This window comes from Macrotis lagotis, chromosome 1 (assembly GCF_037893015.1).
Source record: "Macrotis lagotis isolate mMagLag1 chromosome 1, bilby.v1.9.chrom.fasta, whole genome shotgun sequence".
In the NCBI taxonomy this organism is placed as follows: domain Eukaryota; kingdom Metazoa; phylum Chordata; class Mammalia; order Peramelemorphia; family Peramelidae; genus Macrotis; species Macrotis lagotis.
The window spans coordinates 461,293,299-461,870,014 of NC_133658.1; the positions used below are offsets into that span (position 1 = coordinate 461,293,299).

The window sequence follows — 576,716 nt, forward strand, 5'->3', positions numbered from 1 at the left end:
CGTCACAAAACATGTATGCCTTTTACCTTGGGTATCACTAGAACTTAACTCTAATACAATGCCAGGCAATGTTTTTTTTTCCCTTGAATTTGTCCATTATATTATAGGTTTTGTAAATTTTTGGTGTCCTAGAAGTTAAACCCAGGATCACAGAAACAGTCCTGTAATCTCCAAAGGAGGTATAGTGACTCAGAGAAAATTTAGATATGGTAACTGCAAAGATTAAGTCCTTTTCTCTCAAATCCAAAGGTGATCTAACCTTATAGAATAAGGTTTCTAGGAACTTGAAAAAGAATTCATTTGTCTTCCAAGTATGACAAGTCATAATAGTGGTAGTAGTAGTAGTAGTAGTAGTAGTAGTAGTAGTAGTAGTAGTAGTAGTAGTAGTAGTAGTAGTTGTCCTTCATATTCAAAGAAGACCATGACATCAAATAAATGATGGCAAGGACATGCACATTATGTTGATTATAGTGAGGGGCAAAGTTATTCAATGACAACCTTCTCACTGCCATTCCAGTACCTTTATCACTCCATGGCCTAATCTAATAGCAAATAGAACTCCTGGTGATGGTCTGGATGCTGTGGGAGTCCTTGGCCTTATAGATATGGTTTCTCTCCCCTATCAGCAAATTATTATTACAAAATTATTATTATTATGACAAAATTATCCTGGATCAAATTATATTAGCTTATTATCTTGCATTAAAAGGGTAAGTTTATCAATGGAGAATAGATTTAAAGTTAGAAGGGATGGGGGGTGGCTAGGTGGCGCAGTGGATAAAGCACAGGCCCTGGAGTCAGGAGTACCTGAGTTCAAATCCACCCCCAGACACTTAATAATTACCTAACTGTGTGGCCTTGGGCAAGCCACTTAACCCCATTTGCCTTGCAAAAACCTAAAAAAAAAAATTAAAGTTAGAAGGTACTTTCAAAATCATTCTAGTTCACTGGTTCCTAATAATGTATTTTTTGGTTCAGAAAACCCTTTTCAACAATAACAAAAATTTAAATTAATACATTACTCAAAATATTTTTTTAGAGTGATTAAGGATTTTCAATAAACTGCAATGATTTTATTGCCCACCAACTTCCAAATTAAAATAAAAATTATACAATTATAATTTTAAATATAAAATTGTATTCAAATTATGATTATAAAACTAACTTTTGATACTATATTAATTTTTGTGCATATTATGATAGTGTAAAAACAATGTTTTAAACATTCTTTCACAAGTTTTCATAAAGGGAAAAATATACTTAACATAATTATTTGATGATAAAGAAGCCTTAAAGAATTTTGGACCATCTTTTGCAATCCACTAAATGGGCACTGATCTTGTAGCGCTGCTCTCACATTACAGATGACCATTATGAAGTCCATGGAGGTGAAGGGGAAGTGATCTGGTGGCACAGTGGAGAGAGTGCTGGATCTGGACCCAAGGAAAACTTATTTTCCTGCATTCAATCCTGGTCTCAGACACATGTTTGATGTGTGACCCTGGGAAAGTCATTTAACCCTGTTTGCCTCAGTTTCCTCATCTGTAGATTGAGCTGGAGAGTGAAGAGGAAAATGGCAAACTGCTCCAGTATCTTTGCCAAGAAAACCCCAAATGGGGTCCCAAAGAGTTGGACATGACTAAGTCACAACAACAAGCAGAAAGATGACAGGGATAATTGTACCTCATTCCCATTCCCACTTGCATTTGATCTGCTCTGCAATGTTTCTTTATTTTGAAAGTTTTTCCATTCTACAAATATCCACAATTATATGACTTTTGTTATGGCAGCATCTATTAAAAACATTGTTTTGAACCTTTGTAAATCAGCGTTATATTTGGACAGTTGTGGACAATAATTTTGGGGCACCCAGGTGGTACCACTCTAGTGGATAGTCAGGAAGACTCATCTTTGTGAGTTTAGGATTAGGGTCGGAATTAGGATTAGGGTAAATCTAGTTTTAGCCACTTCCTGTGTGACTGCTTAGGCAAGTCACTAAACCCTGTTTGCCTCAGTTTACTCATTTTTCAAATGAGCTGGAGAAGGAAATAGCAAATCACTTCAGTATCTTGGCCAAGAAAATCCCAAATGGGTTCACAAAGAGTCAGACACAACTGAAAAAAAAAGATTAAACAACTGGACAACAGTTTGGTTTGTGATAATGACCTAGTTCCAGTACAGTTGAGCATTTGAGTTCTCCAGATACTTTTGATAATTTATTTGCAGTATATAGATTTGTCCTTCATCCGGTCATGAAGAACATATATAATTATAGTCAATATGTCACATCTTGCCAGGTATTTGATATCTGATGAATTTTTATAGCCTGCAGCATGGTGTGACACCATTTCTACTGTTTCCTTGCATGAAATATATTGGAGTTTAAGGATAATTCTTCTACAATTTCTGTTCTGAATTTCTATTATAAACCCACTTCTCCATTTCTATGAACGGAAAGTTTTTTAGAAACGTATGTATAGAAGCATACATACAATTGTGCCATTAGTTTGGTTCTTTGTTGACATGTTGTTCATGCTGTTCATCCAAGACCTTTGATTCCATCCTGTCTTAGTTGTTTCATAAACCCTCTCTGAAAAACTCCAGCCTTTGAATTACAATGGATAAGCCCAAAGGTATCGGATTGTTATCAGTCTTTACTACTGTTTGGTGATGTGATGTCAGCTTGCATCAAAAGTAAAGGGTATGGGTGGCTAGTTGGCGCAGTGTATAGAGCCTGGAGTCAGGAGTCCCCGAGCTCAAATCCGGCCTCAGACACTTAATTATTACCTAGCTGTGTGGCCTTGGGCAAGCCACTTAATCCCATTAGCCTTGCAAAAAAAAAAAAAACCCTAAAAAAAAAAGTAAAGGGTGTCCCAAAATTCTTGGTGCAGTTTCAAACTTTTAACATTCTGTTGGTTTTTTCTTATAGTTCATTCAACCCTCTCTTCCATTTGTCTAAAGAGGTACAGCAAGAACATTGGGAGACTGATCCACATCCTGGTCCTACCTCTCATCAACTATGAATTAGGTTGTTTTAGTCTGTTTCCTCATCTATGAAATATTTGCATTATCAGATGATATGTTTTCCTAAAACTCCACAACTTGCCCAGAATACCTCAAAGCATCTATTGCTGGGATCTTTGTGGATTATTATTATCACCACTTGAATGAGATTTTCATCTTTTGGTCCCAGCTTTATGTATTTTTTTTTTTTAGGTTTTTGCAAGGCAAATGGGGTTAAGTGGCTTGTCCAAGGCCACACAGCTAGGTAATTATTAAGTGTCTGAGACCACATTTGAACCCAGGTACTCCTGACTCCAGTGCCTGTGCTTTATCCACTGTGCCACCTAGCCACCCCAGCTTTATGTATTTTTAGTTCCTCTACTACCCATAAATCTTTATTACTGAAAAAGTTGAATAAGACATAGGAAGGAAACAACTATTAATTACTTACTATTTATCAGGTACTGTATTCTTATCACCATTTATAGGGGAAACTGAGGCAGAGGTTGAATGATTTTTTTCCCCCAGGCTCCATAGCAAGTATCTGAGGTTTTGAATCTAGCTTCTTGACTCTAGACCTGGTACTTTACCCACCAGAAAAACTTATAGGAAATAGTTTTATGTAGCATTCAAAGCATTTTAATTACTGAATAAAAATTGTGCTTTTCCTGTGTCTAGTTTAGAAATGGGGGGGGAGAGGAATATAAAAATCTTATTTTTTTTCCTGTGAAAGGTTGATTAAATTAGGTTTTTAGTTAAATTAGTAGAATTAGAGTTTTTTTACTCTTAAAATAGTATTCTCTATTTTGATAAATGGAAAGCATATTCAAGGAATTGTCTAAAACTAAGTTTTTCTTATCTGGTCAGGTTATATCTCTTTTGAGACAATTAGGTGTAGTAATGGATAGAGTGTTGGCCTTGGTAGTCAATATCTGAATTCACATTGTGCCTCAGATACTTATTAGCTGGGTTATCCTAAGTTAATCATGTAACCTCTCAGCTTCAGCTTCCCCAACTGTAAAAGGAATTTAACAGACCCTACCTTACAGGGTTGTCACAAGTCAAATGTGATATTTGAAAAGTACTTTGCCAGTTTTACAGAACTATATAAATACTAGCCAGTATTATCATGGGAAGTATTATTCTACACTCTCCCACTCTTCCTATTCTGTTATTTACAATGATTCTTGCATTACAATCTTTATTTCACATTTACTGAATTTAGGAGCTTTATACAGTGTTTTAGAGGCTTTATAGATTAAAAAAAAAGAAAACTGTTTTAATTCTTAATTCTTTTGATCTTCAACCTTAATCTAATTCTTTCAGAGCTCAAACTTCCAAAGGTCTGGGTGTCTTCCTAGTAAAGAGAATGTTTCAAGAACCATCTTGAAATTAAACAATGAAAAGGAGCCTCCTTCTAAGAAAAAAAGGCTATTCTTAACATCAACAGTGATTGATGCTATTTCCATCTAATGATATAGTGCTATAGTTGTTTTGGACTATGTTAGTTTTGATGATACATAAGTCTTAGTCATGCAAGACCTTAGAAGACAACTTGTAATTTTTTTTTATCATAATCATTTCAGAGCAATTCTGATTCACCTTCAATGGACCAGCAATTTGGAAGAGAATCTAGGTTATTAATCCCCTGGCAGGAAATGTGAACATATCCACAAATGACAAAGGAAGAATAAGAAACAACGCCCACAAAGTTTTCTAATATCAAAATATAGCAATTTATTCAAGACACTGAATATGATCTGTTGATTCTCTCCTTGAAACAAATGAGTTACGACACACGAGGTGATTTTTAAGTGTGTGGGTGAGTAGGGGGTGGTGGGGGAACAAAATGGGTTGATGTTGACTTAACTGAACCTGGGAACTGAGTCTGGCTGCAAGTCTGACACAGACAATAAAAACTGCACAAGCCAGAATTCAAAAACTTCAGTGAGTGGCTGAAAACATTTCTGCATTTGACAAGAAACACAATTTTTTTTAAAAGCAAAACAAAGATTTTTTTTAAAGGAAAAATTAACAAGAAACAAAAGGCAGACCCTTACGTTGGACAAAGTGCACGTCACTTGGCTCTGAAATGATCTATTTTTTTTTATAAGACAAATCAAAAGTAAAGTCCTACAATGTAGCACGGGGTTAGTGTGTGTTCAACCCTGTCATGTTAGGCCCTTTTTGTCCCCCCATGGGACCATCCCAATGCTTGCTAGGTGAAAGATGCAGTACTCTTTCTCACACTGAGCCCAGGCCCTCCAACACAGTTCTTCATTTTTCCAAACCCAGTTGAAGACAGTCAGTGAAGGATAGATTTATTTAGTATGCTCACAGAAATAGGGCATTTGGTCACTAAGTCATTAAGTACTTCTGTTTCTCATGATTTTAAAGAATTGTAAACAAAGTTAATTGATAAAAAGAAAACAAACTGTCCTTTGAATAGTATAAAGATGATTCCACCGTCTCATTGGCAGTAGGGCCGACATCTTGAGTAAGGAGTTACTTGATAAAATATTTGCTGATGAACAAAATGAATTTTTTTTTTTTTGTTTCTGATGGGGTTGATGGATTTGTGTGGGATCATCCACGCTCTGTAATCTGGTTCCCTTTGAACCAGTGGCATGCTTTTCGAAAGACAGATGGCTAGGACGAAGGGTTTCATCTGTGGCCTGGAGCAATTTTTCCTTCTGCGAAGCTAGCATAGACTCCTTAGCACAGTGCTCTAATTGAATCTGATCATGCAAACGGGGGTTCAAATTTACCAAGAGGTAAAATGAAAATATTTCAGCAAGACCCTGGCTGCCCACATTAATAGTTTGGATTGTCTAACAGGTTCTTCTTACCAGATTCCTTACCTCTATTTTTTTGGAGGGGGAGGTGGTCACTGGTGGTAAGCATTAAAAATGGGGCCACTACCTTCTGACAATATTCACTTGGATATTTTGAGGCTGTTAAATCTGTACAGGGATTTACTTTGGGGGAAGAGTGAGTGTGGGACAAATAGAGAGAGGACTAAAGATGGCACTAACTACACTGTTCCACAAATCTACCTAGATAGCAAGGTAGGTGTCATGTTATTTTAAAATCAATGAATTGGGCCCACTGTCTTCTAAGAAGGGAATGGTGAAACCTCAAGCTTGGCTTTATTTTAAGTGCCTGGGGAACATGTAGCTGAAAAAAAAAATACTCTGATCATAAGCAGAGCACTTCATTGGTCCTCTAGAGGACAGATCTTGGATAATTCAAATACCCAATTGGTATCTTGTTAATCATCCTGGAACAATTAGTAAAAACAAAACAAAACAAAACAAAACAAAACAAAAACAAAACCATTTAACAGTTTTGGTAACTGCTTCAACTCTTTTCCAAAATACTGTTGGAAGCTCTTCTCATTTCATGGAGATTGGCTTCCCTCTCCACAGAGTACAATCCATTTTCTCAAGAATACCTCTGATCATCCCTGGAACAAGCCCCCAGTTGGAATCTGTCTGTTAGCAGCAGCCCACTGGGGCCCCAGTGACCAGTTCAACCCACTGATCCTTTCCTAGGCTGGCAGGAAAATGTGATTTAAAAGAGAGCCTCTTTTCTCCTCTCACAAGTATTTTCCCCTATTGCTAATCTTAAAAAATAGGCCAGTGTAGGGTTTTGAAAAAATAGTGCAAAAGATCACCTGATCACAATAATATGGAGCTCCGTTAGGAACACAAAGAAATTACTATCTTAAAAACAATCGTAAAAAGATTTATTATTCAAACAAACATTCTCCCCATTTTTCTCATCAGGGAAAGTAATTATAAAGAGCGGCAGAAATTATTAATAATATCCTACCTACATATTTCATCCTCAGGAAGGAAAAATCTTCCTCACATTTATTTTGGTTATTTTCTAAAGTCTGATCTTGGAGCCTTTTAAAGTCTACTCTGTAATGACTAAGCCAATGGTAATCTCTAGAATGGTGATGATACCAAAGAGCTGTGTCTGTTACTGCAACAACAACAAAAAAAGAGGAATGAATAATAGTTGAAATCATGCCTTGGGGGTAGGTTGTAATGGCACCTTCCACACCTTATGAGTTTGGAAATTTCTGTTGAGTCCTACTGCCTATAGTCTGTCATTTACTTACTGGTGTTAGCTACTAAGATGAATCTAAAGATTGAAAAATGAAATACTGTACTTAGAACCAAGAGTATGAATTTTTTTTACACACATTGCAAACAAGCTGATGTGTTAATAAAAATAACTCACACAGTAAGTGGGGGAGAGAAGGTTGATGTCTGTTCAACCACATTTTTTCCTATAGCATTCCATGAGGCAAAGAGGAAAAGGGATACTGCATCTTTTAAGTACTTCAAACTCTGTCTGTGTCTTTTACATGAATCACACAAATCTGCCTATTTCTGGTGGCAATTTTAGGGTTTTTTTTAAATTGCTTAACATAAAAAATATTTTTTTCCAAAAATACTCCGGGTTCTTTTTCTTATAAGTCATCTTTCTCCTGTAAAAAGCTCCCCTAGCCCTCTACTCTCACATAAAGCACTTAATACACAATTTATTGAAAGTGCCCCTTAGATGCTAAGGTCTAAAGCATGGAGGACTAAAAAAAAAAGTGAAGGAGTGAATGAAGAGATGGAGGTGGGCATGATAAGAGAGGAGGAAGAGGAAGAGGAGGAAAGCTGTCTTAAAAATTTTGTCATGTCCATCAGACTGCATCTACTGTGGGCTTACTGAGGAAACAGAAAAGAAAACAAAACAAAAAAAAAAGGAGAAAAAAAGAGAGGAGGAACAAAACAGAAGGAAGGGGAAATCCCAGTTCCAATCTAAGCCTGTAGGTGCCCAGGCTATAATATTCCAGCTGATAGAAAAAACCATTGAACAAAAAGAATTCTAGAAAATAGAAAGTGTTGAGATTACAAAGTCGCGCATTTCATCAGTACAAACTGGTCTCTGAACGTCCTTTGGGAAAGCCACTGTAGTGTCCAAATTGGAAGGAAAAAAAAACACCACAAGGAGGAGGAATTTTTTTCCCTTTTGGTTTATCACAGCATTTTGCTTTTTTTTTGTTTTGTTTTTGTTTGGTTTTTTTTGGCACAGCTTTCATGGTTTTGTTGGTTTTTTTTTTCCCCAGCCATCAGAATGAGTTCTCAGATGCAAACCCAACAGTTGCAGTGTCTAGCTGGTGGCTTCATGCTTCCAAGGCTGAATGTTCCAGGTGGAAACCATCCTTTCCCCTGTGATATGACTGTGTGTGTGTTTGTGTGTGTGTGTGTGTGTGTGTGTGTGTGTGTGTGTGTGTGTGTGTGTGTGTGTGTCTGTGTGTCTGTGTGTGTGTGTGTGTGTATGTGTTTTACTCCTTGATGAAGATTACAGAAGAATACTAGACTCCTTGTGGCCAGGGAGAGTTGTTGTCATTGTACACTCTAACTTAAGTCAAGTTTGTACAGTTTTGAGCTGTTAGAATTGTTTTTGCAGAGTGCTGCTACCTCACACATTCACTGCTGGTCCATTTAAAAATTTTTCTATAGAATTTTGCTTTTATTTCCGCAAATCTAGAACACAAACCTGGAAAGAAAGAGAAAGAGGTCAATATTATGAGAGATCACAATTCTGTGATCTACAAATTCAGTTGATTATCTATCTCACAGATGATTGCTGCCTAAAATGGTGGCTCAACACAGGAACCATTCAGAATACAGGTCAAGCCACTTCAAAGATAATTTATCAATAAGTGCCTAGAATATGCCTGGGAATATAAAGAGAAAAAAAAAGACAAGAGAGGGAGAGAGAAAACTTGGAACCCAAAATCTTACAAAAATGAATAACAAAAACTATCTTTATATGTAATTGGAAAAAAAAAGATAAAATACTATTAAGAAACAGACAAAAAAAGAAAAATAAAAAGATGAAGCCATTCCTGCTTGCAAAAAGCTTATATTCTACAAGGGGAGGGAAGAGCACATAACACAAATATATCAATAATACAACATAGTTTGAAGAAGGCCAAAAGTTACTAATAAGTTGGAGAGCAGAGGAGGCTTAACACAAAGGATGACACCTGAGTTGAACGCAAAATGAGATAAGGGTTTTGAGAGGTACAGATGAGGAAGGAATAGATTCCAGACCCAGGAATGGGGGTTCTGTGACCAGAGGCTCTAAGTTCATATCCCACTTCTGATACTCCTTGGGTGACCTTAGGCAAATCCCTAATTTTCCCTTGGGCTTCCTCCAATGAGGGAGGTTGGGCTACATGGCTTCAGCTAAATTAAATCTGAATTATTTGGAACCTCAAGAGTTATACAAAGGGAAAAATAAATTATTCAACCACTAATAACTTTTTTTTTGTTTTGCAAGGCAATGAGGTTAAGTGACTTGCCCAAGGTCATACAGCTAGGCAATTATTCTGAGGCCACATTTGAACTCAGGTCCTCTTGACTCCAGGACTGGTGCTCTATCCACTGTGCCACCTAGCCACCTCTTCTAATAACTAACACGATGATCTCAAAGAAAGGTATAATGGAAAATGTTGGATTTGAAATAAGGTGGTATGGTTTTGTTTTGTTTTTTTAAATACAAAGGAGGCTCCCTTGGGGATAGGGCTAGGTGCATTTTTAAATTTGTAGTGCCCAGTATATAGCAGATGCTTAATAAATGTTGAATGATCACTAGTTACACAGTAGGTGTTTACTAAATGCCTAGTATAGCGCTTTGTTGCACAGTAGGTGCTTAATAAATGTTTGTTGAATGGCATCCTAGTACACAATAGGTTCTTCATAAATGTTTACTGAATGGTGCCTAGTTGCATAATAGGTGCTCAATAAATTCTTGTTAATGGTGTCTAGTTACAGAGTTGCTGCTTGATAAACGTTTGTTAAATAATATTTGATAGATTTTCCTCCTTTGGATTCTACTACAAATAGACAAACTCTATGATCTCTTTCAATTCTAAATCTTATGTGTCTTTCATGAACTTCAGTTTCCTCAGCTATTAAATGGAATCAATACTTGTAAGAAAGACAATTTTGAAAGTCATGATGGAAAATGACATCTACATTGAGAGAAAAATCTATAGCATCTGAATGAAGACCAAAGCATACTATTTTCATTTTAAAAAATTGGTTTTATTTATTTTTCTTGCTCATTTTTTCCCATTTTTTTCTAATTCTTCTTTGACCACATGTTTAATGTGGAAATGTGTTAAAAATGATTGTATATATAAGCCTATATCAGATTACTCACTGTCCTGGTGAGGGGAAAGGGAAGGGAAGGAGGCAGAAAAATGTGGAACTCAAAATCATACAAAAAAAAATCAATGTTGAAACTATTTTTACATATAATTGGAAAAAAATTAAATTAAAAATAATATTTTCTCTACCTGCATTAAAGGATTTTTTTTGGGGGGGGAGAGGGTGGCAAGGGGAAAGTAAGAATTCTTCTGTAAAATTGAAAGGGCTTGAGAAATATGAATTTCTACAACAACTCTCCCTAAGACCAGACTTCAAATAGTTAATCTTTAAATATGATGCAGTAAATAATTACATTACTTTTATTTATCAAAGAAAGAGAAGAACGACACTATCATTAATACAACATCAATATACCGTGGAAACTCAGAAAAAATATTCTATTTGTGTCAGTTTGCTTATGAAAATTTCTGACTCTGCCACCATTATAATTCAACATTTTAAAAGATCCACAACTTCCCCTCTTTTATGCCTTTCATGAAAACAGATCTCAACTCTCCCACTTCTGAGCAAATGGTCTTTCTGAGTTGTGGTCATTGCCAGGTAGCTGGCTAACCAACCAGCATGGCAGTGTTACTTAGGATTGAATACTTGCTCTGCAATTTTATTTACCACTTGTGCAATTCTGATTAGTTGTTGAACTTCTCAGGGCCTCAGCTTCCTCATTTGTAAAATGAGAAACTTAACGGTCCCTGTCTGGTTTGAGATCAATGATCCTTCTAAGTGATGTGTCTCTGAAAACTGACTTTTAAGGAAAGGCATGCAGTCTACCTTTAGATCAACTTCAATGGGATTTGCCAAATTTTACTTTTCACCAGTATAAGCAGTGAGAACTTAGAGTCCCCCTGTATGCTTTGATGAGGCATTGGAAGAGGGTGTGTTGGAAGAACTTTCATTGCCTTGTTGATTCTGTCCCTAAAGGTTGGCTCATAGGAAAAATCCCCCAAAGAAAAAAGATGCTTACAGAGCCGTCAGATGCACTTGCTCCAACTTTATCTCCCCTAGCATTCCAGCATACCTCGAAGATTCCTCCAGTGCCTCTGTAGCTATGTACTAGAGTCCCACTCTGCAAAAGGAAATAAATTTCCACTTAAAAATATGATCTGACACTTAAAATATCACTTTGAAGTTTACTGTCAAATGAAGTTTTACAAAAAGCTAAAACCCAAATTCTTTTCTGGATACAGATAAGCCTGTACTAGTTAACCAATACTACACAGCCACAATGAAACCATGCATATGATTAAATAGTAAATATACAAATTTAAACTCTATTAAATGTATAAATATAAACCTGGAAAGAACACTTTGTCTGAATCAAGGAAGTTCTTACCACATAAATATTTGGGGGTTAAGAGGCAGTATGAAATTTTAGCATAAGAAAAATGTCAGAAAACCTTGGGTTGATTTTTGCCTTTTTTTACTACATAGAAAACAAATTCCGGTAACCTCTATGAAAGATAAACAAATGTCTGCTTTACTAAGCTAGAGTAAGATTTCATTTCTCATTTTTCAATATGGTGAGTTACTAACTACTTTTTTTCCTTAATACTTAAAATAAATATATTTATTTTGGGGGGAGAGTCAATATGGATCAAATAGTTTTAACATTTTTTTTCCTTGCTATGTGTAAATTATTTCTGACAAAAAAAAGGATTTGGAATCTTTTAAAAAACCTGGTACTTTAATCAAGATCGTAGTTTATAAATGGAAAAGTCAATTTTTCCATTGAATGTTTTTGAAAATGAAGTGTTTCAATTGTTTTATGTACAATAAACTTTAAGACACAAATCCTTATCCTGTAACCTTATTTGATTTATAGACTGAAAATTACCTTTCACCTACATAAAGCAGAATTCTTTATGCATTTCTTATGGCAAAATTTTAATTTCATTCTCCTGTCACTTAGTATCACTTATTGGCTAATGTTCTTCCATGCTTTACCAAATGCTTTGAGTACCTAGGTGGTGAAGGACATGGGTAGACCCTTCAACTGGACTTAGGGTCTAATGGAGAGTTGTGACAGGCAAAAGAATAAATAGATTATAGCATTGTATGTGGTATCTAAATGGATAAAATATGTGCAAATATAAGAAAGAGAGGAATATCAGAGTTCACTAGGAGAGTTTTGTGGGGATCAAGAAAGACTTCTTTGAGGAGATGTCATCTGGGTTGGGTTGAGAAGGATGATGTGGTTTTCCCACAACAGTTTTTAGTTTTTTAATCACAGATGAAGTCAAATAGAATTAAGAAGGTAGTGCAGAGCAGAAATCTTCTATTTAGGATGGTCATGCTAGGTAGCAGCATAAGTTGATTTCAAGACAAGATTTTCACTAAAACTCCTGTATATTTGTTTTTCTTTATAGAATTTTAAAATCTGTAAATCTTGACAGAGAATTGTGGTATGATTTTGGGAGATTAACATAGTAGTGACCCATTTAGCACTCTTCATTATGCAACAATTTCATTCAGGAAATGTGGTTTGCATAAAATCAATGTATAAAGTTTCTCTTACTCTTCTTTCAGTTGTTTCATATTTTAAATTATTTGTTTGGGTTAATACAGTTCCCAGAGCACTCAACTATCCACAAATCATATACCACCCACCATCTTGAACATGTGAAGAAAAGTTAATGATCGCTTCCATCTCAGAAAAAGTTGTTCGATTGTATTTTGGAGGTTAAGATTTCATTTCTGGTTAGACATCCATAATAAAAGTCATACAATCACCTGAGTATTCCAGATGTGGACACATTTGTCAAAAGACCCACTAGCCAAGTACTTTCCATCAGGGCTAAATGCTACACTGTAGACAGGTTCTTGATGCTTGGTCAGTGTATGGATGCAAACTCCCCGTTCAACATCCCACAGTCTGACAGTAGAATCGAATGATGCACTGGGGGGGAAAAAATCAAAGAAAAATGAAATTTAATGTCCTTCCTTGAGTCATTTTAGTTCATTAAACCAGGTAACAAATTTTATTTTAGCTCTATTTTATTTTTCTATACTTTCAAGTTGGAACCTGACGATTAGAGAATTCTTTTCTCAACTCCCTAATCCCCAAACTAAATTACTTAATTTGTTTTAAAACACATAGACATTTGGAGGGAACACATAGAACACTGAAAGTATTCAATATTCATAATCACCTGTCTCTGCTTCAATTGGTGTGCATAAGAAATATTTCTCTGCTAAATCAGATTTTTAAATACTTGTATACTTTTTAAAATATAAAACTTGCTATTGTTCTAAGCAAATATTACAATATTTGAGAAAATCATTGGCTGAGTTAACAGATTTTTAAAAACAGTTGATAAGTATTCTACAATTCTTTTTTTGAAAACTTGGAAATCAAAGTTACCATCAACATAAAAAAATGTATTTTTTAAAATGTTTTTTACATCATCATACTTATCCCTAACATCCCTACTACTCCACCTCTAGAGAGCTATCTCATATAACAGAGTTATAACAACAACAAAAAAGGAAAAAAAAAAAGGAATAAATCTCAGCACAACTGATCAGTACATTGAAGTCTAAAAATGTGAACACTGTATTAAGGCTTCCCACTTCCACAAAGGTGTGGTGGTGGTGATGGGGTAATACTCTCATTTTTCTTCAAAAAAAACATTTCACATGAAATAAATTGCTCCTCAGAAATCAATCCAACTGGGCACTTTTAAATGAAATCTCTACAGCATGGTAAAGTGGAGAAGGATGCCACACTTGTTATTAAGGAAAGCCAACTACCCTACATGATCATGGGCAAATCACTTTCATTTTCTGAGTCTCATTACTCATATCTATGAAATAATTTGAATAAAAAGACTCATATTGTCAGAGATACAGCTAGAAAATTCTGACAAGTGGGGAAAATTTAATCAAAAGAAAGGTAAGTGGGGATCTGTTTTGAGAGTAGTTGACACACAGAAGTAAGGGAGGCTAAAGAAATAGGAATTTGGGGTGCTCAGAAGGGGCAGCTTATGGGGTAGAGAGAGAAAGTGCCTGGGAAGTTCATAAAAGACAAAGATTAAGGAGTCAAACAGGGTAGACTGAACTTTGAGGGGATCGCTTAGTGAGTATGGAAGGGATAGTCCAAAAAGTGGTAGGGGGAATAAGGAGCACCCCAATTTCTCTTCCTTGGCCTTGTGTGTTTCAGAAATTGTAAGAGAAGGAGCAGCAAAAGCAGGCCAAGATGTGGGTCTAGAAGGAAACTGGGGTTAATGAAAATAAGGAGATGGAAGGAATGTGCTAAGTGATCTAGAAAGAAGAGAAATTTGGGAACAACAGAGGAAACTTCCAGAAAACAAAGAGGGTTATAGAATGAGTAGAGCTTGGGTTAAACTGGAAGAGAAAAATAATAGCAATATGGATAATAAGCAACATTTATTTAACTATGTTTAAACATGGTGCCAACCACTTTACAATGATAAACTCATTTGATCCTCACAACAATCCTGGGAGGTAGTGTTATTATTCTTTCTATTTTGCACATGAAGAAACTGAGGCAAAGAATGATTTCCCCAGGGTCCCACAACTAGTAAATATCTGAGTCTGGGTTTGAATTCAGATCTTCCTAACTCCAGCCCCAACTCTATCCACTGAGCCACCTTGCTGCCAACAGAGAGGTAAAGGTAAAGGGAAGAAGTCCAGCAGAGATGGTCTTAGTGGGGTAGTCAGAGGGGCCGGTCTGCTTTTTCCCAGTCTCCTCTGCCACTCTGTTTTCACAACCTCTCCTGGTCACCCCCTTCTCTTATAGAGTATGGACCAGTAAAAGTCCACCAGGTACAGGGTCTGAATAGGAGTGAAGGCTACATTAAAATCCCAGATTCCCCAAACTTGTAGTCCCTACTTAAAGAGATAAAAGAAGATAAGGTATGATAAGGAACTTTTTAAACTTTCAACCAATCTATAATTAATGTTCATAATTAATTCAGCTCAAGACTTATTTTTACTATAGGAGAAGTATAGGCTTCTCATCCAAGGACTCAAAATTCTCATGACCTACAGAGGAGGCTCATATAAAACATACAGACAACTGTAATATAACACAGGAGGTGATACATGCTATGAGAGACAGAACACTAAGATGATTGGGGAGGGAGAAAGACCGCTTTTGAAAGGTGTGATAGCAAAGGTTTCATGAAGGAAGTGCTTTTTGAGCTGGGTGTTGAAAGAGAAATGGGATCTGGATGTAATATATCCTAGAAAGAATATGAGAAAGGAGATGGGGAAAAGTGTGGAGAATACTCAGGAAGTAGCAAACAATTCAAATTGATTAGGCTACAGGAATAAGTACAAGAGATTAGAGGGAAACTAGAAACATTATATTAGAGTCATTTTGTATAGGATCTCCAGGGATAGGGTAAAAAGTATGGTTTTATTCAGGAGGCAAAAAACAGTCAATGAAAGATATGATCTGGGATTTACTTGAGGAAGGATAGAGAGAGATGTAAGACACAGGTACTAGGCTACTGGAAAACTTCAGGAAAGAAGTGATGGGGGTGGGGTGGAGACTTGCCAAGGGTGGTACCTATGGAGAAGCAAAGGAGGGGACAAATGAATGACTCATGAGAAGGATTGCTCATGATGGGTGAGGTGAGAAAGAAGAATACATTGAAGATAATATGAAGTTTCAAGGAATGGATGACAGGGAAAATGATGTAGCCATCCACAGAAACAGGAAAATCAGAGGTGAATTCTTTTTAAATACATTAATTTTCATTGTTAATAATTCTTTTTTAGATGTTAGAGGAACAACCATATGGAGCTATTCAGTAACATATTAAAAATGTAGGTTGGCATCAACCAGAAAATTATTGAACTGTGATATATGAACAGAAGGAATATTACTGTAAGAAATATTGAATGATAAATTCAGAGATGCAGGAGAAGACCTGAAATTATTGACACAAAATGAAGTAATAAGGAAAACAACAAATACACCAACTATGATGTAAAAGGAAAGAACTGCCAAAAAAAAATAGAAATTTAAATGTTGTGAAATTACAAGGACCAATTTTGTCTGCAAAGAATAGCATCTTTGTAAAGGTGGAATGCTGTACTATGTGTGTGGAAGACTGAATATACTTTCATACATTTTTGTTGTTAATATTTTGGTTAGTTTTTCTGCACTCTTCCCCCCCTCTTTTTTTTTTTGCCACACAATGGGGTTAAGTGACTTGCCCAAGGTCACACAACTAGGTTAAGTACTGAGTTTCTGAAACTGGATTCGAACTCAGGTCCTTCTTACTCCAGGGCTGGTGCTCTATCCATTGTGCCCCTCCCCCTCTCTTTTAAAGCCTTTTTAAATTTTAAAATAAAATCCTTCTTGATAGTGCTCTGAATTTCTTTGGAAAATGTAGGTATTGGAAAAACAAAGAGATCTAATTAAAATTTGTTTTTAAAAAAAGAAAAACTGTGGATTTGGGAACTCAAGAGAGAGGTCAGGGCTAGAAATAAAGATATGGGAATCATATAAATTGATAGGATATTGGCAGTTGGAGTTAATAACATCACAAGGACAGAAGTGCACAGGGAGAAGAGATGAAGACCAAGGACACAGAATTTCAGGTGATGCTTATCTTCTTGTCTCCCCTTCCCTTGACTCCCTGCCCCTGCTAGCCCCAAAATAGGTTATACCTATTAAAGGCAGTTAATAGTCTTTTGTTGTTGTTGTTGTTTATTATTGTTTCCAGCACAGCTCAAACATGGTATACTGTATAAAGTTAATGACTATTACATAAATGGATGAAAACAGCAAAGAGTCAGAGAGATAAGAGGAAAACCAAGATACTGTAAAGTCACAGAAGCTTAGGGAGGAGAAATAGATTTTGAAAGGCATTCAAAAACTGAGTCATTGTAAGGCTTTAAATGAAATGTCCCCCTGTATCATCAAAAAAAAAACCCCCAAAACAACTAAATTAATTGGATATATACATCAAGTATATTTTATAATTCTCTTATTTCCTGAAAATCACATTGGCAGAAAGCTGCCCTTGAAGTCAAATCTCCAATACCTCCTGGGTTGGGGTGACCCCCAAGCAATTGATTCAGTGTTTTGAGGTAATTCTTCAAGACTATAATTTGCAGATGATGTGTATTCGTAGAAGAAATGAATTTCTTTACCTCTTAACTTCTATTAATGAAAACATAGGTTCAGTTCCTATCCTTATTCCTATCCTTGAAGTAGAATAATTCCTTTGAAAAATACAATCTGATGTCCTAAATAAGGCAGGAATCCATCTAGTCTCTGCCCCAAATATTTCAGTGACAGGCAGCTAATTCAAGAGACAGGCCTTTCTAATTTTGGACAACTCCAATTACTCTTTATACTGACCTCAAAGTTCCCCCCCATTAATTTTCCATTTTTCCCTAGGTCTGTCACCAGTAGCAACAACAAAAAAGGGGGAAGATAAGTCCTTCTTCACAAATATCTGAAGGGAGTCATCAGGTCCCTTTTGAAGTTTTCCCTTCTCTCAGCTAAACATCCCAACTTCATTAGATTGCTTATCCTATGATATTTTCCAGGCCATTAGCTAACTTCTTTATTTTTGGGGGGAGGAGGGAGGGTTCTGGTTCCATAAAATTTAATTTTTTAAAGTATTTTTAAAGCATTTTTAAAGTATTTTTAAAAATTATGTATAAAGACAATTTTTAATATTAATTAAATTTTTTTCTGCTCTCATAAAATTTAATTTTTTAAAGTATTTTATTTTTAAAAAAATTACTAAAGACAAATTTTTAACATTGATTAAAAATTTTTTTTGAGTTCCAAATTTTCTTCCTCCTCTCCCCTCCCCCTTCTCCTAAAAAAGCAAGGATTTTAAATAGGGTGCGTATTTGTAATCGTATCGTATAAAAGTTCTTTTAGAGTCTTCTATAGACTTTCTGGCTTTTTTTTTTTTTTTAGTCCAGGAATGGATCTATGATTTTTTTCAATGTAGGGAACTGCCAAGTGAAAACTCCTACCACTAGTGCAGACTGGCTGCCTGTTTTAAATTTATATTTGGAGGATCACAAGAGGTTCCTGGTTACACTGTTGGTATCTGTTAGATGAAACATTTGAACCCTATGTCTTCTGGACTCTAATCTTGACCCTCTTTCTTCAAGTTTTAATTCTCAATTAATATCAGAACCAAGCACAATCTGATCAGCAAAAGGATTACTCATTCCTGCCTCTGTCAATCAATCATGTGGTTATTAATAACTGCGCTAAGCACTGAGGAAGTAAAAAGGGTTTGGAAAAAATTAAGTCTGCCTCAAGGAACTCAGTCCAATGGAAACTATACTTCCATTAATGATATCTAATTTATCCCTTCTTTTTAGTAATCTATGTAATAAAATACATATACAATGATAAATAATAATAATAATAGCTAGCATTTATATAACATCCTCTTTTTTCCCAGTTTTGCTAAGCTCTTTATGAATATTATCTTATTTGATCTTCTCAACAGTCCTGTGAAGTTGGTGCTATTTTTATTCCTATTTTGCACCTAAGGAAACTGAGACAAACAGGTTAAATGACTTGCTGAGGTTATACAGCTAAAAAGTGTATGAATCAGAATTTGAACTCCGTTCTTCCTTATCTACTGCTCCACCTAGCTGCCTATATATGTTATAGATGGCAACCTTCAAAACAAGAAAATTTGATTAACCAGAACAATTCATTCTTTGACCTTGTCAAGAGAGTAGAAAATTTTTGTTGTTGTTGGTCAATTGTTTTCAGTTGTGTCTGATTTTCTGTGACCCAATTTGGGGTTTCCTTAGCAAAGATACTGGCATGGTTTGCCATTTCCTTCTCCAGATGAAGAAACTGAGGCAAATAGGATCAAGTGCCTTGCCCAGGGTCACCTTGCTAGTGTTTAAGGTCAGATTTGAACTCAGGAAGATGAGTCTTCTTGACTCCAGGCCCTATACTCTATCCACTGTGTCACCTAGAAAATGCATTGACAGCTAATACAAACACACAGGTGAAAATCTGCAGAAAAACCTTGCCCAAATTTGGGGAATTGCTTAGAAGCATTCTAATGCTGCTATGACTGTTAATTCATCACTATCAATGTTAATTTGGTTTGAGATGAACAAAGAATCAACCTCCCAACCAAGCAGAACTCACTCTGTTGCTGTTCTATTTCAAAGTCATCATTAAAAGCCAAGATTCTGCCACATTTTCTAATGATTTAATATTGTTTTTTCTTCCTATACCTTTAGTAGATTCTCTTGGAGGTTATGAGAAGACTCAGAGAAGAATCACCTGGGAGGATGAAGGATTTCAATTCTTGGGAAAAATACTCACAAATGATCAAATCATAGCAATATCATAGCAAATCAGAGCATAGTTTTAGACAGTAACCAACCCTTCAAAGTATTTCCACACTTACTGTTTTTTTTTAATAGTTCTAAAAGGGTTGGCAGATAGGGTTAAAACAAGTGGTAGGGGGAATGGAGATCTAATTAAAATTCATTTTTAAAAAGAAAAACTGGATTTGGGAACTCAAGAGAGAGGTCAGGGCTAGAAATAAAGATATGGGAATCATATAAATTGATATGATATTGGCAGTTGGAGTTAATAACATCACAAGGACAGAAGTGCACAGGGAGAAGAGACGAAGGTGCTAAGTTCCTTGAGGGCAGGTATTATCTTTCCTTACTGTATCTGTATCCCCAGCCTTTAGTTTTGTGCTTGCACCTAATAAATCTTTACTGACTGTCTGTTGGCAAATGGACAGATTTTGGAAGAAACTGGAACCAAACACACCATTCTACAAAATTAAGTGTACAAAATATATAAAACAGAACAATCCAAATGTGAATCAATTTTCTAGATGCTACATTCATTTAGAAACTAAGTTCATTTCCTCTTTGACCTCTGCTGAACAGAGGTCCAAAAAAGAATAAGCTACTTTCCCAATTCTGCCACTTTGTATACGGAAAGCTTTTAGTAATTTTTCTAATAGAGACAACTGGCTACATTCCTACATTACTGACAATGAAAATGCTAACTAGAGGGAATGCTATCCCACCAACAAACAGTATTAGACTGAATTCAGAGTTTATTTTGGTTTTACCTTGCTAGCATGATGTTGGAGGTTGGATTGCTGGTACCTGGCCCTGTTGGACTCCATTTGATGGTATAGATCTCTTTGCTGTGGGCCTGAAGATCATGGACACAAGTATCTTGCTTCATACTCCAAATCTGGGAAATGCAAATAAAAAATAAAAATGTAAAGCAACTCTGGTATTTCCTCCTTTTTTGCTTTGGGGAGGGGGGGATCCTGAGGGGGCATGCTGTATATTACTAATCTCTTTAACTGGCTATTCTATAATTAGATTCTCATTCCATTCTATACTTTGTCCAACTGTGAAGCAATCTAGGATTTTGAGCAGGAGCAGAAAATAAAGATAATACAATCTAACTCTTTTACGTTTATGGATAAGGCTTGCAATAAAGTTATCTGCATATCTAATGGCCATTCTGTTTTCTCATCAGACTCATCTGGGCTTACTGAATATGATATGGCACCATATTTCAAAGTCCTTGGGCATTTGAATAATGATTAAAAACTAGACAGCATTTTAAAAGTAACAAAAGATATCTGAGGTGCTAAACTCTAAAAAGTAAGCATTTTTTGAATAATGGAGGTCCATTATACAGTGATTAGCAATGATACTACAGACATAAGATAAACTTAACCTAATATAGAGAACCTGGTCTTTATAAGCTAGGAAAAAATTTCCTGTGTTAAAATGAAAATTAGGAGCCCCTGAATGAAGAGTTAGTCAAATTTTATATTGAAGTGGGAAATCCCTTCTGCTACACCTGGATTTTTTTTCCCCTCAAAATTATTACTCTTCTAGTTTACTTCCTCACCTCCACCAAAAAAATTTGACAATAAAATTACAAAAATCCAAACCAATCTTATCAGGGAGATATATAAATTTACCAGGGTGGGGGAAAGAGAGGGGTGCAAGGGAAGTCTGAACAAAGAGACCTTTTAAATGATACAAAAGCACTTGTTACATATGGATATGCATTTATGTATTTTTAGAGTGCACAGTTCATTCTTCAGATGAATCTCTTTTACCTTTAATGTCATGTCATCAGAACAGGATGCTAACAGCATTCCGGAAGGATCCCATTTAATTGCGTTGACCTCGTTCTGAAATATAGAAGGTTTTTTCCCTTTCTTTTTTTAAAGGTAAGTAAAATCAAAATACCTATCATCCAGCAGAGGGCAACAGTGTTTTACATTTATCATTTAAAAATAAGATTTTCAGTTTACAATCAATTACGTCTTTGACTTTCAAAGAAGAAAACCAAAGTACATCCTCAGCTCTCCCCATCCCCAATTCCAATTTCCTTTTCTCTCCAGACATGCCCCCATACTGTCTGTTTGTCTCACACGCACGTGCGCACACACACACACACACACACACACACACACACACACTCTCTCTCTCTCTCTCTCTTCACAGACTATCACCTTCACTCAAATTTTCTCTTGTAAAGATCTTAAATTGTAACTGGGAAGGAAGGGGCAAGGAGAATGTGTACTAACAAAGTGAAATGAATTAAATTAGTTATTATAAAGCTGAATTCTGATTAAAAAAGCAAACAATCACATTGCTTTGGGAGAGGGATGAGTAAAAGTTGGAGAAAACATGATTCTATGGTTTTGGAACTAGTATCATTTACACCATAAAAGATAATATTTTAAAGGGGACAGTATGGAAAGGAAATGAGCAGATGGAGAGAACCAGAGAGACTGGTCTGTAGGAGTTAAAATTTGTTACAGCACCAGCACACACCCCAACCACAAGGCAATGGAACACCAACATAAACAGCCGTACAGAGATTTATACAAATGTGCCAAATATTCAGCAGATAAAAAGAGTAAAGTCGAATACTGTGGTGACTAGACTATTATGCGAAAAGTCTTTTTAAAAAATTAATTTAACATTTGTTTCAATTAAACAAAATTTTATTTTTTCTTCCTCCCATCTTTTCCTCTGCTCTTCCCTTTGGGGTTAAATTGAAAAACAAAACCCTTCTAACAAATATGCATAATTTAGCAACAAAAATTCCTGAACTGACCAGAACAAGAGCCCTTTTGATAGTTCTGATTGCAAATGTTCCAGATGGAAGCTGAGGCAGGTCTTTGAAGGGTGTTACTATTTATTGTCTGTACCCCAACCCCCACTCCCCAATATATCAGTTTGGAACATTGTGGAACAGGGCAGAGGAACTGTAGAAGACACATTTCCCTAGGCCTTTTTCCTTGGAATCACCCAGAGGAAGTTGGAAAAATATGCTGAACTTTGTTTAACACATACTTTGTTTGGTTTGATGGCTTTAAAATGTTCAGAAGGAATGAGGGTAGGGCCCCATCAAGAATAAAAGAGGGAAGAGTGATCTAGAGGGAGGAAACCAATGAGTAATGATAATTAGAGGTAATATGACAAAGAGAAAGAAGATAGAAGATGGTAGGTAACCACAGCCATCTCCAGTCTCCTGATTCATATCTGGCCATTGGCCCTGGAGAAGAAGGCTAGGTGGGTGACAGCATAGCATCCCCCTCACTCAAATCCAATTCATGTGCTTATCATGGCTTCACTTCCCTGGGTCTTGGGATGGCAGAAGAGACTGGTTCATGTGCTTAGGGTATCTAGTAGTTGACCACAGTTCTAGGTGAACTGTGTTTTAAAAAGGTTAAATGGTAAAAATTGGTAAAGGGGAAGAAGAAAGATAAGCAGATACTGAACAAAATGGATACAATTACTTTATTTGTATTTTGTTATTTGTCAACTATTGAATATTTGGAGCTTTGTAAATAAAATGAAGAAATGAACTTATTAAAAAAACTATTTAAAGTAGTGGGTCTATAGTTGTGTTTTGCCGTCTAATGTCTGAATTCAATGTAATCCCTATGCTGGTACCACCCTCCCCCAAGTGGATAGAGATATAGATGGATAGATCAACAGAACACATTAATACTTACTAACTGTGTTAACAAATTTGTTGCTGTTTGGTTATGTCTGAGTCTTTACAATTCCATTTTGGGTTTTCTTGGCAAAAAAAGTGGTTTGATGTTTCTGACTTTACAACTAAAGAATTGAGGCAGACAGATTAAGTGACATGCCAAGATCACACAGCTAGTAAATGTGTGAGGCTGGATATGAACTCATGAAGATGAGTCTTTCTGATTTCATGTCCCCTGCTCTTTATTCACTATTACATCCACCTGCCCAGTGCTAATGTATATAAATAAGCAAGCTAAACAACCTCAAATTCTAAAAGGGGCAAGACCACATATAGTAAGAATTGGAAAGAAGAGGGGTTTACCTATGCACAAGTATGATTTAGAAATGGTGATGGAGAATTCTGGGAAGAGAAAGGTGATAGCTGGCTGACCTACTGGAGCCCAGAGAGGGTTCTAGGAGCATGGTCCAAGGTTCTGGTAGGGGGTGAGGGAAAGAGAAAGGACAGGGTTGGGGATGATGACCAGGGAGCACAGGTAGCATGGTTCTTGCAAAATAAGGCAAAATCTCACCAATAAGAGCCTAAGGTAGTTCCAAGGTTCCAGTGGAGGAGGAGGAGGAGAGAGGAGGAAGAAGGGAAAAATGAGGATAATGGTCAGAGTTCATGGAGTGGTCTATATCTGCTTCTTTCTGATACCTGCATTTGGACTCAATCTAACCACTGTGGCTGTACAACTATCACCAAGCACAAACGGCTTCAGACTCTTTTAAAAAAGACTTGAAAAGCTTCTATAGGGCTTGCCTCCCTTTTAAGTGATGGAAACATCACTGGTTTAAAATAAAAGCTCCTGAATCTCAGGGCATTCCCACCAAACATGAATCCTACATTCAGACGGTTCACTTACTGTGTGTCCTTGGAAGGTTTTGACTGGGCGATCACAGCCAAGTCGGCATACGTGAATACACATGTCTGTGCTGCAGGATGCAAAAGTAGTGTTGTTTTGCCAATCTACATCCAGGGCAGGGGCTGCAAAGCATGAACAAAAGGCACATTAGCCATTGTGGATGAGCACGGTCCCCACCAGCCTGCCTCTATGAGGCAACATTGCTCTCAACATATTAAATTTGAAGCTATTTATTACATAGGCAAATTTAAAAGAAAGAAGTGAGAACCAGAGTTGCTAAACATATGGGAGATCACAGAAATAAATGGGGTGTGCAGAATAGCTCTCTTTCAAAGAATTGCAACCCAGTCTATATCAAGTTTCAAACATTCACTGGGCCAACCCTACACTCTTCCCTGGAGAGTGTATTTTGTTTTATCTGACCCACAATTTTCCATGAGGAAGGGTGAGTAAATGTCACTATTAATCATTACTGATTCTAGATATTTTATTTCTGGAACATGGTAAACCATAGTTTTCTTTTTTCCTTCTTTCAGAAGTAGGGGGAAAGACTGGCAAGGTGGATAAGAGCCTCAGCATATAGTAGAGTTTTAACTATGGAATGAGTGAGGGAAGAAGAGGGAAAGAAAAGACAAAAGGAGATTTGCAATTGTACATGACAGACATATTCCAATATGACCCTCTTTCTCCTGAATTTCTTTTTGTTGTTGTTTAGTTGTTTTTAGTCTTTTCCAACTCTTTATGACCCATTTGGGATGGGTTTGCCATTTCCTTCTCCAGGTCATTTTACAGATGAGGAAACTGAGGCAAACAGGGACTTACACTAGTAAGTGTCAAGGGTCATATTAATTCAGTAAGATGTTTTTCCTGTCTCCATACCTGAAACTTTGTGACTTATGGTGGCATTGAATTTTTGCTACTCTCTCATCCTTAGCATCATAATGGGTATTCTAGGATTCTTCTACTTTAAGGAGACTTCTACATCATGCCCAAAGGAGGTTCAGGGTCATCCCTGTTCACTGGATAGTTTTTATCAAATTTATCTGCTTAATTTAGAAAACACGAAAGAAACAACCTGCAACTTGGCCCTTAACTTAAGAAAATAATAGGCTCCAGCCATCAAAGGTGCTTCAATTTGAGAAAAAGTCCCAATGTTTCACCCAATCTGGTCCATCATCAGAGTATTCCTTCAGTGTGAAGGCACATCCCAAATGGAATGCTTTTAGATTTTTTTTTCAAGGCAATGAATGGGGTTGAGTGGCTTGCTCAAGGCCACACAGCTACGTAATTATTAAGTGTCTGAGGTCGGATTTGAACCCAGGTACTCCTGACTCCAAGGCCAGTGCTCTATCCACTGCACCACCTAGCCGCCCCTGGAATGTTTTTAGAAGACAAATATATAAGGAGTAGCTAGGTGATGTAATGGATAGCATACTGGCTCTAGAGTCAGAGGACCTGAGACCAGTATACTCTAGCTGTATGTCCTTGAGCTCGTCACTTAACCCCCATTGTCCCCCCCGCCCCAGACAAAAGACAATTATCTGAAAGTACCAATATGACCTGGGAGATGAGGAATCTGGAGGACACTTCAACCTTTCTTCTAAAATATGTTTATCAGTACAAGTTGGAAAGCAACAAAAGCCTGGCCCTTTAGAGATTTTAACTGAGGAAAGAGAGATAGGATGACCATCCCCGGTAGTTGGTTGTTGTATGATGTCCAGGTCCTAGATAACAAGGTTTTCTGAATGAACATCTGAGATATAGGACACATGAGAGAAGTTCTCCCCTAAAAGGCTGGGGGACACTATATAACAGCAAATTCTGTTGAAGGCAGACACTAATTATTTCAGTTTTCTTATTTTTTTCCCAGCTGTCTTATAAATGCCCCAAGGAAGCTATTGCAGGCTTTTTCTCTTGTTCACATTTTTTGATGGAGAAGGGACTAGAAATGAGCTAGAAGGAATTACAGAAGCCATCTAATCTAAATCCTTCATTTTACTAATAATGAAACTAAGGCCCTGAGAAGGTAAGACATTCCCCAAGGTCACACAGGTGGCAAAGGAAGAGTATGATCCAAGTCCTTTTCCACTGTCCCTCTGAGAACAAGCATTAACCTCCACAGCTTGGTGAGGCATGCAGAATACAAATTTAGCGGATGATAATGTAACCATATTAATGTAACTTAAGGAGTTAAGAAAGTCTTGACTTCCTCACTCAACACCATAATACATAACTTCTTATCTACAAGGTACCAGTGGCAGAAGAGGCTTTCGAGTTAGAAATGCAGTTTAGTTTCAGTAAAAATCAGTTATTCCTGGCCTCAGGAATAATTCCTTTTAGGCCAGGTTAGGATTGCTAACAGGTGAGATAAGATATGGGTGGAGGGAAATGGGAAGTAGGGCTGGAATGTTATGTAGCTAAAATTGAATGGACCACAGAATGTGCAAGAGGCATAATTTACAGTAACTCTGGAAAGGGACCTTAGAGCCAGGATGCAGGGGACAATTTTTTTGGTTTGGTTTGTTTTTTCTTTCTGTTTTTGGGTATACCTAGGTTCTGGCCCAGAGCTAACATTTAATTAAGACCTGCTGAATTAAATGATTTCATCCTTAGTGCTCTTATTTCTTCAATAAATTTTTTGCTTATGATGTATCATGTGCTTTTTTCAGATCAGGTCCAATGATTATTTTCTATCTCATAAATTAAGAAATTTGAAACATAAAGAGGTTATTGTTACCATTTTGCCCATGGGATATATGAAGCCCTATGGAAGTCACTTGGGTCTAGTATCCATGACCTTATTATCAGTGTAGTGCTTTGGGTAATGACTGTTAGGCATCCAGAAATCAGACAGTGATAAATTGTTATGTTAAGGAATAATGAAGAGGAGCTGTGTGTGTGTGTGTGTGTGAGTGTGTGTGTGTGTGTGTGTAAGGGAGAGCGAGAGACATCACAAGGTTGCTTAGGAACATCCACCACCAGAGGCTAACTAATTTACCCAAGGTTAAACAGTGAGTCAGCACCAGAGATAGAAAGATAATTCAGGTTTTCCTGTGTTTTAACAAGAAGATTTCTCTTCCTCATTTTCCCCCACTATTCTTTAAATAATGGGCTGAGCCCTTCTGCCATCTATCTCCCATACAATGGTGGAGATACTATTAACTCCAATGTACGACTCCATGCCCAAGGGAAAGATACTGTGTGGGCAGAGCTGGCTGAGTGTCAGAAAAAGCTTTTTAAAAAATGATATAAATCATAAGAGCAAAAGTTCTTTCTTTTTTTTAATACTCCCAGCAGTGTATTTAACCAAGGCACAACTATTCTTGGAGTATTTCCCACGTGGACCCAGAGGAATGAAAGAAATAATCAGTTCTGTCAGAATGCTGATCAGTTAGCCACAGGACAATGTCTACAGATGATTCTCATTTGTAATAAAAAAAAAAATTAGTTAAAAAATGAATTCCAAGGGGCAGGCTCTGTATTTGGGTCTCCATATTAATAAAATGGAAAATGTGAAGACCTGCCAGGAAGGTTTAGGGGATGATCACCAGGAACTGAGCAGCAATATTAGTCTTGTTGTTCTCTGGAATGGCAGGAATACAAATTCTGTAATTAGGAGCTGCTTCCTTTTCTCTGTCTTGGCTCTCTGCTATGGGTGGTTCCCCAACCCACCTGCCTCTGATGGCACCAATGCTGTCATCTGCAGCTCTCACACAGTTGCCCAAAGAGCCATTTGTTCCTGAAGATGTGTGGCAGAGATTCAGGGTGGTGGGATGATCCAGGTTCAGCATCCACACTTGTACTTATGCTGGTAGGTACTCCTTGGACCAGAAAATCAGTTCTGCAGGGAGCCAGTCCTATGTCATTTTTAGATATAGCTCTTAACACAGCCTCACTGATAATGATGAGGCATTTAATAAATACTGCCGTTGCTGCTGATAATGATGGAGTCCCATGATTTCTCATACCATCTGGATAAGTGTCTGATGAATGGAAATACAATTTCTCACCCCATCCAATTAAGTGACAACCCCCAAAAGGAATTTTTGCTCTTATGTTTTCATCGCTCCCTAGCCCACTTGAATAAAACAAATAAGCTGTCAGGACCTGAGGAAATTTTTTTGATCAGTTGTAGCGGCATGGGGCACATTGGATGGAATGCCAGATTAAGAATCACTCATTGCCTGCTTAGAGGTAAGTATCTATCAATCAACTAACAAGTATTTCATAAGCACCTACTATCTGGCAGTCACTGTGCTAGGTAGCAGAAATACAAAGATAAAGATGGAATAATATCCTCTCCTATACCCACTCCAGGCCTCAAGGAGGTTATAGGCTACAGAAGAAAGTAACAGGTACAATATGAACAGAGAAAAAAATATATGTATGTGTATATTAGAGAGTAAATTAAGGACACACACTTTAGTATAGATGCAGATATCTATATCTATGTAGATATAGATAGTATGATATATGTTAGTATGTGTATATGTATGCATGTATGTTTGTATAAATGTATTATGGATGGATAGCAAATAATATGGGGCAGAAGCAGAGATAAGAGACAGGATGGAGACAGGAAAGACCTTACTAGCAGGTGGCCTCTGAGCCATCCTCTGAAGGAGGGTGAGAATTCAAAGAGGCAAGATGGTGGGCATGCCTCAGCAGGAGGGGAGAAGGCAGAAGCCAACTTAGCCAACTCCCTTATTTTAAAGATGAGGAGAAGAAGGCTCAAGAAGGGAAATGAATTTCCCAAGGTCACACAGGTAGTAACCATCAGATGTGGAATCTGAACATAGGAACCTCTGGTTCCAGAGTCAATGCTATTTTTCTCTGTATCAGGGAATGAGGAAAACCTAAGTTCAAAATGCATCTCTTGATGCTAGACCTATGAAGATGTTCAAATCACTTAATTTTTCTAAACCTCATTTTCTCTATCTTTAAAATGGGAATAATTTCACCAATAACACTTCCTCCTATGGTTACTATGAGAAGTGACATCATAAGCACAAAGTGCTTTGTAAACTTGAAAGAGCTATGCAATTATTATAAATATACATATCTATTTGCAATCCTCATTATAAATATAGCCCACTGGTAAAATAATTCTAGGCCAAAAGCTCCAACAGAGGGAAACTAGAGGATTATTAATCTTGTACACAAGTTAGATGACACTCTCTTCCCTGAAGGCCAGAGAATACATTTGGGGATTGCCACATTTTGCTGAAAGACTTCAAACAAATTATTAATGAGCATGCTAAAGGGAACACAATGGTCCAGACTTTGACTGCAATAGAGTCTAGAAAATAGCAAGAGTAATGTTTGCAGGGTTTCAAATGGATTTCTAACCAGACACATAAGAACTTCCAGCACCCTGGGGTTGTAAAGCTGTCATCAGGCCCATCACTGCAACAGAGAACGTGATTGTTTTTAGAACTATGCCAGACTACAAACAAAAAGAAATCCAGGAGGAATAGTATTTTGACTTCAGTTTCACTTGGGTTTTGCCAGTTAATAGGACAAATAAAAAATGCCTAGAATGTTAGTATAATAGTAAATTGCGTAGAAGAAAATCGGTAATTAGGAAATGATTTTTCAGGGTGGGTGGTGGTGGGGGGAGTGGAGTGATCTGCTTTTTATGTTCACCATAAGCTTCTTCATGACCTACTTTCTCTCTCTTCTCCATGTTATTGGTCTCCTCTGTTGGATCATCACATCCCCTAAATATGGGTATCTCAAGACTCTGTCCATTTTTTTTCTTTTTTATATTTTCCACTTTGGTGGTCCCATCATTTCCTATAGGGTTGTCTTTATATATAATTATAATTTATATTTAATTATAATCAGATGGTTATCTCATCTATAGATTGAATGCAGGACAGACACTGATTCATGTCCACATATTTACTGTGACCATCCTCCATATTTAGAAAGCTCAATTCTGCCTCCTAGAATCTCTGACCTTCTTTTAAGATTTAGCCCAAATGTCACCTTTTACAGTAATCCATTCCTACAACTTCTCCACCTCCTCCCCTTAGTCTTCTCTTCTAAATTTACTTTGTAGGAAACTACCATATACTTATTTGTCTATATAGGCTGCCTCCCTTTATTGCAATATAAGTTCTTAGAATTTTTTCTTTAAATCTTTGACCTTTATCAAAATGCCAGACCCATTAATAAACACTTAATAAATGTTTTCTCAAATGTGAAACTGAAAACCTTACAAAAAATGATTGTTGAAAACTATCTTTGCTGTGGCTGAAAAAATAAACTTACTATTTTTAAAAAATGAATGCTCGGGGGCAGCTCGGAGGCACAGTGGATAGAGCACTGGCCCTGGAGTCAGGAGTACCTGAGTTCAAATTTGATCTCAGACACTTACTTGATAATTACCTAGTTGTGTGATCTTGGGCAACTCATTTAACCCCACTGCCTTGCAAAAAAAAAACAAAAACAAAAAAATGAAGGCTTTCTCAATGTTGATTGACTTCCAAAATAACAGGTTTGATAAGGTAACAACAATACTAATGAATGGGGATTCTAATCCATTTGAAACACTGCAGTCAACCCCAAACTTTCTAGAACAACAATACATTTTCCTGCTTTTCCCTAAGGCAATACCCTCTTGTTTTTAAAAATGATTATACTAGATCTCATGGGTACCTCTTAGAAGTGGTGTGAAACCATACATTGGAATTAGTATTCATTTGGCTCTCTGATAAGACCAGAGCAAAAAACCCTCAGCAGGGGCAAAAAACTATTGGGAATGGATCACGTAAGACCTCAGAGACCCTTGCTCTATTGTTCCTGAATTTACTCCAATGTAGAGATCAAAAGGGGAACTGTTTCACCACATTCTTGGTTTCAGTTCTTTGTATATTAGCTGATGGCACAGTGGACAGAGTGTTAGGCTTGAAATCAGAAAGATCTGAGTTCAAATCTGACCTTAAGTACCAGCCTGCTGGGCAAGCCACCTAACCTCTATCTGCCTCAGTTCCCTTTACAGTGACATGGCATATAATAAATAATAGGACCCACCTTTCATGGTTGTTGTGAGGATCAACTAAAATAATATTTGTGAAAAAGTATTTAGTACAGTGCCTATATATAGTAATTGTTTCCTTCATTCTCAAAGAGGACCAAGACATCAGGGGAGATGATGCCATGACAAACACATGAATTAGATTTGAGTGAGGGGGAGCTGTGCCAGGTCATCAGTCTCGCTTCCACCTCCAAAGCTACTGGGTCCGGTGGCCAGACATGAAGCAGGACAACTAGAGATAGTCTTGGATGTGAGGCAATCAAGGTTAAGTGACTTGCCCAAGGTCACACAGCTAGTAAGCTTCAAGGGTCTGAGGCCAGTTTTGAACTCAGGTCCTCCTGACTCCAGGGTCGGTGCTCTATCCACTGAGGCACCTAGTTGCCCTCAGGTACCCACTTTGGAAGACTGAGAGTCAGGACCTATGAATGCTTGTATTTTGCCTATGATGAACTTTACAGCCTGTGAATTTAAAATCTGAGGTTTTATACCTCCAGGATCAGTCTTGAGTTCTTCAACTAAGAATCCTTAACTTTGAGTTGACTGAGGTGCCCAAATTTCCCTGTCATGACTGAATAAATAGCCTCAAAAAACTATTTATTCTGGATCATCCATTTAGATACCATTTCTGAATATTCATTTCCAACTCTTGCCCAATTAAAGCAGATTAGGTGTGGTGGGGAAAGAAAGGTAGGAAAGCTTTTGTTCCCATTCTGAAAATAAACTAACTCTTATTACACCAAACCCTAAAGCTTCTATTCCTTCATCAAACAACCTGGGGCAAACAACTTCATAAACATTCACCTCCCATAGAACTGTAGCTTCTTTAAGACCCCATCCTACCTGGTAACCTAGTAAGACCTTCATGTAAATGAGGATTTGGTTTTTGGAAAGAGAGACTGGAAATCCTTTCTTCTGTAAGTTCAATTATAACATCAAAAAATACATAAGGTTCTAGTTAAAAGTGTCTCCAAATTGTGCTAACGGTGTGTGGTCTTGTTCTTGGGAATTATTCTTTGTATTCTGTACTGATTCTCTCAAAATTCAAATTATCAGGGTCAGTCTAACATGTGGTTAGCCTAATGAAATTATACCATAATGATATTTGAAAATGTTCTTATTTAGGCATTTCATCACCTTAATTTATTAAAAGCCAATTAGGAGTCCCTTTAACATTCAGCAAGTCCTTTGGAAGGAAAAACAAATTCTTTTCAAGAATGTTTACTGCCTAAGGGAAAAGATCTTTAAAATCACTTAGGCTTAACACAATTTTTTTTTTTTTAGGCTTTTGTAAGGCAAATGGGGTTAAGTGGCTTGTCCAAGGACTCACAGACAGGTAATTATTAAGTGACTGAGGCCACATTTGAATTCAGGTACTCCTGACTCCAGGGCCGGTGCTCTATCCACTGCGCCACCTAGCCACCCCATGGCTTAACACAATTTTAAGGGAAGTTGTATCAATTCACCTCTTAGCTAAAAGGTCACCAATAGAACCATGATAATTTTTTTAAAAAGGCTGAGGTTGGAAACAAAAGGAAAGTTAGGGATTTGGACAACTTAAATCCTTACTGCACTATATGCCCAAGTTGCTTTGTGAAACTCTAACATATTAAAGAAAAACCACATGATGAGTGTGGTTGAATGTAGTTCAATGATAACTAATCCCCTTTCAGAACAAAAGGAAGAACAACACAGACTTTACATGGATGGCTCACCTTTGCCTACCTGCTTGAACAAGTGTGGAGTTGAGAGCACCTAAGCTTAGAAAACATGACAAGACTTTAACAAGACAACACTTTGCTATGGATGGCTACTTTTTTTTTTAAGGTCATTTCTTAAAACTATTTTTGGGTACCAGAAAAAGATAATTACCTGAGTGGAAAGGAAACTGTTGCTTAGCTTCTCCTGTATGGGCATCCCAAATTATTGTTGTCTATGCTCCGGAAACAAAAGAAAAAGTTAGTTATTTCGCTCCTTTGAAAGTTTCTTCTAGGAAAAAAAAAAGTCTGCTAAAAGAAAACAGCATATTTTTAATCCTCTTCTCAGTTTAAAGTTACAGATTATATCTTGTTGTATGGAATTAAAAAAAATATAACACCAAAACCCATTACATTTCATTTGTCCTTCTGAACAGGTGAAAACAAAGTGTGGTTTAAAAAAAATTATCTAGCATCTTACCAAAGAACTCCAGAAATGGACATTTCTGATATTCCTCCTTATTGCAAAATTTCACTGCACTAACAACAGGTAGTACAAAATCATAATTTTATTACAATTTTGCTACAGATAGTGAAAGGTGTTTGGGTAACTACTTATTTTTACCAAAATACTTAAAAAATAAGGCAGAACTTTTTCTTTTTAGGTTTGTTTTTTTTTTATGCAAGGCAAATGGGGTTAAGTGGCTTGCCCAAGGCCACACAGTTAGGTAATTATTAAGTGTCTGAGACTGGATTTGAACCCAGGTACTCCTGTCTCCAGGGCCGGTGCTTTATCCACTACGCCACCTAGCAGCCCCAGCAGAACTTTTTCTTCAAGGTGTTGGAAAACAATGTCAATTATAATCAGTTCATTCATTTAGGAGGGATGACTAGGAAGGACTAACTGGAATTAACTTTCAATTCAATGATTTAATTTTGTATTATTTCCTCCTCAACTTCCCAATCATATAACAAAGCTGATATTTAACAAAATTATAGGAAAATTTCAATTGATTGGTGACTGTAGAAGAAATTCAGAAAATGGTTTTAAAAACTATAGTTTACAAAAAATATAGGGTTGGAGTTGGATTAACAAAATTTTTTTCCATTGAAATAATGTTCTTATAATTAGATATTCAGTCAGAAAAATATATTAGGGAATATGGGGAGATTATTAAATCTTTTAGACCTTGACTTTTTTTTAGTGTTATTTTATTTTTTCCAATTAAATTCAACATTTTGTAAGTTTTTGAGTTCCACATTTAGACCTCAACTTTTAATATAGCTGGAATTTACTAGTCAATGAATGCTTAAAGTTGAACAAAGAAAACTTTTTGGTTCCAATTTTCAAATATTCTGAAAAAATATTATTAGGACTTTGAGTCCTGACTTAGTTGTCAAACTTTATAAAATAAATACACTAGGAAGGTCAGCAAGGTACCTCTGCAAATTTCATTTCTCCCTAAATGGTGTTCTTTTCTGAATTATTACTATTATACCATTTATTTAATTACTGCTATTCTCTACCCAAGTTTCAGCATTATAGTGTAATAGGTCTATGAAGGTGCATATTTATTTTCCCAAAGTAATGCATAATGGAGACTTTAACTAGTTATAATTTTACTAATGGGTAATAATTTCATCAAGTTGAAAAAATTTAGTTGTTTCCATTTATTCCTCTGTAGAAAGGAGATGAAGAGTTTATTATTATGAGTTACATAGTTCAGGAAAAATATTTATGGTTAAGAAAAAGTTGTGCTATAATTTAGACATGTATTCCATAAAATCAAATTAGAAGTATGCTCCTGTATAGAGAATTGAGGGAAAAATATTATTACTCAAATACTCAGGACTTGTTATATAGAACATTCAAGTCACAATCATACATATTCATTTTCTTTTTTGTGTTTTCATCTCTTTTAATATTCATTTTCTGTCAAATAGGATATGTCTATTTAAAATTTACCAGTAGGGTTTTCCATATAGGGAAGCTTAGTAAACAGTATTTGATGACAATAGAAGCATCCCTAAAAAAGATCAATTTGTTATATGTTTTTCAAAACTTGAATACTAAAATTATGAAAAAATCAGCAATTTGAAATGCTTTTCCAAAGCTTTGAAAATTATTAATTACAACCAATAATAATTAAATTATTATAATATAACAAATATGATTATAATAATATAGTAACAATAGAATTAAATATAATTATTTGTGATAATTAATAACTGATTATAATTAATAATTATTATAAGCACTGGGTATACAAGTCAATAAAGACATTAAAATACTTTTGAGTGTAGGTACAAATTTGTATGAATACTCACTTTGTTTGTTTTTAATATTTCTTTCCCTGAAAAATCATGACTTGAAAACAAATATGCCAAAACCATGCATTGAAAAAAATGTCTTTTCAATGAAATGATATCCAGCACTTATCTAATGATATTGTATCAATTATATTCAGTATCCAGAGTAACTTAGTCACAAAATCTGACCAATGGAGAGAATAACCAGTACCTATTTAAATTTATGAATATTTTGATATTGGAGGGTTTTTGCCACAAATCCTCAAACTTCGAAAATTGTCTATAGCCACTGCAAGTCCTAGTTTTTGGCCCAATATCTTTTTCTGCAAGGCAAATGGGGTTAAGTGGCTTGCCCAAGGCCACACAGCTAGATAATTATTAAGTGTCTGAGGCTGGATTTGAACTCAGGCACTCCTGACTCCAGGGCCGGTGCTCTATCCACTGAGCCACCTAGCCACCCTTCAATATATTTTTAATGAATAAATATGTAACTGAATTAACAAATCTTTCTAAAGGAAATAGAGATAATAATAGTATAAATGCATAAATGACGTAAATGTAAATTTAGAACAACTGTAACACAAGTTTGAAATCACAAATATAAAATGATTCATAAGTTTATTAAATTAGGGGAAAAAGATTAGATGGTTAGGGGAAAGCATTTTTTTTGTTGTTGTTGTTGAAATAATCTATTGGATAAAAGTTATGAAGGGTCCAATTCAGTTTTCACTCTCTTTCCAGGCATTGTGTACCTCAAACTGGGAAGCTGTTCAAAATTCATCATATGGAATGCATTTATCTAACCTCTTAGGAGTAATCTAATCTCTTCTACTTGATGAGATCAAGACCCACAAGAATAAACGAACCCCAAATTCTTTTGATGTCTTTGGGCAGGTAAAATGGGAAATTTTAGAATTCAAAGAAATCATTATATAGCCCAAGAGTTCACAAATCGGGACACTCACTGATCAAAGGGTTACATTTTTCTAATACTCACTTTATCAACACCAGCACTCAAAATGTAATTCCCCTTTTTGTTCCATTTTAAAGCGAAGATGGGACCTTTATGTTGACCTAAGGTGCTTGCCAGGTTACCTGTTATATAAAAACAACAAAAAAATGCTGACTATACAACATTAGCATGCTCACCCGATCAAAATAAAGGATGGCCCACTATCTTTTTTACCTTAACAAATATGACTGCTATCCAACTTACCATCTTCTGTCCATATTCTTGCAAAACCATCATATGAACCTGTAGCCAACAGTGTTCCATCGCTCTGGAGAACAAAAAGAAAAGCAAAAAACAATTTTAGGAAAGGAAAGTTTAATGTCATATCAACCCAATTCACATTTTAAAGTAAGAATTAAAGTTAAGCATTAGTTCATCAAATCTGATTACTTTGGACACTGGTGCCTAATGAAAATATATAAGCCACACAGAAACAGTGCTGAGCAATAAAAACCCATTTGTAGCATTCTAAATTTTATGCTGCCTAAGATAGGTACTGTGTTTCTAATTAATGACTTCATTTAAAATAGGCAGTACAGAATGTTATAAAAACAACTTTTGACCACTCAAACAGATGTAGTATTTCTTAGCCTCCCTCAAGTAAAGGCAATAATGTTAATATTGGATATAATTCATAGATTTGATGAATATAGAATTTATCATGAAACTGTGGGATTTGCACTTAGAATTTGTACTTAGCGGAGCGGGCAAGGAAAGAATTTCAATACTCAAATAAGGAGAAAACCATGGAAGAACAGCATATACCACACACATAACTCATATACAAATACACAGATCAATCTGATGCTAATGAAACATTAAGGTTCCTCATCAGAATTTAAAAATTCGGTGTCAATTTCAAAACTCTCTGCTGTGGTCTGACCAGGGCCATACTGTCCCACAGGGAGGTTTATTTCCAGAACCATCAGATCAATTTTTAAAGTATACAGTCATAATGAAATCATATTGGAAAAGATGTGGATAATAAATTTTCGCCAATAATTGTTCAACTCCCTATAAAGGCTGCTCTTTCAAGGCAGTTAAGTGGTTAAGGCAGTTAAGGTACTTACATTCCAGTCCAATGAAGTTACATCTTTATTACTAGGGACATCATGTCCTCCTTCTCGTATACAATGCCTCAAAACTAGTTGGGTAGAACCACCATTACTGTTTTCATTAAGATTCCATATCCTTGCAGTTGAGTCTCCAGACCTACAATATGAAAATGCATTCACAATTAACTTCTGGCCTTGGGGAAAAGATTATTGATGGACAGCATCAAACAATTAAACACTCTCTCTCTCTCTCTCTCTCTCTCTCTCTCTCTCTCTCTCTCTGTATACACACACACACACACACACACACACACACATTTTTTTTTAGATTTTTTCAAGGCAATGGGGTTAAGTGGCTTGCCCAAGGCCACACGGCTAAGTAATTATTAAGTGTCTGAGGTCGGATTTGAACCCAGGTACTCCTGACTCCAAGGCCAGTGCTCTATTCACTGTGCCACCTAGCCACCCCCACTGCGCCACCTAGCTGCCCACTTAACTATATTAATAGTGTGTGCTTTTTGAATTGTCATTCCACTAGACCTGACTCCTTTGATTTATAGGCTTTTTTCTTTGTCTTCCCTTTCTGATATATAAAAACCTGACTTTTATATACTCATTTTAAATGTTAGAAGCTATTTTTTAGGAAGGAAATATTGCCTCAAGACAAACTGCTCTGAGTCCATTCTGGGCTTAAAGTGTTTTGATTTTGGTGATGGCTCCTGTCTTCAGCGAGACCCCAAAATGAAAAGAACGTAGAAGTACCATTAGTAAAAGTCCGGTTGAACCTTATGGGGTATGACCACAGCTTGTAGAGGATATGGTGCTCTAGAATCAATCTCCCTGGACTTTAGGTTAATGGGTTCAAATTTGGTAAAAGTATTGATAACTACATTTCTGACTTACATAAGGGCAACTGTATAATCCATACCTCTCTACTAGTAGAGGTACTGGTGTTTAAAGAATAAAGACATCTTTTAAGAAAGTGTTAAAAAAAAAGTTTGGGTTCTAAAGGTGAATAATTACTTTTGATTCTTTCTGAAAACAGGTCTATTTTTTCTTTCTCTTGTAAATTTTCCTTTTACAAAGAGATATAGAACTTTCTACTCTGTATAGCATAGAAAACTTTCTGATCCTCCTCACATTGTCACACATCTGAAAGACATCTGGAACTAGGTAGAAGAGATTATTCTCCAGAAGTAAATACTTCCTAAAAGGTAATGGTTTGGATTTTAGTTTGTAAACCAAATGACTTTGTAATAAGAGACCTACTCCAGAGCTTTGAAATCAAAATGTAGTTATCATTCAATCAGAGCATACCCTAAGCCTGCAGGGGATGCTGACATATGAGAGATAGCTAAGGCTTCAGCCATGACCTTACCCAGATGCTAGGAGATCACTGACAGGGTTCCAGGCACAAATGAACACCTCAGATTCATGACCCCTAAGGACTGTTGCTTTGTTGGGTGGAATTTCAACATCGCCATCAATTTCCATTGGTTTTGAATGATTATCTGCAGTAAGAGATATAAAAAAAAGTAATTAAAATTATAGCCAAATTTAGCTACTATTAAGTTGTGATTAGGGGGTGGATCTAAAACAAGCACCCTCGTAGCTCAGGTTCAATGCTAGGATGAAATGAGGCACTCACATCACTGAACAGTTAACAAAAAGTTGATCTAATACAACAAGAATATTCAACAAGAATACAATGGCACTTCCTCCCAGTCTCCAATTAAATCCCAAAGGAATATTTTTTTCCTTTCTGGAAAAAAAATTAAACACTTATGCAAGGAAATAGGGGAACCCTGGTTCTGCCACTTGAAATACCCTCCCCCCGCCATGATGTGCTAAGAATCTTCCAATGGGATCTTCAATGAACTAATTGCTATCAGAGGTTTCATTGGACAATCTTCTATTATAGGCAATACTAAGGGGAGAAAAAAAAGGGGGGAAATAGCATCTCCTACTTTTCAAAAATGATTATAAAGAGAAAGAAAAAAAACATAGATGACAAAACCCAGAAATCTTAGTCTTTTTTCCCCTTTTTTCAGAAGTACTGAGTCTTAGATCTCAACATGCTGGTCCATAAGAGTAGATAAAGCCATAGCTAGGTAGTTCACAATGCCTTTTCTAGCATAACTGTAGAGACTGAGATAGCTAATGAGCTGGAGCAACATCAGGATATTTCTGATAATGAAAGAATGCACCTGCTAGGCATGTAAAATTGTGAATATAATGTCAGACTTTTTTTTTTTTACCAAATTAGTTAGTTTGAACTATTTAAAGAAACTTTTATTCCTTTTTCTTTTAAAATTTTATAGCAATGGGGTTAAGTGACTTGACCAAGGTCACACAGGCAATTATTAAGTGTCTGAGGCCAAATTTGAACCCAGGTTCTCCTGACTCCAGGGCTGGTACTCTATCCACTGCACTACCTAGCTGTCATTTTTTTTCTATAAATAAGGGATGGATCTCTATAAAACTATGCAGATACCTGTATATATATGTGATATAAAAACAGAAGATAAAGATTTTTTTTTTAAAGAAATGCATCTTTTTCATTTTCTTAGAGAAGTGATGAATCAAGAGACATGGAATGTTACTTTCAGACATGGTCACTATATAGGTTGTTCTTGTGGTAATGATAAAGGCACACTTGGTTGGGGAGGGCTTCAGAAAGGGGGAAATGTATCTAAAAATTACTATGATATAACAATAAAAGGAGTCAATAAATCCTGGGGGAATCAATATGGCAAAGTTTATTCAATTCTTGCCCTGACTTGAATTTCCCTTATTTATTTGGATTGTTTGGACTGTTGATAGAATGTTTCATTTAACTTTTTACAAAACATCTACTCTGCCTGGTGGAAGGTGTTAACAAGATTAATGAAGGGTTGTTTCCAGCTCTGATAGATTTTGTGACTGGCTCTGCTGAGAACTGAGCCAGCTTTGACTAGCAGTCAGACCATAGAGTACAAGTTCATTAAGATTCAGGGAGCTGCCTTTAAGTCCCTATAAAACTGTGTATTTCTGGATCTCTTTATCTATTGCACCTAAACCTGCTTCCTAAATTAATCTGCAAATTAGGATATTTGTGCCTGTAAGCATCTCTTGTGTCACCAATAGATGAAAAGGTATTGATAATGTATACCTTGCTTTAAAGACTATGGTATATAGGGCAGCTAGCTGGTACAGCAGAGAGAGTACAGTCCTGGAGTCAGGAGGACCTGAGTTCAAATCTGGCCTCAGACACTTAATAATTACCTTGTGTGACCTTGGGCAAGTCATGTAACCTCATAAAAATATGTATATTTTTAAAAGAGTGTGATATGTAGTACAAGAAAGTCTGGACTTGGGACAGCAGAGACGTGGGTTGCAATCCTACCTCTGAGACATACTGAACCTCTCTGAGTATCAATTTCTTCATTTATACTATGGAAATAATATCTGGAATATTTGACATATGTGTTGTTTCATTTGGTTTTTTCATGTCCTACTCTTTTTTTTTTTTTAAGGCTTTTGCAGGGCAGTGGGTTTAAGTGGCTTGTCCAAGGCCACACAGCTAGGTAATTATTAAAGTGTCTGAGACCGGATTTGAACTCAGGTTCTCCTGACCCCAGGGCCAGTGCTCTATCCACTGTGCCACCTAACCACCCCATATGTCCTACTCTTCAAGACCCCATTTAGAGTTTTGTTGTCCAAGATGCTGGAGTGATTCTCCCATTTCCTTCTTCAGCACATATGACAGATGAGGAAACTGAGGCAAATAGGGTTAAGTGATTTGGCTAGGCTTGCACAGTCAGTAAGTGTCTGAGGTTGGAATTGAACTCAGGAAAAGGAGTATTTCTTTACTCCTTAATTACTTCCTTACCAACAGTCCTCAAGTTAATATACTATAGTAAAGCAAATATAATTGCTCAATGTTAATTGAGTTAATTACTTTTCTGTAATTAGCTGGCCTGTGAATTATTCTTATTAAGTCAATACTAATCATATACTACTTAGTAAAATGAAACTGAAAAGTTACGTATTTCATGCTCATGATAGAATTTGAAGAGCAGAGATCTTGCTTTAAAGTAAGTTGATGCAAAAATTCTCGTTCCTTCTTTATTTACCAGAAATAATAAATTGTCTAGATAAAGGAATCTTCTGTCAAGGGCTCTTTTGGCCAGTTCTGTGAAACTTACAGACCCTTCCTTTCTCAAATAATGGTTTTTAAGTACATACTTAAAGGATGTACTTTTAAATATATTGCTAAAAATGGCAGCTATGTTGAAATTCAGTTATCAAAATATTTAAAAAACAAGTTCATGGAACCTAGGCTAAAAAACAACACCATGGAACCATGACCTAGATAAGTTGTGTTAACCTGAATAAGAAATGGGAATCCCTGAAGGCCACATGTAGATTTAGAAAACCATACATTTGTTTCTTCTTTTTTTTTAATTTGTTAAATATTTTCCAGTTACATTTTAATTTGGTTCAAGTCACACTTGGGAGTACTACAGGTTGCATATGGATCATATGTTTGACCCCCCCCCTAGATCTAGCTGATCTGTATGTTTCAAAAAAGCAATCAATAAGTCAATCAATGAATCTATTACTTTCTAGGAAAATATTCTTGCCAGAAAAATCACATATAAGAGAAAATATTTAAGTTCAGCTTCAAGGAAGTCTAGAGATTCTAGAGGGGAAGGAAAGGAAGGAAAGGATTTTAGGTTGGAAGTGGGGGTAGGGAAGGGGGATTGCCCTATGGAAAGGCACAGAAATAAGAGATAGAAGTTCTCCATTGTACACCCCAACAGCAACAAGAGGGAGATGATCAACCTTGATGGACTTGCTCATTCCACCAGTGCAACAATCAGGGACAATTTGGGGCTGTCTGCAATGGAGAATAACATCTGTATCCAGAGAAAGAAATGTGGAGTTTGAACAAAGACCAAAGACTATTAACTTCAATTTAAAAGAAAAAAAAATTGTTATCTTATTATGCAATTTTGCTATCTCTTATACTTTATTCTTTTCCTTAAGGATATGATTTCTCTCTCATCACATTCAACTGAGATCAATGTATAGCAATGGAAAAAATGTAAAGAATAACAGAATGCCTTCTATGGGGGGTGGGGGGAGGGTAGTGAGATTAGGGGGAAAATTGTAAAATTCAAAATAAATAAATTAAAAAAAAGAGATGGAAGTTCTCATATTGCCATACATAATTACAGGGTTCTGCTATGAAACAATGACACCATCAGTATGTCAGTTTAGATTTGAACAGCATCCATGACATACTTCTATTGGTTCTTGCCTTTTGTTATCGAAAAAGACAAAAATTATCACCCCATTAATCTTAAAGTGATAGGATTTCATAGCTGGAAGAGACTTGGCCAGTATGTATAAAATACTTGTTTTTTAAAAATAGGGTAAACATCAGTCATCAAAACTGTTTGGTATTGGCTAAGAAATAGTGTTGGGAGGCAGCTAGGTGGTGCAGTGGATAAAGCCCTGGCCCTGGAGTCAGGAGTACCTGGGTTCAAATCCGACCTCAGACACTTAATAATTACCTAGCTGTATGGCCTTAGGCAAGCCATTTAACCCCATTTGCCTTGCAAAAAAGAAAAGAAAAAAGAAAAAGAAATAGAGTGTTGGACCAGTGGAATAGACTAGGTACAATAGCAGGAAATGATCATAATAATCTGCTGTTTGATAAACCCAAAGAGTCCAGCTATTGGGATAAAAACTCTATCTTTGATAAAAACTGCTGGGAAAATTGGAAGTTAGTATGGAAGAAAGTTAGATTAGACCAACATCTCACACCCTATTCCAAGATAAGATCCAAATGGATACAGGATTTAGACATAAAAAACAATACTATAAGCAAATCAGAAGATCAAGGATTAGTTTACCTGTCAGATCTATGGAAAGGGAAGCAGTTTATGACTAAGGAAGAGATGGAGAACATCACCAAAAACAAACTAGATGATTTTGATTACATTAAATTAAAAAGCTTTTGCACAGATAAAACCACTGCAACCAAGATCAAAAGAAATATAGTAAACTGGGAAACAATCTTTACAAGTAATATTTCTGACAAAGGACTCATTTCTAAAATATACAGAGAACTGAGTCATATTTTAAAAAAAAGCCATTCCCCAGTTGACAAATGGTCAAAGGATATGCAAAAGCAATTTACAGATAAGGAGATCAAAGCAATCCACAGTCATATGAAAAATTGCTCTAAATCATTACTTATTAGTGAAATACAAACTATAGCTTCTCTGAGGTGCCACCTCACACCTCTCAGATTGGCCAATATGACCAGAAAGGATACTGCTCATTGTTGGAAGGGTTGTGGGAAATTTGGGACACAATTACATTGTCGGTAGAGCTGTGAATTCATCCAGCCTTTCTGGAGAGAAATTTGGAACTACACCCAAAGGGCAACCAAAATGTGCATACCCTTTGATCCAGCAATACCACTACTGGGCCTATACCCTGAAGAGATGATGAAAAAGGGCAAAAACATCACTTGTACAAAAATATTCATAGCAGCCCTGTTTGTGGTGGTAAAGAATTGGAAATCAAGTAAATGTTCTTCAATTAGGGAATGGCTTAGCAAACTGTGGTATATGTATATGTATATGTATATGTTATGGAACACTATTGTTCTATTAGAAACCAGGAGGGACAGAAATTCAGGGAAGCCTGGGGGGATTTGCATGAACTGATGCTGCATGAGATGAGCAGAATCAGAAAAACACTGTACACCCTAACAGCAACATGGGGGTGATGATCAACTTTGATGGACTTGCTCATTCCATCAGTGCAATAATCAGGGACAATTTGGGGCTCTCTGCAATGGAGAATACCACGTGTATCCAGATAAAGAATCATGGAGTTTGAATAAAGTTCAAGGACTATTCTCTTTAATTTAGAAAAAAAAATTGTGATCTTATTTGTCTGATCTTGTTATCTCTTATACTTTATGTTTCTTCCTTAAGGATATGCTTTCTCTCTTATCACACTCAATTTGGATCAATGTACAAATGGAACCAATGTAAAGACTGACAAATTGCTTTCTGTGGGGGGTGGGGGAAGGGAGGGAAATGAGATTGGGGGAAAAATTGTAAAACTCAAAATAAATAAATAAAATCTTTCATTAAAAATTACAAAAAAAAAATAAGGTAAACAAACTGATAGAGAGTAAAAAAGTGACTCGCCAAAAGTTCCCTAGTTTGTTGGAGGCAGAATCTATGTTTAAACCTAGGTCTTCTGACTCCCTAGTCTTCACCAACATGTTGCTTTTGGTGACCCATTATCACCAGCATCATTTAGGATCACACTAATGTCTTGTCTAATCAACTTAATTTATACTTCTATTACTTGATAAGAAATGGATAAATAAATAACACTAGATAAGAAATCTAATGATGATGTCACAAGAAAGCAACATTGATGTCTCACATATTAAGAGAAGTCTAAGAAGCCAAAGAAAATGCTTTTGTTCTGGGTCTCCCACAGGCCAGGCTAAAGATCAGTCACCTTTGGCCTAGTTTTCCTTCCTTCCTTCTTCATTTTTGTTTATATAGTTGTCACTGTGGATGCAGTTCTGTTGCTGCTGACTTCATTCTGCTCGATGATTTTTCTATTTTGTTATCCCCACAACACACACTCTGACCTTCCCTTTAGGAATCAGTTGAATCAGTTGTTTATACAATCCAAATTCTTGTTGAATTTGGCCTTTTTTTAAAAAAATCACTTTATTTTATTTTTAATTTATGGATAAAATAAGTATTTCTTATCATAATGTAGCATAATGAAAAAATTGTACATGAAACTGCTAATCTGTTATGTACAACTTGCTATTCCATTTAAATATCGATCACCACCTCAGTCTTAGAACAATAGGATTTTATAGTTGGAAGAGAATTTAGCCATGATATAGAATATATAGAGTACTTTTTTTTAATAAGGTAAAAAACCTTATATAGAGTCAAAAAGTGATTTGTCAAAAGTCACATAGTTTGATGGGGGCAGAATCTATGTTTAAACCTAGGCCCTCTCATTCCTAGTCTTCACTGAGGTCTCTGTCGTTGGTGGCTGACCCAATACCACCACATCAGTTAGGATCATATTAATGTCTTGTCTAATCAGCTTAATTCATACAGGCCCATTAAAGAGCTGGAAGGCAAGTACCAGCCTGAATGTTATTTCTCTGAAAAGATAAGCCCCTCTCCAGGGTGCTCTTGTTTGTGAGTTGTTCATCAGGAATCCCGATGTTTCTGATGTCAACACACTTTATCTGGAAAGTTTCTATTCAAACAGGGCTGTTCTTTCTGATAGTTGCTGTCCCCATTATTTTTATTTATTTTTTTTAGGTTTTTGCCAGGCAAGTGGGGTTAAGTGGCTTGCCCAAGGCCACACAGCTAGGTAATTATTAAGTGTCTGAGACCGGATTTGAACCCAGGTACTACTGACTCCAAGGCCGGTGCTTTATCCACTACGCCACCTAGCCGCCCCCTGTCCCCATTATTTTGTGACGCCTTGATGGATGTTTCAGGATCTAATACTGTCTATTTGAGGAACTCCTATATCATTTTCCTAAACAAAAATGGGATCCACTAGACATTTTAGAGAGGCAATATTTAGGATGCCTAAAAACCAAACCAACCCCCCCATCCCCCCCAACATAACACTTTGCCAGGGACCTAGATAATATTTTTTTTATTTCTCTTTTTATTTATTTAGGGCAATGGGGTTAAATGACTTGTCCAGGATCATACAGCTAGGCAATTATTAAGTGTCTGAGGCTAGATTTGAACTCAGGTTCTACTGACTCCAGGGCCGGGGCTCTATCCATTATGCCACCTAGCTGCCCCAAAAGCATTCATTTGAAAAAAAATAAATTTATTTATTTTTTTGAAATTTACAATTTTACCCCAAATATTGCTTCCCTCCCCCCACCCCTCACAGAAGGTGGTCTGTTAGTCTACATTGTTTTCATGTTATACACTGATCTAAATTGAATCTGTTGAGAGAGAAATCATATCCTTAAAAAAAAACATAAGCGATGGCAAGATAATATAATAATGATTTTTTTAAATTAAAGTAACAGTCTTTAGTGAAAGTATTCTTTTTAAAAAAATTTATTAATTTATTTTTCAGTCACCTAGCTGCCCCAAAATAATATGTTTTGAGAAGATTAGATTTAAGAGAAAGAGATTACAGACTATAAAATGAGGCAGAAAATGAAACTGCTGAAAATGAAACCTCAGGAAATGAACCCATTGTCTTTTTGGGGGCCCCTGAATTTAAAAAGTATGAATATGTGATATATGTCAATTTTTCTCAGAGTGAAATCTCCCTCTCATTCTCAAGAACACAGAGATAGCATTCAACCTCTAGCAGCAGCTAATATATCTGTGGATAGAGTTCCGGACTTGGAAGTTAGGAAAACCCGAGTTCAAACCCTGCCTCAGATACTTAGTAAAATGACTCTGGGCAAGTCACTTAACTTTTCGGCATCTTAATTTCTCCAGATGTTAAATGCACTGTTGTTTTAACATTTATAAAGTGTTTTGCAAACCTTAAATCACTATATAAATGCTATCTTTCTACTTTATAATCTTAAAAGAGTTGTTTGAGGTTTATGGGGTTTAAGTGATTTTTAGCAAAGCATCATATACTTAATAAGAGTCAAGGAAAGGAGGGGAACCAAGGTCTGCCTGGCTTCAATCCACTCATCCCTGACAAACACCGTGAACCAGAAATCAATCAGTTTAATAGCTGCCAGTTAAAAAATAATTTTAAATCAGTTTTAATATTACCTGCAATCAATAACATTACTATCATCAAAGATTTCTCCAAGACTTTCAAAGCAATATTTTACCCTTTTACCCTGTGCAATTTAAAATTTTACAGACTTATTACCTATCTGTACTTAGACATGATAATCTTATATGCAACTTATACCAACATGAATTGCTTTTCCTGAAGATTAAGAGAACAACTGGGGTCTCTCTCCTTTGGTGCTGAGCAACACCTCTGGAGAAAGGCACAGAACTTTAGAGTCTGGGCCCTCTACTAATTCATTTGGTCTTATCTCAGTTGTGCCCCTAATTGCTACAGAGAAGTCTTTTCATTATCCCATGATGAACTTTCCATTACCTTCCCTTGAAAGCAGCTGTTCTAAACCATCTTCTCTCTTCTTAATCCCCCAGGAACCCCCCCCTACTTTGTTTTCTTAGCAGAGGCCCCTTCCTTGATTTTTTGCTGAGAAATCCGAAGCTGTATCCTATGAATCTGAAGCTGTATCTTTCTCCTCTGCCTCACCACCTTCCCACTTCATTGGGCCCAAGCTTTGATTCTGAGAAGAGGGTGCCCCTCTTCTGTTCAAGATCTCCCACTTGTTCTCCTTGGATTCAGTCCTATCTTTCTGATCTCTTCTTCAATAAGCATTGATATCTTTGATCTTTCCCTATCTATTGCCTCCTACCCTTGCTTATAGTCTCAGATCTAGCCCATCAAATTAAAAAAAACTTAACAAATCAAAAAACTTTCATTTGACTTTGTCATCTGCTTAAATGATCATCTTATAGCTGAATGCCTAGAAAAATCTCATTTATTACTATTCCCAACTCATTATTTAGTCACTTCTTAATCCCTCACAATTTGAATTCTAACTCTAACACTTGACTGAAATTGCTCTCTCCATGGTGGTTATCAGTCCTATCTTAACTGTTAAATATGATTGCCTTTTTTTTTATTGTCATTCTTACTTAACCCCTCCATTATTCTTTATTTTGTTGACCACCATCAATTTTCTCATCCTTTGGATAAGATGACCTCTAAGGTCCCTTCCAACGTAGTCTATAAACTCAGCAATATGTCTCTGCTTTTTCATGGATCACCCTGCCAAGTCTTAAATAAATTTTTTTTTATCTGAACCACTCAGAACCCCTATAATCAAGGTTCTACTCAAGTGCTTCTATATAAAACCTTTTTCAGAAACTTGCAGTTAGTAGTTCAGAGATCCAGGACAACCCTGGGAGACCTGCTAATGGACAATGCCATCCACATCCAGAAGGGGAAAAAACCCCAAGAAAAAACAAAAAAACCCGCAGTATTATATGTTCATTGTTTTAAAATTTCTCTTATGTTTTTCCTTCCTATTCCATCCCATGGTTTCTTTCTTTTTTCCTTAGTCCTAATTCTTCATACACAAAATGATTAATATGTAAACATATTAAACAAAAAGGTACATGTACAACTTTTTCTAGACTATTTGCCACTAAGGGGAGGGGACGTGAAGGGAGGGTGATAGAAAAATGTGTAACATCATTTTGAAAGTGGATAAATGTTGAAAAACTTTCATAACATGTAATTGGAAAAATAAAATAAAATTATCAATCAGAACTTTGCAGTTGTACTTCTTCAATTATTAGATTTAATTATATTTGTATGTGTAGGAGCTCTTCATTAGATTATGAGTTCTTAAGGCCGGGAACTGTCTTTTTTATCTGGGTGTAACACAGTGCCTTTCATGTAGGCACTTAAGAAAACTTCTTTCTTAAAAACACATATGGGGCAGCTAGGTGGCACAATGGATAGAGTACCAGCACTGGTATCAGGAGGATCTGTGTTCAAATCCAGTCTCAGACACGTAATTTTACCTAGCTGTGTGATCTTGGGCAAGTCACTTAACCCCACTGCCTTGTCGGAAAAAAAAAACCCCAAAACAAAACCAAAAACAAATACAAAGCCACTGAAGAAGAAAAAATTCATTTAATATAATTTAGTAACTAAAAGAATATATTACCACACACAGGGTTAGAAACATAATAAATTAAACCTTTCCTCTTATTTTTACCTCTTTCTAAGCACTAACCAAATTTGATTGTTATTGCAGAATTGACTATTATTTATATCATCTCCTTATTTTTACCCTAAATACAGAATCTTTCAGGACAGGCTGTAATGAGTTATGTTTACCATTTGCAATAAATTCCTGATGGGATCTGTGAGTCACAGAAATGTTTTCTCTGAATTTATATGCATGCACTTCTGCATTTTGGTGGAGGCTGTTACAGGGTGTGGTTGCAGGTGGTGTCTTAATCCCAGACAGCTGTCAAGTGTTACATACCATGGGGCCATAGGGATAAAGACTATGGTGTCTGCATGGTGTAAGCCATCAATGCAGTAATCAATTCAATTATACAGTTCTGTTGACAGCTGTACAGTTGGACTGAGGAACACACTCTTCAACTAAGCAACACAGTTGTCATCTAAGTAAGATAAGCAGACACGTAGACACATTCAGACCCACACATCCACACCCTCTGAACCTGATCCCCAAAGAGGAAATCCACTGAGAGGATAGGTTTCACTGAGCTATTGATTGAGACCATCCAGGATAAAGATCCAAGATGGGATTTGTGGTTTCCACAAATGGAAATTTTGGATTTAAGGCAGAAGTAATTGATTTCATTAATTCTTAAGGTTGATTACTTGAATTTTTTTTTAAACTGGGTAGTGTGAGAGGAAGAGGTATATTTAAGCATTAAACTAGAAGCTATGAAGGTCTAAAATAAGAATATAAGAAAAATAAGGTGTCTTTACAGGCTTGAACAGCTGCAATGAATCTTGTTACTAGAAAGGAAAAGATGAGTAGTGGGGACTGGTGAATTCCTCCTGAGGAGGAAACTACAGGATGTAGACCTAACAAAGCATAATAAATTTAGAGCTTAGAAGACATTAAATCCCAAACCTTCATTTTATAGATAAGGAAACTTTTAAGTGACTTGCCCATGATTAAATATGCCTTCCTGAAGGGGGCATGTCAGAATTGCAATGGAGAATCTACCCAAACCTTTTTTTCCCTTAAACCTTTATCAATTAATAAAAATCTATTTTCTCTTTCTCACCTTGACCTGTCACTGAAAAAAAAAGAAAGAAAAATAAAACCCTTGTAACATTTAAGCATTTAAGTTGAGAAAAAAAATTCCTAATGAGTTATGTTCAAAAACCATATCTGTTTAATAGGGAAATATATTTAACATGATTGTGGCATGTAGAACCTTTATCAGACTTCTTGCTGTCCTGGGAAGAGGGGAGGGAAGAGAAAAAAATCTAGAAGTCAAAATTTACAAAAATGTATGCTGAAAACTAACTTTACATGTAAATGGAAAAAAATTAAATACTATTAAGATAAAAAAGATATATGAAAAAATATACCTCATTTTGAATCATGATTTCAACACTTCACTGTCAAGAGAATGGTTCATCTCCAGGTCTCTAGACTATGGTTGATCATTATTTTGATCAAAGTTGCCAAGTCTTTCAAAATTGTTTATATAGTGCCATCATGTAAATTGTTCTCCTGGTTCTACTCACTTCACTTTGGACCAGTTTTTTACAAGTTTGCCCAGGTTTCTCTGGAACCATCCCTTTCATCATTTCTTACATTTATATTTCACTTTTTTAAATTTTATTTTTATTTAAGGCAATGGGGTTAAGTGACTTGCCCAGGGTCACACAGCTAGGTAATTATTAAGTGTCTGAATTTGACTCCAGGGTGGTGCTCTATCCACTGCACCCACTAGCTACCCCCACATTTATATTTCTTAATCTGTCCAGTTATTCCTCACAGTTGATGAGCGGTCCCTCGGGTTCTAGTTCTCTGACACTACAAAACTCGATTACAAAATATTCTATTTACATATTGGTTCTTTTCCTCCTTCTTTGATCTGTCCTCCTCATAGCTGCCGAAGTGAAATCCTTAGTCAGGTCTGATAAAGGTTCATTCCCTTACTCAATAAATTACAAAGACCGAATAGCTTTTTTAGGTTTAAACAAACTTTTTTGTGTTAAGTTCAAAATCTCCTCCCAATCTGTCCTATGTTACCTTTCTAGCTTGGTTATATTGTACATGTGTGCTTTGAATTAAGCCTTCTTATGTCTTCTGATACGAAATAGTCCATCTTATGCTTTTATAGCCAATGCTGTAAATGTACTGTCTCTCAGAATTCCTAATTTTCTTCAAGAGACAAGGTCACACAGCTAAGTAATTATTAAGTGTTTGAGACCAAATTTGAACTCAGATCCTCCTAACTGCAGAGCTAACGCTTTATCCACTGTGCCACCTAGATGGCCCTCACTGTCACCTTTTACAAAATTAGGCCTTGTCTGATTCTCCCAGCTGCTGGTGGTGCCCCCACCCTCTCACTCCTATTACCATGCTTCTATAGAGGATTCCAAAAGTCTTAGTGTTATATTAGCTTTAAAACTACACTAAAGCTTCTGGAAAACCCTGTACAGTTATCCCTTTCACATTATGGTCGCAATGTGTCACAGGTTGGCATAAAAAATTAAATGGGAATTTGAGGTGGAGTTTTGTGGAAGCTGCAGCTACCATGTGAAGGTCAGCAAATGACACAGAAAAAATTTAGAAATTCAGAAAAGAACTAAAATATCTACAGTACTGTATAATATCAACATACTTTTTCTTTTAATATCATAATAATTCAGACTTCTTTTCTGGTACAAAAGGAGGGTCAAAAAATTTTACGCAGATTTTTCCAGATTACATGGATGCTGTTTTCCGACCTCTCTTCCTCCCCAATGTGGAAGGGATAATTGTATTTTATATGTTTGTCTTTCCCAGTAGAATACAAGCTCCTACTGTCAAGGGAGTGTTTTGCTTTTGTTGGGTGGTAGAGTACCAAATCCAGTCACAGATACCTTCCATCTGTGTGACCCTGGGCAAGTAACTTAACCCTATTTACCTCAATTTCCTCATCTGTAAAATGAGCTGGTAAAGGTAACCTTGTCAAGAAAACCCCCCAATGGGGTCAACAAATAGTGGACATAACTGAAACAGCAACCAAAAATGAGTCAGAGAAAACTCTAAATGAGGACATCAACAAACAGACAAGACTGAAACTGAGTCCCCAATCACAAGAGACTTGTCACAGCAGCGTCGGAATGACATAAAGAATAAGCTGAGGGAGGGCGGCTAGGTGGTACAGTGGATAGAGCACCGGCCCTGGAGTCAGGAGTACCTGACTTCAAATCTGGCCTCAGACACTTAATAATCACCTAGCTGTGTGGCTTTGGGCAAGCCACTTAACCCCACTGCCTTGGGGGAAAAAAAAAGAGTAAGCTTACCAAAAACCTTCAAAAAGATATGATAGAAACAAACTAACAGGATGAAGTGCAATATCTATAAAATAAATCTTTGCTGTTTCGATAATAACATCAACTGTAAACACAAGCTGATTTAAAAATTCTATTTAGATTAAGAAGCAGAATATGAGAGCATTAGGCCTATAATTTAGGCCAGAGAGCATAATATTAGCAGGTGACAGAGAAGAAGCCAAAATCTCCAAACTCTAATTTTGTTTCCTTCTGTATCAATGAGAATGGTATTCACATGACAAAGGGCATAACACACACAGTTAAGAAGGAATTGATGCATCAGACAGATGGTAAGGGAACATTTGGGACTTTACACTGCTGATTCAAGTCTCCAGGTTCAGATGAATCGAGCACTGAAAGGATTTGCCCATGAGATCATCGCTTAACCCCTGTAGTTAGTTTTAGAAAACTATAAGAGATAGAGAAAGTGAAAATGGGGAGGGGGGGAGTGAATCTTGGATAAATTTTAAAGATTATTGAGCAGAGAATGATTTTGATGATCATAAGCCATAAGAACACAGTATCTTATGGGTTTCACAACAAAATAAGATTGTTCTTTTATTATTCCCAATTTAGATGAGAAAACTCACAAGAGTGCAGTTTTATAACTAATAAATAGTTGCTTTTTTTTTTTTGCAGCAATCATGGTTAAGTGACTTGCTATTAGGTGTGTAAGGCCAGATTTGAATTCAGATCCTCCTGACTCCAGGTCTGGTGCTCTATTTACTGTGCCACCTAACTGCCCTGACTAATAAATGTAAGAGACACGAATCCAGAACATGGTGAAACAGATACACAAAGAATGACATATGCCAAACTAACCTCGTTTCATTTTCTCAGAGGCTGTTAAAAGGTAGATGAGAAAAATGTTATAAACATGGTATATTTGGATTTTAGCAAAGCATTGCAAAAAAAAAAAAAATTCCCCAAACAACCTCAATGATATTTTCATGCACAAGATAAAAAAATGTAGACTAGATAAGGAGAGTTGGATTTGGTCAGAACCCCCCCCCCCCCCCCCCCCACAAAATGCTGGTAATTAAGTCTCTAGAATCCTGCCACAAGTTCATGGCCTTGACCCTTTGCTGTTCTGAATTCTTTAACAGTTAACAAACATCTATTAAATACCTTTTACCTATGTTAAAAGTGCTGGAGATACTTAAAAAGTAAAAATTTGTCCCTGTGGTCCTTGACAAATTCATAGTCTAATGGGGGGGAGACAACATACAAACTATGATGAACAAAGAAAATGCATTCTGGATAAATTGGAGATAATCTCAGCAGAAAAGCACTAATATTAACGATTTGGAGAAAGATAGAGAAGTCACCCTTTCCAAATGTGTGGATGTTACCAAGGTAAAGGGTAGCAAATATGGACTGAAGTTTCAAAAAGATGTGATAGAAACAAATTAACAGTATGAAGTGTGCAATATCTATAAAATAAATCTTTGCACTTAGGATAATAACATCAACTGTAAATACAGGATGGGGAAAACTGTTTTCAAGAATAGTTCTTCTGGAGGAGACCAATGGGCTTTAGTTGCCTACAAAATGAATCAATAATACAATACCTCTATCAAAAAGAGAGAAAATAATTCTACCATATCCTGCACTGGTCAGAACACATTTTGGATTAATGTTTTCAGTTCTGGGCACTACACTTTAAAGAGAACAATGAAAGTGCTGACAAGGTTGATGAAAGGTTTGGAGATAATATAAAATGAAGAGCTGGAATATTTATCTTGGAAAAAGAAGACTTAGGAATGGCTACGTAACATTTTAAATATCTAAACGTTAGTTTTGGGAAGAGCAAATAAACTTTTGTGTTGTACCACTGCATAGGTAGAGGTAGTAGGGTTGCAGATTTTGGTCCAATAAAGGAATGATTTTTCATTATAAAATTGTAATTCTCAGATACTCAGCTTCCCTTCACTAATTATGTCTGAACAGAAGCTGGATATTAGAGAAGGGATTAAAGTACTAAGCAGTGAATTTGGACCAAATATCCCTAAGATACTATTATTCTCTGTTAGTTATCTAATGTTTCTACCAAAATCTCTCATGTTTCACTGTGGAAGTGAAATAACTTAGGATTCTTGAAGACTAAGCTAGTTTAGTTATTCTAAAACTAGAAATGTTTTGAAAATAGGTTTGGAAAACAATAGTATATCTGCTGTCAGAGGACCAGGCTAATCAAATCTGGAGAGATTATAATGATAATAATGTTTGTAAAGTACTTTACATCTCTAATTATCCAACCTTTTGAAGGAGGTTCTACTATATCTTAATTCACAGATGGAAAAACAGAAGCCCAGTGTCAAGTGACTTACTTAGGATCACACAGTTCATGTATATCTGAAGGAGGATTTGAACTCAAGTCCTCCCTCCTGACTCAAATTTCAGCATTTTATCCACTAGGGCAAAATATGTGGACTCTGGAATTAGAGAAACTGAATCCAGTTTAATCTAGTTTAACTAGCTAGAGTCATTAACCTGCTTGGGCTTCAGCTTCCCCATCAATATAACAAGGGGGTTGAACTACTAGGCGGTATTGAAGGTTTCTTCCAGATGTATGATCTAAGACCCTATTATTTTGTGAGGATTAAATGAAATAATATTGTTAAAGAGTTTAGCGTAGTGGGATGGTGCACATTTGGTACTTAGGTGGTTTCCTTCCAGCTTTTCTTTCCTGTCCTCCTTCCCTCCCTCTTTTTCTCCCTCTTTCCTTTCTTTTTTTTCCTTCTCCCCCCCCACTTTCTTCTCCCTTCCCTCATTTCCCTAATTCTTTCCTTCCTTTCCCCTTCTTTTAGTCCTCAATTCCTTCTTTCCTCCTTTCCTTCCTTTCTTCTTCCCCTTTCTTTCCCTCCTATCCTTCCATCCATCATCTACTAAAATTTAGAACACATTCATACTAAAGAAAATCTTAGATCTTTTTAGTACCTGATACAGAAGGGCTGAACTTGAATATGCAGTTATTTTTTTTTTAAACCAGATAATTCTAAAGATGAATTCTTTCCAATGTTTCTGCTCTCTTTACCACTTGAGAGAGAAATCTGCGGCAAGCATCAAAGACCTGGTACTCACTTATTGCATGTGCCCCATTCTCTTCCCCATTCACAGTGGCTTCTCCATTCTTTGGTGGGTTTTGCTGGGAGACGGCTGCTGGGGTGGCTGCAGCTGCTGCGGCCGTGGCAGCGGCGGCGGCGGCTGCAGCTGCTGCTGCTGCATTGGCTTGTTGCTGAGCTAATTTTTCTCTGAATGCTTGCTGACGGGTCTGTACAACATCAGGCATCACGGCATCTATTAGCGATAGGGATTCTATGGGGCGGCCATCAAAGACTGTACCATCCTGGAAGAGAAGACAATGGTGATGGTCACAGGTGCTGTCCTCGGGAGATGCTTTGAGAAGAGTCAGGACAGGATGGTCTCCTGGGAATCGTGGCTCCCAGACTTTAAGACAGAAGGGTCTCCAGAAGCCAGCTGGTGTTGTCCCTTCTATGGACCCAGAAGCCAAGACCTCGGAGGTGAGGTCACTGGCCCACAGGCACATACATGGGAGCCAAGGGTCCCAGACAGGATCCTCATGGGGCCTTCTAATCTCAGACCCAGCACTCTTTCTTCAGTCAATTCGCTTGTATTAGGCACTGGATGTATCATTATAGAAATGAAATAAAATCGCCCTTCCCTCCAAGAGTGACAAGATATCTGTAGAAGCAAAACCACCACAGATGACATTTTAAGTGTGTCCTATACAGAACTACTGTTCTACAAGTCATATCACACACAACACATGCATCATTATGTGTGTGGTAATATTGTTTACACAGGCATACAATGATGATAACATACAGTCACTATGCAATAGTACTGCTTATATTTGTGCATATGATATTATAATATGTATTTAATAGTATGCCTGAAGTATCATTGCTTATAAGATATGTGATACTTCACACTATAGACATTATTATTTTATTTGTGCACACCCCGTGGCAGCGCATTCTGAGCTCATATTGGGCTGATCAGCCACAGTTGAACATAAGATAATTTGTCTCAAACACAGTGATGTCCTTTTGGTCTTCTTCAATAACAAAGGACATGAACCAACCATTGTTCTATATGTAGAAGCACTGTGCAAGTATTTCTTTATATAGCAAATATCTATTATATGTAGAAATAACAAATGTAGATTAGATAGCATTGCCTTTATATGCATGGATATAATATGCACATAGTTGTATAGAATACTAATGATATGGTTTGCAGGATTGGCAATTGCTTTGATGTATACATGTATGTATATAGTACCATACATAACACATATTGTATGTTATACTATATCCACATGATAATATGACATCTATAAATAATGCAATATAGGAATCTAGGTGTGCATATACAGTAAATACATATACATATAAAAATAAACATAAAAATAAGTTTTTTGGGAAAGGAGGTACTAGGTACCCTATAGAGTTTGGAAAGCCATCATGTGACAAAATTTTGGGAAAGTATATAAAATTATAAATACACATAAAATATGTAAAATTAGGTCACTGGTCTTTTGGTATGAAAATAAGCATCCAGATGTAATTTAAAGAAAGAAATAAGGGGTAAAAAAAAAGAAATAAGGGGCAGTTAAGTGGCACAGTGGATAGAGCACTGGCCCTGGAGTCAGGAGTACATGAGTTCAAATCAGGTTTCAGACACTTAATAATTGCCTAGTTGTGTGACCTTGGGCAAGTCACTTAACCCCATTGCCTTAAATTTAAGAAAAAGTATAAACAGAAGAAAGAAAGAAAGAAAGAAAGAAAGAAAGAAAGAAAGAAAGAAAGAAACAAGATGGGAGAACAAAACAAATGAAACCTTGGAGACACATTAGCAAAAGGTAAAGCAGAGTTAAATTTTTTTTTTGCTTTTTTAAAATTATTTTTGTAAGGTGACTTGCCCAAGGACACACAGCTAGGTCATTATTAAGTGTCTGAGGCCAGATTTGAACTCAGGTCCTCTTGACTCCAGGGCTGGAGTCCACTGCACCATCTAGCTGCCCCAGAGTTAATTTTTTTTTTTAAAAATTGGGGGCAGCTGGTGGCACAGTGAATAGAACACTGGCCCTGGATTCAGGAGGACCTCACTTCAAATCCAGCCTCAGACACTTAATAATTACCTAGCTGTGTGACCTTGGGCAAATCACTTAATCCCATTGCCTTGCCAAAGAAAACCCAAACCCCCCAAAGCTTAATTTTTTAATGGAAAACATTTTTAAAAAGTAAAAAAAAATATGTCTGTGCAGCAACGTCGCAGAGGACCAGAAGCACTTGATGTCACAATCCTCATTCTAGTATCCCAGACCTTTACAATTTGGCTCCAATCTACCTATTTAGTTTTGTCCTAGTACTCTATAAGATAACTTACATTCCAACCCAAATGGCCTTATCTATTGCTCCCATTCTTCATCTACCTTTGCTACCCCAGGGGTAGGGGGCAGCTAGGTCATACAGTAGTGAGAACACTGGGCCTAGAGTCAGGAGAATCCAAGTTCAAATCCAGCCTTAGACACTTCTTAGCTATATGATCCTGGAAGTCATTTAGTCTGTTTGCCTCAGTTTCTTTTTTTGTTCAGCGGGGATAATAACAGGGTTGTTGTCAGGATCAAACAAAATAGTAATTGCAAGGTGCTTAATACATTAACTATTCCTCCAGGTTCCAACTTGGGTTTCAACTCCTCCTCTACAAACCTTCCCTCATCCCCCATCAGGAAGTGTTCTCTTCCTTCTCAAATCTCTCATAGCATCATTTTGTTTGGACTACTCCTTTTTACTCTCTATACTATATCATAGTTATTATTATGCAAATCTTATTCCCTCTATTTGAGGACCATATCTTATTTCATCTTTGGCTCTGTCATTTTACTGGTGAGGAGAAATTCCTGTTACGGAAACTTCATCCAGTAATGGCAACAGACAATTGTTGGTTAGAGGAAAAAGCAATCTGTAACTTACTCAGTCTAGCAAATATTTATTAAGCATCTATTATATTCCAAGAGCTTTCAGGATATAATAACAAAAATGAAACAGTTCCTCCCTCAATTCAAAGGATAATGAAAGGCTTTATAGGAGGTGGCTCTCAAATGAAGCTTTAACTAGGGTTCGAGGTTCTAAAGAAGCAAATCAGGAAGAAGAGGATTTCAGGAAGAAAAAATGAGGGGCGGCTAGGTGGTGCAGTGGATAGAGCACCAGCCCTGGAGTCAGGAGTACCTGAGTTCAAATCCGGCCTCAGACACTTAATCATTATCTAGCTGTGTGGCCTTGGGCAAGCCACTTAATTCTATTGCCTTGCAAAAAAAAAAAACTTAAAAAAAAAGGAAGAAAAAATGATAACCTACTAGGAATGGCTGGAAAGGAGAGTGAATGGAGAAAAGCAAAAGCAAATTAATCTGGAAAGTGAGGTAGAAGTCAAATTGTGAAGGTCATTAGTTATCCTGGGGCAACAGGGAGCCAGTGAAGCCTCCTGAGAAGGGGACTTGTGCTTTAGGAAGGTCAATTTCCTAGGTGTTTGCAGGACAGATTGTGAAAAAAGGGAGACTGAAGGTAGAGAAATCAGTAAGGAGTCCAGATGAGAGATGCTGAGAATCTAAACTACGAATGTGACTGCGGCAGTAGAGAAAAGAGCAGTTTGGAGAAATGATAGTGAAAAAGCTCTGTCATAAATGATAAGATTTTCCAACTGAATAGATACAGGCACAAGAAAAAGGAGTCAAAAATGAACAATAACAATAGCATTCATCTCATTTTATCTTGATGGCCACCTTGGGAGATAGGTGCTTTTATTAACCTCATTTTATTGATGAGGGACCTGAGGCAGATGAGGAAAAGTGATTTGTCTAGAGTTATACAATAAGTATCTGAGATTAAATTTGAACATGTGTCCTTTACTCCAGTTGTCAACCCAGGTAAGAGGAAACTTGATTGACTCCTCAACAGAAAAAAGGAGGATTCAGAAAAGGGGTAAGTCTGAGATGGGTTTGAGGAAGAAAGAATGACTTCTCTTTTGGACATAATGAGTTTCAGAGGTCTGCCAAACTTACTTTTTTTTCAGAAAAAAAATTGAGAAAATTTTTTCAGAAATATTTAGTAGGTGGTGATCAAGGATTGGAGTTGAGGAGAGTAATTAAGGATGGAGATATAGTTCAAGAGGTCTGGCCAGATATGACAATTATGAAACTCATAGAAGCTGATGAAGTCATCAGATGAGAAACTATTGGGGGGGGGGGAGATCATGACCCAGAATAAAGTTTTTGAGCATACCTACAAACACAACCTTGCTATAAATGAATGAATATCTGATACTGGCATTTTTATTCTGAAATTTACATACATACATATATCTACAAACACACATATACATAGGTATACATGTAAATATATATTTATAGATAGATGTTGCTGTGACTAGTAAAATACAAATTCATCCAAAAATATCACTAAATACAATGTAGCTATTAGTCAATATATTTTCCTATTGCATAGGATAGAGTGTGGGGCTTAAAATCAGTAAGAATTGGGTTCTAATCCTGCTGTATAACCTAGGCTAAGCCAGTCACTTAACTTCTCTCATATGTGACTTAGACAATTCTCTAAAGACTTCTCTATTAAGTCAAAGACTTGCGGGCTGCACCTGGATTTAGTAGGAGGTTCCCCTGGCTGAAATTACAGAATTTTTGTGTACTTACATTATTTTTTTTTCTCTTTTCTCTTTTAAAAACTCTAAAAACTCTACAGGTGAGAGAGGTTCATAGTTAAGAAAAATAAAAAGGAGTGATCAATCAAGGAAAAGGAGGCCCAGTATAAAGTAATGCTATGAAAACAGAGAAAAGGTTTGCAGTAAGAGAGGATGGATGCCTTATGATGTCAAACACAGTAGAGGCGGTCCAGAAATATGAAGACTAAAAAAAAAAGGTATTAGATTTGGCAATTAAGAGATTTTTGGTTGATGATGGTAAGAACATTTGGAGATTATATTATTTGCTCATAGTCTTTTAGGTAGGTATGTCAGAGACAGGCCTGGAACCTTTGTCTGACTTAAAAGACTTGTCCTCTATAGCCTAAGCCATTTTATTTCTCTTACATGTAGAAGCTGTTTAGCAAATACTTAATAAATTGACTCATCAGCACCCTCACACACACACACACACACACACACACACAGACAAAGGAAATTTAAAGAGTAATGTAAACTTTTACATTAAAACTGATATTAGTTTTAGAGCTTATACAATGGCAAGCCTAGGAAAACTCTATGAATAATCTGACTTTATATGTGGTAAAATTAGCTCTTTCAAGGTTTTAAGTCTAAGTCAAGAGTTAATTTACTGTGAATGAATCCAGACCTGACTTCTATGTAATCTATTTGTTTCCTAGATTAAAATAAAGTTATTTACCAACCTTGGATTAAGACTGTATTTGAGGTGAATATGAACCCATTCTTGGGTTTAGACTTTGACCAAATATTGATTCCATTAATTGAACAATTACAGAAATATTTAAATTTTACATCTGGATGAGCTCCTCCTCTCTGGAGAACTCCTTGCTCACATTTACATCAACTTAAGTTTCTGGTTTTGATAGCTTTGAACAGTTCTCCACACAGCAGAAAATTCCTTTTGGTCTAAGCACATTCACAAACTCTAACCATATGAAATCTGAACTTGCAGAGCTGGCCCCAACTTGGTATATAAATGCAGCAGACAGTACATTTTGCACATGTTTTCACATTGTGACATTTTCAGCAATGAGCTGACTAGGTTCAGTCAGCAGTATTAGAAAAACATAAAGTTTATTTTGAATACCAATACTAAAAAAAGAAAAAAGAATATGCACTTATTTGACCCTGACAATAATTATGTTAAAAGTAGTAACTGCTAAATTACTTATTAAAACCTCTTTCATTTAAACATTTAAAAACTCTCCCCCCCCCTTTAACTTCTAAAGACATCAGTGATAAACGAGGAGTTATTTCATTTTGCCTCTCATTATACTGTCACTACCCAGATGAGAGTGGGTGAGTTAAACATCTCTGGATTGAAGCTTCCTCATTCACATCCCTCGGATCCTAATCCCACAGAGCTAGGTTCTGATGACGTGGCAGAGTCAGAGGACAAGAGACCAAATCCCACATTTAATTCTTACTACCTGTGTGACCACATAAGTCACAACCTGCTAAGTTTTGATTTCTGCATAAAGAAGGGAGCTGGACAAAATAGCCTCTAAGGACTTTTTATTTTATTTTATTGCATTTATTTTTAAAGTTTGGTACTATGTAATCCTGTAAATGTATGCTCTCTTAGGTTCAGAGCTGAAAGAGTGAGATGAGGCAGAGTAGGAAAGGCTTCCTGAGAATGGGATAGAACAGAAACACATTGATTGAACTCTTAAAGGAATAATAGGAAAGGAATATAGATGCACTCAAGAGAGTACAAAGAAAACCTAAAGAAAGATGAAAGGAGGAGGAGGAGGTCATTGGGAAGGGGAGCCATCTTAATTTTGAGTAAGAGATATTATGGAGTAAGGAGAGAAGGGCAAAAGACTTTCCAGAAAAGGGATTTGGGAGAGATTACCTAACTGAGAAAAAGAAATTGAAGTGGAAAGGACAGGGAAAATATGTAGTTGAAAATAAGAGTAAGAGAACAAAAAGGCTTGGAAGATGTTAGGACCAAAATTCCAAGAATGGTTGGTTTTTCACCTAAAAGAAGCATATAATGAGGAAACAACAAAGTTAGGGGTGGTTATTTTTAGGTAATCTATCCTGCTCCTGAATCTGGAGGGAAACAGAGGCCAAGGAGATTTGTAACAGGCTTGGGAGGGTGGTTTGTTAAAATAATTTTGGAGCATACAATAATCTTGAGAACACTATCATACACTTCAACGTTTCAGAGAGAGTGGATGAGGGATTGGTTCTATTAGTTGAGCAAACTGGAGGGAAAGTTATGAAGACGTTTTTACGTGTTCCAGGCAGTGATTCTGTTTCTGTGGGATGAGGATCCCTGGGTTGGGAAAGGAATACAGAATTATTGCAAGAGCTCCTTCAATCTAGATGTGTCATAAAATAAGTTCACTTTTAAAAAAGGAAACAACAACCTTGCTATAAATGAATGAATATCTGATACTGGTATATTTATCCTGAAATTTATACACACACACACACGTCTACAAACACACAAATACATATATATATAGGTATACATGTAAATATATATTTATAGATAGATGTTGCTATGACTAGCAAAATACAAATTCATCCAAAAATATCATTGAATACAATGTAGCTATTAGTCAATATTTTTTTTTCTATTGCATAGGATAGAGTACGGCTTAAAATTAGTAAGAATTGGGTTCTAATCCTGCTGTATGACCTAGGCTAAGCCAGTCACTTAACTTCTCTCATATGTGACTTAGACAATTCTCTAAAGACTTCTCTATTAAGTCAAAGACTTGCGGGCTGCACCTGGATTTAGTAGGAGGTTCCCCTGGCTGAAATTACAGAATTTTTGTGTACTTACATTATTTTTTTTCCTCTTTTCTCTTTTATTTTAAAAACTCTAGGCTCCCAATTTTCTCCAGGCCCTCCCCTATTCAAGTCAAGCAATAATTTGTATTATTTTCTCAACCAAATGGAAACCAATGATTCCACAATTATCATTGGAAGTATCAGGCTGGTGTGTATGGGGTTTATTTAACATAAAAAGGGATTTTTATGTTTAAAAAATTTGGGAACATTGATATATGAAATTGGTATCTGGAGGGAAGGCGTAAAGGTGAAGGTATACAAGGATATAGCTGAGACACAGTTCTATTGAAACTCTGGAAGCCCATAAAGAATCTGTTCAAATGAAAAACACATCTCAGAAAACCCAAATAAAGGTAGGACCAGAGGCAAAAAATGGGGAGGGGGGAATGAATACAAGTGAAGTACTGACCACAAAGGAAATTATGCTAAAAGTCTGTTGAAGCCAAACTAGCTTATGGGAGAATTGTTCTTTCATTTAATAATAATTTTAAATCATGAAAGAAAGAGGTGAAGGGTTGGGTGGGAAGAAACAATTAAGTTATTTCAGATTTTAAACCTATGCTTTAGTTTTCTGCTACTAGTTCCACTCTCTTAAGGATGAAAAAATAAAATAATGCTGGAAAATTATTGCTAACCCTGAGATCAAACCCCCTTTTTATTCTGTTTAATTCAGGTAAAGCAGTACCATCTGTCTTTCCTGTGTGGTCATTTTTTTTTTACCCACCTGCTTGCAGAGTAAAACGAGAAGATATAAGACATCCTGTGAAGTGTGCTCACCAAATGAGCATAACACCAAAATATTAAGTCGATGAAAAGCTGCTGTGTACTTTTTTATGATCTGAAAATGTGTTGTTTACATACTAAACATGATCGCTATTCTATATATACAGAAAACACAGATGTGTAAAGAACACAGAAAGCTTGTTGCTATTTTTACTTCTAGGTAAACTAGAAATCCCAAATTTATGAAGGAGATTAAAAGCAAAGGTGAAACACTTAAAATTTCTGTCAAGTACTTTTCTGGAAATAAGTATTTAATTAATACTTGCTTTTCCAAGACATTGGGAGTTTTCAAACATTCCTCCCCAAACGTGTGATTGCTATGGCTGGCTTCTAACTAAAGCACACCTGTAATTGCCTGAGTGTATGTTTCACTTGTGGCAATAAAGGGACTTACTTCATTGATGCTGATCTCCGCTTCCACATACTGCAGGCCTTTTTGGAGAATGGAGATGAGGGCAGCAGGTGGCACTAGTGTTCCATTGATATTGGATTGACTGATGTGACTTTCAATACCAAATGTGAAGGCCGAATGGGAAAAACCTAAAAAGTAGGAAAAACAAGCCATGACATGATATCTAAGTTTATTGACAGTTGCTTATTCATTTATTTCTAAAAGTGATTATTGGTTAAAATTTCAGCATACAGAAATTAATTCAGAATCCAGCGTTACTGGATTTGGGTTTTTGTCAGTGAAGAAAGCTGGTGGGGAAGGGGGAAGAGGAGAGTTAAGGAAGAAGAGAGCTTTTTTTGGTAAATGAAAAACTGGAAAAACATTTAGGAAGAAAATGATCAGTTGCAATGAAAAAACATCCATAGCAATTAAAAAATCAAAAAGAATAGGGAATATAGTCTGGCTGAAGCATAGTCAGATAAACATTTGACTCAAATCTCTTTTCCCTTTAGGTTAGTATCAATCTTTCCAGAAGCTCAACACTGGGATCTCTTTCTTTGCCCTGGTTGCAAATGGCCCCAGCACTGCTGTGACTCACACAAGGGAGCCATTCTTTAACAGAAGATAAGGAAAGGAAAATCCACTGCTCAGAGCCACAAGTGGACATGCAGAGCAAATTAATTTTATGACGAAGCTGTAGGAAAAGATGACACTCTTGCCTGAATCTCTTTTCTGGATTTACAACAGTTTTATCAATAGAAATAAATAAGGAATTCTCCCTATTACTGATATTAACTGTGTTAACTGTGGGCTTTTCTTAATTATCCTTTCCTTGTTTCTTGTACTGTCATCTTCTTAGCAAGATGGGGGTAATAAAACTCTTGCAACTTAAAAGCATATCCTAGAATTAAGCTTTCTTTGAAAGAGCTTTGATTTTAAACACCAGGAAAAGTAAAATAGAACTGTAATGGTTTTTAAAGAAAAAAGCTTGGGTGGTTTTTAAATGAGTGGGGGAAAAAACCCAGTGAAACTAATAATAATAATAATAATGATGATGGTGCCTAACATTTATATAGTACTTACATATACACTATACTAAATGCTTATAATTATTCTCATTAGATCCTCACAAAAACTCTGGGAGAAGGGATCTATTATTATCTCCATTTTACAAATGAAGAACCAGAGGCAAATAGAGGTAAAGTGACTCATCCAACATCACACACCTAGTAAGTGTGTGTGGCTGAATTTGAACTCAGATCTTCCTGACTCCAGGTTCAACATTCCATCCATTGTCTCATCAGTTACATAAATGGTAAGAGTTGGAATTGTTAGCTGGTACACTAGGGAGTGGCTACTATGACTTCTTTCCTCCTTTCACCCCCAAATCTTCCCCACTCAAATATCACAGTGTCTTTAATTCCACCATCAGAAAGAATCTTTGGCTTCATGAGAGATTCTCTTTTTTAAATGCTAATAGCTCTTCAAAGGCTAACATTGTTTTTGGTTGAAAGATAAACTAGTTCATTAGGTCATTTCCCTTTGTGTTATGAGGACCAGCAGAAAAAATCATAGATGTCTGGATGCTGGAGAAAACACCCCAAAGCTTAAAAGATAATTTCCATAACTTTTGCTTAATGGATTTTTATTTAACATACATCCTTGGGTGAGGTAGAGAGAGGGTTAAATGCTTTTGATCAGGAATTATTTTTCCAATGAGTTAATGTTGAAAGTGAATGACAATCCATTCTATCTACAGTGACAAAGAAGGCAGTACTTCTAAATATATTCTAACTAGATTCATCCCATTAACATAAAACAAGTTTAGAATCAATTAATTATGTTAGGGCAAATTTGTAGAATTCTCTATAAGTCATTGAGGTTTAAAATCTCTTTTTTTCCCCCTATTTTTCCCAGCAGTTCCCCTTCCCAATTAGACATAAAATTTGGTTAAACACTCCTTTGTGCTTCCTTACCTCCATTAACTTCCAAGTCTTCTCTAAGATCACACACTTGCTATCCTAGTTCAGGGACCTTATCACCAAATGGCTGAATGACCAAAACAGTCTTCTAAAGTTATCCTCTCTTTCTAAAGGTTTTCATTGAGTCATTTTATTCATTCCTATGCCTTCACCAATTTTTGATGTGTAGATACCTATTTAAAATTAAATCTATGGGGTAAAATGAGCAATTCCATAACAGAGAATAATAAAATGCCTTCTAAATCTAACTCCAATCCTAATCTTTTAAGCTTCAGACCTGCAGCTTTAGTTATCGATAATTTCATTTTATCTAAATGTCCTCAATAAATTAAACTTAACATGTTTAAAATTAGATTTATTATTTTCCCCCAAATCTATTTTTTTCTTCCGGTTTTACTATTTCTATTGGTTGCATCACCATTCACTTAGTCTAATATGTCTGAAATCATGGTGTTGGTTTTAACACTTTCCTATCTCTTTTATCTCATGTCCAATCAGTTGCGAAGTCCTCTTGACCATATTCTGATAGCAATGGGACATAACCTCAGTTTATTCATTATCTTTAGATTTTCTAATAGCTCTTCCCTTTACTCTTTCCTTATAAAACCAATGAGTCTTAGATTAAAAAAGTATTTCAGAAATGAGTAATCCCATATGAATATATGGTATATAAAGGGAAAATGTTCATATAATTTTAGCTTAAAATCAGGGATAATCCTTCATTCTGTCATTCATTTTATGGTTGAATTAATCTTTATGCTTAGAACTGGCCATGTTGGTCCTTTAATTAAAAACAAACCAAAAATACTCAAAAAGCAAATTTCAGTGGATCCTATTATTCTACCAAAATAAAATTAAACCAAAGATCATCTTTGTAAATGCCTTTACTTTATAGATGAGGAAGCTGAGACCTGGAAGTTAAATGACTTGCTTGTCTCTGACCCTCATCTCTCTAGTTCTCAAGTTTTCTCATTAGTAAAATGAGTACCTTGGATATGATGATAGATTAGGGTCTCTTTTAAATTTAAATCTGATTAAGTGGCAGTCAGGATTTGAATTCATGTCTTGTGACATATTTAAAGCCTTTTTAGGCTGCTTCCTACATGTGATCAATCTCAGGGCCAAAATTAAAACTCACTTCCTTTTCTATGACATTTCATTATATTTCATGTACTGCCTGCTGCTTAACTGGAGGAAGCCTCTAGAAAAAACTAACTAGTAATCTGACTAAAAATTACAGTGACCACATATAGGCATGTATAAAAAAAAATCCAAATTGGTTTTAAGTAGGTAAAAGGAATCTGCATCATATAATGACATTTTAAAAGAATGTTTACAATAGTTATCTGACTTCTAATCACAATTTATTATCATTTCAAATGTTATGGTCAAACTTCCATCCTTTGGCCCTTTAATTCAACAGTTACCCTCAAAAAACCTTCTCTCAAAATGAATAATTTAAAAACTTAACTTCTGAGGAAAAAATGGATTCCAATATACATAATTTTTGACATTATCTTCATTAAACCTTCCCCATATTATGCTATTAGTCTGCCAGTCCTCTCCTTTTAACAAGACCTAATTGGGTACCATAGATATGACATTTTTTCTAGACAATGTTTCTATGCTGAAGGAGCTTATCACTTAGGAGGAAGGATGATATAGATTCATGACACAATTCACAGATTCAGCATTACTCTGGATGTCATGATTAAGAACATGTTACAAGAATGCAATGGATTCAAGATCAATTACATGACCTGCATCAGTAGCTACTGTTAAATGAAGTTTGTGTTTCTGAGACAACCATTCAAATAGATTGGAATTAAATTAAAATTGATATTATGAACTTGTTGTCTTGAATATCTCTAAGTGTTTTTAACATTTTTTTTTTAAATTAGCGATAACTACATGGCCCAGAAGATAACTTTCTAGACTTGGAATCAGGAGGTCCTGAGTTGAATCCCTTTTTCAGATTTTTTTTAATGCGACTTTGGGCAAGAAATTTAACTTCCAGAGATTCAGTTTCATCATATGTACATTGGAAAGAATAATAACATTTACTGACACTGTAAAGATCAAATAAAATCTTCCATATAAAGTGCTTTGCAAACTTAAAAGTGTCATATAAATGTTGCTGTTATTAATTTTTCTTGCTTCCCTGCCCCATCCTAGGATAAGAATAAATTAAACTGTTAAACTGAATAAATTAAACCATTCCTACCAGATTTTGACAGAAAGAGGCAGTAAAGTTAAAACCTAGGCTATCCTGAATAGCAAAATACATGACCAAAATCAATAGGAGTTATAAAAAGTATGTCTGAATATATCATTCCTCTTAGGAGTGGAAAAAAAATCTAACTGGCAGCTTTCCCTAATTGTCTTAGTTCTGAATCACTGAGCAAATTTTTTTTTTTTGCCAAGAAATCTAAAGTCCATTTTTTTGCCTAATTTATTTACAAATAATAACAGCTTCTACTATGATCAAAGAACTATACAGGAAGCTACAGGATACATAAATATGCCCCTAATGAACTTAAAAATCTCAAGGCCAAATTTGTACATGGAAAGGTTAAGAAATATCTCAATCCTGTATGGATTAAGTACATCTGAGTATCACACTCCCTGACAACATATAAACTGTTAAATGGAATACATCATTAGGATTGTGAGGTCAGGAAAATGCTTCATGGACCTGACCCTTGGAACCACTGACAATATTTGAATATTCAGCAGTGAAAAGATACTTTGTAATAGAAAAAAAAATTAGCCAAAGTGAGATATGTTTTAGGAGACTATAAATAGACCAGTTTGACTGAAACAGAGGGTTTGTTTTGGTGAATGGTAAGAAATAGGTTGAAAAGGTAGATCATGGCCAATTGTGGAGGTCTTTTAATGTAGGCTCTGAGTCACTTTAATTCATTAGCACATCTATATGCAGCACAATACTCCAGACCATATCATCAAATTTAGAAAAGACATGTATCCCTGCTCTTTTGAAGCTTACAGTCTGAATATATTCAGATGACCAGGGAGAATGCAAGAAAGCAAATAGAGATGGCTGCATTTGAGTTGCTTTCGACTTGATGAGAAGGAATTTTGAAATTTCAACAAGAGGTGGAAAATGATATGAAAGGGATAGAAAATAGCATGAACAAAAGCAATGAAGTAAAAAAAAAAGTGGGGTGAGTGTATAGAAGAGAACAGAAGTCAGAAGGAAACTCAGATAAGCAGAGCAGCTTTGAAAAATGCAAACTGTCTTTGCATGTAGTTGAAACAATAAAAATTTAAATTAAGACAAAAAAGAAAGTTACCTGTTGAATTTAAATATTAAATTATTTAATTAAAAGAAAAACTGGTTGTATATAATAATAGTCACAGTTTCACATACAATCTTTTTCTGTTCTACTTTACATATATGAAAATGTTCATTTTATGATATGGAAATGTTTATTATAGTTATACATGTATAACCTATATTGGATTACTTACTATCAAGAGGAGGGAGAGGGAAGGGAGTAAGGGGAAAAAACCTTACAAAAAATAAATGTTAAAAACTTAAATGCAATGAATTGATGCTGAGCAAGATGAGCAGAACCAGAAGAAAATTGTACACCCTAACAACATGGGGTTGGTTGATGATCAACCTTGATGGACTTGCTCATTCCATCAGTGCAACAATTAGGGACATTTTGGGGGTATCTGCGATGGAGAATATCATCTGTACTCAAAGAAGGAATTGTGGAGTTTGAACAAAGACCAAAGACTATTACCTTTATTTTTTTTAAAAAAGGTATCTCATATAATTTTGATATCTCTTATATTTTATTTTTTCCTTAAGGATATGACTTCTCTCTCAAAACATTCAATTTTGATCAATGCATAGCATGGAAACAATGTAAAGACTATCAGATTGCCTTCTCCTGGGGGGTGGGGGGAGGGAAGTGAGATTGGGGGAAAAGTGTAAAATTCAAAAAAACAATTAAAAAACTATATGCATGCAGTTGAGAAAATAAATTTGTTAAAAAAGAAAGAAAATGCTAATTTCATTTCATGTTTTAGATCAGAATAAATTTTAAAGAAACACAAAACATCAGTTTTATAAATTTCTATACACTTTGTTTTATTCCATAGCATTTAAGCATTGGAAGGGACATAAAGAGAGATGATTAAAATTCAAGTCTCTTTTGGTTCTCAATCTCATATTCTTTTCATTATATTATCTCTTCCAATGTAGATATCCATCCATCCATCCATCCAACTATTTTTATATATAGATAGCTTTACATCAATATCTTCCATTGTTATATAATTGTTTCTCATATCAAGCTTAATTTTTATCATTCAACAGATATTTATTGAATACCAATGACAGCATTGGTTAGATGGAGGGGAATTCAAAAAAGGCATAAATATATGACCCTACAAAAGAGGTGCAAGTAATATGGCTACTGGTTTGTCAGTAGGAGATGCTGAATATTGTTTCTGAACAGCAGAACTTTTTGCATTTGACCTTGAGAGAAAATCTAAAGCCAATGATCATATTCATTTTATATCTCCCATAAGAGTACTACTACTCACACGTCTCCCTGAGTGACCATATTTTTCCTGGCTGCTTATCAAAGTTGATAATATTAGGCTATTCCACCCAAAAAAGAAATCCCTGGGAGTGAAAAGCTAGATGTCACTGAAAGAGATGGAAATACTTACATCTGTCACGGGGAACAGGCAAGGAAGTTGTTAAAAGGAGAGGAGTAAAAGAGCTTCCAGATACTTTGATGAAAGATCTGTGAGTACAATTGGCCAGAATGTCCCAGGTGTGTGTTTCTCTGTAAGCCTGAAGCATCTGCTGAAGTCAGCGGGGATTTTTGTGAATTTAGTGAAGATACACGATATTATCTGTAGAAAACTGACCCTAAAGCAGACTGATCACCAGCTCTAATTGATTAACATTTAAAAAAATTTGATATCTTATTCTAATGTGGGGATGTTTAGCACTGGAAAACCAAGTTTTTATTTCCCATTGGTTATAAAAATTAGATGCCAACATGTGCCTATTAAACTGGAACTAGTCTTACACCTAAGTAGAGAACAACTAAATGAGGGCAAAAAAACCTTTGCTTCTATAACTTGAAATATTGTGCTCTGTTTGCAAAGGAAATATAAATTAATTGGATTAGTAGATCTATATTCTAAGAACCTTGGAAATGAACATCTATCAAAAATGGATCATACATATGCTTTGCTTTTCTTACAATTCTAAAACTGCTTAATAATTTTTTGCTCACTGCCTAGGAGTCTTTCCCTCCCTTTCTCTGATTACTGACCTTTCCTGACTTCATTTAAGTACCAAGTAAAATCCCAACTTCTAAAGGAAGCCTTCCCTAATCCTTCTTAATTCCAGTCCCTGCCTTTTTTTAAAATTACCATATTTCCCCATGTATAAGACACATACACCTTTTTTTGAAAAAAAAAAAAAAGCTGGGGTTTAAAAACTGGGAGCATCTTATAAAATGTTTATAGATTTTTTTACTTGCATTCCCCCCTTTTTTTGCATGTGTCTTTGTGTTCATTTATTTGTATTTGTTATCAGTATATTGGGTTACAGTTTGCCACGTTCTGCCCAGAAATGGCTCAGAAAAGATTTTCATTCAGTGCTGAATTCAAGTTCAAAGTGATCCAGTTTGCAAAAGTGAATGGAAATCGTGCTGCTGAAAGTCAGTCTGGTTCTCCTCCAACTGAGAAAACAACGGAGACTGGCTATGGGAAGTAGAAACCTACTGAAAATGCACCAGCAGAAGAAGGCCAGGAGAGGCAAGTTAGCCAAATGACTTGAATTAGGGAATTGAAGAGGGATTGAAGAGCAGAGGGCCATTGGAAGTCCTGTGTCCACAAAGATGGTTCAGTATGAGACAAGAATTGCTGATGAAAAAGGACACAATTGGTGCTTCAGGTTCATGAAACAGAATGGATTAAGCTTGTGTTCACGCCCACACTTGTCCAAAAGATGCCTGAAAGCTGAGAGCAGAAGGTCCTTGAATTTCATGATGAATAAAAGTTGAGTTCATCAATAACTTGATGAAATATGGCTTTTTTTCAAATTTCAGACCCCAAAATGAAGGTGCATCTTATACATTGGGAAAATATGGCACTTCCTATTTATCCTAATTCCTATAACAAGTAGATAGTTTGCTTTGTATATATTTTGTCTGCATATTATCTCCTCCATTAGCTCATAAGTTTCTTGAGGGCAGGGACTCTTTTTGTCACTTATCCTCACTGCTTAGCAAACAGTCTGGCACATGGTAGGTGCCAGTTGTATTAAAGATAAATAAATGTTTATTGATTGATCTATAATTTATTTTGTGCAATCACATAGCTCTCTACTTTGACCAGGTCAAGCTGCCTTTTTCTTATTAGAACAATTGTTTAAATTCTTGTTTTCCTGCAAAAATATCATGCATTCTGCACAGGAAAGCAAACAATTGTACCATATAACAAAAATAGTACATGAGGACAGACATCTGGAGCCTTAAGAGCAATGTATGACCTGAATAAGTCATTTGACCTCTTTGACCTCAGTTTCCTCATATGTAAAATGAAAGGATTTGGAATAGATGGTATATGAAATCAGACTTCTAAATCCAAGATCCTGTGTTACATATTAACAATACCTTATATTTAAATCTTTAAGGTATAAGTTAAAGAGCATGGCTTTTAAAATAAAAATGCTTAGTATAAATTTGAATTGATAAGTTAATTACCATGAGGAAATATTTGCTACATAAATTCAAATAAGAACAATACAAACCAAGGTCAAAAAGAAAACAAAAAAACAAGAGGCAATCTACAACTAAGACAAAATTACCCTTTATTCTTTTAGAATTGACTTTTTCAAAGTCAATCTTTAATTTTCATTTCTAGTGAGCCTGAATATACTAATTCTGCAATTCATCTGAGTAGACAATTTTGTTAATTTATAGCAAAATAGTTACCTTTCTATAAACTAACAAAATTGTCAAAGAGTCAAATTTTGGGACAAAAAACCAAGATAATAAAAAATTGAATATGTTCAAAGGTTTCTTCTAAAACTTTGAAATGCTTAAATGAACATACATGGCAAAATTTGAGGATATTTCTGAAAAGAAAGGAAGAACTGAAAAATATTTTTATTTGGAAATAAAAATGCACATGCATATGCACGTATAGATACATATGTATATATTTTTAAGTACATAGAAGAACAGAAAAATAAAGCTATATGTGAAACTGCAGATCTGTTATGTATAATTTAATTTTTTATGTCTTTAAGTTTAACTTTAGTTCTTCAAAATTCTCTTGCTTTTCTGTATTTCTTTCTGGCCTTTTTTGTGTTCCCTGCATTTTAAAAAAATACCACTTTATACAACAGATGGCAAACTTATAGAATGCTATTAAAATAGCTAGTGTTTAGCCTATAGGCTTAAATATAAATATCTTAAAGAATAAATTTTAGATACAAGAATCTTCCTTATTAGAGCAAGGCAGGGCTCCTGAGAGACTGATCTAACATTGGGAGACCAATATCATGAAGAATTGCCACACTGTCATAGTCAGAGATGGGAATGAATATTAGGTTTTCTGACTCAGTTATGATATTAGTAGTATTTATCAGAGATGAATTACTCAGAAAATACAAATGAGAAGTTCAAAAGAATTATATGAGGTTAGTTTTAGAGCTGGAAGAGACCTGAGAGGTTATACATTATATAGTTCAACCCCTTTGTTTTACAGATGAAGAAAATGAAGAAAGCTCGGAATGGTTAAGTGACTTGTCTAGGTTACCCAGATAATAAGCATCTGAAAATGGGATTCAAATCCAGGGTTCCCTAACTCCAAGGCAGGAACTCTATTCATTAGTATGACAGCTCCCTATCCTATCACACCTGTATGTCTCTCTTAATTATTTCTAGCTCTATTGATTAGAGGTAAGATTTGACCTCAATGTGGAAGATCAATGGTAGAAATCTGTGAGTGATCTACGTGAGTTGTGGAAAATGTGATATAGTACTTTAAGAAAACAGATTGAATTCAGCTAGTCTTGCACAGTAGATTAAGGACTATCTTTGGTATCTGGAAGACCTAGGTTCAAGTACTACTACCTATGATACTTATTAGCTATGGGCAAGTCATTTAACCTTAATGCCACATAAAACTCTAAGACTAAATTAGAGATGAATTACTGATTGGTTGAGATAGTTCCTCTGTCTTCCCCACTTAGATCTGAATCCTCCTAGCAAAAACAAAAGACCAAAACAAACAATCAACAACACCCCAAAACATTTCTCCCAACCTCAAGCAAAACACTCAAGCAAAATTGGAGAATATGTGGTACAGAAGAAAGAGATTGGATTTATAGAGCTTGGTCTGAATTCTGAGTTGGGTAAATTTTTCTAGGTATCAGTTTGCTCATCTGTAAAAATGAGGAAATTGAACTAGATGGAGCTGGGTCCTTTGTGGAACTAAATCTATGCTGCAGCAGAATCTATGACACAGACTCACTTAGAATGGGGAGAGACTGTTGGAATCTGCTAAGATATATTGATTCCCTGTGCATCTCACAAGAGCTAGGCATCCAAACATATTTCTCGCTTAATATCTTTCTCCATTAAAGTCCTAGTCTTCATTGTAGTACAGAGGTGACTTTGTGTTCTCAAAGATTATGCTGGCAGATTCCTAGTATTTTCCCCAAAGCTTTGAATATAGAAATAAAAATGGTTTGCCCACCTGAAGACCAATCTACCTAAGTCTTCAGAAACTCATTATCAGATAACTGGCCCCAGGTTATTGTTGTTATTATAATTATTGAGGGGGGGTGAGAAACTCATTAAACTACTAAGAGTTGAGAAGGTTTCAGTTAGTAGCTATGAATGAAGTACTCATACCAATGAAATCACTTAGTGTCTTTAATTCCTGATGTAAATGTCTACTCTATTGGGTAGCTAGGTGGTAGAGTGGATACAGTGCTGGACCTGAAGTATGGAAGACTTCTCTTCATGTGTTCAAATCTGGCCTCAGACACTTACTAGCTGTGTGACCCTAGGTAAGTCACTTAACCCTACTTGTCTCAATTTCTTCCTCTATGAAATGAGCTGGAGAAGGAAATAGGAAACCATTCCAGTATCTTTCCCAAGAAAACCCCAAATGGGGTCACAGAGAGTTGGACACAACTGAAATGACTCAACAACAGTAACAAAAATTAGTCTAATTAGTACATTAAGAAATATGTCCAAAAACAGAAATTTAAAATTTTCCATAAGAAACCTTTAGTCCTTGAGTGAGATTACTTGTCTCCCTTATATTGTAGAAACAGACTTGCTCAGTAGGGTACGGATAAGATCTATTCTGGATCTGAAGTCCAGGAAATGGGTTTGAATCCCCAGCTTTTCTACACTCTCTGGATAAAACTTTTCTCATCTATAAAATAGAAGGAGTTAGACTAGCTTTCCCACTTGAGATGCCTTTCAACTAAGATCTATGATCCTACAACCTCCAGTGATATGAAAACTAACAAATGATCCAACCTACAAACATTCATTAAGCACCTACTACTACCTGTGAACAGATGTGAGAGATGTGGAGGTGGAAATGGACAGTAACTGACAACTAACTTGGTGAAGTTACAGATCAATAATAATAATAATAATAATAATAATAATAATAATAATAATATAATATAATAATAATGTCAAGTTTCAAACCTGGGAGAATTAGAAAGAATGATGGCACTCTCAAAAGAAAAAGGTAAGTTATAAATTTGGAGGAAAAGATACTGAGTTCTGTTTAGGAAATGTTGAATTTGAGATATCTAAGGGACACTCAGGTGGAAAGTTCAAAATGAAGCGATAGATTCAGAACTGGGGCAAGAGATAAATGAAGACAATCTGTCTATCACTTCTTTATGAAATTATAAAGAACAAGCAGAGTTCAAATTAGTCTTTAAAAGAAAGAAAGGAAAGAAGAAAAAAAGATAAAATGGAAAAGCCAAGATAAAACAAAGTTGAAATGATTCATTATTAGTATGTTTGCAGAAGAAAAATGCATTTCTTCTGGCAGTAAAGTGACAAAGGAAGAAAAATATTAAAAGGGAAAATTACTTTATCCTTAAAGAATAAGAAGATATTTTAGAAAGGAATTATTACAACAGAGGAATCTAATTTATATGCTACTGTCTTTCCCTCCATCTTTTCCTCTAGAAGTATTGATAATTTTTGTAACATCTCTGTTCACAGTAGAATTAGCATAACTTCTTTCCTGTCATTATTTCCTGGATTATAAAGGTGTCTCCTATGGAACTTAGGCACTCATTGGAAAGTTGCCCATCTTCCACTCAGCACAGTTACTGGTAAAGGACACGGTGAAATTGGAGAGAATAAATTTTCTAATGAGGAATGGGTAGGGAGATAGAGAAGAAAAGAAGGCAAAGGTGATAATATAAGGGCTAAAGGAAAGTCAATGACACTTGCAAGGAAACACAAGAGAAAAGAAAAATAATAAAATTCTCATGAATATTTGGGGGGTTTATTTTTTCACTTGGATAATCTGATTATTTATAACCCCCAATGGAGGTTATAGTTCGATAATAATACTTACAAAATTTAAAGTTGAAATTAGACTATTATTCATTGTTTCATTCAAGGCAGTTCAACTTACCTATTTGATTTCCATTATGGTTTTATATCACACACAGATCTAAAAATTAAACTTAAGATTTGAAGAAACTTAAGGTAAGAAATCAAATTCAAATTCCTGATTCTAACCCCATTTCCCTTAAAGAATTTTGCTGGAGAAAATTATGTGGAGAAAGAAATCATTTATATGGAGCTGTGCTATATCATGACTTGTTATAACATGAAATTCAGTATAAAATATGATTGTCTTGGACTCTGTCCAAGGGAAATACCAGGAAAAACCTTCTTAAAAACATGGTTCTACTTATAACACCTGGCCTGGATCCCAAGAGCAGTATTACAGAGATGCTTGACTATATGACTATTACTATATCATGCCTCCCTTGCCAAGATGAAGGATGATCTAACTAGGACCAAAGGGTAGCGAGGACAGAATGGAAGATTATATGGGGAAAAAGAAGCAATATATTTCCAAAATAAGGGGAGAAAACTTTTTAATAATTAGAGCTATACAAAAATAGAATAGTATTCAAGGTGCCCTGAAAATAGTAGGTACTTAAAAGATATTTGATGAGCTGAATTATACAGATGGGTTAATGAGTTCCTTATGAATGAGGCATATAATATGTGGAAGACCACTATCATAGACACTGTACAGGTAGAATTGTCTCATGAGGTTCTTTATGGGATTCTTTGATTCTATAATATTTTCTAAATATTCAAAATGTCCCCAAAGGAAACCTGAACATAGGCTATGCAACTACCTTTTTGTATATCTGGGCATTTTTGATGGACATGCGAATGGATGGATGGGCACATAAAAGATATGACTTCTTATGTTGCTGTTTCCTCCTTCCTATTCTGGCATGACAAATAAGAAAACAAGGGGCAGAAAAGCTAGCAGAACCAGAGGTAGTGGGGAGATGAGGATAGAGAGCCCAAAGCACTTAGCTACTGTCGTATATTTGTACAAAGATTATGGACAACAGTGAAATTAAAGATGAGTATTAAAAAGTATGAATGTCCTGGTATTGGGGGACTACAGTGGAACTTTCTGAATCAATACCAAGGAGGCAATGGGTGTTGAATATCATACCCAAAGAGTCACAGAATCGCTAAGTGGAAAAGGACTTCAGTTTGTTCTGTAACCTGAATAAGAAAGGAACCTACGAGCGTACCTTGCTCATTTAGCCTTTGCTTGACGTCCTCAACGGAGGGTGAACCCACTTCCTCTCAATGTTAACTGTTAGCAATTTTTTCTTTATTCTGCCTCTCTGCAACTTCTGTTTCTGTCTCTCCTGGGGCCAAGCAGAAAAGGCCTAAAGATTTCTCTTCCACATAATAGCTCTTGAAATTATTAAAGATGGTTCTCATATCTTCTACCCCCATGCTCTTTCTTCCCACGCGCATTTTTTTTTTCCAGGATCTTCTCTGGCCTCTATTCCTTTAATCAATTGTCTGATGGGAAGAATGTTGTTCTTAAAATATGTTGCCAATACTCCGGATGTGGTCTGACCAAGGCAGAGTACGGAGTACATTCTGAATTATCTGATGTCTTCAGATTCAACTACATTTTTACATATGTCATCTGAGCTCAGTTTCAGATTCAGATTCAATAAACATTTATTGCCAAAAGTGTGTAAGACAATGTCTAGGCACTGAAGATACAACGACATACAAGGAGTAGTTCATGCCTTCAAGAAGCTTATATTCTTCTGAGAGGATACTCCACGAATATAAATTAAAAGTAAACATAAAATAACTCTGGATCTTTTCCCTCCTTGGTAGAGACTGTGCTTCTCTAGACAAACTTCTGCATAGGGACCCTAGTCTTAATGGATGATTGTCTCTCCAGGACCCCAACCATGCTTCACTTCAAGACCTATTCTCCTAACCATCTCTTCTTTGCCATCCTTACCCCCACTTCCTATCAGAGGAGTGATACCCTCCATGGCTATTATTATTATCTCATTCATTATAATGTCAGTTTCTTGAGGAAGCAGTGAAATATCTTTATTTTTATATTTCCAGTAACTACCAAGGTGTCTGCCACATAATCAATGCTTACTAAAAAAATTTTTCCATTCATTTAACGTTACAAATCACTTTTTCTCAAAGCAACCTAATTAGGTAGCATTATTAAATACATTTTCATATATGAGAAAACATGAAAATGTAGGGTTTGGCCATAGTAATACAACTGTCAGGTATCAGAGTCAGACTGAGATCTTGTCTGATTTACAGTTTAGTGCTCTAGACCACATTGCCTCATCACTAGACTTCAGCTTATTCAGTGTCCTGGACCACACTGCCTCATCACTAGACTTCAACTTTTTTTAGTGTCCTGGACCACACTGCCTCATCACTGCACTTCAACTTGTTCAGTGTCCTGAATCACACTGCCTCATCATTACACTTCAAGTTTTTTAGTGTCCTGGACCATACTACCTCATCACTACACTTCAACTTTTTTTTTTTTTTTTTTTTTTTTTTTTTGGAAATTGGAACATGGGGAAGAAGGCAGAGGTGGCAGAATAGGGATAAAGTTCAAGGTTGAGAGTGGATCTGGTGATGATGAAGCAAAACTGAGACTGGGTGGAAAGTACAAGAATAGAAGTGGTACAGCTGGGAAGCTGAGAAGGCATATAGTCCAAATGGTCATGCAATAACAGGTCCAGAGGCAGAGATCATGTATAATGGAGAAAGGGGGAGGGGCTGGCAGATTTAGATCTTTCTTTCCAGACTGCTGAAATAGCCCAGATAACTAGAATGAGCAGTGGCTAGATTTGTTGTTGTTCAGTCATTCAGTTACATCCAATTTTTCATGAGCCCAGGGACCATAGCAAATCATGACCTTATATCCTCCACCAACTCCCAAGCTAGTGTCTTGGACAAGTCTGTCCAAGTTAATGTTTGTTGCTACCATGACACTATCTATTCACCTCATCTTTTTCCTTTTGCCTCAAATCTTTCCCAACATCAGGGTATTTTTCAATAAGAGTCACAATATTAGGATTATACACAGAAGTGGTCTACTCCGAAGGTCAAAAATCAAGTTCTTTTTTTTTTAAAAAAAAAGTCTTTATCTTCAATTGTTAGTTTTGTATATAAATGGAAATTAAGAAAACATTATTACAAATAGAACTCATTGGAATTTAATCTCTAATCCTGTTAATTCTGGAGTTACTTTAAATTCAATGTTAATATAATTTAATAAGACACTGAAAGTTCTATTTAATTTAAGGAATAAAAGAAAAATAACAGCTTTAACTGAAAAAGCCTATTATAGAACTTAAGCTTTTTGCCTTGTATGACCTTACTCGAAATAGAAAATGTTAGGCTGAACATTACCAGTCTTAGACTGTTATAACTTTACAAATACTTAATGAATTTTTCATCCAATTTGCTTTCATTTTTATAACAAACCGAAGGCCACAATAAGGGCAAGTTTAAGTTTACAGTTTTATCTAGTTTTATATTATAACCACAAAAAAGTCAATCTTAGAAGAGCACAGAATGGAAAAGTGATTTTTCTCTATTCTGACATAACTTGAAAAGAACTGAGGAGGGGTTGCTTAAGCCTTTAAACATACACAAGTAGAATAGCAATCTTAGAAAAAATTAGTACATCTAAAAATTGGACTGGGGATGGGGAAAGGTCAGGTCAGTTATGAACATCTGGAAAGTATTTTACTACTGTAAATGGTTATAATTAAAATACTTTTTTGGGTAGACAACAGACAGTTTGTTAGAAAAAGCAATCGCTATAAGGAGTTCCTTTTTTTTAAAAACAGTATTACAAGAGGTCTTGCCATTTAAATTATCAAAATTATGTAACTCATTTATTTTTGAATTACAAACTTCAGAATTTTGTGCATGGTCATTATAAAAAAGAAGTTTGTAATGCTACTTGCTGAACTTTTCCAGAAAAAAAAATGTATCAGAATTTGTCAGAAGAATGCCACTAAGTTAGCAATAATGTAATCTTTTCTGTTGTTCTAAATTGGAAATTGTCTTCCTTAACCTCTAAGACTAGTAGTGTTCATGGCTGGCTGACTTTCATGGGAGAGCTGGACCTATACTTTGGAGGGAATGTTTTGGAGGGAGAATGTACACAAGGTAGACCTAAGATGCATACTAAATGTAGTAGGTGCACATTAATTACTATTTGGTTTGATGGCTAGGGGAAAGGACAAAAAACAAACAAGATAAATGATCTTTAAAAAATTTTTCTGGGATAGCCAGGTGGTGTGGTGGATAGAGCACTGGTGTTAGAGTCAGGAGGACCAGAGGTCAAATCTGGTCTCAGACTTACTAGCTATGTGACCTTGGACTAGTCACTTAACCCCATTAATGGCCTCACAAAAATAAAAAGACCATAATAAATAAATAAGTTTTCTAGCTTTCTTTATATTACACCTAATTATAAAACATTTGTTGCTAAAAGTAGTTGATAATTAAGAGGTGTGGTTCACTTAGAAGCAGCTAGCTAACATAGAAGACAAAACACTAGGCTTAAAGTTCTACAAAGATGTGAGTTCAAAGTTAGCCTCATAAATTTACTCTGGTTGCCTCAGTTTCCTTAATTGTAAAATGGGAATAATAAAAGCACCCAGAATTGTTGTGAGGATCAAATGAGCTAATATTTGGAAAGCTCTTAGTAAAATGCCTGGCATACCATAGGTATCTAATAAATGCTCTTTTCCTTCTTTTGTTCCATTTTCTTTTTCTTCTTGATTAGTTCTATTAGAGGAGATTTTAGGTACCAATACCCAGAACTTCTGAAATGGGGGCTTTTATTCACTAATAAATGATGGGAATGACTATTTGATTAGCCCTACATAATAAATATTATAAATATTATGAACACAAGAATATTGCCCCTACTTCCTCCATATAAAACCTGGTGAGGTATGATTTACCACACAGATTGAGAAAAGTTGATAGAAGATATTTAGCTCCATAATCCAGTCAAATGAATTTCATTATAAAAAAAAAGTTTTTAAATATATTTGCTTTTCTTTTATGGTTACAGTTCTCTTTTATAGTCCCTTAAATGAATTATAGACTCAAGTTTCTTAGGTCACTTCTGAATTCACTGCCTCAGGTACTTTCATGCTTGTTATAATTAGGCCTAAGAAATGGTTTTAAGGCACAGTCAACAACATACCAATGAACTATTGCTCTTAAAAACGACATTGTGACATTGAAGTTTATCTACCTGGCATAGAATCAACATTGTTCTGTGCTTTTAGAGGTTTTGAATGCATCTTTTAGCGTCTTTAAATAAGATTAATATCTTATCTATGGATTGAGAGGTGGGAGGACCTTATCCATCATCTAATCCAATCCTTCTCATTTTTACAAATGAGGAAGCTCAGACAAGATGAATGACTTGCCTAAGGTCACACAAGTAGTAATCCAAGTACTTTGACTATAAATTTGCACTCTTCACTGTACCATTCTCCTTTATTTGAATTAAAATATTAAATTATCATATAACCTCATTTCTTTATTTGAAATGAGGGCTATATCATGCCTTAGTAATGGAGGACTCTAGGATAGCAACATAAGGAGTGGGTTCATTGGTTTCACCAAACTGTCAAAGGCATCCATGATGCAAAATACTGAGATGACAATTTGTTGGAGGGAGGTTTTACCTATTAGAGAAAAAAAAACTGGAAAAGGTCCTTTTTTCATCTATGTTCAGTGATTCTATTAAAGCTTCTGTAATACTTGATCTTTAAAGTACATAGTTTTAGAACAAACATTTCTTTAAATATGTCAGATCAAAATTTTGTTTTATGGATTTTTATAAAAAAATTTTAAGTTGCTTCATTTAAATTTTATTCTCTGAATGACTTTAATGGGATCATTTGCAGCCCCACTCCTTTCTTTTTATAGGAACTCACATCTTCCAATTACATTATGTATATGGTATGACTTAGATTTGGAAGGGAGATCTTTGAGGTCATTATGTCTAAGCTTTCATTTTTACAGGGAAGAACACTGAGATCCAGAGGGGTTAAGTGATTTGTCCAATGTCACACTGGTAGTAAATGATGGAGCTGGCTATCCTTCCTCCTTTTTTTCCATTCTAAAAGTATAAATGTGCTTCTAAGTATAAATGCCACCAAAAACTTCTATAAAGTGCTCCTTTATCTTGACTAAACTAGACTTGACCTTCATTGCAAGCTATCAATCCTATATTTCTTCCTCCTTTCTCAGTTAAGACTCCTAGAAAAAGCTGTTTATACCTGTTGATTTCTGACTTTATTCAATTGAAATAGATCTCTTCAAGGTTATGATCTTTTAATTGATCTCTTTGTTGCTAAATGTGATGATGTTTTTTTCTGTTGTTTTCATCTCCTTATCTGCTACTTTTGACACTGCTGACCATCCATTCCATAAGAATAAAGTAGTTTTCCTGATATTACTCTCTTCTGTTTCTCTTCCAGTTGATTGTTTCAAGGTCTCCTTTGCTAGGGTAATATCACTAGCATAGTCCCTAATTCTGGATCTCTGTCCAGATATCTCCTTTGTTCTCTCTAGGTGACCTCATCAGCTCTCAGAACTTTAATTATCATCTCTATGTGGATGATTCATTTGTCTATAAGTCTAGCTTCATTCTCTTTCCTGAACTTCAGCCTTCGATTCTGCATCACCAAATGATTATTGGACATTTCAAACAGGATGACTCAGGACATCTCAAACTCAGTGTATCCAAAACAGAACTCATTTATCTTTTCCCTCAAACTCCCCCCTCTTCCAAATGTCCATTTGACAAGAACCCCACAGTTCTTTCAATCTTCTAGGTTTATAGCCTTCATGTTATCTTCACTTCTTCTCTCTCTCACACCCCTTACTTTCAATTACTAAATATTGCCATTACTAGTTCTATCAATCCAATGTTATCCCTTCAGTCTACTCATACATCTACCACCTTAAACAAGCTCTCAATAGTTCTCATCTAGAGTCTTCTAACAGTCTCCTAATTAGTTTTCCTCAATTTCCTCCCTCTCCATTCCAATTTGTTTTTTTAAAGAAAGACCATGCCACTTCTTTATTCAGGAAAATTCAGTAGCTCCCTTTAGCATTTAAAACTTTTCACAACTGGTCCCAACCCATCTTTCCAGCATTACTCCATTCCCAACACTATATTCTGCTTGCTGAATGATATTCTGTATGTATATGTATAATTATAAAATGAGATCCTAGTTTATTATTTTTTTTGTACCAGTGCTTATCAGAGTACCTGGAATATAAAAAATGTTTAAAAAATGATGACTCACAAAAAATGACTAATCAATATAATAGAAGTAACTTATGGTTCCATAAGAAACACATTAGATGAACAAAGTTTGTGAAAAACTCCATACCTTCTATAGAACTTAGTATATGACTAATATTCAATAATTATCAAATGGAAACAAGTAATAATACAAGCATATGTTTTCAATCACCCTCACTGTCTCTCCTCTTTCTTCCTTTAAAATTACACATTTGCTGTCATGGAGACTATGGGTTATACTCATAAAGCAAAACTTCTTAAGAGGAAAGGTATATAAAGAAGCTGATTGTGGTAGCTAGGTGGCACAGTGGATAGAGCACCAGCCTTTGAGTCAGGAGGACCTGAGTTCAAATTTGGTCTCACATACTTAATATTTAGCTGTGTGACCTTGGGCATGTCACTTAACCCCACTGCCTTGCCAAAAAAAACCCAACTGATTATTCCTACATTTTATGGAACCATCTATGGGCATGAAAGAGGGCAAAAAGTCATCTCTGTTTCCAAAACTGTACTTACATAACAATCTAAAGGAAAGGCAGCAAGTTCGCAAGGTAATGTATTTTGCAGAATTTTGTTCTACAGTTAAAAGGAAGTGGCATTCAAGAGGGCAAGACGGCCCACACAGACACTTTTGCAGTCTAATTCTGCACTAATTCTGAATAATACCAAGGTTGACAAGAGAATTGCTCAAAGCTTCACCTCTGGGGGGGAAAAAAAGCCCCAACAAAAAACCAGTTGCCACAGCTATTACTAAGAAAATACCTTCAATCTGATTTTTGATCTTTGAAGATATTATCTATAAAAAAAGGAAGGCCAGCATGAGAGACAACTAGTAAAAAATGAAACAGAGTTAATATTTTCTACTACCTTCTGGAGAATCACCAGGGAAAGGGCTAAATGTTATAATTTAAAACATTTTAGCAAAGGAGGATTTAAAAAATAATTGAAAGGACTTGATTTACTTTAGGAAGAGAGTATATATGTATAGGTAGGTATGTAAATATATTTAAGGAAAATAACTATAAAGATGTTAAGTGAAAAAATACCTAGCATAAATTGTCAAAACATATACTGTTTGAGAACTGTGATTCCTTCCAATTTTAACTTTTTATTATCCTCAAGAATTATTATATCTTATTTTTAATTACTGCTATCATTTTTGTTAAAGTTTCACTCATTAAGCTTCCCCCCCCCCCAACCCCGTCTTTCTTATTTATGGTTCTTATGTTGGGGATACAGAAATTCACAAATCTTCCTCAATTCTTAGAGAAGCACTCAGCATACAGAAGTTATTTCAGTATAATTATCAAGCATATATTAAGAACCTACCACCTGCCAGTCATTGAGCTAGATAGTGGAAAAACAGACAAAAATCAGATCATTCTTGCTTTCTTTTGAAGAGCTAACATTCTAAGAGGGTTGAAAACAAGTATATATGAGTGTATATGTATATGATCATCATCCCATATTGAATGGGACAACTTTTGGGAGGGAGCATTAGACACAGCAGGGACCAAAAAAATCTTCATGAAGAAGGTGTCAATCAAGTTGGGTTTTGAAGGAAACCAGAAACTTGAAGAGATAAGATGCCAACTGAAAAGCATTACGGGTTTGGAGGAAAGCCCGTGCAAAGAAGTAGAGAGGAATCAGAGATTGAACACTGTGTGCAAGGAACAGCAAGTGAGTCAGTATGGTTGGACCACAGAGTTCACAGAAACGAGTAACATATTAAAAGATTAAAAGATAATAAGGGGTTTGGTTGTGTGTATTTTCAATTTAAACATCCTTGTGTATATCACCTCAGTAGAATATAAGCAATTTGAGGTCAAGGGCTGGCCTCAGTTTTATTTTTCATAGCCCTTCAGAACATCAAATGCTTACTGATTTAAATGCTTACTGATTTATGGGAAGAGGTATTTTCTTTTTTGACCTAGACTAGCAGATCAATAGAATGTTGGTGATATTTGATTTCAATAAAGCAATTATGAAACATCTCATAATATTCTGGTGGACAAAATAGAGTTGTAGATTAGATCACAGTACAGTTAAATAGACTTGAGAAACTGAGAGATTGAACTCCAGAATGTTGATTGATGCCAAAATCTAGTTCTCTACTTTGGAAAGCTGCAGAGTACTGTCCTAGTCTCTATCCTACTAAACATTTTTTAATTAATAATTTGAATTAGCAGGGAGGTAAAGTTCGATCAAAGAATAAGAATCCAAAAAGACTGTCAGTTTCAAATTGTAGGTTAATGTTAACAGGCTGAAATTTAAAGTCCTGAATGTGGATTAAAAAACAATTTAACCTACAAATAAAATATGTGATCACTATTATAGAAATGTTTTGCATGACTATACATCTATAACCTATATCAAATTGTTTCTTTCTCAATAAGTGGGGTGGGAGAAAGGGAGAGAATTTGGAACTCAATTTTTTTTTAGGCTTTTGCAAGGCAAATGGGGTTAAGTGACTTGCCCAAGGCCACACAGCTAGGTAATTATTAAGTGTCTGAGGCAGGATTTGAACCCAGGTACTCCTGACTCCAAGGCTGGTGCTTTATCCACTACGCCACCTAGCTGCCCCTTGGAACTCAAAATTTTAAAAACAAATGTTAAAAATTGTTTTTACTTGTAAAGGGGAAAAATAAAATACCAAATAAATAACTAAAAAAAACCCCAAATACAAAATATGAGTTATGCTACAAAACCACTCATATGTTAGAAAAACAAAAAATTTCAAGATTCTAGAGGATGCAAATTTTAGTATAAGTATGAGTTGTGACAGTCCAGAAATTAGTACGAAGTTAGGCTGCATTAAGGGAATAAAGGTCCTACCTTGAGAGAGTAGATAAGTTATTCACTAGTTATATTACATACATATTACTACTTACTCTCAGTTCAAGATGCCAAATATTTGAAAGGACTTTGACATCAGTGTGCTATTTACTAGAATGATAAGGGACTTTAATTTTAACATTTGTGTATATATATATATACACAAATGTTAAAATTAAAGTATATATATATACTTTATATATATATATATACATATCAGTGTGTAAATATGTAAATAGAGCTGTAGAAACTGGAGAGATGTAGTCTGGAAAAGAGAAAATTTAGGGGGACTATGATAGCAAGCTTTAAAAATATGTGAAGGGTTGTTACATGGAAAAGGGATTATTAGACTTGATCTTCTTGTCCCCAGAGGGAAGAACAATGAATGATGTATGGAAATTGCAGACTGGAAGATTTTAGCTCAATAAAAGGAAAAACTTTCTAACAAGTAGAGATATCCAAAAATGGAATGATTGCCTTAGAGAATCATGACATATCTTTAACTGGAAGTCTTCAAACAGATGTTTTTTGACTATTTGCTTGAGATATTGGAGACTACATTCATGAATGAGCAATGGATCATCCTAGAAAACCTTTGAGGTCCCTTCCAACTCTAAAATTCTATGGCTTCAATTTAAGGAAGGGAATTCATCCTTGTAGGATAAAATAGGTAGGTATTTGCCATTTTTCAAAGGTTATATAAAGGGTTTATGATGTTTCCCAAGACTGTACACAATTAATGTGACAAAACTGTCATTGTGAAGTCAGACTGCCTCATAATCTCATGCTCTATCTGCCATGATTACAGACCAGACTAGTATTTTTCAAATAAGAGAAAATAGTCGCATCATTGGAAACTGTAAATGTTTACTTTGAACCATTGTTCAAGTGTGGTTGACATAGAAGATGGATTCTAGGAGCTTCAGTTGCCCCACTTAAAACTATCATCACAAGAGCTGAGAGAAGTTAGAAAGAAGAAAGATGGTATCCAAATTTTCTAATTCCTAGAATACTGAATTTCTGACCCTGACTGATAATTCTCCTTGCCAGAAAATGGGACTAAGGAAATTGGAAGAATAACAAGTTCCTTGTTCTTGATTACTTCTAAGGTCTTTTGGAAATTTAAAATTCTATGATACTATGAAAAGTAGCAAATGCTGCTGTTCCTAAGTCAATTAGTGTCAATAAGGGCAGGGGTCCTGGAGAAAAGAATGTTGACCCTTGACTGCTTTAGTATGATCATATTTTAAAAACAAATTTAATTTTAAACAGAATATTCATCCAGTGGATTCTGTTCTGCAAATGTTAGCTACTGAGCAGTATTTTTCTTTATAACACCTCAGAAAATGGGACAGCTAGGTGGCACAGTGGCTAAAGCACAGCCTTGGAGTCAGAAGGATTTTTGAGTTCAAATCCAGCCTCAGACACTTAATAAAAAAAAAAATCTCAAAGTTAAAACTAGATGAGGCAGGTGTCACTGCTTCCCAAATAGGAATTCCAGAAAAATATTGGGAGGGGAAATATAGCAATGAAAACAGAATGGGAACAGCCAGCAACCCTATCCAAATGTTCCCATTTTTTAAGGGTAGGCAGGATCCATTTGAACTAACAATCAAATGTCCGGCTAGAAAGTTAATTGATTATTTTTTCTTTTTTAAGTTTTTTTTTTTTTTTGCAAGGCAATGGGGTTAAGTGGCTTGCCCAAGGCCACAGCTAGGTAATTATTAAGTGTCTGAGACCGGATTTGAACCCAGGTACTTCTGACTCCAAGGCCGGTGCTTTATCCACTGCGCCACCTAGCCGCCCCTTATTTTTTCTTTTTTAAGGCAATAGGGTTAAGTGACTTGCCCAAGGCCATACTGCTAAGTAATTATTAAGTGTCTGAGGCCAAATTTGAACTCGGGTCCTCCTGACTCCAGGGCTGGTGCTCTAGCTACTGTGTCACCTAGCTGCCCCTAGAGTGTTAATTCAAATAACTGAATTCAGTTCAAGAGGCAATTTATGTGTTTTACCAGGATTTTATTACAGCTTTAGGAGACCTCCATGTTGGTGGGAATACTTTACTACATGACCTCCACATGCTGAATAAGTTAGATTTCCCCACTCAGAGGACCTGAATTCAGAGTAAATAACCTATTTTTCTGGCTGCAAATTGCCTTGTTTACATGAATCTTCCAAGGCTCTGTCATGCAGGTTTTCCTTTACTCTCATTTGATATAATTATTGATGCCAGTTGAATTTAAGGCCCTTTATTTATTCTTGCAATCTGTAGGAATTTTTTTCAAAGAGTCCTTTAATCTAGAGCAACCCTAGAAACACAAATAGCATAAAGTTGCTTAAAATGGAGAAAGAATGGACTGCTACAATCACAAATGAATTCCTGGCACCCTTGGGTTGTACACTCAATGGATGGAGGTCATTATTATGCTTGCATTTTAAAAAAAGGCTTCTCAATTATACAGCATGACACACCAACTGTTTCTGTTTTCTTATTTATTATTGGGAGGGAGAATTTATATTTTCCTTTAAGACAAACTTTATCACTTCTACAGGCAATCCTACAATCATCTAAAAGAAATGCTTTACCTTAACTGTTACATAAAGGCTTTTAATAGGGACACATTAGCAATGTAAAATACGCACTGCAGTCAAAATATATTTTTAGAGAATCAGCTGAACAATAAGCCCTGTACTTTTGTTTAAATTAAGATAGCTGAACCATTAAAATGATTTCCAGAATCCTTGGAAACGTGTCTTGCATAAGAAGGCATTCCACAGTCCCTAGGAAACACAAAGCATTCGACACTGTAATTTGTCAGCTGCCAGAATTAGAGGGTGCATCATTGCCTAATACGTTTTGTAGAAGCAATTATTCACAAATATTAAAAGTCACACCCCTTTTCTGGGATGTCCAATCCACTCTCCAGGAGCCAAAAATTTAGATTGAATGTCTGCTACCCAAAATTGGGTTTTTTTAAAATCTGCCAAAGAATGCTTTTTTTTTTTTTGGCAGACTTTCCTTTTATACAACTGGGAAAATACACTGGAAAAGATTAATAAAACTTGGAAAAGATCCTTTGGTAGGCTGCATTTCACTCACTGTCTATTTGAGCACTATCGTCAGAGGAACAAAAATATAACACAAAAGGGAGGCAAGATAAAAAAAATCATTAAAATAAAAAAGATTTGTAGCTAAACAAATAGGGTTCAGAAATACTAATTTCTCTAATACTTGACTATCACCTCAGCAAACTTGAAGCAGGGATAACTGTTGAACAACTAGTTCAGATGCTTAGGAACATAGGTTTTACATATTAAATTAAGCACTGATCATTCAGAATCTTTTAAGTAACCAATACTCTCTAAAAAGGTCATTTTACTTAGCTAAATTAATTGCATACTACTACAAGAATCCTCTGAATTCTGGGCAAAGAGCAGATTTAAAAAAAACATTTCAAGACTCAAGAGTTTGGGAGAAAATAAGAAACTACATGGATTCAGCAGTTTTTCCTCATGAATTGTGTGTGGGGGTGGAGTGTGTTTTTAATAGGTCCTAACTGACATAGTCTATTTCTTATATCATCATGGTTATCCAAGTGGCCCTCCCTCTTCCTCTCCCAAAGAGGCAGCTAATATAATAAAAAACATATTTTTAGGGAGAAAAAAAGTCAGCTTAAGTGATTAATACATGTGTAATTTATAACATTATTTGAGGAGTGCTCTCATATCAATTCATTCAAATCCTGCTTCATCTTCACAGTTTTGTTAAATTTATTTTTGATTTTTTGGTGGGGGTGTGTTCTTTCCATTTACATTGTTGTAGATACTATGTATATCATTTTCTTGGTTCTGCTTACTTTCTTCTGCATCATTTCATATAGTTCTTTCCATGTTTCTCTGTCATCATACGTAGGATTTCTAAGAGCACAGTAATAATCCCTTACATTCACGTGTCACAAATTTGTTTAGTAATTCCTCAATTTATGAGTATCTTCTGTGCTTCCAATTCTTAGCCATCACAAAAAATGTGCTCCACTAAGAAAGTATCACTATTATTCCATATCACATCCAATGATGACTGAGAATGACTGAATAAGCATATATATAATATAATATAAATGTAATATATAAAATGTTTGTCCTTCATTTTTGAAGATGACATGACATCAGGGAGGTGATGCAATGACAAGCATGTGAACTGGATTTGAGTGAGGGGATGCTGCACTAAGCCACCAGCCTCACTTTCTCCTCTGGAACCATCTGAGTCCAGAGACCAGATATGAATCAGAACAACTGGAGATGGCCCTGGATGCAAGGCAATCAGGGTTAGTGACTTGCCCAGGGTCACACAGCTAGTAAGTGGTAAGTGTCTGAGGCTGGATTTCAACTCCCATCCTCCTGATTCCAAGGTCCAGTGCTCTATCCATTATGCCACCTAACTGCCCTATATATGCATGTATGCATGCATACATATAGATATGTGTGCATATCTTGGATAACAAACTCTTCTCAGAGAAATCTGATACAAAGACTTTTTCCCCATTCAATGACTTCCCTTTTTATCCTATATGCATGATTTTTTTCTGTGCAAAAACTTTTGTTTTGAGTAATCAAATTATTAAATAATTGTCCATCTCTTCTTTCTTTAAGAATAACTCTCTTAGAAGAACCAGATCATTGATCACAGTAATAAATGTTGTAATGATGATTAGTTGTGAAAGATTTTGCTACTCTTGATCAATACAATAAGCTAAGACAATTCCAAAGGGTGCATGATGAAAACATGCTACCTCAAGAGTGAAAACCAAAGTCTAGTTTTTCTTTTTTTCTTGCTCTTTATAAAATTATGGCTAACACAAAATATGATTCTCAGTGAGTTCAGGAAGGAATGAGAGGGAGAATTTAGAAATCAAAATTTAAAAAAAAGAACACTAAAATATATAATAAATTAAAATGTTTAAAAAAGAATACATCTACCAAATACTGTGAGATGTGTATAATCTGTCTGTATTCTAATTTCTCTTCTAGTTTTATGATTTTTCAATAAAAGTCACATTCATTTAAGAGACAGTTTAGATGACTGGCTCTGAAGTCAGGAAAATAAGAGTTCAAATCTGGCCTAAGGCATTTCCTAGCTGTGTGACCCTAGGAAAGTCACTTAACTTTGGTTTGTCTTAATCTACTGAAGAAGGAAATGGCAAGCCTTTCTAAGATCTTTGCCAAGAAACGCCCATCCACAATAAGGGTCATGAGGTCACATACAGTTGGACATGATTGAACAACATATCCATTTAGAATGTATACTATGAAATGTGGTATAAAATGTTGTCTCAGCCTAATTTTTGCCATTCTGTTTTCCAATTTTCCTTTTTTTTACAAGGCAATGGGGTTAAATGACTTGCCCAAGGTCACAGAGTCAAGTATTAAATGTCTAAGGATAAATGAATTGAATTCAAATCCTCTTGACTCTAGGGTTGGTGCTTTCTTTTCAAAGAATTTTTTTATTAAAACAATTTTTTCCCTAGGTAATTATGTTTTCCCATTTACCAAACACTATGTTATTGTTTTCTATTGTTTCTAAGTCTCCCTTGCCTAGTCTGTTCTATTGTTCCATCTCTCTATTCTTTAACCAATACCATCTGGTTTTGATGACTGCTATTTTATAATACGGTTTGTTTGGAAGTGCTACTCCCCATTTGTCTCCAATTCTTACCATTTCTGCTGATATTCTAGACCTCTTGTTTTACAAATGAATTTTGTTATTAATTCCTTAAGTTCTAAAGCTTCTCCTTGGTAATGTGATTTGATATAGCATTAAAAACATAAATTAATTTTAGTGATTATTATCTAGGCACAGTCTAGCCATGAACACTACTTCTTGAGCTATTTTAAGTTGTGGGACACTTTGTAAATGAATCTATATGTTTTTTGTGTGTGGAAACCCATATATTTTATGTATTTTGTTTTCATTTGGAATGTGATCTCCCTTACTATTATTGTTTCGTGTTTTGTTCTTATATAGAAAAGCTGTAGATTTCTGAGAACTTATTTTATAGTCTGACACTGCTGAATTTATTGTCAATTAATTAGTATCTTTTTTTTGATTCTTTAGGATTTTCCCAATTAACTAACAGCAAATAGGGATAATTTTTAATCTACTCTTTACCTATTTTTATACCTTTAATTTTTTTTCTCTTGTCTTACTGTTAGTGCTAGTATTTCCAGAACTATATCAAAAAAGACTGGGTAAAGTGGGCATCCTTACTTCATTCCTGCATTTGATGCTGCCTTTTGGTTCTGGATAGATTTTTAAAAGAGGTATTAAAAGAGGTCTCTCAGCCAATACTTTGTAAAGTTTTTATCATCAAAGAACATTATACTTTATCAAAGGCTTTTTTCTGCAATTACTGAGATGATTATATGGTTTTAAAATTTTTTTATTTTTTTATGAGATTAATTATACTAATTATTTTCCTGCTGTTGAATCATCTTCATAGCCTTGGTATAAATTCCATTGGGTCATAATGAATGATTTTTTTGATAAATCACTGTCATAAGCTTGACAAGATTTTTTGGAAAATTTTTGAGTTAACTTTCATTAATGATATTGGTCTAAAGTTTTCTTTCTCTGTTTTTATTTGGTTTAGGAATTAGGACTGTATTTTTATTTCATAAAAGGATTCTGGTAAAGTACTTTTAAGTTTTTGAAAATAATTTGTGAAATATAGGTACTAATTGTTCTTTAAACATTTGTTATAATTTCCTGTAAATCCAATACAACAAGGGTTTTTTCTTTGGTGGATCTTTTCCAGTTAGTTCTATTTCTTCTTCTTCTGAAACTCAATGTTTTAAGATCTCTGATTTCCTGATAGTTTGGGTATTTTATATTTTGTTGAAAAGCATTCCTTTCTTTTGTTTTCTCACTTTTGGTACCACATAACTATAGTTCAGATTATTATTTATTCTGATTTTGCTGTGATTTTACCTTATTTGCTATTTTGTTGATTTGCTTTTGTTTTTCTTTTTAAGATTAGCTAAGGATTTATAAATTTTATTAGTCTTTTGAAAGAATCAGTTTTTGTTTTATTAATCATTCTATGAAATTTTAAAAAATTTCCAATTTAGCTATTCTCCATTAATTTTTAACATCTTTTTTGTGCTATTTTATGATTATATGTTGACTTTCAAACTTTTAAAAAGGTATATTCAAGTTGTTAATTCTATGTTGTTCAAGAATGCTTTCCTCCAAAAGAGTGCTTCAGCTGTATCCCCAAAATGTTACTTCATCATTAGCACTTTTTTTACATATAGATATTGTTTCTATGATTTGTCCTTTGATCTATTCATTATTTAAGATTTCATTGACAAGTTTCTAATTGGATCTGTACTTTATGTTTATGGTCCTTGTCAATTACTATTTCTATGTTATGATCTGTAAAAGATTATCAGCCATTTTTAATTTTTATATTTATTTTTAATTTTCTAAGGAATTTATAGTCAATTTTTGTTTCATGTAGTGCAGAGAAATATGTATATCTTTTTTAGATGATACACTAGACTTGTTTCTCTAGCAATTTGTTCAGTTAAATATTTTTAATTTTATCTTTCTATATGACTCAATAAAAAAACTAAGAAACAGGATTAAAAAAGGGATATTGAAGTCTCCTGCCACTCTTATAACACTGTTTCAGTCTTATTGTAGTTCAGATAACATTTCTTTTATGAATCTGGATGCCAAAGGACTTGGTGTGCATATATTTATTGATAATAATAGTTTTTTTTTGTCTGTAGTTCCTTTAAGTATTATATAATGTAACTGCAACTTCTACTTGTTTTGGATTCTCTTGATACACAATAAAATTTTTTCTCTATCCCTTCAGTTTTATTTTATGCATGTCTTTGTTTATTAAATGTGTTTTCTTGTAAGCCACAGATTGTAGGGCTTTGTTTTCTTATCCAAGCTGTGATTGTTTTTTGTTTTATGGGATTGTTTAATCCATTTACATTTAAAGTCATGAATCAAGTTTAAATTTTTCTTCATCTGTCTCTAAAAAAATTGGCTTATTTCCAAATGATATCCCACCCCCACTGTATATATTATGTTCCTTCAATTACTTTATTCTTTTAAGGTAGTCATATTTTCATTAGCTCTCTTCTCTGATCACTTCATTTCTTAATCCCTTTACCTTTATGGGTTTATTAGTTTCTATTTGTCTTCTGCTTTTATCTGGTGATAAGACTTTTTCATCACCCTTTTCCCTCTATTAGTGTATCCCCCCTTCCTCTTATACTTTTCAAATAGTCCTATTAATTAGTTTTATTTCATCCATCCATCCATCCATCCATCCATCCATCCATCCATCCATCCATCCATCCAGATGCCTATTTCCAAAAGTGATTTCTCTTATTCTCTTCATTACCTATCCTCCTTTTCTGTATACTTTAGACTCTCATTCTCTAATTTATGATCTCCATTGTCATCTGGTCTATCTCTGCGTCCTACACAAAACTTTCAAGGCATCCATTCTAGGCTCAGTCCTCTAGGTGGTTTCTGACCCTGCCTTATAGGGCTTTTTCCCATGGATTTCCTTTTTTCAATAGAGGCTCACTTACCAGACAATGACAAATACTGCAAGTGTCTGAGAGGATACTGTAGGGCTCCTTTCCAACCACATTTCAGATTATACAGTCCATCTCCCCAGTAATATCCTCCTCCCTGCCTCAAAATTTCCTTCTAGGTTCATGCTCTTCTATTCCCCCAGGAGACAGTTTCCAGTTCTCTTTCTGTTCAAAAAGGACTAGATTTTTTTTTTAAGCATTAAATCCTTGAGGTTATTACCAGCATCCCTTCATAGAAGCCTTCATCAAATGGAACCCCATCCCACAACCACAGCAAGGCCTCCTTCCTTTAATTCTTCCTTCCTTTAATTCTTCCTTCCTCCTTCTCCTCACTCACTCCCTCCATAGACTCTTCACGTCTCAGTTCACTAACTCTTCATTGCTAGTCTTCAATTTGACCTGGGCATATTATACATTCCTCTTTCCTGTTGTTCCCCTCCCTCTCTTTCATGTCCCCTCCCATGCTGTAATATAGAATAACAATTCTCCCCTCTACCTCTTGAATGATTCCCATATAGACAGGGTGTTGTTACAGTCTGTTCATAGTGCCTCAGGCTCACCTCTTCAGACTTTATTCTTTATTCTTATCTCCTTGCATCTACTTAGAAAAAAGTTTCTTAATGGTCTCTTTGCTATCACTCTGCTGCATCTGCTGTCCATTGCTGGTGTAATTATTCAATTCTTCATTTCTGCTGTTTGGGATGTTCAAGAAACAAATAATCTCTTCATGTCTAGTTTTCTTTCAAAAAATGTTTCAAAAGCCTTTTTATTTAATGAAGGTCTTTGTGCATGTATGGTAAAGCCCTGATTTACAGGGTAAATCTCTGGTATGCATCCTAAACTCCATTGTTTTTGGAACACATTTCTTCCTACCTCTTCTTGTATGTGCAATCTAGAATAGTGTCTTCGAATTTTGTTTCCTTTATATTTGGAGTCTTTTCTCCTGAGAGCTTATAGAACTTGTTTCTGAATTGAATTGTTAAATATAACTATGATATATGAATCTGCAGTCTTTTTATTTTACCCCATGGGGCTATCTGTAAATTCTTTTAATTGAGGTTTCATTTTCTACATTCAGAAGTCTGGGAAGTTCTATTCTATTATTTCCTTCATTATTTTTGTCCTGTCATGTTCCTCTGAGAGACCTTAGGTTTTCTCTATGCATTCACTTTGAGATCAATTGTCTGACTTGCCTAGTGAACATTATTTTCTTTTAACTTCACTGGGATTTTTTGTTTTCTTCTTCTAGATTTTCCTTCATTTCTGTGTATTTGCATATTATTCTTTCTTTTATTTCTTTAGTGAGACCTGCCATCATAGATTTCCATTTTTTTCTATTTTGCTCATTATTTTCATTGTGCAGGTCATAAATTCAGCTCTTATAATTCTCATTTTTCTTTTGAATTACTCAGGACTAATGTGTTGTGGTTCCACATTTCCCTCATATTCCCTAGTGTCTTCTGTCTTATAAAATTTTGGATGATTTTTCTTTTGTACTATTTATTCATAGATACCTGAACTCATTTATTAGACTTAGATGTCCTATTTCCTTCTGTTGTTAATATTTTCCCTGTTGATTTGTCTGTTTATGTCCAGTCTTTGAGTTTTCTTCTTCCTGAGATCTTAGGTAATTTAGGATTTCTTTTTCTCGATTTTCTCCTATTTATTTTTTGATTTCTCCACCTTCTCCCAACACCCCAATGGTGGTGTCCTTGGGGAAAATGGATCTCAAACCATTTCAGCTTTCTTCCATGCTGTTCACCTGCCCAAGTAACTTCTGTGATCCCTAGTATGCTAGCTGTTCTGTCAAGGCTTGGTGCAGCTTGGAGCCAGGGTCTCCATAATATTGGAAACAAGGTGGGAGTAATGAGGTATAGAGGTGGGTTTAATTGTAACCTGGGTCTGCTAATACAGCCTTGTTGCTGTTAGTTTGGAAGGCTGGGGGAGGGCTCAGTGAGAAGACATTCATGAACTTTATTTTTGTTTTGTTTATTTGAAAACTTCTTTTGGCTTCATGATGTCTTAGAAACCATGGAAAAAACACTTTATCTTTGATGAATTATTTCTTAATTTGAAAGGTTCAGAGAAAATCTCTAGTTCTCCATCTTGTTGCTCACATCTCAGCTGTATTCTGCCAACCACTGTGATCTTTTATCACGTGGCAAAGACAAGGCATGATAATTCTCAATGATGAGCGAATCAGGGGCTTACTACATGACTCTACCAGCATGAACTCAGTTCCCAACTTATGACACAAATCTATTATAACTTTTTCATCCATTTACTTTAGAAAATTCTCTATACAAAATCCTAAAATATAAACTTCATTGATTCACCTCTCATTTGATAGAACTGAGATTTGATTCCATTAAACAGAAGAACAATAATAATATAATTCAAAGTCACAATGTATCTAATGACCTGAAGAATATAATTAAAATATCTATTCTGCTGTTGTGTTATTGGATCAAACTTTTCTTCCTCACACCCATACAATATGTCTGGAAAGAAGAGTTGTTATGGAAAAGTTTTGCATGATTTCACATGTGTAATTGAGATCACATTGCTCAGCTTTTCAATGGGGAGGGGAGGAGTAAAGGAGAACTTGGAACTCAGAATTTTTAAAAAATATTAAAAAGAAATATGAAATAAAATTCTAAAGAAAGAATGAACTAAAAAAAAGAAATAATAGCTGTCTGAAATCATGGTTTCTATCAGAAAAATATTGTCCACTTTAACTGCAACAATCATGCAACTATGATGGATTACTCTTCAGCAATACAGTGATCAAAGACAATTCTAAAAGACCTGCATTGAAAAGTGCCATCCACATCCAGAGAAAGAACTATGGAATCTGAGTGCAGATAAAAGTATAATATCTTCACCTTTTTAATTTTGTTTTTTGATTTTTCTTCTTGTGGTTATTCTTTTTGTTTGTTCTGATTCTTCTTTCACAGTGTGATCAATATGGGAATAAGTAATAAGTATAACATGTTTTTATATGTATAACAAATCAGTGTGGGAGAGGGAAAGGTGAGAGGGAAAAAATTTTACAAAATGAATGTTTAAAATTATGTCTCGATATAACTGGCAAAATAAACAATCAAAAATTAAGAAAAAATTATTGTAAAGCCAAAAATAAAAATAACAATAGTTTCTACCTAAATCTTTAAAAAGATCAAATGTTTGACATTTCAAAGATTCAACAATACAGTTTTCAGTTTTACCAAAAGCCCTTGAACATCATAAAGTATTGTTAAGAGGATAATTTTTCTTTTCTTTCCACAACCCAAAACTCTAAAATAAAAATCTTCATAATATAAAGGAAAATACATATAACTATCTTACAACATTAAAATAACATTTTTCTTCATTTCACTGATAGCATAACTGATTATGTGGCCACTTATAGGGAGAGATTATATCTTTTCCTATGTCACTTTGTAGCTTGAATTGACATAACCTTTTGTAAAATGTTTTCTTTATAATAGCAAAAATCATGAGAAGAAAAGTATTATTGTTCTTATTCTATAGATCAGGAAATTGATTCAGAAGGATTAATCACATAGTGAATAGTCAAGCTATGAGTTAAATTCATATCTCCTATTATCCAAGTCTTTTTCTATTTTTGTACCTGCTCTACTGGGGGTATTTCACAAATACAATCTGACTAACAATCACATATAACTTAGGACCAAAAAAGAAATTAGTACCAGCACAGATAATTTGAGCTGCTAGGAAGTAGAAATTTTTTATAGAAATAAAAAAAAAGATGTCAATCTTCACACTCAGTATAACTATTTAAACCAATGATAACAGCTGCCAGCTGATCTAGCACTACTTCGAAACTAAGCTGGTTTGGCAGATATTAGAAATATGGGGAATGTGAAAGGTGACTGTAGATATTTTTTCTTTTCAGATGCAAAGAGAGATTTAAACTCTTCACAACAATTTTTTTTTTTAAGTTTTACATGACCTGTGCATATTTTGATCCTGACTGGTTGGTTAGTTGCTTCTTGTCCTTCATTATTGAAAAAGACCAAAATGGCATCACTATTTAAGACAAATTACAAGTAGACTGTCCAGGTCTCACAGGCACAATGGCTCTGTAGACCTTCAGGTGAGTAGTCAGTCTAACAGCTCTTCTCTCCTGGGCAGCTAGGTGGTGCAGTGGATACAGAGCACTGGAGTCTGAAGGATGGGAGCTTGAATCTGGTCTCAGACATTTGACTCTTACTAGCTGTGTGACTTTGGACAAATCACTTAATCCTGATTACCTGACATCCAGGGCCATCTCCAGTGGTCCTGATTCATATCTGGCCACTGGACACAGGTGGCTCTGGAAGAGGAAGTGAAGCTGGTGACTTAGCACAGCCGCCCCCTCCGCTCTCAAATCTAATTCACGTACTCGTCATGGCATCGCCTCCCTGATGTTAAGGTCTTCTTCAAAAATGAAGGACAATAAAACCCCCAAAACCAAAAAACCAGCTCTTTTCTTTTACACTTTTTTTTTTAGGATTTTGCAAGGCAAATGGGGTTAAGTGGCTTGCCCAAGGCCACACAGCTAGGTAATTATTAAGTATCTGAGGCTGGATTTGAACTCAGGTCCTCCTGACTCCAGGCCTGGTGCTCTATCTACTATGCCACCTAGCCCCACCCCTACTTTCTTTGTAAATTTTTTTTTTAAATTTAAAGCAGTGGGGTTAAGTGACTTGCCCAAGGTCACATGGTTAGGCAATTATTAAGTGTCTGAGTCCAGATTTGAACTTAGGTATTCCTGACTCTATGTAGCTGCCCCTTTCCCATACTTTCTTTTGGAGCCTCCCAAATATTCAGCTAGCTCTGGAAATATCTTCGTTAATCCCATTGCCAATGTGTGCCTCCCTAGAAAGGACAATGTCAAAGTAAGTGAACTTGTCCACAGTGCTCAAAACTTTTCCATTTACTGTAATTGATGGTTCCACATATGGATGGGGTGGTGCTGGCTGATGTTTTCATGGTGTTTATTGTTAGATCAAAATTAGTACAAGCAGCAGAGAATCAATCCAAACTTTGTGGCATCTCAGTTTCAGAGGCTGCATTGAGACCACAATCATCTGCAAACAGAAGATCATACACCAGCATACCCTCCACTCTGGTCTTGGCTTGTAGTCTTTTCAAGTTGAAGAATTTGCCATCAGTGCTCTAGCTGACCTTGGGACACTGTTCATTCTCAGTGAAGTCATTTGATTACATGGTGGAAAACATCATGCTAAAAAGCATGGAAGCAAGGACTCAGCTTAGTTTCACTCCATTATCCAGAACTCAGGCAAACATGAAATTGATGTACAATACTGATGAATTTCTCTGGATAACTACATTTTGGACATAATTTTCTGTAAGCTCTCATGATTGATGTTATCAAAGGCCTTGATCAGATCTACAAATATTGTATACAGACCTCTGTTCTGCTCTTGGCATTTTTCCTGGAGTTGTCAGCAAATACTCATCTCATTAAGTTCCTTGACCCTCCTTTAAGTTGAAGCCACACCAGCTCTCAGAGAGGTGATCATCTTCCAGGTGAAGGGATCAGCCTATTGAGAAGACTCCAGCAAAAATCTTACTGCTTGCCACTGGATCCTGACTAAATGGCTAGACAACATCTGAAGCATCTGATATATCCCTTATAAAGATTGGGGATGCTTGGAAAAATTGGGTCTCTATAGATTATATTACTGGATTAATACCCTGACCTCTCCTATTATGGATTGTGGCTGTTAAAAGCAGCTAATAACTCTGCTCCAATCCTTCCTCCATTCCACTACTAAAGTGCTTTTCCTAAAGTGTGGATTCAACCACATCACCTCCTACTCAATGAACTTAGGTGACTCCCTAACTGCTTTCAGGATCAAATATAAATGGTTTTGTTGGGAATTCAAAGTCTTTCATGACCTAGTCTCTTTTACATCTTCAGTCTTCTTATACCTTACTCTCCAATGTGTACCCTTGGATCCTGTGACTCAGGCCTTCTGGCTGTTCCATGAACAAGATACTACATCTCTTGGCTCTCAGCATTTTCTCTGACTGTCCCCATATCTGAAACTCTCTCCCTGTTCCACTACATCTACTGACCTCCTTGGCTTCCACAGAATATCAACTAAAATCCTTCCTTTACTGGAAGCCTTCTTCAATTCCTCTCAATTCTAGTAATCTGTAATTACTTCCTATTTATCCTATACATGCTATGTATTTATTTGGTTGTTGTCCCCCTCATTAGATTGCAAACTCCTTGAGGGGAGGGATTGTCTTTTGTCTTTTTTTTATATCATTAGTGATAACCTTATGTCCCATACATAGCAATTGCTCAATACAAATTGTTCAAATTTTCAAGGCATTTTTCAGAAAAACAAAACAAAAACAAAACAATGTCGAACTATGATCTTACCAAAACTCTTTCTTATTTTTGTATTTAAACTGCTGTGTGTCCCATCCACTAGGATGGCTAGGAAGTTAGCTGGTCAAAAAAGAAGCCTTCCTTGGAGTAAAAGTTGGCTACTGAATTGTAAATTTTTTTTCTCTTTCCTGTCATGTTTAAAAAAAAACGAGAAAGATAAATGAGAAAGAAATCCGTGAGAAAAGGCTTCAAATTACCCAGAGTTAAGAGATGGACTATCTGGAACAATCAGGAGGTCATTGTCACAGGACTGAAGAATATATGTTCATGAGTAGGGTGTAAGAAGACTGAAGAAGTAGGAGGGGGTTACGTTATGAAGGATTTTAAATACCAATCAAAGCCATTTATATTGGATCCTAGAGGCAGAAGGAAGTCAAACAAGTTTACTGAGTGGGGCGTGGGGGGAGTGATGTGGTTGTAACTGCACTTTAGGAAAATCACTTTAGTAGTTGAATGGAGGATGAACTGGAGTAGTTATTAGCCACTTTTAACAGCCAGAGTCCACATTGAAAAATGGAATACAATCATTGTTGTCTGAGGGTACATGGTAACAATATGTGACCTAAGGGGCGGCTAGGTGGCACAGTGGATAGAGCACCGGCCCTGGAGTCAGGAGTACCTGAGTTCAAATCCAGCCTCAGACACTTAATAACTACCTAGCTGTGTGGCCTTGGGCAAGCCACTTAACCCCATTGCCTTGAAAAAAAAAACAACTAAAAAAAATATGTGACCTAAAATGCATCAATTTCTCATCAAGTTTATTGTTGATCATGATCATAAAATAATATTTATGATACACCTGCTTAACTATGCTTAGAAGTGTTATAGTCAGGAAATAAGAGAAGAATTCATTACACTTCAGATTTTTATTTAATACTCTGATATACTCTAATATATTCAGATTGCACTAGCTACTAACCTAAGTGCCAAAAACTTAGGGTTCTCTTTATCTGAAGCAATGCATAGAAGGTCATACAGCTTGGCTCAATACTTTGCTGACTTATTCAATGAAAATTTGGCAGGGCTACAGCAGCTTTCTTTCTTTTTTTTTCTGTGAAGGTTGGACCCAAAGCCAAGCTGAAGGCAGGGAATTTATGTAAATGGTTAAGCTCGTTTGCTAAATATATCTTTTCCAGATGACCCCAGTCTATAGACCATTTGAAGGCTAATTTTAAGCTATAAGAGCATACCTTAACATCAATCAACATCTAGCAAATCAGAAACTGGAATTAATTTCTTTTAGCCTATTTTTTAAAATGCCTTCATTCAGAAGAAAAAAAACAATCCTGTAGCCTTAAACAAATGTGTAAAGTATATTCAGTTTCTTAAGTGCTTAGGTTCATCAGCAATTAGACTGGGGATGGAAGAAAGGATGTAACATGGTCAAGATATTCATGTCTGCAGTGGGCTGTTTGTTTCTATGTTTATATATTCTAGTGAAACTGGGTCATTTTATAATCACTACCACCATCTTTAACAAATATTTATTGGATCCCTATTGTGTGTGTGAGAATCAGCATGGTGTTAGACAAAGTGTTGGCCTTGAAGTTATTATGAAAATCTGAGCTTAAGTCCTGACTCTAAAATTATTATCTGTGGCAAGTTGGACAAATTGTTTATTAACATCTGGCAAATAAACTTAGCTTTGTTTGCCTCAGTTTTCTCATTTGTAAAATGGGCTAAAGAAAGAAATGGCAAACTACTCCAGATCTTTCTCATAAAAACCCCAAATGGGGTCACAAAGAATCAGACATGACTTAAAATAATTTAATAGTTAAGTTGTAGAACATACATCAATCTGTACTGTTAGTAAAAGTTTCCTCACTGGAATCTTCTATAAGAAGCCCGGTCAGAGAACAAAATTATATATAAAGCACCATGCAATGCATTTTGGAATGCAGAACCTCAGTAATCCTTTCCCTCAAGGATTATATATTCTATTATCAATGTCAATATCTATAGACAGAGATATTGGTCAAGTGATTTCTCTTGTAGTGCACCTGGAATTCTTTTTAGAATGAACTATAAATCAGGTAGAAAAATGATTTCCCCCCCTTTTTTATCAGAAGGTTACCACCAAGTCTGTAACTTATAAATCTTGAATGGTTAGTGTGAAGAATCACCAAAACCATTCAGCTGGCTCACCAGTGCCCTGGAGATGATTTGTTGTAATTGCTGGTTTTTTCCCTACTGTTTTAAAAATCATTTTCTATTGCTACTGTTATCAGTTTTATCCATGCCCTTCATTTACTTCCCTTGCCTCTGGTTCATATTGCCTTTTTTCTTTCCTTTGCTTCCTAAATTCTGCACAATCCTTTTTCTGTTGAGGCATCTGTTCCCATTTCTTCTGACTTTCCCAAAAGGCAAAGGAATAAACAGCACAGCTTCAGCGCAGTGCCAATCTTCTCTCTTAAAATTCATTTGATGAGTGTCTTTAGCTCTTGGCAGCACCCCCTCTTTTCCATTGTGCATCCAATTGACCCTTTCAAGCTTCTCTTTGGCTATATTTAATTACAATTTGTGATTTGTGATCACACTAGATTATCCATGAAGCTTTTCTAGTTTGTGTGAAATTATCACTTGATTTGTGCTTTAAAAAGAGAGAGGGAAAAGCTATTTCTCTATAATGTGGATTCCGGAGGTGTGGAATTGTAGCTGTGTAAAGGAAACATAGTCACTATGCTTGCAGTTAATTACTTGATAAATCACACCAAGACTTGTTGAGTTTTTCTTCTTTCTACAGAGAGACAGATAGAGAATAGAACAGACAGAGAGACCAACAGAAAAAGAGTCAAAGACAGAGAGAAACACAAGATAGAAAAACAGACTTCAGGCCACAAAAAAAAAAAAAATCCATTATAGTTTTGAAGGAGCTCTCTCATCCCAACAACCTGTGTGTGAGATGGGTACTATGACCCTCTTATGAAAAGGAGAAACACATAGCATTATGTATTTATAAAGGGCTCCCCTGTCTGTTTCTTCCTGGTATTGTGAAATGATCTTGGGAGGAGTGTGGGAAATGTAAAATTACCATGAACCATGCTTCCTAGGAATCACAAAAGAGACAGCAAGAGCATTCTATTAACCTCAAGAATACAAGAGTCAGCAGAACTTTATATATTAAAGGCAAACTGCCATAACTAATTCAAAATAAATTCAAATTCTGTTGGTGTTACACCTGGTAATTATGTTAACTAGGTTTTACAGCTCCCTCTTTCCCATTAAGACATGTTTTCCAAACTATTTTTATTCTTTACATAGGCATAAAGAGGATGTAAAAATATGTAATCAAATCAGTAAATGTGTCCTGAATACCTAACTTGTGCAAGGAACAGTAATGAATAACCATCACTAACAATCAACAAATAGCCAAAAAAAATCTCTTCTTGAGGAGGGTGAAAGAAAAATTTTTAAATCTAGGAAAATCATTAATGATCATTTGAATTATGTCCTGCTTCGGGGGCACAGGAATGGGAGAAATAACTTCCTTGAAATCCTTTCTGTTTCTTTGATCAAAACTAAACTAAACTAAACAACCCCAAAAAAGAACCCACCAAAACCCAACAGGAGTCATGGTTTTTCATCTGGTCAATATGTCTCTGGGGAAGATATTTCTTCAATTCCCTGCAGGTGTTGTTATTAGAGGTTCTCAATGAAAAGCTTGAACTAGTTGCTCTCTAAGGTCACCTCTAACACTTAGATTTTATGATTCTATTATATGTGTGTGGGTGTATTTTTATTTTTATTTTTTTACTGTGGCTACAGAAGTCAACTCTCAACTTGTTTTCTGATCCTTCTTCCTTTCTTCCTATATTTCTTTCTCCCCTCTTCTTCATCCCCCACAAACCCTCATTTTTCTTCCTTCCCTTTCTCCTCTGGATGATTCTTTAGGTTGTTTCTCATTTTGTGCCTTCCTTGATCCTCACCAAATTCCAGCCTTTTTTCTGGGTTGGCTCTTCTTGGATCATCATAATCATAATTAATCATAATCTCAAGGACATAGATGCTATTATCTCCATCTTAGAGATGAGGAAACTGAGATAAACAGAAGTGAAGTTGACTTGTCCAGGGTCACACAACTATTGCATTTCTGAGACTGGATTTGAACTCTAACCTGATTTCAGACTTGGTGTTTCTACTCTTCCTGACTTATCCTCTCCACTACTCCCTTTAACCTTTGATTCTTCTTTTCCTTCTTTATTTCTACAAGCAATACTTAATAGAGATTAAAGGCATTTGAAATGGGAGAGAAAGAACTGAAATTTTAGAGGGAGAGAGGCCATCAAGAAAGCATCTTAGCCATTGTATTGCTAATCCTAATTTACAGTTAAAATCAGTAGGTTTGCATACTGCTTTTACAAATATTATCTTATTTGATCCTCTCAACTTTGGGGGAGGGGGGAATGCTATTCTTATCCCCATTTTATGGATGAAGAAACTGAGGCAAACAGAGGTTAAGTGACTTGCCCAGAGTCAAACAACTAGTTTCGTGTTTGCAACTAATTTTGAATACTGATCTTCTGGACTCTAGGTCTAGTGCTTATACTACTGTCCCACCGAAGCTACTTTTTTTTTTTTTAACAAAGTGAGTTTCTGAGAATCACACATCTATCTAAGTAGAAGGGAATGTAGATCTCTTGCTTCTTAATTCAGTGTTATTTTCGCTATACACCCAAATTTTGACTTTCAGTTTTAAAGACTAACAAAATGCCAAACCACACCTTTTTCCGATCTTCAACAAAAATCACATATTTTGATTTTTTTTTGTACAGATACTTAAGTTTATTGATTATTCATCCTCCCAAAAACAAAATGATGCAGTTAATCTTGTTATTCCTATTTTCGTCAAAGTGACAGATTGTGAAAGGATGGATAAAGAAGCATTAACTAAGAGTTTGATAGGTGTCAAGTATATGCTAAATAATACAAAAATGAAATTAGCTCTTTCCCTCAAGGAGCATAATTAAGGAGAAATGGAGGATCAAGAGACCTGGTTCAATAGATTCTACCTCTCCCATTTATTACCTCTGTGAACTTGGGGAGGTCCCAATCTTTCTGTACTTTAGTTTTTCACATCAAAATGAACTGGTTGGGCTAAATGACCTTTAAGGTCTCATTTAGCTCTAAACCTATAATCCTATGACATAGTATCTATGTTACATAAACTTACTTTTATCCTTTCATAAATAACTTTTGAATGAACAACCACAATCTCATCATGACTGAAAATCTGAGAAAAAGAGTTCAAGATATCTCACAATTTTCTTACTTTGTTGTGTATTCTTATATAAGAATATGTATGGATTTTCTTTTCCCATGAGTTAAAAAAGGTTCTCATATTTTTTCTAGCTTTATGAATTTCTTACAATGAGATATTAAAAATAGAAATGGTCTATTATAAATTACCTTATTACTTAAAAATGTTAAAAATAATTTTAACATATAATTAGGGGAAATGATTTAAAAAACACATGATCTATTAAAATCACCTAATAAAAATAACATGCCATATTAATACAGTGAAATGTAAGAGGCAATGTGGCATAATAGAGTTGGCCCTAGAATCAGGAAGTCCTGTGTCCAAATTTCACCTCTTCCATTTATTGAGAAGGCTGGTCCAGGTCAAGTTATTTATTCTCTTATATCCTCAAGAAATTCTCTAAGATTGTAAATTGCAGGGCTATTTGCATTTGCTAATTGTTAGCTCCTAGGACCAAGAAGAAAAAATAATACTACATAAAAATTAAAGGGAAAGATGGCAAAAATGGAAAATTAACTATCTTCTCACTTTTTAAAATTAGATTAGCAAATGATCGATTGGGTCAAATGACCTAACTTTAGATTTTTGCCTGTGAAGATAATCTAAAGGGACATGGAAATATACATGTACATATATAAATACGTGTGTATATATCATACACATATATGATCACATACCTCATCACATACATTTTATTATTGCTGTTACCAAGAATAACTTAGACATATAGGTATCTTTAAGATTTATAAAGTACTTTCCTCAGTTCAACTAATCTGATATTTAATAAGCATTTACTATATACAAGATAGTGTACTAGTTGTTAGATTTACAAAGACAAAACGTAAAAAGTTCCTTAAGATGTTTATATTCTAGTAGGGATACATATTATGGATAAAATACAAAAATATGAAGTATATACAAGTTTCAATCATGTCTAACTCTTCCTGGCCCCATTTGGGGTTCTTTTGGCAAAGAAAGTGATTTGCCATTTCTTTCTCCAGCTCATTATATAGATAAGGAACTGAAGTGTGCGCACGCACACACACACACACACACACGTAAGAAGTACAATTAAGAAACTTTCCTTGCTTTTCTTTTCTTTCTAATTTTACATATCTGTAAGTACAAATTTCAAAGATGAAATTGTTGTATAGGATTGGTTAAGAATTGATAAGTACACACAGTTGTGATTGTAGTTGTTTATCTCAACAGAATGTTTATTTGAAAACAAACCTAAAACCCAAGTTTTGCTAACATACAAAAGTCCTAAGATCATAATTTACCATAGTTTAATTTAAACATCTTTATTTAAAAATAAAGGTCTATTCAACTTATATAGGCTCAGTTTTTCTAACTTTTTTTTATCAACACAAATGTGAAATATGGTTTCTTTATTCCTTTTTTTTTCAAGTGACTTTATTTTTTCCAAACCCCTAAAATAAGGACAGTTCTCATCTTTCAAGCCCATCAGTAATTACATTGGCAACTTATCCTGTGAGGAAGATAGTATAACTGGGGTTGGGAAGTTTTTTCTAATGTAGAGTTGAAAGCAGTCAAAGCCTAGGGAATTTAAATGAATTCCTCTAAGTCACACAAGATGTGTGTGTGTGTTTTAATCTAAGTTTAGGTCTCTTGAAACCAAGTCCAAAAAGATTAACAATATGGAGAAACTGGTCGAATAGTTTAGTGGAAAAAAGAGATTAACTTGCACTTCTTGATCATAAGACATCACAGTTTCCTCATCTATAAAATGAGGATATTATTCTGGAAAAAATTCCAGGATTTTCCCTAGCTTTATAAATTCTATAACTTGCCTCTGAAAAATTTTTAATACATTTAAAACAGATGTCAAATATTATCTTTTAAAATTTGCTAATAAATGAAAACATTGTAATGGTCTATTAAAATTACTTTGAAAACCCATTTACTTCCCTTAGCTTTTTGAGCTTAATATTAGAATGTACTAATTGCATGAATTCCCACTAAATGTATAAAGATAAAGTCAAGCTAAATTCCTCAAATTTGGAAATTAAAGTACCAATTTAAAATGTTTAAGTTTTCTTGTTCTATTTAGGTTTTATTTTTTATGGAACTTGAGAAGTGAGGGCAGTTTCTTGGTAAAAACACAAACTCTAAAAAGAAAAACAGCTGACAACACTGTTAGGGCAGCTCAGAAGAGCAATGGCTTCCTTAAAACAGATGTGTTGGCACCATATTACCTGTCACACCCAATTACTGCATATATTTCTAAAACTTGATTGCAAGCAAATTTGTGTAATATTTACTGAGGGTTCTCCAGCAAATTTTAATTAAAATATTAAGGACTCAAAATTTCCTCAAATACATTTTGAAAAGTATAGCATGAGGAAAATAGTTTCTCAAAGGAAAAGGCAAATGTGTTTAAATCAATTTGGCAGAAATAATTTTCCATTGCAAATAAGACCTTTAATTTGAAGGAGAAAAATTATGTGCTTGTTACTTTATTTTTAATTTATGGAATAAAACAATTCTATAACATAGTACAATAAAAGGATGATTGTACATGAAACTGCCAGTCTATTATGCACAACTTGCTTTCCTTGCAACAATAAAATTACCTTGAAAATATTTTTCTGCCCTCCTCTCACCCCCCCAGAGATGCTTATTTTTTTAAATAAATGCTTGTTGAATGAGTTGAATATTATGTCTAGATTTAAGACCAACATATCACACACATACTAAGAGCATGAGTACCTAGATAGGAGAAAGTCCCTCTTTCTTTTTTAGTTTTTGCAAGGAAAATGGGGTTAAGTGGCTTGCCCAAGGCCACACAGCTAGGTAATTAGTAAGTGTCTGAGACCGGATTTGAACCCAGGTACTCCTGACTCCAAGGCCGGTGCTTTATCCACTACGCCACCTAGCCGCCCTAAGTCCCTCTTTTTAATAAGAAACCATCTCAAAAATTTTGGGTGGTCTTAAAGGTCTGTATCAGAATATATATAGTGTTTAGAAGACCAAGGACTCTTGATAAATATGAATTCAACATATGGCTTCTTTTTTAAGTTACTTATAAATCAGAAAATAAAATCAATATGTTATTTCTAAGCACTAAATTCACATTTATGAACTATACTAAACAACTATCTTCAAAAGCACTGTAAACAGATAATAAATAAATGTAAACAAGTGCAAAAAAGAAAAAAAGGGAGCCAACTCTTACAAAATAGGAAGGAGAAAGAATTCCTTGTTTATTCACAGAAGTTGTGCTTACTTCTGAGGTATAGTGAAGCAACCAAGTTCCCTCTTCATTCTCTAGATCCAGAAAATTTACTGTTCTTTGTCCAAAAAAAATAAAAACAAAACTAAACCTCTTTCATTCTGTCCCTCATCTTGTGATCACAAAGGCCAAAGGCAAGAACAGTTCTGGTCTTCTACCTATAACATTTTGTTAAAAGAGATCTGCTTATTTTTCTATAGTGATATATACATATATATATATATATATATATATATATATATATATATATACACACACACATACATATATATATATATAATATTTTTATAAGTGGGATCTTTTATTTAGGAGTGAATACTTTCAAGAAGGGAATCTATTTTTAATTACTGGAAAATACTGAAAGTCCAAAAGGAAGCAATATTTTATTCATAAAAAACCTCTGTCTCTCTCTCTCTCTCCCCACTAAACACACAAATCTTGTAGTGAATATAACTTTGACCTCAAAAATTTCATTATAAGACAATGGATTTATTATTTCCTATGGAATATGATTTTCTTAGCACTGGGTCTTATATAAAGTGAATGGTCAAATATTTGTTGAATCTTTTTAAAAAACTGGACTGAATTTTAATCTTGTTAATACACATGTTAATGGGGAAAAAACACTGTGACATAGTATTAGAATTTTGGATCTGGGACAGAGTTTAGAATCTCCTAATCCAATCTTTTATGGGTAAGGACCACCAGTCCAAGTTCACATAGCTAATACCATGGCCAGAATTAAAATCTGAGGGTTTTGACTTTCTAGTCCAATAATTTTTTCTACCATACTACAATCAATATGAGTTTGTCTTTGCCTATAAGTAAATTATTGAGTCTACTTCCCATTATATTTAAAATCTTATAGAGGAGAATCAAAAGTCTAGTCAGGGAAAAATACTTAAACCATATTGGCAAAAGTCCTGACTTCTGGGAGAATTAGGGGAGGGATCATTAACTATATGATAGGAATAGTTGGTACTTACATAATACTTCAGACTTTGCAAAGTGCTTTAAAGACTGATCCTCATTAGATCTCCAGAAAGACACAGTGAGGTATGTATTACAGAACAATTATTATTACCCCCATTTTACTTATGAGAAAATTGAGGCTCAGTGTCACTGATGAAGAAATTTGCCCAGTTATATGACTAGTGGGATATAGATATAAGTATTCCTGATTCCAATTCCATCATCTGCTTAAGTAAGTCTCCCTATCTTGTGGAAATTGGTGAAAAATGAGAGAGCTTCTGCCCTCCCTTTAAAAGATTAATAATTTAGTATCAATTAATAAATTTCTTCACTTCCACCCTATTCTTTAACAATGAATATACTTTATCCAGGATGCTTTCTATTTGTGCTTTTTTTATTCTCATCAAAGACAGCCCAATTTGCGATGGAATGAGGGATCCATGCACCTTGCCATGGTCTGGGTCCTATACCAAGAGACAGTCATGAAAAAAGGAGGATACCTTTTATTTTGTCCTTTGCTTTAAGCTAGTATTGTTTATAACAGAACACTCTAAATACAACTAACTTCATAAATCCTTCTGACTGACTGAAAAAGGAATAATTTACCTGACTCCTGGAGATAACGATATACCAAAAAATTCACTTCGTCGCTGGTTATGCTCATCTTAGCCCCACCTCAAAATGATGAGGTTTATAAGAAGTATGATCCACCCTCTGTTAAAAAAAAAGGAGAAAAAAACAGCAATTGGTACACTATCTCCTCTGATTGTTTAACTTTAGGAATTATGGAGGGAAATGAGAGACATGCGTATGTACACACATTAAAATTATTAACATCTGACATGAAAAGTGTCTACTTAGTTCATAACTGTCATTCTAGGATGTTACTTGTATATGATTAGATATGTTCTGCATTGAATTTATATATCACTAATAAGAAAAGTTTGCATTTCATAAGCTTGGAACTCAATAAGAAATAAACCTCAACACACACAAAAAAGAAATTTAAAAGCAATGAAGATTGAAAACTAATAAAAATCTTTTCACTGTGCTTTATAGATTACTATACTTGAAAATGACCATTAAGACACTATTTTCAAATGTGTCTATGCAGATGGTGTTGCGTTTGGCATGAAATAGTTTTCTGGCTAGTGTTTTTATTATACAAAATAAATGATAACGTGGAGATATACTGCTACCCTCTTTCCTCCCTTCTGGAATATATGTAAAAACTGAAATAACATTTTCCTGAAGGTATGAACAATGACAACATCTTTTTTTTTAGTTTTTTTTTTTTTTTTTGCAAGGCAAATGGGGATAAGTGGCTTGCCCAAGGCCACACAGCTAGGTAATTATTAAGTATCTAAGGCTGGATTTGAACTCAGGGACTCCTGACTCCAGGGCCGGTGCTCTATCCACTGTTCCACCTAGCTGCCCCTCACAATGACAACATCTTGAAGCTAAATGACATCAAAGACCACGTAGGTTAACTTGTACACATGGGAAAAATGAATTTCCTCCAGTCTCCTATTTGAATTTCTCCAGTGAAAGGAAACCTTTTCAAGCAGTTGTTTTCACTTTAAGGCATCTCCAATTAGCAGAATTTTTTCCCCTCATGCTAAATCTAAGTCAATCTCTCAGCAACATCCACCCATTAATCCTAGGGGACTGAAGTTTAATTTTCCTTCCATGAAACAGAGCTTCAAAGCTTAAAGAAACCTATCCTAATTCCCCTAAGTCTTCTCTTCTCCAGGATAAATATTCTCAGTTCTTTAGCATGATCCTCATGTGGCAGGAGCATGAGGCCCTTCAGCATTATCAATGCCTTTCTTAAATTGGAAAGTCTCAAACTGAACATAATTCTACAAATATGGACAGTTTAGAAAAAAACAGGAGGAATATAAATTTCTTGGTCTTGGATGATACCCTTCTTAATGAACTTTAAGTTTACAGTAACTTCTTGGGCTGCCACATTATGATGCTGAATTCAATTATATAGTATCTTAAAACTTGTCTTTTTCAGATGAATGCTTGCTTAAGCCAGCTATATCTTCTCCATCTTGTATTTATGAAGTAGACGTTTTTGAACTTAAGTGCAAATTTAGTCCAATGTTTTAATCTATACAAATCCTTGGACACCTTGACCCTGTCATCTAACATGTTAGCTATTCCTCCTACCTTTGCGTCATCTGAATATTTAATAAATATGAGACATGAGATCTGTGCCTTTGTTCAAATCACTCATCAAAGTATCAAGCACAAATTTCTGAGTGGTACTCTACAGGTTTTCTTCCAAGGAAATATCAAACTCTTCTGATTTCATCTTTCAACTAGCTGTGAAGCTACCTACCCATTACCTTTTGTCTAACCCATATCCTTTGGTCCTATTGGTAGGAATATCATGAGAAAGTCAAATGCTTAACTAAAATCTAGGCAAGCAATTATCTAATATCAGTCTAATAAACTACTTTAAGAAAGGAAAAAAATTAGTCCACTAAACCTTATTAGTCTAGTAATCAATCTAGGAAATGAAATGAGATAAATCTCCCTTGACCTACTTTTGAAGGCATGCTGATACTTTGTGATCACTTCTGCCTTTTCTAAATGTTCATTAGCCACCCCTTTAATAATACATTCAAGATTATCATCAGGAATAAAATTCATGTTCTCTGACCTATAGCTTGTATATGTTCTTCACTTCTTTTTATTATCCATTTCAATTCCTTATTTATTTTACATTAATGAAATTTGTCAGGAAAGTAGAGATGACCATGGATCAAAGGCATGGATAATCTAAAATGCACTTAATATTATTGAATATAAATTTCATTTGATGTTGCATACTTTACAATTATATTTGTAAAAATTAGTCTAAATTCTCTTTGTTTCTGATAAATGGGAAAATAATAGAAAGTGAAGGATGGTGAGGGGAAACTGGCTAATGGAAATGACATAAAAAGAATTATGCATACTATTTGTTAATAATAAGAAAACAGGCCTAAATACAAAGGAGTCCTCCTTATCTGAATAATCATTATTCAAGTCTCTACAAAGATTGCCTTTTGTTGTTTTCTTTGATATATGAAACTCTTGGTTAAGGAAACTCTCATTGCAGATCCACAACTCGTGTAATTTATAGCACGGAGAATTGCTTGGGGGAAATTTAGGGATTTAAGAGACTTGCTCAGGGTTCTGTAGTTAATATGAATGAGAGGAAAGTCTTAAACCTGGATCTTGTTGATTCTGAGACTGGTTCTTTATCAACTGATGCAATAATGCCACCATATTAGGTTATTGAGAAAAGTAAAGGTCATCAAAACTTGAAAATATTTATTAAGGAATTGACCACTTATAAGATTCTTATCCACAGATTCTTTTTGATTTAGCACCAAAGCATAACCCCTTACATCTTTTTTTTTTTCCTCTGTTGATCAAACTCTGGTTGTCTAAGGGTTGTGGAAAATGAAAATGATTTTATTTTCCAAAGATTCAAAATAGGGGATGGGACCAAGATGACCAAGTAAAAGGAACAAAACACAACTCCCCCATAAAAACCAAGACCTGATCAGGAAATATAAGAAAAATATCATGGTGAGGCATTTCTCAGAGCAAGTTGGCATAAGGAGACCTCTCTACATCTGAAGATATTGAAGACTGAGTCTGATCAGAAGCATAGAGCATTTCACATGGAAGTGAAAGATGGCTGAGGTCGTATATCAGATCAAGAAGGGGTCCTAGACTCAAAAAGTGCCCTCTAGCCTTGTGCAGGTTGTAGAAAAGATGCTCAATTGGTAGCTCTGTTGCTTATTTCAGTTTCTTATCACAGACCCATGGGTAGACTGAGCAGGGGACCTATACCTTGGGGTGGCTCATGGGTGTCCAACCTTTTAGCTCTTCATTGCCCAACAAAAACCTATTAAGGGTTGTATACAGCATTTTATATTTATCTATGACTACAGAGTATCCCATAATACCAAAGAATATAATAATAAAATGCAATCACACTGCACGAAGGACTTTGAGGGTTGTGTGTGGCTCATGGTTGTGGGTTGGACACACCTGCTCCAGACTGTCACTCTGAGTCAACAAAGGTTTCCAGCTAGTTGATAATGGTCAAGTTCCTTGTGACTCTACTGGAACTTCCAAGCAGGTGAAAGCCACAGATAAGGAACTTGCACAGCTCAGATTAGGAGAGAAGTCATCAGATGTTACCCTATATCAGACCACTCTGGAAGCCCTAAAAGCTTGCGGGTCTCTGTCCTGAATGTCATTGGGATCCTAGAAGAACACATCATTCAACACCACCCCCCCAAAAAAAAACCCAAAAGAATGACCTAAGAGGACAAAAACTGAACTTGGACACACCCCTCAGAGATGTGCTGAGTATCGCCCTTAGAACAAATCTCAAGTCAAGAAATAGACAAACAAAAATAGACTCCCACCATAAAGAACTATTGTAAAGCTAGGAACTCTTAAGACACAAATCCAGGAAAAAATGACTCCAAGCTATCTTTAAGCAAAGATTTAAATATGATAAGACCTGAACACTAGTGCAACTAGATTTCCTAGAAGATCTAAACTAGGAGTTTAAAAAGTAAAAATGATTTAAAAAACCAAATAAGGGTACTAGGGGGAGAAATGAGAAAAGAACGAACCATGGAAGAAAGTTGTGGAAAGAGAATTATTACCTTGGGACAAGAGATAAAAAGCTTTACCCAAGAAAACTCAAGAAGCTTCATGAAAATCAAGAATTGAAAACAGAGATGCTAATGACTATATAAGAAAACAAGAAATATTTTTTTAAATAGAAAATGTAAGACACACCATAGCAAAATAATCAACTTGAAAAACAGAAGAGATAATTTAAGAATTATTAAGACTTCTAGCCAGGACAAAAAATTGGAGCCTAGACATAATACTGGAAGAAATCATAAAAGAGACTGTCCAAATCTCATAGAACCAGAAGACAAAAAGGAAATAGAAAGAATTCACTGATTATCTCCTGACAGAAACCATCAAATGAAAACTCCCAGAAATAATTGTGTCCTAAGTCTAGAATTGCCAGGTAAAAGAAAAATAAACATTCCAAACTCAAAAAACCCAGAAAGAAAGAAAGAATTTAGGTACCAAGGAGTTAAAATCACCCTAGCAGCATCCACTGTAAAGGAATGTAGAATTTGGGATATGATATTTCAGAATGTAAAAAAGTTTATAGGCTTAGAAAAAAAATTTAATCAGAAAAAATGAATACAATCCTACAAAGGGAAAATGGAACTTAAATGAAATATCAGATTCTACTGCTTTTCTGATGAAAAGACCACAGTTGAGCAGAATTTTGAAAAGCAAAAACAGGAATCCAAACGAAACACAAAAAGGTAAATGTGAGTGAGTAATCATAAATGACAAAATGAGGCAAAAGAATTTATATTCTAATATCTCTATATTATCCCCCTCTCAGAATTCTATCATCATCAATGGTTAAAAAAGAGCATCTAATTAGATAAAGAATCTGGGAGTATCTCTCTGAGATTTTGTTGACCTCAAAATAGGAATGAAAAGGAAGGGGGAAAAACAATACAACAGGGGAGAGAAGGAAGGAAGGCTAAGGGAAAAAATCACCTCACATAACTGAAGCATGCAAATTAAAAAACTATACAACAAGGAGGCTGGGAAGAGCAGGTAACACTTGAATATCACTCTCGTTGAGCCAGGAAGAGAAGTTCACATACTCATACACACACACACACACACACACACACACAGTTATAGAAATACATTTCACTCAACAATCAGGAAAGAAACGGGAGAAGGGAAAGGAAGAAAGGACAATATATTAAGGGAGGATTAATCTGAAGCAAAACAAATGGTTGAATTTTGGAGAGATATTTAAAAGAAACAAAGGGGGGGAATCCTATTTTTGGATTTGGGGTGAAAGAAAGGTAAGAAGGAGCAAGAAAATTATAACAAACCTAGAACATGAATATTTAACTCACCTCTCTTTTTCATAAAAGGAAAAATAGAATAGGATACAGGAAATATACAAACAATTGTGATTGTAAACAGTGTGAATTCAGCTATAAAATTTATCAGGATAGAATTGAGCAGAAAACAGAACAATAATATGATATTTACAAGAAAAACAAAAAGAAGCACAAAGTTAAAATAAGGGAACAAAAGTTATTATACTGAGAAATATGTTGGAGTCAGTTTTTACCAGGTCTTGAGAATTAATTGTTAAATTTTCAGTGCAAACTTGAGAAAAGATAAGCATAACAAATTAGGGTTTGATTTATTGTTTTATTGGCTGTTTAGAAAAATTACAGTTGGTTGTTAAGAATGTGACAGAGAAAATATAAATAATGCAGATTATATTTAAAATGTGTCATCTATATTTGTCTTGTTGTTTTTGGAGTATTGGATTGATTGTTAAACCTTTATCAGCATATCCTGAGTATTCTTCAGCTAAAGTAAAAAAGGGCAAAAGTTGTATTCATGGGGCGGCTAGGTGGTGCAGTGGATAGAGCACTGGCCCTGGAGTTAGGAGTACCTGAGTTCAAAATCCGGGCTCAGACACTTAATAATTACCTAACTGTGTGACTTTGGGCAAGGTCACTTAACCCCACTGTCCTGCAAAAAAAAAAAAAAAAGTTGTATTCATGATCTCAGACAAAATAGGAGCCAAAATAAGATTTAATTAAAAAAGATAAAGCAAAGAAATTAGTTTTTTGCTGTAAGTTACTACTGACAATGAATTAATTTAAGATTAAACATATATGCCACAAATGTGGATTACAAGGACAAATAAAATTAGCTATAATAAAACTCCAGAGATTATAAAGTGGGATTAGAAAGAGGTATTTATGCCTTCACAAAAACTCACCAAATTTTAATTAGGGCACAAAAACTTCAAGTGTAAATATTAAACATCATTTATGGCTCAAAATGCATTAAAATTATATTCAATAAAGAGCCCCTTAAGAAATAATTAGTTTCCAATTGTTCCTAATCCTGAAGAATAGGTGGCTCAAAGAATTAATCATAAAAACAATCAATAATTTCATTAAAGATAAGAAACTTGAGAAAGTCAATATGAATTGATGCAAACTGAAGTTAGAAGAACTAGGCGAATAATTCATACAATAACAATTTAAGACAGAAATTTGGATTATCATAACGACCAATAGGAATTATCAGGGATTATCTCCTGATAAGAAAGATTCAAAGTATAGAATAAGACTTTTTTTAATAGCCAATGTGAAAATTTGTTTTGCTTGCCTTCACAATGTGGGAGAAGGGAACAAATAGGAGAAAGAAAAGGCAGATCTCCATTTGAAAGAAAAGTATTTTTTTAAAAGATTAAGAAAAATCCTTTGAAAAACTGATAACCCCTGAATACTTTTATAAAAATGACCTTCTTTATATTGTTGCAGTGAGTTAGGTGAAAAAAATCAAGCTGCACTATACTATATCAAGTAGTTTACCTTTACAAAAAAAAAATTACATGATCAATTATACTGTTCATTCTAAGAGTTACAACAGTTGAAATCATAATTTAACATTTTCTAAAACACAAATTTAATTTAACTTCATAATTTACTTCATGTCTCAAAATAAAGGCCCTATTAATTATTTTCTTGGAATTATTGGTCCCTGATTTAAGTATACTGACTTTGTGCAATTTGCCTATGATTATCACTTCAAAAAGAGAACTTCTTGTATTTTATATATATTAATACAATTGTTTTAAACAAATATAAATACAAATGAGGGCTATCCTGCAATAAATTAACTGTAGAGGCTGAACATTTATTTCAATGATATTTCTTGAGTCTACACATTTTTCTGGAATTGCTTTATTTGCATTTCCTGCAGACTGTGTGTGTGTGTGTGTGTGTGTGTGTATATTACACACACACATACACTTATGTACATACAAACACATATATATATATATCTTATTTTTATTTTAAAAATGTAAACAGTAAAAAATAAATGAAAATATATGATCAAATAAACTTATAAAACAAGGAGTCAGATCTTTCTGAAAACTTTTATTCTTTAATAAAGACTGGTCAAACAAATGAATCAATTAAGAAGGAGGGAAGCTTTCATTTTGTTTCTTTGACTTAATTCCATCACCTTTGGTCTTGTTTTCTTTTTTGATCTCTGAGTCAGTCAGACAGTCAATTAGCATTTATTAACTGTTAACTCTGTGCTAATTGTTGGTAATATAGAGAAAGGCATATACACAGCTCTAGTCCTCCAAGGAGTTCACATACAAATAGGATAAACAAAATGAATACAAGTATGTATATACAAGATTTATACAGGGTGAATTATAATCTCAGAGAAAGGAGATAGAGTTGGGGGTTCTGTGAAAGATCTTTTGCAGAAGGTGGGTTGAATCTTGAAGTAAGTGCGGAAGGAAAACAATACAGCCATGCAGGATAACTAATGAAAAGGCAGAGAGAAAAGACATAAAAAAGGGGAAAGAACTTATTTCTACAAAAATATTTTTAGCAACTCTTTGTGGTTGCTAAGAATTGGAAATCAAGAAGATGCTTGGGGAATGGTTAAACAAACTTTGGTATATGACAGACAGAATTAAGAAATACTAAGTAGTATCATTTCAGAAAAAAAATCTGGAAAGACTTATATGAATTGATGCAGAGGGAAGTGAGCAGAATCAGGAGAACATTATACACAGTAATAAAACACTGTATAATGAAAAACTGTGAATGACTTGGCTATTATCAGCAATAAAATGGCTTAAGACAATCCCCCAAAAACTCATGATGAAGCATGCTATGACCTCTAGAGGAAAAAACCAATACTGTCTGATTATAGACTGAAGCATGTTATTTTTCTCTTTCTTCTTTCCTTCCCTTCCCCCCTTCCTTCAAGTCTTCTGGCACAAAATGACTAATGTGGAAATGTGTTACACGATTGCACTTGTGTAAACTATATTGGATTGCTTACTGTCTTAGGGAGGGGCCAGCAGAAAGAAAGAAGGAAAGGAATTTGAAACTTAAAACTTCAAAAAAGGATTTTAAAAATTGTTTTAACATGTATTTGGGAAAAAATTAAATATATTTAAAAAAGAAAAGTCAGGGAGTTAGGAAATAAAGGGTCAGCAAGATGGTTGGTATCACTGGATCACAGTGTATGTACAATAAATAAAGTATAAGTCTCTAAAGGTAAGAAGGAGCCAGATTTTGAAACAGGTAAGATAATTATATACTAATGCATGAGAAAACAGGGAGTCACCAAAGTTCACTGAAGAGAGGAAGGAGGAATTAATAGCTGAAATGTATATATACAGTACTTCAAGCAAGCTTTACATTGCTTTTCTCATTTGATCGTTGACCTCTATTTTGCAGAGGAAACTGAGGGTCACACACCTTAACCAGGATTTCATCATTGGTCTTTCTGATTCCAGGTTTAGTGTTCTATCTTCTGAGTCACCTTTAGGGTTTTTGGCAGGGGCATGATTACAGGATTTAGAACTGGAAGGAATCTTGGAAATCTTTGGAGAAAGGGAGGAAGGGAAGGAGGGAAGTAGGGAAAGGAGGAAAGAAGAAAAAGAAGGGAGAAAAGAAGAAAAAAGAAGAAAGGAAGGAAAAGAGGGAAAAAGGAAGAGGAAAAAAGGGAGGGAGGAAGGAAGGACTACTATAAGAAAAGCAATTTGCAAACCTTTTTAAACACTTTGTACATGTGAGTTATTATAATTATAACCTAGCAGGGAAGATTAAAGAGGCACAGAAATAAATTACATTAAGTGGGTCTTCATTTTCCATAACTAGAGTAATTTCTCAGATTTACAAAAATATTGTTTTTTGTTCTTATGATAAACATGTAACAAGAAGTGTGTGCATAAACAGAAATTTATTAACTGATCCACTGTACTGGATTTCCTTGTTCCTCCCCAACTTCTTTTTCTCCTTATATCTTAATCTTTGAATCTGAATAAAAGTCATCAATTGAAAAAAAATGTACTTTAAAACTTTGGAGTTACTCATATTTAATGTAATCCCAAGACCTGTAGGCATGTCTTAATTCATATCACAACAATATTTTTGAAGTTATTTATTAAAGGGATTTAAATGCATACTTACTTTAAATAATTAATAATGACTTTATATAATTACTGATTTTCAAAATCCTTTTTCTAATCCTATCCTAAAGGAAGCTTTAGGTATGCATCTGAATGTTAAGTAATCTCTATATATTAAGTTTCTAAGTATCAATGACTTTCTATTATTATATACCTAACATTGTCTCATAGTGTAATAAATGTCTGCTGAATGAATTAATGCATGAATGGAGAGAGAGAGAGAGAGAGAGAGAGAGAGAGAGAGAAGCATAAGAAAGTATAAGCATGTCCATTGCTCTTTGAAGACTTTTAAAATAAGACAATACCTGGACATCATTAGTATATTTTACTTATGCATGTTAAAAAAAAATCAAAGTGCTCTCATCCAAAGCAGATTACTCTTGCTTTCATTGGGCAGATTAGTTTCCTTTCCAGATTAATTAAGGATCCCAGGGGCTAAATTGTTTATTTAGATATGGTTTAAACTCTATAGTGCTTTCAAGTTACAAATAGCTTAGGGTATGCCAACATAAGGTACTTAAAATTCAATGTGAGTAATAAAACTTATAGGCTGCACCTGAAAGCAAATTCCAAATATTAATCTTTTTGGTGACTAGTATCAAAGGTTTTCCATAAAATATGCCAGGAATATTCAAAACTGTTGCACTGGAACTTCAAAACATTATCTTAACTATGTACATAAACCAAAATTTAACCCAGATCAAGTCCCAAAGCTCCAAAGAACATCAAAATACACTGTTAAACATTCAGTAAATCATCTGGGGGTTTTTTGTATCATGAAATCCAAACCATCCATTTGCTTTCTTTGGATTTTTTTTATAAAAAGATTTCTTGATGAAATTTGGTTATGAGTAGCTACTGTTTATGAATTAAATTTATAAGATTTTAACCTCACCAATATCCAACTCCAAGATTGGAAAGCAAAGTTTCTCAAAACTCTTTTGAACAATTTCATGTGCCAAAATTAAATTCCACAGACAGTGCCATAGTAAAATTATATTTAACCATCTCTTACAAAGAAGACAATTCCAGGATTCTGCTAGTTGCCTTAATTCCATTTGAATGTGTTTTTGGCTGGCAATGTGGTTTCTCATTCACTGAAACCTCCTTTGGTAATTAGTAACTCCTGTTGCCTAGAGTAACACCTGTTCCTGCAGGCAAAGCTCATCAGTTAGAGTTCTTCCCACTTATCACATCACTCAGCAGGCCCTTCATAGCTCTAACAGATGTCCCTGGCGGATCTACAATCTACAGATGAAGTATTTTTTTAAAGGGTCTGCTACACCTTTTATCATTTCTGCCACTGTCCTTTGAGCATCATAATTTGGTACCAATTTTGAGGAAAATAAATACTTTGACTGTGGTTAGACAATTCTCCTTTAACAGACCACCACTCCTGAGTTTTGTATTCTATTTATATAATATTGGTATCCTATTTATATAATGTCTTATATAAAAATTCAATTCTTTGGAACAAGGGGGTAAAAAAGGTTGCATGTCTGATTCTTTGTGACCCCGTCAGAGATCTTCCAGGCAGGGAACGATACTGGAGTGGTTTGCCATTTCCTTCTCCAGATCATTTAACAGATGTGGAAACTGAGGCAGAGTGAAGTGACTTGTCCAGAGTCACACAGCTTACAAGTATCTGAGACCAGAAACAGCTATTAAGTATCTGAGGTCAGTAACACTAGTAAGTATGAGGCCAGATATGAACTCATGAAGAAGAGTATTTCCAGATTCCAAGACCAGAGCTCTATTCACCATACCACCTAGTTATGATTTGTTAAAAGAGAGAGAGTGTGCTAAGAAGCAGAATAAATGCAATAGATCTGAAGTTCTTGATGGGTTCATTAATGCCTGTTTTTGGACTGGAGCTATGATTTCATTGCCACAGGACATTCCCAGAAAGGAAATTCCCTCTGCCAAAGCAGATACCTGCTCTGCAACTTATAGTCTGATAGAGTTGGCTGGCACATTGACATTGACATGCCAGAGTCAAAAAGGTATTATGTGTCAAGAGGCAATAGCTGAACATAGGTCCTCCTCCTTGCAGCTAGCTCAGTATTCTCTACTAAATAGTTATTAATCCCTCAATAGGTGGACCAGTGGATAAGGTGCTGGGTGTGGAGTCAGGAAGAACTGAGTTCAAATCTAATCTCAGGTACTTACTGGCTGTGTGACTCTGAGCAAGTCACTTAACTTCTGCCTCAGTTTCCTCATCTGTAAAAGGAATAATAATAATACCTATCACCCAGGGTTGTGGTGAGGATCAAATGAGATAATAATTGTATAGTACTTAGCCCAATACCCATAACATAATAAACACCACATAAATGTTAGCTATAGCAATAATTATTACTATTATTCTAAATTATCTTTAAATCATTTAATTAATGGAAGTTTGTAGAACCATTAATTTGAACTCTACTAATTTAGAATAATAATAGTAATAATAGTAATAATCATCATCATCATTATTATGGGAATAAATATTAAGATAAATATGACAATGTTGTAGCCTTTGTTGTAGTTCTATGAATTTTATTAAATAGTTTTACAATATTTTAATAATGAACTATTTTTAAATAAAAAGATGAGTAAAATTAATTATACACTATGCTATAATCCATACAATAAAGGCAAAGTCCCTTTATACACAATAAAGTCCTGCCAACATCAATCCCTCTTTTTTACCCATTATTTGCATGTTCCAGGCACTAGAACCCAAATGTATACAATGTAATTAGTTATCAGGAATTATTCTGACATGTCAAATGAGCTCTTTAAACATATTATTAAGCTGGGAAAGATAAAACAAATACAAGTATTAAATAACTTCCTTTGTCCCAGTTTTCCCATTTTTGAGGGAACTAAGGGATGTAGAAAGGAAAAAAGTTTTGAGAATAGATATAGGAAATTAGAAAAATTAACAAAGGAGCTGAGTTTTTAACCAGGACTTGAATGAAAAACTATGGACGGGCAAAAGGCAAGGCACTAAGACTTTCAAAGAAAGAGACATTCTGGAGAAGTAATGAAAGGGGAAAAATTAGAGCTGATTTATAGTAAATTCTTTAGTATTCAAAATTATTTTTGATAGAACATAGGAACTGGAGGGAGGAAATACAGGAGTTAAAATCTGCTTCTGATACCATCTAGCATTCATGATCCTGGGCAAGTCATTTAATTTGTTTCTTTATCTTTCAAATAGTATAACAGAATCTACCTCCCAAAGATATTGCAAGCATCTACTGAGATCATATTTGTAAAGGGCTTTGAAAATCTTAAGTTGCTATATAAATGCATTATCATTATTATAACAACTTCTCTGGTATCTCTTCCATTATTCAAAGTTGCAAACACAAAAGTACCAGAAGAGATGGATAAGTCAGATTGGGCGCAAGTCCAAAGTTTTACTCTAGAAATAAGTAAAAGTTCTCAAAGGAATATTAAACAAGAAATAAAGAGGCAAATTAATTAATTTTAAAAAATAACAGTAGCTATCTTATACACATACATATCCCTCACAATGTGTTAGGTATTGTGCTTTATAATTATTATCTCATTTCATCCTTATAACTGCTCTGGGAGGTATGTGCAATTATTATTCCCATTTTATAGATGAGGGAACTAACTGAGGGTAACAAAGGTGAAGTGACTTAACCTGGGATCACACAGTTAGTAAATGGCTGGTAAAAGGCTGGTTTTGAACTCAGATCTTCCTAGCTCCAGGCACAGTACTCTATCCACTCTGCCAACTGCCTGCCCTATAAAAATATTCATTGCTTCTTAAGGTTGTAGGTAAAATACTAAAGTTTAAAATTAGTCAATAAAATGCAACAGCATTAACTTTTAAAAATCTTGTCTCTACTCACAAAACATATATTTCTCACAAAGATCAACCATGGATTATTTCTCAAAGAAATTTTACTTAAGTTAGAATTAATTTTTGAGGCACTTGTGAATTTCAATAAATAAAGGGAGTCTTTATTTTTATTTTTTTAGGAGTCTTATTTTAAAAAATAAAACGTTAGCTAATTTATAACTCATTCTAAAAGAGAAAATGGCACAAATCCAATAAGAATTCCTATGCTTAGTAATCAAAAGAAGAGAAGGAAAATATATTCTTTATTGTGATGCTTTAATTGGAGACTTAAATATAATTAAGGCAAGTGAAGTTCATTAAAATTTATGTATTTTTAGGAAAAATAATTTTCCATAATTAAACAGTATTGGAAACTGTGGCTTAAAAAAGGGAGTAATAAACAATGTGAATGATGAAACATTTTAGTACTAAGACTTGTGCTCCTTGATAAAGCCAATATATGCATCTTGAAAATAGTGCTTACCAGGTTTCTTGACTATGTGTTTTCCTTTGTTTTAGATGGCATTTGATAGTTTGTATTTTACAGATATTACTCCATCAGAACCTCACAACAGTCTAATTATGTAGGCATTATTTTTTGTTCAGTTGTGTCTAATTCTCTGTGGCCCCCCATGGACCACAGCTTATTAGACCCTTCAATTTTTCTACTATCTTTCAAAGTCTGTCCAAATTCATGTTTGTATGTTTCCATGACAGTAAATACTCTTTGTATTAGCTGCATGAAGATCCTGCTTCTGTTGGATTATCTTTTTTTTTATATAGTAAATATAATAGTAAAAAATTACTTTTACTTTTGGAATTTTTTCTCTTTGTAAATTTGTTTCATTATTTTAATCTAGGTTATCTGAAAGGATGGAGAAAATTGAACTCATTTTTTAGGGCATTGTTTGGGCAGAAAAACACCATGTAAAAACCTCTCAGGACCCTATAGACTTAATTACTATCAGAGGTCCTCAGCCTCAAATAGGAATTGAGGGCATGGATATTAGGGTTCTATTAGAAAAATAACACTGTTTTTCCACCTGTGTCTCCCTTGAATGAGTTGGGAAACATTACTTGTGACTTACTAGCTTACTTATATCACTTACTAGCTGGGGACGTAAACCAAACCAATTTTATAGATCAGTGGATGATATAGTCAAATGAAAAGAAAAACTTAAAGTTGATGCCTATACAAGCAGTTTTGGAATTTTCATTGTCCCAAGTGTCTGAAGAGTAATGATCGATAATATTTTACTTTTATAGATCAGTGGATGATACAGTCAAACGAAAAGAAAAACTTAAAACTGATGCCTATACAAGTAGTTTTTGGAATTTTCATTGTCCCAAGTATCTGAAGAGTAATGATCGATAATATTTTACTGACCACACAAAGGATATAAACTGCATTTGGAAATGTAGTTGTTCATGATCAATATGGATCTATGTTTAGTATGGTTATAAATGTAGAACCCATATTAGATTGCTTTCTGTCAGGGGAAGGGGGAATATAAAACTCAAAATCTTGGGAGAAAAATGTAAAATTCAAAATCTTACAAAAATTATTGGTGAAAACTACTGTTGCATGTAGTTGAAAAAACAAATAAACAAAATGTTTAAATATTTTAAAAAAGAAAATGCTTTTCTGGAGAGCAATTTGGGATTATGCCCAAAGGGCAACAAAAATATTCATACCCTTTGACCCAGCAATACCACTACTGGCTCTATACCCTGAAGAGATGATAAAAAAGGGTAAAAACACCACTTGTACAAAAATATTTATAGCAGCCCTGTTTGTGGTGGCAAAAAATTGGAAATTAAGTGAATGCCCTTCAGTTGGGGAATGGCTTAACAAACTGTGGTATATGTATGTCATGGAACACTATTGTTCTATTAGAAACCAGGAGGGATGGGAATTCAGGGAAGCCTGGAAAGATTTGCATGAATGGATGCTGAGCGAGATGAGCAGAACCAGAAAAACACTGTACACCTTAACATCAACCCTGATGGATTTGCTCATCCCTTCAGTGCAACCAGGGACAATTTTGAGTGATCTGCAATGGAGAATACCATGGTATCCAGAGAAAGAATTATGGACTTTGAACAAAGACCACAGACTATTACTGTCAAATTAGAAAAAAAAAAGCATTATATTATGTAATTTTACTATCTCATACTTTTTCTTCCTTAAGGATATGATTTCTCTGTCATTGAATTCAATTGAGATCAATGTATAACATGGAACTAATGTAAACACTAACAAAATGCCTTCTGTGGGGGTGGGGGGAGGGAAGAAAGAATGGGGGGGAATTGTAAAACTCAAAATCTTTCTTTAAAAAAAGAAAATGCTGTTGTAAGGGAACTGAATTTTGACAAAAATTAAAATCATGTTAAGGAAAACCACATGAAACAGATAATTTAAATAAGAAAAGTGAAACAAGTTTCCTTTGTCTTAAAAAAATCCTCAGAAATCAAATAGGGTTGAGTTTATTTTAAAAAGTAAACAAAATTGCTTACTGACTTTTTAAAAATTTATAATCCTTATAGATAGCATTATAAATCTATAAATCCAACTCAAAAAACAATATACAACTTTGTATTTTCCTTTCTAATTCTAAAATAATGCTTTTAAGTGAATGCTGAGGACAACAAATATAAATATTTTGGAAATGAAATGCATGCACAAAGGATAAAGTACTTGTGGGATTATTTAAAATGAGCAAACTAGAATTTTGTTAGGTATTTAAAAAATTAGTTTGGAGAGGAAACATTACCTACTCATTTATTTTCTTGTCTTTTCTTAACCATTAATTATTTTAACCTATTTACCATTATGATATCTAGGCCTCTTAACCTATTATAAGAGTAAGAGTGAAAAATCTATCCTGGAACTTTTCACTTCTTAAACCATTAGTGACTAAAGCTGAGGCACTTAGACTTGAAGGCAAAGGAAATGAGTTCAAATGCTATCTCATCCAATTAAGTTGTGTGTGGTTTGTTACACTAGCTCTCTCTGAGACTCAAGTTTCACCTATAAAATGAAGAGATTGTACTTGACCCCTTACCTCTTTACTTTAAGCCTATGGTTTTATGATCCAATAAAAGTTAAAATATCCAAAGATCCAAAAAAAGTTCCTGAGTACAAATCCAGATTCAGATACTTATTAGCTGTCAGACCCAGGACATGTGACTTGATCTAAGTCTGCCTCAGTTTCTTTATATGTAAAATGGTGGTAACAGTAGTAACTACCTCTCACAGTTGTAAAGATCAAATTAGAGAATATCTGTAATGTATAAAATTTAAAGTACTCTATAAATGTTAGCTATCAGTAAAATCATTGTTTGGGGTTTTTTTTGTCCACTGAAGCATAATGGAAAAAAAAAAAAGAAATTGCAGAGGATTAGGTTTTGGGTAAATGATGATGAATACTATTTTAAACATGGTAAATTTGATGTTTCCAGGACACCCATATGAAATGTCCAATCATTAGTTGGACAGAAGCTCAGCAGAGAGATGGGCTAGTTATAAAGACCTTGAGCCATCCGCTCAGAGAAGATAATTAATTTCATGGCAGAGAGTCAATGAAGTCATGGAAAGAAAAGAGGGCTCAGAACAAAAACCCAAGCCTAGATCAGATATGGATGACAATCCAGCAAGGAAAACTGAAGAGAGATTAATGTCAAAAAACTTAGAAGTTGTCTATATGTGGTTGGCACTGTCAAAGAAAGAAGACAGAGGAGGTTCAAGGGAAAAAAATCATTAGGTTTGGCAATTAAGTTACTGTTGGGAAGTCAAGTGAGGACATTTTCAGTTAAGTGGTGAGATCTGAAGATGGATGATAGAGTAGATGATGAGTAGAAGAAACGTCAAGGGTAGCAAGTTTTTTCTAGGAGTGTGGTTGAGGAAGGGACAGAGATGCTTAGGATGATAACTCTAGATTAGACCATGTCACCTATGGTTTCTCCCTTACATAATCAATTCTGAAAGTAAGGGTTTTATGTTGTTAACAACAAAAGAGAAACAGGGAAATTAAAAGAGGATTCTCTCTACTCTGCGTTCCTCAACCCAAACAGACACTAAGGGAAAAGACAAAGGCTAACAACAGGGATATTCTTTGACTACATAAAAAGAAGAGCTGTCAGTTATGAAGGACTGCTCCAAGGACAGTTTATTTAAAAAAAAATTAGTTTTTATTTAATTTTTAAAAGTTTTCTTTATTTACACATTACTAAAATATTCTTGTTATAAGAGTAAACATAATACCCCCTCCTTCCCAAAAATATAAAACCTCATGAGAAATAAAGTGAAAGAAAGAGGGAAAAAATGTGTTTCAGTCTGTGTTCTGATACCATCAGCTCTAAGGACAGTCTTTAAGCCTGGAAGGGAACAAGAGTTCAAATCCAGATTCAGATACTTAGTAACCATAAGACCCTGGACATGTCATTTAATCTATGGCTATTTCAGTTTCTTCAAATGTAAAGTATGAATAATAATAAATCCTACCTGTCAGAGTTGTGCTCAAGAGTCTCCTCCAATGTGCTTGTTATATTATGTTTGTCCTTCTTTCTGGAGGACCATGACATTACCATGCTGTGATGTGAACTGGGTTCGAGTGAGGGATGCTGTGCTAAGTCCCCAGCCTCCCTTTCTCCACAGCCATCTGGATTCAGTGGCCAGATATTAAGCAGAACGACTAGAGATGGCCCTGGATGTGAGGGAGTCAGGGACTTGCTCAAGGTCACAGAGCTAGGAAGGGTCAGTTGCTGAGGCTAGAGGTGAACTCAGAAACCTCCTGACTCGGGGGTGGGGTTGCTCTAACCATTGCACCACCAAGCTGCCTAGGATTGGGCCAGTATATGCTTTTCATGTGATGTTCATTGACTGATTGATTGAGTGTGCCAACTTCACACTTGCTAGATTCCTTTTTCTTATTTTGGTTTTTTTTTTTGTTTCTATTTGCCTGACTTCAAATGGCTAAAACACTTTATTGACCACATCTCATCTAGAGTGATTAATCTGGTCAAGCTGAGGTGCTTCTCCCATATCTAAGAAGGATCAAGTAGAAATTGGTGGCAGCCTTTCATTTGGGAACCCCCCCCCCCTTTAAATGAAGGATAACCTTAGGAAAAGATGATGTCACAAAGGATCTAGGCCTACAACCTGTGGCATGTTTTTTTTTTTTTTGTTAAGGTACAAGACTATTTTCATTGTTATTATCATTGTGAAGAAATGATCAGTAGTCCTTCTTAAGTAAAAAAGAAAAAGATATTTCCCTCCTAGGAAATATTTTAGTGTGGGAATACTTTCCCCCTTCTCCCCCTGCCCAAAATTTGCTGTCCTCATAGAGGAAAAGGGAGATTTTCTAGAATGTAAGAGAACATTGATTTTCAATCCCAGTTCTACACTCATTGAACTGGTTGTTTAGTCATTTTTCAGTCTTGTTCAATTCTTTGTGACCCCATTTGGGGTTTTCTTTGTAAAGATACTGGAGTAGTTTGTCATTTCCTTTTTTGGTTCATTTTACAGATGAGGAAACTGAGGCAGTTAATTGACTTGCCTAGGCTCATACAGTTATTAAGTGTCTGAGGCTGAATTTGAACACAAATCCTCCTGACTTCAGGCCCTATGCTCCATCCATTGAGCCACCAGGCTGCCATCAGTGTATTTCTTTTTTACATAGAAATTTTACATAAAATTAAAAATAAACAAATAAATAAAAAGTTTCAGTCTAGCTAAAGACAGTTCTATAACTGCCTTCCCTTTATATTCTTGTCCCTTCCCTCTCCTCCCAAGTTTCCTATTAGTTCCACCCCTTCCCCCATCTCCTCAGTCTCAGAACTCTTCTTGTTCTCCAATGTCCCCATATATTCCCTCTCTGTGGTGACTTCTCAGTCACACTCTTATCTTCTCCCTGACTCCTCTCCAGAGGCTCTGTTTTGCAATGAACAATTTTGTTCCCTGGTATTCTGTTTCATGAGGTTTTTCAAACATGAGACTTGGAGACTGTAAAGCTTAATAATAAATGATCTTCCCTGATCTTCATTTGGTTGTTGGCAGCAAGTGTAACAAATAGCTAATAAGTAAGGTTTGTAGTAAGTCCCTGGTTTGTAACCCTGAAAGCCCTATGTAACTGTAAGTTACTATTTATACTGCTTTATGAGAGAGCCTGTTGCTAATTTTTCAGATACCAGCTACATGTTGGGAAATCTTGTTTTAAAACCAACTGTTAAAAGGAAAACATCACTAAGAGACCACAAAATATGCTGCTTAAAAATAGTCTCCAAGAAGAAGCAGATCTATTTAAATTTTTCTTTTGGTTGTTTCATCATTCAATATTTCAAAGATTTTTTCCTATAAATTAATTGCAATGATTAAAAGGTTATAAATTGGTTGGTTTCGTTTAGTTACTTGGATTCTATGAAATATTTAAAGCACTCTGAAATCCTTTTAACTATAATCTCTATAATAATAATAGCCAACATTTATATAGCACTTTAAGGTTTCCAAAAGTACTTTATAAATATTTACAAATATTTACAAAATTTGATACCCTGGAAAGTAGGCACTATTATTAACCTACTTTTACATAAAATGGTAAGCTCCTTGAAGGCAAGGACTTTTTTTTTCCTCTTTTTTGGTATCTTCAGTGTTAAGCAAAGTACCTGATACATAGTGGGTGCTTCATAGAGTTTTACTGAATTGAACTGAGGAAACTGAGGCAGATAGAGGTCAAGCAGCTAGTAAGTGTCTAATGGGAAATTTGAACCCAGATCTTCTTGACTCCAGGTCGAACACTCTATCCACTGTACCACAAACCTAATGTTTTACTTTCAGGTAGATTTCAAGAAGGACAAATTAAGGTACTATTGATTTTGAAACATGTGTTAAGGTGAAATCAATGAAGAGCCTATTGGTTTAGACAAAAATTGCCTTACTCTAGCCTGGACAACTAATGATTAATCATTATTATTAATTATAATCCTAATTTCGAGTCTTATTACACCTTGAAGACATACTGGTTTTGTGACTCTGGGGTAAGCTGCCTTGAAGTGGGCCACATTTTACAATTAGGGAAACTGAAGCAAACAGGTTAAGTGACTTTCCCAGGGTCTCAGTTACTGTCTGAAGTCAAATTTGAATGCAAATGCATTCCATTGTATCATGTGGCTACCTCTTTCCTTTAAAGAAGCTTAGAGGGGCAGCTAGGTGGCACAGTGGATAAAGCGTTGGCCCTGGAGTCAGGAGTACCTGGGTCCAAATCCGGTCTCAGACACTTAATAATTACCCAGCTGTGTGGCTTTGGGCAAGCCACTTAACCCCATTTGCCTTGCAAAAAAAAAAAAGCTTAGAGAGGGAAAAAATGGCTTATCTAAAGTCAAAATCAAATTCAAAGATTTTGAATTCTAATATTCCTTCCATTTTAGGGTAACGCCTACTCAAAAAAAATGACATGTGGTAATGGAAATCTCTTAGCATAAAGAGAAATTTTGTCCCTCCCCAAAATCCTCATTAATAAAATTTCCAGTTTTCTATCAATGGATAGAATGTTGGGCCTAGAGTCAGGAAGACCTGAGGTCATATCTGCTAACTGTGCTACTCTGTGTTAAGGGTAAGTTGCTTAACCTGGTTGCCTCAGTTTCCACAACTATAAAATAAAGATAATAACAGTACCTATCTCTCAGGGTTATTACAAGTATCAAATGAGACAATAACTGGTAAGTATTAACACAATGACTAGGATATAGTAGTGCTATAGCTAATTATTATTATTATTGTTTTTATCATTATTATAACTATTGTTCCCACTTCTTAAAGTCAAGACATGGTGGTGTTGTTTTGCTTTTGTCATGAGCTAATTCCTTTTGGTCATGAATTACTATTTTTCTTTCCTTGGTTCTATGGACCAAGGACTATGAGCTAGCCCATAGTAAATGATTACTAAGTAAAAAAATTGATTGATTATGTATATAATACTGAATCAAGGATTGTGAAAAATGACCTCTAAGATCTCAAACAGAATAAGAATGTGGGTTTTTTTTTTTGTCAGAGTACATACATGTAGCATAAATCCAAGAAATGTAAATGGTTATTGACAAAACAGACTGGCTTTGCAGTGTTGGTTCCAGGCTCAATTCCATATAGATGCTTATGTGTGTGTGTAACCTTGGGTATGTCACTTAATTTCCATAACTCTCAGTTTTCCCATCTGTAAAATGAGGCAGGGGTTGGATCAGCTGGTCTCCCAGTTCTCTTCTAGTTCTACTTATAAGACACGATTCTATGCAGTAACTTCTGATTTGTCCCATTTTGATTCTTTAGCATAACTAAAACAAAAGTCAAGCACACTGAAATTAAAAGGTCCCTCCCCACCAAAAGCCAAACACAGGGAAATTAAAAGGTCCCTTCCCACCAAATACTAAACACAATCAGAACCTAGTATTTGTCAGTGGTGTTGCTGTTCTCTTATACACATGTGTGTTTTAAAATTCATAATTAAAGTAAATCAGTCTGCAGCTTAACTTTTCCATAGTTCATAAAATCTGGAAATATTTAAAATACATAATGAAATACTAACTGTAGAAGCTCCAACTACTCCATGGCTCCAGCCCCTCTGCAACTCAGAAGGCGGAAAGGACTCCCATGTTTTTTTTCTAAATCCTGTGGCTCCAGGAACATCTGCCTGGCCCACAGTGAATAACCACAACTCAGGGCTGTGTCCTGACCACATCCCTTACCTCAGCCCCAGGTGGCCGCTAACTGAAAATTTGTTTGGGAAATACAAAGAGGAGGGAATGAGGCAACGATGTCCCACCTCTTCTCCATTTTTTTTCCTAGTGACACAAATGGTAGGGATGGATCAATGCCCACCCTACAAAGGGTGTGCACATTGCTTCCAAGCATCCCCTTGGTAGACAGATGAGATAAAGAGAATAATACATGAATAATTCCCTTCCAAACTTGCTGGACTAGTTTAGAGAATCCATCTTTGCACCTTAGAATGAACTCTGAAGAAAAGAGAAGAATGAACTTGTGTTGTTCTCTGAGTAAATCCACATGATTTTCCTACAACTTTTCCTTTATTTTTTAGATATTTAACAGCTTTTCCTCATAAAGAATTAGCTCTGTCAGGGCTTATTGATATGGAGAATGAATTTCTATCTCTGGGCTGGTAGGAAAGTGATAACGAAACCAATAAAATAAAATGAAATACAACTCCGAACCTGCCAAGAATGCCTATTTGAGGAAGCATAAAGTAAAATAATGAAACACTGTGAATTAAAAAGAGTATGGTTTATTTCAGTAAATGGATTAAAAAGTTCAAACAGATCTGAGCCATAATGTAGGTTTGATTTTTATCCATGAAGATCCAAATTATTTTTCATCCAAGACAATCACCTTCTTAGCCCCCACAATGACAATCCAGATGAAATCTCTTTGCAATAAACTCTATTGGACCTCCAAATTACATGATTATTATGGAATTTATCCAACATGGATATACTGATAGATACTACATTTCAAGTATGCAATTTTTCAGCAACAAATTAGATCGCAATCAAGGCAATAAACATAAGCATTTCTTTTTCTATTTGCTAATTTTAACACTCAGGAAAAAAAAACATCTTTTTTGGAGGGTTGAAATAGTGGCAGAATTTTAAGTGGGGGTCTTCTCTAGTGGTGGTTGGGTTACATAAGTTGGGTGTGAGTTAAGAAAATTGGAGGGCAATTGCTATTTAATGACAGTACAAAAGAATTACTAAGACATCAATTTTTATCCCCATGTACAGTACAAAAAGCTTGCCATCAATTACCTTAATTACAGAAAGTGACGGTTCATGGGCAAGAGAAAGCACTTCTACACAATAATTTACTGTGAAGAATTTGTCATGACTACATCCACAAAGTATTCTTTCTATGGGTCATGGAATTACCATTTTTATTCAGAACTATTCTTTGTCATGGGATTTACTAGCACCTGCACATTTTTTTTCTATCTTCATGTATAGATTTTAATTCTTGGCACAAGACAATTTACTTAAATGTGAATGTAGATGCAGATAATAATATCAGCTACTGACATCTGAGATTGTAGAAGGAAATTCTGTGTCACCACTCTGTTGTGGTTTACTTTGAAATGAGAGTCTAATTTTAGGTAGTGTAATTTTAATGGGCACCCTCATTAGATTTCACTTACTAATTTGTGGCATTTGATTCGGCCTGAAAGAGTATTTAAGTTATAGGTTGTTCCCCTGTGAGATTGGATTATATTGTATACTATATCAACATAGTCCCCAATCATTAGTAAATGGAAGCTTAGTTTCAAGGGTCTGAGAGTAAGGAATTAAGTGCCAATTCTGATGATAATCTCAAATGAACACTTACTTAGATAATTTGCATGAGATATGCAATCATATACTATAGTTCTTTTAAATGACCATTTAAAAAGATTAGAAGACACTATGAAGTCTTTAGGTATACTGCATCTTATATTTTTTTTAACAGAAAAACTCAATATTTCAAGTACAACCAGATTCTTGATAATCACAGAATGAATTAACAGAAGAAATCACAGAAATCCCTATTATTCGAAAACATTTAAAGCAATCATTTTAACTTATTTCTCTCAACAGCCTTTTTTTTTATTAGGACTGCTAACAAGTAGCAAAATTGACAGCTTGTCATACTGACAAAAACTGATAGATTAAAAAAATGTTGCCTGTTTTAAGGAAAATGATTCTAGAAAGTAAGATGAGAGAGTCAATTTATATAATTTATATTTTTATACACACATATATACCAGCCAAGCACTTAACATACTAATATATTCCTGATATGGACATAACACATTTTGTTGAATAAAAAATTCTCAACATATTTCTTTTTATTGACTAATCATTCTGTCTTTAAAAGATATCCTTTTAGAAGATATTTATATAGTATTGTATATCATTTTATTTACATGTAGAAATATTAAATATTCTTAATAAATTATGATATATATTTCCAAATAAATTAGTGATTTCTTTTGATTCTATAAATATAGCATTAATCTTAGTAAAGAGTATTGGCTGGTGGTTGCTAGAATTCTGATCCTAAATAGCATCTTAAAAGTAAGGGTGGTTGCTTCTTGGGCAACAGCAAAAAGATTGCTATCAGTTTAATGAAATGTTAGCTGGTAGGGACAGAGTAGAGGAGGAGCTGTAAAATGATAGGGCACCAGCCAGTTCTGAGTGGTTATCTTAGCTCTTGCAGGTAGCAGGATGTTGGGGCTATAGATATGTCCATATCAGGAGGTATTGGATATCCTTGGGTCAGGTGTCCAAGGTATTTGGAGAGGTCAGGTACGAAGAGCAAAGGGGAAGAAGGTCAAATATGAGCAGAAAATGTAGGAGGAATTTCATATTCTTAGATGGCAAGGAGCAATGGTGACAAGGACATCATTTGTAGGTGGTCGATTTGTAGAAAGTAATTAGACATACTACTTTAACAGAGACTTTTCAGGTTTTTTTGGAGGGGTTGGAGTAAGTTTTGTGGTTTGTTGGGGGGAAAATTTGTACTAGATAAACAAGTCCCATCATTGCAGACAAATGCTGGAATATGATAAATTGTTCTGTGAATTTCTATGAAGAATATTATGCTGTTATAAGGCAAACTATGTTACTATGCTCACCACACCCTTAAGTAATTTCTCTATGACTTTGAAAATGGAATCTAAAGGAACTGGTCTAGGGAAAGGTATCAGTTACTCCTTAGAGAAAAATAGGGGTCAGAGCAAAACACAAGTAGAATTTACCTACTATCTCTCTCACTAGTCTGGAAATATCTAAGAAAAGTAAAAGTATTGAGTATATAAGATAGAAATATAAATAATAAAAAATATAATATAAATAGTAGACATAAAATAATATAAATAGCATACAATAATATATAAGTACAAATGTTGAATTACATTTTTAAAAGTGATGAATGTTGGTATTTTCAGCATTATAGAGGGAAAATATCTAGGTTTATAGAAAATCTAGGTTGGAGATTAAAAAGTCAAAAGGCAGCAAAAATTAAGTATGACTTTATAATAATTTAACAAAGTATTCCCAAAGTATCAGATCATGCTCCAATTTTGCAACATAAGTCAGAAAATATTTTACCAATTACTTCTGAATTTTGCTCTTGAAAAAAATCTATGAACAACAGTGTAGATTGGCAGGGAGGGTCAAATGACCAATGTTCAAGTCCTATCTTTGACACATGATGACTTTGAGAATCAGTATTCTAAGTGACTAAGACAGAATAGTTACCAGTCTACATTGGTAAAGAGTTTCCTCACCAAGAACTCCCTTTACCAATAAAATCATAAGAACAGAACAATAAAAAATTAATACCTTTCACCTAATTGAAAAATTAAAGTACATAGGTTTCCAGTATAAAATTAATTATATATGCTAGTAAGGAAAAATACCCACAACACATGAGCATTATTTTTGGTTAAATTTAAAAGTTGTTTTTTAAAATAATGAATATTTTTCTTAAATACCTCTCATCAATATAACAGCCAATCTCAGTTACTATGTATGTGATATTGGGTAAATCACTTAATGTTCCTTGGGCCTCAGTTTCCTTGCCTGTAAAATTATTGGGATTGAACCAGATGGTTTCTGGGGTCCCTTCTAGGTCTAGATCAGTTAGTCAAGAGGCAGCGAATTATGGGGCAAAATTTTGTACCACAGTCCTGATAATATTTGGTTTTGGATTAACTTTAAAAAATTTTTAATGAGGGAAGGGGGATTGTATATTGGAAGCAACTGGTATAAAAAGAAAACAGTATTGATTAACTCCCTACCCCTCAATCTATCTTTATGTACAAGAAAAGGAGAATTTTTCACTTCCCACTACTGTCAAAAGAATCTGCCTCAATTTTCGAAGATCAAATAAGATTACTAAGATAAGTTATAAATTAGAAACTTAAGATAAAGGAACTTCAAAATGAATCACAACATTAGCTCAAGAATTTCTACATTTTAAAATCTGTGATCTCATTCCCTGACTTTGTGAAGAATATGTATTAAGAGCATGGTAAGAAAGAAGAATATCGCTACTGAAAATAAAATTAAACCATTTTGATTTAGCAAATCTACCCAGTATTTCTCAGGGTTGGCCCACAATCACAATTTTTGCTAAAAACAAGGTGAAAGAAATAGAAAACAAGAGCCAAGTAATATTAAATTCCAACTCAGATTTCTGCCTCATTTCTTTTCAACTTTCCCAGACTATGTATGTATATACCTTGACACAAATTTATTTTTTTGTTTATAACTAGAATGGGACCTGTTACTTCTTTCAGTACATTTGGAAGATTTAATTTTTCCCGGGGGGAATAATACTTAAATATCTCATTAAATTCTTCCAAATGTTACCTAAAACTTTTACAGAAAATGCTTTAAGTTTGAATCTGTTCAAAAATCATTATAGTCCCAATAAAAAATGTATAGCAATTCAGAATGCAAATGATTATCCAAAATTAGAGTCATGTGTGCAAAATTAATTTATCTGGAATTTTTAACATTCCTGACCAACAGCTCATTAATGTGATATATCTATATTGGGAGGCAGCTGGGTGGCTAGGATAGAACACAGAACCTAGATTTATCTTCCTGAGTTCAAATCTAGCCTTAGTCACTAGCAAGCTGCTTGCCTCAGTTTCATCATCTGTAAAATGAGTAGACGAAGGAAATATCAAACTGGTCCCCGTCAATTAACTCCTTACCTCTCAATCTGTCTTGACAAACAAGAAATGGAGAATTTTCACTTCCTAAGACTGTCAAAACATCTGTCTGAATTAATTTCAGAAGATCAAATAAGCTTATCTCCCAGTAACTCTGCCAAGAAAACTCCAAATCATGAAGTCATGAAGAGTCACATATGACTGAAAATGAGTGAACAACAGCAATAAATCTATAATGGAATAAGATCATCTTATTCTGGTCACCAAAAATATCAATGACATTTTTGGCACCCAAAAACAAAACAAGAACAAGTCTAAGAACCAATACATAGTAATTATAATTGCAGGCATCTAAGTGGTACAGTGGATAGAGCATCAGCCCTGGAATCAGAAGGAGCTGAGTTCAAATTTGGTTTTAGATACTTAAAAATTATTAGTTGCATGTTCATGGGCAAGTAACTTAATTAACCCTGACTGCCTTGCATACAAGGTCATCTCCAGTTGTCCTGATTCATATCTGACCACTGGGGCCCAGATGGCTCCAGAGGAGAAAATGAGGCTGATAAAAGCACAACATGCCCTTGCTCAAATCCAATTCATATGCTTGTCATGGCATCCCCTCCCTGATGTCATAGTCTTCTTAAGAACAAAGGACAGATATCATCATCATCATCATCACCACCACCACCATCAATAATCATAATAATAATTAATATTTATTTGCAAAAACTCTATATTATCACATTTTATTCTCACAATAACCTTGAGATAGGTTCTACTCTACTCTACTCTACTCTACTCTACTCTACTGAAACAGATGTTAAGTGCCTTGACCAAGGTTATATACCTTGGTCTGAGGCTGGATTTTAACTTGGGTCTTTCTAATGTCAAGTCTAGCATTCCACATAGCAAAATATTGTACACATAATCTTGGTTTCATTTGGTTTTGTTTAACAGTTTTGGCTTAAACTAAGAGGCTTAGTTACCATCTCTAACTTATAATTGAAAACTGACTGTGTAACATAATGACTTAATCCTTACCAGATTCAGGAAAGGGTACAATCCACAAACCTCATGTGAGAAAATTATTTGGGAATCTTAAGAGTTAAGACAACAGTTCTATTACAATAAATTATCTTTCAAAGTAATGTCAGATAAAAAAGGTATGGTAGAAGTTGTGTTGATTACCTTTATGGTGACTTCATGTGTGGACCGTTTTATAAGTGAGCCTTCAAGGATCCAACAACATGAACAGCACAGTGTCTGCTTGGAGGAGAGGTTCCTGGTGATTTACGAAAAATAAATCAAAAACAATTTCTGAGTTAATATGTCCTTGTAAGACATTCTTCTATTGCCCACTCCCATTTCCCCTCCATTTCCTGTTTTCTCCACATCAATTAGATCTTTTACTTTTGTATTTCTATCCTATATTTGATTGATTCATTCTTTCTTTTTATTTTTGTTTTTTTTTTTTAACTTCAACCTAATCATTTTTTAAAGAATGGATTGTTTGGTTGCAATCTTTTTGAGGATAGAAGACATTAATTTTTTTAAGAAATGGAAGATAAAATGCAGTCTACAAATGAGAGAAGAGATTCCTTAAGAATGAGGATTTTATATTTCCAATGTTAACAGCTGTTAAATATTAATCTTGACAGTTTAAAAGAATGCATGGTTGACACTTCTACCCCATTTTCTTTTTATCCTTATTGCTAAAGAATGAAAAAGGGGTGAAATAAGAATGAGGCCCATTTTTAAGCAATAGTCACTCTGGGAAGCACTTTACAAATATAATCGCATTTGATCTTCAAGTTTAGTCATCATGGATCCTTTGAAATATCAGGTGCAATTATTTCTCCCTAAGAGAGGAATGCATTATATTCATTATTAAAAATATAAGCTACAGTTAAACATTAGCTGGTTAGAGTTCACTATTAAAATAAATAGCCTGGGACAAACGATTTAAAGTATTACTGCATGTTTCATATTGTTTAGAATTAAACTGTTCAGAACTCAGGGAGAAAAAAAAACTATCTTGTCTTCCTGTTACAGAATATTTGTCATACATAAAGGCCATTATTGGACAGGAATTATAATACATTAATAGACATACATACATAAATAAATACATTCATATATATCACAAATATTTTTAATCACTTGACTTTCTTTTGTCCCCTAGTGGGTGATAGAATGATGGAATTTATGTCAGTTAAAGGACTCCAAGAAAATCTAGTATAACCTCTTCATTTTTAGAGAGGGACAAGATATTTATTAGTATGCCTATCCTTTATTTCCATGTAGTTTTATTGTTGCTCATTATAAATTTAATTTAATAAGGTTTTCAGAACTTTAAATCTTTCATAGGAATGATTATTCAAGTTTACATTGGTTATAAATAAAGTTACACCTGTTAATCTCATGTAATCATATTTTTACTTCTATTGTTTAGAAAACACCATGGTTGGTTTTTATCATTTAATTGCTGTCCCCTTTAAAGTACCAATCAGCACCTTCTTACTTTATTTTATAGTTTTCCTAGTAAAATTTCATTGGCTATCTCAATGGGTTTAAAGTTACTCATCTCACCTGCAAATTTACAAGAATTCATATTGCTTACTCTTTCCCTAAGTATCCCCAAAGTATTGATCCCAGTAGACACCTTTCCTAAATCTTGAGTCCTGCCACAATGCAATCACTAATACAATTGCATTTATAAGCTTGTTTATACAACATAAGTTTTATATTGACATTTTTCTTAATTGTGACTTTATGTAGGACCTTTGGAATACTTTCTTGCCATATATATAGTAACTAGCCTTATATATAGTAACAGCCTTTTAGTTGAGGACCTCAAATGAGGATAAATTCTTCATTTCCTGAGGCAATCAATTGAGTTTTTGGATAAAAACACCTTTATTTATACCAACTCGGGACTATACTTTCTATGAACTCTTAATATTACTCTTCGTTCTATCCCTTCCAACCATGCTAAATGTGTGTAATCCCATTCCCATAAACTGTCCTTTCAAATACCCAAAGTCTGCTATTTTGCCCCTTCTAAATCTTCTTTTGCCCTTGGTAAACATTCTCAATTCTACCACAATCCATCATAAACTTGAGGCCCTTAACTATATATATGTAATAACTATTTTATATATATATATATTTTTTTTTTAATTTATATTTATATATATATTATATGTATATAAAATAGTCATACTCCTTTGAATACTTTCCAGCTTATAAATGTCCTTCTTAAGATATGGCATGCAGAATTAAACAGTGCTTCAGAGGACAATACCTATGCAAAGGAAGAGTACAGCAGGGCTTCACCTCCCCAGTCCAGAACACTGTGTTCCTCCTTAATGCTGCCTATGGTCATGGTGGGTGTTGTGATTGCTATGTCATACTCATACTTGCAATTGACCTTTACATTTTTTTAAAATTTAAAAACATTTTTGAGTTTAATAAATACCAGAAAATATGACCATTTCAATATACAAAGAACAAAAAAGAGGAATTTGTATAAAATGGTGAGCTTTTATCATAGACGACTTATTTTTGTCCACTGTGTAACTCTTGCAGGTTTTTTTTCCTAATTCAAATTTGAATTGGTATAAGATAAAATGACTGAGGAAACCAAGGTCTGAGCTTCTGATACAGGCCTTCCTCTATGTCTAGATGGTGCCTAGGACAATGTGGGTAGGTACTCAATAAATATTAGTTTATGAAAAAATAAAATAAAATAAAAGATTTCCTTTTTAAAAATATATTCAAGGAAAATAAATTCACATATTGACTGTGTGATAATGTACATCTCATTTTATACATCTAGTGCATGATTTTGTTTTCTACTTAACAACTCTTTGGGGATTCAAACCGATAACCAATTTTGAATTGATACTGTACCATTATCTACTCTATTTCTCATCATCTTGGTTACAAGAATAGCATAGGACTCCCAAATGATTTGGTAAAATTTAGGTGAATACTTTAATATTTGTTGCAGAGTAGTTCTTTCCTTTCTCAGTATCATGTTATTCTGTCTTCTTGACAGATCAAGATTTCCAGCTTCATCTTCAAGTCACTTTTTTCTTTCTTGTTTTTTAAATTTATTCTTTACATTTATTTTATTTACTAATTTTGCTCTATTTATTTTAATTCTAGTCTTTTTGTTTGTTTAATTGATTAATTTATTTTTCAATAATATGCAAAGATTTTTTCCTATCACTTTCTTCCCTCCCTCCTCCCTATGACAGCAATCAATCTGATATAAGTTGCATGTACATAATCATTAATGTTTTTTCATATTAGTCATGTTGTAAAAGAATTAGAACTGAAGGGGGGAAAGAAAACTGAAAAAGAAAGAAAAAAACAAAGAAGTGGTTTTTGTTGTTGGGGGGGTTTTTGGTTTTTTTTTTTGTTTTTTTTTTTAGTTTTTGCAAGGCAATGGGGTTAAGTGATTTGCCCAAGGCCACACAGCTAGGTAATTATTAAGTTTCTGAGGTCAGAATTTGAACTCAGGTACTCCTGACTCCAGGGCCTAGCTGCCCCAAAACAAAGAAGTTTTAAAAAGTGAACATATATGCTTTGCTCTGCATTCAGAATCCATGGTTCACCCCCCCTTTTTTTTATCCCCCCTCCCTCCCTCCCTCTCTACATGCATACACATATAATAACCACATACATGTACATATACATTGAATGTGTTTGAAAATACCATTTTCCCTAATAATCTGGAGATTAAAGAAATATGCTTCAATTCTCTCTATCTTGAGAGACAAGTAGCCTGAACATAGATGAGAGTTATTTGTTTGTTAGAAGGTCAAAAATTACACATTCTATCCAGGTCTAAGAAATACTACCTGCTCTCCCTAATTGCTGGAAGTGAGATCTTGGGTCCTTTATCTTTTTTGCCCTAGAGAACTATTATTACAAACTACACAAAGGTGTCTTCAATTTTAGAGTTTTCATTAGTGCCCAGAAAAAAAAAATACATAGGACAAGTCAGAGTGGCTAAAGGGATCTGATGAGATAAAGATAATTTCTATCTAGAAAAACAGGGAGATTGTGGAGAAGATTGAGAGGTTTCAAGAAGTTGTACCTGAGATGGGCACTGAAGGATTCTAAGAGAAGAAAACATGAAAGGACTAGGCTTCAGGAATAGTGACATGCATCCAGGATCTTGGCAAGATAAGGTTGGGAAATTACTTAATATTCAGGTCATGAAATAAGTAGTGTGAAATAAGGCTGGAAATGTGTATGAGATCCAAACTGTGGATAGCTTGGAATACTGGGCCAAATGGTTTCTATTTTCTTTGTTAGGCAAAGGGGAAATATCTACATTTTTAAAGCAAAGGATGGAGATATACATAATACAAACATTATTTTAGGAGTATTGACTGGGAGGGGGATACGCAGACAATGGAAGCAGAAAATCAACAGTTGGTACATTAATATAATAATGTAGATGAGGAATTATGATCTAAGGTGATAGCAGTGGGCATATGATACTACTACTAATGAAAGTAATGACTGAAATTTACATAATTCTTTAAGGTTTGTAAAAGTTTTGTTATATATCATCTTATTTGATTATCTTATTTGATTTTATCTTCATAACAAGCCAGTGAGGAAGGAACTATTATTATCCCCATTTTACAGATGGGGAATCCAAGGTTCAAAATTCAGATATATATTTTCTTGTTTAATCTTTCAGTTGTATCCAACTTTTCATGACCCCATTTGAGCTTTCTCAGCAAAGAAACTGGAATGGTTTGCTTCTCCAGCTCATTTTACAGATGAGGAAACTGAAGCAAACAGGGTTAAGGGACTTGCCCAAGCTCAGAAACTTTTAAGTGTCTGAGGCTGCATTTGAACTCAGGTCTTCCTGATTCCAGGTATCTACTGGACTACCCAGCTGCCCACATCTTCTTGAAAGAGGCGTTAAAATACTTTCAGTGATATTTCCAGAAATCTTCTGGGGTATCAAAACACAGTGATGATAACAAAGTCCCATGCCTACAGGAAAGACATAGGAACTTTTTCAAGCTTTTCTCCCTAAGGATCATCAAGACTCAGGTTGAAATACAGGAATGCTCCCAATGTGATGGAGGTATCATCTAACTGAGCAAATCGCTTCAACTCTATGCTAATATGTAAAAAGAAGGAAATGAACCAAATGACTTCTAAAGTCTGTTCAAACTCCTCTTGTGGTCAATGAAATTCAAGAAAACCTATGAGTACAGTGATCCACCTGGATATTTAGGTGAAGCATTAACTGGTTAAGAATAAAATGAACTGAACTCTAGACTTTGCAAGGATCAATAATTTTCAAATACCTTGTCACTAAATAGAAAAAAGAAGGTAGTGATTTATTTAAATGCTGTAAGGTTATGTTGCTGATGATATAATCTTATCAAGTCATAAATGTGTCAGAATTGTATAGGATTGTTTCCAGTTTTACCAACTTGTTTGTGAAATATCACTGTTCACAATCAGCCCTGAATGAAGACTATTCATCATTTTACTTTTCTGTTTTATTATATTTCCCTGAAGATTCAGAGGTTAGCTTAAACACACTAACAGCCAAGGGAAGGGATCACAACGTCCTCTTTAAGCAGTTCCAGAAATAGATTCTATTTTTTGGCACCTGTCTTCAACATTATATAGCCTACTTTAAGCATATTAAAGGTTGTTGTTGCTGCTGTTGTTTTCTTAGCAGAGAAAAGAAAAAGAGGGGGTTTGGGAACTTTTGTTAGAGAGAGAGAGAGAGAGAGAGAGAGAGAGAGAGTCTGAGCCTCTAACACCCACTGCTCTTCATTTTTATGACGCATTTAGGCTTTAATATTTCCCTTTATCTGATTTTACAGACTTGGGAGTAAAAGAAAGATTTACTTACGTCAGACAGTCTTGGATTGTTTTTGATTATTGGGATCATGACAGCAGTAGTACTTGGAATAATATCAGCACCTAGTAAATTTCATGTTCCAAAGAGCTGACTTACTCAGGAGCCTTAGCCACTATTCAAAATGCAGATCCAATCTGTTGACTTTGGACAGTCACAGTAGAAAGAACCTCAAATACAATTCATGTTCATATTTAAGGAACAGAAAAGGGAATTTCTTGGGGAAAGTATATTGGTTGTTATGGGTTATGCTAACTGTCTGAGGGGACAGGGAGGAAGAATGTGAGAATAATTTGATGAAGGCAGGGAATCAGTGATGATTTGAAAAAAAATTCTGTGAATTTGTGTAGTAGTTTTCTAACTCTGACTTAACTTATTCAATAATGGACAGGTTGATTGGAGAGAGGTGGGGAGGGGGCGAGACTGAGAATATCCTCAAAGTCCTACCATTAACAAAGGGTTGTCAGGAAGTGACCAAAACGAATTCAGTATAAATGGCTTCAGAATTTCATTCTGAAATGAAATATTGATGTCTTAAGAGCAACATTCTGTCAGCAAGTAACAACTAAAATATTTTTCTAATTTTAGTTCTGAGAAAGTCAATTGGAAATACAGTAGTTACTAATTAATGGAGTCAGTGATAAGATGCCCAAAAGAAACAAAAAAATTAAAGATAAGCAATTTCTTTCTTAAATGAGAAACACACATACACACACACACACACACACACACATGTTTTGAGATGGCCAATATAGAATTTTATTTGCCTGCCTATGTTTATTTGTTGCAGGGACTTTCTTTTTAAATCCCTTTCTCCATTTTTTCCAATGAGGGGAGTGTGAAAAGGAGAGATTATTTTTTATTAAAAATTAAATTTAAATTTTTTAAAATTTAAATTAAATCCTCTCACCATACTATGTTGTCTCAAAGAATGCTAGCTAGCTTCAGGATGAGAGCTGGAAGCTTATCATTTCTAATTAAATCCTGTATGACCTTGGGTAAGTCATTTAATCTCTCTAGGGTTGTCTCCTCATATTACAATTGAGGAAATTGGACTACATTACTTCTAAGATCTTTTGCAATTATAACTATATGATTTAATGACTAGTTTGGTTCTGGCACAGTTACTATGGACCCTGGATGGATATTCAGGGCATAGTTACAGGATTCAGGAAAATGATTCTTATAGTCCAAAAAAGAAACAAAACCAAACCCAGAAAATAGAGAGAGGTATGCAAAGGTAGTTTCCATATTAAAATGCTGCAGTAGGGAGAACTAATTTCTACCTTTACAACATAGAGTATTCATTATCCTTTTACAGGTGAAAACAGAATGAAGTCTGTTTTACATTAGCATCACTAAGAAAGTTTTAAAAAAAGTTTTTTAAAACAATAATAAATACCCCTATTACATGAGATTCCCAAATCTATTGGGGTACCAAAATTCAAGGATGACAGTATCCCTCAGAGGTGCAGAAACCACATAGGAAGCTTCTTTGGCTTCTCTTCTCCAAAGACCCAAGAATTAATGAAACTAGGATTAAAATAGACTTACCTAAGTCTCTTATATGGGATTCCTTCCCCATTCGATGGGGATGCCTTCTAAAAATCCCTGGAAATAGCAGAATCCAAAAGTACCTAGAGAGAAAAAGTATCAATTAGAAATAACCTACAAGAGAGGTTAGGAACAAGGATGCTTAACAGATAAATCTATTTGGGGGGGGGCTAGATGTTGTAGTGGGTAGAGCACTGTGCGTCATGAAGTGAGGAGGACCTGAGCTCAAATCTGGCCTAAAAATCAGTCATCCTGTTTCATGTCGGGATACATGGCCTTGACGGCTCTGGAGAAGTAAGTGAGATTGGTGACTTAGCACAGCACCCTCTCACTCAAATCCAATTCACATGCTTGTCATGGCATCACTTCCCTGATTTCATGTCTTCTTAGAGAACAAAGAACTAACATCAACATCATCATCTCTACATAGACAACATATCTTTTACATTAGGTGAAGGAGAGAGATTTTTGTGTGGGTTAGCAATATCATGAACACCAGAGAGTGTGATTTGCAAACCTGTGAACTAGAAAATTTCTCTACATAAAGGGAGCGGAGAGAAAGAATTTAAATTTTTTAGGGTTTTGTTGTTGTTTTTTAATAAGTACTTAAACCTCAAGAAAGAACATTTCAGCACCTAAAGAAAAACAACTAAAAACTGTGTGTGTGTGTGTGGCAGGGAAGGAGGGTTGTAAATAAATCCATGACTATCTGGGAAGGGAAGACTTGAAAAACAAAACCAAGTTTCATTCTCCAACATTAGACCAACACCTTTTGTTGCTCATGGGAACCAAGATTTAGGGCTTCTGAAGCTGTAACTGATCATTGTATTACTTAAAGTTCTTAAATTATTCAAGGTTTTTTTTTTTTTAACAATGCTATAATCACAGTATAAATTGTTCTTCTGGTTCTGCTCACTCTGCATCAGTTCATAGAAGATCTCCCAGATTTCTTTGAATTTGCCCCTTGTAGCATTTCTTAATTTACAATAATATTCCATTACATTCTAAACCTTAGTTTATTTGACAATTTCCTAATTGATGAATGCACGTGTTATTCCCAGTCCTTTCCAATAACAAAAAGTGATGATACTATAACTACTTTTGTACAAATTTCCAAATTGCCCAGCCTGGCAGGATGGGGAGAAGCAGATGTAAGAGATATTATAGAAGAAGAAAAGAAAAGACATAGCAACTAAATGACTGTGTAGGATCAGAGATAAAGGTTTTAAGCTCTTGGAAGGATGATGATGCTGAAAGGAAAAAAAGACAAGTTTAGAAGAGGAGTGAGTTTGTAGAGAAAAACAATGAATTTCCTTTCTGAGATACCTCTGGAACAGTCAGTTGGAAATGTCTAAATAGTAGTTGGTAACAAATGAATCTAGGAGAAGGAATGATGATAATAGAACCTATGAGAGCTGATAAGGTCAAGAAAGAAAACAGATTTGAAGACCCAGAACAGAATCTTTGGAAATACCCACAGTTAAGAAATGGAATATGGAAGATGACCAGCAAAGTAAAATGAGAAATGGTGATATAGGAGAAGAACCAGGAGGGAAAAAAAAGTCATGTAAACACAGGAAAACACTCTTCAAAGACTCCTTCTCTATTATGACATCTTCCACCACTTTCTAAAATAGATTACTTTCTAAATACAGTCTGTGCTTTCCTACCTCTAAATAAGTTCCAGTGCCAAAAAGAGGAAAATTTGAAGATGGAAAATTTAGCACTGAGGCCATAATTGATTTGCTACCTTTTCCCAAACTGATCATGGATCTCCTTTAAATCAAACAGAAATGAGGGACTGCTGGGTGGTGTAGTGTATAGAGCACAACTCCCAAAGTCACGAGGACCCGAGTTCAAATCCAACCTCTGACACTTGATAATTACCTAGCTGTGTGAGCTTGGGCAGCCTTGCAAAAACCAAAAAAGAAAGAAAAAAAGAAATTAACAATTATTGCCTGAAAAATGTCAGAAGCCAGCTTTATACACAGGAAGATTCTGCCTTTGACAACTACTTGCTCTTAGTGATGGATAAGTAGAACCTCTGCCATGAATCCTTTCACTAATCCACCCTCCTTGTCCTTCTCCCAAAAGTTTCCTTTGGACCTCTCTTATGAAACTTTCTATTTAAGGAATTTCTTTTCTTTCCTTTTCTTTTTGCCTTTCTGTCTGCCTATCTTTCTGTATTTCTGTCTTTCATTCTAGAGTAATACATACACCATCTCCTGTCAATTCTCCAGGATTAGGGATTAAGGGTCCTTCTGGCTCTAAATCCTTTCTCATTCATTTCTTTAACAAGATCATAGATTTCTAGCTCAAAAGGACCTCAATGACCGTCTAATCCAATCCCTTCATTTTAGAAATGGGAATACTAACACCAAGGGATGTTAAGTGAACTGACCAAGGACACAAAGTCAGTAAGTGTCAGAGGTCCCTCTGGACTACTTCTTTTCTTCTGCATAGCACCTAATGTAGTGTCTTAGAAGTAATAATAATAATAATAATAATAAAGTAGTATGTGATGAATATGTATTTCCTAAAGTCAGTGTCTAGTTTGTACTGCTACTATAATGGGAAAAATTCTGGATTTAGAATCAAAGGACCAAGGGTCAAATTCTGGATTTGTCATTTACTAGATGTGCTACATTTATCAAGTTATATAATATTTCTGGGTATACATAACTTCATCTGTAAATTCATGAGGTTGTATAAATCAGGGCTTTTTTCTTATCTTTGGGGGTCAAGATCCTGCTGGCACTTCAGTGAAGCCTCTGAACCCTTTCTAAGAAAATGTTTTTCATTGAATAACAGAAAATACATAGGATTTCAAAAACTAAATCAATTAGATTAACATAATTATTAATAACTAGCACTTATACAGTATCTACTATTTGACAGATACTACATAAACCCTTTGACAAAAATATTATCTCATCTGATATTCACAATAACCCTGTAAGATTGCTACTATGACCCTCATTTTACAGTTGAGGAAACTGAGGCAAATAAAATTGAGTGACTTGCCTAGGGTCACATGGTCAAGTAAAAGGCCAGAATCTCTACTGCGCCTGTTGTCAAAATATTAAGCAAATAAGTTCATGAACCCCAAGTTCAGGTCCCTTCCAACTCTAAGATCATTCCACCATTCAGAGAGCTCACAATCTATCTGAATCCCTTGGGTTTATCACCCCCTCCCCCAACTTAAGATACTGGTTTGCAAGGATTTACCATATTAGAGACTCAGTAGACCACAAGGGATGGATTTTCAAGATGAAACCACTGATGCCAACATAGCATAATGCATTCACAATGTGGGATGGGAGTAAGAAAAGGAGAGAGAGAGAGAGAGAGAGAGAGAGAGAGAGAGAGAGAGAGAGAGAGAGAGAGAAACAGAAAATTTCATTTTCTCTCTAACTCAGTGCCTTTATTCAAACCTACTAACTAACCCTAGGGAGAGTTAGCCCCTATGGTTTTCAACATTCATCATAAAGAAAAGTTTTTTTTTTTCCTTCTCAGTAGTTCAATCCGAAATGGAATCAATCTTTCCAGAGGGAAATTATCTTAAATATGTTTTTGAAGAAAACCACATGATACTGGTATAATGAATAAGATACTAGACTTAGGGTCAGGAAGAATTGAGTCCACATATTTGCTGTGTAACTCTTATAAAATCTCTTTAAACTCTCAAAGCCTCAATTTCTTTGTTTATAAAATGAAGACCTAGATTTAGTGGACATAACTGTATTTAAGGTAAGAATGCTTAAATATATGTCTACATGAGGAAAAGAAATTTCTAGCATATCTCCAAGTTTGTTTGTTTGTTTATTTTTGCAAGGCAAATGGGGTTAAGTGGCTTGCCCAAGGCCACACAGCTAGGTAATTATTAAATATCTGAGGCCAAATTTGAACTCAGGTACTCCTGACTCCAGGGCCGGTGCTCTATCCACTGTGCCACCTAGCTGCCTGAAGTTTATTTTTTAAATGTTCAATTTGTTGTTGTTCAGTTTTGTCCAACTCTTCATAATCTCATTTGGGGGTTTTCTGGGCAATGATATTGGAGTGGTTTGCCATTTTCCTCTTCAACTCATTTTACAGATGAGGAAATTGAGGCAGGTAAGATTAAATGACCTTCCTGGGTCACACAGCTAATAAATACCTGAGGCCATATTTGAATTCAAGTTCTTTTGATGTGAGAGGATACTCTATCTCCATTTAGCTGCACTAATGTTGTATTGTAGAATCTATTTATTTGTATTTATTTAAATCATTGTGTGGAGTTCAATTTGATAAAGCAAAGTTGTTACCTGGCACTATCTCCATCAATGCCCTAACTGATCATATTATCTGAAAGGCAAAACTACTTATAAGAACCAAGAATTTCATATCTATAGCTAATAACCTTAAGGTTTAAACTATCCCCTCTTATATCAAAGTAAAAATAGATTCAGGAGTCCTTCCTCATTTACACAACTCATTTACATTTAAATGATGCTGGGAGAAAAATCTATCCTAGACCTTTTACTCAAATGTGTATCCTATTCTAAAAGCATGGTATCTAGAAAACTTCAAAGAGTGAGCCAAGTGGTACTTAGTGACTATTTCTAGGGCTTACACAGAAAATAAGTGTTTGATGGAAGAATAAAGGTATTTTTTAAAGGAAATAGCTGCAATTCTTTCTAAGAAATGAATAAAACATTAGTTAGCTTTATTTTATTTCTCCTCCAAGAAGTGATACTGACTTAAATTCCAATTGCATGGCCAGTTCTAGGTAAAAAAGGTAACCCCCAAACCTTAACACTTACCTTCTAAAAAATAGTCTTTCTCTTTAGAATCTGGGTTCTCATACTACTTCACTTCCCTCATGGTTATCTGGCAGCAGTCCCCTTTCCTCTCAACATCCCTTACCTTTATATCCCCTTTACCTCTTCCCCTCAGGGCTTTGTTTCAGCCAAAATAATTAATACGATTAACAAATTCCCCAAAAGATGTTGATGGAAAATAATCTATTTGCCTTTTAACAATATAGCACCATGGGCAGGTATAGTTCTAATACTGGGGTTTCAGGCAGAATAGAAACATTAGAAACTGATGAGCTCTTCAGTGACCTGGAGGTCACTTATACCCGAGGCAGCCTAGTCCTTCTGGACTGCCTGGGGAGTGGATTTTTCCATTTTGGGGGGTCTGCATTCCAGCTTCAGAAAAAGGAATAATAAACCAGATAGTAGAGAAAATTCCTAGTGGTTCCTCCAGAAAGCTCCCAATTCTGTTTCTTTGAATACATGTCAAACAAGTTTCCCATTTAAAGGCTAGAGAAACAAGCTGATTAATTCTAAGCTTATCAAATGTGACATAATTCAATATTGAAATAAGGAACTCCAGAGAGGAAATTCCCTCTACCAAAGCCAGTAGGACACCCTTTACGTTTGAGAGTTGCCTTGTCAAGAATTATAATGCCAGTATGCGGGAGGGAAAGGGCTTGAACCCAAATCTTTCTGGTTCCAGGGTCTTTAATAACTTTATACTATACACTATACTATACTCTAACAACTACAATATACTATACATTCAGTAACAAAACTTTTGAGTATCAACTACATGTATAAGGGTGGGGGAGAGGAGGAGTGAATATAAGATCACTCCTGGTCTCACAGAGTATATAAAATGCATAAAAAATTCATCCTCTCAATGATGACTCTATAGCAAAATGAATTGAAAAAATATTGAAAGAATATTCTCTATACTAGTTAGAGGCAGGAGTTATTAATGCCTATGGGGGAGGGAAAATGCAGTGATGGTATAAATAAAAATAATTCTCTAATTAATCAGAATATGACAAATAACCAGACTAGCCTATCCCCCCCCCCATTCCAATTAAATAAAGTTTTGCTGTAAGGGATTTTAAAAAAAACACCACAATATAATTATAAATTATAAGTTCAATTTAAAACTATGTATAACTCCAAATTTAGAAAAATGAATGTTAATGATCTGGAAAAAACTGAATGGGATTATGCTAAGATGTCATTAATTTAATATAGAATTGTGCTTAGATATACTTTACTAAGGGAGAGGAAGATCTGGGACCTGTAATTTCATATGGGATGAGGAAACCCTAGTGTGGAAACTTCTCAATTAGATCATAACTTATAATTTTAGAGAGATTCCTAAAGGCAAAAAAAAAATGGGCCATCACCACCCAGCAAGCAGATGTCAGAGGCAGAATCATCCTGAATTTTTGGCTGGTCAGCTATATTCACTATAAAGACAGTAATAATAATTTAAAAATCATCATTATATACTATTGTTGCTGTTTAGTCATTTCAGTCATGTCAGAGTCTTTGTGACCCCAACTGGGTTTTTTTTTTTTTGGCAGAGATGCTGGCATGGTTTCTCATTTCTTTTGCCACTTCATTTTACTGATGAGGAAACTGAGGCAAACAGGATTAAATGACTTGCCCAGAGTCACACTGCTAGTGTTTGAGCCCTGATTTGAACTCAGGAGAATGAGTATTCCTAATTCCAAGCACAAGACTATTCATTTTTACTACCTGGCTATTCTTTTATTTATTATAGCAAGCAGAAAAAGGTTACAAATTAACTGTTCCTCTATTCAAATCTCATCTTTAAATTTTTCCTCTTCTACTATTAGAGATGACTTTTAAAAAATTTCTGGCTATCACAATAAATACATTATCTTCTAATCATGTGAAAAACTGTAAAATTGATTCTAAAAGTACTGTCTTATAGGTATATGTGTGTGTGTGTGTGTGTGTGTGTGTGTGTGTGTGTGTGTTTTAAAGTAACCTTTGCAAGTTTTACATGCTCTGAAAAGGATAAACAGTCTTAAAATTTTCACAAGTTGTTTTTTCCAAAATAACCTTTTAAGTCTCACAAAATGAGAATACGTGCCAAACTCTTCCATGCTGTTACTATGCCAAAATTATATATAATTAAAATTAGAAGACTTTTTAAAAAAAGAATAAAATTGGGGTGGCTAGGTAGCACAGTGGATAGAGCATCTATCTGCCTTGGAGTCAAAAGTACCTGAGTTCAAATCTGACCTCAGATGCTTACTAATTATCTAGCTGTTTGGCCTTGGGCAAGCCACTTAACCCCATTGCCTTGCAACGCCCCCCCCAAAAGAATAAAATCATACCCTTCTTTAATTGAGAAATATGTTGTCATTCACAGTGGATATAGATTGGATTTTAATTTTATTATAGACTGGCATTTTGCTAACACAGTATTTTGAGTTCAAAATCTTGGAAAGATCCAGCTCTGGCCTCAGCAACCAGAGGATAGGTCCTAATGACCGTTCAAGGTTTCTTTTAGTTTGTACTTTATTATTTCTTTTAGCTGTGATGAGGAACAAGTCATTTCAGTGAATCCTAAAAGGACTAGAAAATTCCTTTCCACACTCCCCCTACCCCATTTCCAATCTACCAAATAAATCTTAGGATTTTAAGTGATGCATTGGTAGTGCCTATGACCTACCTAAGCAAAGCTAGTCTTCTGTTTAAACATGCTTGGCTTGAATATAACCTGTCCAATCAGGCACCTGAATGGGGAGACAGTGATTTTTGGGAATTCTCTCTTCTACTTGCCTTATGCCTTTTGGGTGATGCTATAGGAGATCACAATTTTCTTCTCAACTCTGCCAGAATCTTTGGCACACTTATTCCTTAGGGAGAAGGGAAGGGAAGGGAAGGGAAGGGAAGGGAAGGGAAGGGAAGGGAAGGGAAGGGAAAAGAGGAAGGTGATTGATTTTTAAAGGTTGTTCCCATTTCTGTTATATACCACTCACTCATACTCATACCCACCTCCTACAGCTAGGTGATGCAGTGGATAGAGCACAAGCCTTGGATTCAGGAGGACAGTCACTTGCTACTTACTAGCTGTGTGACCTTGGGCAAGTCACTTAACCCTGACTGCCTGGCATCCAGGGTCATCTCCAATCATCCTGATTCATCTTCGACTACTTACTGGACCCAGATGACACTGGAGGAAGAAGTGAGGTAGGGACCATGGAATTACTTTCAGCGTTGGCCATCATCTTTTGCTGGGATACTCGTTTCACATTAATTTTCCTAACATTGTCTCTGCTGCCTCTCCTACTTGTCTGTTCCTGGGTATCACTTTTTAATAAGCCCAAGTGCTCCCCCACTCCACTCTCCTGGATTCTTATCTGAGTCCTCTTTCCACTTCATGAGTTCTTACCTTTAAAAAAATTTTTACAACATTGACCCCCTTGTTAGTATAGTAAAGTATTCTAGTCGACCCCTACATTATCCAAGCATCTATTAACAAGAAAGCTACAATAATGTGTAATCTAAAGTTGTGTCTAATAACTACAGTAATTTCAAAGAAATAACAAATGTAAACATTTCAAAGTGTCAACAATTATAATGTGATGTGAAAATATTTTTCTAGTGGTGAAAGAGTCACAAGTACTGCTAAATACAACTGTCATTTGGTGCTTACATTCTTAACACTCAAAAAAATGCTAAGTTTCAATTAGAGGTTAGAGGAAAAGAAAATACATCATTTTCTTTTAGCCATCAAAGTTCAAGAACTTCTAAAATGTATCTCATCATTTCTTTTTAGCCATCCAAGTTCAAGAACTTCTAAAATGTATCTCAGATTAGGATCTCCTCCTTTGAATTATCTCATTTAGTGTTACTATCACCCCTCATAGGTTTAATTATCCTTTCTAGGCAGATAGTAATATCTTTAAAATATAATATTATATCTATATATGTGTTTGTATTCATTTCTAGATATCTAGCCCTAACCTGTCCTGATGTCCAAGCTCACATCAACAGTTCCTTTTAGACATTTCAAATTGGATGTTCCATAAGCAACTCAAACTCAACATGTCCAAAGTAGAACTCATCCCCTTTTCTCAAATTTTCCTCCTTCTTCCCGAATTTACTGTTTCTGTTGAGGGTGCCTATATTTTCCAAACTACCTGGGATCACTGTCTCACTCTTTCCTCTGACTTTGCCCTTATTTTCACCCAATATATTAATCTGCTGGCAAATCTTGTCATTTTTATGTCCATAAGATCTCTCTTATGTGTCCCTTTTTCTTTAATCACATTGAATACCACAATATTATTGACCCCCATCATCTCTCATTTGAATATCAGGATTGCCTTCTAATTGGTCTCTTTGTCTCAATTATATTCCCATTCCAATTCACACCAATGTCACTGAGTTTCCTTAATGACAGAAATGATGATCGTGGCATTCCCACACTTGTTAATAAATTCCAATGATTCCCTTTTACCTCCAGGATCCAATATAAAGTCCTTTGGGGGGAAAGGGGGAGTACATCCCTTTCACATTCTTCTTTCAGTTTTATTACCCACCTTAGTCTCATACACAGACCAACACCTCTTCGGATTCCATGCTTTTGTTCTTGCTGTTCCCCATGATTGAAATGTTCTCCCTCTCCTCTACCTTTTAGTTCCCTGGCTTCCTTCCAGACTCAGTTCAAATCCAACCTTCTACAAGGAAATCTTTTTGGATCCCTCTTCCCCCATACCTGAAATTATCTTCTATTTACTCTGTACATATCTTATGATATACCTATTTACATATTTTCCCTCCCTCCAAAATTTGAACCTCTTGAGGACGGGAACACTCTCTCTTGCCTTTATTTGTATTCCACCTATTTGCATCCCTCTAGCAAATAAGGAATACCTCATTTTATTGAGCTTAGCAGAGATTGAGTTTTGTTGTGGTTGTTGTAGCTTCACAAATTAAAAGATTTATGACAACACTGCATTGAGCATGACTATCAGCACCATTTTTCCAACAATGTATACTCACATCCAATCTCTCTGCTACATTTTGGTACTTCTCACAATATTTGAAATTTTCTCATTATTATTATAATATATTATAGTGATCTTGTGATCAGTGATCTTTGATGTTACTATTGTAATTATTTTGGGGCACCAATGTGATTGATAAATGTTGTGTTTCCTCATTGCTTTCCCTCTCCTTGAGCCTCCCTATTCCCTGAGACACAACAATATTGATATTAGGTCAGTTAATAACCCTACAATGGCCTCTGTGTTGAAGTGAAATCAATCAATGCAGTAAACTTCATTATTGTCTTAAGAAATTGTCACATCTACCTTAAGCTTCAGCAGCCATCAACACTGAGGCAAGACCCTACACCAGCAAAAAGAATAAAACTTGTAGAAGGTTCAGATGATGGTAAGACTTTTTAGCATTAAAGTATTTTTAATTAAGTAAAGTCCCTGCTTTTTTAAAGTACACTGCTTTTTTAGACATAATACTATTGCATACTTAATAGACTACAGTATAGTATAAACAGAATTTTAATGTGCAGTGGGAAACCAAAAAATTTAAATGTCTTACTTTATTGCAATATTTGCTTTACTGTGATGGTCTGGAACCGAACCTGCAATATCTCCAAAGTATGCCTGTATTCAATGCTTTAATTATTAACTGACTGACTGCCCCTAAAGACAATTACACTTGGGAGTTGAAAACTGCTTGCAGAAGATATTATAGAAGATTTGCATTAGAGACCTGCTGGTGGTTGAAATTTAGACCCTGTTGTCATAGAAGCGAAACAAAGTTCCCAGTGCTTGTAAGCATGAGACAGGCAGTGCCTACCTCTAAATACAAGCAGCCACTTGTGGCTTAGAGAACTGTATTGACTTCCCTTCTTCCCATGAATGTTTTCAATGTTCTCTGATCACATTCACAGGGGAATGTCTGTTGGAGAGACAGAAACAATTACTGCCAGTCATTGGGGACTACCCACATTCTTAGCTTATTTATCATCTGTTTGAACCCTTAAAATGAGTTCAAGAGTCTTTAGGTGTCAATTATTAATGAAACCCAAGATCCCTGAAAACTTCCTCTAGAAATGCAGGTGCCACCTTAATCCAACTCTCTCATGTTATTGATGAGGAAACTGAGGCCCATGAAGGCTAATATGACTGGTCTAAGATTTAGGTAGTGTCAGAGATAGGATTTGAACCCATAGCAATGATGATGATTTTTATGATAACCATCACTTACATTGTACTTTTAAGATTTGCAAAACACTATGTATATATTATATCATCAACAATTCTCTATGAAAACACCTTCATAATAACCTAGTTTCACTCAGTTAGGTGATACAGAGGAAAGAATAATAGGAGTCAAGAGAACCTGAATTCAAATCCAACCTCAGATATCTATCAGTGTGATCTTGGACAGGTCACTTAATCTAGGTTTGCCTCAATTTTCTCATCTTTAAAATGAGCATGATACTAGCAACTACTTTTCAGGGTTGGTGTGAAGATTAAATGAGATAATGAATATAAAGTGCTAGAAACAGTGTCTTATACATATTATATAAGTATTATATAAGTAAGCATTATACAAATGTTAACATATTATAATATGTTATTATTAACCTCATTTTTAGGATGATGTAAGTTCCCCATGGTCATACAGCTAGTGTCTGAGGCAAAATTCAAACTCCAGTCTTTTCTACTTCAAGACCTACCCACTTACTCAACTAGGTCTTTTTCTTAAGGTTCTGTGCTTGATGCAAGGGCAGGAAAGTACAGGAAAAAAAGCCTTTAATTTTAAAATTTAAGGACAAGGCCTAGAGTTGTGATTTCACTGATACAGGGATCAAGGGAAGAAACTTCTTTTTGAAATATGAAAATCTGAGAGTTGCCTAGGGCCCTGGGAAGCTAAGCCGGAATCATACCTAAAAATGGTAGGACTAAAACCATGTTCTTCTAGACTCCAATTCTACCTCTCTATCCATTATGCTTTTCTGTATCTCTTTTCCCCAAAATGGAAGTCAATAGAAAAGAAAAAAACCAACAAACCACAAAAGCCACTTTATAGTAAACTATGCTGGAAATCAATTCCATTATTAAAGGAAAAATATAGGCTTATTGCTTGATCCAGTAAAGCACTCTTTACTGAACTGAAACAATAATTTACTAAATAGTACCCTAGCAACCCAAAGGGTCCTGCTAATTTCTCAGGTAACAAGTATTTATGGAGCTCCTACCAGTACAGAGCAGTAGACTCACTGTGGGAGTGGAGGTCCGGGGGAGGGAAGAAGGAAGGAAGGAAAGGAATCAGGTAGAGGATGTGTTATTAGTTCTTAAACTTTAAATCCAACCTACTCTCTTAGTAAGTAGCTAATAAACTGGCTGAAAAATATGTTCTTGTATGATGGTGATTGACTGATTGAAATTGATGAAAGAATGTCAAATAAACACTATCTTTTCAACTTCTATCACTGACAGTTCAAGAAATTGTTTTGTGACCCTTGTATCTGTCACCCACTGATATCTCAGTAATGCTTCAGATCCCTCTGAGTCTTAATGCAAAAGTATGGTCTCATGTTTAATGTACTATATTTTCCATGTACCCTTCCTATTAATAGTTAATAGTTAAGCTATTACCACAGCATTAAGCTAATCACTGATCAAATCATTTCCCCAGAGTTTGAAGATAGCAACATAAATAACAAAATATAGAGTCAAACAATAAGGAATATTTCTATAGTCTTTGTGAACTGGGTAATGTAAGGATTCCTATGTAAACAGGTGAAAAAACAGATTTAGAAAAGTTAAATGACTTGGACAAGGTCAGAGAGCAAGAAATTCTAAAGCCAGGGGCTCAAGCGGAGGTCTATTAAATCATTCTACTGAACCACATTACTTCTTATAAACTTATTTTTAAAAGTATTTTTGTTATTTTTATTTTTATATTAACTACATTTCAGCTGCTTTTCTCAGAAAGCTAATTCTGATGAAAAATATTTTTAAATTTAAAAACAGGGGTGAGCAGTCTGGCAAAAACTAGTCAATAAATAAAAAAGTTTGGCATTTATATGTAATATTTCATATTCAAACTACTTGGCCTCAACAAAAAAGCAGAGGCTGGGAAGAGCAAACGTAGGCATTATATTCTGAAATATTTCCATTTACATTATTGGGGTCATTGTGTCTACTGTTTTTCCTGGTTCTGCTTACTTCATTTTACATCAGTTCTTATAAATTCCGCAATGCTTATCTGTATCAATTATAATCACAGTTTCTTAAAGCAAAATAAAATGACATTGCATTTTTATACCACGACTTGTTTAGTCCGTCTTCAAAGGATGGGCATCTACTTTGTTTCTAGGTATTTGGTATTAAAATATTCTGCTATAAATATTTTGGTATAAGTGGGATCTTTGTTTTTGTCATTTCCTCATAAACTTGTTCTGAAAAAAATAGGAAAACTTTAAAAAATTCCAATTTTCTAAATATTCATTGAGATTAGAAATTAATCTGGTCTCCAAAATAATAGTTTTGTTTGAAATATTAAACTTATATCCTTTTCATATGTAAGTTTAATATTTCAAACAAAACTAATTATTGGGTTTTGAAAACCATATACAAATTGAGCAGAGCCCACAAAAAATGTAAATTCAGATACAAGGGACTTACAATCAAGTTGGCAATATTTTTACATATCTAACTACACAAGGTAATATATGATATGCTAAGGAATGAAAAACAATATGCATTAGGAGAAATTTAGAGATGGAAGAGATAGATCCTTGGGAGAAATGCATTTTTAAGGAGTTTAGAAGAACGTAAAGAGACAAGAATGAACTTTTAGTTAGAAGAGGAAACAGAGGTAGTGATGAATAATGAATAATGCCATATGCTGCAAAGAAGTTAAGGATGATAAATACAAAAAGTTAATAGTATGGATCTTGACAAAATGATATATTTCATTTAAAAAACATGTAGAGTATAAAAAGAAATGATGAAAAAAAGTAGGGGGGAAAAGGAAAATAGGACTTCTAGACTTATCATCAAAACTATCTGATATTGATTACAAAATAAAGAGGAGGATCAATGGAATGACCCAGACAAAGGAGAATCAGAAAACAATGTAACACAACAATCTGGAGAATAATAAAGCAGAAAATCTAACTATTTAGGACAAAAACTTCTGGGAAAGCTAGAAAATAGTCTGGCAGAAATTAGGCTTACACCAGCATCTTATAGCATATTTCACAATACATTCTAAATAGATATATGAGGCTAATATTAAAGATTATATTATTAAAAATCAGATGAGAAAGAGATAGTATCTTAAAGCTGTGAACAGCTGTATTCTTAACCAAAGCACTCTAGTATCTTCACCCAAAAAATCAAAAGAAGTCAAGAAGGCTCAGACATGACTGAAAATGACTCAACAACAAAAGTAGATAACCATGATCATATAAATTGGAAAAATTTTTGCATAGCAAAACAAGTACACTTAGAATAAGAAGGATAGTGGTTAAATGGGGAAAAAATCTTTGTATCAAATTTCTCTAATAAAGGTTTAGTTCCCAAGATATATGAACAATTAGCACATATGCATGTACATTTGTATGCTTGTGTGTAAGTATACAGATACAACATTTTTCATAGATAAATGGTCAAGGATATAAACACAGTTCTAAAAAGAACTTCAAATTATTAACAACCTCATGAAAGAATGCTCCAAATCATGAATTAGATAAATGCAAATAAAAATAAGTGTGAAGTTTTGCCAAAACTCTGAAAATTATCAAAAATAACAAAAATTGACAACAGTCAATGTTGCTGAGTTTGTAGGAAGATAGGTATACTAATGCATTGCTGGTGGAGCTATGAATTGCTATAACCTATTGGAAAAATCATTTGAGATTAAATGACTAAAAATAAGTGAAAAAAATGTCTATATCACTTGATCCCTAAATTCCATTACTGGGCTTATGCCTCAAGGAAGTCACTAATAAAAAGAAAGGCCCTATGTACACCAAAATATTTTTAGCAGCAGCTTCTATGATGGGAAAAAATTTGAACATCAAGTAGATAAACATAGATTGGAGAATGGTTAAACAAGATCTAATATGTGCATGTAACGGTAAATTACTGTATTCTAAAAAAATGTGTGTGATGAATATAGAGAATCATGGAAAGATTCATATGAACTGATGAAGAGGCAAATGAGTAGGGCTAAGAAAAGAATGACCATAGAGTAATGTAAACAAAAAGCATAGCCACACAGAAAAATCAAAAGAAAATAATGAAAAATTATAAAGAACAGTGACCTAAAAGAAGAACTATAAGATAGTTCCACTTTTGCAAGAGGTGAGGAGTCTTCAAGTACTTTCCTTACTGTTTTGATGTACTGATCAGATATACTGAATTTTTTTCCTTATTCTTTTATTTCTTCAAAAAAATGGGATGGGGGGGCACCTAGGTGGCCCAGTGGAAAAAGCACCAGCCCTGGACTCAGGAGTACCTGGGTCCAAATCTGGTCTCAGGCACTTAATAATTACCTAGCTGTGTAGGCTTGGGCAAGCCACTTAACCCCATTTGCCTTGCAAAATCCTAAAAAAAAAATGGAATGGCTCTATTGGATGGAGAAGGATACTGGGTTAAAAAAAGCTATGATTAAATTTTTAAAAATCAATACAATTTATTAAAGAAGAGAAAACAAATGCAGGTGTTAATTGGTTACCCTAGAGAAAAAATGTTTCAGTATAGTAGTAGGAGGTAGAAATAGCAGCACTTAAGAATATAACATGTTGTCAGGGAACAATGAAAAAACCAGTCTAACTGAAATAAAGACTAATGAAGGAGAAGAGAGAATAATAAGATCGGAAAATTAGACATTGTTTTAGGAAGATTAATCTGAATGTACAGGATAAATTAGAAAGGTAAGAGACCAATGCTAGGTTAAGTACAGAAAATGAAGAGAGGTCCAAAGACTGAAACTTCAATAAGTTCTTATTTAGGAGTCAGTGAAGAATATTAAGGACTAGAAAGTAGGAGGATGAACAGAAAGGAAGATAGAGTATAAATTAAGCATTTATTCTGGCATGTTTACATCAAAGAAGGTGCTGTGCTCAGTGAGCAAAGAATAATTGCAGTAAGTCAAAAGAAATGTGAGACACTCAGATTTAAAGATCTCCATTCCAAATGTTCAAATGGACTATTTTTGCCTGACCTGCTGTAACACATTCCAAGGCATATTGGTCTGATCAACCTGTTGGACATACTGTACCTTGACCCCAATATAGTGGTATCATTTTGATCCTCTTCAAGAATAAAAGACACCAATCAACTATGTTGTAGATGTTGTGTTAAGTATAGGATAAAGAAGTCAGAGGAGAAGAAAATTTCAATGAAAGAATTGTCAACAATGGTAGATATTACAGAGAAAATAAGTAGAATGAGACCTGAGAAAAGGATTTGATGATTAAGAATTCATGATAACTTTCTAAAGAACCATTTCAGTTGCAATGTGGAGACAAATCAAAATGCATAACTCTCCAAAATTATTTTTGTTTCTTAAGTATCCATTTAAGAGTTGATGGTGTATTAAGATACAATTCATTTGAAATCCTTTTTGACAAAGGAAATGTATTTTAAATTATAACCAAACTGTCTCATATCTTTTGAGTCATTTCAAGATTCTTCTGTACATCATTCTTACTGTAATATAATCTTTTTTTTAAGGTTTTTTGCAAGGCAATGGGGTTAAGTGGCTTGCCCAAGGCCACACAGCTAAGTAATTATGTGTCTGAGGCCGGATTTGAACTCAGGTACTCCTGACTCCAGGGCCGGTACTCTATCCACTATGCCACCTAGCTGCCCCCATGTAATGTAATCTTAACAAGAATAAAATATTATTACTCTTCAAAATTTCTTGATGTATAAAAATGATATATCTACAATGAAATCAATAAGCAGCTCCATTCATACCAGGGGAGTGAAATTCTGCAAATTCTAAAATGGTGATCCAACTAAAAGACTTGATTACCAAATTAATTCTGGATTTAGCAAACTACTAGAGGCTGTAGGAAGAATCAAAAAACTTGGCCTGTTATTCTCATGTTGCTGATCTTAGTGTGGTACCTATCATTGCTCTTGAAACATATTAATTCGGGGGGGGGAAGAGAAACAAGTCATGTAAAGTTATGAGGAGAAAATGGACAAAGTCAAATGATGACAAAAGACAACTTTATCGTCTGAAGAATTAAAAAAAGACAAACCTAAGTAGCAAATCAAAATTTTTTAACTCAAAGTATATTAATATGATTTATAGTACAAATTATATAATAATAGTAATCTACACTCTTAGTTTCTCTTAGAGGAAAAGAAGCATTTCTTTAAAAGAAATTAAAACTAATAAAATAAGATTGAGATGCAAAATGGATTTGTAGAAAAGAAATTTCTGACCTGAAACTTCCATTGGCTCATTAAAGAATCATTCAATTTCAGAACTAAAAGAGACCTTGTAAATTAATGGGAAAACTTCATGCATTCATCTGAAGGATAAAAGTCAAAAGCCAATGTCAATTCATACTGTAATACAACTGAAATGACATAATAAACTATTGACTCAGTAGGTGGCTCTCATCTCTAGAACTTTAACAATGTTTTATGCCTCATTCAATTCTCCAAGAATAATGCTGGGGGAATACAGTGCTATTGGAATTGTATATAAAACACAAAATTGAGGTACAGACCAATTATGTTTATTTCCCATGGAAATTTTTTTCAGGAGAAGAGAATAGTGGGGATATAAATTCCAGTTATAGTTTTGTCTACCTAAGTCTACATCCTAATTTAAATAGATAAAATGCATTTTGCTGCTTGTCTCTAACATTTTTTCCAAAACCACATGCAGCATTACACAGCTGCCTCTCTCAATCCCACAGTTTTATATGGCTTAGAGATTAATGGCAAAACTTTACTCTTGTTTAAAGTTAATGACTTTGGGGTAAAAATAAGTGCATCAATGTATACAAATGTATTCTAATTAGTGGAAAAAATAAAAATGAATTGGTCCCTTAATACAATAGATCCAGTCACTTTAATTGGTGTATGTTTTATTTAACCCTGAGGCAACTCTGAATATGGATATTATTTGTTCATGTAGAAAATGATGAAAGAATAGCAACATTTCCCGGTTTCCTCATTCTGATTAGCTCATGGCTATCCACTGCAACTGATCTCAATCAGAAGTTATCTGGCTGTGTCTGAATGCACATCTTCATCACATCCAACTCTGGACCGATGATATTTGAGGCAGTTAAACATTTCTTTTACCACACAAGTTATATAAGAGATCACAGGCCATTCCTGATTCAGGAAATGGATCAGAGGCTAACTAAAATGTCTTTCTAGCTATTGATTCTTGTTCTCTATTTCATGTGAGCTTCCTAGAATCCATCCAAGGCAAGCATAAAAGGGTAATGAGTTTCTCAACACATAGTCTAATGGTGCACACTGAATCAAAGCTTTTAGCAATTGCCTAGATGTTGCTTCCCAGCAGTACTAAACAACTTAAATATAATTAGCTTGAAGCCCTATGGGCTGCATTTCCCCAGTGGAGAACCTCTTACACTAATCCATTTATCAAACTGACAGATGACTGAATCATTGGTACCGTGGGCCCTGTTCTATTAATATTTTTCCAGTCAAAATGTCAGTGCTTTTCTACTACTATACTACACACACACACACACACACACACACACACATTTATAAATCTACATTTATAGTGTTGGGATAAGAAAGAAATGGACAGTACCTTATTCTTGGTGGTAATAAAAAAATGTATTTTTCAACTGACTAAAAAAAAAAAACTAAACAGATGTTAGAGCCTGTGATTTCACATAGCAAAATAGTAACACTGCTGAATGTTCTCTGTTGATATAATAAGAGAGAACAGAGGATGGGACTGTAAGTTGAATGTGCAGGCTGGAGGTGGGGAGATGAAAGAAGTTAAATAGGTTTTCTCCCTGGATTCCTTCATCTTCCATCAACATGGAGATATTCACATACCATTAATATTTGACTGATTTTTCTCCACTTCTCCACTTTCTATCCTCCTCCCACAAAAAAAAATACTACTTGCCAAGTGGCTGAAGGGAAAAACTGCATAGAAATCCTATGTAGAAAAATACCAAATATTTCCTTTAATATTCCTTCTAATGCAGATTTAATACATTAGTTTTAAAAAGCACTTGACTGCATCTTTAATTATACTAGTCACATTTATATCTCTAATTGCATTACTTTAGAGCTGGAAGAAGCCCTCACACCAATCAAGTAGTTAATTATATACACCTTAGCAGGAATCTCTTCTATAACTCCTGCACCAAATGGTCATCGAGTCACTTCTTAAAGAGTTCAATTGTCAGGAAGTTTTCCTTTACATTAAATCCAAAGAAGCTAATTGGTACAGTTAAATAGAGGACTGTGTCTGGAAGCAAATTCAAATACAGCATTGGACACCTACTAGTTATGTGATCTTAGATAAGGTCATTTAAATCTGTTTGCTTCAGTTTTCTCAACTGTAAAATGGGGGTGGGGGAGGTTTGAGCTCTATTAATAGTGCTTAATATTTGTAAAGCACTTTGAAAACCTTAATGTCTCTATACATGCTAGCTATTATTAACAAATCTGTTTCTGTGCAATTCTACCCATTGTTCCTACTTCTGTTCATTTTAGAGGAAGAAATCTAATAATCCCTTTTCTATCTGATGGTCCTTCAAATACTTGAAAACACTTTTCATGGCCCCCTTCTTCAGTCCTTTTTCCCTGTTCTTTTTAACATATCATCCTATGGCATGTATTGATCATGTCTGTCACAATCAGACCCACTGAGTCGGGAATATCATCCTCACCAGTATTTTCCTGTACAAAGGTTTTGGAAAAATGTATTTTAAAAAATTCTGAATTTCATTGTTTCTAAAAATACACACTGCGGCTATTTTAGAAAAACAAAAGATGGATAAGTACAGCACTGTAGATCAAGGAGGAATTAATTTTTGGTAAGAGTGAGGGGAAAGCTTTACAAAAGAGCAGAGTCACATTATTCTTACTATCTTATACTCTATTAATGTTAATGCATTCCGTCTCAGAATAAGAATATTACCGATATATGTGCAAATAAAATTCGCATGAAGTTATTCTTCTAAGGGCAGCTTTCCCCTAGAAATTCGTTTTCTTTCATACAGCCACACTTGAGAACACAACAAGAGATCCAAAAGCTTGGGTTCGCTAGTCCTCTGGGATACTTTGTAGCTCAAAAAGCTGAAGCGAAAAAGCCCTTGAGATAGCTATTCAAGAGTCACTACATATAGGTGAGCCACTCTTAAAAATACAAATACAAAAAGTCTTTTACAAAAAAAGCTTACAAAATATAGTATAGAATACTCATGGCTCTAAAGAATAGATATCTAAAGAAAAGTTAGCCTAACGACAAAGATTGTATACAAGCTTAAACCTGAGAAAAACTAAAACCCAGTGAAATATTCATTCAGAAGGAAAGGTATCACTGAATTCTTCTCTCCATATAGCAAACAAATTACTATTCTCTTTCTATATATGTCTTGTGTACCAGAGAAAAAAGAATCAAATGATAAAAAACAGGTACCTATTGCAGGAAACTCACAGAACCAATGTGAGGCTGAGGTGGCATAATACTCTAGAACCCCATGAAAAAGCTCTAATATGATGGCTGACACCTAGTCTGACAGGTAACACAAAAGTTTCTTGCATAATTTCATCACTGACCCCTTTTAATGACACTCAATTTCAAGATGACCAACAATAAACAGTGACATTTGTCTTTATATAATTTCTGAACTAAACAGGTTTGGAGAATTTCATACTGCAGGAAACTCAGATTCCTTTATCATGAGTTGAAATAAGTAGAGTTTATCAGAGAAAGGTTCCAGGCTAAATACAACTAAACTTTGTATCATACATCAAAGCTAAATATTTTTGACTATTAACTTGTGACAAATCTTTGGATTCCAAATATTCTCTCTTGGTTTTGTTTGATTGATTATACTGATGAAGGATCAAATCACATAGTAGTATTCTGTTGTGAGGATACAATATTTTAAGGAAACAAAACACTTCAGAAAACCAGGTCAGCTTTCTCAGCCTTGTTTGTATATCATTTCTTCCTTGCATTAATTATGTATAATGAAAGAGAATATGCCAGAGCATTAGGTATAGCAAACTACTCTTCAACTCTTGGTAGGGTTATTATTTCTATATAAGACTCAGAATGATGAGTTCAAAGATACAGGAAGAGGGTGAAAAATAAAAACGACAAAACAGAATGACTTCAATGGCTACAAAGTGACAATCAATTTTTTTTGCATCTCTTTTGCAGATTGTTAAAAAGAGCAAATGAGACAATACATACAAAGAATGTAAGGTTATAATGGAGTCTACAAACATGAGTTGTTATGTTCATGGATAACTGATGAGCACTTCCATAAACTGTATAGAATCTCAAATCTTTTTATCCTAAATGTTATGAAGAAGAAAAGCTTCTTGACCATGTTTGTGGGTTCCAACAAAAGCTAGTAATAAAAACAATCACTTTTCATGCCTGAGCAAATCATGTTTTTCTATTTTGCTTACAACTTTCTAGTATAGTACTCATAAATCTATAAATGTTGAGTATCACTTTCTTTTTGGGGTGTGTGTGTGTGTGTGTGTGTGTGTGTGTGTGTGTGTGTGTGTGTTTTAGTTTTTACAAGCAGTGGGGTTAGGTGACTTGCCCAAGGTCACACAACTAGGCAATTATGATATATCTGACACTGGACTGAACTCAGGTCCTCCTGATTCCAGGGCCGGTACTCTATCCACTATGCCACCTAGCTGCCCCTGAGTATCACTTTCAATATTATTAGTATTTGATTTTTAAAGTTCTGATCATAATTTCTTTCTGGAAATTTCATCAACATTCTGGTATTGTTATACTATGTAGAATAAGGGAAAGAAAAAGCCTATTCATATGGTCAATGAGTTCTCCTTAGTTTCTAATTCTTTTTTTCCCCTCTGTTCAAAATTCAATTCAATAAATATTTATTAAATGTCTATGTAAACGGGCTCATAATGCTTTCTGTGTTCATGATATTCTTTGGCATTAAACAGCATCTTTGGTCAATTACTGACTCTTCCAGTGAAAATCACCAACATTAAAATCTACTTTGAAAGTAGCTTGGTACTGAAAAATACCACCATTTGTACCCAGTCTCGCTATATATTGGTAGGGGGAAAGAGTTATAATCACACAATGATCTATGAAATGGAAAGCTCTTAATGCTAGCTTTGTCAAGAACTGTGCCTTCAGTCATGTTATGAATTCACAGAATATCTAAGTATTAGCTAGTTTACATTAAATAATTGAGTATACAATGAAGAAAAAGTTGGTATGACATCAAGACAATAGACCATTTCAGTTTGAGATGAGAATTTGTTGCTTTTCTGAATCCTGTAATTTAGGCTGATTTATGGTCATTTCACTAATAGTTCCATTATTAGTACTTCAAAGCTACAGAAAACTGAAAGGGCTTTGGATTCATGAGAATTATCCCTGAATACAAATGGTCTGTTCTATTCAGCATGCCCCAAAATCTGTCACAAAGTGGCATATAGGAATATGGTAATGGAACATATGCAATTATATTAGCAGATTTCATTTTGTTTTGCACGCCTAGTGTCTAGCATAGTTTCCATAGGTACCTAACAAATGCTTGTTCTATTGGATTGGGTTGGATTTGAGAAGACAGAATTTAATATTGAAAAGGATCTTAGAATTCATTTCTTACAACCATTTTGTTTTACAGTACGCTGATGTCCAGACAGGTAAATAGCAGAACTAGAATTTAAATCCTCTTCTTTGCCTGTGTGTTTAAGAATAAAAAGAAACGGGTATATTTGCAAACATTTTCACAATAACCAATTTGAATTTTCCAAGTGGACTTAGCCTTGCAAATAAAAATGTAAGCATAAAGTGAATGAAGAGATTTAGCTACAAATAGAACATAAACAGTATTTGCTGCCTCTTCTAAACCAAAAAATCTAAGCATGTGATTTTGGTACTGTTCCAAATTATCTTTTTTTTCCCTAAGAAGAGTGCCTGCTAGAAAGAGAAAAAGAACATATGGTCAGATTAAGATAACTGAAGATCATGCTGAATGTAAGACTTTCTAATCCTTTTTCTTTAAGTATGTATAAAATGTTTTGGAAAGAGTTTTCAATACTTCTGTTGTCTAGAAAATAATTTTTGGTCTTGCCCCTGGGCTAAAATGTAAAATGCCATGCTTACCAATTCCTGTTCTATCTGTCACATATGTCCAAGTCATTGTCATCTCTTTATCTGTTCCCCATGTTATTCGCTTAAGATGTTGCAGATGTCAACTTATTTCAGGTAAAGATTTTTATAAAAATTGAATATTATGGAAAAAGGAAATAATGTTAACTGTTTCTGTTTAATTTAAGTTTAACATGATTTATTTTGGCCAAGTCATATACTTAACAACTGCCTACTAACATATTTTTATAGGAAATAAAATGAAGCAATTGAGGTAGCAAGGTGGCACAGTAGATAGAGCAATGAACCTGGAGTCTGGAAGAACTGAATTCACATATAGTTTCAGACACTACCTAGTAGCTGTGTGATCCAGAGTAAGTCACTTAAATGCTACTGACTCAATTTCCTCATTAGTAAAATGGGAATGATAGCAATAGTACCTATCTCTCCAGGATGTTTTAAGGATAAAATGAGATATTTGTAAAGCACAGTTGCAAACTTTAAAATACTATGAAAATATGCTAGCTGTAATTGTTATTACTGTAAGCTACAGTGGAATATTTGAGCATATTTAACATTAAAAAGTTCTGGTGGATGTTGATAGATCAATACTGATGTTTGAATGATTAATTAATTTTGAGAGAAAATGTAATGCAGAAAGAAGTTAAAAGAAAAACACTATTTCCTATTTCTGCTGTTTGAGTAAAAGTTTTCACAGATCACAGACACAGACACACCACACACATGCACATAAAACGAACTCCCAAGCCTAGAGTTCTAAGAAGTAAGACATTTTCATAGATTTTACACAAATAACAGATTAAAAACAAAAGATTGCTTTTTAGTTTTCCATAAACTGTCCAAAAATATGAAGGAATTTTATAAATCTTCTTCAATAGAGGTCTATTTTTTTTAAAAAAAGAACCATTTCATATCTAGTGGGGAGAGTACTCTCCTCAAAATAACACACCTGAGCCTACACTTTAGCTAAGGGAAAAAGGGGTCCAATTATTATGTGAATGATTACAGACTTGGTTGGTATATCATACGCTTGACTAACCTGTAAATCTATTGTGGCATTTTTATTTTAACACTACTCTTCTTTTGAAAGGATTTGAGGGGTGGCTAGGTGGCGTAGTGGATTAAAGCACCGGCCCTGGAGTCAGGAGTACCTGGGTTCAAATCCGGTCTCAGACACTTAATAATTACCTAGCTGTGTGGCCTTGGGCAAGCCACATAACCCCGTTTGCCTTGCAAAAGCCTAAAAAAAAAATAGGATTTGATAAAGATCAGATTATATCAGTCATGTGAAAGGGATATTGGAAATTAGATAATCAATTTGATTTTAAGTTGATCAGTGATTAAAATATGCTTTCTTTTCAGAAATTATAGTCAAAAATCCATCATTTTTTAAAAATAGTATTCAGTCATCAACAAATCCAAAAATTCACTGTGAGCCCAAGTTTAGACTAGGTCAGGAACTCTTTCTTTTTTTTTTTTTTTGCAAGGCAAACGGGGTTAAGTGGCTTGCCCAAGGCCACACAGCTAGGTAATTATTAAGTGTCTAAGGCTAAATTGAAACCCAGGTACTCCTGACTCCAGGGCTGGTGCTTTATCCACTAAGCCACTTAGCCGCCCCTGGTCAGAAACTCTTAACCTGGGATCCAGGAACTTTTTCTTTGTTTGTTTTGTAAGACAATGGGGTTATGTGACTTGTCCAAGGTAATGTAAGTAATTATTAAGTGTTTGAGGCCAGATTTGAATTCAGGTCTCCTGACTCCAGGATTCTACTCATTTCACCACCTAACTGCCCCAATCCATGAACTTTTACAAAGATATTTTTAAATATTTCAATATAGTCAAAATATTTCAATTGTTTTCCTTTGTAATCCTATGTATTTATTTTATGCATTGAAAACCATTCTGATAAAGGGTCCATAACGTCACACAAAAAATTCTTACTCTTTTGTGGATTAAGTAATTTCTAAAGCTTCCTTTCAGCTCAAGATCTTATGAGGTATAATCTAAGACACTGAAAGTATCATCATTTTAGATATGATTTTTAGTTATGTAATAGTTGCTCAGATGCAAATAAATGTAAGGAATGACAAGGTAAGGAGGACCTTTGGTAGATAAAATAAGTCATTTTTTAGTGGATTTATGTCTTTTAATTAATGAACACAGTTAGCTAAGCATGATTTGTAAATTTACTTTTCTGGTAACACATTTGTGAAAGGGAACATCTTGTACAAAGATGCCTAATTTTAATAACTAAATCCTAGAACTCTTTCATATGCGTATGACTGAAATTGATTTTTTTGCAGAATATTACTGTTCAAGAAATACAGCATTATATTTTCAATCTAGTTACTAGACCTGATCAGTAACAAAATGCCATCTATTGTGTCAGCACAATTTAAAGGATTTAGGAACCCCCCCCCCAAATCAGTGTTTTCTTTAATGATTTTAGGTAACAGAATAAGGGTGACTAAAAAGCAAGGATTCTTTGGAGAGGAAGGTGTATGTGTGAGCAACCTCAATACCTTATAAACTATCACAGTTCTAAAAAATGTAAAAACCTCTACTTTCAGACTTCACAAAGAAAGGTTTCAGAAGTACAAGTCAAAATAGGACAGGAATTTTAAAAATAAAGTTTGATTAGAAATGCAAACCAAGGAGGGAAATAATAGGCCTTACTATGCTCTTGCCTAGACAGATCACATTTGGAGTATTGATCTTGATATTTCTTTAATAATTCCCTCCTCATCCCCAAACTTTTTTTTTCTGGCTGTCTAGCATTTGGAATTCTCTCCATCTCCTGGTTCACTATCTTTTACAAGAAGATTTTGCTGCTTCCTCTCAATACAAGTTCTTTCCCTTCTGAGATTACCTCCAATTTATCCTGTTGGTATTTTATATGGACACAGTTGTCTGAATATTGTTTTCTCCATAAGAGTGTGAGCTCTTTGAGAGCAGGGATCATTTCTGTCTCTTTTTGGGAAGGATCCCCAACACATCATATAGCAAGAGCTAAACTGTGTTTAATTCTGAGAGTCACATTTTAGGAAAGACATTGAAAGACCATACAGTCTCTAGTGGAGAGAATGTTGATTGACTTTAAGAAAAGGCCATATGAAATTTGATTGAAGGAGCTGGTGAGGTTTGGCATGGAGAAGACTGAAGGCCAGGTATAGATAATTCTATTTAAGTAGTTAAAGGGTTGTCATGAAGACAGAAGACAGAAATAGAAGTAAACTGAGAGGCAGGGCAGTGTGATGATGGAAACAGTAATGGACTTCAAAGAGTCAAGAAAGACCTGGGGTTAATCACCCTTCAATTCCTCCCAACACACACAAACACCCACACCTTCCCATACACAAACCACACACATACACACACACACACACACACACACACACACACACACCCCAGAACCCCCTCCACATACACATAAACACACACACACACACACACTATATAAAGATGGTCATACCATACCTATTGGCATGTTAGTTTCTTATGAAACTGGGATAATTATATCTGAGATACCTGCTTTAACAAATTATTGTGGGGAAAAAATGAAATCATGTATTTAAAAAATCTCTGCAAACCCTAACATGTTATAATAAAGATAATGTTAATGTTAAATAAATACCAGTTATCATTCCAACATAATTATTTCTACGTAATTAATACATAATGAAGTTGGGCAACAGGAAAATATTTGTACATGTGGTCCCTGTGGAAAGTTAACACAGGTTAGGCTTTCTATTATTTATGGTCCACCTATAATATCTTCAGATGAGAAGAGTGCAATCAAATAATGCATAGATAAAGAAAGCACCTACCCCAAGCTAATAAACATATAAAGTATTGCTCCTTTTATATTTCATCCTTTATATTTGCTTTAGGAATATCTCTTTTCAACCTACATACACACACACACACACACACACACACACACACACACACAGATACATGCTCTATTCTTGTTCACATAGTAGTTGTGAAACATTTTCATGGTACCAGTGGGAAGGCTTTACTGCTTTTGTTTCTGAGCAGTCAATGGCTCGCCACACTGCTCTGTTTGTCTTTAACTTATCCTAATATGGATATTATTAAACTCCACAATTACAAGTATGACATCACTGGCAGGCAATCAAAAGAGTTCTAATTTTATCCATCATTCTAAAGTACTTTCCTAATACAATTAAATTTCTTGATAGTCCTGCTCTTGAGGTCTCCCTGGATCAATTCCCATTTGTAGGGTCAATTCACACTATTATAATTTAATAGGATGAAGCAACCTAAACATATTTCCTGTGTTATCAATTTTATAATTATATATATAATATTTTATGTGAGATATTATCAATGTTATCAACATGACCAATATGTATCTCTATCTGAAGCTTAAAACTTTGCTAAAACTTTTGGGATAAAGTGTATTTAAATGTTAAAAATATTTTTCTTTTAATTTACATGAAAAGACTTACTCTACTCTTGGAAAACTTAATGAACCATATTTTTCCCCTCCAGAGGACTATAGAAGAGAGGAGGAAATCACATTGGGTCACATAAAATTGCGCTGGAATTCTCTAACAATGTCTTTATGGGGTCTGAGGATGGGGTAAGAGAAAGGATATAAAACAATGGTCACATAGAAATATGTTATGATTTGAATTCTGCTGGAGGATTTACACATTGTGTTAGAGAATTACAGAATAACTAAATCAAAAAAGTAGATCAATCAGCATTGATATTTTACAAGATGTGCTATTCACACAATAGCAAGGAAAGTAATTAATCCAGACAAAATAAATTAGTCACAGTAGGTTCACCACTTTTAAAAATATCTAGTTGATTGATATGAGTATTTATATTGGTATCACACAAATATGGTCTTCACCATACATGTTCAAAATTGTCATTCCTTGTTTTTGCTCCATGTAAAACTTATTAAGTTTCTCATATAATTTTATATAAATATTTCATGCATATAGGCTGAAACTCCAATGATTAATGCAAACATGAACTGGTTGTATTTATTGCCATATTTGCTCTCTAGATTTATTAATATATTTCTATTTAATGGAAAAGTAATCTTGAAAGCTCTTTATCTGACTTTAGTACTAATTAGTTGTATAGGAACAATTATTATAACAAACAGTAGCACATTTTTTGCAAAATGAAATTCTGTAAAAATCCAATTGGTGATCAAAATTTTTGCCCTAAATTTTCAACATCACTTCTACCGATAAAAGTATTTTTCTTTCTAATATTTGTTTCAAAACAAACCATAAAAAATTTCCAAAGCATCTCAATTCTCTTCTTTATCATTTTATATAACTCTCAATCTATAACATTATATATTTATCATTGCCATAAAAGAGATCTCTATGAGGGAGAAATAAATTATAGTTAATTATTCCTAAACAAATTCTTTAAGAATACATTCTTCCTCCCTTTTTGAGGAATATGTAATTAAGGAGGCTTTCTCAATGCTTTGCGTATAATAGGTGCTTAATAACTGGTTGCTGACTAAGTGAATAAATAATATAACAACTTTTCATACCACCTAGGAAGCAATAATTTAAATAAACTTTAGTTGCTCACTAAAACAAATGTTTTGAAAATAAGACACATTTGTATAATCTCACATCCAATTAGAATTTTGCTCTTAATTGAATTTTTAAATTACTGTTTTGGAGACAGATCATTCAAGATCTATTGCTTGAGAGAGTTTGCCCAGCTGTGACGATGATGATGGTGCTAGTAATTACCCTTAAAGAGTTTATAAACTAGTTCGGAAGAGGTTCAGTGGTCTAGGAATCTGAAGACTTGGTTTCAAGTCCAGGCTGTGGTACTTATTAGGAGTTTGAATAGAGCCAAGTCACTTAGCCTTTCTAAGAAGATTTCCTAATTTGTAAAATGAAGATAACACTTAACACTAACTACCTCCCACAGCTGTTGTCAAGGAGTAATTTGTAGTCTATAAAGCACAGCAAAATGTGAGCTATCATCATCATTATTAGTATGATAGGGGATATAAGCACATAAAAAAGAATATTATTTATATAGCTCTTTAAGTTTTGCAAAAACACTTTACATGTATTATCTCATATAATCCTCACAATAAACCCGTTAAGTAGGTATTATAATAATTATATACATTTTACAGTTAGGGAAATTGAGAGTTCCACTACCTTTTCCTAAGTCAAAAGGCTACCTTCTGAGACAAAATTCAAACTCAATCCTTCCTTGCTTCTTATTCTGGTTAAAAATAACAGAGTTTACTAGATAGAGTACCCTGGACAAAGACTAGCAATATCTAATATATTGGGATGATCAGGGAAGAAATTTACAGAGAAGGCTAAGACTTGAACCTTGAAGAAGAAATTTTAAATGAGATGGAGAAATGGGAGGACATTCCCATCTAATGGTACATGAGACCAAAGATACTTGGACATACTGTCTGAACTCAACTGTCTGGAAGAAAAGGGTTCAAGAGGAAAAGTAGAGGGTATAATGAGGAAACAACTAAGATATAGAGGAAATGTTAACAGTGTGGCTAAGTTTGAATGCCACACTAAAGGAAGATCTTAGATATTTTCATCTTAATTCTAACAAAGGTCATTAAAGGGATTTGACCATGGAAATGAAATCCTAATGTAGTTTAAATTTTCATGAAAAAAAAGACAAATCATGAGAAGGAAAAAAAAATTTGAAAAGCAAGTATATGAGGGATAAGACACTTTCCCCCAGGAGTTCTAATTTCTTCATTTATGAAATGAGACATCTGGATGAGATCCAAACTTATCTGATCATATACCTCTAATTATAAAAAAACTGAGTATCCATGCACAACATATGGATGCTTATTTACAAATTATATGTCTGTACTGCCATAAGACATTCTGAAAACGGAAAACCAGAAAAAAATAAGATTTTAAAGGCTAAAAGAAATGAAATAAGTAATTTTAAAATTCTACATTTATTAATAGGGCAAAATGTTTTTGCTTGCACCATGATATTATTAATAAACATTTTTTTGGTGAGAGTGATAAATATGCTTCAGCATTTTCTAAAGATCTTTGTGTATGTTCTGTGGGATAGGGCAGGCTTGCAAATAATAATTGTTAGCAATTAATAATCTAGTTAATTTAATCAATATAGCTAGCCCAAGCAGGTGAATTTCTTATATTTCAATGATTTTTAAATTAGAAGATACATAAAAGAACAACCAAATAATAGTTCATAACAGCTTCTGAATAACATATTTTAAGTCATATTTATGAATATTATATTTATAACACACAATGTCAAAAAAACTGTGAGCAGAAAGTTTTCAATATAAAGGTATGCCTCTAATTTATTATTCATGTTTGAATATTTTAAATTCTGTCTTTGTAGGATAATCAGTTAACAAGTATTTATCAGACTTAAGAAACAGGAAGAAGGGGTAGCTGGGTGGCACAGTGATAGAGCACCAGCCCTGGAGTCAGGAGGATCTGAGTTCAAATCAGAGCTCAGACAATTAATAAAATGAGACCCTGGGCAACTGACTTAACCTCAGTGTCTTGCAAAAACAAAACAAACCAAAAAAAAACCCCAAATAACAGACAGTTGTGAACCTAGAAGACAGGAAAGATGACATTCCCTTCAACAGAAATTGGGAAGTTTATTACAGAGAGGAATTTTTTGGTGGTGGGGGAAATATAATAAAATCTTTAATGAAAATAAACAGCTGCTCATTCTCTAGCTCATTTGGCAGAGGTGGCTGGAGGTGGGGGGGTAGGTTATGAGGAAGGTAAGTATTTCTTATTCATTGATTGCTGCCTCAAGTGTGGCTACAGAAGTCAGCAAGTATTCTAGAGGGGGAGATGAGTATTCTGGATGTGGAGAGATGGTTGTTTTCCTAATGCTATTTGTGTATCTGTCACTATGGATTTCTAGGTTCTGGTTAGGCTATAACTGCCCTAAGGAGGAGATTGGGTTGGGGAGGTTGCACAATGATGGCAGGGAGACAGAGTAAGTGACTGTTGGGTCATAAGAGATGAAGGGTGAATGTGGTTGAGTTGGAGAAAAGTCCCATGATTGGCTAGTTTAAGAATAGTGGTGTAAGATTAATCTTCCCACCCTCAAATTTATTGATTATATATTTAGTATGGATCAAGCCACAGACTTTCCTAGGGGCTGGGAACCTTACTGAAGATGGTTGAACTAGCTGAGCTAAAATTCCTTATTGCTCTTAATCTATGGTCCTAAAAAAAATTACAATGACATGTACCCTCATCTCCTATATAAAACACATCCTACTCATCAGATCCTAGACTTAAAGTTAGAAGGGAGTCTTCATATACAAGGACACAAGGATATAGTAGAGTAGCCCTAGAGACCCAGAAATAGGGTTGGATGCTTGACCAAGGACAAGTTTCTTATCCCTAATTGCCTCAGGACACTCTCTAAGACTATAAATTATAGAAGAATTTCTGATCTGCATTGTGGATGGGAGAAGAGAATGTTTCCATGCTGGATGTTCTACACACTGATTATATCGCAAGTCTAGACACCCTTACTTTTTATTCCCCTCCAATCCCTACCTCCCCCCTCCCAAAAAATGAATGATAAAATTAAAAATGTCTAGACCAGACCCTTTAAAAAATTATTCACAGATAGGTAAAAGAATAGGTTGGGGAAAATAAATAGTATCTCTGTGTGTGAGACTCCATAGAAAAGATTAGTGGGGATGGGCAGGAGTTAGAAAAATAGTTAGTCCTCATAGCCTTCATCTGGCCTTCCTAGGACACAATCCTAGTACAACCTTCCTCAATAACTTTCAATAGCTCTCTTTTAGCATAAAAACTACACATTCCTCACTCTTTAAATTCCATATATCTATATCTATCTAATATATATACATACATATATATATATATATAAAAACACTGGCTTACTATGATCATGGCATTCTAGATCCTGATTTTTTTTTTTCCATTGGAACCTTCTCCTCATTTCTCCCTCTTAGAATCCTTACCTTCCTTCAAGGCTTATCTAATGTCTTCTACAAGGAAGTCTTCTGGGATCTTTCAAGTTGTTAATGCCCCCTCCCTTCTGAAATTATCACACATTTTCAAGATGTATCCTCAGATAGAATGGAAACTTGTTGAGGGCAGGAAATAGCCTCTTTTTTATTTCATTTCATTTTAATCTTTGCATCCCTTATATATCTAGCACAGTGCCCTATGAATTATAAATTCACTGAAATGACAAAGTGAGAAGATCTGAAGAAAGATAGATTTTTTTTAAGGGGTAGCCTTATGGCACAGTAGATAGAGTATCTGGCTTGGAGTCACAAAAACATGTCTTCCTAAGTTCAAATACTACCTCAGACACTAGCTCTTTGACCCTGGGTAAGGCAGCCCTGTTTGCCTCAGTTTCCTCATCTGTAAAATGAGCTGGAGAAGGAAATGGCAAACCACTCCAGGGTCTTTTACCAAGAAAACCCCAAATGGAGTCATGAAAAGTCACACATGACTGAAAAACAATAGAACAACAAATTGTTACCAAATTATAACTGAGTAATAAAGGATGGCAAATTTGAACTGAGTATAGATTTATCGTTCTCATGAAGCAATGTCAAGACATTTTATGTGTTTATTTATTCAAGATTGGATAGAGAAATAAACTAGGAATCTCAACACCTGATTTCCAGTCCTGGCTGTGTGGGCAACCATTTAACCTTAGAGAAGTCGTAATCCCTTCTTCATGTTTTATCTATTAGAGTAGATGGTCTCTACAATTCCAGTTTTAAAATTCAAATATAACTGATGTTTCCTAAGACAACTGAGGTGTTTATAAAAGATTTGCTTCACTTTAGAGCAATATAACAATCTTAGGTATATAACATTTCCCTTTTTTGGTAGCTATTTAAAACTGCTCACTTGTATCCCAATTTTCCCATTTTATTAAGACTATGCTGTCATACAGTAAATGTTTTACAGATTATTGAGTTTATTTTTTAAATAATTTTCTTTATATTTAATTTGGTCATTACATGTGACTTGAAATGATAAGGGTTATATTACTTATGATTCACATAAGCTACAAGGAAGATTACTCCACTATTACTTCAAAAGTACTCAATGAATACATCTAGACTTTCAAGCAACAAACATTTTCTTATTGTAGTAACATTAAACTTGCCATCATGTGAACAAATAGATTTCTGGTGAGCTAAATATTAAGGAGCTGACTTTAAGAATGAATTATTATTGAACTTATGACCATTGCTGAATAGGAATCTATAGATCATGCATCCTCAGTTACTGAATAAGTAAATTGATTTTATTGATAAAAGCAGGATCAAATATTAACTTGTAGTTAGGTACTAGTTTCAACAAAAGGGTCTTATTACACTGTACTAAGTAAAGACAGTTATATTTTGTAACTAATTTAAAACCACACTTAAGTTGGTTCACTGTGAAGGAGAAGTAATACATTTTACAGATTGGAGATTATTCAATATTGGGGGCAGGGAAGCTGTTTTTCTGTGGTAAGGAAATGGATTGCAGTATTCTGCAGTTGAAGAGGCAGTATGTGGATGTGTGTTTGAGCACTTGAAAATGTGATCAAGTTCAGTTTGAAAATCATTAACCTTTCATCACATTCTGACAGTAACTGAAGATGAGAGAGAGATGCCTCATTTCCCAGCTCTCAAGTATTCTGAACATAGAAGTCAAAATCCTGCTTCTTAGAGGTACCTACCTACTAAACAAACTTTTGGAAAATTATTCAAATATTAAGGGGGGAAAAGAAATGACTGAAACATATACTAATCAGTATAACAAAATCTTTGATTCTAACATTATCACATTACTTTGTTTATGTTTTTGCATAAATGTTCACCTTTCTCCTAGTAGATGACAGGCTTCCCTAGAGCACAAACTGTTTATGATCTTTGGATCTTCCATACCTAGTCTTCACATACCGTGAGACATTGGTAGATCCCTGGAGTTGGGAGAGATCACAGAGATTACCAACCCCAACTCATAGCTGCATTATCATCCAAGATCCAGTTAAAACCTCCATTGAATAGGAGACCTGTTAACTCTTGTAGCAGCCCCTTTCATTTCTAGATAGCTCTTATGGTTACAAAATTTCCTTTAAGTTGAGCTAAAAATCTGCCTTTCTGCAACTCTGACCACATTATTCATGGTTCTGCCCTTTAGTTTCAAGCAAAATACACATAACTTGCTTTCAAATATGAATCCTTTGTATATTGTGAAAACATCTATCATGTCTTCCCCAATTTTTAAAATTTTTTTTGCAAGGCAGTGGGGTTAAGGGACTTGCCCAAGGTCACACAGCTAAGTAAGTATTAAATGTCTGAGGTTGAACTTGAACTCAGATCCTCCTTGACTCCAGGGCCAGTGCTATTCACTGTGTTACCTGGTTGCCTTGTCTTCCCTAAGTCTTTTTTTGTTGTCTGTACTAAATATCTGCAGGTCTTTGAAAAAATTCTGGCACAGCGTGGTTTCTTTCCCCTCTTAGTCATCTTCCTGGGTACATCCAGATATGTATGACCAAGAATGTCCTACAAGTTTGGACAGATACACAAATGCTCAATCTGGAGTTGAAACACTAAGTATAAAGAATAGTTTTATAGACCAGGAGATATTTCACAAAAGGGAGTAATATCAAATAGTGAGACATACTGGGAAATGTACATGATGTAGATATTGGGGAATAATAACTATATTTTAAAATATATTTTTCACAATGTAAAAAAAAATTAAGCTGCAAAGTTAAGTTGAAACTAAGACAGTACAGTACAGTAGAAAGGGAGCTTGATTTGAACTTAGAGCACCCAGTTTCTAAAACTGGCTGCCACTGATTGCCTATCTATGTGATCACTGATTGGTTAACTTAGATGGTGTCAGTTCCTCCATAAAATTAGAGTATTGGGGTAGATGGCTTCTAAGGTTCCCCTCAGATCTAAGTCTATGACTCTATTTAATTTATTCTTTGATTTAAACTACTGGTAAAAATATCATACAAAATAGAAACAGAAACAAATGCCAGGGTACTTCATAACAGAACACAAGTTTTTTTCAGTTCCTTCACTGACTGATCTTTGGGTCTAGATCATCTACCTAATATCTCTCTATTTTGTATGACTACAAATATAGTATGAGATACTTCTTTGGGGAATGCTTTTCTGAAATCCAGGTCTTGAATGTTCCCATTAACCACCAATTTAGCAACCCTGCCAAAAATGGAAATAAGATTAATATGGCATGAGTTGCCCCAGATAAAGTTATGTTGACTATTAACAATCATTGTTACATTTTCTAAAAGCTTACAAATCATCCTTTAATCAACAAATAAAGATATTGCCAGGAAACTGAAGTCATGCTCACATGGTTTTAGTTTAAAATCTGACCTTCAAAGCCTACAGGGATAGGGCACACATACACAAGATTAAGAATCACTCTCCCATAGACAAATGAACAAAGAGCAAAATAAAGAGTTTTCTAAAGAAGAAATATAAAACATCAACAACCATATGAAAAATGCAGCAAATACTAGTAAGAAAATGCAAATTAAGAACCATTATGATATGATTTCACATTTATTGAATTGACAAAGATGGAAAAAAGAGGAGATTCTCTATCTTGGATGAGTCATGAGAAGATAGGTAGATGTGGGATAGGATAGCCTTGCAAATAATAATTGTTATTAATTAATTATCCAGTTAATATGATCAATATAGCTAGCCTAAGCAGGTGAATTTCTTTCTTTTTTGAATAATTTTAAATTGGAAGATAAATAAAAGTATAATCAAGAATATTAGTTCATAACAGCAAATAAATAACACATTTTTCACAATACAAATCAGTCCCATTATTCTGGAAAAAAATTTGTAATAAATTGTATAAGAAAAGTTTCCCAATTATTCCCCTCTGAACCATCAATCCCCTATTGGGTTTATATCCAATAAGATCAATAACAGAGAAGCCTAATATATATACTAAAATATGTATTCATGACAACACTTTTCCTAGCAACAAAATATTGGAAAGGAAAATATGGCTGGGGAATGACTGAACAAATTGTGACATATGAATGTTATTGTATCCATTCTCAAACAGGCCAACCTAGAGACTGAGGCTGAGATTACAATGCAGTGAAGCACCTGCAGGTCATAAAATGCTATTAAAAAAAAACAATTTTACTTATATTAAAAGTATATAATTCCTAAAGTTAAAAAGGACATTAATTTAGATAAAACTGTAATTCCCCTCTCTGTCTTCACATTCACCACAGCAATATGAAGACACTCGGTCAGAAAGGCATTCTCCCTACAGGGTTATGGGAATCCTGCCAAAACCTCTGATAGTGACTCCCCAAAGAAGAGGCCAATTATGACTCAGGCGGCAAAGAAGCCAAACAATCTCCCCGCCCTGCTGAAGGACCAGCTCCACCTATATGAAATAAGTACGACCCTGACCACAGCACTACATAGGGAAATTATTATGGGAATTCGGGGAAATATGAGAAACCCTGAATTAAGCAATTCCTGAGAAACAAAAAATGATTGTGAGATATAAATAAAGATAACACTACTATAGGAGAATTCAACAGAATAAAATGATTAATATATTGTTTCCAGATTACTAACATAAAATTATACTACCTTCCTTCTTGATTTAGAAAGGATGATCTATCAGTCATAATTCCTATTCCAAATCGTTTTGTTAAATTGTGCTGCTTATTTATTAAAGGGGGGAGGTTATAATTATACGTGATAAACTAACTTAAAGATAAGAGTACTAGCCTTGGAGGTCAGGAAGAGTTGAGTTGAATCATATGTCTGACACCTACTAATTGTGTGATTTATCCAAGTCCCTTTAACTTATGTTAGCCTTGATTTTCTCCTTTGTAAAATGAGAATAACAGGGGGGGCTAGGTGGCACAGTAGATAGAGCACCAGCCCTGGAGGTAGGAGTACCTGAGTTCAAATCTGGCCTCAGACACTTAATTAGTACCTAGCTGTGTGGCCTTGGGCAAGCCACTTAACCCCATTTGCCTTGCAAAAAAAAAAAAAAAAACCTAAAAAAGAAAAGATTTTTAAAAAAAGATAAAATGAGAATTACAATAGAAGGTACTCTACTAGGGTTCTTCATCCTGATGAAATAATAAACTAAACTTGTAAAACTTTAACCTACTATTCAAATGCTGGCTGTTACTGTTACTGTTTTCTAATTTTTCCCAAGATCACTCTTTTTTGCTCAATAAGAGTACATAATTCTGTTTTTCTGAATTGTCTGCTCCATCATCTCTAATTGACTATTCTAATGTTTCACTAATCTTCCTCTTGACCTCAATATTTTTAAAACAAAAGTAAACAAAAAATCTGATATCTTCAGCATTTATCTCTCTCAGATCATTTTGTGTATTAACATTACACACAATATTCTTACAAAATGATGTCACTCTTCTGAAACCACCTCGGTTCTCTGCTCACTTTCATATTCTACAATTTTTTTAAATAAATTTTTGAAGAACCAAGTTATTGTGGTATATGCCTATAAATCCCAGTAGATGACTTGAGCTTGGCTAACATGCAAGAAGGCCACCAATATGGCACCAATATGGTGATCCCTTTGGAATAGAAGGCCACAAGGATGGCTAAGGAGAGGTGCAAGCACAGCATCCACATTAATCAACAATGAGGTTGGGCCCAGCCTGGATGAGATAGAGAGAACCAATCTCAAAAACTAAAAACAAAAATCTACAAATCAGCTATCAAAATTAATCCTACAATGCTCTCAGTCCTTCTAATTCAAGTTCTTTTGAGCTAAACATAATTTTCCTAAGAAAATCGTAAGTTAGGGATTGGACCTGTGATATCACTGGTATAGAACATAAGCTACTACCTTCATGCAGTGCTTGAATGATTGATTGCTGAGAGTATTATAAAAAAAGATTCTTGTTAAGGTATAGTTTGAAATCAATGGTCTTTAATTAAAAGGCCCTTCCAATGTTGACTTTCTAAATATATACCAGATAGTAGGAGGGAATTAGTAGGTCAAATTTTAGGAAGGAGCTTCCAATGATAAAGATAGAATATTACATCTATCAAAGGTAGGAAGATTAAGGGAAGCAGATGTCATTGCATATGGAGTAAGAATAGTTAGACTGAGACTACTAGGGGCGGTTAGGTGGCGTAGTGGATAAAGCACCGGCCTTGGAGTCAGGAGTACCTGAGTTCAAATCCGGTCTCAGATACTTAATAATTACCTAGCTGTGTGGCCCTGGCCAAGCCACTTAACCTCATTTGCCTTGCAAAAGAGAAGAGAGAGAGAGAGAGAGAGAGAGAGACAGAGACAGAGACAGAGACAGAGACAGAGAGACAGACACTACTGGAGGAACACATTAGGAGCTAACAGTTTCCCAATTAGGAGCTAACAGTCTAAGGTAATATGATTCATATGGCTTGCTTGACACAACCACTATGCATGTTATGCCCAAAGACTCAAGTTGGGTGAAAGTCCATATGGAACAATAATAATTACTAGCTATTTATATATCCCTTTAATGTTTTCAAAGCACTTTATGTGAGGAACTATTAGCAAATTCACTTACATAATCATAATAATTATTTATATATAAGCACATTTATAGTTGAAGTAATGCCCCTACAAAGTTCTACTCTAATGATTCATCATAGTGTGAAGGTTACCTTGGTTTCTTAAAAGCTATGTCAGCAGAACCTGAGTTTTGTCAGATTCTATTATGTTATTAAGACTTCCAATATGATCCCAGCAATGGACTGAGTTGGCTGTCAAACCAACACAGCATAGTACAGAGTGCTCCTCCACAGTTAGTGGCCACTTGGTGATAAACTTTTTTTTTTAAAGACAATAGCAACCCTAGAAACAAGCAAAAATACAAATTAGGGTTGCCTCCTTCCCCTTAATGCAGCAATTACTGCCAAATGGTGGGGGGGGGGGGGGAGGCAGAGAGGTTAAGATTCAACACAATTTTTAAACCATTACAACAAATTTTAATCTATTTATTGGTATGCTTAAATCTGACATTCTTGTCTGATGACATATTGCTGGAGGAGAATCACAAAAATACTGATATTTCTGTTATAAATGAGAACAAGAGAAAAAAAGGATGCTGGAACTAAATGGAAGGCCAATTTGGAGGAATGGATTTTAAGATTTGTCCCAAGGCAACAAGAAACATCTTTTCCCCACGGGATATTTCGTCATCTGGTATTAGAGTGGTGATGATAAATATTTGCAAAAAAGATCCCCATAAAAATAATTGCAGTTTTTGTACGAACATCAGTTTGCTGAGGATGAAGGGGTAAAGCAATCCTATAAAGGCAATATTCTCCAAATTAAATCATTAAAGTTCCTATACATTCTGTTAATATATAAGTACTTCAAGTCAAAGGTGGAAAAGGGTGAGAATAGTGAGAAATATAAAGGAAAGCTTGATTTAGGTAAAAGAAATATGAGAGGCTAAACAGAAGATTAATGCCTTCATGTCAAGAACACCTTCTTTAAGAAAAAAATCAGTAGGCGATAGCCAGAGAGAAGTCTAATAATATTACCAAAATGAAATAGACTTTATTTTAATGAAGAAGAAAAGTCTTGGTATTGAAGTGGGAGTTATCAAACCACTGACTTGTCAAGGTAAAGATCAGAATGACCAAAAAGTAAGAATGAAGAATAATGATGAAGAAAGTAGATGATATACCACTGAAACAGATTCTTCTGTGCTTATTGCTTGTTGACTATGAAAAAGTATTTGACTCAGTAGCATAAAACATAGCTTAAAATCTTTTCCAACAAGGTAAGTTCCCATTTATACCCATCCATCTATCTACCAATCATCCATATATCTATCAATCAGTACTTTTTATAGTAGACAAGTAATTAGAAGCAAAGGAGATGCCCAGTTAGTGGGAAGTGACATAACAAATTGTGACATGTGAATGCGTCTTTGTGTAGCCACTCCCCCACCCCCATTCTTAGCATAGTAGATACTCTATAAATGTTTACTGGATTTGAATCTTACTGCAATAATAGGTGATGATAGGAAAGATTCAAGAGACATAATTTCTGGGTGATACATAAACATTTTATTAACAAGGCTGTCACATTATTAATAACAGAATGATCATTTGGTCATTTCTTTGAGACCAAAGATATCATGGCAGCAGGCTCACAGTTTATAAGCCCTTGAAGGAGTATGTGTTCAATGAGGGACTGACATCATGCCACCCTCAGACAAAGATTATACACAGATTACCCTCAACCTTGGGTAATCTATTCAAGGAATATATGCTCCACCCAAATCTGAGCAGGACACTATGACTTCCATCATCTAGAGCAAGAAAATTAGCCCAATCTCATTATCAGCAATGTCCTTCAAGAATCTGAATGTTTAAAAATCAGGACTTTAGGAGAAGGGGAGAACTCTGGATCTCCCCAAATTAGGGATTATTAATAATCATTTCTCTCAAATGATTGATGAATAGAGAGGTATGCAAAGACTTACACAATCTGATTCATAGTAAAATACCCAGATCTAAGAAAAAACAATATTCAAAATGATAACAACATAAATAAAAATTAAAACTGAAACAATTAAAAGTGGGAATGACATATTACATATATTTTCAGACTTTTTTGTGTTTTGATTGGTTTTACTCATTTTTATCTCCTGTTCTTTTATTTGATGTTTTTATGACTTCACATGTATTATTGATATATTAGTGCTTGCTTTCTCAATGTTAGAAATAAATAGAAATTTTAAAAATAAAAAATATTATTTGTTATATGAGATAGATCTCTGGTAAATTTGTTAGTTGTTCTTCATAACTGAAGAAAATCATGACATCAAAGGAATGACATGACTTGCACATTATGTTTATTCTAGTGAATGGAATGTTGTGCAAAGACATCCTTCTCACTGTCTTTTCCAGAACTAATTTAATAGGAAACAGGACTTCTGGTGAACATCTGGATACTGCGGGAGCCCTTGGCCTCATGGATATGGTTTCCTGCTGATATAAACAAGGCTGCATGGTGCTTCCGCAACACTGGGCTTATGTACTGATTTTCTAGTGACAACTTGGCAGCATCACAGTATAGCTAACCTCTCTCTTTTTTCTTTTTTGTTTTTTTTTTTGTAAGGCAATGGGGTTGACTTGCCCAAGGTCACACAGCTAGGTAACTAATAAGATTCTGAGACCTGATTTGAACTCAGATAGGCTGGTGCTCTATCCACTGTGACACCTAAGTGTCCCTAACCTGTCTCTCAATAGTCTGCCAGTAAGATTTAATTGTTCTACTCAGTTCTACAACCTATTCCCTGAGAACACAAAGACTGGTTTCCTGGAAGTTGCCTGGTGGGTAATGGGAACAGTGCTGTCAGACTGCTAGTTGGCATTGCCTACGGTCAGTACTATGATGGAATCTGATTGTCTTCAAACCTCTGACTTTCATTCTTGATTAATGAAAATATTCTTGGCAAATGCTTTTGCTCCAGTTCATCTTGTGCTGATCCAAGAATTTCATTTCTAGAGGCACAATAGGAATGTCCCTCTTAATCATGGCTCCATTTCCAAAAACTAACAAAAAAGAACCAAGAAGTAGAGGGATACTGGGAGAAATATTGGTATTATTTAAAAAAAAAAATCTATCAATGAAAATTTATCATTAAAATTATTTAAATGACATTATAGAAATGACCCTATTTAATGATCCTCCATTCATAAACATCAAGGAAGGTATAAAACAGGGAGGACTATAGAAGGGATCACCACAGTGATAAAGGAGATTCAGCAAAGACTGAGGGGTAAACATGGTTTCTCTGTGGATACTGAACTCCTCCAAATGCTCCTCTCCTGTTTGTGGGTGACATACAGTTTACAGCAAGACCTGGATCATTATGGAGCTTCGTGGAAGAGATCTACAGAACCACTCTATTTAAAACCAAGTGGACAAAGACTATTACTCAAATTATTATATGCTTTGGATGGATGAGTTAAGCCCAACAAAGGAAGAAAGAAGAATGAATGGGTTGCCAATGAATGAAAATTTGCAAATCTCCTTTAATAACCCCAAAGCCACCATGGAAACATAAGTCCATCCTTTTAAAATGAACATTTGAGACCATGGACAAGATTTGAACAGGATAAGCAAGGATCATTGTGTTGCATTTTGCATCACTGGAAAGAACTACCAAATTGATGAGATTACAGCCCCAGGAGTATTGGAGCACATTTATAATTAAATTTATGTTTATATTTTTTAAGAATATTCCACTGAGGGGCAGCTAGGTGGCGCAGTGGATAGAGCACTGGCCTTGGAGTCAGGAGTACCTGAGTTCAAATCTGGCCTCAGACACTTAATAATTACCTAGCTGTGTGGCCTTGGGCAAGCCACTTAACCCCACTCCCTTGAAAAAATCTAAAAAAAAAAAATTCCATTTAAGTCCTACTCTGATACATTATTTTGAAATGAAGGTAATCTAAGGTAAACTAGTATATTAGAATTCTAGCAGGTCATAATAAAATCTGATTGGTCCCTCTAAACCATAAAGTCCTAGACTATGTAACAGTAGCAGAATATATATCTGTTGTCTGAGATCAGACTGAGTAAATTTAGAATGATTCATCTCAGAAGTTTAGCCATCAGGAGACAAAATATTCTGGTTACCATGATTCATTTACCAAGGTGTGATAGTGAGTCTGTAATATGTTTTGGTGGAGAAAATAGCTCCATAGATGAAACCACAGGATAATGATTTATCTCTATGTAGCCTAAAGGTGGGACAACTAGGTGACACAGTGATAGAGTGATAGTTTCATCTTCCTGAGTTCAAATTCAACCTCAGACACTATGTGACCTTGGATAAGTCATTTACACACTTTGTCCCAGTATTTTCATCTATAAAAGGAATTGGAGAAAGAAATGGCAAACTAGTCCAGTATCTCTGCCAGGAAAATCCCAAATATGATCACAAAGAGTCGCATAATACTAAACAACGACAACAAAACAACAAAGCTTGAAGTTAAAAAGACCTATTTGATAATAACTGTTACATCTTGAACAGGAACATTTGGATATTTATATTGTACTTTTAAGGGGAAATCATACAATCTTGGATGACTTACCAGGAAGGACAAACTATTTGGGCTAGACTGTTAAGAGACATTCTAAAGATAGCTTAATCACTTCCATTGTTATCATTATTACTATTATTTTGGTTCATGTTTTCTTCAGCAAAATGACAAATATGGAAATATGTTTTTCATGATTGTACATGTATAACCTGTATCTGATTGCTTATCATCTAGGGGAGAGAGGAGAGGGGAAAGAAGGAGAAAGAAAATTTGGAACTTAAAATTTTGAAATACAAATGTTGCAAATAAAAATGTGTTTTTTTAAGTGAGCATAACTTGTATTTGAACTCAAAGTGACCTTACAGAAAAGACTTTCCCCCTTTTTTTGAGACCTCACTAATGGACACAGACAGATGAGAGCAAGGCACAAACCAGTGATGTGTCAACCAAAGAGAAAAAGGATGGAAAATGGCTAGGACTGAAGATGAAACTAAATATAACCAACAAATGATTAAAAAAAAATAGAATTCTAACCAGTGGCTTCTTTTTTCCTTTTTTCCTACAATACACTCTATCACTCTGGCTGTGAGTCACCCTTTTCAACTATACTTAGTTTAAATATTAATTTACATTTTTATTATTTGATACTGCCAATAAATGACATGGCTATTAAGAGTGATTTTTATCTAACACTATAAATTCATTAGTTGAATTCAGAGGTGAAAACTAATTCATGGGACTAAAGACTTCCCCAATTTGCTCTAGAACAAGGATTCTGTTTTTGTAAATATGGTCATTTCAAAGATTATTCCTGAACATACCCACCAGACTGTCATTAAATCCAAGAAATAATTTCTAAGGAAATGAGCCAGAAATAGACTGAGTGGGGGAAGGTTGATGTATTTGTCCCTGAGTGTCTTCTTTATAGCTTGGCATCATACACCCACACTAGAGGCCTTTACACTCTAAGTAAGATTCTCAGAAGAATGTGTGATGTGTGCAAAATGTGCATCTCAAGTATTTAAGAATAGGTAGAAATAAATCAAATAAATTCAATTTAAAGGAACGAATGTTTTTAATTGACTTGGAAACATAAGCAAGAGGAAGGAATACATTTTAAAATATTTCTTTCCTTTTTCTGGATCTTAGCCCAAATTAAGTCTTGAATGCTAGCATATAACTAATATTTTGACAAAAATGAACCAGGATATTTATCTAATTAATGATCAGCCCCTAGAAGTAATAGACCAGTTAAATGACACACAGGCATGTGGAAGGTTCAAACATTTGGCAATGGGCCAAACTCAAATATTACAACTAGAAATGTGAAACAGACAACCCCCTCCACCATTTGATACTTGCTTATAAAAGCAATCCATCGCAAACTTTAGAGCAAAGGAAAACAAAAAATAGATCATATTGATCAACGATTGATGAATAGATAATAAAGTATTTTCTAAGTACTTACTATGTTTTAAACACTGGGGAATACAAATATTAATTAGCAAGAAAAATCTTCCTCTCAAAGAGCTTATAATAAGTAGAGGACAAATAAAGAGAACTGGAAAGTGGAGTAGGTTTGGGAGGAGTGTTACAAATGATATAGCAAAATCCAGAAGTGATATGAGTACTAGATCAGGTAAAATAAGGCAATATTTCACCTATCAGAGAAAGCTTCCATGTTACCAGTGGTAACAAGAGACAAATGATGGTCAGAGTAGATAGATATCATGGTAGAGAATGCTCCAGGAATCTTTTTAGAGAGACTTCTTTTTTGTTTATTGCTCAACTACAGCAAATTAATCCTAGCTGGAAAGTTAAAGTCCAGAACAATGATAAAACAATTATTCTTTGGGTTAGATTCTTGAGCATCAGATTTGTCTGTCACCTCTCTTAAACTTTCTGCTCTCACTTCTTTATGATTCTAAGGAAATACTCTCTCAGTGTAGGTTTACACAAATTAACTAGCGTTATCGGGAGCAGCTTCCACAGTTCTGGGGATGTAGTAGGTCAACAAAGACTTGTTTAATTGATTGCTGTGTGACCCAATTAACTAAGCATTTGCAGGTCTATCTCCGGTGTGCACAGATGAGCTCAACAGTCATTTTCCAGCTCATATGCTGCTCTTTGGGCATGGTAAAATTTGTGATTGAAAAAACACAGAAAAAAAGAGTTACAGGACCTGGGGTCAAAGCCTAGTTCTAATGACTTACTGCCTATGTGACTGAGAAACTCATTTAAACTCTCAGAATCGGATGCAAAATATAGGTGGTCCTTTAACATCCTATAGATTTTTGACTTGTTTTGTTTTAAATTAACACATCTGGTTGGACATAATCTTTTTTTTTTGTGAGGAGGATGGGGGTTGGTATTGGGAAGGAGGCATAGATTAAATAGGTCTTAGAGATTATAATATATCTAGAGGTCAAGAACTGAGGAAGTCCTAGCTTGTAATTCAAGCAAGCTCTTTTCCTTGAGCAGGGAGAAAGGGCTGTGCATATAGAATTTAAATTCTAAATTTTGTTTTCGACTCAAAATAGAAATCACTTTCAAGGACTGTAGATTTCTTGATTTTACTTGGTTTTGTCTAAGTAATGAGGAAAGATAGCAGAAGAGAATAATGGAACAGTTATTTTTCAAGTTGAGAAACACAAAATGAAATGCATATATATTTCTGAGATTTATAATGCTTTCAGCATAAATTAGAAAGTCTGTATTCCCAGAAGTGGATTGAAATCTCAGACTATTGGATTACTTGTTTACAAGTTGCCAAAGAAACCAGATTAATTTTTTATCCACAATGAATCACTTGCTCATCTGAGTGAAACATTTACTTGACTAGGAACAGACATGGCATTTCTCTTCAAACTAAAAGTTCAAATTTTAAGGTTCTTTCTTCAGGTTTATCATTAAGTAGTTGCAAGAGCTATTTTATTCTGTTTTATTTTTTCCCATCAGTGGAGATGTAATTTACATATAGAACTAGCATTGCATAAATAATACATATTATAAACAGCAATAATAGCTAATATTTATATGGTATATCTTGGTTTTTAAAGTGCTTTCTTTTCTACTAATGTGTAGAAATCATGCTTTTAATAACTCCCTGCAGAATTCTGAGATAGGAGTCCAAGCATTCTTATTAACTGAGTTTAACAGTCCTTAAATGATTTTGCCAGAGTTCCATAGTTAAGTATTAGAACTGGCACCAGAGTCTATCTTTTGACTCTAAATATCATGATCTTTCCATGATGCCACAATGTCAGTCTCATATGAGTCATTGTCACATATTTCATAATCATTATATTGATTACATATCTCTATATAATTGATAATCCCTAGATATCACTACATTGAAAGGGCAGCTAGATGGCACAGTGAATAGAGTGCCAGTCACTTAAAGTAGTTTGTCTCCATTTCCTCATGAGTTGGAGAAGAAAATGACGACCTACTCCAATATATTTGCCAAGAAAACTTCAATTGGGAGTCATAAATTGTCAGACACAACTGAAAAATGACTAAACAAGAACAACAAAAAATGAAAGAAATTTTACTATGAAATAAAATTTGGGTATTTTTTGGTCATTTAAATTATTTCTCATATAACCTCACACACACAAAAAAACATTTAGAATGTTCCATGTTCTATCTGTTAAATTTTCTTCAAAAATCTAATTTGGAAATTTTTTAATCACCTTAGATTTTCAAATTTTAAAAATACTCAGTGTAGAGGTATTTTTAAAAACTTTAAATTTGATTTCAAAGCTCTTCAAAACAAAATAATACATGAACGTGATATTAGTTGATTTTTTAAAAGTATGACACAAGGCATACTAAGTGAGTTACATAAAATCATCCTTACAATCATAAAATATCAAATTTTGTTCATATTACACCCAGGTTATTTCACACTTAACCATATTCAACTACTCTCACCAAGAGATGAAATTTCAAATTTAAACTACCATTCTTGCTGAGAGAGAGAGAGAGAGAGAGAGAGAGAGCGCGAGAGAGAGCCCCCCCCCCCCAAAGCAGATGTTCTATTTGTTTCTTTGCAAATAGAAATACACTTGCTTTGAAAGATATCTTGACATCAACAAAGAACGAGACTGTCATACAATTTCTGTCAGGGTAAACTCTGCAAGGCTTCATGAAAAAGCCTTTTGATTGCAAGCATCAACCACCCGAGGGCAAAAACAATGCTTTGATAAGTGCTTCTTGCAGACTAGATCTTGGGTTGAAAATCTAAAGGTCATCATTAGTTTACCCCCTGTCATCTCCTTCCTCCACCCACCACACACCCTGAATGGTACTGAGCTTCAGAGTTAAAGTGTTACAGTTTATCTACAATTTATTCCAGGAGACCAAGCCACAGTGGGTATATAAAAATCCAAGAGCACTTACCATAACACCATCATCATTTAATAGTCATTCCTTAAATTCAATCATGTGTAAAAGTCTGTTTAGGGTAATATGTAACTAATAGCAGGTTTCTAAGCCTAACATCTTACGTGGATGTATACAAGCTATAAAAATCTGTATTTTGAAAGAAATTATACAATTTTTCAGACCTGTGGCACACAGAAAATTGCCTAAGGGAATGATGATATATTTAAAAAAACACACACATGGAGAGAAAGATTGTAAGCTATGTTTCGTGAAGGGAGTATCCATTCTAAGAAAATAACACATCAGTCTCAACGTCTGAATGGAAAGATTTACTGACATTTTACTAATGATCAGAAAATCTGCTCTTTTGCTCAAAGAGACAGTTTTTATACTGCTGGAAAAAACTATCATTCCCACTAAGTTAATTCAAACCTTTTGACTTATGGGCCTATATTTTCTCCTGTCTCTTTAAATTTTTAAAATTCTAAACACCAAATAAAAGGCATTTTCCTATCTATAGCTGAACAGAAGAAAAGGACTATGCATAAAACTGCACCTCTTATCATGCGACATTTGGTTTTCTTTAAAAATATGCAATAAAAAATAAAAATAAATATGCAACAAGATTTCCTGCTTATTTGTGATTCATTTTGGCCTCCCTTCTATTCTTTTCTGTGATTTTTTTAAAAAAAAATATTTCAATGACCTTGTCTTTTCTTTTTCTTGTTTGATGACACCATCCCTAGTTCCTCTCTACTTCATACCCCAGTCCCATTTAAAGGTAAAAACAAAAACAAAAACTCTTGAAGCATATACGCATAAACAAACAAAACAAACTTCTGCCCTGGTTGTGTTCAAAAATGCATGTTTTATTCTTTATCTTGAGACTGTGATCACTTCTTTGTCAGGAGGTGATTAGTATATTTCAGCTTCTGACCTTACATCTTAAATGTTCAACTACTTAATTATATCCTTATATCTTTATGTTCTATTTAATTTCAGACTTTTAACTTTTACTTTTTCATTGAAAACTGTCCATTATTTGGTATAGCTAGGTTGACATTATAAAAACTGAATGCTCCAGAAACCAATAAAGAGGACAAATGAATGAATGCAAATATATTTTTTGTTGAGTGCCTCTTGAAAATTACAGAAAACACTCATGCCAGAATATCTTTAAGTTTGTTACTGGTTAGTGACTGGGTTGGAGAAACAGTCTAACTCAGTAGAGTTCTAAATTATGAATAGGCAGGCAACTGGGTAATGAATTTTTTGTTCATGGAGACTAAAGGAAAAAAGGGGAAAAATGGACTTTAGTTTTTTGCAGACACTTTCTACTTCTACTTTCACAGTGACAAAGTGATGACAGAACATGCTAATAATTAAAGCTTTTAAACCATCTCTAAATATTAACTGGTATTCTAGACATGAAATTTTTGTTCAATGGTCAATGAGCCAACATCCTATTACCAGAAAAACTAAATATTAATATTGATATAAATACTGAAAAGTTTTTTCAAACTTCAGATGATAGAGAGAAATTACAGTTAAATAGAAAGAAAGTTAAAGAAATGGATTTTATCATGTACTGAAAAGAAACAATAATCATATTTTTATGGGGTCCATGAACAGTTCATGATAAATGTAAGCAGAGACTAGCATAAAGATAATAGAAGCTTATGAACCAACCACTTGTACTAATAATAGGTATCAATTAATATGACAAAATGAAATTAGTTGTATCTAAATATATAAAGAAAGGCTGATCAAGAATATAGGGGTCTTTATACAACTAAGATTATTAACTTGTCTAGCAAAGGACAAATGTGACAGAACTAAAATTCAAAAATATATAATCAAAATGGTATCAGTCTGTTTAAGTCTAAAGATAAAACATACATATTGAACAGATATATATATATGTATAACATCAATATTTTTAATAAAAGTTTAATTTAAAGTAAATCATTTCACAAGAGGACAAGTCTAGAAACCATTCTAGCTAGTTCTCTGCCCACTAACTGTGAAGTGTAGCACCAGTTTAGAATAATAACTCAGTTGCAAAATCTTAGGTAGGAGAACAGAAAAAGATTTCAAATAGCATCAACTGATAAACAGCTAAAAGAGTGAAGGGAAAATTCAGGTGTAGACATTTTGACTTGAGACCCAATAATCTGACTCTTCATAAACATTTTGAGCTGAAACTGAAAGACAAAAACATGAAATTTCTGCAAGGAATTTTCATCATTAAAAACACTATATCTAGAATCTAACTTCCAACATTTCCAAAAAACTTCAAGGAGAAAAGAAGGCACTGGTGGTGGAGGAACATGGCCCAATTTGATTAAGTATAAACATAGAGGGGATTCATGTTAGAAGTGACAGAGTAGGGGCGGCTAGGTGGTGCAGTGGATAGAGTACCGGCCCTGGAGTCAGGAGTACCTGAGTTCAAATCCAACCTCAAATTCTTAATAATTACCTAGCTGTGTGGCCTTGGGCAAGTCATTTAACCCCATTGCCTTGGGAAAAAACCTAAAAAAAAAGTGACAGAATCTGGAAAGCATTCAACATCAAGGAAATCTGAAAGAAAGTAAGATATTGAGAGCAAAAAATTCTAAAGATATTAAAAAAGATATTAAAGATATTTAAAAAAGTTGATTGGCAAAATAGCAATCAATGTTTGTGAAATTATATGCCTTTCTCATCTTGAAAAACCATGAAAACAATACACACACACACACACATATCAAGGGTATTTTGTACTGAAAATTATAAAGAAATAGAGAGAATTTTACAAACAACACTCTACAAGAGACCACATCTTCCACAATCTCACAGTGGACTGACTGATAGTAAAATATCAGATTTCACTGGACTTACTGTTTTTTTTTTTTACTAAAAAATAAGCATTTGATTTAGTAGCACAAATTGCTGCCCTTTAAAGAAACATCCTTTTACATGTCCTTCATGCATATGTCAATATCATAAAGATTCCTTAGAAATACAAAATAGAGGACATTTGTTCAATGACCCTTTGATTTATTGATATCAAGTGTGAACAATGAAATACATGCTTGCCAAAAGTATTTGACACTGTTGGTAATGAGATGGTTAGGCCCTTTACTGATCTTATTTACACATTACCCTGAGCTGACTGGGGCAAGTCTTGAAACACTATAGATCCTTAAATGATATTCACAATTACTAAGAAGAGTTTGCTTCAAATCTTCATACAGAGAAAAAAAATAGGTGACAGTTGAACTCTGAATTGTCCAACTATTTTGGAAGGCAATCTGGAATTAGTCTTTTCAAAAGCAACCAAAATATCCTTACCATTTTTAAACCAAAAAATCTCATTGCTAAACAAGGACACGCTAAGAAACAAAGTTTCATCTCTATCAAAATCATCAACGTAGCAATTTTTGAAGGTCAGAAAACAGGAAATAACATGTCTTTCAATTTGTAAATGGCTATACCAACTGTGATATTTGAATAAAATTGGATATTATTGTGCTGTAAGGAATAATGAATATGAAGAATTCAGAAAAGCATGGAAGATGACATATAGGAATTAATGTAAAGTGAAATTTAGCAGAACCTTAAAAATAATTGACACAATGAAAACAATAATTTACATGGGCAAAAAAAAGATACTGAAACTGAAAGCTAAGTAATTTTAATGATTAAGAGAGGTCTAGGAAAGAGATGAGTAAATTCATCTTCCTCATTTCTTTGCAAATGTGGAAGTTTATAGATGTAGAACACTGTATATACTTTCAAACTTGCCTGATAAAGTGGTTTGGGTTGGGTTTTTTTTACTGAACTTTTTTTTCCTTTACTGTTTCCATTATATGATAGTTTGCTGGGCAGAGGAGGGAGAAAAATCTATTTGGGAATAAAAGTGATAAAAAACCAAAATACAGCAATGAAAATCTTTTTAAAATGGATGAAAAATACCTACTTCCAGTCTAAGTAATTCGGTTTGGGGGGACAGATGATAGAACTGGTCTAACAACACATATATCTTATGCAGTACCTTTAGATGAACAATGAGCTATCCTCAGAATTGAATTTGAGAAAAAGTGCAGGCAGGACTGTGTTTGGGAAATAGCGTAGCACCCACTTTTCTCTGAAATAAAGCACCATCTTTCAAACACTAATTTTTTTTCAGTGATACTATATAGCAAAGTACTGAAACACCATGGTATCTTTAGAATCAAAATTTGGAAAGAAGAAAACCTTGTTTGAAGGGAAAACTCACAAGAAAGGGTTAATGAAGACATGAATTCAGAAATAAATGTGATGTAAATAAAGGTAAAAGGGAACAATCAAACTTTTTTTTAAGTTTTTTGCAAGGCAATGAGGTTAAGTGGCTTGCCCAAGGCCACACAGCTAGGTAATTATTAAGTGTCTGAGGCCAGATTTGAACTCAGGTACTCCTGACTCCAGGGCTAGCACTCTATCCACTGTACCACCTAGCCACCCCACAATCAAACTTTTTAATGGGTTTTAGGTTATGAATAAGTTTAAGATTTTTCTAAATACTACACTATCTCCCAATGGCAATCTACCTCCTTTCTTCCTTCCTATACAATACATACTATCCAGAAAATATTGAAAAGGAGTCAGATTAGTTATGTAGCAGGATTAATGGACAAGCTGATTGGGGTGCTGGTACCCAGAAACCACCAAATATCAAGAGGAATGCTCCTCAGTGTACTGGGTATATCTTGGAGCATTTATGGGAGGGTGTAGAGAAGACCACATTGATGAGTACTCATGATCTAAGACCTACTCACATTGATGAAGTTTTAGAAGAGCAGAGATTTGTGTAGGGAGGCAGGGGAAGAAATCTCAGCACACTGACAAAACCTCGGATTCTTTAAAAGTGAGTCATATTACACAAGTGTCCAAATTGAATGAGTTTTTAATCAGGGTAGCTGAGAGGCTAAGAAAATTTGGAGTTCTACATGTTAATGTCATCCTTTCAGCAAGACTGAAACAACTTGAAAAGTGCTCAAATTTACTTAATTGTTATAAAATTTATTATATCTTCAGAACGATACTCTTGCTCAAATGTTACCCAGGCATTAAGCAGCAGAGCTAGGATTCAAGTTAAAAGTTTGGACCCCAGATTCAGGGAGAATTCTTTCTTTATTTGCATATTTGTTAAAATAACATGGAAGGAAGAATTTATTAAGAGTCTACTATGTGCCTACATTGTGTTAGCACTTAGATATTATCTGATTTAATCTTCATAAACACCTTGGGAGGGTGATCCTATTATCATTATTATTATTATTATTCCCATTTTACAGCTGAGGAAACTGAGGCAGCCAGTAGTTAGGTGACTTGTCTAAGGCCAATTAGCTAGTAAATATCTGAGGCCAGATTGGAATTTAATTGTTCCTGAATTCAAACCAAGACTCTAGTCAGTGCATATCATTCCTAGATGCTTTCAGTTAAGTTTTTATAGTCACAACCATTGACCTGAGCATAATGATAGTAAATGTACCTGTATTAGGGATAAAATAAATATTAATTTGCATTGAATTTGTTCTAAAAAGTCCACAAATTCATAGATCAATAACACTATACGAGGTCACCTTTACAACCTAGCGTTGTATATGTTTGTTACACATATACACACTTATGTGTATTGAAGTAAAGGTATAAATGCACACAGCAAATATACATCCATTGTTCTTTCTTGTAATAACTAGCCCAACGTGGCAAGCAGAGCAGGCAAAAAGTGCTTCCAGGATCAAGTTCACATAAACTCTTGACTACAAAACTGAAACCATCTTCAATATATAGTTTTAAATAAAAGTATTGAGGTTTGGCACTAAATTTATATTTCAAAGACATAAGGTCTCATAACTGAGCTTTAACAATTATTATTAAAATAAGCCACAGTTAAAGATGATTGATTTTCTTTATGATCTTTTCGGGGTGTGGACCCAGTGGTGGTGTTGTTTGCTCAGGGGGTATGCACATTTTTGTTGCCTTTTGGGCATAATATGGACTTGCTCATACCAACAGGCACATACCAATCAGGCACAATTTTGGGATATCTGCAACAGAGAATGCCATCTGTATCCTGAGAAAGAATTGTAGAGTTTGAACAAAGAACAAAGACAATTACCTTTAATTTTAAAAAATGTTATCTTATTATGTAATTCTGCTGTATCTCATACATTATGTTTCTAATACTTAAGGATATGATTTCTCTCTCAACACATTCAACTCAGATCAATGCATAACAAGGAAACAATGTAAAGACTAACAAATTGCCTTCTTGTGGGGGTGGGGGGAGGGAAGCAAAATGGGGGGAATTTTATAATTCAAAATAAATAAAATCTTTCAAAAATTAAAAAATAAAGATGATTGAAAAGTAGGACATTTCATAAATCAAAATAAGTACTAATCTAAAACAGTTTATGCTTACATGGTTCTACTCATCTGTTTCAAATGTAGAGCATTTGTACCAAAGGAATAATCATGAAAAGAGAAGCTATATTAAAATGTTACAATTAAATAATAGGTCTGACACAGGTAAGATAGAAGCCAACCCTCATTAGTTGTTTAAGAAGGTCCAACAAACTAGAGTCTAGGGTATGGCAATATTCCATAACTGTCCAGGGATGATTTGCTAACTACAGGTCTAGCTAGACTGGTTTATTCTCAAGTATTTCTGTCAAAGACCTTATCTAGAGATAACTGAGTACACCAGAGTATAAGTTATAGCCCCTGATTAATAATGACAATGATAACAACATTAATTATATAAATGCCCTACTTTAAATTTCACAAAACACTTTAGAATTATTCCTTCCAGACAGGTGGCACAGTAGATAGAGCACCAGCTCTGGAATCAGGAGGACCTCAGTTCAAATACAGTTTCAGACACTAGATACTAATTGTGTTACCTTGAACAAGTCATTTAACCCCATTGCCTTTTTATTATCCTCATTTTGTAGAAAAGGAAATGATTCAGAGATTAAATGACTCAGTCAAGGTAGGCATTCTTATCTAGGGAACTTTCCAGTTACAATGAACTGTCTCTCAAGCTTTGGGGAATCACTGTCACATCAACTGCCTGATCCCAAATAATCTCATTGTTCAAATATAAATTCCTAGCAACAGGGCAATATGATACCCAGACCTTGGCAATAGCCTTCTAGATCTCAATATTCATGTGCAACCAGGTGCCACTGTAAAATGTGGATAATGATAGCCCCCACCTCATGGGAATATTGCAAAGATCAAATAATGAATTTTGCAAATCTTAAAGAGATACATAAATATTATAAGAAAAATGGAAATATTTACCAAAAGTAGTTACTATACATTCAAATGATATGTCTTCTGTGATGATAGATCACAAGACAGTCACCATCATAAGTCAGAATTAAATTGCTCCGTAGACATTTGACTTTTCACATAGGTCTTGTGTTTTACAGTCTTTTAATGACTCGTGGCTCTCTAGGGAACACCCCAGGTTTTCTTATTTCCTATTTCACTGAAGAACCCCAAAATGAACATAACAACCAATGTTCAGTACAATATATGTTCATTTCTTAAAAGAAGAAAAATCCCAGGATTACACTGATTTTTTTTTAATTCATCTGTGTTGCAACAATATCAGTGGGTTGTTTCTCCATCATACATGTACAGAAGTAGCTGTTCTCCACCTTTCTCTAAAGCAGTTTATTTTTCCTCCTTTAATATATCCCTGGAATTCATTGGATTTGTTCCTAGTTTCCCACATATCCTCCTAGTTTACAAAAGGTTATTTAAATCGGTTCTGTCAAACTCAAATAAAAACAGAGCAATTAAACTGTACATAAGGATCCCTGTTGGCCACACGTTGACTTAAATCACATATTATGTATGTTTTATTTGTATTTTATTTATTTTGCTAAATATTTTCAAATTACATTTTAATTTGGTTTGTGCTACACTCAGGAGTTCTGTGGGCTACATGTGGTTAGTAGGATACATGTTTGAAACTTCTAATTTAAATTATGATCACTGTCCATTTCATACTTCCTAAAAACTTTCTATTCACTATTCTATCCTGTTGCCAGCCCAATCTTCCAGAGCAGGGAGGAGTACCTTCTCTTTCACCTCAGGTCTTCCATCTCCTGATAGATCTGTCCTTTAAGGGACTGAGAAAGAAAAAAGTTGGTGGGAAATGATGCTTCATTCTCCTTCTGTGCAGGATCAGCTTCCATTTCCAACTACATCCTGATCCTGCCTAATCTCCAGCCTTTGAAGGGAAGAGTGGAGTTATGAAGTTGGGGGGACTTCCCACCTGACCATATGCCATATGTCTCCTATCTCATCTGGTACTTGCCCTGGGTCTGATATCAACCTCTCTTGGGTAGAGCAGTGATGCTGTCCACTCTATGACAAACATCTTCACATTTGGTTCTATTCTTCACATCCTAGAGATCATCATTCAAACTCCTCCTATCATTCCTCACTGCCTACCATCTGTATTATCATTCTTATTCCCCTCAATCCTCTTGTCCCAAAATTTAAATCAAGGACCACCTAACCCTTCCACTGTGCCCTCTGGAATGCCTGCTCCACTGGAAATAAGCTTCCTTTTATCTTGAATTTATTCCCCTTCAATCTTTCCATCTACTACTCTTACTAAAACCTGGTCCTCCCCACTCCCCCAATGACACAACCTTCCTGATCATCCTTTCTTCCAGTTCTGACTGCACCTTTACTCATCCTCCTTGGCTCACTGGTCAAGGTAGGAGATGGAATATTCCTTGCTCCCCATTGCCATTTCCAGGCAATGTCACTTCCCTCTACCTCTATCATCCAGAAACTTCTCTTCCCTTGGGGTTCATGCTATTCATATTTACTATCCAATCATATTCAAAACAGCTATTGTCTCTAAGGATCTCCTTCCCAGCCCCCAGGTCATTCCCCTTCCTCAATCAATCAGTAGCTAGCTCACAATATTTCTCTCCTTCCCTACTTCTGCCACCCATACTGATCCATATATATACACACATATACCCACATACATATTGACGCTCTCTCAACACCTTAATTCACTTAGTTCCTTAACCTACTCACTCTTCATAAATCACTCTACCAACCCACTTCACCACACACAAGGATGGCCACAGTTCTGATCTTGTCATCACTCATAAATGTTATCACCTTTAGGTTCAAGAATTCCAAAACCTTCTAATCCTACCACAATCTATTGACTTTTCACCTTTCCCTCTGCCTTCCTTATGGTACCATAACTACTAATCCTTAAAACCCTTACTTCCCTCCCAGGCCATCTTCCCTGTTCTAGATAGTCTCTTCTTTTTCCCTTTCTTGACCCTTTGGTGAATCAATTCAACTCCAAATTATCCTCCTCTCTTGACTCCCTAACCTCCTTAAGAAAATACTGATTGCCAACCTCAGCCTTAGATCACTCCCACATTTATCACTGAACAAAGTTGGGAGAAAAAGAATCACTCAAGTCTTCTGACTGGGTGGGCTACAAATTTATGTTACCAGATCTCAAGTGGGCCTTCACTGTTACTAGGCAATTCTATTACAATTCCCTTATCAATTCACTTTCCTACTCTCTGTACTCTCAGTCAAGAACTTCATCTCATATTTTACAAGGAAAAAAAAGAGGTCATTATCAGCGACTTTTCTCTTCCTCAGCTCCTATCACTACTTGCACCTTACTCCCCTACCTATATTCTTCAATCCAGTGACACTGACCTCCTGGCTGTTCTGTGAATAAGGCACTCCATCTCTCAGTTCCAAGCATTCACCCGGAATATGCTGGGTCTGGTACTTTCTCCATCTTCCACTCTACTTACTGACTTGACTAGTTTTTTTTGAAGTCTTCTAATTAAAAGTCTATCTTTTAATGGAAAGCAGACCCAATCTTTCTGAATTCTTGTGCCTTCCTTCTTTTATTTATTTCCTATTTCTCCTGTGTATATATCTTGTTTTATATACATTTATTTGTATCTTATCTACTCCCATTAGACTGTAAGCTCCTTGAGGGCAGGAGCTGTTTATAGCTTTTTTCTGTATCTACAATATTTGCCTAAAATAAAACAGATGCTTAATAAATGTTTATTGATTTGATTTGATATTCAGGTCCCTGATAAAAGTATATAACAAGCTATTATAACTGTTGTCGTAAGTTGGGAAAAAAAAGAATTGCCACATCTAAAATGAAGGTGGAATTTCAATTCTTTTCCTTTTATTTATATAGCAAGGATGGTTAGTACATGGCTAATTCTATCTTGTAAGCAGGGCAGTAGTATATACATCTATAAGAATCAACAGGAGTAGTTTTCATATATTATGCTCTTCATTCATTCGTTTTACATGTAAGCAAAGTAGTAGGTAGATTTTATTCCATGAGTTAGAATAGCTGAAACCTGAAAGGTATGGAAAGAAATAAGAGAGATTACAATGTTCAAAAACAATAATGCTGATATCAGCAATTTATCTTTCTATGTAAAGTTAAGGTAACAAAGATTTAAGAACCAAAAAAAACCTAAAAATCAAAATCTGCTCATGTAAAAATCTTTTCATCACCATGATCTGACCCTTTCCAGTTTGTCGAAAAGGCATATAGGTCTCTCTTAGCTGGCAATGTTGATTCTTCAGGTATTTGTGCAATACCACATAAGGGTCAAGGGGATACTATTTCCCCTAGGAAATAAACAGGATAGTCAATAGATTAATCTCTACCAAACATATATAGTGACTATTATTTACTTACACATTTGGAAGCAATTTTAGAATTAAAGATTGAGGAAGGTTATTTCATCTTTCACTGTATCATTATTTCTCTAGCTATTAAAAACATTTTCTTATACTCTGAAAGAGATTTACCTGCAAAACAAAGAATTTTGCAGAAAAAAATCAGTAAACCTGAAAGAGAGAGAAAAAGAAATAAAGAAGAGGAAAAACAAAGTAATGGAGATTTATTCAAAACTACCACAGTATGTACTAGGGTCAATACAATGTCAACTGAATCTCCTACATATGCCATCTAACATCTGCAGTTGTGTACAATGAGAATTGATGTTCCAAGTGATGACCCTGAGAAAGGGTGAGAGCCTCAAATAATCAAAGATTCAATTATGTGCCTGATCCTATACTTAACTAAGATAAGAAAGTGGACTAAGACATTTTAGAAAGGTTTTCTTTGAGGCTGAAGCAAAAAGGGTTGTCACATTACCCAGAGAGTTAAATTAACCAGAACACCCTATGGCCTAAATATTCCCAAGAAATGAGACTTCATTATACATTTCAAACTATGTAAAATAGTATGAGAAGGCAGACTTGTAAAGACATGCTAATATTCTTAATGATAAAAAGAAATCATACCAGATATAATTATCAAATAAATATTTAGCACAAAAATAATATTTTATTATATTAGCACTAAGTGAGTGAACCAATACTTGTTTCAAATTTTTTATTGGATTTTTAAGATGACTAAGTTCTACTCATGGTCCATCTGAATCTGAAAATAACGAGCCATATTATAACAAGGTTCTACTATATTAGGAAGTGAGTAGAAACGGACAGCTAGGCAGTTGCTTATTCTCAACATTTTTCAACAAACACTGTACATTTCACGAATTTCTTACTTTTTTTTTTTTTTGCTTTGCCCATGACCATTTGACATTTAGCATCTTTGCTTCTAAGTGGGTAGCTGAATATTTAAGTGGGTGGATCAACTATCTGGAAGTTGTCATTCACTACTGTTTCAACTTAATGTGCCCTGAAAAAAATATCTCCTTAGATGAGGACGATTTAAAAGCATATAATCTTTGATGATTTTTTTTATACACCAGGGAAGCTTCTACTGGCAAGTATAATTAGGATGATTCCCAAGAATAAAACTAGAAGAGTTGAACATAAATAAAAAAAGCAAATAAAGTGAAGCAAAGTACCTGTGCTTGGATGGATGTAACAAGTATTTGAATTCTTTTTTTTTTTTGTCCTTTTAACATTTCCTGGTACCCTCTTTTCCCATTCTTTTGTCTTATGATTATGACTTTCTAAACAGCTTGAGTAAGTTTCTGCTCCTCTTCCTTTATTCCAAGAATCTTTCCTAAAAGTTCAACTTAGCCTTTAACCATTAGGGTTTGTAACTTTTATCCTTTTGAATCTCTTGAAACCAATGTCAAAAATTCACTGTTTCAACCTACTTCCACATAATGCATCTCTAGTCTATCTGGGTTACAGAAACCACAGATCAAATAGATACAGTGTTGTTTACCTCTTCCTCAGCAGGATTTGAAAAGACACATTCAGAAGGGTGATGAGGTAGAATTTGTGATCGTTAAAAAAGCTGACCTTGAAGTGAATAAAATCTGAATTCAAGTCCCCTCTCTGTCACATCCTAGCTGTGGGATTCTGTTTTTTAGCCTCTTAGGGCTCAAGGTAGTTCTCTAAGACCAAATGTTGAAAAGAAAGGACCAATCAATATTTGTAAAGGAAATGTCTTTACCTTCAGGAGGTTTCAACCCCAATTAAATCATGGGTCCAGTCCTTAACTCCTAGCTAGAATATTGGTATTAAAAAGTTTACATTAAAAGGAGGGTTTTCTCTACTTCAATATACGTATAAATGTATATGTGTGTATATATCTCTATCTATCTATCTATCTATCTATCTATCTATCTATCTATCTATCTATCTACCTACCTACCTACCTACAGCTTGCTGTTTTTTCTTTCTTCCTCCATTTCTCTCCTTTTCTCCCCTCTCTTTTGCTTGAAAGTAAAGGAAAATCTACCCAAGGGGTTTCTCAACAGCTGCAAACCCCACAAACAGGCTAGATTCAATCAATCTTGCACATGTATCTGGGAGGCAGATTTTAAGCCCTAAAGATATTTGCATTTTCCAAAGAATACCAGAAAGCATGGAAATTTTCATTTTTCCCCCTTACTTCCTCCCAAGCACCCCCCCAATAAGTTTTTTAAATACATTACTGATTTTATATCACAATCTTCTTGACATATGTGAAACCGCATATTAAACAGCACAATTAATAAGACAGCAAAGAAAAATTTTGTCTCTTATATTTGCAAGAAATTTAAACACATAAATATAACCTAGTTTAGTGAAAAAGCACCTCAAACATGGAATAGCATAAATTAGATCTAATTCTTCCAGTGATACATGGTAAGAACTAAATAACTACAAAATGATTAATTGATCAAATCAATAAGCATTTAGTAAGTCTACTATGTGGCATATTATATAGACACAAGAAGGTGGAAAAAACCGTTATCACTCCCCAGGTCTTCCTCACTCCCACTACTCATCTGCTTCCTACGCTAGGCTACAGAGCTATTCAAGCACATTCATAAAATTCCATATATATCATAAAAACTGAAGACACATTTTTAGCCCACAATGGGAAGGCAGTTTACAAATAGTCTGCAATAGCAAAACCAGATTAATTTGGTGAAGTCCATTATATTCCACAGAAAATAATTTTCCAGACAAAAGAAGGGAACTGGAAATGTGTTTTGGAAACAATAGGAAGAAGTATTGTTTAATAAGCATCTGTTAAACATAGATGAATAAATGAAGAGCCTACTATGTGCCAGATACTGTTTTAAGTGCCTTAAAAATGTTGTATCTCTGGGGGCAGCTAGGTGGTGCAGTGGATAGAGCACTGGCTGTGGAGTCAGGAGTAACTGGGTTCAAATCCAGCCTCAGGCACTTAATAATTACCTAGTTGTGTGGCCTTGGGCAAGCCACTTAACCCCATTTGCCTTGCAAAAACCTAAAAAGAAATATTCTACCTCATCTGATTCTCACAACTTATTTTTACACATGAGTAAACTGAGGCAGACAGTGGAGAAGTAACTTCCCAGGGTTGGATTTAATGTGTTTCCCTGACTCCAGGTCCAGTGCTCTTTCCACCACACTATGAATTGCTTCACATTATGTAATTACAAATGAAATCATAGATAATGATTAGCACCTCCATTTAAGAGGGCAAAGTCATTATGACATAATTTTTTTAAAAAAATAAATTAAACATCTACATCCATCTATAAAATAGAGATCAATAGGTTCATATTTGGCCCTCTTTTTCTATTCTAGACTATCAAAACACTTTATTAAGAATAAAAAATGTTTCAATCCTCAGCATTTCTATACATGACTAGCAAGATGCAGCAGAAAGTGCTAGAAAGAGAAATTCCATTCAAAGTAACTTCAGACAATATAAAATACCTTGGAGTCTACCTACCAAGGCAGACTCAGAAATTTTTTTTGAAAACAATTACAAAACACTTCTCACACAAATAAAATCTGATTTAAGTAACTGGGCAAATATCAATTGCTCATGGACAGGCCGAGCTGATATAATAAAAATGACAATTCTACCAAAATTGAACTACTTGTTTACCAAATAGTTTACCAATAAAAATTCCAAAAAATTACTTTAATGAGATAGAAAAAAGTATAAGTAAATTCATATGGAGAAATAAAAAGTTAAGAATTTCCAAGGATTTAATGGAAAAAAAGTGCAAAAGAAGGTGGTTTAGCCTTACCAGATCTAAAATTATATTATAAAGCATCAGTCATCAAAACTATCTGGTATTGGCTAAGAAATAGAGTAGTAGACCAGTGGAATAGACTAGGTGCGATAGCAGGAAACGATTACAGTAATCTGTTGTTTGATAAAGCCAAAGACCAGCTATTGGGATGAAAACTCCCTCTTCGATAAGAACTGCTGGGAAAATTAGAAGTTAGTATGGCAGAAACTTGGATTAGACCAACACCTCACACCCTATACCAAGATAAGATGAAAATGGAAACAGGATTTAGACATAAAAAATGATATTATAAGCAAACTAGGAGATCAAGGAATAGTTTACCTGTCAGATCTATGGAAACGGAAGCAGTTTATGACTAAGGAAGAGATGGAGAACATCACTAAAAAACAAGCCAGATAATTTTGGTTATATTAAATTAAGGCTTTTGCACAGACAAAACCACTGTAATCAAAATCAAAAGAAATGTAGTAAATTGGGAAACAATTTTTCAACTAGCATTTTTGACAAAGGACTCATCTCTAAAATATACAGAGAATGGAGTCAAATTGTTTAAAAAACAAGCCATTCCCCAATTGACAAATAGTCAAAGGATATGCAAAGTCAATTTACAGATGAGGAAATCAAAGCAATCCATAGTCATATGAAAAATTGCTCTAAATCACTACTTATTAGAGAAATCTGAGGTGCCACCTCACACTTCTCAGACTGGCCAATATGACCAGAAATGACAATGATTAGTGTTGGAAGGGATGTGGGAAATCTGGGACACTAATGCATTGTTGGTGGAGCTATGAACTCATCCAACCTTTCTGGAGAGCAATTTGGAATTATGCCCAAAGGGCAATAAAAAAAGTGCATACTTTGATCCAGCAATACCACTACTAGGTCTATAACCTGAAGAGATAATGAAAAAGGGTAAAAATGTCACTTGTACAAAAATATTCACAGCAGTCCTATTTGTGATGGAAAAGAATTGCAGATTAAGTGAACATCCTTCAATTGGGGAATGGCTTAGCAAACTGTGGTATACGTATGTCATGGAACACTATATTGTTCTATTACACACCAGGAGGAATGGGAATTCAGGGAAGCATGGAAAGATTTGCATGAACTGATGGTGAGCAAGATGAGCAGAACCAGAAGAACATTGTAGACCCTCACAACAACATGGGGTTGATGATCAATCTTGATGGACTTGCTCATTCCATCAGTGCAACAATCAGGGACAATTTTGGGCTATCTGTGATGGAGAATACCATCTGTATCCAGAGAAAGGATTGTGGAGTTTAAACAAAGACCAAAAACTATTACATTTAATAAAAAAAAAAACCCATTATCTTATATCATTTTGCTATGTCTTATACTCTATTTTTCTTCCTTAAGGATATGATTTCTCTTTTTATCACATTCAACTTAGATCAATGTATACCATGGAAACAAAGTAAAGACTAACAGACTGCCTTCTGTGGGGGGTGGGGGGAGGGAAGCAAAAATAGGGGAAAAATTTTAAAACTCAAAATAAAATCTTTCTAAAAAAAGAATAAAAAAACATTTCAAAGAGGAGATAGCATTTAATGCACTGTGAAAGAATTCAAGCTGAAAAAACTAAAATAAAATATAAATATAAAAATTCAAATAGGTTTTGTACTTATGTGAATAATCATGAATTATATGGAAAACACACGTTTGTGAAAATCTTAATTAGGATGGTGGCTGGGTAAGTAAAACGTCACTATGTAAAAATTACATTAGACATATATAGTACCTTTTTTTATTCTTAGATCTAAAGTGCACAATGCACTGATAGACTGATTTTGCAATTTTTTTGAAAACACTGAATATTAATTTTCATTAACAGAAATCCTTATTATCAGTTATACTTACCAACATCTTTCAAAACTATTTATTTTAATTGGATTAGTAGTCATAGCAATTCCTTTGTTTTATGGATACTACAAAGACAAATTTCAATTCAACACAGGTAAAACTGTCACAAAGTACAAATTAAAGATAGGGGCTGTTAGGTGATACAATGGACCTTGGACAAGTCACTTACCCCAATTTGCCTCAGTTTTTCATTTGTAAAAATGGGGACGCAACGGAAAAGGAAATGGCAAACCACTACAATATTTTTCCCAAGAAAATTTCATGCATGGATTCAGGTACAGTTGGAAACAACTCAGAATGTGTGTGTGTGAATAAAAATGAATACATATACACATGTATTTTACTTGAATATGAATGTTACAAGACTTTTGTTTTTCTTATTTGTTTTTTCCAATTTGGACCCAGAGTGGGAAGGGAAATAGGAGTAGGGATAAACAAACCATAAACAAGAGAAAAGAAAAGAAAAAAGGGACATTGAATCATGTTTTAAATACCTGAAAGAAATGAGAGGAAGGTCATAAAAAATATTAGACAAGCAGGCCAACTTTCAAAGTTACATGCTGAACTGATCATATATTTTTAAAAAGAATGCTAGCTCTGCATAAAAGAGATTTGTAATTCTGTGTATAATCTTTTTTTCTTCCTGTTCTACCTTGCATATGGAAATGACTATTAAAAAAAGAGAGAGAGAGACTATAAAGCCTTTAATAATCTGGCTCCAATCTTTCTTTCTAGTCTGATCTCATATTCATTACATAATCTACCTTCCAGTCAAACTGGTCTACATGATATAAGCTCAGTCTACAGGATACTCCCTCCCTACCTTGGTGCTTCTTTGCAGAGGTTCTCCCCAGATTTGGAATGCACTGACTTTTTATCACTAGTTTTTGAAATTTCTAGCTTTAAGAATCATCTACTATCAAAGACTTTCCAGACCCCCTCCAAGACCCAAATCACTTCGAATACATTTTGCATTGATTGGGTTATACGGAATTTACCTTAAACAAAAGAAGTTCTCTGAAAGCTAATTAGCTTTTTTTTTTGGCTGGGGAGGAGGAAAACAAAATATTTAGGGTCTAGCACAATGCCCTGGACATAGTAAATGCTTGTTGAATGAATGAAAACTATATAATACAACTGGGAAAAACTGAGCCTTGAAAATCTGGTGACATCTTAATTGAGTGGTGGCAATAAAGGAAGTCAACATGTGTAGAAAAGCTGTACAGCATAAAAAAATATTCAATGGATTAATGTATTTTAAAAGAAAAATAACATATCTCCATACAATAACCCTTCATATACTCAATTTCCCAACCAAACTAGAGACTGGGTTCCCAAACTTGCCACTCAGTTTCTAACCTTTCAACTAAAACTACTTCTAAGGTTATCAAAGATCTCAGTTGCCAAATAGGATAACATTTCATCCATCTCATTCTTCTTACCCTCCTTGCAGTATGTGACACTATTTAAACACACAGAAAACACCTCACCCATATTCTTGATCTTCTCTCTAGGTTTTCCTAAAGATTTACACTTGCTTGATGTTCTACATGCCTTCATTCATATCCTACCCCTAACTACTACTGCTGAGTTGTTTCACACATATCTGATTCTTTGCAGCTCCATTTTGGGGTTTTCTTGGAAAAGATGCTGGAAAGGTTTGTCTTTTCCTTTTTCAGTTCATTTTACAGAGGAAGTAATTGAGGCAAACAGGGTTAAGTGACTTGCCCAAGGTCAAATAGCTAGTAAGTGTTTAGGGCTTTGTTTGAACTCATGAAGATGAGTCTTCCTGAGTCCAATGCTTGATCTAGCTGCCCACCCCTAACTATAGGTGAATACTAAATCATCCTTAGGCCCTCTACCTCTCTCTGTGGCCTCATCAGCTACAATGTCTTTAATGAATATTTCTATGCTGATGGAGGTAGTATGATGTGATGGAAAGATTTCTGGATTTTGGAATCAAAGTATCTGAGTTAAAATTCAGGTTCTGTCACTTATTTCCTATATGAACCTTGGGTAAGTCACTTAATCCTTTTTTGTCTCAGTTACCTATTCTGTAAAATGAGGAATTTGAATTGCATGGCCTCCAGACTGACCCTGTGGCTTTTGGATCTATAAAGTCAGTTCTGGTTTCTATCCTTAACTCCAGTCTTTTGTCATGATCTTCCTATTTTAGATTTGATGCCCTAATGATATTTAAAATTCAAAATTTCTAAAACAGAATTCATATATTTCTATGGAGGGTACCATCACCCTTCCAGTTACCTACATTGTCTCAAATATCCATTGGATTGCTAATAACTACCATTTCTACTGTCATGGCATTTCTTGCCTACATCCCTAATTGAGGTCTTCATCCTCTGTCATCCAAATAACTATAATAGTATCACTTCTGTATCAGCATTTTCCACAATGACCCATCCTGGACCTTTCTTCTTCTCTACTACTTCAATTATTCATCTCACCAATTCCTATGGATTTAATTACTGCCTGTATGCTGACAATTCTCAAATCTACCTATCCTATGCTAATGACTTCCGATCTAACATCTCCAACTGCCTTTCAAGATATCTAGAATTAGGGGGCTAGGGTTCTTTTTTTGTATCTTGAGCACATACCATAGAACTTAGTATTGTGGGCACTTAAAAATGTTTATGGGTTAACTTTTCTCTCCTATAAAGATTTATTTATCTAACTATGTATGTGTCTAAACAAAGAAATATAGGAATACACAACTTGAAGGGGCTATAAGTAGCCTAATAAGTAATCCTTGGGTTGAATCACGAGACAGTTGAAAGAACACTGATGCATGGGTTGGAGTCACAGTTCTACCAATAAATGGTTAAGTGACCTTGACACTTCAATTTATTTACAAAATGGGGTTGGAATCAAAGGGGGATGGATAATCATTGAGGCTTTTTGTTATACTATGATCTGTGATCCTATTCTTGTCATATAATTGAATTATCCATCTAATTGTCTAGAAAGCTGAAGGAAGAACACAGAATCTCCAAGGTCTCCAAGGTCTTACTGTTGTCTGTGTTTAACCATATAAGTAAGTTTCACTCTTCCAAATAAATTTTACTTTAATTTATAATTTATATTGGCCTCATTATTGGAAAAGTACAAATGTGAAAATATTATGTTTAGAATGAAAAATACAAAATACAAAAATCAGTCATGGAGGTTTGAGACACTCTAAAAGAAAAGAAACTTCTTTAAAGAAAAGAAAATATATCTATATATTAAAATCACAAACTAAACAAATCTTTAAAGTCTAGCAAGCAAGAGCTCTTATTTTTTCACTATATCTTTCTTTGCTGAAAACTCTTAAAACTGTTCGTCAAAAATGATTTCATAGCTTATACTAACATTAGAACAGAAACCTCAAAGAATCTCACACAAGAGTTATGGCATCAAATGGCTTAAAAACAAATAAGGCAGGGGTGATAAAACAGCAGAAAACAGAGAAAATACCTACATATAATAATTCAAAATATCCAGCTAAAATAAAAGTTCACTACAGTTAATAATATTTAATGATTTATGAAGGGTGATTTAAAAAATTATAGATCTAAATGAAACCAGAAGATTAGAACTGCAAAGAGACTAGACAAAATGAGAGAAAAAATGAGAATGTTGAAGACAACTCAATTTATCAGGCCAGTATCTTTTTACCAAAGTTTGGCTTCAGAAAAAACATGTTTTGCCAGGAGTTCTTCTTATCTTACATAGAAAACAATGAAAAATCTCCTGTGGGCTGAAACCTATTTCCCCTATAGTCTTAAGAATGTAGAATTTCAAAAGTGCCTCTCTCATCACCATCTGTGTAAAGACATGAAGCAGAGATAACCAGTGACAAGTTCCTGTAAAATCCCAGAAAGAGCAATAAAAACTAGGATAGGAGGTGCATTGATGGTTCTCTCTGAAACCTTCTGAAGGTTCTGTAGAACATCTGATGGCAGAGAACCACAAAAAAGAAAAGTATTATTGTGTTGTAGTCATATAAAATTTCTAAGGAATTAAAACATAAAGCATTATCTTAATTAGAAATGTTTATAGACCAAAGACTTCCAAGACATATATGTGTGCATGTGTGTGTACGTGTGTGTGTGTATATGTATATGTATATGTATATGTGTATATATATATATATATATATATATATATAGAGAGAGAGAGAGAGAGAGAGAGAGAGAGTGTTGGGAGGAGAGGGTTAATCAAGGCAAGGATGGAGTCGTTAAAGTGATCACAGTACACTCTGGGGAGGATTGGGGATTTTTTTAGGTGCTTTCTCAGGAACCACAAATATGTTAATAGTGGAAATGTGTTCTCTGGCTCTCCACTCAATGAGTGTAATTTCACTTAAATGTCATATCATGGTCTGCTATAACATGCTATTCTGTCTACTATGATGCAGAATAATGGAAGCCTTTGGGAAGCTATGTGTTTACAGAAATACATTTCTTCCAAAATAATTTCCCCCAAATTGATAGCCCTTTGGCAACCTAACTTTTAATATTCTATTCAGCCCTCCCTCCCCAAACCATTAAAAACTATTTCTGAGACACTGGTAAAAATCATTTCCCTTTCATCCAAATCTGGAACAAGCTATCATTTCAGACACTGTTGTTGAATGGTTGAAACACTCCTGTGCTGGGGGTTGGTGTAGGAAAAATGTTGGAATCCTAGAGCTACCTGGAGAGAAGGAGTGTATTTAGAAATGCTAAATAAATGGGCCAGGAAACCACTTTGGAGTTTTCTCAGGCTCAGCTCCTCCTTCTCTCTTGCATGGTCATCCCTAGGATAGCCCTGGAAAACAAGGCAGCCATTTTCTCTGAAGCTGTTCTCGGCAAGCCAGATAGAAAAGCTTGATAAGCCACGGTTCTCTGCCGTGCCTGCAGCAATCTGAGGGGAAAAACAACCAATCAACCACAAACAGGTAGCAACCACAGCCATTTTTGTACTTGTCTGCTGTGAGTCATAGCTCAACAACAGATGGGGACTGGGGGAGGGGAAGATGGGGAGGGAGAGAGAGAGAGAGAGAGAGAGAGAGAGAGAGAGAGAGAGAGAGAGAGCGCAGAGGAGGGGGGAAGGGCAGCAGAGACCTGGATCCATAATCATGTACACTCAGCAATTACATGGTTTGCTTCTTTTTATGGCTTCCTTTATGATACTTAATGACAAAAATTTTCTGGAAATAGCTGAGTAACTTCTCCAATTTTCATTTCTCTCTCTCTCTCTCTCCCCCAGAAGGTTTTGAATCAAAGTAGCATTTGAAATTAGTATGGAAACTTGTTTATTACATCCTAAATAGTTAAAACTGGTCTCCTCTGGCAAGTGCATTTTCTCTTTAAAAAACTCTATTTAAAAGTCATAGGCTGTTCTCTCTTCTTTTAAAAAAAAATTCTTTTTTGGTAATTAGACTGTCTTTTGCAGTATTCCAATTATGTCTGCATCTCACTTCCTTTATTTACAAAGAGACAGAACATTTTATGAACGGAAACTGAACTAAATTAAACGTTATCCTTGCTGGCCCCTGACACGCCCCCTCTTCCCCGGAAATATATGTGGCCTGATAAATGTTGACTGAAGCAAGGCTAGTAAAAGTGAAAAGTGATTTTACTGTTATAATCAGTGCATAATAAAGATATCTATATTTACAAGTCTTAAGAAATTTTTGTTATATTAAAAGTCTAAATTAGGGTCATAGAACTATTAAGTATCTAAAGTTGAATTTGAACTCAGGTCTTCTTGACTCCAGGCCTGGCGCTCTATCCATTGGACCATCTTAGATCATAATACCCATAGTGCTTATGTCATAGGGTTATTGTAAGGCCCAAATGGCTATAAAGTAATTAGCAAACCTTCAGGTGCTGTACAGGGTATTCCAAAGGTCTTAGTGCAGTTTTAAGCTATTAAAACTCTAATAAAGGTCATTAAACCTAAAGTTATTAAAGCTTTTGGGGGACTTTAGGGATACCCTATATAATGTCAGTTAATGTGGCTTTTTTGATTGCACAGATGTCTCAAGAGTGAAAAATAATGCACAATTTTCATAAAATGATAGAAAAATAAAACTGCAGTTTCACTAATCATACCAGTCATGTTAGAGAATACTTCCTAGGCCTCTTCTACCATGACATCATATGTAGACAACAATACTTACAACACTGGTATCACTGAAATGGAAAAAGATTCGACAAACACACTTTCCTTTTTTTTCCACCTTCCCAGTTAATGCAAATAAAATCAATACAGATCCTATCTCCAACCTCAACAAATGAACCATGAAATCATTCCTCTAAGTCATACTTACAGAGGATGCTAATGAATCACTTACAGTTAAATCTATCATTTTCCCTGGTGTTGGCATATATATCTTCCAATAAAAGAATAAAATGGTAGATACTGTAGAAAGAGGCACCATGGTTGGTGACTTAAGGAAAGAGAAATTGGAAATTGAGGCACTTTCTTTAAAATGGCATATTAGAGAAGAATGTTGACAGGAAGCAGATTGTAAATGAGTAAATGAATGAATAAAAAGGAATTTATTAAGTGCTTACTGTGTACAGATGTTCTTCAGCTTGCTGAATTAAATAAATAGCTAGTTATCCCTTTTGGTTAAGAGCAGAGGGTTAAATGAAACCAAAGCTGCCATGTTAAATCTCAGATTGGATAAGTTATTGTTCTCTCTCTACTCCATGATTCTAAATGGTTTCTTTAATTCTACCAAACAGGCAAATATGTAATAAAGATCTCTCACTGGTAGACCACTTAGTAGTCAACTGTGGGTTGTGCCTAGTGAAATTCATTTCTAATGAATAAAAAAATTCAAGTGCACTCCTTTCAGTAGTATGTCAGAAGCGAAATCTTCACATGTGAAGATATCACATTGTTAAGACCCAGTCTCCATAGGTTTAGAGCCAGGAAAGATCCTTTAATTCGACTCCTCAGTTTTAGAAATGAAGAAACTGAGGTTGAAATGATTTTCCCAATGTAATACAAGTAGTGGGTGAAGTATTATAAGAGGAAACTTTACATAAAAATGTGTTAAGCACATGTTTACAAAGTGTATATATATAAATATAGAATTTGTTTATATATGCACATTTTACACATACACACACACAGAGCTACTTAACTTCATTGTTACTATCATCATCAGATAAATTTAAATTCACTTGATGATAACAGTCCTAAATAGAACTAGGTATGAGTACAGCACCTAATTCTTATTAAGTATTTACTGAATTGAAGTCTATCTGTCTCTCCTCTACTTTCCTATTTTCTACTCTCACTAATTTCTAGGAAAACTCTATGAGGGAAGATTGCTGTTGACAGTTTTAGAATGATCCTAACGCATGGACATATAAACAGAATGGACAGGAATGTAACTAGGGGAATTCCAGATGAAGCAATCAGTACTAAAGTAGGAAAGGGAAGCCAAAACTACCATATGAGAACCAGACAGAAAAGAAAGTATTGAATGTCTACAGAAAGACAAAAATATGTCAGTAGCTAGGAGGAATGGAATTGAGGCAATCCCTCCCCACATCATAAAAATGTCTACTAGAATGATATAAAGTTTTAAAAATTAATACACATCCCTATTTGTGTACCTAAATAAAAAAGACAGCTTTCATATATAGTCAATATATTTGTATTCTGATATTCAAAATAACTTGTAATAGAAGCAAATAGTATTCCCCAGGTGACTTAGTGACTATTCTATTCACTGAGAAACAGGTTAATTTCAAGTCTGCCCTCCCCAATCACCCTCAATTACATTTCAAAATAACAAGGTTTTAGTGGATAGAGTAATATAATAAATATAATAGTAATAGCTTGAAATTAGCTGGGGGAAAATGAGAACAGCAGCAGCAGCAGTGAGATAATAGCTCCATTATAAATTTTCATTCATTCCTTCTAACAGCTGACATTTATATAGGGCTTTAAGGTTTACAAAGTACTTTACATACATTATACCATTTGATCTTTACAACAACTCTGTAAGGTAGATATTACAGATGAGAAAACTGAGGTTCAGAGTAGTAGTGCACATCAGAGGAGAGATGCAAAGCAGTCTCTTCTGAGTCCAAAGTGAGCACCCTAAGAGATTGCCCTTCTAAAGGAAAATTTGTGTTGATCAATTCAATTCAATTCAAAAATCAGTCCCATGTGCTGGGCTCTATGCTAGGCGCTAAGAATACAAAGACTAAAATGAAAAACACTGATTTATTTGCCAGGTCAATTTATTTTGCATAATACACCTTAGACCATTAAAAGGGACTCCACAGTTTAAAAATTCCAAGTTGCCAGATTAGCGAACATCTCAAATTCAAAAGCATACTTCAATGCAAAGCTGGGGCAGGACTTTTATAAACCCTAGGCAAAGTCCAAAATCTGCCCACTAAAACCTTGACTTTTCATCTAATATATGATACCCAATGGGGGGGGGGGGGCGAAGCAATAAAACAAAAGCAGCTGCAACGCAAAACCTACAAGCCACGAATAGTAGAATTATCTGCCATTAGATAAGTTGATCTAGACAAACTTATTAAAAACTACCCCTACTTTTTAACCATGCATTCTATCTCCCCATTCTTTTCAAAAGATGTTCTGTTCTAAATGGTTGCCTACTCTAGTCCTAGAACTGCAGCTCTGATTGTTACTGTTTTAATTATTTCTGAGTTCCCATTTGTGTCATGTTCCTTCTACAATCCTGAGAAGTATGCTGAAGTGTTTTTAGGGTGGGGAGAAATTCTAAGGGATTTATTATTTAAAAGCTGCCAGCATGAAGAAAAACAGAGAAAACCAAAGTACAGCTATCATCAGAGGTTTAGCTGCAACAGCACAGTGGGACCACAAAATCTAATGGAAAAGGCTAAATGTGGAGAGAGGAACAGGCTACTTAGCAGAAATTTCTAAATATTATAAAGTTGAAAACATGCTGGCAGCTTCCCAATGATCCAATTGATATTCCCAATCAAGATCTAATTTTGGGTGATTTGTATTCCAGTCACAAAAAAAAGTTCATCCAGGGCATCTCTTCTATTTCAGAATCCCATTAACACACACACACACACACACACACACACACACACACACACACACACAATACATGGCTAAGTTTCTCAGCAATGAACATTTAAAACCCAACCTCCTTCCTCTCAAAAAAAATTAAAATGGACAAATCTAGAAAACACTATAACATGACTTGATGTTATAAAAATTTCAGACCACACAGCACAATAGCCTCCCAGCTGGTCTCATAACCTTCAGGTCTCTATGTTCCAATACATTCTGAGATAGATAGATAGATAGATAGATAGATAGATAGATAGATAGATAGACAGACAGTTGTAATTTTAAAATACTTCTTAGATGACCCAAAATATGTAAACAGTTGTCCACTGATTTCAGTGTAAAATTTTAACTCTGCAACCTATTATTTCCAGTCCTATAAACTTACCTTTCTGATATTTACATTCTAGTGTTCAACACATGAATCTCTACTTCGGTCAAATTATTCATATCCTGTCATCTGAATACATCTTATACTCTCCTTCCTTCATGTATTCACCTGTAATAATCTCAGACATGTAATTCAACATTCATTGATTCCTTACACATTTAGCACTTATTACATATAGGGGATTGTACCTATCTATCTAAATTCTACTTACCCTTCAGTCTAGGTCAGTTCCATTTCTCCATAAATCATTTCCTGATTGGACTGATTTGAATTAATTTATTAGTTCTCAAAATTATTAGAGTACTCAAGATCACTTTATTATTGTATGCTATTGAGCTTCCTTAGTATGGATGTTTGGGGTTTCATGTTTTTAGATTGTGAGTTTGGGGCAGCTAGGTGGCACAGTAGATAGAGAACCTGCCCTAGAGTCAGGAGGTCCTGAGTTCAAATGTGACCTCAGATACTTGACATTAGCTGTGTGACCCTGGGCAAGTCACTTAACCCCGATTGCTTCCCATTCAGGGCCATCTCCAATTGTCCTGATAGGACAAAGTGAGGCTAATACTTCACTTCAATCCAAGTCACTTGCATGTTATGGCATCACCTCTCTGATATCATGATTTTCTTCAAGAATGAAGGAAAAACAACAACAGAGGTGAAAATAAGGGACACTATACTTCCTTAAGTATTCCTAAGTAACTTTTGTGCCACGAGTCCCTTCTCAGATGCCATGGTGAACCTTATGGACCCCTTCTCAGAATGTCTGCAAATGTATAAAATAAAACCAAATTTTACTGAAATAACTATCAAAATATCTTTTAAAAAACAAATTCATGGACACTAATAAAGAACTCCTATTGCTAAAGAAAAAGAACTAGAATGTCACAAGACATATAATTCTACTTAAATGACATAGAACAAGTGATCTTTGTCTCACTTTCTTCTTTTGAAAAGGAGTAACAATTCAACTTAAAAGAAAGCTGTATATCAATAGTTTTTAAGTTGGTTGACCAATGTTAGCACTATACTTTGGAAGTTAAAGGGCATATCAAGCCTTTCAGCTAATATTCTATAGACTCAATTCTTCATGAATGTTTCTGATTGATGTATTTGTGTGCTCAGAGGAAAGAGTCTTGTGTCAAAAGAAAATATCATAAATAGAATTTTAAAATAAATTTGGTTCTACAATAACATTGATTGAATTGGTTGATCTCTCATAATTTCAAGAAGAGAAGGAGCTCTCAGAAAAATACAAAGGGGCAGGATATGCCACAATGATGCTGATGAAGTGACCAACTCAAAATATACTGAAATGAAAAGGGATTTGGGAATTGAACAGCCAGGAAGAAAAAGGAGGCAGCAGAAAGAGTTAACATCATCTATTTTTAAAATGAAGACAACACCAAACATAGGGAATAAAGAAGGTTCAAGACAAATTCTCCTTTATAATGATGAAAGGCATCTGCTTCTGAAGGAAGCACTGAAGGAAGAAAGATTAGAGCCAGTCAAACTTGAGGTCACTTAAGGTACTGAGAAGAATAAGATATTTAACTTGCTTATAACATTTTTCTACATGAAGCTTTTTGTTCTTGGCCCTTTAGAAGATACTGTAAAAATGTTTCCATGAATGTAAGTACAACACACCACTTTTCACACAGATAACAGAAGCAATTATAGTCACACAGTGTACAAACAGTAGCATTAGATTCTGAGAATGAAGGGATAAAAGATAAGGACCTATTCCAACTTGTGCTCATAGTCAGGGATTGTGTTCTTAGGATGTTGGCTGCACCTTGGATTCTAGGTTTAACCCTGTAGTGTCTACCTCTAAAATTATAGCTTGGGAGCCCCCACCAGAGTGTTCCCCCTTTAATAGAACATTTAACCAGTACTCAAAATGAGACCTTATGAAAAGGTCATAGTAAAAAGGGTATAGTAAGCTACAAGACATCCCTCCCTACCTCAACCCAGGATATAGTCTCAAATATATACAGCATCCAGATAAAGAATGGGCCCAAACTTAAGAGTACAATACTAATGAGGTATACATGTTCCTTTTCCATGTGTCAACTCAAAATTCCCAAACTGCAGGACTTGGAAATCATTTTTTGCTCCCTGTGTAGTCATTTCTGTAGCTCAACTCTTGTTGAAAAGGTCTAGCTCTCTCAAGATCATACAGACAACTCTATTCTCTCATGCTAGTAGTTCCAGTCTTCCACTATTGACTCAAAATGACTCTCCGACTGCTGAATGACTTGCTTTTTCATACAGGTCCAAGAATCGTGACTAATTCTTTCAGCCAATCACTAGATGTGCTGCCAAGTTGGCTTTATCCAGTGGCCAAGTCCCTTTAATCCTCAAGTTGTTTAAGCAATTTCTTTACACCTTGTTATAGGAAACTCCTTAACACCTCCTTTATCCAAGAAAGAAATAGCATGTCATGAATAACTTCATAAGTAGAAGAAATCAATAAAAATGAATTGTCCTAGGAAAACAGTTGAATGTCCTGTAACAAAAGATGCCATCAAAATCTTGGGGCTATCACACATTCTTAAAGGATCAAAAGAACTTGGCCACCAAAGGAGAAATTCACTGAAACTTTTCCAACTCTAATAGAGTGCCAATAATCTAAGTTTTCTTTTTCCAGTGGGTGTAAAAGCTCCAAGGGTTTCATATAAAAATACTTAAACAAATATTAAATGGATATAGATTCTTACATGAGAAATCTGATGTAAAGAAAAAATTCTCAGTTATTAAGTGAAAAGGACTGCTTTGGGAGGCAGAAAATTTCCTCTTACTAGGTCATCAAGCTAAGGTTAGAAGACCACTCATTAAGGAAACTCTGGAGAGGATTCTTTATTGAAGATGAGGTGGCCTTTTGAGGACCCTTCCAAATGAGATTCTGCAATTTTATAAAATTCTGTAGTATTCCTTTCTGAATTCAGTATACGTTCAATAAATGATGATTTTGGCAGGGAGGAGGGCAGATACTCAGGAGTATAATGTAGGATCTGAATTATGAGTATAATTAGGACCTGAAATTGAAACCTTCACTAAAACTGAACAACTTTTTCTCCAAAAGCCTGTAACTTCGGTTATACCTCCTCCCTCCAGCCCCACATAGGAGGGGATGAGAGGAGGTCAGACTAGTGACTCACTTGGTTTGGAGAAGTCCCAGTGAGGAAATTCCCTACATCAATGCAGATTCACAGTTGTTCATATAGATCTAGGAAGGTTAAATGACTTGCCCAGAATAAATCAGTTTTAGTCAGAGGTGGATCAGAGGAGGTTGGAATTGTCAGATGTCCTGATCCTGCAATGGTCAACTTTCTATCCATATTCACTAAGTCATGCTTTCTTTCAAAATGTAAGTTTCCATTTTATACATATAATTATAGACACACAAATAAGAACACACAGACTATTTATGGTATCTTTCTGATGTTAGGACTGCAGGGATTCTCCTGGCTTCTGTGCTACAATTCAAAGGATGTAATAGACCTAGACAGACTTCCTGGCATCCTTCCATCCTAAGATTTCCTACAATTATTTTACGGATGAATCAAATCTAATTTTAACAAGCAAGACTTCTGTTGTCAGCAACCATTGTTCAAGGACTCAAAGGGAAAAACTTAACAATACATCTTTATGACTTTTGATATCCCTGTTTCTGCAATGCATAGTTCATAGAAATATGTGAAGCTAGAAGGAAAAGACAAGGGGAAAATGTTTTCCATCATGAAGCACAGATACTACCTACTGCTAAGGTACATGATATATATGACTTAAAAGACTTTGAAATATTCATCACCCTTTAAAAAAGAAGTGAAATGAAAGCCTAATTTTACATTTCATGTGTTGTTTTAGAGACAAAAAATACCTTAAAGCCATCAATGGCAAACAGGCAGTGCTAACAACCACAATGTTAATTCAGTATATTTCAAATGGTTTTCCTCCTGCCTTGAGATTTTCATAGTACTGCAATTGCAAAAACTTTATTTGTGGGCTTGTCATAAACCAACTATATATACATACCTTTTACTTTCTATCAAAGTTTCTACCTATTAGGGAAAAACATAGGCCATCCATTCAGCAAACTATTTATTTAGAACCTAATATGTGGAAAGCATTGAACCATTAAATATGTTTTGAAAGATTATTTTTAAAAGGAACAGACCTCATTTTAATTGAGGAGCTTAAAATGTAACTAGAGAGATAATATGCATACTTTAAAGAGCTAAGTAATAATTCTGTAAACATATGTATGAAAGTAAAACTATGCAACAAAACACTGATTAGCTGTAATCTTCAATTAATGAATTTTTCTTTTTTTCTTAACTACTGTCTTCTATCATCGAATTTTCCGAGGTCTCAAGTAAAAATTGTATTATAAAGACTTGGCTTGAGTACTTCCAGTAAGGGGAGAACCTGAGACCCAACTGTTAATGATGTTTTTCTAACTGCCAGCCTAAATTTTACTTTTTTGCAGCATACAATGGTTGCTCCTAGCCCTGTACTCCAGAGCCAAGCAGGTCATGATTATTCTCTCTCAAACAAGAAAATCATTCAAATATTTGTTGACAACTATCTCTAGCAGGTTAAACACTGCCAGTTCTTTAAACCTTCTATGCCATATCTAAAGATTCTTATCCATTCTGGTTGCCATCTTCTGAACTTATTCTAACAACCAGAGTTCATTCTAAAATGTGATACTTGGAATTGGACACAATATACGAGAACAGAATTAACATTTCCCTAGAACCGAACACTACGACTTCTTAATGTTATCTAATATGATATTAGGGGTTTACATGTGAGATATCACTGACTTATAGTAAGTCTGAAATTTACTGAAGTCCTCAGAACTTTTTAAAACAAACTGCTATCTAATCAGACATCTCCCCAAAAAATCTGTTCTGAAAATTCAAACTTCATTACTACTTGGGTTACCCTAAGGGGAGTCTTTGATTCCATCCTGGACCATACTCTTTGATGAATCCCTATGGTCATTCTAAATAGTACTTTTAAAGTAAAGAGACAGATCATAAGACAACAAGCGGATTTCAATGACTGATCAAAAAAGATAATTATTGGGATACTTGAGGTCAATACAATGGGAGGCCAATCTCCTAGATCTCTCCTACAAACACTTTCAGCAACAAACAAAATTCACTTAAGCCTCACCCTGTTCATTTATTCACAGTGCTCATTATGACAGTGCAGAGTAAAGAGATATTCTACCATCAATCAGTCAGTAATCATTTATTAAGAACTTATGTGCCAGGAACCAAGAGACAATATACAGAGACAAAGAATATACAAAATATGCCCAAAATAAATGCAATTATTGCTGGTTTGTCAGAAAAAGTCATATATAAGAGGTGATCCCAGAATTGAGTTTTGAAGTAACCTAGAAACCCAAAGAAAGGAAAGTGAGGGAGAGGCATTTGCCAAATTCTGGGCAAGGGCACAGAGAGAGAGGAGGCAGAGCTCTGGACAAGGAATTGCAGGTTCAATTCGGCTATAGGGCTATAGTATGAAAGAAAATAATGACTACAACTCATTCATAGAAACTGTGGCATCCAGGGCCAGCTCCAGTAATCCTGATTCATATCTAGCCATTAGACCTGGATGGCTCTGGAGGAGAAAGTGAGACTGGTGACTCTACACAGCCCCCCCCCCCCAATCCACTTGTATGTCATAAGATCACAACCCTGATGTCATGGTCCTCTTTGAGAATGGAGAACAAACAACAAGACACCCATGGAAATTAAAACTTATCTGAAGTAGATAAAAAAACACTATATTCAAATTTTTTGGTCACTGCCTAATTTGCAAGTCTCATCTTAAATTCTTAGCTATTATAATGTTTAGAACTCAGGATTCATGAGTTAAAAATATATGAGAAGAAATAGAAGGAAAATCCCTAATATGAATAAGCACAATTTATGGTTCATTGGAGTAGCAATTTTTAAAATATTTACCTAATTTAATTAAGTTTTTTAAAAAGAAGTTCATTCATCAGAGGCACTAGCATTTCTCGCTTTGTTAAATTTAACATTTTTCGATGCTGAAAAAACTTTTGACAAAATACAGCACCCATTCCTATTAAAAACACTAGAGAGTGTAGGAATAAATGGACTGTTCCTTAGAATAATTAGCACTATCTAGCTGAAACCATCAACCAGCATTATATTCAATGGGGAGAGGCTAGAGGAGAGGCATTCCCAATAAGATCAGGTGTGAAACAAGGATGCCCATTCTCACCACTACTATTCAATATTGTATTAGAAATGTTAGCTTCAGCAATTAGAGAAGAAAAAGAAATTGAAAGAATTAGAAAATTCTTACTCTTTACAGATGACATGATGGCATACCTAGAGAATCCCAAGAAATCATCCAAAAAACTACTGGAAACAATTAGCAATTTTGGCAAAGTTGCAGGTTATAACATAAACCCTCATGAATCCTCAACTTTTCTATATATGTCTAGCAAGATACAGCAAGAAGAGCTAGAAAGAGAAATCCCATTCAAAGTAACCTCAGAAAATATAAAATACCTGGAAGTCTATTTGCCAAGGCAGACTCAGAAACTTTTTGAAAACAATTATAAAACACTTCTCACACAAACCAAATCAGATTTAAATAACTGGGCAAATATCAACTGCTTATGGATAGGTAGGGCTAATATAATAAAAATGACAATTCTACCAAAACTAAACTACTTGTTTAGTGCCCTACTGATCAAAATTCCAAAAAATTACTTTAATGAGTTAGAAAAAGTTTTAAGTAAATTCATATGGAGAAATAAAAAGTCAAGAATTTACAGAAATTTAATGAAAAAAAATGCAAAAGGGGGCTTAGCCTTACCTGATCTAAAATTATATTATAAAGCATCAGTCATCAAAACTGTTTGGTATTGGCTAAGAAATAAGAGTGGTGGACCAGTGGAATAGACTAGGTGCATTAGCAGGAAATGATTATAGTAATCTGCTGTTTGATAAACCCAAAGAGTCCAGCTATTGGGATAAAAACTTTTATCTTTGATAAAAACTGCTGGGAAAACTGGAAGTTAGTATGGAAGAAACTTAGATTAGACCAACACCTCACACCCTTTACCAAGATAAGATCCAAATGGATACAGGATTTAGATATAAAAAACAATACTATAAGTAAATTAGAAGAACAAGGACTAGTTTACCTGTCAGATCTATGGAAAGGGGAGCAGTTTATGACTAAGGAAGAGATGGAGAACATCACCAAAAACAAACTAGATGATTTCGATTACATTAAATTAAAAAACTTTTGCACAGATAAAACCACTGTGACCAAGATCAAAAGAAATGTAGTAAATTGGGAAACAATCTTTACACTAATGATTCTGACAAAGGACTCATTTCTAAAATATACAGAGAACTGAGTCATATTTTTAAAACAAAAATCCATTCCCCAATTGACAAATGGTCAAAGGATATGAAAAGGCAATTTACAGATGAGATCAAAACAATCCATAGCCATATGAAAAATTGCTCTAAATCATGAATTATTTGAGAAATGCAAATTAAAGCTTCTCTGAGGTACCAACCTCACACCTCTCAAACTCGCTAATACGACCAGAAAGGATAATGATCATTGTTGGAAAGGTTGTGGGAAATCTGGGACACTGTTACACTGTTGGTGGAGCTGGGTATTCATCCAACCTTTCTGGAGAGAAACTTGGAGCTACTCCCAAAGGGCAACAAAAATGAGCATACCCTTTGACCCAGCGATACCACAACTGGGTCTATACCTTGAAGAGATCATGAAAAAGGGTAAAAACATCACTTGTACAAAAATATTCACAGTAGCCCTGTTTGTGGTGGCAAAGAATTGGAAATCAAGTAAATGTCCTTCAATTGGGGAATGACTTAGTAAACTGTGGTATATGTATGTCATGGAACACTATTGTTCTATTAGAAACCAGGAGGGATGGGAATTCAGGGAAGCCTGGAGGGATTTGCATGAACTGATGCTAAGTGAGATGAGCAGAACCAGAAAAACACTGTACACCCTATCAGCAACATAGGGGTGATGATCAACCTTGATGGACTTGCTCATTCCATCAGTGCAACAATCAGAGACAATTCTGGGCTGTCTGCAATGGGGAATACCATCTGTATCCAGAGAAAAAGCGTGGAGTTTGAACAAAGTTCAAGGACTATTCCCTTTAATTTAGGGGAAAAAAACCATATCTTATTGTCTGATCTTGTTATCTCTAAGATTTTTTGTTTCTTCCTTAAGGATATGATTTCTCTCTCATCACACTCAATTTGGATCAATGTACAACATGGAAACAAAATAAAGACTGACAGATTGCTTCCCATGGGGGGGGGAGGGAAGTAAGATTGGGGGAAAACTGTAAAACTCAAAAACTCAAAATCTTTAAAAAAAATTTTACATTATTCTATAGTACATTTTTCATATAAATCATAATTAAAATTACATTACTAATGCTTTCTCATATACTGTGTCAGAGATCAAAAAAATCTCTGTCATCTTAAACCTTTAGAATTCTCATTTTCCAGTTAACTTCCAAATTTTTCTACTCTATTAAAACTCTCACTTAGACCCCCCCCCCAAAAGTCTCACACCAATTAAAGAGGACTTAGCTTTCTACTCTTCTGAGTCATGGAGTTCCAATCTGAGCTCCCTCACCTTCCCACTCCTCCATGACTCAAAACTTCTCTGTCTTATAAACCATTAAGTTTTCCTCTGGGTCACAGAAGTATGGCTCTCTGTATCCTATGTTCTGTTTCCTGCTTTACCTTTCTGGACCTTTCTCCAATACTCACCTCCTCCCTCACCTCTATCTTTGGTATCTCCCTTTGTTGCTTCTCTCTTCCCATTTTCCTATGAACACAGCTAGGTTGCTTCAATTTTAAAAAAATAAAAGGTTTCCCTTAACCTTTCTACTCTTATCTAGTTATCATTTCTCATTTTACTTTTATTGTCCAAAGTTTTGAAAAAAAAGGCCTACATTTTATTCCTCAATTTTCTTATCAAGTATTCTCCTCAGCAACTTCAAATTTGTTTCTAATTCCACCACATTTCTGAAATTACCTTTTAAAGGTAATGATGTTTTAATTGTCAAAATCCATTGGCTTTTAATGAGGCTGCCTTTTCTTTGGAACAAATCATTCTGTTGACTAGTCTCTATTAGTCTCTTCTTTTGTTATTGTTGTTCAGTTATGTCTAATTCTTCGTGAGTTTTGGAGGTTTCTTGGCAGAGATATTACAGTGGTTTGCTGTTTCCTTCTCTAGTTTTACAGATGAGGAAACTAAGGCAAACAGGGTTAAATGACTTGCCCAAGGTGAAAGAACTAGTAAGTATATGAGGTCATGTCTGAACTCAGGAAGATGAGTCTTTCCAACTCTAGGACTACAATTCTAATAACTTTGCTACCTAGTTGTCACTCTTCTCCACTAAGAAACATCATATATTACTGGGACTCATCTTATATCCCTAATTGCTACTATTCTATCTTCTAGTCTTCTTCCTAAACCTTAAAATGGGTAATTCCCAAGATTTTTGCCCTTAGTTTTTTTTCTAATTTTATATATTTATCTATAAGCAGTCTCATTCATGTCCATGATTTTGACAATGAGCCCTAAGAGGATGGTTCCCAAATCTTTATGTCCAATCCTGATTTCTCTCTTCTGATATGCAGACTGGCATCTTCAGATGCTTACAGAAAGTTTGCATCTAAATTTATCCCAAACTTTGCATATATAACCCCCAGTCCAAATACACATACACACACATATACACTCCTACCTAATCCCACTTACTTTTCTTAATTTAAAATATTATTATTTGTTAAGTATCATTTTATATAAGATCATATTTATTGTTTTCTAAAAACCTAACAATCTTACATTTTCCTTACTCTAACAAGATATTTGATTACAACTGAAAATTGTTGGATGAATGAGTAAATTGCCACCTACCAACCATTGTTATCATAAATCCTAATTTTAATTTGGGGTTTGAGTTCAACAATATAATCCTAATACTATATGTCATGCTTATATGATCAAAACATTAATATGCACATCTGAAGAAATAATTATGTGTTTAATTAATAAATTAATTAAAATAATTATTTATTGAAAAGGTTGATTTACTTCATTATTTTAATAATGGAACATTCACATGGTAAAGCAGCATATGGATCTAATTCCTAGAAAGGATGAGGAAATCTCTTAAAACACTTTATTTAGCATAGGCTTGGCCTAATTCTCACTACATCTCCTGTGGGTAATGTTCTGCTCCAACTACACCTAACTAGGAAACAAATGAAATAAGGGATATGTCCTTGAGTCAGCACCCTTCACTAGAATCCTGGGCTGAGGAAAGTTGAAAACCAGAGCTGGGATTTGACTGACTGACTACAAACTGTATTGATTGTCCTTAATTTGCTCTACATTCGGCAGGGTTCTTTTCTATTTTAGCCAGGCAACTAAATCTTTCTTTCCATGTTCTCAAATTCCTCACTGTTTCTAGACCTATGGAATAAGCAGTAAGCAAACCTACCTACCCTGGACAAATGAAATTATTCCAGAATATTACTTGGTGTAACAGCAAGATGGAAAACATTTTGCAGTTTGTAAGGTTTTGACAGATCTGGAGCAAGGTCTGATGTTCTGCCACCTTTTAATTCAATGTGGCTGATGTGAAATAATAAGATAGAATGTCCATGAAAAAGACAACATGAGAATGTGACTGGAATATATTGAGTAACTTTGCAGCATGCAAGGTTAATTGGACTCTCTCTGCAACTGGTCTTCAGGGACTGTAAAAATAGTTTACTGATGATCATGATGTTATGCAGAGTGTGAGAAGGGTTTGTGTTTTTTTTAAACTTAACAGAGTCAAATTTTCAAAGAAACTAAAGTGACTGAGAGTTTTGCTATACCCTTTGGTTCAACAGAGAAATAAAGAATCAGATATATTATTAATTTCTAGATATTGAAATCAGTCTTATTTATCAGCATTCACCATTAAAGAAACTGGCACAAATTTCAATGGAATGCAAAAGTAATGCAACAGCAATAAAATCCTGACCACTCACCAAGTATCTATTCTGGAAAAGTACCTTCAATAAAGAAATCATTAAATAATGTTTCCCTCATGGTTTTGCTCCTAATTTCTTCCTCGATTTAAATGGGGTACAGAACATTCAAGGAAGGAGAATGAAGAGAATGAATGAGAGAGAGAGAGAGAGAGAGAGATCATCTCTTCTCACTTCCCCCTTTTCTTACCCAGGAGACTTAAATGGAAATAATGTTGTCTTTCCTTTTTTCCTCTCTTCTCCTCCCAAAGGAAAAGAAGCAGGGATTGGAGACACACTAGGTTATACTGAAAAGCCTGATCTTGTCAAGGGAGACTGGGCTGCAATGAAGAAAGCTAAGGTTTGCAGTCTTTCCAAACTAGTTCCAATAACTTAACTAAGCTTGCTAAGGGGCAAAACAACAGACGGTCACACATAGCATATTTCCTCTTCTTCACTCCTGCAAATCACTCTATAATCCATGGAGCCCAATAAAAACAAAACAAAACAAAAATAACCAATAGGAGTTTAGCACACTGAGCTCAGAATGTCTAAAACAGCAAACCCAGAATCCAGAAATGTGAAGGATATCATGCACTGCTTAAACGAAAATGATATCCATATCTTAGCAATTTACTACACTATAATTTCCTTCCTCACTCTTTCAAAAAAGAAACAAGGCATGCTTTCAAATCCTTACTTGGCTAGCTTGCTGGGATCTGAATATCCAATCTAATTATTTTGGTTCCAATTTCCAACCCTATCAGGGGTGCAATGGTGCAAAAAATAAAAATGCCAGTCTCCTAAATGTGGTCATATCTAAAAGCTAAAAGCTCTTCATTTGCTGAGCCATCACTGTGTGGCCTGAAGCTCCTGTCATAACACAATTTATGTTCAGTGCTCTGAATGGGACTTGAGAGGGTTTCCCAATGTAGCAATGCTGAACATTTATATAACATATTTCAGATATGTTACAGCTAGTTGCATCATCTTGTCCTATTGCAATCAGTTATAATAAGATACATCCAACAGTCTGCTACAAAGGGACTTTTTACTACCCTTCCCCCTTCCCCAGGCCTTTATATTTAATTGGTTAAAAAGTATAATCCACCCATTCTAAAATATTTAGGGAATACAGTAAGCAACCTGAAATCATACATAATAAAATACCCATTATTCTTTACATCAGTGATTTCTACATTAAATACTAACTAAATTCCTCTGGGGCTTTGAGTTTTGCTGTGAGGGGGATATTTTTGTGAATGATTTCAATTTAACTCCCTTTTGAATTAAGCATCTTATTTAGGTTTTTGACATATCTGGCCTCACAAAACCATTCCTATTTATTTCGATGGTTTTCACAAACAAGATAAAATGATTCACATTGAAACATGAGAATCATAGTTTTATTTTTATATTATCAATACATTATGTTTGGCAAGCTCCCTTATCTTTCTTATGATGAAAAATTCGACAACAATTTTCTGTATCTTTAAAAGAAATAGACAATTCAATTATACTGCGCCAGAAGCTCTCAGATCCCTCTCTGCCAAACGTCTTCACTGCATCCTGCCACAGACAATCCATTTGTATTCTGGCACAGTAGGGTACTTGTTCTGTGGATGCATGGTACAGTTCGACTTGGGTACTATCAATAGAACTCAATATCAGCTCTGTGTCTCTCCATGATCCTTTTTTTCCCCTGCTCCAGTCCTAGTTATTAGGATTTTCAATTTAAGTGACCAAACGGTATGTATTACTAATTGCCAGTCTGAAATCTAGTAGATATCGACCGCTCTTGGAAAAAAAAATGCATTAGTGGCTAATTACAGCCCCCCCCTTTTTTGACTGTTCTGGTTACCATTTAAAAGGATTTAATCACTGCATTTCAAGGGAAGCTTAAGCTTCCCTTTGAGACTATCCAACTAATTGCTTCTGTTTTGCCACTTATTGCATGAGGTGGTTTGCAAAAAGGATCACTGAAAATTCTTTCTAAATATCAAAGTGATAAGTAAACAAATTGGACAAACCAAGTAATGAGCAATTTATGCTACCCATTATCTCTATCCTGATCCAGTGTTTCCATCACCTTTATTGAAAAATTGATGTTAACATACTACTTTTTAACTTTATTTTTAAAAAGAAAGTAATCTGAGTTCAGGCAAAATTCTTCCCTTTTTAAATTTTTAATAACAATAACAACAAAGTTTTAAAGACTAACAGTATGAGGTATGTTGAGGGAAGCAGATAATTTGGGAAAGAGGAAGAGGACCACTATCCCTCAAGACAAAGGATACAACTCAAGATTTGCTATTTGGAATCTAGCAAATCCTGTTTTTAAACTATCTCTGTAACCTTGAACAAACACCTTAACTGGTTAGAGCCTCAATTTCCTTATCTGTAAAATGTTATGATTTGATTAGCTGCTTTGTAAGGTTCTTTCCAAGACTCACTTTTTAGGATGTTCTAATTCTAAGATTATTAATTAGTCCAACCATGTCCAGGAATGTATGGAAAAAATGATCTCTAAGGTCAAAAGGAAAAATGATTCTTTCCAAATACTTCCTAATTTTTAATCATTTTGCTTGAAGTCTCACAAAGAAGTTTTGAATGTGTATTTTACATGAATGCACATTTGCACATACATCATGCTATTCTAAATATTGGTCAAACCCCTAAAATGAAGCCCCTTGAGAAGTAAAAATATTTACAATATACACTGAAAAATAATACTATATGCTATATTAAGGTTTTATATGAGTTAGATTTGGAGAAAAGTGTAGCTTATATTCAGAACAATACAGGGTATATATATAATCTGCTTATCATCCTTTCTCTAACCTCTTCTGTTATACTTAAACTTGGTAAGTAAGGCATAATTGAAATAATGTTGGGGTGTGTGTGTGTGTGTGTGTGTGTGTGTGTGTGTGTGTGTGTATTAGGGTATGTTTGCACAAAAAAATCCCATTAAAAAGAATTTGCCTCAAAATGAAATTTAAAAACAGGCATAGCAATTATTATATTAAGTCATTTTGCTTAAATTTGAGGGTAGGGGTAGAAGGTATAATGATGCAAGTGTTTTTTGGAAATTTGTTGGAAACAACAACAATAAAAATTGTAACTGACTACATGAATCTAGGCACATCTAGCAAGTCAATAAATAGAAAAGTAGCAGTATTTTTCTCTGATATTCAAAACTTGTATTTTAATACCTTGAACATAGAGCAATTATTTATTTGTATTGACTGGACACTATATAAGGTGATTCAGCTCCAAGCGTGTGTGTGTGTGTGTGTGAGAGAGAGAGAGAGAGAGAGAGAGAGAGAGAGAGATTTTATAGTTGACAAGGAGAAAAAAAGTATGAATTTTCAATTTGTGAAAATATTTTAAAAAATTAAGTCTTTGGGGGAAAGTAGGAGTAGCCCTTGTTTTTAATTACTAGTCACAGCAAGATATAAAGACCAATTTATAGAACTGGGTTAAAATGCTATACTAAGAGAATTGTGTGTTTCCATTTTCCTGAAAGTCTGGCAAATTTCTCCAGATAAATCAATATAATTCTGCCTCAGTTAACTGTATTCATAGGCCAAAGTCAGAATCTATTCATAAAAACAGGACATACACACACACATACACACACGTTTGAACATCCATGTATATGCTGCTAATAACAATCAAGGATACACTACTAACAGAAAGCAGTACAGTAAGTACTGGACTTCACAGAAAGATTTTAATATTTTTATTACTTTAATATAATTTAACATTTAAATGCACACATTGTCACTTTATAATCTTCCTATTATCTCAACAGCTAATAAACTCATTAAAGTTATTCACTGTTTTGGACAAAGATGAGTTTCACTCAGTTTCATTTTTTTTCCTAAACTTTTTTCAGAACTATTCTGAATTTTCAAATCTTTTTAGAAATGTTTAGCTATGTGTGCCTAATGACATTTTGTCAGATAATAGTCACCCCCAAAAAATATCTCATATATTTATCGAACATGGACCAGGAATGCTTGATGAGGATGGATACTCCCTGCCCATGAAACTTATGTTATACCATACTATATTTGCCTCATAAAGATGGGAGTCTCTTAAACACAGTATAGTATGATAGAAAATGTGTGCTGTGATAATGGCAGTTAGTATTTGGATATCACGTTAAGGTTTGCAAAGTGCTTTTCTAGTGTTACCTCCTTTAATTCTAACAACAACACTGGAAAGTAGATGCTATTATTTATTTTATTTTTTTAGGTTTTTGCAAGGCAAATGGGGTTGAGTGGCTTGCCCAAGGCCATACAGCTAGGTAATTATTAAGTGTCTGAGACCGGATTTGAACCCAGGTACTCCTGACTCCAGGATGGGTGCTTTATCCACTGCGTCACCTAGCCGCTCCAGTGGATGCTATTATTAGTGCCATTTTACAAAAGAAGAAATTGAGAGAGATAAATATTACATGATTCACCTAGAATCACAAGGCTAATACAGTGTTTTAAGCAGAATTTGAACTTTTAAAAAGCCTAAGCTCTTTTTTTTGGGGGGGGGGATAGGGTTAAGTGACTTGCACAAGGTCACACAGTTAATAAGTTTCCAAGTATCTGAATCCAGATTTGAACTCAGGTCCCCCGACTCCCAGGGTCAGTACTCTATCCACTGCTTCACCTAGCTGCCCCAAACTCAAATTTTCTTGACACTGTGTTCAATATTGAATTCACCCAACTGTCAGTAATAGAATAATGAATGCATTATAAATAAATGAGTTATCTTCATTATTTAAATGGTAAGTTTATGTTTTCATTATAGCATGTAAAAATAAACATGCATGATTGATACTATACTTAAGTAGGGAAGAGAGAATTATCAACATTTAATTCCTCAGAGTTCTTTTAAAACATTCATTAAATGAAGTATTATGCTCATAAAGTTTTGTTTTGTTAGGAAATCATTTTATTCACAATAGTATATTCCTTTAGAAATCATCAGTTAGATACTGACTGAGATAAGAAGAACCAGAAAAACATTGTACACCCTAACAGCAACATGGGGGCGATGATAAACCTTGATGGACTCATTCATTCCATCAGTGCAACAATCAGGGACATTTTGGGGCTGTCTGCAATGAAGAACACCATCTGTATCCAGATAAAGAACTGTGGAGTTTGAACAAAGACCAAGGACTATTACCTTTAATTTAGAAAAAAAAAAACTGATATCTTGTTGCCTGATCTTGCTATCTCTTGTACTTTATATTTCTTCCTTGGGGATATGATTTCTCTCTCATCACATTCAATTTGGATCAATGTATACCATGAAAACAATGTAAAGATTGGCAAATTGCCTTCTGTGGGGGGTGGGGGGAGGGAAGGAAGATTGGGGGGAAATTGTAAAACTCAAAATAAATAAAATCTTTAAAAACAAAGCATACCAAAACAATACAAAAAAAGAAATCATCAGTTAGAAGATCAACTATTCTACAGTATGCTTGAACATGTAGTGGAAAGTCATACCATCATGACCAGCTTGATCAATATCTCACCTCAGACCCCACTGGAAAAGGACTGGACCATAAAATCAATAAGCACTGAAAAAAGACAAGTAATATTTCCTTTGGACCCCACAGTCATCACTGAGAAGAGTAATTCCTATGGAAAAGATATCTACCTTCCTTGCCGCCACCACCAATCACTGACCAACTATCACTGAAAGGGAGCCCAAGAGCCCTGGGAATGACAGTACTCATCCCCACTTCCAAGTATCCAAGCCCTGTTTCCAGTCCAACCTCTGAAGCCCTCATCTGGGGAAATCATCCCTATAGACACACAACCTGGCAACTGATGCTTCAGACTGCTATCTCGTATTTCAGCAGCCACAACTACTAAAGGCAGAGAAAAGAAAGTTCTAGACATGAAAGTCCTTGGCTTCAAAATTAGAATGCTTCAAAATTAGAAACAGATATGATTTTACCAGCACCAAAAAAATAAATTGAAGAAGGGGTATTACCATATGCTTTGCCACTACACCCTCTCAAGCTGAATTAATTGCAGATAGATTTGTCTCCCTCCACAGAAATGTTATTTATCTTTCATTTTCAAAGTGGATCAAAGACATCACAGGTGATGCCTTAACTTGTCCATGAATTGAACTGAAGAAAAACGGAGTTCCACTATGTTCCACTACATGTGACTTTCTGGAAAGTAAAGACTGCTTTTCTTTACACTTAGCATAAAGCTTTGTCCATAATAAATAATATTTTCATTCATTTATTTTAAAAAATGTTTACTGATTGAAGATTGATCTTAGGTAATAAAATTAGCTAATAAGTTAATTTTCTATAGAGGTCAATATTCCTGGAATACACCTACACTACTCCAATACAGATGTAGGCTTTTAAATGTTTTAGCATTACTATCTATGGCTAGATTCAAGAGAGGAAAGTACAAATGATTTAGCAGCAACCTAATTCTGTCTCCACATTATAGCTCATCCTCAAAATTATCACTGCTATTTCCTGCATCAAATATGCATGTTTCATGTTAGTAAGTATTAGACACAATGGTGTACTGAATATTTGCCATAGAATTCACCCGGCGTGCAAAGTCTCTCTTGTCAATATGGCCTGAATGCATATTTAGCAAGAAGATGCCACTTTTCTATACACGTGCTGCTCCCTCTACAGTGGCATTCTTGGAACCTTGATGAATTAATGAGAGGATGGGAATTTTTCAATAATTCAAAAAGGATCCACTTAGGATCTGTTTTCAAAACTCCTCTGTGATCTTTAATTAGACACAGACTTCCTTGTCAGTTTTTCAAAAGTTTAGTCACATAGTTATAATAAACTAATTTAGTCATAACTTTGAATAAATTTTACACTAAGTTGACATTTCTACAACACCTGTGCCTATGTGTCCATGGGATGATGAACTTTAAGCATAAGGGAGATAACTGCTACATTATACTCACAAGGAAATTCAGTGCCAAAAATATGAAATGACTTACCCAAGGTCACATGGGATGGTAAATAACAGAGCTAGGATTCAATCTGATGACTTCAGATTTCAAATTCAACATCTTTTTTTTTCCACATTTGAAAAGAATTGGTCTTTAGAGTCAAAAGTCCAAATGATATGCTTGAAACTCCCTATGAGATCCCAGTCAAGGCCTTTAACCACTCACTTCTTGAGGACTACAAAGGTTATTAATTTTCAGAGGGGGTGCTACCCTGCACCAACAGATGGAGTGGCCTCACCTGGGAGTTCTCTTAATCATCAAAATCCCAAACCCTAGTCCCTATCCTACCTTCCTTATAGTGTGATTGTGAGAATCAAATGAGTTAATACACAGAATACATTTGGCAAACTGTCAAGAACTAGGTAAATGTCAACCATTATTTACTATTCACCAGTTTTAATGAATACTGACAAGATGTTTTGAGAAAAGAATGTCAGTATAACAGTATCATAATATCACATATAAAGCACACACTAAGAAGAATACCATAGAGTCAGGATAATAAATTTCACAGTCAATTAGAACATTTCAGTCTTTCCTATTTATAGTTCCAGAAGTCTATAATGTTCACTATTAGTATTTTTATTATTTATAATTATTGTTCTTGTTGTTTTACAATTAACTAGGGATAGATTTAAAAGTTTCTAATACTCATAAATCTACTTATTCCCCAATTGTGTATTTTGATAAAATATGAACTCTTCACTTTAATTCTTTGACAAAGATAAAGTGCTACAGTTATTCAGGAGTAATACTTTATGCAAACAAAAATATGAAGGGCCAGTGGAAGGACCACTTCAGCCTAAAATTCTCATGCTTTAATGAAAAAATAAGAGGGAAGGGAAAAAAAACAAACCCTGCAGGATCAAATAGTACATACACACAATATAATCATTTTTATAGCATCCACTGTATATCATGAACTATGTATAAATATCATTTCATCTTCACAATCCTGCAAAGTAGGTACTATATCTCACAATCCAGCAAGGAAAAGAATAGAACTTTTCAAAAATATTAAAGGTCAGTTAGTCTTTCATCACTATTAAAATCCACTAGAGAAAAGAGAAAATAAAGAAAAAAAGGAAAATATTATTTTAATTAACTAAAAAAGAAACAAATTTGAAGAAACCATCATAGTACTTTAAATTAATCAGTGTCACTAGGGAAAAATTAAATGCACTCTACTTTATTAATCCTAAAAAATGCAAGATTTTTTTTGTACATGAAGAGCAACACATGACTTTAGGCAAGTGTTTTGAAAGAATATATTAGAATGCAATGTACATTTTTAAAAATAACCTCAGTCTTTACAGATCAGTTCAAAGGAAAAGTAAATTACTATGTAGATGTGGAAATCATAATTAGCTTCAAATTGTTTTGATTAACTTATTTCTCCTTGATGTATTTAATACCTAAAGTAGCTAACTTATTAAGACTTATTTGGCTTGAAAGATTTAATGTTTAAATATCCTTTGTATCCTAACAAAGAAAATGTTAAGTTAATGGTTGCATTATAAAGAGATAATCAAAGAAATATCACTTTATGCCTAGGTGTCAAATAAATCTATTTTTCATTCATTTGCTTTTGTTCTACATAAGAATATCAATAAACATAGTATTGCTGTAGAATGAAGCATTGAATTATCACACTAGCTTAGCTGCAGAATAGAAATTTTATGGAAGGTGGATAAGCTACAAATATTAAATTTGAGAAAATTATAAGAATCTTTTCACAATAAAAATATGCCTCATCACACTAAGAAAGATTTGGTAAATAGATTGAATAGAGAAGTGGCCTAAGGAGCCCAAAGATTCAGGTTCAAGGATCATCTTTGACACATAAAGTCTAGATGTATCAAAATCACTTAACCTCTAAGTTAAGTGGGCTCTGGACAACCAAGATCATTAAGTAGCAGAAAAGGTACCAACTTGCTAACTTGGTAAATGGGGTTTACTCACCTGGGCTTTCCCTAACCTTATGAAATCATAGCTAGTCCCTATCACTAATACTAAATTACGGGTTTGTTTGGGATTTTTTTTAAGTCATAGTGAAATCTTCCAAGGATTTTCACACCTTCTATTCAGTCCTTGACAAAAATCAGAAAATCTATGTTCTAGTTCTAATTCTACCACTAACTAGGTTTTATGACTTAACATTTAATTCTATAAAATGCAGATTATAATATACACCTAACTTTGTGATTTAAATTATATGATATATTAGAAAGTACACTGAAAAATAGCATTCTGTAAATATATGGTGGTAATATAATTTTGACAATTTCTCCCCAAAATCTAAGATAGCTTTAAAAAAAAAACAACACCAGGATAAAATGGCTCATTCAGAGACTACTTATTTTATTTATTTCTTAAGCAATATAATAAGGATAGAGATTTTCCTTGTAACCACTGTTTTTATATTTTTTCACTGGATAGGAAAAGAGAAGGTAGGGGAGAGTGGAGAAGAAAGGTTCTTACAGAATTTTATGGTGAACCTAAAAGCTGCTCTTAACTATTCATTTACAGAGATGGTTAATGGATTTTTTATGTTTTTAACAGGACAGCATGCACAAGTCAGGCAGGGATGAAAGTAGTTGTCCATCTAACATGTATTTCTTCTTACCTCATGTAGTTTTTAAGGAATCTTTGATCATTTTACAAAGTCTTTCCTGGAACTCTACATGATAGACCCTTTTATCAAATGGTCTTCAAGGAAGAAGTAGCCAGGAATACTTCAGGCTTCTTCTAAGAATAAAACTTATAATGTTATCAACACTATGCAGGAATAAAATTTCACTATACAAAATTTTTAAGATGACTTTGGACCTTAGAACACAAGGTCATGGAGGAGAATACCCATGACCACTAGACGCTATATGCTGGGGATGCTGCCATTAGAGAAGGGACTATAGAATGAGGTCATCATGCTGTCAGCCTTTACCAATACACCTAGATGGTCTTCAGGTGAGTTCATGACTTGCCTACAAATGAACTCCATGTATTTCCACAACCATGTACAGTAAAGGACACAAGTTCTCTCTTACTCTGTTTCTCTCCTCTGAGAGGTAGCAACAATGTATGTCTGGACTCCCAGAGAGTGGGAGGATGACAAGAAGACCATCAAGGATGGCATCCTTTGCCAGGTGAGTGGGCATGGATGATGGTGCCATGAAGTTAGGAATTTATACTAGAGAAGTTCCATAAAGTATGGCGGGAGTAGGTCAGAGGATTTGGAAGGGATTGGGGGGAAGTGTGCAAGGACTCTAGATGCTGGCTAAATTCTCATACCTTCTGGCAATGCCCTAATATATTTCCACCTTGATGTTCTCCAGCCTGAGCCATTCCCAGATACCCCAAATGACAAGTTTTTACTTCTTTCTACAAACTCCCTTACAGTTCTAATCTCTACCATACAGGTCTACTTCTGATTTACCTTTTTACCCAGAGGCAAAACTCAAGATGCAATAATGATCATTCATTTACGAAATCAGCTTAGTGTGTAATAGATACCTAGTCTGCTCAGCCAGGAAGTCCTGGTTCAAGTCCCATTGCTGACACAGGGTGTGAGCCTGGGCAAATCAATTAACTTCTCAGCACCCAAACAAATCTCTATGACTACCAGTTGCAGAGTAAGTAATGAAATCACAGGTTCGCTTTTTTTAAAGCCACTTGATTTAATATTATACTTGCAAGATTTGTAAAATACTTTACTCAAAATAATCCTAAGTGTTATTATTCACATTTTACAGATCCAGAAAGGGGCCAAAGAAAGTGTGACCTGCCAGGGATCTCAGTATAAGTATTATTACCTGAATTTAACGCTTTGATCTCCTGAAGCAAAGTCCAGTAATTTCAGTACCCAAATCCCAAAGGGTAAATACTAGGAGTTTAAATATCTCCTCTTATTCTTTACATTTTGACTCAAACTGAGTGATGGTAAAAGGAAGCATGTGAAAGAGGAAACATTAAAAGAAAATGTTAAATGCTGTCAATGAATGGGATGGATTGGCAAAATTCTTTTCATCAATCAATCACGTATCTATTTATTTATTTGTTGAGTGGGCTGAGATCAGAAGTAGAATGAATGAAATAATCCCTATTTTAAAGTTTTTATTCTAATAGAGGAGATAAATCACTATAAAAATATATAAAAAGGGAGGCAGCTAGGTGGCATAGTGGATAAATCACTGGCCTTGGAGTCAGGAGTACCTGGGTTCAAACCTGGTCTCAGACACTTAATAATTACCTACCTGTGTAGCCTTGGGCAAGCCACTTAACCCCATTTGCCTTGCAAAAACCTAATATATATATATATATATATAGTACAAAAATAAAGTTAATACATATAAGTGTACAGAGCACTTAAAATTAGTTTGCACAATATCAATTCAAGAACATGAAATTGTACCTCTTTAAAATTTTATCATTCCTCTCCTCTTAGTAAACTCCAAATATAATGTTTATACTCAATTTCTAAAAAGGTCCAGTTCTAAAAGGGATTGATTTCAATCTAATTCTCACTGGTCTTAAGAATAGGTTTATGTTGCGGGATTCCAATCCTAACCAGATGAGAATCTTAGAATTTCTTTCTAAAGAAGACCATCTGCTAGATTAAGAGGAAACCAAAAATACACTGTTTACGTTTCAACTATCACTGTGTGGTGTTCATTTGGCAACGTTTATATTTCACTTTTTAGTCTGGAAATTTTAAACCAATTCATCTTACTAAATATTTCTTTCCTAGTATGTATTTATTTTCTAGGAAGTCTGCTAATTATTGGTAAATAACTAATTAATGGTAAATATATTTATGCTATGATATTTTGAAAAGTCACGCAGGGTAGGTTTGCCAAGAGTCATGAGCACTTCTATCTATAGCATAGATGTCATAACAAAGTTGGCATGGCATAGCTAAGTTGTCATTATTCCATATAGATATATATATATATATATACATATATATATACACACACATATATATATGCATATGCACACATATGTGAGTGTATGAATGGTTTTATAATTGAATGACAAGGACTTTAAAATTCTTTAAAGAGCACTTTAATCTTTTTAAAAAAATTTTCTGTTAAGAATAGTATAGCAAGTACACTAAGCCTTGTCATCAGTGTCTTGCATTAGTAACTGTTATGAACACATCCTTGGATCTTCTAAAGTGCTTTCAACTCTCTCTCACTATCCTCCTCTATGTCACTGCCAAATAAATATTTTGGGGGGGGCAGATTTAGTAGTATCACACCTTTGTTTCAATTGTCCACTACAGTAGATGAACTTCTTTGTCTATTGTTCAAAATCCATTTATGGTATAATCCTGCCTTTCCAAATTCATCTCATACTACTCCCACCCAAATACTCCCAAATTCTAACACAATAGATTCTACTTTCTTGGTTTCCTGATAAGCCCAGTACTTTCTCACCTCTATACTTTTCACATGCCTTTCACTATTCCTGAAAGAGCACTTCTTTCCTAATCCCAATTGTCTGCTGAAAAACCTTATTTAATCTTTCAGACCCTGATCTACGTCATTTTCCCCATGAAACCACTCTGATCCCTTTCATTCACAATTGATCTTTCTCTCCTTAGTTTGTCTATGACATTTTACTTTACGTACTTAGAGCCACTACTGAATAAAGGGAAAAAATACATTTCTATATTTATTTTATCTCCCTATTAAACAGTAGCAGTTCCCACCATAACACTATGTAAATCTAACAGATTTTGTTTATACACACAATATTGTATAGAAATTGTGTTTCTACACACAATAAGCTTAAATGTTAACTAAATTGACTTACTATTCTAAATTACCAGGAAAAGTAGTTTTTATACAAATGTGGGGAAAAAAGGGGGAGATTAGAACACTTAAATAAAACTTTATTGGACATTCTGATCACATAAAAATATGATCACAGAGCCTTGTCTGGTCAGACCAATAGGTGATGGTTGTTTGGGAGAAGAAACACAAAAGGCAACTTTTAGGGCTGAGAAATTTCACCAAATCTAAAATCCTTTACTTTACAAATTAGATTGAGTGAAGCTAAAAGTCTAGACCAATGGTACACTTCTAATCCATGATAGGGGCAGAACTTTTGCCTTGGTCATTGACTACTTTCTGAATAATACAAGTGTTCAAAAGTGGAAGGGACAAATAATTGAGACAGGATGAATCTAAAAACCAGTCTGAGAAGAAGGAACATTCCTAAAGAAGCAGATGTTTGTGGCAACCAACAGCATGATATAAAAGGAAAGCCCTAGAGGTCCAAGTGAAGGTACAAAGTGATTAAATTAAGCATATAGTAAAATAGCTTTCTATGCCTGAAATAATCTCTCTCTCTCTCTCTCTCTCTCTCTCTCTCTCTCTCTCTCTCTCTCTCTCTCTCTCTCTCTCTCTCCTTTGTGTATCTTTCTTACACACACACACACACACACACACACACACACACACAACTACAGAACTGGGATTTATCCCATCTTTCCTACAGCAAGATACTGAAATTTACATGACATTGCAAAATACAGAGAAGGGCATCTTATATGGGATATTTGGGGCATCATTCCTCAAGATTCAGAATGAATGCCACCTGCTTCCATAAGACCTTTTCTGGATCCTACCCATTCAGTTGAAAAATAAGCTTTCTTTCTTCAGACCTTGTGAGTAATTTTGTTACTAGGCTTTCTTTCACTTGCTTGATCTGTTTTCTATTTGTCTCCCATACCTGGCAATCCCTATGAAGGCAGAAACTTCTATTTATCTTTGTATTCACCCAACATTCAGTATAAGGCTTTTTCCCCCATTGTAAGAATATGTTGAAATTAATCAAACTGGACAAAATTATAACTGATATGAGAAAAAAAGAATGTCTGAAACATGAAAACCAAAGAGGGACATCAATAAGATATTTTATCCAACTCAGGTGTATACACAAGACAGCCAGTAGATACGTAATAAGAATGGAAGAAGCATCCTCCTCGGTAAGCCAAGAGGCATCCAAACGAATGGGCAGGTCTGTAGTTCTCCTGAGACTGAGAAGTCATGGACAAAAAAAGCATGCAGTAAAATCTGGCCTAGGGGAAGTTTCAGAGGAGAATAAGATCACCAAGTAACACTAACCAGGGAAATATCTAGTGATATGGTGACTCATTGGGGAGCAAGTTCAGGGACCAGAGACTTCAAGCCTGCCAGGATTCTGGGCAAAGAAACATCAAAGAAGGTGAAGGTCAGATACAGAAATCCAAGAGTGGCAAGGAGTCCTGGAACAAAAAGTTAACCCAACTGAGGTTGAAGCTACAAATAAAGAAAAGAAATGTTATGGGTCAAAAGAAACCCAAGAAACAAACTCATAAGAAAGGAGAAACTCCATAATTACAACAAGCAGAGCTTTAAGGTAAACAAAATATTGCTTGGTTACAAGGAATTCAAGAGTATCTGGAAGAAATGAAATGACAGATAAAAATAAAATTATAAATTAAATAAAAACCCTGAAAGAAAGAAGTAGAAGGAGAAAAAATATAATTGGAGAAAGAAAACTTCATTCAAGAAACAGACCCTCAAGAATTTGGAATAGACCAACAAAACTCAAAACTTTTTTGAAGCAAGAAATACTAGAACAAAACTGAAAAAGAAAAATTGAAAAAAAGTGTAACATATCAACTATTATAAACAATTAGGCTGAAAAATAGGTAAAACAGGTCATAACTCCCTTGAAAATAGTATCCCCTCTCCCAAAAAGTGTGGATATTATATTTTAAGAAAATAAATGAAAACCAATTTATTCTAGTATATTTCAGACTTAATAGAAATAAAGAACAAAGAAAAAAAAACAAAAGGAATTCACCAGTTACTTCCTGAAAGAAAACCCCAAATTAAAATTCCCAAAGATGTCATAGCTAAAATTCAGAGCTGCCATGTCCAAGAAAAATACTACAAAAAGCCAGAAATAATTCAAGTCCCAAGGGACTATAGTCAGAATCACGTAAGACTTGGCAACAACTATTCAAAAAAAAGAGAAAATCTAGGAATACAATATTCCCAAGGCAAGAAATACATATTTTAGAACCAAGAATAACTTATCCTGTAAGATTAAATTTAATCTTTCCTGGAAAAAAAATGGATTTTTAACAGAAGAGAGGACTTTCAACCATTCCAGATGGAAAGATCAAAGTTGAAGTGAACTCTGAATTGCAATGACAGTAATAAAGAAAAACATAGACAGGTAAATGCACTTAGGAAAGGAAAGGGGTTAAAAACAATGAAGTAATGCAAGTAAGGGTTCAATTAAAACCCTAATGTCATCAATTACAAAGGGAATTAAATAAGACAGAGTTTGGGGGCAATTCTACTCTGATTTGATGATCATAAAAGAGGAAGAAAAAGAAAGGTAAAAGTTAAATTCTAGGGGAAAAATGAGGGAAAAAGGTATATAATATAACAACTTTTTCTTATAATTACACTGTGCAAAAAAAGAGGGGAAACAATGGGGGCTGGGAGGAATAGGCGCCTTTGAAGCAAATTTTCTGAGAGTCAAACTATATATAGAGAATTGATTCAAATATATAAAAACATGAGTCATTCTCCTGTGGAAAAATGGTCAGAAGATATAAGTAGGCAATCTTAAAATTTCTTTAGGGTTTTGTTTTGTTTTGGTTTTTTTTGCAAGGCAATGGGGTTAAGTGGCTTGCCCAAGGCCACACAGTTAGGTGTGTCTGAGTTATTAAGTGTCTGAGGCCAAATTTGAACTCAGGTACTACTGACTCCAGGGCCCATGTTCTATCCACTGCACCACCTAGCCATGCCTAAATAGGCAATTATTAAAAAAGAAAAAAAGCAAGCTAATCAACAATAATATGGGGGAGAAAATGTTACAAATCACTTAAGAGACGTGTACCTTAAAACAACCCTGATGTTCTAGCTGCATCAGACTGGTAAAGATGACAAAAACAGAAAATTATAATAACTGGATGGGCTTTGGGAAGACTAGAAATTTAATATACCATTAGCAGGGTTGTGGACTGGTCTACTCCATTCTAGAAATCAATCTGGAAGTGAACCTAAAGCCTAACTAAAATGCAGGTCCTATGACTACATTACAATTCTAGTCCTATTCCACAGAGATAAAATAAAGGCAGAAAGGACTCATATTTGAAAAACAAAATTCAGAGTAGGACTTCTTGGTGTAACAAAGAAATGGAAACCAAGTAGGTGCCCATTAATTGAGAAATGGATGAACAAATTATGGTATATGAATATAATGAAATATTATGTGTTATAAGAAATGACAAAGGGCCAGATTCTGAAAAATCTGAAAGATTTGTATGAACTGACAGAGAGTGAGGTAAGCAAAATTAAGAGAACAATTTATATAATGACTACAACATTGTAAAGAAAAAGCGTTGAAATAATTAAGAACTCTGTACAATGCAATAACCAGATGTGACTCAAGAGGACCAATGCTGAAGCATATTTTCCACTTCTTAAAATAATAGTGTGGCATTAAAGATATAGAATGAGACACAGTTTTGACATGATCAATACAAAAAAAAGACTTTTTTGGAACCCTTGGGAAGGGAGCATCATAATTCCTTCATTAAGAAAAAAAAATCAATGAAGCATCTAAAGAAAACATACATAGATTTCAGAAAAGGGTCAGAGGCAAATAGAACAATTTTGGAACTAATGTACTAAATTTATTTTTTAAAAATCAAGCTATATAATGAGTCCAAATTTCATATGTTATGGTACGCTTTCTTTTGTTCCTCTTAGTATATGGAAATGATTATTTTTTCTCAATGTTTGTCAAATCCATAAAAATAATATAAAGTCTTAAAAGTATTCAAATTAGTTCATTAATGGGCATAAATAGTACAAAAAAGTACAAAACCAAACCAATTATGATAATTAAATTCCTTTATTTCAATACCATATAGTTACAGAATGACTCTTTACAAAGTTCAGCCATACCCTGCCCAATATTCAATGGTTTTACTAAAAAGATATCCTAGGAATGATATTTTAATTCAAAGTTATATCCCAGTATGGCCAAAATCTGGACAATATATAAATTTTAAAAAAGTACAAAAAGACAGGGATGGTGGCAAGAATAGCAACTTCTTACCTTGTTCATATTTGTCTTCCAAACTTTCTCCTTTTTTTAAGCTTGGGACTCATAAGTTCATATGATGTGTGGGTCTAGGTAAGGACCATTCTCACACATATTCTGCCAAGGCTTTGGTTTTTGCTTTGAGGTAGTGGAAACGCAGTAGATAAGTGCTAGACCTGAGTTCAAATCTACCCATATTGGGGCGGCTAGGTGGCGCAGTGGATGAAGCACCGGCCCTGGAGTTGGGAGTACCTGAGTTCAAATCCGGTCTCAGACACTTAATGATTACCTAGCTGTGTGGCCTTGGGCAAGCCACTTAACTCCATTTGCCTTGCAAAAAAAAAAAATCTACCCATATGCACTTACTAGCTATGGGACCCTTAGGCAAGTCACTTCACCATTTTGCCTCAATTTCCTCATCTGTAAAACAGAGATAAAATAGCACCAACCTTTGCAAGGTTGTTTTGAAGATCAAATGAAACAATATCTTAGTACACAGTAGGTTCTTTATAAATGCAACCCTATGCCCAAAGGGCAACAAAAATGTGCATACCCTTTGATCCAGCAATACCAATACTGAGTCTATACCCTGAAGAGATCATGAAAAAAGGATAAAAAAAATATCACTTGTACAAAAATACTCATAGCAGCCCTGTTTGTGGTGCCAAAGAATTGGAAATTTAGTGAATGTCCATCAATTGGGGAATGGCTGAAAAAACTATGGTACTTGTATGTTATGGAACACTATTGTTCTATTAGAAACCAGGAGGGATGGGAATTCAGGAAGCCTGGAGGGATTTGCATGAATTGATGCTGACCGAGATGAGCAGAACCAGAAGAACTTTGAACACCCTAACAGCAACATAGGGGTGATGATCAACTTTGATGGACTTGCTCATTCCATCAGTGCAACGATCAGGCACAATTTGGGGCTACCTGTGATGGGGAATAACATCTGTATCCAGAGAAAGAAATGTGGAGTTTGAACAAAGACCAAGGGCTATTACCTTTAATTTGGGAGGGGGGGACCATTATCTCCTTATGTAATTTTGCTATCTCTTATAACTTTATTTTTCTTTCTTTAAGGATATGATTTCTCTCTCATCACATTTAACTTAGATCAATGTATACCATGGAAACAATGTAAAGACTAACACAGACTGCCTTCTATGGGGGTAGGGGAAGGAAAGCAAGAATAAAAACTGAAAAACTCAAAATAAATAAAGTCTTTCTAAAAAAAAAGTAACTTTCATCAGAAAAAAAAATAAAAAATAAATGTGTATTCCCTTCCTCAGCCTTATCACATTCCCATAGTTTCCTACTTTCTTTATCCCTGGCCTGATTCTCTTTGGTTTTGCTATTTTCAAGTAATAACAAGCCCTATTATCACCAGCCTAATCTCAAAGAAGAGGAGGCAGCAACTAGCTATAACTTGGTACTTTTTCCTGCATGATCTGGCCCCTGGGCTCCAGTACCATCTACTAGACTGAAAACTACAGAAAATGAACAAAAAAAATGAGTGTGAAGGAAGCTACTTTCCTCTTGGGTGAAATGTTTTTTCATTTTCTGTAGTCGCCCCAGTCAGGTATACCTACCATTTTCTAATTAGATGGACTTAGCTCTTCCCACCAATCAAAAGAGGGAAGAGTTTCCCAAAGGAAAGGCTGTTGAGCTTGCCATCATCTAGAACTACTTCATGCCAATATTTCAAACAATTTAACTTGAGTTATGTGTTAGGTTTTTTAAAAATAATGTATTAAAGCAATGATTCTCAAAGTGTGATCCCCAAGACCCTTTTCAAGGGATCTGAGAGATTAAAGATTATTTTTTGGAGTAATACTAATTTTATTATTTGCCTATTTAACTTCTCTTCCCCTTTCCAACCATATTATCTGTGAGAGGTTGAATTTTCTTTATATATTCTAATCAAAATAACATATCACAACAGAATGACTGCAGAAGCAGACATCAGAATCCCAGCTGTCTTCTACTAAGCCAGACAATAAAGATTTAAAAAAAATAAAACAATGCTAATCTTCTATTTTTATTTGTTTTGTAAAATAGTTATTTTTTTCATAAAAATATGTTGTTGACTTTACCATATAATAGATTTGTTATTTTAAATGACTTAATATTTTAAAATTTTACCAGTTTTAATTTTATCAACAGACAAAGCCCACATAAACAAAAGTTCCTTGGGTTCTTTAAGAATACAGAAGGAGGGACAGACAGCTAAGTAGCACAGTGGACAGAGCACCAACCCTGGAGTTTGGAGTTCCTGACTTCAGATGTGGCCTCAGACACTTAATAATTACCTAGCTGTGTGGCCTTGGGCAAGCCACTTAACCCCATTGCCTTGCAAAAACAAAAAACAAAAAATAACAACAACAAAAAAAAACCAAGAATACAAAATGAGGGGCAGTGGAATGGCATGGTGGACAGAGCAATGGCCTTGGAGTCAGGACCTAAGTTCAAATCCAGCCTTAGACACTTGATATTTACTAGCTGTGTGACGGTGGGCAAATCACTTAACTCCATTGCCCCCCCCACACACACACACACTTAAATGGATTCTGAAACCAAAAAATTTAAGAAGTATAATTACCAAAAGAGAGATGAGATTTATAAAAAAAACTTTGTATAATATCTGGTACACAGTAGTCATTTAATAAATCCTTCCCTTATTAAAGACTATAGCAAAAATGTTGATTGGACAACATGACTTGATATATGCCTACAGAATTCTTAACTTTTTTTATGTCTTATGCCCAACTCCACCCTCAATGACCCTTTGTTTTGGTAAAATCTATCAACTTTCAGAAGAAAGTGTTTATACAATTGATGAAAATGTTAAATTTCACTTTCTTTAGTGAAAAAATATCATTTTTTTCCTCATCCAAGAGAAGATTCTCTGAAACCTATCCTTGGACCCAAGAATAAGAAATTCTGTCACAGAGTATATATAAGCATACCAAAAAATTTAGCACATACTAAATATTATGTTTGACTTACAAAAAAAATCAAAAAAAGATCAGATCTGTTATTAAAGAAAGAAAATAAGCACATTTTTTAACTCTAAGACACTGCTTTACTATAAACCCACAAAGAGATTATTGAGAATTATCTCAATTTGTATGAAAAAAAGATAAGAAAACAGAAAGATCAAAACAAATCTATTGTGTCTCTGCCACAGGCTGGCTGTAGCGGGATGTTGAAGTGAAAAGACCTTGGTGTTTTACCGTAAGCTCATTATGAGTCAGCCAGGGTGATGTGATAGCCAAGAAAGCTGCTTTGATTTTGGGCAACATTAAGAGAACTGGAGAGGCCAGAGTGAGCTTGATGACAATTCCATTGTAGTGTTTTTTGGAGAGGTTTTGTCTGGACAATTGTGTCTAGCTTGGGGTTCTTCATTATAGAAAGCCTGGCAACAAAGCTAAGGAATTTCCACAGGATCATCAAAGTGTAAGATCATAGATTTATAACTGGAAAAGATCTTAAGAGATTATTGACTCCAACCCCCACAGATAAGTTATTTGAGGATCAGAGTCACAAAACTATTGATAGACCAGGGAAGTATGAGTATGAGTTTCCTACTAGATGGAGAAGAGATACCTGAATCTGGATCTTCATGATTATTATTGCCTCCACTTAGTAAAAATTTATTATACTGAGAGTTCACAATGAAAAATTTAGTGAGAGAAATAGTCATTGTATCATCTGGTTTTAATTTTTTTTTAATAGTAGAGGGTAGGGGAAGCTAGGTGGCGCAGTGGATAGAGCACCAGCCCTGGAGTCAGGAGGACCTGAGTTCAAATCAGACCTCACACACTTAATAATGACCTTAGCTGTGTGACCTTGGTCAAATCACTTAACCCCTCTGCCTTGCAAAAAACTAAAAAAAAAATAGTAGAGGGTAGTAGGAGGGGGAGCACTCATTGAAAACTGAGAGCAATTTTATTAGAGTAGAAGTAATCAAAGACTGTTATAGAACCAAGAATCTTGCTATACAATGACAGTTAAAAGAACTGAGAATATTTACCAAGGAGAAGAAAAGACTCTGTGGGAGAGAAGTTTTCACATATTTGAAAGGTTGTCATGTAGAAGAAGGATCAGATTTATTTTTCTTGGTCTAAGATCTCAGCCCCTTGGATTTAAATTACAGGAAGATTGATTTTGGCTCCGCGTAAGGAGAAACTTCCTAACAAGTGAAGCTGTCCAAAAATGGAACAACCTCCTTCAGAGAATAGTGATTTCCAATTAGTGGAGGCTGGACAAGCAGGAATTACAGAATCTCAAAGCTATAAAAGATTTCAGAGGACAACCTAGTGAAAACTAAACAGGAATTCTCTCTACAAGATTACTGACAAGCAGACCTCAAGATGATGCTTGAAGATTCTCAAGGAATGGCAAACCATTCCCCATTCCACTTTTGGGAAGCTCTAATTTTAGGGAGTCTTTCCTTACATCAAGTCAAAAACCTATCTTAATTTCTATTCCTCATTCTGCCCTAGTTCTGTAGAATAAACTGCTTCTTGTGGATGGAAGTCCTTCAAATGGTCATTCAGTTATTTGAGATGACCCTCATTAAGCATTCTCTCTTTTCCAGGCTAAAGAGTTCCATTTTCTTCACCAATCCTTTTGGAGTGATCTCCAGTCAAGTTGTCTTAACTATCCTGGTCGCCTACCTCTATGGCCTCTAATTTCTCAAGGTCCCTCCCTAAACTGTCATCTGATTACAGGAGAGAGTGGAATGACTATCTCTTCCCTCAGTTTGGACAATGAACTTTAAAAATGCTTTATTGTTGCTTGTGATGTAGGTATATATGTATTTATGCCACTTTATAATGTCTTCATAGAACATTCTTCTACTACAAAGGAGAAGAGTTAAACAAAACCTGCTGACATGTGAGCCATGTCTGACAATGCCTTACTCTTCACCCAAGTCCACCACCTCTACTTAGAGAAAAGAGAATATGCTTCATAATTTCAAAAGAGAATATGCTTCATTATCACTTTTCTAATATCTGAATTAAATATGAATTACAGCACTGCATTCTAATATCTTTAAGCTTTTTAAAAGTGAATATTATAGTCTAAAACAGTCCTCTATCACAATTTGCACTGTTATTCTCTGAATGATAGATACCACGCTGTTTCCATTTTTTTCTGATACCACCAAATGTGAGATTTTGAATATTCTGACATAAATGGCAACTTTTCCCTCTACCTTCAACCTTTTAGGGTAGATGCCTAGAGGCAAGGCAGGGTCAAATACATTGGAAGGAGAAAGACTGAAGCTGAAGCTTAAATATTTTGGCTATATATAAAAAAGACAGGAAAAGATCCTGATACTAGGAAAGCTTGATGGCAAAAGGAAATGGAGGTGGTAGAGGATGAGATGGATAGCAATGAAGATGAACTTGGATAGCTTTTGGGAGATGGTGATAGAAGGGTCTGGCCATAAAGAGTTGTACATGATTAATCAACTGAACTATAACAAAACATAGGAACAGAGGCACCTTTTTTTTAGCTTAGTTTCAAATTCTTTTCCAGAATAGCTTTACCAATCCACAACTAAGACAATATTTTCTCAAGGATGCTATATTCTTCAAAGGTCTCATAAATTTAAAAGTATTGTTTATTCCTTATTCCTCCTCATTTTATATAATTCTTGTTCATGCCCTCCTAGAGATTCTCCAGTGAAGATCTCTCTCTAATGTGATGACAACCTTTTCCTTGGCTTTTTTTTAACATTCTGAAAATATTACAGCAGTTCTCTGACTATCCTTTTACAACAATATGTCACTCCCATTATATGACCCATTCACTTCCTTTTCCAGCCAAAAAAAAATTCCTTAATTATATTTTTAAGCTATCCTTTGAACACAAGTTAACACTGGTAATAAGTTGCAATCAACTTATACCAGGTATAATCTATGCAAAATTTTCACTCTTTGGAGAATATAGTGTTCCATGACTCAGAGTTATGTATCATCACTGGTAGTATTGGATACCATGCCTTAAAAAATGCAGCCCTAAGAATATGTTCTCTCTTTTGGCTGCCACATCACACTATTGATTCATACTGGGCCTGCAAATATTTACTTTTAGATCATTTCTTTTTTCATATGAATTGTTGTCTAACCACACCTCCCCCACTCTTTCTTTGAAGAATTGAGTTTTTAAACCCAAATGCACTTGTCAAGAATATTATAAATGGAATTTTGTACTGGCTTCAGGTTTGACAAGGTGGCCCTTTCCAACACATTAGAATTTTTTGAATCTAGTCTCAAGGCCTTTCTTTTTATGTCAAAAAAAAAAGTCACTGGTCCAAATGACAGCACTTCATCCTTCATTAGCAGCTGCATCAAGCAAGTGTTAAAATGACCTGTCCCTCTTGAAATAAGTCACTGGAGTTAGAACCAAAGCAAAGGTGATTCTTGGCCAAGACACAGGAGAGGAAAACTGATGGATTCCTAGGTATTATTTTAATCACCCGGAAAGCTGACAAGATCTCAAGAGATTTCTTATTATCTTATTGAAGAGTGCCTCATTAACTTGAAACCACTTCTATTTTGTCATAAAATTGAAATTTTTGGAAACATAAGCATTCCTCTTGAGACAAATCTTATAACTTTGTCTTTCAATCTTTTGATTTTCTGATCAATATCATTATTTGGAAGTTGTTAGTTCTCAGATAGAATCTGATTGTTTTATCTGTTTGTCCAGAGGGAATTGCCTAAGCAATATATTTCAACAGAAGTAGTTTCAGAATCACATCAAACCATCTTCTCAAGATCTCAGAGGGTCATCATTCAGTCCATTATGGGTAACTCCTCCAATTGCCTTTGAAAAGGGTGTATCCTCTGATTTTAAGCAGGTCAGACTGAGCCTGTATTTTTTGGTGCCACATAAGAATACTGCTGTAAATGGAAAATTTTGCTTTTACTTCATTTTTTTTTACACAACTGATTGGTCCTCTGCAGTGGGAGTGTTAGCACCAAGAGGAGTAAATTTTTTCCTAAACACCAAAGCCAACAAACCAAAAGAACAGCAACCAGTGCTTACATCTAATTGTCTAGAACTTGGCAATCATACAACCATATTTATTAACAATTCTATTCAACTGAATGACAAATGTTTATAACAGCAATTCCCAAATGAACATATATCAGTGTTTAGATAGATAGACATATAAAATTATTTTAATGAATTAAAACATGCTTACTCTGGCAACCTTTATATAAGATTGTTCCAGGCTCTCCTTTAAATTTTACCCCATTTTTGGCTGAGAACTTTTATTTCTATACTTATGAATGAATTTTACATTCCATCTTTAATAATTCATCTCCAAAATGGTAAGACCTCAGAACAAAGAGTCAGTCTTGTTTTATTTGAATGTTTTTGTTTCTTCTAAAGAAAATATTACATGTTTCAATTCAAGTCTTTCTTTGAAAACTGTCCTTTACTACCAGAGGGAACAGCTAGGTGACACAGTGGGTAGAATACCAGACTTGGAGTCTGGAAGACTCATCTTCCTGGGTTCAAATCTAGCCTCAGACACATTCTGTGTGATTCTGGGCAAGTTGCTTAATCCTATTTGCCTCAATTTCCTCATTTTTAAAATTTGGAGCAGGAAATGGCAAACCACTCCAGTATCTTTGCCAGAGAAACAAAATTAAAAAATCAGTCAAGACTTTAAAATGACTGAACAACATTACAATCTGATCCCTCTTTTGACTAGTATATAGGACATCTCTCAGACTTATCCTACATAACTGAATTCATAGGCTTGCATAAACATAGGCTAGAATCTCTTGAAAGGAAAGGCCAATGATTACAATGGCTGCATTATTATAGGAAGATCACACAATCTTTCATTAAAGGAAATTTAGCATCCATGTTTCATCCCCTCGTAAAACCAGCCCCCCCCCCCAATTCTTCTACTTTTCTGTTATTGGTACCACTATACTCACAATCATCCAAGACATCTTTGAATCCTCCCTTTCCCCAAAGCCTCCACTCACTAAGTCCTATAAATACTTTTTCTAGTTTTTCTCACATTTATTCTATTATTTCCATTCTCCCTGACATGATCCTAGTCCTAAATGCATAAATTAAGTCTAATAGTTCTCTCTTCCCAGTCTGCCTTCCAAATGATCGTACAAACCACTGCCAAATTAACTTTCCAAAAATACTACTTTCATGTTGCTCCTCAATTTAATTCCCTAATGTAAAATGGTAACTGACAATAAAATAAAATATAAACACCTAAGCATGACATTTGATGCCTCTAATATCTGTTCTCAATCTATTTTTCCAATCTTATTTCTTAAACTTTTCCCAACACTTTTCATTAACCTCTACTTTAGCTAGAGTTCTCCTTCTTAGACTAAAGAGATACTCATACTAGCTCTCTATGAGCACCGTACCAGTGCTATGATTCATGGTACCAGAAATATTTATCTCTCTTTTCTTCCACCTCAAAAAATAATAAAAAGCCTTTATAATTGACTCAAGTCCCATTTCTTCAGTGAATCTTTACTGACAACTTTTATTGTCTTCAATCTACACTGAAGTCTTCCTTTTCTTAAACAGTATTATGTCTGTATCATTGATTTGATATTGAATCAAACTATACAGTAATTTATTTAGTTTTTTTGTTTTTGCTTCTTATAAAGCCAACTTAATTGTAAGTTCTTGATTATGAGGACTGAGTCATATACATCTTTGTATTACACATAGTTCCTTAGATTATGCTCACAATGGATGATCAATGAATTGTGGCTATCCATTGATTCCATTTCTGGAAAGTCTGAGTATTCTGGGGATGATGTCCTTGGATTCAGGAAAAGACCAGGACACATTTCAGTCTATATGAAAAATAAGGAGCAAGTTGCTATCACTAGTCCCCAGGAGAAATCCTTTCTGAAATTTTTGTCTGTTGCTTTTTCCAAGGTTAATTTAAATAGTTCCAGACTCTAAAAATATTTACTGTAATATTTCTGAACTGAAAAATTCTACCCCACCCAGCAAAATTAGAAAAAATTCTAATATGACTCAAAGACAAGTTAAAAAATCAAAATAAAGTTATTTTGGGCCACAAAGAGAATTATCAATGATCTATATTGGAAAAGCTCATTAAAAAAAACCAGTTCAAATGAAATACACACTATTTTTAATTACTGTCTCTCTTCATTTTTGATATTGGTATTTAAAAGTCTATAAAACCAGTTTATTGTGAAGAATTAATGGATATATATGATATATGATATTTTTATTTATTTTCAATCAGCCAAACTCATCCAAGAAATTCTGAGTAATCTTCATAGTTTCTAGCACATAAACCCAATATAGTTAATATTTATTTTAAAAGAAACAAAAATCTGCAGGTTCTGACAGGACATTAATTAGGGAAAAAATAATTCCATATATATATATATATATATATATATATATATATATATATACTTTCACTTACTCAGAGGTGAATGAAGGCAAGTTCCCAATTTTTCTGGATTTTGCTTTTAGACCAGCTTTCTATCTTCAATTACCTACGAATAGGAGGAAAAAAAAGAGTTTTTAGTATAGTCTCAAAACAAATTCATAATCAGAAAAATTCTGAATTTCATTTTTAGAAGAATGTGGATTCAATGTAAAATCTTAATCTATAAAATAGAACCACCACCATACCTTATTTTTAAAAGTTTAGACTTCTATTAAAATATATAACGTCAATATAGCAAAACTTTTTGTGATAGCAAAGAACTGAAAATACAGTACATATCTATCAATTGGGGAAATGCTAAAAAGGTTGTAGTCTGAAAAACATAATAAAATATTGTTGTGCTTTAAGGCACAATGAACATGATCAATAGAGATTAGCAAGGAAAGACAAATCAACAGATACAAAGTAAGGTATAGAACCAGGAAAACATAAATACAACAAAACAATTAAACAATATTGCAAAATTAGAATGACTAAATGGTCCCACATGAAAAATCAAAGTAGACACTGCCTTGCTCTCATCTCCTACACATACTTCTTTGCAGATAACATGAGATTTTGTAATATATTATTTTGTCTTCCCCTACTTTTTTTTTCTTCCTCTGTTTTATACTTTATTATGAGATAATTCACAGGGAGGGTATGGGAAACAATGAAAAGATATTCCAAAGGTCTGTAAGTAAAGAAGGAATACAGTTATACAGAGTGACCCAAGAACCAGAATCCCCACTATACACACAAAAGAAGGGAGAGATGGTAGCGATGTAGCAGAGAAAGAAGATATTGTGGAAAGTATCTCAACAGGCGTCGTGACCTGGGCTGACACTAACAATCGAAGTAATAGTTCTATGTAAGAACTAAAGTAATTTTACCTGTTTATTCATAGAGACAATAGCATAATCTGATTTTCTGTTACCCAAATGTTTCCAGTAAACTGAGTTTTTACTTCAACCACAAAAAGGCTGTAAGTTGATTAAAGACATAAATATAAGTTTAGAAAGATGAGTAAACTTCTACCTAAATGTTAGGAATTGTCATAAGTGGAAGGAAATTGTGGCAATTGTCATTGAACTCATAACCTCTTGAAACTTGGGGGAAGAGAAGTGTTGGTACTTAGTATAATATGTGTGTGTGTGTGTGTGTGTGTGTGTGTGTATACATATATATATATATATATAAATAAAAAATACAAATATGTATACATTTAGAAAACAATATCCTTTAAAGATCAGTATTTGCATATGGTTAAATATATATATATATATATATGTATATATATATATATATATGAGATTATGAGGTATAAAGCAAAATAATAAGATTTAGTCCTAGTTATAGAAAAAACTCTCAAAGTGACCAGGCTGAGAACTTTCTGTGAGCAAAATAAGATTTACCTAGTGTTTTATTAAGAATTATATTTAGTGGGGCAACTAGGGGAGAAGATCTGGAGTCAGGAGGACCTGAGTTCAAATGTGATCTCAGACACTTAATAATTATCAGCTGTGTGACCTTGAGCAAGTCACTTAACCCTATAACCTTGCAAAAACCAAAAAGAAAAAATATATTTTGTAAAGCAGTGCTATACATGCTGAGAATCATGAAAAGTCCCTACTACACTATCAAAAACAATTCTGAAAAGATATTTTCAAAATGTCAACATGGCAGAAAAGAAAGTCTGACATGCTTCTAGGGCTCTGCCCAATTTATTAAAAAAATTTCATCTTTGTAAGTTAAGCCCTAAAAATTAGGCCAAAATGCTTGATGCCACCATCATAACTGATGTTTGATGGTGGGAAAGGAAGAGTTGGCTAATGAGTTGTACAGTTCCCATCAGATGTTCTTCCTGGTTTCAACTCCACCACCATCATATCCTCAGCTCCCACTCCCATGAGCTCATCACCATGGAGACTGTTTCCATATTGGTACTCACACTTTATCAGTATCCTTGATTGCCTCTAACTCTCTGCTTAGAGGGTTAGAGCACAGAATAAAAAATTCCTCCCAAAGTCTTCCTTTATAGAGTTCAGCCAACTCTTCCTTTACCATCAGCTGCTCTACTCAGTTTTAACTTCAACATTATTCCCCTGTGTTACCCCCTTCCCTTTTGAAGGGGGGAATGTCTTCCCCCATTTAATTTGTAAATTTCTAGAAATAAGGAAAATAAGGACTTTTTATTTAAGTCTCAGTACTTAGCACAGTGTCAAGCAGAGAGCTCTTAATAAATGTAATATTGTACTGGGTTGTATTTTGTTGTTGCTGTGTTGTATAGTGGGCACTGTTTGGCTAACATGGACCTTTTGTGGTAGGCAGAATATAATATCCTGAACACATGAAATGTATAGTACTTTTGAGTAAAGGCAAAAGAGAACACAGCACAATGTATCAGAGTAACCTATTTTTTTTTTATAAAAAGGCAAATTCTTTGTGTACAATATATGGTGTCTGTTACTGGTGTTAATGCTAATTGTTTTCATTGTTAAGAGCTCATTTACTACATCTTAAAAGAAGAAAGTCAACTACCTCCACTTCTTTAAGATAATGCATATCCAAGGACACAACTCTCACTTAAGAAAAGAATCAAAAGGCAGAATTCTTTACAAACTGCTGCTGCAGCTAAGTTCATTCAGTCATTTACTATCATTTGATCACCACAATTCTCTCCCCCCCATTCTCACTCACTTCTTTTCAGGCTAGATAATGAATAAAGATGAATTTGTATTACATTTGTAACTTTTACAATGTAAAACCAGAACCATAAAATTAAAGCAATCCAAAATAATATAAATGACAAACCACTAATGCCAACTACTTATCCATTTCAATGATATATTAGTTATAAATAATATTTATTCTTGGCAGAACACCTCAGGTTTGCAAACACATACATTTCTTGTGGATAATACTTGCAAAATACATGTACACACTATTGTTGACATGCATACTGTTTAACTGATCATTTCTTTTGTGCAATTAATGAATCCATCATGTTCTTTGTATCAGATACTCAGTGACATAGAGTTATGAATAATCTCTTTATCCAAACTGCAAGAGACTGTATGAATTCCATGTGGAAATAAAATGAATTTTACAGATCAGAGTTCCAGTTTAAAGATCATTTCAAATCTAGTATGTCAGTCTCATTAAATGATGAAATAATAATATGAGTCAATCGATTCCATAAGACATAATTAACTAATTTAGTTAGACTTAAGTCTCACTGAGGGAATCCTAGCTATCACAGAATTTTAATAAGTTATCACGTCATAAGAATTCAGATGAATACAATGATCAAGCTGGACTCCAGAGAGCTCATGATGATACATATTACCATCTTCTCTGGAATGATTAAAGAAGAAGAAATTAGATGTTTAAAAAAACTAATAAAACTTTTCTTCCTTTCATTCTCTTTCAAACAATGAAATGAAGATAAGAGAAAAATTACATAATCACAGAACTTTATAAAAGTTGGGGAAAAAATATGTGCAGACCACAGAGCAAAAAAATGATGGATAGATGGCATTGTAAAAGATGTTGTTAGTACAAATAATTAGTCCTCTGAAGTGGTCATGTTATTCATATTCACACTGACTCAAAATTATAATTATGTAAAACACAGTAAGCGATTATAGCCCAATGGAAATATGCAGTGTAAATTTTAAAGGCATTCCTTGCTTGAAGTAATCAGGACCCTGATTTTACTCTATTGGTAATCCATAAAATGTCAAGACAAACAGAAAAAAGCTTCCCAGAATATGGGACAGATTCCACTGCTCCTCTCCCTTGAGGATTTACCAGAAGATATGGACAAGAGTTATGTAAAATGGCAAGGCATAGATGGATTACAATCTGCATCACTAGAGGAAAGACCACACACAAAGAGATCACAGATCCACTGAGGAATGATTTCCAAATGACTTTCTAAACTGTTTTATAATTAAACTTCTATATTACTTCATAGTTCCAAATAAAGCTTAATGTAATCCTTATTAAGGAAAATATCTTAAGGATTAAAGACAATGAATGCATCAAGCAGAGGTGGATTAGTGATTTTTTTCTCACATATAGAGCTAATTTTTAAGTGAAAAGTTATTAAAATAAATTCGTACAGCTGTAATGCCTAATGTTTCATAAGAGCCTAAATAATCCTTATGCTATGGTACTAATTAGTTTTCCAGTTTATAGATGACTAAATGTATCACAAGGCATCAAGAAACTTTGAAAAGAACCCTAAACAATCTGTTTTGAATCTTATAAAGTCCTACTTCTCCCCAGTTTGCACTAAGCATCAAACAAGATTTTAAATATAATTACAAAATACATTCTTTATGTCTAAATTCATGCTCAAAAATCCCAAATAACATATGTACAAAGTGTTCATATTTCAGTTTCCAACACAAGGATATATGCAAAAAATGTCCTACTCACTCCACATCTAGAAAGGTCAACTGGTTTGTCAATTTCAATGGTGAACAAATTTTTAGAAACAAATGTGATTGAGGAATGGCTGAATAAGCTATAGTATTATAAATGTTATGGAGTACTATTGTTCTGAAGAAATCATGACTTCAAAAAAGCATGAAAAAGACTTGCCATGAACTAATGCTGAGGGAAGTCAGCAGAACCAGAAGAACATTGTACACATTAACAGCAACATTTGAGATGATCAAATATGACAGATATAACTCCTCTCAGAAGCTCAGTGATCACAATACCACTACTGGGTCTATACCCTGAAGAGGTTATGAAAAAGGGTAAAAACATCACTTGTACAAAAATATTCATAGCTGCTCTGTTTGTGGTGGGGAAAAAATTGGAAATTTAGTGAATGTCCATCAATTAGGGAATGGCTGAACAAACTGTGGTATATGTATGTCATGGAACACTATTGTTCTATTAAAAACCAGGAGGGATGGGAATTTAGGGAAGCTTGGAAAGATTTGCATGAACTGATGCTGAATGAGATGAGCAGAACCAGAAAAACATTCTACACCAAAATAGCAACATGGGGGTGATGATCAACCTTGATGGACTCACTCATTCCATCAGTGCAACAACCAGGGACAATTTGGGGCTGTCTGTGATGGAGAATACCATCTATATCCAAAGAAAGAATTGTGGAGTTTGAACAAAGACCAAGGACTATTACTTTTAATTTAGGGGAAAAAAACTGATATCTTATTGTCTGACCTTGCTATCTCTTATACTTTATGTTTCTTCCTTAAGGATATGATTTCTCTTTAATCACATTCAATTTAGATCAATGCATACCATGGAAACAATGTAAAGACTGGCAAATTGCCTTCTATGGGGAGTGGAGGGAGGGAAGCAAGATTAGGGGGAAAATTGTAAAATTCAAAATAAATAAAATCTTTATGATTCAAAAAGGAAAAAGGAGTTCAGTGATCAAGAACAATCATGGGAGACCTGTTAAGGAAAATGTCATACAAATCCAGAGAAAAAACTATGGATTCTGAATGCAGAGCAAAGCATATACTATGTTCACTTTTTAAAACTTTTTTTTATACTTTTTCCTTCTTTCTCATGTTTTTTTTTTCTCCTAAGTTCTAATTCTTCCTTTACAACATGATTAATATGGAAATATGTTAAACACAATTGTACATGTGCAACCTATATCAGATTGCTGCCATGGGGAGGGGAGGAAAGAAGGAAGAGTGGTAGAAAAATGTGGAACTCAAAAGCTTGTAAAAGGATGAATGCTGAAAAGCATCTTTGCATGTAATTAGAAAATTAATCAATTAATTTTTAAAATGTGAATCAATTCAAAACATATCTAATCAGCTTAAATGAGATAAAATTCGTAAAGTATTAACATAGAATCTAGTGCACTCTTTATGGTTTGGGCTCATGGATTAATTTAGAACTGGGGAAAAAACAAAATTTATTTGGAGGAACAAAAGCTTAAGAACTTGAAAGAAATAACAATAAAGCAGGAAAAGAAAGGGGGTCTAGCAAAGTAGCAATCATAAAAGCTAACTGATATTGGTTAATAAATTTTCAAATGGATAGATGAAAGATTGTTTTTTAATCAAATATGGTAATATAGTATTTCTATAAACTCAAAGATTCTTCCTTGAAATTCTTGGGTAAAGACTAATTATTCAAAGAAAAAAATCTTAGAAAAACTGAAAAGTATTATATTTAAAATTGGTTTTAGAACAACATTTCATATAATATCAACAGTTCAAGATTTAAGGTCCTACCATGTAGGCCCTGGGGGGGGGGGGGATACAAAAAGAGGCAAAAGACAATTCCTGCCCAAAATCTAATAGGGGAGATAATATGCAAACAAATATATTCAAAGCAAGTAATATACAGGATAAATAGAAAATTTATTGAATATTAAACAGAAGAAAGGAACTAGAATTAAGAGGGGGTTGGGTAAGCTTGCTGGGATTTTGGATGGGCAATTTGGAAGGAAATACCTTTTACAATTAGGGAGAGGGGAAGAGTTCTTGAGCAAAACAAGGGAGAGAAAAGACCACTATAACAAAAAAATGAGAAGTTTTGGTTTGGGGGTTTTTTTGGGCTTCTTTTTTTTTGGTAGAAACAATGCAGTGATTAATTAGAGGGAAAAAATTAACTGGAGAAAAATTATGCAAATTCCTCTAAAGAAGATTTGATAGCCTGTCTTTATCTATAGAGAGATATGATATAGATATAGATATAGATAGATATGAGAGACAGAGAGACAGAGACAGAGAAAACAGTCATTCTCCAATAGATAAAAGATCAAAAGATATGAGCAGGCAATTCTCAAAAAAAGAAGTCTAACTATAGTCTATAGGGAGAAAATTGCTCAAAATCATTTGTAAGAAAAGAATTACAAATTAAAACTCTGAGGTTGCACCTCATACCATCAGTTTAGCAAAGATAACGGCAAAGGAAAAAATAACAATTGTTTGGAGGGATACAGAAGAAAAGAACTATTGAATACACTTTTGGTGTCTTTATAGTGTGGTCCATCTCCATCCATTTTAGAAAATAGAATTATACCTTAAAAAGTCATTAAAATTGTGCATATTTCAAAAAAGGCCTTTCTGATTTGTCAAAATACAAGAAACAGAGTGGGAGATTCAGGGAGGGAGGAGTCCTTCAATTGGGTAACATGTAACAAAATAGGTTAGGGCTCTTCATCCTTACTCTTTTCTGGCATAGTGGTTCATCACTGCATCCAGAGTTCTAAAATATTTCAAAATTGTTTTTCTTTGTCATGCTATCATTACATGAAATGTTCAGTTCTGTTTTCTTAAGTCTGTATCACTTCATACAGGTTTTCTCTGAAACTGAAGGCTAAAACTTTTTACAAGGTCTAAGTAGAATTTATGTTTTGAGTTGGGGTTGTGCTAAAATGACCTTTAAGCACCTTCCTGTTCTGGGATTTTATTATGCGATGTCACTCCAAATTTTAAAACAGAATGTTTAGAAATGTTTAAAATATCAAATATTAACAGAATAACAGAATAGATCTCTAAACCAAACTATCTGAACAAAGTAAATTTCTGACATAGGCATTGGCTGGACTCCATTTCTAAATTATTCTGATTAATGAAATTAATTAAATTAATCGAAAGGGCAGTTTTATTTTCATTTACAGAGCTAGCTTTGACTCTCATCCATTAAAAATAACTATGAATTTTAAAAGTTCCACCATATTGGATGGAACAATTAAATATACACCCAGACTAGTTTATTTTACTCTGAATCATGTGCATTACTTTTTTTTTTAAATAGGTAAAGGGAATTAAACCAGGAGTTCTCTGTACTCAAGTTCCAGGGAGCAGTCCTTGGCATCAATCCCATGCTCAATCCCACTAAAAGCCAATGCTTTACAACATAGCCTAGTGGACCACATGACTTATACCCCCACCTCCCTAAGAACCTTCTGTCAACATGTTCAAAATCCAGTTTCCTAGGGCCTACTTGGGCCTGAAAGCAGACTCACTAATCTGTTTCATCAAAAACAAAGCAGTATTAAAAAACATCCCTACCTTCTTCCTTACTTTCAAATGTATTCCTGTTTTTGTTTTATTTTAGTTAACAGTTTAGGAAAAGGGTTTATTTTATGCCTTTTTTCTTTTTTTCTGTTTTCAATATATCTGTGCACAAAAACAGGTAAAGACATGAGTAAACAGAAATATAAGAAAGCTCTTTTCCTAGAAAAGAAAAAGCATATTCAAATGAAAACTTGGTAGAAATTAGTGTTTGTAAGTTTATATCCATTCCTTCCCTAATCTATTCTTCCTCCCCCTCCCCTGTGGAGAGCTTGTATAGTCCAATATATGCATATATATGTATATATATATATATATATATATGTATATATATATATATACACACACACATATACATATACATATACATATACATATACATATACATATACATATACATAATAGATGCTTCTATGGGTGTTATAAATGCATATATATGTTACAGCCAGCCTCCATCATCCTGGGGCCGGCACGATTACTGCTTTAACCATTTTTTTTTTGCAAGGCAAATGGGGTTAAGTGGCTTGCCCAAGGCCACACAGCTAGGTCATTATTAAGTGTCTGAGACTGCATTTGAACCCAGGTCCTCCTGACTCCAAGGCCAGTGCTTTATGTACTACGCCACCTAACCGTCCTTTTAACCATTGTTTCTGTGTAAGTCAAAGAATAGCTACATTCTACTCAATAAGAACTTATTTGAGTTTTACCTTCAAGTTTGAAAACTCTGAAATCAAAAATCAGTAGTTTCAGGGCTTTGAGCAATGTCATCTTACTGAAGGGCCTTTTGATAGTAATGCTATGGAAAGTAGCTAAATCTTGCAAAAACGTAACATGATTAAATAATCCCCCAAATTGAATTAGATCCTAAAAAATTAGGAATCAGCCTTATTGAGGTTCTCCTCTTCTAGGAACTATTTGTATAGAATTTCTGACAAAGTACTATTTCATATGGACAACTTGCAAGTAAATCATTTATTTCACAGTGGAGTGAGGAAAGTCATCCTCTAGAGAAAGAAATCTGGTGGCTGAATTGACTTTTTTCTTTTTTTGGTGAGGCAATAGGGTTAAGTGATTTGCCCAAGGTTACAACCTAGCTGCCCCATTGAGCTGACATTTAAGATGCTACAATTAGATTTTGTAGCTTGAGAAATAAATCATCATGAAATTGAAAAAGAAAACTGGATGAACTGGAAGAGGTGTGCACATAAAGCAGTGCATACAATTAATAATTCTTTGAACTGAACCTTTAAAGTTTATTTTTCCTAATCAGAAGATTCATAGGCAAAAATACTATATATATTTTGTATATTTCTGTAAACTGCTTAGATCCATTTTCCTTTTGTTGTATAAAGTGATCAATTTATCAACAGATGAGATAATGGTCTTTCTTCTTCTCATCCCTCTACCCAATTTCCTTTATAACAAAAATGAACTTCAAAACAAAACACTTGAAGGAACAAAGGTTTGTGGACTTTCATCTAGGCAATGAATGAATCTGAATTATCTGGATTATGAAGGTGTCAGATGAGAAAAGTTTGAAAACTCTGAAATCAAAAATCAGTAGTTTCAGGGCCTAACATCATCAATGTGAATGGAGGTTTTGGTTAACTTCAAATTCAATGTCTATAAAATGGGCATGATACCTGTAAAGTGCCCACCTCAGAATATTGTTGTGAAGAGCAAATAAAACAATGAATTTGAAGTTATTTACAAATTTGAAAGTACTGTGTAAAAGTTGGTAGATGTTTGCTGTCAGTGCTACTGTTGCTATTTCCTAGTTTATCACTGGAAAGAACACAACTGAATAAGGAATAAGTAATCAGAAGATTACAAATGAAGGAAGGTTAAAGTCTACGAAGTTTAAAAATTGGGATGAGTACAGGTAGATAATTCTATATTGTAGGGCAATGCAATTTATAAAATTTTATTCTGTAGGGAAGCTGAATTATTTTCACCAAAAAAAAAAAACCTGTGAAGTAGGTGATACAAGAATTATCCCCATTTAAGACATAAAAGTATTAAAATTGACAGTCATTAATTAAGCAATTTGCCCATGGTCTAACACTGAACTTCAACCTCCAAAGCCAGTGCTCATTCTCCCCTGGCAGGCTGTCACATAGTAGGTATGTAGTATCTGTTAAATGACAATTAAAAACATGGGAGAATTCTGAAGACAGAGACACTAGGTTAAAGAGGGAAGGAGGAAGGAGGAAAGAACTGTGGCTTTACCTCTATCCCTCTCTACCATTTCATCTTTTGTACATCCCAGTCTCTTCACCCTGTTCCCCTAGAAATTTTTTCCTTAAAGAACACACATCTGCTTTCATCATGGAAAGCAATGAAAAAGATGACTCAATATTTGAAATTTAATCTATTCTATAGAGGAATAACACCACAGTACTTGAAAAATGTAGAGCTTTTATTACCTTGAAAAGACAGAAGAAACAAACACCCTTTTTTAAGACATAAAGGCAAAGTTTCCCTTGTGCACAGCTCATTTCATAATATTTTAATAACAATCACCTACATTTGTATGGTCTTTTCTGCTTTTCAAAGCTCCTTTATATTTATTATCTCATTTTGAGTAGAAGCTTTTTGGCAATAGGTGTCGTATACACTCAAGATTATTGGAATATGGTATTAAAATGAATAGACTACTTAACTATTCTTTTTTTTGTGCAAAGTGAAGTTTGAGAATTATTATCCTGGGATCCAAAATTTTAAAAATGTATTCTGATAATTATAACAATATTGGTTTCCTTTTTTTTTTTAATGTACGTTATGCTTTTAAAAATAATCTTCTCCTGGAAGCATTTGCATGAACTGATGCTGAGCAAGATGAGCAGAACCAGAAGAACACTGTACACTCTAACAGCAACATGGTGGTGAAGATCAACCTTAATGGACTCACTCATTCCATCAGTGCAACAATCAGGCACAATTTTGGGGTATCTGTGATGGAGAATACCATCTGTATCCAGAGAAAGAATTGTGGAGTTTGAACAAAGACCAAAGACCTTGAATTAAAAAAAAAAAAGCTATTATCTTATTATGTAATTTTGCTATCTCTTATATTTTATTTTTCTTCCTTAAAGATATGATTTCTCTCTCTCATCATATTCAACTTAGATCAATGTATACTATGGAAACAATGTAAAAGACTAACAGACTGCCTTTTGTGCAGAGTGGAGGGGAGTAAAGCAAAATTCAAAATAAATAACTAAATAAATTTAAAAAAAATCTTATGAGAAGGGGTCCATATGTTTCTTTAGACTGTCAAAAGTGATCTGTTACAGAAAAGGTTAAGAACTTCCTATTTCAGACTTTACAGAAGGACAAAAGTCAATGTTTTAAGAACTCTGTTAATCATTAGGATTTTTTTTGGTAAAGATTTTTTTTTTTGGCTGGAAATAGCCATCCTCAAAAAAAAAAAAAGAAGTGAGGGAATTTGCAAAAAATCTGCTGTACAATCCTGCTGATTAAGGTCAATTAACAAAGTACAAAGGAGATAAAAAAGCCCCAAAGAAAAGATGTGATCCCACTGCAAAGATTTCAGCAAATAGGATGGGTCAAAGGAGGCAGAATAACTAAATTCAAGGGCTAGCATGGAGATTAAGGCAATAACAAAATCAAGGTGGGAGGGTATAAAAAAATGGAAGAATCCCCTAATACCAAAAAGACTGAAGAAAACACGCCTATAAGTGACCTCAGTTTCTTTTCCTGTACCAAAAATAAAGACAGGAATCTATAATCCAGCTGACATTTTTATAGCATTTAAACTTACAAAATGAAGAATCATATTTATTCCTGATGTGCTTCAACACGGAGCAGATATATATTGTTTTTGTTTTTCCTGGAGATAATCCCATTCTTTTATTTATTTTTTCCAATTACATATAAAGACAGTTTTTGACATACATTTCTGTAAGATTTTGAGTTCCACATTTTTCTCCCTGCTTCTCTTCCCTCCTCCCTCCCCTTAACAGAGAATAAGAAGTTATTTTTTTATTGTTTTTGATTTTTTTAGATTTTTGCAAGGCAAATGGGGTTAAGTGGCTTGCCCAAGGCCACACAGCTAGGTAATTATTAAGTGTCTGAGACTGGATTTGAACCCAGGTACTCCTGACTCCAAGGCTGGTGCTTTATCCACTACGCCACCTAGACGGCCCAGAAGTTATTTTTTTAAAAGCACTGTAAACATACACACACCATGGATTTCCAAAGCACCTAAAAAGTAGTAGGTAGCATCAGAGCAAAAACCCCAGATTTAAAGTCAGATCTCATACCTGTGTGACTTTGGTAAGTCACTTAATTTTCCTGGGCCTTAACTTCCTCAACTACAAAATGAGAGATCACTAAATGATGCCTCAGATTTGTTTCAATATTTTTCTTTACCATATTCTCCTCACAAACTGAGAAAATTAATCAATCAAAAATTACAAACTTGTTTAAATTTAATTGTGTCCTGTCAGATTTTAAAACTTCAACAGGGGCAGCTAAGTGGTGGAATGGCTAGAGCACCAGTCCTAAAATAAGGAGAACCTGAGTTCAAATTCAGCCTCAGACACTTAATAATTATCTAGCTATCTGACTTTGGGCAAGTCACTTAACCCCATTGCCTTGCAAGAAGAAAAAAAAAAGAATTCATACCATTTATGCTTAAGACAGTAGAGAAATAACACTTAAATGATAAAAATGACCATAGTCATATTGCCAGTCTTTTCTTACAATGATGCTCTGAGTAAGTATATACTTTATTCACTAAATCAATTGAGCAGTATATCTGAAGCCATGTGATCTATGGTTAGTAGCTAGATACAAAAACAAACCAAAAAATTCACCATCTTTATAAACTATCTGAGAATTCTGGCAGTTAAACTCAATGGAAATTCTGCTCAAGATATTTACATAGCTATGAAGAGTCTCCAATATTTTCCTTAGTCTAGAAAAAAAAATAAATTGGAGAGTAAAGAGACTTGTATATTATCATGTTACATATGACCCTCTCACTCTCAACCCCTCTTCCTCAACAAACTTCAGTAGCTCACTATTGCCTCTAGAATAAAATACAAAGAGTCCCCAGCCCGTCTTTCCAGACTCATTTCATAATACAGTATTCCCCTTCTTCATTCCAGTTCATATGACTTACTTGCTGAACAGTTTTTTTTATCTCCTACCTTCATGTTTTTGCATAGACTGCCTCTCTTCATTGGAATTATCTCCCTCATTTCCTCTACTTAAAATCCTTTCAAAGTTCAATGCAGGTGCCACCAGGTGCCTAATTCCCCCTTCCCCAGTATTTAGTGTTCTCCCCACCTTCTAAAGTAATTTGTACATTATTTATACATGTACATTAATTATATATATTTTGTACATATATGTATTTTAGTAAGACATGAATAAATTATATAATCCCAGTAGAATATCCTTGGATATGGGGGATATTTTATTTTTATAAACAATTTGGTGGCTAAGGTGGAACAGTAGATAGGGAACTAAGCTTAGAATCAGGAAGATTCATCTTCATGAGTTCAAACTCAGCCTCAGACACTTGCTAGCTGAGTAACCCTGTTTGCTTCAGTTTCCTCATTGTAAAATGAGCAAGAGAAGTGGAAGAAACCACTCCAGTACCTTTGCCAAGAAAACCCTAAATGGAGTCACAAAGAATCAGACATGACTAATAAATGATTAAATAAAACAATTTGGAGGATCCTTCCAGGGAAGTAATTTGCAACCCATCCATGTGGACCTGTCTTGTACAACTCTTGTCCATTTTTTACCAAAAGTCTGACAGAGGAGATCCATCCAATGAGCTGAAGGCCTCCAGAGGACCCCAGTGGAACAATCTAGCAGTCTACTTCCCCATCTCTATCTTCTGTCTCATGACTATCTCATTTTTTCTTCCTTTCATCTAATTCCTGGATTTTTTCCTATTTTTTCAAATTCCCTTTTTGGATATTTTTTGCAGCCTGCTCACATTCCCCTTTCCTCCTTCACCCTCCCATGCACCTGGCCATTGCTCCCTTGTCAGATAATACTAATATAAGACCAAGCTTCAAGCCTGATATAGAAGGCCAGGTCATAGGGGCATATTTAATCCTAGAATGACAAAGAAGAGACTGGAAGAGCAAGGCTACTTACAGTAGCTGAGGATAAAGCAAGAGAGATCAAAAATCTAGGTCACCACAGAAAATGAAGACCTTATTATCAAGAGCACAACATCAAAGATTTTAGGATCACAGCCAGGGCCATGGAGTAAGTAAGTGCTAAGAGGTGAGGATGCTTGAGGATAGGTTGAAAAAGTTTATAAGAGAAGGAATTGTTTGAGTTGGGTCGACAAATGAAGCCCAATCAATGAGCCAGATCCTGCCCTAAAAAGCTACTCCTGCAAGGGCAGGATATGGTCAGGCTATGTACCAATCAATTTACAGGTGGGCAGTCTCCCAGCATATTAGAATATAAGTTCCTTGAGGGCAAGAACTGTTTTTGCTTTATATCCACAGCCCAGAGTAAGCCCTTAATAAGTATTTTTTGACAGAAGAATCAGTTCAGCCCCAAAAGTTAAATGATTTAGAGCATACACACAGAATTTTGAACTGAAAGGTTCATCTTCGAGGTCTCATCTTGTACAAATGCTTCATTTCCTAGATGAAGTTTTTTTTCCTTTGTGTTTTCTGTCTTTGTATTCCTCACCTCCTAGCACAGGATTTCTAGGAGGCATAAAAATCATTTATTAAATTATTAGTATAGGTATGAATGAGTATCTAGGTATGAGCAGCTAGGTGATAGAGTGGATAGAGCAAAAAGCCTGGACCCGGGAAGACCTGAGTTCAAAACTGGCCTCAGACATTTACTAACTGGGCAAGTCACTTAACCCTCTCTGGCTTATCAGCAAAATGAGTTGGAGAAACAAACCGCTCCAGTATTTTTGCCAAGAAAACTCCAATGACGTCATGAATCCAACTGAAAACAAAGCATCTAGGTGATCAGGATAGACTTGGAGTTGATAAGATCCAAGTCCAAATTCTGCCTCAGACACTTAACTAGGTAACCATGGGCAAGTCACTTAACTTCTCCAATACTCAAATTTCTCATCTGTAAAATGGGGGTAATAATAATAATATTAATAATAATAATATCTACCTAATAAGTTAATAATATTCTTGCCAAGATAATTCCAAATGGGGTCACAAAGAGTTAGATATGACTTAAATGATTCAAACTAACATTTTTGTTATGAGGATCACATTAGATAGTATAAGAAAATTTTTTATAAATTTTAAGACTTTATAAGTGGAATTATTATTTTCCAAGGTCACATAGCTAGTTAACAGCACATACTACACTGCTGTCTAGTTTTAAGTCTTACCTTAACATAAGCTTCTCCATAACAAGAGAAAAAAAGAGTGGGAAAATGGGAGGTGTCATTCCTTCAATGACTTCTTTCTACTTGCCCAAGATCACAGGATTTGAACCTAGCTCTTTTACTTCCAAAGTCAGTACTTGTTCCCTTGTCCTATACTGAATCCTTAAAATCAGGTTACTAAGAGTCTTGAAACTGCAGGTGGATTTTGAAAAGGAAAGGAATCAATAACAAGGGGAAAATATAAAACTTCTTCAAACATGAATGAAAATAGTCAATTACTCCCTCCTTTATTCTTTCCAATGTGTGGGGAGGTGAACATAATTTGTCCTACTATTACAGTTTATACTTGCTAAAATGTATTTCAGCTGTAAAGTCAAAGAAATGACTTCAGGGACAAAATACAGCCAGAAAGATAAAACAAGCAACATTCATCTACTACACACTATATGATCTACACAAAGATGATTGTGAGTTATCCTTGTCATTGCTAAGAGAGATACAGCAGTTAATAAAATTCTCAAAATAAAAGAAAATGACAATATCCTTGAAGTCTTCTCAAACTATCAACCCTATCATTTTAAAGGAATGTGGGTTCCTCCCCAAGCTGACTCTGCCCTACACACACACACACACACACACACACACAGACCAGAAAGGAGAGAGAAGCATTTATATCCAACATACTTCTATTTTTTTCCATTTCCAGGATTGTATTAGTTTCCTTAATTTTGTCCAATACCCTTAAAAATATACACATTATTGGATTTTAGTTCAACATCCAGGTCTTTGAATTTTCTGTTTACAATAAAACATCAACTCAAGCCTCAGGGCTCCAAGTCTTGATAATCATTGCCAGTTAACTTCACCCAGTGAGCTCTCTCCCACTCTCCTAAGGGAAACGTGAAAAGCCAGAACTGCTAAATTGATGGGCCAGGGTTTTTTACTCTGCCTTTCACTCTGTTTTGATCTGTTCTCATCCCTGTAGCTAGCATACCACCCGTTATACCACAAGCCTTTGCTCCCACTCTAAGCTGATACTCCCCTGTGGTGTGTATTTTTTTCCACTACTCCTAAAAGATGCACTTTGACAGAGAACAGCTGTGAAAATGCAGCCAAAAACAAATCACAATTGGGATGTGTTAAGTCAGTTTGGGGATAATAGCTTTCTGCACTTGGAGAATGTTTGGGAGGGTATTTTCCCTGTTGGGTGTCACATTATGTTTTCTAATGCATTATCATGTTGGGGTGGGGGGAGCTGATTTATAGCAATTATTTGTGTATTCACCCTATCTTGATGGTAATCTCCATATCTTCAAGGATTATAGTTTATTCTGCTTTGCACACAGCAAACAATTTAAAATCTGCAGGTCATCTCAGACCATGCTGCCTCCTCTCCAGTCATCAACCCCATCTTCTTCCCAGTGAAACCCAGGATTCAGTCTCTGAAGCTTATCTTGACTCTTCCTTTTTCTTATAGCTGTACTCTTTGTATTAGCAAAGAAATGGAAACAAAGTGGGTGCCAATCAATCAAGGCACTGTCTAAACAAATCGAAATATAGAGGATCAGAATAGAGGCTGGACTATTTATTGATAGAAAAAGTCCCTCAATTAAAGCATTTTAGAACATGGGGCTCTCCAACTAAGAATCTTAGAAACTTGCCTAGAAAGAAACTTTCCTAGAAATAATTCCACACACACACACACACACACACCATTTTTGTGTCTAATGGTAGCCATCTCTGGGGTGGGGGAAAGGGAAAAGGGGGGAAGGAAATTTACATAACTTTGTTATGTATTAAAAGGAATAGCAAGTTGTATATTGTAGATGGGTGGTTTCATGTGCAATCATCTTTTTTGATGTACTGTTATGGAAATGTTTGTTTTATTCCATAAATTTTTTAAAAATTATTTTTTTAAAAAAAGAAAGTTGACTAGGATACTAATAAATTGAATCATCTGCCCAGGGCTACTCATGAACCCAAAAGTCAGTTTTCTACCTTGGTCTTACTTCCGAACTCAGGAGTTTGCAATGTACAAATCCAAAGAAATACAAATCACGAGCAGACCAGAGACCTAACCAAAATTTCAAAGTAGACAAAGCTTGTTCTTCATTCATCCAATCTCGCTCCTCAACCTAGCTCCTAAACTGCCCAACATTTTTGGTCCCAAGACCCTACCTACCCTGAAGTACCAACATTTTCCTTTGCTTCTTCCAGCTTATCTTTTAAATTTTAAATTCTTCGGAGACTTGCCTAAGATCACAAGATTTGAACCTAGCTCTTTTACTTTCAAAGTCAGCACTTGTTCCCAATTTTAAATTCTTCAAAGTATTTGCATGCAAAGAAGAACAAGTTAATAAAAGAAAAAAAAATTCTTTTGCTCAATTCAATACTTATTAAATTGTATGCTGAGGGCTGAAAAGAAGAGCCAACTTCTTGGGTCTTTCTGCCTACTCCCACAGGGAATCAACAATACAAGGAAGACACAGAATCAACATTGTTTTATAACAGCATGTAGTCCCACATCCACCATCCCCCTTCAATTTTCAAATGGCTCAGAACCATCATGGGGTTCAGTAAAAACAAGAGTCAAAATGGTAAAGAGGATTTTCAGGGACAATGACATATTAAAAACAACCAATGGGGAGGGTCTTTGGTCTTTCCATAAGCATTCTGAATCAAGAACTATTCAAGTTTCTAAAGTAGTCTAATGATGCTATGTAATTAAATATTCTTATTTCTCCCATAGGGCAGCTGGTATAGAGTTAAGGCACTGAATATGGACTTTAATAACATGAGTTCTAGCCCTGATTCACTGAAGGATTGAGTATACACTTATATGAGGTATATCACATCATGTCATATCATATATATAATTTTAATTATATTCTATATAGAGAGGTCAATTAATTGATCACTTCTTTACTTCTCAAATTTCTTGATTGAAAAATGAGGGGAATTAAATTCTTTTCAACTCTGAATCCTAGGATCCCATAAATCAACACATGGAAAATAAGGATATCCTACAGTTATATGATCTACAACCTCACATCATTTGCCTTGCAACTATTCAACACATTAGATAGATCTTTTATTAGTGGCACTCATCTGTTTCTTCTGAGCATTTGAGCTTGTTTCACCAAGGCAAGAACCAACAGTTATCTAAACTTCAGACCATCCCCAAAAGATACTTAATAGATGTTAACTGATTGTATGAATCACATTAACTCCATTTTCAAGCAACAGTTCCTTAAAACAATTTCAAAACTAGGTTGTTTTTTAAAAAGTGTTCAAAGAACATTATCAGAATATAAATTTTTTGTAAAATCACAAAATTATTCATAAAGTCAGTACAAGCACCAGTATAATCAACAAGAGCAGAGTTATTGGCACATTGAAGAAATGTAATACATCACACCAATATGTCATCTTGACAAATTTTATCTGCTCAAAACTTGATATTAAATTTTCCCCCATCTCCATACATTTATGTTTTGAATTTCTTCTCCCTTCCTGCCCCCCATTTACAGTCTGATTAAATCTTTCCATCCTCCAAGGAAAAGCATAATTCCAACTTTCTCCATGATTCCTCCCCAGCAGGGAATTATTTTTTCCCCTCTCTACAGGAATTTGTCCATTCATTTTTATCATATTCTATTTTCTATTTTGATTTTTAGTTCAACTATCTTAGGGATAAGGAACAGACCTTTGATTTTATTGGACAAGAGAACGTAAGGAAGAAAGAAAATCCCCCCTAATAAAGACAGTCCATGCCTTCTCTACAATTAACAGTCTACTTGTTTCAGCATCACACAACCAGAGAAATGAAAGGATAAATGACCTGTGCTAGAGTCACACAGCAAGTAAATGTCAGAGGCCTGGCTTCAGGACCAGGATATCTTACCACTAAACCACACTGTTTTACCTGCCTAATCTATCTTATTAGAGATTCAAATAAAAGCTCACCATGTATGTCTCTAGCACCCAGAAATATTTTCTAAAAAAATAATTTTTGAGGAAGTGGTATAAGTATTATTATCCTCACTCTATAGATGAGAAAACAGGGTGAAAAACGTGTTAAGACTTGCTTAACATCATATGATTAGGTAAGAGTCAGAGCCAGAATTCAAATTCAGGTCCAGCATGGATCTTTCAAGAGGAAAAGGGGCTGGAACTTCATTTATCTTTGCATTGTTCTCTATACCTAGCAGAATGTCTACTTCAATGCTCAGCATAATATTTTTTACAAAAGAGATACTTAACACTTTGCTGAAATATAATTCAACAAGCATTTATTAAACATATATTATATTTAAAAAATTATTAGAGAAAGGGAAAGGGGATAAATATTTACAAAGCACTAGGAAGAATGCTAAACATTTTACAAATACTATCTCATTTGATTTTTCACAATAACCCTACAAGTGTTATCATCCCCATTATACAGCTGAGGAAACTGAGGCAAACAGGGTTAAGTGACTTGCCACTGGTTACATATCTAATAAGTGTCTAAAGTTATATTTAACTTGAGTTCTAATTCTGACCTGCAACCTAAAGATTATAAAGATATAAAGATTAGATATTACACACTCAATCAATCAACAAGCATTTATGTGACTAGCACTAGATGTAAATAATGTAGTGCTAGATATAATCTCTTCCTTCAAGGAGCACAGAGAAGCATGGATATATATAACAATGAAAGGATTACTAATTTTAAAATCTTCAGAAACTTTCCACACAAAAAAAGAATACTTTGCCAAATAGGTAGTTTATGAATATAAAAAATGAAAACCACCCTTTTCACAAGAATTCTAACAAAGCCACTCTGAAGACCTTCAACAGGACTGAATTAACCTCAGAATCCATGTTTTGCTAGGCTGACCCAGATTTTTGTAGGTTATGTAAATATTACATTTAAATTGCTGTTTATCTTTATTCAACTTGGGGACAAAGAATAAAAAGGATGCTTGGAAATTAGAGTAGACATTCAAGTTTTTTTTATCCCCTTTCAATGGAAACTCAAAAAAAAAAAATATGTCCATGCTTTCCTTCAGATCTGGCCCTTTGTTCCTATAAATGCTGGTTCAAAGCCCAAAGCAAAATAACAGCTTTGTTCCATGACTGTACATGTGGAGCATTTTTGGGGTCTTGGCTATTTTGACAGGCAACTACATTCTTTAAAATGAGAGCTGAAGGGCATGTTTAGAAACAGCATCCACATGATAGGGTAGGCATAAAATCTCTTTGCAGTGAGAATATGTTCTACATTATCAAGCTAGATATCACAGTGGCTAGAGGTTCATTCCTGGAGAATAAACTGAGTTTAAATTCAGCTTCAGACATTTACTAGCTGGGTGACCTTGGGCAAGTCACTTAATCCTGATTGCCTCAGTTTCCTCATCTGTAAAATAAACTAGAGAAGGAAATGGCAAACCAGTTCAGTATATTTGCCAAGAAACCTCCCTCCCCAAATCCCTAGAAAACAAAGAATTGGACATGCCTATAACAGCTGAACAACTGTGCACTTTCAGAACACTGATCTATTATTATGTTCTTCTTGACCATTTTCTTTCCTAGAGATGGGAGTCACAAATGTAATTCTTAATTGAAGCTTTTTAGGTTTTCCACATTTGCAGGGTTAAAAAGTTTCTCCCTCTCAATGGACTCCTAAAATCTGGTCTTAGAAATGGTTGTGCCTCTAGGGATGCATGTGTAATCTACTGTCTATTTAAAGAATCAGTAAAATAATCTCAAATTCAGAAATGTCATCAGTGCTTTTGATTTTCTAATTTGGGTTTCAATCTAAGTTGACAGCTACCTTCCTACAGCAACCATTCCACTAATTCTTCATTCCTTGGCCCTCTCCTTTGTGCTTAATACATATAGAGCATTATCAATGTCTATGCATTTTTCATTTCCCTTCTCCAATACTGGATCCCAGAGGATCAATTAACTAAATTACCATGAACCACACATGGTAGGCATATAATAAATGCTAGTTACTTTTGCTTTTTCCCCCATGAAAGATGAAAAAAAAAAATCATATGGTTACTAAATTAAGGGGTTGCTTTCAAATGCAGAGCAAATTCATGGGCTCTTCCTCTAATCTATCAAAGCTGCTCAATATTTGTTTTTCCTTAAAGAATTTTTTCTTGTTAGTCAAAATTTTGATAAAAGATGATTCATTTTTGGTGAATATACCCCCCCTTTTATTTATTTTTAATTCCTTAAATTTTGATCCTGCATATTCATTTGACCTACTACTACTACTACCACCACTACTACTAGTGCTAAAACTACAACTACAATTACTTTTACAATAACTACTATTACTACAAATAATAATAATTGTGTGTGTAACACTTTCAGGTCTGCAAAGATTTTTTTAAATCATTTCAACTGATCATTCATTACTATGATGAAAGATGCCCCCAGTTTCATTTTTCTGGCACCTTTACAATTATAGTAGGCAGATTAAAAACAGGTCTGTCCAGACTCAAGGTGACCCTTTTTATTACAGACTTATGATTATCACCCTCACCTAAAATAGAATGACTAGACCCTATTAGGTGAGCAAATGATCCCTCGGGTAAAATTTAAGATTGTGTGTGGTAGGTGGATAAATTCATTTATTTAGGCTACAGTGTTTTAGACCTCCGTAAACATTCAGAAATTCTTCTTAACTGTGGCTTCTCGCTCATAACTATAATATTATTCCTCTTAAATTTAGATAACTTTTTCAGTGGATATGTAATAAAGTGTGGACATGCAATAAATTGTTATGACATCATCATCAACCTAGGTGAAATATTCTACTGTGAAATTAAATTAATGCCTTTACATTGAACTCATAAGATAAGCATCAGGAGAAAAAAATGTCTTGGTCTAGACACTCCTACTTCCTGTTTCATTTTACTCCCCAGTGTTCTCCAACATCAACCATTCCTTCTGCCATTGTAGCAGCACTCAACTGTTCTAGTAAGTAAAGTGGGATTTTCCTGAAGCATATCTGGTAAAAGGTCACATAGGCAGGCAAAGAGTCAATAAATATTTACTAAGGTCCGGGCGGCTAGGTGGCGTAGTGGATAAAGCACCAGCCTTGGAGTCAGGAGTACCTGGGTTCAAATCTGGTCTCAGACACTTAATAATTACCTAGCTGCGTGGCCTTGGGCAAGCCACTTAATCCCATTTGCCTTGCAAAAAAAAAAAAAAAAAACTAAAAACTAAATATTTACTAAGGTCTATTGTGGTAAGTTAAAGAAAGGCAAAACACTGTCTCTATATTCTAGATAAAATGGAAATAATCAACAAAGGGAAGGTAGTAGAAAGAAGAGGGGTTAGGAGGTGAGATTTTAGCTGGGTCTTGAAGGAAGTTATGAAAACCAAGAGGCAGAGATGGGGTAGGAAAGCATCCCAGATGCTGGGGACAGTGAAAAATGTAATATGTATGGTCTTCTAGAAAGGACAAGGAGACCAAATGTCATTAGATCAGAACATATAGTAAGGGGATAGAAGACTGGAAAGGATGGAGGAGCCAGATCATGAAGGTCTTTAGAATCAGGAGATTAGATATTGGGTGGGGTGGGGAGGTAATGAAGTCACTAAAGTTGACTGAGTGGGGTAGGGGATGAGGAATGGGGTGATAGGGTTGAAACTGTATGTGGGAAGCCTGCCCTGACAGTTGAGGGGAGAACAGACCAGAATGGGATGAGGCTTGTGGTAGGGAGACCAACCAGTAGGCTATAAAATGTAGTCTAGGAAAGAGGTGATGAAGTCTTGTATCATGGGGGTGATATTATAGGAGAGAAGTGGGAAATATCTTATAAAGGTAAAATTGACAAGATATGGGCAGTAAGAGATAATGAGAAGCCAAGGCTGGAGGACTGGGAAGATGGTGGAAGAGGAATGGATTTTGGGGAGGGAATGATAATAAGATCAGCTTTGAACATGATGAGTTAAAATATCTATGAAACATCCATAATATGACTAGATTACACAATGGATATAATGCTGGGTCTGGAGTCTTTAAGACTCAACTTAATTAAAATCCAGCCTCAGGAAAAAAAAATCCAGCCTCAGACATTGTGTGAGCATGGGCAAGCCACTTAAACTTTGTTTGCCTTAGTTTCCTTATTTGTAAAATGAGTTGAAGAAGGAAATGGCAAACTTCTCCAATATCTTTGCCAAGAAAACCTCAAACACTGGGTCAGACACAAACTGAAAAATGACTCAACAAAAACAGATGGAATATCCAGAGCAAGATGTCTAATCTATTGGGTAGTCACAGATGGGAGAAATGAGTTCAGAAGAGAGGTCAGAGCTAGAGAAGTAGGTAGGAACATCAACATAGAGATAATGATTAAATCCACAAGAGTTAATGATATTTTATACCTATATATATATATATATATAATTATATTATATTATATATAATTATATTATCTTTTATATATAATTATATTATATTAATATTAGAGTAGTATAGAGAGAGAACTCTGTAAATCATCCAAAAGTGGTAGAATTAACCAAGAAGTTAGATAAGTATGAAGAGAATCAGGGGTCAGTAACATCCTAAAAACCTAGAGAGAAGAGGGTATCAAGGAGAAGGGTCTGGGGAATCTCTCAATCTCTGTCTTTTCTCCAGAACCCACATCTCAAACTAAGCATATCCAAAACTTGACTATCTGTTCCAGAATCGACATTGTTAGCACATTATTTCTGTAATACCACCATTTGTATAGTTCTCCCATGGAAAAAAAAAAAAACAAAAAACAAAAAACCTAGATAAAATCATTCTTCCTCAAGTTTCACAGGCACCCAGCTATCAAATACGATTATTTCTACCTTTGTTGTATTGTTAATAGCATTAGTAGTAAATTTAATTTAGTAAATTGTTAATAGTATTGTTAGTAAATACCCCCCCCTCTATTATCATTGTCACTTTCCTGTTAAAGGTCCTTATTGCCACTTAGCTGAAAAACTCGAATAACCTCCTAATAAGATTAACAGCTACACCATCCTTTGCACAGCTGTCCGATCATTTCTGTGTGTAGACCTGATGTCACTCCTCTGCTCAAAACCCTTCAATGGTTCATTACTGCCAACCAAGTGAAATTCAAACTCCTTTTCCTTAGTATTCAGTGTTCCAGGATATGCAGCTATTATTATTACCTCTCTGAGCTTAGCTCAAATTACTACCTTCCAGCCAAGGAGTCATACCCACAATCTCCTGAAAATGTCCTCTTGACATGCTCTCCCATCCCTCCCCTGCCAGATGAATTCTTTTTTCATCCTTTAAACTTCAGTTAAAATAAAATCTCTTCCAGGATACCTTCCCTGATTGTCCCTATTAGATTGTGACCTTCTCCTCCCCAGATATCTAATCACATTTTGTCTTCACTTAAATATTATTTTGTAGTGTGGTTAGTTAAGTATGAGTTTTAAACTCCTACAAAATGGAAATGCCATGAAAGTATGGATGTATCAACTTTTTGTATTTAGTGGGTACTTTTAATGCTTCTCAAATCGAACTGCTCTTCTGCAATACTGGGGAACAAAACTATTATTTTGGCCCTGTTGGCTATTGTTTTGGGACTGGGGTATTTATTTTTCTTTATTATGAGTGAGTCATGACTTCCCTTTCAAAGTAACATAAATATAAAGAAAGATTTACATAGCTAATAATAATCATGAGAGATTGCAGCTGCCAATGGAACTATGATGTATAATTTATATCAGTCACTAGAAAAAAAGGAAATTGAATTTCTCTATGATTAAAGGGTAGAAAGATGGGACCTGTGAAGAGGCAGCATGGGAGTGGAAAACATGCTGGGTTTACAGCCAAAGGGCCTGGGGTTGAATCTACTTTACTACACATGTGATCTTAGGCAAATCACTTAACCTTTCTCAGACCCCCATTTAACTCATCTGTCAAATGATAGGGCTGGACCACGTTACCTTATAAGGTCCTTTCCAGGTCTAAAAGAAAAGGACTATTGGATATATTTTACCAAAGAATATACCAACTACTCCTCTTCACTAAAAGAAAAAAAAAAAGAAATGAACTTAGTTTCCATGTCTGAGATTATTCTTATAGAAATAGTAAAAAACAAACAAACAAAAAAAAATGAAATGGGTTAGTTTGTAGTTCTGAAATAATTCTTATGGGAATAGTCAATGTACACTAGAACAAAGAAGAAAGATCAAAGAATATCTGGTCTCTAAAGATTGACAAAACAAAACAGTGACATAATAAAATGGATATATACTGATAGAGGCAGCATAATGTAATTGAGAAGATTGTGAAGAGAGTTGAACGCAGGAGTCAAAACCCCAGGTCCAGGTGGTATAGTGGATAGAGCACAGCCCTGGAGTCAGGAAGACTTGAGTTCAAATCCGGCCTCAGACACTTAATAATTGCCTAGCTGTGTTGACCCTGGGCAATTCACTTAACTCCAATGCCTTAAAAAAATAAAATTAAAAAAATAAAATAAAATAAAAACTCGGGGTCCAAGTCCCACTTCATCTATTAACTAACTTGGGCAGGTTCCTCATCTATAAACTGAGGAATGAATGATGTCTGAAGTTACAATCTATGTTTAACAGTCTAGGTGAGCTTTGTAAAGTAATCTGGCATATAAGCAGCCATCAAATATATACCTGTCCAAACAATGAATGGATCTAGTGAGTTTTTTCTTTATTGTTTGCTTTTGGTCTTATAGGATAATTCACATCTTGACATTGTTTCTTAGTTGGAAACTGGCAAATTCCTTCTTGCTCATGATTGAGAATAAGAAAAGAACTAGAAGCAGGCAACAGGTTAATATTCTTTGTCCCCTCAAATTTTTCTCCATATTTTTTGGGAAGAAGAAACCTAAACTATGACCAATAATCATCACTCTTACCAATGTTGGGTAATCTAGAGACAGGCAAGACCAATTATGTAAGTCCCCATAGTCCTTTTTTAAAAATGTTCCACAATCCTTAATTAGGTTAACAAGGATCTTTTAGGACCAGATCTAATAAGCTGTTCTCAATCCTCATTGTTCTTCACCTATCTTCAGCCTTAAATCATGTTAACCATGTGATATTGCTCTTTTTTGGCTCTCCTGCCTACCTTTTCCTTTCACAATCTTCATCTACAAACCTTAAGTATGATCCCAGGCTCGATCTTGGGCCTGCTTCTCTCCTTCCTGTATAATATCCTGTTTCATAACCTCAACAGGTCTCACAGGATCAATGATCATATCTCCATAGATGATTCCCAGCCCTATCAATATATCCAACTCTAGTCTCATATTTAAAACTCTTCCCAACTAGTCCAACTCTAACCTTGTATTTAAAACTCTTCTCAAATCTTCCCTACCTTTCGAGTCTTATTACAATTTGTTCTCCTCCATGAACTCTCTGAGGTGAAGTCAGGGCTCAGACAATTACTAGCTGTGTGACCTCAAGCAAATCACTTAATAAACTTAGCCCTGTTTGCCTCAGTTTCCTCAACTATAAAATGAACTGGAGAAGGAAAAGGTAAACCATTCTAGTACCTTTGCCAAGAAAATTCCAAATGGGCCCATCAAGAGTTATATACTATTGAAACAAATCAACAACAGTATTGCAAAACTACAATTCAACTTCACATGACCTGTTGTTTCTTTAAATAACATTTCAACTCTTCTTTCTCAGCCCTTTCACTGGCTATCCCCCACAATACTTTGCCCCCTCCCCTCTTCCTCTTAGTTTCTCCAACTTCCTTCAATATTCAATTAAAATCTCATCTTCTGTAAGTAGTTTCCAAATATCTCAATTGCTTTCACCTATCCCTCTCAGATTATTTACATCCATTTTCTATAGATATACTTTCTATGTAATTAGTACCTAGTTATTCACATGTTACTGTGGCCAGTGGCTAGCTCACTTGCTTAAAGTGGTATCCTCAGTATAACACACTGCATATGAATGAGAACTTAATAAATGCTACTGATTGATATCCCAAAGTGGAATGGGCTGCTCTGGCAGGTATGTTCATATGATTATTGATTTAGGGCTGAAAAGGACCTTAGAGGTCACCAAATATCCCCTTGTTTTACAGATGAAGAAACTGAGGGAAAGAGAGATTAAGGAACTTGCCCAGAGTCACGCAGATGATGTGTTCAGGGAAGGAATTTATTTTTTTAATTAATTTTTTTTTGTTTTGCACAAGGCAATGGGGTTAAAGTGACTTGTCCAAGGTCATACAGCTAAGTAATTATTAAGTATCTGAGCCCACATTTGAACTCAGGTCCTCCTGACTCCAGGGCCAGTGCTCTATCCATTGTACTACTTTAATTCAGACCCAGCTTTTCTCCCCCACTAGAAGTCTTCATAGAAAGTCAAAAACACTATATTACAAGTTTGTTTTAGACACAATTCATTCAGGTACAGATCAAACTAAAAATAACACCAGGACTTATTTTCTTTACTTCACTGCTCATTGAAAACTCCTGTCCTAAACTTCCCCCGATTAGACTGCAAGCTCTGTGAGGGCATGGACAGTCTTTTTCTTCTTTTTGTAACCCCCAACATTTTAATAAATAATGACTGATTGACTGCCTGAAGAATAATATATTTCTAAGTCTAGACCTGGTCTCTGATCTTAGCCCTACTAGCTACTGCCTTTGTGAAGTTGGGCAAATCACCTCCCCACCCTTCTGGATTTATTTCTTCATTGGTAAACTAAGGGGGTTTGGACTAATTACTTCTAAGACCCTCCCAAATAAGTGCTTAAACCCTTTCTTTAGGCTACAGGGACTGAATTGGCTCATTCTATCAACCACAGTAGAAGAGGTTGCACAAAATATATTTAAATAAATAAATTAATTGAGCAACCATTAACATAAAAGCAAATTCTGTTCTTACCTGATTGACCAAGAAAAATTAAAATTCTCATGTTGCATTAATTACAGTTTAGATCCCAAAAAACTTTTATTTTAATATCCTCAAAAGAATATAAACTCAGAGCCTGGTTTTGGTTTTATCTCCCTCCCCACCACACACACACACACACACACGGTACCTCGTGCAGTGTCTTGTAACCTGCAAGACTTTAATAATAAAAACTTGTTCCACTGAATTATGCAGCAATATATCATTTAACATTCAAACATTCTTTTTGATCCCCTCCTCCTAAAGGAGAGAACATAAACTCCTTGAAAGTAGGAACCATCTTTGCATTGATTTCCCTAGCCTAGCAGTACCTCACATACAGTAATAACTCAATACATGTTAATCCAACTGAATTTTATTAAATGAGAATTTCCATTCTCCAGTTCTTTCCTCTCCTTCACTGAGTACAGCTTCTTGTGCTACTGAAGACATCACACAAAAACATACCCTAGAGCTTTACTTCTAATAACGAAATATAAAAAAGGTGAAAAATTGAAAAGGGAAAACAGATGAGGAAGTCAAAATTAAATGCTCTACTGTCAATGTGATTAAAATAAGAATGCACATGTTTTATGCTTGTTAAAAGATAATAAAGAACCTTTGAGAAGTTATCAGTAATATTCCCAGTGCTCATTTTCCAGTGATGGGTTTTTCTAATAACATCTAGTTATGGGTTTTTCCAAGACACTATTGAACCATGTCAATCTTCCCTTCCACTATAATCTTTAGTCTGTGAAAAATTAAGCAGAGGAAAAAACACACGTAAGCTTCTAAATTTAAGAGGCACTGTTTTAATAATTCATGGTTTTTGTTCAAATCGGAAAAATCAAATTGCTTTACTATCTTACAGTTTCTAGTTTGGTATAAGATGAACAGAATCATGCTAATAAATTCATAATTTTATAATTCATCTCCTCTACCCTGGGATTAGTTTGTCAAAGAAACACACACACATTATTATGTGGCCACAAATCATATACTGATGCTAGACAAGAAACTCACAAATGTGTTTCACTGCCAAAGTACCAGGCTCTGTAGATGGTTCTGTAAAAATTATAGATGGTTCTGTAAAAATCATAGATTCAAAGTGCACTAGTATGATAGCACCCATGTAGATGGCAGATTATTAAGTCATCCATGTCTGCAATCTGTCAACTAGAATTTATTAAACAATTTATGTGCAAACTATGCTAAGCACTTGGGATTCAAAGGAAGATTAAAAAAACATTCCAGTTACTACTCTCAGGAAAACCGTGCCTAATGGAACCACTCATTCCACTTCACTCATTGCCACATGGATCTACCTCTTGGACTCTCCTAATATTATGTGTTAACCAACTGAGCCCACCAGTTGTCCCTCGTACTCACTATGTGATGAGGTCATATTTTTCTCAGAACATACATTTTTTAGGTGTGCTGTGGCCTTCAGGTGAGCCTCAATTTCCATTCTTTATCAACTTCAAAAGTTCACTCCTTATACCTATGTATCACTGGAAGAATTCTGAGATTTAAAAGGCAAATCTTTCAATTGGGGGAAAGGTCAATTAAAAAAAACAAAACTTTGCTGATTTTGACAGCAGTCAATTTATGATCCATTTGAAGTATCTGACCTAGACATATTCACTGATAGGCATACTATACAGGTTGCTTATCCAACTGCATATCATAATCAGGACATCAAGTTCATCCACTTCTATTTTTTTTTTTGTTTTCCCAAGTCTCTAGAATAATTTCTTGTTGTTCAGTCATTTTTTTTTGGTTGTATCCAACCCTTTATGACAGCATTTGAGATTTTCTTGACAAAGATCCTGGAGTAGTTTACCATTTCATTCTCTGACTCCTTTTTCCAATGAGTCAATTGAGGCAAACAGGGTAAAGTGACTTGCCAGGGGTTATATAGCTGGTAAGTGTCTAAAGACAGTTTTGAATTCAGATCTTCCTGACTCCAGGTTCAGTGCTCTATCCGCTGAGTTAACAATTGCCTCTTAGAATGATTCTAGACCTGGTTTGAGAGGTTGATTGGTATTCCAATGATGCAATCAACGCAAATTCATTCATAAAGAGACACTTCTGGAGAAACTCACCATTTTCAGAAAATCCATCTTCAGAGGGAACTCTTGACTGGCTCTCCTCTAATGGTTGAATTAAGTAGTCTTCCACTTTACTTCCCCTTCAGGGGCAGGAAACATCCTGCCCGCCAATGTATAATGCCCACCAGTGTATAAGGCCCGTGAAATCATAAATCATTTGGTCTGGCACTGCCATGGCAACCACAGGAGGGACTTGAAATCCAAAAAACCTAGGTGCTTTTTTGGGATTAATTAATTAAATGTTTGACCAAGTATGGCAGCCTAATTTTGAAGATGATAATTTTGTATGTCCTTGAATGATGCTCTAAGTATCCAGGGCTCTTGGCAGAAAAAAGGTTTCCCCCCCTTCATATTCACTGATCCATTGACACCAATCTCTTTGCTGTTCCTTGAAGTGGCATTCCTGGAAAACTCTCTTTTTATCTCTACTTCTTGGCTTCCCTGATTTCTTTAAGTCTCTGCTAAAATACTACCTTCTACAAGAAGTTTTTTCCCATCCCTTTCAATGCTAATAATGCCCTTCCTTGGAGATAACCTTTCAATTACTCTGTACATACATTCCCCTTCATTAAAATGTAATCTCTTTAAGGGCAGGGATTTTTTTTTTTGTCCTTTCTTTTTAATCCCTGATACTTAGTTCAGTACTTCAAATATAACAATTAATATTACTGAATGACTCTTGTACCTTAATATTAATAAAGCAGAGAAACAAAAGTTCTCTTGTTGTTACATCTTTTGATGTTATCTTAAATAATTCTGAAGTGTTCATGGAGGCACCTTATTGAAAGGCAGCATTTTACATGACCAAATGAAATAGTCTTGTTTTTTAAAAGTTAAGAAATAAAGAGTCAACAAATAATAAAGACGGTGGAATATTGTATTATCTACAATTTTCAGACAATTATGCTCTTGTAAAGAAATAGTCTACTATGGAATACTGCTTGGAAAAACCATGCTGATCTCTCCTAAAACCCTCAAGCACGACCTTCTTGAGTTGATTATATTATACATACTAATATAAATATAAATATTTGCCATATATGGGAAAGTTGGTACTTATTGATATTATCTGTTATCTTTTGGGTTTGGGGGTATTGAAAACCAAGTTTCCCCTATAACTTTGGTTTTCTTCCACTTACATATACCTTGAGAATCATCACCTTAAAACTCTTAAAAATTGTTTCCAGGATAAAACTATTCTGTGTATACTTGTTCTATTCCACTTGTTATTGCTATCTTTTAAAAAAAAATTCAGTTCCATTTATATTTCCTCTAAAAACACTTGTAAACTTGTCAGGTGATTCTACTTTGTTCAAGAGGGAAATGAATTTTTGGTTTAAAAAAAAATCTTTGCAATTCTTTTTTTCCATTTCTGTCCGTTTTTTGAAGTTCTTCCAATTGTATACTGAAAGATCTCTCATTGTGGCTTCTCATTATGCAATACTGTTCATTGTCTTCCATTATCCTTCTTGGTAATATCTCAAGAATAAGCTTTTTATTATAAACTAGAGCCCACTGCTATCACATCTCATTGCTAGGCAAGGAGATTATGCATTTGCTAGCTGAGATGCTAACTGGGATCTTCTACTCTCCATTTTTGGCAATTAATTTAATCTGCTAAACTTTCTTTTTGAGTTTGTTTGAATTTTTTTGTTGTTCAGTCATTTTGGTCATGTGTAACTTCATTTGACACCTTCAGTTTTTCTTGGAAAAGTTACTGGAGTGGTTTATCATTCCCTTCTCATTTTACAAATGAGGAAATTGAGGCAAATAGGATTTTAAAAAATGACTTGCTCGGGGTCATACAGCTAATAAGTATCTGAAGCTGGATTTGAATTCAGGTCTTTTTGATTCTAGGCCTGGCCCCCTATCTACTTTACCACCTAACTTCACAAACTTTAGTAGAACATTTATAATTCGAGATGGAATTTTTTAGTTATGTACAGCAACATTTTCTCATTTTTTATTCTTTATTTTGCTGTATTAATTTTTAAGTTTTGCTTTAACAAAACAGTGTTCTGACCAATAATTCAGGATGATGTCATACACCAGGAACAAATAAATCATTTTTCTTCCTCTTAAAATATAATTAATTTTTATGAATATGTAATATGAAATTTGTAAATATATAAAATATGATTAACTTTTTAAAAAAACTGTTCCTTGATGTTTTGACATGTTCAGCACCCTCTGATTCTGGTCTAAAGTATTACGTAACATGTTTGAGATTGCTAAGGAGTTGACAACCCTACTTGTGTTTGTAGATTTTTCGTCTTCCTAAATGAAATTTTCCAAGTCTTTTCACCACCCTCCCCATGTCCAACACTGTCACTAAAGTCACAGAGTATCTAAATATATGTTAACTTAAAGTTTCTGTAATTCATCATAGGATGTTTCTCCTTCACCATCCTCCGCTGTAACAAATTATGACACTTTTTTTTAATGGTGATCTTTTGGCAAATACTTTTCATATGTTCTCCAATACCAGATGATCAAATATTCCTTTTAGGGATATTTTGTTTTGCCTTTGAATCCACAATAAAAGCAACTCCAACATCTCCTTTATTTGCATCTCTAAGGAGAACCCCAGAACCATCCTTTCTTTTAGCTCAACTTCCTTTTTCCTTCTGGTTTCATGCATAACAATAATATCAAGACTGACATGGTTCAATTCCTCCATTAACAAGTCATTGTTAACAACAGGGTCTCACACTTAAGTACCAAAAGCAAAGTTAAAGTTTAGAGACAGCTGAAAACCCATGCTTCCTAGCACTTCCTGCCCCATTTTCCACAACTTTGTTATTAACCCAGTAGAACTAGAGGGAGGCAGTATAAAACTAGAGTCAATTTTTTGTTCTGTTTTATGTTAAATAAGAATTCATTTTCAAGTGATCACGCTTGCTAAGATGGCCCTTAAAAAAATAGAAAGTGGATGCTTCAGAGAAAAATTACACCCATATACAAACCAATTTAAAGCAAATACTTTCATAGGTCTAAAGGTTCTCAGATACTTTTTTACTTTTACAGAGGGGGGAAACTGAGGGCTAGAGAGAGTCTATTATTTGCTCAAGATTATACTGGTAATAATTTGTCTTTGAAAATGGAAAACATATGGTACACTTAAGCTACTATAATAACAAGTGGCTTATTCTGATTTTTTGGAGACTGCTATGTGAAATAGAAATTGTCACAGAAAATGGGCATTTTGACCAAGAAATTTCAGTATCCCAGTCTCAACATTCAAATCTCAATCACATGAAAAATATTTACATAAAATCAAAAGCAGTCTTGACTGTTTAAGGAATGAGGCAACAAAATATTCCACTTAAAACAGGTACAAAAAAAGGCCTCACTCAGCTTAGCATCACAAGAACAGATCAGATCTCTCAGCAAGATTACAAGACATCTGTGCTAAGAAGTCCTCCTTTTCACAGTATAATTTAGTTCGACTTCTTTCTCAGAAGAATAATAGAAACACCACAAAACTAAGGAAGCTATAGACCATGAACCTTCTTCTAACTGACCATTTTATATGTCTCTTCATTTCCTAATTGCATTCCTTTCTAACCAACTTTTCCTGTTCACATAACCAATCTGAGGTAGCTAGTTTGGATAGTCTTCGGTGAAGAAGCCTCCTCTTCCCGAGTTCAAATCCAACCTCAAACACTAGCTATATGACCCTGATCAAGTCAATGAACCCTGTTTACCTTGGTTTCCTCATCTGTAAAATGATCGGGAGAGAAAATGAAAAATCACTTTAATGTCTCTGCCAAGAAAATCTTAGAAGGGGTCACAAAGAGTCAGATATGACTGAAAAACAACTAAACAATAAACAGTCTAACCATCTACCATCTGTTCAGTTAATTTAGACATTTGGAGCACCCTAAGTTTCTGCATTTTTGAATCTGAATCTTCTGGTACTTCTTGTTCACCTGACTTTTCACCTGCTTTCTGTAACTACCAAAGGTCAATAAAGCAAATCTGATTCAACTATTAACAACAAAGGAAATTCTGGGGCATCAAACATGTGACACTTTCCAAATAATGAATGATACAAGAACAAATATTACTCATTAAATTAGGAAATGAAAGGCTGGGAATAAACAATAATCTCAAACTTCCTCCTCAAAAACCTGTAAAACCTCATCAATTCACTCACAGAAAAAGCAGAACAAAGAAACAGTGAAGGGAACAGGACCATACTTTACAGAATAATCATAATGAGACAAATCAGTTCTCTAGATAGGAAAATACCACTATAAAAATATCCAGAGTACAGACTACAATAAAAATTTTTGGTAGAGTACAGAACCATAATAATGTTGAAAGGATTAACAGAGAGTTGGGGAAAGGGAACTTGGGTAAAAGAAATTTCTAATGATAACAACCAACATTTAGTACAAGAAGGATATAATTGTATTCTTTTTTTTAGAAAGAGAGGACAAGGGACAGCTAGGTGCTGCAGTGTCTAGAGCACTGGCTCTGGAGTCAAGAGTACCTGAGTTCAAATCCAACCTCAGACACTTAATAATTACCTAGCTGTGTGACCTTGGGCAAGCCATTTAACCCCATTTACCTTGCAAAAACCTAAAAAAGAGGGAAAAAAAGAGAGGACATGACAATTTTTTAAAATTCAACAAAAATTCACGGTTTTGGAAGAATTTTAAATCGATTCAATAAATACTAAGTCCTGCTATGCATAATGTGGATACTCAATGGTTAAGCACTATAATACTAAATCAAAAATAAAATAGTCCCTGCCTTTAAAAAGGAAAGGAACCAGAGGACATTAACAACTGGGAAGTTGGGGATGGGTTTCTCATAGGAAGTGGCATCTGAGCTGGGCTGTGAAAGAAGCTAGAGATTGTAAAAAAAAGTCAATAAATGTGTTTAGGGAGTGTGTTACAATCACTGGAGGAGGAACATCTCTGTCCACAAATATGGGAAATATCACATCATGTCTGGGAAAGAGCTAGTAGGTTAATCTGTTCTAATAGCTAGAACATAGTGCAAAAGGAAGTAACATAAAATAAGTTTGAAAAGGAAGTGAAAAAGCTTTGTTTCTTAGGAACAGAATTTGTAATTTTACACTAAAGACAAAGATTTTGAACAGAGAAATGAATTGATCAAATCTCTGCCTTATAGATATGAATTTGGGGTTTGTATAGCAGATAAACTGTTAAGGAAAGAGCCTGGGAGAATCCAACAATAGCAAAAGACTAAATAACCTTTATTTAGAATTAAGATAGAAGAGCCTTGGAGATCAACTAGTCTAACTAACTCTTCCTACAGATGAATAAGCTCAGGTCTCAGAGGTAAAGATAATGAGTTCTGTCTAAAAAAAATGATTTATTATCTTTCTCCCAAAGTTCTAACCTCTTCCTAAACTTTCAATTCTCCATTCTTCTCATCACCCAAGTTCACAAATTCAGAGTCATCATTCATTGACCCCTCAATCGAATTGATTTCCAAATCTAGTTGATTCTGTGTCTCCAATGTCTAACAAATCGGTCCCCTTCCCTCCAGTCACACAACCCCAACCCTCCTGGGGCAGGTTCTCAGAGTCCTTGGCTTTAACTATTATTAAAACCCTCTAAGTTGTCACCCTGTCTCCAGTTTCTCCCCTCTCTAATCCACCCTCCAAACAGTTGACAAATTGGCATAAGTAAATGAGGAAGAGCTGTCCATGTCACTCCCCTGCTTAAGAAGTCCCGCTGATTCTCACTTGTATCTAGGATAAACCATAAACTCTCTTATTTGGCTCTTAAAGCTTTCAAAATCTAGCTTGAGCCTAGGCTTAACTGCACATTATGTTCTGGTGAAACTGACCTACTTACTTGTTCCTTGTTTCCTCTCTCAATTCACCCCCACCAAGAGAAGCCAAAATCTAATTCAGATATCAATTCTTACAGAAAGACTCCTAAAGCCCCCTCCCTGATGAATGACTCTGGATGTCCTTAATAGTCATTTGCCAAGGCACATCTTGTTTTCCCTCAATAGCATGTAAATTCTTCAAAAGGTAGACAATTTCCTTTCCATCCTTGTCTCTCTAGCACAAAATTAATCAAGCAGAAGGTGTTTAATAAATGCTTATTATTCTTGAAATATTTAATAATCTGTATTATTTTGTAAATCTAAGTATTATAAAATAAATGCTTAAACATGATGATAGTGATTTGCCAGGTCACAGCAATAATAAATAACAGAATCAGGATGTTATCTCAGTTTCCCTTCCCTTGACTATCTAGTGGCGGAGCTTTTGCCACTATTGTATAGCAGTCTGTATAATAAGACTTTATTATGCACTAAGTAAGCCATGTGCTAAGTGCTTCCAATTATTATCTCATTTGATGTGTGCAATAACCCTGGGAGGTAGTTAGGGATGTTATTACCTCCATTTTACAGAGGAGGAAACTGAGGCAATTTTTAGGGTTAATATTTAAAGTTACAAAAAAGCATATGAACTGAGAAAAAACTATTAGATTTAGCAATTAAGAAATCACAATTAAATGTGGAGAAAACAGTTTCCATTAAGTGATGAGATTAGAAGCCAGATTCCAAAACACTTAAGAAGAAAAGGTGAAAGGAAAGGAAATACAGACACCAAAATGTCTTTTTTCAAGGTAAGAAAGGGAACAGAAAAGATAGTCATCAAAGATACTGGGTTTTATTTAGGGATATTTGATCATCTCACCTTAACTCTACTCAGAGTGAGTATTAAAAGGAAGCCAATCACTATGAAAATAATTATAAATCAAGTAACAACATCCTTAAAGAAGATAAGGAGGATAAATTCCAAGAAGAATCTGACAAGTTTTTCCAAATGGAGTTCAAGCAAGACATACTTGAATACTTGGCAACTTTAATTTGTAAGTAGACACAGGAAAAGAGTGTGAAAGCTAAAACTAGAAAAACTGTATTGAGCATCAAAGATACTCAGAAGTCATCTTCCCTTCCCAAGTATTTTCTACAAGAAGAATCAGAAGACTATATAGAAAGTTAGCACCAAAGATGTCATCAAAAAAAAAAGGTAGCTTAAGCACCACCTCCATTTGAAGATTTTTCTGCTACTTGTGCCTCTACCCACCCCCAAAATTACCTTTGTATTTTACATATACCAATAGAGTTAAAAGACAGATTTTTACAATATAAGCTTTTAAGAATAGGATGTGGATACAGATAAATATTAATTCAGAAATATTTTATGAGTAATTGATTGTTAAGGTTAGTATTGCCTTAAAAATATCATTCATTTTAGATTTTAGAACTCAACATTTGAAAAAAAAATGTTAAAATTCTTCCTATATGTAATTAGGGAGGAAAGAATATCATTCATTATTGATGGACATTCGGCCTTCATTCTCTATGGATCAATTTTTTTTTATCTTAGTAGTATTTTTTCCCAATTACAAGCAAAGGTAGTTTTCAACATTGATTTTTGCAAAATTTTGTAGTTACAAATTTTTCTCCCTTCTTCCCTTCCCTCTCCAAAACAGCAATCTATCTGATAAGTTACACAATGAACAATCATGTTAAATGTATTTCCTTATTAGTCATGCTATAAAAGAATCATAACAAAAAAGAAAAACCGTGAGAAAGAAAAAATAAAAAACATTTAAAAAATGAAAATAGTACACTTCAATCTGCATCCACATCCCTCTCTGGATGTGGATGGCATTTTTATCACAAATTTCTCAGAATTGTCTTTGATCATTGTACTGCTGAGGAGAACTAGGTCCATCATAGTTGATCATCAACACAGTTCTGCTGCTAGTGGTCCAGTATTCTCCTGGTTCTGCTCACTTCACTTAATATCAGTTCATGGAAATCTTTCTAGGTTTTTCTTACTCCATCAGCTCATCATTTTTAATAGAACAGTAATATATTATTTTATTTTTTTCTTTTTTTCTTTTTTTTAAGAACAATAGTATATTCCAGTACATTCATATACTACTATAACTTGTTCAGCCATGCCCCAACTGATAGATGTCACCTCAATGTCCAATTCTTTGCAAGACAATGGTAATCTTTTTTCTTTCTCTAGTGTTTTCTTTCTGACTTAGTGGCTGGCAAATGATAGGTAATGAACATGTGCTTCTCTTGTTTGACCAAATTACATAACTTATCAGCTATAGCGACATAATAAAATAAGATGATATGATTAAAAAGTACCTGATTATAGGCAGAGGACTTGCTTTCAGAACCAGTTACATGTGTGTGCAGTGAAATTGTTGCTTGATTAAAACAAACTTCAAGGTAAATACCAAGCCAGAAGAAAGGATCAAAATGAGAAAGTAATGCATGCGATTATAGCTTTTTAAAATAAATTGTCAGTCTCTCTCCTACTCTTCAGCAACCCCTCCCCCCCAAAAAATAATAAAAACATAAATAAAAACCCAACTGGGAAATGAACAGTACTGTGAAAAGATTGCTTCTTTGGCATCAGCAGAGATCTGGGCTCCAATCCCAGATGTACCACTTATTTGACCTTAAGCAAATCACTCAATCCTCCCTAGGATTGAGTTTCCTTATTTGCAAAATGAGGGGGTTTTACTAGATGCCTTATAAGGTCCCTTCCAGCCCTTGAAAGTCTACAATTCTGTGATCCTAAGTGATCCACACTGACTCTAACCTTTTCATAGATAATTTTACTAGATGCAAAATGTAGCCACGGAGAGAGAGCCCAGAAATCTCCTTGGCCTTTTAAACTTTCAATCTCCTTGGTATAGAAGAAAGCCAAAGGCAACACCAGCCGAGCACATAAACTTGTTTGCAAAAGAATATGGAGAAAGATGAAAGATTAGTTGGTCCCCAGAGAATGAGGGCAGAAGAGACCTCTACAACTGAATGATATTCTTAAGCCAGAGTAGGCCTTACTTGGCTGAGCAGAAAAACATGCACTTATTCACAAAATATTTGAGTGCAGAAAACAAAGAATGTTTTCAAGTTCCAAACCATGTGACTTCCCTTAATTTAAACTAAATTCTGCAATCCACCTCTTGGTTGTGATTCCTGGCCTTGCCCAATTTCCTCTTTAGGTAGGACTTTACCAAGTCTGTTCTCTCCCACCCAAATTTATTGCCTGTATTCTTGGCTTGGTAGCAAAAATGATTCTGCTTTTTGCTTTTGTTGTTCACAGTCATGTCTGACTCCCTATTACTCCATAATTTTCTTGACGAAGATATTAGAGTGACTTGATATTTTCTTCTCCAGATCATTATATAGATGAGGAAACAGATTGGGTTAAGTGACTTACCCAGGGTCACATAACTACTAATTATCTGAGGCTAAAAAATCTGAACTCATGAAGATGAGTCTTCCTAATTAATGATTCTAAGTCCAATATTTTATCCATGGTACCACTTTTTTTTAAACTAATTTTTACTTTTTTTTTACTAATTACTTTTTTTTGCAAATCCACTGCTTCCAACTCCATCCATACCAAATCCCCCAAATAGGGTCTTAACATTACAATCAGTCAAAGATACCAAGATGAGTTTGACTCTGTCCCCAAGAGAGGATTAGAGATAATATTAGCATTGGTCTTAAACATCAATGGGCACCCACACAAAGGAAATTAAAAATGCACTGGTATTGTACAAGTTTTACAAAGACTTTTTAAACCATTTTTAACTAACACTAGTGTAGGGAACTAGTAATGAAGCTTTACCATGTTGATTGGAAATTGCTAAACAACTGAAAGTCTTATAAGAGTCACCTGGTTCACAGAGGTTAAGTAACTCGTCCAACAAGTTCACAGAGTCAATATAATGTTGAGTCTGAGCTTGAATCTGGTTGTTCCTGAATCCCTGGCTAGCTTTTTATCCATATTTTCTGTGTTCATCAAATTAAACCATTTATCAGCTAACACCACAACATAAACTCGGATGAAATGATTAAACTGAAGAGTAACACCAAATTCTGGTTCTTTAAGTCATTTTTTCAGCTGAACAGCTTAGAACTCATCTATAGAATCAATCCTTTTTAATCATTAGATAAAATACTAGCCCCAAAATATAATGCACAAATTCCAATAAACCTTCAAGAAACAATAGCAATTATTTCCTTTAAGAAAGACAAGTATGAATGCAAAGTCATGAGACAAATTGCATATGTGGATTATGGAAATTAATACTATAATGGACAGTCATAGCTTACTTCCTTAACATATTTGTAATAATTTTAGACTTAAGAGGGATTTTAAATATTTGAAATGAGTTTTGCATCATAACTTCTTCAGTCAGCAACTGTGACTTGTTATATTGAAAGAGATTAGTTTTCATGTAGATCTTCCTCAGAATTCCAGAAGTACTGATCAATTGTCCTGTAGTTATGATGGTCTCCACATCTCCCTTTGCCAGGGAAATCACCATTTCACAAACAACACTCAGATCTTGCAATAATACAACAGGTAGACTCCCAATTACTAGCAGACCATATGCCAAATGATCATTTGCACATTAGTTGCTTAAACCTCATAATACTTTCTCCCCTACAGAATGGGACAAATGAGGGTGAGATTCCCAAGTCAGTTTCCACAAAAGCTCATTTTATTTATATTATAGATGAAATAGTAATCATCTTAATAACCATGAATCAAGATTCATGGTTATTAAGATGATTACTATTTCAGCTATAATATGAGTTAAAGAGTTAAAAAAGGAGGGGGGGTTAGAGGTTAGGAAGGGGTTCTAAAAGCTGATAATTTCTAGTGGCAAGAAAGGAAAGAGGATCCATCAGGAAGGTTGACTTGGAGTTCCAACAGCTTCCACTCCAATGGGGATTCTCAGTCTCAGTGGGTGAGGGTCAGCACAAGCATAATTAGGGGGACTGCTTCCAAGATGTTAGATTTAGACTTATTAGAGTCTAAACCCTTCATTTACAATGAAGGACTGAAGAAACAAAATTACTGTGCCAAAGGTAAGCCAGGTGGTAAGTTGCTGAGATAGGTTTTAACTTCTTACTACAAATCATTGCTGTCCATCACTGCTATACAAAAATCAATACATGAAAGATAAGATATTGACCCAGTTAAAGGCTTTTAGTAACTCAAGGACCATCTTTTAAGGAAATTTCCCCTAAGACAGTTCTAATCCATGGGCCTCAAAAATAACCTTTTTTTTGCAGATTTCTATATATTTAGATAGCTTCTCTATATCCCCAATGTTTCACGCACACGCGCACGCGTGTGTGTGTGTGTGTGTGTGTCATAAGAGCTTAATAATGTTAATGAATTGACTGATAGCATTTAAAAAAGAAATGAAGAGGCAAACTTCAAATATCCCTATAATATTTCTTGATTCAACATTCATGTGAACATTTACAGTACTGAATTTTTCCTAAATCAGCCTAGTTCTAGCTCCTTCAGGAAACTGGACCAAAATGTTCAGGCAAGTCACCAATAACAAATCGAAAAGCTCCCAAAATAAGACAAAGCTGCATTTTTACTATGTGGTGGAGCTTTGAGAGAGATTTCCAGCAAGTCTTTAAAGTGTCCCAAGAAAGTTGCATATAAACAGTCTATATACACAGAGATAGTCATATGATTAAGAACCAGAATTAAAATTAGGAGATTTAAGAAGTAGGAAGATTATTCAAGATCAATAAGCATCTGCTAGGCATTTTTGCTACTGTTATTAAGTCATGTCTGATTCTTCATGTGCCTCTTTTGGGGTTTTCTTGGAAGAGATTTTAGAATGATTAGTCATTTCTTTCTCCAACTTATTTTGCAGACGTAGAACTTAGGCAAATGAAGTTAAGTGACTTGCTCAGGGTCACCCAGCTAGTAAGTGTCTGATGCCAAATTTGAACTCAGACATTCATTCCTAACTCCAGGTCTGGTTCTCTATCCCCTGTACCACCCAACTTCCCCCAAATTCAAGCCCCCCACAAAAGCTACCTTTCCAAAGTCAATGTTCACCAGGCCTATTGACCAGAATAAATATTGTAATATTGTGGGATCACGTTTAGTTTTAGTTAAACTATACTCTAATCTAACAAATTACCATCACTTTTAATTTGCATCTCATTTTCAAAGTGTATTACTTCAAATGCTCCTTAAATGGACTTATTATATCACTGATTTGGCTTTTCTCTCCAATGATGCAGATGACAAGCTATCCACACTACCCCATCCTATGCAAATCTTGTCCTTGTGAATGACCTTCCATAAACTAGAGGAAAGGAGGATGTCTACCCAAGAGAGAAAAAATTTCCAAGTTTACCCCTAGCAGACAGATCTCTTATCCTTAACCATGCATTGATACATTTTTTTTATTAACTATTTTAGCTTCCTTACACCCATCAGGGACTTTCTAGAGTCTTGTCATCATCATCATCCTCACTGCCAGTGCTGAAATTTATATCAAGCCCCTTGAAAACACATGTAATATTCATAACAACTCAGTGAAGTGGATATTATTTTCCCCATTTTACAGAAGAGGAATCTGAAAGAACTTAGAAGTCTATCCAAAAGAGAAATAAATAATCAACAAGTCCATTCATTCATTGTTGAACAACCCTTTATTAAGCACCCACTACACATTTGAAACACAGTGCTAGGTGCAGAGAAAGATCTCTAAAGAACCTACTTTTACCAAGGCATTTTATTATGCAAACCCTTCTTCACCCTGTAATTAACTGAGAAAGTAATGAGTAAATAATTGTAAAACTAGCCTTAGAGTGTGTATTTCTAAGATGCACATAAGTATACCCTGCTTCTGACATCTAAATCACAGAAGTATGGTCATTTTCCATGTATTCTAAGTTTTCCTTCCAAGAAACTCTACCAGTAATATTTATAAAGAAAAAAAATTTTAGTAGCTTCCAACAAACATATATGTGTGTATTTACCTCACTAATCTAAAGAAAGACTGAACTTCTCCAAAAGACTGACTTATCTAAAATCTGAGTGTGCTTGAGAGGGGGTGGGGAAAATCTGAATAACAGATGAGATTCCAGCCATTATTAAATATTTTACCCACCATTAAATTCACAGTGACGTGGGGTTTTATATAAAACTATTTCCCACAACATACTTTATAACAAAAGTAGTCTCTTTTCAAAAAATTTTTGTTATCTTTTGTTTCTACATTACCTACACTTCCCCTTGAAACTCCTCCCAGAGCCATCCCTTATAACAAAGATTTTTTTTAAGTTAGTAAAACATTGAAAAAAAAAAAAGATATTACACCTTAAGAAATGTTCTGACCTATAGAGTCCCCATCTCTACAAAGGAGAAAGGAGAGATACTTTCTCTAATCTCTTTTTTTATAGCCAAGGTTGTTCTTTATAATTTTTGAAACATTTACTTTTGATTGTTTTGTGGTTATTCTTTCCATTTATATTGTAATCACTATGTATTTTGTTTTCCTGGCTCTTCTAACTTCACTTTGTATAGGTTCATATAAGTCTTTCCATGCTTCTCTTTCATTAATCTTATTCTTGGTTTCTTACAGCACAGACATAATAAATATTTGCTGAATGAATTAATGGTCCTGAAATGTCTCAATGACCTTAGCAGTTGTTCTCCAAATGGACTATTTATCTGTAACATGGTCTAGTGGCATAGACCCAAAGGGCTGCTTTGTAAAGAGATTCCAATGTGTATCCAGGGGATTTTTATTTTATGTGTGTATCCAAACACCATTTGAGCTCTCTTACTGATCTACATGAACGCTTTTAAAAACAAACAAAAAAAAAAAAACCCCAATTCTTCAAAGTCGGGTATTTTCTCTAAAAAAATCCCCCCAAATTCTTCATATCTCTAACATCTACGGGCACATAGTAGGCTTTCAATCGTTCTTTCAGTTAAATTCCAAACTGTGAGATTAAAAGCCCAGTTCAAGAAAGGGAATTGCATTGCTTCTGGCCTGAACTAGGAAAAAGAAAAATCAATGCAACCTACAACTTCAAAACCTTTCTGAGGGTAATTAAAATAAGAGAAAGCTTTTATTGGAACTGACATTGAGCTTCAGTATCAGTTAAAGGGACAGTGCCCTTGTCTTAATATATTTTCTCTTTATTGAAAAGGAAATTTAAAAAGCACATAGAAAAATTACTGCTTCAATTCAATAGTTACAGAGAGTATTTTCTTTATCATGGAAATTCAGGTAGCAATCTTTGACCTCTGAGTAATTTTATAATATAATTCTCTCATTTTTGGTGAAGTTAAATGATCTAAAGTACTCCAAAAGTTTCTCAATTTGAAAAGAAGAGTGTGAATTGGCTTCCTTTGCAATAATCTAGCTAAACTCAAACTACTTCTAGTGAATATTTATACATCATTCCAGTGAGTGAAAATGAAGATATAATTATTACCTCTGTAATATGAATAGAGTTCCTTTAACTGAGTTTTTTCAAAAATGAATTAACATTAGTAAAAAATTGCTAAGAGGCAAAGTGTAAAGAAATAGTCTTAGAGTTAAAGTTAGTAGAAATTAGGAAGTCCTGTCTCAGCTAGCTGAGGATTCAGCACCTCTAAGACAATTCTCCATTGTTACTATTGTTGAATCATTCCAATCATGTTGGACTCTATAATTCCATTTGGGATTTTCTTGAAAAAGACACAAAAGGGGCAGCTAGGTGGTATAGAGCACTGGCCCTGAAATTAGGAGGACCTGAGTTCAGATCCAGTCTCAGAGGTTTAATAATAATTACCTAGCTGTGTGACCTCGGGCAAATCACTTAACCCCATTGCCTTGCAAAAAAAAAAAAAAGATGCAAAAGTTGTTAGCCATTTCCTTTTCCAGCTCATTTTACAGATAAGGAAACTGAGGCAAACAGGATTAAGTGACTTGTCCAGGGTCACACAGCTTGGAAGACAGACATGAACTCCAGATGATAAGTCTTCCTGATTTCCAGTCCACTGCTCCAATGAACTTCTCCAAGTGGGCTAGAAAAGCTACAGTTTATATCACTCAGTTTACCACTGTTGACTTCAATTTACAATTCAAATAAGAAATTCTGGGGCTACTTCCTTTTCTAAGATAGATTCTCCAACTGTTATGAAAAACATAAAAATACAGTTATATAACTTAGCCAAGGCCTTTGGAAGGCAATCCCAAATTAAATGTCAAAAGTCAGTAATTTAATGTTTTAAAACTAAATTATATGATGATTTCTTTATCTAGGCACTATCTTTTTTTTAAGCATTAAGTATTTAGTAGCTGGCTTAATTTGACCTACCTCTAACTAAACACATTACCTTGGCCTCCATCATTTCAACTATTCCCATTAATTCCACTGAAAGCCCAGTTTTATGAGTTTAAAGAGAAAACAGGCTGTTCATGTTAATGACCTGAAGATGTACTTTTCAGTTACTAAGCTTTAAGTATTAGTAGATTTACACTCAACCAATAAAAATGCAAAGTAAATAAGAGATTGATAGAGATGCCACACTGATATGTAGGTCATAAAACACAGGTCCTCCCTAGAAGCCTTTATTAAATATGCCAGGGCTGCTTTTATAATTACCTGACCCTCCTCTATAGGACTACTCTCCACACAAAGCAGAATTCACTACACTCCTGGACAGATTTGTCTTGGCCCCCATCCAATCCAAAGGAGATTAGTTAGCAAAGTACCAAAAAGACCTTATGTAAAGCAGACTTCACTCTGGGGATCTCAAGGAGGTTTTGAAATAGCAGGATTAAATCACATCCAAAAAAAGGAGGGTTCAGTTGAGGAGTGTGGGTATAGAGTCACAAGACATCAATAAAACAATTTGGATTATTTGGGTTTTTTTTTTAATTATATACCTTTCCAACTCCTGACTATGGACCTTTTACAACAGGTTATACCTCAATCAAACGATATTTTACTTGGCACCTAATTTTTGCCAGGCATTGTTCTAAGCATAGGAGACATAAAAACAAGCAAAAACAAACAAAACACAGTCCCTGTCTTCAAGGAGCTTACAATCTAATGGGAGAGACAATATACAAATATAAACAAACAACCTATATACAGGATAAACAGGAAAGAATTAAGAGGGGGAAAATTACTCCCTGGCTCCCTTTAAGGTCCCTTCCTAATTCTGTCAATTGTTGGTCCCCCATCCCTCCTCACCCCATCCTTAGGGTCAGACAAATTATTTTTTAGTTAGTATATACAATAAACCTGGAAAGGCAGACTGGAGACTAACTGTCCAACTGAAGGGTTAATAATTTATCCTAAAACTAATAGGGAACCAGGGGAATGGCACCCACAAATTTGAGAGATATTTCCACAGTCCAGTTGGGGTTTCTCTAAATGCCTGTTTCCCAATGTTACGTAGTAAATGAACAAAAAAAATCCCTTTTATTCCTATTTTATTTGGTCTAGACTACTAGCTTGTATAACCCATGAAGATGACCTCAATTATGCCTCTTTCTCTCTATTATCCATTCAGTCCCTTTTCAATCTGAGTCACATGAAATGATTTTCAGAGGCTAGGAACCCAAAATGAGTAAAAATAGCAAGAAAATGCCAAGGGCTAAAGCAATTTCAGGAAGCAAAAGACCCTGGATACTCAAAAGGTTATACGACTACCAGTATCAAAACAAAGGCAGTTCACACTTCTGGTCACTATTCACTTCTTAAAAGACAGTGTAAAGTTGATGAGCAGAAAACAATTTTAACCATCAACTTATGGTTACAAACAATAGGTAGCAAATGGTAATGTTATTGCTGGTCGGTCCTTGGGGTGACCAGTGGACTAATGAAGGAAGAAAGAAAGGTATAGATATTTTTAGACATTATGAGATAAGAATACCATAAATTTCTAGGGAGCAAAAAATAGGAAATGCACTGGTTCCCTTTAAAGAATCAGTCAAATATCCCTGGTTTTTAGTGGTGGAAAACCAAATAGCAAGTCACTTCTTGTAGTGACATTCCAGAAATGACATGGTGATTATTGTGAGATTTATCAAACTTTTTATTAAAATACTTGACTTCTAAGTAAAATGCATTAAAAAGAAGTTGTCTTGGACATGACAGTGATAAATGATTTTCCTCTCAACCTCTTTGCCTTTAAGTTTCTTTCTTCTCTGTAATTTGTTAGTATCACTTATGAGTATCACATTAACTCTGAGCAAAAGATTGACATTGTTAACTTTCTTTGCCTCAATTCCCTTGATGACAAAATGAGGCTAATAATAGAACCTGCCTCCCAAGGTTCTTTAGATAAAATTATATAATATTTTAAGGTACTTTTGTAAACCTTAGAGTGCTATGTAAATATTATTATTATTATTATTATTTTATACCCTTACATATTTCCTTGAAATAAAAAACAGTTTAAACTGTCTATTTGATATAGTGTTTGTTTACTTTAGCTCTGAGTCCTGTAATGAGGAAGTGATTCTATTTTGTCTTCAATACAGAAGATAATCACATGTTCTGTAAATTTCTATGACAATCTATTATCCATTTTTATAGGTGATCATGTATTTGTTACACTGTAAAGGAGCTATTCTCTCTCTAGTTATTTGAAACCTAGGAATGGTGTCGGGTTTTTAGACCTATAATCTTAAGAAACAGAGCTCTGAAGTAGGAATCAAAAACTCTAGGTCTAATTTTAGATTCTATTTACTATTCCACTTACTAGCTGCGTGACCTTGGGCTAGTCAATTTACCTCAATGAGTCTCAATTTCTCCAACTATAAAATGCCTACTTCACAGAATTGTCATCAGGATCAAATGAGATAATACAGGAAAAGCGCTTTGTAAACTGGATCAAATGGAATAACATCTATAAAGCTCTAAATAAATGTCAATTATTGTTATTATAAGTATAGTGCTATATGTTTGCAGAGAGGTTTGTACTCAGAAGGCAGCAAACAGAACTCTCACAAAAGGGCAAGTCATTTCTTGCTTGATCTGAAAATTTCTCTGATCATCAAGTTTAGTTCTTAAGGGGATTCTATTTATACCAGGGCAAGAATGAGGAGCAAAGAACAGAGCAAGGAGAGAAGGGCTTTCTTTATAAGATAAAGGCAACTGATAATAAAAGGATAAGAAGAGAAGTCTAACATCAGAGCTGAAGAAAATGGGGAAAGAAAATTATTCCTTTTCCCAAACCAAACAAACCAGTAACTAGGTAAAATTCTCTAAGGTTTAATTATTCACTCTGTTGAACAGAGGTTTAGAATTCCATACCATCCAGTCCCAAATCAGCAAATACCATTATCCCCTGGGTTTAAAAGGAATCAGGAAGTGAGAATGAAAGAAATCTAATCAACTTAACACCTCCCCTCTCAGTTTCAGTTATCTTTTAGAATAAGCTTCTGAGAGGCAGAGTCTCTCACTGGGGACTGGGTTCAAATCCAATATCTGAAATAGCCAGGATCCTGAAATTCTCAGGGACCCAGGCAACCTTCTAAGAGTATTGGAGGAGGCAGTTCTCTTAACCAATGAAATTAAGTCTTCTGTGAAAATAATAATGATGATGGCAATAATAAAATTAAGCATTTAACCTATTGAAGGGTTTCTTAAGAATCTGAGGTATGTGAATGCATTTTTAATATTCTGATAACTGTATTTCTATAATTAATTTCCTTAATAATTCTATGAACTGTATTCATTCACTTAAAAGAAAAAAACATCATTCTGAGGGGAAGTTCATAGGCTTCACCAAGCCATGAAAGGAATCATAATTTAAAAAAAAAAAGTTTAAAAAAATCTACCTTAATTGATCATTAGTCTACAATGATAATCATTTCATAATAATAATTGCTGGCATTTTCCGTGTTTTGAGGTTTGCAAAATTCCTTATACACATTTATTACAATTGATAATTGCAAATAATCTCTAAGGGGGTTAGGAAGAAATTGAAGCTTAGGAAAGCAATGTGGGCCACACCCAAGATTACAACATTCCATGTGGACAAGATTTGAACTTGCTCCTGATTACAGATCCAGCACACAGTCCATAGAACAAAGGTTGTCTGTCATTCTTCATGTACTGTCTCAGTGAGTCACAAAAGATGAGCTACAAGACAAATATTCTTATTAAATGGAAAGACAGTAGATCCCCCATGGTTATCATTCAGGCAGTAATTAGGATAAGAAAAATTCTTAATAGTTGGGTTACTTGACTTAAAGACAAAAACAGTTAAGAACTTTGTTGTAAAATGGGAATCAAGGATATTTATATTCAACCAGTTGATCCATACGCAAATAACTGGGATTGGTGGTGGAGCTGGGAGGGACAATGGGGATTTTCATAGCACTACTCTAGTTATGGAAATAATGTAGCCACTTAAATATTCAAACACTTTTATGTTAATGAGAGCCCTCAACAAAACTGGTACCAATTCTTTGAGTATTGTGATATGTTTTCTTCAGTATCCTATGAAGTGATCATTCATTTGAACAACACTCCCTAAACAAACCTGATAGATCAATTAGACTGATCTGATAGGTACAGAATACATATTGGTTAAATAATAGTTATCTTGGTACAACTTCAATGTCTTTTTTTCAAAATTTTATTCACACTATTTCTTCCACCTGGGAATATCTTTCTATTTAATCTTCATGTGTCTAAACAATCATCCATCCTTAGAAGATTCAAATCTCATTTCCTCCATCAAAACCTTGGTGACCAGACCTAGTATTGAGTTATTTCACCATATCTTAAAAAAAAATCCCACAGCATTTAAATCTGGAAACATCCAATTGCTAATTCTAGGCTTGTATCTTTTAAGTCTTTATATCCTATTTCTCAAACTAGAATAAAAATCAAATTGATAATATATTCCTGACATCTTCTAACCCCCACCACAGAAATACAGAATTTGAAAGTTGGAAGGGACCTCAGAGGTCAGTCCATACATCAAAGCAATCCCCACTATAATAAAGGGTACAAGTGTTGTCTGGCCTCTATTTGAAGACCTCCAAAGAGGAGGCACCCCATTGCACTTCACCACAGCTCCGTTAGCAAATTTTTCCTCCTAGCAAATCCAAACTGGTCTCTCTGTAATTTCAAACCACCATTCCTATTCTGTCCTCTGAGTCCAAAGAGAACAAGTTTAATCTCTTTTCCACATGATAGCTCTTCAAAGTGCTCTCCCTCCCCCAAATACGTAGATGCCATCAGGGAACCCCTTCCTGGCTTAACTCCAACTGAGTACCAGCCCTCATCCCTAGGCTTGAACAAAGGAACCCAAGGCGTCCTGGCACCATTTCTTTCCTAAATCTATGCCCTATTCCTCCATGGTGGTGTGGTATACTCCTCTACCTGTTCATGACATAGCTGCTCAAGCCACTTTAGAGAAGGAAAGAGAAATTGGAGAATTAGCAAACTTTACCATCCTCTCCCCTACAACCTTAAGACCTTAGCAACTGCCTCTCAAGGTCATTGCCCTTAAAAGATCAGGGACTTTTATTTTGTATTTGAAACGCTAGCACTTAGTACAATGTTTAGCAAATAGAAATACTTTTTTTTATTCATTCATTCACAAAATAGGCATTCAAAAAAAATTATTGGTTGTCATAGATTTATACACTGACAAAGATAGAAGGCTTTTTAAATTGTAAAGAATTCTTCAATGTGAACTTTGGTTGAGGTCAAAATATTCTCTATATTTTGGATAATACAATGAAATTTATTAGCATAACATACAAATATTCACTCTGAACAAAGTATTTATGAGTATACTAATGCATAATTTGAAGTCAACTTTTGTTCTTTAAAAAAATTAGTTGTTGGATAGAAAGAAAAGGACTGGTAATACATTTGAAAAATCTGAGAAATATTTTTCTCTTACTGGAGAGAAAACCAGAGAAACCTCACAATACTTTTGAAATCCCTTTACAAATGTAAAGTCATCTTGTTAGTTTAATAATATTAAAAAAGTATTACATTTATAACTTTAGTTAGTTTATTTAAAAAATCATGTTTGACATCTGATACTTAGAAGCCCATTCAGGTCTTCTGTGGGTCCTATAAGACTCTAGTCCATGTTTTCCCATAAATCCTCCAGGGAAGATATCTACTATGCTTTACTCATGCTAATTAACAGGACAAATGCAAAGTACAGCATAATCATTTTCAGAAAAGAAAATGGGGACAGGGAAGAGAGGGAAAATTTAATTGAATAACAACTGTAACATGAATCTCAGTCTCATTTTCTAAGCTAATAGCAAGCTTCTGATACTTCATTTTTAAAAAATCATTTTTATGGAATTATGAAAAATTAATACTTGACCAGACTGACACAAAATCCTCCACTACCCCTCAAGCTAACATCCTCTATCTTTTCTCTCTTTCATATTGCCAAATGTCTTGAAAAATTGGCTCCATTCCATTACCTATGCTTTTTGAACCTCTGCAACAAAGTAGCTTCCAGCCTTACCATTCAACTAAAATATCTCTGTCCAATGCTCTCTCAATTGCCAAATCTGATGGGGGGGGGGGGCCCAAATACTCATCTTATTCAACCTCTCTTCAACAACTGACACTGACCAGTCTACTCTGGGATACTCTCAACTCTCTGGGTATATTTGACACTGTTCTCTCTTGTTCTTCCTACCTGTCTCACCTCTCCTTTGCTGAATCATCACCTATGGCTGTCGGACTCGCTCACACTCTCTCTCTCTCTCTCTCTCTCTCTCTCTCTCTCTCTCTCTCTCTGGTTGACCTCATTCCCATGGGTTTAATTATCATCTCTCCACATATCAATATATCCAGGCCTAGTCTCCTGAGCTCCAAGAACACATCCCGAACTGCTTACTGTACATTTGAAGTGCTATGTGTTCAAAACAATCAATCAACATTATCCTTTCTGCCCCCTAACACTCCTTATTTTTATACAAGTATCACCATCTTTCCAAATGCTAGTTTCACAACCTTGAAGTTAATCTTGCCTCCTCATTCTCCCTTACCATATATACATATGTGTGTGTGTGTGTGTGTGTGTATTCAATTGCCAGGTCTTATCAATTTTTCTCATCTCCCAAAAGTCTTCCCATCTCTACTCACAGAGCTACCACTTTATTTTAGAATTTCGTCACCTCTCACTTGTACTAATTAGCCAACCTATTTCCAATTCTTCCCTCTCCAATCTAACCTATACACAGCTACAAAACTGAAATTCCCAAAGCTAAGGTCACTTTGTTCCTCAGTAATTTGATCAATTATAAAGTCTTCTCTTTGTTATTTAAGGACCTTCACCACCAGACCCCAATATGACTTTCCAGGATTAATTATTCCTGTTCACACACTCTACAATGCAACCCAGGGGTATCAAACAATACAACACTCCAGAATGCAATTCAAAATAGATTAAAATAGATTTGGGAAGTATTTAACAAAATAAAAAAAAGTGTAATAAAAAACATAAGCAATATTTTACAATTTTATTTACTATATTTTAAAAATAAATAAAAGTATAATGAAACATGGATAACATTAATAGTGACTTTCTAAATCAATATGTAGATGTTTTAATTTCTATTTGAGTTTGACAACACTGATCTAGCCTATAGTTTTCTTACTTCTGACTTTTGACCTTCACAAAAGACATTCTCTATCCCTTCTCCACAGCTTTGCACAAGCCATTATCCCCTCATTGCTGTAACACAGTCCCTCCCTTACATCTTCCTCCTTAATTAGATGGGCCTTTACTAAAGAACTTGGGGTCAATGAAAAGTATTTTGCAATTTCCCAAAAACAAACCAACATAGTCTCTCCTTTTTCAACCACAGGACCAGCTGTCCACTCTCTGTCTCAGACATATATATACCACTGAACCATCTCTATAGGTTATCCTTTCAGATTTACACTAAAATATGAGAAATAGAAATTCTTCATTTGTTTGGTGTTTAGCCTCTTCCAGACAGCACTGAAATGTCTTGGGAATTCATGCAAGCAACACAAAACTCTCCACAAATAAGAGCATCTGGAAAATCTCATCACCCTCTGGGAATGCCTCACAGACATTGAGTATAGGCTAGATCTTCTTTATCAGAGTGACAAATACTCTGGGTGAGATGGGCCTACATCTTCCTGTTTTTCACCTGATATTATTAGAGGGTCACTAAACATGGCAATTTTATTGCTATTCAGTCTTGAATGTTCTTTGTGATGGCTGGGGGGATACCTTGTTATGAGCCTTGTTCTATTCTATTCATAATCTATATGTATTAAAAGTATTCAAACATACTTTTTGATAATCGATAAAAAACTCAACTGGACTTTGTGTTCTCTACAACTTTCAGTCAATTATGATTTGGTAAATTCATTGTTGAGTATCATTTGTGAAAATCTGCTTATTTCCAACTAACAGTCTCTTTAAGAATGCCCTCCACCTGTCTCTTTTCAAGGTTTTATCAATTTTTCTCATAGGTTGAGAGAGCAGGGACACCACTGTCTCTGAAGAACTAAAGATCAACATCAGAGAGAGGACAATGGAGAGATTCAAGATGGCAAGATATAATTATCAATGAACTCTGAAGAGCAGGAAGAAAGGATGAAATTAAAGAATTGTATAACAAAAAGAGAAGATGGCCTAGCTAGTCATGTGGCTGGAAGGCTATGGGTGGTCAGAGTGGAACCCTCCAATGTAGCCTCAAGATGTCAGAGAAACAATCAAGAAAGACTTCCAACACATTGGATGGCAAATCTTTGGAAAGACATAGATGAGGATCCCAAGGAATGGACAGTTCCAGATGGGTTGGACTTGAAAATAATGAAGTCAAATCCATTCGAGTATTGGGTATATTTTTACATGCTTATATACTGCCATATTGACTTCCATAGTACTATGAACCTTTTATAATTCAACATTTCAGAGAAATTATTACTTTAATGAAAACTCAATAAACCTCAGGTTAAAGCAGGCCACAAGGAGATAAAAAATACTCTGTAACAAGATTCCAAGATTAAGTTCTAAGCTCTTGATAAAACCATAGAATAGTCACAGACTAGCCTTGATCATTCTTATCAATTTTAATTAGTGTATTTATTGATCTGACACATTTTCAAAATTAAATCATTTTCTTCCAGGTGATTCAGAAGCAGACAAATAACAAAAGTCAGAAGCTACCAAGCAAACTTTACAACCAATCCTCTAAAAGGATTATGTTTAACAGAAACCCTAGTGCTTTCTTGGACTAAACTTAAAAGACTCAAACAGGCACTTAGTTTATATAATGCAAGGATGGGGAGCTTCAGGCCAGTTAGAAGGCCAGTGAAATTCATTTGGTCTGGTACTGTCACAGCAACCACAAAATTCAATATATCTAGGAGTTTTTTAGGGGTGAATTAATTAAATGTTTGACCAAAGATAGGAGGCTAATTTTTAAATTGAGAATCTTGTATGGTTCAAAATGATGTTATAAATATCCAAGTGACTCTGGCAGAAAAAAGGCTTTACAGCCCTGATCTAATGTAAGACAAGTAGATGAGCTATTGTCTAAGGTCCCTTCATCTATGGATAATGATCCAAGTCACTTCAGTTCTCTGGCTCTCAGTTTCTTCCTCTCTAAAATGAAGAAAAGAGACTAAATGATCTTCAATATCCTTTCCAGATCTAAGTTCTTTAGTACAATGATCCTTCATGTTTATAATCACTGATATTTTCATTCCCCAATTAATAAATGGTCAAAGGATATGACAAGTACTTTTCAGATGAAGAAATCAAAGTTATCTATTACCATAAAAATATTCTCTAAATCACTTTTGATTAGAAAAACTTAAATTGAAATAGGTGCAAAATTGTGAGGTACCACTACACACCTATCAGACTGGATAATATAACAGAAAGGGAAAATGACAAATATTAGAGGGGATGTGGAAAACTGGAACACTAATGTACCATTGGTGAAACTATGAATTGATCCAACCATTCTGGAGAACAATTTAAAACTATGCCTACCCTTTGACCCAGCAATACCACAACTAAATCTGTATCCTATAGTTTTTTTTAACAGAATCATTATGTACAAAATATCTTCAGCAACTCTTTTTACGATGGCAAATGAAAACAGAGGGGATGCTCATCAATTGGGAAAAGTCTAAACAAGTTGTGATATATGACTGTGAGGAATACTACTGTGCTAATAAGAAATATGAGCAAGATGATTTCAGATAAACTTGGAAAGACTTACATGAATTGATGTAAAGTGAAGTAAGTAGAACCAGGAGAACATTGTACATAGTAACAATACTGTGTAATAATCAATTGTAAATGGCATGGCTATTCTCAGCAAAACAAAGATTAAAAATGCTAATCTCTCCAGAGAAAGAACTGATGGAATCTGGAATATAAATAGAAGCATGCTGGTTTTTTTTCCCTTGATATATTTTTCTTGGGGATTTTTTTTGGGTCTGTATTTTCTTTCACAGCATGACTAATATGGAAATATATTTTGCATGCCTACACATGTATAACCTTTATCAAATTGTTTGCCTTCTCAATAATGGGGGAGGGGAGAGAGAATGAAAGGAAATTTGGAACTCAACGTTGTTTTTTAAAAAAAGGATGGTTAAAAATTGTTTTTTACACGTAATTGAGAAAAATATTTTTTAAATAATCAGATATTTCTGCCAAAAAACACAAATTGGCAAAATAAATTATTCCTGTTTCCAAAAAAAGTCTTCCACTGTATATATTTTCCTATATTTTCAAAGTGAAATGCTCATGGATTCTCCATATTTATTCATTTTGTCTAGGCTTTGTTTATACATTAAACGTATATTGATTCAAATGAGGTACAGAGGATTCACATCATAGATTCAAATTCCTGCTATCTTCCTGCTATCAAATACTTGCTATCTTTGTTATCTTAAGCCTTTCTAAGTCTCATTTTCCTCTGTAAAATAAGGGGTTTAAAACAAAATTTTATCAACAATCTTATGGTTAAAATTTTCCCACAATTCTTAGAAACTATTTAGAAAGGAGTAAGTTAAAGTAACAATTTATAAGTCACCTGATAAATCATTTTAATGAAAAGAAGAAACCCTAAATTTTCAATTTTCTAGAGAAGAAAAAGCTGTCCAAAATCTCTCAAACTTCTCTAAATCTCTAAAATTAAACTTTCAATTTTCAGAGGGGGAAAAAAATTTAAAAATCTCTACACTCCCATCCAATTAATTTTTTTTCTTTTCTATCCCATATCAATCATCTTACAGTGCTATAAGCAAAAGTAGAATGTCACCTCAGCTATACAGTATCATTAACAATAGGAAGGTACATCTACCAAAGAATGGGATTAAAAATAGGCAAGGAAAAATGATTACTTAAATTTGTGTTTTTTTCTTTTAAAATCCACCTGGCAAGCATGCATTCTGTATTTTTATTTTTTCCATCCATATGTTATTCTTTTATTTCAAAGTTACTTTTTTTAAATTAAATTTTAGACCCTTAACAAATGATGGTATAGCCTTCCAGTTTTTGTTTAGCATTTAAATGAACCCTGTGGTCTTTAAAAGAACTATATTGTCTCCAAGCATAGAAATGGGAAAACAAGTTATGTGTGTTCTTGAAATTTACTTCAGTTACTATAATTTTCAAAAATTACAGGAGCAGCTAGGTAGCACAATGGATAGAGCACCAGTCCTGGAGTCAGGAGGACCTGAGACCTCTGACACCTAATACTTAGTAGCTCTGTGACCTTGGGGCAAGTCACTTAACCCCATTGCCTTGCAAAAAAAGATAAAAACAAACAAAAACTATAGGAAGATAGAGAATACCTTCAAATTACAAAGAAAATCTTCCTTCATATACTGATCAATATCTACTGCAGGGTAATTTATACACAGAAAGGAAGTTTAATAATTTCACCAATATAGGCTTAAAAAAAAGAAACCTTAGCATTTGACACTTTCCTACTTATCTAACATTTCTCTCTTTTCCCCTCTTTTATGTATTTAAAATTCTCTAATAAATATTGATAATTAAAAATTTTTTCTCCAATATCTTTAACAATGAAACAAGTTTTATATGTAGTGTGGGGGTAAAGAATGAAAAATCTATTTCAGATGTGGTCAAGCTATTGAGATATTTTTCACAACCAGATACCATTTCCCCCCTAAATAGTTAGTAGTAGAAAGAGTTTGAATTGGTAGGGAATAATGCAAAAACAAAATAAATAAATAAATAAATAAATAAAGGAACTTTAATGAAACAGCTAAAAATACACAGGGAAAAAAAGTAAAAGAAGGCAAAAGGGGAAATTGGACAATTCTATTAAATTTATTATGTTTTTTAAAAGTAAGCTTACATAACATTAGTTCAGTTTAAAACACAATTTTTGTTGTTGTTCTCTACATATTGAAAAATATATAATCAATAACCAAAAAAATAAAAGAAAAAAAAGCAACTGGGAATATTAGAACTTTGCAATTTCCTATACAGTTGATTCTCTTCTTGTTCAAACACTATTATTCAAAGCTTATAAACTAATTATCACTCAAGAATTTGGCCTGACAATTCACACAAGAAAAACTGAGAGGATGGCAAATGCTGAAATCCACACTGTAATAAGCAGTTGGACTGTCAACCAACCTACAGCGCTTATCTGATGGCAAATACAAATTTGTACATCTATAATGCTGCACTATATAATAACTGTTCACAAAGTGAGATTAAGTTCATTCGATGCCACCTAATTCCCAAAGGTTCAATTCCATTCAAACATTTGTTTAAACACTGAATGCATTTTAACTGTAGTATAATTCTCAAATATTGTTCGCTCATGTATAATATATATGAGTTTTCTATTAACCAGAATGTTGAGTTAACCACAACAGGATTAACCATCCTAAATTCAAATCCTGTTTCAGACATTTAGTTATATGACCCTAGGCAAGTCATTTAAATTCCCTCAACGTTAGTTTTCTCATCCACAACATTGAGATTATCGAGTACAATTATTGAGCAAATAAGATAAAATAGGATATTTTGCAAAACTTAAGGTACTCTATAAATATGAGCTATTATTGTTCATTATAATATTACTATATGCTTGAGTAGGTAATAATTTCTCTTTATCCATGTTTCCTTGTCTATAAATGAAATATTTAAACTAGGATGATTTACAAGGTTCCTTGCAGTTCTAAATTTCTGTATTTCCAACTGACAGTTCACTTCTCCCTATATACCCTGAGGCAGAAGTTTAAAAAAAAATAGATGGCTCATAACATGACTAATATAGAAATATGTTTTTCATGACTACACATGTATATCTATAGCAAATTGCTGGCCATTTCAGGGAGGGGGATGGGAATAGAAGGAAGAAAAGAAGGAAAGAATTTGGAATTCAAAAATTTTTAAGAAAGAATGTTAAAAATCATTTTATGTGTAATTGGGGCAAATTTTTTTTAAAAATAAAGTAAGTCTTCATAAAAAAGTTGGAAGCCAATACTAATCAATCAGTCTAAATTTATACTATTTCCTTTATTTTGGTATAGTGAAATCTGCCTTCATTTCCTTTATACATAACTTAGAGAATACACTCTACATATATGACTGAGTTAATAGAAAATCCTTTAAATAAACTCCATTTTTATTAAGTGTGACTGTTAGATATGAACATAGAAGCTACACGAACAAAGCTAATCAAAAGTAATTTCATTTTGAACTTTGGCTGCAGCTATAGTTATTGTTCCTCTCTCCAACAAAGGAAATAAACTGAGACCCAATAAAAGCCGGAATGGTCTGGTGTCAGTTAACCCTAAGCATTCCATCATCTTGGTCCACCTTGGGGGAAGGGAAGAAAACAAGAGGAATCAATAGTGATTTTATACTTCAAACAGTATTATGGATTTTTTTTAAAGGACCATTTCTCTGGAGAGAAAATTATTTTCACTTTAAAAATTTGCATATCAAAAAAGACTGGCATTATTTTATATATACATACAGACATTTTAAATATTCATCCATAAATTTATACTATAGTCAGAGTTGGCTTGTTTTCTGCCCACAACTCACCCCTACTATAAATATGCTTTATCTTAAAGAGTAGAGAACAAAAACACACCACTACTTAAGACCATAAAAATTTTCCATTAAAATCTGGAAGATCTCTTTTTTAAAAGCTAAACACTTCAGTGTAAATCTTAACAAAAGCTTCCTCTTATTAAGCAATTATATAATAATTGTATACTCTAGGGAAACTTTAATAACAACTTGCCATAGGAGCATGGAGTTAAGTTCTCTGCCCATAGTATTCTCAGCTACAAGTTACAGTTCTGTTTTCACTTGCCTTATTAGGAAATTGATCCAAATTCCTAGGAATGCTTTTTATTTGGTTATTTTAGGAACAAAAGCTAAGGACTTTGTTACAGGCAGCCAAGTTTTTCTTTGTCTTAAAGAATCCTTTCAAGCTTTTGGTAAGGTTCAAACCACATGAATGATATTCTGAGCACAGCCAATAAGGCAACTCATGTTTTCAGCACGTACAAAATACTTTGTTCACTAAAGCAATCTGTTTTCCTTTCTCAGAGCTAAATGTCAATACACAGGTAATCCCCAAGTGGTATCTGCCCAATTTATGCAATGCTTCCTATAGACAAACTCAATCAGTATATTTTTAAGAATCCCCTCTCTCTTAGTAAGGTCACTGGTTTAAGATTTGCTTCTCTTCCTCCTCTTCCACTGGCTCCTAGCAAGGATACCCAGCCCATCTGCTCTCATCAGACTTTCTAAGGAGTAGTCCAAGGAATGTAATATCAAGAAACAAGGAAAGGAGGAAGGACTGCAAGAAACATTCCCATAATCTCTCAGGTCTTTTAGTATTCAACACCTTCTTCCTCTACTCCACCTTCCATCCCTAGACATTTTTCCCCCTTACATGGTTATAAGCTCTTTTTTCAAGAGCTCCAACTCCATCTCAATTTTCCTTCCACTGGATCTTCCCCACACTTCATTCTAAAATTCCTAATTCCTCTAAAGAAATACATGAGGCAGATTCTCTCATTAAATATAGATAAATTCTAATCAATTCCTTTTTTTTGTATTCAGAGATCCATATATGGCACCTCCATGTGACTTTTCCTTTCCCCAGAGAGTGTGAAAAAAAAAGGACAGTGTGGTGAGAGAACAAAAGGAAACCCTTAGTCTTCCCATACTTGATCTGAAACAACCAAAATCTAGGAAACACCAAAGAGCAATACCCTTGTTTCAAGGAGAGAAGAGGTGTGATTTATTCTTCCAAAATGAACCATAAAATAAAGAAAACTACAAGGAAAGTCAACATAGTGCTAACAGAATGCAGGCAATTAAGTCAATCTCTATCTGAAGGGGTGAAATGAAGGGAGCAATCCATTGAACTAGTAAAGACGAAGAGGTATCCACAGAGGTTTTAACAAGAGCAAAAGAATTCCTCCCCCTCTCCCAGTTTCTTACCTCAACCATCACATCACATCAATACCATATCTACCTGTCAGAAAAGAGTAAGAAGTAAGGGAGATCCTCCACCCCACTCTGAGTATATGAAATGAAAGGTGAATTATATGTGAATTTTTTTTCTTGACCCAAGAGATACTGGCAAAAAAAAAAAAGTGTAAAGAGTGGTTGGGGGAAATCTTTACTGACATTTTAACCTCTCCAAATGCAAAAGTTCATCTATCACAGAAACATCGCTAGGTATGATGTTTAGATCCTAAGTATTATTAAATATAAAACTCTACTCCAGGTTTTCCTGCAGAATCTGTGAAGCATGCTATTTTTTGCCACCAAATATTCAACCAATCACCTATACTCAAAAGCATTTTTTGAAAACTTGGTATCTTTTACTTTTTACCTTTTCTCTCCCTTCCTTTCTCCTACATAAATAAGTTGTCAGATCCTCTTGAATCCCATTCAATTTCCTATTATTTCCAGTCACAGAGACTTCATTATCACCTGTCTGCCTAGTGTACAAGAGGTTTTTAAATGGTCATCCTCCAACTGGCATGCCCTACCCTCCAATCATCCTTCTGCATAGATGTGATCACCATTCTATTGAAAACTCCTCAACTGCAAACTGTCAGGAATAGTCAGTAAGCTCATATTCATGGAGGGCTTTGAAATTCACAAAGCCCTCCACTATCTGGCACCAAATTTTACTAGTTTAAAAAGCAGAATGAATTACCAATGGAACAGATTAGGTAAAAAAACAATAGAATGCTTTAGTTTACTGTTTGATAAACCCAAGAACTTCAACTACTGGGGGTAAGATCTCCCAATTCAACAAAAACCGAAGGGAAAATCAGAAACCAATTATATAAAAATGAAACTTAGACCAATATTTTATATTCCATACAATAAGTTCCAAACAAAGCCAAGCTTAAATTTTATCATTAGCAATCTTAAATAAATTAAATAAGAGAAATAATCAACACACCACCATCCTTCCAATATCTCAGGTTTGAAATCTCAACAATGTCCTCTATTCCTAACTGCCAAATCTTGTTATTACTACTTTAATAAAATCTCTCATATCCAATTCTTTTTCTGCTACCACCTAAATTCAGGTCTTTATCAGCTCTTGCACAAATTACTGCCAACAGACTCCTAATTGGTCTCTCTAACTCAAAACTCTAATCAGTCCAGCTCATCTTATTCACTCTGCCAAATGTGACCATGCACACCACAACTAAATCAATCAACTCCATTCCCTACAGCCTCCAAGATCAAATAGAAATTCCTCCATCAAGCTTTTAAAACTCTTTGAAATCTGACCCCAACCTACCTTTGCAGTCTCCTTGGACATTACTCTCCTTCCTTTACTCTGCTAGTCAATCAAACTAGCCTTTCCTACCTAACTCTCAAAGGACATTCCCCTTCCTGTTTCCAGGACCCTATATATGAAACTCAGTGTAATTTTAAAAAAATAAATCTATATGTTTATAACTACAATTTTCTTTTTCTGTACTTTGAACAGCAAAATGTTGATTGACTTGGTCAAATTCACAAGAACCCTCACTTTTTTAAAAGACATATCATTAAGGGAAATAGTCAAAGGCATAGTATGAGAAGCAAGAAGTCTTGAGGGAAGATCACATAACTTGATTAGCTGAATGAAAACTCTCTTCTAAACATTTAGTTTCTGTTATTATACTTTCAGTCATCTCAGGCCAAGGACATCAAAGAAATAGGCCCCCATCAACTCATTTAATCATTTAAAATTTGCATTAAGTATAGGCCATGAAAAGATGATATTTTCATTCTGCTACAGTTTTAACCACTATTTTTTAAGTAGGTTAACCTAAAATTTTACCAATGCTTTTAAATTCTAGTTTAACTCCCCTTGAGTTCAAAGGCATATGCCTCCAGCTACTGTTAATAATTCTTTAAGGGAAAGGTGATAGAAGGGACTGCATAAAGAAAAGGAAGGGATATCCAGACAGAATCCATAAACCAGTTTCTGAAATAATAGCATCATAGGTAAGATTTAAAAAAAAGTTTCCCTTACTACTATGCACATCAAAAAGGAAAATAGTACATTCACTAAGAATCTTTTTTTTCTTTTTAAAGAAAAATCTAAAATAGAATCAAATATAAAAATTTAGAGTTCAAGTAGAGGCTAGAAAACCACTTGAAAATGCTATAGAAACCACTTGGGTTATTTTACAGAGGCTATTAATATAACAGGTGGTGGGTGAGTGGACTTCCAAATTTGAAAAAGTTTATGATGCTATCAATTTCCTATCTTAGAATGTGTTGTTTTTTTAAATATGTCACTTTTTGCAAACTGCAACATGTTTTGCTATCATAGTGCCAGTTATCATTTATGTGCTTTAATACATGTTTCTCATTTTATCCTTACAACAATCCTAGGAAGTAGGTATTTTATGTCTATTTTACAGGTGAAGAAACTGAGGCTAATAGAAAATAAGTGACCATGATCACATAACTAGTAAATTCCCCAGGGAGGAAATAAACTCACAGCTTCCTCATTCCAGAGCTTTCTATCTTTTGTACCTTAACTCAGCTACCTATATAGAAATTTTATAAACTAATTAGGTTCCAACTCTTGCCTGCAACCAAACCAGTTAACCCCTGTGGAGTAAATACTGACATCCAGGTGGATAGAGTGGATAGAGTGCCAGGTCTGGAGTTAGAAAGATCTAAGTTCAAATCAGACCTAAGATATTTTACTAGAGGTGTGACCCTGGGCACATCACTTTAACCCTGCTTGCCTCAGCTTCCTTTTCTGTAAAATGAACTGGAGAAGGAAATGGCAAATCATTCCAATATTCTTACAAGAAAACTCCAAATGGGGTCATGAAGAGTTAGAGAAGACTGAAACTCAACAAGTTAAAATACTATATATTTTTACATTTAAAAATAGGGAAGGAAGGGGCAGCTAGGTGGATAGAGTACCGGCCCTAGAGTCAGGAGTACCTGAGTTCAAATCCGGTCTCAGACACTTAATAATTATCTAGCTGTGTGGCCTTGGGCAAGTCACTTAACCCCACTGCCTCCCCAAAACCAAAAATAAATAAACAAACAAATGAATGAATGAATGAATAAATAAAAATAGAGAAGGAATAAAAATGCTATTATTGTAAAACAACTTCAGTAACTTCACATGTATATTAGGGCTATCAGTGATCATTTCATCAGTTCATATTGTAACTCACCCATAACTCATAGCATGGGCAATTTCAACTGCCTGAGAATCAATATAGTTTTATTTTCTTTTTAAAAACAATGTATATATCAGTTTCGCACATAATCCTTTTTCTGTTCTTTGTATATGGATGTTTGTGTCTGTTGATATCTGCTATTTTAAATATTTTTTCCTTAATGTACAAACTTGCAATTCAGAATGTAGTGAATATTACTCTTCCTTGGCAAACCTGCTGCGGGACAAGGAGGCAGATCTTTCCTCCCTACTCCTGCTTTAGCACTGTTCCTCACATTGGTGAGGAAAAGTCAGTCCTCCCCATCTCCTCCAAGATAACCAGTCATGTGTAAAGGTCAGCCAAAAGCCATGTGCTCACATCCCTCTGTTTGCCTCCTGTTCAGCTGTGCTATGAAACATTAGTATTATATCTAGCACATCATTGCATGAGAAATCCTTGACAAGACATCAAGGACTCTCCCCAATTCCCCTGCCACCCACCAAAGAGAACTTCATCTCTTAGCTCATTTCTTCCTGGTTCTTTCACAGTCACCAGTCTATTTAACAAGTGAACCATATGCTCTATGATTCAAAATTGAATTTACTATTTAAGACAAGTGAGAATATTTATGGTCTTTACTAATTTCATTAGATTTTTTTTTTTGGTCACCAGAACAACGTCAAATTATTCCATAGGAGGGTTGTCTTTTCTACTTTAAAACACAGTAATTACTTCTACTTTAAAACTATGACACTTACAATATTATAAATGGATAAAATATTAGTTGATATCATTTAAATAGAAATCTGTGTCCTGAAGAGCCAGGATGCCAATGTTTCTTCCCTATCTCAGTTTTTGCTCCTAAGACATTCTAAGATAAGTTAGCTACTCATAAGATTTGTTGGGTATCAGATGACCAATCACAGATTTAGTGATTGAGGACATTTATTTAATCCAATTCCTTCATTTTACAGATAAGGAAACTGAGGTTCATATTTGTCAGTTCACAAAGAATAGTTATGTGGCAGAGCTGAAATTTGAACACAAGGGCCTCTTACTATAAATCCTATGTTCATTCCACACAGAAGAGGAATCCCCCTAAATTCTCCCCTCCTCCAATTGCCCCTATTAAAACAGAAGGCAGAAGCACCATACTCCCAGTTCCTCACTATCTCTCACCTTCCATACCCAATCTAATGTCAAGGCCTGCCAATATCACCTTTGCAACATCTCTAATGTTGCAATCTCTTCTCCTCTCTGACATTGCCATAATTCACGTAGAGGTCCTCAGGACCTCATGCCTGTACAATTATAATATCTTTCCAGTAATCTGCCACTCTCAAGCCACTTTCCACAATACAAAAATCCTGTTTCAGTGTATAAGACCTTTCATGATCTAGTCTTCTTTCATGTTACCTGCTGCCATGTACTCTTTGATCTAGTGACACTGGCCTCCTAACTGTTCAAAGAAAAAGATACTCCATCTCTTGGTTCCAGGCAATTTTCTTGGCTGACTCCTATGACTGGAATACTCTTGACCTCATCATTTCCATCCTGACTTCCTTTGAAGTTTTCCTGAGATCCCATCTCCTACTGGAGATCTTTCTGAAACCCTCTGTATTCTACAGCTTTCCCTCTCTTAATTATGCCCTACTTATCCTGTGTAGAGATTATTTATCCATATTTGCTTGTTATCTTTCCCATTAGACAGTGAAGTCTTTATGGACAGGGATCATCTTTTACATCTTTCCTCCCTAGGGTGGCTCTGAGACATCATTTTATAGACATTTATTTTTATTTTATTTTTTAAATAAGAGTTTATTGAATGGTTTTAAAGCTTAGGGTAATTATACTATATCAACACCTACATTTAAACTTATAGGTCCTTCTAAAAACCTTCTTAAGTTTTCAGTGCAATATTACATCCATACTTAATAAGTTATTGTCAGAGGAAAATTTACCTTTCATCATTTTATTTTCAAATATTCATATATATATATATAAAAATTCCATTTAGTCTTCCAATACCAATAAAGTTGCCCAGTTAGTGTATGATGTCTTACATCCAAAAAAAAATGAATGTAAAAATCAATTTTCAGAATCAAAAAAAATTTAACTAAAGATGGATACTACTGGTCTGCATCCTTTATTAGCATAGTATTTAAAGTAATACACAAGTAACTTTAAGCTTCTATCAGATAATGGAGCAAAGGGAAGCGGGCAACATCCCAAAAAGCAGACAATTTGAACTTTGTAAAAAATTATTTTAGACAAGGTCACACTGAGGAATTTTTCAGTGCCATAAAGCTATTCACCTTCACTATTTCTAAAACATTTTAAGATTTACAAAATTCTTTCCTTGTGAAACTGCATAAAAATAAATGTTTTAAGGCTTATTAACTCCATTTTACAGAGGAAGAAACCATTTGGAAACCAGTTCTCTTCTAATTCCAACATGCTTCCCATTCCATGCTTCTCCTTGTTCCTCCTTTCTTCTTTCTACTCTCTTGAAAGTGTTCCCAAAAAAGTATGGAGGATATTGTAGAAAGATCTAGAATCAAAAACATGGACAGTCTCTGCTACTTATTTCCTGTGTGTGGCTAAGGAAAACTCACTTAACCTCTTGGGCCTCAGTTTTCTCCTATGCAATGATAGTCATCTCTAAGAATCTTTCCAGTTCTAATTGGATGATCATTTCCTAAAACACTAATGTTGACTATTCCTCACTCTCCAAACTCTCAGGCATTTTGTGATGCTATGCAAACTAAATTCTCTTCTAATTCTGCCTCATTCACTCAATTCCTATTTACCTTCCCTCTTCCTAGATGTAGAACAAATTTGTTCTCCACTCTTCCCTTAAATATTTCCATGGCTCCCATTAACATCTCTAAGCTATCTCTAGTAGAAGACAAGTCAGCCCTCTTTTACATTAGTCTTTCAAATATTTAAAGACAGGTATGATGTTCCTACATTATCCCTTTCATTCCAAGTCTTCTTTTCTAAGTTAAACATAACTAGTTAAGTCACAAGTCAACCCTTAAATGATATGATTTCCCAGTCATCTTGTCTCCATCATCTAGCAAGCTCTGCACAAGAAAAAAAACAGAATGGAGGTGGCTAGGTGGCACAGTGGATACAGCACTGGCCTTGGAGTCAGGAGTATGTGAGTTCAAATCCAGCCTCAGACACTTAATAATTACCTAGCTGTGTGGCCTTGGGTAAGCCACTTAACCCCATTGCCTTGCAAAAACTAAAAAAAAAGAAAAAAGAAGAAAAAAAGAAACAGAATGATCTAGATATGATCTAATTTGGACTGAATACAAGAGGACTTCAAATTTCTATTAATGAACATTAGTTCTTCCATCGACCATATTATGCTGCCAACTCATATTGAGTTTACAATTCACTAAAACTCCAAGGTTTAGTGGCATTTAGTTTGACTAAAGAGAACTTAGCATAGTAGTAAATTTAAATTACACATTTAATCTGTACATTAAGGTTTATGTCTATCCTTCTAGTCCAAGTACAGCTGTATATACTTCCAAAAATCTATAATTGATCCATATGCCACTCATACAGTACCATTCAGCTTGATACTGTAATTAATTGTGAACATGCTTCTAATACGTTTATGGATAGCTGTTTAGCTTTTTTTCATTCTGTATCCCATCATGACCACACCAACATTTCATACATAGTAGATTGGACCCTTTCCTTGTCATTGGTAGAGGAGCTTGTGTAGCTCAGTAAAATTATGAGCTTCTGTTGTACAAGGTTATTCAAGAAGAAGAGATCATGATGGAAAGTTCTGACAAAAGGTGATTTACTGGAGAAAGAAATGGCAAACCACTCCAGGATCTGTGCCAAGAGAAGCCTATGGATCAGAAGAGTCTGGAATGCTATAGTCCAAAGAGACACAACAGAACAACAAAAACAACTGACCAATGATAAAACACATTACTCACTTCTGTCCCCTTGGTATCAAAACTACCAGAGTCAAATTGTAGTTCAAGCTATGTTCTACTACCTATCCCAAAGTGGTCATCCCTTACTCTTTACCTATTCAAATCTCACTACTTCTGCCAATAACAACAGAGTTGTCAACTTCTTTAAAATTACCACCATCTCTTCTTAATGAAAACAAAACCAAGCCTTGCTAGCAGCAATAAGTTCATATGACTCACAAAAAATTAGCTGAATTAAATACTCAATGGGGAACACTGGTTTAAGTAGAAAAACTAGGGAAAGAAAATAGGGAAGAATAAATAGCATGAGTAAATTAAGTAATAATACAATGAGAGAGAGAAAGGTGAAAGTGAAGGAGTAATAGAAGTAGAAACAATGAATGGATAAGGCATTCTGGGATTTTTCTTGTTCAGAGGGACAAGTGTTTCATCTCACCACTGAGAGAGATGTGGACTACCATGATTTTTGAGCAAAGAGCTAGCCTTGAGTTATACTATCATAATTTGAAAAGGGGACACATAGTCTTCAGGACAGTAGAATGAAATAAAGGAACCTGAATTCTCCCACAGACTGTTCCCAGGTCCCTCTCACCCCCCCCCCCCCAAGGAAACACTTAACTCCCCCCACAAGCAACAAATCCCAAAAAGGAAGTCAGCTCTTAAACTGCTTTGAATTCTGAAATATGTGCTTTTTCTTTGAATATATAGAGCTTGGTTGGGGACAACTTTGTGCAGTCTCTCTCAGTTCAGTACTTTGTTTATTAAATGTGAATAAATAACAGTATGTACCTTTTCAGAATGGAGTGAGAAATTCAGTGAATTAATATATGTAGAGCACTCTACCAACCTTAAATCATCATATAAATGCTAGTTCTCTCTTCCCCTCCAAAAAAAAAAAAAGTCAGAATCAATTATTTAAGGTTAACAGATTAAAAAAAACTTGTTATAATCTCAAAACCAAAGTTTAACAGCTGACAAAGAATTAGCTCCCAAATGCTGAAGATTCTACATTATCTTTTACTTCTCAATGAATCTCAAAGGCAAAGACTTTAAAATCCAGTGATTACCCAAACAAACCTTTAAAATGCTTCAGTTTCATAGTTTCACTGAGCTAGAGCTGGCCATTTAGGCTGGTCATTTACAGATAAGGATATTAAACATTCATGTAAAATAAGTAACCTGCCCAGACACCCAATGTCCAAGAGAAAATCTGAACTCTCTCTCCAAAAACAGACTTTTCCTATTGTACTATAATGCATCCTTTTTTTGGAGGAGGGTTGGGGTAAGGAAGGATGAAACAGACCTGATCTAGGATACTTTCTCCACCAAACTTCATTACTATAAATGTGTTTATTGATGAAATCCCGTGCCCAATCTTCTTACTGGCTTCCCTTCCCCTATAACATAAACATAAATGCATACTTCTTTCTGTTGTTATTGTTGAGTTGTTTCAGTCACATCTGACTCCTTGCACATTGACTGACTCCTTCCAATTTGGCACTTTCTTGCCAAAGATACTGGAGTGGTTTGCCATTTCCTTCCTTAACTCATTCTACAGATAAGGAAACTGAGGCAGACTTAACTGCACAGGGTCACAGATCTAATTAAGTGGTTGAAGCTGGATTTGAACTCATATTCCTGACTCTAGACCCAGCACTCCATTCACTGCATCATCTGTCCCATTTTTTCTAGTACTATTTTGTTAATTCTTAGAGCCTGTAATATTTCCCCTGTAGGCATCTTAGCAAAGTTTGTCCTTTAAAGAAAAAGGAATAAAAATATTCCTATTTTAAACTTTTGATCTAAAAAAGATCTTAAGAGGAAAAAGTATGAGTAGGTAAAGTATGTTCTCTGGAAGCTGAGATTTCCTTTTCTTCTTTCTCTTTCCCCTTCACTCTCCAATGCACAGTACTCTGATCTACATTTAAGCTTCTTTGGTAAGTATATGGATGCTAAAAAGTGTTGTAAGAAATCACTAATCCACTGCAAACTTACATTATCTTATCTCTACTAAACCATCACACAAGCATGGCAATCCTTTTACTCCATAATTCTCTATTCCCTTCCCAGTGAGTTGTTTCCCAATCTTCTCTTCTTTCCTCAAGCTTCCTAAGCCATTCCCTCCTCCATAACAAAGGATTTGCATTGAGTTTCTTCAGTTCTGATTTTACATTCCAAAACTTTGTCAGCATTCCCTTTTCTCTCTTCCTTTAATCAAGTCCAATGAAGAAGGTGGTGGTTCTTCTTGTCACGGCCAATCCACTCTAAAATTGTACCTCTAAAATTGTACCCTCCCATGTAGGTGAAGTCCTCTCCATTCAGATAGCTAACCCTCATTTCCTCTTGCCTGGACTATAGCATCCTAATGTTTAATATATACTATAGCCTCCTAATGTCTATGTGCCTTAAGACTCCCTTCTCTGATTCAATTGTCAAAATGGTATTCTAAGAAACAAGTCTAACCAGGTCACTAAACTTTAGTTCAATAAATTCTAAAGGTCTATTGCATCTAGAATCAAATATAAACTGCTGCCCAACATTTAAAACTCTTCACAACATTACTCCCCTACGTGTTCCCTATGGACAAGCCATTTTATCCTCTTTACTGTTACTCACATAGAATAATTCAAATTTTATCTTATTAACCTTTCCACAAACTGCCCTTCAGATCAGTGGACTACCTGTAAGCCTCTCCTAAAAATTTACCTCATACAATACGTATATCCTTATGGGTAGCTTCCCAATAGTATATTTAAAAATTCCTTGAAGGCAGGGATTGTTTCATTTTTATCTTTGTGCTTTGATACCTACACCACAATCTCTATTATATATTAGGGCCTTAATAAATGCTTCTGATGAATTAACTGCTGAGTTATGAATTACTAATAAGACTTGGTTTGTTACTCTCTCCAGGAAAATATGCATGTTTAACCTGGTCAAAGATATATGCCAAAGGATTGAATGAGTCTTTAATTGAGAAATTCCAGGCATTAGCATGTCTCAGTGGGAAAAAAAAGGTATTTGGAAAGGTGGGTGAAGAGGATCAGAGAATGGGATGTCTGACGTCAAACACAACTGATCTCAGAAGCAGCCAGGTGAGGCAGTCCATAAGAGAACTGGGCCTCAGAACAGGAGGACCTCAGACCTTACCTGTACTGGGACCCTGAGACAAGGTACTCTACCCCATGTTTGCCTCACTTTCAAACTGCAACATTAACAACACCTAAGTTTGTGGTGAGGATCAAATGAGCTATCTGTAAAGGTTTTAATCACCTAGCTTCCTTAATAGCTATGAGATTCTGCTACTACTGTCCAAAATATCCAATCAGAAAGCTTATTTGGAAAAGTATTTATGCAGTGTTAAATGACTCTTCTGAGAACCATTTTTTAAAAAGAACTATACCCAGAAGAAATGTACTTTTTATTTATTCATATTTTTTCTGAGTGGAGAAATATTTCATATTACTTACGGAAAAATAGGTTTCCCATTGTTTTCAATATTCTCATTTAAAAACATTAGAGATTTATTGACTATCCATGCAAAACAAGCATAAATTGTTAATTTCCTTTCTCCATCACAAACAGCTAAATGAAGGGAGCAATGAAGTTACATTGGTCATAAATGGCATGCCATAAATTCTTTTAAATTTTCCTTTAGCTTTTAACAACAACAATAATATAATAGCTCATATAAATGCTAGTTGACTCTCTTACCAAATACATTTTTTCCTCTTGATGTTTGTCAAAAAAAAAAAAAGGGAAGGGGAAAATAAAGTAATTAGTGAATCCCAACTTAAATGACAATTTAACACCCAAGTATAGAATTTAAGAGTTGGAAAGGACCTTTGAATTCTTCATCTTATAATAAGGAAACTCATATTGACTTGCTCGGGGTCAACCCAGGTAGTCACAAAAGTAAAATTTGAACCCAGGTCATCTGATATCAGATCCAATTCTCTTTTAAATCTACCAAGCATACTGAACATTCTTGGAGTTTTCAGAAAGTGATATCAAAAAAATAGCACTTAGGCCAAAGGTTGGTTCATATATAAGTCAAACTGGGTCAGTCTGAAAGGCAGGCAGAGTAAGTGACCAATTCCATCAGACACAAAGGAATGATGAATAGACTTTATCAAGTTCAAAACATCTTCTTAGGGGAAATATCAGGTGGTATTAGAGAAGATCCTTTCCTTTATTCCTTATTATTCCTTTCCAAATTCCTTATTAAAAAAGCAGATACTGCAGAGGAAATAGAATGCCTTTAATCAGATATCTTAGCAGGGATTAGTTAATAGCCATTTGAGAGAAATGTTACTGATAAAAAGGGGTTCAAGCAGTTATTTTACTAGTTATAAAAGTTATTTTACTGGTTGTTTTCCTTATTTCTCAGTAAGATCTAAAAAAGAGAAATCTGTGGTACCCTTACTTTATCAAAAACAAAATTTCAGACTGTCTTCCCTTCACAAATTGTACTCAGGTTGTATGCTGTTCCCAAAGAAACCTCATACCATGTAGCTAAGAGATTCCATATCTCCATGTTCTCACATTTCCTGCCCACCATAAATTCCTCCCTTACTTTCACCTTCAGTATTAAGTAGATTGTTGTTCCCCTTCTCTGCTACATATGATTAATTCGAGTACTGGGCCTTTTGTAGAGGAACATGAGTACTCAGACATGTCAAGAAATGACTCTTTAACCACTTCCCCATTGAGCAAATTTTCTAGGTTTTATCTTGGATTCCTAGCCCTACCAGTCTTAGACTGTATGTAGATGGAAGATAACACTCAGTTTTCTGGAACTCTCCAATCTGAAACTGTCATCTCTGGAATGAAAGTCACATCATGTTCACTCTCTAGCCTGGACTTTAATTGCATTAGATCATGCATGGCCTTTTTAAGAGCCAATTTTTAAATACCAAAGTACTGGCTTCCAACATTTTTTAGCCACAATAACTCTATAAATGTCCCACCATATCCTCTCAAAAGTTGCCTCTCAGTCAACACTTATCTCCTTGCAGGACAATAAAAAATGGCTTGACTTTTCCTCATGACAGCTATGAAAAAATTATGCACAAGCACTTATAAAATATATTTCATCAGGGTGTCTAGGTGGCGCAATAGATAGAGCACCATCCCTGGAGTCTGGAGTACCTGAGTTCAAATCTGACCTCAGACACTTAATAATTACCTAGCTATGTGGCCTTAGGCAAACCACTTAACCCCATTGCCTTGCAAAAACCTAAAAAAGTAAAAAATAAATAAAATAAAATAAAATGACATATACCTCATCTATGATAGTTTTTTCCGCTAGCAGAGTAGAAATTCCTGTCATATACAAATTTAAGCTCATGTCCATATTTGCAACTATTACTATCTCATATCATCAATATCATACTAATAATTATTATTATAGTGAATCTGTATTTAAAGCTTTAAAGTTTGCAAAGAATTTTACAAATATTCTAGTCTTTTGGGGTGGCTAGGTGGCAAAGTGGATAAAGCACTGGCCCTGGAGTCAGGAGTACCTGGGTTCAAATCCGGTCTCAGACACTTAATAATTACCTAGCTGTGTGGCCTTGGGCAAGCCACTTAACCCCATTTGCCTTGCAAAAACCTAAAAAAGAAAATTCTAGTCTTTTAACCCTAAGAGGTATCATAATAATTTTTATTATACGTACTAGCACTTAAAGCTTTAAAGTTTACAAAGAACTTTACAAATATTCTCACCTTTTAACTTTAAGAGCTAAGTGCTGTTATTATGCCCAATTTACAGATAACTGAGACCTAGAGAGAGAGGTGAAGTGACTTACTTGCCCAAAGTTATACAGTTAGTAATCATCTGAAGTAGAATTTGAACTTAGACCTTCCTGACTCCAAGTCTAATGCTCTATCCCTTGTGCCACCTACATGCCACTAATTTAAAGAAGGGAAAAAGGTATGCTTCTTCATCTAAGAAGTCATCCAACCTTCATCTGAGCAGCAACATCCCTAACAACTAGCTAACTCAGTGATAGAAAACTCACTATATCTTCTGAGTCAATTCTTTCCACTTTTGGATAGTTTCAATTATTGAGAAATAACCTTTTTTGGCAGCGGGGCGGGGGAGTGGTAAAGATAATCAAAGAGAATTTATCTCAGCTGATATTACTAATATTTATAACAGGAAATGTGAACAGTCATTAAAGAACATTTCGATAGACAGATGATAGAATTCTATAGATGGCAATCTCTCCCACTTTTGCCTACTGTTGTTAGCTTTGTCCTCTAAAACAAATCTTCCACAGTTTATTTGATCAGATATCTTGTCTTTCCTCCCCCCTCCCCAAATATATAATCCTTTTCCCTACTAACCATTTCTCCATTCTTTAATCCAAGTACAGCATGGTTTTGAAACACCTCATCATCATGGACCTACTTCAAAATATATGTTATGGCTTGTCAATGGCCTTCCTAAAATACAGAACATGGAACTATGCACAAAACTCCAGATGCAGTCTTTCTAGATTGAAGGACTATTTAATCACTCAATACAGTAGCTATGCCTAGGCAAATGTGATGGTTCCTTCAATTTCTTTGGCTTCCACATCACCCAGTTGACATTTGGAGCTTTCAGGCAACTAAAATTCCCAGGTCTTTTTAGAAAGTTTGAAGTTCAAGAGATTATACTATGAATTTCAACCTCAGAATTAAATGCTCAGCTAGCTTGTTTCTGCTTTCTCTGCTGTCCCTGAGTGGGAAGGTATCAGGAAATCATATTTTCACATTTACATGACAAAGAAGATAGCAATACAGATAGCAAATGAAATAATTTTTTAGATTTAAATAATTAAATTTAAATAATTTTAAATTTAAATAATTTTTTAAAATTTCATAAGCTCTTACTAGGTTCCCAGAACTGTATTAAACTTTAGGAATATAAATAAGTTCAAGTCAAAAGTATAGTTCCTTTCCTCAAGGAGCTTAAATTCTAACAGAGAAAAACAACTCATATAGAGAAGCTAGAGTTGGGGAGAGCGGAAAGTATGGTAAAGGGAATACTAGAGATGTAGAGAATGGAAAGGAGAGGAGGAGGTCTGGGTACAAGGGGCATGATTCTGAGATGTCAAGGAAAGGTGGAATCTCACCAATCCGAGTCCGGGACCCCAGGAGGGCCAGTCCACATTTGGACAGGAGGAGGAAAAGAAGGTGAGAGAACAAACCCCAAGCTTTGGGAGGGTCTGCTAGCCAGTTTGAAAAACAGCAGTTATTAATGATAATAATGATAAATAGGAACAGCATTTACTTAGTGCTTACTATGTGCCAGGCACTGTATTATAAGGGTCTCATTATTATCTCCATTTTACAGGTGAGGAAACTAAGGCAGACATTGGTTTTTTGTGACTTACTCCTTTAAAACAGTTATGGTTCTAGTGGAAATTAAATACAAAGCTACTGAAGCAAATACCTTGTTTTATCTAAACTACAAAGTAAATAAATGTATGAAAATAATAAATAAATGATTCAGAGCCAGTGATTTCAGACTGTGATAGAAGAGTTGTCATTGTGCCCTACCATCTTGGCCTGTCTTCCTTCAGTATCAAAATCAAAACAAACCCAAGGGGCACAGGATCCAAAATGCATCCAGTTTTTAACCATTGATGACATCTCTCATCTTCCTGGTAATAATATTATCCCAACCAGACTCAAAAACCCCATTCTCACTTCCCAGAAAAAAGAAAGATAAATACTGTAGTTCAAACTCTTTTCTATCTGGCTTACATACTTTTATACTCTATTAGAACCAGGATATATTTAGGTTTTAGAAAGAAACACATAATTATAAAATGTATCTTTCACAGCTAATTAATATGATCTGTTACTGTAGCAAGTTTATCAGAGATTTAAAGGCTAAATGGTAATAAAGTCATGGTACATCAATGATATCTATTAAGGTCATCTTAATCAACAAAAACTAACTGCACCAAACATGACAATACATCAGAAATTAAACTCTTCCCCTCTAGGAGGAATTGAAAAGGAGGTGATAGAAGTATTCTCTACAAACCGAAAAAAAATGCACAGAATTTGTATTATGGTATTTACTTGGTTTTTTTCAATGCCTCATCTTAACCATTTGCAATAAACTCTGTTCTAGGTTGATAACTGGTTCATTCACTAAATTCCAGACCAAATGAATTTAATTGACAAAACCATAGTCAGATGTGCAACAGGGTCTGGTAAAGTCTCTGGTATTCAGCAAAGAAAAAATAATACTATAGTAATAACTATGTTGATTTTATATCTTTTGTTATTTTTCCTACTTAACCACAAATCCAATAACCTGATCACCCTGAAACACTGAATCTTTTCCATCCCAAGCTTTTCCCAGAAATGGAACTATAATCAAATCCATACCACCAAAGTTACTGTCAAAGGAAGGAGTATGTCAATCTATTCCCCTGTTCCACCTCACCTATGTGAGGTTCCAAACCAAAATATCCCATTTGCCCCTTATATTCATTGTCTCCTACCATTGGAATGTAAGATACTTGAAGGAAGGACTATCTCACTTTTGCATTTGTATCTCCAGAAATTAACATAAAGTAAGAATTATGAGAAAATTTTTCATTCATCCATTGATCCAAATCCCAACAAGAATGTTAATGAGTAACTCTCTACACAATGAAAATCAAGCACTATCATATTACTGTTTGTGGTCCCCTCAACCAGAACTAAAGTTTTCTGAGACAGCAGCCAGAAGTATTATACTTCTCTCCACAGGATCTTGCATAAAGACACAAAAGAGGAAGTTATTCAATAAAGAGTTGTTTGTTGAATTAATCAATGATATTACTAACAGTCCCTATAACAAAACAATGAAGCCACATAAGGAAAACATATAAGAAGGGGGAAAATTATCCAGTTTACCAATCCTGCCAAATTCTTCTCTATTATTACCAGACAACTAAGTCTCCCACCCAATCAAGGCTTATGAAGAATAGTCTTCTCTCAAACAGTGTCAGACACCTGGAATAGTAACAAAGAGACTGAGTTTCAAAAGACTTTATAGGACAAGGGCAAAAAGAGAAAGCCTAGATAGACATCAACAAAAGTAATTAAGTTTAAGTGGCTGCTAACAGTCAATAGAGTACCTGAGAAGTCAACAAGTAACCAGTTAAGCTGAGTAGGTGCTAAGCATCAATAAACTTGAAATCTAGCTTTTGCCAAGGGTAAAAACAAATGCCGATGTTATCTGGAGATAACTGGCAAATAACTATATATTCCAGATCTTCTGCAGACCAATAGCTTCACTTCCCAAATACCTTCTCTGTCCTTGTACATCTATTACAGGAACAAGTCTAATCATTTCATGTCCTTCTTCCCCTTTCTTAGAGGTGTTTCTCAAAAACAAACAAAAAAAAAACTTTTCTGGAACTTTACAAATACTCCATTACTATAATCAGAAACAAACTCATCACAAATGTTATTTTCAAAGTACTATTTTAAAGGCTGTTTTCTCAACATTATTTATGGCCACATCAGAATTTGAGAGGATTTAAAAGTACAAACCATAATCCAGAGTTGGAAATTGATAAAAATGAATAAAAATGCATTTTTCATCAATAAAATTGTAATTTTGCTCAACGTTTTCTCTGTTTAAAAGTCTACAAATGCTACACTTCTCTCAGTATGTAATTTTCCTTGCTCTTCTTAGAGGCACCAAAAAAAATCAGTATTCTCATCTTCTACCACAACACATACTCACAAAGGTCAAGTTTGTATTTCCTATAAGTTCCAACCAATTTCTGTCTCAGTTGGTAATATGAATTTCATTTTCAGTCATCTAAAGTGATGGCCTGTTCTACAGTACTGAATGGTGAGCATTCAGGAGTACTGTACACAGAAGCATGGGGAAGGTTGAAAATATTTGCTTTTCCCCTAAGAAAATATGTAAATGTTTAGTTTGACTCCTCCTGTATTAGCTTTTGTACTTTGGCCACCAAGAAGTCATATCAAAGTCTTGATTTTTATTCCCTAGACTAATTAAATCTCAAAGACAATTTCATTACCCTTTTAGGAATTTAAAAATAAAAAACAAAACCACAAAAATTAGCCTGGTCAATGTAGTAAGAACTATTGTATAGTTTATTCTTACTCTTCTTGGGACACTGGCAATGAGGTTACCAAAAGAGGGTTTCCAGAGTTTAAGGAGCACCTCTCCAAACTCTCAAAAACTACTTAAATTCATTGTCCCAGTGAAGCACTACCAACTTTCTTTTTTGCAACAGTCCCCACTGGGCATATGGAAAAGGAGTTACTCAGTACCATAATTATCTGGACCAACAACACCATCTTAGAGATGAATAAAAAGAGGCTTAGTGGACTGATTTGACTTTTCCTAGCATCCTCAATTATCAATACCTTTTGTCATGACCATTCTTTTCGTAACTATATGTTATCAGAAATCAAAGGCATTCTCAACGTTGAAGTTATAGACAGGAAAGCAATATACAATATCTACAGCTGCAAATGAAAATAATAGCAACTGAAATTGAATGCTGGGAATCTATGACCAAATTTGATCCCAAAGAAAATGAGATCTCTCCTCCCTTCCCACTCCAACCTCATTCTTTGGAAAGATGAAAGATCACAGGTATGGAACATTATGTGTAACATCCAACTTTTGATTATGTTGGTTAGTTTTACAAATTTTTTTCTTCCCTTTGATAATTTTTAAAAATTATAATGGATGATTCCATAGAAGAGGTTGGGTGAAGGGATAGCATGGTAAATATGGATGATGAAAACACAGAAGACTTAGATAAAAATTTACTTTGAAAAAAAAACTGTAGGTTAGGGTATGCTATATAGATACATGAATATTCAGTATTGAAAGTCTATTTTATAGACTAAATTGATTTGCATTTTTATAATCCTGAATTCACCCAACAGAGATTTAAATTTGTACTTCTAACTGGTAGTTATGCTCACCAAACAAGAGAATCTATTGCAGAGGTTACAACAATGTTCAGATGATTTTGGTGTTAAATCTAGTTTCTGTGAACTCCAGTTTGTCTTGGGACCTTACCATTTTTCTATCTTTATCCTAGAGCAGATCACTAGGTGTCAGCTTGATGTGTGTAGGAAGTACAATAAGAAGATGTTAGCACACAAAATAAAACATCCTGTGCCGAAAAATGAAAGCCAAGATATTTGAAATTGACAGCTGCTTAGATTCAGGTGTTAAAAAGGAAGGAAAAAGAAGAAAAAGAGATGCTATTTGTTAAGGAAGTTAGCTCTTCTTAAATGAGTAAAACAAACCTATTTAATTTGATCACTATCATATAAAGTGGAAGACAAAGGGTTTTCCCCCCCTGTTAACTATGAGTCAGCTAAGTACATACATCATTTTAGAAATACCAAAACTGTCAAATTAATATCCAAATACAAGTCTGATTATACAACTCCTCTGACTAAAAACTTTTAGTGGCTCCCTACTTGTCCCAATGACAAAAAGAAACCTTTAAGTCTATCATTTCAACTTCTACAATCAGACCTTTTCAGAAACTCTTTCAGAGTTGATAAATTACAAATAATGTGATCTATTTAACCAAAATCAATAGTCCATCTCCCAATTCTTTTAAAAGGACTTGTCTCCTCTAGCTAAAATGTACTCTCTCTTAATCTCCACTTCACAGAATCTTTCAAAACTCCCTAAGGGGACTGGGCCACCTCTTAGCAAAGGTTTGTTTTTTTTAATTCCCCCACCACCCAGTTGTTAGTACTCTCACTCCTGAAATCATATCACATTTACTTATTTACCTAATTGGTTTCATCCCATCAATAAAATGTAGATTTACTGAAGGCAAAGGGCTAACACAGTACTTTTGCACAGTGTTAAATAGGAAAAAAACTTTCTAAATGTAACCATGCTATTAGAACTTGAGGCTTAATTTCCCCATTAACCAGTCAATAGATAGTAAAATGAACTTTCCACTACTTTAAATAGATGTGTGTATATACTATATGTAATGTATGTTAGTATATAAATTATGCTAGCATATAAATTATAAAATATATAATTATATTATAATTATTGTTATAAAATTATTATTATTAAATATTACTAATATTATAAATATATACTTTAATCCAACTTTTAAATGACTTCATTTGGAAAAAAGTAATAAAAAATTTTTGCCCATTGATAAGTTGCTAATTAAGGACATAAGAAAAAGCTCTTATTATAAAATAAAAGTATATGCTTAGGTCAAGTTAAATCCTAACCTGAACAACCAAACATTATAACTTCAGTTTTCAATTTAATACATTTCTGAAAAAAAAGATTAAATAAAGCAAAAATATGTCTATCAAATCTTATTTTATCACTGACTTCCAGGATTCATTATGATTTCAGAGCTATGGTCCCCTGGGGTATGGAGTGGGGGAGGGGGAAGAATGATATTGGCTTTAACACATAGTAAAAATCATAATTACAAATTCTAATATCCACATTTTATCCTGTTCACTGCACAATCTGTATGTATTTAATTCTCCCACACAACCAGTGGAACAAAAGTAAAATATGAAATCAATCCAAATGATTTTTACAACAAACTCATTAAAAACACACATATATTAAAATATAGCACAAAGTTGATTACCATTTTATGAAATGTTCTTACAGACTCTATGGGAATTAAATTAAGCAGCCACACTAACTATGCTAATATTCCATATAGTTGGTAGAATTCACTAATAATTTTTCATTTATATAAGATTTTACAATTTTAAAGTTGACAGGGACCTTAGGGATGATCTCACTGAAGTGTTTTAAAAAGAGTGCTGTTCTACAAAGTAAACCCAGAAGTTCAAGAGAAAAAAAAAAGCCGTAATGGTAGACAAGTTCCCACAGAACATCCATCTACTGAATTTATTCAGTAGATGTGCATCACCATGATGACAGAAACTGACCATATGACTGAAAAGTTGGCTTCTTTTATTTCATTAAAACTAGCCACTAAAGAAACCAAGTCATATGATGCTCAATCACTTTGCTGTTGGCTGGTCTTGGCAGAGGATCTGGGCCTATCTATGATTTAGAGGGTTTGGAAGTGGGTTTTTTTGTTCTGTTTTCTGTTTTTTCCCCCCTCTCAAAATCCCAATTTTTTGTCCCAATTTTCAATGTGTATAATTGATTATAATTTCTAGGTTTGAGGAGAGAAGGCAGCAAGGGTTTCAGAAATCAAGACTGATCAACAAAAAAAAAAAATACAAGTGAGCCAAGACTGAGGATAAAATCCCAAATCCAGCTGAAACATAAATAAAACTCAACTCTGTAGTTTGTACTGTTATCGAAAAAATTTTTAAATATAGGTGATAGATAGATAGATAGATAGATAGATAGATAGATAGATAGTTCTGTGGCTCTGGTAAATTCAGAAAGGCATTCAGAAACAAAATTCTCGAATTTTTCAAGAAAAATGCAATAAATTAAAATAATCTCCTCAATACTAACTCATGAAAGTGAAAAGTAAAATGAAAATTGTTGTGAACCATCTTATGTGATGAGGTATTGAATTATATTTCCTGATTATTTATAATTGTTGATGACAATCAGATATTTTTCATTATATTGTTTGTAAGATGTGGAAGCTAGTCCATTTCACTGATTGTACAGATGTGGCCAAGGAAAATAAACTTTGCCTGGGCGTCACATTGTGAGTAAAAAGGTGAACCTAGAGAGAGTAGAATCTGGGTTTCTTGACCATCAGAATAGGCTTCTTTTCCCTGTATAACAAACTATTAAAACCTATAAGAAGACAGGTGTATTATTAGCCCTATTTGACAGGAAAAGGTAGAAGAGACCCCAAAAGGTTAAGTGATTGATACATAGATAGATCTCCTGACTTCCACTCCAATGTTCTAATTACAATAAGGAATTCTCTCTCAATTCTTGTTTCCTGCTTACTATCTGCAAGAATCACAGAATTATTTCTGCATATAATGAAAAATTTTTTGCAGTTCACCATCATATATTATTGTATATTATATAATTATATGTGTTATATAATATTAGATATTTTCTTTCTGTCTTTCTTCTAAGGAAGACTATAAGTTTTCCTTTATTCAACTCCTAAGAATTTATCTGTGAACTATTAGTTGTAAAAAGTATTTATAGGTTTCTAACATCTTTGAAGTGATACTCTGATATGTGACTTCTTTGAAGCCTTATTTGGGTCTAGGGAAAATGCCTGAGAATCATTTCTACAAGTAAATCAAATTTATATTTTAAATGGCATAAGATAAATGAATCAAGTTAATATATGCAAACTGAGACTAATCTGTATTTTCATATTTTTCCTAGTGGGAATTTTTTGTCCTGAAAAGACTAATATTCAAGGCTCATTTCACTTGAAGCATTCCAAAATCAGAAGCTGAAAAAAGATAAAATGATTTAAGGAATTTTTAATAAGCTTTAATGAGATAGTAAAACTTTATCCTTCATTTTTTCATATAAAATCAATGATGATACACCATTTATATCTGATAGATTTTCGGTGGCTTCAATCTTGACCCTACTGGACAGAACACGAAATATTAAGAAGTCATTTCTATAGCTATAGTGATCATGAATCATTTAAAATAGCTATTAAGTTTCTAAACTGATTATACAATAGTGTTAAGATTATGTATTAAAGCTTATTTTGCCTCTACCATTTATAGAGATTTGTAGGACCCAGTTTAGCAACTAGGAAAAAACAAATCAAGAGGATATTTGATTTCATTCACTCCACCAGTGACCTGTATTGAGAGCTAGAAAGAATGTGAAAATGGCTAACTAAGCCTGAGCTTTATTAACCTCCCACAGTTTATAATCTAGGAGAAGCATCCAGAAATGGACACAACTAACCCTGAATGACACCAGCTAACTACTTACTAGGTATGCAAATGGTTCCAAATGAGATGACATGATAATAACAGTTACAAGATATAAAGTTAACAAAGCAATTTTCAAAATTTGAAGTTTGCAAAATTTTCTGAGGGAAGTAATATGGAAATTATTGTTTCTATTTTACAGATGAGGAAAATCAAACTCAGAAAAGATACCTGACTTGTCCATGATCCCACAACTAGTGTCAGATGTTTAAGATTTGTATGGGTTCTTACAACAACCAAGTCATTGCACATGGCCAAGGAGGTCTCATTCTATCAATGTCTTCAAGGGGAGACTAAGATGTCCATAGGGAAATAGACATTCATTCACACCACAAGCATCAGTTAAGTGTCTATTAATGCTCTATTGTTGTTCTGTGGTGTCCTACTCTTTGGATGCTAGCACACCAATGCTGTCAATGAGGTTTTCTTGGTAAAGATACTGGAGTGATTTGCCATTTCCTTTTCCAATGGATTAAAGCAAACAGAAGCTAAATGAATTGCCCATGTCACAAGTGAGTATATAAGGTCATATTTGAACCCAGGAACTATATGAACACAATTACAAAACACTTTTCACCCAAATAAAGCCAAATCTAAACAACTGGGAAAATATCAATTGTTCAAGGGTAAACCAAGGTAATAAAATTAAAGTGACAATTCTACCTAAAAGAAAAAAGGAAGAGGAAAAAATTCAGCAAAACTAATTACTATGTTACTATGCTGAAAAAAATTTACGTTGTATGGAATGTTTTACAGTCATGAACATCTACCCCATCTTTGCCGAGGAGTGAAGGAAAATGTATTCTCATATCTCTCCTGTAAGATCAAGCTGGCTCTTTGTCATTTTGAAAAATTAATTTTCCACTCTTTTGTGGATATTGTATTTTTCCTTTACATTTTTTTCCATGCATCTTGTTTTCCTTGTTCTGATGACTTCACTATGTATCAGTTTATTCAGAATTCTCTCAATTCATCATATTTGTCATTCCTTTCAGGACAATAACATTCTATCACATTCATGGAATATTGTTCAATCATTTCTCAATTAGTCAACATCTACTTTGCTTCTGGCTATTTGATACCATATAAAAGGTGATGCTATAAATGTTTTGCTAACTACAGAGTTTTATTTTGTTTTTTTAATTTATCAATGATTTCCAAGGGGTATGTGCCAATGTGCCAATCTCTAAGTCAAAAGATGGGAGCAATTGTAATACAAAATTGTTCTAGTGGAGAATTCGCTTAAAATTGTGCATTTCCATCTTCATCATGTTTTACACTAAATGTTGATCTCTTTAGGTCTCAGTTTGCTCTTCTGTAATATTAATGAATTGAACTGAATTGTCTTTTCAAGATCTAATTTCCTTGATCCATCTTCAACAAAGTCTTCTATGATTCTCTACACAATCCCTTCCCATCATCCCCTGACCTACATAAATAAACATATACAGACACACACACACAGTCTCTTCCCACAAATTTCTTCTATTTTTTGTATTTCATTTTGAATTTAATAAGCACAAAAAAGAGGAATGTTTATATAAAGTAGGAAAAAAGAGGATCATATATAAGCCTTTGACTCTATATGTACAATTTGCTGATTGCGTGTGTATAACCTATATCAAATTAAAGGTATAAGTTTTTAGCACATTGACCTACAATCCTCAAGCATACAGATCTGATGTTTTTTAACTTCCTTTCCTATTTCCTTTCCTTCCTTTTCTTTTCCTTACCAAGTCAGAACTGAGTTAGCTAGGTGGTACAAAGTCAATTTAAAAAACCTATCTCATCTCCCCTTTCAGGGGAAATCTGAATAAAAAAAGAGATCAAGGCCAATCTTAAAGTATAAAAACAAAGAAAAGAGAAGATTACAAAAAAGTAAGGAATGTGTAACCTGAGTGACATTTTTTGGAAGGAGATAAGGAAAAGAAGGGTAGGAGTGATAGATAAACTTTCTCTAGTTCTTGACAGTGTCCTGACCCAGCAAGTTCAGCTCCCTCCCAAGCACCCACCAAAACAGGGTAGGGCCAGTGTTCAGAATGATCATCCTTGATTGGCTATAGCTGACAGATGGTTTCTGTTAATCAAACTAGTCAAAGGAATGAGTGGGTGATCAAGGTAAATGAGTTTATCCTTTGATACTGGGAAAATAGTATTTCCTTTAAACATAGAAACCTAACAGCACCTTTCAGTAAATCCTCAGGGGAAAAAAAAAACTTTCAGCTTTAATCTAATCTATTTCAGGGGAAATGAAAAAAAGTTTAAAAGGGCTAAAATCAACAACTAAACAGGAGAGCATGCCAATTTTGTTTGCCTACGTTACAATTATTACAAGACAATCAGAGAATTTTTTAAATTTTTTAAAAGAATAAAAGTAATAAAAATTACTTTCAACTAATATGAATTATGTATTTGCAAGTGGAGTTCAACACTCCTCTTTCCTTGCTCTGAAAATCCACCCTCTAAATGGGTCAAATATAACTAATTTAAAAGGTAGCATCAAAGCCACACCCCTAAAAACCTTATTCTCTGTCATTACTGGGAAAAAAAAAAGCCTAACATTTAAGAACAATTTCTCTATATACTTTTATGAAAAAGACAGTTACTAGATGTGTGAACATGTCAACATAGTTCAATCTTGTATATCTGCCACAAGAGAACTAAGATAATGAGATACTGGTAACCTAATTCTTTTCTTCCATTTAGACTAAGTGCCTGAATTTGATTTTGTTTGTCTGAGAGCACCCAATCAACCTCTGGCTATGCTTCTTTGTTGAGTCTTGTAGTTACATAATAAAGAAAAGAAATGCATAAGGATCTCCCTATATTACAATGGAATTTGATACAATATGAATCCAACTTGAAGTCTACATAAGAGTCATAATTACTGTAAGGGTCAAATGGATCCCATTGTAACAAAATCTCCCCACAACAGAGGTTTTAGTAATGACAGCAGAGCAATCTCTGGGGGATACTATAATAAATGATTCTTTTATAAAAAAAAAATACATAGATGTTTTTTGCTTTGTGATGCTGAATAGCTGTTCCAATACTGAAAAATGAAGAGGGTCTCTGAAGTCACATCATTGAATTTTATAGCTCATGTATCATAGTATGTATAAAACATTAGATCCCACCTCAGTTCAGACCTCCTCCTGAGCCCTGGATATAGGGCTTAATGATGCCAGTGTTAAAACTTGAACCCAGATCTTGACTCCCACCTCCAATGCTCTTAACTACTCTGCTTCCTCAGGGTACAGATGAGTTGTTCTACTATTCCAACTCTACTCAGGAAGATTTGAGTTGAGGAGAGAAAAGAGGATGAGAAGGGGAAATTACTGTGATATAAAATAACTCCATTTCCAGAATGTGGGCAGGGGACCTAGATTTCAATTTAAGTAGACAAAAATGTTCTTTTAAGAGGTAATGTTAACATAATTCTAAACTATGCCATGTAAAACATTGGCCGGGGCGGGGGGGGGGGGGGGGGGGGGGGGAGTGGGGAAGGCATATTTCCCTAGCACAATGCAAGCTCCTTAAGAGTAGAAATCTTTTTTCCCCTTTTTTTTCTGTCTATCTTTGATGTCTAGCACCATGCTTTGTATAGAGCAACATTTAAATGCTTAGTGAACTGATTTGAATTATCCAGTAAGTCTTGAAATTCTGGGGTGATGAAAAAAATCAGTAGCAATGAGAATGGGTTTGCCCAGCATTCTTATTTTGAGAAGGAATGTGAACTTATTTAAGGGTATTTGAAATTCATGTGTATATAAAGATATATGCAAAATTCTGGCAGGCAGAAGCATATCATTTAGGTGCAACAAAAAAAAGTTACTGGACAACATTTCTCAGTGAACTAGTACTAGAAAAAACTTAATTCTAATTATTGCCTACAATGCTGATTAAAAAACAAGGATCAAGTTCAAAAGTCACTGGGGATGCTATCCCCAGATCATAAACCTGGGGAAAACATAGGATGAATGTGAAGTATTCTAACTCAGTTCATTCATTTAAGAAACAGGAGCATCTTTATATTTCCCCCTTTATCCCTTCCCATCTTCTCTCCTGTCACCCCATGTGGATGCAGAATTCTATTTCCATCATAACCAATATTCTTCTCTGGAAAAAAATAAGCTGATTTCATATTGTGCAATGTGATTGGGAACAAAGCTATTCTTAAATTTTCTCATAGCTGAGAAAAGAGGCACTGAAATTCTATTTGTTGTTAGGTTGTCTCCAGTGCAAATCTTCCTTCCAAACTCCTTTAAAGCTTCTGGATTTGAATACAGAACATCTTGACTTATATGTTGGTGCCCATTCTACCCCTGACTAATCAGCTAACCTTGCACAAATCATTTGACCTCTACAGACTTGTTCCCACATCTATAAAACAAGTATGATAATTATATGAATGTTGACATTTGTACATTATTTACTGGTGAGCTTCTTTACTAAAAGTCAATAATTTTTATTCATAACCACATGTTTTACTTTCAAGTTCAATTCGGTTTTTTTGCAAGATTTTCTTTTTGTTTTCATTCAGCAAATTGTTGAATTTTTATCACAATAACATTCGAGATTACTAAATTAATTGAACAATAAGAATTTATTAAGTGATATGTCAGAAACTGCATTGGACACTGGAGATAGAAAAACAAAAATGAGACAGTCCTTGTCCTCAAAGAGTTTACATTCTATCCAAAGTGAAACATACATGCATATAAATATGTACAAAATAAGTAAGAGGCAATTTGAGCTGGGCACTAGCAGATGGGCTCATAAGGAAATACTTATAGAATATGATACACAAGCTCAATTTTGAAGGAACCGGGATTCTAAGAAGGGAAGGTGAGAAAAGTGCATTCTAGCTATATGGATCAGTCTTACACATAAACTAAAGATAAGAGCATACAGTAGCAAGAAGCTTGAATGGACCTCCAAGTTTTCTCCTTCTAATATGGAATGTAAATATCCTGAGGGTAGAGACTAGATTTATTGTTTTGTTTTGCTTTTGCTCTTCTTTGTATCAACAGAATTTAGCATAAAATGCTTGTTGATTTACTTATTCATTGGACCCTAGAGGCGATATAAGTTGTATTTAACTAAATATAAGGAAAAGTAGTTTTTCATTTCTAATAAATGCAAATCTTCCCTCTATTTTCTAATTTCTTCCTTACCCCTTTTTTTTTTATTATTTTATGCCATTGGGGGCATTAGAACATTTGTTTATCAAACCTACTAAATCTGTGCCTTTAGAAGCACCACTGAGATAACCAAAAAAGGAAATTGGCTGACAAAAGCAGAATTGAAGAATGGACAGACATTCCCTCCCCAAGGATTCTCGTAATTTAGAGTGCCCCAAATCCAAGAGAATTTAGGTTACTAAAAGTCTTTTCCCACACCAGGATCAAGAGAACCAAATAGCTTTTGATGATAACATACCATTACAAAGAGTACCATTACCCAAAAAGGGGTAAGGTAATTTCTAGATCCTGGCTGGTTGGTCCATGGAAGCATAACTATGCATATTTGGCTACAATCAATTCTAAATTGTGAATAATTCCTTGATCCTCAACAATGTTAAAACACTTGTTATGATGAAAAGACCTTGTATGGAGATTGTTATTCTACAAGTAAAAAGTTATACTTGAATCCTTCATGATTCTTTTATCAGCATCATCAAACATCAAACCTTTCAACTCCTTTCCATTTCAAATAGCTTAAGTACCAAAACAAAAGAGCCAACAAGGAGACTGGGAATAGTGGTGGAATCTATACATAAATGACATTTCCCTCCTTCTTCACTTCCTAATTTCCAAAGTTTTCATTAGAATATGGTTATTTCATTAAAAGAGTATATTAGACTGCCTTCTGTGGGGGTGGGGGGGTGGGGAGAGGAAAGCAAGATTAAGGGGAAAATTGTAAAATTCAAAAATAAATAAATTAATAATATTTTTTAAAAGAGTATATTAGACTGGTGCTGTGATTTCTAGCAAGGAGTTTATTCTGACATAACAAAAACAATGTGAATATCCCCATATGTTCTTATGATGAAATTTTACCTAGATGAGTCGAATACTAATATAACCAAATGCCACTGTAAATCAATCAATGATTATTTTAAATTTACTAAATATTTAAAAATTGTTTTGAGCCTATGAAGAGACACAGAAGAAATAAAAAACAAAGTATGCATCCTCAAGGAGCATATAATAGTTGAGATTAAACATAATCTGTTTAATGAAATAAGACAGTCTAGTTAGAAAACAAAAAAATCACCACATTAAAAAATTGAATACCAAATTCTAGTGCAAAAAAGTCATGAGAGTTTCTTGGAGATTATCTTATCAAAAATGTGATAGGGCTGAATTGTGCTCCTGAATAACCTATGTTTTTTCTATGAAAATTTTTTTATAACTAGCTACCTAGTTATAACTTTCTTTAACTTGGCATTAACATATGCTCTTATGTTCAAAGTAGGTGGAACATTGATAGAATTTGAGAGAAAGAAGGCAAAACTACTCAAATTTTATATTGCTTTTTTCTCCCCACAAAGGAAAAGCAATCTTGGAACTGACAAAAAGGAGAAAAGTTATATTAGGAATGTTACTTTATGCCTTACTAGAGAGAAATGAGTTATTTTTAAATATCCGAAGGAATGGCTTATGGAAGCAGGTTTAGGGCTTATGGAAGCAGGTTTAGACCTTATGGATCCCAAGGGCAAGAACCAAGACCAAAAGATTAAAAGTTACAAGAAGGAATGGAAAGGGCAGCATGACAGAAGTTCAAATCCCAGTTCCATCAACTGTGTGACCTTGACCAAGTTATTTTATAGATCCACTCAAGATTCTCAATCTATAAAAATGAAAGGATTGGATTATATGACCCTAAGATTCCTTCCATCTTGAAAACTGTGAATCCACATGACATCACTTCTAAGTATTAAAGCAAAAACAATAATTCCTTCACTGGGTGGAAAATTAGCCAACTCAATAAACATACTTATTCTTTGGAGATAAACATAGTCTGTGCACATGTTAAACTACAGAATTTTCACAAACTCTGCACATGAGAGCATGCGCGTGCACACACACACACACACACACACACACACACAAAATATTAATACAGTTTTAGGAGATCATATTTTTAATCCATGAAATGCCCTTTCCCCCTCTACTTTTTTTTTTGATAACCTATTGTGATCCTCACTATAGTTATTCCAGTCTTTCCTTTCAAGCAAACTTCTCAAACTCTCCAAATCCTCCCTTCTCTCTCACCATTTACTTTTTGTTTGTTTGTTTTGCAAGGCAATGGAGTTAAAGTGACTTGCCCAAGGTCACACAACTAGATAATTATTACGCATCTGAGGCCAGATTTGTAGTCAGGCCCTCCTGACTCCATCCAGGGCCAGTGCTCTACCTACTGCACCACCTAGCTGCCCTCACCATTTACTTTTGTGAGGTAACCCATCTTTGAGGTGTTCTGATACTTCCAACAAAAATTGGAGTTTGAAATTTTTTAACTTAAAATGTTTAAGTAAAAATTAAGCAACTCTCTTAAAAAAATTTGCTTTGAGGGGCAGCTAGGTGGCACAGGGGATAAAGCAATGGCCCTGGAGTCAGGAGTACCTGGGTTCAAATCTGGTCTCAGACACTTAATAATTACCTAGCTGTGTGGCCTTGGGCAGGCCACTTAACCCCATTTTCCTTGCAAAAACCTTAAAAAAAAATTTTCGCTTTGAGTCCTTCATCTCCTTTTTTGACTCTGTCATATTCAGCCATGTACCTTATTTTTACTTGGAAGGTACCTTAAGGAGAAGTGTACCTCTCCCCCATTTCACAAAGGAGGAAGCTAAAACACAGCTAAAACACATATTTGAGTAATTTTAGAAAGTTGACATGGGGAAAAAAGACTGTAAAAGCTTGGATTTGAAACCATATTACTACTTTGAGAAAACACTTTGAGTGCAAAAAGTATGCCATTTTCCACCTTTCTATCCCCAGTGCCTTTCATGTGGTAGATACTGGTAGTAGGAATAATTATTTAATATAGCCAAGCATAGTTTCCCTTTTAAGGAAGCAGAGTCTGTCCTTCATACTGGTTGAGCCAAAAGTCTAGGGGTATAAAAATTCTATCCTTTATCTGGTGTCTAGAGCGTTTACCAGAATTCTCATTGCTCTGTGGAAGACACATTTTGAACCAAAATAAATGCAGAATTTTTGGACTCACTATCAGTAAAGTTATTTTTAATTGTATATTATGATCTGTGTGGGTCTGAATCCTGGACTATACTAGGCCTGGCTCTGAATATAAAGTAATGCAGTTTAGCAAGTGCTAATTACAGGGAACCCTGGCTAACTTCGTTATTAAAGTGAGGAAAGAAAGGGAACCTCCAGGGATTAAATGGCCAGTAATGGGGGCTGGGATCTTGTAGTGGCTGTGGTTTTAGGCATATTCAGAGCCTTCTTTCAATGGTATAAGGAGTTAGCTCTCACTGATTGCAATATGAAAATTTAAGAAGCTTGATATAAAAAAATATATGTGATTGGCAACTATTGGCAGTTTTAGAAAAACTTCCATAAAGAAAATGAAAATATTATCTTGGAACTAGGGATAAATGTTTTTGCTTTTTAAGACCTGTACCTTGAAGGTAGAAGCCCATGCCTAGTAGCAGCTCAGGTGAAAAATAGCAATGATAATGGGAGAGCAGGGAAGGCCAGGCTGTAAATGGGAAATGGAACAGGATCTCTGACCCAGAAGTCTCACAGAATAAATGTGTTAAAACCCTGCTGAGATAAGAGCTATAAGAGAAGAGAATAGGAGAAGGGATGAAGGTGAAGACTGGAAACAAAAACTCCTGTAGGAAGAAAGACCCTTGGGGCTGTCCCATGATGACTCCAAGATACTACCTTCCAAAATATAAGCAAATTACTTTCTCCACAAAAGAGTCAGAATATGGATGGGCTTTCACCACTAAAGAACTTAAAAAAGTTCAAAGGGAAGTTCAAAATCACTGGAATAATGGCTAATGAGGAAAGAGGGTAGTCTACTGAAGATGAAGATTGTATCAGTTGGCAACAACTTTGGAATCTTAAAGATTTCATCTTACAAAAAATCAGCTATGTGTACCAGATGAATTATGATGGAGGCTGTTTGGTACTTTTTGAGTGACTTAAAATGGGGAGTTCATATGCTCGGTCCCACAAAAACCTATTGCTTTCCCTGATAGAAGACAGCAAAGGAAGGGGTGAATTTTTTTTTAAAGCTGTTTGAGAGATTAGATTTATGTCCTCATCTAGAAATTTCCTACTTTTTATCACTGTCCTGCAGTTTTAGAATGAATTAGATCCCACCTTTAAAGCATTGTCTCACTTGAATGTCATCAGATTTTAACTGACACTTTCCACCAAATAGCCCCCTCCACTCCACCACAGACCTAACCAGACCAGTGGTCAGCTGGCCCTAATGGGTAGCTACATAGTACAAGAGATGGTGTAGCCCTGGACAAGTCATAACTTTTCTCTCAAATTCTTCAACAATAAAATAGGTATAATAATAATAACAACAACAACAACAATATCACCTGACTTTTATTTTATTTTTTTCTTGGGGGCTGAGGGGTAGAGAAAGAGACAATGAGGGCTGTCCATTCAAATGGACACACTGGAGGTGGTGAGATATTCTTAATGTCGCCACATTATAACTGAGATGAGGATGACAACTCCCCATTGGAAGTTTTCGGTATGACTTTTGAAACAAGAGCTCCACAAGAAGATGATTGATGATTATCTATGAATATGTTAATAAAATCATTACTAGGAAGTCTAAAACAAAGAAAGTAATGACCATTCTACTTCACCCAGATTAAGGACATCCACAGAAACCCTACCCTATGTTGTCACTCTCAGACCATACCAGGTTATTCCAAACCATCCAAATTCTTTCATTTTTTTAAAAATTCAGATTTGAAGGACTGTTGGAATGAGTCCCCCCTAAAATTGGCTTCTTGAACTTTTTTCTTTCCTAGATCCCTTTGTCAGTCTGGTTAAGTCCATGAACCACTTCTCAGAATAATGTTTTTAAAATGCATAAAAATTAACCACAGGATCACAAAAGATATCAATTATATTGAAATAAAATCATCAATTAAAAAAACAAGCTTGAAGATCCTAGGTTACAAACCTTGAATCTACAACAAGGGCCAAGATTCCTTAATGTTCAGGGTGTTCTAACAATAGTAATGAAAGGAAAAAGGAGGTTAAGTGGATTACCAAGGAAAAGTCTGCCAATTATATAAAGGGTGGCTAAAAAGTGGCCATCAGCTTGCAATTAAAATAGCGCTTTAACAGAGGTATGCTAGTCTCTATCAGAGGTTTTGAGGAGTAAGACCAACAAGGAAAGCAACAGAGTTCCTCAAGTGGAAGTGAGTGGAGCCTAAATCGTGGTGGCTAATAGGAGACTATATTGTGAACATTTACAGGGCTAACAGTCAGTAAAAATGTACTAAACACCTACAATTTGCCAGACTCTGGTTAAATACAGAGTAGCTTCTATGTTATTTACTATAGACAAGATCAAATGAAAGCCATAAGCATTACCTGAACCAATCCAGAGGCCTGAAGAGGCTATAGTCTTTAACACTTAAAGTAAGTTTTCCAATGTCCTCTCCCCCAAGTTCTTATAATTCAGTAGGATCCATGTTTTTGAAGGTCTCTATTCATAAGGACCAGACTAAGTAGAGTCTTTCTCTGGCACTAATAGGTGATGAGATTTAATTAGGCTATCTTTAGCTTCTGAAGATGATCATTCAATATGCCACTTCTGAAAACTCATCACTTGCCCCATATTGGGCCCTAGTTATTCCAAAACAGATGATGCAGGGCTATAACACCACCCTTCATTCAGTTACTCGTTATGAGCTGTGTGATGCAAGATGGTAAGGTAATGGAAGCTTCTACTGTGACTTAATTTTTAAAATCAGCAGAAACCTGAGATCAAATTCCAACATTTAGAATATATGTGACCCTAGGTATGTAACTTAAACTCTCTAAGCCTGTTTCCTAAAGGAAATGATAATAATACCTGTAAAACCAACCACATAGTTATCATAAGACTTCATCATAATTTTATCATTAGAAAATATATAAAATTTGAAATATTACATAAATGTCAGCTAATATTACATACAGCATTAGATCACATCATATATCATGTTGCGATTATGTTGTACTATGCTATATTATGGGAGGCAGCTAGAGGCTCAATGAATAGAGCACTAGGTTTAGAATCTGGAAAGACATGAGTTCAAATGAAGCCTCAGACACTTTCTAGCTGTGTGACCCTGGGCAAGTCACTTAAACCACTGTTTGCCTTAATCCACTTTAGAAGGAAATGACAAACTTCTCCCAATATTTTTATCAAGAAATCCCTATGTTCAGTATGATACACAGGGAATCACAAAAGAGTCAGATACAAAAGAACAACATATCACATTGTATCATATTTAATTTATGTTCAATTATTATTGAAGACCACAGATGTAGTAAATAGTAAACAGAGAGCCAACCAGACTCAGAAAGATGATGGTCCTGCATTTAACACATACCAACTGTGTGAATTTGAGCAAATCACTTAGCCTAATTCTTAAACTAAATTTCATAGCAGATACTAATCTGCATGGATAGAAGAAGTTTGCTGCTAGGTGGCTAAGTAGATGGAGTACTGGCTTTGGAATCAGAAAGAATCATTCTCATGAGTTCAAATTCAGTCTCAGACATTTAGTAGCTATATGACTCCAGACAAGTCACTTAAGTTTGTCTGCCTCAGTTCCTCATTCGTAAAATGAGCCAGAAGCAAAAAATGGCAAACCACTCCAGTTTCTTTGCCAAGAAAATCCCCTAAAAAAGGTCATGAAGAGTCAGACATGACTGAACAACAAAGAGGAAGTTTTTTTTTTTGTCATAGAGAATCTCTTATACCTATGAAATCACAAGTCCTATTCCCTGGGGCAGGAAAATACTATTATTATTATTATTATTATTATAAGTATATTGGATGATCAGAGAAGAGGTTTGGACTAAAATAGAAGAAAAATTTAAGAACTGAGCAAAGTAGGATAGATGAAGTTTCATTTCCTCTAAGCATAAATATAAAATGAAAATTAGTTCACATAACCTTTACATTTCAGTTTCATGTCTAGCTTTAAATGTTGCCTTCCTTTCTCCCATCCCCCAGCCCTCCTCCAGTTTTTCCCCTACAGCTTCCACGTCTCAGTTCATTCAAATGCAAAGAACAAAGAAAACACATTGAATCAATTAGAAGGTGACTACCTGCCAACCTGAACACTACAATTTTTCATAGGATTCTTAAAAGGTCACTATTCGGGACCCAATACATAAATACCAAGCAGGAACATTTTCCCTTCTCATTGGGACCTCCATGAAGAAACAACCCCAAGTTATAGGGTACTACAATTACATAGTTGTTTAATTATCTTAATTTATAAAACATGTGGCCTAAGTAAACCCAAAATTGGCCCTGAAAGGGATAACAGACTGAGCTTCAAGCCACATGAAGGGGATATGTAACCCCTATGGAAATCAGTTGTAACTGCCCATACATCAGAGTTGTTTGATTGGGATTCAAGATCAAGTGTGTTGTTTTAGTTGTTTTCTCCTCTTCAAAAATAATCTCCTAGAGTACTAGTGTTCTGTAAGAAATCAAGAGGAAAATGACTTCAGAAAAGCCTAGAAAGACTTGCAGGAACTGATGCTGAGTGAAGTGAGCAGACTCAGAAGATCATTGTACACACTACTGATGTGCAACCATGATGGACTTGTTCATTTCAGCAGTACAATAATCAAAAGACAATTCTACAGGGCTCGTGATGGAAAATATCATCCACATCCAGAGAAGGAACTATGTCCGAATGCAGACCAAAGTTTACTATTTTCAATTTTTGAAATTTGTTTTATGGGGTTTTTTTGTCCTCTCCTGGTCCCCCCCCCCCCCGCTTTTTGATTTGCTTCTTCTTTCACAATATGATTAATGTAGATCTATGTTTAACACAGTTGAACGTGTATAACCTATATATTAGATTACTTTCTGTCGGGAAGGAAGAAGGAAAGGAGGGAGAAAAATGTAAACTCAAAGTCTTACCAAAAAAAAAAGATTGAAAACTATCTTTGGGTATGGTTGGAAAAATAAATTTTAAAAATAAAAGTCTGATTCAACTTACATCAATGTATACTATGGAAACAATGTAAAGACTAACAGACTGCCTTCTGTGGGGGTGGGGAGAGGGAAACAAGATTGGGGAAAAATTGTAAAATTCAAAATAAAATTTTTCTTTAAAAAAGTCTGTTTCCTTCTCATGTATATATAAAGAATTTTGAGAAATTATCAATAGTTAGAAATTTTAAATTTTCTTATCTTTTCCAAAAAAAAAGCCTCCTAGAAAGAAGAGAAAGTGAGTTGATTTGTTTCTCTCCTTTTTAATTTCTTTCTCAGAAGTCCACATGATTGATACTATTTGCTTAATATTAAACAAATATGTGCTTTCCATTTTTATTTAAATTCATCCAGTCATCTTTCTCTTTGGGTGCACTTTTTTGACCATACCACAAGGCTGCTTATTTAGTGTTCAAGCTACTAAGAAGTGACTGAAATCAAGCAGACTATTCCATCAATGAATGTCCTTTCTTAACCCTGAACAAAGGCTTGCCTCTAAATCAATCCAGGACTCAATTTTCATCAGTAGAAGACCTGAAAGGTCTGACCTATTTCTGGATTGTCCAAGAAACCCAAGAAAGCCTAGTGTGACTCCACAACCAAACTCAAGTCCTGTATATTCTATTAGTCACCCCAGAACTATCTCAATCCACAAAGAACTAGGAACATTTCAGTATTACTTCCCAAGAGAGATATTACCCCCAACTACCTGTGCATCTGAAAAGAGTGAGCTTATTGTCGCTACCTCTTCCTTAAACTATTATAAAAGTCTTCTATTTGGAATCAGAATCCCTCCTCACCTCTCTCTCTCTCTCTCTCTCTCTCTCTCTCTCTGTTTGTGTGTGTGTGTGTGTGTGTGTGTGTGTGTGTGTGTCTAACCCATCCTCCACACTATGGCCAAATTAACATTCCAAAAGCACAGGTCTGGCTACAAACCTCTCCAGACCAAAAAGCTTTCACTTTAGCCTCAACATTCAACTCAAATCTCATGTCCTTTTCCATGAACCATTAATGAAACCAAGTTTCCCTTACTGTACAATGGACTTTTGAAACCTAAATTCAAGACTTTACATTTATCTTGTAAAGTTAATCTTTGTTTAGATTCAAAATTCTAATTCACCAATACTTTCCATCTTCCCTAATCATCCTCATTCCTTCTCCAGCTCCATCAGATTTACAGATGAAAGTGTTAAACAGGGCAGGGCCTTGTAAAAGGCAACTTAAATGAGCAGAACCAAAGAAAAGCTAACCACTTCAGAGCAAGGTGAGATTTCTTTTACTTTGCATTCCTTTCTGTTTTTATGAACCTATTTGGTACTGCATCACCAAGTACTTACCTGCCTTTATTATTATTCTTTCTATAGTGTCCCAAAATAGACTGCAAGTGAAGACAGGAATCCTATCTTCCTCACTAATTTAGTCTAATTGAAATAAGAAGTCATATCCAAACTTCCAGTTTTTCCAATATAGGTTATCTTTGTGACCCCCTAAGTAGGTTACTTTTATTGCTCTGGGTCTCAGTTTTGCTTCTGGACTAGGTGATCCCTAAGATTTCTTACAGCTATAAAATTCTGAGAAAAAGTACTGTGATCTAGCAGATAGAAGCAACCACAGACTTTTGCAGAAACCAAAAGACTGTCCTTCCTTTTAACAAATTTTAAAAGTTGTAGTTAAAGCTTTGAAACAGAAAAAAAAAGGCATCATACAAATACAATACACTATTAGAATTTGACTCAATTATCCAAAATTTCAAGTTCAAAGCTGTGGAATTGCTTGAAATAAAGGTGATAAGGTGACAAAAAACTTAACTATGAACTTTATAGCACTGTACAATCCTAGATACATAAAAATCATCTGACCACTAAAATACATAACATCTCATGGAAACAAATTTAGTAGATGCAACAATTCATCTAAATACTCTATTTTTTTGGAATAATAGTATTCAATTTTTTTATTCTTGAGTAAATGTTTTAATGTCAGACGAATGAAAAAGAGGAGTTCTAATCAATGAAGGAAATCCCAAAAATGAACTCCTTCCATCTATAATAGACAACTATTCCACAACTTAAAAGTTTCAGAGGAGTGTCTAAAGTATTGAGAAACGAAATGACTCCCCCAGTTCCATATATCCAGTATGTGTCAGAAGGCAAAACAGAGTAGGAGTTGGGATGTCAGTGATGAAGATTGAATACTAAAAGGTCAAGGATGATGAGGACTGAAAAAAGAGGCTTTAGCAATTAAAATATCATTGGTAACCTTTGAAAGAGTAGTTTGTTTGAGTAATGAGACCAGACTACATGAGACTGAGGAGTTAGTAAGTAGTAAAGAAATAGAAGCAATGGGAAGATTGCTTTTTCTAAGAGAAATAAGATTATATATAAATATATATGCATATACACACATACATGTACAGAGAAATGATAGCATGAGAGTATAACCAATGTAATACTGAATTGGTCTAGAATTGTACTACCTAAAATTAAAGTGAAACAGGATAATGAAGGAAAGTTTCTTAAGAACTAGTCTTTATTATACATTTTACTTACAATTAAGTTCTATTATAACTACCAAGTTGGGAATACAATGTACAAATTTATTTTAAAATCCCATTAAAATGTTTTTCTTAAAAGATGATGCACTTTTGTGGCTATTTGATATAATGGTTTTGTGATCATAACTAATTTTGATTATATGATTTCCCTAATTGCTGTCTTCCCTAGATTTTATTTCATATATAAGGGTCTCATAATACTTAAAGTATTAAGTATTATGTTTTCTTGTGGTTCTGACAATAGTTCCTCTCTATATACTATTAACATATCCTTCCACTTTTTTTCTTTCTCAATAATACAAGTGTCAAAGTAGCTTGAAGTAACCAAGAACCCTGCTATGTACATTTTTGTTCTCAATTTTCTTCAAGTATTTGTAGAATATCAGAGCTGAAAGAGGAACTCATAATTTGTAGATATAACTGAGGCCAAGAGAGGTCAACTAGTTAGTAGTAGAGCCAAGAATAAGACCTAAGGTTTCCTGATTCCAATATGTAAATAAGCACATCCATGTCATCATGCAGATAAAATTAATAATAATAATAATAATAACAAGAATAACAATTTTTTTTAGTTATTTAAGGTTTAAAAAGCACGTTGCCTCTAGGTATACTGTTATACTACCAGGGAAATATAAACATTCTAGAAAATGGTTTGGAACTATGCTATAAAAAAAAATGACTAAAATGTTCAGATTCTTTGGCCCAGATAAACCTCCTAGGTTTATCAAAGTAAGAAAGGTAAGTTCTATGGCAGCAAAGAATTAGAATTTAAGAAGATACTGTTAAGGGAATGGTGAAACAAATTTTGGAATAAAGATGAAAGTGAATATTGTTGCCCATAAAAACAATGATTATGAAAAATATAAGGAATCACGAGAAGGTTTAAATAAATTGATACAGAGCAAAGTATGTAGAGGAAAGAATAAAAGGAAATGGGATTTTTGGTTCTGGAGAAGAAATTTTAAAATGTATCTCTCTCTCCTTTGTGGAGAGGGAAAGGGGGAGGAAGTAAGGATGGAGACCATCTCCTATTCTGTCACACTTTGTTGATGTGTTGGTTAATCTAACTAGACTACTTTTCTTTCCTTCTCCCTGAGGAAGGGAGGAGAAAGGATAAATTTGGAAAGAAATTTAACCAAAAAAAAACCCAAAGATATCAATAAAAATGAAAAATAAGATAAAAAACATTTTCACTTTCTCTGTCTCTATCCTCACAAATAATAATGATGATAATAACTAACATATGTGCTAAGGGCTTTACAATTATTATCTCACGTGATCCTCTCCACAACCCTGGGAGATAGGGGTTATTATTATTCCTATTTTACAGATGAGGAAACTGAGGTAGAGAATAAATGAATTACTTGGGATCAAATGAATAGTAAATATTTGAGGGCAGATTTGGAACTCTGCTCTTCCTGACTGTAGACCGATGATACTCCCTGTTGAGGGAATGGTGAAACAAATTTTTCATGGTACTACCTAGATACCCCAGATAGATAAATAAAATAATAAGACATTTTCTTGTGTCACATGTGAGAACCAACTCACTCTTTTATAGGCACAGTGTGGAGATATAGTATGCATATCTGTATGCATATCTGCATGTTTATAAGTACATTTATACTTAATATTACAGGCACCTGACTTTTTAATCATTAAGCATTGATTAAGTATTATGTATCAGTTATTTTGCTAAGCTCTGTGATAAAAAAGGCAAAAACAGTCTCTACTCTCAAGGAGTTTATATTCAAATATTTGAATATAAATTTGAATGTAAATATAAATATAAATGGCAAGAAGTATTTAAACAGTTACATATCAAGATACAAACAAAATAGAAGGAAGGTAGACTTAGTAGAAGAAGTTTTCCTTCAGAGCTAGATTTTGAGCTGAGTCTTATAGAATAATAATGTTTGTCCTTCATTTTTTAAGAAGATCACAACATCGGGAAGGTGATGCCATGACAAACAAGCGAACTGGATTTGAATGAGGGAGGCTGTGCTAAGTCACCAGTCTCACTTTCTCCTCCAGAGCCATCTGAGTCCAGTGGCAAGATATGAATCAGGACAACTACAAATGACCCTGGATGTGAGGTAATCAGGCCCCACAGCTAGAAAGTGTCAGAGGTTGGATTCAAACTCCTATGAATAGGAAATATCTGAGGGCAGATTTGGAACTCTGGTCTTCCTGATTGTAGACCAAATAGTCTGTTTATATTTAAATGAGGATAGAGAAGTAGAATAAAAGATATTTATAAATATATTCTGCGTCTTTTATCAATTTTAATCACGTATGTGTGGGATTTTAAAAGTATTGAGCTCTCTGGAGACAGAAAGACAAAAGGTGTAAAAGTTTGGTTGAAGAAATTATATTATATTCTTTACTTTCTTTTAAAGAGATGCCTCTTCTGGATATTACTGTAAAAGAAGCATGAGGAAAAGAATAAAGTTCAAGATAAATATCTCAGTTTACTAAAGTCTAAATGGATATATAAATCCTGACAAGTGTTAATGATATTTTGGCATAATGTGTCATGTCAATATATAGAAATGTACAAGTATTATTCCCCTTAGACTCTTTAATGTGTTATACAAGTATCTCTGCATAATTTTAGATGCATGCAGCTACAGAACAACTTTACTAGTCACAAAGGAAAATACAGATCCTAATACCAAATAATTCCACTCCCCAAAATAGAGGCAGACATTTCTAACCCTTTAAATAAAAAAACAAACATCGTCTGAAAATTCCCCCTGAGAGGCTTGTGGTTGACAATTTTACCTTGAGTAAATTTAAAGCCAAGAATCTAAGTTTGGAAGGTAATTCCTTCCTGTTCTTCTTCCTCCAGCATGCATGTGGGCTGAATCTTGAATAGTACTTTTACAATTATTTTCTACATGGTAACTCCCAAGAAATAACAAAATTAATTGCAAATGTGGTTTTCTCCATAAAATTACATTAATTGACACAAATAATCCATCAAATATAATGTGGATTCAATTCAATACAAGTATTTTGAAAGGCTACCCAATAAACAGTGTTTCTTTTGAGGGAACCAGAAACTGCTGGGACATAGAAAACAAGAGGGGAGTAGGGCAATAAATAATCTCTGTCCTCAAAAACCTTATATCCTATTAGGATAAACAATATAGCACAAAATAAATTTAAATTAGTACAAAATAGTTTTGTCAAGGGAAAAGAGAGCATTAATATTTGGGAGGATCATGAAAGGGCTTCTATAAAGAGACTGAAAAAAAGTACTGGGAGAAAACCAGAAAGGCTAGATCTTAGCTTTAACAGGATCTATCAAGAGTAGGTTTCATCACTTTCTCAAATGGAATGATGTATTTGAAAGTTACTCTGTAATCCAATTCAACTGAACACATATTTTTAGCAAGTCTATTATTTCTGAGGCACAGTGATGGGGGCTTGAGGAAACAAAAACAAGGATAAAAATGCCACATGTTTGAATTACAAGACTCGAAGATACCTCATCATTCTATCTCATCTCTTCGTATCCTCCAAACAACCCTGCCTAATAGGTGTTATTATTATTACAAATGAAGAAACTAAGGCTGGAAGGTTAAACAACTGGATCACACTGGTATAAGCTAGAACTGAAGCAGTACTCAAACTCAGTACTGTTTCTAGGTGAAATAATATATGTAAGGTGCTTTGAAAGCCTTAGTATGCTACATAGATTATATTATTTGCTAGCTTTTATAACTAATTCTATCCCCCCAAAACTTTTTTTAAATGACTGGATCTCTTGCCAAACTATAAAGTTCTCAATGAACTAAAAGAACTCACACAAAAAATCCAAAAAAAAAAAGATAAAGGATAAGTAGCATTAGATTATAGGAGGAGATACTTTGAAGGTTCACCTATCTCTCCTCCAAAAATACTAATAGTCAAATTTGTAAAGTTACATAGGACAGCAGTTTCTGCAAAACAGTGGAGTAAGAGAGAAGATGGAACCTCCCACCAAATTGGTGTAGAATCTGCATTTTTTCCCCATCTCTTCTTAATAACTATGATTAGAAGTCAAGTGGAAAGATTTCCTAAGTATACCACAACTCTTTTAACTTTCTCCATTGAAGGTCATTCCTTTCCCTCTCACCACCCCACCTCCCCAAGGAAAATACCTGAAGGAGAAATAGGCATATTCCTTATTTTCCCACTGCCATTTTCAAACCATTATTTGCCAATGCTGGAAGAACTTTCCTCTCTCGAAGTCCAAAATATTTGTATGAAATTTTGCCTCCCCATCTTTGCAGCTATCTAGTGCCCCACAAATGAGTCTTTTCAACATCCTCAAATACTTCAGTACCTAGGCTCACTGTGCTCTCTCCAAATCCCCAGCCATCACCCTCAAGCTTTTCATATTCATATTGATGACTACTCTTAACAACCTGACCACAAAATTCTTGAAACTTCAACTCCAGTGACCTCCTTTCCCAACCTTTAGTCAGCCACTCACCAACATTAATTAGACTATGTAACTTTAGTCCTGACCATCTCTCCAAACTGAAAAACCAGTCAACTTCTCCCCATGTCTCACATCCACACAAAATCTTTTTTTTACTTCATGGTGTCCTCCAGTCTGTTCATCCACCTACTCCAATTCTTCAAGTTCAACTCTATCACTCTGGCTTCACTTTCTTCTAGACTTAGCTACTCTAATATTTCACTAGATAAGGCATATACCCCAAGGAGGTCAATGATGAAGACATAAATATACCCAAATATTTATAGAAGCAATTTTTGTAATAACAAAGGACCAAAAACAAAAGTAAATACCCATCAACTGAGGAATGACTAAACAAATTGTGATACATGAATGAAATGGAATATTACTGTGCAGTAATCATGAATATAAAGAAAACAAGAGAAATGTGGAAAGAAAGGAATTTATGCAAAATAAAATAAGCTAGGACTAGAGTATGAGTATGACACAAACAGAAGTAATGACAAAACAATTAAAACTGAACAGTTCAAAATCACAACAACCAGATCTTGTCCCAAAGAAGAGATATAACCAACTTACCCTCTGCTCCTTCCAATGTGCCTCCCCCCCCCCCCCCAACTACCATCTTTGCAGAGCTGGAACAGGTTTAGATATGGAACATTTGAATGTCACATCAGTCAGTATTGTTCACTGTCCATCAGTTTTGTTGATTTCTTTTTTATTTTCTATTTTGCTATAAAACATGGTTCTCTGGGGGGAAGGAAGAGAAAATACATTGGGAAATGTATGTGATATAAAAACAAAAGCTATCAATCAAAATGTATTTTTTAAATTTCACTAGCCACATCCTAGAATCCTTTGCCTCCAACCTTCTATAATTATCAATATATTTATAAATCTTCATCCTTCAGTAATCTAATTTCTGGTACAAGTAAGTGGTGCAGTAGCTAGATTACTGGATGCAGAGTCAGGAAGACTTGAATTCAAAACCTGCCCAAGTCACTTGGCTGATCAATGATAACTGTTTCCCCATTTGTAAAATGGAGCTGATAATAAAATACCTCTTATTCATTGGAAGATCAAATAAAATATGTAAAATGTGACATAAACGTTAAAGCACTGAATCCTACACTCACTCTAAATTAATGGTACAGAATATTGAATATACTTGAAAATCCTTTTATTCTGGTTGTTGTCCTGATAAATTTCTTTCTTTAATTATCAGAAAACTATTTTTTTCTCCCCTCAATCCAAATGAACACCCCCTTCCCATCACACTTAAAGTATATTACTACTTCATCTAAAAGACTGGCCTGGCTTTTCTTGGCCTTGATTGTCTTTCTCTGACTCTTTTCTTGGCTTTGTTGATCTTTCTCTGGCTCTTCCAACAACCCATTCATTCTCCAAGATTACTATTATTCTCTTCCCTTAATAAGGATGTTCCTCCAATATCTTTCCTTGGTCTTCTTCCATTTTAGCTCTTCATTCTCTTCCTCAATAATCTTATTCATACCAGGTCACTTACATACTGATGATACCCAAAAGCTTATCTCATTCTGGAATATCACATCTCCAAACTTACTGCAAGTGTTCTGTCTACTGGTACTTTTAACTCAACAAGTCCCGAATAAAAATGATTATTCATAGTATCATTGATTTAGGCTGGAAGGAACTTTGGAGTTCATCAATTTTTTCCTTTATCTCTTCCCTACTGTGAATTTTCTTTTTTTTCTTTTTTTTATTAAAGATATTATTTGAGTTTTACAATTTTCCCCCCCAATCTTACTTCCCTCCCCCATCCCCCTACAGAAAGCAATCTGTTTCCATGTTGTACATTGATGCAAATTGAGTGTGATGAGAGAGAAATCATATCCTTAAGGAAGAGACAAAACGTCTAAGAGATAACAAGATCAAACAATAAGATATCTGTTTTTTTCCCCCTAAATTAAAGGGAATAGTCCTTGAACTTTGTTCAAACTCCACAGTTCTTTCTCTGAATACAGATGGTATTCTCCATTGCAGACAGCCCAAAACTGTCTCCGATTGTTGCACTGATAGAATGAGCGAGTCCTGCAAGGTTGATCATTGCCCTCATGTTGCTATTAGGATGTACAGTGTTTTTCAGGTTCTGCTCATCTCACTCAGCATCAGTTCATGCAAATCCCTCCAGGTTTCCCTGAATTCCCGTCCCTCCTGGTTTCTAATAGAACAATAGTGCTCCATGACATACATATAACACACCTACTGTGAATTTTAAAAAGGAAAAAAACTGGACATCAAAAGATGGTCAGTAATTTGCAGTCACACAGTCATGATAAACATGAGGTAGACTAGGCTTTAAACCAAGGTCCTCTGACTAATCCAGGACTCTTTCCACTTTGTAACATATCTTTAGCCAACAGGCATTATCTTTTCCCTGTTTTTCACTTGACCATGAATGTTTCTACTAGTGGCTGCACCCTTCACCTAACTTCCCATGGCTGAAACCTTGTTATCTTTGATGCTTCCTTCTCCTTCACTTCTCAAATCCAAGCTGTCATCAAATGCTGATGTATCCACATTCCCAACATCACTGTTTCCCAAGCCCCCATCTTCATTCCTATTCCCAGCATCCCAGGATAGGTCCTTATGGCCACCCACTTAGAATACTGCAAAAGCCTCAAAATTATTCACTGCCTTTGTTGATATTATTCAGCTCTGGCCTAAAAAACTCTACCTTCCAGACTCTATGGCTGAATTCTCTTTTTTTTTTTTTGGCAAGGCAAATGAGGTTAAGTGGCTTGCCCAAGGCCACACAGCTAGGTAATTATTAAGTGCCTGAGACCAGATTTGAACCCAGGTACTCCTGACTCCAAGGCTGGTGCTTTATCCACTATGCCACCTAGCCGCCCCTCTATGGCTGAATTCTTGCTCATCTTTTAAAACACAGCTCAAATACGGCTTCCTCTATAATTCAGAAACCTTACTTGAATCCTACAGACTTCACTTTGTTTTATAACAAGCTGATACATTTGCCTAATACATAATACTTAATATTTGTTGAATGTTCATTTCTAAAAGAAAAGTTTCCCATACCTTAACTTCCAATAAACTCAAGGGTTCTTTATAATTTTTATGTCTTGGACTGTCTAGCAAAATTTATGAACCCTTCTCTAATTAATGTTTTTAAATGCATTAAAATGAAATACATAGGATTACAAAGGAAATCAACATGCATAAAATGCCCTACATTAGTTTAAATCCAAATTCAAACATTCACTAGCTTGTGACCCTGAGCATTTCACCTTGGTCTGCTTCATCTCATCTGTAAAATGGGGATAATTAACAACACTTACCTCTCAGGGTTTGAATGAGGATAAAATGAAGTAATAATTGTAAAGTGTTTTGCAAATATTAAAGTATCATATGAATGCTAGTTATCATTATGATCATTATTATTGTTGTTAATAATAATAGAATTATCAAAATCTTTTAAAAAAACAGACCTAGGTTAAGAACTTGGGTTCTAGATGCTGACAGCCTGAGATGTTTCATATGATGTTAGACAAGAGTTACTGGGTAGAGTGGTTGTCTAAACTGTCATATGAAAAGACTTTAGGTGTTAGGGACACTTGTGGGGGAGAGAATTGTAGTGGAAAATGACTGTTTTTTTAAAAAAATAACTTTTTAATACTTTAAAAACCAAATGCCACTTATAAATTTATGTAATATTAAAATATACCAATGACATAAAAATAATAGCTAGCATCTCCATTTCTGGGAGTAATATTACTGATATTATTGTTCCCATTTTAAAAGAGTAACAAAAACAGAGAGAAATTAAATGACATGCCTAGGGTCACATGGGTAGTACATATAAGGCAAGATTCAAACATAGGTCTTCTTCACTCCAGCTATGACATAAAATATCTAACTTTACTCCAGAATTTTCCCATTCACCAAATAATAGCTACTTGCCTGCCTTACAAATTCCATCTGAATTGTGCTTGATAAGGGCCCTGGGGCTCTAAATCAAAAGACCAATCCTATGGTTCTGGTACTATCAATTAGTAGTTATATGACACAGACAAATTACTTAACCTGAGACTCAGTTTCTTCATTTGTAAAATGAGTTTGACTCTAAGTTCCTTTCAGCTTCCATTTTTTTATGAATCTAATACAAGAAACCGAAATTTAAAAAAATTTTCATAAACCAACATTCCATCTGGTCCATGAAATATGTATTGGGTACTGCCACAATTTGGAATCAGATCTTATTCAGTTTGACCTTGGTTGAATCACTTCACCCATGAAGTTTCCTTAGTAAAAATAAAAGGGTTGTGATTACAACCTCTGTGATTCCTGACATATTGAAATACCCACTAACCTATGAAGCTAAAATATACAAACATCTCTTTAGAGAAAGAATACTCAACTAGTAGATTGGGATCTATGAACAGTGTGAAGCCCATGTAGTTTATCTCTAAGCAATACCAATACCTCTCAGCTAGAGGCTTTTCTGGAATTTTCCCCCTCTCCCACACCACTGGGGAAACTTTACTATCTTCCCTCTGTGGTAATCTCTAGGGATTCCTCAAAATAAAAGCAAAAAACAAAAAACAGAGAATTCTTAATCTATGGGAAATATAGCTCCAAGTGGTCACCATAATGAATGGACATGAACAGTTTTCAAAAGTTGAAAGCAAGCTATCAACAACCATATGAAAAAAATGCTAACAATCACTAACAATCTAAATCACTAAATCACTAACAATAAGGGAAAAGCAAATTACAATAATTATGAAGTTTCATCTCATACCCTTCAGACTGACGAAGATAAAAAAAATAACAAATGTTAGAAGGGATGTGGGAAGATAGGAATACTACTGTACTGATGATAGAACTCTGAACTGATCCAATGTAACCACTGGAGAAAACAATTGGGAAATACACTTTAAAAAAAATCAATAAACTGTAAATATGACTGACCCAGAGATACTGCTACTAAATACATATCCCAAGGAGATAAATGACGGAAAGGTGCTTACTTGCTCTTTCTCACATACACACACAAGGCATATACATATATATATATATATATATATATATATATATATATATACATACATATATATACACACACATACATACACACATATATCAAAATATTTATAGCAGCATTTTTTGTAATAGTAAATAATTACAAGTAAAGTAGGTGTAGATTAAGAAGGAAAGAGTTTGCAGCATATTAATGCAATGAAAAATTATTGAGCCTTAGGAAATGACCAATATAAAATGCTTAGATAAATTTCATTAGAGTTGAATGAACTCATGCAAAGTAAGCAGTATCAAGGAACAATTTACATAACGATCACAATAACAGATACAAAAACAACACTGAAAGACTGACTTCAAGGCTGAAGTATGCCTCCTGCCTATGGGGGAAAGAGGTGATGGATGAAAGGGGCAGGATGAGTCGTATTTTGAGACATGACCAATGTGTTGATTTGTTGTCCTTATTTCTTACAAAGGAGAGATCTAAGGTAGGATAGGGAAGTCACTGGAAAGTGAGAATGACATAAAAAAAAGAGCACCATCAAAATATGTTTTCATAAAAATATAATCAAGTCTTTCTCTTCAGAGTCTACTGAAAAGCAAAACAAAACAGGCAAAAACCAAAAAAGGCCCCACTATCCAAAACCACTTTGCCACCTTAACCTCAGTTTCTCTTATCTATAAAATGGGGATAACAATAACTGTACAATACCTGCCTCAAGAGACTGTTCCCATAAGTTGTTTCTCCCAGAAAAGTTTTTTAAAAATACTATGCTACAAATGAATCCCTGGAAATGTCCTAAACTGACATAGAATCAGTGGTCTGTTTTATAAATAAAGATATAAGAATTTTTAAAAGTCAAATTACAAGTTAGACAAAACAGTACCCTTTTATTGATCTCTGCTGTCATAAAATGACAATCATGGCCTTAAAGCATAAAATTGGGAATGTTTGAGTTTTATTATATGACAGAATCTGCAATACAGCTATATTATAGTCTGGGATTAAATTGTAACTGATAACAGGTCACTGCAAGCATAATGAACCTAACTATATAGAAATGCATTCTCTCCTTTTGCCAATTTTCCTAAATAAAAATAAATCTTTAAAGCAATGGATTTTTGTCAGATGAAAAAAGAAACTGCAAATTACATTGATATTTGTAAAACACACCACTGTGTGGCCTGAATAACAGACTCAGACTACAGTATCTCAGTTTCTCAACAGTAAAGTAGAAACCATAATAATAGTGAGAGGGCTGTAATGGACATGGTTGAGACCTACAATTGCTTCCAAATTACGCTGAAATACAAATGTAAAATAATAGGTAATATTTCTTAACTTTTTTTCAAGCTCTTAGAAATACTTCTTACATGATTTCTTTGTGCTAGCAGTATTTGCTTACAGAGAATTAATAAAATGTTACAGTGCTGTCATATGTAATAAAGCCCTATTTATCCATAATCCACCCAGAAAGCTCAAAAGAACTAGGATGTTTTCAATATTACACAATGTTCATTTTAATAATTAAAGATTATAGGATCCTACATTTCTGAATTATAAAAGGAATATTCAGTATAATTTTATTCCTAAATAATTAGGAAAATTAAATTTAGTATCTAAAATACTCTCTTCCCCAAATATAATAAATATCTATTTACATTTTTCCAGAAAATATTATTTCATTTCCTAAATAATAATGTATGATCACTACAATGAAATTACAATGGCATATTAAATATGAGCAATAATTCATTTAGCATCACTATTTATACAATCTATTACAATAATTTGAAATTGAAAGTTTGAAATTGAAGTGGGTCTTATTCCAGACTATAAATTGGGGTGGGGGAGATGAGGCATGAAGAATAAGGCAGGCAGCTCCTGCAAAAGACAAATACTTTATGAGTAAAATGATCCATATAATACATGGATTCTTAATCTGAGTATCCATAAACACTTTCCAGATAACTCTATTTCCACCTAATTGATTTCCTTTGTAATCTTATGTTTTCATTTTATACATTTAAAAACTTTCAAACAGTTATATGTGGCACAGTGATTACAGTCACTCAAGTCTAGAATCTGGAAGACTCATTTTCTCAAGTTCAAATCTGGCCTCAGACACTTACTAAAGTTGTGTGACCCTCTTTGCCTCAGTTTCCTCATCTGTAAAATGAGCTGGAGAAGAACCAGGCAAATCATTCCAGTGCCTTTGCCAAGAAAACCACCAGGAGTCAGACATGCCTGAAAACCACCGAACAACAACAACAACAAAAAGTTCTGAAAAGGTATACACAGGCTATACACCAAACCGCCAACGAGGGCTGTGGCAAGGTTACAAACCCCTGGCAATAACAGCTTCCATGTGCTTCTATACTGGTATTAAGCTAGATCACTCCTTTCCTTTTTAGTTTCATGGAATAAATTCAGCCTGCTTTGGGAAATTATATTTCTAAGTAGATGAGTTGATTAAATGTTACACCAACAGCTTATGGAGAAGAAGTGGACCCACTGGGTTCCCTAGGGTGAGGGCAGTAGGGTTCACACTTCAGCAACTTCTATCAAGCCAAAAAGGCTTCAAGTATCATATTTACCATGCATCTGTTGGCCAAAGACCAACCTACTTATTAAGTAGAGAGACAGACTCATCACCAGGTTGGCTAAAGGGTGATAATTTATTGAGTCCTTATGACTGAGCTAAAACATTTCTCTAAAGTCACATATGGAAAAGGTATGTTTAATCAACATTGGTGAAAAATGTTTCCCTTGTCTTTAAATCTGTAAATATATAAACATACATATACATATATATGTATGTGTGTGTGTGTGTGTGTGTGTGTATATATATATATATATTTGGTTTTTTTAATCAAGTTTGGGTCTATATATCAAGCCCAACTTTCAGAATTCCAGTTCCACAAGAGGTATAGAGGTAAGACCTGAAACAACATTCAAAGACAGTAACAGCCTGAAAAAACTGTAACATTAATGGCTTTCCCTGCTGGCTTGGCCTTAATGGACATCCCATTTAGCCAGGCAGTCTGGAAATGTGGTGAGAATAAACACGGATGCCATCACACTCCAAACTTAGCCAAGGAGTTCACTGGACACATGCCAAAGAACTTGAATTTTGGGTTGTCTGGGTAAACAACAGAAAGGTAACAACCCAATGTTACTGGCTGTTTCTCAAAATTAGGAAATCCAAAGTAACCAAATATTGACCATTGTAATAGCCTATGATTATTCCTCTGAAGCCCAGAAGACAACGTGCCAAAAAAACAAATTAAAAGCCTAATTAGGGTCCTATATTTAGAGCTAGAAAAGACCTTGGCAGCCATTGAGTCCTGTCCCCTGACTTTTACAGCTGAGGAAACTGAGGCTGAGTGACACATTATGTGATTTGCCCACAGTCCCATAGATAATCTGACACAGTATCTGAATTCAGGTCTTCCTTACCTCCTATCTTGTGTTCAGTTCACTGTACCTGTACATGGAGGTGTTTTGAACAGTTTACTTTAAATTTCTAGAGGCTTCCTCTTTCCTTTCCACCCAATTCTTAACCAGTCTTTATAGGCTACAGTGGTCTCTTCCAAATGTATTGTCTGTGCCAGTCAACTGGCACTTCTCATAAATTGCTTTAGATTTTGAATGATCACTTTATGTAGAGCCCTTGTTTAATACATTCTGTAATCCCCACACACACACACACACAGTGCTAAACAATAAACTTTGATGGCTTTGTTTCTTGGTTGTTTTTACATCTCAATTCCAAAGAAAATATTCAAAGTACCATGAAGATAGTGGAAATGAACAGTATCATTCATGCCCTTCAAACAGCAATCTCCTCCCCCTTAATCTTTATATCCCACTTTTCACTTTCTATTTTTAAGCTTTTCTTAGATACTTTTTTTCCTGACTCTCCTTAAGAAATATAATTTTTGAAAAGTAATTTGTAAAACTTCCTTTTAAAAAATAAAAATTTCTCCATTTTTATCATTTAAATATACCTTCCAATTAATTTCTGAATATTCTTCCCACATTTGGAGTCCCAATGAATATTTGATCATGATGATAAGAGAACCCTAGTTCTATTAACATAACCATTTTTAAATCAAATTCAGTGACACACTGCTAAAGAAGTAATGCTGGGAGTGAATTCCTTAAGGTTACATCTTTCCCCTGAGATTCTGAAACTCTCTCAGACCATTTGTTCTTTTCCCTTTCCAAACATGTTGACTTTTAAATTCTCTTCCCACATTCAGTTTTGATTTTTGTTGTATCATTTTAGTCAGTGTGGTCAACTGGGCCATTGGGTAGAGACCTATAAACAGTGCCGGGGGGAGGGGAAGGAGAAAAGTTAAGGGAAAAAAAATATAATGTCCATATTCTGGCTGTAAAGAGGTCAACTATTTCCTTAACACTAAAAATAGTCACGTTAAAATGTTTATCTTTCCAACTTAAAAAAGCATAGTTTACAAAATTATTTTCATCTTGCTTCCTGATTAAAACTTTTTTTTAAATGTACTTGGTGGTGAAAGATAAACAGCCTACTGTCCATATTGTACATTTAGTTTTCAAAGAGGAAAAAAAGGGAAAATCCAAGATAATCAAAAACCACAACAGAGATGTTCTTTCCTTACACTGCACAGAATCATTTATTATCACTCAACACCAGGCTTCTACGCCACACAAACATGAGTGTAAAAAACATATCTACAGCATGAATCTTACCAACAGTTAAAAACACAGAAGTAGGGCAGCCCAGAATCTGAAGTTTAATTGTTTTCCTTCCAAGTAGGAAATTGGGATAGAATCTTCAGTTATGACTTCAAGATCATCTCTGTGTTGGTTAAGGCCTGAGAATACTTATCAAAGCTTAGTTATCACTCAACAGTGATCCATCCTCTTTCTCCCTGAAGTAGGGAATTCCTGGCCTTTAACAGTTTTCTGGCTACTTTCTGCCAGAGGTTAAGAGAGAGAATACTGGACCCTTCCAGTGGGTAAATATATGAGCTAGAGTATGGATTTATCTTCCCCCATAATCATTTAAAAATAAATTTAAACCATATAATTATTTTTAAAAGTCATAAAGCTATTTAAAAGACTCAGGCATAAAGCATTGATAGTATTTTTTACCCTGAGAGTTCTTTTATTTTTGTGATGAACCCAGTTTATTTATTATGAATTTTTTTTAAAGAAGGAAAGGTCCTGACATTAACAAAAACAACAAGAAATCACAATGAATCTTAGTTAGCACTCTGGAAGACTTCCACTGGACTAGAAATGGGGAAAGAGATATATATTAAAATCTAAGCCAAGTCAAAATAAAAGTTTTATCAAAGTCCTTTATAACCAGTTCTCAGTAATCAGAAAAAAAAGAAAACTTTGACCTCTCTTATCAGAATAATAAAAACTGTACCAAAACAATTGATTTTAGATAGTACTTAATACTTTTCAAGTCATTTTCACATATATTCACATTTGTCATCTCAATTCATGTTTTCAAAAAGGTCGAACAAGGATTACTGGCCCCATTTTGCAGATTAGCAAACTGACATAAAATTTTCAAATTATTTTATTTCAAGCTACATTATTTGAACATAATCTTTGGTCTTCTAGTTCAATTCTAGTTCTAGCACTCTTTGTACTGTTCTTCCAAAGTCTTCTAAAAACCAAAGATGATTTTAAAACTGGCCACTAACATACAGAACTAAAATTTTTTTACAGTTTAGCTTTCTGGTTGAACTGTTTATATGGCTAAATGAAGACATCACCATGTAACATTTCAAAATCTGTAGAGGGCAGGGGAAAAAGGCGCATAAAAAACAATGACTGCATCATAAGTCTGCAACTAGATAGACTTGGAGAAAAAGATCTGGACCAGCTGGATGACCCTGAGTAAATTGTATAACCTTTCCCAACCTCAGTTTTCACAGATGCAAAATGAAGACTCTATCACAATATGAGGAAAACAATAAATCATAAAGCACAATGAATGGCAACTTAACTGACCTATCACAACTCATTTATATAGTATTTTACAGTTTATGAACTACTTTCTTCACCAGTGATGAGAAAAACACTAATGAAAAAGGCACCCAACCAAGATATGAAGAGAACTCTGATTTCTCAAGGACTATGCTGGCAGAGAACAAGCTGTGGTAGTGTGTATGTGTACCCACACTTTCTACTATGGATTGAAAGGTTTAGAGTAATAGCTACCAGCTATGATGGATGACCTCTACTTAACTTTTATTTTTCAGATCTCAACATAGTAGTAGTAGTGGTTCTTTCTGTGACCACTGATTTAGGAACAGATCAATCATTAGACAAACATTTATGAAATGCCTACTATATTCTAGGTATGGAAGACACAATGACAAAAAAATGAAATGATCATGTGCAAGAAATATATACATCCAAGTATAGACACAATGATATATTCAAAATTTAAAAAAGGAAATTGGGAAAACAAAAATATTTATGGTTTCAGAAATTCTTTTAAATTAATTCCTATTTAATTAATCCAAATGGCACATGTGTGTGTGTCTAAATTCTGAAAAGTAGGAGTACCTATAAAGTGTAGGATATAATATTTGTTCAATCTAGAGAAGATATGTTTAACCCTTTGCCTACAGACTGGGAACTACTGGCTTCCAGGAAACTCTAGTAATGAGCTAAAGATCTGTTAGCTAAAGATGTGATTAAATTTGAAGAGCCAACAATTTATGAAACTACCTACACTAAGGTCAGGACAATCTGCAATAAGTGTACCCACCCTGAAGTCACCACAAATTGAACAGTAAGAAACCTTATGAAATAGGTAGGGCAATAATGTTTGATTCTTCCTTTGCCAATGATGAGACTGCATTTCAGACACGTGTCACATAGCTTAAGGAGTGGCCAATTCTGTATTGGAACCCTAGTTCTGACTCTGGGACTTTTTGAGGTTTTGAGGGAAGGGGCTGTGATGAATGGGAACTTCCACAGAAAGACTCCAAGCTAAGGAATTCTAACCAAACTAAGCAATTCTTCTTGATGACTTAATATACAGTAAACTAAAAGGGTTCAAAAGAAATCCTAAGTACTGGAAGTTACTTTGAGATAAGAGGACCAACAAATGAAATTAAACACTTTCATTTCTTCTTCCCCTGGTATTTACAAGGAGCTTTGAATAATTAAGGACGACCAAGTGGTGGGTATAAATAGGCAAGAATGACAAAAGTATTAAATCTTGTCTCTAAAAGGAAGATCCCTGAGGGCAAGAAGAGCCCCACGGGAAGCTAGGTATAATGCTCTAATAAGCTTACATAACAGTTCACAAAGGTTGACTGGTTAATTCATGCAGTTTAGGATGTCTACTGTTGGACTAAATTTGCTACTCCCCCCCTGGTCTAGAAGAAAAAAAAAAAAGTTTCCTCCTACCTGGATCATAATTACTTTCAGTAACTGACCAAAATATTTAAACAATGTTATCAAAATATTTTAAATCAATTTTCTTCCCCAACTGCAGCTCTTTCAGAATGAGTTCATATTCTATTTGCTGTGTGCAAATTTTTTTTCCTATTTGTACCTTCCGGGTACATAGGGCAATTCTAGCTCTCCAGAGGCCTAAATACACCAGAGACAGCGGCACAGTGTGATAAGCTTGCTAATTTTGTCCCACAGGTGTGTGAAGTTTAAAAGTGAGTGCAAGTGATTAGATTCAAGGGAAGGATCCTTAATAGAGTCAGACCACAAAGGAGTGTCTTTCTGTCTTTCTTTCTTAGTTATTATTATTATCCTATATTTGTTATCCAGTTGCAAGGTTTCCCTGAAAATATGCACTGTTGTGTATAAAAGTATAGATCTCAAAATAATGAACATATTAAAGTTTCATACTGTATTTATTGTATGCACTATCTCAATCTTTCCAAGATTGTCACGCACTCTTTTGAATAAAAATATTCAAGGGCCATTGCTTTTTTTTGAAAATAAGTACACATGGCCAGGGCAGCAAGGTTTCTCTTTCCCTCCCCCTGCCAGTCTCTAGCTATGCCCCTCCCCCTTTCAGGTTAATAGTGAGTTCTACTGCCTGCCAGGAAAAGAAAAATATCATGTAAGAATGGGGGGGTGGACTTTGAAGAAATTAGAAATACTTTACAGATGTAGTTCGAGTTGGTCATTTTGTTCCTAAACAGTGTTATCAACTTGAAATCAAACACCTAGAAATCTAACTTTTAATATTTTTAGCAGCAATAATTCCCTTGAGACTACAATAACCTATAATTAAACAGGTCCAGGGATTGACAGCCTCCTATCATGGTGCCCCCAATTTTAGGTGAAATCGAACCTTAATAAGTCAAAAATCAAAACAACCGCTCAGATTAAAACAGTACAAAAGTAGCAAAGTGGAAAAACAGTCAGGAGTTGTTGGGACTGAGGGTGCCTCTCCTCCTAGGCTTCCATAACATGTCTCTCTCTAGCAAGTAGAGCATTTAGGAAGGGGGTGGCAGTGTCTCTGGAAGGGCACAGCATCCAGATGATCAAACAAGGCATCTTTTCACATTAACCACGTAAGCAACAGGTCTGCAATTTTGTTTTCTTGCGAAGTGGGCAACCTCCTGCACACACTTTAATAACAGCCACCCTCAATGTATTTCATAACATTGAACACTGTTCTCACTAGTTTGCTGAAGGGGGAGGGGAGGAGAGTGGCTTTCAAGTTACTTGACAAGTATGGCAAATTGTGCTTCAAAAAAACACACAGACATGCACACTCACTAACTTATTTAACTATTTGGAGTTCAACTTTGATCAATTTTCTCGAGTGTAATTCCAGTCCTTGCTGTATCTAATACTGTAGATGAATGGGATTCCCCTCCCCCACCCCAGGGCTGGTGGAAATTCCACACCATCTGCAATGTGAATACCTTACATTTAGCAGTTTTCCCAATTAAAAATACAGTCTCTGAAAGCCAAATGATTATTCCAAAAACTCTCCTCCAAACTTATTGATCTTTCTTCTCCAGCCCAAAACAAAAGAAAGGGACACACACACACACACACACACACACACACCAAAAAAAGATAAAAAAAACAACACAAACCTAAGCAGCACTTCAGGAGCTATCACATTTTGTTATTGTTCAAGTCTTAAAAAATTCACCACCATCTCCAAACCTAACCCAACAATCACAAAATAATCACAATTGGGAGCCTTTCCTTGAAGAAAGCCAACCACTTTGTCCAAATGATTTAAGACAACAAAACCACCTAACACACACTACAGACACTCACGCGCAAAATGTGGGGAATCCTAGGAGAAACACAGCCATAAATCCAAAAGGGGGGGGGGGGGGGGGTGCAAAATAAATAAATAATAACCACCACCAAAAAAAAAAAAAGGAACCCAGGGAAGTTTGTTGCATGGGGGGGGGGGGGGGGGCGGTGTAATGGCAAGCAGGGGCCAGTTGATCAGAAAATTGCAATACACACATATATATACACACACACTCCACCTCCCTTCCCCCTTCTCTCTCTCTCTCTCTCTCTCTCTCTCTCTCTCTCTCTCTCTCTCTCTCTCTCTCTCTCTCTCTCTCCCTCCCTCCCCCTCCCCCTTTCTGTTTCTCCCCCCTCCAAGGTCTAAATGATGAATAATCAGCCCTCCAAACTCACCTCACTCCAAGTGCATTAAAGGCAACGCTTTCCACTCCTGGAAGCAGCGGGGGCAAAGCCTCAACTTCTGTTGGAAACACAAGACTTTTCTTTCACTTGCTGTACATGGTGTAACTCTTCTTTTTTCCAAGGTCCCAGCAAGCGTTAAAGGAGACTGTAAATCCCAACTCTCTCCCCCTCCCCCTCCTCCTCCTCCTCCTCCTCCTCCCCCCTCTGCACACTCCGAAATGCAAAGGAAGTCCCAGAGAGTGGGAAGAGGAAAATGGAAAGTTTTTTTTTTTGGTTTGGGTTTTTTTTTTTTTGGGTGCGGAATGGCGGTCAGGAGGTGCTGCTGCTTGGCTGCTTGCGGCTCACTAATTCATTAGCAGAGTTAGTGTTTGATGTGTGTCTGTGTGTGTGTCTGTGTGTGTGTGTGTTCGAGGTGAGGGTGGGGGTGGGGAGAGAGAAGGGAGAGAGAGAGGGGAGAGGGTGAGGAGGGAGACGGAACAGAAGCAGCTACCCCTCGGAAAGAGAAAAGAGACCAGAGATCCACCCGGAGACCGAGACAGAGACAGCGAGTGACCTCCTAGGGGGAAAAAAAATCCAGCACGCTGACCTGAACTAGGCAAAGAAGGGGTGGGGTGGGGTGGGGAACCACCTTTTTTTTTACCCCTATTGCACATACACTCTCTCTCTCTCTCTCTCTCTCTCTCTCTCTCTCTCTCTCTCTAAAATGCAACCCCTCCCCCTCCTGCAAAAAAAAAGAAAAAGAAACTTAAGCCACAACTATATCCAGAACCCAAGCAGCCACCCCCACCACTCCACCCTGGGGGAGGGGGAGGCCCCCAAATTTTTTTTCCCCCCAACTGTCCTAACACAACCAGCATTTAGGTTGCTCCCTTCTTAAATTCGACTGCTTGAAAACACCTACCCCTCCCCCTCTTTTGAAAAAAAATATGAGCTTTGTTGTATGCAGTTTTGGAAAATAAATCTGAGGGGATGAGCAATGGTGTGTACATATGTGGATGAAAAATACATGCACATGACAGCTTTAAGGAGAGCAAGATTTTGTTATTGTTGTTGTTCCTAGGGTGTAAAGGCATCTACATTTGTTTGCATTATCTTATCCAGGTTTCAGACATTTGCAAAGTATTTTTAATTCTCATGGTTTACTTTACACAGATCTAACTCCACAATTCTATAGATCTCTCTTCCTCCTCCATGCTTGGGGCAATCGTCTAGCCCTTGTGAGTTTAATCCAATTAAACAAATACTCCAAAACACATTTAAGTTTTTTTTTTCCCTGATTCCTATATTTTAAATCAGGTGGTGGTCTGATTTTTTGGTTTTTTTTTCCCGGAGGGAAGGGGGATGGTATTATGGTAAGTACTGTACTTAGTAATCCACAAATATAACCTTATTTGATCTACTTGTCTGCAAGAAAAGGAAAAAATATCATTTTTAAGGGGCATGAAATGTAAACACAAAAAATTCAAATGCTATATTATTATTATAAATCACGAATGATGTAAACTATTGTTACTACACCATCATTAGAGCACATCAAAAATATAGACTTACACAGTCTCCATAATTGTGAATCAGCAGAATGGATTTTTATTATGTATCAGTTGCAATTCAAGACCCCCAAAAGGTTTTGTTGATGTTCTTTTTGCCTTGAACCTGCCCTTCTTTCCTTATTTGTCCCCTGGATTTGTACAGATTGATACTGAGGTATTACATTCAATCGAAAAAAGAAGGGTGCGATACAAAACCAATGCAAGTAAATGATGCAACATTGCCCTGGTTACATGTGCTTCCCTTCCCCCAATCTCTTACTGGTGGGAGTGCTGTGTTTTTTCCGCCTGTAGGGTCACATTGTGGTTGATTGATTCTCCTTTCGCCTTGCTCAGTCATTCAGATTTGGAAAGTAAATAACAAGTTGACATCATTACAGCTCTCTGCATTACTGTGACACATTCTTCTGGTACCACACACTCTCTATTAGCTGCGCAGCCAAACAAACCCTCCCTCAAGTCTGGGAGCCCAGGATTTGGTGAGTTGCTTTGTCAGAGAACTGAACTTGGAAAATAACTTACCTTTCTGTTTCAACTACTTAGCTGGTGTCAATACTTTAATTATGAAAAATGTGTGGAAATGCTAAAATGAACCAAGCTTTCTGGCTACCTGTACAGGATTCGCAGCCAGTTTACATCAACAATACCCAGTTAATTAATAAAATTCAGCATTCATCCTGGTTTTTTAATAATGCCTGGTGAAAATTATTTGTATTTGGGGGAGGAGGAATCAATGAATTTCTTTCATTCATATCTCAAACACTCATAGGAAGGTGTCTAAGGAAATATTGAAAGGTCATCTGCCCTTAACACCACCCCCCCCATGGTACTAGAGGAGTAGATTAACTCTAGAATTGATAGAATTACATTTAAAATTTATCTGTAAATAACAATTCTATTCAGGCAAAATGCAGAGAGGAGTGGGAAACAACCTTCTGGACAAAAGACCCTTGAATTAGAGTGAATACAGGTCACTCACCCATGCAGGAGTAGAGAGTAAGAGTCCAGGCTTTCTCTTTTTTACTAAGAGAGCACCAACAGTTGACCATGGTCCCTTTGCTCAAGTGAGTGCCCTCAACCCTCCCCAAAGATATCTGGTATTTATTTAGCTAAATTTTCCACAGGATGACAGTTCTAGAATTTGCCCTTGTTATGTAGTTTGACTTAGTCTAACCTAAATCCATCCTGCTGGAAAGTTAGCCTTTTTCCTTTCTTCTATTCTAGGTAAGAAACTAGATTAACTGTTTTATTAGTCTACTGATTCTTCATTAATAGTCTATTAATATAGGTAAGTTTAGATCTCAGGAAAAGGAAAAGAAAAAGGAGGACAAAGAAATTAAAAACATACCCAACTGAAAGTCAGGAGACATGGGTTCTAGTCCTGATTCTGCCTCTTAACCTATATGGTGCTATTCAACTCATAAGTTGCTTTCCATATGTTATTTCTTCTCCATCCTTGTGAAGTAGACAAGGAAAGGATGATCATAACAATTTTACAGAAAAGTAAACTGAAGCTAAATTTTTTTTTTACCATGGTCACACAATTGCTAAGCAAACTCATACTAGAGTTACAGGAAAAAAAGAAAGGGGCATAAGATAGAGTAGGGCAAGGTACTATCAACAATAATCATTCAATAACACACAAGTTCTATGGGCTGCCTCACCCTTTTCTCCTTTAAAAGAATCCACTAGCAGCAAATACATTCAATATTCCCCTACAAACATTCCCATAAAAAAATCAAACAAAAGCAAATAGGAAGGAGCATATATTAAATGTCTCATTAAACTTACTTACAGTCTGGTTTTCATTAGCTCTAGGACCCAATTCTCACTAAGGCCCATACTAAAACTCTTGACATATTGGTCAGTATTTTCTTTTTCCTCTTTCTTTCTTTCTTTCTTTCTTTCTTTCTTTCTTTCTTTCTTTCTTTCTTTCTTTCTTTCTTTCTTTCTTTCTTTCTTCCTTCCTTCCTTCCTTCCTTCCTTCCTTTCTTTCTTTCTTTCTCTTTCTTCCTTCCTTCCTTTCTTTCTTTCTTCTTTTCTTTCTTTCTTTTTCTTCCTTTTTTCCATGACTGGTCAGGTAGAAAAAAGTATTGTAATGATCTGTTCTTTCTAGCTCTGCTGTTGACCCCTGAGATCCTTAGTTTCCTTTACTGTTAAGTTGAAGAAATAATGCCTTGCCTTCAGGTTCCTCTTTCCCACTGCATTTTACTGATTAGATGGATTTTTTAAGGGACCTTGTAACTTTGTGGGGAAGTGGGAAAAGGACTGTGCCTAATCAAGTCGAAATTTAAAGATTGGAATATACAATCTCTAAGGTCTTTTCACACTCAAAAATTTTCTGGTTATGTGATTCTAATATGATTGCTTTTTTTTGCATAAAATGAAAAGTGCCAGACATTACACAGAGATCAGTTTTGATAGTAAATTAAAAAACAAAAAGTCATCTTAAACATACTTTGCAATGCTATTGCTCTAAGAACCAATTTAAGTAAATAAGTTAATCAAAATATTCTCCACTCCTTGCCCAGCATAAAATCCCTATTACCACTAACCAATTGTTTTTTATCTGATTTCAGTACTAAGCTAGCAGCAAGGAGAGGGAAATGAGTGAAAAGTGTATGCAACAGCCCCTGGGATATGTAAGGGTTAAGTCAGAATGTGTTCTTGTTTTCCTAAGGTAATAATAACCCAATTAGTATAAGGATGCTGGTTGGATTGATTTTTACTTGATGTTGTTTATAAACAATTTTTTGCCCATAATAAGTACCCAAGACTCACCCATGTAATCAATATAAGAAACCCATGATCCCCACATCATATTTATATGCTAGTGCTCTATTCTAGCATCGGTTTCCTCTTACAATTTGTTTTGCAATATTCCAGCTTTGGGGGTCCCTTTTACAATTTTAATTTATTATATCTAATTATACCTAAACAACTAGGTTGTCCAGAAGATAGAAGACTGGACCCACAGTCAAGAAGATTATTAGCTCAAATCCTGAGTCCTATGTACTAGCTGTGTGACCCTGGGTAAATCATTTAATTTTCATTTGACTCTGCTTCCTCACCTGCAATAAGGAGATAATAAATAACTACCTCCCAGGGTTGTTAAGAGTTTCAAATGAAATCAAATATATAAAGACTCTTGCAAACTTTGATGTATTATATAAATGCTGGCAATCGTTATTATAACAATTTACAATGAAGAAATTGAAAAGTAAGGAATCAGAGTAACTATTTGCTCAAAGAATAAGCATGGGAATGAATTTGAGAAAGTTATCAAGTGGTTCAGAAAAAACTTTGTTATTTTTCATATACTTTATGTATACATGATAATTACATACATGCATGCATAATCATATGTGTATGCATTTATGCATACACACATATATAATATATAAAATGGAGAAAGAAATGCAAAAAAATATTTTGGGCCTCAGTTTTCTCATCTGTTAAATAAGCATGCAGATTAGATAATCTCTGATGTCTCTTCCTGTTCTAAGTTTATAAGCTATGTACATCAACTCTAAATTTAACACCCTAAGTCTAATAACAGAGGCTGGCAGAGGTCTGGGTAATATAGCAGTCATGGGAATGTGGCCTGAGGGCTAGTGAGTGATGAGCTCAAAGGAACCGAAGGTAATGAGGAAAGGGAAGATAATGTCCTGAGTTAGGTATTATGCTAGAGCACATTACAAATATTTCTTCAATAAATCTTTACAATAACTCTGGGACATAGGTGCTGCTTTTAATTCCATTTTATAGTTAAGGAAAGACAAACAGACAGTAAAGTGAGACAAACAAGTAAAGTAACACATTTAGCAAATAAATGTCTAAGGAAGAATTTGAACTCAGGTCTTCCTGATTCCTCTAGGTCTAGCACTTTCTTTACTGCTCCACCTACCTATTTCAGGATCAGGGAAACTAAACATTTCTTGGAAGCAACTGGTCTGGTTGAATAAAGTTACCATAGGTCTGGAGGTGTTAAAGAAGTTAATATTAAAAAGGAAGGTGTCTTTTATATTTACTCATAACCCCTACCATGGGGCAGCTGAGTGGTACAATAGATAGGGAGCCAGTCCTGGAGTCAGGAGGACTTGAGTTCAAATGTGATTTCAAATACTGTGTGATCCTGGACAGGTTACTTAACTTGTTTGCTTCAGTTTCTCCATCTGTAATATGAACTGGAGAAGGAAATGGCAAATTAGTCGAGTATCTTTGCCAAGAAAATCCTAAATAAAGCCACAGAGAATCAGACAAGACTCAATAGAGACAACAAAACTCATTCTTGAGGGAATTTCGAACTCTAAGTGGCTAAAATAGGGTGCCTGATGAATTATTAAAAAAAAAAACACAAACAAAATCTGCACAATTTTTTCCCATTGCATAGTTAATGCATAGAAACTCAGATTTTGTGTTCCTCAGCATTACATGGGTGATATAATATACTTTTCAAATGGTCATTTTTATTTTGTGGAGAAACATTTTCAATGTGAAGAGGGAGATTTGATGTGTCTTTTCTATTCAAAATTTAATGTATAACTTCAAGCCTTGCCACTGAGCACTCTCATGGAATAGGCTGTGATGTTATAAATAGTTACTCCACAAAGATGATCGCCCACACACACAAGCATGACAGCACATTGACAAAGAGAAGCCAGCAGGTCCAAGAAAATCATGATGGAGCTAAATGCAAGTGAAATATTGCACTTTTCTCCTGGGCCTTTGTAATGAATTCCTGTTTATTTGTTTGCACCAAATTAACATTCATTTCATGTGACCAGAAATGTCATATACAAATCTTGAATCCTCTCTTAAGGAAAAAAAAAGGAAAGAGAGCATCTTGAGACTATTGAGATTATGAATGGGGACTGGCACGTTGCTAGGAACAACCATTCAAAGAAGAAGAAGAAAAAAAAACAGCGTACACACAAAACCTTCATCAGCACACTAGCTGTCCAGTTGCACTGGTGCCTGGCTGGTTTTAATAGACTCCGACTATTAAAGAAATTGTTTCACTATGCAGAGTAGCACACCAGTAAAGAGTGTTTTATTAAGGTATAAACTGCTCAAAAAAAAAGAGAAGTCTTATTTAGGAAAGAGTTCCTTGGATAATTAAGATAATTGTAGATGATGGAGTTCTGAAGAGTTTTGAATTTTTAAATGATAATGTCATTTGCAGGTGTTAAAACTCTTGTATCTCAAAGAATCCTAGAAGGATGGGATTTTAGTACTGGAAGGGAACTTAGAGATCCCCTATTTTTATCATTATATTTAATTATAATTTTATTTTTAAAAATAATTTTATTTAGAAAGTCCCCAAAGTCTTGGTGTATTGTTAAGGTTTAATATCTTAAAACTGTATGCAGACTCTTGGGACATCCTATTTAAGTGGGAGATATCATGGTATACTGAATAACCAAGTAGAAATTATAATCAAGAAGCCCTGGGTTCAAGTATGACCTCTGACACATACTTGCTATGTGGTGGTGCAGTGGATAGAGCACTGACCTTGGAGTCAGGAGGATGGGAGTTTGAATCCAACTTCAGACAACTGACACTTACTAGCTGTGTGACCTTAGGCAAGTCACTTAACCCTGATTGCCTCGAATCCAGTGAATCTACAGTCTTCTCGATTCATATCTGGTCACTGGACCCAAATGGCTCTGGAGGTGAAAGTGAGGTTGGTGATTTCGCATAGCATCCCTCACTCAAATCCAATTCATGGGCTTGTCATATAATCACCTCCATGATGTCATGAACTTCTTCGAAAAGGAAGGACAAACATTATGTGACTCTTACCAAACAAGTCACTGCAATTCTCTAAAAAGAGTTTCAGGGAAGGTTTGCATCTGCATCAATAGGGAAAATTTGTCCTTGGGAATGAAATCAGAAATCTAGATGCTAGATAGATAGATAGATTGATTGATTGTAGATAGATTGGCACATACATATACATATACACACACACACACATACACACATATATGCATTTTATATATATGTATACATATTTATATACATACATACATACATATTATCTAGTTCTATAATCCTTCTACCTATGATAAGAATATATAATTTGTAGTTTCATATCCTTTACATTTTCTTATATTCTTGCTATATACAAAGAAGAAAATTAATTTCATTTTATTACTAATTAACTAAACATTTCATTAACAAATCTAAGTGATTTTTCACAGGGTTTCCTCTTCTCTGATGGATACAATGTCACAACACAGTGAAGCAGAGGAAACGGCATTGAATCTTGTAGTCAGACAAGATCTAAATTCAAACTCTCCATCCCACACTTATTGGGGCAGTGAGCAGATTATTTACCTTTTCTGAACCTGTTTGCTCTTTTGCAAAATGTGGATAAACTTAAATACTGTCCTGAGATTTGGAGACACCCTGTAGTAGATATCCTCCGGGGCTATTATGAAGATCAAAGTTGAGTTCAAGTCAACTCCTTTCATGAGACTGGGACCCTTTCTCCTCAGGTGTTAGTATTCTTCCTCCACCAAGTTTTCTTGTTGTTGTTCGGTTGCATCTGATACTTGGAGTGCTTTGCTTTTTCCTTCCCTAGTTCATTTTACAGATAAGGAAACTGAGGCAAATAGGGCTAAGTGACTTGCTCAGGGTTTCAAGGCTTATAAATGTCTGGAGTCAGATTTGAACTCAAGAAATGAGTCTTCCTGATTCCAGTAAAAGTGTTCTAATCATTGGCAGAGCTTTGACTTGAGATGTAAATAAACATGGTTAAGGGAGTTGCCCAGGGTCACACAGTGAATAAATATCTGGGCCACATTTAAACTCAGGTGCTCTATCTACTTCACCCCTAGTTGCCTCAAGCCAACTAACTGCCTATCTGCTAAGTAACTCTGTATTTATTTTGCATCTATTTTGCATTTACTTAGCCACATATGAGTTATTTTTGCCTAATAGAATGTAAAGCTCGGTGAGAGTAGATATTTTCACTATGGTCTTGGTATTCCCAGTTCCTAGCACAGTGTCTGGACCATAGTACTGGATCCTAATAAATACTCATTAAATTGAGTTAAATTGAATTGAAAATCAAATGAGATAATGTCCATGAGTCACTATATAATTGTCAACTCTTATTCAGTATGTGACCTTGTGTTCTAGAATATGACTATTGAAAAAGAATAGATTTAGGAATAAGTCAGTGTATCTTCTCCTCTTGGCTCTTCCCTCCCTTGTCCCCAACTACACTGTCACAGTTAATGTCTGGAACATTAATGTCTGGGACACCACATTTCTATTTTTGACTAGTGCCTGGCACTGGATAGAGCAGTCTCTTGCTTTCACAAGACATTTGAAACCAAAGATGGGAATAGGAAGAGTGGGAGCGGGGGGAAATTGTGGGGAAAGTGATAAGGGAGGGAAATTAAAAAAAGATGAGAATCTAGTGAAATTTTAATTACTATTTTTGACATTTGGCTTTTTCCCACCTCCAAATTAGACCAAATTCCAGAAGAGTGTGTATTAATGCATCAAGAGAAATCTTTCTTGATGATATTTTGGTAACAATTTTCCAATTCCTTTCATTATGCCCTTATAGTCTGCATTGTGCAAAGTAGTTCCTGCTATTTATTTGTATGAATTCCTAGTAGCAGCTGTTGGTTTCCATTCTCTTCATATAGTTAGATCTACCCAATTGAGATGTAATGTGTATTAGCAGTTCTGGGCAATTCAGTACCATTTGTAGCACAACTTCCTAATAAAGTTTCAATTTTAGGAGTTTTGTCTAACCAAGAATGACACTTCAGATCCATGTCTCAGGTAACCATGCTGATTATGTCATTAGATTTAAGGCCAGAGGTCACAGCTACATTGGAGTTGGAATATTATTGCCATACAGACCTTTAGCTTACTTCGGCTTATTGTAGGTTTTCTCAAGCCAACAAAATTATGCATGAGTTTTGTGTCTATTTTCTGCTGTGAATCTATAAGTGAATTTGCTGCCAAAAAAGTCAAAATCTTATGATGACTTTCCAACTGGTTGTCTAAGCAGTTTTTTTCCCCCTGAAATAGTCTTTGTTGTTTTGGTAGACAAAATATGAATCTTTCATTAATTTAGGTTGCCAGGCTAAGTATAGAGGTTCATCATCAGAGGGTCAGTCACTGGATGATGAATTATTTGGCCTTGAAAACCCATGAAACAAAGAAAATCATAAAATGACCCTCAGTCCTGGACAACTGCCTACTGTTTACAGAGAGATAGCAAGAGTCTACCAGAAAATGGGTAAAAACATGTGCTTAAAAATCACATACAATTTTTAGAGCATCCATAGATATCAGTTAAACTATTTGAAACTCTCAATGTAAAATCTTATCCAGGAAATATATGAGTTCATATGCTATTGGAAGATGTGAACACAATTAGCAGCTAGGCAGCAAAGTAGATAGTACTTGACATGGAGTCATCAAGACCTGAGTTCAAATTCTCTATTAGATACTATCTGTGTGATCTCAGGCAAGTCACTTAACCTGAGTCTGCCTCAATTTCCTCATCAGTAAAATAGAGAAAATAATAGCATCTATTTTCCTGGTTTTTATTAGGATAAACTGAAATGTTATAATAATAACAAATGATAAAAGCACTTTGAAAACCCTGGAGCCCTTTATAAATGCTAGTTATCAACATCATCATCATCATCATCATTATTATTATTATTACAAATTGATTTTGAAATCAGAGATGTGAAAAAATTCAACTAATGAAAGGATAGCTCATGGATATCCCTAGGAGAGGCACAAGAAAGAAATTGGAGGAATTAGTTTCATCTTGTGTCCAAATGCAGCAAGGAACCATAAAACAGTACTGTTGGAAAAAATTAAAATGGAAGGAAATTCTAAAAAAAGAATTTGATGAGATCATCAACCAAGTTAACATACATTTTAATCTTTGATGAGTTGAATATGAAATGAATGGAGAGGGAGCATCCAACACATGGGCCCCTAAAAAGTAGGTAAATGTGATTCAGGGTTTAGAAACAAAAGAAATCAAAGGCTTAAGGTTATTTAGAAGCCTCATATCTGGATTTCATGACTATTTTCTACAAGAAGAGAAATGGAAGGCCCTAAACATGAAAAAATCTAATAATAACAAAAATGAAATGGCTTTATAAATCAATCAATAGACATTTAAAATTATCTACTATGGGTCAACCATTGTACCAGATGTTGGAGATAGAAGCACTGGGGCTTTTCATCCTGTTTTCATGATAACCTCTCTTACAGAGCAGCTACAGTAGAGACTTCACTAGATGAGTTTGTGCCTAGACCATTGTCTTCCTTTTTTAATTTCCTTCATGCCTTTTTGAGGAGGTTACCAAGCTCCAACTCCAAGATAAATGTGTCCAGGCTTTGAGGTGACCCTGTGGATTTGAAAGGTTTAGCAGTTTATCAAACTTGGTAGCAAGGAGATTTTCTTCTTCAGAGAAGGTGTCACAAATAGGGTGACTGAGGGTTGTTTAAACAATTAAGAAGTGAGGTGAAATGTTAACATGTCTATTCAGCAGACATAAATTATTTATACTTTGATGAGATATGATTGTTAATTTCTATAATATATTATAAAATAGATTTGAGTTAAATTTATGAATCCTGTTTTAGGTTATTTTGTTAATATTTTGTATGATGCTTTTCTTTTTTTTTTAACATTTATTTTGTTTATAATAAATAAATAAATATCTGTCCAATAATTAATTCCTAATGTACATTATCTTTCTTCTAAATACTTTTGTAGAGATCATAAACATGAGCTGAAACTTAAAAAAATTATTAAGCATTTTTTCTTTCCTATCTGGTCCCACCCCCACCAGGGGGGAAAAATCTTGTAACAAATAAACTGTTGTTATTGTTTCTTGTCCTTCGTTCTCAAAGAAGACCATGACAGCAGGGAGGTGATGCTATAACATGCATGTGAATTGGATTTGAGTCAGGAGGTGCTGTGCTAAGTGACCAGCCTTATACTTTCTCCTCCAGAACCATTTGGGTCCAGTGGCCAGATATGAATCAGGATAACTGGAGATGGTCCTGGATATGAGGCAATCAGGGTTAAGTGACTTGCTCAAGATCACACAAGTGTCAAGTGTCTGAATTTGGATTTGAACTCAGGTGCTCCTGACTCCAGCACTGATGTTCTATCCACTATACCACCTATCTGCCCAAATAAGTGAAACTAAATGAAAGGAAGTCCCGTATTGGCCATGTTCAAAAATGGATGTTGGATTATGTATATTTAGTTTATCATCTCCCCATCAGGAGGTAAGGAGCTTCCCTGTCAGATTGGCTTATTATTATAATTGCTCATAATTGATTGAAATTCTTTCAAAATTATTTATTTTTAGAACTTGGATTACAACCAAGAATCAACTACGCAGCAAAACTGAACATCCCTTTTCAGGTAAAATGATGGATAGTCAATGAAATGCGGACTTTCAAATTTCCCTGTTGAAACAACCACAGCTGAACAGAAAGTTTGATCAGGACTCAGATGAAGCAAAGAGAGGGTGGATGGGAAGGGAAAATTTTGAGGGATTTCCTTCATAGGAAGATGATTCTGATAACTCACATCAACCTTCTCATTTATAAGAACAGTTAAAAGGAGCATATATAGACAAGGCACAGGAGAGAGCTGAATATGAAGGTATAACATATTATAAAGATGGAGTCAATGGGTGAAAAAAAGAATGTACTGGAAAGAAAGGGGAATAAGAGATAGAGTAGGCTAAGATATCACATAAAAACGTCAAGGAAAAAGTTTTTGCAATAGAGTGGAAGAGGGGGGAGGTAAGGGGAAATGAGTGAACCTTCATTTTCATTCATCAGAAATGGCTAAGGGAGGAAATAACAATAGGGTATAGAAATCTATCTTATTATCCTAAAGGAAAAAGGAGAGAAAAGGGATGGGAGAAAGGGGATGAGGGGAAAGGAGTGGGAGAATTCGGTGATAGAAGAGAGGGAAGATTGTGGTCAGTCAGATACAACATACTTGAGGAAGGACAGGGTGAAAAGGAGAGAGAGAGAGAGAGAGAGAGAGAGAGAGAGAGAGAATGGAATAAATGAGAGTGGGGAGAAATAGAATGGAGGGAAATACAGTTAACAATAGCAACTGTGGGGAAAAATTATTGAAGCAATTTCTCTGATGGACTTATCCCAGAAACAGAACTGATGGTATCTTTTTTTTCTTTTTCTCCCATTTTATTTTTCTTGAGATTTCTCTTTCTTTGTAAGGGGAGGGGGATCTTGTTTACTTTTACAACAAGACTATTATAATGATGTGAAAATAAATAAAATGAGGAAAAGAGAAAATATAACATTAAAGTGATAAGTACTCATTGAATTTTTTTAAATTGTTCATTTTTATTGTTGTTATAGTATTACCAGTTAACCTGGTTCTGATCAATTCACTCTGAACCCATTGCTATAAGTTTTTAGCCAATTTGTTTGAAATCATCTTTATCTTACAATACAAGAATTTTTCATTACATTAATGCATCATATAGTTTGTTCAACCATTTCCCCTCTTGCTGGATATCCCTTTAGTTTCTAGATCTTTGCTACCACAAAAATGACTGCTATAAATATATGTGTGTATATATATATATATATATATATATTTTTTTTTTACATGTCCATTTTTCCATTTTCTTTCTTTGATCTCTTTGGAGTACAGACCTAATGGCGGAATCTCTGGATCAAATGGTATAAACAATTTAGTAGCTTTGAGGGTATAATTTCAAATTGTTTTCCAAAATGATCGTACCAATTCACATTACCAACATTGCATCAAAATGCCTATTTTTCTGTAGCTCCTTTTAACATTTATCAGTTTGCCTTCTATGTCAACTTTTATAAATTGAGTTGGAGAAGGATCTTTGCCAAGAAAACCTCATATAGTCACAGAGAGAGAGAGAGAGAGAGAGAGAGAGAGAGCGAGAGAGAGAGATAACTGAAGGCATATTGGTTTCTCAGTAGATAATGTCTTGGATATAATGTCAAATAGACCTTTGCTTGAATACCAGTTATCCTAGTATCTCATTGCTACAAGTTTTCAGTCAATTTGTTTGAAATCATCTCTATCTTACAATACAAGAATTTTTCATTATATTAATGAATATATTAATTCATTAATTATATTACTATTAACAACAATAAAAATGAATATTTTTTAAAAATCCAATAACCACTTTCTTTTAATCACTTAATTTTTTGATGTTATATTTTCTTTTTTCCCCCATTTTATTTATTTATTTTCACATCATTATAATAGTCTTGTTGTAAAAAGTAAACAAGCTCTGACATGTAACAGCTTTGTGACCCTGGGCAAAGTTACTTAAATTCTCTCAACTTCAGTTTTCTCATCTTTGAAATAGGGATAATAAGAGCTTCTACCTCCCAGGATGAGAATCAAATGAGATAATATTGGTAAAGCATTTTGTGAATTTTAAAGCACTATATAAATTCTGACTTTTATTATGGGTCTGTGGATGGGGTTTGAACAATTATACTAATTAAAGGAGGATCTAAAGTACATAAGAAAGTATAGATTGATCGGAAAGAAATCTGGGCAGGCTGTTATCTTTTTTTATATAAAGATCAAAATCTTATGAAAACTAGAGTACTATTTATCCAGATGAGAACTGGAAAGTAGGAAGAGGTGAAGAGAAAGGAGGGACATTGACAACAGTGCCCCAATTTTGCACTTCTCTGGCATGGATGTGACTGTAACTAGCCATCTTGGTGTTGTTGCTTACTTTGTACAGTTAAATCACATATTTCTGACTAGTTATCTTATTGCAGAGACAAGGTGTCGATCAAGCTTGAAATGTACTCCCCTCTCGCTTCCCCCTCTTAGAATACTTAGCTTTCTTCAGGGCTTAGATGCCAAAGATATCATCTTCTGTTGTTGTTGTTGGTTGATGAGTCATTTCAGTAGTGTCCAACTCTTCATAACCCCATGTGAGGTTTTCTTGGTAAAGATACTGGAACAGTTTGCCATTTCCTTCTCCTGCTCATTTTAAAAATGAGGCAATTGAGGCAAACAGGGTTAAATGACTTGCCCAGAGTCACACAGCTAGTATCTGAGGTCAGATTTGAAGTTAAGAAGGTGAATTTTCCTGATTCCAGGCCTGGAGTTCTAATACATTGCATCACTGAGTGGTCCAAGTCACACTAAATCATTCCCCCAGTTCTGCTCTTTCCCTCCTTAAATTGGTGCATTTACTCCATCTACATAGATATATATATAGCTAATAAGAATCTCAGAGGCCATTTAACCCAACCCAGTAGGGCTTTAAACCCCATCTCCAGGAGAATTCAAACATTTTGCTGTGCAGGAACTACTTTTTTTCTTTTTTTTTTTTTTTGTCTTTGTATCTCCAGACATAGTACAGTTATTTTCATGTAGTAAACATTTAATAAATACTGGAGTTGAATTGAAATGAATCACTGTTCTCTGGAGCTATGTCCTGCTTTGATATCTTTTTAGAGTTTGGTGAGCCTTGAGAGGGGAATTTTGACTCATAAGTTTTATGTGCTCTATCAGTGATCTCTGTGTTTTATTGAATAATTCTATTTTTCTTTTTTAAAAATTCCTTGATTTTTCCCTTTAAAGTATGGAGTAGAAATTGATCAGTTTCTTGATCTTATGGAAATATGAACAGACCATTCACAGTCTATTATAATATTATCATCATAATACTACCTGATTGGCGGAGAGTAAGAATGAGTTTCATTTTAGAATGTGCTAATGAGTTCCAACAAAGAACTACAAGCAAGAGATTCACAAAATCTGCTTGGGTAGTCTAGGACAAAAGATAGAATTCTTGTGAAGGGGGAGTGGACGCACTATACTTGGAAGGGAAGTCATGAAACTAGGACTGAGAATTTGTAACGAAAGGTTTAGAACATCATCCAGTCTGGAAATGGGTAGTTTTGTTTTGTTTAATTTTTATTATTTATGATTCTACCTTATTTTTTCTGAATTTTGTATTTTTTTTCCTTTGTAAATAAACTCTATAAGCATATTCTTGTGGTATGGAACGAATGACTGGGGTAAGCAAGGAAAGAGAGAAATAGTTGTTAGAAATGAACATTTGGAAATCTGTGGCTGCAACAGCAGTTGAAAAAGTAAGAACGGATGATTAGGAATTGCCTAACTGACCAAGTCAGCTCAGGGGCCAGGAAGGTTCAGGAGGCTCTGTGCCTCAAGTTGGGGTTCAGTGATCAGGGATGTTAACAAAGCAGTGAAAATCCAGGGGCCAAAGGTTAAGGTCTCCTGTATAGACCGAAGGAGGAACTGATGCCCTCCCCCCCAAGATGGAGTTGTTTCAGGAGACCTAAAAACCCAAGCTAAATCCTTCACAATCCTCCTTTGTTAAAGACAAAAAAAAAAATACTTTAAATGTGCTTCTGATCTTCTGTATTCCCAGTAATAAATAAAGAAGCCACAAGGCCTTAAGGATGGTGCATTTTGGGGGACCTTTTGATGTAAAACAATTGATGCAATTAGAAAAAAGAAAAGAAAAGACAGATTAAAGTATTGAAAAAACAGAACTAGGAGAGCAATATGGGCCCTTTCTTTATTTCTGACAAAGGGAGACTGTGACCAGCCTAGTCAACAGGAGCACAAAATTGGTTTGGGTAGACATAATCCCATAGGCATTTTCCTTGCTCTGATTTCATATGATCACCAAGCACCCTTATATGGTCTTAATTTGGTTTCCCACATAGACTTCCCTACTGAGGAGATAATGTGCTGACTGGCTAAGCAAATATTAAACTGCTTGGGCAGCTATATTTCTCATTGTAAATTACTAAATTGATTTTCTGGTACAAATCAATCTCATGTGAATTTGAACAGCATGAGCTAGTTTATCTCATGGCCTAATCATCACTGGATAAGCTGACCATCAAGGTTTCTGCAGAATTCTTTAGAGACCAGAGGACAGAGGAATAAAAGCTTTGAGGCCTTTTCTGACAATCACCTATTTTCCTTAACTATTGTTGCCATTACTATTATCTCTTCTATCCCCCACCCCATTACTACTCTTTTATTCTTTGATTTGTAGTAACTTGTGGTACCCCACCCCCATTCACACCATCAGCAAGTTCCCCAAATTTCAAAGTAATCTGTGGTATACTGCTCAAAACCATAGATCATGAGCCTCCCCCAATGCATTTACTTTTTATTAGTTGGCCAGAGGATCCAACAGATTCAAAGCAAAGGAATTTTAAGAAATAGCACAATAAAGAAATAGCAACAGATCTTTTCCCCAATTAAAGAACCTAGACAATAGGCACTGAGGGCACACTCATTGGGAACTTGTGTGGTTAGACCATGTGCAGAGGGACAAATCATGTCTTTGATGCTGCTGGGCTGCCAATATCTTCTAGTAATGTTATTATACTGCTCCTGCTGGGCCTGTTTATTGATGGTTTCATGTGGTGTCTAGTCACTGCTGGGTGTTGATCTTTACTGATCTCCTAGACTCACTGCTAGATTGTCCTTTGCTGACCCTACTGTCCCTGTCAGTCCCTGCCAGGCTTGAATGATTCCCCTTAGACATGAATCCTGGAACTTTTTTCCTGTGTTTCTAACTTCTGGCTTCAACTAGATTTCTCAGTGAGAAGCTCTATCTTCCCTCCAAGTGGAAGAATGGACTCTGACTTCTTTCTTTTAGCTTCAAGGGGAGGCACTTAAGCTATACTTCTTTTATAAAGACAGGGTATACATACCGAGTCATCAGATTTGGGGAAAAATTCTAAGTTGCTTTCTTTCTACTCTAGAGAGAGTGAGTGAGTGAAGTTTCCAGTCATAGGAGCCTTAGCAGTGATAGGTTTTTCCTCTCCAAAAGGAGAGTCCTTGCCCCAGGGCCAAGCTCCTTGAAATCAGAATAGTAAACTAGATAAGTAATGCCTGAAGTCATTAATCTATTTCTTGACTTCCACTTCCTTCTCACAAGATACTTTCTATTTCAGTCTTTTTTGGTTATTCAGTATCTTAGGGACAGCTTAGAATTAGAAACTGTAAGTTTTTAGTGCTCCCCAAGTGATCTGATTTAGGGAAAAAATCTGATTGATTGTCCTCCCCTTTATGACCCCCTCCCCCAGATCTGCAATTTCCTGCCTATGTTGGGGTCTAAGCATTTGGGTCCTGGACCCAGCCCCTACAGCTAGCTGGGAAGTGCTGTTTTTTTCAATGTCTTGGAAAGATAGAACTATAGGTTCTGATCTGAGATTTCTGCCCTGGTTATTACTCCTTAGGTTTCAGATTGGATTAGAAACTAGAGCTGAGATCCTGCTCTGTTCCTGGGGTTACAAACTTATTTACTTTTGAATTTTTTCCTCTTTGCCTAAGGGTTTCCTTACCTTGGAATGCCACCCTTGGGCACAGGTCTTCTTCCTAATCCATTCTGGATCTGTTTCTCAGATTTGGATATTGGGCAACAGAGTTGCATTGGGCAGCACACACTCCTGGCCAAATCCTGTCTCCAGAGTCCACAGCCTTCTCAGTCTGTCTTCTTATGCCAACCTGGCTGGAAAAGTGATTCACTGTGACATCTTTGATTTCCCTGTCTGCATTCATTTTTACATGTTTTCTAGATCTGTTTGGAGAAGTTCGGGGGATTGATGCTATTCCACCATCTTGACTACACCTCCCCCATTTCATTTTTTAAAAAAATCTAGGTAATGGGGGTGGCTAGGTGGTACAGTGGATAGAGCACCAGTCCTAGAGTCAGGAGTACCTGAGTTCGAATCTGACCTCAGACACTTAATAATTACCTAGTTGTGTGGCCTTTGGCAAGCCACTTAACCCCATTGCCTTGAAAAACCTAAAAAAAAAAAAAAAGAATATGAACAAACAGTCCTCAAAAGAAGAAAGAATAGTTATCAACAACTATCTTTAAAATGCTTTAAATCAATGAAATGAAATGAAAATTAAAACAACCCAAAGTTTCTACTTTCCACTCATCATATTGACAATAATGACAAAAAAAAGAAAATTATAACTAATGGAGGAGAAGGGGAGAAGCCATGGGAGGACAGGAGCTATATACTACTGCTGGTAAAGTTATGAATTGGCCCCAAAATTCTAGAAAGTCATTTCATACTATATTAAAAAATAAATTTATTCACACCAAAATCAATTGTGTATATTCTTTGACCCAGTGATATTATTACTATTGTTGCCAAAGGATTGGTGTTGCCAACTTAAGAATGAGAAGTCTTAAAAGTGAAACAATTTGCATATAACCCTGGCATTTTAAATCTGCTCAGGATTTATTAGACAAGCCTGCAAAATTGACAGAATTAAACAATTTTCTCCTCTTGGAGAAGCAGCAAGCAGCTTGAGGACAGGTAAAATAGCAAAGGACCAGGTCAGGTGTCTGAGGGGGAAAAGAAAGTGAAAAGGAAAATAGCCAGCAGACCTGGCTGAGCTGTATATGAGGAGGAAAAGAGAGACTGGGCTGGCTTAGACTGGCCACATGGCATAGAGTCCCATAGTTCTCCAGGGGGCCTAGACTGGGAGCACATGGGGAAGGGGGATTGGACAAGTCACATTGTCCCAAGGTGATTGACCTCCAAGTCCAGTACAAGTTTGACCCATTAATGGCCAAGGTCAAGTAGATTGGAAACCGGAAGCTGGAGGAAGAGGAATGAGCCAAAGTTGCTCCCATCTTCTTGAATTCACATTCAATAATAGAGTCACTTTGAACAACAAGGAGTTCCCTAGATAAGCACAGATAACAGAGTGAACATCAAATTGGCAAATGGTTGAAAAAATTATGGTATAAGAATGAACATTTCCAACTGGATTCCCTATAGGTAGCTCAATTCCCAATACCTATTTAAATAGGTATTTCTACGGACAGAAATCATAATTTTTTTACTCCAAACCCCATTTTTCTTCAGAACTTTCCTATTGTTGATGGGGGCACCATCATTTCCCCTAATACTGAACTTCATCATGGTGACATCCTCTATCCCTTACTCTTGTTCAAGCCATAAGTTGCCTATTTTACCTTTACAATATCTCTTGTATACATTTTCTTCCTTCCGCTTTCCAGCCACCGATCTAATCCAGACCTTCTTTATTTCTTGTCTGGAATATTGCAGTAACCTCTTAATTGATCCCCTTGTCTCAGTTCTCTCCAATTCATCCTTCACACAGCTAGCTGCCAATATATTATCTCAAAGTATAGGTCAAACCATTTCACCCCCCCCCCCAACACGCACACAAACATTCAATAATTTCCAGTAGCCTTTTTAACTTGTAGGATAAATCCATGGTTGGCATGCAAAGTTCTTCACAATAACCTTTCTTGTCTTCCTACATTGTGTTCCCTTGAACAATTAGTGTTCTGTCTCTATCTCTGTCCCTTTGACGTGGATATTCACTCATGACTAGATTGCTCTCCCTTGTTACCACCATCTTTTAGAATTCTTAGTTTCCTTCAAGAATCAGTTCAAATTCTATATTTTGCAGAAGACTTTACCTGTTCTTGCCAAGTACTATGGCCTGCCCCTTATCTTATATTTATTCTATATTTTTCTTGTGTATGCTTATGTTTTCTACCCCATATTAGAATATGAGTTTCCTGAGAGCAGGAAGAACTTAGCTCATGTTTAAGACTTTAAAAATGTTTATATTAGTCTAATAAATGCTTACTGACAAATTGAACTCTCAATCAGAGGGCAGATTACACATCTACTTCCACGAGATCTATAATCTATCAATTCGACTAGGGGTATGATGGTGGTAGTGGTGGTGGTGATGGGGGGAAATTTTTCAAATTGATCAAAGACATTCCTGGTCATACCCTCTCTCATGTTTCTCCCTCTACTTATCTTTACCCAAATGTTCTCTACCATGCTTCTCCACTTTGGTCCCTCACATTTGTAAAACCCTCTTAATTAATATATTAATTAATAATGGACAACTAGGTGGTGAAGTATGTGGCCTAGAGCAGAAAGACATCTTTTTAAGTTCAAATCTGACCTCAGACACTAATTTAGCTGAGTGATCTAGGCAAATCACCCAATCCTGTTTGCCTCAGTCTCTTCATCTATAAAACCAGCTGAAGAAAATGTCAAACCTCTCTACTTCATTGCCAAGAAAACTCAAAAGGGGTCAGGAAGAGTAGGACATAACTGAACAACAAATATTATTTAATATGTAATAATCCATCAACATATATATTTATATTTTATGTAATTATTCTATAGTTCCATTATAACTTTATATTATATAATTATATTACATATTTCTATTTTAAAGTTTATTATATCATATAAATAATTAAAATGTCACATGCCTGCACAGTCCTCTTTAACTTAATGTTTCTTTTTTTTTTTCAGAGCTGGAGTTTTTATTGCTTGTTTCAGGCAACACATTTTCATAGTTGACCTTTCCTATCTAAACTTTGTCATTAAGTGTACCTTGGTTATTTTCATTTTCATTTTTTAATTTTATGGAATAAAATAAACATTTCTATAATACAGAATAATAATTTTTTAAAAAGATGATTGCACAAGAAACTGAAAGTCTATATCCTTACAGAGACATAGGCCATTGTTGGTTTTTATCCTACCAAGTGTTCAGTGATGCTTAAATACTTAATCATACCTGTATTCTTATAGAAGACTCTTTTGCATTAGGTTCTCTTGTGTTATTTATTTTCAAGATTTCCCACTTAGAGTTATTATAATATTTCACTGCTATATTAATACTTAATTTTTGGCCTGTGAAATTTCTAATGATTAGATTCAAATCAAATTTTGATAAGACATTTCCCACTTATGCACATAATTAAATCATTTTTAGATTTTTGAAGGATTGTTTTAGATAATTTGGGTTATATAAAGCACAATTCTTCTGTAATTATGTGGGTTAGGATCAGATTTTTTTAAAAAACTAGAACAAGATGAGATGTTTTTTTTAATGCAAATATCTCTTTTCTAGTTAAGAGGTTTCAAATTTTCCTTCTCATTTAAATAAATGATATCCTTTAACTATTTGTCAAGTTGCATTGAAAAAAGCAGCATTGCTAAAACATATATAAGTCAAGTTCAAAAGTTATATAAATATGACAGGAATAAAAGTGCAGGCAAGTGGACATAAATTACAGCTGTTATTTTAAAACTTAACAAATGAAACTGTATGGAGGACTCAATGAAAAAGTTGGCAGGTATGTATTTAAATGCCAACTAGAATCTCAACAAGGGTTTCAGACTTTCACACTAAGATCACTGAAAATGCATAATATAAAATAAATGACCCCAAATGTCCCAGAAAATTGAAATCCTTATGTCTTTGAACAAATATTTTAAAGATTATGACTGTATTTCCCTTTATGTGAGAGATTTGTTCCTCAAAAGTTATCTGTAAGCTGATTTTTAAAATAACAATGATTATAGTTGGTATTTATAGAGTCTTTAGCAATTTAGAAAAGTTTTTCACGTACTTTATCTCTTTTTGATGTCTACAACATCTCATTTAGACATAGCTTTTACCCTTCCCACTATCCTCTCACCTTTATAAATGAAGCAATTGGGATTCAAACGAAATTGCTTAAATGACTTGCACAAAGAGATAGAGACTGAATCTGTGATTTCACTGGAATAGAGAACTCCCAAGTAAGAAAGCTTCTTTTACTCATGGAGATCTGCCCATTCTGTTTTTTTTTTCCTTTAGGGAGTTACCTGGAGCACACAGCCAGTGAGTGTCAGAGGTCCTAACCAAGTCTGTAAGACTCAAGCTGGCTCTCTATCTCTTATGCCAAGCTGCCACAGTAGCTACTTCATAAATATTTGCTGAATTAAAATTTTTTTAATTTGTTGAATTTAAAAATGCTTAAGGACACACATCTGGTAAAAGCCAGCTCATGTCCCAAGGGGATTCACTTTTTCAATAAGCCATATAAAAGAACTATTCCTCTAGTCTTTCAAATAGTCACCTATAATTTATCTGTTTTATAAATTTAGATTCTCATAAAACCCATTTTCTGAAAGTAAGTCATATTTTATTCCTTTTGGGGAAAAATGTCCTCTTGGTATGACATTTCTTAATTCATTCAATGTTAAGGACAACTGACTTTAAGATAGAAAAATTGCTTTCCACAATTCTCTTATTTGATCTTTGTAACAACTCTAGGAAGATAGGTACTTCCCTCCCCATTTTATAGATAAGGAAACTGAAGTTCAGAGAAGGAATTTACCATCACACAACTGGGATAGAGACTGGTTTGAAGCAGGATTCAAAGACATATTTATTTTTCCTTAACTCCAGGTCAAGTGTTCTGCCCTCAAAGCAGAGCTACTCAAATAAGAACAGTGTAATTAGAAACTGTCTTTTTGTTATTCTTTCACTTCTGATGAAAGGCAGCAATGGTCTAAAATGACAGAGTGTACTTTAGAGTTAAGGAGACCTGAGTTCAAGTCATACCGCTGATAAATAGCGTTGCACCCCTGAGCAAATCACTTACTCCCTCTGACTATAAATTACAAATGATGAAGTAGAATTGTTACAATATGTTCTATGTGAAAAGTTAGACAATTAGTAGTTGACTTGAGAGTCCTCAATCCCATTGGCTTGTATCTTCATCACTCTCCTACTGCTTACAAATAAAAGGGACCCCTCTGCTTCCTTCTTCTGTAAAAGGGGAGCAGATACTTGATATCTTAGAGAGAACTGATTTGGGGATTCAACAGTTGTTGAGGACACTTTGACATTTAGATATGTAGCATCTTTGATTTTTAAATAGTTTTTTGGTCTTTGAACTACCACCGAACTACTGGTCATGTGTGAAAAACTTGTAAGTTTGAAGACTCTTAGAAATGGATTTTTATCATTTTATTGAGAAACTAAAATCACAGTTATTAGGAACATAGGATCTTCTGATTAGAGCCTGAAGGGATTCCAGAGGTCATCTGGTTTAATCATTGGTTATAGGACACTGTTTAGAAATGGTAACAAATATTTGTTACTTTATTTACATGAATTTAGATTGTATCAGGTAGCTAAGAGAGAAAGGAAAATAAGAGCTAGAGCTAAAGCACTCTAAGGTTTGCAAAGCACTATACTTAAATCATTTTATTCTCACAACAGCCCTGTGAGTTAGATTCTTTTATTTCATAGAGACCTTAGCAGATGAGGAAACTGAGGCACAGAGAGGTCAAGTGACTCCCTGAAGATCCTGCAACTGCAAGCCTTAAAAGTATTAAATAAATATTAAATAAAGTTTAAAAATCATATAATACATTTATTCAGGATAAACTGATCATAGCTCAGTGAATGTGATAAAAAAATCCTCATGATGGCTTTGTGCAACAGAGAATCATAAAGGGAGTAGCCTTTACTGTATATGATGATATTCTGTATTGACTCACAATAGTTAAAAAGCAGCCAGACTAACCCTAGGAGGAGCTGGGGCCCTAGCTCACATACTATTGTGTTTCTCTAGAACAATTTCTTCAAAACACTTTGACTTGGGCAACATGGAAATCCTAGCTTCTTTAATTCTGTCAGTGCTATGATGCTTTTCTCAGTCATCCAAACTAGAATCCTTGAAATCATCTTAGATTCTTCATTCTCCCCTTATCCCTTGCTTTCAGTTGATCACCAAGTTCTGTCAGTTCTTTCTAAAGGTACTTTACAGCTCTCCATTCTATCAGGGTTCAGACTCACAAAGTCTTGGAGGCCTTAAAGCAACACGAAAAGAGGTCATTCAAATCCTTCGTTGTTTTTACTGTTGAGCCTTTTCGGTTGTCTCTGACTCTTTGAGATCCCATTTGGGTTTTTCTTGGTAAGGATGCTGGAGTGGTTTGATGTTTCCTTCTACAGATCATCTTACAGATGAGGAAATTGAGGCAAACAGGCTTAAGTGACTTGCTCAGGGTCAAAAAAGTAGTAAATGTCTGAGGTTAAATTGTCAAATGTCTCAGGTCGGTCAGATTCCAGGTCTGGTACACTAGCCACTAAGGCAACCTAGCCTATGGCAATGTAAATAGAAAGAACAACAAAGCAATCAAAAAGGAATGTTGTGAAATTAGAAAAATCAAAGGGGGAAAAAAGTATCTTCTTCAATTCTTTGCAGAGGTAGGATAATATAGGTTTGAAACATTAAATACAACAGACTTTTTCAATGATTAGTTTTATTGAATTTTTTATCTTTTTTTTAAAATGAGATAACTCTCTGGAAAGTAAGAGCAGAGATAGATTTGTTGAAGAATATAGATGATGTAAAACCAAAATATATCAGTACAAATTTACTTTTTAAAGAATTTCAAAGAGATTTCCTAAATCTAAGAAATTCCAAATAGCTCTTTTCTCATGTAAAAATCAATTTGTAGGGGCAGCTAGGTAGTGCTGATAGAGCACCAACCCTGAAGTAAGGAGATCTAAGTTCAAATGAGACACTTAATAATTAACTAGTGTGTGACCTTGGGCAAGTCACTTAACTCATTGACTTACAAAAAGCCAAAAAAAATCAATTTGTGATATTATTTTTGCCTTTTTTGATTAAATTATATTTTGATTTTTTGATTCAAATCAGAGAAAAACAATTAATTATAAAAATAAAATGTTATAAAATACAAACTACATTTGCCTGAATTTTTCTTTTTCTTTAATGGGATGTTTATAGTAGCTTAAAAGATAAAATATGTTGATATTTTATAATACTGCATACATATTTTATGCATTTCTGAGTTTCTAAGCAGTTTCTGTGTTGCCTGGTCACCTTAACATGTCATCTGAAGCATCTGTAAAACTCCCCCAAATCACTATTTAATTCCTTATGCTGACCCATGATATATTAAAGCCACAATGGAGAAGTCATTATGTGGAAGGGATAACTGTACTTTGAATTTAGCCTTGTACAAGGAAGAAGTTCAATAAATATTTTTGAATGAGTGGATAAACTTGTACCAAAAAGAGGAATGAGAAATATTACTTTCAGACAGCAAGCACAACAGAGCATTCCACTTGTCCCCTTTCTTCCATCTAGACTCCAAAAATAGCTAAGAGAAATCAAGAAATCATTTCAAATGTACTTGTTAGGAATCCAGATAACATTAGGAAAGCCGGTGGAAATAGTGCCATTATTGCCCACTACTGTGAAAATGAATCATCATCCTCATTTGTAAAAGGCCTTTGAGGCAGAAAGCAAACCATAACCATCCCCCTGCACCCCAGGATCAACAAATAATAATCACTTAGATAACAGGAGTGTGTAAAAGTTGCCAGAATTTGTTATATAAGATCCTAAAAAGCAGACATTGATCCACTAGTTCTGCTACCTTTCAGAAATTCAGGTGCTGACAACAGTAGCCTAGAGTGCAAGTCAGGGAGGACAATTATGTGGAGGAAAAAGGTCTTGCATTTCCTCCTTAAAACTAAGGAGTGAATTCAGAAAATACCCAAGGGTAAAAATATGAGCAAGTATGTTATTAAAAACTCCTCAGAGGCACCATGTACTCACACAGTGCCATTTTGGTTGAATTCAGCAAAAACAAATAACAAACTTCAATCCACCACAGTTGAATTTAATGAAAATGGTCAATTAGGGGATTCTACCTGGTCCCAAACATTTTGATTTTGTGCATTTTCCATTATTTTAGCCTGTTCTCATTTTGCTCAAACATAGAATCTAAACATTGATTGGGAAAAAAAAAAACTGTACCTGAGTGGTATGTTCTTCATAAATGACTTTGCCTAGATCCTATACAATTTTTTTAGAAATGGGTAGAAGATTCTTTCCTTCCTACAAAGTAAGTCCAATTTTTGCCATCATTGCTTCTGGACATTTCTCTGGTAGCTAGGTAGTACAGTAGTACTAGGGCCCAGAGTAAGGAAGATCTAATTTCAAATTCAGCCTCTGAGACTTACTAGCTGTAAGATCTTGGACAAGTCATTTAACTTCTATCTGCTTCAAGTTTCCTTTATGGCAAAATGGGATCATTATCAAATGAGATGATATTTGTAAAATATTTAACACCAGCTCCTAGTAGGCACCAAATAAGTGCTTGTTCCTTCACCTTTCTATAAGGGTCAAACTTATTATAATAGTAAAAATATATGTATAACCAAAAAATTTCCAGATTTTGTGGGGAAGTCCACTAGTTTTAATCAGAATTGGTTTAAACATAATTTCACTATAATTCATGAATGTTGCTGCCTAATTGGGTTGGTTGAAATGAGCTCTAACTTATAGAACCACACAGATGGAACATCAGATTTTTTTAAATACCAAGTCTGATTAGAATAATTATAACTGCCACAGTGCTTTGACTTTCACAACATGTTTTGAATACATTTTATCATTTGCTCCTTAATGTCAGCCTTTTGAAATAATTACCATTATTATATAATTACCATTTGATAATAATTTGTGATAGTATTATATGTAACATATAACAATATCAATCAATAAATGATAGATAATATATTATAAATATTTTAAAATAATAATAGCATTTATATAGTACTTCCAGCCTCATAAAGTTTGTAAATGAGAGTAATAACAGCACCTATTTCATGTGGTTGTTGTGAGGAACAAATGAAAACATGTAAATAAATCATTTTGTAAACCTTAAAACACTAATGATTCTAGTTATTATTTTATAGATGAGGAAACTGAGGCAAATGGATGAAGAAACTGAGGGGTTAAATTATTATCTAGTATTACACAGTTTAGGACAGGTAGAATCCCCTAATTGATCATTTTCATTAAATTCAACTATTGGTGTATTGAAGTTTGTTATTTGTTTCTGCTGAATTCAACCAAAATGGCACTGTGTGAGTACATGGGCCTTTTAGGTTTATTTTTTTATTTTTTGGGTTTTTGCAAGGCAAATGGGGTTAAGTGGCTTGCTCAAGGCCACACAGCTAGGCAATTATGAAGTGTCTGAGACTGAATTTGAACCCAGGCACTCCTGACTCCAAGGCCAGTGCTTTATCCACTATGCCACCTAGCCACCCCTTTTAGGTTTATTTTTAAAGGCTAGGTTTGAACTCAGGTCTCCAAGTCTAGCACATTGTTTACTATACCACCTAGCTATTTATAAGGTAAGGAGAAGGATTAAGTGAATTCACCAACTCATTTAAGGCCTAAGCCTTCTGACATAGCTAGTTCAGTCTATCCACTATATTACCATACCTTTCCCTATAATATAACAGTCTCTAATAGTCAATATAAGGAAGAAAGACTTTTTCTTTTGAATCTTTTTATTTAAAAAAATAACAATCATAATTAAATGGCTATCTCTGGACATTTTTCAGAGCTATGGAAAGTCATTGTGATTGGTAGTTTCTATTCCTGCTGGTCTTCATAAAATGTAGATTATGATCAAAAGGAGCTGACCCAATCATTTGAAGAATGATCCTGGTCATTATTATAAATATAGAAGGAAATGATAAGGTGAAATGACATGTGAAAGGAGAGATAGATATTAATAATGCAGAGATTTAGTGATGAGTTAATGAAGTGAAATAACAAACTGGATTTTAGAGCAGTTAATGTTTGTGTTAATGTTGGTGCTAAAAAAACAGAAGATGAATGTGTGAAATAGGTGTCTTTCTAATGGTTTTGAGATTGGTGAAGAATAGAAGAATGAAGTCTGGTAAAGGTAGCGTTGGGCAGCTAAATGATACAGAAGATAGAGAATTAACTGGCCTTGGAGTCAGGAAGACTCATGTTCAAATTTGACCTCCAACACTTATTAGCTGGGCAAATCACTTAACCCTGTTTGCCTCAGTTTCCTCATCTATAAAATGATCTAGAGAAGGAAATCTTTTCCAAGAAAACCCCAAATGGGGTCATGGACACAACTGAAAATTACTGAACTGCAACAAAGTTAGATTTAGAGAGGAAAGGTGAGAAGAGCCAATTATAGATCTGCGTTCCATATAGAAAGGGTGTATTTACTAGATTACTGTTTTTGTGAGAGAGTTGTAGAGAGCATTCAGGCTGCAGGAAAAGGTTAAATTAATTGACTTATAAAGATTCTATCATATTTATATCTCATTTAAGCACTTCTAAGGTACTGGCTCATTTATCAACTAGGAATTATTCCATTTTCATAAAATAATTCAAACCAAAAAATATATCTCATGACCAAAGGAATGAATCTTGTAAGAACTAAATAAAAATCTAATTTTGAGTAGCATGTCTTTTTTTTTTAAATGGTGAATCCTCCTTTTCCTTTTATCCTCCATATTCTTCATCACAAAGAGAGAGAACTATTTCTCTGGTGATCAGTACTGACAATAATATGAGCTGTCTAGCTACAACATTTTTGAGGGAAATTAGTAAAGGGACCAAGTTCTCATAGACTAGGCACAGAAACATACCTGTCCTCTCAAAAAGTCAAGTGCTGTGTTCTCCATGATGAATTTACATCTTCTCTATTATTACTCCATGTATGAAATGAAATGACTCCCAGTCAGTCCCTCAACTCAGCAGTCAGAATTTCTGGCAATTAATTTCTGCTCTCCAGGACCAATATTATCCCTTTCTAAGTGAAAATCTTGTCCTGATCTCCTTCAGCCCTTGCCTCAATATGAGAGGACAAACTCTTTGCAATGGAAATCTTTCAGTCATAGCCCAGGAAAGGTATTATTCTGTCCCCACCCTAGGGTGAACCTGGGAGAAACAATAGACTCAAACATCCTCTGGTCAATGAGATAAAAAATCTAATAGATAAATTTCCTTCAAGGTTGTTTTTTTTTTTCCTATCCTTTACTATCTATTTTCCAGGGTGTAAAATTATTATCTCTGAATGGCATAATGAAATCGTTCCCACCATAAATACTATGTTTGGGTTTATTAGCATTTGGGAATTGCTGGTAATGGAAAAATTGAGCCACATAAAAAGAGACACATGATAAGTGGCTCTGAATTTAGCACCATTTTATTGAGTACCCTAGCATAACCTGTTGACAAAACAGTCAGACACTTTGGCCTTGTATAACCTTTACTGAAAACTCTCAGATGAAAATAAAACAGTTCTCTTCTAAAGCAATGGAAATAGGCTATAAAAACAAATACAGTATTTTCTTACAGGTTGAAACATGCTCAAATAGGGGCTTAAAATATACTAAAAAATTTAAACAGAGAGATGACTAAAAATAGAGAACAAATGTAAATAACCTGGGATTTTTTTCTTTTTTCTTTTTTGCTAAGTTATTTTGGTACAGAGATTTGCAGGTGGAAGAGATGACTAAATAATAACTAAAACGAATCTTGCTCTTGATCTAACCTCATTACATTCTCAATTTTAGACTTCTTAGCAAAGAACTATTGAACTGTATACTTAGGTGTTCTCTGTGTTCTGTGGAAGAGTGAACAGGCTGTCTAGAATGTTGTCATTCTAGTAGGGAGCAACCAGAAAAGCAAAGTCAATGATGCATCGATGGAGTCCAGGAGAGCAACAGGTCCAGAGATGCCCTTATCCCACCCTCACCCCTTCCACAAAAAAGCTGGCCTAGTGAGCCCAACAAAACAGTGTATTTGCTAGCAGTACAGTACCCTGTGAAGAACAGGTCTAGTGAGAGAAGAATGGTGAGAAACTAGAAGATATCTAAAATCCTACATAACATTAGAGGTATTTGTTGCCCTTCAACCCTTATTTCCTGTGAATAGACCCTTCATAGAGTGATCCTTCTGTAAGCTTATAAATATTCAGTATGTACAAGGTGGATACAGTATGTGTACAAGATGTGTATATTTGTGAGAGGTATGATCTATTTACATGGGATGATTTTTTAAACAAATTTTACATGACATATTTTTATAGGAAATACCTTTGCTTTAAACTAATTGCATCCTTTGAGTGACTAGGAAGAAAGCTAGCATATTGATTGGAGCTTGAAAGCTATTGTTTGAGTAGATATGAACCCACAAGAGTACCTTGATTATGTGTCTCTCCCTCCCATGAGAGGAGTGGTTGTTTTTATGAGGACCTCACATATTGGGGAGGGGGGGTGTACTATAATATCAAATGGAGTTTTTTATAGTATGGGCCAGATAATTTATTCCTACATACAAAAAAATGCTTTAGAACAGGACAGCCATAAGTAGGTATTTGATAAAACAAACTAAAAGTAGGATTCAGTAACTTAATTTATAACTACAGTTATAAGCACTTTCCCCACCAGCATGTAAGTTACAATCTCTGAGGAGATTGTTTCTGGGATGGATAATACTTAAACCTTATCAGAACATAAAGCAGTTTTCAGGGCTGCTAATTAGGTATTTTACATTTCACCTTAGCTGTGCACTGTCCAAACAAACTATGGTATGTGTTTGATGGCAAAATGGACAAGTTGGGTTAATCTTGTGATAAACAAGAGTTCTGACAGATTGCTTAATAAACAATTTTAAGGAATTGAATTAAAGGCATTGTTGAAAAAATCTATATGTGAAGAAGTTTGCATTATTTTTTCAATATGTGCTTATGCTTATCAAACAATTTTTTGGTTTTGTCCCAAATCTTTTAGAAGGAAAATAAAACTAGGACCATGGAAAGATCAATATGTAAAATTTTTTAAATTAATGTTGAGATCAGGTCATAATGAATTAGAAATAACTAAAGAAGATATAATGCTATTATGGGACTTTTAGACTTCAAGATCACGGACATCTTTAAATATAGGTGATCATGAGATCTAAGATGTAATCATCATGATGGGTGGTTCAAGGGAAGTGAAGAAACAAATAATGGGAGTTAAGGAAGTTGTGAGAAAGCACTAGCATATATACTTCTATAATCATAATTTTTGAACATGTGTTACTTAGATTATCTCCTTAAAATTCCTGACAATTCATCAGTACCACAATCATTCATTGGCACATAAGGGCCAAGGTTAAGGGTAAAGAAGATGACTGATCTTTATCAAACTCCTTGATTAAGAGGGAGGATGATGTCAGAACTGACAAATAACTCTACTAGGAATATACTGGGGGATATAGAAAAATGGAATTTATAAAATATGTAGATATATAAAATGAACCCCCCCAAAAAGAAAAATTGCTTAGTTGTAGTGAATAAGAGAGTGTAGAAGTGTCATGGGAAATAAGGAATATTACTTCTCTTTCTGTACCATATTTGGGGATCTGAGAGAGAAATAAAGGGTGGGGGAGAGAGAGAGAGAGAGAGAGAGAGAGAGAGAGAGAGAGAGAGAGAGAGAGAGAGAAAATAAAAGAGAGATAGAGGGAGAAGGAGGGGGGAAAGAAGGAAGGAAGAATGTAAATAATGCTGGTAATTTTTTCCAATGTTCTCAAAAAGAATATATACCCCAGAGTCCATTGGAATTGTGAATCTGCCATTCCCTTGGTCCTTCTCAGTACCTATGTCTCTCATATTGTGAGTGTCTCAATGATATGAGTGTGATTCTCTCTAAGATCTCTTATCTGTTTATTTTGCTTAGACTAATAGAATTAATAAGGATATCCTAAGTTTGGCTTCCTATGATATCTGGAAAACTAGAAGGTTCTCTGCTGTGTTCCTTTTGATGTTTTTGTGCCCTCATGGTGAAGCTGGAAAAAGGAATGATAAAATGGTGGAAAGATCATGTTTTCATACAATCAAATTTAAAGAGTTTTCAAAAGTTCTCCTCAGTATATGCCCCAAATATCAGATTTCCTGCCAGTTAAGAAATTAGTCTTTACCTGTTTTTGTTGTCTTCTTCTGAATAGAGGCCCTAGTTCCTGCCTCTCCTGACCAATAGCTTAGCTGGATGAGGTGAAAAATAAAATTTGCATTAGACAGTTTCCATAGTTGAGACTAGCTGCTCTCTGATACAGACATTTTTTTTTAAAAAAAGAAACATTTATCTTTCAAGCTGCAACTATTTAAAAATATTGTACTACTCTAAGGAAAAGCTAGATTTCAATTACGGGTTAGTAAAAATAGAGATGTAATTGTTGTCCCATCCAAGCTCTTGGATCTCATGAAATCTATCCATCCACTTGGGAATACATGGACCCCAAGTTAAGAACTCTTACTTTAGAATCTCTTTTACTTGCAAATGAGGGAGGGAATTCTGTAATGAAAGTGTTGAGTGCTCAGTCCAGGTATTTGGTCACTAGTTATCAAGTACTTGTTCAATGGGATGGAAAACAGTTTATTCTTCTCATCCTGAAAACTGTGCTCTTGACCATTCAGGTCTTGAGGTCGCCTTGTAAGGTGGTTTCCAAACCTTCTTTGTTAGGACTGCACACAGTGTAGTACTCTTGTGTACTTAAAGGTGAAAAATAGTGCCAATCAACTCATGTAGTTTAGCTAATGAGCCAAATTCTTTCATTATGCTGAAGGACTGTAAGGTCAAGTGAACAGGACTATGTGGGGCACACAGGAAAGTGTTGTAGGCTAGAATAGAATTGTGATTTGCATGTGTTTAAAAAAGCTTTGCCTCACCAAATTCCTTAGAGCAGAACTTAACCTTGAAAATATAGATGCATTTGCACTCATTAGAAAATGCAGTATTAAATACTAAGTACAAAACAATCTTCTTGTTTATACTATAAATGTACATTTGAGCCTTGTTGAAAATCCTTATTCTCAATTACAAGCTGTTTTGAAAGTACCTCTCACAGTGCCCTGCAGACTAATCTAATTTGACCACTGAAGGGAAGGGAAAATGTGCAGGTGAACAATTGTGGTATTGATGAATTGTCAGGAATTTTAAGGAGATAATATAAGTAACTCAAGTTCAAATATGTTAAGATTACTGAAAGATTGAAGAGGGAAAAGTCTGTGTGAAGTACTATTAAATAGAAAAAGTAGTGTGTCGATCACATTTAATATATGATACTTATTATAACTTAATCAGTTGAAATGAGTGATTTTTTCCCCCATGCACTCAATTAAAGTATCACATAAGTAAAATATCAAATAAAGTATTTGTTATTACTATTTTTGTTTGAAACGTTTTTCTAAAATTATTTCTAGGATCCTGGATGACTCATTTTTTGACATCTATCTAGTATTATTGTAAATAGTTATAGAAAAATGATTTCAATGTTTTCTATGTATTGGAAGTAGAGATTTTTAAAAAGTCTTATAAGTTATATTACCCCAAGGATATTAGCTGGTCTTTGCCTTCAATCCCTTCCATCCCCTGGTTTGGAGCAAACAGGTTTAAGTATAACTAGAGTCCACATGCATACATTTCTGTTTTATTCTGAAAGTCATCTTTTAAAAACAATTAAATCAGACCTTTCATTTAGCAAAGTAGGTCTTAATGTAACCTATTTTGGGTATTATTTTTAGGTTTTAGAATTCATCCTGGCTGTCAGTAAATAAATTAGCAACAAAATAATAAAGAGGTTTATTGTCTTAGCTGGAGATAAGCCCTTGAAAGTCATAAACTAACTTTTATATTAATATCCTTACCATCCTTACCATACCTTTTCATAGAGTATGGACTAGAACTAGATTAATGTTGATTTGAGAAATTCAGTGTTATGAGATTTTTATAAAATTCTTTAAAAATTGTGACAGTTTATATAGAGTAGTAGGTAAAATATTAGAAAATTTTATAAAGTGGGCAAAGGAACTAAATTTTGTTTACTTGAAGATTTTATTTATTTTGAGTTTTACAATTATTTTCCCTAATCTTACTCCCCCCCCCGAAGGCAATTTACCAGTCTTTACATTGTTTCCATGGTATACATTGATCCAAATTGAATGTGATGAGAGAGAAATCATATCCTCAAGGAAGAAACATAAAGTATAAGAGATAGCAAGATCAGACAATGAGATATCAGGTTTTTTTTTTTCTAAATTAAAAGTAATAGTCCTTGGTCTTTATTCAAACTCCACAGTTCTTTCTCTGGATACAGATGGTACTCTCCTTTGCAGACAGCCCCAAATTGTTCCTGATTGTTGCACTGATGGAATGTGCCAGTCCTTCAAGGTTGATCATCACCCCCATGTTGCTATGAGGGTGTACAATGTTTTCCTGGTTCTGCTCATCTCACTCAGCATCAGTTCCTGTAAATCCCTCCAGGCTTCCCTGAATAACCATCCCTCCTGGTTTCTAATAGAACAATAGTGAGAAACTAAATTGTTAATGTAGTTATCATCTTTCAAAAACACTTGGACTTCAGTCCATGCAACTTTTCCCTGAAGCAGGTCAAAGTAGGAAATAATTTCATAATGAAGTGTCAGACTTAAATAGTTAGAATATTTTTTTCTCTGCCCAGACCCTCCAGTGATGATCTATGCACATAGCCTTTGTATCATAGTCTCCTGTAGTTCAAAGGGGAAACACTGAAAAATTATCTCCATACTAAATACCTATGAAAAATAAAGTGATTATGTAGTTTTCTATAATGATGACATAGAGGAGAAAAAAAAAACTAATAGACAAATGTTTCTGATGGTACATGGTATTTGTGAAGTGATCTGGTACAAAATATACCATAAACATATTGTTACTGGTTTTTTGTCTTTGAAGTTTCCCCAGAAAGTTTGCTGCCAAGTAAGTGGATTTCCTAAGTGGCTATGTAATGGCCTATTGATTTCACACCCTTTACTCCATCTGACTACCTGGCCACAAATTGATCGAGTTTGTAGGGACAGGATTGTAAGTCAATTTATGGTGTTCGATGTTGTTTTGAGAGAGAACTCATCTCACAATAATGTAAGTTAAGCGGAAAATGGCATTCATGGCTCTGGATTCTCTAGCATTGCTTTTGCTTCATTCTATTTCTCTAATAACAGTGGGTTCTCCCTTTATCTCTATCAGTAGGATTCTGGGATTGAGAGCATCATACCAAGCCCTTCCTTGCTGTTTGTCAAGGACAGAGGTATATCTAAAGAACCAAAGAGCTAGACTGTAACTTAAATGCAGGTGACTTATATTACTTCTTATATACAAATAGCTGCTTCAATAGACTGCTCTTTTTCCCCAAATCTTGGGGATTTCCTTTCTTTCCCCATGCAGCAGAACAAGATGATGCTATCCTCTAACTCTAACCAGAATCCTTTTTTTAAAAAAATTTAGATAATTTTATTTATTTGTATTTCTACATGTATTTGTATTATTACATGTAGTTTCCAACTAACCTAAATCTTAACATTCCTTTTTTATATTCTGATCTGCCTCCCTAATGGAAACTGGAGATAGTAGTGGGATGGGGGAGAGTGGAGATGATGAAGGGTAGGGAATGAAAAAAATCAGATGGAGATGCTGCTGTAGGAGATACACTGTTTTGCAACTTCAACTGCCCCCTCCCTTCCTCTCTGCTCCATCCAGGACTACTCCTGCATGGCACTGCCATGGAAAGGAAATAAGAAAAAGGAAAAGAAAAAATGGAAAATCCCATGATCATCAATCTTCATTTTTCTTTCTAGTTGGGGGGGGGGGTGTCAAAGTTTATTTTTGTCAATAGGAAGATATCCATTCAACTCAAGGAAAATTAGATGTATTTTATTTAGGGTATTTAAAATCAAGCATTACTATAACTTGATTTAGGTCTATGCTGATCATCTTGCAATGGTCCTCAGTGAATTTGTTTGAATGACTAGATAAGAATAAATTATAATTAGCATTTCAACTGTTTGGGTATTTTGAAAAGTTTTTTTTCCTCTTCTTATTCCTTCCCCTTCCTTTCCTCCATCCCCTATTTTGTTTATATCAATAATTTGTTTAGGAATCCCTTTTATCATAATGTGAAGATCAGCCTCAGTACAGATCCTGTCAAGATTATCACAAATTCTAAATTAGTGGTGTCTAAATTAATGAATTCTTGCTTATGAAGTTGCGGTAAAACAGGTTAGCAAGAAAGACACAAGTGATTTGAAATTCAAGTGCGTGTTCTGAATACAATAGCTTCCCCTGAAAGCAGGCAGACTGAATAATACAGAAAGGATAAGTAGGATGTGTCACAGGTGAAAACAATGAATATGAAAAAGTTTAAAGAAATTTAGTTGGAGGAAAATTATGTGGAAATTTGGGATTCAAGAACTTCCCTAAGGGGCTTAGTTATTTCTTATTTTGTTTCTGATTGCCTTATGATGTCAGTGATAACTGGAAAGTGGGGGAACAATGGTAGAGGGAACTTCAAGTCATTGGATTCAGGCTTAGAAAATAATTGAAGTAGGAAGATATTCTAACATCAAAGTTCCATTTCTCATGTGGTTCTGAGAGCCAGGAATTATTTAAAATACAGATCTCACTCCATATTCAGATGGGGTTCAGAGATTAGATATGTTTAAGCCTAAAAGTTTTAAGTTCTAGGACCAATAATATTTCTGTGACAAAGCACAAACTAATTTTGATTCTTCAGTAAGTCTTTTATTAACAAAAAATGCAATACAACTATATGGTCAAAAAACTCTGAACATGCCCTTCTCTGATGTGGTTTCAAAAAAATAAATAAAAACAAGGTTCATGGGGATAGATAAGGAATCAGAGAAATCTTTTATCACCTACTAGGAAAGAAGGGAATAATTTGCCACTTGATCTGCAAGGAGTCTGTAGAAACAGAGTATTTGTAGAAGGAGAAGGGTGAGAAGAACCTTCAGAGAGCTTAGAATCAGGGCTGATCATAATGAACATATGAAATAGGTTTACATCTGGGGTTGATCAAGAAAGGTCCTTGATCAGTGCTCAATTGATTTGATGAGATTAAAGGCAGAGAGTTATGTTAGGAGATATTTTAAAGGACATGTCTGCTGACACTTGATTTGAAGGACAGAAGGATGTCCTGGTGATTGGCTGACTGAGATTCAGTACATATTTTAGTTGGAGAAACCAACCTTCTCTGGAATCTAGAAAAGTAAATAGCTAAACTAGATAATCCAATCTTTTCCTCCTTCCATCTCCTTTTCTCTGCCTTCTTCCTCTAACTTTTTTTTTTATAGAGTATAAGAACGAATGAGTAATGGGGAAATTCTTCGCCAACCCCAAGAACAATTCATGGTAACTTATTGCAGAAATACATGGTTAGCTTCAAGGGCATGCCCAGATAGCTTAAAAGGGGAATTATTTGATCTCAAGTTCCTGGTCACCTTCTGCCCTTCTATTTCCTTTCAAAGCATGTAGGAGACCAGAGACCTAACAACAGAATTTCCCAACCCCCAACATGAGAATAACTTACAATGAAAATGATCCCATAGAAGCACATGACAATTGGGCCAGACCTTCTGGAAAGCAATTTGGAACTATGCTTGAAAAATTGCTAAAGTATTATAGACCATTTAACCCAGCAATACTACTACTGAACCCATGCCCCCAAAGAGATCTAAGAAAGAAGAAAAGGACTTAGATGTATACAAATTGGTAACACTTAATTTTGTAGTGGCAAAGAACATAAAACTAACCAGTTATCCATCAACTGAGCAATGATTGAACAAATTATCATGTATGGATGGATGTAATGGAATATTTTTATACCAAAGGAAATTATAAAAGGGATAGTTTTAGAGAAACCTAGGAAAACTTAAATGAATAGATAGTGATAGAAGAGAATTGACAGACAAGGAGAACAATTTATACAATAAATAATAACATTGTAAATGAAAACAATTTTGAAAAACTTAAGAATTCTGATTAATGAAATGGCCAACTATGTTTCCAGAAGTATGCTATTCATCTCCCCATTTCCTGACAAAAGTGATGGACTCAGGATGCAGAAAGAGACAAATATTTTTTGAACATGGATAATGTATTGGTTTTCCCCCCTATTTATTTATTTCAAGGATTTTATTTTTCTTTCTCTCTTTTCTATTTGGAAGTTGGTTAGAGAGAAAAGGGCATAGGGATAGGCAAAACTAAGGAACAGAAGGAAGACCAGAAGGAATCATATGCAAGCATGACAGGTCTGAAAGTTATATGTTAAATTTATTTTCTCCTTAAAAAGAAAAAAACAAGCTCTACATAATTGTCACAGTCTCTTGTACAATTCTTTCCTTCTGTTCTATAATATATGTAAATACTCATTTTATTGTTATTTAAGCTTAGAATTTCTTTTTTAGAAAGATTTATTTAAAAAGGTGGGATTTATTGGGTTTTGTTTTTTAAAGAAAAGCACCTAGTAGAAAGAAACAAATTTTTTTTCTTCCCATTGGCCAAAGAAGCCAAGAGACAATATTTAGGAACTCAAACTCTTTTGTGGAAGAGAAGATGTTTTGAACTTTTAGGCAAGTTGATTCTAGAAACTAGCCTTTTTGCCAGAGAAGGGAGATTATCTGGGTAGTGTCAGTTTTGAAAGTTCTCTCATGGGAAACTCTGATTTGAGAGTCTGGAAGAGACCTTCTACAAGCAGATTTTTTCAATAGTATATTTTTTAAAGAAGGAATAAGACTGACCACATAGTACCTCAAGCTGAAGAGCTAATTTCTTACCATGGAAGGGGAAAGAAATCTGATCTTTCAATATTATGAATTACTGAGACCATCTTGGGCCTTTCTTGTTTAGTAGCCCCCAAAGTCTCCCTACCTTTAAGGAGTCTAAATTGCAGGGTAGTGTCATAAATCTTGTTAGGGACGCTAGGGTTATGTAGGAAAGAGGGAGTGATCAGAACATCAAGTTTGTCCCAATAGTATCCTCAATTTCAGTTCCATTCCTTGGGGACCTAATGTGTGGGGTTTTTTTTTTGCTTTTGTTTTTTATGATCTGTTTATGACTGACTGGCTGTGAGTTTTTTGAATTCCTCCCCCCCCCCCATTTCCTAGAGGGTAAAATAAAGATTCTCCCATGTCGATTTGCATTTATTACTTTGAGTGTTTGTATCTACCCACATCTGGGGAAAGCCAAACATGAGCTACACCTGAGTTATATTTTGGAGATTCCTTGGAGTAATTCCAGGTAGAGCAAGTAGCCAAATAAAGAAAATATCCCCCTCTAGGTTTTGATCCCATTTGTATATAAAATCTTAGGGGGTGCTAGAATATGAATTATTTTGTCAAAGTTTGTTTTGAGTATTTTTCCTTTTCTCTGACTCTGACTCTGACTCTTTCTTAGAAGCATACCTGACTATTCTATGCCCAATTTCTACAGAGTTGTAGTCACAATTTCCTCCTAAATTATTAGCTGATAAAAGCTTAAGGTGTTCATCCCAGGGATATTTTAATGGGAGACAGTTAAAGCCAAGGAAAGCCTTCATGATCCAAAGGAATGAATTTTCAATTATAGGTGCCAGATGAAGTGGTAGAAGAAATATTTTTAAAACTCTACTGGATATTTGAGGTTAGGCAGCTTGGTATAATAGAAAAAGCCCTGCATTAGAAGCACAGGACCAGGTTCAAGTGCTGTGTGTGTGTGTGTATGTGTGTGTGTGTGTGTATTTATATAAATATAAATATATATACACATATATATATACAAACACTCAAATATACATTATATATATTACATATACATTATATATTTTTTGATATCAAGTCTCACTTTCCTTATATATAAGATGAGAGGGGGTGGCCTAAGGATGTCTCAGGATATTTTTCACTTCTTGATACTATGACACACCAGGAAGGTATCTCCCATGCATAGATCAAAATTGTGCAAAATCCTTTGGAAGATATTAACAACAGAGATAACTTTGTTTAATGACTCATTGATCATTATTATCAAGGTTGAATACAGGGAGAGTGATATTCACCAAAGGTGTTTGTCAGGAGAGGACTGGAGAAAGGTGTTTAGCATTGTCATCATGGAGAACTAGATGAGATTCTAAGGTAAAGAGGGATTCCTAAATATGCTAAGGTCCTTCAAATGCCTCCTTTTTTAGATGATATTGTGTTAGTTATATCAAACTTCCTAATACCGCAAAACTTTCTGTATGTAATTCATGATCACTTCAAAGTGATTAGTCATATAGGGAAATCTACTTGGGTAGAATCTTATATTCCTACTTACCCAGTTATATGTGTATGTGTATATCTACACACACACATACACACTCAATAATGGATAAATAGTACAACAGTGTATGTATTTGTGTTGAACATATATGTATATATATACACACTGATAAATAAATAGTACAGCAAGAAATATACACACATGTATAAACATATATATCCATGTATATATCTATAACCAGAAATATATGTATATAATATTTCCTATTTATCCTGCTATATTTTGTTTTGTATGTATTTATTTGCATATTGTCAATTCTGTTTGATTTTAAGTCCTTGAAAGGAAGAAATATCTTTTATTTTTTTTATCATTCATTGTTTAGCAAAAGCACCTAGTAGATACTTAATAAATATTTTTATACACACATACACATACACACACATATACATATACATACATACTCCTGCTATTGTTCAGTCATTTTTCAGTTGTGTCCTATTCTTCATGACCCCATTTGGCAAAGAACTGGAGCAGTTTGCCAATTCCTTCTGTAGCACATTTTACAGATGAAGAAACTTAGGCAAACTTACCCAGGACCACACTGATAGTAAATAACTGAGACTATTCTTGACTCTAGGTCTGGAGCTCTATCCACAGTGCCACCTAACCCACATTCTTTCCATCTACTCCTTTAAACTTTGTTGTCTTTCTTCGTTATGGCATGGATCCTTTAAAGATTCACATACTATTCACAACATGATTGTGTCCAAGAGCACATATGTGGGTATATGTTTATGTCTTGGATGAAAACTAAAAATAAGCTATGAATTTGTCTCATAGTTGAATTGGAAGGGAAATCATTTGAATTGCTTTTATGAAATTGTATGATTCTTTTAATAACCTCTAGTCCAATGATTTATTTATTTATTTTTAGGTTTTTGCAAGGCAATGGGGTTAAGTGGCTTGCCCAAGGCCACACAACTAGGTAATTATTAAGTGTCTGAGACCGGATTTGAACCCAGGTACTCTTGACTCCAGGGCCGGTGTTTTATCCAGTACACCACCTAGCTGCCCCCAGCCTAATTATTTTAAAGTTAGAGATATCATACTTTGGTATATATATATATATATATATATATATATATATATATATATATATATATATTCCACAGAATAATCATCTAATTTGTTGTTGTTTGTCCTTCATTTTCTTATATAAAATATATTTTTTTATTAAAAATATTGAGTTTTACAAGTTCCTCCCAATCTTAACTTCCCTTTCCCCATGGAAAGTAATCTGTCAGTCTTTACTTTGTTTCCATGTTGTACACTGATCCAAATTGAGTGTGATGAGAGAGAAATCATATCCTTAAGGAAGAGACAAGAAGTCTAAGAGGTAACAAGATCAGACAATAAGATATCTGTTTTTTTTTCTAAATTAAAGGGAATAGTCCTTGAACTTTGTTCAAACTCCACAGCACCTTATCTGGATACAGATGGCACTCTCCTTTGCAGACAGCCCAAAATTGTTCCTGATTGTTGCACTGATGGAATGAGCGAGTCCTTCAAGGTTGAACATCACCCTCATGTTGCTGTTAGGGTGTACAGTGTTTTTTCTGGTTCTGCTCATCTCAATCAGCATCAGTTCATGCAAATCCCTCCAAGGCTTCCCTGAAATCCCGTCCCTCCTGGTTTCTAATAGAATGATAGTGTTCCATGACATACATATACCACAGTTTGCTAAGCCATTCCCCAATTGAATTGTCCTTCATTTTCAAAGAAGACCGTGACAACACGGTGATACCATGACATGCATGTGAATTGGATTTAAGTGAGAGGGTTCTGTGCAAAGTCATCGGTCTCATTTACAACTCTGGAGCCATTTGAGCCCAGTGGCCAGAAATGGATCAGGACAACTGGAGATAAACCTAGATGCAGTAGGAAACCTTGGTCTTTTTGAACTAAAATCTTTACTCATTCAGTGGTTAAGACTAGGTGAGAAAGAGATGAGGAAATGAATGATCACTTTTACTTTAATCATCTAATTTAGGGAAGTGGTGAAGTGCTTTTAGCCTTCAAGTACCTAACTGTCCACTGCTGGATACCCTTTCCAAAGACATGAGATTGAGCATGACTTCAGTTATATTATTCAAGTAATTAGGACTAGGTAGAATATTGGAACAACCTTGGTAATGCCCATTTCCTTAATTCTAGTGCATGTTATATGGGGGGCTCATAACTTCAGACCAACTCTGAGGCTTGGAAAGATCCTCATGTATGATAATATCAACCACAAAGAAAAGGAAATGAGGTTATTTTAATATATTTCATTTTTTCTCCAATGCTAAAATAATTTTTAATATTTTTTAAAGTTTTGAGTTCCAAATATTATTCTTTCAACCTTCCTCAAACCCCTCCTTAAGATGGTAAACTATCAGATATAGGTTATACATGTATATAAAACAAAGGAACGAGGTTAGAATGCAAACTCTCTGAGGACAGGACTTGTCTCATTTTTTTTTTTTGGTACCAACAGTGCCTGTCCCATAGTGGGTCTGTTGATAAATTTTAAATCTATATCATTGCATTAGGTTTCCTCCATTTTAGAGTGTAATCCTATCTCACTTCTGCCTCTGAGATCCTTGTTCTCTTCAAAAATACTCAAGCGATATCTTCTGCATTGGTGATGTCAAAGTCAAACAGAAATGGGGGGTTCTGATTCATACATATCCTGCAGGAGCATATTGACTTAATAAAACACATATAAAAATTATCAGTATTTTATTATATTTTTATTTTGTTAAATATTGGTACATTTTAATCTTATTATATAGCATTCTCAGGACTTTTGCGGTATATGTAGTTGCTAGTGCCTCCTTATAATATTTACTTTGAATTTATTTATTTATTCAAACTTCACCCCTCCAACAGAATGTAAGCTTCTGGAGGGTGAGGACTATTAAATTTTATCTTTTTTTTTAATTAAAAAAGGCCCTGGATGCCTGAGATATGAACTACCTCTCTACATATCTACTCTTTGCATTAAAGCTGTTTGTATTTATTGGGGAGTGTGCCCTTAGGGAAAGTATTTTGTTTTGTTGGAGATATGCTCTTCTACAATGTCATTTCAAAAACTGACCTTGCTTTGAATTAATCGTGTCCTGACTATTGAAAGTAGACCCATAAATGGCAATCATGATTATAATTTTAAGTGTACAAACTCACAGAGTACCTTGAATGTGGGGATCTTGTGAGGATCAAATGAAATAATGCAAGTAAAACATTTTACAGACCTGAATCCACTAAATAAATATGGGCTATTATTATAGTAAGTAAGATAGATGAGAAAAATGCACAAATAGATATAATACAAGTAATATATTTAATATAATCTAAGTTGAACAATTATTTAAGTGATGATCAATTCATAAAAGATGTCTAAATAGAGGCAGGGATGAGAGATTTAAGGATAGAGACTACTTTTCAGGACTAGATCAAAACTCGTGAAGGAAAAGACAGATTTCCACAGAGAAGGGAAGGAAAGGGAAAGGAAGGGAAGGGAAGGGAAGGGAAGGGAAGGGAAGGGAAGGGAAGGGAAGGGAAGGGCAGGGAAGGGAAGGGCAGGGAAGGGAAGGGCAGGGAAGGGAAGGGCAGGGAAGGGCAGGGCAGGGCAGGGCAGGGAAGGGAAGGGAAGGGAAGGGAAGGGAAGGGAAGGGATTAAACATATATATTGGATCTCCTGTGTGTCAGACATTATGTTAAGGATTTTATAAATATTATCTCATTTTATTTTCTCAACCCTGCAAAATAGTGCTATTATTACCCTAATTTTACAGATGGGGAAACCGAGGCAAACAGAGATTTTTTTTTTTTAAATGTTTTGTCCAGGATAACACTGCTAGTAAATATCTGGGTCCAGACTTGCATTCAGGTCTTCCTGACACCATCCACTGGGCCACCTAACTGCCCTCAACATGAAGGAAGGGCAAGGGGGCAAGGGTAATAATAATAATACCATTCAAGTCATGGAAATGAGAAAGGGCAGGACAAGTTGAATAGCTCAATTAGGCTGACAGATGGACTACACAAGGGGCCTGAAATAGTTGTTTGGAATCAAATTTCAGAATAAATTTGTATTTTATTTCATAAACAATGCAGGATGATTGAAGATTTGGGGGGCAGGAGAATGACACAGCTGAGTTCTGCATTAGGAAGTTATGCTGATAGTACACTTGAAGTGTAAATTTGACAGAAGGAAATCAATTTGGAGTCTATTATAATTGTATAGATTATAGGTAATGGAACCTTAAACTATATTTAGCTTCTTCCTTTTTAAAACAAAAAGTTTAGAAATGGAATGCTGTGTAATTTTAATTTTCATCTTAGCCCAGGAAAAGAAATGGGAAAATGCATCTCTTTTTGTTGGTGAGGTGGGAGACTGAGAGAAGAATGTTGCTTATACTTGCTTGGTCAGTATACCAGTTGGTTTTGCTTAACTGGTTATTTTCTTTGTTACAAGGGAAATCTCTTTTCTTAGAGCTGTCCTGTACCTCATCTCTTTCTATCTTATTTTGTTTGATTATCTCATGGGCCCATATGAATTCAATTATGATCTCTATACAGATGATGGTCAGTTCTATTTGTTTAGGATTATCCTTTCTTCTGACCTCAAGTCTCACATCTCCAACTGTCTACTGGAAATCTTGAACTGAAAATTCCATAGAATTCCAAGAATATACATATTCTTAGGCAATATCTACAAAATGGAACTTATTATATTCCCCAGACCCTTCCCTTTCCTAATTTCTGCATTACTGTCAAAGGAACCATTATAATCTTAGTCACCTTGGTTTAAAACCTAGGTGTCATCCTCAGTTCCTTACACTTTCTTACCTCTCTCATCCTCAATCACTTGTTGAGTCTTATGGATTCTCCCTTTGCAAGATTTCTTATATATGTCTCCTTTTCTTCTCTGACGTTGCCACCACCCTCATCACCCTCATACCTAGACTATTACAAGAGCCTGCTAGTCGGTCTCCTGACCTCGTCTTTCCTCATGTCAATCATCCTCTACTCAAATGTTAAATTGATCTTCCAGAAATACAGATCTGACCATTTCACTTAATAAATTCCAGTGACTCCTTATTGCCTCTAGGACCAAGGACAGTCTATATTCTGCTTGTAACATGATGGCTTGCTACCCTTCCAGTTTTGTTATACCTTGCTTTTTTCATGTACTCTGAGGCAATGCCACCGGCCTTCATGCTTGAACAGAAAACTCCATCTCCCATTTCTGTATATTTTCCTGGATTGTCTCCTGTGCTTAAAATTGTCTCTCCTTCCTCATACTGGTCTCTCTGAAGATCCATTTTCTTCAAAAAATATTCCCCAGTCCTTCTTAATCTCAATGACTTTCCTCTGAGGTTATTTCCCATTTATTCTGTATATATCTTGTCTGTATTTACATGGCTAATTCCTATATATATATATATATATATCCCCTATGAGACTATGAGCTCCTTGAGGTCAAGGACTATTTTTTAATCTTTCTTTATATCCCAAGTGTTTAGCATAGTTTCTCATAGCTTCTCACCCAGGCATAGAATGTGTGCTTAATAAAAACTTGTTTTGATATTTTGGAGAGAGTAGGAAGGGTATTATATTTGAAAATTACTGTGGTATAAAAGCAAAAGGTATAGGTAAAGTTAATTTAAAAAGTGAAATGGGCGGCAGCTAGGTGACATAGGGGAGAGAACAGGAGGACCTGACTTCAAATTCATCCTCAGGCACTTGATACTTACTAGCTGTGTGACCTTGGGGAAGTCAATGAACTCCATTGCCTCACTAAAAAACTCCAAACAAACCCACCTCCCAAATAAAATGAAGGGTTTAGACTAGATGATTCCTCTCCTCTCTTCCAACAATAAAAGTCCATGATTCTCATGACAATTTAATAATAATAAAATTTGCATTTATAAAGCACTTTGTTTTCAAAATGCCTTACAAATATCTCATTTTATCTTCACAACAAAACTGAGAGGTAGGTGCTATTATTATAATCAGTTTATAGATGAGGAAACTGAGGCTGACAGAGGTTAAGTGATTGGCTAAGGGACCACCACCTAGCCAATAAGTATCTGAGGTTGGATTTGAACTCAGGGCTTCCTATCTCCAAAATGAATCCTTTATTCACTGTGTCTCAGTTCCATTAAGTTCTGAATTGGTTTCCATGTATTAAAGAAAATTTACTTTTTAAATGAATTCAGTTTAGCCAACATTTATTTAGGGCCTGTTCAAAAAGGCAATCATTATTGTGCAACTTTGAGAATTTCTAGATTCTTTTCTTTCTTATACCTATATTAAACCTATAGAAATATAAACCACTAAGTTAAAAATATTATGCTCATAATAATCATCTTTTGTTCCTGAAAAACTTTGGACTCACAATGTCCTTTCCTCTGTAAATAGAATGGCTACTGAAGTTAATTCCTTGCAGGATCAGACTTGTGACTGAAGATTTTAGAGGATCTCTACCTCAATGTCTTATGCTAGTATTTTTTGGTGTTTTCTCAACTTTATATTACTCCATCAACTAATATTCTAGGATCTCTGTTTTTGTTTTTTTTTTTTTTTTGCAGTGTATGTCTGTTCCCATCATTTCCCAGCTATCCAGGTCATTGTAGATGGAGTTTTAGAAATAGCAGATAAGACACTAATGAATACTAGGATAGCATTTTGTTAGAAACAATTCTTTCATGTATATTTTAACAGGAATCAATTTGGATCCCCAAAATAAAAATAGAGACCATGAAGGCATAGGAAGGAACTTCATCACCCACTTGCTACTTATCATCTCAAGGTTATTTTCTGAAAGGTAGTTATTTCTCTACCTAATTATGCCTCTTTTGCTTTTTTCCTTGTCAGAAACACATATCCTGTATCATGAGCAATGTGACTGGTAACTACTGAACCCTATATTGTATAGTTATTTAATTTCCTGCTACACACACACACACACACACACACACACACACACACACACACAAACAGACAAAACAAAAACACATAAATATGCAAATATGTATCTACATATGCCAAAACAACAACAAAATAACTCTGACTCTTCCTACTGAATAGATTATGGCCACCATTTCTTGGGGATTACACTTCACATGTCCCATTTATTTCTCTCTCCTGATTGGCATCTCTTTTTTAGTTTTGTACAACCACCAATAAAATTCTTGCCCTTGAGATAGTTATAATAGAAACAAAGGTGACTGAGGAAATAAATCTTTCAAGAATTTGAATAATGGCAACTCCATGGCTTGAAGGGGTTTTGGACAATGCTTTGGAAAATAGAATGTTGTGGAAAATATTACAATGTTGTGGAAGGAGTAGCAGTTTAATAAACAGAAGGGCTATGAGGGAAAAAAATGAAAACGATTTGTGGTCTGGCAAGCATTTCCTTTTTTGGAATCTTAGTCATTTTTCTCATCCAAAAATGTATTTGAAGATTTTAAAGCCAGTTTAGGTTCCAGTAGCAGTTAAATGGCCTAACAACCACAGTGATCTTAGAGACTAAGTAACTGCCAGGCTGCCTCTGTCTTTGAAATGCAAATGACAGCTAGTGTTTGTGCACACTTTTGCTGATAAATGTGTCCTCTTTATCTGAGTAGCAAAGTTGCTTCCTGGGTTTTATTTAGTTGTAGTAGAAGTCGGTCTGTATGTCAGCTTCAGTGTTGGCTGCTTGCAGGAGAAACAACCAAAATAACAACAACAACAGGAAAACATGTTGTTTCTTAAAATGTTGATAATTAAGAATTTTGTCACATCAAAACGCCCCAGTAGAAGGATGCTGCCTGTATGTATATTTACATGGTTGATATCAACCATCCAGAAAAGAGCAGTCTGGAAGAAACCAGTATACTAAACTATAGGAAGCATTATAGAAACGCCAATGAAGAGCTAATGGGCAGAATTCCTTTGAGTTAAGATTAGTCAAAGGATATTCTACGTTGACAAAGTGAAACATTATTTACACTATCCCAGGGAAGGAACACAGTGCTGTATAGCCAGGTGTGGAGGATTAATTGAAAAATGCTGGTATGTCCTCAGAGAATTTTCAGGTAAACTTCAGTGCCTGAATAAAAACTCATATATTTCAGAGGTTTTGCAGACAATGCCAAAACCTCTGAAGAATTTCATCCCCTCTAGATTTCTAACTATAGGTACAAAAGGTAATTATCAAAACATTTGGTTCTGGCTAAGAAATAGTATTTAGATCAGTGGAATAGATTAGATATGCAATAAACAGTAAAAAATGATTATAATCTAGTGCTTGATAAATACTAAGATATAAGTTTTGGGGGCGAGAACTCATTATTTGATAAAAATTGCTAGGAAAACTGAAAAGAAATTTGGTGGAAAGTTGTTATAGACCAACATCTTAAATCATAAGATTTACGGTCAAGATAAGGTCAAAGATAAGTACAAGACTTAGATATAAATAGTTATATCATAAGCAAATTCGGGTAGTATGGAAATTTTTACCTGTCAGATCTATGCAGAAGGAAAAAGTTCATGACCAAAACAAGATATAGAGAGTTCATGACCAAACAAGATATAGAGAGCATCACAGGAAGTAAAATGAATCAATTTGATTAGATTAAGTTAAAAAAATGTTTTATATAAACAAAACCAATGCAACCAAAATTGGAAGGAAAGAATGAAATGGGGGGGTTTATAGCAAGTTTCTCTGATAAAGGTATCATTTCTCAAATATAAATATATATATATATATATATATATATATATATATATATATATATATATATATGAAACTGAGTAAAACTTACAAAAATTAGAGCTATTCTTCCAATTAATAAAGAAACATTACATTAACAGGCAGTTTTCAGAGGAAGAAATCAATGCTGTCAAAATTCACATGAAAAGAAGCTCTAAATCAATAATGAATAGAGAAATGCAAAATTAAAACAGTCTGAGGTACTACCTCAGACCTATCAGATTGGCTTTGTTGTTATTCAGTTATTTCAGTCATGATTAACTCTTCATGAATATATGGAGGGAATGTGGAAAGATTGAGACTCTAATGAATTGTTGGTGGAGTTGTGAACTGATCCAATCATTCTGGAAAACAATTTGGAATTATGCTTAAAAGGCTATCAAATCATGCATGTTCTTTGATCCAGCAATACCACTTTTAGACATGTAACCAGTAGAGATAAAAAAAATGGGAAAAGGACTTTAATGTACAAAAATATTTATAGCAGTTCTCTTTGTGGTGGCAAATAATTGGAAATTGAGGGGATGCCCATCAGTTGAGGAATGGTTAAATAAGTTATAGTGCATGAATACTATGGAATATTATTGTTCTATAAGAAATCATAAATGGTTGGACTCCAGAGAAGCATGGAATGACTTACGGAATCTGATACTGAGTGAAGGGAGCAGAACCAAGAGAACAATGTACACATCAACAACAACATTATGGGATGAACAACCTTGATGGAAGCAGCTCCTCTCAGCAATCCAGAGAGCTAGGACAACTGTATTTGACTGGCAATGGACCCCATCCAGAGAGGGAAAAAAACCCCAAAATAAAACATACACAGACACACAAACCAACCCTTCCGAATCTGATGAACACTTTATAAAAATTATCTCTTATGTATCTCTTTCCCTTAATCCTAATTCCTTGTGCTGAAAATTACTAATTTGTAAACATGCTGGTCAAAATGTGTTTGTAAAATGCTAACCTGACCGTTCCCTGCTGAGGGGATGGGGGTGGGGGGGTGGGAAGGGAGCATGGAAGAAAATTTTGTAACTTGGAAATATGCATGTACAAATGGATGAAAATAAATAAATAAATTTTAAAAAAGAAATGAAGAGGGAAATTATTTCAGATAAATCTGTGATTTAGATGAACTCCTACAAAGTGAAGTGAGGATCAAGAGAACACCGCACTCAGTAATAGTATTGTAAGGATGATCAACTGTGAAAGACTTAACCTACTCTATTTAATATAATGATCCAACATATTTCCAAAAGATTCATGATGAAAAAATACTCTCCACAGAGAGAGAGAACAGAAGAACTCTAAAAACAGAATGAAAGATAATTTTCTCTTTATTTTTTTGCTTTTCTTTTTGAATTATGTCTAATATGGAAATATATTTTGCATGATTTTACATAAATAATTTATATCACATTGCTTGCTTTAATAGATAGGGGAGGGGCAGAAGAAACAGTAATTTGAACCCAATTTTTCCAAAAATATTAAAAATAAATAACATTTTAATAGAAAAATAATTTTATTTTTTGCTAAAGCATTAAGACAAGAAAAGGAAATTGAAGGTATAAGCATTGGTAAAGAAGAAGCAATTATCTTTTATGCAGATGATATTATGACCAACTAAAATTAATTGATCAACAATTTTAGGAAAACTGAAGGTTATAAAATAAATCCACATAAATCAACACCATTCATATAAATTACTAATAAAAACCATTAGGAAAATTTAGGAAGAGAAATTCCATTCAAAATAACCATGGAAGTCATAAAATATTTAGGAGTATATCTTCTAATATTTCCTCCTGAACTTTATAAATCTAACTATAAGACACTCTTTGCAGAAGTAAAGATAGACCTAAATATCATATGCAATATTGGGCCAAGGAGATATAGACCCAGAACCAACTGGAAACTGAATAACCTCATTTTAAAGAATGAGTGGAGAGAAAAAACAAATTATAGAAAGAATTAACCATTTTAACCTGGATAATGATAATAATGAAACAACATACCAAAACCTATGGTATTCACTCAAAGTGGCTCTCAGGGGATATATTATAGCTTTAAATACTTACATGAATAAATTGGAGAAAGAGGAAATCAATGAACTAAACATACAAATAAAAAAATTAGAGAAAGAACAAATTAAAAATCCCCAATTAAATACCAAATTAGAAATTCCAAAAATTAAAGAAGTTAATAAAATTGAAAGCAAAAAAACTATTGAATTAATAAATAAAGCCAAAAGTTGGTATTATGAAAAAAACCAATAAAATTGATAAACCCTTGGTCAATTGGATTAAAAAAAAAGAAAGAAGAAAATCAAATTGTTAGCATCATAAATGAAAAGGGTGAACTCACCACCAATGAGGAGGAAATTAAAGTAATAATTTGAAATTATTTTGCCCAACTCTATGCCAATAAATTTGATAATGTAAGTGAAATGGATGAATATTTACAAAAATATAAATTTCCCAGGTTAAATGAAGAGGAGATTAAATATCTAAACAACCCTATCTCAGAAAAAGAAATTCAACAACCCATCATTGAACTCCCCAAGAAAAAATCTCCAGGTCCTGATGGATTCACAGGTGAATTCTACCAAACATTTAAGGAACAATTGGTTCCAATTCTATATAAACTCTTTGGAAAAATAGGGAAAGATGGAACTCTGCCTAACTCTTTCTATGAAACCAATATGATGCTGTTACCTAAACCAGGAAGAGTTAAAACAGAGAAAGAAAATTATAGACCTATCTTCCTGATGAATATAGATGCAAAAATCTTAAATAAAATCTTAGCAAAACAATTACAGCAAGTTATCACTAGGATAATACATTATGATCAAGGAGGATCTATCCCAGGAATGCAGGGTTGGTTCAATATTAGGAAAATTGTTAGTATACTCAATTATATCAACAACAAACCTATCAGAAATTATATGATATTAATAGATGCTGAAAAAGCTTTTGACAAAATAAAGCATCCATTCCTACTAAAAACACTAGAGAGTGTAGGAATAAATGGACTGTTCCTTAGAATAATTAGCAGTATCTATGTGAAACCATCAACAAGCATATTCAATGGGGAAAGGCTAGAGGCATTCCCAATAAGATCAGGGGTGAAACAAGGGTGCCCATTATCACCACTACTATTCAATATCTTATTAGAAATGTTAGCTTCAGCAATTAGAGAAGAAAAAGAAATTGAAGGAATTAGAATTGGGAAGGGACAAAACTCTCACTCTTTGTGGATGACATGATGGCATACCTAGAGAATCCCAAGAAATAATTCAAAAAACTACTGGAAACAATTAGCAATTTTAGCAAAGTTGCAGGTTATAACATAAACCCTCATAAATCCTCAACTTTTCTATATAGGTCTAGCAAGATACAGCAGGAAGGGCTAGAAAGAGAAATCCCATTCAAAGTCACCTCAGACAATATAAAATACCTGGAAGTCTATTTGCCAAGGCAAACTCAGAAACTTTTTTAAAACAATTATAAAACAATTCTCACACAAACCAAATCAGATTTAAATAACTGGGCAAATATCAACTGCTCATGGATAGGTAGAGCTAATATAATAAAAATGACAATTCTACCTAAACTAAACTACCTGCTTAGTGCCCTACCAATCAAAATTCCAAAAAAAAATTACTTTAATGAGTTAGAAAAAATTGTAAGTAAATTCATATGGAGAAATAAAAAGTCAAGAATTTCCAGGAGCTTAAAGATTAAAAAGTGCAAAAGAAGGTGGTTTAGCCCTGCCTGACCTAAAATTATATTATAAAGCATCAGTCATCAGAACTGTTTGGTACTGGCTAAGAAATAGAGTGGTGGACCAGTGGAATAGAGTAGGTGCAAAAGCAGGAGAAGATTATAGTAATCTGCTGTTTGATAAACCCAAAGAGTCCAGCTATTGGGATAACAACTCCCTCTTTGATACAAACTTCTGGGATAATTGGAATTTAGTATGGAAGAAACTTAGATTAGACCAACACCTAATACCCTTTACCAAGATAAGATCCAAATGGCTACAGGATTTAGACATAAAAAAAAATATTATAAGCAAATTAGAAGATCAAGGACTAGTTTACCTGTCAGATCTATGGAAAGGGGAGCAGTTTATGACTAAGGAAGAGTTGGAGAACATCACCAAAAACCAACTAGATGATTTTGATTATATTAAATTAAAAAGCTTTTGCACAGATAAAACCACTGTAACCAAGATCAAAAGAAATGTAGTAAATTGGGAAACAATCTTTACAATTAATGATTCTGAGAAAGGACACATTTCTAAAATATGCAGAGAACTGAGTCATATTTTTAAAACAAAAATCCATTCCCAATTGACAAATGGTCAAAGGATATGCAAATGCAATTTATAGATGAAGAGATCAAAGTGATCCATAGCCATATGAAAAATTGCTCTAAATCATGAATTATTAGAGAAATGCAAATCAAAGCTTCTCTGAGGTACCACCTCACGCCTCTCAGATTGGCCAATATGACCAGAAAAGGTAATGATCATTGTTGGAAGGGTTGTGGAAAATCTGGGACACTAATGCATTGTTGGTGGAGCTGTGAACTCGTCCAACCTTTCTGGAGAGCTATTTGGAACTATGTCCAAAGAGCAACAAAAATGTGCATACCCTTTGACCCAGCAATACCACTACTGGGTCTATACCCTGAAGAGATGATGAAAAAGGGTAAAAACTTCACTTGTACAAAAATATTTATAGCAGCCTTGTTTGTGGTGGCAAAGAATTAGAAATCAAGTAAATGTCCTTCAATTGGGGAATGGCTTAGCAAACTGTGGTATATGTATGTCATGGAACACTGTTGTTCTATTAGAAACCAGGAGGGATGGGATTTCAGGGAAGCCTGGAGGGATTTGCATGAGTTGATGCTGAGTGAGATGAGCAGAACCAGAAGAAACACTGTACACCCTAACAGCAACATGGGAGTGATGTTCAACCTTGAAGGACTGGCTCATTCCATCAGTGCAACAATCAGGAACAATTTTGGGCTGTCTGCAAAGGAGAGTGCCATCTGTATCCAGATAAGGAGCTGTGGAGTTTGAACAAAGTTCAAGGACTATTCCCTTTAATTTAGAAAAAAAACCAGATATCTTATTGTCTGATCTTGTTACCTCTTAGACTTCTTGTCTCTTCCTTAAGGATATGATTTCTCTCTCATCACACTCAATTTGGATCAGTGTACAACATGGAAACAAAGTAAAGACTGACAGATTACTTTCCATGGTGGGGGGAGGAAGTAAGATTGGGGGGAAAATTATAAAGCTCAAATAATATGTTTAATAAAAAATTTTAAAAAGTTTAGGGATAAAATTGTAAAATTCAAAATAAATAAATAAATTTTTAAAAATTAAAAAAAGATAGCTCTAAATAATTGGAGAAACATCAATTGCTTATGATCAGGTCAAGGTGATATAATAAAAAATTATAATGCTATCCAAATTTACTTATTCAGTACTTTACCAATCAAGTTAGCAATGGAATATTTTTGAACTAAAGTAAAAAATCAAATTCATATAAAGAAACAAAAGTTAAAGAACCTCAAGGGTAATTAAAAAGAAATTGAAATGAAGGAAGTCTAACAGTACAAAATATATAACATTTTCACCATGTATCAGGATAAATCAACAAGGATTTATTAAGTACCTACTGTGTATGCTAGTCACTAGAGATTTAAAGATAGGCAAAAACAGTTCTCAGACTAAAGGAGAATACAGTGTAAGGTGGAGATAGTTTATAATCAACTATGTATAAACAAGATATAGGATAAATTAGAGATCATCTCAGAGAAAAGAAACTTTTTGTAGAAGATTGGATTTTACCTGAGATTTAATGGAAGCCAGAGAAGTGAGGAGACGAATATGAGAAGGAAGAAAATTCAATATGAAAATTCACAATGGGCTGCTAGGTGGCATAGTGGATAAAGCACTGGCCCTGGAGTCAGGAGTACCTGGGTTCAAATCTGGTCTCAGACACTTAATAATTACCTAGCTGTGTGGACTTGGGCAAGCCACTTAACCCCATTTGCCTTGCAAAAACCTTAAAAAAAGAAAAGAAAAGAAAAGAAAATTCATAATTAGGAGATGGAGTGTTTTCTGCAAGGTCAAGCAAGAAAACCAGTGTCACTGAATCACACAGTACATGGAGATATAAGATATAAGAAGACAGAGAAAGGTTGCAAGGAATTTGGTTGTGAAAGCCACTAGAGATTATGGAATGGATAAGGTAAAGTGAAGTGATAGTTTAGGATAGCACAGATGAGTGGAAGATGAACTGAAGTGAAAGAGGTATTTGCATACTTATGATAGTCTAGGCACATGGTTATGAAGGACTGGACCAGGATGATGGCAGTATCAGAGGAGAGAAGGGGGCGTATATAAGAAATAAGATAGAAATAATATTCTTTTTTTTAACAGATTGGATGTGTGGGGTAAGAGAAAGTGAGGAATTATGGATGATACTTAGGTTTTGAACCAAAGAGAATGGAATAATGATGATACCCTTGCCAGTAATAGGAAAGAGGAGAGGAATATTTTTTTGGGGGGGAGATAATGAGTTTAATTTTGGACATGTTGAGTTTAAGGTGTCCATAGGACATCCAATTCAAGACACTCAATAGGCAGGTGGGCATGTGAGATTCTTTTTCTTGAATTTTACAATTTTCTCTCCCCTCCCCCCCAGAAGGCAGTCTTTTAGTCTTTACATTGTTTTCATGCTATTCATTGATCAAAGGTGAATGTGTTGAGAGAGAAATCATATCCTTAAGGAAGACATAAGAGATAGCAAAATTATATAAGATAACTTTTTTTAAATCAAAGGTAATAGTCTTTGGTCTGTGTTTAAACTCCACTATTCTTTCCCTGGATACAGATGGTATTCTCCATTGCAGGGACCCTAAAATTGTCCCTGATTGTTGCACTTATGAAATGAACAAGTCCATCAAGATTGATCATCAACCCCATGTCGTTATTATGGTGTACAGTGCTGTTCTGGTTCTGCTCATCTTGCTCAGCATCAGTTCATGCAAATCCCTCCAGGCTTCTCTGAATCCCCATCCCTCCTGGTTTCTGATAGAACAAGTGTTCCATCATACATACATACATACATACATATATATATATATATATATATATATATATATATATACACCACAATTTGTTCAGCCATTTCCCCAATTGATGGACATTTACTCAATTTCCAATTCTTTGCCACTACAAACAGAGCTGGTATGAATATTTTTAAAGAAGTGATGTATTTACCCTTTTTCATGGTCTCTTCAGGGTATAGACTCAGTAGTGGTATTGCTGAATCAAAGGGTATGCACATTTGTATTGCCTTTTGAGTGTAATTCCAAATTACTCTCCAGAAGGGTTGGATGAGTTCACAGCTCCACCAACAATGTATTGGTATCCCAGATTTTCTACATCCCTTCCAACACTGATCATGGACATGTGAGATTCTAAGTCAAGAGAAAGGTTAAAATAAAATAAAGAGATCTGAGAACCATCTATATATAGAGATGATAACTGAATTCATCAGCTAGGTGATGCAGAGGCTAGAGCACTGGCCCTGGCATCAGGAGGACTTGAGTTCAAATTTGACCTCAGACACTTAATAATTGCTTAGCTGTGTGACCTTGGGCAAGTTACATAAACCCCTTGCCTTAAATAAATAAAATTAAAAAAAAGAAAATGAAGGACAAACATTAATTGAATTCATGTAAACTGATGAGATCATCAATATAAGTTCAAAATGAACATATGACTGTGATATAAAACATCATATCATAAATAAATTAGAGGGGAAAAGGACAAAATTATTTTTCCTAACTATAAATAGGGAAAGACATAAATGACTAAATAATTGGTGGATATCATACAAGTTAAAATAATTTTGATTAAATGCAATTTCAAGGTTTTTGCCCAAATACAAAGTCATTAAAAACTAAAAGGGAAACATATAACTAAAACAACAGCATCAAGTGTTTTTGATGTATCTCATATTCAATATATATATGGATCTGATACAAATTTCTAAGACTAAATCATATCCAATAAATAAATGATCAAGGTGAATATATTAAAAGACAATTTTCAAGAGAAGAAAGGTAGTCTATCAATTACCATATGTTCAATGCTCCAAATGACTGATAATTAGATAAATGTAAAGGAAAGTAACTGAGTTTCTAGCCTACATTTATCAGGCTGACAAAGCAAATACTAATACATTAATGGTGGAACTTGAAATTGGAACAGTTATTCTGGAAAGCAATTTGGAACTCTGTCCCAAAAGTTCATACATTGTATATATCCTTTGAAACCCAGCTACAGCATTACTAGCAGTTGAGCAAAGTTAATTTTAGGTTAATTTTTCTGGCTTACATGTTACAACCTCTTTTCATGGTTCTAATTTCTAACAAATATACCACCATGCTAATTTTCAGTTCAGTGTAATTCAACAAACTATAAAGTCCTTATTATATTTCAGATATTGTGCTTTGCACTGGGAAAACAAAGATAAAAATGAAACAACCCCTGCCCTCAAGGAATTCACATACTCCTGGGCAAAAGAGATGCCAAAGGCACAGACCTATATGACCTACATTAGAAATGGAATGTTCTGGCTTGTCCTTTGTGTGTTGGAACTAGGTCATTTAAAAAATTTAAATGTGAACAGAATGAAAATATGAGGCAAAGTATGTAAGGAAGAATTAGATCTTGAAAAGTGACAATTAAAATTTTTTTAATTTAAAAAAAAGAAAAAGGACAATTCTTTTTCCTCTAAGGTCTTTTTCATTGGAATTAGTGATGAGAGAAAATTATCTCCTCTCCAATCCAATTCAATAAATTTTAACAAGCATTTATTGAATGTTTACTGAGGCAAAATGAAAAACAGTTCCTACCCTCCAGGAACTTACATTCAATGGGGAAAATACAATATCTATTCCTGAACATTTTTTAAAAGAAATTCTCTCTTCAAATAGTTCAGTTATTCAATCTCTCAGCCCCCTCACAGAAAAAAAAGTTCAAAATTTTAGCACCTGATGACAGGTTACTTTCCATTTCTCTGTAATGTTGAAGCTGTAATCAAACTAATAGTGAATATTTACCACATTCAAGTAGGTAAATTGTGGAATCAAAAATGGATTAAAGAATATGATTAGAATATCTAATGCTGTCAAAAGTTCTAAAGAAATGCTAATGGATATTGTTTTGTGAACAACTAAGTCATTTTTAATATTATGATAGCAATACTAGTTGTCCCACTGGGGACTCACCTGGAACTGGCCAGATGGACAACATCATTTCCTTTTCCCCTTCCCCTGTCCTCTCCTTTCTCTCCCTTTGTAGGGTATCATACCCTTACTTTCCAGAGCTCTGTTCAAAGGGATGTAAATTTTGCTAGCTGAAATCTTGAGAGATATCTTGGGGTTTACTGGCTAGATTTCTTTCTGAAGGACCACACCTTAAACCTAAAAACCCTAAGACTCTTATTAACTGGTCAGCAATAGATTCCAACCCAAGCCCAACTCATTATTTTGTCTGAGATGATTTATATTCAGAGTGAATATAAATAGTTTCTGTTTAGGTCAGAAATTCTGAAGGTCCTCTCCTCCTAGATTGATTTGTTTGTTTTTGACTAGGTAAAAGAGAACATTCTTTGCCCCTCTGCCCCCCCCCCCCCCCAAGTCTAAATCACTGAATAGGCTTGCATTAGTCAGCCTATCTCTAAGTGTCCTGATCCGTATCTGGAACACAGATGGTTGCAGGGAGAAGTGAGGTTGTTGACTTTGCACTACCTTTCCTCACTTAAATCCAATTTGTTTCTAAGTCATGGTATCATCCTCCTGTAGTCAAGGTCCTTTTCAAGAACTAGGGACAAACAGCAGTGACAACATCCACAACAAATATTCAAATTAACTACATAGGACCTAGGAAGAAAGATTCCATCCACCTTTTGAGAAGGAACTGATAAATAGAAACATGCTTAGTTTTTATATATTTTTACAAGGTTTTTACAGATTTTCATATATGTGTCTAATGGTGGTCTTCTCTAGTGTGGAGTGGGGGAAGGGAGAAAAAGTACAGAGCAAAGAATGAAAGAAAACTCAGAAGATGTACAGAAAAGCAGGGTACCTTTGAAAACAGTTTTTTTTAAAGTAAACTGTGAAATGGAGATTCATGGTTTCATTTTTAATCTTTTTGTATTATGCTGTGTACATGGAAATTTTTTTGTCTTTTTATATTTAAATTCAAAATAAAGAAAAACTAAAAAAAAGAGAAAAATGCTAATGCTAATGGAGATGAAATTCTGCTCTAGCATGTAGTCTTCTTGGGGCAAGGGATTTTTTTTTCTTGCTGTATCAACATCAAGTCATTTCTTTGTCAGCCTCCATTCTAACAAAGACAGACCAAGTTGGTATTCTTTGAATCCATGAGCAAGAACTCTCATGGGGAAAAATCTTGTGTTTTTCTTTTTTTTTCTTTTTTCTTTTTTTTTTTAATTTTTACAAGATAATGGAATTAAGTGACTTGTCCAAGGCCACACAGCTAGGTAATTATTAAGTATCTGAGGCTGGATTTGAATGAGTTTTTTTTTTTTAAAGAAAGAAAGTTACAGGATTGATTGATGAGGGTGCTAATTAGTCTGTTTTCTCTCTCTCTCTCTCTCTCTCTCTCTCTCTCTCTCTCTCTCTCTGTCTGTCTCTGTCCTTTATTGACTGGATTCTTTCTCCTGGTTTCTGGTCTGAATAGATGGAAAATAGAGGTGAGATTTCAGAGATTGGGGAGGTCCTTCCTGGTATGCTTTTCAACATCTTCCCTTCCTGTTCAGTTGTTGTCCAAAAAATTATGTTAGCTCAGTCAAACCTTTTATTCCACAATGAAACTTAAAATGCCTAAATATTCAGGAAGTGAGGAGGGGAGAAACACAGTGATTTAATCCATCAACAAAGTGAAAATGGAGAGGCAGGGTATAGTAATGGATAGCAGACTGCCTGCCTAGTTGTCAGACAGACATTGGTTCAAGCCTTGCTTTGAATGTTACTGGCTGTGTTACTATGGACAAGTCCCTTGACTTCTAAGTATCCCAGGCACCTCTCTAAAACTCTAAAGTGCCTACATGGTACTGGACAGCATGTTTCATTAAAATATATGCCTAGTGAATATTATTTTTTAAAATGTTGAACATAAATGAAATATTCAATCATGAAGAACATTTTTCATCAAAAAAAAACCAACTACAACATAATTAAAATTAATTTTAAAAACAATTACAATTTTCTTTAAAAATACAAACCTAAAAAGAGAAATACAAAAGATAAAAATTTTTTTGAGCTAAAATCTTTTATAAATATGTTTGGGTTTACAGAGTTGGTACCAATTGACTTTGGCAGAATTATGGAAGATACCCTTTTTGGAAGGTTCTAGATTCTAGATGAGATCATAGATCCTGTCCCCCCAAATAAAAGTAGAGATGACTAAGTGCAGGCCCTTTCTGAGAGTAAATTTTGAAAAAGGGAAGGACAGACTATAGCAAAAGGCATGGTAGCATTTGCTCTAGTATTTTGGGGTGGGGGTAGGGATGGGGGAAGGTGAGGCTTCTTAGATCTAGGAGGAAGCTGTAGCAAGAGTACGCAAAAGATGTTTGCAAACTTGGCTGATTTTACAATCTTGCCTAGGACCAGCCCTTTTTCTATATTTCTCCCCCTCCCCTTCCAAACTTTCCATCTCTAAAAAGTAAACAACCAGCCTTATATAAACTTGCTGACCAGGGGAACTTCAGTGCAGATAACAAACAAAAAGAGATAATAAAAACATTAAACTTTGGCATGTGCTATATGAATTTTTCTCACGATGGATTTATCTTCTTAATTATATTAGATCTATTAATATTTATTTGCATCCTCTGAACACACCTAAATTAAAGGCTGGGGAAGAGCTCCAGATGAATTCAGGATCTCAAATGAGGTTAATATTTTGTTAAAATCAACTACATTGGGAGGGGGAAATGGAGAATTAACTGTAAACTTAAAATAATTTAATAAAATTTCTTTTAAGGTTTGCTCTCAAAAAACCCCAACTAGATCCATATCAATATTGCTGCTGCTTAAGATTGTAAATTGCTAGTGAATACCAGCTTTTGGGGGGTGGTAGTGGATTGTTTTGTTTTTTACAACATCCTTAAGAAAGACCAGAGGGAAACTAGAAACAGGTTTAGCTGTTGAACCCCAAAGCTGCTCCCTGGGGGGGTTCCTTCCCTGGCCCTTTCCCAAATTTGGCCACCAGCCTAAACCTGACTCAAAACAGCTGACTAGCCCTGGGCCAGGTACCCTAGGGAAACCTTTCCTTCATTTAACCAAGACAAGGTTGGGGTTAAAAGCCTTATTTAGAAATTAAGAGAAGAAACAGAGTGAAACAAAAGAAAGCACAGAAGCAAAAACTGACAAGGTTAAAAAGGCATATTGATATTCCCCACTTCTTTGTTTTCACCCCAAACCATTTCTTAGATCTGGGTTTTCCTATAAGGTAAAGTTCAGTTGCTCATAGTAAGAAAGGGCTTAGATCTGGAAGGGACCTTGGAGAACATTTAGTCCAACCTCTTCATTTGCCTGAGGAGGTAAGAATTCCCTAAGAGGTTTAATAACTTACCCAAGGTCACACAGGTACTAAGTAAACGAGCTTGTGTTGACAACTACCTCCTCTGACTCCTAAACCTTTCCTCCATTTCACAATCCTATTTTAGGGTCATTAGGAGTAGCTGTATTTCCCCCCCTACAAAAGAAAGGCTTGCTTCTCTTTTCTTGCTATTCATTCTACTTCCACCCAGTTCATCCAGTTAAAGACCTGGTAAGCTATAACAGATCTCAAATAATATAACAAAGTAGTAATCTTAAAAACAAACTGGTATTGACTCAGAAATAAAGAGGGGTGGCTCAATGGAATAAACTAGACACACACAATATAGTAGAAAATGACCTCAGTAAATCTAGTTTTTGAATAACCCAAAGATCCAGGTTTTTAGGGCAAGAACCCACTATTTGACAAAAATTGCTGAGAAAACTGAAAAGCAGTTTGGCAGACCCTAGGTATAGACCAACATTCATACTATAGACCAAGTCAAAACGAGCATGTCTTAGACATAAATGGTCATATCATAAGAATATTAGGGAAGTTGGAAAATGTTATTATGGAGAAGAAAAAGTTTATGAACAAACTAGATATAGAGGGGATCACAAAAAGTAAAATGAATCATTTTGATTAGATTAAGTTAAAAAAGGTTTTATACAAACAAAATTAATGCAATCAAAATTAGAAGGAAATTGGGGAGACATATTAGAGCAAGTTTCTCTGATAAAGGTATCATTTTTCAAACAGTAAAATTTATAAAAATTAGAGACATTTTTCTATTTAATAAAGAAATATAAACGTGTAGTTTTTAGAAGGAAAAAAATTAATGCTATCAAAAATCACATGAAAAATGCTCTGAATTACTAATGATTAGCAAAATGCAAATTAAAACAATTTTGAGGTACCACCTCAAATCTATCAAATTGGTTTTGTTGTCATTCAGTTATTTTAGTTGTGTCTGATTTTTCATAAACACATTTGGGGTTTTCTTGGCAAAAATACAAAAGTGCTTTGCCATTTTCTTCTGTTCATTAAAAAAATTTTTTTTTTGTTTTGTTTTTGTGGGCAATGGGATTAAATGACTTGTCCAAGGCTGAATTTGAACTCAGGTCCTCCTGACTCCAGGGCTGGCATCCTACCTACTATGCCTGTAGCTTCATCTTATAGATGAAGAAACTGAGTTAAATAGGGTTAAATAGCTTGCCCAAGGTCACACAAAAAAGTATCTGAGATTAGATTTGAACTCAGGTCTTACTGACTCCAAACCTGGCCTGACCTCCAAACCTGATTCCAAATTATTTCTTTTATTTTTTTATTAAAGATTTTGTTTGAGTTTTACAATTTTCCTTCTAATCTTATTTCCCTCCCCCCACCCCCCCACACCCATGGAAAGCAATCTGTCAGTCTTTAATCTGATTCCAAATTATTGTGCTATCTAGTTGCCCTATCAGATTGGCTAACATGACAGAAAAGTGAAATGACAAATGTGGGACACTGTATTACTGATGGAGTAGTGAATCCAAGTATTCTGGAGAATACTGTTGACTATGAACAACACTACTAAGTCTGTATCTCAAAAAGATCCAAGAAAGGAAATAGGACTTATTTGTACAAAACTACTTACAGCAGCTCATTATGTGGTGGTAAAATATCGGAAATTGAAGGGATACCCATCAATGGCTGAATAAGTAGTGGTATATGATTATGATGGAATACTATTATGTTATAAGAAATGATAAGAGAAATGATTTCAGACAAGCCTGGGAAGATTTACATGAACTCATGCAAATAGAAGTGAGCAGAACTAGGAGAACATCATATGCGATTACAGCAATGTTGGATGAACCTGTGAAAGAGTCTGCTACTCTAATCAACAGAATGATCTAAGACAATTTCACAGGATTCGTGGTGAAAAAAATACAATCTCCAAAGAGTGAAGTATACTTTTCACTTTATTTTTCTTGCTTTAAATCAAAGTATAAAGCTATACTTTTTACCACATACTTAATGTATTTTTCATGGTTTCACATGTATAATTGATATTACATTGTTGTCTTCTCAATGGATAGAGGACGAGCAGGAGGAAGGAGAGAATTTAGAATTCAAAAAATTTTTAAATCCATCCATGTTAAAAATATTACTTTTTTTTAAAGAGGGGAAAAAACCGGTTAGACTACCATCTGCCCATATCCAAGCTGCTTGAGAAAGGGAAGGACAGAATTATGTCCTCAGGGTAATGGATTATTTTTTTTTGGTTGGTTCTTCGGTCCCATTTTCCTTGGGGTATGGTTGTTTACCAATCTAAAATATTCTAGAACTTTACACACGCAGTAATACCACAAGTAGTTTTTACCCACAGTAAGAGAACTCTAATTTTATAACATCATATATATCCATAACATATTTTCTTTAATAATTTTATTTTATTTTTCTAATTACATGCTATAGTAGTTTTTCAGCATTCATTCATTTGCAAGTTTATGAGTTCCACATTTTTCTACCTTCTCCCTTCTCTCCCCTCTCCTTCTGATGTTGAACAATTTGTAAAAGTTCTATATGTATAATTGTCATCACACCATATAGACTTTGACTCAATGGCTTCTGAACATGGTAAAAGACCTCCCACTTGAATACTTACCTATGGAGGTCTTTAACTTCAGAAGCAATAAGTTAATTGTAGTGAAAGATTTATTTCCCTGGAGAGAGGAGCACCACAACCATTAGTTTAGGCTGAAAAAGAATATTTAGAGGTATATATGTCTCACATAGTATTCAATCTCTTGCCTTTGTTTAAAGTAGGGACCTTGAGTGAGGGGAGGCAGAGTTGTGCCTCACCTTTGATTGTGAAGGGTTGTGCATCCACCTGGCACATCCTTAGTGTATGTAAGGTGCTGAACCCTTAGCAAGCAGAGGTGAGGTTCAGCTCTACCTCTTCTGCCTTCCCCTCATTTCAGATCCCTGTCTGGAATGCTTTCCTTCCTTACATCCTCACCAAACTTAAAGAATTCCTAGTTTTCTTCAAGGCTGAGCTCAGGTGTCATCTTCCACCCATATCTTTTTTTTTTTTTAAACTCAAGGGTGTTTCTGATTTACCCAATTGTTTACATTGATTTCTCCCCAAAATTATTTTATTTTTCCTTTACGATTGTTTTCATGATCCAGTTTAAGACAACTTGGGAGGATGTTAGGAGAGACTTGACTTCCCAGGTTGGTGGTTTGGTCTGATTGAAATGTAGATAGATACCTCAAGGCATATACCTCTGAATTATTTTAAAAACAAGTGGGGGGGGGCAGCTGTATTGACAGTAGCCTCAGCTTCAGGAACTTTCACCTCATGGGCATTGTGGGGGGTCAGACAGCTGTTCAGGGATAAAACTGCAGGACTCTCTGCTGGGGCTGCACCCATTTGTGCTGACCAGATAATCTCAGGTTGTAGCTGCCAGTGAGGATGAATGAGCACACTCAATGTGGCTGTTGAGGGGTGGGGTCCTTGCTACCTGTAGTTACTTGCAGGAAAGGGGAAATCCTGTTTTGGTTCTAGGATAGAAGCATGAGATGAAGTAGGAGAGACTGCAGGGAAGCATTGGAGGTGACAATACTGCTGGGGGCTCTGGTTGTGGTTCAAAGGCAGAGAAGAGTTTCTGAAACTCAGAAAACAATAGCATAAAAATCAGAAGTTTGAGACATTATCTCCCACACCTTGGACTTAGAGCCCAACTCTAATACAAAGCTAATAGCCAAGAAATAAACTACTAAAAAATGAGGAAGCAAAAGATTAAGAACCCTTCCATAAATAGCTATAATGGTGATAGAGAAAATCTTGGTTCAACTCCAGAAAAAAAGAATAGTGAAATCAAAACAACTACTTCTTCAAAGAAAAAATGTCAAATGGTCACAAGCCCCAAAAGAATTCTTGAAACAACTTGAAAGGTACTTTAAAAATCAAATAAGGGAGGTCAAGGGAAAATTAAGGGAAAAAATAAGAGTAATTTAACAAAATCAAGAACTTTATAAAAAGAAAGTTAACCAGTTAGAAAAACAGATGCAGGAACTTACAGAAGAAAATAACTTCTTTAAAATTAGAATTGGGCAATGAGAATTTAATGACTTTAACAGAATCCAAGAAATAATACAACAAAATCAAAAGAATAAAAAAAGAAGAGAATATGAAATATCTTATTAGAAAAACAAATGACTTGGAAAATAGATCAAGGAGAGATAATATAAAACTTGTTGAATTTCCTGAATGTTATGATTAAGAAAAAAGAAGCTAGATATTATACTTCAATAAATTATTAAGGAAAACTTCCCTGAAGTTTTAGAACTAGAGGACAAATAGAAAATGAAAAGAATCCACCAAAATTTCAGAGTTCCCTGATGAAGGAAAAATACTATAAGCAATTAGAAAAAAAGACAATTGAAATTCTATGGAGCTACAGTCAGGATAACACAGGATTTAACATTTTTTTTAATATTAAAAGACTAAAGGGAATGGAATAGGATATCTTAAAGACCAAAGGAGCTGAGGTTTGTGGTCAAGAATAACTTACCCAGGGGGCAACTGGGTGGCACAGTGGATAGAGCGTCAGCCCTGGAGTCAAGACGACCTGAGTTCAAATCTGGCCTCAGACACTTGATATTACCTAGCTATGTGACCTTAGGCAAGTCACTTAACCCTATTAAGCCTTACCAGAAAACAAAAATCTACCTAGCAAAGCTGAGCGTAATCCTGCATGGAAAAATGAATATTTGATATATTCAAGAATTTTTATTCATAAGGAAAAGGCCAGAACTGAATATAAAATTTGACCTAGAAAAATTCTAAGAAACGTAAGAAGGCAAATTTGAAAGACCAATTATAAGGGATATATAAGGATCAAACTGCCTACTTCTTAGAAGGGAAAATGTTTGTAATTTTTAAGAATATTATTACTAGGATAGTTTGAAAGGGCATATACCTAGATAGAAGACTTGAGTTTGAGTTGAATATGTTGAAATGATACTAAAAAATAAAATTGGGTGAGAAGAAGTTAAATGGAGCAATTATCTTATTCAAATAAGGCATGAATAGAAGAACTGTTACAGTAGAGGGCAGGAAGAAATGGAGGACTGATATAGAGACCTTATTCTCATCAGAACTAGGTTAAAGGGGTAGCTAGGTGGTGCAGTAGATGGAGCACCAGCCCTGGAGTCATGAGGACCTGAGTTTAAATCAGGCTTAAGATACTTAATAATTATCTGTGTGACCTTGGGCACATCACTTAACCCTACTGCCCTGCAAAAACAAGATGATATGATGATATACTTGAAAAATCCGTGAAACAATAATTTTAGCAAAGTAGTAATATCTAAAATAAACCCATATAAATAATCAACATTCTAAATATTATCAACCAAACTTTGTAAAAATATTAAGATATATTCCATTTAAAATAACTGGAGACAGTATAAGATACTTGGTAGTATACCTGCTGAGACCAACTCAGGAACTATATAAGCATAGGTTTTTGCAAGGCAATGGGGTTAAGTGGCTTGCCCAGTGCCACACAACTAGGTAATTATTAAATGTCTGAGGCCGGATTTGAACTCAGGTACTCCTGACTCTAGGGCCAGTGCTCTTTCCAGTGTGCCACCTAGCTGCCCCTTATAAAACACTTTTTATAGAAACAAAATCAGAATTAAATAATTGGATAAATATTAGTTGTTCATCAATGGTTGGAACCATTTTATTTTTATTTTATTGTTTTAAGATTTTCTTTAATTTATTTACATGTTACTAAAATATTCTTGTTTAAAAGTAAACATAATACCCTCTCACCCACAAAAATATAAAACCCCATGAAAAAGAAAGAAAAAAATGTGTTACAGTCTGTGTTCTGATATCATCAGCTCTTGATTTGGGTGGATCACTTTCTTTATCATAAGTCCAGCATGGAAGTTACTTCCATATTTTTCCACAGTTGCTGTAATTCCCTCCATCCATTCCTCCCCACTACTTTCTCATCTTCAGATTGAATATTTTGATCCTCCATGGGACCAAAATAATTGTCTATGGTTAGGTTCCTTTTTTTTTCTGTTTATTCATTTCCCCAGCCTGTTTTTGGGGTGCTTCCTGAGTTTTTGAGTATCATTGGGATATTCCAGCAAGGGCCTCAGTATGTGAGGATCTGACTGTTCTCCTGGTCTGTTGAATGACCACTAGCCCACCCCTCTGCCCCAGGGCTGTGAGGGAGGGCAATCCCTGATCTATGGGGGGCCCAGACTGTGGCCAGGGTCTGAATGTGCTTAAATCTCCAGAATCCTGTCCCAGGGACAGCGGACTGACCTACTCCCTTACCTTCTGTGAGCTGAGCATTCATGGACCAGTTGCCGGGAGTGGGAAGGCTCTGTTCCACAGGGTTGGAGGGGGTAGTAGTGCCCGGGAGAAAAGGAGCTCCCACTATTTTCCAGGTTACCTTGGGCTGGAGAATTGTCTCATTGGATCTTTCTGTGGGTTCTGTCTCGAAAATTTAGAGTCATAATTTTAAGGTTTTTGAAATATTTTGGAGAGAGTGCCTAAGAGAGCCTGCACTTCTGCCACCATCTTGGCTCCCTTGGAACCAATATTTTAAAAAAATGACAATTCTATTTAACAAATCTACTTATTCAATGACATTCAATTACCCCCCAACCCCCAAACAAAACCAAAAAACCCCAGAACAAAAATATTTTATTGTGTTAGAAAAATATACCAAAATTCATTTGGAAGAAAGATCAAGAATATCAAAGGAATTAATGAAAAAATGAAAAGAAAAGAGGTTTAGCAGTAATATATCTTAAACTGAATTATAAAGTAATTATCAGACCTATCCGATACTGGCTAAGAAGTAGAATAGAGTAGACATATAATACTCAGTAATAAATGATTATAGTAACCTTGTATTTGACAAATGTAAAGATTTAAGTTTGTGGGATAAGATTTCACTATATGGTAAAAATTACTGGGAAAACTCAAAAGCAATCAGGTATAAATTGGGTATTGGGTATAGTTTCAATAAATTAAAAAAAGTTTGTACAAATAAAATCAATGTAGCCAGGATAAGAAGGAAAACAGAGAATTGGGGAAAATCTTTTACAGTTTCTTGAATAAAGGTCTCATTACTCAAATATGCAGATAACTGTCAAAATTATATTAATAGAGTCATTCCCCAATTGATAAATGGTCAAAAGATATGAATAGATAGTTTTACAATGAAGGACTCAAAGCTGTATATTGTCATATGAAAAATACTGTAAATATTTATTAGAGAAATGAGAATTTTAACAGTTCTGAGATATCATGTCACATACCAATCAGGTTGGCTAAAATGATAGAAGGGGAAAATGACAAATGCTGAAGAGTATATGGAAAAAATGGGATAGTGATACACTGTTGCTGGAATTGTGAACTGATCCAACCATTTTGGAGGACAATCTGGAATTATGCCTAAAGAATTATAAAACTGAATATCCTCTTTGACCCGGTAATACCACTATTAGGTTTGTTTCCCAGGGTGAGCAGGGAAAAAGCTTATATGGTCTAAAATATTTATAGTAGCTCTCTTTTTGGTGACAAAGAACTGGAAATTGAGAGGATGCCCATCAATTGGGAAATGATTGAGTAACTTGTAGTATATGTTTGTAATGTACTGTGCTTTAAAAAATGATGAGTAGGTTGATTTAAGAAAAACATGGAAATACTTGCATGAAATGAGAAGAACCAAGAAAACATGGTATATAGTAATAATTATATACAATTTCTATGAATGACTTATTCTGAGTATTATCTTCAAATCAACTGGAAAGGACCTAGGAAGGAAAAATGCTATCCACCTCCAGAGAAAGAACTGATAAATAGAAGCATACTTATTATGGTTTTCATATATACATGTAAATGTATATGTGCAGACATTCCCATATGCACATATTGCATATGTGTATGGTGGGGGAGAGAGAGAGTTTAAAACTTAAAATATAACAAAAGGCAAAATTAAAAATTTTTATATATAAACATATTCACATGATAGAAGGCAACCTCTTTGAAGACAAAGACTATCTTCTGACTTTACATCTTCATTTGCTAGCAGGTTAACCCAGCACATAGTGGGCTCTTAATATAATTTCTTGCTTGTTGAATAAATGAATAATGGCATGCAAAAGTCACGAGTAAATAGAAGTTTTTCATTGTCATAGTCAGTTTAGGACTCAACGTTTTTCAAAGTTGGCAAGAGATGGGAGTGGAAGGGATTACCCTCAACATGTGTGATGAGAGATTCACAACTACAGAGAACATTTAGCCAGTTACATGAGTCCTGAGATTACCATCAGGATAGTTCTCATTGAATGTTCAGTTATGCCAGGTTTTACATATGTACAGGAAGAGGAATTCCCCTTTATGAAGATGAGTCAGATCACTGAGTCTACTAGATTGGAGCCTCTTATCAAGTCTGGAAATATCCAAGGTTACATGGAGACAACCACATTTACATAATGATTTGGTTAAATAGCTCTGTGTGTGTGTGTGTGTGTGTGTGTGTGTGTGTGTGTGTGTGTATATATATATATACTAATTATATGTGAAAATGAAGTTTTTAGCTGAAAATGGAACTAATTGCTTAGAAAGCTGCCTAATTGCAACCAAGTTTGCCTTTACAGAACAATTGTCAGTGTATTTAAATCTGCAATCATGATTGGACAAATCTATTGATTAGAGGAAAATCTAGGTGTTCTGGAGTCCACCTAGTCAAATGAGGTCCAGCATCTCTGTACTCTCCACACTCTTTGGAGCAATAACAGCTGGAGTAGCTAGGTGACTTGGGACCTAGAATCAGGTAGACCTGAGTTCAAATGTGACCTCATACACTTACTAGCTGTGTTTACTTCAGTTTTCTTATCTATAAAATAGAGATAATAATGCCTCCTTGGATTATGAAGATCAAAATCAAATGAGAAAATAATTGGAAGTGCTTTATAAATGTTAGCTATTATGACAGATGAGATTTAAAGGTTTTACCTAACACTATCTTTTTTGGGGCAGGGAAGAGATATGGAGAATTTTATAAGGAATTCTTGGTAAGAAAAATAACTTCTCAATGCATATCGGTAACTGCTCCATGATACTCTACATACAATTTAAGCAAATATTTTAACCACATTAATGCATGTGAGATACTTAAGATGGTATTTCAAGAATCTTAGAATGTGAGCATGAAGGACCTTAAGGTTATCTGGTTCAACTGTGTCTATTTTAGAGGTAGAGAGGTTAAATGACTTATCTGTGATCACACAACCAGTGGGTAAAAGAGCTAGACCTTGGACCTAGATCTTCAGACTTCTTCTGGGTTCTTCCCTTTAAGACACACTCTCTTTTTCTGAAAGTCCCTTTCTGATATCTCAAATTATTTACATTTTAATGTGTCTATAACTACTTCCAGGAGTCCTTTTAGTACATTAACGCATACAGCCTGATCAAAATAACAGGTCACATTAATATAGACATTAAAGTTTACTAAGTGCTTTCCTCATAACAACTCTGAGAGGTAGATAATATAAATAGTGTCTTCTCAATTGTTTTCCCCCTGCTAGCTGTGTGGTTTTATTAGTAAAAGGGACTCTTAAGGTGGAAATTCTCTATATGAATGCAGATCCATTGCCAAATCTTTGTCTGTGACAAAAGTAATATAGATGGGCAACCTGTCAATATCAGAGAATGGTAGTCTCTGTTTTATGGATAAAGAAATTGAAGTTTAGAGTTTATTTGACTTATCTGGGGATGAATTGTTAGCTAGTAAGTGCCAGAGTGATCTTAACAATAACAACAACAAAAAGCAAGCCTATTCTCTGAGAACTCCCTATTCTCTCTTTTTCTCAGTTCACCACCCCTTGACATCACCCCCCCCATTTCCTCCTTAACTCTATTCTGATGAAGGGATGTCTCTCCTGTTGAAGAACAAGGGCAACCTCTCCAAAACATCCTCAATCCCATCCCCTCTTATCTTCTCCAGCAATTACCCTTTTTTTATGAGCCCAACTTTCTAATCTTTAACATCTTCATAGATAGTAGTTCTTTCCCTATATAGCTGCTTCCCTATTGTTAAAAAAAGGCAAAATGAAACAAACCAAAAAACCAAACAAACTCCTAATTAGTTCCTCCTGTTTCCTTCATTTATTTAATTCTTGTTTTTTAATCTGGTAAACTTCTTGAAAAAGCCATTTACAATCTTTGCCTCCATTTCTCCTATTCTTGTTATTTTTTGAATCCCTTCATTCTGGTTTTTAATAGTATCATTCAACTAAAACTTTCTTCAAAGTCACTAGTGATCTCTTAATTGACCAACCAAAGGGAGTCTTTTCCGTCTTTGTTTTTCTTGACTTTTCTATATAGCAAGACACCATTGAGCCCCGTCTTGTGCATTCTCTTCCCTCTTAGTTTTTGTCCTTTCTCCTAGTTCTACCTATCTGTTTCTTCCCATTTTTCTTTGCTGATCCATGCATGGGTATATCCCAAGGATCTGTCCTAAGCCTTGCCCCCCTTTTAATCTCTATAGTTTCTCTTCTGACTTCATCAATTTCTATCAGCTTTAGTTACCATCTAAATACAGGAGACTCAAATATCTATCTATTTGATAGATATACAGTCCTAGTCTCTCTTCTGAGATCCAGGTCTGCATCATGAACTACCTACTGGAAACTTCAAATTGTATGTCCTGAAGACATTTCAAAATCAGCATGTATAAACCAACATTGTCAAGAGGACTAGCATTCTTCTAGTGATTCTGTTTTGCAATTTTAGTGTGATGCTTGACTCCTTACTCTCTCACCTCCCATATCAGTTGCTAAATCTTGTTATTTCTATCTCCACAACATCTTTCAAAAAATCATCTCTTCTCTAGTCATGTAACAAAGACCTTTGATTAGGTCTTTAGCACCATTCACCAAATTTTTAATTGGTTTCCTTCCTTCAAGCCTTTCCTCACACTAATGAAATATTCACAGAAGTTAAAAAGCACTAAAACACTGGGCTAATCCTCTCTCTCTCTCTCTCTCTCTCTCTCTCTCTCTCTCTCACACACACACACACACACACACACACACACACAAATACACACAGTGGCGTGCATGTGTGCTGGTGCACCCCACTTGCCCCCTTTCTCCTTCATAGACTCCAGTGGCTCCTTATTGTCTCCAGAATTCATGCAAATTACTATGTTTGATACTGAAATCAGACCCTTCCTACATTTTCAGATGTGTTATTTATCACTTCTTCCCTCTCAAATTTCTATCCAACCTTCCTGGTTTTACACACTGAACATTGCACCTACTAACTTTGAATCTTTGTCTTGGTTGTCTTTTTATCCCCCCAGTACTCTCCCTTCTCATATCTGAATATTAGAATTCACATAAAGTCTTTCCTGAACCCTATTTTACCCCAGCTTTTAGTTCGCTCACTTCACAAATTATTTGTATTCAATTAATCTATATTATGTATGAACTCATTGTTTCCCTCATTCAAATATCAGTTCCTTGAGGGCAGGCATTTTATTTTAACATTTGCTCTTATACATACCAAGTTCAATAAATGTTTTTTTTAAATTATCTCCTGCATACAATCATTGCATTCTACCAAGCTGCCTCTTGAAGTTGAAATAGAACTAACAAAACAGCCTCCAAGATCTGAAAAAAAAAGAAATCCTTACTTTCCTTCCTACTTTTCATCATATTGTCCTTTTTATTTCAATTTTATCTGAAAAAAATTATGAAGGGGCCAAGTTGCCAAAAGAAAAGCATAGCCTTAGGGAAAATTATCTTAGTTATCTTTCTCTCTTTTTTTGATGATTCTCTTCTTATCATCTATAAGTACAGGTAGGGATAGATGTAGATAGAGAGGTGGATCTAGAAGTCAGGATGAACTTATTACATGTCTGACAGGCATGCCACTTAGTCTTTGCCTCAGTTTTCTCATCCAAAAATTTGGGATAATGTACATTTTCCCCTGGATTCTTGTGAGGATAAAATGAAAAGATATTTGTAAAATGGTATATAAACTTTAAAGTGCTATGTAAATAACTATCAGTTATTATTGGAACCTGGTATCTATATATTTGAATAATTAGCTATACCTGCCTTCCTATGATGGTTAATCTCTTTCTTCTCTGATTCAATCAAAACCTACCTCTCCTGTGTCTTCTCTTGTAGGTAACTACATCAGCCTTGTAGACTTATAGGTGACTGTATCAACATAGTCCCTGGAGAACCCAGGGATATCAGGATTTTTTAAACAGAAATCCAAATACTTTATATAACTGAATTTAAATGACATAAATTACTGTCAAAAGTAGCAACAGCAGTAGTAGAATGACCCTGGCCCTCTGGAATGCAGAGGAACTGTGAGAAATCTACTGCACTCATGCCTGGTGGGTAGGCCAACTCCTCTGATTCTGTGATGTGTAAAGATATTAGGAGAAAGGAAGGTGTTATAAACAATATGTCAGTTGGCTGCTTTTTCAGGAGACTAAGACTCAGCAGCTTTGTAGGTAAGAATCAGGGATTTAAAAAGAATGATTGTGACTCAGCAATCCTTTTTCCTAGGGGGAAATTATATTAAAATCTCCAATATGGTCAAGGAACACCAAGTACTCCCTCTACAATAAAGAAACTTTGAGAGAAGTACCTGAATCCTGAATTCTTTATCTACTCCAGATTTTCTTTAAAAGACAAAAACTGCTTTCAGAATTGCACAAATATATATATAACCTCTGTGGGCTGAGCCAAGCTATTTGGCCTGACTTTAGAGATACCATATCCAAGTTTTAAGTCTTAGATCTTAGTCCAAGAGTAGAAAATTTGGAAAGGAAATAATGTTTTCTAGATAAATGTTGGTATTCTTTGGTGATGCTAAGGCCCAGTGAGCTTTGCAAAAGAATCCAGTTTAATATTGTGATACATTATACGTGACCTCGAAAGGAATTTTTGTTCCCATGTACTTTACAGGATGAAAGCCCTCATTGTTTTCTAGTCTTCTTGAGATTTTGACAAATACCTGTTAGAAGTAGCAGCTAGGCTTTGTACCAGCCACCTGCTACCAGAAAAAGGCCTTTTTGCAAAGGAATAGCTTGTTTATAATTTAATATCCATTTACAAGATAGAATTGATTAAATGATCCACATTTAAGTGAGTCCAGTTCAGTGTCTTTTGATACCTATGGGATGATCCATGTGAAAAGCACTTCGTTAACATAAAGTACTCTACAAATATAAGTGGCATTGTGACTATTGTTCCTTAGAATTTCTCAGAGGAGGTAGGCAGAGAAAAAAGGAGACTGTGGGAAGTCTGAAGGAAACATCTTGACTCTAGGATTGTATGGTTCTCCTATGAAAAGTCATCCATGAGAGATGTTGACCCTAGAGTGAAGTAACTTCCTCAATTTTGTAGATTTAGGGCTGAGATGGCCTGGGTATTCTGTCTAACCTAGCCTTCATATCAATAAAATATTTAGTAGGAATGAAGTCCTTAAATCTACTTACCTTAACTACCTACTTTTATTAAAGAAAAATAAAGAGAACAGAAATGTTTTAAAATGATAGGGTTAATTTTTGCAAGAGTTTTCTCTAGGAGAGCTTATTTCCTTTTTGTCCACAGTAGCTGGTACACAGGAGGTAGATATTCAAAGATTACTTATTAAATTTCATCGAATTAATAGCATTGTGTAGGATTTCCCAGGTACAGATGGAATTTTATATTATTATTAATTGAATATATACTCCCTTTCTCTTCTTAAAAAATCAGCCCATTTCTTTGGATTAAGTGCCCTAAACTTTAGTGCCTGTGGCAGTCCTCTTGGGTTTGTGATTTTATAGATTTAGGGCTATAAAGACTTGGTTCAGTGCTTCTGAATTCAAAAGTGGCAGCTTGGCTTTCCTTTCTCTATCGTTATATGACTAGAAAGGCTTCTTGTGAACTCTCAGTGAATAATTAATCAATTTTTGGTTTTAAATAATTCACCAGTTCTAGCCGGTATAATTGCTGGAGACCAAAGAATTAATTTATTGGATGGTCTTTCTTCTCTTTGTTTAGAAAGAGGACCAGGTTGGAACTGACTGGAACAAAAACATAGCTGCCTCTAACCAGACTTTTCCTGGGATGATATTGGATCACATGTAGGCTTTTGTATCAACAGTGAATGAGGTGGTGCCAAGCAGGTGCTGAGTTTCCTTTTCTTGACAGAATAGAAAAGTAATAGATTTTCCATAGTACTTAATGGACTTTCAATGAATAGTTGAACGATTAACCTTTGATTTTGATCAGTACTGAGAGCTAGGCAGAGGGTAGATCATTGAAACCCAAAGATTATCTAAACTCTCAGTTAGGAGGATAAAAGGGATCATATATTAAAAATATTCCCTTTATATAATTTATTTATTTTAAAAATGTTTTACTGATGCTTTTATTTAGATATCTCAGCGTCTCCCTCACTTCCAAAGAATGCTCCCTTGTAACAAAGGACAGTTAAGCAAAATAAACTGACACTTCAGACAGTGTCTTTTTCTCTGCTTCACTCTTCCTTCTACCCTTCATCCTGATAATAAAATGAAATCCAATGCCTTCTTTTTACAGAGAAGGAAACCAAAGACTGATGGTGCAGTGAAAATAAAGTTGTTTCAGAATAAAATAACCCAAGTTTGCGTTTTTGGGGCTACCATTTACCTTCTGTGAGACTTTTGCAAAGTCACTCAAGGCCTCAGTTAAAAGACCTTAAAATCAGAAAGACTTAAGCTTAACCCTAGCAATAAAACCAAATCACTGTCTATCTCAAGTTCCTTAAACTTAAAAAAAAGTGTGTTTGTTGGGGGAAATTTGGATTAAATCTTCCTAGCTATTATGACCAAATTTTTCTGGGTTTCAGTTTCTTCATCTATTAAAAAAATAGGACTAAATCTTGCCCCACATACTTCCAAGTTTTATAGTTAAAATTTCTCTGGTCTCAGTTTCATTTGTAAAGGAAAAAGGGAGGAACTAGATGACTTCTAAGAGTCCATTTCTAGAGCTAAACTACATTTTATTTAGTAGCATGTCAGAATTTGAATTCTGCTTCAATGTTCAGTACTAATAATTGTGTGCCATGATTTCCCTCTTTTCCTGCTTTGTGGTTCTTTGTAAGAGTTGTTAAAAGTAGTAAATTTGGGCACTTGGCTCCGTCTTTCCAACCTTTGATGTCTGTAGATAGAAGTGTTAAATGGTAGCAGAATGGTCAAAGGTTAACATGGAGAGAGAAGAAAGACAGAAAAAAATATCTCATATAATTCACAAACTAGATACTGGGTTCTTGAACAGTCAACAGAACTGATCTAAATTTCCATTTGGTCTGATCAGTCTGTTCTCTCTGTGGTTTCAAAGTAAATCATCATTGTCATCTCAAATTTTGACAAGGATGAACTAGAGCTTTTGATTTTCTTCTAGTTTGAGCTATAAGTTGTTGTTTGAGGTGCTGTCTGAAACTCTAAGGGTCCCCTCCCAGACTGATTCTTTTATAAAGGCAAAACTAAACCATCCTTTGTCTTAATTCTAACCTAACTTTTAATTACTGAATTAATTAAAAACTTAGACCCAGCAAAGACCTTAGCTTAAAAAAGACTCCCACTGTAGCCAGGGATGCTGTCATCTGTTTGACCTATGTCTTCCTATTAGGCTCCGATGATTCTGGAGGAGAGAGTAAGGCAGATAATTTTGCACAACTCTTTTACTTAAATCCAATTCACTTTCAAGTCAAGTCATTACTCTCCTAATGTTATTGATCTTCTTCAAGAATGAAAGACAATTGTAAAATTCAAAATAAATAAAATCTTTCTTTAAGAAAAAAAGAATGGGGGCGGCAGTGGATAGAGCACTGCACCTGGAGTCAAGAGTACCTGAGTTCAATTCGGGCCTCAGACACTTAATAATTACCTGTGTGCCCTTGGGCAAGTCACTTAACCCTATTGCCTTGCAAAAAAAAAAAAAAAAGAAAGAAAGAAAAGAAAAAGAAAGAAAGAAAAAAAAGAATGAAAGACAAACAATAACAATTGTTCCAGCATTTGTGACTCAGCAAATGCCATTTTTATCACTGTGGTTATCAAGGCTGGTAGATCAAATGGAAGCTGAAATTTTCTTTGAATCAGGTATCTCATTTAGATGCTACCTGTATCTTATTTTGTAGAAAATCAACATACTTGGTGTAAACAGGGTTACATGTGATAAATAATCTACATTGTAAAGTAAATAATGTAACTGCTAATTTTATGTGTGCAAATAAAAATCTGATTATAGTGAAATGATTTTTGAGTTTTTTCCCCATTTCAAAATGATATCATTGGATGACTGAAATAAAAGAGGCCATAGGTAAGAAATTAAAGAAATGAATGTTCTTGGATTTTAACAAGTTCTCTTAATACTGAATATTGGGAAGTTTTCTTTTAGAGAGTGAACCTAGTGAATTGGATAGCACATATGGACGATGTGGGTCTGAATCTTGCCTCTGAAACTAGAACAATTATTGCTATTTGTATAAGGATTGACAGGGCAATTAACCTCTCAGCCTTAGGTTTCTTATTGGCAAAATGGAGATAATACCTATAGGATTATTGTGATGATCATACAAATTAATTGATGTAAAGAGCTATATTAGTTTACATGCCCTATGAGAAAAGGGACTGACCAATGAGAACTCCGGTCTTGGAGGATTTGTGTCAACTCAAGTGGACATTTGGGAAGTCAACTTTTAGAATTCCTAATGGAGTCTCTTACCTCTACTTCAGAGGATGCACAGGTATTTTGTGACTATTTCCTGTCCTTTTATTGCAGGATGAAGATGAACTTTTTAATTGTCTTCTGAACTGGAACTGGGTGTGCATCCAAAAAATTTTTGAATGATCAAATTGCTCTTTTTCCTTCTTGTTAGCCTCAAGATATGAGGATGACTATTAGAACTTACAATAATTTGGGACAGGGGTAGAGCATGCAGTTCCTCCCATTATAGCACAATGGGTGGGGCATTGTTCTTACAAACAGAAAAAACTGAATTTTAATCTTGCCTCAGATGTCTACTAGTTAAATGACCACAGGCAAATCATTACCTGTGCTATAGGGAATTATTATCCTCCAGCATACCTCTTGGTCTCCGTTCCCTCATCTGTAACACGGGAATAATTCTACATGTAGAATCTACCTTGCATAGTTATCATGAGATAATCCAAAATAATTTATGTAAAGGGTTAAGTAAATGTGAGATCATTACTAGCAGTGGTATTAGACTGCACAATGGCCAGAGTACCAGACTTGGAATCAAGAAGACTCATCTTGCCTTAGACAGTTACTATATGTTTGCATTCACTTGGATAAGCCACTTAACTTCTTATCCTCTTTTTCCTCCTTTATGAAATGATAGCACCTACTTTAGAGAATCTGTGTGAGGATCAAATGAGATCTCATATTTAAAATATTTTACAAAACTTAAAGTGCTAAATGAATGCCAAATATTATTATGAAATATACTTAATATTTAGATAAGGGCCATTGATACCTTATTTTGAGAACGTCTAGCTCTGGAAAACACACTATCTAGTACGATTTTCTCTGCCTCTGCCTTTGCCTCTGAGGTACAGCTATGACTTAAAGTTATACAATTGGTTCAGCTACAGATTCATGCTATATCGCCTCATGTTGACCCTTGCTGTTATTCTGAAATTCTTTTACTCAGTCTTGGCTCCCTATTATATTTCCCCATAGCATATTTTCTACTTTTTAAGGCTCTAGTGCTTTCCAGAACTCAAATCCTACCTATAACTACCACTCAGATCTTCCTGATGCCTGGATCTGTTCATATCACTTTTGTTGTTATCTGTGACCCCATTTAGGGTTTTCTTGGCACAGACACTGGAGTGGTTTGCAGTTTCCTTCTCTAGTCATTTTACGGATAAAGTAACGAAGGCAAACAGGGTTAATCACTTACCCAGTGTCACAAAGCTAGAAAGTGTCTAAGACTAGATTTGAACTTTAGTCCTCCTGACTCCAGGGCTGGCTGCCTACATCACACTTTAAAACCAACAATTGATCCCTTATTAACTATTGAACAAAGTCTAAACTCCTTAAGAAGACATTCAAGGCCTTCCATAATCTTATTTCAGTCCATCTTTCCAACTTTATCTCACATTTTTTCTTTTCAGCTCTTAGCACAGTACCTTAATAAATACTTGCTGTCTGATGGATTAATTGACATACTATATATACTCTAGCCAAACTGAACTATTTGCTTGCCCCTGAATGTGTCCCAAGTTTTCTTATCTCTATGCCTTTGATCACAGCATTCTCTATTTTTTGAATGACTTCCAACCTCATTATGCCTGTTGAAATTTTACTCATCCTTTCAAAATCAAATGATGCTTCCTTCATAAAAACTTTCCGATTCCCAAAAAATAAAACCATCTCTTTCCTTCTTTGGACCTTTTCTATATACTCTCATGCACTTATCACATTCATGCTTATGATATAATTACCTGCCTACATGTTTTCTGTTATTCAATAGATGCCAAACTCTTTGAGGACAGCAACCTTGTCTCACTCATTTTTGTATTCTTTGGAGCCTAGTACAGAGCATGTGCTCAATAAATAATTGTCCACTAGATGAATGGAGACAGCTTAAACTTCTTGACCTGAGGTTTCTTCATCTATAAAATGAGGGGGTTGGACAAGATGGCCTCTATGGTTCTTTCCAACTCCAGATTTATGATCAATAGCTTTTTCCTTTTCCAAATGGCAAATGTTAATTTGCCATTTTGTATGACAAGAATGATTTATCCAAAATGATTTAAAATCACCCTATTTCTATCAATTCAACTAAAATAAGCAAGGAGAGCTGTTGTGAAAGTCCTTATGCTTCTAAGTAAGAGTCATTTACTATGGTGTCTAGTTTATTTTTTTTAAAATACAAATGACTTTCTACCCTCTTTTCTCCCCAGTCTCATATCTTTTAGTACTTTTTATAATGAAGAAATAAGATTAAACTAAGTAAATGAATGCATCTGCAATGCATGAAAACATATTTCTCATTCTATATCTGGGGTTACCATTTCTCTGGTGAGAGGCAGGAAATATACTTCTCCTTTGCTGTTAGTCTTCTGGAATCATGAGTAGACACTGAATTGAATTGATCAGCATCCTGAAGCCTTGCAGTGGTGTTTTCCTTTACATAAGCCCTGTTTCTAATAATTTAGATATGAGTAATAATTTGGTGTCATAATGTTACTGTCCATGTTTTTGGATTGCTATAGTAGCATTTACTTCCTTTTCTATTTTTGTGGTCTGCTTGACTTTTTTGGTGATTGAAATCACTTTGTTTGAGCAGTAAATACATTCCAACCCCACAGACATTTTCTTGGTTTTGCTTTCTCCTAAGCATGGCTATCTTGGATTCAGTCTTGATGGAGAGATAATTACCATGTGGTCTCTATTTGCCTGTAGGTTGGAGACCCACATGTAAGATCAAAATCAAATTCACTTAACTGAAGCAGAAAATGGTATTGATGCATAGCTGGACACTTCTCAGTGCAAAAAGAGTTATCCAGACTCACAGATGGCAAATATCTTTCCTTGTATGACCCAATCATAGGCCAACAGAGCTGGCAGTTTCATCCCAGGTTATACATGTTGCAAAGAGAAATTTTATGGTAAGGTGAAAAGCAAGGTCCAACAAAGAGGCCACTTTAAAGAATGAGTAAAAATTTTCATCAGATTAAAAAAAGTAGAGATATTTTTGCAAGTGGCTTATCTTCCTTCCCCGTCCCACAAACCCTGCCCCAACAGCTAGAGTGAAGTGTGTTTGGAGAGTCTCTTGATAGTAAAAAAAAAAACAACACAAAACTGCCTTTTCCCCCTTGGTACTTATGATTAGGAATGAAGCAAGCTTATAATATCTTTCAAAAATTATGCCAGAAAGTTGCTGTAGAAATTCATACCAGGAGCCAAGAAAACTGCTGAATCCATCAGACAATGCTGAAAACATCACCGGCTTAAACTGAACACAGTGCATATTTTTAGTATGAGTGTGAATTGGGGTTTGAGCTTCAGTGGAAAGGAAGAAAGAAAAGATTAGAATGCTTGAGATGAGCTCCCAAAGAGTATTTTGTGTATTTAAAACATCCTGGGGAAAAAAAAAACTGGGCTAGATGGCAGGGAAATTCATAAGAGCACACAAATCAAGCTTCCTAGTAAAAAAAAACCAATGACACCCTCAATAAAAACAAAACATAACAAAAAAAAACTGAAATGATCTGTCTCTTTGAATGTTCAGAGAAAAGGGATTAATTAGGTAAAAGTCAACTAGGCTTCAAATATATTTTAGCCAAATTATTTTGTTTCTTTCTTCATTTAGTATTGATAAAAAATATTGCTAAATTCTCAAATCCTTGTGTACCATATATAAATAATACCATATTAAAAAAAAAATCAACACAGAGGTGTCAAAGAGATTAAGAAAGCCATATCAGGGGTGGCTAGGTGGTACAGTGGATAGAGCACCGGCCCTGTAGTCAGGAGTACCTGGGTTCAAATCCGGTCTCAGACACTTAATAATTACCTAGCTGTGTGGCCTTGGCCAAGCCACTTAACCCCATTTGCCTTGCAAAAACCTAAGGAAAAATAAAAATAAAAGAAAGCCATATCAAATATGTGTGTGTGTGTGTGTGTGTGTGTGTGTGTGTATTAACACTGACTAATAACAGCTATTGCTGATCTTCAAATAGATGCTTGGATGAGTACAATGAATTTTCTATGTAAGTCACAATATTTTCCCAGCAATACTTATGACTAAAGTCCAGTGATTTCTGTGAGTCAGGTCCTTTAAAAAGTCTTTTATGCAATAATTGAATAAATTCTTATAGGTGAATGTGAAAGAGACATCAAAAAAGGGCATACATAAGGAAGAAGTAAGGAAAGAAAGCATGGTGGAAAACAGCCAAGAGAAGAATCTGTTTCTGCATCCATCCTGATCAATATTTAATCTCTTTGCTGGAAGAACTCTGATCTAGTGAGAGAAATCAGTGAACTTAATATGCATTGTTCATGTTGGTTCCTTTCTCTCTTAACTATTTTTTTAAATAGCTTTTTCTGAAGTTAGATTGCTGCTCTACAGATAAAAACCAGTGTGACTCCAGAAGCATTTACTCTAGCATAGTAATAAAAACCTCATTAAAAATCAAAAGACAAAAAACAATTTTTAAAAAATCAATTGAATAAAATAAAAAATTAAAATGAGTAACTTTAAAATTTTTGTAATAATTCATTTTGTTGCCTTAGGAATTTATTTTAAATCACCAAAAGTGGAGGGGAAGGGAATATTATTTTATAATGGTTTACTGTCATAGTAGTACATCAAATATAAAACTAATAGGCAGGGCATCATTATACTGACAAACCTGAAATGACTTACTTTTTACCTGTTTTCTGTGATGGGAATTACTAATGGAGCAGAGCCCAGAAAAGACACTTTACAACAAGGTCAAGGGAAGAAAGATCTGTCTGAGCATGTTGCCAGAGAAGTTCTACCTTGTTTGTGCCTCAAGACTGAAATATATAATTCATCTGCAAATGTATGACTTTGGACAAATTGGCCAAGTATCTGTGCCAGGACCAATTGCTTTTGACATATAGTTCTTGGGGGAAAAAAAGAAGTGCTACTGCTGATAAAATTTTTGTTTGTTTTTGCAAGGCAAGGAGGTTGAGTGACTTGCCCATGGCCACAGAGCAGGCAATTATTAAGTATCTGAGGCTGCATTTGAACTCAGGTCCTCCTCACTCTAGGGCTGGTGTTTTATCTACTGTGCCACCTTAGCTGCCCCTCTTGATAACATTTTTACAGCACCTTATATAGTTTTAAAAATACTGTTATATATTATCTTTTTTTGCTTTTTAATCTTACAATCACTTTGCACAGAAAGTCAAAAGAGTGTTTTCTCATTTTACAGGTCTTTGAAGATAAAGACCAGTTTTAATGTTTTTGTTGCTGCTCCCAGTATCCCTGCCTCCTGACTTCCCTGGTCTCCTTTAAGTCTCAATTAAAATTTTACCTTCTATAGGAAGTCTCTCCTAATCCGGATAACCCTAGTACCTTCCTTCTTTTAATTTCTTCCCCCTTACCCTAGCTATAACTTGTTTTTATTATGTTGATTTACTTCTGGGCTTTCCCATTAGATTTTGAACTCTTTGAGGACAGGGGTTGTCTTTTTGGTCTCTGTATTTCCAATGCTTATGTTTATTGACTGACTGATCCAGCACCTACTATATAGTCTCTGGAACATAATAGATAATTGATAAATATTTTTGAACTGAATTGGATTTACAGATATAAGTGGGATAATGAGACTGAGCATGTTCTCAGACCACTTAAAATAGCAACTGAATAGGATTTTCCATGCTATTCTTTGATACTAAATTAGATTGCTTTGAAAATTACTCTCAGTATTCTGAAATAGTCCAAATATGTAAGTATTAGTCACAAAAATCCATAGAAGAGCATAGGATTTAGACTAGAAGGATCTTAAAGATCAGTTAGTTTAAACCAATCCCTCATTTTACAGAGGATGGCAGGATTCAAACCCAGACTCTCTATTTCCAGATGAGTTTTTTCTTCCCCTATACTATATTGCTTCCACATGTTTCTTGATTCATGAATTTCACTACACCAAGGTGACTAGATTAGGCAGACACCTTGGCTAAAGGGGACAGAGGGTTTACCAAGTGATAGAAAACATGAATTATTGAGGTAACACATAATAATCTATAATAATACAGTTCTAAAGATTTAAATTTGGAAAGTAGTTGCTGAATTGTAAGAATATGGTTTATTAGTCGCTAAAGATTGTCTACAGGATTAACTACTCTCTACCTAAAGTAAAATCCAAACGCTTTCATCCAAAATTCAGTATCTTATTGTTTTTAGCCAATCTTATTTCCCACTGTGCCCTCATTCTATTTTCCCATAAAGAACATTCTGAATCCTGACTCTTTAACTGTCACTCAAACTCTCTGGTCCATTTCTCATCTGTAAAATGAGAAAATTGGACTAAATGACCTCAAATCTTTTCCATCTATGATCCCATGATCCTATCATCTTATCACACCAGGAATGATCTTCTTAATCTCTCTACCTAACCAAAACTCTTCAAGGTCCTTCTCTTTGATTGCTTTAGCCTACAGTGAACTGTCCTTTGTGGAACTTCCATAACATTCTATGCATTATTCAGATAACTTAGTTTAGTAAATAAAACTTTAGACAAGGGAGATCAGAAAACTTGAGTTAAAATCTTGTCTCACATATTTTCAACTGTGTGACCCATGATAGGTCATTAACCTCTTCCCTTCTCCCATCTACAAAATGTGTATTATCAGGGCAGCTAGGTAATGCAGTGGATAGAACACTAGCCCTGGAGTGAGGAGGACCTGAGTTCAAATGTGGCCTCAGTCACCTAATACTTACTTATCCATGTGACCTTGGATAAGTCCCTTAACCTCATTGCCTTGCATTCCCCCCCCCCCCCAAACAAATTGTGTGCTATTATTAAAGTACCACCCTCATAGAGTTGCTATTAGGATCAAATGAACTAAAATATGTAATTTGCAAATCTTAAACCATATAAATATTAGCTATTATCATTCATTTAGATCTATCTTAATATACTGCTTTGCTTTAATTAATTGTTTCATAGATATTTATTTTTCCATTTGACTTGTAAATTTTTGAAGGTTAGGTACTGTGTCTTATATTTCTTTTATATTTCTGTCCTTATGGAATAAAGTCCTATAGGAGCTGTGGTCTGCCGCAACTACCTTGTATTTTGAGCCAGAAGATCTAGGTTTGAGTCCATGCCAGCTCAGCCACATTGGACAAGCCTTTCACAGTTCTGTGCTGACTTCACAAAACAGGGATAATATCCAAACTACTTACTTTATTATGCTATGAGATGAACAAATGAGATTTTTGGCGGATAGGATATGTGTATGTGTGGGGTCATGTGAATGGCATGAAGGGAGCGTGTGATAACTGCTTCAAGTATTTGAAGGGTTGTCAAAATGAGGTGGGATCTGATTTATTTATTTTACTTGACCACAGAGGATAAAACTCTGGGCAATAGATAAAAGTTGAAGTGAGACATATTTTGGCTAGATAATGGCTAGGAGAAAACCTCATAGCAATCAGAACTATCCAAAAGTGGAATGGGTTGCCTTGAGGCAATAGATTTAATAATCAGAGAAATCAAAGTTAAAAATAATCAGAGAAATATAAATTGAAATGATTCTGAGATTTCAGTTTACATTTATCAGATTGGTAAGGATGAAGAAAAAAGGAAAATTGTAAATTTTGGAAGCTGTACAGGAAGACAAGCACATTAACATCCTATTGGCAGAATTAGAAATTGAATTAACCATATTGGGAAACAAATTGGAATTATATTAAAAAGTGAAAACCATAGAAAATAATCAAAAGACACTTATATGGTACATTCTCTGATCCCTGGGGACAGTGGATCAGGACAACCTGAGTTCAAATCTGGCCTCCAACACTTGACTCTTATTGACTTTGTGAACTTGGACAAGTCACTTAAACCTGACTGCCTCAACTCCAAGACCATCTCCAGTCATCCTGATTCATATCTGGCTAATGGATCCAGATATCTCTGGAGGAGAAAGTGAGGCTGGTGACTTAACACAGCACCCCCTCACTCAAATCCAATTCTTGTGCTTGTCATGGCATCACCTTCCTGATGTCATGAGCTTCTTCAAGAACAAAGGACTTCGGGGTGGCTAGGTGGCACAATGGATAAAGCACCGGCCTTGGAGTCAGGAGTACCTGGGTTCAAATCTGGTCTCAGACACTTAATAATTACCTAGCTGTGTGGCCTTGGGGCAAGCCACTTAACCCCATTTGCCTTGCAACCCCCCCCCCAAAAAAAAAGAACAAAGGACTTCATCATCATCATTATCATGATCCCTGGCTTCTTTAGGAGGATGTCCTATTATTCACTTATGGGTTGGATTAGATAGCCTCTGAATTCTTTTAACTCTTAAATTCTGTGGTAAAAGCCTTTACTAAGCCCTCCCTATGAATTGAACATTGTCCTAAACTTTGAGGATACAAAGAAAGGCGAAAAACCCTGAACTTCAAGAAGCTCATGGTGGGGGGGGGGGGGAGACACGAAGTCTATTCAAGAGATATTCAGTGAAATGGAGGTAATCTTGGAGGGAAGCCACTAATGTTAGAAGAGATCAGCAAAGCCCCTTGTTGAAAATGAGATTTTAGCTGAGTTTTGAACATAAGCCAGGGAAATCAGAAAGCGCAGGTGAGGAGGGAGAACAGTTCAGACCTGGAGGGACAAGCAATGAAAAAGCAAAGAATTGGGAGACAGAGGGTCAAGTACAAGAAACAACAAGAAGATCAGGAGAGGGCTTTTGATATTTGATCCTACATGTAAGAGGTTTTAAAAGTTTTTATTTATTTATTTAAGGCAATGGGGTTAAGTGACTTGACCAAGGTCACACAGCTAGGCAATTATTGTGTCTGAGGCCAGATTTGAGCTGAAGTCCTCCTGACTCCAGGGCCAGTGCTCTATCCACTTTGCCACCTTGCTGTACTAAAAGAGGTTTTTATTGAGTGAGGAGGGGATGTTTTAGGTAAAGCAGTAAAATGGAGGATGGACTGGAATAGGAAAGAGATTTGAGACTTGAAAAGTTATTGTAAAAGTTCAGGGTTGAGGTGATGAGGACCTGCACCAGAGTGGAGGCTGTATGAGTGGAGAGAAGGGAATAGATAGGAAAGATATTGTGAAAATAGATACAACAATATTGTGTGCTGATCAACTATAATAGACAGTTATTCTCAACAATACAGTGATCAAAGAAAATTCTAAAAGACTTGTGATGGAAAATGCCATTCTCATCCAGAGAAAGAACTATGGAGTCTGACTACAGATCAAAGTATACTATTTTAACTTTTTAAAAAAATTTCTTTTTTCTTTATTTTCTTTATTTTCTCATTTTTCCTTTTTTTCTAATTCTTTTATTTACAGCATGACTAATATGGAAACGTGTTTAACATGATTATTCATGTATAACTTATATCAGATTATTTGCTCTCTTGGGGAGGGAAGAGAGGGAGAAAAATTTGACACTCAAAATTTTACAAAAATGAATGTTGGGGGCAGCTAGGTGGTGCAATGGATAGAGCACTGGCTGGAGTCAGGAGTACCTGAGTTCAAATCTGGCCTCAGACACTTAATAGTTACCTAGCTGTATGGCCTTGGGCAAGTCACTTAACCCCATTGCCTTGCAAAAACCTAAAAAAAAATGAATGTCAAAAACTCTTTACATGTAATGGAAAAAAAATAAAATACTTTAAAAAAATTTTTATTTTATTTTTCTAATTATATGCACAGGAAGTTTTCCACAGTCATTCATTTGCAGGTTTTTTAAATTCTACATTTTTCTATCACCTTCCTTCCCTTCCCCATTCTCATGGTGGTGAAAATCTGGTAAAAGTTGTACATGTATAATCATGTTTAAGATATTTCTATATTAGGTTGTGAAAGAGGAATTAGAACTAAGGGTAAAAAAACTATGAGAAAGAAAGAAAAAACATAAAAGAAGATTTAAAAAGTGAACATAGTTTGCTTTGCTTTGCATTCAGACTCCATGGTTTTTTCCCTGAATAGGGATGGCATTTTCCATAACAGGTTTCTCAGGATTATTCTTGATCACTGAACTTCTGAGAACAACTTCATCCATCATAAATTATCTCATTATGTTGTTAATGTGTATGATGTTCACTTGGTTCTGCTCCCTTCTCTCAGCATCAGTTCCTGTAATTCTTTCCATGCTTCTCTAAAGTCTGATCCATTCATGGTTCTTATAGAACAATAGTACTCCATAAATTTTAGATACCATAACTTGTTCAGCCATTCCCCAATATCCATCAGGATATCTCCTCAATTTCCAATTCTTTGCCTCTACAAAAAGAACTGGTAGAAATATTTTTGAACATGTAAGGACGACTTCAGTTTTTATGATCTCTTTGGGATATACATATATAAATATATATATATATATATTTATATATGTTTATACCTAGAAGAGATATTGTTGGATCAAAGGATATTAATGGATAAAGAAAAAAGATAGATTAAAAAAAGAAACTAGAAGAAAAAAGTAAATAGGTACAAAACTTACCAATAATTTGAATATTTTGGGGTGTGCTAGTAAGACCTTGAAGCTAATATGGAGGTTGCAACCTTCTTCATTTAGCTACATGACACTATCATCTACTTACTCTTCTTCAGAAAAGGATTAAAAGTTTTTTTAAAGATTTGTCAGCTCTTAGCAAGGCAAACTGCTAGTCAACAGAGTTCTAGTTTTTTTTTTCTTATTACCTGAGGTTACCTAGAAGAGCCCTTTAGATGATTTTGAAGATGCCAACTTGCCATTTTTAAACAATGGTCCCCAGTAGCACTACTAGCCTAGAGAAGGGTGACAGAATTGCATTCATATCTTCCTTTCCTTGGACTTAGGCAGAGTGCTCTCCACAAGATTAACTCCTTTCACTGAATCTTTTTTGAAACTGGAGCCAAAAAACCAAGTTTCTGTCGGGAGCTTCTTAGTCCTTTCCATTCACCTTTCATGCTCTCCTCTTCTTCCATGACCAGCCAGGCTGTACAAGTTACCCTAAAGCTATGGTGAAGCAGTAGAAAGATCAGAGGGGAGAGAGGCAGAGCTAGCAGCCACTGCCTATATCCCTAGTTAAACACAAACACACAAACACACACACATCTACTTTTTTTTCCATACACATACTTTTATATCAGTTGTAGTAAATCTAAATCTGTATACTGTATTTCAAATTTTATATTTTTTTTACTTTACATTAAGCTTCTATTATCTTTTGCTTTCTCAGGATTATTAGGGGGAAATTTATAAAAAGAGATAATTACCTCTGGATCTAAATACATTTATTTACTTTTTATTGTTCTATTCTTTGAATATATGTTCTAAATGCAATTTATCCTACTTATGTTTTTATTTTCCTCATAGGTTCAGTATTTTTCTCCTTCTGATATTTCTTCTTCTTTTTCTTTCTGTTTTGGTCTGTTTGATAATTAAATTTTATTTGTTTTTACCTGTTTTTCTTCTCTGTAAACTCTCAACTCCCTCTCCTACTTCCTATACCCACATCCTTAACTGATTTCTCTGTAAATTTCCCAAGACTGTCAGACCGAAGTGGGGTAGAGGGGGTGGAAATGAGTTGTGGGGGTGATAAAGAATATGGCAATTCTTTTTTTTTAGGTTTTTGCAAGGCAAACGGGGTTAAGTGGCTTGCCCAAGGCCACATAGCTAGGTAATTATTAAGTGTCTGAGAGCGGATTTGAACCCAGGTACTCCTGACTCCAGGGTAAGTGCTTTATCCACTACACCACCTAGCCACCCCAATTCTTTTTTAAAAAAATTTTTATTTAAGGCAATGGGGTTAAGTTATTTGCCCAAGATCACACAGCTAGGCAATTATTAAGTGTCTGAGGCTAGATTTGAACTCAGGTCTTCCTGATTCCAGGGCCAGTGCTCTATCCACTGTACTACCTATCTGCCCCCCGCCTCAATTCTTTTCAAAGAATCATGGAGTTTGAGACGTGGAAGGTACTTCATTGATCATCTAGTCAAATGCCTACATGAAAATAAACTTCACCATACCATATATATTTATACATGGTATATATGGTATGAGAGAATTTGGCCAATTTCAACTTAAGAAACCTCCAAAGAAGAATTTACTGCCTCTCAAGGCAAGTTGATTAACCTTTAAATTAAAACTCAAATTTGCTTCTTTTTCATTTCCAGGGACTGTTTTTCATTTTTGTCTATGCTTAAGAAATTTTGTTGTGATTATGCAGGCAAATAATTAGCAGAAAGAAATAATATCATTCTTATAGCACTTTTAAGGTTTGCAAAGACTTTACAATTATCTTCTTTTTATTCTCACAACAACCCTGAGAGGTGATATTATCATCTTTGTTTTGTAGATGAGCAAACTGAGGCAGACAGAGGCTAAATGACTTGATCAGAATCACACAGCATTGTTAGAGGAATGAGTAGCCTTATCTACAGGTATTCCTTATATGTGTGCCACATTACCAGTTTTCTAAGTTTGTGTCTACTTTTTCCAGGGTTGTTGAGCATGTTTTGTAGAAGATAGTGCCCTTTGGTTATGGGGGATATTTTTGTAGCTACTGCTCTTACTAGGTCGTATAGTAGATAACAGAAAATAAGTTTTCCTGACTCCAGGTCACATCTATGTGACCCTGAGCAAGTCACTTAACTCTGTTTGCCTCTTATGTAAAATGAGCTGAAGAAGAAGATGCCAAACCATTCTAGTACCTTTGCCAAGAAAATCCCAAATGAGGTCACAACTCAACAACATCATTAATATATCAGACAATAAAAATCGACATAAAAAATCCAAAATCAACAAAATGCTTTTTTTTTGTTTTTTAAAAGAAAAAGAAAAAAAATACTGCTTTGTGTAGTTTCCAGGAAGGCAATATAGATATAATGGAAAACATTCTAAATGTGAAGTCAGAGGACCTGAGCTGTTCATCTCTGTGACTTAACTAACCTCCCTGGGTTTCCCTTCTCTTATTTGTAGGATGGTAGAGTGAGATGAAGTGATCCTTTTGAGCTTTAAATCCCATGATTCTACTTATGTAGAAAGTGTGGAAAATATCTCATTCATGATTCTGCTTCCCCCTGTCCCCGCCTTAACTTCAGAAACCTTGCTCTGAGCTTGACAAGTGTTCAACAAATTAGTAATTATGGGAAAATCCATGACCCAATTCATTTGTACTCCCTTCAAATAAGACTGACTGTGTCCTTATTCATTCTCTCTGTTTGTTAGCTTTTTATTGAATATGCCCATCATTCATTAGCCCTTGGGCACATTCACAACTATCATTGAAAAGACATTTCTTGTCATCACAATCAATATTAGACAACATGAAAACAAGGCACATGTACACTATCAAATAAATAAATAAAGAGGGGGAAATCTGACTGGCTTCTTACAGTTTGTAAATAAACAAGCCCTACCATAAAAAAACCCCGAAAAATCTAAAGGTTCCCATGAGGTTTCTAATAGTTGAGGGATTCTGGATACTACTAATTTAAACATGGTGTTTTCAGGCTTTTTTCCCCCCATCAATCCTTCATTATCTCTCTTATCCCGGTCATTGTAACATGTAGGGTCACACACAGTGGATGGAAAACACACAGATGTGTAGGGAGAGAACCTCTCTCTTCCCCCCCTCCCCCTGCCTCCCCTTTGCTTCCTGTATTTCTAAAGAGGTATTTGGTGAGTAGGAAAGGGTTAGAGGTTATTTCCTGGATTATAGATTTTGGGCTGGTCAAGGATCAATCCTGGTGACACTATTTAGTGCAGCTGTCAAGTCCTTGACGAGTTCCTGAAGACAGCTTGCCTGAAGACATTGTAAACTAGCAGATTTTCCTATTTTTCTTTGCTTTGAAAGTTACAGAAAGTATTTAGTTGTTCTTTAGAATATATATTTTGTTCTTTTGAATCTCTCATAATTCATACATACATTTTTCACATGAATTCTTTTAACCAGGCATCACCCTATTGAACACAATAGTAATAAAGAAACACAAAACCATAACAGAAACATGTTGGTCTGATCAATGTTTTACATATTTTAGTTTTAGTGTAAGAAACTATAGAAGCTGCTAAATTAAATTCAATAGACCCCCAGATGTTTGCATAAGAAAAAATAACTTAAAACATTTGGGTTCTTTTTAGTCATGAAATGTTTGACAATGACATTGCAAAAGATTATTTAATTTTGTGAGCCAAACAATATTAAATGTAAAATCTTCAGTTATGTTTGCATATATATGCACATGTTCTTATAATGTCTTATGAAAATGAAAGTCAATCGAAAGAGATTCGTGTAGCAATTTTGTTGATGTGATGATCCTGTTTTCAACTATTTATGAAGTTAACAATGGTTCTCTATGTATATCCCTTTATAGTTAGCTGTAGTCATGCTAAAGTTCTCCTCTGGTGTTGTGTGTGTGTGTGTGTGTGTGTGTGTGTGTGTGTGTGTGTGTGTGTGTGTGTGGTGTATCCTGAACCTCTGATTGGTCCTTCTTATATAGAGAGTTTGAATAGGAACCAGTTAATAGGCTGTATGTCTCTCATGTGAGATACCAAGTTACATTTTGAGAGGCTCCTCCCCAGAAAATTGACCACTAGGTGATGGATCTGTTGGCCATGATAAATCATGAAAACTGACCTTTTGGGCTTTAGAGAGATCTTGGTCTGCCTTAATAAAGAGTATGCACAGCTGATGAAAATCAGAGACCCATGAAGTAGTTAAGTGAGAAAAATCCATATACTAAGCACTATACCACGTTGTCTTATATTCAAGAAACATCCAAAATCATTTATTGATTTTTTTGGTTGAATAATGAGAGACAGTTTGAGAGAGTAGTAGTTAGAAAGCTAGACTCAGATTCAAATAGATGTGTGTTCAAGCCCAGACTCTGATATGTTCTTGCTTTATGACCTAGAGCAAATTAGTCAACCTTTTGATATCCACCCCCCTCATTCTCTAAGCCTATAAGTTTTAAAGAAAGTGCAACTTTGCATTTTTAGAGTAAGTTTCTTAAAGTTCCCTACACCTATAAAATCATAAATCATTTAAAAAAATGAGGCTTAAGGATAAATGTAAGGATAAATATATTGGGGTGTGTATATAGTATATTGGAATGTAGACAAGTAAAATCATTATGATACTCATAGATAACAGGTAGTCAATATCTGTTTATTGTACTGGCTATTATCCAAGAATATGCACATCTATCTATCTATCTATCTATCTATCTATCTATCTATCTATCTATCTATGCTCATTATGAATACCCTAAAATAAAATGATCAAGAATTCCATTATGATGTTTCTTTTTTTTTTCCTTTTTTTAGTTTTTGTAAGGCAATGGGATAAAGTTATTTGCCCAAGGTCTCACAGTTAGGCAATTATTAGGTGTCGAGACCAGTTTTAAACTCAGGTCTGACTTCAGGACCAGTGCGCAATCCACTGAGCCACTTAGTTGCCCCCTAAAAGACATTTCTTGTTACATTTGGATGCACAAACAACTTTGTAAAATCTTTCATTTGCATTTTTAAGGAGAAACTAGGACTCATCCTTCCATTTGAGGAAGCATAGCTTAGTAGATGGGGCACTTGACTTGCAGGCAGGAAGATATATTCAAATTCCACCTCAAATTTGGTTAACTATATTTCCCGGGCAAATCACTTAACCTTTCAAGAAAATTGTACTAAGAAAGTGCTCCTTCCAGCTCCAAATCTATGATTTTATGATTTAATTTCTGCTTATGCTTTGGTTTTATTTATAGTGAGAGATAGCTAGGAAAAGAACCAGAAGACTATGTTACTGCCAAAGGAAGACAGAGAGAGAAGGAAGTGGTCAGTGATATAAAATGAAAAATTTATAGGGTAGCAGGAAAACAAAAAAGATAATAATGGAAAAAGTATCATTAAATTTGGTAATTTAGAGGTTATGGTTGACCTCATAGAAAGTAATTTTAGTAGAGTGGTGGGATAGAAACTCAGTTGCAAGGGACTAAGGAGAGAAAAGTGTTAAAGAAAAAGAGGAATCAATCAACTTTTTCAACTGGTTTATCAGTGAAATTGAAGGAAGAAGTAGGAAGGTAATTAGATGTGAATAAAAGTCAAGAAAAGTTTGTTGTTTTTTAAAAGGGGTTGAATGTACTTGTAGGTTCATAGCAAAGTGTATAACTTTAGATAAGTTACTTAATTTTTCTGGGCCTCATCCTCTTGCCTGGAGGAGGAGCTTTTAATTTGCAGAGGTTCATAAAACTTACCAGTTTTCCATTAGTGTTCTAGCAGTGTCTCCAGAAAAGCTAGTGGCAGCAGCTGCACAGGGAAGGAAGGATAGTCTGGACAAATTTGTGACTGCACAATATTTTAGTAAATCCAGAAATTGTAAACACATATTTTTATGCCAATAATTCCTTTCAATCCAGTCAAACTAGGCCAAGTCAATCCAGTTCAAATCTAAATAGTATTTGTTAAATGGTTCTAGTTGTTAGGAACAATAGAGACAAAATGAAAAAAAGTCCTCAGCCTCAAAAAGCTCATATTCTCCTGGGAAAGATACATCATGTACATAGAGAAGTATCTATGTGACAATCTGAGAAGTCTGTACTAAGTCACAGAAGTGAATGATAGAATGCTAATTTTAGGCAACAGCAAATGGACCAGCCTGACAAGAACATAAAGCACGTGAAGGGAATAACATGAAATAAGTCTGGAAAGGTAGGTTAGAGGAAGATTGTAAAGGGTTTTAAATAAGAAGATGAGTTTGTATTTTTTTGTAGAGGCACTAGAGAGCTACTTAAAGTAACTGAGCAGAAGAGACACATGGTATGACACCAGGGACCAGGGCAGTAGCTACAATTATCAATAGGAACCTTTCATTAATCCTATTATACTTGAATTTTTCTAAGGACCTGGTGGAGTTCCTCAAAGCTACTTTAATGATATTAGCTTTGCAATTATCTAGTAAAACCAGGCCACAATGAGGATTAAATCATTCTCACTGACCATATTTTAATGTTTTAAAATCTCAATTGAGATTATTTAAATTCATTTTTTAAAAATATTCTACAATAACATCACATCTTACCATATTTTCCTACATTTGTTATAGGAAGTACATTATATGAATTATGTGAATTTCTTTTCTTGCCTTGCTCGGTTTTTTCATCTGTGTCTTTATCCTTCTTTTTGCTTTCTGTGTTGCTAGCTATGCAGATGTTCTTGTCACATATTTCATTTACCTATCCAAACCCTTGTCCTACTTTTACAATCCATTAACAGCCCTTCTGTCCTCAGCAGCCTTAACTTAAATCCCCCTTTTAAGCCTTGGCATCCATAAGAAAGCTATAGTGTTACACTTTTGAAAGAGCACACAAGAAGGGCTTGTTATTTAATCTTCCCTCTTTTCCTTTCACATTCAAGTGATGGAGGATTCTCATGAGTGCATTAGATATTCTTATTTATATTTTTATGGGGGTGATATCCCCCTATTCATTTATGTCTGGGTCCAACTTGACCATGTTTATTAGAGTGAAAATGAACATTATCCAGTTGTTGCTTATTGGTCTTTGATTCTCAGTGTACACAAACATAAGTCTTTATCCAGTTATTATTTGTCTGTTACTCTTTCCTATATGAATGAATGAAAAAAAATTAAACATCTTCTATACACCAGGCACCATGCTAGGAACTGAGACTATAAATACAGAAGAAACATAGTTCTTGCCCTCAAGGAACTTTCATTCTAATAGGGGAAGCAAGCTATACAAGGGAATAGTTGATAGGAAAGGAGTTTTTGTCTGGGAGCTGCAATGATCTTGAATGGAGCAATTGGGAGTCTAGCCCATTGTCACATCTCTTTCCAGTGGCAATTACCATTTTCAGAACAAGAGGTTGATGAGGTAGGATGGTAATAGGACAGATGACAAGATGCCTAGGTAGGTTTCCTAGGGGATGACTGGGATATGAAGCACTGTCTGAGCCTTTCCAGACAGAGTGGATTAGGTGAATTTAATTTCCTATCAAGATGGCTTATCCTTAGAGAAGAGTCTCAAAGCTGAGTGTATTAATTTACCAAAGAAGAAATGATCTTTGGAGGTCTAGTCTACAGGATGAGAAGTGGGGAGGCAATAGATCCTTAGGAAAGTCTAGGTTTCCTGGTGAATGGCTGAATGGGATATTGCAAGGTCATCTGATGCAAGCAAAGCATATGAAATGACTTACCCATCTAGGAACACCAGACTCCCACACAACAGCATGATTTTACTACAAAGATGTCTCATCTGGTTCATTATCTTTCCTTCCTTTGAAGAAAATCATCTATGCAATAGGAATATAACTGATCATCCTTTTAAAACACCACTCGAGAGTCCTAATCTCTTTTTGCTATATAACAAGGCCCAAGGGGTCCAACCATGAGTTCTTAGTACATATTGACTGGCCCCATTTGGGGAGCTGGATGAAAGTCAATATCTCTCCCTCTGACTCATCTTCTTCTATTGAGATAAATCCAAGAAAATCTCTGAGCTAAAACTTGGGTATTGTTCATGAATAGAGCATCCTCAAATTTGTGTAACAGAGTTCCCAAATGCTGTGCAGACCTCAATATACAATTTAATTGTTGAGTATGGTAAGATTTTTTTTCCATCCAAAAAAATGTACAAAATGCTAACAAGGTTAATTACAGAATTTGAAGTTTCTCTCTCAAAATGCAACTGAACTTAGGGTTTAGGGTATCCCACTGTCATCCTGGTGAATCCCAGTTTCATATAGAATCCTACATAGCCTCCCCAAGACTTCTAATTTCACCCTCTTATTTGGATTCTTTCTGAACACAAAGCGTATTTTGGAGCTTCTTATCAGATCTAAACTGTCCAAAGGAACTCATAAACTTTTTCTCCAAAAAGAATCCTGCATAAGATCATATGGATAGCCTTCTTCTTTCTCCAAGGAGAAGTATGTATCAGGAAATTTGTCTTTAAAAGATCTAGTGGTTGAATTCTCAAACTCAGTATCTATCCCATGAGGCTCACAAGAATCTAACTCTCAAGGATCAGGTCTCACAACATTCTGCTTTCCCTATTAGAATGAAAGTTCCTTGAGGTTAAAAAAAAAACTCAAACTATGTCCCTTTTGTATTTGTATTCTCAGCTCTTAGCATGGTGTCTGTTAAAGAGAAGGTGTTTAATTTTTTTTTATTCAATCATTATATTGGGAAGAATAACAGACTAATAACAACAATTGGATAAAGATATGAAATCATTCCCACATAGGAAAGGCCAGATGGACGAAGGATGTCTTTCATTACCCAGATTTCAGCATGGATCTGGATAACTTTTCTGCATAGCTTATCCATCAGTATGTATATCTGGGGCAGAATGTAGATAGACAATGAGTTGGACTTAGAGTAAAGTGAGTTTTATTGTTTTGGGGAAATTGCAAATCTCCTTTGATGACTACAAGCTTCTTATGAAAGTAAAGTTCATTTTTTTAGTTTTAATATTCTACCAGTGTAACTATTTGGCAGTGAGATATGAAATGCAACTGAGTCTAAATAATTAAAAATGATTATCACAAAGAGACCAATAGAGAACTGCATGTTAGTAGAATACTGTCAATTGTGGGAGAGAAAAAAAATAACAAAGGTGTGCTGGTCTTATAGCAAGAATGAGGCACAACAGATAGACATCCAGAGTGCTCTACCACTGCCCTTTCAATGTCAGAAGAAAATGAAGAAGATCTCCCAGATATTGAGTGGAGTCCCTGGGATGAACTTATGGGAATTCATGGTTAAGAATTATGTAGAAGTCATGAACAGGTTGCAGTCTGCATCATAAGGAGGAACTGCTAGAAAACTTTAATGCCGCCAGTGAAAGTCACCACTGGGTCTATATCATCAGATGCTTTTCCTGTTACAATTGTGCTCAACAACTTTTGAAGATAAAAGGGAGAAAGAAAAGGGGAGGTGGAAGAAAAATGTTATGAGGTCATTGAATCTGTTTGATGGGCATCCATTTGCTTTTCTAGTATTTTTGCTATCATAAAAGTGCTGCTATATATATTTTCATATATATATGCATATATATATGTACGTATGTATATTGGAACTTTCTGCTTTTGACTACCCTGAAATCTGATTCATGTCTAGTAATAGGATTGCTAGGTTAGAGGATTGTTTGGTAATTTTCCTTGCATAATTCTAGGTTGTTTTCCAGAATATTTAGACCAATTCATAGCCCCAACAACTTCCTTATCCCCTCAAACACTATTCCTTTCTTCATCTTCATTCATTGATGGGTATGAGATGAAACTTCAATAGTTTAATAAATCAAAATTGAATTTTTTTATTGTTTGTGATTTGAAATATTCTTTTCATTCATCCTTTTCCATTTCCTATAAATTAGGGAGGAGAAAATTAATTCCAATTGTAATTGAAGTCCCTTTCCTACATTCCAATTCTTGGGCATTAGACAAAAATACACACACACACACACATATTTAAATTATTCTGTATGTACTTTTATTTATCAGTTCTTTCTCTGGTGCAGCTAACATTTTCATATATCCTTTATAGTTAATTTGAGTATTAAAATAGTCAAAATGACATTCATTCAAGTGCATTCCTAAAATGGGAGTTGTGTTCCATTGTGACTATTTGCTTTGGAATGATCTGTAAAAGTGACTCCAATCTCATGTTAAAGGTATCAATAGGCAATGCTGAATTTCCTAGGAAATGAGCCCCCAAAAAACCCAAACAGTTGAAAGTCTGGGTCACTTTTTTGTTTTTTTCCATGTCATTTTCATGTAACTCCCAGAAAAGGAAAAAGGGTGTTGGCAATAGCTACTACTTCATTATTCCCATTGTTCACTTTCCTTTCCTATCGTGGTATCATAGGTATGTTATATATCCTTACAAATATTTTGTCTTTTTGGTTGGTTAGAAGAATATTAGGGTGGTGAGGAGAGGGTTAGCTTCCAATGGATCATTAATCTACATTGCTAGTGTTCTCCAGTGCACAATGAGGAGGATGGGGTTAGAGGAAAGAAAGCCTTTGAGAGTTAATACAGTAAATAAATGAAGACAGTAGATAACATAGTAAAAATTCAGAATTAATTGGATTCCATTATGGGATGATTATTTTGCTTTGGGAGATGAACTGAAATTATTTTAAAAGGAGGTTTATTTTGGATACTGGGGGAAAATTTTTTTCCTCAGAGGGTTATTAAGATATGGAAGAGGCTGCCAAAGAAGTAGTTATGGCCACAAGCATTGACAGATTTAAATCTGGAATAAATGAATGACTATCTTGGGAGTCATAGCATTGCTAGAGATCTGTTGAAAGGCTTGTTGGTCCTGTCAAAACAAAGGAATAGACAAGATGGAATTAATGATTCTCTTCATTCAAATTTATATGTGTACATCAATCCAATTGTATTGAAACAAGATTTATGCAGTCATTTCCCCAAAAGAAAGAAGATAACAATAAAACTGAGAATTTAAAGATCTTTAGAAGGAGAACACTTTTCTCCCATGGAAGTTGCTTTTCCTGATTCTATCAATAGATTTCATTACTTTTTCTTTCCACTGAAAAGACACTTAGTTATAATCTTTTTCTTATCAGATCAAGACACCCATATTCTCTCCCTTTCTGACTCAGCAGGAAGGGACCTCACCCCCCGTTTCCCAGGTACAGAAACCTGTATACCTTCATTCATCCCGAAAATACAGCTGCCCTAGCTGCTGATACAGCTTTTGACACCAATGAGGGTTAGAGACATGTCAGCTCAATTCAAGATGATGGGCTAAAAGCTTGTGGAAAAGTGAATTCCTCACAATGAATTCCAGCTGCCGAACTTGCTTTTCAGGGGTGGTTGATGTGATTTACAGAGTCATAGAATCATAGACAGGACCTTGAGAAGTCATCCAGCCAGGATCCTTGCCTACAGGCACAACTGCACCTCAATCATCCCTGACAGATGAGAATCTCTTCTACTGTAAAAGACCTCCAGATAAGATTTCATAACCTCTCTTGGAAAGTTGTTCCAATGTCAAAAAATGTTCCTTCTCAGGGAAATGTTCCTTATGTGGAACATTCATTTCTAATGTTACAACTTCAGTCCAATGAGAAAACACAATGTATCCCCCACCAGAGGAAATTTCCTAGAACAAACCTTTTAAAAATGTGACAATATTGAGCAGTTTTACATGGATATAGATGTTGTTTTTTATTTGTAGGTGGCTACTTTGCTTTTGTTTCCTATCACTGGAAATTTTTGTATGTTTTTGATTATTATCATTTTGCAACTAAACAAGAAATTGATTCAATATGAAAATTTTAGTCATTTTTAAAACCAAAGAAATGAAAGGACAAATAAAAGGACATATTTTAATAATGAACTATCTGATACCAAATTCTCCCTATCTAGGAGTAAATTTGGAGTTGTGATGACTGGGAGCCTACAGCTCAGCTTTTCTTTCTGTTGACTTGTGACTTGTATCCAGGAGTTATCAGGGAAGAGAGATGAGAGAATCAAGCAGGAAATCTTTTTTGGACTTATTCACCACTCTCCCACAGACTATCAACTTTTAGGTCAAGCCAAAAAACATTTCTTAAATGCCTACCAGGTGCCAGGCTCTCTATTGAGCTCTAGTAAGAGTCAACTGAAGAAATCCACCAGTTTAGATAGAAACAGAGTCAGGGATCAGGAGAAGAGAGAAACTAACAGATGTGAGTGAACTGGCCTCTACAAAGGGCTGAGAGAAAACATTCAGCTACAGTGGGAAGCTGGGCTGAGGTAGAATTGGGAGGAAATGGGACAAATTTCCAGTTTTTGCCTAGTCAAGCATTCATTGCATAACTTCATTATTTTGCTTGGAATTGTCTGAATTCTCTCAGAATGTCACACATACAGCCATATTCAAGAAGAGAAATGTATTCCTAAGGCAAATAGAAATGATTATCCACAATTTTAGATTACCTAAACTGCAGTTCTCCATTAGTCTAGGTTGGTGAAAATTAACACTCCTTTTGAACCTGGCAATCAATTCAACAAACATTTACTAAGTGCTACTATTGGTTTTTTAAAACTGATTTTAGATTTAATATTAAAATGAGTGTTATATTGCTGTCAAATACCCACTATTTTATAATAGATTGAATTTACCCAGAGATTTTTGTAATAGAAAAAGAATATGGTATATTCTTTGCTATTCTTACCACCCTGAGACTTTTTGGGTTTATGAGAAACCCAGATACATTATTTATAATATATGGCTGTCTATTATATGGTTCACCCCTTGGGAACCATGAAACTGTCCTATGGCCCAGGAGTCATAATGGCTTTTGAGATACATAATATTCAAGAGAAGTATAAGAACTAAGAGTAAATTTCCATACCATTTTCATTTAATTCAACAAACATTTATTTATGCCTACTAGGTGGATATTCAACGACAAAGCAAAAATTAGCGTGGGCCTTGAAGGACTTCATTCTGGGGGAGGGGAGAAGAGGAGCTGGAAATAATATTCATTATAATACTAATAGTTAACTTAAAGATAGTACCTAATATGTGCTAGGTGCTTTAAAATTATTATCTCCATTGATCCTCACAACAACACTGGGAGGTAGATGCTATTATTATTCCAATTTTACCGATGATATTATATAGAAATAAGTGAATATAAATCAATAAACATTTATTAAACATAAAATACATGCCTGTATTAAGTTCTGAGGAGATAATGAAAGGCAAAAGATAGTTTCTGCCCTTCTGAAGCTCACAATCTAATGGTAATACAAAATAAGTTCAAGAGGGAGAGAGTGCAGATAGCTGTGGGGATCAAGAAAGATTTCCTGTGGAAAGAGACACCTGAATCAGACTTTGAAGGTGAGAGTTAAAAAACAAAAACACTTCATACTAATAATTGGCCTGGACTCTGTTCCTTATTAAGCAGGTTTGGTGGTTCAGAGAAATTCACAGAGACACTATATACTCCATGGTAGTTTAACCAATTATGCCAATTCTGTCTTATGTAAAGTAAGATTGTATAATAAATACTTTTATTCAATTGATTTTATACAGCCACACTGGGCTGTGCACAGAAAAGCCTGCTGTTAGACAAGCAACTACTTGCTATAAATACAGAGACTCTTCAATAATATAAACAAAGCTAGGTATATATAGGATAAATAAGAAATAATTAACAGAGGGAAGACACTGGAATTAAGAGGGATTGGAGAAGACTTCCTGTAGGAGATAGAATTTTTTGGATTTAGAGGAAGTTCTTCTTAGTAATGGGAACTTCCATGTCATCAGAGAAGTGATAGATTTAAGAGTGGAGAATGAGACATATTTTTGAACATGGCCATTATGGGAATTTGTTTTGCTTGACTATACATATTTGGAACAAGAAATTTGTTTTCTTTTTTTCTTTTTTTTTTTCATTAAAGAGGGTAGAGAGTGAGAAGGAGAGAAAATAGACTTTTTTTTGAGAGAGAGGGAGAGTTGCTGCATGTGTGAAATATTGCAGCCAATTTCAGATAAGGTCATGACTGTATTATTAGTTCTCCTTAACTGTGTTACTTTGTAAAAAAGAAAACTCTCATGAAATGGGAGTAATCTGTTAATGTTTGTAATATAAAAACAAAACACAATAAAACTAAAAATAATTACTTGTTAAAATTGGAAAAAAAATCTTAGATAAATTCATCAAATGAATCCCTTTGACTAGAACAAGGTCCTCTTAGATATGAAATACATACTACATATCACTGATATTCTCCACCATAAATGAGTTTATAAAATGATAGGAAAATATCAGATGAAATTATACAATTATAAAATAATATATTGAAAACCCCAAGAAATATAATACAGTTTAAATATGGAATTGCTGGTAAAACATAAAGGAGCAATGGAGTATAGGATTAAATTACTTTATAGAATAATGAGATGTAGTGTTTGAAAAGAATTTAGACATCAACTAATTCAACCCCTATTATTAAAAAGAAAATGATTCCAATTGTTTGACTTTTACAATCCAGTCATTTCTGAATATACCTTTTTTCTCTCCCCTAAGAAACTTCCATCAAAACACTATTGTTCTATTAGAAATCAGGAGGAATGGGATTTCAGAGAAGCCTGGAAAGACTTGCATGAACTGATGCTGATTGAGATGAGCAGAACCAGAAGAACATTATACCCTAATAGCCACATGGGGGTGATGATTAACCTTAATGGACTGCTCATTCCATTAGTGCAATAATCAGGGACAATTTTAGGGTATTTGTGATGGAGAATACCATCTGTATCCAGAGAAAGAATGGTGGAGTTTAAACAAAGACCAAAGACTATTACTTACAATTTTTTTTAAAGTTGTCTTATGTATTACATAATTTTGCTATCTCCAATATTTTATTTTTTCCTCAAGGATATGATTTTTCTTTCAACACATTCAATTTTGATCGCTGTATAGTATGGAAACAAAGTAAAGATTATCAGACTGTTTTCTGGGGTTGGGTGGGGAGAGGGAAGGGAGGGGAAAATTGTAAAATTCAAAACATTACAAAAATGATAAGTAGAAACTATTGTATATAATTAGAAAACAAATAAAATATTTATATAAAAAGAAACTTCCATCATAACCAAGATTTTTAAAGTAAAAGAAAAAATTAAAAAACCAACAAAAATCAACAACAGGGTCCTATAGTGGAATCCTTTACCTCTTCAAGTAAAGGATTGGAAAGTATAACTTTTTCTTTTTTCACTTTCATCTAAAGGGTCATTGTTAAAAAATATTTAGTTTCATTTTATTGTCCATTCTGTTTATAATACTGTGGTCATTTAGCATCTTGTTTTCCTGGTTTTTCTTACTTCTCTTGGCATTAGTTCCTATAAGTCTTGTCATGTTTCCTTTAATCTTTACATCTATCATACTTTTTGGAGCAACAATACTCCATTATATTGATGTACTACAATTATTTGTTTAGTTATTCCTCACTCAATGGGTACTTGATTTGCTATTATAAAAAAGTGTTGAGATTGGTATTTTTTGCTATGAGGGATTTTTTGGGTTTTGCTCTCTTTGGACTACAGGCTTAGTAGTTAGATCTCTGAGGGAAAGGTATGGACTTTCTACAACCATTGAAATATTAATCATTTTGATTTTTTGTTATTTCAACCAATTTTTTAGGAATAAGAAGAAATGTCAGAATTTAAAAAAAAATTCATTTCATATTTGGAGCAATAGTGATTATATTAGTTTAAAACTCTTTGAAAATGTTTGTTCATCTCCTTTAACCAATTTTCCACTGGGGGGAATGGCTCTTGCTTTTATGTATTTGTTTTAATTGCTTACAAAACTTGGACATCAGATCCTTGGCAGTGATACAAAGAGTTTTTTTTTTAATCATTTTCCTTCCAATCTTAGGTGTGTTCTTATTAAGACTTTCCAGTTTCATGTTATTGAAATTATCTTTTATGATCTTTTCTATCCCTTGTTTAAAAATTCTCCCCTTAGGCATCATGTGAAAGATACCACTATTCCTTTTTCTCCATTTAAAAAATGATGTGACTTTTTAAAGCTTTAAATTTTTACATGCTGCAGAATTGATGAGGGAAATTTCTAACTGAATCCTCCCTCCTCCAAATGATAAGATTACAGGGTACACTTGACCACTTGTTGAGGGATAGATATCTGAGGGGGAATGGTGAACTTGTTCACTATTCAGATATGGAATTATCTCCTGATTATTTTAAGTGCTAGGAGATACTAAGAAAGGGAAAAGATGGAACCTGTTCTTAACTGACTGACTGAAACCCAGGAGAACAGACTCTTTTCTATATCCTTCTATATCTTTTAAGAGATGAGGAGAAACAGCTCCATATATCTTTTTTGAATGCTCTTCAATGTGATTTCTCTCTGATGTCCTTCCACAGGGAGCACAGGGGAGTGAAGATGCTATTTTTAACTCAAACAGAAACACATTGCTGCGTGAGACATGTGCTTGTGGGCAGACTGAAACTAAAAGTTATTAGGTTTTGCATTTGTAGGTACCTTTTGATCTTGTTTCCTTCTCTGAATATAGGTCAGTGACTATCAATCCTGAGATATGAACCTTTCCAGTCTTAGGGTTTTTATATCATGGGTAATCCCGAGTTCAAGAGCTCCTAAATTATGGAACTAAGTGATAGCTATCAAAAGAAGGTTTTAATAATACTATTCTGCTCAGGAAAGAGCACCATCATTAGAATAATCCTGAAGAAATAAGGAGTCATTTAATGAAAGATAGACCTGTCCAATACACTTCGACAATTGTTGAGTTTCCCTAAATATGTAGATGTTGAAGTAAATTAGAAATATCTATTTTAGCAGGGGTTTTTTCTAGGTTTTTGCAAGGCAAATAGGGTTAAGTGGCTTGCCCAAGGCCACACAGCTAGGTAATTATTAAGTGTCTGAAATCAGATTTGAACTCACGTTGCCTGACTCCAGGGCCGGTGCTCTATCCACTGCGCCAACTAGCCCTCCTATTTAGCAATTATTTTTTAGTTTTTTTTTGTAAGGCAAATGGGGTTAAGTGGCTTGCCCGAGGCCACACAGCTAGGTAATTATTAAGTGTCTGAGACCGGATTTGAACCCAGGTACTCCTGACTCCAGGGCCGGTGCTTTATCCAATGTGCCACCTAGCTGCCCCCTATTTAGCAGTTTTACAAAAGGTTTTATACAATTTCTATGGTGGAAAAATAACTATCCTATACCACATAATATACACTAAATGTTTTATAAGAAAGATCTTAGTTATATACATTTTGAAGAAACTTTAGGCATTAACTTTACCAGTCTTGGGGAGGTAGAATCAGAGAGAGAACTTGACCCTCCAGTAGGGTCAGTTCCTTTCAAGATATATACAATTGATGTAAACTCAAAATCATTTTCCTTTGAGAAGTCCTTTTGGAGCCTATGCTATATACAAATGAATAGCCCAAGTTTAGGGAAGTAGAATAACTTGTCCAGGGTCATATAAGTGATTACAGCAAAAATGGTGAATGACATAATTGTAAATTAGCTTGATACTATTTTTGTAGAAAGAGAAGATGAATTAGTGGAAGAAAAGTAGGGGCAATGAATATTCAAAAGACTCAGAAGTGGAAATTAGTATATAAATTTGGAAGTTAGAAAGCATTTTGACAGGGTTGGTGTTTGGTAAATGCTTTCAGTTTTATGGCTTCTGATGTAAATCTGATGTTTAAACCACAGTACTTTAGAGGTCTGGATGAAAATGCAAAAATGAAAAAAATCCTTTGCCTAGATGGGGTTGCACTCTACACTGGGATATAGCAGGTAGAAATAAAGTAAATGCAAGATAATAGAATAAAGGAGCACACTAAGAAGTTTGGGGGAAGCAAAAGCTTTGTTTTGGAAGTTCTTTTGCCCTAGCTTTTTGTCCTTCTTTCTATAAGTGTTAAGTATTCCTGACTTCAGTGAGTTCAAAGTCGAGATGGGTGGAATGTGGCATATATAGATACTAATGTAGCAAGGTAGTAAATAATATTTATTATATAAATGGTGGAGACAATAAATACAGTAGAATTTCAGAGTAAAGAAATGTGTCTTTTTATCTATTTTAGATTTTAATTAAATATTTTAATTTTTCAGCTGTGAATCCTCATTTTTCCTTCAGCCCCATCCATTGAGAAGACAAGAAATATGCTATCCATTATGCAAATAAATATTATGTGAAATATATTTCCATATTAATCATGTTGCAAGAAAAATAAAGTGAAAGAATAGATTCTGAGGTTTTGAAGAATAGATATGGAGTGAGGGAATAGTATGAGCAAAGGCACAGGTATTTTTTTTTTTTTTTTTTTTTGGTTTTTGGTGGAAACTGGTGCCTGCAACTGGTGTATCTGGAGTGGAGAGTTTAACTTAATAATGGAAAACGCAAGATTGTGGAGGCTCTGGAATGCCATGTTTGGGTGGTTGGACTTCATCCTATAAACAATGGGGAGCCATGATGGTATGTAAGTAGCAGATTGGTATAATGAAAATAATATGTTAGGAAGGTTAACCTGATGGTGGTTTGTAGAATTGATTGTATCAGGGAGACTGGGAGGAGGGAAAACCAGTTAGGAAGCTATTACAATAGTCCTGGTGTGAAATGATAAGATTTGAAAGAACTATTTTATTTCTGAAATTGTATTCCAGATTGCTCTATGGATTGTTGTTACTTGTAAAGAGCATACAGAAATAGCATAAATGTTTGAAATTGTGTTTTACTATAGCTTTATGATCATTCATTGAAAATGCTATAGAGGGGATTCCTGTTCAAGTATAGGTTAACCTCATCTAGATGATCTCAGATAGTTCCTTGCCTAAACTGCATTTGTCTCATATCAACTTGATACTAATCCAATGCTCAACAAACAACAAACAAATTATAATTACAATTACAGCAGAATATCATGATAGATGAAGAACTAGGAGGGACCTCTGGTCCAACAGTCTCATTTTATAGAAGTTGTTGAAGCCTGGTGAAATCAAGTGACCTGACTAAGGTCATACAGTTAACTTTCCCTCACTTCTCACATCCACTTAGAGAAGTTGTAAGTTCTCCCCATGTAATTATTTGTGCTTCTTGATTCCATCTGGATCTCATTAATAAGTTGATATAAATGTAATAGCCTCCAAACAAATCTCCCCATGTCTATTGTTTTCCCTTTACACTCCAATTTTCCTTATGATCAGGCCATGTCACTGTGCTAAAAAAAAAATCTTTGTCACAAATGTCTATTTAATTAACTTCATATTCCTTTATCATATATCCCTATCATATTCCTACACCAACCTATTTTACTAGTTTTATATCATATATTTTCTCCTTGTACACTTTGTGTCCCTATCAGACAGTACTACTTTCAACATTTTCTGCCCCTTTCTACTTCTGAACCTGGTTCTAAGAATGACTTTCCCTCTCACTTTTCCTCATGAATTCCTACTCCTCCTTTTAATGCATCTGAAATGCCACCTCCTTTATATAGTCTTTCTTGATCAACTTTGTTCATAATATCCATAGTGACTTCACCCTTTGAATCTTACATATTTCTTTTGTATCCTTCTAAGGTATATTATCAAATAGCATAGTTATCAGTTTGTATAGCCCTAAAAAGTTCCATCAAGACTGGAATGATATCTTGATTAGAGGCTAATCGGGTGCTCTGGACACAGCAAATATTTTGAAATTGGATTAAAGTTGAAGTGGATTAAATGCCTAAAAACAACAAACCAGAATAAAGCCACAGCATTGTGCTGCTGCATAATATAAGAAAAGAGGAAGAGAATAAACGTTTATAAAGAACCTACTATGTACCAGATACAGTTAAACATTTATTATAAATATTATCCCATCTGATCCTCACAAACACCTTGTGAGGTAGATGGCTATTAATATCTCCACTTTACAGTTGGGAAAATCAAGTCAGACAAAAGTGAAGCAACTTATTCAGTCACACAGCTACAAAATGTGGGAAGTTGGGTTTAAAGGACCACAGACCTGGTATTCTTATCAGCTACATCACCTGACTGCATTCTGGTATAAAGATAAAGAGCATTGCACTTAGAATCAGGAGACTTGGGTTTGAGTGTTGCCTCTGACACTTATAAACTATAACCTCTGGCAAGCCTTTTCCCATCTTTATGTTCTGGTTTCCTCCCTTGTAAAACAAGAAGGTTGTAATAGTTGATGTCTCTCCAAGTTCCTTTTTCCTCTTTATGGTTCTATGACATATAGGGTAAACTGAAATTGTCTTAAATAGGCACAGCTTTTTCTGTTCATAAAATTACATGTTGCTTACATGTCTGGTTTATACTATGTTTGTTTATAACTCTTTCCATTTTTAATTTTTTAAGATTCACTCCTTAATAAGAATAAGTCTCAAACATTACTGAGGCAGCTGAAAACTATAATGTCCTATTGCTGGAACTGCTCTGAAAAGCAATTTGAAACTTTTACCAAAATGTCATGAAACTGTGTATCTTTCATGATCCAGTTATATCATGATTAGGCATAAAGGTTTCAAAAAACATCAAAGAAAGAGGAAAAGATTCCATGTATACAGAAATATCTATTGTACTTTTTGTAGTAGCAAATACCCTGGAAACTAAGGGGCTATCCATTTATTTGGAGATGACTAAATTATGATATGTGAAAGTAATGGAATATTATTGTATAATAAAATATGATGAAAAGATAGGTCTTAGAGAAAATTGGGAAGACCTTTATGAAAGTAAAATAAGTAAAGTCTGGAAAAAATTTATTTAATAACAATTTTCAAAAAGACTTGAGAATTTTGCTCAATTTAGTGACAGAACCACAATTCCAGAAGACCCAGGTTAAACATAATTCTTGATAGGTAAGAAGCAGAATGAGATCTACATTTTTGAACATGTAGTGATTTGCTACATTGGCTATCTTATTTGTTATGAGAATTGTACTTTTTGTTCATTTGTATTTTGTGTATATAAGTGGTGGGAGATGGAGAAGGGAAGTGGGAAGGAAAGAAAATTGATGCTTTTTAATTAAAAATGATTATAAACTTCAATTTAAAATAAGAACAAGCCATATCTCATTATTTTAAAGAACAGTTAGTCTTTGATTAATAATATTTAATGGAATGGATTGAAATTTTTGGTTTATGTCAGAAAAATTCTTTCAAAGTTTGTTGAAAACTTTTCTAAAATGTATGTCTATGTGTCCATTTTATTGACTAAGTGTACCAAATAGGACTTACTATTATATTTATATTACCAGTGGCCTGACACAAAGTAGGCCCAATAAATATATGGATTGTCTTAATTCATTCTTTCTTTAATTCAGGATCTTCTTATATTTAGGACTATCATACTATTGGGTCAACAATCACTTTGCTCAAGAAAGTAGAGACTTTTGAATTGATTTTCTACTGACTCCCCATATCCTTAGAAGTCAAACTTAAGAAATTCTTTAGAATCTGTTTTCTTGTTACTTTTCTTTTCCTACTTAAATTAGAATGCTGAAAAAAATGAATTAACTGAGTTTTGGTTCTAATAAGAGCGCCTATCTCATAGGGTTGTTGTGAGGATTAGATAAAATAATGTACGTAGAGCACACTGTAAACTTTAAAGGGTTATATAAAAATGAGGTAGTACTATTATTGTAAATTGATATTTTATCCTTTTTTTTTGTTCAAGATAGCTGAAGCATGTTTCCATCGTTACAATGAAAACATGACCTAGATTTCCTCCTGTCTGGTAGGCAGGTGGGAGTTAGGTATAGAGGGAGGAGATCTAGCCTGTTAGGTCAATAATATGCTGCATATAGAAGTGACCTAGGCTTTGGGGAAAGTGAGCTTCAGATTTGGTTTTTATTTTACATAAAGGACAGCTAATGGATTTCATTCTAACTTGTTAACACCCTCCCAAATTAACCTTTCATCTCAATAAGTACCCTAAAGACATTTTAGAAGTGGTTTCCCAACCTTAATGATAACATCAGTCCTGTCACACACTAATATTGTGGCAAGGATTTCATTTTGGCAGCTGCGATAGTGATGGAGGATAAGCATTATGACCTCCAAGCTCATTTTTGCCTAAAGAAGAAAATGCTGCAGATGCTAAGTCCTTTTACCCTCTCTTTTCCTTTCTTGTCTTTACCTTTGGTCGTCTTGGCAGTTACCCAAATTACTAGACTGACAGTCATTTCTGTTTAATAATCATGCTTTGAAACTCAAGAACTACTCTCCGTGCAGTTCTGTCAACGGGGAATCATTAACGCTGAACAAACAAAATGTATATGCTTAATTGTTTTTATTGAAATAAACACTCTGTGTATCCCCTGCTGTTTAATGAACACATACCAGGTTAACTAAAAGTGTGTCTACTGCCATCTTTGATTACTTGCTTATGGCAGATGAAAGCTGAAAACATTCTTCTTCTCATAACAATAAATATGATTTCACCTTTTTGGCCTCCAACTCACCCCTCCCTTTTCCCAGGTTGAAATGGGTTGAGAGAACAGAAGCTCTTAAGCAGATGGGGGGAAAAATGCATAACAGCACTCCCAGGCTGCTTTGTGGTTTTCTTATTCTTTCAGACAATAGTCTCTGGGAAGAACTTGAGGTCTTTGTCTTCTCATTAAGAATATTACCCTTGTGTATGTCTATGTGTCAGAAGGTGGCATTTTTAAGCTGAAGCTAGCTACAATGCATAGTATTATATTAGAATTTTTCATCAGGCTCTAGTATTCATCTGTTTTGAAAGAGAACCTGGGAATCAAGTTTATGTGGGTTACAGAGACCTATGTCAGAGGGCCTGTTACCCATTATAGCAAATTCAAGAATGGCATGTGTATACTGTTACCTAATACCTTAGAGTTCAGCATTTGAACCTATGTTTTCTGACACACTTGCCCTCTATTAGATTTATAGTTATGCTTTAAACCTTCTAATGGAGTGGCATGGGAATTTAGACAACTCCTGCTAATGGGAATATGACCATCTCTTTTCATCATCATCTTCATAATCATCAATATTTAGTTAGCTCCTACTAGAGTAGAGAACAGAGTAGGGAGACATCATTCTGTCTCATGAAACTTAGAAACAATAGAAGAAAAGAGAGCAACATGAATGTAAGTATATAGAAAAAAGTCATGCATAGAGCAAACAATGTAGTGTTGTTATAATACATGGAATGATTTTATGGGATAAAGTTAGAAAAGGAAAGCTTTGCGGAAAAAAGTGAATAATATTCTGAAGCAAAAAAGGGTCACATTAAGGCAAGAAAATGGAATGAAGAAATATAATGTGATAATTAGAAACAGGCATGAGCAATTCAGGTTTAGGAATAGTTGAAAGGTATACTTGACTATAGTATTTCATTTTAACACAACTGTATTAAGAGTTTACTAGGTGCCAAACACCACACTATAAATAGCTTTGTATACCCAATATCTGCCCTCGAGGAGCTTACAATCTATTAGACAAGACAAGATAGATATATACAATAGATATGCTTTTACATATTTACATATAGAATAAATGGATAGTAACTTTAGAGGAGAAGGTTCTAGAAACTGAAGGAATTAAGAAAGGCTTTCTTCCGAAGGTAAGTTTTGGACCAAATCATTAAGGAAACTTGTATTCTGTGCAGTAGAGGTGAGGAAGGAAAGCATGTCAGGAATGAAGGGTAGAGAGTTCAAAGGTACAGAGATGGGAAATGGAGTATTATATGTGAGTACAGCAAGAAGGCAAGTGTAGCTGGATTATGGATTGTGCAGAAGGGAGCCAAGTATGAAAAGACTTAAAAAATAGGAAATAACCAGATTGTGAAGATGTTTATATGCAAAAAACTCCAGCAACATATATAATTGATCCTTGAGGCAACTAGTTTTAGAATTTACTGAGTTACTGGTTAGTGTTATACTTTAGGTATTACAAAAATGGAGAAGACTAGGATATGAGAGGAGAATTTGGGAAGAGCCTTGAACTTCATGGCTCAGTTTTTGTGATTGATGACTTGATTGGGAGACACTTCAACTTTTGCCGAGGCTGATTTTTGCTGCTCAATGTAGGATACTTTGGAGAAAGTAGAAAGTAATATTGTGCTGTTGTAAATGTCCATGAGTGAATGATTAGGATTTGAACAAAGACTCTGATTTTGGCACAGGGCTAAGAGATTTTAATATAGATTAATTCTCATGATCTGGGGACAGATCATGCATTTACAAACAAAACAAACATTCTTATTTCTCAGAAGTACTTTGGGCACTATAAGTAAAAATAAAAATAGGGTCGTGGTCTTAACTCTTCTGGGAAGATATTCCATGAATATTGTTTATTGGTCAATACTTCCTAAAGAATTAAGGGAATTTTCAATGAAATGGTAGATACTTTTTTTTTCAATTGAGTGTTACATAATTCGAAGAATTATGAACCTCAGACTTGGAAGCAACTTTCAAGGTCATTTAGTCCAATTTTTGCTTGAACAAGAATCCCCCTAAAACATACCTAACAAGTGGTCAGGCAGCTTTTACTTAAAGTCCAATGCAAGGGACCCAACCGACTTTCCAGAAACCTGCTTCCCTTTCGGATAGTTCTACTTGTTAGGATGTATTTCCATATTTCAAGTTCTACTGTGTCTCTAAGTTACTACATCTAATTGTATCTAAGTCTGTTTGCTAGGGCCCAGCAGAACTAGGTCACTTCCTTTTATTGTATGACAGTCATTCAAATACCTGTTGACAGCTCTTGTATCACAAGTCTTCACCAAGCTAAACTTCTTTAGTTCCTTTAAATGACCCATATATAGTCTGCTCTTGAGGCTCTTTACATATTTCCTTTGTATATTGTAGATTATCAATATTCTGTCTACAATGTGCATACAGAACTGAACACAAATCTATAAATGTGGTCTAATTACAACAGAATGTAGTAGAGTTTTTCAGTTAGTTCTGGATGTTATGCTTCTCAATGCAGCCTAAGACTACGTAAGATTTTCAGACTTACTGCCATATCATGTTGCTGACTGAAACTGAGGTCGCTGTATGTTAAAATTCACTAATCTTTTTTTCTTTCTTATGAGTTATATAAAACAAATTTCTGCATTAGTCATGTTCCCCCCCCCAAAAAAAAGAAAAAGAAAAAAATATATTTTAATTTGTACTCTGTTCTCCTTCTAGAAAAAGAGTGTTTAATCATGAGTCCTTTGGAATTGCATTGATCAGAGTTACTTTATCAGGGTCTTTCAAAGTTGAATATCCTTGCCACAATGTTGTTCTTATATAAATTGTTCTTCTATTTCTAATCACTTCACTTTTCATCACTTCATACAAATCTTCCCAGGGTTTTCTGAAACCAATTCCTTCATCGTTGTTTATGGAACAATAGTATTTGACTACCTTCACATATCATAACTTATGCAGCAATTCTCTGTCCCCTCCCAATTGATGGTCATGCTCTCAGTTTCTAATAGTTTGCTGTCACAAAAAGAGATACTCTAAACATTTTTGAACACATAGGTCCTTTTTCTGTTTCTTTGGTTTCTTTGAGATATAGAAACACTGCTTGGTCAAAGAGCATGTACAGTTTAATAACTTTTGGGGCTTGAATTTAAATTGCTTTCCAGAATGATCAGATTAGGGCAGGTGCAGTGGATAGAGAACTGGTCCTGGAATCAGGAGGAACTGGGTTCAAATCTAGCCTCAGAAACTTAATAATTACCTAGTGTGTGACCTTGGGCAAGTCATTTAACCCCAATGCCTTGCAAAAACAAACTAAAAAAGAAACAGCGATCAGATTGCTTGCTTGCTATTCCATGTCAAATTCTAGAATTTGTGATTTTCCTTTTCTGTCATCTTAGCCAATATGATGAATATGAGGTAGTACCTCAAAGTTGTTTTAATTTGAATTTCTCTAATTATTATTGATTTAGAGCATTTTTTTCATATGACAATCAATTTTTTCTCATAAACTATTATTTGGTTACATACATACTTATGAGGCTGATTTTTTTAAACATTTTACTTTCATGTCAATTTAATTTAAGCATTAGATTTGACTCATTGCTCTGCTATCCAGGTATTTGGGAATCCTAAATTCAATAAAAAATTTTGCTATGAATCACTCTGAGATTTTTTTCTTCTATGATTCTAATAAGCATATCATCCATTTCTATATTCAAATCATTGGTAAAAACATTAACTATGACAGGGTCAGATACAGATATTTTGAACATTTTACTAAACAGCTCATTCTATTGATCCATTAATAGCCATTTTTTAAATCTATCCACTCACCAGTTCCATACCTACATCTTTGTAGCTTTTATTTCACTTCTTTTCTCTTGTTTACAAGGTTAGCATAACATGTTATATATGAAGTTTGCCAAAAACCTAGATGAACAATATCAAACTAAATCTAGACATTAAACCAATCTATTAATCTAAAAAAATGAAATGAAGTCTGGCATATTCCATTTTTGAGGAAGTCACATTTGTTTTTTGTGATTACCAGGGGTGTGCTAGCAAATCCAATCCAATAATAAACATTTCTAAGTATATTAGGCACCATGCTAAGCATTGAGGATACAGTTAATAAAAAGAAAGATAGTCTCATCTCTCAAGCAACTTACAGTTTAAAACAGGAGATGATTAAACAATTACCTCCCCCATGTAGTCATGATGTACTTTGAAGTTCAATATGCACTTTAAAATTTTCTCTATCACTTTTTAAAGTCTAAACAATCACTTAACAATAAATCGAACAATATATAATTTCCTGACTTGTAGCATTTGTCAATTTGTTTTTGTTTTTAGGTTTTTTGAAAGGCAAATGGGGTTAAGTGGCTTGCCCAAGGCCACACAGCTAGGTAACTATTAAATGTCTGAGACTGGATTTGAACCCAGGTACTCCTGACTCCATGGCTGGTGCTTCATCCACTATGCCACCTAGCTGCCTCAGCATTTGCCAATTTTTAAGGTATAATTATTCATTCTAAAAAATTCACATTTGGTTTTAATGAAATAATCCATTCTTTAAAGAAAGAAGGAAGGGAAAGGGTGCAAGATGGCAAGATTTTTGGACAAGCCTGAAAGGAAATATAGAATAAGATTATCTTATTTCCTTGCTTTTTGTTTGTTAAATATTTTGGTTCTCTCGGAGAAAGTTAGAAAAGCTTGGATAAAATTTTGCTTTTTTAAAATGTGAATTATATTCATTGACTTTTATTGTCTGACTTTGAAAAATGTTCTAGATTTTTTGCTAAGTATCAAACTCATTGCTATTTGCTAAGAATCAAACTCACTGCTATTATTTGACACTTTTTTCTTTTCAAATGAGACAGTATTTATATTTTTAAAGTCCAATTTCTCTTTAATCTTTCAAAGATCACAATGATCAGCAATTATACCTACCATTTCTTGTGATTTGAACAAGGGCATCTAGGTACTCTTTTCCATTTCTTCTTTTTATTGCTGCTTAGATTTCTTCAGTCTACTAAAATAGTTATGTCATCAAAATATGTCTGATGCTGTACTGGAAAACAGCATTTCCTTTTGTTTTCCCTCATCAGTAGCATGGGGGATTTTTCTCTTGTGAAAATGTGGCACAAATAGAGCAGCTAGTCAGAGCCAAACATAGAAAATACTGTGTACTAGTGATGCTAATGTAAAGTAATTTAACCCCGTTTTTTCAGCACAGAGTGACTCTTTAGAAAATCATACCACTTGTAGAAATTGGTGTGGTAATTTTTTGAAGTAGGCAAGTGGGAACCAGGCTAAGAGAAGCAGGCCATTTTCAGCTGTGACTGGGGCAAGATTTTCAGCTCAGAAGGTGCAGTGAATTTTATTTCTCACAGCCATTAGTTTGTGACTCCTACTCATCGACTTGAAATTAATGATTCTTCACTACCCGTTGGTTATTTCTCTTTCTATTTAAGAACATTGACTTTGCCTCCCTCATCCCCCCCCCCCACTTGTGTTTTGAATGGAACCAAGAAATAATGAGGTTGTTTTGTTCAACATCAATGATAGCCTCCACAATGCAAAATCTTATCAAAACACCATGGGTTTTTCCCCCCCTTCTGCCACAAAAGCAGCTTTTTCTACTAGGATCACATGTGGTATTATTGCACAGCTGTGGGAGATGCTTAATTACTGCAGCTAAGCAACAAAACATACCATGTCTATAGTTACTTATGAAACAAATATTGTCATTTTACTTTTCTGAGGCGAGATATTTATCTAGGCTTTCCCATATTTGGAAGGGTATCCAAATTCAGCTACATGGGGTCATGTGGGTCAAACCAGTGAACATCATTGATTTGTGTCTTCACACTACTTTTATCCTTTACAGCTATACTTAAACACCCTTAAAATTTAGTAGAATGATCTGAAAATAGAAGTATGTTAGATGAAGTCTTGAAAGGAATCCAAAAGCTTATAATAAAGCAGAATAAAATAACAGTGAGATGAAATTTCTTCTCCTAATTTCTTAAAAATGCAGCATTCTCAGGGATTTAAGGAGGGAAAAAACTTTGCTTTTGAACTTGGCAATTAAAATGGTCTCTTTGGCGGAGCTGTCAGTAGAATGTTGTTGTTCTTTGGTCTGTGACAATAAAAAAATCTAACTATTTCTACTTCATAGCTTTTGATTAAATTGGAACATTTGAGGAAGATTGGGAGGGAACCTCTGACAGGGGCTGTGTTCTTTAGGAAGCATAGTTTGGAGAAACAAATAAAAAAATAACCAAAACAAAAACACATGTTTTTTTTTATTAAAGATATTATTTGAGTTTTACAATTTCCCCCCAATCTAACACCCCCCCCCACCATGGAAAGCAATCTGTCAGTCTTTACTTTGTTTCCATGTTGGACATTGATCCAAATTGAGTGTGAGGAGAGAGAAATCAAATCCTTAAGGAAGAGACAAAAAGTCTAAGAGGTAACAAGATCAGACAATAAGATATCTGTTTTTTTTCTAAATTAAAGGGAGTAGACTTTGAACTTTGTTCAAACTCCAAGGCTCTTTATCTGGATACAGATGGCACTCTCCATTGCAGACAGCCCAAAATTGTTCCTGATTGTTGCACTGATGGAATGAGCTAGTCCTTCAAGGTTGAACATCACCACCATGTTGCTGTTAGGATATACAGTGTTTTTCTGGTTCTGCTCATCTCACTCAGCATCAGTTCATGCAAATCCTTCCAAACTTCCCTAAATTCCCATCCCTCCTGGTTTCTAATAGAACAATAGTGTTCCATTACATACATATACCACAATTTGCTAAGCCATTCCCCAGTTGAAGGACATTTACTTGATTTCCAATTCTTTGCCACCACAAGCAGGGCTGCTATAAATATTTTTGAACAAGTGATGTTTTTACCTTTTTCTATCATCTCCTCAGGGTATAGACCCAGTAGTGGTGTTGCTGGGTCAAAGAGTATGCACATTTTTGTTGCCCTTTGGACATAGTTCCAAATTTCTCTCCAGAAAGTTTGGATGAGTTTACAGCTCCACCAACAGTGTAATAGTATCCCAGATTTCCCACAACCCTTCCAACAATGATCATTATCTTTTCTGGTCATATTGGCCAATCTGAGAGGTGTGAGGTGATACCTCAGATAAGCTTTGATTTACAATTCTCTAATAATTAATGATATAGAGCAATTTTTCATATGGCTATGGATTGCTTTGATCTCCTCATCTGGAAATTGCCTTTGCATATCCTTTGACCATTTGTCAATTGGGGAATGGATTTTTGTTTTAAAAATATGACTCAGTTCTCTGTATATTTTAGAAATGAGTCCTTTGTCAGAATCATTAGTGTAAAGATTGTTTCCCAATTTACTACATTTCTTTTGATCTTGGTTACAGTGGTTTTATCTGTGCAAAAGCTTTTTAATTTAATGTAATCAAAATCATCTAGTTGGTTTTTGGTGATGTTCTCCAACTCTTCCTTAGTCATAAACTGCTCCCCTTTCCATAGATCTGACAGGTAAACTAGTCCTTGATCTTCTAATTTGCTTATAGTATTGTTTTTTATGTCTAAATTCTGTGACCATTTGAATCTTATCTTGGTAAAGGGTGTGAGGTGTTGGTCTAATCTAAGTTTCTTTCATACTAACTTCCAATTTTCCCAGCAGTTTTTATCAAAGAGGGAGTTTTTATCCCAATAGCTGGACTCTTTGGGTTTATCAAACAACAGGTTACTATAATCATCTCCTGCTTTTGCACCTAGTCTATTCCACTGGTCCACCACTCTGTTTCTTAGCCAGTACCAAACAGTTTTGATGACTGATGCTTTATAATATAATTTTAGATCAGGCAGGACTAAACTACCTTCTTTTGCACTTTTTATCATTAAGCTCCTGGAAATTCTTGACTTTTTATTTCTCCATATGAATTTACTTACAATTTTTTCTAACTCATTAAAGTAATTTTTTGAATTTTGATTGGTAGGGCACTAAACAGGTAGTTTAGTTTTGGTATAATTGTCATTTTTATTATATTAGTTCTACCTATCCATGAGCAGTTGATATTTGCCCAGTTATTTAAATCTGATTGAATTTGTGTAAGAAGTGTTTTATAATTGTTTTCAAAAAGTTTCTGAGTCTGCCTTGGCAAATAGACTCCCAAGTATTTTATATTGTCTGAGGTTACTTTGAATGAAATTTCTCTTTCTAGCTCTTCCTGCTGTATCTTGCTAGACCTATATAGAAAAGTTGAGGATTTATGAGGGTTTATGTTATAACCTGCAACTTTGCTAAAATTGCTAATTGTTTCCAGTAGTTTTTTGAATTATTTCTTGGGATTCTCTAGGTATGCCATCATGTCATCCACAAAGAGTGAGAGTTTTGTCCCTTCCCAATTCTAATTCCTTCAATTTCTTTTTCTTCTCTAATTGCTGAAGCTAACATTTCTAATAAGATATGAATAGTAGTGGTGATAATGGGCACCCTTGTTTCACCCCTGATCTTATTGGGAATGCCGCTAGCCTCTCCACATTGAATATAAAGCTTATTGATGGTTTCAAATAGATACTGCTAATTATTCTAAGGAACAGTCCATTTATTCCTACATTCTCTAGTGTTTTTAGTAGGAATGGGTGCTGTATTTTGTCAAAAGCTTTTTCAGCGTCTATTGATATGATCATAATTTCTAATAGATTTGTTGTTGATATAATTGAGTGTACTAATAGTTTTCCTAATATTGAACCAACCCTGCATTCCTGGGATAGATCCTCCTTGATCATAATGTATTATCCTAGTGATAACTTGCTGTAATCATTTTGCTAAGATTTTATTTAAGGTTTTCACATCTATATTCATCAGGAAGATAGGTCTATAATTTTCTTTCTCTGTTTTAACTCTTCCAGGTTGGTTTCATAGAAAAAGTTAGACAGAGTTCCATCTTTCCCTATTTTTCCAAAGAGTTTATATAGAATTGGAACCAATTTTTCCTTAAATGTTTGGTAGAATTCACTTGTGAATCCAAGAGGCCCTGGAGATTTTTTCCTAGGGAGTTCAATGATGGCTTGTTGAATTTCTTTTTCTGAGATACGGTTGTTTAGGTATTTAATCTTCTCTTCATTTAACCTGGGAAACTTATATTTTTGTAAATATTCATCCATTTCACTTAGATTATCAAATTTATTGGCATAGAATTGGGCAAAATAATTTTTGAATTATTAATTTCCTTCTCATTGGTGGTGAGTTCACCTTTTTCATTTATGATACTAACAATTTGGTTTTCTTCTTTCCTTTTTTAATCAAATTGACCAGAAGTTTATCAATTTTATTGTTTTTTTCATAATACCAACTTTTGGTTTTATTTATTAATTCAATAGCTTTTTGGCTATCGATTTTATTATTTTCTCCTTTAATTTTTAGAATTTCTAATTTGGTATTTAATTGGGGATTTTTAATTTGTTCTTTCTCTCATTTTTTTAGTTGCATGTTTAGTTCATTGATTTTCTCTTTCTCCAATTTATTCATGTAAGCATTTAAAACTATAATATATCCCCTGAAAGCCACTTTGAATGAATCCCATATGTTTTGATATGTTGTTTCATTATTGTCATTATCTAGAGATAAAATGGTTAATTCTTTCTATAATTTGTTTTTTGGTCCACTCATTCTTGTTTTAAATTAATTTTTATTAAAGATATTATTTGAGTTTTACAATTTTCCCCCCAATCTTACTTCCTTCCCCCCCCCCCCGGAAAGCACTCTGTCAGTCTTTACTTTGTTTCCATGTTGTACCTTGATCCAAATTGGGTGTGATGAGAGAGAAATCATATCCTTAGAGAAGAGCCAAGAATTCTAAGAGGTAACAAGATCAGACAATAAGATATCTGTTTTTTTCTAAATTAAAGGGAATAGTCCTTGAACTTTGTTCAAACTCCACAGCTCCTTAACTGGATACAGATGGCACTCTCCTTTGCAGACAGCCGAAAATTGTTCCCGATTGTTGCACTGATGGAATAAGCAATTCCTTCAAGGTTGAACATCACTCCCATGTTGCTGTTAGGGTATACAGTGTTTTTCTGGTTCTGCTCATCTCACTCAGCATCAGTTCATGCAAATCCCTCCAGGCTTCCCTGAAATCCCGTCCCTCCTGGTTTCTAATAGAACAATAGTGTTCCATGACATACATATACCACAGTTTGCTAAGCCATTCCCCAATTGAAGGACATTTACTTGATTTCAAATTCTTTGCCACCACAAACAGAGCTGCTATAAATATTTTTGTACAAGTAATGTTTTTACCCTTTTTCTTCATCTCTTTAAGGATATAGACCCAGTAGTGGTATTGCTGGATCTAAGGGTATGCACATTTTTGTTGCCCTTTGGGCGTAGTTCCAAATAGTTCTCCCACTCATTCTTTAAAAATGAGGTTATTCAGTTTCCAATTGGTTCTGGGTCTATATCTCCTTGGCCCAATAATGCATATGACTTTTATTGCATTGTGATCTGAGAAAGATGTATTCACTATTTCTGCCTTTCTGCAGTTGATCATTAGGTTTTTATGTTCTAGTACATGGTCAATTTTTGTATAAGTTCCATGAACTGCAGAGAAAAAGGTATATTCCTTTCCATCCCCATTCAATTTCCTCCATAAGTCTACCATATGTAGTTTTTTTAGATCTGAGAGTGGGAAGTTGAGGTCTCCCACTAGTAGAGTTTTGCTGTCTATGTCTTCTTGTAGTTCTTTCAGCTTCTCCTCTAAGTATTTGATTGCACCCACTGGGTGCATATATATTCAGTATTGAAATAGCTTTATTGTCTATGGTACTTTTTAGGAGGATAAAGTTTCCTTCCTTATCTCTTTTAACGCTATTTATTTTTGCTGCTGCTTTGTCTGAGATAAGGATTGCTACCCCTGCTTTTTTTATTTCAGCTGAAGCAAAATATATTTTGCTCCAACCTTTTACCTTTATTCTCTATGTATCTCTCTGCTTCACATGAGTTTCTTGTAAGCAGCATATTTTAGGATTCTGGTTTTTAATCCACTCTGCTATTCCCTTACGCTTTAAGGGAGAGTTCATTCCATTCACATTCAAAGTTATGATTACTAATTCTTTATTGCCCTCCATGCTATCTTCCCTCTGTTTGTATCCTCCCCCCTTTATCCATATTCACCAGTATTATTTATCTTACTATGAATATTAAAGAGATAACTGCTCAGTAAACATCATGAGTATGAGATGTATATTGAAATCTTGTAAACAAGAAAAATTAAAAGTCTTATGAAATTACTTTGATTATGAGTTGCATTTAAATCAACTTTGCAGTGCCTTAATAATAAGGTACTATCACATACACACTTTTGTAAGAAATGGTCAAAGATGGACTAAGAGACTCTCTCATGAAGACAACACTTTAGCCTCTCTGGCCCTTTTTTTACCTTATCTATAAATGAGGAGATTGGAGATGATTTCTTAAGATTCCATTCAGCTCAAAATCAATAACTGTATCATAAAAGATTTAATAAAAGCTCATTTAAATGAGATTAGCATCTGAATTTATGCAACTGTACATTTTAATCTGGAGAGGCTTTAAAATTAGGCTTCCAGTATGATGAGGAACCTTAGATTCATTTATAATATTCCCTTCCTCTCTTTCATTGAACATCACTATCTTCCTGAATATTGTGTGTACTGGCCCTTACTCTATCCCTATTAATCATTTCTTTAGGAAAATATAACTTTTGTACATTTCACTTTCTCCTCTGTACACTTCCTCTACCCCATATCTAACTAGTTACCCAGTCCATATGTTCCACAGTCATGGCATCTCTCATAACTTTCCTCTTCCATCCAGTCACCACCCTAATTCATACCCTGATCATCTGAACTATTTTAATAGTCTCATAAATGGTCTGACATTGTTTCCCGTTCTTAAACCTATCCTTTAAATACCTGCCAAAGTGATATTCCTAAGTCTTAGTGCTGACCATTCCATTCCCCTGTGTAAGAAGCTTTATTGAGTACCTCTTGCCTCTAGGATTAAATACAAGCTCCTTTGATTGGCATCTAAAGCCCTTCACAATCTGACTTTAACCTACCTTTCCAGATTTATTATATATTATTATTCCACTTTATGTACTCTCCTGTTCATTGAAAATGAACCTTCCAGGTGCTCCTCCCACATGATGGTTCATCTTCTGTCAGTATACATAGCTGGAATGTATACTCTCTTCTCATCTTGACCTTAGACTCTGTCTTGTTTCAAAATTCCATTCAAGAGACATCTCCTTCTCCTTCACTAGGCCTTCTCCCTCTCTCAGCAATCACCTCCTACTTACATTGTTTTGTGTTTGTTTCCACATTGTTTCATCCCAGATAGAAAGTGGGTTCTGTAAGAACAGTTTCACTTTTGACTTTGAGTCTAGCCCCCTGTTAGGGCTTTGTTTCACCTTTCTTTGTTTCTCCTGGATTTGATGTGTTTCCTGGTCCATAGTAGGCTCTTAATAAATGCTTACTGATTGATTGACTAACAAAGGCCCTACCATATAGTAGCAATACACTAAATAAATGCTTGTTGTTTGACTGAAATAGGGAAACTGCTGAAATGGATTCTCCCCTTAGGCTGATAAAGGGTGGAGCAGACACTGGTTTCTGGAGGAGAGAATGTTGGAATAGTCAGCAGTGGCCTGAACACATACTGTGTAACAAGGAAAGATTATGGCTATCTGTGAGTGACCAGACTCACTATGTAGAGATCCAATCAATTGTTTAGTGATTGATGTAAACAGAAAAAAAGAACAGCCTGATAGAGAGGACTAAAATAAGAAGAGTACAAAATTTTCAGAATTTTGATTGCTTTAATAAATTAATCTGATTGTACAGTGATGTGATGGATTATTCAGTAACTGGCTTTTATGACTTAAAAAAGTGATTCAACCATAATTAAATCAATTTGATTATCATATAGAAATGACCTGAGACCTACAGGTAACTTAATGAAGAGGATCAAGATAGAATAGATGTTATTTGAGAATAGAAAACACAGTAGACCAATTATCAAGAGACCTATGCTCAAACAATTTCTTCAAATGTATAATCATTTATATTGTAAATATGCTATGGCAGTTAGGTTTTACAGTGGATAAAATGCTGAACCTGGAATTAGAAAGATATGAGTTTAAAATCCTATCTCAGACCCATGTCATTAGGCAAGTCATAACTTCTGTTTGCCTTAGTTTCATTATCTGTAAACTGGGTCTAGGGTTGTTATAAGGATAAAATAAGATAGTATTTTATAAAGCTATTTGAAAACTTTAAAGCACTGGATAAATGTTAGCTATTATTATTAGTAATAGTTTAAAGATATTTTATTTTTCCCAATTATATATAAAAATAATTTTTAACATGCACTTTTTTAAATGTTGGATTTCAAATTCTCTCCTCTTCATCTGATTCACCTTTCCTGAGATGGTAAACAGTATGATACAGGTTACACATGCATCATCATGCAAAACATATTTCTGTATTATACATGTTGAATCACTATTTTGTCAAATATATTAAATGTTTTAACAATTTACTTAATCTAAATATGTTTTTTTTTTAATTGTGTAATATGGAGTATTTAGGAATCTTATATCCTAATAATGAATAACATTTATTTTGAATTATGCTTTTATATGCATTCATTTGAAATGTTTCTAATACTGATTTTGCTCATGATTCACCTATTTTAGGGAATTATGTAGTCTTCACTTTGTGATAGATGAACTATAATCCTAAAATGCTCTTTTCTGTGGATAGAAGCATAGCGTAATTACAAGAATGTTGAATTTGAAGTTTAAAGATTGGGGGTTCAAATCTAGGCTACTGACACTATCAATATGTTCTAGTGGCACAGTAGATAGACTAGTGTCTTGGATTTAGGAGGATGGGAGTTCAAATTCAACCTCAGACACTTGCTACTTTCTAGCTATGTGACCTTGGGCAAGTCACTTAACCCTGATTGCCCTGCATCCTGATTCATGTCTGACCACTGCACTCAGATGGCTCTGGAGAAGAAAGTGAGACTGGTGACTTAGCACAGCATACCCCTCATTCAAATCCAATCATGAACTTGCCTTGGTATAACCTCCTTGATGTCATAGTCTTCTTCGAAAATGAAGGATAAACATTATTATTGTTCATCAGGAACCAAGTCTCAGACACTTGATAATTATCTAGCTGTGTGGCCTTGGGCAAGCCACTTAACCCCATTTGCCTTGCTAAAACCTAAAAAAAAGAAAGAAAGAAAGAAAGAAAGAAAGAAAGAAAGAAAGAAAGAAAGAAAGAAAGAAAGAAAGAAAGGAAGAAAGGAAGAAAGAAAGTCCTCCTGACTCCAGGGCCGGTGCTTTATCCACCTAGCTGCCCCTACCAATTATATTTCAATCTGGTTCCTACCTTACTGGGGTTTGGGGGATCAACACTTCTATATCAATATTATGCTACAAATATCTTATCACAATGTATATCTAATATCATTGACCATCTTGGATTGTGGATCCCTAGAAGGGAAAAATTGCAGTTATGAGGTTCTCTTTTTTCAATGCCTTATTTGTAACATGTAAAATTGAGTATTTAGGATATACTTGGTTCCTGATACTGATTAAAGTGTATCTAAATCTCATAATTCATGAATGTGGATGAATGATAGTACCATTTGACCTTCTAATTGCTTGCTAGTTTTTCTTTTTAATTTCTTTGGTATAAATTTCTCCTCCCTATTTGGGAAAAGAAGATTCTGGTAATTTACTATTTAGCTTGATTTTGGTGTTATTAAAATGTAAGCTTCATATGGGCAAGGACTGTTTAATTGTTTTTAATTCCCTAGTGCCCAGTCTTGTGCTTGTGGGGTCAAGAAGCCTGACAGTGCTTGTAACTGTCTTGTAAGCTGCAACTCAGAATTCTCCGTTTATTGTTTATGCTAGAACATCAGAGCCACTGGTTAGAAATGTAGTCCAAATATTGGTATATCCTTGCTCTTCCCACTAACATTCCTTCCCTAAACTTGAAAATAAATGCCTGGTACCAATACTATCTTGCAGCTCTGGTAAGGTCCATGTTTTGAGTATAAGTGGGTTCCTTTGATTGACTATAGTCTATTTATGCTCACCTTGCAGTTCTTTGGTAGCCAAAGGACTCAGTTATTTTTAGCAGTTATCCTCAGATGATTTTTTCTTATATATTCAAATCATTATTAAAAGTGATTGTATGCAAAGAGACATCCAGTTAATGCAAACTCTAGGAGTCTTCTGTGTGCTACACTTTAATTGGGAAAAAAAAAAGAAATCTTTCTTTCTTGATTTAGCTTGTTTTCTATTTTTCTTTTATCTGGAGAATCTCTGAAATGTCCTAACTTCTAATGGAGATTTCTGAAAATAAAAGATTTCTTACTATAAAGAAAATATGGAAACTTGCTTCTGCTTATACAATCAATCAATAATTGTTCAGACATCTGTTAAGCCCCTACTATGTTAAGGGATGTAAATGCAAGGAATGAAACAACTCTTATTTTTGAGATTATATTCTAATGAGAGAGGAAATATATGTAATCATATGTAACATAACCATAAGGAGAATAAATAGGAAATAATAAAGCAAGGTATTTGGGAGGATTTTCTGGCGCTATCAGTTAGAGGGATATAGAAAATCTTTATGTAAAAGTTGGTGCCTGTGCTCTATCTTGAAAAAAGAAACAAATACTGTGAGGTGGAGATGAGGAAGGAATTCGATCCAGGATACTAGACAGCTAGTGCAAAAATATGGACTTACTGTAGTGTTTGAGGAACAGATATTAAGGCCAATTTGGCTGGATCACAGTGTGTGGGAGGAGAATGATATCCAATGAGATTGGAAAGATAAATTGGCTCTAAATTGTGAAAGGCTTTAAAAGCTAAAGAGGAGATTGTATCTTTTATTCTAGAGGCAATATGGAGTTACTGGAGCTTATTGAATAGGGGATAAGATCTGCAATTAAGGAAAACCACTTTGGCAGCATTATATAGTATGGAATGAAGTGGGGAGAAATTGAGGAAGGAAGACCAATTGGATGGTGATCATTACAATAATCTAGGAGAAAAGTGATGGTGCCTGTATGAGTAAAGAGAAAGGGTTGTTTCAACTCACTCTCCAAAGAAAGTCGGCGTTGTCACATGAAGAGATAGGTTGAGAAAAATAAGATCTGAGAAAAGGTCATCAGATTTTTTTCAAATAAAGAGATTTCTGGAAACTTTGGAGAGAGTAGTTTTGGCTGAATGAGGTTAGAAACTAGATTGCAAAGGATTGAGGAATAAATGAGAGGAGGAAATAGAAGCAGTGGTGAGGAAATAGCTTCTCTTAAGAAGTTTGGCTGAGAGAAGGAGAACAGATATAGGAAAGTAGCCTGAATATTTGGTAGGGTCTGATGAAGGATTTTTAAATATGAGAGAAATTTGGAAATGTTTGAGGTCAGTAGAAAAGTACCTGTAGTTTGAAAGAAGTCTGAACATAGAAAAAGAAAGAATGATTGATGATTACATTTTCTGGAGAAGATGGAATTGGGTCAAGAGCACATGCTTGAGAGGCTAGCTTTGGTATGGAAAGGGGTCACTTCTCCCTGGCAACACCAACATATGTCTTGTGGAGTGTGAGAGTATTGTCTGTGCTAGAAAGAATAATCAGGGATATAAGTATAGTTAGAGGGGAACCAGGTTTTAGTGAAGGGTGGAAGACTGTGAGAGAAAGAGGTCTAGAATGAAGTTTTTTTCTATATAGAATGGAAATTCTACAGTGTGCAGTAGAAGGAATGGACAGGATTGAAGAGGGGCAAAGGGAGGTGGGGTAAGGTTGAGGCTATTCATACATTCTCTTTCTAGCATTCTTCACCAGTCTCTTGACATTTTCTATTTTATGAACTCAAAGACAGAAAGTGGGTGGGGTGGGGTGGGGAGAAATATATGAAACTGGAACTATGAAGCTATGATGAAAATCCTATTTCACAGATGAATTGTGTATCTTTGTAGCTTCCATGAAATCCTTTCCCTTTGAGTCTGGAGCAGAGGCATGGGTATATGAATATTAAATATGTGGGTACTAAGAGGGTTCCAAGGAAACAGAACAGTTGTGAGCTGTTGTTATGCAATGATTTACTGGATCAAATGTCAAGTGCAGTAATTCACTCCTGTCTGCTTGGTTTCACTTCCTGTGAAGTTCTCTGAAAAGTTTGCCCAGTTATCTACAGTTATCTACAATTTTTCAGAATTTATGAAAGGTCCTAAACAGTCAACTGTAATTTTTTTCTCATACTTTTTTTTTTAGCATACAATACTGGTGAATTTCTAAAGAGTAGTTTCTCATTACCATTACCATTTTACTTTCTCCATGACAGATTTTAAATTCTGGGACTCAATTAAAAATTTTGAAAAGGGGGTCCCAGAAACAGACTTACACTAGGTAGCCTGGCCCCTTTCCTTTTCTTTGGATCCCACATACTGCAAGACTCTTTAGCTGGTAGTTGATAGAAAATAAGTAAATGTGAGAGATTAGTAGGCTACTAACAATTTGAAGATTCAAAAATGGAAGTTGTGGTGAAATTAGGAATTCTAGCCTTTTTACAGGTTTTGGATGCTGTCCAGACTTGGGAAGCACTTGGGCCTATTAGAATCCCTAGTATCCTTCAAAAGTCAGCTCAAATATTACCTTCTATCTGAAGTCTTTCTGGATTCCTCTAGCTGCTAGCATATGTTCATTTTTTATGTTTTTTAAATTCTTTTATTTTATTTTGTACTTAAGAAATAAAACAAGCATTTCCATAGTAAAGTGGGTTAGAAAAACAGAGGTTTGCACCAGAAATTGCAGATTCATTATGTACAACTTGTTATTCCTTTCTAATATATAACAAAGTTTTCATGTAACTTTTCTTATTTTTCTCTTCCCCTTCTATTCCAAACTTTGAGATGCTTATCATTAGGCACAAAACAGTATACATATATATATATATGTATATATATATGTATATATATATGTACACACATACATATACAAACACAATTTTTTTTTGGATTCAAACAGTATCTTCATAGAATCTTTATGGTTAATTTGGGGTATGTATAACAGAATGATTTGATTGTTTAAAATTGTTCTTAAAACATTACATTATTGTTGTTTCTGGATACAATGTTCTTTTGGTTATGCTCTTCATTATTTCATGGAAATCTCTCCATGCTTTTCTAAAATCATTGAGCTCATCATTTCTTAAAGCAAAGCAATTTGCCATCATGAACATATACCACAATTTGTTTAGCCACTCTTCAATTGACAGGTATCCCTGTAATTTCCAGTTCTTTGCCACAACAAAGAGAGTGGCTCTAAATATTTTAGAACATCTAGGTTCTTTCTCATTCTCCCTAATCATCTTGGGAAACCTAATAGTGGGATCACAGGGTCCAAGAGTATAGATAATTTAATAACTCTTGGGGCACAAGTCCAAATCTTTCTCCAAAATGGTTGGATCAACTCACAGATACACTAGCAATGAATTAAGATATCCATTTTTGCACACCTCCTCCAACATTTGTCACTTTTTCCCTCTATCATTTTAGTCAATTTGATAGGTGTAAAATGGTATCTCCATCTTGTTCTAATTTGCATTTTTCTAATCAATGATGATTTAGAGCATTTTTTCATATGAAACTGCCTCTTCATATCCTATGACCACTATCAATTAGGGAACTTCTTATATATGTTATATTTACTTATCAGTGTATATACCATTTTCTCCCAATAAAATGTGAACTCCTTCAAAGTGAGGTCCTTCATTTTTGTCTTTGTATTCCCAGTGCCATTCATAATAATGGGCACAAAGTGGGTACATTATAAATGTTTGTTGAATGAATGAAAGCATGGAAGAAATGAGCTTAAGAAAAACTGTCAAGGTTAACAGAACCTTTTAAAATTAATCTCTCTGTGCTATAAGATTAAGAACAAGTTTGGAAATTATAAAGATTACAAGCAACAGATATGGTTGTACAAAGAAATGCTCCTGTCTTGTAATTAGGCATGTCCTTAGTATCCAAGTCTCATAATACAGACAATAGAATCCTTATATTCGTGATGCAGCTCATCTTTATGAATTCAAATCTGGCCTCAGACACTTATTAGCTAGGCAAGTCACTTAACCCTTTTTTCCTCAGTTTTCTTATCTGTAAAATGAATTGGAAAAGGAAATGGCACATCTTTGTGAAAAGAACCCCAAACAGGGTCACAAAATCAGACACAACTGAAAATAATTCAACAACAACAAATATTTCATTCTTGCTTAAGAAAGCAGAGCAGAACAGAATAAAAAATTAAGAGCTTGAAGGGACCTTAAATATCATCTATCTAGTCCAAGTTCTGCATTTTAACAGATGGAAAAACTGAATTTCAAAGAAATGAAATGACCAATTAGACAGCTTGGTAAAAATGGGAAAAATTCAAATTCTGACTTTAATATTAACTACCTTTGGGACCCTGGGGAAGTCAATTAATGTTTCTCAGAATCAGTTCCTCATCTATAAAATGAGAAAGTTAGACTAGGTTCCCTCAATAATCCCTTATTCTTTTTCTAAATCCATCATCCTTGAAGCAGCAGAACCAAGATTCAAAATCAGGTTTTGTGTCTCCAAGAGAGATTTAGGGCTCTTTCCAGTACTCTAACCGCATTGACTCTTTTTTTTCCTTTTTTTAAATTTATTTTTTTATTCTCATTTTGTACAAATTTTTTTTTACATTAATAAAATATTCTTGTTTACAAGTAAACAAAATACCCCTCCTCCCCTATGAATATATAGATAGACTTTCTTGGGCGAAAAAAGTAAAGGGAAGAGAAAAAAATTAAAATAAAAAAATAATAGTAATAATTGTAGGTATGGTCAGGTGGCGCAATGGACGAAGCACCAGCCCTGGAGCTATGAGCACCTGAGTCCGTATCCAGCCTCGTAAACCCAACTATCACCCAGCCGTGTGACATGCAAGCCACCAGATCCCCATTGCCCTGCAAAAAACAAAAAAAAAAAAAAAGAAAAAAAGACATAAAATAAAATAGTAATAATAGTAGGGGTGGCGGGGTGGCAGACAGAGCATTGGCCCTTGAGCCAGGAGCACTTGGGTCCAAATCTGGCCCCAGATACCTGAAGATCACCCTGCTATGTGGCCCCAGGCAGGCCATCCAGCCTCACTTGCCCTGCACCCTCCCCCCAAATAATAATAACAAAAAATATGCTTGAGTCTTTATTCCAACACCAACAACTCTGTCATGGGTGGATCTCATTCTTTATGATAAGTCCATCACAAAAGTTACTTCCATATTTTTCCACTGTAGTTGCCATTGCTGATCGCAACTCCCTCCTTTCTTATTTCTCCATTACCATGTACTATATTTTCTCTCTCCTTTCACTCTGACTCTGCTGTAGGGTCGTTGACTGGCTCAGCATACAGATCCCTGGTCCTGGGGCCAAGAAGCCCTGAGCCCCCATACCACCCCTTAAGCCCAGCATCCACCTGGCCCCATGGTCCTGGGCAGTCCTTCCAATCCCAGCCCCTTGCAAGAAGTAAGAAAGAAAATGTGTTATATCTGACCAGTCTCCCCCCATGGTCCATCCTCTCCTCCTTTATTCACATCCCCACCCCTTCCCCCTGCTCCCCCCTCCTTCTTACTCCAGATGTCTATACCCCATTGAGTACATATGCTGTTTCCTCTCCTAGCCATCTCTGATGAGAGCAAAGGTTCCCTCATTCCCCCTTGCCTCCCCCCTTCCATATCATTGCAATAGCTCATTGTAATAAAAAAAATCTTATGTGAAATATCTTGGACTATTCCCCCTCCCCTTTTTCTTTCTCCCATTCCATTTCCCTTTTTTTCTATTGACTCCATTTTTACACCATATTTTATCTTCAAATTCAGCTTTCTCCTGTGCTTCAACTATAAAAGCTCTCTCTACCTGCTCTATTAACTGAGAAGGTTCATATGAGTATTAGTAGTGTCATTTTTCTATGCAGGAATACATGCAGTTCATCCTCATTAAGTCCCTCATATTTCCCCCCTCTCCTCCAATCTCCATGCTTCACCTGAGTCCTGTATCTGAAGATCAAACCTTCTATTCAGCTCTGGCCATTCCAAAAGGAACATTTGAAATTCCCCTGGTTCATTGAAAGTCCATCTTTTTCCCTGGAAGAGGACATTCAGCCTTGCTGGGTAGTTCATTTTTGGCTTCATTCTAAGCTCTTTTGCCTTCCGGTATATTGTATTCCAAGCCCTGTGAACTTCCAACGTAGTTGCTGCTAAGTCCTGTGTGATCCTGACTGCAGTTCCACGATATTTGAACTGTGTCCTTCTGGCTGCTTGTAATATTTTCTCTTTGACTTGGGAGTTCTGGAACTTGGCTATAATATTCCTAGGGGTTGGTTTTTTGGGATCTCTTTCTCTGGGGGATCGGTGGATTCTTTCCATTTCTATTTTGCCCTCTGCTTCTAGAATATCAGGGCAATTTTCCTGTAGTAATTCTTTGAAAATGATGTCAAGGCTCTTCTCCTGATCATGACTTTCAGGTATTCCAATAATTTTTCAATTATCTTTCCTAAGTCTGTTTTCCATATCAGTTGTTTTTTCAATGAGATATTTCACATTTTCTTCTAATTTTTCATTTTTTTTGTTTTGAAGTATTGATTCCTGATTTCTGGTAAATTCATCAATCTCCCTGAATTCTATTCCTTGTCTGAAGGATTTGTTCTCCTCAGAGAGTTTTCTTATCTCTTTTTCCATCTGGCCAATTTTGCTTTTTAAAGCATTCTTCTCCTCAATAACTTTTTGAACTGTTTTGTCCACTTGACCTAAGCTGGTTTTTAGCATGCTATTTTCTTCAGCATTTTTTTGGATTTCCTTGACTAAGCTGCTGACTTCATTTTCATGTTTTTCCTGCATCTCTCTCCTTTCTTTTCCCAGTTTTTCTTCCAACTCCCTCATTTGATTTTCAAAGTCTTTTTTGAGCTCTGTCATAGCCTGAGCCCAATTTCTGTTTTTCTTGGAGTCTTTAGATGCAGGAGCTTGTGCTTCCTCATCTTCAGACTGAGTATTTTGATCCTTCTTGGGCTCATTTGCAAAATATTTCTCAATAGTCTTCCTTTTGTTTCTCTGCTTGCTCATTTTCCCAGCCTGGGCCTGGTTTGGGGGTGCTTCCTGAGCTTTTGGGACACTCCCACAAGGGTCTCAGTGTGTGAGGCTCTGTCCTCCCTCCTGGTCTGTGAATGACCATATGCGCCCCTCTCTGCCACGGTGCTGAGGTGGGGGGGGGGCTGCTGTTCTATGGGGGGGCCTAGACTTCGATCAGGATCTGAATATGGTCAGAGCCCCAGAGTCCTGTTCCAGGGGCAGAAGACCGAGCTCTCAGTTTCTCTTCACTCCCCTCCCTCAGCTCAATGGGCTCATGCCCTGGAGGCTCCTGCTTACGGGCTCTGCCTGCTTCTGTTTCTGGCTCTGGGCTGCAGAAAGACCAAGCTGCTCCCTGTGTGCTCTGAGGGCTGGGCTCCATGTGCTTGCTGTGGCAGAGATGCCCCACTGTTACCCCACTTTGTGCCCGGTGTTCCTCGGGGTGCAGCTCAGGAGAATCCCCCGCTGCTGTGAGCTGAGACTCCCAGTGCCCTGGGGCTGCCTCTGGGAGGCTGAAGTTCTTTCGCTCTGGCGGGCCACCCCTCCAACCCCGGGGAGCAGAGCCTTTCTGCTCTTTTCCAGGTTACCTTGAGTAGGAGAACTGCCTCACTGGTTCCCTTTGTGGGTTCTGTCTCTCAAAAGTTTAGTTAGAGTCCTTAGCTGATGAGTTTTATCAGAGAGCTACTAAGACTGGATCCCTTCTTGTCGCCATCTTGGCTCCGCCTCCTCTTAAAGGAGGAGTTATGTTTATGTAGCAGATATAATCACTGGCTAAAAACATAGTTTGTGGGCCTAATTTTAGGGCTATCATACTTCCACTTTTCTCAATATTTTGTCAGTTAACTCCTTACTCTAGTCCTCGTTCCCCTACCAATTTAAAATGATGATGACTATAATAATAATAAAATGTGGTAATGTTACATTTCTTTTCCAGAAGAAGGCTTTTCTAGTAATTCACCTAACTAAAGTAAGGGTATGAACAGTGATTAGGAAAAGAGAACAGTGGAGCTTATAGGAGAAGGTTGCCTTGTACAGAATATTTGAAGGTCTCTCAATGAAATAGGACCTTATCCTATGAAATGTAAACTCTTCCTTTCCTCCCAAAGTCCTCCATATTCAGAGAAGGGGGCTAGAAACATTTATTCCAACCAAAAAATATTTATTTTAGAGAAAGGTACAGTTTGTATTCTGTAGCAATGTTTCAGCCATGTGTTGAGGATGCTTTTTTGGCAATAGTGTAAATAACAACTCATTGTTTATTCTGGAGATGATAGTTTATATTCTGTTATACAAATCAATCATTAAGTATGTGATAGAAGAGAAGAGAAGGAAGTGGAGAATATTTTTGAGAAAATAAAATAAAATACCAGTTTCTGTAATTCAGATATATATACATATATATATATGTATGTATGTATATACACACACGTGTGTGTGTGTGTGTGTGTGTAGATAAAAGTTACTAGAGTTTCTCGCAGTAGAAAAACCAACCAAACAAATAAACAAAAAACAAACCCACATATGAAAATAGTTAAAATGTGAGTTCAAATTTTGTTTTTGTCATTAAGTACCTTATGTGAGCCTAGGCAACTCGCTTTGATCCTCCGTTTCAGTATGTGTAAAATTGAAGTGGTTGGACTAATCATCTTAAAGGTTCTTTCTATCTCTGAATCTATGATCCTATTTAACCTTTTCTTAAATCTTTGCCTGACATTATATGGGGTAGTGTAGATCAGAGAGTTGATCTTGTGCTCAGGAAGTCCTGAGTTCAAGTCAATCTCTAACACATGTTGGCAATGTGACCCTGAGAAATTTACTAAATCCCCAGGCATAGTTTAGGGTCATTAATTACAGATAAGTCAGTCAGTAGTAAAAGAAAAAATATCTTTATCCAAGTTGCTTCTCACATCAAAGAATTCATAGGTTCAGCTCTATCCCTTTCTTCTTATTTTTTTCTTTCTTGCATTGCTATAGATGGTGAAAGATGGGAGCCAAATTAAAGCTAAAAGTTAATGACTCTTCTCTCCATAAGAATTTCAGGTAAAAGGAATTCCAGAGGTCTAGTTTCCATCTCAGATACCTCATATATATTTCAATAAAGACTGCAAAAGATAAATATTCCCGATGAAGATGATGATTTTAAGTGCATTTTAAAATGTCTTTTTGTTTACATGTTAGAGTTACAAAGATGAACAATACATCAGTTGGTAGAATGGAATTTTGCATTAAGAAGGTAGGGTAAGCTGAAAAGTGATAAATTTGTCCCTGATGTGGATAGCAAGAGAAAGTATCCCATGGATTCATCTGTTTTAAATATTGTAATCCATTGCTTTGGTAAGTGAATTAATCACATGATCATGAGGGGATATAAACAGTACTTGCCTTGAAATAAGGAAGAATATAACTCAGTAGGCGACTCAAATGTCTGCTCAGCAAAACTATGGGGAATCTTTAGCTGAATTCTTGGAAACTCACCATATTAGACCAGAAGTAATTATACAAGAGTTGGCAAGATTTACTGGTCTCTGCTATTTTCTTTCAACTTAACATTCATTAAAATTCTTTGCATCTAGATTGAATTTTGTTTTCATCCTCAAATTGTTAGTCTTTCAATAGGCTTATTATTGGGTCTCTCTCCTAACACATAGTAGAATTATGATGATTTTAAGTGCCTGACCTCTTCACTGAAACAGAGAAGATAAGTGAATAGGGACCATTTGGCATTAAATAATTGATTACAAAACATTTGGATAGGGTACCTTTATTTCTTTTGTAAGGAAGCTAAATAATTAGGAGAATGAATCTTCAATTACATATGTACTCTTGTGATAGGGAAAAAAATCCCTGAAAGAGAAACTCTCAATCCATTGCCTGCAGTAAAGCCTAGGATTATTGTTTTGCAATGAGGTCATGTATAAGGTACATTTGGAATGTTAGTTGGTGATAAAATGTCTTCCTCCCCGTGAAGACCATTATGAATTTTTACGAATGTAGTTTAAGGGACCATTGTTGAGTGTGTGTGTGTGTGTGTGTGTGTGTGTGTGTGTGTGTGTAGGGGTGTGTGTGGGCGTTTGCACATTTTAAAAAGATGTAGTTAGAGCCAATGAGATTTGCTTTTGAAATGCAAACAGAATTTGCAGCTCCTAGAATTAAAAAAAAATGTGACCTGGATATAACTGGGACTAGTTGAAATAGGGAAAAATGCCCAGGGAATGAGATAAATGAGTGATGCAGATATTGTGATTGAAAAAGTAAAGGGAAAAAAGACAGGATTGACAGACTAGGAGAAACATATGGAAAAGAAACAGAAGGGAAGGCCAATAGGTTTATCCAAAATCACCATGGATTCAGAGTGCAAAGATGCAAGACAGAACCTGTCAGATTATTTTAAGACAGGAGGAACAGAATATGATAGAGGATAACTAAAATATCATAAGGCAAAGAAGATATAGGCCTATCTAAGAATTCAGAAATAAGTGAGAAGAAAGGATTTCTTCAGGTTCTAGCTAGAAGCATGGGTGAAGGAGGTGATCTTAATGTGTTATTTTGACTACAAGCCAAAGCTTTGGACCTGAAACCTGAATGGGAAAGACACACTCATTAAAGACTAAATAAGGTTGTTGGACTCAGTACTACAAGGATGGAAGTAGGGTGAGCCTGTGAAGAAAAAGAGACTGGGAAACCTAATATTTTTATAGTTGAAACAAACTAATGACATTTGAATACAATCTGGAAAATATTTATTAAGGATCCATTATGTGCAAAATGGGGAACTCAGTGACACAGTAGATAAGAGTCCAGAGTTTGGAATCAAGAAGACTCATCTTTGTGAGTTAAAATCTTATCTTAGTCACTCTACCCTATGTGACCCTATGCAAGACACTTAGCCTCGGTTCTTTATCTATAAAATGAACAGGAGAATTAAATGGAAAAATCACTCCAGTAAGAAAGTCCCAAATTGCCAGGAAAATCCCAAATGGAGCCATGAAAAGTTAGGCATCAATGACTGAACAGCAACAAAATGTACAAAACACAGTGCTAAGATCTGGGGATACAAATTCAGAATGGAAAATAGCTCCTGCCCTCCATATATTTGCATTCTTCTTGATGAGGAAGTAATAACTACAAATATATGAGATCAGTTGAGGAAGGATAGAGACAGACAGAAATAGAGCTAGCTGCTGCATTAATAACTACATTAATAACAAACTTTCCTATAGGAGATGGGACATGAATTGAATCTTGAAAAATGCTATGAATTATAAGAAACAGAGGGAAGTAAGGAAGGAATTTCAGGTCTGAGTATAATCTACATAAGGAAATGGAGGCAAGAGAAGAAATGGTAAATTAGGAAATAGCAAATAGACCATTCTTAACCCTCTGCAATATTTTGACTGTCACTCAACTGCCCTCCAAAGTTACCAGTGACCAAATTTAATGATCTTTCCTCAATATTCAACCTTCTTGATCTCTTTGTAGTATCTGACACAGCTGAACATTCTCTTCTTTAAATTAATCTCTCTTCTCTGGATTGTCATGCTATTGTTCTCTCTTGGTTCTCTTCTGCTCTTTCTCAGTCTTCCTTACAGAGTGATCATCTAAGTCATAGCTACTATTCCTGAATCACTGTGCTGGGTGGGTCCTCTTCTCTTAACAATTTCTCTTAATAGCTTTATCAATTTCCAAGATTTCAATTATTCCTTTGCAGATGATTTCCAAATAAATATATCTAATATTAGTGTATTTTTTGAGTTCCAGTTACACATTATGATCTGACTATTTAGACATTTCAAATTAGGATCTCAAGCTGAAAATACCTAAAAAAGAGTTCATTGTCTTTCCCCCCAAACCTACCTCTCTTCTGAACTTCCTCATTGCTACTTAAGAGTATCATGCTTTTTCCAGGTTCACAATCTTGATGTTATCTTCAATTTCTCATTCCCATTTAGCTCACATATCCATTTAGTTACCAAATCTTGTTTCTCTCTTCTCTTTGATATGTTCCCTCCTCTCTATCCATAGAACCACCACTATGCCTCACTTAAGTCTAATTCATGAGCAAGTTAAGAACATCATTACTCTGTGATGTCTTTGGTTCTGAACAGGAATGACAAACAGCCACTACTTTTAATTCAAGTCTGCTTAACTTTTATCTGGATGATAACAATATCCTCTTATTTGATTTCCTTATGGGACCATATTCCTTCTCTACTTAGTCTGACTCCAGTGAGAATTAGAATTTAGAATTAACATAATCTCTTCTGTTTCACATTTAAAACTCTTCACTACCTAAAGACCTCTTACTATCTTTCTAGTCTTCATATAACATTTTTCCCCTCTGCTTTGTCTACCTTAGCTTGCTTGCTAATCCTGACATAAGACCTTCTATTCCCAGAATTTCTGATTCATATCTGGCCACAGAACCTAGATAGCTCCAGAGGAGAAAGTGAGGCTAGTGGCTTTTTACTGCACCCCCTCACTTTTATTTTTATACCCTTAGTGCTTATCCCCATGTACCTGGCATATAAGAAACACTTTATAAATATTTACTATTTTTTGGATGATAAAAACAAAGATTGCATGGAGGGAAACTATGTGCAATAAACCTGAAAATTTAGGCAGCCTAATAGTGAAGGGCTTTAAATGCCAAGCTAAAGACTTTGTTTTTATTATAGGGATAAAAGCCATTGAAGAGTTTTGAGTAGGGAATGATATAGCTAAATTAATTATTTTAGAAGATTAATTTGCTTCTACCTGTGTGGAGGATAGCTTGAGATGGGATAGACTAGAAACTGGGAGGATATTGTAATCATCTAGGTGAGGAGTGATGAGGGACAAAAGGAGGGCAAGGGTCATATGAGTGGAGAGAATGAGATGAGTGTGAGAGATGTGGAGGAAGGTTTAATAAGACTTGATAAATAGTTGGTCATGGTAGATAAAGGAAAGAGGAAAGAATAAAAAATGATTTCAAGGTCACTGATCTGAGTAACTAGAAGGATGATGAGACCTTCGACAGAAATAGAGGAATTTGATTACAGAAGATTTTCCTTATCTTTATATAGTGTGTACTTCCCAATTCCATCCACCATAATAGTTTTAACATACTTAAGCTATATATGTTGAACTACAGGGTACAAATTGGGGGACTTGAATCCAGGTTGAATTCCAGCCCAGGAAGGAGATAAACAATTTCAATTAGGAGGACAATGAGGGAGCTTCTCAAGAGACTGTTTTTGCACATTGACTAACCTAGTTTTTTTTTTTTTTAGGTTTTTGCAAGGCAAACGGGGTCAAAGTGGCTTGCCCAAGGTCACACAGCTAGGTTATTATTAAGTGTCTGAGACCGGACTTGAACCCAGGTACTCCTGACTCCAAGGCTGGTGCTTTATCCACTATGCCACCTAGCCATCCCATTTGGATTTATTTTTACAGAAGAAAGATTCAAGGACAAATTTCAGAGGATGAATTCCAAAGTGTAATACTGTAAGTCCTGAAGGAAGAGTGTCAAGATCAATAAAACCTCAGAATGAGCTAAGGCTGATGAACAAAGTCAAGAACAACAAAGAGGTGATTGTTGTTGATTTTTCTTCTATATTGGAAAAAATAGAAGGTTCAAAGAAAGAATAGGAATACCACATGGGTTACTAGAATTATAACAGAAGACAAAGAAAGGAACTTCTCAACTTCATTTTGCTTTTTATTTTTTTTCCCCTCCTCTGCCAAGTAGAAAAATCATTAAACTGGAAAGGACAGAATAAAAATGACTAACATGGAACTGAAAGCCAAGATAAGTAAGGAAATAATAAAAACATCTAGTTTAATGAATTCAAGTCACTAGGTCCAGAAACTACATTCTAGGACACAGAGAGAATTGACAGATGTGACTGCTGGGCCTCTATGAGTGAGCTTTGCAAGATTATAGAGAATGGGGGAAGGCTACCTTAGAACTGAAGAAGGGTAAATATGGTCCTGCTTTTAAAGGTGGTGGAAAGAATTAGAATCTGAAAGCCACAGGCTGGTGACTTTGACTTTTAGTCTTGGCAAAATTCTTAAATACAATTGTTAAAAGAATGATTACTGAATGTCTAGAAAAGGAAGCATTAACTGGCAAAATTCATACCAGACACATGACAGACTATTTTCTTTCTTGTTTTTTTTTAATTAAGTTCCTAATTTGGTAGATCAGAAGAAAAGGTAGATGTAGTTTACTTGGACCAACAAAGAATCTGATAAATATTTCATGCTATCCTTATGAACAAAATGGAAAGATGTGGCCTAGGTAGTAGCATACAGTTAGCTGAATTCAGTAGGACTGAATACTAAATCCAAAATATCAGCCTAAAAATAAGTCTCTAATGGAATGCCCATAGTTCTTTTGGCGCTGTATTAGTGAACATTTCTTCTCAATGACATAATAATGGCATACATAGATGTCTTGCTTATTATAATTTACAGATAATTGAGAACTAGTTTAGCTAATACATAGAATGACAGTACTGAAAAAGATTTGAATAGAAAATAATATTTGATTTTTATGTAGATACATTTAATAGGGATAGATAGGACATCTACTTGGTCACAAAAAATAAATTTCATCAATAGAAGATGTATGGTTTGACTGTTGAACAGTTCTATATGAAAAAAGATCTATTGCATTTAGTGAAGCAGGAGTCAAAGGTGTGATAAGGAAGCAAAACAAGGCAAAACACAAAATTCAACCTTAAAACTAACCTAGGCTAAATGCAGATGAGCACAGTAATCCCCACTGTACTCCTCCTTGGTGAGATCATACTTGAGGAAGAAAGCTGATGAGCTGAACTCCAGAGGAAGGTATTCAAAATGGTGAAGAGCTTCTAGGTTACCAGTTTAGAATAAGGTGAAGAAATTAGAGAAATTAGAGAAGGAAAGGTTTGAAAGGATCATGATTGAAATAGATAAATATTTTGTATAAAAGTGGGATTAAAATTGGTTTGTTCTGCTCCATTTTGCAGAACCAGGAAAAAATTTGGGGGGGGGTGGCAGCTGTAGAGTCATATGAATATTTGAGATAAGGAAAATTTCCCTAAGAATTAGAATTTCTCAAAAGAGGAATGGTTTATCTTTGGATGTATTTCATTTTCCCTTGTGGTTTTCAAGTAAAGGATGGTTGACTCCTTTCTAGAAATATCATAGAAAATTTTGTGTCTAAGTATGAATTAAACTAGGTGGATTTTGAGGTTCCTTTAAACAATCAATCATCAATTAGTAAATGTTTTCTTTTTTAAATGTCTGTTTTGCATCTGATACTACTGCATTAAACACTGTGATTCAAAGATTCAAAGTAAAATAATCCCTTCTCTGAAAGGAGTCATATTCTAATGGGGAGTGAGGAGGAAGGAGACAATATGTATACATATTAGTAAAAACAAGACATAGACAAATCCAACCCAGGGTAATGTACAAACAAGACATGGACAAATCAAAGACAGAGTAACCTTGGAGGGCAAGGCCTTCTTAAAGGGAAGGATCTGAAAAGGTCTCTCAACTGTACATGGTACTTAAGTTAAATTTGAAGGAAACCAGGAATTCCAGGAGGTAAAGGTGTATAGAGAGAGAGAGAGAGAGAGAACACTATAGGTAAGAGGGACAGTTAATGCAAGGGCAAAGAGATGGAGGTGAGAAATGTGGGCCAGTATGGTCATACCATAAAGAGATCAGGAGACACTGTACTTTGAGAAGATTTGGAGGTGAGTATGAAGCTGGGGTCAGCATGTTGGATTTTTACTTGAGAATTTTTTTTCCTCCTTGTCCCCAAAGTCAAAGAGAGAATATAAAATAGATTTAGTGGGTTGTAAGATGGGGGAACCATTGGATTTAGGTCCTTATTTTATTGCATAGGACATAACTTGTGTCAAGCTCTAGGCTTACCAGTTTCATGTGGCCTACAACATTCCCTGTTTTGTCTGGAACCAGATTAAAATCTAGCTAGGGAATATTGAACAAAACAAACAAAAATATAACAAAGCATAGGAAATGTTAATATGTGACACCCATAGGGCTCCTTATGTTTAATGTAGAGGCTACCATTTCTATTTGTGTTTGACATTATTGGCAGCTGTCGTTCTTGAAATTGATGTATGATTTCCACGACCTAATATTGGATGCAAGAGATAATGAAGGAATAAGAAATATCAAAGATAGAAACATTCCTCTCCAGACTGTGGTTTTGGACTTAACTTCCTTTTCCATTTTAAAGAAACTTTTTCACCCTTAATATCCATTCTACTCTAGATTTCTCTCTCAACCTCTTCCTCTGATTGTCTGGCTCCTAGAACTTTCATTTTAAGAAAGGTACTCAGATTCCTCTTGTCTTCATTCTTTTCCAGGCTATACTCCTGACTATCCAGACTTTCTCTATTATGTCCTTCCCTTCCCTCAGCCTACACTCTTCCCACCTTCCTCTTTTTTGGTTTTATACATTTTCTTCCATTAGAATTTAAACTCCATAATGGTAGGGACTATCTTTATCCTTGTTATGTGGATCCCTAGCTTAGCACAGTATATGAAGAGCAGGAATGAATTCTTGTTGACTTCACTTGACAACAAATGCTAAAGGAAAACCACACCTCTCAAGCAAGGAGCTTTAGATTCTTGTGCTTCATACATATAGATATTGAACAAACTAAATATGGAAGTACTATGCTCAGTGAAGCATTTTTAGAAATCTAGTTGGGGAAGTGGAAAAAGCAGAGGATTTGGAGTAAGGGAAAGACATACTGGATACAAGCATCTGGGGACCAGTTACCATTAGGTGATGTTCCCTTGTGAAGACTAAAAGAACTGGGGGTGGGTAAGTTTTGGTCCTGATAATCTGATTGCTTATTTCTGCTTTGATAATTTTGTGGATGAGTTTTGGGGTCACCAAATGAAGATTGAGAGTCAGTGAAAAGTGAATGAATTCATGTAATCCCTGGGATTTAAAACTGTTCAGGGTTTACTGTAGATGGCTGAAAGATGTACAGCAGTAAAGAGAGAGAGAGAAAGAGAGGGAGAGAGAGAAAGGACAGAGAGCCATAAGGACTGGCTTAGTCTGGCCACATGGCATAGGGACCCATGGGGTGCTCCATAGGGCCTAGGCTGGGAGTATGTAGCCTAAGAAAGAGAGAGAGATATAGCCATCCTTGAAAGGTAGAGGTAAGGGTCAAGAAGTGTGTGTGGGGGTGCTTCTTCTTAAATGCACTTTTGTAGTGGGTTGGGCAAAGACTGGCACTTGGGGAGTGATCTAGTTCTTGGCTCAGGTATTCTCCAATAGGCAAGCTATGTAGTGGTCCTCCCTGTCCCAAGGTGCATGAATTAGAACATGTCATTCCCTGTCACACCAGTGTAAGCTTGACTCATCAATGGGCAAGGTCAGGTAGCTGGAAGCTAGGGGAAGGGGGAAACTGTAGGAATGGTGAACAATCCAAGGCTATTCCATCTTGGAATGGAGTCACTTTGAACAACAGAATTCCCCAGGTAGGTCACAACATCTTTCTTGCACCAATAAAACTAAAACAGTTAAACAGTTGAGACACTCAAACATCAGTATACATCAGGCAACTCCTAGGCTGCAGATTTGGATTGAATGATTTTTTTGTTTGAATGATTTAAAGTCATGGGAACTGTATTGTATCTATATGTCTCTGAGAGACAGGGATTTGTTAAATGAGAATTTGTAAGACCATGGGTACTATTAGTGTCTCTCAGAATTGGTTTAATCTGGTCATATTAGAAAGCCCCCCTCCACCCCCGCTTTTGAATGGGAGAATAATTCTGAATTGTCTACTTCCTAGAATAAGAAAAAAAACTAGAGGGAAAAAAAAGGGAGAATCCCTACAATTACTTAAATGGGTAGACACTTAAAGGTGTATTTTTTCCAGTCAAATATACCATAGGGGTTTGATTGTGTTATTATTTTTGTTTGCTCAGACACTGATTCCTTGTGACCTTATTTGGGTTTTCTTGGCAAAGATACTGGAAAGATTTGCCATTTCCTACTCCAGCTCATTTTTTAGATGAGGAAACTGAAGCAAACAGGGTTATGTGACTTGTCCAGGGTCACACAGCTCATAAGAGCTTGAGGATGGATTTGAATTCAGGTTTTCTTTGTTCCAGGTCCTGCCTTCCATCCATTTCACCACTCAGCTATCCATAAACAGAAAAACAAATAAATATATAAATAGTGATCATGCTATTCCCTAAATAATAATAATATGACTAACATTTTTAATATACCATGTGCTAGGCACCCTGATAAGTACTTTTACAATTATGATCTCATTTGGTTCTTGAAACAGTCAGGAAGTGGGGACTATTATTACCCCCATTCTACAGATGAGGAAACTTAAGGCAAATAGAGGTTAAGTGACTTGCCTAAGGTCATCTGTTAACCAATGTCACATTTGAACTCAGATCTTCCTGACAAATTTATGTGAATTTGGGAAATAAGAATAGCATAGAATTCAGGCCAATAGGATACTGCAGAAATCTAAGACCTTTCTATTTTTCCCAAGTTTATTTCTTACTTAGATAATACTGCATGAAGTCTCTACCTCAGATAAAATCTGAGGATGTTGATTTTTAAATTTCCATATGGCATCAATCTCTCCTTCAGAGATATGTGTTTATAGTTTCATAGATTTAGATAGCAATTAACCAAGAGTATGTATGGGGGTGGAGAGAGTTATGCATGTTTCTGTGTGTGTGTGTGTGTGTGTGTGTGTATGTGTATTTGTGTGTTTGTATGTTTTGTGATTGCTAGTCTGGTGAAACTTTGGCAGAATAATATATTTTTAAAGTCACATATTTTAAAATATAATAAAATATGAACATATTTAATAAAATATGAACATACTTATAATAATATATAGCTATATTTTAAAATTAATAACTGAAGGGAATGTTAAATTTCAATTAGAGGTTAATAAAAATAAAGATGTATATTTTTCCCCCTCTAAGTTCATAGACTCTTAAATCTAGTTATACTCCCCTGGGAAAAGGGGTCAGATTTGGTCCAACATTCTTTACTTCATAGAGGAGGAAACTGAGGCTGAGAAAGGTTGAGTGATATGCTCAAGGTCATAATGATATTAAGTGACAGTAGAATTTAAACTCAGTTTTTCTCATTCTCCAAATCCTCTGCTTTTTCCACTGTTACAACCAGTTTTCTAAAAATGTTTCACTGAACATGGTGCTGCCATGTAAATGAAGCATTCAGGGAAAGAAATAGAAAAAGGTTGGCAGTATGGTCCCCCCCCCCCCCACATTTGCTATCAGCAACTTTTTGAAATAAAGACCAGTTGTAGAATGAGGTGCAAAGTCGATACCCTCTAAAAAAGTGACTTGAGGAAGTCATTTGTCATTTATTTTTCTTTTTATATTTCAAACTGAAGTTTACAATGATAGAGGAAGTTCCATTACAGCTATTTGAAGAGGTTTTCCTATGTACTTAGCTTATAGGCATAAAAAATTGAAAACTAGCCAGTTCAATAGCAAATCAAATGCAGATAAAATCTTCATGCCTAAAAGCATCATCCCATTGTGGATGATGTATTTATTAATAATTAAGAACAGGTGTGAACCTTTTTGCTTTTTCAAAGTCCTTGCTGTTCCAAATAACAAATAAATGGGAAGTAAACTTGAGGATTTAATATCACTAAAATTATATAATCAATCACCCAGTCACTCCATTAAAACTTGGATGTTTGTAAGAGTTAAGTATTCCTGTTCCTCCCCACCAAAAATGTAGGTTGCTCTTTGTCCCAGGAAAATTCTTATGTGCAGCCATTAGAGAGGTAGACAATCCTTCAAAAGCATCATTTGAAATCTCTTGGATAAGTTTATTTACCAGTGCAATTCAAGAAAATGAAGCATTTCAATTGTTTCCCTTGACCTTTAAACCTACCCTCTTCTCTACTCAGAGGTTAAAGGACAAGAATGATCCCTTGGCTCAGGATCCCTTCCCTAACATTTTTATCTCAGCCACAGGAAACTTCTCAAACAGGGTTAAAAAAAAACAAACCCTTCCCCCCCCCCCCAAACACTTCACTCCCTCTAAACTCAGACACATAGACACACACACTCTTTAGCTGACATATAGAGGATAATTTATCTGAGCCTTATAATGAGGGTTGGAGAAGAAAAGGAAGTTGGAGTGTGTCTGTGTTAGGGCTGTATTTCTATAATTGATCATTGAGCCTTGAATAGGAAAGTAATTGAAGAAAATGTTCTCAAGAGTTGAGAACAAAGGGAGGTAGAGACTTCATGCAACAAGGCTACCCCCAGACACTGGTGTTTCGTAACATGATTAAAGGGTTAAGACCGAGCATCTGAGATAACAGCCTAAAATCCTCTTTTGAAACAATTTCACAATATGAGACTTCAGAGGTCGGCCTCTATAGATGCAAAAGAATAATTAACCGGTCATAATACTTTTCTGGTTCTTCACTGAGATTTAATTACAGGTTTGGTTCTTAGGTGGGAGCAGTTGTCCAAACTTGGTCTAAAGGAATCCCGGGGGAGGTCAGGTTGTTTCAGAGACGTCCTCCCCTCCCGCTCCTAACCCCCTCCCCACCCCCCTTTTGTTCTCTACTAAAAGGCAGGGCTTCAAAAGTTGATGCTGGAATTTCCTTTCTTCCCCCCTCCCCCTCCACTTGATCTTCTTTGCAAGCTCTCAGGCCCACTCTTTACCTTTGTACCCCACACCCACTCAGCAATAGCCAGTCCTTCCCGGTTTCTCCAGGGTTTATCTATTATCTGCATTCCCAGTTCCCTTAAGGGAAGGCTCTCTCATTGCAAAGGTCCTTTAAACATACTAGACCCCTGGTGTGTGTGTGTGTGTGTGTGTGTGTGTGTGTGTGTGTGTGTGTGTGTGTGTGTGTGTGCAGGGGGGAGGGGAGGAGCACAGAGCAAGCCAAGGCAGCCCCCCCCCCCCCCGCCCCCTCCAGAAGCGAGTGCCCGGCTTTTCCAAACTCTTCGGTAATTCTTCCCCTGCTCCGGGAGCTGGCGTTGACCTCTTAACAAAGAACAGGTTCAATCTGCTTCCCCTCCTCCACCCCGGGAGACTGATGAGGGTCACGTGACCTTTCTAGACAGCGCAGAATTTGGATGGTAATATGTGGCGATGGGGGAGGGGACGCGGCAGCCGGCTCGCACTGGGCCACGCCGCGCGGGGGGGGCAATGGTGGGGGCGGGGAGCGCGCGGGGGGGGGGCGGGGAGGGGAGGGGGAGCTGACCAGCCCTGACCGGCTTCCATCCCAGAGACTCATTAAGATGCAGATGCCAAATATTTTTACCAGACTGTATAAATTTACAGTTTCCTTTTCTGTCTAACCAGACAATGTTAAAACACACTCAATTTTCTGAATGCAAATCAAACAAGCTATCTCCTCTAAGGCTTAATGAAGGCTTTATTTTAAAAATAATACTCAGAACTTGAAAAATTTGATCTCCACTGTAAGAAAAAAAAAGACCTGGATCTTTATTATTGCTATAAACGGTATTAATTAATAATAAAAAACATCCCAGGTTTACTTGGAAAATAATAGGAAGCTTAGATTAATTTTTTGGGGGTTTGTTTACATCCACATTGTGATATTTATCAATGGAAAGGGGGTATCTGAGCTAACTACTGGGGTATATCCAGTATGTACTGGTCAGTTTTTGTGGACCTCCTTTCTAAGAGTAATGTGTATTTTTACTTAACAATATTTATTTCATCAAATATTTCCCAATCACGTTAGAGTAATTTTAAATGCATAAATATACACAGATCACAGAGCAGACCAATTATGCAGAAAACCAGTTAAACTTAACCTTTTCTATGAAATTGACCTCTTCGGCAGCCTGAGGGTAGCTTAAGGGCCCTAAGAATTATTTTTTTATATTTCAAAATATATTTTTATTCATATCTTTAAACATTCCCAATTATATGTAACAGAATAATTTTTATTGTATAAAATAAAACACACAGGACTACTAAGGAAACCAATTATGTAGAAATAGTTACACTAATCTTTTCTTCACAGATGGTCTCTTTGATAGCCTGGATCCCCTTCTCATAAATGTTTTTCAAATGCAAAAGATTAAAAAGGAAAAAATTATACAAAATAAGTTATAAAGTATTTAAAAAATAGTTAAGTTTATTAACTCCAGGTTAAGAGTCCCCTATTAGCTAAGGGGCGATAGGTTGCTGCCCTCCCCTCCCCTCCCCTCCCCCACCAGCAGAACCAAAAATACGCCCTTTCTAGGTTACTAACTATTCAGTAGCCGCGTGAAAGTCTAGTTCACCACTCCCTTGCTCCTCCCTGCCCCCACTGTAGAAAAGAAAACAAACAGAACTCTAAGCCACCCCAAAACAAACCCAAAAGAAAAAATACTCCTCTGACGTAATGTGTTTGTGTGTGTGTGTGTGTGTGTGTGTGTGTGTGTGTGTGTGTGTGTCGTGGGGAGGTTCTGCCCTTTCTTTTTTACACTTCAGAGATATAGTTAAGTCCTTTAAATGCCATTTTGTGCACACGTAACTTAAAAATGGTTCTGGTGCAGGGGGAAAAATTGGCAAACATATAGTTCACAATCTGTTCCCATAACGTGAAGCCAGTTGAAAAAAAATACACCCCAAACTCCATTTGTTCCTCTCTGCCAGGTTATGCAACTCCTCCAAAAGGTTTCAGGCTTTGTCTGAGCGATGGGGGAGGGGAAAGGATCGGATTCTAGGGGAGATTGCCGTATGGGCGTGGGTTTTCCTGGGCTTTCTGTGTTTTAGCAGATCGGGGCATTGCACTTTGAGAAGCTAAGAAAAAGTAACATGTCCATTCCAGTTGGTTACGATGTGAACTTCCAAACAAGATGGGGGGGAGGGTCTGTATCCTTGTCCTAGATGATAAAAGTTTCTCTGGGTGGGGTGGTGGTGGTGGTGGTGGGGCGGCTGTCTCTAAGAATGGAAGATGAAAGATGGTCTGGATTTGTGGGTGGAGCAGGCTTTGTAAGAGCACTTTAGAAGCCTGGATGCCCAAAGGGGTGTGGAAAGAGAAATCCCAAGGCTTCTGCTCCCCGGCTGCTATGGAGCTGCGGTTGCACTGTGTTATGACTTTGTGAAAGCCAGGGTCAGGCAGCTCTAAAAGGAGGACATGGCCTCAGGGAGGTGGGGGTGGGGAGGGGGCAGAGGACAGCCACTGGCACTCCTAACTTCAGCAGTTCTTCCATGTGACAGCTGTATTCCTGGATCTCTCTGACTGGGGAGTAGTTTATGTACAAGATAATAATCATAGTTCTCCTTTAGAGAGAGCTTTAAACCACCCCCTAAGCATTTTGCACGCATTTTCTTATTTAAGCCTCCTTCCAATCCTGTGATACAGGAGCTACAATTAACCCCATTTTACAGATGAGGAAGTTTAGGGATTTGCCTAGGGTAACAGAGATGGGCAGGCAACATTTTGAACCCAGGAACAAGGTTCAGAACTCTATCTACCATTCACCTGCCTAAGCCCAGGTGAGTGTGATGGGGCTCAGTACCAGGCTATATGAGGATGAAGCTCAGCGACTAAGCTGGAGAAGAAAAGACCTAAGGGAGCTATGATAGCTGACATACAACTTCATTCAGTCAACAAGCATTTATTTATTAAACGCTAAGGGGAAAAAACAGGGCAGCTGGGTGGTAAAGTAGAGAGAATTCTAAGGCTAGAGTCAGGAAGACTTCTCGAGTCCAAATTTGGCCTCAGACACTTAGTACCTATGTGTCACTCAATTCTGTTTGCCTCATTTTCATCATCTGTAAAACGATCTAGAGAAGGAAATGGCAAACCACTGCAGAATTTTGCCAAGAAAACCCCAAGTGGGGTCAAAAAGAGTTGGATAAGACCGAACAACAATAACAAAAGGCAATGACAACAGTATCTGCTTCCAAGGAACTAGCATTAAGATGGGGGGAGGCAAAATATAAACAGATACAGGCATACCTCCTTTTATTGTGCTTCCCAGATCGGGTGTTTTTTAAAAACAAATTAAAGGTTTATGACAGCCCTAATTGGCATAAATTTTTTCACAACATGTTTACAATGTGACATATTTGGTAATTCTCACAATATTTGAAACTTTTTCATATTTCTGTTACTGTGATCTCTAATCAGTGATCTTTGGTGTTTACTATTGTAATTGTTTTGGGCTTCCACAAACAAAGCCCATATAAGAAAGTAAATGTAATTAATAAATGTTCTGGCTGGTCCACCAACCACCATTCCCAGTCTCTCTTCCTTTCCTCAGGCCTCCCTATTCCCTGAGACACAACTATATTGAAATTAGGCCTATTAATAACCCCATGATGACCTTTAAGTATTCAAGCAGAAGGGTTATTCCATGTGACAAACTTCATTGTTATCTTATTTTAAGAAGATGCCACAGTCACCCCAACCTTAAGCAATTACCACCCTAGTCATCAACATGGAGGCAAGACCTACCACCTGTAAAAAGATCACGACTCAATGAAGATTGATGTGATGGTTAGCATTTTTAGGAATGAAGTATTTTTTAATTAAGGTAGGTACATTTTTTTTAAAGACGTAATACTATTATATTTAATAGACTATAGTACAATGTAAACATAACTTTAATATACATTGGAAACCACCCCCCCAAAAAAAATTCCACATGACTCTTTTTAGTGATATTTACTTTATTATGGTGTTCTGGAACCAACCTGTAATAACTTTGAGGCATATGTGTGTGTGTGTGTGTGTGTGTGTGTGTGTGTGTGTGTGTGTGTGTGTGTGTATCTGAATAACATATACACATCTGTAGGAAGTGCAGAAAACAGACTGAGGTGAGGAGGCAGAGAATTCCAGGTAGAGCAGATAACCAATTCAAAAGCAAGGAGAAAAGGAAAAAGCACAATTGGAACAGTGTAGCTAGATTACAGCATGTGGAGGGAAGTAAAGGGTAAGGAGACTGGAAAGGTAGGAAGGGGCCAGGTTATAAAGAACTTTTTACATAGTAAGAGAAACTTACATTTGCTCTGAGTGATACTAGGGAACCACATGGATTTATTGAGTAGCCGGGAGAGTCTGTCAGATCTGTGCTTTAGGAAAATCATTTTGGCTGCTGAGTAGTTGGAGTGAGGAGAAATTTGAGGTAGACTAGTTAGAAGACTGTTGGCCATCATCTGGGCAAGAGGTGAAGAGGGTGGGTCAGAGCTCCAGTGGAGGTTATGTGAATGGAGAGAAGGAGGACATGTAAGGTAGGGATGACATGATTTGGTAACTTATTTTTATGTTTAGGTTATAGGTTTTGCAATGAAGAGATTTCGGTAATTTTGGAAAGAGCCGTTTCAGTTGAGTGATGATGGTAGAAACTGGACTGCAGAGGATTTAGGACATAGAGGAGAGGACATGAAATCACCCAAATGTAGAAGTCTTTCCCAAAGAAAATGGGGTAAAGTAAGAGTGGGGAAATGAAACAACAATAATCAGCAAGAGAAACAATGTTTTTTTTTAAAGGATGGGTTTAGTGAGGGTGGTTTGTAAGCAGTAGGGAAGGAGCCAGTAAATAATAAGGGACATGTTTAGAGAATGGGAGTGATATGGGGTCAATCTGCAAGGGAAAGTGTGAAGGTATGAGATCAAAGGTACATATAGAAGGGTGAAAGGGCCTCTTCCTATTCGATAGCTGAAAAGGAGGAGATGGTGTGGGAATAATTTAGAATTTACATGAATTATGTTATATAAAAGAAAAAAGCTTCCTAACAATCAGAGCTATCCCAAAGTATATTTCATCTGTGAAAAAGAAGATAATAGTATTTGTATCTCTGGTGTTTTCTGTGAAAGAAGCATTTTGTAAACTGAAAGTGATTTACAAATGTGAGTTATTGTTATTATTAATAACAATGGACTATCTTGAATGGTAATTTCCCTGTCACTAGAGAGCTTCAATAAGAATAGCAACAATTGGCATTCATATAGTGCTTTAAAACTTGTAAAGTTCTTTATATGTGTAATGGAGACTGGCCTATGACAGTCCAGGCTGGATTGCAGTATACTTAGCCTGCTTCACTCCCCATTCAACTCCCCATAGAATTTGGAATATGTGAAGGTAACCTGTGTCTTTCCTGTTCATTTACAGATGGGAAAGAGGGACCTTTTGATTGATTGCCAAACTGCAATCTGAGTGTGAATGCCATTATCTTCTTTTTATAGGTGAAGTATGCTTTGGGATAGCTCTAAGTGTTAGAGCTCTGTTGGGGCTGGTGGGTTATGACATGGTCCATAAACAGATAAAGATAAAGGATATGCAAAATAATACAAAAATCATATCAAGAGGGAGAGAACTTTAGCAAGGAGGATGGGGAGAGAATCCAGAAAGGTAAGTTTTATCCTAAAGAGAGTTAGTGATTTTAAGAGAAGATAAGTAAGAAGATTTTGAATATAAAGGCAAGAGGGAGAGCTGTTGTGTACCTGGGATTTCTTTGGGTAGGATGGGGAGTAAAACACATTAAGTCTGGAAAGGTAGTTAGAAATTGAAAGGCAGATAGCCTTAGAAAGCCTTAAATGCCATCCTGGAGATTTTGTATTTGACCCAAGAGACAGTTGGGAGTCATTAGAGTTTTTTTTTTTTTTTTTTTTAATCTGAAGCAAGATCTCCATTCCAGGCTCAGGCTACACTCATACAATTCCATACTTCTTAAGAAAACTGCTTAAGAAAAGCAATTGATCAAATGACCCTTCCAGATCTCAGATCCTCTAAGGCTGATTCTCTGACTCTTCCTTTAGTTCCTTTGCTGGGTCCTATCTCACCTATTCAACACCATCTTTAATGGGGGTGTCTCTCAAGGTTCTGTTTCTGAGCCTTAACTTTTTCTTTTTAACCCATCTCTTCCTTGATCTCATCTCATCTATTTTTTTTTTTTTTTTTAGGTTTTTGCAAGGCAAATGGGGTTAAGTGGCTTGCCCAGGGCCACACAGCTAGGTAATTATTAAGTGTCTGAGACCGGATTTGAACCCAGGTACTCCTGACTCCAAGGCTGGTGCTTTATCCACTATGCCATCTAGCCGTCCCTGATCTCATCTATTCTTGTGGCTTTAGTTATTATTTTCATTTATGGTACTCCCAAATCTCAATCTACAGACCAGACTCTCAAGAACTCTAGTTCCACTTTTCCAACTGCCAGATGATTATCTCCACCTAGATGTTGAGCTGTCATTTCAAATTCAGCTTCTCATTTCCTTCCTCAAATTTGTTCTTCCTTTTAACTTTTCTTTTTCTAAGGGTAATACAGCCAGGCTGCTAACTCAGGGTGAAAATTTTGTAGACGATTTATGAATTGCTCATTCAACATGTAGTTGCAAGTTCTGCTGAATCTGCCTTATCTCTTGAATCTATATCCTTCTTTTTCTTCTTCTGTAACTAACAGGTTCAGGTTCCTATGACTTCTTTCCTAGACAGTTGTAATAGCCTCCCAACTGGCTTCCTGCTGTCAATGTATCTCTCTCTAATCAAGTTGGACATGGTGGCCTATAATCCCTGCTTCTGGGGAAGGCAGAGGCTGGTAGATTGATTGGGTTTGGGAATTCTAAACTGAACTAGTGCTAAAGCTGATCAGGTGTTCACAGTAAGACTGACAAAACATGGCAGAACCCTTGAAGGCATGATGTGGTGATCCTGGTGGGGAGGACTAGGCTTTCTGAGGTGTGAACTGTACCAGTTTTGAAAAATGGAGTAAGTAAATTTATTCAAGTGGCCAGCTTACTTCAGCAAGGTCCTGAGAAGGAAATCTGGTCTCAAAACAGATTAACAACAAAAGCTAAAACTAATCTATCCTTCAAAATGCTGTTCTATTCAATCAGTCAATCAGAAATGATCAACAAGCATTTATTAAATGCCTACTATATCATCTAATATGCTAAAACATTGGGTTTACAAAGACAAAAATAAAACAGACCCTGCCCTCAGAGTTTGCATTTTATTAAGTAAAAATAGACATAATTACTGAATGCCTACTTTTAAAAACTTTGTGTGTGTGTGTGTGTGTGTGTGTGTGTATTTTCTTTCATAATATGACTTCTCAAGGAGGGATAAGGGAGGAAAGGAGAGAGAATTTGGAACTCAAAATAAAAAAATAAAAATTATATTGACATGTAATTGGGAAAAATTAAATTTTAAATTAAAAAGATAAAGAAAAAACACATCATTAATAATTAGCTCCAATGCTATTTATTTCATTAGCAATATCAATGGGGAATTAGCTTACTTATATTGTTTGTTGTGAACCTGGAACCTACTTCATGGGACTTTAAGGTTTTGATTTTAAGCAGGTTTTAGGAACAAGGTGACTATAGGCTAAGGATTTGATGTAACTTTAGTTTGCATTAATGTTTCTTATCATTGTCATTTTGATGCAGTGATTTTTGGTTCAGGGAAATTGATGTTCCCAGTTTGGTATGAAATACACAAAACTAGAATTGGAAATTAAGTCTTCAACCATCTTGGCAGCCTCAGTGGAATCATAACAGATTGTATAAGCCCCCTGATGCAATTAGCTTGACATCCTTAGATGTGAATCTTTTAGATTAGCCTGTTAAGAAAGCAGGTTACTAGGGCTAGCCTTAGGCAAAATGGAGAAGTTGGCAAAATTTGTTTTCCCTGATTTTTTCCCTAGTTTGAGAAAATTCCTTTCCCCAGTGCTGGTTATATGCCCACCATCATTTTGCTTTCTTTTCACTTCTCAATACAAATCCAGTTCTTTGGGGGAATGATTTGCACTAAAGTGGAGACTGATCATCTCTAGTTCTTTGGAGGATTGTGCTTCAATCTGCTGGAGAGAGGGAGAAAGCCAACTGGCATGGAAAAAGACATGAAACTCACATGCATAAAATATATTAACCTCTATTCCAACATTCTCTAATAAGATAAAGATTACTTCCTTGCTGCATATACATTGATTTATGATCCATTTATTTATTCATTTAACTTACCTTTATAAAACATCTTTTATGTACTCTATTATGCATAACAGTATGTGTGTGTGTGTGTGTGTATTAATACAAACAATACAAAATTACAAGAGGAGTACAAAATGTTTTAAAGCAAAGGACTGATCGTAGCTAACAAGGGGTAACTAATGCAGCAAGAGTGGGAATAACATAAAGGGAGATCTAGAGGATATTACAGAAATAAATTTGAAAGTATATATTGATCAATTGATTGTTGCTGTTTCTTCTTTGTTCTCTAAGAGGACCATGACATCAGGGAGGTGATGCCATGACATGCAAATGAATTGGATTTAGGTGATGGGAGGACTGCAAAGTCACCAGTTTTACTTTCTCCTCCAGAGTCTCTGTGTTCAGTGGTCAGATATGGATCAGGATGACTGCAGATGACCCTGGATGCAGTGGGAGACCTTGACCTTTTAAAGATAAGGTCTTTAACAGGTCTCAGTTTGACTGAGGCAATACTTATTCAGTGATTGATTGAAAGTGTAAGGCAAAGAAGGAGCCAGAGATTGAGGAGATTATAAATGTAGGTGACTGAGAAAATTATCATACAGTTGTCAGGGACGAGGGGACATTTTTTTTGGGGGGTGGGAATAAAAGTTTAGGTTTTAATCATGTTGAATTTGAAATGCCAATGGGATAGATACTCTGGCAGAGACAGTAAGCATTTAGTAATACCTCTAATGTGGCAACATCTCTCCTGAAAGAGGTCAGGGTTATCCCAAGTTATCCCCAAAACTGGTCTCTAAGGTCTTTACTATTCTAAGTCTTTGATCCTAAATTGTGGAAGTGGGTGAGGTCTCTGAAGGAAAAGGTGAAGAAAATATGTATGGGATGGATCTCAAGGATACAGATAGAAGGAGCAGCTTTGGTCAGAAGACCAGCCATCAGAAAAAGGAAGGAAGGAATTGAGGAGGTATGACTTGTGTAGGATGACTCTAAGTTCTTTCTTAATTTGGAGGTAAACCTATCTTTGGAGAATGATGGTGTTTAGTATAGAATCTGAAGCTTTAGGGGGAAAGAAAGTTTTTAATTGGTACTATGGAAAGGTGATAAGGAGTCTGATACATAAAAGGAAGGCTGGGAAATAATTTTTATAGCAAGTATCTCTTATAAAGGCTTCATTTCTCAAATATATAGGGAACTAAGTAAAATTGATAAGGATACAAATTATTCCCCAATTGATAAATGCTCAGAGTATATGAATAGGCAGTTTTTAGATGAAGAAATGAAAGCTATAGTCTTATGAAAAAAAGTTCTAAATCTTTATTGATTAGAGAAATGAAAATTAAACCAATTGAGGTACCACACACACCTATTAGATTGAGTAATATGACAGAAAAGAGAAATGATAAATGTTGGAGATGATGTGGGAAAATTGGGATATTAATGTATTGTTGGAGGAACTGATCCAACCATTCTGGAGAGTATGGTTGGAACTATACCCAAAGGGCAATCAAACTGTGCCTATTCTTTGGTCCAGCAATACTACTACTAGGTCTGTATCCCAAAAAGATCACAAAAAAGGAACAAGGATCTACTTGTACAAAAAAAAAAGCTCTTTTCTTTTGATAGCTAAACATTTGAAATAGAGGGGATGCCTGTCAATTAGGGAACGACTAAACAAGTTGTAGTGTAAGAATGTAATGGAATACTAATGTGTTGTAAAAAGTAATGAGCAGGCATATTTTGGATTAACCTGGAAACACTTATATATACACTTATGTAAAGTGAAGTGAGCAGAACCAGGAGAACATTGTATACAGTAAAAGCAACACTGAGTGATGATGATCAACTGTGAAAGACTTAGCTCTTCTCAGCAAAACGGTGATACAAGACAATTCCAAAAGACTCATGATAGAAAATACTATCCACATCCAGAGAAAGAAATGAGAGTTTGAAGCATACTATTTTCAGCTTCTTTTTTTTTTGTTGTTGTTTTTTCCTTTTGGTCTGTTTCCTTTTTCACAATAAGACTAATATGAAAATGTTCTTTACATGATTCCATATATATAATCTATATCAAATTATTTGCTGTTTTAGGGAGGGGAAGAAGAGGGAGAGAGAAAAACTTGGAACTCAAAATTTTGAAAAATGAACATTAAAATAGTAATTAAAGAAAATAAAATGCTATTAAAAAAGGACTGTTGAACTAATTAGTAAAGGCTCTATTGAATTTACATAACATAAAATTATGACCAGTCAAACTTTCATCAATATATAAAATATGAGGTCAGATTATTAGAAGGGCATTCAATTTAGATATTAAAATTGCCAAGGAAGATAGCCAGGAGATAGGATGGAAAAGAAACTCATGCTCAGATAACTAAAATCACTGAAGAAGAAAAGTTTCTTAGAGACTGGCAGTTGACTGCACAAAGATGGAGAGAAGGCAATAAGGTCTGATAATATGGTGCTCTTTTGTGACTTATTTCCTAGGCTGCCCTTGAAGTACATTTAATTTGCATTTCACTTGTAAAATACTTTTTGGAGTATAGTTGTCTTTCATCCCTTTTTAGAAATGAATCAATGTGTAAGAAACTAAAAATGTTATCATTTCTAAGGGAACTTGTATTTATAGAAATCAAGTTTTGAGTTAAATAACCCCTAATGGGGACATTTTGGCATGAACATAAAGTGAACATTGAAATTTTTGGGAGGGGTCTTCTAAGAACTCATTAATTCAGAGAATATAGGATCTTTTTTGTCAGTGTAGACAACTTGTACTATCACTGTTCATATGACCTGTTTTTTAAAATCTCATCGAGGACCAGAAAGTATAGGTTATGCTCTGTTATAATGAACTTACTTATAAAATTCTTGATAGTGATTGCATTGTCAACCTTTAGGAATTAGAAATAAAATTATTGATGCCCAGTCTTTCAGAAGATAATCAGTACTCAGAAAGAAAAGCTTTGACTAGATTAAATTAGATGAAAATGGAGGGTAGCACATAAATATATCCATATATGAACATACAAATATATATATATATATATATGTATACACATACAAACACTTTCAGTCAATATTCTTATCTTTTTATGTGTATTAGTTTTAGAAGATTTTGGGGGGCATGATGAAGAGAAGCTGGCCAATATGTCAGAACTGAGAAGTTAAAGTGTCATTGCTGCTTTTATGTTGAAATGAAAAAATTGGGCAAAAAACAAGAAGTGGGTTCTTGAGTTTAGAATCACAGAGTCTCTATTGACCAGAGAGGAGCCAGAAGTCAATTTGGAAAGTAGACTGTTCATTGTGGAAAATTTATTAAGATTTTCTCAGGAATTGAAACAAATCAAAATTTTATGGTTTAGTCCATGATTAAGGGAACACTAATGGTACAGGTAAAGGAACCTGGGCTCCTGGTGTCAGAGGATGTAAGTTCAAATCATTTGTTGTGTGATCTTGGTCAAATTGCTTAATCTCCCTAGTCCTCAATTTCTTGGGTTGAATTAAATGGCCTCTGACAACCTTTCCAGTTCTAGGTCATAGAAGCTTCTGAGCCTATGATCTAGATTCACATCTTGTCTCTGAAACTTAATTTTTATCTTAATTTGGGAAAAGATACTTTGCTTCTGTTACCTCAGTTTCCTCATCAATAAAAATGACAGGATTGGATGAGTCCTAATGTCTATTCTATCTTCTGCTGTATGAGCCTATGAACTGGGTTCAAATTCTGCCTCTTTTTTCTTTTTTTTTGGTTTTTGTAAGGCAATGTGGTAAGTGACTTGGCTAAGGTCACATAGCTAGGTAATTATTAAGTGTCTGAGGCCAGTGCTCTATTCACTGCCCTACCTAGATGCTGCCCCACCCTTTTATTTTTGTGTGACCTTTGGTAGGTCATTTAATTTCCCTGGGCCTCAGTTTCCTTATCAGTAAAGTGAAGGGATTAGACTAGATAATCTCTAATTACCCTCTCACTTCTAGATTCATGATTCTCTGACCTGGGTTCACATTCTACCTGTATATTTACTGCTTATGTGAACTTGAGCTAATGTAGTTAAACTCCCTATATTAAAATGAGGGAGTTGAACATATATTCTAATACCCACTCCAATCCTAGAGCTTTGCACCTATGAATTGGGTTCAAATACTGCCTGTTTCATCTAAGTGGATATTTCTGGGCCTCAGTTTCCTTAGCTGAAAAATGGAGGGGATTGGATTACTTGACCATCAAGGTCCTTTCCAACTCTAGGTCTGTGATTCTAGAAATTAAGAGTGCTTTGATGGCAGCTTGTTATCCTGAAAGATTTAATATTTCCACCAAACATTCCTTGCTCTTTACATTTGGTTTCTGTTCTATATCATCTAAGTTACATTTTCAAGTTAAGGTGTATTTTAAAAATTGTCAGTCATTTATTTTCTCTCTCCCCTCTCCACAAGAAAATAAAACTAAACCTTTGTATTAAATAAGCAAGGTTAAAGAAAAAAAATCCTATTTTGGACATGTCCAAAAATATGTCTCAAAAGACATATTTCTAAATGTTAATCTAACACTTCCAGCAGTTAGATGACAATCTTTATCACTCTGGAATCATGATTTATCATTTTTGTCAATGAGTTCTTAAGTCTTTCAAAATTATTTTCAATGTTGATGTTATGATTTGAATCACTCTCCTGATTCTGCTCACTTCACTCTGTATTAGTATGTACAAGACTTCTCTGCTTTATCTGAAACTCTCTTAATCATTTATAACACAAGACTTTTGCATTACATTCATATACTATCTTTTGTTTAGCCATTCCCTAAATTGATGTATACCCATTTAGTTTCCAGTTCTTTGCCACCCCCAGAAAAAGAAACTCTATAAACATTTTTGTAATTTTTTTTCTTTGATCTTCTTGGGGATAGGCTTATTAGTGGTGTTGTTGGGTCAAAGGGTATGAATAGCTTATATTTTTTTTTGATCAAATTCCAAATTACTTTTCAAATTTGGCTTTACAAACTCACAGTTGCAATAATAGCTTTTTTTTTTTAAATTTTTTTTTGTTTCTTTGCAAGGCAATGGGGTTAAGTGACTTGCCCAAGGTCACACAGCTAGGTAATTATTAAGTGTCTGAGGCCAGATTTGAACTCAGATCCTCCTGACTCCAGGGCCGGTGCTCTATCCACTGTGCAACCTAATTGCCCCTACAGTTGCAATAATAGTGCATCACTGTACCTGTTTTTTCTATAGTCACTCCAATATCTGTCATTTTCTTTTCTGTCATCATTGCTAATTAGATGATTGTGAAGTTAAAATATAACATTTCAAAGTTCTCAGTAGTTTAAGCATCATCAACAATTCACTTTTACAAAAAACTATAATATATTAAAAACAATTTAAAGTAAAACAAAAAGAACCCCCCAATACAAAAAAGTTCTCTAAATAACAAGTAAATTCTTTTTTTTTTTTTTTTTTTTTTTTTAGGTTTTTGCAAGGCAAATGGGCTTAAGCAGCTTGCCCAAGGCCACACAGCTAGGTAATTATTAAATGTCTGAGGCTGGATTTGAACTCAGGTACTCCTGACTCCAGGGCTGGTGCTCTATCCACTGTGCCATCTAGCTGCCCTTATAACAAGTAAATTCTTGAAAAAAATTGCCACATTTTATTAAGAATGTTTAACATTGTAAAAATATTCAAAGTGATAACATTTTGTCTTCTAAAAAGATAACACTTTTATTAAGTAATAAATAAGAATGACTGTCTATCATAACAGTAGATGATTTCTTGTTAGGGGCAAATTGTTACATACATACATATTAATAAAAGGTTGTTAGTATTGGCCATTGGTTATCCTTTGGAAAAACATTATTATAGTGTTCCTTTAAGTGATTGTCCATTTTTATCTTTTTTCCTGTATTTATGCTGGAAATAACTGAACAATGGAATGAATGAACCAGTTATTTCTGCCATATTACAGCTGATTCAGATCACTGCTAGGTTTATCTAAAGTCATAATCACCCTGATGTTTTTTCTTTTTATATTTGATTCTTTAAAAAAAATGTTAATTCAATAGTCTCAAAGAATATAGTTTAAATTTCTTGAATTTTAGACAATAGAAGAAAATGTGACTTTGCTATTAGTCCCACTCATATAGAGTTGGACTTTGTGAATTTCCTTGGTTAATTTCTTGAATTAAATATTTGTTGGAATGTGAATTAATATAAAAATAGTCTAAATAAATGCTTAAAATTAAAGTTTATAAAACCAGTTATTTTAAAAATTGCTAATTTTTTGTATTACCTTTGAGATAAAAGACTCTTAAACCCATTACAAATTTTAAAACTTGATGTACTATTTTTTTTGTGACGTAAAATAATCCATGAACTCATCTATATTGTACATTTTATATCTAAATTCTGGAAGCAGCTTTTTGGTTTCTGGTATGAAAAAACTCAAGATAGAATGGGCAAACTGTCAGGAAAATAAGTCTTAATGATGGAGCAGATCCAAATGGAAAGCCTGCAGCAGCTTGATGAGCATCCACTAGAAACCCTGGATACTTTACAAACACCACTAATGCTCTCATTTGTAACTGAGGCTATAAACTAAAATAATAATAATTAAAAAAAACATTCAAAATTCGTAGTGTATCCAGATGGGGTGTAATTATTTTATCCCTCATTACTGGATCTTAATATTCAGTTGACCTCATTGATGTGCATGCAGTTTTGTGTATCTCAGCTAAACTAGAACACTTTATTTTTTTTGCCCAATATTATATTTTAAGTAATCATTGAATTCTGGAATGATGTTGAATTACCTCAAAGGTTGAAAATAGGGAGTGAATTATCTTGAAAGACTGCAAAATAAAAGGTTCACTTTCCCTTTTAGTGAAAGTTTATTTCAAATGATTTTCAGGGAAGGGTAAAAAAGAAAAGTGCATAATTGTAACTGTCATTAAATAGATCTCATTCTTCTTGCTTTTTTGGTCTATTCTTATTCGTTCAAATTGTGTAGACAACTTTGATGACACTACAATTGACAAGTGATTCAGTTAACTGTTAAAAAAAAAATCCCCAGACTGCAAAACTGAACCTTTCACCTGACAATACTCCAGGCTGCAAAATCCAATCTTCATTATGTTTTGAACTGTATTTAGGAGGCCTTAAAAAATGGGAAAAGCTCTATGTTGAAGGAATAATACAACATACTCTCTGACTTTAGAACATAGGCATCTGAACTCACACAAGGCTCAATTCTTACAGCTTAGATTTCTTTGTAGAAGCCCAGTCAACTTTAATGGTCTAAAATTAAATTTGGTTCATTCTCCCTGTGCATTCACCAGCTCTTCATTTCAAAGCTCAGAGAATTGTTGACCTACTTTTCAGGTAGCAAAAAAAAAGAGAGGTAGCAAGCAGTTTTTGAACATGTTTCTATGCAATTATTATTTTTTCCTTTAAGTATTTGAAAAGTTATTTGTATTCAACTATTTGGGGGCTTTGTCTACTTTGAATTCCCCATTTGATTTGTAACACTTTCATTGGATCTCAGGTAGAGAAAATTTTTAGTATAACCTATTCAAAAGCAAGCTTAAGGTGTGTTTCCACTAGTTTCCAGGCTCATTTGCTAGGGATGTTATTGCAGACTCTTTCATAGAAGGGCTCAAACCAGAGCTTCATTAGATAATCCTGTAGCCCTTGGGTTTAGGTGAATTCAACACTAATTGATTTATGAGACCAGGGGGTGTGCTCACACCAGCAAGTTTTCACAATCAATTAAATGATGACTTGATGCACGAAAGGCAGGGATGCAGGATTTCAGCTGAGTCTTTGTGTAAAGGTAAAGGATAGGAGGAGTCTCTGCAAAGTAGCCCTTCATTTGCTTCCTTCCACTTGAGTTTTTTTCCTGATCAGCAATAAAACTCTGGGGATGAAGTTGAAAGCCTATTATCTTAAATTTCCCTCTGTGTAATTGAACATCAGAGCTTCTCTTTTTCAACTGAAAATTTCATAACCTTTCTCATCTTCCTTATTTTTCTCCCTTTTATTCTTTGAGTAATATTTTATTTAGAAATAATAATGATAATAATAAATAATAATAATGAGGATGACCCCCTCCTCTTTTGTTTAGAACAGAATGATGAAATTGACAAAGGACAATCTACTCTTGTCAGATTACAGAATTGACCAGTAGGAAGGATTTAACAGGTTCTCCTGAGAATGACATCAGCTTTTCTTTCCTTCCTTCCTTCCTTCCTTCCTTCCTTCCTTCCTTCCTTCCTTCCTTCCTTCCTTCCTTCCTTCCTTCCTTCCTTCCTTCCTTCCTTCCTTTCTTTCTTTCTTTCTTTCTTTCTTTCTTTCTTTCTTTCTTTCTTTCTTTCTTTCTTTCTTTCTTTCTTTCTATATAAATGGGGAACCTTTCAATAGGGTAACCAGCTGTTTGGACTAATCAGCACAGTCCTTAGTCACATCAAAGCATCCTGAGTGAAACAACAGGGAAGTGGACAAGATTATTGTAATCCATTATACAGGAATACAGAGAATCCAAGACATATATCTTTGTACTGAGCCCTATAGAAATGTAAGGAGATGCTTTAAAAACACAATCCATTTAAAAATAACCCTGTACAAATGCCATCTAGCAGTTGTCAAAGAAAATGAAGCAAAAATAACAGCGATCTTGATGTCTGGTAAAGCCAAAGGGATTTTTACCTTGTACCATTAATAATAAGTCCTGATTCTCCCCAAATTAAAATGTTATATATACTTGAAATGCAGCACAAGATAATTTAGAAAAAGAATTGGTTTCCAGTTGAATGGAAAAGACTCCAAAGTGGAAGATTTGGGGAAACATTATTTCTTTTATTTTCTTATGATCAAATATTGAACCTTATTGCAAAATATGTGTGTGAATATCAAATAGCAAAGCCCAATTTTACACAAATGATTCATTTTTCTTTATTTTGCTAATGAAAAATAGCTAGAAATATTTTGGAATAAAATGATCATAAATGAGCATCGTGATTACAGGAAATCTCTAAATTAAAAGTTGATTTATTATTTATTTTATGCTTTCATTCCCAAGATTGTGTGAAATTGGAAACAATTTGTTTCAGTTCAGTTTTACAGCCTTTGAATTAAGTCAATGTAAGTATTTAAGCTCAATTACAATTTTCATTGTTATTTTTCTTTTTCAGTATTGGAATGTAAACATAATTTCACTTCAGCTGATGTAATTACTAGAATGCTTTGAATTCTTTTCAAGGATATTATTATTTATCTTTGAAACAAATAAAAATCAGTTGTTCTTAGGACTTTCAAAGAGGAGTTGTTTTTCTAAATATACAAGCTCCTATAGCTTAATTAGATCAAGGAATGTGTGATCTTATTGCTGGGATATCCCCCTCCAAAAGGACATATTATAGTCATGTCTTCTCCTTCTGTGAGATTCATGTCCTTGCACTACCATGAAACAAACAACTACATCTTTCTAACATGCTAGAATCCTTCTTCAAAATTTCTTGATGCTGTTGGTTGCCAAAACTGAATATGGGCCGTCTATTTGTTATTTTCCCTTTTCTGTTTGTGCATCTCTTTGATTACATCTTTTTCACTTGAGGCATGCAATTCTTCTTTGGTGTATGCTATAGGCTATTCATGCCAGTTCTTTTTTCTCTCTACATACATTTTTCTTTTGCCTGTTGTATTTCTCACACTTTTGATTACAAAGAGATTTTGGTGGAGGCCTTCTTAGAGTTTTCTTGGTAGGGATAGTGGAATGGTTTGCATTTCCTTCTCCAGCTTATTTTACCAATGAGGAAACTGAGGTAAACAGGGTTAAGTGACTTGTCCAGGGTCACACAGACTTGAATTCATGAAGAAGAATTCATGATTCCAAGCACAGTGTTCTATCTGTTGCACTAGTAGTTATGTAGCATAACAATAATAATATTCATGATAAAAAATAGAATTTTGGTATTAAATAGAAGCCTAGGCTTATTCCAAGTGCTATGCAGTTTCTCAAATGTTATTTAGAGTTCTCTTTTCCTCTTGTTTAATTCTGGGTCAAGTTTACTCTTCATCTATAGTTCTCTCCCCCCTTCTCTCCCCAAATATAAGTACTGATAAACCAGCTTTGTGACCTCTTGATCAGTTACTTATATACAACCTTGCACAATAGATAATTGCACAAATATTGCAACTTCCTGGCTTTTACTAATGTAGATAGTTAAATTGAACTCTTGTGAGTGATTATATATGTCATTTAGCAGGTGCTTCACTAGGTTCTTAACTTGGGGTCCATATACATTTAAAAATTAATAATTATATTTCAACATAATTGGTTCTCTTTGTAATTCTATGTAATTTACTTTGTACATTTAAGCACATTTTTGTGAAACAGAGTCCATGGGTTTCTTCAGATACAGAAAAAAACACAAAAAATTTAGGAAGTCCTGCATACAATGTTCCAGAATTGATGTGAACAATACAAGGTCAACTGAGAAAAGGAACATCTGGAGAACTTCACCAGATTTGGTGCTGACATCCTCCATGATCAGAGCTGTAACTAGTAGTTTGACTAACTGGGGCAAGCAGCAAGAAATGAGCCTTCAAATCTATTTTGCAATTCATGGTGTGAAAAGTATATAAGAAGTAATTAACACAAATACACAGATGGATGTTATTAACAACACACCATCTGGTAGCTTCCTATTTTAACTAATTATTCTTGCTAACTAGGTGCCAAGCTAAATCCTTTCTATGCTGGTGAAGGAGTGCATGTCTTGTCAACATGTAAATGTAAAATTTAAAAATTACTCAATCTTTAAAATAATTAAAAAAGATTTGTATTCTCTAAAGTTTGCCCTCACTGCCACTGTAGACAAAGGCCCAATCACCTCATCCAAGTTATAACTTTGTCCATGACAGTGGAAAATACTTGGGCAAGCATACATTTTCCTTGTTATATGCCTCATTTGATATAAATAATAAGAGGATTGTCAAAGTTATCACTGTTATTTTATGTATCAAGGAGTCATATTACCACATAGAAAATCAAGATAAAGTGAGGTGAAGATGAGTTTATAATGAAAATCAGTTTAACTAGATTATCTCAAGGGAATTTATGGATGAAACTGGAAGTTTAACAATAGACGAAAAATGGAAACTATTTCACTGTTTCTCTAACAAGCTATTTCATCAACTATTTAGCTAAATTGTTGATGAAAATAAGCATTTATTATATGTTGACTTTTTATGGTGTGTGTATGTGTGGGTGTTTATACATAAATATAAGAAGATTTTAAAAGTGGTGGTGGTGGTGGTGTTGGGATGTTATGAAGGGTTTTGAATACCAAACAAAGGATTTTGTATTTCATCCCAGAAGTGAGAGAGAACCACTTATTGGATGTGACTGGGTGGAGGGGAGGTAGTCAACAGTGTCAGATTTGTGCTTTAAAGAAAATCAGTTTGGTGGCTTAATGGAATTGGAATAGGGAGAGACTTAAGGCAGGCCATTGTAATAGACACCAGGATGGTGGTAGGATCAGAGGAGAGAAGAGGGCATATTTGAGAGATGTTGCAGAAGCAAAATCGACAGATCCTGTCAACAGATTGTACTTGGGAGGAGAGAGCTAGTGAGAGGTAGAGGATGATGGTACCCTCAACAGTAATAGGAGAAGAGGAGGGTTTAGGGAAAAAATGAGTTCAGTTTTGGACATGTTTAAGATTGTTAACTGGACATACAGATTGAGATGTCTGAAAGTAAATTGGAGATGTGAGACTAGATGTTAGCAGAGAGGTTAGAGAAGGATGGGAAGGTATGAGAATTATTAGCATAGAGGAGATAAGTAAATTCTTGGGAGCTGATGAAATCATCAAGTGAAGTTGAGTAGAGGGAGAAGAGAAGAGAGACCAGGACAGAACCCTGGTGGATACCAGTGGTTTACTGGGCATGACCTGGAGGAGGATTATTTCTTCTTTGAATCCCAAAATTGACTTTGTTGTCTGCTGCCAGGAAGGACAGTTTTTAGAGCCACATTCACTGATTCTTTTTGTTGGGTATGATATCCTGTTTGACAAATAAGTAATGCAAATGAAGCACAAGACTAATGGGGAAGGAGAAGAGAGAAATCTCTTCTTCTGTTTCTCTCACCCCCAAACTTTTGTTTTTAGTAGAAGCACAAAGGGAAAGGCAAAAAACTAACACCCCCTCAATATTTACATTCTTTTCTTCCATAGCTAATTTTTTTTTCTTCTAGACTTTCAGAAATCACCCTCCAAAAACAGTTTTTGCTTCAATTGTATTAATACTTTTTAAAATGCCATCAGAGGTATAGCCAATTTTTGATAGCCAATGGCAAGTTATCCTCCACTTCCATTAGAGAAAACTTCTTCCCATGTCATAAAGGCTTAACAGAATGTAGACACATTTTGGCATTTCATTTAACATATATTAACCCTTTGTTATCTCTGAAACCTACCCTGGACTTTTTATGATTATATTAGCTAGATTGGAAGAAATTCAGGTTCTCTTGACTGTTTCTCCTCAGTACCCTTTCCACCCCCAACTTTACATGCATATTTATTTTGTACATAATTAACATCAACTAACACATATTTAAATACAAAAAGAATAACAGGATTGAATGTAAAACTATAAACTTCTGCTGGTACAGTTTGTTTTAAAAACTCTATATTAATTAAATTTATTTAAGAAGTAACAAAAATAACCAACTAGTGTCCCCTGCTTAACATCTTTTTTGATTTCTGTGAGTATTTAAAAGTTTTTATTGAGGCTGTTTTTTTTTACTTTTTTTGCCTTTCTTTTACTTCCTACTCCTTCCTACTTCCAAACTACCCCTTACTAAAAGCCTTCCTTTTAAAAAATAAATATAGTTAAGCAAAACACATCAGCTCATTTGTTTTGTCTGAAAATTTATGTCAGATCTGAACCTCTACTCCATTACTATTTTTTTCTGAGAAGTGGGAAACACGTTTATCTTCCTCACAGCTGCTAAAGGGATTTTCATGAAGCATAGGTCCGACCATGTCACCACCTTATTCAGTAATTTCTAGTGGGTTCCTCTTACTTTCAGGATCATATATAAAGTCCTTTCTTTAATATTTAAAACTCATTGCAAGTTAACTCCTTATCTGACCAATCTTTTCACACTTTTCTTCACCCAGTGCACTCTGTCATTCAACCATATTTAACTTGCTTGTTCCTTGCTAGAGACATTCCATCTTCTTTTTCAGTGACTTTGTATTGGCTATCTTCCATGATTGGAATTCTCTCCTTACTCATCTCCGCCTCCTAGAATGCTTGGCTACCTTTAAGACTCAAATCAAATACAATCATCCTCAGGAAACCTCTCTGGGTTCCCTTAGTGGCCATAGCCTTTTTCTCTAAGATTAAATTTCATATACTCTGTATAGGTCTTCTATATAACTGATTTTGTACATTTTTGCCTTCCCCATCAGAATGTGAGTGTCTTGAGGACAAAGATTATTTTTTGCCTTTTTTTCCCTTTTTGTCACTCTATCGGCATGTAGTAATAAACACTTAATAACTATCTGATAGTTAATTGATTGAAGTCATGACTGGTTAAGGAACTGACCATATTTCTTAAATCTTCCAATGTTTTACTTTTCATTAGTGTAATTGTTAGGTAAATAGTTCTCCTGATTTTGCTTATTTCATTCTGCATCAGTTTATACATTTCTTCTCAATTTTTTTCTTATTTTTAAAATACTCATTATTTCTTACATAATACTATTCATATATACTATAACTTGTTAAGATATTTCCCATTGATAAGTGTCTATTTTATTTCAATTCTTTGCTACTAAAAAAAGTGTTACTATAAAAATATAATGGGATCTTTTTTGTCTTTGTTTCCTTTGGGGTTTATGACTAACAGCCAACATTGAGTCAGATTGTATGTAAAACTTAGGATTTTTTTGAGAGGGAATAGTTACAAATTACATCTTAGAATGGTTAGAACAGTTAGTAGTTCTTTAAACAATGTATTAGTCTTTTTTTAAAAAAAATTTATTTAAGGCAATGGGGTTAAATCACACAACTAGGCAATTATTATTATTATTATTATTGTTATTATTTTTAGATTTTTCAAGGCAATGGGGTTAAGTGGCTTGTCCAAGGCCATACGGCTAGGTAATTATTAAGTGTCTGAGGCTGGATTTGAACTCAGGTACTCCTGACTCCAAGGTCAGTGCTCTATCCACTGCGCCACCTAGCTGCCCCAGCAATGTATTAGTCTTTCCATTGACACCTTCAACAATTGCTGTTTTTATCTTTGGTCATCTCTTTCAATCAGATGGAAATGAGATAATATTTGAAAGTAGTTTTAATTAATATTTTTATCATTGTTAGTGATTTGGAATTTTCTTTCTTATGGTTGTCAATAGTTGTATTTCTTCTTTTAAAAACTGTCTGTTAATTCCTTTGACCACATATCTATTAGGAATGGTTTTTGTTCCTCTATGTTTGCATTAGTTCCTTTATATCTTGAATATAAGACATTTATCAGTGAAATAGTCTGCTAAACTTTTTAGTTAGTTCTTAGTTCTTAATTAATGGCTTTTTTCTAATTCTAATGGACTTTTATTCTTATGATAGCTTTTCAATTTTATATAATCAAAATGTTCATTTTATCTTCTCTGATCACCTCTATCCCTTATTTATTTAATTAAAATATATTTATTAAAAATTTAGTTAAACTTGTGAAAGATAATTTTTTCCATTGTTTCTAATTTTTTTAAAGAAATGATCTTTTATATTTGTCATATGTCCAATTGGTGCTGATTGTCATGGATATTGAAGGAAAATGTTCTAGATAGAATTTTTGCTATATTGTTTTCAAATGTCTTAGCAGTTTTGTTGACTGGAGACTCCTGAAACCAATAGTTAGTATTCTTTGCTTTATCAAATACTGTGTTACAGTGTTCAATTTGCTTTTGGGTTTACTTAGTCTGCTCCACAGATCAACTTTTCCATTTTTAGCCAGTACTGAATAGTATCAGTGATTAGTAATTCAGATTGGCAATGGAAAGTTGAAACTTCAGTTCTTCAGAGACTTTGTGTTACATTCAGTATCATCAAAAGATAATTGTTGATAAAAATCTGGGTCTTTAAAAATCTTTAGCCATTTGGGATCATTGCTGCTACATCCCTGATCCTCTTTAAAAATATGGGCCAGGAACTGGCAATTCAGTACACATTCTAGCAGTTATGTGATCCACCAAGGACTAGAGTGTAATTGAGGGAGATGTCAAACTCTCTGGTTCTCAGAAATCTGGCTATAGTTCAGAACTTTTTTGTGGGTGGCAGTGTATTTTTAATTAGTATCATGCTATAATTTCTATATATTTATCTGAATAGTTTTTTGGCTTATTCCTACCTGGAGGGAAAAATTTCTCTTCTTCATTATTACAATATTTCAGTGAAGTGACACTAACAAAATATAAAGAAGTTAGTTATAGAATTATGATTTAATTGTATACAGTGCTTTACTATTACAATAAAAGCAAAAAAGAATACAATATATTAAAATAGCAACTACATAGGTTATGAATGGGTTAATTATTTTCACAGTAGTCTTTTTGCAAATATTTTTCATGAACCACACTGCAATATAAGACAGTCAAATATTCTATATGCTCTTAGAAATGTGACAAAACTTTATTTGCCAACATATCTCTTTGCTACTTTAAGAACATTTCAATTTAATTCTTTCTTTTGCTTTTTTGGGGGTTTGTTTTGTTTACAGTGAGACCATTCAAACTAATATGATTCACTTCCTTTAGTAGTACTATGTACATTTTTTGGTCATTTGACAAGACCTTCGCTTTTGAAATAACAAAGGCTGTTAGTGATAGTAAAAAGTTTAAAAACTGTGATTTTTTAGCATCATCTACCCTCTTTTCCACTGCTTTGCCACAGTCAATGAAAAACAAAGGGACTACATTGGAATTGAAGGCCACTTTGTACTTTTCCTTAGTGGATTGCCAGGCCCAAAGAATTCATAGCCAAATGGCTCTCTGTACTTAGATGGATCCTCTGTGTCCATACTCAAAGTCTCTGCAACAAGATTGAACCTACTGTAACTTACCTTTTTCTCTTTTGTCCCTTCCCTTCAATTAACTGCAGAGTCTTCAACAAACCTACATATTACAATGAGACATCAGAGTAGAATTTCAAGTTAGTGATACTTTAGTATTTACTACATTGGGAAGATATGACTTGTTGGTTTTTTAAAAAATGATTTTTATTTTTTGTTATTTTGTATTTGACAAACTTCATTATCACTCCTTCAGCCCCTAAAATAAAAATAAATTCTCAAGCAAAACAACTATATATCCATGTTTTAAAACATTTATGGTCTTCTACATCTCACATTGCAAGAAGTGGGGGTAGTGGTTTTATATTGGTCCTTTGGCTTTGTGGATGCTCATTGCATTGATCAGTGTCCCTGAGTCTTTCAAAGTTGTTTTTCTTTATACTGTTGTAGCTACTTTACAAATTGTTGTTCGCAAAATATTTAATAAATTTTGCCATTGTTGTTTCAGTCCCAGAATCATGGTCAACATTTTGTATTAGCCTCAGAGGATTCGCTGTAATCTAGAAATGATTTGGTTGGTCCTAGCTGCATCATTCTCAGGTTAGAAGATACCCCAGAGGCTTGAGATGACATGGCAATTCAGCTGTTCAGTAATTTGAATTTGGTATTGATCCTAATCAATTTATTGGGATAGATCTTAGATCTGTTTCACATCATTTCATGTGGCCCCAAGAAACAGCTCCCTTTTTTCAAAGTTGTTCAAATGGGAGCAGAAATGCTTCTAAATTTCTTTGTGTCTTGTATTCCAAGGCCTGGTTATGACATGACTGCTTTCCCAGGGGCAAGCAAGGTAAGACAAGTTTTTTAGGAGAGATATTTGTTCCATTGATTTAGCTCCCTCCTTTTTTTAGTTTTTTTTTTTTACAGAAGAATACTACTTCAAGGGTATAACAAGAGTACATAGAAATGTTTCTTTCTCAATACTTACAGGACCATAATCCTCACTATATCTTTTGGATTACTTGGTGAAAGAGGAAGTATTAGTTAACAGTTCATATTAGGAAGGGAGGGGGAACATGCATTTAAGAACATACAATATATTAGGCACTATAAATACTTTATAGATAGATATATCTCCAGTCCTACCAGGTTCCAGCCCAAAGTCCTCCTGGTCTTGCCTCTATGTTATGGCTTTTAGGACTTTCTTGATGGGATGATGGCAAACATTTGACCTGGGATCTTGGCTTCAAGGTCACTGGCTCTTGAGCTCCCAGATACTAGAGACTCCATATTTTGTACCTAAAACTGAAAAGGAAATACGAAATTGACTCAACCCAAGCCCAATCCTTGAGACCATAGGGGCATAGGACACCAAACCCTCCCCCCCCCTTTTTTTGTTCTTTTTCCAATCTGTTTTGCTCCAAGTGGGAAACATTGGACAAGACAACTTCCTTCCAGATTTCCTTTATCTGAATTTAATCTTTAATTTAATCAAAATAGGTAAACCTTTAGCCATGTCTCTGTGAGTAAAAGGAGTTTTCTATAAGTAGTTATCAGCCTCTTTGACAGAGAGATGCAATCCAGAATTCTAAAAGCTAATAAGATAACAATTGTGTTGACTTGGATGATATTGATACTATTTGAGCTATATCTAAGCTCTAGGTTTGGTCATGATTATACTCCTTTATTTGTCAGACATTGAAATGTCAGACATTACTATACAATAATGATGTTGTTGCTACTGCTGATAATAATAAATCACATCTCAATAAGTTTGTTGAAAGGATGAACAACATCATTATTCTGTGCAGCTTGAAGCTTGGTATTAATATTCAAGGAATGCTAACATTAGAAAGGAAATCTTGAAACAAAGGAAAAAATTTGCCATCAACAAAACCTTGTGGCTCTGCTTAATTAATTGAACCATAGTTTCAGGTAATGGTAATTTCATTACAAAACAAAGAAGTATCCACCTGCTATTGTTCTTAATGAAATTTTTTTAAAGGGTCCGATTATAGAATAATGTATTTTTTTTTTTGGAAAATTTAATTTTTCAATACATCTCAACAGGTAGTGAAACAAATTTCTTACTAGTATACTTTTTTGAAAAAAAAACTTAGGGGGTGGCTAGGTGGCGCAGTGGATAAAGCACTGGCCCTGGAGTCAGGAGTACCTGGGTTCAAATCCGGTCTCAGACACTTAATAATTACCTAGCTGTGTGGTCTTGGGCAAGTCACTTAACCCCATTTGCCTTGCAAAAACCTAAAACAAACACACAAAAAAACCCCAAAAAACCCTTGGATTTTCAGTTGCTAGCAGAAAGGAAATAACTCTTCTTTATCTTTGAAAATATACCAACTAACATTGACCATTATATTTTACTGGTCTTTTTTTTTTTTCTGTCTTTCTGTATTTATATTGCTCTAGACATTGTCTATACTGTTCTTTTGGCTCTGCTTTGTTTACACTGTCTTCGTATGTCTTTTTTATATGTCTAACTACATTTCTCTGAACTTTTCATATTTGTCACTTATGATATAGTAATGTTCTATAATATTATTAAATTTTATTCAGAACTTTTGTTATAGTTGAACACTGTAATTTGTTCAGTCATTCACCAATTTTTAGGCACAAGTTTTGTTTCTAGCTTTTTGTTTTCACAATATTGATGCTAAGTTCATTTTTTGTACATATGAGACTTTTCTTTCTTTCAGTTATGTCTTTGGGATATAGCCCTATTAGTGGAATCTCTAGGTCAAAGAGTATGAACAATTAATATCTTCTCTTGCAAAATTTCATATTGTTTTGAAAGAATAGTTTTATCACATCACATATCAATGTTAGTAATGAATTAATAGTGTTGTATTCCCTAAACCCCTCCAATAGAGAGGTTTTTCATTTTTAAAAGCACCTAGCTAAATAGTTATGAAGTCCCAGAGCTTTGATTTCTGTAATTAATAGCGATTTAGCATCAGTGATTCTGAAAAGTACTAGATGCTTATTTTTCAGATTTATATTACTTTTTTTGAAAATCATTTCTTTTGAATCTTTTTGAGTTTTTTTGACCACTTCTCTATTGGAAACAGCTCTTAACATATTGTATATGTATTATTTCCCTGTAAATTTTGGCTGACTTATTTTTATCAGAGATATTTAATGAAAATATATCTCCTAATCTATTTTATTTTGATTCTAGCTGCATTGATTTTATATGTTCAAAAGTTTAGTATTTTCACATTGTTTTCGTATACATTCAGGGTGTCTAATTTGTGTTTTATGATTTATTCTATTTCTTGTCTGGTTCCAAATTTTTCCCCCTTCACTGCAGCTGTGGAAATCATAACATCCTCTAATTTTTAGTGGTATGGCTTTTTATGTTAGATCATTGTTCTGTTTGGAATTTATAGTAGTATATGGTATAAGATATTTATCTCAAATTATTTTTTACCAAACATTGTTTGGGTGTTTCTTATATTTTGTATTCTAATGTTTACTAAATGATAGATTGCTGTGCACATTTGTTTTTAGGTCTGGCTTTTCTAATTTTTTTGATCTACTTATTAGTTTTTTTTTTAACAAACTACCACATAGACTTGATAATTACTGGTTGATAATATAGTTTTAGAAATGCAATTGGTAATACTAAGTCTCTCTTCTTTCTATTTTTTTAAAATTATTAAAACACTTGAAATGATGGATCTTTAATTTCTCTGTAAGAATTTGTTTTGGTTTTGTCTAATTCTATAAAATATTTCTTTGGTAGTTGGGTGAATAATACTAAATCTGTAATTTTGGTAGCATTGACATTTTAATGATAATAATGTAATTAGAGAGGGAAGATGCCAAAGTAGGTCAGAAAATTCCAAACTCTCCAGATTTCCTCCACCAACAAGTCAAAAAAGCACTTCAGGGTGAACATAGAGTCACAAAAAAAAGATGAGTTGGGACAGAACAGTGGTCCTCCAGAGATAACTCCCAGAAGATCCTGAGACAGACCTGGTGAAATGTAAACACCTCCAGGATAATTCCCTAAAACAGCAAAAGGCAAGGCCTAGGGACAGCCAGAGATAGCCTCAGCCCCTCTGTCATAAGAATTCTCATTTCCCAGGCAGTGTGGTGAATCTGGGATCTGAGCAGGGGAAGAGAAGGAATCTCTGCTGATAAGGCCCAGCTGTGTGACAGAGATGTGGTCCTGGACAGGAAGGAACCAGCACACCTGGTGAGTACAGATGCAGTGAGTGTAGGGACAGAACTGAGTTCTAGGTCTTGGTTCCAAGCCAGAGGGGAATACTGAAGGTTATAGCTAAAGAAGGTTTCTCAGGGAGCAAAATCATTTCTAGCACAGTATGTGGAGGGGCCCCAGCTGTGGCTTGGAAGGGGCTAAGGAGGCTGAACCCAAGACAAAGCTAACACCAGAGGATTAGAGATGAACATTATAAAAATAAGCTGCTAAAAAACCAAAAAACCCCCAAACCTTTAAAATGAGCTGGCAAAGGAGAAAGAACCTAATCACAGACAATTACTATTGGAATAAGGAGACCCAGGTTCATTTCCAGAGGAAGATATTGAAGCAAAAAAAAAAAGTCCCTCTCCTACACCAAAGAGTAATCTTCAAATGGTTACCTGCTCAAAAAGAATTCATAAAAGAAATAAAAAAAAACCACTAAAAATCAAATAATAGAAATTGAGGGAAAAGTAAAAAAGAAAATAAGAATATCTAAGAAAAACAAGAAGATTATGAAAAGAAAGTAAACCAACTGGAAAAGGAGATCTAGAATCTTAAGAAGAAAATGACTCTGAAAATTAGAACTAGCCAAGGGGGAGTTAGTGAAGTTTGACAAGACCAGGAAATAATAAAACAAAACCTTTAGAATGAATAAATAGGAGCAGCTAGGTGGCGTAGTGGATAAAGCACTGGCCTTGGAGTCAGGAGTACCTGGGTTCAAATCCGGTCTCAGACACTTAATAATTACCTAGCTGTGCGGACTTCGGCAAGCCATTTAACCCGATTTGCCCTGCAAAAAAAAAAAAAAAAAGAATGAATAAGTAGAAGACAATGTGAAACACCTCATTAAAAAAGAAAACAAAACTCATCTGGAGAGCAGATTAAGAAGAAAAAAACACAAGAATAATTTAACTACCGGAAAGCCATGATTAAAAAAAAAAGAATCTTGACACAATAATATAAGAAATAATTAAAGAAAATTGTCCTGAAGCATTAGAACAAGATGAGAAAGTAAAAAAACAGAAAAAATTCATTTATCACCACCTGAAAGTGATCCTAGGAGGAAAACTGACAAGAATATCATAGCTTAATTCCAAGGCTCTCAGTTGAAGAGGAAACATTAAGAGCAAAAAAGAAAAAAGAATCTAAATATGATGGTGCCTCAGTTAGAATTAAACAAGACCTAGCAGGGGCTACTTTAAAAGACTGCAGGTTGGGGCAGCTAGGTGGTGCAGTGGATAGAGCACTGGCCCTGGAGTCAGGAGTACGTGAGTTCAAATCCAGCCTCAGATACCTAGCTGTGTGGCCTTGGGCAAGCCACTTAACCCCATTGACTTGCAAAAAATAAAGAAAAAAAAAGACTGCAGGTCTTGGAACACTACATTTTGAAGAGCAAAAGGATTGGGCTTACAGCTGAAAATATCACTACCAGCAAAATTAAGCATAATCCTAAATGGAAAAAAAAAGTATTTTCAATGAATTTCCATACTTTCAGGATTTTGTTGCCAGAAGACTGAATCTAACAGAAAATTTCACATACCAGAACCAAGAGAATATAAGGTAAACATCAAAGATTAATTACAAGGGACTCAATAAGGACAAATTGTTTACTATCTATATCTGGAAATGTAAACCATTATGTCCAAGATTGTTATTTGGTAATTGGATAGTTCAAAGGAAATATTGGGGTAGATCTGAGTTGGGTGGGACTCTTAAATATATGTATATATATATATATATATGTATATATATATATATATATATAGGGACTTAAACATATATATATATATAAATATATACATATATATATATATGAAAAGATAAAAAAAGAGTTATCAAATGAGGTATGAGAGGATGAATTGATACTGAGGTATTAGATGGGGAAGGAAAGCTGGTAATTCTGGAAACCTATTCTCATTGGGAATGACTTAAAGAGGGAATAATACATACCTGCCTTTTAAATTCAGAAAGATATAAGAGGAGGGGATAGAAAGGGTACTGAGTTATAGGGTGAGGGATGTTTGTCCTTCATTCTTGAAGAAGGCTATGATATCAGAGAAGTGATGCTATCACAAGCACATGAATTAGATTTGGGTGAGGGGTGCTGTGCTAAGTCACCAACCCCACTTTTTCCTCCAGAGCCTTCTGAATCCAGTGGCCAGATATGGGACAGGATGCAGATGACTCTGTGTTAAGGGACTGTTGTGTGTGGGAGTACTGTAAACCTTTATCACCTGGTGTCCTCTAGCACAAGAGTGTTGTTTTACTAAGTGCCATGGGACTGAGAGTGTATTTAGTTTAATAAATGGAGATCTGGAAGATCTTGGAGAACTTGGAGAACTTACCATCCTTGTCTCCTGCCCTTTCAATGTTCACCTGGATAAGGATAGGCTAGCCGGCAGGAACCTAACACTTCCTGAGCAGCTAGTCTAACAGGAACATAACAACTTTGGATGTGAGGCAATAAGAACTAGTTTCTTGTTCAGGTTCACAGAACTAGTTAGTGTCAAATTGATTGAGACCAGATTCGAACTCCTGTCCTCCTGACTCCAAGTGCTCTATCCACTGTACCACCTAGCTGCCCTGTCCTATTTAGGTGATTCCCAGGGTGAGGAAATAGGATAAGAAAGCAAAGAGAAGACTGTGTAGATCAATGGGGAGGGGTTTATAGAAGAGTTTGTAAGGGAGGAATTCTTGGAAGGGCAGTAAGTTAAGGAATAGGAGGGTAAGGTGGAAAAAAGAGAAGTAATGGAGTGAGGAGGGGATATTGCTTTCAGGAAATGTTATAAAAATGTGATATATACAAACCAAATATATAGATATCTATAAATATGAATGTGTATATTTATGTATCTCTGTGTTTTTATGCAGGTATATAAATATATATGTCTATTTTTGAGTGTTTATATTGTATAAATGTATATTTATATGTAAATGTATATGTATGTATATATCCATGATTATTGTAGCTGTCCTGAAGTGGGGGTGGGGGAAAATGCACAGCAGAGAACAAAAGACAACCTACAAGGAAGCAAAGATGGACAGTTTATTTTTAAGAAAGATTTTATTTATTTTGAGTTTTACAATTTCCCCCCATTCTTGCTTCCTTCTCCCCACCCCCCACAGAAGGGAATCTGTTAGTCTTTATATTGTTTCCATGGTATACATTGATCTAAGTTGAATGTGATGAGAGAGAGATCATATCCTTAAGGAAGAAAAATAAAGGATAAGAGATAGCAAAATTACATAGAAAGATAACAAGTTTTTTTTTTTTTTTTCCTAAATTGAAGGTAATAGTCTTTGGTCTTTGTTCAAACTCCACAATTCTTTCTCTGGATACAGATGGTATTCTCCATCGCAGACAGCCCCAAATTGTCCCTGATAGTTGCACTGATGAAATGAGCAAGTTCATCAAGGTTGATGATCACCCCCATTTTGCTGTTAGGGTGTACAGTGTTTTTTTGGTTCTGCTCATCTTGCTCAGCATCAGTTCATGCAAATCCTTCCAAGCTTCCCTGAATTCCCATCCCTCCTGGTTTCTAATAGAACAATAATATTCCATGACATACATATACTGTTAAGCCATTCCCTAATTGAAGGACATTCCACTTAATTTCCAAATTTTGCTACCACAAACAGGGCTACTATGAATATTTTTGTGTAAGTGATGTTTTTACCCTTTTTCATAATCTCTTCTATTACTGGATCATAGGGTATGCATATTTTTGTTGCCCTTTGGGCAAAATTCCAAATTGCTTTTCAGAAAGGTTGGATGAGTTCATAGCTCCACCAACAATGTATTAGTGACCTAGATTTCCTACATCCCTTCCAACACTGATCATTGTCCTTTCTGGTCATATTGGCCAGTCTAAGAGGTATGAGGTGGCATCTCAGAGATGCTTTAATTTGCAGTTCTCTAATAAGTAGTGATTTAGAGCAATTTTTCATATGGCTGTGGATTACTATGATTTCCTCATCTGTAAATTGCCTTTGCATATCTTTTGATCATTTGTCTATTGGGGAATGCCTTGCTTTTTTGAAAATTTGGCTCAGTTCTCTGTATATTTTAGAGATGAGTCCTTAGTCAGAAATACTAGTTGTAAAGATTGTTTCCCAATTGACTACATTTCTTTTGATCTTGGTTACAGTGGTTTTGTCTGTGCAAAAGTTTTTTAATTTAATGTAATCAAAATTATCTAGTTTGTTTTTAATGATGTTCTACATCTCTTCCTTGTTCATAGACTGCTTCCCTTTCCATAGATCTGACAGGTAAATTACTCTTTGATCTTCTAGTTTGCTTATAATATTTTTTATGTCTAAATCCTGTATCTATTTTGATCTTATCTTAGTATAGGGTGTGAGGTATTGCTCTAATCTAAGTTTCTTTCATACTAACTTCCAATTTTCCCAACAGTTTTTATCAAAGAAAGAGTTTTTATCTCAATAGCTAGACTCTTTAGGTTTATCAAAGAGCAGATTACTATAATCATTTCCTGCTATTGCACCTAGTCTATTCCACTCTATTTCTTAGCCAATACCAGAAAAGATGGAAAGTTTTAAACACAATGTGTAGTATTTATTATATAGATTTTCTTGAAATTCAATTGTATTGCTTTATATTAGGAATCCTCTCTTATGTTTTGCTGCAGACATGACGATCCTTTTCTCTTATTTTGTATTTACGTTTACAATAAAAATACATAAAATAATATAATTAGAAAAGTCATGCTTAAAGAGAAATGGAATAGTCCTCAAGAAAATAAAGATGAAAAAAAAAGCATCTAGACTAGACCAATATACACAGAGGAAATTTGTGCTATAAGCAACATTATTCTGGGGATGTTTAAGGATTGATTTTTAGATTATCTGAAAGAGGAAAAGGCACAAAATAGATAAAAAAACCTTCAGACCTTACTGTCATTCCCCTCCCCCCAAGTTTGACTATATATATATATATATATATATATATATATATGTATATATATATCTGCTTTTCCATCTAAATGAAAAAAATTGTTAGAAAATCAATGTATATATTAATTAATCAACAAATCAATCAAAAAACATTTACTAAACCAGCATTATACTGGGGTCAGAGCTGCAAATATCAAAAGAGAAACTTTATGCAAGATTAGAAGGGAATAGGCTGAATTTAAGAAATAGAATTTAGCAGTGATCTTTACCATAACAAAAAATGAAAAATAGAAAGAATATGAGACCTTATTGTATGTATGTAGACATTTATTTTTGTAGTAGGAAGTGTTTCCTTAAAGGTATTTCTTACATGTCCCTATATTATATGAATCTTTGAAAAATATAACAAAAGATCAAGTAAAGTTTAAGTAGGTAAATTAACAGGAATTGTGAAAGAAATGGTATAAAGGATTTCATTAAAGAAATGTCCAATTAGAAAAGATGTTTTCTCATATAATGATAATGTCAGAGAAGAAATATGTAGCTCACACAGCTCACATATTCTAATGGAAAACATGATGTTAGAAGAATATGAGGAAGGGCCAGAATGTTGCCTATATTCTATACCCCTACTCTCACCCCCACCCCATCCCCTTGCCCTAGTGGTAAATTTATGACAGGTAGTAGATAAAAGTCACATAGGATGGGCAAAAAAAGGGTGGGCTGAATTGTATTTCAATGGAAGTAATTGGAAGTAATACCCACCCTCATGAGATCACAATTCTATTGCCACACAGTCTAGCAATGATTATGAAAAATCTGTCCTTTTACTTCTGCAAAATTATTTTGTAATTATATAAATCCCATGTCTATCTAATTTAGGTAAATTTTCAGGTATTTAACGCATTTTATTATTCTCTTAAATGAAATTCCTCTTTCTTTTCTTTCTGGGTAGTGGTTGTTAATATGTGCACTTGATCAAATTTTGGGGATGACAATAAGGACTGAGGTTTTTTGCTTTTTTTTTGAATCCGCCTGGTTTCTTCTCCTCTATTAGATGACCTAATAATCAATCCTTCAACATTTCATAATAGTAATATATAGAAAGGCTGCTTTTTGCTGTGAATTTATTATAAATCTTCTCCTTTTCTGAAGTTGTCAATTTTTTTGATTAATTTTGTTGTTCTTCCCTAGGGTTCTCTAAATAAAAATATCACATCATTTTCAGAGAGAAATAATTTTGCCTTTTCTTTACCTATCCTCTCAATGTCTTTTTTCTTGCTTTATTGTGAGAGCTAGAATTTCTGTCAAATAATAGAAGAGACAGTAGGCATCTTTGACTTATGATCTTTTTTTTTGAAAAATTTATATTTAGTATTTCTCCACTAAAGATAATGCTTTCTCTTGTTTTTAAATATATACTTGATCATATTCAGGAAAAGTTTTTCATCCCTATGTTCTTCAATTATTTTAAAAATGAGTGCTTTATTTTGGTGACAGCATTTTCTATATATAAAGTGATTTTTATTACATTTAATGTAATTCATTGTGTTCTACTTTTTCTAATATTGTCATTCTTGTATAACTGTATAATTCTTGTATAATTTGTATAATTAAACCTGGTTATGTGGGAATTATTTTTTGATATAATTTTTGCTAAAATGTCATATTTTTGAACAATATTCTTTAATCTTATTGGCCTATAGTTTTCTTATTTATCTTCATTACTCCCTAATTTCAGAATCAGGACCATATCTGTCTTATTGAAGGAGTTTGCCTTCTTTTCCATTTTTTGAATGAAAATTGTATTTCATTGGACTTGTTTTAAAAATATTTAGTAGAATTTATTTGAAAATTAATTTGGAATAATGGTTGTAACCTTTGTTAGTTCATTTATGACCTGTTCATGCCTTCTTTTCAAATTGAGCTACTTAGATTTATTTGGTTCCTGTTTTATTAATCTCAGTATTTTATATTTACGTAAATATCCTTTTATGTTATTTGATTTCACTTTTTGTTTCAAATAATTAGGCTTATGATAATTTTCTAGATTTAGTCTCCACTTTCAGAAGCTCTGTTTTTGTGCTTGTTTTGGTATTATTTATATTTTATATTCTAGATTTTTAGTTGTGTACTGACTTCAGTGGTCTTCTCTTGTATTTTGTTAAATTAAGTTTCAGAGATGAGTTTTCCTCCAAGGACTGCTGTAGTCAAACATATTGTAGTGGACAGAGCATCAGGCTTGGAGTCAGGAAGGACCTGAATTTAAATTCTATCTCCAAAACTTATAGAATTCCCCTAGGATCTATTTCCTCATATTAACATTAATATTAATAATAATATTAATAATGATAATAATAATAATGCATGTAACTCTTGCCTTACAAAATAGTTGTTAGAATAAAATAAAATAACATATGAAGCACTTTCCCACATTTTTATGTTATTCAAAAGTGTCAACTATTTTTATCCCACAAATTTTGAAATTTTTTTATTATCATTTTAGTGTTGTTGTTTTAAAATTATTTTATTGTTATTCCATTTTTATCATGGAGTAGTAATCTTTAAAAGGCTGACTTTGGTGGCAGGAAGATAGAGGTTCATATCTTGTCTCTGACAAACCCTCTGGCTTCCTTGGCAAATCTCTAAGACAATTTTGTTGTTTAGTTGTTCAATCATATCTCACTCTTTGTGATCCCTATGCTGGGTTTGTTTTCCATTTCCTTTATTAAGGCAAATAGAGGTTAAGGGACTCACCCAAAGTTACACAGCTAACAGGTGTCTGAGACTCAATTTTAACTCAGGTCTTTCTGTCCTCAGACCCTGTGCTCTATCCAACTGAGCCTCCTACCTTTAAGAATTAAGCTTCATAAAAACTGTTGAACTGTTTTGAAGAGGCAATTGTTTTCACCAGCAGTTTTCTACAACAATAAAATCATAGATCTGGACCCTTTCTCTGCTAAAAGATTAGTTCCATGACTGTTTTTTCAACCTACCTAATCCTTAGGATAAGAATATGTAGTTAGTATTTAAGTCTATATCCCTTGTTCTTTATTAAAAATTTCTTCTTGTTAATTATAATATTCTTACATTATAGTTTTCATAAAAGACATCTTTAATATTTGTCTTTATGTATTTATTTGTGAGTTCTTTATGACATAGTGTGTGGTCAATTTTTATAAAGATGCTAAGTTACATTCCCCATTCAATAATTACCAAAGGTCTATCATTTCTAGTCTTTCCAATTGTATGTTAAGATATCTATTTTATCTTTTCTTTTTCTTTCTGTCAGATTTGTTTCAGCCTAAAAAATTTGCGAATAATTATAGTTTTACTATCTTGGTTTTGTCATAATGCAGTTATCATTTCAGTACATGTATAATATTGGTATTGTTCCATGTGTAATGTAATGGATAGAATATTGAACTAGATCAAGGGGATTCAGATTTCAGTCCTACCTGGGAAACTTACTAAGTCATTTTACTTTCTTTTAACTTTGCTCTATATTGATCACTGACTATTTTAGTTCTACTTTCCCTATTCTCATTTTCAGAGATTCTATTTTTTGAAAATATTTTCTTTTATTTTAATTTAGCAATAATCCTTAATGAAAACCAAGTTTTTTAAAGAACTATAATTTTACTTCAATTATTAGTCCTTTCAACCATTTTAATAACTTGTAGTTATTTTATACTTTTTTCTATTTTGCTAAATGTAGTTACTCTATACTTGTTTCCTTCTATTGTTGTTTTCTCTTGGGATTCCTTACCTTGGTGTATTTTTATTTTCTTTTCATAGTGCTTTAGAAGTGCCCGTTTTTTTCAGTCTTTCACTGTACCTCCTCCTCCTCCTCCTCCACTCTCTATGAGAGTTCCTCTCTCCTCTTTTAGCAATAATTTATTACTTTATTGTTTTGTTTGTTTGTTTATTTTTTGCAAGGCAATGGGGTTAAGTGATTTTCTAAGATCACACTTCTGGGTAATTATTAAGTGTCTGAGATCAGGTTTGAACTGCTCTAACCATTGTGTAATCTAGCTGCTCCAATCTTAGCTTCCATCTTATTTGGTTTATTTACATTTGTTATTGTATATATATTGTTTATATAATTTTACAAGTATATGTCTCTGTTATTAGAATGTAAACTCTTTGAGAGTAAGGACTGCTTTATTTTTGTCTTTGTATCTTCATTGACTTTTACATAGTAGGTGGTTAACAAATGTTTGTGATTTGTTTTGAAGTATTCAAGAAGAATTGGTATTACAACCTCTCAGTCTTCTTGTTGGAAACACTTTTCCAGATAAACAACAGTAGACTTGGTGTTATTCTGCCTATTTTCATCCAAACATCCTTGTCTTCTCTTGCTCAGACCACTGAGGTTGGGCAAATATATGAATTTTAGCTGGCAGGTGATGATTTTTGGAGGAACTATATCATACCTACACATAGTCATTATGACCATTGTCACTGTAGTTGCCCTTATTGTTACACAGAGTCTGGAACATAGTATGGAAAGGGCAAAGATCATAAGGTAGCCAAGAGTACCGAGAATATAATTTTCAACCCTTTTCCCTCCTGTCGGGACTTTACTCTGGGTATAACTTTTTTTTTCTTTTTCTATTTTTATTGATTTTTAAAATTTTGTTACATTTTTTTACTAGGGGACATCTATGTTTAAGGACAATCTCTTTCATGGAAATCTTTCCAGAAGTCCTAATAATATGGTTCTTTAATGAAAAGAAAAAAATAGGAATTTCTGGAAATCATGCAGTTTTTTTCTAAATATATATATATATATATATCATATATGTTTTGGTTAATTCTATAAATAGAATTTCAATTCAATTCAGCAAAAATGATTTATATTGATCTGATTTTTAAAAAATGAAGCCATTTAGCTTTCAGCTATAAGTCTTTCACATATATGGCTAGTAGACATTCAGTACCTTCAAATTGAACTGAATTAATATTGATAAATGTCATTCTTTCTATATTCGTTGAAAAAATCAGGTTTTGATTGTTTTTCTCTTTAGTAGTTTGAAGGCATTTTCCCTCAGTTATGGATCCACTTTACACACTGAACCTGATTTTAATTAAGTGATTTAATTAGTTTTCATGGAAAGAAAGATCTTAGGTTTAAAGTAGATACTTAAAACTAGGATATACCAGATTTTAGAGAAGTTATAAAGGGCTACTTGTGTGGTAACCATTATGATTCTCTTTCACATATAAGACTAAAAAAAAGTTGGTTTGGAAAATGTATTACAGAAATACTACCTTGTTTATATTTTATTATGATCATAACTGTAGTTTAATACACAACAAAAGCTGGGGTTATAAATGTTAAAGCACATGACAGAGTCAAGATGTTGCTCTAGCTTCCCTATTAATAATCCTTGAAACCCTCTGGAACATTTTGCTCAGCTAGTAAAATATCAAGAAGAATAATTACAGTGTATAAAAATAGCAAAAGAATAGTACAGTAGGTCAAACATTTAAAGTATGTTTTACAATACTTATAATCTTTTCTTTTTCTTCTTAAAATTCCTGGTGGTATCAATTCCTGATTTTCTGCTCTCAGCATCTGCATTCCTTAAATTAAAGTGCTATTCTGATATACTCTACTCATGGTAAGTCTAGTTAGATGCATATATGTTATAATTATGTGAATATCCTTTCCTAAATACATATAAAATTACATTAATAACAAATTCTTGTTGACAAACCAAATCCAGGATACCTCATACCATGGAGTCATCTTTGATTCTACCTTCCACTTCCTTCCTTTTATTAAATCAGTCATGGAATCTTGTGTAGTCTTCCTTTGAAACATACCCTAGTCTAGATCCTTATTACCTCCCACCTGGTTTCCTATAATAGTCCTCTTTGCCTTTACTTCCACATTGCTTTAATCTCTTCTGCACATTATTGACAGATTTATTTTCTAAAACACTGCTATTAGATGTAATTTTCCTGCTACCTACGATAAGAATGCTAAAATCCTCTTGAGCAAAACTGTTTGTTGTTTACAGATAGTCCTGTAATCATTGCTGTGAATTAGCTATCAGTTTGTCATCTCTGTCACTAGGAGCCTTTCTCTGGAGTTATCTTTTCTTTCCCTCTCTACCTCCTTGCCTAACCTCACTAGGTATGATTGTTTTGGGAGAAGTTGGGAAGGAAGGGTTCCAAAGACCTGACAAGAGAAACAATACCTGGTCTCTGGGAGGAGGAACAGAAGTGTCTTGTCTAAAGGCAAAATTTCAATATAACCTCACATCTTCCTCACATTTCTGTTCTTGATGTTCCTTTCCTACCTACTGTCACCTTCTGCCCTGACCCTCAGAAGTCTAGTATTCTTTTGGGGACATTTACTTGTTCAAAAACATGCATTGCACTATTTCACAGAGACCTAACCTTTTCAATATAGCTCCCTTTCCTCTACCTACATGAAAACTCCAAGCTGTTAGTGTGTGAAAGGTGAGAAACCTTTCTTAGCTTTCCTTAATCTTAGTCTCTTCCTTCTGAGATGACCCTCACTCCAATTTATCCTTTATATATCTTATTTGTATTTAGTTGTTTACATGTTTTCCCTAAGAACTCCTAAAGAAGATGGGGCTGATTTTTTGCCTTTTTTTTTTGTATCCTCAGAGCTTAGGGAACTTAATAAATGCTAGATAACTGATTGAATAGGAATGTTTTCTTGTCAAACTTAAAAATAAATTATAAGGTTATTTAGGCAAAGAGGGGATCCTTTCCTTTAATTAAACCCCTACTGTAAACTCCATGAGGGCAAAACTGGGTCTTATTTAATTTTCATCTCCTCAGAGTCTTGCATATTGTCTTGTCCATAGCAGTAGTTCAACAAATGTTTATTGAATTTATAACTCACTTCCAGCAAGTATAACGAGTAGCCAGGCAAATTTTGCAATGATTTTTATAGAATGCACAATAATTACTTTCCTGTGATTGCCAAGGAAATGTTATCAAGGCTCAAGGTGGAGATTGTTCTTTTTCCTCTCAGTAAAAATGCTCCTTGATTCTTCTGCTCTTTTATTAGGAAGAATGAAGTCTTCCTTTAAAAATAATCTAATTACAGATGGTGCTGTGAGGCAGGGTTTAACTGAAGAAGTGGCTTAACTCCCATATTTTGGAATTTGGGGGGTTGCCTTAGTTTGTGACCACTCTTCTTAGACCATCTTTTCCACCTCTCACTAGGTGGCTCAGGGGAGATGACTTTCTTTTTTGTCCATACCTATAGTTATCCCTTAAACATTGCAACTTTCTCCATTGTGGTTTCAGTATACTGTGGGTTGGCAAAAGAAATTAAATAGGGTGAAATTTGCAGAGGCCACAGATGGCACATGAAGGCCCTGGCTCATACAGAAAAAGTTTATAAACTCAGAAATACTATACACACACACGCACACACACGCACACACACACACACACACATACACACACAATATAATGTCAACCCAATTTTTACAATAAGATGTTGTAAACATTCCATGAAATAAAAAGAAAAAATTCAGACTTTTTCCTCATACAAAGGGAGAATCAAAAATTTTATTCAGATTTTTCCATATGGGAGTGGAATGGGAGGAGTACTGGGGATGCTGGGTCCCTAACCCCTTGATGTGGAAGGGATAATTGCAAGTCACCTGAATCTTATTTTTTTAATGTTAATGACTCCATGGTATAGAATGAAATTAAAAGTAGGACATTCATCTATATCTGCTATTTAACAGTCACTAGTAAAGTCAAAAATCACAAGAATCTTTCACATTTAGCTCTTCCTCCAGTTGGGTGAAGGATTGGTGAGGGGGAAAGAGGAAATCAAATCTATTACTTTCCTACCCCTCCACCCCTAGACAGAGAAGATGCATCCTCTTTCTTTTTTCCTGTACCAGAAGCTACTTATTTCTTGTAACTCCTCTGTATGTAACTAACACACTTGAATGATGATTCAATGACAATTAAACATAGCTTATAGGAACAAAAATCAGGAATTAGAAACAGCTTAAAGAAATAGAGAAAACTTTGTATAAAGTGTCTACTAATTTCACTCTTAAGAAAAGGGTGGGATGGGAGAGCAGTGTTTAAGTATTCTTGATCCTTTCATTGATCCCAAGGAATGAAAATAGTCCATAGCATCAATCTATGCCAGCTAGCTCTATCCCACTTTCTTCTTAAAGAGTAGAAGCAGTGGCAGTTGAGAATTCAAAATCAAATGCAATGCCTGGACCTATTCTCTGGGTAAAAGAAGTTGCAGAGACTTTCTCCTTTTCCACTCCTTACTTCTTCCCTCCCTCCCCTTACTCTTTTTTCTTTTTGGTTCCCTCCCCACCTTCTCTGTCTCTGATTTCCATTATGTCATTGCTACTGTTCTTGCTCCACACCAAACTCGGATCTCATCTGAACTTCTTGCTTAACTCCCTCACCATCTCCAGCAATTGACTGATTCTTCTCCTATTACAATGCTCAGTTAGAAAAAGATTCCTTAGAATCTGTTTTGCATGACTTCACATGTATAATTGATATCATATTGCTTGCCTTCACAATGGGTGAAGGAGGGGCAAGTAGGAGATGAGAATGTGGAACTCAAAATTAAAAAAAAAAGTTAGAAATAAAAATGAAAATAAAAATTAAAAAATAAGAAAAAGGAAAAAAAAACCTCTTTAATTCCTTGAAACTCTGTATGTCCCACAGACACCCCAGGCATAGGGATAATGGTACTTTCATTCCTTCCCAAATGGAAGAAACCACTGTCTGTCCTGGATTATGATTCTCAGAAATTTATGCTGCCAGATTCTGGAGTCTTTTCTTGATGTCAGGGATAGGCCACTTGTTTAAAAATGGAAGAAAGAATTAATTGTAGAAGACAAAAGAAGAAACAGAGGAAAATTCTGACCTGTGTTATGATATTGGAGAGTAGAATTTGACACAGAAGATGAAGAATGAAATCTAGAAAGCATTTGTAAACATTATAAAATCTTGGACAAAAAACTTAAGACTAATGCAAGATTTTTTAACTTGGGGGCCATGTACCTCCAAGGAGTCTGTAGATAAATTTCAAGAGGGTCTATGAATACAGGTGGGAAAATTTGTATTTTATTTTCACTAATCTTTGATTTCCTTTATAATTCTGTATATTTTATATATTTAGAAACATCCTGAGGAGGTTCCTAGGCTTTACTAAGACTACTAAAGGGGTTCCATGTCACAAGAGAAGGTTACAACTTATTATTATTATTATTATTTTAGGTTTCTTTTTGCAAGGCAAATGGGGTTAAGTGGCTTGCCCAAGGCCACACAACTAGGTAATTATTAAGTGTCTGAGGTTGCATTTGAACTCAGGTACTCCTGACTCCAGGGCCAGTGCTCTATCCACTGCACCACTTAGCTGCCCCAAAAGGTTACAACTTAAAGAAATGTTTGTCCTAGGGACACAAGAGAGTTCTTAAAAATATTACCAAATAAATAAATATAAGAACAGTGTCCAGGTGCAGTGGGTGCATTTATTTTCCTATGCAAGTTTAGGTATGTTTGCATGGTTGTGTTTAGATGTGCCTCTCACGGAGACAGGAATCAGTATCTCTAGATTTTAAACTTAAGTGAGTTAACCAGCCAAGAGAGTCTCTGATCTGACCTAGTCAATAAGTATTTATGATATATCAAATCCTGTGTTAGGTGCTGTAGATACAAATATAATAACATAACTAAAACAATCCCAGCTTCCTAGGAACTTACATTCTAATGAGCAGCTCATTTTGAGCCAGGCAAAATAGCTCCTAAGATATGTAGTTCTGTCTCCTTCCTCCTCAGATGATTGGATCAATTTATACATAGGAATTCTAGACAATGTAAATATCGAGTCCTCCCTTGATTAGGCAAGGCATGTGAAAACAGTCCATGAAGGGTATTTGACTCACAATTCCCATAAGGGGTCATCAGTTATATCTGGAGTTTGGCTCTCAGCTTTCTTATATATTGAAAAATCCACTGTGGATTAGACTCAGGAGGATTAATCTAACTCCTGGTCTGGTTATCTGGTCACTCTTGGGGAAGCTCTGTCCATTTCTGGCCATAGCTAATCCATTAAATAGCAGGATGAGCAGCCACCCCCAGAAATCTTCCCACCATCATGTATTACAGTCCCTTTTCTATGATCTTCATCATCCTGCTTTGCTGCTGTGGTATCAAGGGACTTCTCTAAGTTTTCCAGTCCAAAGTGCCCACTGTTTCTAAAAGATAGGGACAAGAGGCAATAGAAGAGTCAGAGGGAGATTTCACACTTGGCATAACCTGGCATGGATCCTAGGTTATGGGAGAGCAGATTTCAAAGTATACAGAGAAAGAATAAGTAGGATCCCATTGGCCCAAAATTTTTTATAGTGAACATCAGGAATGGGAGGCTCTCAAGAATGAAATTCTAAAGACACAAAGAAAAATAATGAGAGGGGAAAAAGAGGGAGTTGCCTGAAAATACTGGTGTGTGCATAGAGAACTCATCAACCACAGAAGATGAAAGTAGGGTGAAGTTAATGGAGGATGAATACAAAAGACAGCACAGTTCTGTTACAACAGAGATAGCAGTGCTATTGCTTAGAATGAACTGTTTGGTAAGAAAGCTAACTACAACAAAAACAAGTTTTTTGTTTTTGCTTTTGTTCTTCAAAGTGAAATCATAGAGAATAGAAGGGACAAAGAAAGGCTAGAATCACTCCTTGAGATGGACAGTATAGTGATAACAAATGTCAGAGGGAAAGGAGAGCTATTCAGTTTTAATTTTACTTTTTTTTAATCTGCCAAGGAAAATGGTCTTTGGATAGGAAAGGCTAGAACAGAAATGGCTAATAGAGTGTTGAAACTGAAGATAAGTGGGGTGACAGAAAGAGAGAATGCTTGGATGAGTTCAGATCACCTGCCCCAGATGAAAAGCATCCCTGGGAACTAAAAAAGATTGTGAATTTTATTGCTTAGTCACTCTCAGTGATCTTTGAAGGCTGTGGAGAATGGAAGAGACTGCTTCAAACTAGGAAGGACCAATATTATTCTGATTTTTTTTTCTGTCAGGGAAGAAAATGGAAGAACCAATGAATTTGATTTTGATTCCTGGCAAAATTTGTTAAGGGCATGACCAGTAAATATCAAGGCAGACACTTATTGATCCCATAGACCCCATAGAGTTTCATGAAGAAAAGGTCTTTTCAGATTTGATCTTATTTCTTTTTTTTGACAGGATTCCTTGATTAGTAGATCAGAGGTATGACAGATAAGGTCCTAGACACACTATCCTAGGCACAGACACACAGAAGCTGGTTGAACCTGGGCAAGTTACTACTTGACTTCTGTCTGAGGAAACCATAATGTCTGTGGTAGGTGCTTCAAAAGTATTTACTTCTTTCCTAATAATGAAAATAACTAGAATTTATTCATTGCTTTGGGGTTTGCAAAGTGCTTTGCAATAAATGAAGTCATTTGTATCTTGCAACAACCCTAAGAAGTAGGGTTATTATTGCCATTTTACAGTTGGGGAAACAGGCAGGGAGAGATTAAATGTCAGCTAATAAGTATTTGAGCTTGGATTTGCTACCTAAACTGTATAGATGGTTTTACTAATATATTAGTTCACAGGCAGGGACATCTGGCCCACAGGCCTAAGACCTGTGAAATCATTTGGTCTGGTGCTTCCAAAACAATCACAGGCAGGACTCAAAAATTCAGTAAATCTAGGAGCTTTTAGGGTTGAATTAATTAAAATATTTGACAAAAAAAGCAGGCAAATTTTTAAGTTCATAGTTTTATATGAATGATGACCAGTGGCAGAAAACAGTTTCCCCACCCCAGCTTTGGTTGGACTTTTGACACTTTCTCATGCTTTTCTTATATTCTAGATGGAAAGTTGTGATTTAGGCCATTAGCATAGTTGTTGGATGTTGTTCTTTATCTTACATTCTTTAAGAGGAATAATGGCATCACAAGATTGTTGTCTTAATATTCATATGAATTGGATTTAACTGAGGCATAGCTGCTGCAAAGTCATCAACCTCACTTTCTCTATTGGAGTCCAGTGGCAAGACTTAGATTAAGATGACTGATGACCTTGGCCTTTCTAAAATTGAGGTCTTTCCTATGTCTCAGTTTATTGAGACAAAAGAAGGCTTAGTCTATTATCACTAGAGTATCAATTCCAAAGAGGAAGACCCTCAGCATTTTTTGTTCAGAAGAGACAATTGCTATTTATACTCATTCTAAGACATTGAAACCTGAACACTGAGCAACAGAGGTGGGCTAATAGCTATTATTAGTCATTCAATGAAAGCCAGAGCTATTTGAGTCTAAAGGCTTGGTCAAGTAGTTCCATTTGAATCATAGTGGGATTTTTTAAGAAGCCTGTTTTTTCAGAGCTATATTTCCAGAAATAACAAATGAAAACTGAACAGAACAAAAAAATAAATTGAACCAGATTTATGAAAAATGTAATAAAAATATAAAATCTAGCCCCCAAACCTGAAAATATCTTTTTAAAAAATATTTTATTTTATTTTTTCTAATTATATGCAAAGATAGTTTTCAACTTTCATCTTTTGCAAGATTTTGAGTTCCACATTTTTCTAGCTCCCTCCCTTTTCTCCTTACTTCCATGATAGTGTATAATCTGATATAGGTTATACCTGTACAATCTTGTTTAACATATTAGTCATATTGTGAAAGAAGAATCAGAACTAAAGGGAGAAAAAAGTCATGAGAAAGAGAAAAAAACATAAAAACAAAATTTAAAAAGTGAAAATAGTATGCTTTGGTCTGTAGTCAGACTCCACAGTTTTTTCTCTGCATGTTGATGGCATTTTACATCTCAAGTTTTTTTAGAATTATCCTTGATCACCGAACTGCTAAGAGAGCTAAGTCCATCATAATGGATCATCACACAATGTTGTTGTTAATGCATATATTCTCCTGCAAACCTCAAAATATTGTTCAAAATATGTTCCTATGGACAAAATACTGCAGATAATGGATTTGTCCCCCAAGTGGAGAAAGGGACCACATGTGGAGAGGAAAGATGGAAAAAATAGAAAAAGAAGGAAGAGGAGGAGAAGGAAGAATAGAAGAAGTTGTTTGAATTAAGAACTGGTTGAATGACTCAGTCATTAATGGTTTGATAGCAACTTAGAAGAAAATGTCTGGTGGGTAGCTCCAGGGAAGCATAGTCTTTTTGCTTTTTAACATTTTTTGTAGGTCATTTGAATAACCTACTTGTAGAATTTGTTGATAGTAAAGCTAGGAAGGATAGCTAACACATTGAGTAATAGAGTAAGGATCCAAATAGGCCTAGATTGGATGTTTGGCTAAATCTGATAAGATGAAAAAGGATAAATACTTAAAGTCTTACACAGATTCAAGCAAAGACTTGTTGGCTCTTTGCTGGGGACCAGATATCATTTGAATTCAGTCAATTCCACATAAGAACAGATTTAGGAGTGGGAGGAAAAAGCATGATTTGTGATTGTTACCTCCCTCCTTTATTGAAGGTTCTTGGTGGCCTTGTATACTTTTTTTAAAAAATAATTTATTTAGGGCAATGGGGTTAAATGATTTGCTCAAGGTCACACAGCTAGGCAATTATTAAGTGTCTGAGGTTGGATTTGAATTCAGGTCTTCCTGACTCCAGGGCCAGTGATCTATGTATGCTCTTTTTCAAACCCTTCATAGTGTATCCTACTTCTTATGGATGGAGTATCAGGCCATTGATCTGCCTCCTCTATCCCTCTTAGCTTCCTATTCTCCCAAGAGTTCCTGTCCTACCTTTTGGGATCTTTTAGCAGTTAGTGAAGACAGGGAACTCATTACACTGTACTTGACACAGTAGATGCTTAACAAATTTGTGTCTTGCCACTGGACTCCAATAGAGAAAGTGAGGTTGATGACTTTGCAGCAGCTATGCCTCAGTTAAATCCAATTCATATGAATATTAAGACAACAATCTTGTGATGCCATTATTCCTCTTAAAGAATGTAAGATAAAGAACAACATCCAACAACTATGCTAATGGCCTAAATCACAACTTTCCATCTAGAATATAAGAAAAGCATGAGAAAGTGTCAAAAGTCCAACCAAAGCTGGGGTGGGGAAACTGTTTTCTGCCACTGGTCATCATTCATATAAAATTATGAACTTAAAAATTTGCCTGCTTTTTTTGTCAAATATTTTAATTAATTCAACCCTAAAAGCTCCTAGATTTACTGAATTTTTGAGTCCTGCCTGTGATTGTTTTGGAAGCACCAGACCAAACAATCTTATTGTTTTTGAGTTCTTCTCTGAATTCTTTTTGGGGGCCTGACATCAATTCATATTTTTCTTTGAGGTCTTTCATGTATCCATTTTGACATTGTTGTCCTCTTCTGCATTTGTATTTTGATCTTTATCACCATAGTAACTTTCTAAAATCCCTTCCATTTCTTTCCCTTTTCTCCCCTTTCCTTTCCTTTTTTTTGGGGGGGGGGTGCTCATTTCCCCCAGCCTATTTAACTCCTGACTCCAGAGTAGGTGCTCAATTCACTGCACCACCTAGCTGTCCTCTAACCCCTGTAATCTCCTGTCTAATCCCATCACCTGTAGACTAAGAACTCTGGAAGTCACCACTGCTGATTTATCACTCCCAAGACCAATACTGACTTGCTGGGGCTATGGTCTGTTTCTAGCTTGCCAGGCCCAGCCTGTGCCAGCCTGTGCTCTGTGCTCTATTCCCAGCCCAATGCATTGGACAGGGAAAATTTTCACCCTATTCTTTTGTTGGTTCTGCTGCTCCAGAATTCATTTTGAGGCATTAATGTTTTTTTGGAGGGAAATTTGGGAAAGCTCAGGGGAGTTCCTGTTTTTATTCTGCTGTCCTGACTCTTCCTCCTACATCTGACTTGGATGTAGTTTTCAGACCCTTGCATACTTTACTGAATGATTGCCCGAGTTTTTGTGATTATCAAAATTGTGGCCAACAATACTGGTCTAGTTTAAAAGAATGTCCTGGGCTTTATATTCTCCTGATCTTTGAGGATCCAAGATCACATTCTTGTTACAATGATACCACAGAGTAGGATCTGGGAAAAAAAAACAGACAGAATTGGTCTAATGGTAAAATAGGAACAAAATCTCATTGAAGAAAATAATTCCTTTAAAATCAGAATTGGGTAAGTGGAAGCTAATGATTCTATGAGACATTAAATAACAATAAAACAAAGTCAAAAGAATGAAAAAATAGAAGAAAATGATCAAAGATGAGCATAGGCTATGATCAAAGACATAGTTTAGACATAATATTTCAAGAAATTATAAAGGAAAACCTGCTTTGATATTTTAGAACCATAGGGTAAAATAGAAATTTTAAAAATACACTGTTCACCTCCTGAAAGAGGTCACAGAATGAAAGCTCCTAGGAATATTATAGCCAAATTTCAGAGCTGCCAAATCAAGAAGAAAATATTTTAGGTGACTAGAGAAATAATCATTCAGCTATCATGGAACCACAATCAAATCGGTATCACACAAGATTTAGTAGCTTCCACATTATAGGACTAGACAACTTGGAATGATATTCCAGAAAGCATAGAAGCTAAAATCAGAATCATGAATCACCTACCTAGCAAAACTGAGTACTACTACTACTATTACTACTACTACTACTACTACTACTACATACATTAAGTTTGTAGTTGAAAGACTATACAAAGTGCTTTATTGAAGATTTACAAAGAACTTTATGTATGATTAGCTATGCAATCATAGAGGCTTGCATCTGATTCCCACTTTGACTTTTATTTCCTGTCTTTCCTTTATTTCCTTTCTTTACCCCTTTGTGATTTAATTGCTTCTTTTGTGAAATAAGGAGACTGAACCAGATGATCTCTTAAGGTTCCTTCCAGTTGTAAATCTGTAAACTAATGAATTCAGAGGGTGGGGGGAGACAGGTATTATTATTATTATTATTATTATTATTATTATTTTAGGTTTTTGCAAGGCAAATGGGGTTAAGTGGCTTGCCCAAGGCCACACAGCTAGGTAATTATTAAGTGTCTGAGATCAGATTTGAACCCAGGTACTCCTGACTCCAGGGCCAGTGCTTTATCCATTGTACCACCTAGCCGCCCCAGGGAGACAGGTATTATAAGCTTAATTATCCTCATTAAAATGATGAAGAGACTGAATCTAAGAGAGGATCATTACTTGTTCAGGACCAGAGTGATAAAGCTAGGAACTGGAATCATGTATTTATTTATTTATTTTTACTCCAGTGTATTTACTGCCTGAGTTTTCTTATCTAAAGAATGAGGTAGTTGTACTATTTCTTTTCTCAGGCTCTTTCAAGTTCTAATAGCCAGATACCTGGAATGAGTTCCAGGTATCCCTCCTCCTGGCCTCCTTTCCCCTATCCTGGACCACCCAGATTACTTGTGGACTAGTTGATTGTTCATATGACTGGATGACATTGCAGTCATCAACTCTTGCTTCTGGTGATATGGAAGACCACCAAGATTTCTCATTTGGCCTTTCAAAGGACTTGAGGTACTCCAGACCTTATCATCTGTGTTACCTTTAAGCCCTTCATCATCAGATCTATATTCAAACACCTACAATCCATAATATTCAAAATTCTGGACCTTTCTGTGTATTTTACAGCTTTGGAAACACAGGTTTTGAGAACTGTCCATCTGTCCTACAGCTGAACGTTCTTTTATGTGTTGTCTTTCTTAAAATGTGGGATTTATAAAAACAGGAACTTTCTCATTTTAAAAATTTGTGCCTATAGCATATCAATATGTATTTAATAAATTATTTTTCATTCATTTCATTTCATTCACTTTTAGCCTATACTTTAAGATATGCAAAATATATATCTCATTACAAATCTATAATATAAATAGTTCTGGTATTATTATTATTTCTATTTTCAGATTAGAAAATTGAGGTTTGAGAAGTTAATAATTTGTTTATGATAACATAGTTAGTAACTGCCCAATATGTTATCATAAACAAATTATTTCTGTATGCAAGAAATTTGGAATTTAAGTTGGTTTGAGATCTTAAGAAATTTTTTTTTTTCATTTGAACTGTTCAAGAAGCTTTGAAGGCTGCTCCCCATCCCCCTTCATCTGCTATTTTTTTCCTTTCTGATACTGCAAAACAGTGCCAGTTTCAAGGTTTGTTTTCCCTAGAAGGCAACTAAGGATGCTTTAATTTGGAATCAGAAGGTTTTCCCCCATGAGATACTTGGATTTGAGTCTCAGGAGGTTTTGATCTTCAGATTCAAGTAGTGTAATTTGGTTTCCTTAATTGGCTTTGAGAGAAGGCTGGTTCTAGAGAAGGCTGCTACCAATCGGTTTGTTCTGTGGTTAAGACAATCTAGCCTTGTCTGATTAGACCACATTCTTTTTAACCTCCATCAGGGTATTTGGCATTGTAAAAGATGTAGCCTTAATCTCAGTGGTAGACCATATACTGTGGTTGTTTCCCTAAAGCCCCTCCTAATTTCGGGAAATCAGATGTCAAGTGGTAATGAGGAAAAGGAATTTGTTTACAGCAGATGATTTGTGTTTAATCCCTAAAGTAAAGATGTAGGCTGAAGTTTTGCTTAAATATGTAGAAAATGAAAGATAAAATTGGCAACTTTTGGTTAATTTTGTCAATACAGAAAACTAAAACAAGAAGTTGCAGTGAAAACAATCTACTTTGGATGCTAAATCTTCAATTTAGTGCTCTAAATTGCCCTGTTAATTGCCAAGAGTCCCTTTTGCTTTGGTTGTGTATATATACAGTGTGTTTTTTTTCTAGAGCTTGGCATTTACACAAGATGATATGGGTACATTAGTGAGTGCATTTGTGGTTGGAAGATCAAATGGTCTACAATAAATTACTGGCTAGATGTAAAATGTATTGTTTTGTGTGCTCAGAAGCAACAAATATTACGGTGATGTGATTCAGTGGAGAATATGTTTCCTGTGAGATAGCTAGGCCTATGGCCTCTAAATTTGCCAAAAGGTCAATGATCACAAGTAATCTAAGTGAAGGGGATCTTGATTTAATTTCTCACTAAGAAATTATGATTTTTCTATTTTAGGTCTGATTGTGTGGGGGGAGAAAACCAACCTAACAGGTAATAGCTTCTGAAGTCAGAATAAAGATATAGTTCTATATGAGTATACTTATTATATATCATACTTATTAATACATCTTATCCTTCATTTAGATTGTAACCTTCACAAGAACAAGAATCCTATTTCATTCAGTCTTTCTCTCTTCTGTAATACTTAGTATGGTGTTCTAAAAGCACTAGAGGATTAATAAATGTCGATTGAATTAAATTTGATAGTGGTATCACCCCATTTCAATTTTGATGGAATGTTGGTAAGAAAAATGTTTAATTATTATTTAAAAAGATCATTTCATTGGTTTAACAAGTATTTACTAAACATCTAGTGTGTGAAGATAGGTAGTGCAGTGGATAGAGCACCAGGACTGGAGTTAGGAAGATTCATCTTCTTGAAATCAAATCTGACCTCAGATATTTACTAGTTGTATGACCCTGGGAAAGTCACTGAACCCTGTTTGCCTCAGCTTCTTCATTTGTAAAATTAGCTGGAGGGGGAAATAGCAAACCATTCCAGTATCTTTGCCAAGAAAAATCTCAAATGGTATCAGAAATAGTCAGATACCATTGAAATGACTAACGACAACAAATGTGAAGATTATTAACAAGGGTCATATGAGGGAGATCTTAAAAACTTATTCTCTAACTATCCATATGGGATAGAAGACAGACCTCTGCTACTGTTAGCAATATGATCTTTTTTTTTTAAGGTTTTTGCAAGGCAAATGGGGTTAAGTGGCTTGCCCAAGGCCTCACAACTAGGTAATTATTAAGTGTCTGAGACCGGATTTGA

General features: G+C 34.9%; 1 protein-coding gene and 1 long non-coding RNA gene across 3 annotated transcripts; one reads left to right on the forward strand and one right to left on the reverse strand.

The window, feature by feature from the left end:
• Window positions 1–8,249: 8,249 nt before the first annotated feature.
• On the reverse strand, window positions 8,250–377,434 carry TBL1X (transducin beta like 1 X-linked). 2 transcript variants are annotated; one of them, XM_074213592.1, is made up of 18 exons: window positions 376,817–377,433; window positions 259,024–259,096; window positions 147,661–147,743; window positions 140,385–140,478; window positions 112,106–112,213; window positions 64,185–64,330; window positions 55,526–55,790; window positions 38,628–38,760; window positions 37,265–37,406; window positions 36,399–36,462; window positions 36,180–36,277; window positions 33,048–33,108; window positions 24,137–24,258; window positions 21,338–21,412; window positions 20,321–20,448; window positions 12,978–13,143; window positions 11,212–11,313; window positions 8,250–8,568 (listed from the first exon to the last, which is right to left on the reverse strand). In XM_074213592.1, the coding sequence occupies exons 5-18, from the start codon at window positions 112,161–112,163 to the stop codon at window positions 8,542–8,544; spliced, it is 1,587 nt and encodes a 528-aa protein (XP_074069693.1). In that variant the 5' UTR covers window positions 112,164–112,213; window positions 140,385–140,478; window positions 147,661–147,743; window positions 259,024–259,096; window positions 376,817–377,433; the 3' UTR covers window positions 8,250–8,541. The 2 variants fall into 2 exon arrangements, with proteins under 2 accessions (XP_074069693.1, XP_074069694.1); XM_074213593.1 differs by lacking the exon at window positions 112,106–112,213 and having other exon boundaries at window positions 376,817–377,434.
• Window positions 53,540–64,918, forward strand: LOC141506649 (uncharacterized). Its single transcript, XR_012473955.1, has 3 exons — window positions 53,540–53,797; window positions 60,223–60,399; window positions 64,694–64,918. It is a non-coding gene; the product is annotated as an uncharacterized LOC141506649 (long non-coding RNA).
• Window positions 377,435–576,716: the final 199,282 nt, after the last annotated feature.

What these genes read in the sequence shown, in the direction of transcription:
- TBL1X (XM_074213592.1), bottom strand. Translation starts at nt 112,163, where the DNA reads ATGAGCATAACCAGCGACGAAGTGAATTTTTTGGTATATCGTTATCTC. An exon ending in TCGTTATCTCCAGGAGTCAG is followed by an intron (nt 64,331 to 112,105) that starts GTAAATTATTCC and finishes CCTACTTTTTAG; the next exon opens with GTTTTTCCCATTCGGCCTTC. An exon ending in TAACTTCATTGGACTGGAAT is followed by an intron (nt 36,463 to 37,264) that starts GTAAGTACCTTA and finishes TTTGTTCTCCAG; the next exon opens with AGCGATGGAACACTGTTGGC.